Below are 576,716 nucleotides of genomic sequence, written 5' to 3'. Positions count from 1 at the left end.
ATACTTACTGTAACAAAAGTTGTGTCATTTTAGACGATGTATGTGGCAGCAGTCTTCGCTGATGTTAGTGTACTTTTACAACCACACGTGTTGTTGTATTTATACATTAATGCAAGTGTAAAAATACACCAACACATGTATATGTAAAACTCCGCCAGCATCGGTGGAGACCCTGCTCCACATACATTTAGTGTAAAATGTTTTTGGTTTAGCAAATATACCATAGCTGTTGGTGTATTTTCATTCTATGTTATATAAATGTACAAATGGATGTATCAAGAAATATACCACAACTTTCAGTAAATTTTACTGCATCATTTACTAAATTTGCACTAAAAATGAGCATGTTATTTTGTACTACTACGAAAAAATTTGAATTTTTGTAATATATAGTTATTATTGAATAATTAATACTATATATTTTTAATTTTATTACATTATACTAATAAAGTAATTACTTCTTATAATCTGAATGATCAATCGAGAGATCAACCCCAAGATCTTCTGATTAACAGTCATCGTAACCTCAAGACTCGTGGTCAATAACAATCTTGAAGAAATGGGAATACGACTTTCGTAACATAATTTAAATTAAAAGGGGGTTATGAGCATGAGTAGTAAAATAAAATGTATGTTTGTAGTTCTTGACTATAACGTATGTATGTACATACAGTTACAGTGTTCTGACAAAAAAAAAAAAACGAATCTGGTAATTTAACATTTGATGTATGTGTAATTTCATCTACACATGCAAATTTGTTATTTGAAATTTTGAGGTTTCTAATGTAATATGTTATTTTTGGGCGTCTCCTATCCTTAATAATAATTTCACAGGCAAACGGTAAATTCTACTAAATAAGCGCAGAGAAAATAAACCAAATGTTATTAGCAAAAAATAAGTAAACACGAAAGTGCAAACGGGAAAAAACTTTGCTAAATTACTCAAAGAGATCCTAAACTTAACAGTAGACGGTATCTGTACACGGTACGTACATTATAAGACCAGCTATAACTACGTAATGTGGTGCACCACAATACACCTAACTTTACTAAAACTGGTAAAATCTGAGCAGAAAAGTAATCTAAGCGATTAGAAATACAAATGCTTGTAAAAGATTCAATAAGAATAATAGTACACTACTGAGAAAAAATTATTAAAAGATTATATTTAAAAATATGAGTTACAAATTTCCATTTCCAAATGCTATTCACATGTATGTACTTGAATATTCCTAAATCTCAAAATAATCTTCAATCAAAGACGTAGTTTCCCAACTAATTCAAAATTTGTATCACATGAAAATGGGCTATGCACCAAAATTTATTAAAAATAATTATTTACAAGAATGAAAACCAAGGAATCTATTGCATGTCCAGAAATGTTACTTCCGTTTAAGTTGAAGTCGCAGTTACTCAAATTTGTATGCGTACAAAATTATTAATCAAAGATTGCATTAAGTTGCTGTCCCAGCAATCCTATACCAATAGCAATATAAAATAATACAAATTTATAATGATGCTTTCCAGAGCTTGAGTTTTCTCCCATGTATATTACCAGTCGCAGATACCCCAAGTCACTCGCATCGACACCTCAGTGGAAAAAAAAGCGGGATACTAGTAACTTAGGTGTATAGTCTGTATGCCTAGCTCAACAACGCGGCCACAAAATCACATTTATCATGCATTAAATTTTACCTTCAATAATTAATGCAAATCTGTGTGTTAACACATATGTTGGGTATTGACTTTAAGGCCTAAAGTAGTTGATATGACATATTAAGTCTCCTTAAAGTCGGTTGAACCTTTTTAAGTCGAAATGCATAGGTTCTCCCTGCAGCCGTTTCACACGCAGCCACACACAAAGTCGCACACGTCTCGTTCCTCAGAGTGTAATACAGTTCTGAGCAAAACAAAAAAGTTGCAAGCAGCAAAAACGTTTCTTGCCAAAAAAAATTTACAAAAAAATATAACTGTACGGTTTGGGAGTAATTAACTTAATAGGCCAAGTAGGAAATACCTTTGGTTCAAAAATTAAAGTTTTTTACCGTGGCATAATAACCACACGTCGAGCACATTCGTTACATAGACACAATGCTAGGTAGAAGTTAATTCTATAAGATTGCCCGATTTGCGGCAACGCTCTTTGCCAAAGACCTTCTTTGCGAAAATGCAATTCCGCCGGGTTGGGGCTCCGCCAGGTACTTCGATCTGGCCAGGCGTACAGGCGTACAGTCGTCATGCTGATAGCAGCCTCGGAAGGTGTAGCGGCTCATTTCGGAGGTCTTTTTGCCGCCATCATCGCTGCCGAGAACTCTCCTCGAGCGCTGTATAGCTCGCCACCAATTCGACTCGGATGCAACAACAGCGCCGCACCGCGGCGGAAGCCCTTCGGTATTTTTTGTTCACCGAATAATAGTGTACAACAGAAGTTGAGGTAGGTACATAAATTTAAGCAGCACAGAACTATGAAAATTTTTTCGGTCTAATAAAGTTACACACACACACACACATATAAATATAATTTTGAAACGCACAAAAAATCTATTTGGTAAACGTTGAGGTAGAAGACATGCCTCATTGTAATAAAAGATGAACATTCGTGTATTTTTACCGAAGCCCGTAGCACAACTAGTTTTTTCTTAAAAACATTTGTATAAAATTACACCATCTGAACTAGTTGGTCAAAATAACATGACAGAAATGTAATTTTACTTAATTTTTGTGTATATAATTTTACTAATTATTTTTATAGTACAGAGGGAATGTGAATTCGACCGACAAACCTGGCTACTAGATTATAATGATAAAGTAGTTTAAAACATTTGTACGTCTTATGACCTAAAGTTCTCCCCAAATTGTGCGTCTTTGAAGTTGGGGCTGAACAAGAGTTTTATTGTAAATAATACAGAAATTATTAAATCTAATGTTCCATGTCTGGATTATGTTTAATTTAAGGAAGGTCTACAACAATGGCGAATATTGTTACCATTCAAAATTAATTTTATTGATATAATTTGGGCTAGTATCACGGCACAAAAATGTGCCAAATATAGGTTTTACCCCCAATTATTTCATTGAAATAGTTCTGTGACCGTGACAAAATTGCGGTTGTAGTAGAGCTTCAATTAAACGTAATACAGACGCTCAGTGTTTCAACTTAAATTCCTTCTCTTTTATTTCCAACTAGCTGCCCGACCCGGCTTTGCATGGCTATACTAATGGAAAACAATTAAGCCACACATTTACAGTAATGGTAAATTAAAAAAAATCAGTGAAAATTTATTAGAATGCTGTATAATGTACCGGAGAGAAAATGAATAGCACCGATGGTTTCCCGACTCGTGCACGCAACGTACAACTGATGTACCCGTACTTCGCTACGGCAGTCTACAGGCAGATCACTCTTGCGCCGCTCACTATACATGCCCCTCCTTGTGGGTACGCCACTGCCGCGCGATGCCCGTTGCCATGGAGACGCAGAAAGCATGAACAATGCAAAATCCTGTTCTCATGCAGACAAAGTACCCACTGTTGCCTGGTTTTAACCACCCAAGGGATCTAATTTTCGGAAAATGTCATCCTGCGTAACATAAGAAACATTACTGTAAAGTTTCAAGTCTGTAAAATATATACCTATACTTGAAAAATAGGGCAATTTTTGATAATTAAAGTACCCGCAAAATTTCAACGGTGATGAGGACTGCACTAACAATGAAATAGTCGTTGCCACAGAGACGAATGAAGCATCAACAAAGCAACAGCCGTTGCCATGGTGATTTCTTACCAAAAAACTGGAAATTTTGATATATTACGCCCCAGAAACTCCCCTTGGGATCGGATTTCCGCAGAATCCGTTCTTAGTGAGCGTCTACATCACAAAATGAGTAACTATGCTAAATTTCAAGTCAATCGGGTGTATAGTTTTAGAGATCTCGTGATGAGTGAGTCAGTGAGTAATATTTAGCTTATATATATATATATATATATATATATATATATATATATATATATATATAAGAGTCCTTGTCAGAATTGTAACGGGAGAGGAAAATTATTGATGGTCCGAAAAATGAAAATTAATTAAAAATAATAAAAATAATTCTAGTAAAAAAAAAACAAATTAAACCCAGAGAGAGAGAAAAAAACAATATTTTAGGTTTGCGATTTAAAGTGATAAAAAGTATTTAAATACTAATTGAACTTTTATGAGGGTACTGATTGCTTCGTTGTTAATATCACACGGGTGTTTTTTACTTGTGTGGAAAAATTAAGAATGATAAGGCATCTAGTGCGTGGCAACAATGTTAATAGGCAATAGGAAATAAACTTCTAGCACCTGCGGCATTGTCAACACACACTTCGTACGTGTACTGCATGTTGTATCTAACCCTCTCCAACGCATTTGATTCTAAATTGGACTTTTATTAAGAATCCTAATGTTATTGATAATATAATATAGCCTATAGCCTTCCTCGATAAATGTCCTATCCAACACAAAGAATTTTTCAAATCGGACCAGTGGTTCCCGAGATTAGCGCGTTCAAACAATAGCGCGTTCAAACAAACAATCAAACAAACAAACTCTTCAGCTTTATAATATTAGTATAGATTAAAATGTGGCTGATCTCTAACTTCAAAGCCGTATACCAACTTTGGGAAGTCCTTTTGACCAGAAGTCGTGTGTTTTCTCTTATATTGTCGCGATGAACCTGAAGCCGAATTTGTCAGTTTTATTCAGACTCATTCTGCAAAATACAACCGTTGGGGAAGAGCGGCTAAGATTAACATTAACGTACGCTGATTTGTTTTATCATTTATACAAGTTTAAAGATTATAGTCTGTCAACAAAACACCATAAAATTGTTCTGAAACAATTAAATGAATAAACACAACTACACTCAACTATTTATCGAGCCATATAATACGAGGATTGGAACTTTAATAGAGAAAACTGATGTAGAGACGCCATGCATCGGAAACAAATAATGCCGGTTATACCACAGGTTAGTTACATACCTACCTTACCTCAGAGCAAATTGAATCTCCCTTCCACATCACGTGTATGCGCACTGAAGAGTTAGCTGGTGGTTGAAGGTACTGTGTGACAATGTTTTTGAAACGGTAACAACAGAGGATAAAGTGTGCCAGAGGTCGTACAGAACGACAGTGTCATAAAGGTCTTCAAGAGGTTTGTGGGAAATCGGCATTGCCTTAAGGGGCCCGCCTACATGCAGTGCAAAGTGAGCTGCAGAGGTTTAACAATTAATTGTTTTTATCGAAACTATTTGACATGCGATTACCGGTTTCGGATATAAAATAGATTAAGGTACCGGGCATGATCCTAAAGTTGTTTAAGATGTCTCAGACATATAGTCGATTAGTAAATGCATGCCGAATAAGCCTAATTAGCGTATTTTCAGAGGCACGCCAAGCTCACAGTTTTCATTACTGTTGCATAAAACCACTTCTGGGTAGTGCACCAATTCTTTCTCTTTCGCTGCGTATATAATTTGCACTAGGTCACAACAGAAAATTTTGAGAAAACCCGTGATTTCTACGACGTGTACTGCGTGAATGTGCTTCCCGGCATGTGGCGCCGCCACGGCAGCTTTACCTTGGATGACGAGGCTTGAGGAAGGGGTGTCTCTGCGCTGCCTCTTCTTCCCGTCCTCTTTCACTTGTGCTTCGCTCGCCCGGACCTTTGAATATATATACTGTATAGAAGTCGCGAGTAGATAGGATTTTCTCTACGTTTTTCAGAAGCGTATGGTGAGCAGCTTGGGAACTTCACCGCTGCAGTGCGCTGCCGTAACGCCCTGTATCGTCTTAGTTGTTATTTACACGTTAGAGCGCAGCACTGTCGCCCTCTGTCATTCCCCGCACCCCCCACAGATCATTCACTGCAGCTCAAGTTCGTTCAACAGGACGGGGAAGGGGTGTTTGAAGAGTTCGACACTTGTCCGCTAGGGACCACCACAAGTCGATGCCCTAGAGATGGTGGCGATTGCGGCGGTGAATTAACCAACTACCTCAAAACCGTATTAGAAATTTTAACCTGGGCTGGCGACTTCTATACAGTATATATATATTCAAAGCCCGGACTGAATACTCTGACTAGGCCGGGCCTGTGGACACCACACCGGGCTGAGTACACGCGTATTCCACAGTTGTGTAGTGGCCGAACGGCATGGAAATTCAGCGTGACTACAGGCGGGGACATAAGACAAGGTTACGACTGAATGCACCTCGGAAAAAGAACAAAACCATTAAAGGAAGGAAACGCCAAATCGTGGGAAATAAGTAAGTAATATTTCATTATAAAAGTGTTTGTTATATTCAAATCAAATATTATATGGCTTTGTCAGTTACGTATTTATTTATTTTATTTTATATGCGCCCATTAATATTTTTAATGGTATACATTTATATGCAACTAATACTATTAACCAAAAGATGCATTTCACCATTTTAAAAACGTCAAATAGAAAAAACGAATTTGACATAAAATGGAAAAAGTATTTTAAAAGAACTGCAATGGCGAATGAACTTAAGAATAAGAAGAGCCTTTGTGTTTATACCCGGTGGGATGGGGGGGGGGGGGTGGTGTACTTGGTAAGCAGAATCTGGTGCCCAAAACAATTAGCTAGTCTACAAACTGTTCGGTGTTTGCAAACGTGCTTAAGCATTGCAGTAATTGAGACAGTGTAAGTTTTATTTGGACATAGAAGCTTACAATAGTTTTTTACCGGCTGTCCGTGGCTTACCGTGATAGTTTGTAGTGGGAATACCTCTACACATTTGAAAACTTTTATACAGCTAACAAGAATAATAATAGTCATAAAAATCATTTGTTGCATGTTATTATTGGCCGTATGATTAGTACGCACGTCTATGATTTTCCAGTGATTCAAGCTAGAAACGTCAGAGTCTAGCAACATACGTGCAAGGGTAACACGTGGTTTTGGAAGTCGTGTCACCAAAACCTCTCTCTGCGCTAGCATGTTACGCATAGCGGAAAAAAGTTATCCTCTGTGCATACTCGTCTCACGTTACATTCTCACCAAGCACCCAAGCCTGGCAGTCGGATTGCATGCCTGAGTAGATTTTTGTCATTATAGCCTGCAGAATAAAACCATTAGGAAATAAATGTTCACATTTAAGTTATTTTGCTTGTGAAGAGGCGGCGCCGGGCGTTTCGGCGTCTATGACCTTATTCACCATGCGCAGTCCGCAGTTTGACAACCGGCACCCGGCAGGCGGCAGTCGGAGATACATTGTTCCACAGTCAGTTACTTGTGAATTATACAAAACAATTTTCCCACCCAAAACACTGTAACGAAAATATTTAGCAAATATCTCAAATTTTAAAACTTATTTTTTATGTTACCTTCTTTAACATCGATATTCATAACAATAACAGTTTTAAAGCTTTAAAAAAATTCGGCCAGTTGTCGTGTACTACGTTTATTCTATTTACGATATTCATGAACACTGTCTTTTTACATATTTTATGTGTAACGAATACTATATAACTAACATTAAATAATCGAAGGATTATAAGCATTTTTTTTGTGAAACTTTCCTTTAATGTAATAATAACACGTTAGGGCCTATCGGCGAAAAAAATTGTTCGTTAAATTCTTGCAAATTTGAGGTAACATTCCTTTTTAAACTTGCTGTGCTTATTTAAAGGAAACGTGTAATTAAAATGTATCACTAGTAATGAATTTATTTTAGGAATGTGTATCTGATGAAAGACGATCCAAGGATAAATCTTTCGCACATTCTGTATGCTGATGTAGAATGTAACGCCGACCCTAGTTCTACAGCAACAGTATGCGAGAAGAAACCATTAGAGTAAGTAACGACAATTGCACTTTGAAAATACGTCTTACGAGATACATATTGTTTATTGCACGCACCATATAATTAAAAGAAAATATGCCCACTTTGTTTGTCTTGAACATGAAATATTCGTTAAATGTCGATACACAAATTGAAGTAATTACTGAAATATTAGCGTGTTTATCATATAAATTAAATGTACAAACAAAAATGTTGTGCACCTCGTGCACAATATTCAGCATGGCTAGTACAAAAGCACCCCGTCAATACAATCCAGACTGGAATCGGAATGAGGTTGTCGCCGTATTTTCTTCATTATGGAAACGTGGGTTTTCTTGCAATATTCTCTTGCGTGCTAGCATCGCAGTCTATCATCACTCATTTTAAGGCTCATATCATTGCTAAACGTTCAGGGGGTCTACGCGCACGTACTGTGTGTGTCTGAAGGAATAAGAAATCAATCATTTAGCTTGGGTTCAACCTCAGCATAGCATATTAATATTAGTAATTCCTCTTTTTGATATTAAAATAATGAGCTATTCCATGAATCAATACAGATATTCGAGAAAATGCTTGTTTTTACTCTTTCCTGTGAAGTGACGCGAGATATTAGTGCACTACGATAATACGAATTTTTGAAGGCTATTCACTATAAATTTATCATATTAAACCTCATCTTTAGAACTTGTTTCAGCCATTCTGTGTCATTCCACCACATGTCAAAACATATCCTCACGCAGTTGCAGTTCGCGCTTCTTGTAAGTAGAGGTCCACAGCATGATTATTTGTACATAAAACCGCAATTTCCGAACGGCCGACGTACTTACATCAGTGAAAGTACGTTTGAATGTCTAAATACATGGTTATATACATGAATAGTGTAGGGAGGGGTGCAACAGCACGCCAATCAGTCAAACAACTGACTGAGCGCAGAGAAGCGCGCGTAATTCATCTGTGCGCACATGTGTCTGCCCCTGTGGGTTATTTGTTGGATGACATTTCCGGACTCATGCTCACAAAAAAAAATAATGTTTGTTTTCACATTCTCTGACGGCCTTTTCATTTGAAACAAATTCTCAAAAATGCTATAGATGGATTAATTTTTTTACACTGGCGATGCGTGGTATTGTTTTAAGGGAAGCAATGCTCTACTATAATTGTACACGATGACTGAGTGACATACAACACCAATAAACTGCGAGTTGTTGTGTGCTATAAAAAGTAATAAAGTACAACCACACACGCTGTAACAGTATAGCATTGGTTGCTACACAAAAAACCAGTGCACGGTTCTCTAAATACTCAGTCGGTTCATGTCTTGCTACCCTTGGAACACAACCACGCCTCGCCACTATTATTTAACTCTCAATAAGCCTGCCCATGATCTCTAGAGGAAGTTATTAATTCAATTTGAAGTTAAATTACCAGCAACACTTTAACTTATTATTTCAGGATGATGTTTTTAAAGAAAGACGATCCTAGGATAAACCTTTCATGCACAGAAAGTTCACGCAAGATGGTTTTGGAAACATGTGACCAGCAATATTCCTCGCCAGCCAGAGATAGTTCATATGTCACTAGAAAGGTAAGAAACGTTATGTAGCCTAATAATTTAAATCTTTCATGATATTAAAAATATCATGTTTGTTGCGTGATTGTATCGTGACCAAAATAATTCCTAGTACATATATCATTGTTGAGCTAACGAAACAGTAGGTAACGAATTATATTATTAATTTTTCTTAAACTAATCATGTTAATAAATTCTGACAAACACTCACACTGTTTTCTACACAGTATGTTCCTCAACTACAGGTACAAACGGCGTAAGGTGAATCTCCGTGCAAAACAATAGATAATGTACACGACACTATATCCTTAACTTAATATTAAGGGCGTCATAAGCAACTGAATATCGAATTTTAAAACTGCATTTACAAAAAAAAAAAGTAATTGTGATAAAAAACAATATTTTGGTATCTTCCAACAAACAGGAAATGCTGGATAAACACTTATTACCCTTATGAAAATAGTGGGGGGGGGGGGGGGTTGTTACCCTATAATTTCATACAAATTTTTTCTGTCAGTATTTTCAAACGCCTAAGATGGTTGGTACAGTAATGTTACCTTACAAAAGAGGTCTTTATGTTGAAACCTGCCCAGGACGCACCATTTTCTTTCAAATCACATATGAAGTCTAGGTTGCAGCGATAGTGCTTAAAACAATTTACGGTATTGTGAGTGTGTTAAATTTTGTTTTAATTGAATTTACACCATCGAGAATGCAGTGCACACTATAAAACATATAAGTACCCAGTATTACCTATACTCCAATCTCCGCAGCTTAGGTGCATATATGTATATATATTTTTATTTATTTATATTTATACTAGCTGCAGTACCCGGCGTTGCCCGGGCTGAACACAGGGTAAAGCGGACATTTTTCGAAATCAGATGTAGTTAGTAATTATCTTCTAAATTTGAATGTCAAGTGTGCAAAATAATTTATATCACTTTCAGATCCCGACAGACGTTCTGCCAGTGTATAGTTATTTACCTGTATATATCTAAAATTTGGTGGTCTGTATGTAGTCTAGACTCTATAAAGCACTATAGAAAAAAGCTTAAAAATAAGAAATACTAATATTGAAATGATTCCATTATCTAGCTAATGCTCGGCATGCATTGCAATGTTTCATTCAGTTTTGTTTTGTAATATGTTTGAAGTAGCTACACATATACTGAAACGCCACTCGTGCCCTAAAATTATATTATTTTAATTTAATAAAAAAACCTTGGAAACTGCTGGGCAAAATATTAAGAAAATTAAAGTTATTTACCAGAGGGGGCACGAGGCTGTGAACAAGACAAATTTCACACTCCCTGCACACAAGCAACTTGGGAGCTAGTGGATCGTTAAATAGAATAAGGTATATAATAAATAGGTAGTTTGGTCTATAGTTTTCCCTGGTGTATTATGAAGAGGTTTTGTTTTCGCATTATTTCGATATCACAATCAAGATCTTAGCAAGTAACAAAAAATATGGGGGCGCCCCGAAATTATTTAAAACAATTTATATTATCTGAATTAAACATAGTCACAGAACAAAAATTGAAATATTCCACCCTCTTAGCTTCTTTCGATGATTACATAAATCACAGTCTCATGAATTTTACAAATTCATCGTCGATTAAGTTCTTAAGGCACTATTCGCTGGTATGTATTTAATTAATTTAGTTAATTATATGCAAGTGGAAAATATATTGCTCATATCACCCGGGTCTTCAAAGTATGACGTCGGGGTGGGATAAACTCTCTTCTTAAGGGGACTCTGAGCTCGAGGTCCCGAAGAATATGCGGGGAGGAATTTGTCTCCCCAGCACTTGGACCCTGTCTGAAACACAAGTCAAATTCAAAACGAATTAGACCTGCTTCCAGACAGTCAAACACAGTCGGCGCGAAAAGGCCAACAAACGGGAATTTGGGGAGGAAAAAAAGCCGGATTACTCACCAAACAGGGTGTAGATTCAGGGCTCACGAGATGTCTCGCGCAGACGAGCAGGAGGCGCGGACCAAAATACTGCGAATGACACGGAAGAAACCAAATTTTTTGTAAAATAAAAAAATAAAAAAATAAAACTAAACATGACTTTTTCTAAAGACTACATCTGACTGACTACTGTACCACTGGGATCACATCCCTAAAGACAGCTGACTACATTCTTGTGCACACGATTTCGCCGTTGCCGCGAAAAGCCTCTTAGCACAGAGGACGCCGAGAAGACGTGGTAAGTAGCCGACGTGACTGCAGGCGAGAGAAATTTCAGCCGGCCTGCCCACATCCACATTAGACTAGCAAAAATATCAGATTGGCCCCTGAGAAAGGTGCTTCAGTCCACTGGCACAAAGTTTAAGTACGTAGAGTACACCAGTCTAACAAAGTGTAAATCGTCCTTTTAGTAACCAGATAAATTGAAAAAATAATATTTCCAAAAATAATTTAAAATATAATAACAAATTTAAAAAGGGGTTGAAATTCCTAATTTCCGGCACAATACAAATCATCTATATATATTTATTTATCTCCATATATAACTCCCACTATCTCTCTTATATATATATAGCTCTATACATCTATATATCTCTTTATCTAACCCATTTCATTCTCTATACCTCGCTCTATCTCTACTTATCTCTCTGTCTCTCTCTATCTCACTCTATACATATCACTCTATCTCTGTCTCTTTATATTTACATAAATTGTGTCATGCGTTCGCACTTGCCCAACAAAAACAGACGAAGTGCCACTATATAATATGAAATAAACACATTTTTTGAAACGATTTGTGCTCCAACTATTGCAAAATAGTTATACTGTCTCAGAAACCTTCACGTGCATGCGCATAACAACTCACCAAAATTTAATCGCAATCGTATGAATGGTATAGGAACGCATGCTTCACAAACAAACGAAAATTAAAGAAATGACAAATGCATCAAACGATGGTGCGTTTAAAATTCAAGGGAACTAACTCTATCTATTGAAGTTAAGAGCAAAACTGTTATTAGCGCCTTTATTTTGGTAGCCCCTGCGAGCTCCACTAAGCGGGCTGGTCTTACTAAGGAGAAAAATATGAATTTGCCAGACCTTACTATGTGTATGATCGTGTGGCAGACATAGAGAAATGACACTCGCTCACTATTTGTATGTCTATGACCTATGATTTTTTCTGTTATAAAATGAAATTATCACTTTTTCACTCCCTTAGGGATGGAATTTCATATTAATATGTGGTCTTTGTGTTAATCCAGGTAATGAGCTCGCTGTAGGCGGGGAAGTTTGATCAAGTGTTAATTGATTAGCGATCGACCGGGGTTGAAAAATATAAAATTCTATTAAAAATTAGGGGTTGGTGATAGAAGGGTGAAAATTTAGGGTTGTATGTACTTTTTAATGCCACATTATAAAAATATAAAAATAAAAATTTTGTCCAAAAAATTAAAAAAAAATGTTAGGGGTGGACAACCCTTATCACTTAGGGGTATGAAAAATATATAGTAGCCGATTCTCAGACCTACTGAATAGGCATACAAAATTTGATAAAAATTGGTCAAGCCGTTTCGGAGGAGTATGGTAACTAACACTGTGACAAGAGAATTTTATATATAAGATATATGTCTTTATATGCACACATATATACATAAATATACATATTTATAAGAAAACACTATACATTAACTCATCAACACGAATCTGTAATCTGTAAGCGCACTGTGGGGGCCACAAAATATTTTGTTTGTTTGTCTACTGAGCCCTCGGAGCCCGGAACCGCTAAAGCGTAACACCCATATAGGAGGATTTGTGGATTTATTTTAGAAGCCAAATTTGGCAAAAAAACTTTCACCAAGCAGAGCCACCATCACATGCAAGATACTATGGTAGCTTATAAGATAATCGGGTAGTAACAGCAATAGTTTTTTAAACTTAGAGGGTTATTTTTTAATATTGCTGTAAAATTTCCAAATCAAAATGAACAATATATACGATTACTAAATATATAATTTAATACATTATTATAACTACTTTAAACTTTACTCACAACATCTCCTTTAAAATAACTGTAGTACAGTTTACAAATTAGGGTGCTGCGTGCATTTTGTTTTTGCAAAATAGCCTTTTGGAATTTCTCATAATAGAGTTACGCAATAACTTTCATGAAATATTAAAAAATATTTATTAAATTTTTAAAATTTTATAAGCTTGTTTGTAGATAATTTATTTACAACAATATTCAACGGGTACATTATTCTTTGAAATAGAGTCATGAGTCGTACATATCCGACTTATCTTGTAGCATCAGTACAAGTGTTTAAAAAGCCCTGTGCGCAATAACCTCAGAACGTACAGCACTATGTGTAGCACGTCGCTACTGCTACACCTTTGAGGGTAAACTTACTGTGTAGGCAATAACAGTAAAACGTTTCGACTGGTATAATTGATTGAATAATTTTTATACTGAAATCAATAGACAGGAATAAGGATAAATATAATAGTAACGAAGCTACATTCCAATGTTCAGCCACCTGAGAAAATACAATTGAAACATGCAGAATTTTGCCAAGCAATCCCTTTAACATTTAAGGAAAAATATCAAGTGTGCATTGTAACTCATGAAAACATATTTATAATATAATATGTAAACAATTTATTTTTTAGGTATTCCGGTGTGCTGCCAGAATCAAACAATTCTACGACCCATGTTGACACTTATGGCGCAGGTTGCTCTTACTGGCCCTCTACGCCAAACAAATTTGCTGATGGGACAAAACAACAGGAAGAAATTTTATTTACCGACTTAAGTTCTTCAGAAATCTCTGAAACCTACTACCACCAAGAGTTTTTAAAAGATATTGCACCTTTACCACTGACACCTACCAAATATTACGATCACAATAGCAGGGGTCCAGAAGACGTTATTGATGAACTTATATATGGAAAAAAACATGCAAATTGAACAAGACTCGGCAGAAATCCCATTTCATGGACGCAGGATATATGATGTTAACGGTCTTTTTTCTCAAATATCGAGAATTTCTGATCACAATAAAATGTTTGACTGCTCTTTTAGCAATATGAAAATGATCATAGAAGAACGACGAGGAATTCAGAGCATTTTCTACTTTCAGTTTTCAATGTGTGGAACTACTGAAAGACTTAATATAGAGAATCCATTCTATGCATCAATTATGAACATAAATGATGCCTGGGTCAGCAGCATGCTGATAACTGGACAGGGCTACACACAAATGAGGGACATTACTTCCACATTAGAAATTCCATGTATGGCTAAAGAAACCTTCCAAAGGCACCAGAAAAGACTGTCGACGGTGATACACTGTTCAGCATGGCAAGAAATGGAAGCTGCTGGAAGAGAAGAATGGGAGTTGGCAGTTTCGAATGGCTCTGTTTTTGAAAATGGTGTACCAATAATAACAGTAGCAACTGATGGAGCCTGGTGCAAGAGATCGTTTGGAAGTAGCTACAACACCTTGTCTGGAGTGGTAAGTGAATGATTATGTATACATATAGTATGCACCATAAATATAGTTTATGTAAGTACTTCATTTACACCCGTTTTTACTATTTTTCAGGCCTGTATTATTGGAGTACGCACCAAAAAAGTATTGTTTGTAAGTACAAGGAACTCTTACTGCTGCATATGTGCAAAACACGCATGTAAAGATATTCCACTTCAAGATCATATTTGTTATAAAAACTCGACTAAAACACCAACTGCAATGGAAGCTGACATCATTGTGGAGGGTTCAAAAACAGCATGTCAATGCACAACTTGAAGTATGGACAAATTATAGGTGAGTACAAACAAAAAATTCATCAGTTCTAAAGGAGAAGCTTATGAAGCCTTTAACTATGGTTTCTAACTAAACATTTGTTGAACAAAAACACCTCTCATCGATTATTTTCTATCTTACTCTATCAGTTGTCATCATTCTCCATTGAATGTCTCACCTGCTAGTGAAAAGTATGCATTTATTTCTTGTAGTTTTTGAAATGTATTATCTTTTAACAAAGACCAATTGAATACATATTGTGCTGTTTGCAGGAGATGGGGACAACAGTGTTATGGCCCAGCTTACAAAAGCGCATCCTTATGGACCAGATTTCACCATTACAAAAATTTAGTGCTACAACCATATTCTTAGAAACTACTTTCGTCGACTAAGAGATACCAGTAAGAAGACGAAGAATGCTACAGGGTCAGTTCCACTTCATGCAAGAAGGGCTCTGGATGGTGATAAGCAACTTCGTTTACGTGCTGCTGTGACAGGAGCCATGAAGTACAGGAGCATTAAAAAATCGTCAAGTTTGCAGTAAAAGATTAACGAACTTAAAAAAGACATACTAAATGGTCCATTCATGTCTTTGGAGACCATAGCAAATGCGAAGAGAGAGGATATTTTTGCAAAGGGCCAAAAGAAAATGAGAACAACCTCGTCCCAAATTTGAAAATCGTGGGTATTTGGGATGAGATATTATCAGCTAGAAACCTTGTTGCCGCTCATGCATCCAGCCTCATTCACAGAGTTTCAACCATTATGGCTGAATCCTTCAATTCTGTTGTCTGCAAATACGTCGCTGGCAAGAGAGCTAACCATTCTCTTCGTGGAGGATATAATACGAGATGTAGTTTGTCAGTGATTCATGTCAATAGTGAAGGAAGAACACAAGAGGTTATCCACAAGAGTATGACAAAATCCAGTCCAGGGAAAACCTGTAAATTAAACCTTCAAAGCAAGGGAAATTCAGCTTCAAAACGATGCAAGAGGTGCCAAGAGAAACCTAGGAAAGGCAAACGCAAGCATCTAGTAATGAGTGGTCCTGACAGTCATTATGGGCTTCAATCCAACATGCCCGATTTAAGTTCTGCTGATTTCAATGAGAATGACTCAATCTTAAAATCACTTACCCTTGATGATGAAGGAAGAGATGCACTACAAGCAAGTACAGTTGCCCAAGCTAACTGTAGTCTGTGGATAACAGAACGACGCAAATGATTAACAGCCATTTGGCAGAATATGTAAAATGAGAAGTTCTACACCTCGTGCCAAAACTGTAATTTCCCTATTGTATAGTGATTTCAGAGTAACAAACGCTACAACGAAAAAGTGCCTTTAGCAATCGAGAGTCTGGAAAACTTCTTAGGTAAAATGGTGAATGAAGCCGGACTCTTCGTTGATAAAGATTTTCCCTGGTTGGCAGCCACGCCTGATGGTCTCATCGGCGATGATTCAATGGTGGAAGTAAAGTGCCCAGCCATTGCGGAGAACCTTACTCCGCAAGCTGCGATTATCGCAAAGAAGAAAACATATTGCACTTTGGAGGACGGAAAAGTGAAACTTAAAGAAAACCACGATTACATGTACCAAATTCAGGGTCAATTTCATATTACACGACGAGACTTCTGCAATTTTGTTATATGGACTCCTCATGGCTTTGTCACAGAAATAATTGTACGGAATGATAATTTCTGGGAAACTAAGATTGTTAGTCAGTTAACAAAATTTTACATGGAACATTTACTTCCTGAAATAGTATCGGTATCCAAGAAATTTACCTATTAGGGAAAGTTGTCTTGCAGTTTCGAGTGACTTGAAAGAATAGTGAGTGACATAGGCCTTGTACAGAATGTCACATACTTTGCGAATGCGAACTGCACCACACGAACCTTACATAGTAAGTTCAATAAATACTGTCGGTAACAAGTCGTCAAGTCCTTCATTTACGAGAAAAGAGAAAATGTACATAAAAGTCGCTAGAGTAGGAAAATTCATTTCAGGCCAAAAAAATTACAAAAACCTTGTTATAAGTTTGCTGCCAACCATCCACCCTTTTCTTCGGTTGGTTAATATTTTCTGCATGTTTAATGCATGCAGCGTGCAGTGGACGCAGTATTGGGATGCCAACCGCCGAGCTATAGAGGAACCGATAGATCGAAATTTTTTTTAACAACTGTTATCAGTTGGTATTGTGAACCCTCTCAAGGAACTCTAGCGAGAGACATTGCAACATTAGTTGTCATTATACCGCCTGTATCTAACGGATATATGTACTTGTTCTCATCAATAGATACTCCGTTTTACCGAAGAGTATATTTTTACTAAATTTTCATAATAAATTAATGTAGAATTAATTATCTGATATTCTGTACAACTCATGCTTATTCTGAGAACAAAATATCATCGGTTTCCATATTATAGACTGAGTATTAGTGACGACTATTAGCTGTTTGCTGTAAAGAAAGCACTTTGGAAAAGTCATCTATCCAGCGATTGTAAAAAATAAACCCAGTCCAGTGACCTCATGCATTAAACTCATAACTTTTACAGGAGTGAAAAATATACACAATGTTTAAATAGTCCATTTAAGGTGTTTTATTTAATATAAATAAGTGGTTGAAGTTTGTATAAAACCTGAAAATGCTCACTTTACCATGAACAGCTTATGGTCAGTTGTCCGAAGGCAGAGTTTCAATATTAGAATTAAATAATACTTATATCCGATTATGTGGCAGAACAGAACTTTTAATAATTCTGCAGTTTACCGTATATGAACACTTGTCTTCTTTTATGGTTAATATATCTGCTTATAACCTAAGTTACAAAATATTCTCACGTCTAGACTTTGATATTTAAACTTGTGATTACCTGCTTTATCATGTTCATAGTCGTTTATTCAATTCTTGTGAAATGGAAATTGGGTGTGGTACAACCAGTATTGTGAAGATAAATGAAAATGTTTCCTAACGCGGACCACAAACGTGACCAGTATTATGATTTCAATCGCAATACATACTTATATAGAAATTAATGTGTCTCTGTACCTCATTTATATACCATTCATCCGATTGGGGTTAAATTGTGCGTTGTTGTTGGCATTCCCGGGCAACTTCCTGACATTGTACAAGAGACGTCCGATAGTTTGTTCATTACTTTGGTATGGTTAATAAATTGTTGCTGTGTACAATTTTTTTTTAGACGCCAAAAACATTGCAGGTTAGCCAATCTGAGGTTCGACGTTTTCCGCGTTGATGACGTAAAGACGAAACGAAGGTGCTTCATATACAGCATTTATATAGATTTAAACATCATATATCATATAGCATTTAAGTTATAAACTAGGCCACCCCGTGCATACAACCGACCGTCAAAAAGGCGCCCTTGGAGAAAAAATTGGGCAGGGAGCCTAATGTAGTTTTGTTTGCTAAAATAGTGTTAACCAGAGACATAATTAATACTGAAGTATAACGTTTCCATGGAAAAAAATTTTATGCCTTGTTATGGCCTTACTTAATTTATTTTCATATAAATGCAAGCCCGTGGTTGAGTGACGCAGGCGGGAGTCTTTCCAATTACAAAAGCTATTGAAATTAACATTGCAACACATATCGAGGAGAATAATCTGCACAATATTCTTTGTTCGCACTGCTATGATTAGCCCAACCAATAACATATATTTATAAATTTTGTTTAATATAATTAACCATTGTTGACAGGCTATAGAACTACTGGGTGCTTCAATACTCAAAGTTATTCAGGTCTTAATATAAACGAAATCAGAGGTTGTGAAACCGGCCCTAAAACAACCATACTCTACTATATATCTTCCGGTTCTCTCTTGCATGCTGTTATTAATTTGACGCAAACAAATTACAAGTTTTGTTAACTAGCAGTACAAGTTTGTCTAACGTTTTGTGGCCGACATGTTGTATTACGTATATTAGAATTAAATTGAGAATATTTAAGTTGCCAGTCGAAAAGCATGCAGTATAATTCACTTCGCAACACATTGTACAATTTGTAAGAATGCTGCTATTGTTAAGTTTTCGTCTAGTGTCCTGTGCTCAACCATTGTGTTATCATGAGAATATAAAATAATTAATTATTTAATTCAGACTGAGTACATGTAGTGAACAGTTATTTTTAAGTGTTACCATACCATATATTTAGGGTCAGTTACCGTGTTCCTAAGTACACCTCTCCCGATTTGCTACAGTGGGTTTTTTGTGACTATATTAAACTTTTTGTGTGTTGTTTACTGTGTAAAAAAACTAATATAAATCTTCTAGAATTATAAAAAAATTACGCCATTTTCTTTATCATTAAAATTGAGTCATATCAACTGTGTGTCAACCACAAGTAAAATATATTAATTTTTATTTAAATATTTAGGCATACTTAAGAAATTGTATAAGTAACAAATTTGTTCTAGTATTATGTCGTTTTTTAAATTCTGTATATTGTGCAAACAGTTTTACTTTTTATCAAAGTGCCAGTTATTATTATTTTATCAAATTTTTCGTGTATAAAAATTACTATTTTGTCATGTTTGCTCCACTATTTTGTTGTAAAAATGGGCCATTGGACATGAAATTTCATAGATTAATGGTTATTCATCATTGTGTGTCACGGGATGCTAAACAGTTTGATGTGTAAATTCATTTTTTTAAGTTGCAAGTGTTCCCTAAATGTTTTTTTTGTAAATCATCCAAAATGATATTTTTTTTATTGTATTAATCTTGGTACTTATTGTTACTAATTGTGACAAACATGCCTTCAGTAAAACGCAAACTATATACAAATTAATAACATTGTTATTTTAACATTTATTTTTACTAATTGTTTCTGAATGCCAGAATTTGATTAAGACACTGTAGGCCTATAAGTGAAATTATTTTAATGAAACTGGTGAATGAAAAGCAGCAAATACGCTGTAAAAGCGCACCATTCTCTTCAACATACAAGGTTTTGTGGCGAGCTTAAGGGGGATGAGTAGTTATGGAGTAGCCCCTGTGATGAAGGGTAAGGAATTTGGAAGATCTCTGAGATAACCCACTTATCTGCGGCATCGTCCGTGCGCCATTCGCAAACGTGAAAATCCGGTTAACCACGCGGGGAATCGAGACCCATGTCGCCTTTGTAGGAGGCGAGCTCTCCCTAGTCACTCAAGCTTCGCTGCTCCATTGATGAAATAAAAACAATTAAATTGCTAAATACATAATCGTGGCATATTTATTGGCTAATGACGTGCTATTATAATTTTCGTGGAGCAATTACACCATTATTTGATATTATCGATTCAAGTCACGTCTTAGAATTGAAAACAAAAATATAAGTATACATGAATATTTACATCATAGTTTTTAACGGCTTATCGTAGAAATAAACTATTTAATTTCAAACAAATTTCCTTGTACACATACCTGGTGTCACCAGTGTCCTGTGCCAGTGTGCCCGATGAGAATTATCAAGTATAGTATTTTCTGTGTTGAAGATTGTTGATGAAAAAATATTTACATTCTGTCACGAGAAATATATGACAATTTACACACATTTATCTAACAGTGTATCTGTACATCGGGTAAGCTTAAAAAAATGGGGCCCTCCTTTCTTACATGAATGTGAGAACCTAAAACATCCCACTTTCCAGTCTGATAAAATTTTTAGACGCATTTCAATAGTTATCGGAAATTTGATCCTCCGCTTAGCTTCGTTAAATTCGCTTAGCGAAGTGATTTATGTGAATAAAAACTAAGGTTTCTGCACTATAAATGTACGCTCCGTTACAACACATTGAAGTAGGCATATTTATTACTTTCCTGGTTTGGATTCTATTAAAGACAAACCAACGCTTGTCGAGAACCTATTCAGGAAGGAGCGGTCGTCAGGTACAAATTATCTCATTCCCTTTTTCTTCCAGCGCAGTTGGCTTGTCCTTGGGGACTGGGAGGGGAAGTGTAAGCTCCCAGCCCCCCTGCGAAGGTTGTGAAAGCAGACGATTACTCCGGGGAGGGGGAGGAAGCAAAGGCCCCACTCCAGCTTTTGTCCACGTCCATGAGGTCCCGCTAAGCCCTAAGGCGCTATGTAGGCTAGGTGGATCAAAGCCTTCAACGAAAGACGCGAAAATGGGGAAGACATGCGTAGACCAGGTTTTTCTAGTGTCATTGAAGAAGTGTTTGCTCTTGCCGCATTATCGGACAGTGATCGACTACATAAGATTCGTGAGGTGGCCCGAGAGACAGGACTAGAGCATACGACTGTTCTTAACATTTTGAAGAAAAGTCTATGCATTAAACTTGCATCTCGATGGCTTGCACGTGATTTGACGGAAATGCAGAAATGGCCACGATACGACGCTGCTCGTAACCTTTGGAGCACTATGAGCGTGAAGGAGAGGCCTTTATACGCCGTATCATCACGCTGGATGAGACATGGGCCAAATCGTACGAGCCAAAACTGAAACACCAATCGATCGAATGGCGTCATTATGGTTCATCTCGTAGATCGAAAGTTCGGAAGAACCCCAGCAATGTAAAAGTTACGGTTATTCTCGTATACGATAGTCAATGCGCAGTATTACTGTTCATTTTTGAAACACAGCTTGCGACCAGCTTTGGAAAAGAAGCGGCTGCACTTTCTGCAGAAACCACCAATCATTTTGCAGGAAAATGTTCGGCCGCATGAAGCGCAAACTGTGGTTAATTATTGTTCGATTGATGGGGCTGTGAATTGTTGTACCGTCCACTACTTACCGGACTTAAGCCCTTGTGACTTTGACTTGATTCATATGATGAAGGAACCCCTTCTTTGCATTCGCTTCAGAACTGGTCCGGAGATTCTACAGGCAGTAGACCGCTCCATTCGAACTATCAACGCAAAAGGTGCTGCTAAAGGAATCTTACGACTTCCACATCGTTGGCAACGGGTTGTACACAATGCTGGTGCCTATATTGAAGGACAGTAAAACTTGTTAACATGTATGTATTTTGTATGAGTTGTAAATAAATAGTTGCTACTATCAAAGTTCCAACATGCATAATTTCTTTACAAATTATTTAACTAATGAAATTTATAATTTATAAATGCTTTACACAACTACATTTTTTCTACTTATTATTGTAACAAGCTAAATAACCCGCGGCTTCGCTCGAATAATGTAATCGTATTGCTGACATTTTATAATTGAAATTTAAGTATGTGAAAAATACGAAAAAGATGTACTGAAGTAGACACATTAAATTGTCAGGCGTATAAAAGATTTAGTTCACAACAAAACAGTTTACGAATGATATTTCATTAAGTGGTTATGCGTAGTTCTTATTTATTTTTAGTATATATCAATTTTCTGAATTTGTAAATCCCGTTTATTTTAAATTGGTAAAAATCACACACACCTCTCATTTATTGAGGTAGTCAATGTAAATCACGTGCCTATTTAATTTTAATTAAGACAATGCCATCGTTTGCACGTTCGTTTCTTTGGTTATAGCTATCCTTTAAATAATACATAGGCCTAATTTTACTTTATTACAGATACCTACATTATTTTGAAATTTTTAAACAAGTTCGTCTTTCTTTGAAATGTAAAGCTAATGTATCGTATTTATTTTCGAACTTATTTGTGGACTCTAAGTCATTCTTATTACTTAATCTAAAATTCCAAAACCTTCCCCCTCTCTTCTGTTCTCATAAGTTTGCCTATTGGAAATTCAGAACTACAGATTTAGTAAATGTGGTAATATCCGTTAACCAAATAAAACAAAATTCATCCCGATTTTTACAATATATTAGAATTACAAAATAATTTTAATAACTTACATTTATATTATATCAAAAATTTACTTTCCTATACTGCGATATTGAATTCAATATGTGCTTTTTTATTTTTTAAATAATTTTTACCCCTGTTACATTGTGATATTTTGAAGAACTTTGAATAAGAGAAGGTAGGTGAATGAATGTTTACTAATTATTGCCAGTATCTTACATAAATTTTTATTTAATATCATTTTATTATTTGTTAATGTTAAAACCACAATAAAAATCCTTCACGACTTATTAAATTACAAAAATACAACACTGAACTCTACATACAAGTTGTTCCTTCTTAATTTTATTCCTCTTTCTAGCCTCATTTTTTGTTTTAAACCCATACTTAATCCTTTTACAACCCTTAGGGGTTGTATTTCACAAAATATAAAATTGTGATTGATAGTTTTCGTATGATTATTAATTGGTAATTAATATATTATTACGCTGATTAGATACTTATATATAATGTACATAATAATTTATTTAAAAACACGTATACTCCATTTTTACCCCATAGGGGTATAATTTCCAAAATGGTCAAATAGTGGTTAATAGTTTTCATATTTTTAATTTTGGTACCCAATGTCTTTTTGAAAGCTTGATAAGTTTATATAAAAGTAATTAAATTATTTTAAATACATATTAATCCCTTTTTCGCCCTTTAGGGGTTGATTTCGCAAAATGGTAAAATTTTGGTTGGTAATATTTGTATGTATACTTAAGATCTTTTCTTATCCTTTGTTATATTCAGGAGGTATAATTAATTATATAAAACCATATTTACTCCATTTTCATCCCTTTTAGTTCGGATTTCGCAGAATAGTATAATTTTTGTTGGAAGTTTTCGTATGCTTATTATTGGTACTTAATATATATTTTATGCTTGATTAGATTCGGAGATATAATTAGCTTAAAACAATATTTACCCCTTGATAATCCCTTGAGAGGTTGACTTTCACAAAATAGTAAATTTGTTGTTGGTAGTATTCGTATTTCCATTATTGGTACCCAATATATTGTCTTAGGCTTGATTAAATTCGAAGATATTATTGATTATATTGAAACCATATTTACCCCTTTTCACCATTTAGGGTTAGAATTTCCCAAAATGCTACAATTGTGGTTGGTAGCTTTCGTATGCTTATTCTTGGTACCCAATATCTATCTATTCTTAAGCTTGATTAGATTAGGATTTATATATATTTTTTTAAAACTTTCATATTATATTTAAACCCTTTAAAGGATACATTTTTAAAAATCCTTTCTTATTGCTCACGCTCACGAACCCAAAAAACAAAACTTAATCTGAAATATTTTTACGACTGAGAGATTAATCACTGCTTGAGGCCGCAGGTTAAATACTTTGGAGCATTAATTACACATGTTTCATGAACCATAATTTTAACAGAATGACTTGTGGCACAGCTTGGATGGTAGGCCTGCTCCACCTGCTGGCGATCGGAGTCAGTCGATGTTTTGGAGTGGGCAAGTTCAATTCCATGGAAATCCAACTACTCTTTGGTTTGATGCTCTAAGTATTTTGATTTTAAGTGTTCATAAATTCTGAATTATATACAATTTATCACAATTTTATCACTTAATGGATGTCAGGGAATTTTATAACCAGCATTTTTTAACTTGATGTAAGTTTTTGGACATACGCCATTGCTAAGAACTTTTTTTGTTGAAGAAAAACTAATAAATAAAATAATTAAATAAAAATAAAAATACTCAAAAAAAGATACAAAAAACACACAAAATTAAGCAAACAATTGCTGTTGTCAACAAGGATATGAACACCACAAAATATTCCGAAACAGGAATATGGTCAGCAAACAAAGAAAAAACAAAGAAAAATGTACTAAGAGAACGAAAAAACGAAAAAATCCCCACAAATGATGACAACACAAAAATATTGAAACCCAAAATAATTCAGCACAACAGTTGAAGCGAGACAAAAAACATGACAAAACGAAAAAGCAAACAAATACAATAGTTTTACCTAAACAGAAACAAGCTTGTTGACAACAGCAATTGTTTGCTTAATTTTGTGTGTTTTTTGTATCTTTTTTTGAGTATTTTTATTTTTATTTAATTATTTTATTTATTAGTTTTTCTTCAACAGAAAAAGTTCTTAGCAATGGCGTATGTCCAAAAACTTACATCAAGTCATGCACTCCCATTGCACAAATCTTTTAAAGATAACAGCATTTTTTAGTTTAGAACATATTTAAAAAAATGCGTTCTGCAAAACAAAGGTTTAAATTAAAAATTTTTTGAGTGTGATTGTCAGAGAGACTATTGTCATAAGCTTAAACCAATACCAATAAAAATTTGTACCTTCATTTAAAGCAAGGTTTATAAAAGATAAATTAATTTATATATAAATATAAATATATAATGTATAATATATGTTTGTGGTTACCAAGTTTGGTAGAATTGTGCACAGTTTCTTTTTCTCTTCCCCCCCCCCCCCCCCAAATTTCTGGAGTGGAAGGCCAGACAGCGGGCTGAAAGTGTGCCGTGGACAGGACGTGTTCCAGAGTCAGGCCACTGGTCCTGTACCAGTGGCCTGACTGGCGAGCGACGAGTGCTGGCATTGTCCGCGGCACCACTGACAGTTGTGTGTGTTGCAGGAGGCGGGGATGTGAGGCGGCGAGCATGCTGCTGCTGCTGCTGCTGCTGCCACTGCTGCTGGGGGCGGTGGTGGGCTCGGGGGCGGCAGCCATGGGCGTGCTGTCGGGCCCCGTGGTGGGCTCCTCCGGCTCCCCACGTTGCGAGGAGATAACCATACCCATGTGAGTAGCACTGTCTGTCTGTGCTTAGCCAGAAAAGCCATTTTATCCCTGTACATGTCTCGTAAGTTGGTCCCATTCCCGCTGTAAACCTGCGCATCCCAAATTATGAATAGTAACTCAATTTTTGTTTTAAGAAATGGATTCTACTGGTTAGTAAGTATCTACTCAAATAAGACAAATTTCGATCACTTGCCAGACTCTCGACTTAACTTCCAAAGACTCGTCATTTATATTCCTGATGATATTGATCGAGCACCTGTGTTGTTATGGAGACGACCAGGTCTGTGCTGTATTTCTTGCTCCTCTAAGTGTTGAATTCAACAAGCTATTTGTCTTTCTGGGGTGTGGAAGTTAAAATAGCATATGCCATATTGCTGCATGGTATGTTTCAAAGGATAAAAACATATCTTCAGGTGGAACTGTGCAATAGCTTTTACCTTTGTTGATAGTTCTCAGCATTTTCCAGTAGGGTAGTTTATCTTTGGTATTTACAGCACTTTACAGGAATATTTTAAGAGTATATTGTTTCCATCTTGAATCTGCTTCGAAATGCACCATGCCAGATCACGTGTGAGGTGGTAATACACAGGCGTCGCGTTACAGAGGAGCCTAGTTTGAACCCCGGTCCTGCCATAATGATCTCTGCTTTCCATGGTGTCTCGTAATCACTCCAGACACACATCGGGGTACTTCCTTGTTAAAGCAATAGCCGACTCCTTTTACAAATTCCCTGGTTTTTATGACTGGTTGTGTACTATCTGTAATGATTATACTGTCGATAAGAATTTAAATGCAATTTCAAAATATCCTTAAAGATCTTGTGTCTGATTCAAAGTGTCCATCTCTGATGGGTAAAACCAGCACAGGAGACACCAAAACTGCCTGGTATGCACCACCTCTTACTCTGAAAAAAAAAAATCAACACTTCATTAATGCTGTGCATTTGTTGCAAATCCAGTGATCAACCGAACTCCTAACTTCAGTAAGGTCAGTTTCGTATGGCCAATGTTGTATTACTTTTGCCTTCTCGATTACCAAAGCCGACACGATGTGCCATAATAACTTTACTTTTTATTGGAACAGTAAAGTATATGTTCATTTAAAACTAGCTTTACATTGGCCACAGCTATGTGTGTGTGTGTGTAGATTTAATATGGCTTACATACTCGTAAAAATTATGTTTACAATTATAGCTATAGAGTCTAAACATGCCATGTTTCCTTACATGACATCGAAAATGATGTCTTTCCGACTCCAGTGTAAGTACCCAATGTTCACAACTAAAGCTTTCTTTCAATCAAGCTATGCAAGTAGTATATAAATGGGGCTCCTGCTACTAGAGTTGGAGTGAGGATTGAGGATATGGGTCAATGACCGACTATCATGATATCATGGTGGCCATCTTGGATGACCTTGACCTTTGAACTTGAACTCAGCAGTCATTTTAATCCGCCATTATGAATTCTATCTTTTCCCACCATCTTGGAATCTAATGCCCCACTCTAATGTTGCATTTTTCGTTATGCCCCAGATTTTGGATTCTAGAATGTTTCAATTTTCGTTATGGATTCTATCTGGAATTCTAATATCAAGTCCGCCATCCCTGATTTGACATCAGTCACTTTTTTTCTATTCTGACAGCAAGTCCACCATCTTGTCGGTGGAAGGCCATCCAATGAATTAATGTCAAGACTACCATCATTGGTTTGTTACTGTTCTACTAGAAGCTGCCATATTTGATTCTGCTGTTTTTTCCCAGAGAGTGGTCGCATTACTCTGTCTCATGCACATTAAGTTCGATGTTCCATTACCTGCAAATGTTTTTTGTGGTCCTTAAAAACATATTAAATAAAAAATTATATTCAAAACACATTGGCACCGAGGTGATTAAAACTATGACACCTCGAACCTCTGGGTTGGAATACATATGCCTTTGGCAATATGGCCATCGATACATTTACCAAACCAATAATGAATTAAGGTATATAAAAATAACACATATTCTGACTTGTAAATTTTTAGAATTCGAAGGAATAATGGCATTACCTGCTAGAGGTCATTTCAGCCATCTTTATTTTGAATACAAGCTACCAGGAGTGCTAGTTAAAGCATATCGCCTACTAGAGTGCACTGACACCATCTTTATTTCAGTAATCAATGCAAGGAGTGCTAGTGTCACGTAATACACAACCATCTGCTAAATGATGTCATATTAGTTAAATTTTTACCCACAAGAGTGCAGAGGTATTCTTTGGTATCCACCATCTTATCAGCGTCATCTTGAAATTCTGTAATTATGTAGCTAGAAATTCGGAAAAAAATCCAAAAATCATCAAATTAATCACTTGTTAAAATTATGATATATTATATCCTATATATTTAAATTAGCTTGTTTCGAACCTTGATATATACAAACATAGGTAATTGAATTAAAAATATCAGAAAAGTCACTGGTTTAAGAAATAAAACAAAATTACAAATAATAATTTATTACATAATTTATACTACAAGAACTATTAACTAGCGTTTTTTATTTCTGCATCTACTACCTACAAAATTAAAGTGAGGTGGGAAGTCCCACCACTTGACATAAGATCGTCCATTTTTTCGTTTGAGAATCTTCTCCACCAAGTATGTATAGGGTTACATCGTAGGCTGAATACCTTTGGCATAGAAGCCACTCCGGAAAGGCTTGTGGTCCAAATCTTCGAAGTAGTAGGTTCTAGGCTCCGATTCGCGAATGTGGGTCACACGAAAAAGGTTCGGGACTCCAATACTCAGTGAAACCTTTCTCGAAGATGCATTTCTGTTTGCAGATCCGCATGATGTCACCGACATTAGCTTTACGCTTTCGTAGATCTTTCTTCTTCTGTCACTGTTAGAAGGAGGTGATCGTCCTTTACGTATTTAGGCTTAATTTTCATGGTAGAATAAACATGGGACATAAACATAGCTTATTAGTTTCGGCATTGAATATAATGTATAGAAGTCGCGAGCCCAGGTTAAATTTTCTGTCCGGTTTCTGGCTTGGTGAAAGTTACTAGTGACCTCACAAAGTCCGCCGAGGCGACTGTGGCAGTCTCTGGGAGGCAGATATAATTTTCGTGTTCTGGACCATCGTCGAAGCGATGAGGTATTTGAGGTATGGAATTGGTATGTCTGTTATTCTGTAAACGATTTTGGCTAAGTGGTTATTAATATGATATGGATCTCCTTGTGTGTTCTTTCACAAACATTACTGGTGTGATCTATTCAAGTTTCGTCGGAATGGGATTATAGTGCTTCCTATGCTTAATGGAATGCATAGTATTAGAATATAACGATATAGATTCTTATTTAAAATTGAACCATTTAACTCTTATTTTACATTTTGTTATTAACGCCTTGGAAATTCAGAGCTTCCTATGCTTATTGGGATGTAGTTATATAGGTTCTTTTTTAGTCGATCTTTTTTTATTTACCCAGGTATATCCTTAATTCTTAATTATTATTTACTAGTATGAAGACTATAGTTGGTATACATAGCTCTGATTATTCATCTACCATTATATAGAGATCGTTTTTATCTAGCTTTGATGGAAAGTTAACAATCAATAATCTTATAAGCATTCTTACTGTACAACATGACTCATATAACATTCCTATATGGGGGCCAACACTCCTTATTTAGAGCACCACACACACACTATGTATATGTCATGAGCGAAAAGGATGTATGTATAGCAGTTAATTTTTTTTGTATAAATAAATAGTATCATTATTTAATAACGATGGTATGACTATTTCAAATTTAGTTAGCCGTATATTGCGGTATTTATACTTGCAATGATACATAGTTTATTTTATTGTTAGAATAACATGCTATGTTTATAGCCGTGAACTAGCATTCGTATTTCTAATATGAAGCTCTTTAATAAGGACAAATTAGTCAGAGCTGATGATCTACCTATAAGCATATGTATTACAGAGACCATTTTATTTAGAAACAACTTATGTTTATATTCCTACAAAGTATCTGGTTTAATGACTATAAGAGCTTAAACCTGCAGATATTTAGTTAATAAGGTATGAGTATAACATGTTTTACTTACATATATTCCATTATATATTATTTAATGGCTATAAGCATGCAGTAAACTTAATCTTTTTTACTATATTTTTTTATTTAATTACGTCTTGTGGCTATATCGCATTGTACTTATATTACTTCTTATTTAATGACTATAGTACAGTATGCCTACACATACTACTATAAGGGATTTTATTTATTAATGAATGTATAGTAGTTGGGCTAGCAATAAAGACTCGTATGCGCGTCTTAATTTTTTTAACAAAGGAATAGCATGTTTTTTCTCTGGTGTTGTGCCGTTCGTTTGCGCATTCGCGAGGTCTTATGTGCGCTTTGGTTTGTTCCGCTGGCATTTTTTTTCTGTCTTCGTTTGACAGGGTTTATGTTCTCTAATTTCGTATCGTATGAGCGCTTCATAATTCTTGTAGAGACATAGCTTGTTCCTTCAGTTGGGGGGTGCTGCGGGGTGTTATGGGTGCTGGCCTCTCAGTCGACAGGTCTTGGTTTCGGATCTTTCCCTGGGTTGTTCATGGGTTTGGTGTTATGGTTGTTCTTTCCTGTTGTGTATGCGCTAGTCATTTCTTATGTTTCGGTTTCTTAATAGCATATTTTGATTATGTAGGTATTTATGGTTATTGATATTTATTTGTATTGTCATTTCTCGGGCCATGCCATTTGGTGTGGTGTATATGTTGACTTGAGAGTGTGGTATTTTATAGTATTGTTCTCGTAGATAGATTTTTTTTAAAGACTGGTTTTGGTTTATTGGCTTACTGTGGGGGCTCTATTGTGATTTACTTATGGGTTGTGTTTAGCCTAGTGGTATAATTTTTTTGGGGGGATTTTGAGGTTTCCATCCTTACCTCTTTGCGTTTTTTATTACCTCAATGTGTTACTCCATCAGTATTTTTATTACCTTTCTTGCATTTATTTTAAGGTGTGGTCTGCTGTCGATTGTTTTGCTTGTTTATTTTAGGGTAACACTATTTTATTATGTTTTATGGTTGTTTTCTCGCGGTGGTGCCGGTCTTTCGTTTTCCGCGTTGCTATTTATTTTTCCTATTCACGTATAGGGATGTGAATGATTTTTACTCTTTGCATCATGCTGTCTCAATAAGCGAGTTGTTTTGTGAAGTGTGTTCTATTATTTCATGGGAGTTTTCGCTGCTGAGGTTTTATTATCTGTGATTGGCGATTTTATATGCATTTTGCTGTATTGCGTTCGTGATTGTGTTTGTGTGTGTCTGCTATAGCATTTTGGTTGTTTTTGTTATGTTTCACATGGTATGTTTTAATAGGTTTATTAATACCTATTTGTATTGTTATTTACACTTGATTTATGTTTTTTTTTAGATCAGTTATAGTGTGCTCATGCATTCGGTGGTTGATTACCTTCATGTATCACTGGGTTGTACGTTTTTAATTATTGTGTTGTGCGTGTAGGCGAGTTCCGTGACTCTACTGCAAGCTACTATAGAACGCAGCGGGTCAGTGTTAAAAACACTTTCACTTCTCGCTGGCTATCGTCGCGCGAGGAATTTGTCAACAGTCCCTCCGATTGCCTACACGGTGTACAGAAGTGTTACTCTAATGCTCCCGCTTAAATATGTTTTATAAATTTACTTATCGTTAAACGCTGTCGGGTAGGCGGGTTGAACTCCACACTGCTTACATAGCGTTCCTATTTTTAATATGTCTGCGTGTTTATTTATTTGCTTATCATTACACGTCGCCGTGTGGGCGGGGTGCATTCTGGGTGAGTTTTTCCTACACTAAGGTTTTTTATTTTATGTATGCTTATTTGCTACATGTCGCTGAGCGCCTTTTACTGCGCTTCGCGCTATTTGGATGGCTAGTGCAGTAAGGATACATTTTTATTATTATTTTTAACAATGTCTATATGCATACATGGTTTTTTTATAACTGAACACCGCGGTGACTTATGTATTTTTTTTCTGGCGCTCGTGCGGCAGCCGGGCGGGCCGGGTCCCCAGCGAGCGGTGCAGACATATTTTTTCTGGGTCTTCGCCCACTCCGTGCGGTTTTTATTTTACATATGTTTATTACTTAACGCTATGTGTTACATGCACCGATGCATTGTTTTAATTATGCTTTTAGCGCTTCGCACAACTGCTAACAATACTCGCTGCACCGTAGGGGGTCCTAACTATGCTTAATATATTTCTATGCTTATTACTTCAGATGCTATCGCTATGCTATATTTTTTAGTGATGTTATTTTATCTCTCTCTCTGGTCCAGTACTATTACTATTTGTATGTGATCTACTACAATAGAGGTCCTACATTTTAACTATGCTTATTTTTCTGTCTTCGCAGTATTATACATTTTATTTTACTCTATGCTTATTACTTGGTGTGTTGCACAAGTGCTACTACTAAAGCAAATTTTATGTTACGTTTTTCTTTCTGTACAATTACTATAAGATGGCTTGAGGTTTCTTTTTTTGTTCTCACTTCACATTATATCCTCGCGGCGACAACATGGTGGTCGCTCTCTGTGAGCTGGTGTTTTTGGCGCTCTCTGTGCTCGGTTTTTGTGGTTATGGTGCTTCCTGGGAGCTGTATTTAAACATAGCAATATGGCGACATTTGTTTTAGGCACACTCAGGGGTGGGGGGTTGGCGGCATTTGCTTTAAGCATACTTTACGAAATTTTAAACATGGCGGCAATTGTGGAGTGGTGGGGGGTGGGATTTATAAACATAGCTACTATGACTGCATTATTTAAGCATACTTTATTTCTTTTGTAAATTTTTAAACATGACAGCATTTGATTTAAGCATACTTAGGGAGGGGGGTTTCGCATTTGTTTTAAGTATACTTGGAGTGGGGGTTGACGCCATTTGCTTTAAGCATACTCGGAGTGGGATAGACATAGCAGTATGGTGCCTTTTTGAGAATGTAAGCATATATTCCTTATTTAATTATCTACTACTCAAATGGTCTCATTGTCTGGTTGGTTAGGTGTCTGCTTTCTAATCTCGACGTTGTTTGCATCCCACGGATTGAATCCCAGCTGCCCAGCTTTTTTTTGTATACAACTCCTGCCTTCGAAGTGAGGGTGGCACGCTCCGTTAACTAAAGGTAGAACTAATATGGCGGCCTCCAGCAACGCTGTTTGGTTGTCAGGGTTACGGACCGGCAATATGGCGACCCCCAGTGGCGGCTACGGTGGCGCGCTCTGGTAACCAAAGGTAGAATTAAGATGGCGGCCTCCAGCAGATGCTGTTTGGTTGTCAGGGTTACGGACCGGCAAGATGGCGGCCCCAGGGGGGTTCTGGTGCAGTGTTTACATAACAATGGTTGTGTAATGTTGACATCTTTCCAAGGCGTCAACATTGCGTGAGCAATGTTTACATTTGGCAATGTTTACACTGTCACAGAACCCCTTTGATGACCCTACTTTCGCGTTTCCGTAATATATTCTTGTGCATAGAATCTGTACTTGTAAAGACCTTTTCCTCTGGAGCTGGTTAATATTTCCTCTTCTTTGCAGTAAGCATCTCGTCATCAACTTCTGTCTTCTTGTTGATGGATGTATATTGCTTATCTTTTAGTTCATCGAGATGACTAGTGATTGGTTTAAATATCTTTTTATTTTCCATTTCACTTGCAAGTCTGACTCCTCTAGCAAATCAATATTTTTCACGAACAGACTGTATAGCAAGTAAGACCAAGTCGGACATTGTACTAGCTGAAAACATATTGCAAGACTTCCTTTTATACTTTTTTTATTCACCGCAGAAAATTATTCCGTGTGGTTAGCAAGATCTGTTTTCGTTGTCAAGAGAGTTAGTAATGCATTCAAACTACTTTGACAAGCCCTAAAATCGTCAAGGCTTTGTTCATTCGATACTTCGATCATGTTGTGAATTCGAGAATCCGAGGCCTCAACGCGCTGATAGATGGCAACGAGGTACTCTAGTAATTCGTTTCTCGTACTTTGTACTTTTTAACCGAGTAGCGAAAAATATTTCCGGATATCGGAGTCGTGTGACTTGATAACAGTATGCATTTCGGTATTGCAACTGCTACGACCGAATTTCGAAATGTTATGACTCATGTTTGATGATAAACTGATTGAAACCTTGTCTGTACCTGTCCTTATATAGAAGTCAGTCCTTGATTATAACTAGGAATCCGTGCTAGTTTTTCCAGCACAAAGAGCACATATCTTTGAATTTCTGAAACATAATGTCAGTGTTTACGTGATCGTCATTCGCGTGACATAAATTAAGTTCGTCCATGCGAAACAACACTATGACATTAGCATTGTCACGTAGCAAATATTTTGATATTTGGCAACATATTTGATACTGGTGAATGCAGTCAACTTTTGTGTATCTTCCCTCGGAAAAAATACTCTTGAATCAAGCCTCTCTTCTCGCACACGACGTCATCGAAAATAAACACGTAATTGGCTCTTGCTTCGCTAAGAGGGACCACATCTGCATTATCGGTAAACGGAAAATACTCTAGGCCTACCACCGATTGTAGAAACGTAGCTAGTACTAGGACTGTTGCAACATCTTGGAACAGAGATACACATTTTGGAACCTAAGACCGTTTTTCTAGCAAACTCGGTAGAACGCTTGTTTTCCCGCATTTGGATGGGCCTGCCATAATGCATCGTATGGTAGAATGCAGTAACGAACTGTGCCGCGATTCACCTGCCCTGGCTTCGTCGTCTTGGGTTATGCGCACGGGAATACACACTTCTTGCTTGACGACTTGCATTGTACTGACGAAAATGTGTAAAATAAATCGCTTTTATACTATCGGCACAGTTGTGTGTAATATACCTCGAAGAGGTAAGAGCATAAAACACATCGGCGCAGTACTCGTGAACTCGCTGATAAATAATCGGCCTTTCAAACTACACATTCCCGGCTACAGGTTCTGTGGTCCAGAAACGAAACTAGTCAAAAACTAGCGCGAGGTGACTTGGGCATTAATTCTCTTGACGAGACCTGCAAGTAGCACGATATTGCCTATTTCCTCAGCAAGAAACTGGTATCATGGCACCGAGCTGATGAGATACTGGCAAGGAAGCTGAAGATTTAAGTAAATCAATATTCGCAGGACTTGGAGAAAAATATCGCGGTGTGGTGTGTATCCAAATAATGAAGGGCAAGACTGAATTAGAAATGGGTACTGGTCAGGCCAGTACCCGCAATACTAAGCGTAAGACTAGTGCAGGCATGCAAAAAGCCAAGCAAAAAAGACAGACTGTCGACAAGAAGATTAGTGGCTGATTTCTACCGCTACTTTTGCCTGCATTGGGTGTCCTCGGAGGAACCGTCGGTGCTTCGAGTGGTATGGTGCGGGCAGTCAACACTTCCAAGAATGAGTGCAAGCAGTTAGATGAAGCACCAAGACACAATGCCAGCATGGAAGCCATTGCCAAGGGTAAAAATAGACCGCAGGACTTAACCTACGATCACACAAAGCAGGTGAAGGTCGAGGCAAAAGAAAGAAACGAGTGAAAAAAATCGTAAATTCTCTCCCGAAATGCCCACTCACCAATATAGATTTAATTAAGTACGTCGAAAACTGAATATACCTCATTTCAGAGGTGTGTTTATGCGAGGCAATTTATCTGCAAAGCAAAAGTTTCGTGAGTGTGCCATTGTTGCTTATAAAATAACTGTACAGTTTTGAAAATAAATCAGTCATGTCGATAACATGTTAACAGGTCACACTTCGGAGCTGCGGGCGTTTCATATGCCGCCTTTGGAGTTGCAAGGAGATTGGTTTATCGGACTCGCGGATTTTAAATCGTATAATGCAATATCGAATATCAAAAATATAACTGCAAGATTTGTTTCCTGAAAAGTGATGTCTTCGCTCAAAAAATACAGTTACCTGTTGGATCTTACGAAATGACGAAATTCAAATTACATCAAGAAAAATATGATGTAGACTTTCATCTATGTGGAAATCCAAACACCCATAAAAGCATTCTAACATGCAGTGAAAATGTTCACTTTACGAAACCTGGTACAATTGGTACGACGCTCGGAATTGAACCAAAAATTTACGTTTCAGAAAAAAACGTACGAATTTATACACACAGTAAACATATTTCCTGTGAATACCATACAAATAAATGCAATTAGGTAAGCGGAATGTATCTCAATGGAATACTAAACAACATGCTACATGAGTGCCAATGTCCCAACAGGATATAAACTGGTTGAAATGCAGCAAAATATCACACGAAGTCGTCATAATCGTTGACCAGCGAGACAGAGAAATTATACTTGGAATGCACTTCAGTCGATGGGCATAATTTTTTTGAGTCCGTAAAGGTATAAAAGAAATCGCATTGGCGTCCAAAAGACCAGTTCTCTAACAGACTTCGGTGCATTATCACCTGACAGCATCAAGTTTCTCATGAAGTATTGAACATGTGCCGAATAAATATGGAAGATGGAATTATCAATATGGAAAACCCGGAATTTTTTGATGACAGCATTACGAAAATGGAACTGCATGAGTACCAGCCTTTCCTGCTCAGGCCGTATGCACTACCTCCTGAAGTACGCATCGCTGTAAAGCACCAAGATAGCTAAACTTCACCTTCGCAGTTATTTATTAGTCTAAGAGGAATGCTGACAAAGAGAGATAGCATGCATCAATCAACAACGACGACAGTGTCCTGTAATGGTATTCTTCACATAATCAAGCGCATTACATGAACTTAATGATGTTTAGGTAGACCATATGAGTGATTTAGACCTAACATCCGCTATGAAAAATTACCTTTCGCCCATGCCGAATAAACTGTCTGCTTCAAAGATAGTCAGCTGGGGCTTGGAGGATGATTACAAGATACCTATTTATGCCGAAGGTAAATTAGAAGTTTATGTTCTGCTGTCCATGCTTATTGGATTCGCTGAAAACTATAGGCATATAAACAACAAAGGCTCGTACTGCTTCTAGCCAACATGCACATTGATGCAACTATCTCTGCTGCAGAAAATCCACACGATGTCTCGCAAACACTACAGTCTATCGACTAGATACTGCCTCACGTCCAAATGAGCGTGGTCGAACGTATCAAGATGCTGCAGAACTTAGAAAATGGCAAGAACATTTTGTACCATTCCGATCCTGGCACCTGGAAATGTATCCTTGCTTGCCTCAATGCCACTGTATTAATTGGAAAGTAAAGTGTAGCTTTACTTAAGAAAAACCCAAGGTACATCGACGAAGTGCTTAAGACTGAAAGACAGCTTAATTTAAGAGCTAACCGCACTGTGTTTGATAACTGCCAATTACGTATTATAAAAAAAATTTTAAATAGCGAAATATACCTCTATGTCGTCATTACCGTGAACTGGGAAACCAAAGATTACTTCTCGCATATAAAATTGATGCCAAGTTTCAGAAAGTACTATGGCCACGGACAATCACCGATACTGAGTTCAGACAGTTTCAAGGACAAGGTTCTGTTAAAAGTTTTTGACGTTTCCAAACAGGAAGATCAAGTAAATTCAAAAATTAACTGTAGGATCGAGATATCGACGAGCGGAAATATTCCACCAAACACCTACGTCTTTTGTCTGATACTTAAAAATCGACTTGGCATCATACAACCGCCGAGACAAGCTTGTGAATTTTATCTTTTAAATACTGTTACATTTGCGAGATTTAATTACAGCCAAGCATTGCTAGGGGCAAGATGTACTGCAACCTTCAAGGTTTCCAGGGCTAAAACGAATTCGTGCTCAAGGAGATTGCCGTCATCTACGAGGATGCCAGTAAGACCCAACCCGCACCTTCTGGCCTCCATATCCCTAATAACTACTGCACAAAAGAAGTAAATGTTTAAATGAATCGCTATGCATATACTTCGATGGCCTGGAGTGAGATGAAGGTAAAATTCCCTACCACCAAGTAAAAATGGGCTAGGTGATTTGCTATTGAGGAGTCTGCATGGCATCATTCATGTCACCAGACCCGAATAGAAGAAAAATCTGAGAAAGTTTTGCGAAGGAGCCACCGAAATTTTTGACCTGCAGGCTGAATATGGGTGTCTTTTTCTGTTTTATGCAATGTATGACGAACATCAACACGACAATATGTATATGTACAAACTCTTAGCTAACGCGTAAATGGCACTCGCAGTGTAAGTAGAGTCTGCAGATATAAAAGACATGCAACAGTTCATGCCTTCAGTTGTCGTCAGACCTGCAAGAAGATGTTTTCGTTTCATCCTGCCAGTATGTACGTGAGCGAAAGACCTAGTTTGAGCAGTATCGGTACAGCTACTGGGATGCCGGATATCTGCGCACATGTACAGATACCTGGGATGGAGGCGTTCAACAATGGAGGTTTTCGCATATTCCTGTGTCCTACGAATCGACTCAGCAGCTGCTAGATTGCTGCGAACTTAGAAACTGTGCCGTCCATCACAAGAAACTGCGCAAGATCCTTCCAGCCAGCATCGAGAAGTAGTCACTTCATCTGCATGTGTCACACCAAACATAAATGTTTTGCAACCTGTTGCAACCTAAGATGCATCTTCACAGACATCCAAACGACACACATCTCGTCATAGCTCTGTCAGTGATCCTTACTGAACAAGATCTGAGACAAAGACTAGGTGAAGTCGCTGTCGCAGACGACGTCGTTCGTGAGTCACTGAAGTTGTCAATGCCAAAGAAGATGACCAGTCGGATAGATACCTGTGTTTCTGTGCCTGAGACCAGCGAACCAGTTGAACAGGTATCGATGAGACAGTACCCAGAGTTAACGAGGCAGTCCATATAAGCCTTTGTTTAAAAAAATGCTTAAGGTCTTAATTTAATATGTACTTATGTATTTTTTTAATAAAACATTTGCCGAATTTGAACTTTTTTTCTAGGATTTTAAGTTACATGCATTTTAACCCAATTAAAAATAATTAACAAGTTATTGTTTTGACTCACATAGTGTGCCAGCAACTTTTGGTATATAAGCGAGGCCCAGACATCGGCAGCCTTAGGCTTTCTTTGGCTGTGGTGCAGTGCGGATCAGTTAGTTTGACCAGTTTGGTGCATAAGTTTCATAATTGTGAATTCTAGAGAACTTATGGCATCTTCACCATTTTTAACGACAGCCTCGATGAAAGTTTTACCTTCGGTGATACGAAATCAGAAGGTGCTTTTGAAGTTTTAAGCAACTGTAGCTGAAATTTCACCAGCAACCTTGGAAACTTCAATGTGAAACGGACGACCTTTTACATGTTCGATGCATCAGTGCAAATACTGTGATGCATAATTCACTACAACTTCAAGTGCTCGTTGGTATGAAAGAAGTGGATGTTGCAATAAGGAACAAAGAATACTGTTTCAGTGCATTAAATGTAGTAAACTAATTTCATGACTAGATAGCTTAAATTGACATTATTAAATCTGTACTTGGTCAATTAAGTGTAATGAAGACCCTTTTTTAAAAAATTAAATTGCCTGTGTTGTTCTGACTCACGTCTCATATAGTCACTGCAAGTATATAAGTGATGCCCTGGCGATAAAAATCAAAGTCCAAAGTCTGGCCCTGTGGATCGACTATTTTGACTCATCACATATTAGTCTGGTATCTGAGAATTCTTGAGAACTCGATGACATCATTACCGTAATTAACGTTGACCTGGATAGAAGGTCTACCATCAACAGCATAGATCACGATGGCAACGACATCGACGTCAATGCAGATTCTGTTGGCAGCTGTATCTACTCTTCCAGTACTGCAGGATATTTCGACGCATGCAGTATCGACAGCAGAGCAGACCTTGAAGATTTCGGTTGCTGACATTTTACCAGTGTTGCAATGATTGACAACAGTGCCAGTGACAATGATAAAAGGAAGCAGCAAATGACGGTGATCCATAACCTGACTGTACATAATGTGAACAATTCAAAATTTTGTATATTCGTGATTACATAATACACAATTGCAATATTAACTCCGAATTCATTAAATGACAATGCAACAGGTGTTGTAATCAGTTTATACACTACATAAACTTAAAAAAGCACACGTGGTTTTGCTAATGCCTGATTAAACATTCGTCAGAATCGAACTGTATTTTTTGTGACGAATCATTAACAAATATTCCAAGTGCAAAATGTATTGAAATATATCACTGTCATTTTAATGCGATCGTTAATTTTTCTCTGTGTGAAAAATTAGGTTTACCAGTTAGTCGACCTGATAAACTGAAGAAAAAAAATACACATCAAGAAATGCAAATGACTTTCTCCACACTCCAAGAATACTGTACATAATGAGAAGTAGAAATTATGTAACAAATTTTCATATTTGTCATTTTGATGTTTTATTCCTTAAATCTGTAAATTTTCTGGTAGGTATTTTATATTATATAATATGTTTTGTGTTGATCAAGGATTTAACCAAGCACCATAGGCGATTGAATCACTCATTATTTTAACAATTGATTTTTTAGATTTTATGATTATTTTTTGTCCGAATTTATAGCTAAATATTTGCAGAATCTCAAGATGGCGTTTAATATGGCCGACAAGATGGTGAATGCCACAGTAATAAATACTGCTGCACCCAAGCAGGTAAAAATTAAACTGATATGGTGGCAAAATATAGTAGCAAATGGTGTGTGTACTGCATGACACTAGCACTCCTTGTATCTATTCTGAAAACAAGATGGTGGCAGCGCTCTCTAGCAGGCGATATGTGTTATCTAGAGTTCCTGGTAGTAAGTAAGGAAAATAAAGCTGGCTGCAATGTCCACTAGCAGGTGATGCTATTATTCCTTCATATTCAAAAACTTCAAGTCCTAATATGTGTATGTTATTTTTTATAGCTTATTTAATTCTCGGCCTGTTTAATATCTTGATGGCCCTGCGGTGAAAGGTGTATATTTCCCAAACTCCGGGTTCGAGCTGTCATGGTTCGAATCACATCGTTTCCAATATATTTTAATATAAAAATACATTTAATATGTAAATAAGGACCACAAAAACATTGGCAGGTAATGGAACATCTAACTTAATGTGCATGGGACAAAGCGATGCTGGTGATATCTAGAAACAAACACCAGAAAAAGGATGTCGTTATCCAAGATGGCGGCCTCCAGTAGAACAGAAAAAAACCATGATGGTGGTGTTGACGTTAATCCAAATAGATGGCCTTCAGCTGATGACAAGATGGTGGAATTGCGGTCAGAATCGAAAAAAAAGTGACTGAGGTCAGATCCAAGATGGCAGACTTGATATTAGAATTTGAGATGGCAGCCATAACGAAAATTGCAACATTCTAGAATCCAGATCTGGGATATAACGAGAAAAGCAACATTATAGTGGGGCATTAGATTCCAAGATGGTGGGAAAATATAGAATCCATAATGGTGGATCCGAAATGACTGCTGGGGTCAAGTTCAAAGGTCAAGGTCATTAAAGATGGCCTCCGTGACTAATGATAGTCGGTCATTGACCCTATCCTCAATCCTCACTCCAGCTCCAGTAGCAGGCGTCCCATTTATATACTATTTATTCAGTGTTTAAAATGTTATTTGAAGCAAGTAATAATACATCCTTGTCACTTTCGTTATCCTGGCGATAAGTTTGAGGGGGGGGGGGGGGAGTTCCTTGGTGGGTTGTACTTCTTCTTGTCTATGTTTTCACGTGTTGAAGTTCTTCTGCCCATATCATTCGGTCAGAAAATAGAACCCTGGTTGCATTTTAGGAGCTTCGCCATAATCTTCCCCTGTTCCTAATTTAGGCGATCCTTTGTCCCGTAAATTCCCCCGTCTGCATTTCATAAAGAGTAACTTGCTTCTCCAACATCGTCTTGCAAAGCTGGATAGCCTTTTCAAGCACTCTTTTTACTCTAATTGGCAAACTGTCAACGGCCAATGTTCTTTCTACTGAAGCATCGTTCAAGCAGGCCTGGACATCACACGAGGTTTCTCTCACATCGTCTGGTATTACTGCTTTACTCGATACTTATAGAGAGCCTAAGGTGGTAGAGTCCCGGCTGTGTTAAACCTGGATTTTTTGTCAGTGGGAATCATGGCGGATGTTACTATAGCCGGTGGGTGTTTTCAGAGTTCTCCGATTTCTGCAAACCATGTATTCCTCAATTCTCCATGCTACTAATAGCTTAGTCAGCTGAGAACAGACCACCTAGCAGATGGGTAGTGGCAACTATTTCCGATATGTAGTAATCAATTCTGTGTTACCAACATGATTATTCCTATTCAAGTATCAGTTCAGTATCGCATCCTGTAAAAATATTAATCATTAACAAACATTTCTCTTGGATGTTGCTAGTAAACATAGTATCCTTGTATGATGTTACGTAATAAAATTATTACCAGTCTTTCTCCTTTGAGTGGTAAGGTTTCCCTTGTAATTTTACTGAAAAAAATGCTGCTCTACTGTTAAATATAATTTTTTATAAAAACATTTATATGTGTCATACATGATTTATTTTACTGTACTATATATAGTGCTCACTCTGCAATTTAACTTTCAATTTTACTGTGATTTTTTCTGCTTTTACAGTATTGTAGATTTAAAATGTTTACAATGAAAAGCTGAGTTTCAACAGTTAAATACATTCCTGTTTTCATGGAAAAAAGATATCAACATCATTTGGAAGGCATGTTTACATCTTTAATTCAGAAAGCCATCTGTAGTTAACACACTTGAGGCATTCAAAAACCTGGCGTGAATCGTACTTTAGAATAACAACATGTGAACTTATGAATCGTTATTTTGTGTAACAGTAAGTTTGACAATGCAGATACGGCTTTAAAACTGGCTAACGTCAGCAAGTTGAGAGGTTAGAGAATTGATATATGGTGTCTCAACTTTGTGTCTGGTATTGAATGATATCTATATAAAATATGTACCTAAAAACAACATGTTACAAAGACTGGTAGAAATTAAGCTTTAAATACCAAATAAAAGTATCGATAAAAAACTTAAGAAAATTTAATTGTTAGCTGCAACTTTTAGGAATTAAATTAACATTCTTATAGAAGATGAATTTGCAACCTGAAAATTAAGAGTTAAACTAACATAAGTATATAAATTTAAGTCCGTTACAGGGTTCAAAATGTGAAGGTGGCGCCGGGGTCAGCCATCTTAAATTGTGATATCAAGGCGGCCATCTTGAATGACCTTGATCTTTGACCTCAGCACCTGAACCTGACTTTTACCCCGGCCTCCATATCAGATCCACCATCTTCTTGTTTTTCGAAATTTTTTATTCTTTTATTTTGTTTTTCACTATTATGTTTGCAAGAACTTTCCGCCATTTTGAATTATGATGTCACCATTGCAATTTTCATTATGGCACCATCTTGAAAATTCTTAATTATTTCTCGATTTTAACTGGGAAACTTTAAAATAAATAAAGAATAAAGAATTAAATTTTAAGAAAAAAACATTCCGCCATTTTGAAAATCTTCCCACATCTTTAAAATCCATAATTTTTATCGGAAAAAAAGAAAAAAAATTAAAATGTGTAAAAATTAATAATAAACTTTTAATAAAAAAAGGTCATACAGACATGGAGACCTTCGTTCGAACCTGGTGAGAGTAAAACAATAATGATTAATCCTTCACCCAGGGAAGCCACTGGCATATATTATATCAGCCAGTATGTCATGGTGGCCATATTGTTTTCGTCTGCTGGAGGATGCCATCTTTGTTCTGACATTGTTTTTGTCTGCTAGAGGCTGCTGCAACCATATTAGTTTATTTTTACCTGCTAGAGTGCAGTGATTATTTATTGCCATTGTGACTGCCATCTTGTTAGGTGTCTAGGCAGCCATCTTAAAAATCTTTAAATTTTTAGCCAGAAATTCGGAAAAAATTCTAAAAATCATCAAAAATTACTTAATAAAATAATATTTTATTAAATCTATTTCCATCATTGGTTTGACGCCTGGATGACGATGATAAAATAATTTAACTAAAATTACCAAAAATGGGAGTTTCGAGAAATAAAACAACAAAATTACAAACACATTTATTTCATAAATTCTACACTATTACAAGAACAAAAAAAAAGGGCAAATTACTGGCGTTTCTCGATTTATACAGTCTTTTAGAGTACAAAGTAAGTCCTTTACTTGTCCTGACATCTCTTATCAGGGCAGTTCCACGTGACTGTTGATTACCACATTTTCAAACAACACAGAGTACTCAGTTTCGTTAAAAGAACAGTGATATATTTCTTGATCCCTTTCATGTTTATGCATGCAGATGTCTTGCCACAGGAGATACGGCTTGTACTTAAGGTTATTATTATTATTACAAATGCGTATTAAATAATCGCGAATCTTTAAGTTTATATTCTGTCACAGTACATACAGTTCGGTGAAGGATCACCACCAGTTGTTGCTTCCTTGGTTATTGATTCAACTGTTACTGAAGACAATTAAGATATTTAAGTCTCCTCTAGTTCTATCGGTGACAATTGTGCACTATCTATTGAGATATCTGGAATTGTCAGCGTTGGGCGTAACGATAATTGCAACAGTTACGTCTTAATACAAGATGACGGTTCTGTCTCGAACAGGCGATGCTATTATTACTTCAAATTAAAAAAAAAAACTACAAGTCTTAATATGCATGTTATTTTTATATAAACCTTATTTAATTCTCAGTATGGTAACTGTCTGTATGGCCGTGCGGTCAAAGACATAGGTTTTTCAACCTAGAGGTTAGAGCTGCAATGGTTCGAATGACAGCGCTTCCAATGTATTTTGCATAAAAAATTAAATTTAATATGTTGATAAGTACCATAATATCTCTGGTAGGTAATGGAACATCGACCTTATGCGATGAGCCAGAGTGCCGCTGGCGCTCTCTAGGAACAAACAGCAGAAACCAAGTTGACGGTATCCAAGATGGCGGCCTCCAGCGGAACAGAAAAAAAATCAAGAGCGACGCTGATGCTCTCTAGGAACAAACAGCAGAAACAAAGTCGACGATATCCAAGATGGTGACCTCCAGTGGAACAGAAAAAAATCAATTTGACTGCCATAGCGAAAATTTCATCATGAGTGAGTGGGGCGCTCGATTTAAAGATGGTGGATCCAAGATGGAGGATCCTCGATGGCCGCCTAGGTCAAGGTAAAAGGTCAAGGTCATCCAAGATGGCCGCCGTGACGTCACAATCCAAGATGAGGACTAGCACCAGGCACAACACCCAGAATCCGTGTCCCCGGACATACATTCGTATACAACTTGTAAATACATGTTTTTGTAATACACAATTGTAAAAATAACTCTGAACACATTAAATATCATTGCAACAGGTGTTTAGCCATTTTTTATTAGAATTAAAATGGTGTATGCAATTTTAATTTCTGATCAAAATTTCATGTAATTAAAATAATGAACTTAATTTGAATTTAAATATTTGAAATAGGCACACAAAGAAAATTGGCAAAGAATATTTTGTGTGCCACAATACAAATTCCTTGCGATATAAAATTACTTTCAATTAATTGAATTATTATAATTGTGGTTCTTCAAATTAAATTAGCACGCAGACGTAGTATAATTTTAAATTGTCGAATTTAAATTCCAATATATTTTTTTGCCCATTCAATTTTTTCCCTGAATTTTAATGAATTTGAAGATGAAAAAAAATGCATTAATGTTTTCTTATACCATAATAAAAAATGAACTAGAATTATGTCTACACAATAAATCAATTCCACGTTTTTAGTATCCTTTCCTGTATATTTTGAATTAATTTTATGTATGGACATAAAATTCTTCTTTTGCAAATATGTATTCAATTTGATATACAAATAAATATTTATGAGGCAAAAAAATTGTAATTTAAAATTGTATAAACTACATAATTTAATATGAATAATATTTTAATTTAAAATTTCAACTTAAAAAGAATACGTATTTAAAATTTTTGTGAGGCAAAAAATTTATATCCATTAATTATATCAATTAGTTATATGTCCAGATACAAAATTAATTCATTATTTTTAATCGTGACTGAAAAAAATGGTTCGGAAATTATTACTTTCTGTTAAAATTAAATATAGTTTTTTTAATATTTATTTAAGGTTCACTATTTTTTTACATTAAATAATAAAACGACGTGCTATAAGCATCACGATTCGATTTAAAAACGGCGTGCTTATACGCCGATACACACACACACATATAGATAGATAGATATAGAATAACATATTTTTAACGAACAATGGTGTTTTACAGTTACACATAATAATTCAAATTACTCCCGGGATCTTTTGCACAATGTTTAAAAAAATATTGTAACACATTATAAATACGTTTGGTGTATTTGGGATGCGTATTTGTTATTAAATCGTGTTATAAAAACGAAATAATATTATTCCCCTACCATGCTGCTATCTACGGTGACGGACGCGAACCGAATGAAACGCGATATCTATCCGCTATCGCGGGAACCAGGCACGGCGAGTGCAGTAATAATAGGTTATGTTACAATTGACTAAAGAATTATGGTGATTCATATCATTTATGAGATATATTTGATTACAGTTCATTTATATGAAAACTTGTTCTTAATTATATTTAAACTTTATAGCTAAACACCAGTTTTTAAAATTAATTACAAGTCATCTAGACGTGAACGGTTTCGTCGACTGTTTATAAAGTGAAGTGAAAAGTTAATGCTGTTTTCATTGCTTATTACAACAAGAATTTCGGCAATAAAGGTTAATTATTCTTGCATTTTAAAAATTGATTACAAGTATAATTTGAAGTATATATTCTTTTATTATTAAAATAAAAAGATTCAATTTTATTCATAAAAGTATGCAATCATTCCATCAATGTTTTGTTATGACGTTGTCACGTTAAACTATCGTCCGTAAACCAACTTTACAGACAACCAATTTTTTTTTTTTAATTTTTCTATCTTTTGTATGATCAAATCTACCTATGCATACTTTTATGAATAAATTTGAATCATTTTTTTTATTGAATTATCACTATTTTGTATGGATACAAAGAAGGTGTGAAATGGAATCTACAATTTAATCGATAAATTTACTTTTATTTGCACTCATTAAATAAAATATGTTTATTACTTTTGTAGTGTCGCGTGCGCCGTATTTATTTTTACAAGTACAAAGATGAAAGTATAGCGGCCGCGGGGATTCGATCCGTCAACGTTTGGATTGGTAGTCAGCGATGCTAACCGCATGGCCACGAGGCCATATTTGACATAATAGTTTCTGTTATATATATTTATTTATAAAAATTTTGTTCATGGTAGGGGAATAATATTTTTTCGTTTTTATAACACGATTTTATAACAAATACGCATCCCAAATACACCAAACTTATTTATAATGTGTTACAATATTTTTTAAAACTTTGTGCAAAAGATCCCGGGTAAAATTTGAATTATTATGTGTAACTGTAAAACACCATTGTTCGTTAAAAACGTATTTGAATATTCAACATTACTTTTAAATAACCGTACCGATTGTGCTGAAAATCGGTGCACGGTCGTTAAATTACATAATATTAATAATTCAAACGACGAAAACATGATTGAAAAGTCAAATCGGTGGTTGTTCCAATCGAGTGGAAGAGAGATGCCACGCATGCGTACAATGAGCATAACAGGAGACATCCGTAGTGGGACTTCCGTAGTGGAACAATGTGCGTTACGGGACACTTTTTCGTGCGTGCAGCTGGCGTTCATCGATTTATTAGACGTTAACACGTCACAAAATTAACTGTGTACTAAGAGTTTGCTCATAACAATCACAACATTTCCCACTGAGCAGGATTGTTGAGTACATATCAACCAAAACTCATTTCCACTCCACAAGCGATGCGCACTACAGCGTTGCATCGTAACTAACTACTAGTAGCACCCATCCTGAAGTTCTGATCATTTACAGTCTTGTAGAAGTGGCAGCTATTAACATAGAAGTGTTATTCCGAATTGTGAGAAAAATATGTACACATGTTAAAGTAAAAAATCTTGTACGATTATTTAAAAACTTTAATTATGTACGTTGCATATTTACTATACTTTTAATATAAATAAGAAGTCAATATTTTAAATATTTCGCGGGGGCGTAGCATTAATATATTTTGATAGTCTTTTAGTAGCCGACAAGAGACGAAAAATTTCTTGTATTGTATTAACCCATGTTATGAAACATTCTGTATCGTGAAAAGTTTGATAAATTAAGTGTGTGTGTGTATATATATTTATATATGCGTATGTGTGTAACTTTGGATTTGTAATATACAAAATAATTCTTGAGGCTGGTATCACATATTTCTGCCATATTGAGCTCAATTGCTCTTTAGTTTGTCTATAATGTGTGGATGATAATGCCCTAAACAAGTTCTAGAAATACCTCAGACTAAAACTTCCACAGCGGTTTTTTTGTTTAATATTCTTTCGATAGCGTGTTTTTTTTTTTTAAATTGCACAATGCAGGTCTCTCAAGAATGCATGATGTTAATTTATATAAAACGAACATATAAACTATTTATATAAAAGAAATCACATCAGTTTAAACTGGTCCACTCCGGTCAACCGTATTGTTACGACACACCTTAGGAGAGAACTCGACATAACAGTATGGTGTGACACTGGCCTTAGTATGTAGGAGTGTGCATACTTATTAATACGAATAAGCTTCTAGTTATTTAGTAAATTTTATCTCTTAAAAAAAAAACGTTTGAGGTACTAAGAATTGGCGAAAAGTTTCATTTCGATTACCTGACCTTTCACACCCAAATCGTACGTGACGTTCGTTCTGGTTGTTGCAGACAACCACGTAAAGCCAGTCGTAATGCGTGAGTGTGACAATACCGCAGCTGGAGTGTGCTTGTGTGCAGGTGCCGCGGCATTGGCTACAACCTGACGGCCATGCCCAACGACCTGAACCACGACACGCAGGAAGAGGCCGGCCTCGAGGTGCACCAGTTCTGGCCGCTGGTCGAGATACACTGCTCGCCCGACCTCAAGTTCTTCCTGTGCTCCGTGTACGCGCCCATCTGCATCGAGGACTACCACAAGCGCCTGCCCGCCTGTCGCAGCGTGTGCGAGCGGGCGCGCTCTGGCTGCACGCCCATCATGAAGCAGTACGGCTTCCCGTGGCCCGAGCGCATGGCGTGCGAGAAGCTGCCTGTTCACGGCGACCCCAACCACCTGTGCATGGAGCAGGCCAACCGCAGCGAGGCGGCGCCCACGCAGCCTCCACCGCCCCCGCCGCCGCCACACACGCGGTGTCGCGTCAAGGGCGGGCGCCGCGTGTGCAAGGAGCCCGACAAGGACTGTGCGTGTCGCTGCCGCCACCCGCTGGTGGCCGTGCCCAGAGACTCGCCCTGGTTCAACCGCAGCGTGTCCGTGGGCGGCGTGTCCAACTGCGGCTTCCCCTGCCACGGCGTGTTCTTCTCGCAGCAGGAGCGCGACTTCGCGTCCGTGTGGATCGCCATGTGGTCGGGCCTTTGCTTCGCCTGCACGCTCATGACTCTCACCACCTTCCTCATCGACACGGAGCGCTTCCGCTACCCCGAGCGGCCCATCGTGTTCCTGTCGGCCTGCTACCTGATGGTGAGCGTGGGCTACCTGGTGCGCGTGGGACTGGGCCACGACCAGGTGGCCTGCGAGGCCGGCATGGTCCGCCACAGCTCCACCGGGCCGGTCGCCTGCACGCTCGTCTTCCTGCTCGTCTACTTCTTCGGCATGGCCTCGTCCATCTGGTGGGTGGTGCTGAGCCTCACGTGGTTCCTGGCCGCCGGCCTCAAGTGGGGCAACGAGGCCATCGCGGGCTACTCGCAGTACTTCCACCTCGCGGCGTGGCTGGTCCCCACGGTCAAGTCGGTGGCCGTGCTGGTGCTGGCGGCGGTGGACGGCGACCCGGTGGCCGGCATCTGCTACGTGGGCAACACGAGCGCTGACCACCTGCGCGGCTTCGTGCTCGCGCCCCTGGTGCTCTACCTGCTGCTGGGCACGTCCTTCCTGCTGGGCGGCTTCGTGTCGCTCTTCCGTATCCGCAGCGTCATCAAGCAGCAGGGCGGCCAGGGCGGCCGCTGCAAGGCCGACAAGCTGGAGAAGCTCATGATTCGCATCGGCATCTTCAGCGTGCTGTACACGGTGCCCGCCACCATCGTCATCGGCTGCCTGCTGTACGAGACGACGCTGCACGACGAGTGGATGGCGCCGCTGGTGTGTCCGTGCCACGGGCGTCGCGCGCGCCCCATCTACGCCGTGCTCATGCTCAAGTACTTCATGGCGCTGGCCGTGGGCATCACCTCGGGCGTGTGGATCTGGTCGGGCAAGACCCTGGACTCGTGGCGGCGGCTGTGGCGGCGGCTGTGCGGCGGCCGCCCCCGCCCCGTCCTCGTGAAGCAGCAGTACGCCGTGCCCAGCAGCCTGCTGGCCGCGCCGCACATCGCCGCCGCCGGGGGCAGCGTGCAGTCCAGCCGCCACCACTTCCCGCCGCATGCCAAGCCCCCCTCCAGTAGCGCCGCGCCGCCCAGGTACGTATGACACAAGCAGGCGGGCTCCGAGAACCTCAGCAACTACGGCCCCATCTGAGCTGCGTGGCCTCGGGAGCTCGCCGCCGCGGTCTTCAGGTCGCCCCACCTCTACCGCCAGCCGCGTGCTTCCCTCGTGGAAGTTCAGTATTTATTATAGTTGTTTTATTTGCAAACATGTTTCTATATACTCTTCTGCAGAAACCAGACAACTGAATCTAAGAACAATGTTGTTGCGAATTCGCAAGTAACTTGTAGCTTCTCTGTAGTAGTTGGAGAGATACCATAGACAAAAAAGAAATAAGTGTTTTTCATGACCAGTTTCTTACTTTTTGTGTTAAGTTTATATAATGTAAAACTAAATCACATAATATAAACATCCTAACGGGTGAAATGGGAACATGTTAAAATCTTAAAATATATATTGTAACTTTTTACGTGTATCATTCGTGCCAAGCTTCAGAAATGTAATGTTTCTAAGAACAAATCCTTACTCTCTCATGGCCAGTTACACCATTACAGTTGAAGCGTAATTTCGTTTCATTGACTGGTTAGACTATATTTTGACCACACGTTCTGTGCATCATTAGGTTTTCAATGCTGAACAAACATCATTGGGAACTTCGAGTCCAACCAACGGTCGTGTTGGTTCATGACAATGATCTCGGATCGACACAGAGCGAGCAGACATGTTCGAGTTTTTACGGATTTAATGCGGGTGATTATTTTAATGAGTAAACATTAGAAAATTATTTAAAAACATTCAGATGATATATGATATATGATATATTTATGAAAAATGTTGCTTTGTCTAGAGTTACAATTACTTATTGTAAGAAATACCCATATTTAAAGTTTCAAATACACGTTTTTTTTTTCTTCAGTTTAATGGTTAGGCATTTAATTTCAACGAAATCACTTTCGTTACTAAGAAGAGGCTTTCTTTAATACGTTAATATTTTAGACTTATTGGAAATTAACAGGTTATCTTCTGGCGCTATCTTCTGGCGACCGCAATAACTATTCACTCATTAGCTCACTGTGTCACAATCTATTTTAACGACTTCATATCGTTCCAGCCTATTACTGCTGATAACCTTTTGCCGCAGATTGGAAATACGTGAACCTTGGTTCACGCGAGCGACGTTCGTGTAGTAGGCCTACCATGTGTTGGCGCAACGTTTGAGGGATCGTGGATCGAACGGCAGAATGGTGCAACTGGCCATTAGGCCATAAGCGACGTGGTTTCGAGCAAATTCAAAACAAAACTTTTAATGTATGTTGTTCATGCCCAGTTTCCTTACTTCATATTAAGCAGATGCGGATACAAATATACGATTTTTTTTATAAAACATAAAATAACGACCATTTTTTCACGCTTTAGGGAAATAATTTTCGAAGTGGTAAAAACCGGTTGTTATTTTTTTTTTTAATTTTTATACACAATCTTATAACTCTTGCTTATTTATTTTAGTTTTTTTTTTAAATGAAAACCGTAGCATCCGAGCATTGTTGCGGACAACTATTAATTGTTGGGCAACGGTTGAAGAAATTAGAGACAGGGGTATGGAACAACAGTTTATTAGGGATTAATAAATACAACATAACAATCAATGGATAGTGCTTCGATTGTTCAGTTTGCGAAATGGCTCCCCAAGGATTCTGTGTAAGCTTGCACTGTGAACACACATAACAAAAATTACTGCCACTGCAAATAACACTGTATGACTTCCTACAAACATACCCTGAACTGTGATTTGTCCTTTCTGTTATGACAACAACTATAGTTTTTAAGTGTGTAAGAAACAAAATGGCGGACCAAAACGTTAAGGTAATTATAAAGGGCCTTAACCTGCATGTAAGTATTTATAACATAAATATGGTTAACTGTAATAAACAGGGAAAAGATTAAACAAGAAGACAATTGCAGTGTCTGAATACGTAACTATAACTGAATCGCTCCGGGTTCCCACAGTCCATTTATCGTTAACCATCGTATACTGCGCGTTACTCCCGCCCTGTTTCTAAGGCGTATGTAATGAGTCACTCGCCTGCTGTGATAGTGCCGACGTCTTCTACGTCCCAGCGGGTAGCCGACGATGAACGCCTGGCGGGACCTCGCCCGCGAACAAACTCACCGGGTCCTCAGCCGCACGGGGCGCCGACTGGGAAACGTCAGTCATGTCTTCGCTGCCGGAGTCACGGGTTCGGGACCTGGCGCAACTCGTCCCGCGACGCCTCTCCAGGGGCTCGATTCCTCGCTCGTAGTAACAGGGACTAGCCTCAGGACTAGCACGGCTTCGTGAAGCCAAGTCCTCCGTCGCTTCGCTCGGGATGCGGATTCGTGTTAATCCGCCACGGCGTGTTCCGGGTCTCTGTTGTGGCGTCACACCCCCAGGGCTCGAAATCTCGAACTCTCTTCACTCGGCTCGCCTAGAACAGGGGCTGCGCAACCGAGTATGTGCTTCTTCCGACAAGGTCACCAGAGTCCATCCAGGTTGCCCTTCCTCGGGGTTTTCCTGCATGGTGACCTGGTGATGAAGTCCTCCGGTACCGATGGAGTGGCTGGTGTTGACTATGATCGGGCAGCATGACTGCCCACGTCAGCCAGTGGTGTCGTAGCCGGGTATACACTCTCCTGGTCCCTCCAACGATGTCGATGTCTGACCTGGGGGATTGATTTTTTCCTAACCTAACTTAAAACTAAGTATGTTGGGGAGGGTTCCGGGTTAGGGAGGGAGACTAAGTGGGTCTCAGGCTGAAGCCTATACGCTCTAATCATGCAGGGTGTTAGCCATGCAGGAGGGGTCGCATGCATCATGTGCTAGGAGGGGGATTGGCCAGCCATGGCAGCGATTGGCACCATGACTAACTCCCCTCACTGACTATACTAGACTAAAACTATATAAGTTGGGCCCAGGTAAAACCTGCATAGGCACAGGGAAAACTGGGTACTTACACGTGGGATGCAAATTTCATGCATATATATCAAGCAGATTGGTCACGGGAAACAGAAGGATGGTTCTGGAAGAAGAGTTGGACAGAGTAGAAAAGAATCTACCATGCGGGGGTTGGGCACTTGGACATTGCTGTGCGCATTTCCTTTGGTGGCTCCACACTGCCCCCTTATAAATGCGTCTCGGGAGTGATTCACTGACCCGCTGTCCGGGCATAGCGAACCGAATCCCGTCTGGCTGTTTCCACAACTGCCTGGCGAGGAACGAGACGCGGGTCACAAAGAATCGGTTCCGGCGAACGGGTCTCTTTGGGATTTGGTTTTGTATGCGCTGAGGGACTCGTTCACTGAGCCGTTTCCCGTCTGGGAAGTTCACAGGTCTCGGCGCGGCTCATTGGTCCGTGAACGGATCACCCACGCTCGGATTCACTGTTTCTCGTTCAGAGTAGCTGTTCGTCTCGGAAAAAACGTTACCGAGTGACGACACTGGGAACAATTTAAATAAAACCCACAACGTAACTCTTTATGTCTGGTAATTATGCTCTGTTTCTTATATCCATATTTAGTATATTCAAAGGTAAATTAATTGTTTGCAAAACTTAAAAAAAAATTCTTTTATTTATCAGCGGAAGAATTTTTGAAAAAAATTATAATTTTTTGCTTTATTTTTATTATTCGCAAATAGTATATTTTCGTCCGCTTGATTATCTTCAGACATACAAATTGTTATTATAAACGATATGGCTGGAATTAAATAATATTATGTAGCTTAGTGTTTGTTTTGGTTTAAAAATTTTAAATAAATAGTTCCATCTAAATACATTCAGTAGGTTTTCCTCGATGCTGTGACAAACAGGAACACATCGAGTTTTTAAAGCTACCGACTTTTTTCTTTGTAATGTGAATATCCCTTTCCTTTACTATAATTTTCATTTTAATCCATGCAATGTAAAAAATTTGACCCTTGGAGATCTTGTCGTTAAATCAGATAAGTTGCACTGACACCTAAATAAGACGATTTTTAAAGTCCGAATTTCACAAGATATCGAGAACGACACGTCGAGACCGATATGTCGAAATGAGAAAGATGTCGTGAAGCGACATCAAATTCCTAATGCCGCATAGCCGATGAAAGCTGGAAGCCGATCCTTCAAGAGTCCTTGGGTTCTGATCAGGAAGTGATGTTCGCGGAGGACGCAATGCACCAGCCCGAGGTTAAAGCGAGTATCTTACATCGTTAAATCTCAAGTTGAAAAAGTCGTTTATTAAAGCCGTCGTACTACATGGATGTGAGACATGGAGGTCGAAAACAGTTCTAACGTGGTTATGGTTTTGGAGCGGAAAGTGTGAAGTCGGTGGCCACTGGGTAGTTCAATCCAGTCTATCGGGAACATATCGATAAGCGTGGGAGATATGCTGGTCGAATGGCAATATCTCCTGTGGAAGAACACAACTGGCTAGGCCAAGGTAAAGGCTGGAAGAAGTAGCTACTCTGTAAGCATCTACTGTGGATCGCACTCATAACGTCTGGTAGCAGAGAGGAGGAAACAGAACCCAGCGGAGAAGAGCACTGGGGCTGAAGGTAGCCTTCAAGTATTTCAACAACAAAACTATAAATATTTGAGGACGTGAACAACTAGATTGCGCTATTTAATTTACGGAATAAAAGGTACTCAAAGTGTAATCGACGGCGTGGCAACGGCTCCGTTATTGAAAGCCAGTCTCTGAGGAGGACTCGCACGTGAGTCTGGCAGCCCAGGTCCTCTGCAGTCGGTAGCGATGTAAGGCCAGTGAAGCCTCGCTGTCTGTGCAGTCACAGGCGCTGGACTTCCCTACAGCCTCGACGTTATTGCGTTCATAGGCCTCATTTGTTCACGATCTTCACTACTAATCCAGTCAATTTGTTCTCAAAAGGGCCCCTAGCAGGAAAGTTTTGGGGTAGTTTTGATTTATTCCATGCTTATGTTTTTTGGGGTGCTGAATGCGAATTTGAGATTTGCTAACAATATTTTGTGACACAACATTTAAAATTTTTTTAAAAAAGCTAAAAAATCTCAATTGTTGGCAGTTTTTTGCTTATGCCTCGAAAACTATCAACTTTTTGCAAATAACATTTCTATTCAAAATGAAAGTATCTAAAATTTCCTACAATTTGTCTTTTTTATGTTTTTTTCTCCGACTAACCGTTTGGGCTCAAACTCTAGTTGAACATTGTTGTATATTGGCTGTCTCCGAGAAAACCCCACTTTTTCCATTCCAAAACTCTAAATTATTATTAACGGCTATCATTAAGTAAATCCCTCCTAGTTTTAAGCTAAATACACTGAAGCCGAGTTTAACTTGTTATGCCATCTCCAGTACTAATAAGCACTTTTATAATCCTATTGTATTTAAATTCTGTGCAAGTGTAATTCCGTCTTATACATATTTTTTATTTTTATTTATTCTCTCCCGACCTCCACAAAAGATTTTATAACTGCCCCATCTAGTAAGTGCTCTTATTTTATTATGTTATTTTATTATAATTTATTATATTATTTCTCTTTCGTTGCTTATTTCTTTTATGCTTTACATTCGGATCCATTACTTGTCTTTACTGTGAAAATACTTCACACGGTTAGTAATGCAGGAAGGGAGATGGAATGTCTCCACTGCAATACACTCCCTTCCCCCTCTTGCGATCATGAACAGCCCCATTCAGATACAAGATAGGGATGTAGTCATCAATCCAATCACACTTTTTCAACGAATGACCATCGTGATACATTCAGATGAAGATCTGCGAGAATTTTTGCGTTACGAACTTAGCCCCTATCCTCTCTCTCTATCTCTCTTCGATGAGCATGGGATGAGAAAAGGAACAAAATCGAGCTTGCATAGGGCTTTTGCACCTATTGAACAGGCAGATTTGAATAATACAAAATATGTCATCGATGGAGGGTTTTTGTTACACATATGTCAAGTCAAACTACAACTCAAAATACCATTGTCATTTTCGATGGCTACCCTGACGAAGCTTGGTGAAAGCACCAAGCGCATAGAACGTTTTAGAAGAGCACAAAGAAAACAATCTGCTGCAATATCATTTACAGAATCGATGGTGCCCACTGTCTCACAGGAGAGTTTCCTTGCCAACTGCGAAAACAAGAACCGGTTGATTTCAATGTTGATGGAAAAATTTCATGATGCAAAAATGTATTCACAGTAAGCTGTAGAGGATGCTGACATCCTAATTATCACAACAGCTCTTAAGTTGGCCCCATCAAATGAATATGTAACAGTGGTGGGGGAAGATATAGACCTTTTGGTGATTTTGATTGTCCTGTGTAGCCCAGACATAAAAAATGTCTTCTTTTTGAAACCAGGAAAAGGAAAGTGTCGCAAGCGCTCTATAATCCTCATCTTGCCACTCACAAAATTCTATCAGACCATATATTGTTCCTGCACGTGATGAGTGGTTGTGACACTACCTATGCTATTTTTAACCAGGGAAAACTGAAATTTCTCAAAGTCCTGAAAAAGAACAATGACCTGCAAGCAATCATTGATGCTTTCAAAAACCCTCATGCACATCAGGACGAGATTGCCGAAGCAGGAAACGTGTTACTCATCGCTCTATATGGGAGAGGTCATGATACAAGCGTGAACGATTTGAGATACAGGCAATGTGTATCTTCATCGTACAAAAATAAAACCAACATTGCCTCACTACCCCCCACCGAAGCTGCTGCACGACAACGTTAACTGAGAGTTTACTTTCAGGTGCAGCAATGGTTATCCAGTCAAAACACACTCAACGAGCAACAAAGAGATCCGAGCGAGTGGGGGTGGAAAAAAACAAGAGGTGGTATCGTGCCAGTTCCAACCACTTCCAACCCTGCACCAGACTCGATACTTAAGCACATTTATTGTAAATGTAAAAAAGGCTGCCAACGCAATTGTGGATGCAGGAAGGCAGGTCTTCATTGCTCTCCGATCTGCACATCGTGCGAAGGGCTGTGTGATAACGTCGAGCCCCCGGAAGACAGCACTGACATAGACGAAGAAGAGGCCGAAGAAAGAGATCGAGAACAGACTGAAAAGAGATGCTTACATAATATGCAAGGTATGTCTAATCTAACAATCTATTTCGTATTCATTCATGTCTCCTTGAGATATGGTCACAAGTTGTTTTATCACCACCTATTTTATTTTCCAGATGTACAAACCCCGACACTGACGATAGAAAAACCAGAATCTATGTCAGAACCCGCCGCCTTCGAAGAACCTCAGCCAGAAACCTCTGAACGACTACGGCACATATAATTTTTGCTCATATAGAGGTAGATATAATATATAAACATTTGTAATAAAATAAAATAAGAAATATGTTTTAAGATTTTTCGTTGGAATTTCAGTTTTTGTAACCAAATTTGTACAATTTCGGACTTTTTTAATAACTTGAAAATTATGTAATTTTTGAAAAATGACCTGTATCTACCTTCACATATATGATCAAAGTAAGATATGCACAGATAACTGAAAGGAATTCACTAAATTACAGCTGTTAATAATAAATTAGAGTCTTGGAGTGGAATAAGTGAGTTTTTGGGGTCACAGCCAAACTACACCAATTTTCAACTAGCGCTTGAGCCCGAACGGTTAGGCGGAGAAAAAAAAACATAAATAAACAAATTGTAGGAAATTTTAGATACTTTGATTTTGAATATAAATGTTATTTACAAAAAGTTGGTAGTTTTTGATTCATAAACAATAAACTGCCAAAAATTGAGGTTTTTTTACTGTTTTTTTAATGTTGCGTCACGAAATTTTGTTAGCAAACCTCAAATTCGGATTCAGCACCCCTTAAAACATAAGAATAAAAAAAAACTACCCCAAAACTTTCCCGGTAAAAACACAATTTAACTGGACTATACGGCGACAAGTCGAACGACACATGCCTCACTGGCGGGAGTCTCGAAGGAGGCGCTGTCGCCGGCGCGGTCCCGCCACGGCTGGTGTCGGCTGTGAGGATAGATAAATACGAACATCTGGAGGCGGAGTGCATTTCGGAAATGCCTGGGCTCGGGTCGTGACACCGGGCGAAGGGAAGGGAGGGGGTAGTGACATGGGGAGGGAGGCGTTGTGAAAACAAGAGCTCTTGTGAGGGTAGTCCCTAAAGAGCGGCGAGGTGGGGGAGACAGCCACTGGGCACCATGAGGAGGGGGGAGGAGTTTTTGTATTTTCTTTTAAACCTTTTTATTTTTTATTTCGATGGACGGGCGTCACCAGATTATTTAACTTCCCTCCTTACACCTACTCGTCCCGGTACAGCCCCGCGCATAAGGTGTGCCTACCGCGCCAAGGGATCGCTGGTTTCTGCCCCAACAGTTATTGTGCGGAGGTTAGGCGACTGCACGAGACACGAGATAATGGTTCTGGTCAAGTCTCCACTAAGGCATGACGTGCTTGCGATTGGTAAGTTGGCAAGTCCTCTAGCTTTGAGCGGGCAGTTAGTATAGTATTAAAACATTGCAAACCCTAGGCCTACAACTCTGTAACCTGGGAGTTTTATTTTATTTAGAGAGTGTAATGCATGAGTTCCATACAACAAACATTAAAAATGCCAAGAAGATTACGGTGTGCATGCTATAATATTTCTTACTCGAATGAACATAAAATTAAATGGAAACATTTAATTAGCCACAGATAATTTTTAAATATTATATTTGAGGTTAATTATAGTGAGGCGCGTCCGAGACATTGCCAGTCCGCACGGGACACTTCGGGGCTCATAATCAAAACCAAAATTAGTTGCATATGTTTTCAAATAATTAAATTACCTTATATGATTCGTTATTTAAGTTTTAAAAATTCATACGGTAAATACTTATGCCGTAACATTTAATTTGTTTTATTTAATATTACAAATAATAACTAAATGGTAAGTATTATTAAAAATGGACAGGCCTTAACTTCCTTCGATACCAAACACACTTTTGTAGGACGTGACGTGAATCTCATCATCGTAAATATGCCTCGAAGTCTGAACTGGGCGTCAACGGGGCGACGCCAAAGTTGCACTCGTACTTCGGAGTGGTTCGCCGATTGAAGCTGCTCTTGTTGTGGGCCGCAACCAGCGAGCAGCGCTAGGTGGTCGAGTGGCCAAAGTCCTGAGTGAGCGAGGCAAGTGCTCGGAGACCTCGGACAACACCTGGTCTCGTGTCTCGCAGCCAGGCAGCATTGCGTGGTTCACCGCCTCATTCGCCTGCCAGCCACACGCGATGCCTCTGTTCCTCAGCCCTTCTTCTGTGCAATGCCAGATTTCATAATTTCGCTAACTGCCGACTTCCTTTTACTGGAGTGAGACCCGAAGCGTCAGTTCGCGATTAATTAGCGTAAAATAACTCACAATAGACTTTATTAATATGTGCTCAGCACTGTCTTCCTTTCCACAGTTGGAGCACATGTGCTGACGGGCAGGGCGCACCAGGGCGGATCCACATCGATTGGCAGGGGAAGGCAAATTAAAATTTTTAATATAATTTTAGTACATTTAGGATTGAAATACCTATTATATTTTATTTGTGGTTATAAACATCATATATATTATAAAATACTTCAGTAAGTTTGGTAAACTATGAAAGTAATAAGGAGAAAATCTGAAAATTAATCAGGGTTTTGGGGTGATGCACCATTGCGGACGCATGTGCCACTGGTTTCAACCCAGACGCGGACCGCAGGGTCAAAGCTCCCGAGTCCCACCCCCACCAGCTCTTCTTCCGGTTCATCCTTCTCGTCCTGTACCGACCCTACCTGCTTGATGCTTGCAATTTACAACCCCTCATGAATCAGCCCAGGGTTTTCCATGTGTCTATGCAGGTTTTACCTGGGGCCTACTGAACTAGTTATAGTCTAGATCTTAGATAGGGGAGTAAGCCATGTCATCAATTGCTACCATGGCTTACTAATCCCCAAAAAAAGCACATGATGCATGCTACCCTTTCTGCGTGGCTAAAACCCAGCATGAGTAGGCGTATAGGCTTCGGCCTGAGACGCGCACCTAGGGTGGTATTTATATTCACGTCTTGAGCAATTCCTTCGTCAAGAATTTCTTATATGCATTCTTATTTAACATTTGTGTGCCATAGAGGTTGCTTGAGATGATCTCAAGTGATCGCAAACAAGACAATCTTGATGAAGACCATCTTATGATAGTCCCATATTTCTTATTTCTGAGAGGGCATTCTCCTGTCTCATAGTCGTTGCTTGAGAACACCATCGTAGAAGCATGTTTCATAGTCGCTGAGACCGTGCTTAAGAAAACGAATAAGATCGTCTTTGCCAAGACCACTGCAGGCATGTCTCAAGCAAATGCTTGTTCTGATCGCAATGTAGAAAATGGCGGATTCTCGTGAACCTCGTATTTTTATTCTTAAATAAATCCTGTATGAAGTGCTGAAGCAATTTTATATGTATTTTAAATGAGTTTAGTGTTTGTTTGTGACCAGTGGTTACATTTTCAAGTGCTAAACAGACACATTTATTTACATATCGATCACAGAACGAGTACAATGGATGTGGAAAACGATGCGATTAATGATGGTTGGTGGTACATATCACAATCAGAAAATTTAATTCTACATTCGTGACACCAGAATACATTAAAAATAATTTAAGAAAAAGTGGCATTACACTGTTGATATAGCATAATTTTCCACAAAATTCGTTAGAGGGTTTCGTAGTGTATTGGTTAGGGAGATGAGATTCAAGTCTATGAATAGAGAAGACAATACGAATGTGGTTCAAATCCTGGCACTGACAATTTTTTTTTATAGTTACAGTTAATGAAAAATGCAAATATAGCTTTAAGAGATATCTTATTAGATTTATTTTTTAAAATCTAATTGTTATAATATATTTAAATACATAGCTCAGTTTATTGATTTGGTTATTTCATACGCAGTAGGCTTTGAGACACACTGTAGTCTATATATTTTACTTATAATACGAATAAATTATAGAATCACAAGTAACTTGAACAAGAATAATTAACCTATTATATGAGTAAATTAATGTCTTATATTATTAATGAACAAACAAACACTCTGTAAAGGGTTTTACAAAATTTTAAGTTCCTAACTATGTACCCTTATCAGATTCGTTCAAACTTATTGTTATAATTCTAAACATACATTTTTCTTACTTAAAATTAAAAAAAATTTTTTACTGTGTAGTTAAATCTGATATTTTTATTAAACTAACATTTACTGCACCTTATCCTGAAACTGAAGCAGTGTGAAATTTTCTGAAAAAAAAAAAAATATGTTTTTCACTACCTGAAATATTTTTTTATAATTCTGTAAAGTCAGGTAGCTTTTAAACAAGTAGTAATTCAGTATTAACAGTTCTGAAGATGCTAACTTAATTTTATTATTTTTTAAAATGGTATTATTAAATCGTTAGATACATAATTTCTTAATGTTAAACTTGCACAGGAAAGACAAAAGTCTATAAAGTTCTTAATTTCATTCATCTCAAGTGACACAAGCTGAGATGTACTAGAAGTTGTGCATATTTGTGGTCGCAAAACATCAATTTTTCCATGTGTGATTCAAGAGTATTAAAAAAATAAACGAATTCCTCACATCAACGTAAAACGCACTTCGAATGTAGTGACATATACTCACTAAATCTTGTTACTATAAATAGCCTCACATTCTGGGGTTTCAGGGCTTGGTGTGAATAGTACCAGAATATTTAACGAAAACAGTTCAATCGGCAAAGTTCATGAATGCTCGTGTCTTTTCGGCTGTCTCAAGTAAGTGCTTCGTCAAGCCGTAAGTACGGCAAACAAGCTCTTGCTTGAGCATGCAGTCTTCATGAAGCTCGTCTTGTTCGCGGACTATGAAACATGTAGATTGAAATCGCTGCCTTGAGAAACAAGACCGTCTTCGTCAAGACGGTCTCAAGACATTGCTTAAGATGCGACTATAAATACCAGCCTTAGTCTTCGTAATCCAGACCACTTCCAAGCAAATACACTTAGTTTTAGTTAGGTTAGGAAAAACATGCCTCTCTTTTGTTGGCACGCCTGCTTTCATGCACCCTTCCAAAGGGCCTGGCTCTAGGTATAGAAGCTTTCATAGCCATAGTCTTACCTAAAACCGTATTAGTATGTGTTTTATTTTCTGCTAAACCCACTAGCCAAAGTCGTCAATATGGCGGACCTGCGTGTGGCAACATACACTTGTATATAATCTATTTTGTGAACATTAGGGGACGTACCAAACTTATTGGTGTGCCGAATGAAAATTTATGATAGTGAAACTTCTTTAGGATATATTTTATGAACTTAAATAGTTTTAGCAAGAAGTAATCACAATTTTTAAAATACGTAAGAAAACTGGTATTACATACTACACGGATAAAGCTCATAGCCTCCATACACTTGTGTCTCGGTGGTGCAGCAGCAGAATAGTCGAAGGTTCCCTTTTTGACATGGTTCATATCATGTCATTGGGAATTTTTTCTTCCTTTTTTTTAGTAAAATTACTGTTGATACAACTTTTGCTTCATGCAAAAATTAGTTATTAATTTTTATTGATTAATCTAATTGCTGCAATAACTTTAAATTCCTACATATCTCATTCCGGTGATTCGGTTATTTCATACTTATTAGCCATGTAAAATTTATATTTTAATTACAATAAAAATAAATTTCATGTTCACAAGTAAGTCAAAACAAAAAAAAAATATCAGGAAATTAAATGTCAATAAATTATTGATAAGTAAACACACGCTTCATATGAACTGCTCACCTGTTAAACTAAATGAAAATGCAAGGTGGTTTTCTTTCACTACGGTTTTAAGTTTACTATGGAAACTAATAATATTCTAAGCTATGCTTTTTTATTTTTTTCGCGTGGTGAAAGTTAGTTACCTTCTCTCTATTTCTAATAAGTTAGCAGATATTCAATTAAAATATTTAAAACAGTGAATCGTAGCATTAAAGATACCTACAATGAAATTAGCACAATTTTTACTGTAAATTAGTGCGATGAGCTGTCTTATGAATATAATATGAATATATGATTATGAATATAATATTATGAATGTATCAAAAATAAATTAAAGAAAACCTGATTATATTGGGTCCTTTAAATTTAATATTTCTAGATTTTCAAACTAAACTAAAAAAGAAAATTTACACTCGTTCAGACTAAAATTGCACTGTTTTTGTTTTAAATTTAAACACTAATAAATTTTTTTTGAGTGACGGGTAGATAATAGAATATCACAAATAATTCACAAAGTTACATAATATTATAACAATCTGTTATTTTCGTATATTTTCAGTATTTGGTTTTGTTGACAACTACAAGTGTATTCCTACCCCAATATGCTTGCTTATTTCGGTAACTGCGTTGGATTATTTTGTGTCAGTCTTCTGCTATATAAACTGTAGTGCCCACGTTTACACCCACAGGTATAGAAAAATGAAGGTATCGTGTAGGGCGGGCTTTAGGCACTTGCGGATACTAGTATAACTAAGTACTTTCAGAGGTACATTCCAGACGTGTTAATGTCAGAAAATAACTTTTTTTCAATTAGAAGTTATAGAAAGGCGTGTTGATTCATTTTGGTACATTGCATAGGCAGACACTTTTTCAAGACGATTTTTTTTTGTGGTTTATATAATTTAAACAAAAATGTGTTCTTTCCTTGGCGCGACTGTAGTTCCCAGTTGCCGGGTAAAAGGCGCTTGTCTTTGTTACTAGGAACGCGTTCAAACGATTTACTGGCCAGACAATGTACCGACTTGTGAAGTTGGAAGTCTACTGCCGTCCAAACACTCACAGATCTTGTAAAATGTGATGCCTCTCAAATAGTGATTAAATAGCTTTCTAGTTTTCAGGGTCCCTTGCCAGACACGCACATCGAAAAAAATCACAACTACATTTTCGACTTCTGAGAAATTATCTCAAAATTTAACGCATACATTCCTGTCTTATCCTGTGTGTTACCAAGATTGCAATTTAAAGGATATTTGTTTACGAAATCGAATTATCAGTGATAACAGTTCTTAATGCTAAAATATCTCAGCAACATCTTCGACGTATAACGTAACTGAACAAGTGACTTACTAGTCAAGTCTATAATAAAACCATTAAACAGTGAACATTTTCGACTACTTGGGACTGGCTGTCAGGCGTGCCCATAGACAGTGGCGTAGCGTGCCATCTCGGCGCCTGGGGCGGGAGACCCATTTTGCCGCCCCCATTCTATAGGTGCTTACTTAAAATTAAATTTCACATGCAATGAGGTACCTTTTATTGAAGTTAAAATAGGATGAGCGGTTTTACAAGCGGATTCTACGGGCCTTATGAGCAGCGAAGTCAGAAATAACTTTGTCAAAATCAATATTAGCAGCCAATTCTTGTTCAATCGACAATATAGCCAAGTTTGATAGTCTAGCGGAGCTCATAGTAGATCTGAGGTAATTTTTTATTAGCTTCAACTTCGAAAAACTTCTCTCACAACTTGCAACACTAATCGCCAAAGTCAAATATATACGAATCAAGATGACTATATTTGGAACCGAAATTCCGAGATTCAGTTTTTGAATGAACTGGAGGAGCTCCAGTGGTCCATTACCACTTATATGTTCCTCTGATTCAGAACAGGCAACAACAACAAACTGCTAAAGACGCTTCCGCTCCATCTGAAACTCGTCCTTGTCGATGTCTTCTAATACATGGGAAAGATCACACTCGAACTTGCTGTCCAAAAGTTTCGCTGGCATCAAAAATCCGAACTTGTCCGATATTTCTTGAATTTGCTGGAATCGAGTCGTCATTTCTTGAATGATCTTGTCGAATGATGCGGTAATCTCTCGACGGATTTCCTGTTCGTGAGACAAAGCTGCTTCTTCAGAAGATTCATCGCCATGAATGCGTTTTTTCCTGCGAATTCTTCTCGTTTTCAGTTCGATTCCGAGTTTTTCGCAGAGAGTCTTAGCAAAGTCAATTGCTTCTTGCACGAAACGGTCTCTACTTTCCACTAAGAGGGTTTTCAAAGCGCAGAGTTTCTGAGCACACTTATCCACACTTAGTCCTCGTTGCTGCAGGTAAATCTGTGCGTCATCTACTTCAGGTAGCACTGCAGCCCAAAAGCCAAGAAAAGTTAGGAAGTTAAATGACTGCATGGCTGTCAGGAGAAGACTGGCTCCCGATCTTGTTTCGGAAGTTTGAGATGAATCTGTTAATTGTTCCAGTACCTCAAGAACTACCTCAAACTTATTTTTAAGCATCTTGACAGCTACATGTCTAGCGCTCCAGCGCGTTTCAGTGACTCGTTTTAATGCTTGACCTGTGACGGCAACCAAAGCGTTCCATCGAACAGTTGATGCGGAAAAGAAGGCAAACAGCTTCTCCAGAGTTCCAAAAAATGTCACGGAATCCACTGATTCAGAAGCAGCGTGTACCCCAGCCAAGTTTAGTGAGTGGTTTGTGCATGCAACGAATATAGCTTTCGGATTCGGTGCTTTAATCCGGGCTTGAACTCCATTGTGGATCCCTGACATTGTGGCAGCATTGTCATAAGCCTGTCCTCTCAGATTCTGTATGTCCAGTCCGTCTAATGTTATCTTCGCGATTATATCGTTGCTGAGATCTTCTGCATTTTTTCCTTTTGGTTCGAAGAAGTCAATGAAAGATTATACCACGGCGACTTTTTCTCCTTCGATATGTACGTATCGCAGAACTTGGCTCATTTGGTCATTGTGGGAGATGACTGGTGTGCTGTCGAAGATTACGCAATAATATTTAGCTTCTTGAATACGACGGATGATGGTGGATCGAACTTGCTGTCCCAGTAAGTTTATAAATTCATTCTGGGTTTCTGGAGATAGATACGAAACTGAGACTCTTGCTCCCAGCTTTATCTTTGTCAGGCGTTCCATTAGAAGAGGGTCGTATTCAGCTAGGAGGTGCACTAACTCCAGAAAGTTCCCGCGATTGCCACTATCATCTCCTCGAATGTCTTCTCGATGTCCTCTGAAGGCCAGATTCTGTTTGGCTAAGAACTGGATAATATTCAGCAACCTGTACAGTACATCCCTCCACTTCTTCTCCTCACTTTCGAAAACTTCTTGTTGTTTCTGATCGATGGTTGCTTTACAGTTCAGGCGAACTTCCAGCTCCTTCCATTTCAAGAAGCTCTGTTCATGGCCCAGGCTATTTTCATGGTCTCCTATTCTTGGATTTAGCTTCCACCATTTGTTGAATCCTTCTTCAGATGCGAAGTTAGAGCCGGAATTGCCAAACAGCTTGCAAGAAAAACAATACAAGGATTGCTTCAAAGGCGAGTACACCATCCATGTTCGGAGAACCTTTTCACCGTTAGATAATGGTTTGTAGAACCACTCTTTGGTTAGTTTTCGGGTACCGCCTTTCGTTGAAGTCCCTGAGCGAACAACATCGGCAAATTTGGAATCGATGTGCTGTACTGAGTCAGATCCGCGACATACTAGAAGCGTTCTTACTTCGTCGGTCATAGGAGAAGGCCAGCAACCTACATCTCCGAGATTCACATCTTTGATTTCGGCAGGAGCAGAAGGCACGATTTCAATTATGTCTTCTTTGGCAACTTTCACTTTTTCTGCAGGCTTATGACTAGATTCTTGAGGTACTTTTAATGAGTCGACTTCGTCTTGACCCTGCTCTGTGGTGGGACCAGAACTACTTCCAACTGCGACGGCAGGTACGTCTTCTTCTTGTACCTGTAAAATAAGTTATGTATTCCCATGAATATTGGACGGAGGACACGTTCGAATTTCAAATAAGTATTTTATCTATCACAAAACAAAAGTGGTTTTGGTGACGGCGCGGTTTGCCGGGCTTATAGGAAAATTTACAAACAAAATTGATTTTGTATGGCAGCTACCTTTTTTAGAGTTTCCCGGTAAAAACTGACTGAGTAAGCCATGTTATAGATGTTATTAAAAGATAAAATGACGAGAAATTTGAGAAAAATCGTTGGCGCCATTTTTGAGCTAAATGAAAAATTATGTTTTCTTTGTATGACAGGTCCCAAAATAATCAAGATATCCAAAAACAAAAAAAAAAATATTCCTAGACTACTACTAGATTTACAAAACATCCCCTATTGAAGTTTTAAATTAAAGTAGCAGGACAAAATTCAGTCGTAAACTTAAAAAGATGTAACTTAACTTAATGTAATTTATGTTAATATACTCCATACTTTTTAAACAATAATCAATGTTCAAACAGCTATTAGAGCAATTTTAAGTGTATTATAAAATAAGATTTAATGTACGAGTGTGACTCCGTACTCGCAGACAAACCTAGGTGAATAGGTTTTGCGAGACTAATGTAAGAAATATTGTAACTTTTGTAAACAATAAATAAATAATAATAATAATAATATAGGAGTTTTACTGTGTCCCGGTTTGCGGAAGTTGTTTGGTTTGCCCTGGGTTAAGGTCAAACTTTACAGTACAATGCGTAGTACTAAATTCAATGAGTGCGAAAGAGAGGCATCGACACGGGCCGACGCGTGAAACAAAAGATTTTGTATTAGTAATGAACACAATAAGGAGTGCCGCTCAACTCGGCTCGCGCGCGCCGGGCGGCGCGGCGTGATGCGATGTTGCCGTTCGTATGTAAACAAACAAACGTTATAAAGAGCTCTCTCAGTGATTTCGCAGTTTTTCTTTTAAATAAATATTAAAAAATAGTTGGTGCGCAAAATTTTAGATAAAAATGGAACATTATAGTGTGTCTGACACATGTAATGGATGAATCATAGATCAGATCTCAACCCGCTTCACCGGCGACCCGCCCCCGCGGGTTGCCGCCCGGGGCGGGCCGCCCCCTCCGCCCCACCCACGCTACGCCACTGCCCATAGACTAAAGTTGTTATATAAACAGATTACTGACATCTGCACACGAGGTAACTTTGCCATTGGCTTACGTCTTGCGATGTTCCTTAACTCTCAACAACTGTGATGTCAACTAGGCTGTATGTGCTTGTTTACAAATATCACTCACCCTTTCTGTTAAAAATACTAAATATAAAGTAGTAATTTGATGCAGATCATATCTGAATCCAGGACCACACCTGGATACACAACGCACCACACTATTGTAACAGTTGTAGTGGCAGGCAAGCCGCTGATGGCCTCGGGGTTGTAGCACTGCGGGGTTGAGCGCGCTATGCGCAACCCGAGTGCAGTGACTGTCGTGGGAGAGCAGGGTTGGCGGCCCTGCCAGGGCGACCTCTGGCCGACTTTGAGCGCGGACAAACACGGCTGCCAGCTAGGGCCACTATGCACGTCACAGACCCTCAAACTCGACCCGTGGCGCTGGCCAAACAAGAGTTCCGTGGCGCAGTAGCTGGTCCGACACGCTCGCCGCCAATATTGACACGTGCGTGTTGAGGTGTCGCTGCGAGGCCGTGGGGCCTGTGGGTCTGGAGGGACTGTGGTGCCTGGTACCTTTTAGTGTCTCCATAGGCCGCGCTTCTTGATCATTCCACCCGATTCGGTTCACAATCGAATTTACGTGTTATTAACTAAACTTAATAATTACAATACTCCTAAACGAATAATTCGCTCATGCCGGTTTTATCATTTGCATCAAAAACATGGATATCGTATTGACATATTTTAATCTTACTGATTTTGATAATGATTATATATATATGTAAATAGTATTTTGGTATGTATGTATATACTTCGATACATTTCGACCGATAAACATGAAAGTTGGCACATAGAATTGTTTTTTATTTTTTATTCAGAAGATTTTTATGCTATACTCGCCGCTAGATGTCGCTGCAGCGAATCAGCCTCTAAACCGTTCAACCGATCGCCATAAGTAAACAGAAAAAAATGAGTCATAGACATACAAACAGTAAGCCTGTGTCATTTCTCTATGTCCACTACACTGTCATATAGCGCTGTCACCCTATGTTCAGCCCGGGCAACGCCGTGTACTACAGCTATCAATAACTATTATTCTTTTATTTGTAGGCAAATTACATTTGTATCACACGCAATAAACTATCTTTGGACGTCTTACATGTCAATTATTTATACAATATCTATATTGCTGTAACCATAGAAAAGAGAGGGCTGTAACTCATGGGACACATAGCAATAAATAACAATAACAAATAGTGACTGTGATTTTGAATACTGTATTATATATAAATAAATAAAATGTTGTTGTTGGTATGTATGACGTTGATAAACTCTTGACACCATGATCACCATGAAAGTTGTCATATCGAAGTTAATTTTCGTGGAAAATATTATCATACCAGCCATTTTGATATAACTCGCCACTAGATAGCACTGCAGCATATCAGCTTCTATATCGTTCAACCGATTTCCATGAAAATGTGTATATTGTGATTTTTACTGTTCTTAATCCTCAATAACAACAAATAGTGATTGTGAGTTTGATCAGTATTTAGCGAGTTTAAAATTGAATTACATTTCCAACTTTTAATAAATTCTAAATTACATACAAATCTTCCATATATATATTTAGATAGATAGAAAAAGAGAGAGGTAAACAAACAAAAACTGGCAGGACAACATCTTCCGTGTTCTGCTAGTATTATAAATTATATGAGCTAGATACTGGGACTCATGTCTGTCAACAGTAGTTAGTAGTATATAATAGGGCATCCGAGATAAGGATTCAGGATGTGGAGCCGGGAGCCGGTGTCCGCCATCTTGGATTGTGACGTCACGGCGGCAAAAATTCCTCAAAATTCCTCAAAAATGACTCAAAAATACTCAAAAATAACCCGTTTTAAGAAAAAAAAATTCCCGTTTTCGAGGGAAAAATTCCCGTTTCGAGGGAAAATTTCCCGTTTTATTCCGTAAAAATCCCAGCGGCTAGAAATGTCCTGATAGAGGCTTAAGCATCCTTAACTCAAGCCTCAGTTAAGCCTCTATCAGGACTTGACCTTGACCTCGATGGCCATCTTTATCCGGGGACTGGCTTCTGGCTGTGGAGCCGGGAGCCGGTCAGCCATATTGAATTGTGTCGTCACGGCGGCCATCTTGGATGGTTGTGACCTCGATCTTTGACCTTGACCTTGACCCCGACAGCCATCTTGGATCCGCCATCTTGGATCCACCATTTTGGATGACGTTATTGTGTTTTCTCGAACATTCCGGCGATGTGTTTTCCGCCATATTGGATGATGACGTCACCGTTGCAATTTCCGTTACGCCCGCCATCTTTAAATTTATTATCCGAGTTTAATGAAAAAAATTTCAAATTTATAAAAAAATTCATTTAATAAAATTTTAACAAAAACATTAAAAAAAAACTTACATTTACGACACGGAGTTCGGAGTCCTCGGTTCGAACCCGATGAGGACAAAAAAATAAATATGGCGACCGATCCTTCTGCCCCGTGGTGGCTGCTGGCATACTGACTCCCACCACTTTTTTTCAAAAGCATATATATCGTCACCTAGTATGACATCATGTCCGCCATCTTGTCTTCGATGCTGGAAGCCATCATCATTGTATCGTCGGCGAGAGTGCGCTGACGCCATGTTAGTTGAATTCTTATCCGCTACAGTGCAGTAATCATTTATTATTGCTGTGTCACCCGCCATCTTGAAATTTGGCCGCCATCTTGAAAATCCGTAATTATTTAGCTAGGAATTCGGGAAAAGTTCCAAACTTCATGAAATAAATCACTCATTAATTTACATATTGATTCGATCCGCTCCTGTCCTCGGTCCGATACTCGATCGATGCAATAATGTTTAATTTTATGAGAAAATAATAATTTCAATAAACCACGTTCAACATTCTTAAAGAGACTTTAAATCCTCTACTACCATCACCCTACCAGACATCAAGACCACCATATTGGAAATTCGTAATTGTAATGCTAGAGATTCGGGAAAAAGTTCAAAATTCACTAAATAAATTTGTAATCTATATACCGATTGATTAGATCGACTTAGATCCTAGGTTCGATCCCTGGCCGATACAAAACAACTTTAATTTTAAAAAAGTACCAGAAAAGTGTAAGGTTCGAGAAATAAAACACCACAAAGTTTTTACACAATTTCTATCCTACTACAGAATCACTTGCAAAAGCCAGCAATCTCATAAACATTTAGCCCTGCATAGACGTGCAACGACTACTTCTTAGCTCCAACAGCTCCAAATGCTCCAAATGGCTCCAACAGCTCCAAATGGCCCCAAAAGCTCCAACTGCCTTTTCTTTCAACAGCTCCAATGATATTGGGCTACATTGCTACGAGTCTAAGAGACTATGTGGCTACAAGGATACGAGTCTAAAAGGATCTAGCTGGTTCCGAGTTATACATGGCTGCGAGACTTCATGACTAAAAGACCGCATGGCTACGAAACTACATGTCTATGAAGCTACATGGATACAAGTCTACTCGGCTCCAAGACGCAATGTACACAGTACACACAGGAAACTGAACGTACACACAGTACACACAGGAAACGGAACGTACACACAGTACACACAGGAAACGGAACGTACACACAGTACACACAGTAAACGGAACGTACACACAGTACACACAGGAAACGGAACGTACACACAGTACACACAGGAAACGGAACGTACACACAGTACACACAGGAAACGGAACGTACACACAGTACACACACAGGAAACGGAACGTACACACAGTACACACACAGGAAACGGAACGTACACACAGTACACACACAGGAAACGGAACGCACACACAGTACACACACAGGAAACGGAACGTACACACAGTACACACAGGAAACGGAACGTACACACAGTACACACAGGAAACGGAACGTACACACAGTACACACAGGAAACGGAACGTAAACACAGTACACACAGGAAACGGAACGTAGACACAGTACTCACAGGAAACTGAACGTACACACAGTACACACAGAAAACGGAACGCACACACACAGTGCACACACAGGAAACGGAACGTACACACACAGTACACACAGGAAACCGAAATGTACACACAGTACACACAGGAAAACGGAATGTACACACAGGAAAACGAAATGTAGACACACACAGGAAAACCGTATGTACACACATTAAAACGGAATGTACACACAGGAAAACGGAATGTACACACAGGAAAACTGATTGTACACACAGTACACACAGGAAAACGTAATGTACACACAGGAAATCGGAACGTACACACGATACACACAGGAAAAAACGGAATGATCACACATATAGTAGCGGAAACACATGCTTAGTTGGAAATCAGGATACAAGAAATAAATCATACTTTTTTAAAATATAAATAATTCATTTATTTTTCAATAGTACACACATGACAGTTAAACAAATGATTATTGTATGTAGCCAGCTTTTCGCAGTTCGTTAAGTATGGACGATACTTCCTCGATATGCGAGTAGTTTCCTCTACGAACAGATGCCACCAACAGTCTTAGCCGGTCAACCAATATGTTTGGATCATTCCATGATGTGGAATCAATCTCTTCTGCCACCATCTTCCTTGCTTGTTTATTATAAATATTATGATCTCTGTTGTGTTCCGTTTTAACACCAACCTCAGGGTTACTTTCTTTATCGAGACAGTGATCATCACAAGCTTGATCAGATTTATTTAATATATCTCGTCGTTTTCATCGCTTCGGTCTCAGGACACCACCACATTCTTCGATCTTATCAGCTTTAGGTTCTGCATCACAGTCTATGCCTTTGTAAACAGCCTTAGAGTCACTGTTGCCATCACCGTAGAAAACAACGTCTTCACCCAGATTACTGCAAGAACTCGATATCGTTGATGTCGAAGTGTCTTCATCGCCTTTATGCTTCCTTTTGAGGAGTCCATCATTTTTACAAAGTATGGAGGATCTGCTAAATATAGGCATGAATGTATTCTCACTTTTCACGGTGTTGATACTTTCATTAGTTTCAGTCTTCCCGAAGCCATCATCATCCATCAATTTATGTTCTTCGTCACGATCGGGTGAGCTAATATAATCACGCTCAGGACAAGGAAAATTATTGTCGTAATGCAGATCTCTCTTCTTTAGTCTAGTGGATCCATCGATGTCCTCTATGTCGTAAGTAGTCTTGGCTTTACATGTTCTACCATGTCTTTTTAAGCTGTCAATTCGTGTTAACGACCTGCTACATCGATTGCAGCTTAACATTTTGCGTAGTGGGTTTTTAGCACAATCATTCTTCTCATGTCGTCTAGCATTCCTTCACATGACAAAATCCTTGCCACAGTATCTACAGCGGCTTCCTTCCGATTCAGCTGCAGATAACAAACCATGATCCATGGTAGCTTCTGTGACTAATGCCAGACGCAAACTAAGAGTTTTAAATTAGATATAGTACTTAAATAGAATTTTTTAATTATTTCATCAGCGAGAATTAATTTATCTAATTCAAAGGTACTTGTTGCAAGTAGTTCTGCTTTTCAACAACAGATGTCGCCACAGGTTACTTGCAGGTAAATAATATTTAGTTATTTTATGCGGGATGCGGGATGCTCACTAACGATCGCAAAGGAAGGATGGCTTCGCTAGACTCCAAGGAGAAGGAAGTTCGTCCTTCCTGTTAGTGCTTCTTAGATTTCTCAGAGATTATTTGACTGAGTAATGATATTTTTTTTAATTTCCACCTGATAAAAATATTACAAGTGTTGATTAAGTAGCAGAAATTCACTAATTACATGTAACCTTGAAAAAAAATGACATGCCTCATTAAGTAAAAAAATCCTTCATGCAGAGATCAATTTCTCATCTGTAACCAGAAGCACTCGGAGAAAACCATCAGATGTCTAGTCAGGAATAATCAGGAGCACACGGAGAAAACCACCTTAATATTGTCAAGAATAATCGGAAGCACACGGAGAAAACCACCATAATATTGACAAGAATAATCGGAAGCACACGGAGAAAACCGCCACGAGTTTTCTTTGATATCATAAAATTACAAAAAAATTAATAAAAAATTAAATAAAAACGAAAAAAATACAAACATTCTGGCTTGTACTAGAACTCTAACTTTGCACATCAAAGAGAAGTTCACAATCTAGCAGAATGTTTGTATTTTTTTCGTTTTAATTTAATTTTTTATTAAGTTTTTGGAATTTTATGATATGAAAGAAAACTCGTGGCGGTTTTCTCCGTGTGCTTCCGATTATTCTTGTCAATATTATGGTGGTTTTCTCCGTGTGCTTCCGATTATTCTTGACAATATTATGGTGGTTTTCTCCGTGTGCTCCTGATTATTCCTGACTAGACATCTGATGGTTTTCTTCGAGTGCTTCTGGTTACAGATGAGAAATTGATCTCTGCATGAAGGATTTTTTTACTTATTGAGGCATGTCATTTTTTTTCAAGGTTACATGTAACTAGTGAATTTCTGCTACTTAATCAACACTTGTAATATTTTTATCAGGTGGAAATTAAAAAAAAATATCATTCCTCAGTCAAATAACCTCTGAGAAATCTAAGAAGCACTAACAGGAAGGACGAACTTCCTTCTCCTTGGAGTCTAGCGAAGCCATCCTTCCTTTGCGATCGTTAGTGAGCATCCCGCATCCCGCATAAAATAACTAAATTTTATTTACCTGCAAGTAACATGTGGCGACATCTGTTGTTGAAAAGCAGAACTACTTGCAACAAGTACCTTTGAATGAGATAAATTAATTCTCGCTGATGAAATAATTAAAAAATTCTATTTAAGTACTATATCTAATTTAAAACTCTTAGTTTGCGTCTGGCATTAGTCACAGAAGCTACCATGGATCATGGTTTGTTATCTGCAGCTGAATCGGAAGGAAGCCGCTGTAGATACTGTGGCAAGGATTTTGTCATGTGAAGGAATGCTAGACGACATGAGAAGAATGATTGTGCTAAAAACCCACTACGCAAAATGTTAAGCTGCAATCGATGTAGCAGGTCGTTAACACGAATTGACAGCTTAAAAAGACATGGTAGAACATGTAAAGCCAAGACTACTTACGACATAGAGGACATCGATGGATCCACTAGACTAAAGAAGAGAGATCTGCATTACGACAATAATTTTCCTTGTCCTGAGCGTGATTATATTAGCTCACCCGATCGTGACGAAGAACATAAATTGATGGATGATGATGGCTTCGGGAAGACTGAAACTAATGAAAGTATCAACACCGTGAAAAGTGAGAATACATTCAAGCCTATATTTAGCAGATCCTCCATACTTTGTAAAAATGATGGACTCCTCAAAAGGAAGCATAAAGGCGATGAAGACACTTCGACATCAACGATATCGAGTTCTTGCAGTAATCTGGGTGAAGACGTTGTTTTCTACGGTGATGGCAACAGTGACTCTAAGGCTGTTTACAAAGGCATAGACTGTGATGCAGAACCTAAAGCTGATAAGATCGAAGAATGTGGTGGTGTCCTGAGACCGAAGCGATGAAAACGACGAGATATATTAAATAAATCTGATCAAGCTTGTGATGATCACTGTCTCGATAAAGAAAGTAACCCTGAGGTTGGTGTTAAATCGGAAGACAACAGAGATCATAATATTTATAATAAACAAGCAAGAACGATGGTGGCAAAGAGATTGATTCCACATCATGGAATGATCCAAACATATTGGTTGACCGGCTAAGACTGTTGGTGGCATCTGTTCGTAGAGGAAACTACTCGCATATCGAGGAAGTATCGTTCATACTTAACGAACTGCGAAAAGCTGGCTACATACAATATCATTTGTTTAACTGTCATGTGTGTACTATTGAAAAATAAATGAATTATTTATATTTTAAAAAAGTATGATTTATTTCTTGTATCCTGATTTCCAACTAAGCATGTGTTTCCGCTACTGCATGTGTGATCATTCCGTTTTTTCCTGTGTGTATCGTGTGTACATTCCGATTTCCTGTGTGTACATTACTATTTTCTGTGTGTACTGTGTGTACAATCAGTTTTCCTGTGTGTACATTCCGTTTTCCTGTGTGTACATACGGTTTTCCTGTGTGTGTCTACATTTCGTTTTGCTATGTGTACATTCCATTTTCCTGTGTGTACTGTGTGTACATTTTGGTTTCATGTGTACTGTGTGTATGTTCCGTTTCCTGTGTGTGTACTGTGTGTGTGCGTTCCGTTTCCTGTGTGTACTGTGTGTACGTTCAGTTTCCTGTGTGTACTGTGTGTACTGTGTGTACGTTCCGTTTCCTGTGTGTACTGTGTTTACGTTCCGTTTCCTGTGTGTACTGTGTGTACGTTCAGTTTCCTGTGTGTACTGTGTGTACATTCCGTTTCCTGTGTGTACTGTGTGTACGTTCCGTTTCCTGTGTGTGTACTGTGTGTGCGTTCCGTTTCCTGTGTGTGTACTGTGTGTACGTTCCGTTTCCTGTGTGTGTACGTTCCGTTTCCTGTGTGTGTACTGTGTGTACGTTCCGTTTCCTGTGTGTACTGTGTGTACGTTCCGTTTCCTGTATGTGTACTGTGTGTACGTTCCGTTTCCTGTGTGTTATGTGTGTACGTTCCGTTTCCTGTGTGTACTGTGTGTACGTTCCGTTTCCTGTGTGTATTGTGTGTACGTTCCGTTTCCTGTGTGTACTGTGTGTACGTTCCGTTTACTGTGTGTACTGTGTGTACGTTCCGTTTCCTGTGTGTACTGTGTGTACGTTCCGTTTCCTGTGTGTACTGTGTGTACGTTCAGTTTCCTGTGTGTACTGTGTACATTGCGTCTTGGAGCCGAGTAGACTTGTATCCATGTAGCTTCATAGACATGTAGTTTCGTAGCCATGCGGTCTTTTAGTCATGAAGTCTCGCAGCCATGTATAACTCGGAACCAGCTAGATCCTTTTAGACTCGTATCCTTGTAGCCACATAGTCTCTTAGACTCGTAGCAATGTAGCCCAATATCATTGGAGCTGTTGAAAGAAAAGGCAGTTGGAGCTTTTGGGGCCATTTGGAGCTGTTGGAGCCATTTGGAGCATTTGGAGCTGTTGGAGCTAAGAAGTAGTCGTTGCACGTCTATGCAGGGCTAAATGTTTATGAGATTGCTGGCTTTTGCAAGTGATTCTGTAGTAGGATAGAAATTGTGTAAAAACTTTGTGGTGTTTTATTTCTCGAACCTTACACTTTTCTGGTACTTTTTTAAAATTAAAGTTGTTTTGTATCGGCCAGGGATCGAACCTAGGATCTAAGTCGATCTAATCAATCGGTATATAGATTACAAATTTATTTAATGAATTTTGAACTTTTTCCCGAATCTCTAGCATTACAATTACGAATTTCCAATATGGTGGTCTTGATGTCTGGTAGGGTGATGGTAGTAGAGGATTTAAAGTCTCTTTAAGAATGTTGAACGTGGTTTATTGAAATTATTATTTTCTCATAAAATTAAACATTATTGCATCGATCGAGTATCGGACCGAGGACAGGAGCGGATCGAATCAATATGTAAATTAATGAGTGATTTATTTCATGAAGTTTGGAACTTTTCCCGAATTCCTAGCTAAATAATTACGGATTTTCAAGATGGCGGCCAAATTTCAAGATGGCGGGTGACACAGCAATAATAAATGATTACTGCACTGTAGCGGATAAGAATTCAACTAACATGGCGTCAGCGCACTCTCGCCGACGATACAATGATGATGGCTTCCAGCATCGAAGACAAGATGGCGGACATGATGTCATACTAGGTGACGATATATATGCTTTTGAAAAAAAGTGGTGGGAGTCAGTATGCCAGCAGCCACCACGGGGCAGAAGGATCGGTCGCCATATTTATTTTTTTGTCCTCATCGGGTTCGAACCGAGGACTCCGAACTCCGTGTCGTAAATGTAAGTTTTTTTAAATGTTTTTATTAAAATTTTATTAAGTGAATTTTTTTTATAAATTTGAAATTTTTTTCATTAAAATCGTATCATAAATTTAAAGATGGTGGGCGTAACGGAAATTGCAACGGTGACGTCATCATCCAATATGGCGGAAAACACATCGCCGGAATGTTCGAGAAAACACAATAACGTCATCCAAAATGGCGGATCCAAGATGGCGGATCCAAGATGGCGGATCCAAAATGGCTGTCGGGGTCAAGGTCAAGGTCAAAGATCAAGGTCACAACCATCCAAGATGGCCGCCGTGATGACACAGTTCAATATGGCTGACCGGCTCCCGGCTCCACAGCCAGAAGCCAGTCCCCGGATAAAGATGGCCGTCGAGGTCAAGGTCAAGTCCTGATAGAGGCTTAACTGAGGCTTGAGTTAAGGATGCTTAAGCCTCTATCAGGACATTTCTAGCCGCTGGGATTTTTACGGAATAAAACGGGAAATTTTCCCTCGAAACGGGAATTTTTCCCTCGAAAACGGGAATTTTTTTTCTTTAAACGAGAATTCTTGAGTCATTTTGAGTCATTTTTGAGGAATTTTGAGGAATTTTTGCCGCCGTGACGTCACAATCCAAGATGGCGGACACCGGCTCCCGGCTCCACATCCTGAATCCTGATCTCGGATGCCCTATTATATACTACTGTAGTTAAATGTCATATTTTTTCAGTTGTGTATGAAGAAATGTTTGAACCTTTTTATTTTAATTTTCAATATTAACAGCATTGTAGTGTTTTTATGTTTGTGAAATATGTGAATGATAAATGCATCCTTGATATTTAAATCAAACAAATTACAAATTCAGAATTCTGTACAAATAAGTAGATCTTTGTACAGTTCATAATGAGGATTATTTTACATGAAGCATTACATAAAAATTTTGCATTGTCGAATTTTAAGATTATTTTCACCAAAAATATATTCGCAATATTATTTTTACCACAAAAATTATTCATTGCATTCGACGATGAATTTTTCGTACGGTCACGTCAAGCTAATTGATGCTCCCACGATGGAAATTTTTACATGTGCAAAGAAAATGTTTTAAATATTTTTTTCCCCCCTAAAACATACTCGGAACTGTTCGTCTAACTTACTCTCCAACTATGGCGAGCGATCTTAAATAAGGGGTGGAACTAAGATTTAGTGTCAAACACTAAATTACGTTTCCGAATGGCAAAGATTGACACATTTGTTTAACATGTACTCAAAGCTTTTATGTTTCACCAAATACCTGTGAAAACGCATATGCAGTATTTGGCTGTGTTAAAAGACTTTTGAATCTTTGGTAAAGAAAACTTTTTTTAATGGCCCTGAGCTTGTTCGATCTATTTCGTGTTGCTTGCCGAGTCAGGTATTTAAAGTCTAAGCAAAAACTTTGCAGGTTAATCAAATGGAGAAATACTCTAGTCAAGTCTGTTCAAGTCACGACTGTGCAAGCCGGCCTTATTGTCTCATGGCTTCTGTCTAAGAGTATATAAGAACACTGAGCAATGCATTATATGTTTTTGACTTGGTGCTGAATAGTAGCAACTGCATGTATATGTGTGTGGCGAATATACTTTAAGCAAGATTTTTTTTGCAACGATTGGAGAATTAAGTTTGTTACAACTTTTTTTTTTGTACTAGACTTGTTTTTGTCTTTGTGTGATTGGCACAACGGACGCGCCCAAGAAGACGCCTCGCCGGTGGCCAGCATTCTTCAGTCGTGTGTTCATGCGTGTGCTCCAGCCGGACAGTGTCGATCAGTGTCGATCAGTGTCGATCAGTGTCGACCAGTGTCGAGCAGGTTGTCCAACAGAAGTGCAGCCAGGCGACTATCGACCCAAGCTCGTGCGTTAAGCGGCCGAGTCGGGCAGCATGGACAAGCATGAACACAGTTCACTGTACATTTTCCTTTATTCGGCGAGTTGTTGTGGAAGAGTTGAACTGCTCTCTAGTTAACAACGGTAGAAACATTTTCTTTAAGCTATTTGGTAAACATTAAATTAAAATATTACGCTTCTTATTTGAATTCAATATCACCAAACCATATAACCATAAAAGCAAACCAGAGTCATTGTGGGTCCGTTTTTGTATTTAAATTCATTGTATGAAGATAATTGTTTGCTACTATAGGCAAACAATTAATATAAGATGTAAATTTATCAATTTTACGTTTGCTTCAATGCAATTTTCGTTTGTAAAAAGAAAAAAAGAAAAATTGAATGGGCCTTAGCGCGCGAGTCGCGCAGTGAGCAGATGTGCGGCACCACTACTGCGTCTCCAGTCTCACGTGATTGGCTAGGACCATTCACCTCCCCCTCTCTGCGCCACGCTCGTGGTGTTGGAGCGTGGCAGCTAGAGCCACGGTAGGCGGCAATATCACTACTTCTAGAGGAGTTGTTAAGTACATGCCAGTGTAATGGCGCCCTCGAAGCACCGCTTTGTGACTGACGTTAACTACCAATTACACGTTAACAATTTGCCAATGAGTAGGTACTATCTTAGTGTGGTTACTTATCACGTGTGTGTGAAGTACATTATGTATGTGTTTGTTTATTGTCACGTGGATGTTTCCTTGGTCATAGGCACATAGTTCTTAACAAAAGATAGATTTTGATACTGTGAAATTTTAAGAAGAAAAATACTGTGTGTATGTAGTATAAAAATTGTCTGTTAGTTGCCTGTAATCAGAAGTACAGCAGTGACTTGAAATGAAAGTAGATATATATTTTTTTCATTTATTGGTGTGATTATTTAATTAGTGCAAATCATAACCGCATAATTTACTTACTTTTGTAGCAAAAAACATTAAAATTTAAATAATTTTAGTAAACATCTGTCGTGTATTACTTGTTTCTTTTCCCTTTTGTCCTGCTGCATAGTAAAAACTTAAACTACATATAAAAAAGTATGTGAGAAAGATATATATATATTGTCGCGGGTTGAAATTTTGCAGGGTTGTTGAAATCAAATTTAGGGACTTTACTGACGGGACTCTGGGCTGGCTGCTCTGTTCACTCGTCAGCGCAAGTGGCGTGACCATGTAATTGGGGCACGGGGCCGGCGCGGCGCGCTGCGGGCTTGCAGAATTTTGTTTGTTTGTTTGGCCGCGCGCTGGCGCAGCCACGGGCCGCAGTTACTGGGGCGCGCTGTCGTAACAAGCCGCGCGGTGTGGCCTGCACATCGGGGTAGAGGGGGGGTAGTCTTCCCAGATGTTCTAGTTAGTTGTTTAGTAAATTTGACTTCAATAACGAGCTTTTGTTATGGTAGGCGCGGCAGGGCGCGCGAATTTAAGCGCAAGTGAGTGGTGACTCGGGGCTCACTCAGGCGGAGGCTATGCGTCTCACCTGTGGTCACGAGTTGTTAGTTCGTTCGTGATGTAGGAATTCAGGCTCACTCAGGCGGAGGCTATGCGTCTCACCTGTGGTCACGAGTTGTTAGTTCGTTCGTGATGTAGGAATTCAAGCTTTCGGGCGGAAGCTATGGTCGACGCCAGAGGCCACGAGTCGTTTAATTTAAGTTAGGTCATAATGTAGTCGTCAAGCTTTCGGGCGGAGGCTATGGCCCTCGTCAGGGGTCACGCGTCATAGTTTTTAAAATGTAATGTTCGTTCGGGATTTCAAGGGCAGGAGAGGCCCCTACGTTATTTTTTTAAAGTAATCGATCAAGAAAGGCTTTTCGGAAAATGTGAGTATGGACTTATCTTTGTTTTAATTTTAAGTATTAATTATGATTTGAGGTATTCGGAAGGACTAGGGAAGTGTTTAGTGAAGTTCTCTCATTCTCTCTCTTGTAAGGTCGTTCAATCGTTAAGGAAGTAAAGAGATTATTGTTTTAAATTGTAATCCCGCTATTTAAATGTTCTTTAAAATGATGTTGAGTATTTGACTTTAAGAATAAAATAATTTTAATTAAGTATTATGTTATTTTGCAAAATCTCCTTAGTTCAGCTCTCACCAGACATCCTGTACGGGATGACGAACCTATGATCCTAGGTACAGTAAAGTATTTTATGAAGTTAAGACTAGTTGATGCCAAGCGAGTTGTTTCTATGTAAAGAGCTACGATTCTCTCCCCCCTCTGAAAGTGGATCGTGACAGAAATGGCGGTGGCACCGGCTAGGTGCACGTGACAATATATATATATTTGTATGCCTGTAAAAATTAGTTACCTTTTTACTTATATCTCAAATATATGTGAATAAGATTCTGCAATCAATTTTATTTTTTCATAAACTAATTTGTAGGTCTGTTTTTAGTTTAGTTTTTTTTTGTGACATTCAGCATGTAACTCGTTTACAGGGTATCTTAGTTTTTAAATTATATTGAAGTTTTTTTTGTTAAGTAAACCTCATCTCATAGAGGCTGAGTTACTAACAAAATTTTTACTAAATCGCAACATGTATTATGTTACAGAGAACATGCAGATGAAAAGTACAAAAAATATTGTGCTTCTGTGTCAACTGTTTAGTTTTGATTTGTAAGATGCTTCGTATACGATATATTGTTAAGTTTTCCACGTGTTTATTGATTATGTAGAAAGATTGTGCATTAGCGTACATGTTGTGTGAGGAAGTGTAAAAATGCTGTTAAGCTTGAGCAACTCTCATCTTAAAAATAACTTCACAATTTTATTTATTTATTGATTTCGATTAGCTCAGGTACGCATTTGCTTTCGGTGTTCATTTCATGCTTTCATTTATAAAGAGAATGCCTTAATTCCCTAACTATGACAAATATACTTGACACGGTCAGAGTTTGGTATGGGATTTGTTAATAGTAGGAAGGGGAAATGCAAAGACCTAACGAAGGTAGAAAAACCTTCAGATATAAGATTTTTTTTTCGACAGCGTTTTGGTAACATTTTACAAAGGGGAAAAGGGGAATTCTTCTCAAGACAGTTTAAACTCTCACTTGTAAACACAAAAATGGCGCTTTGACATCACTACTCGAAGGTAGCGCATCCATGACTGTGGTATGTATTGGCCGGTCCTGGGCCTGGAGGCGGCGTGAGGTGCGAGGAGTCGGTCTGCCATCTTGGATTGTGACGTCACGACGGCCACCTTAGATGACTTTGACAATCAAAATCACTCGAAAATGACTCAAGATTCCTCAATATTCGTAAAAATTTCCCTATTTCGAGGGAAGAAATCCCATTTCTAGGGGAAAATTCCCATTTTTAGGGACGATTTCCCATTTTCTCGCAAAAAATCCAGAGGGCCCAAATTTCCATCGAGAGGACTAATTTTCAATCGGAAGGGGCAATTTCCCACGAAATCCCCATCAGAGGGCTATTAATTTTGGCAGTGACCTTAACCTTTGACTTCAGTCGCCATTTTGAATTATGTTCGCCATCTTGAATCTAATGTCACAGACACTTTTTTTAAATTCTGACGACATAGCTGCAATCTTGGGATGGAACTCCCCATTCTTTAACGTTGAAATTTTCTTTACGGCCGCCATTTTTAAATTCCATAAATTTTAAGCTACAATTTCAAGAAGCATTCCAAAAATCATCACAAATATTTTCTGTTGATCGATATCCATCCTTGGTTCGGTCCTTGCTTGATACAATAAAGTATAATGTAATTAAAATTACCAAAAAACAATTCGAGAACAAACAAAAAAAATATTTACAGAAATTCTACAAGTACAAAAAAATCAAAATACAAGCATTTCTCGATGTATACAGTATTCTTAAAAGGCGATGCAAGTCATTTGCATACCTTGACATGTGTTTTCTGGGCATCTCCACATGGCAATCGATTAACCAGCATGGCAATCGATTAACCAGCCCCGTCCAGTCGGTAACCAGGTACATTGAGACGGTTTGGTCAGGCTAACACGTCAAATTGGTGGCAAGGTACTTCCAGTCGGTGACCATACACATCAGTCGGTAGGCCAGACACGCACGTCCAGTTGGTGGCAAGGTACGCCAAGTCGGTATCCAGACACATCTATTCAGTGAGCAGGAACGCATGTCCAGTAGGTGGCCAGCCACATACAGTCCAAGAGTTACTATTCGTCAATACGCGACCAGCATTTTACGCAGATCATGTTCAATGTCAGGCATACAGACCAGTTGTCTCCGAACCACGAGGCCAATCATGTCCTAAGTAAAGATTTATAGACGCACATTCGAAAAAAAGGAAGTACATTCAATAAAGAAAGCTTAATATACATGTTTGGCCACCGACTTGTTGTGTCTTGTCATCATCTTGATGTGTTAGCCTGACCAACCGACTGGACTGTGTGCCTGGTCACAGAATAGACGGGCCTATCCACCGACTGTGCGTACCTTGCCACCGACGTGAGGTGTTAGCCTGACCAACCGACTGGATGTGCGTATCTTACCAACCTATCTAATGTTCATAGACAATAACTGTTAGTGGCTTCCCACCTACTGGACATTCGATCCTGATCACTGGTAACCAACTTGACTTGTTAGTCTAAGCAACCAACAGGATGTACCTGTCCACCGACTAGATGTGCCTTGCCACAGACTGGTCGTGGCTGTTTAATCGACTGTCATGTGGAGATGCCCTGAAAACACATGTCAAGGCATACAAAGGACTCGCTTCGCCTTTTAAGAATACATTATACATTGCGTAACCCCTGTATCTCACTTGTTTTTTTTGTACTTGTTGAATTTCTGTAATAAATTTGTTATTTGTATATTTGTTATTTTTTCTTGAACATATCATTTTTTAGTAAATATAATGAAATGATATTGTATTGTATCAAACAAGTATCGAATGAATCGATCATTATTTTAGCAAACGATTATTTAAATGGTTTTTGTAATTTTTCCCGAATTTCTTGCTTAAAAATGTAACGAATTTCAATATGGCGGTAAAGACAACTGTCAAGATGGCGGAAGTCACGGTAATGAACACTACTGCACTCTATCGAGCAAAAATTAAAGTAATATGGTGACTGGATCTTTTAGTACACGAAAATGAGATGGCGAACTGCAACAGATGTCAAGAAGATGGTGGAACCAAGATGGTTGCCATGATGTCATACTGACTGGCGTTATATCTGCCTTGGCATTAGTGGTGGGAGATCAGTTTGTCGGTGGCTTTTGTGTATGAAGGATCCGTCGCCATTTTTAATCGAATGGTCTTGTTGGATTTGAATGACGTTCTCCATGGTGTATGTAAGTTTATTTATTAAAATTTAATTGAATTAATTTATTATTTTAAAATTTGTCCCCGATTATCTAGAACAAATATTACGGATTTTTATGATGGCCATAACGAAAATTGCAACATTAGGTAGTGGGGAGTTCGATTCCAAGATTGCAGCTGTGTTGTCAGAATCTAAAAAGTGGCAATGACATCAGATCCCAGTTAGTGGATATGTTATAGATTGCGACTGAGGTCAAATGTTAAGGTCAATGTTCAAGGTCAATGTTCAGGGGCAAAAGTCATGGCCTTGATGAGGCTTTCATTGAAAATTGCCCCTCTCGATATAAAATTGGCCCCTCGATGGGAAATTGATCGCTCGATGGATATTTGACTACTCTGGATTTTTTGCTGGGAAAATGGAAAATTTTCCCTAAAAACTGGAGTTTTTATCTTTGAAATATAGAAATTTATAGGAATTTTGAGGAATTTTGAAGGCCAAGGTCATCCAAGATGGCCACCGTGACTAAACAATCCAAGATGGCGTACTGGCACCACTGCAGCTTTCAGGCGCAGGACAGGCCAATACATACTACTAACGTACTTTGGTTGACATAATGGCTAAATGAGCACCTACAGGCCCTCAACCCTTTTCGTGTCAGGCGCTGGAGGGCCGTAAGCTGCAAGTCGTCTACGCCAGGAGCAGTGCCGACGCCGCGGTAGACAAACATGGTGGCATGGAAACAGCTGTTCCGCTATAAGGATCCAGTTGCCTCGGGGGAGGGACTGTGCCACTGTTGAATGGACTCCAGTTCTCCTCTTGTTTGCCTGGGCATTAGCTGAACAAACATGAGTGCTAGCCAGGAGATTGTTGCAAGAAGAAATGAGAGAACATCTGGAGAGTTCCATAATCAAGTTATGCGGTATCTCGTTATTAAATAATAGCTAAGGCTGCAAGTGCCATTCAACCTTGATTGGTATGACTTCTAGTTTATCAGGTATTTTTGAGAAGAGTGCAGTAACGGCCATGGACCGAGCGGCACAGTGGGCTGTGTCGTCAGTGTCCTGGCGGTCGAGCCAGCCGAGTGGTGTGTCCAGAGAGTGTACAGACTGCAGTGTTGCTTCATTGCTGGCAGTGCTCTATGTGCGGTGGAACTGTGGCAACTGGCACAGGAGGTGTGGAGGCACGGCAGCCGCGCATGGCCGAGAGCTCCTAGTGACGAGTGTTCCGAGTCCTCTGGAGGTGGAAGGGGGTGCCCCTGCACGTCATTGTGTCGTCCCGCCATCTGGCAGCCCGGCGTGTCGCCAATCAGGCATTCAGCCTCTCCCCCTCCCCCTTGTCAAAGAGATGAGGATCACACAAGCAGCGAATCGGAAATTGACGGCTGGGACAAACCTCCCACTCCCCTTCTCCCAGTTTGAACCGCGCCCCATGCTGGGCGAGTCAAGTTGCCAACTTAGCGACATTTCAAAGTTATGGGTGACTTAATGTTTCATCTGAGGACCAGCGAGGTTGACGACTTAAGTGGATTGCGGCGACGACTTGTAAGGTCTTTTTCCTTCAATAAAAATTAAGTGGCAATTTCTTATTTGTTTCTTGCTATCTATGTTATTACACTGGCGAAAAATGAAATCCCAAAATCAAGAAGTTAGTTTAGAGGAATGTAATTTAGGCTAAGCAATTTTCTTGGCAACATATTAATATAATTTAAGTTCCCAAGTCACATGTTTAAGTATGCGCGAGAAGACATGTGGCATGGTGCATTATTAATACCGACGTAGTCAGTGGTAGATTTAGAGGGGGTGGGAAGGGGGGGGGGCATTGGGGCACGTGCCTCCTCAGAAGGGTTAAAATATGCACTGGATAATTATCCAGACTACCGGTGCCCCACCCAGAAGTCAATCTTGGATCCGCCAATGGCTTTAGTCGCCACGATTTGTAATACAAGCAGACGTGCATGATTTGTGTTCGTACAGGTGCCATATGTCATTTTATAGAATGGATTTTAACGAACTTTGTACTTGGTCAGTCAAATCACCAACGGTTAATGCTGGTATTAAATGACACTGTGTTTGTATTCCCATGATGTTCCAAACGTGCTCAAAAGGTGAAATGCCTGGTGATCTTGCAGACCAAAGCGACTGGTCGACACTCTGTAGAGCATGTTGGGTAACAGCAGCAGTATAGGACAAGTGTTATCCTGTGGGAAAACACACTCTTGAATACTGCGAATGAATGGCAGCACAACCGATTCAGTCACCAGTATGATGTACGAAGGTTCTTGGGATAATGACGAGAGTGCTTCTGCTGTCAAAGGAGATCGCTGCCCAGACCATAATTCCTGGTGTAGGTCGAAGTGTGTCGTCGCCGCAGACAGCTTGGTTCCAAGCACTCGTCCGGACCTACGGCCATCCCTGGTACAAACACAGAAACGGCTCCCATCTGAGAACACTTTAAAGATCCACTCCACCCCGCAATGAGCTCAAGCTTGACACCACTAGAGTAGCTAATGTCAGTGATTTGGAGTTAGTGGCATGCATGCTACAGAACATCTGTATCGTATATGGCCCCCAAGTAATCGATTTGTTACAGTTCTCTTTGTGACTCTGGTGCCAACTGAAGCTCTAATAGCTCCTGCAGATGCAGTACGATTCACCACAGCCATGCGGTGAATACGGCGGTCTTCCCTCTCCGTAGTGGCATGTGTGTGGCCGTATCCCGGGCTTCTTGAGACAGTGCTTCCCCGTGACCATTGTTGCCAACACCAGTGCCCAACTCAGTAAGTTGCTGATACTGCCTTCTTCGTCACATTAAAGGCTGTTTGACCCACACGTACCTCACAACGTCAACTCCGCATGGTGACTAATGCTCCCGAAGTGAACTGGTCGTATTTAAAGCAAACTTTTTTTTTGTAGTTGCGCTACTAACTAGTGCGCAAACTTGAATATGCGCCATTTTTAACATGTGCAAACACGCGTTACGAATTAAATTTACCCTTCTTGTGTGTTGGTTTTTCATTTTCCGCCAGTGTAATTTGAGGGCTCACTAAAATAAATCTTTTGACGACGATGTCTGGTCTAAGGACCTCGAAAATCATTTATTTTTGGCTGATGAAAAGAACTACTCTATAGTTCAACAAACAAATTTTAGGCACAGCCCCTGTACATAGTCTAGCAATAATTTTCATAGAAACAGTAATTTTTATATCGTCTAAGGATCACGTTGTGCATATTTTGAACACACAGTCCTCACCACCCCACACTGCAGGCCACGCGCTGGTTCACTTAACGAGCTAGTATTGTTGCAGTCGTGGTTTGTAAACGCCACGGTACAGCGCCAGCTTGGGATTGGTAATAATTGTCGATGTTATTCCAGTTTTCAAGTAACAGTTTTTTTCCAAAATAAAATATTGCTGATGTGGTTTCTTTTGAAGTTGAGGACTTGAATTTGACGTAATTAGGCTGCATGTACAGCAGGCGGCGCTGTCCATGCGGAGCGCAGTTAGGCCGAGTGTGGTTCCGGCAGGCGGACTGCCGCCCCCAGTGTCCCAGGGAGTCAGGTGTAACGGCTGCCTGCTGGCTGCAGTTCCTGCTGCTTGTAGGCTCACTTGGTATGTCACCAGACTTTCTGCTCAGTAAGCTTCCAATAAGGAAAACTAAGGAGCTTACAGAACTGAAGCTGGTTTCTTCGTGTTAGGCCTTACGGACAAATGCTTATTTAGTTTAACCTTGCCTTTAATATTTGCAAACTTGCGATAAAACAGCGAGGACAGCACGTACACGTATACTGTCGTGTTTATTTCTTCGTAGTGGGTTTACAAAAATTCGCATTCTTGATTTAACATGATATCTGTTTTGAATGCTTTTAAAATAAAATAAGCATTCGAAGTCAATAAATTAGTTATATGGATATAACAAATACTAACACAGTATCAAATATGTATCGAAAAACTAGTTATTTTTTTCTCGGTAGCTCGTGGAGTTGCAGCCCAATATCTTTTTAGGGCCTCGTAATATTTTTTATACTTAATATCACGATGGAAGATTAAAGGTAATAGCCCAGGAAATGAAAGGAAAAAATGTATAAATGTCGGGAAAAATTAGAGACAAGCTGAAATTTTGGCAGATGTTAGGACCCAAAAAGAAGTGTATTTTCCCAAAAGTCCCTACCTCTCCCCTCTGTGCTTCCCCCCCCCCCCCTACTCACCCTTAAACATCCGATTTGCAAGCATTTGTATTACCCTTCATATCTCCGTTGTTATTTATAGCAGTAAAATTTTATATATATCGTTTTATTCCTTATATTATCTACAATAAAGTTATATATAGTTTTGTTCTAAGATTAGCAGTTAAGTAGATATTAGCTGAGGAATGTCAAGTTTTACAATTTTATGTTAAGTTTGTTAAGAATATTTAAGTTTAAAATTTTAATTTGGGACAATTTCACGAAACACTTAAGATAAAAAGTGTAGAATGATTCTTTAGCTTTCCAACGGTGTTAATTTTTCATATTTTGGATGAAGATAACATGAAGTAGAGGGCCGTAAGTAAACCAAGAACTCACCTCTCGCAACCCGGACTTAAAAGCAATCTGCCGCACCCTATTCAAGCTCGCTCAGCTGGCCTTAAACGTTACTTGTAATTCTTCCTAATTATTCTAAATAAATTATATATACAATTTTAGTTCAGAATACAGAAACAAAGTTGGTTTAATTTTTATATTATTTTTGCCAGTTTTGGTTCGGTTGGGCTTCAACCCTAACCCACATAGGATCGTTCAATTATCCACCACCTATGGACCCGCCGTGTTCCGGACTGGCAACAACCGGCTGCTGTGAACTAAAATCCATGACTGCTTATTCACAGTATGTGATAAAGAGCAATCAGTATTATCCACAGCATAATGGACCACCCACCCACCCACCCACTTCAAGCTGTTGTGACATTTACTGAATTATTCACTTCTTTATGTGCATTTTTCACTTCCAAACTTTGCTATTATTTACACATCATGCTATTTAATTTGTATAGAAAATTTCTACTTACAACAAAAGTAATTCAATGTATTTTACAAACAGATCTATTCATAAGGTTTTCGACTCAACGCCTACGTACATAATTATACATCATCAATTGCATCTTCATCTTCATCTATGGCTGTTGCATTGTTACACGAAAGACCATTGCAGTGTTCACACATAGCTGAGCAATGTAAACCTGTCTTTCAACATCCACAATAGTTCCCACATGCAGATTTACATGAAAATGACACTATGTGCAACAGATCGTTTGGTGCAAAAGGTTTAGATGTGGTAATTGGCTTACGTACGTTTCTCTCGCCTCCAGCTTCTCTTACACACTTATCCAAATAAATAAATGGAAGAGCCATGACATATGTTGAGTCACTTTTTCCCCTTCTGCTGTTAATGAGGTTCATGAATCCATTCCATCCTGGTTGGACATTCATTCCAGAAAGCCAAATAGAGTTTAGAGGAAACATGGTTGCTACTGTGAAGTCTGAATTTTTCAGCTCAGCTTTTAATTCGTTGTAGTCTTTCACAGTAATGCTACTAAGTCCGGTGTGGGCTTTTTTCTTTGGGTAAGATCGTATCCTAATGCATTCTGGATTAAATGTTCCAGAAGATTTCCTTGCAACCTTTACTTGAGTTTCAACACTAGAATCTGGGGTAATAGTTTGGACCCCGCCCATTGCATGAAACGTGTTCACGCCATCCAGTGTTCGAACATTGACATCAGCATTATCAAAATCATGCTGTATGAAAGCATCTTCATTGTCATTTAGTGATCCTGAATTTATGAGAGTATCAATGTACACGGAAGCTTCGTAATTGGAAGCACAAATACCCATAGAATATAGCATGTTGATAAGATGCTTAGATCCTTATAAACGATGTAGTTTCAGAGCTAAACCAATGTGAAGTGGTAACAAAAATGATCTGGGTCTTACAGCTGATATAAAAGCATGGTTTATGACTACACATTTTCTGTCTACCATTTCAAACTCGAAAACGTTTTTCTTTTTCGTAACTCTTTGTGTGAAAGCTGCTAATGTATTTGGTATTAAATGTTCTCCTCCACATGTAATATCATTGGTACCTGGATATGTTTCATGATCATATGCCTTCTTTTGAATATCTTCTTTAATGATGTCAGCTGCAGCCAATACAATCCTAAGTTTTTCCGTTTCTAGGTTCCTATCTCTTTCTTTGTACCAGGTCTCACTAATTTTATGGACAGTATCAGACAAACACACAATGTTCTTTCTACCTGAAACATTAGATACCATAATGCGTTCTTTAAAGTGTTCTAGAATAAGATTTTTCAGGTGTTTGACGGAATATGTATCTTTTTTCCCTGAAATGCATGCCATTATATCTTGCAACTCTTGAATTGAATATTGGCATTCATCGCTTTGTTCAATGTAACTGCATAACATTAAAAAAGATTCTCTATCCGTCATCGGTCTGCCTACAAATCCTTCACTTGGGTTTGTCTTTGAAAAAGTGTCATGACAGTTTTTATGGAATCGTGCTTCTGGGGTTACAAGGTCACTTACATTTAAAATGCGTGTTTTCATTTGATCTCCCCATTCATCGCTCCGATCTTCACATCTCTGCAACAAACTATCTTTAATTTCTAATGTTGCTACCATACGAACTTTTTTCCTACGATACAAAGCAATCTTAGAATCGACAATTGCCTCTTCCCCACAAAAAGATGCAATCTTTTTTTAGTCAAAAATATTCCCTACACTTCGCAAAACAGGCGATAATGTTGAAGGAATACATACAGCAGGACTTAGTGATGACGTAGTTGCAGCTTTAATACGTGATGGTCTCGTATAGTTTTGCCTACACGATTTGTGTACTCGAACACTAGTTTTTCCTTTCAAGTTCTTGTGGAGCCCATCCTTTCGTAGAATGCTTGCTTCTGTTGTCTTCAACCCTTTTGTAACAACAACAGTATCTCCTTCCGTATCTTTACCGCATAGAATACAAAGTAAACTTAAATGTTCCATTTCAATTTTGGTATGAATTCTTGTTATAACACGGTAGGTAGATTCAATCCTGAAACATACGAAGACGTAATTACTCATCACTTAGAAAGTTGTTGATTTGCAACTGTCGAACAGTAAAAAGTTACCATAGACTGACAAATGCGAATTTTAATAGTATACTTATTTACTTAAAATGTAAGTTTGGTATTCTGAAGAACCATAAAAACATTACGATAAATAGTCACGATGTTGAATTGAATTAGTTTATAATTACATTTTTAAAAAGATTTTCTACAAATCTCACACAAATATGTAAAAATATTTAAGTTATATGATCTATTAATTTCCTGAACTTCAAAAAACAGTGTATTGACACACACATCAATAGGCCTAACGGTGTTTGATATTTGTGTTGCAATAGAAATCACATTTACGTGAAGCATCTACAATCGATGCTAATATGCGAATGAAGCAGGGCTGGAGTGCTAGGGTGGGGGATAGCACAAGGCTCCGAAGAAGGGGAAAAAAAATCGACAGCCGAACATGCAGTGGTATAAATGAAAAAAAAAAAAAGGAGTGGTCCTATCTGGGAACCAAACCCAAATCGTCTTGGTAGGAGAACAGCACTATAACCATTGAATAGCAACAGCCCACGGGAAGAAGTGGTTTTTTATTATTACAATAATACTTAGCTTTTGTTATTGAAAACAATCTTACCTTCTTAGATTTGCGAGAAGCTGTTGCGAAATTTCTTCAGTTATCAAAAATTAACACCGTACTTTCTAGTACTTCACGTTATTATGTGACGTAGAGTAAGCGGAAGTTTTAGAAAATCACGCACATACACGCTAGAACGTTACCGCACACTTAAAATCCACTCCAAGAACTAGTCTCTGGAAGACGGGTTACTCAAGGCAGTAAACATGTCTTAAGAAATTTATGGTTGGGGGTGGTTAGGGATATTTCTATGACTCAACACGCCAGCTCCCTCACTCTTGATAGTAAGCCTGTTGTTTAGCCTCCTGAGGCCAGCCACTGCAGCACGCACCAAGGGTAGAACAAAATGCAGCGCCTTCCTCGCATAATCTAGTGTTATACACATGTTATCGTCATCCAAAATAGACGCCAGTGATGATGCTAGGCCTAGTCCCTGTCATACCGGCTGACTCGGCGACACGGGCGCTCCTGGCGGCCAGAGCCTGCTTTCAGCCCGCGCGGCGGGTGTGGCGGGCGGGCAGTGACGTCATGCGAACTGAAGCCTGCTATTGGCTGCGAGGCCTGACGCTCCTCAAAGCGTTAGGGGGGAGGGGCTAACCTCGTTACACTGTAATTGCCACCAAGGGCTGACATGCGTTCTTGTGGGTAGCGCAGACCGACTGTCCAACTGCTTGTCTCGGCTATCACGTTCATTTATAACACAATTAAGGCTTCAAATCTCGTTTTTATTCCCGCTGCGGTAGACCGTCATATTGCGCGTGTATTCGTGGGAAAGGGTAGGAGATAACGTATTTATGTGCTTTTTATGCGAATTTTTACTTCATTCGTATTTTTTACTGGTCTGATTTTTTGAGCGAGATGACATTCATGCGCGCACACAGGAAATTTCGCGGATTCTTTTAACAACTAGTTAAACGCTGAAATTTTGTTCGTTGTTATGCGACGGGTTTAATTGGGCAACAGTGGCTTCGACAAGCTTGACCTAAGGTATCTTACCAATAACAAACCAACAGAAATTGAACAGTCGAATCACATTCAGGCCACTCAATACTAGAATGTCTTCTCTGTGGACAACAGCCAATAAGCAGTGGACTGTATAAGGTTCAAAAGTAAACACAGTACCTACCAGTCCAGCCGGCAGACCATTGACCGTGACACGTAGAGCTTCTATCGGCATGTTCCGGGAAAGTAATGTGACTGATTTTTTTGTTGACTCGTGTACAAGTCTATTTCTACTTAGTATACTACAGCTCAAGACAACAGCTTTCAACACATGAATCGTTGAAATAATAATTATCGCTTAAAAGTTGTTTCAGCTAAATGTTCGTTAATTATTCAGTTATTGACTCCACGGAGCACGTAATACCAATATTTGCTTGGCAATCACCTACGATATTGTTAAAGTAACTTTTTATGTTTTAAAATTTATCTTACGAAACTTTGATTTGTTGTATGAATACATTTTGGCCGTAATTGGTAGTATTTTTTTTTGTTAATCACTGTGTTGGTGTTAAACTTATTGAAAAATGAAGCCAAAACTTTATTCAGCAATATATTTCATAAGAACGTAATTTTTCACACCCCATAAACTATTAACTATTTTTAGTAAACAATTGTAATTGATACTGTAGATTAATGATTCGTATCTGGTTTTTCATTAGCAGTGAATACTACTACCAGTAATTGTTTCAAAAACCTCAGTAGGCCCGCCTTAGGCACAGCAGGGTTCAGAACACACTGCGAATAAACATGCACGAACGAAGCAAGGTCAAATACGGACAAGCAGCTAAGAATCCAGCCACTCAAGCTGCCAAGATGGCTGAACTGCTTCATAGGCAACCAGTCAGAGTTTAGAGCAAATATTGTAATAGGATCCTATTACAATATTTGTTTAGAGCTAATTGGTAAGGCAAAGCCCCGACCAATGAGATTTCGATCAGACGCAAGCCCGAAAACTTCAATTTGTAGCATATATTAATTACATTATAATAATTTCACCTACGTTTAAAGTGGTTGGACATATAAGTGTTTTTTTATGTGATACTTTTCTGAGAAAATTTGATCTTATAAAATATATTTTTCATATAAGCAGTACAGTACGATCGGCAGTGTTGCATCTTGCTGGCAAGCGAAGTGGTGTACGCTAATTCACAACGAAGTACGGTGCTAATCTTGTTGAACTGCTATTTATAGCTCTTCAAGAGTATTTACTTTTTCTCCCGCTGTCTCCAAATAGGTAGAAGGCAGTCTACCCTCCTTATAAAAGATCCTGAGCACAGCCGCAAACGACCGAGTATGCCTTCATCTAATGATCAGAAACATAAAGAGGTTGCTGAAGAAACAGGTCACGGGTTATGGGACCAGGACAGCTGGTCGCTGGATGCTCATCCTGCAGGCACCACATATAAAAGTGGTGGTGGTGGTGGTGGGGGGGTGGTTGTCTGAAAAAAAAGTATGAATTTCACAAACAAAATGTAAGAATTTGAAAGCGAACAACTAGCTCCTTTTGGGCCCCCCCCCCCTTTTTTTTTCAATTTGCGGTTCGTTTATGCTCCGGCAGGGAGGCCACTGCGCCCACGCTGATGATGCAGTCTTGTCTCCTGTACAGTCAGCATGATGCAAGCGATAACAATTATCCAATAAACACACAGTTTTGTTCAAAACATTGTATTTTAATGCAGTACGCACTTTTATGTATTAGTCACAAAATATGAACCACTTCATGAAACGGAGTTAATGTGACGAGATTTTATAACCACAATAATTTGCAAACAGTGTGTTTTCTATGGCTTTATTTTTTTCCCCAACTGTTCTATTGGCAAGTCAGTTTAGCATTGAGGTTACAAATACATACTGTGCTGCTACAATCAGCAGGCTGTCACATATTGCCCATGTGGTTAGCTGCGGAGGGTTTGCACTGTACTGCCTCAGGACGTGTTGCTTATGGAACAAATTGGGAATATTCTTTCTTATCGTCCCCATATTCATTTTAGCATTTCTTAGTCCATATTTCTTGCTGGTCCAAGTACTTTCATATATTTGTACTTGAGCTAATTGATTTCCACGTTTCTATTTTATTTGGCTTGAAACGTTACCGATAATAAAGTCAGTAAAACATTAATAATTTAATTTGCCGTTAATAGTTCTTTTACATTAAAAATTAGAAAAAATGTATTTTTGAGATTTTATCTAAAGTACAGTTACCAAAATATATTTACAAGTGACTTTAGGCCTGTTGTGGTTTCTGGTCACCTGGTAGCTCTTGTAAACACAGATTTACTGTAGTGATGTATTTGATAAGAATGTGTTTCTGCATGTATTATGCTAGTCATAATTTTGAGTATTTTTATATTAATGAGACTACCATAATGTATATTGTATATAGCCATAGACATTTATATCATCCACAGTGAATGTGTAAAAAAAATGTAAATTTTTATGTTTATTGCAACACTGTTTTGGTAATGAGAAATTTAACAGTTTGGTTTATTCCTCTCACAGGGTATGTGTATTTATAAGAATGTTTGTTTCATCGACATATCATAGAACGTGGAGAAGGAAAAGTAGGCTAACATTTTTAAATCATTGTGTTTTAAATGCAGGGTAGTGTTGTAATATGTTGTTTTTTATATGAAGTGCATACATGTAACCCCAATTTTATGTACATAACTATGTATCCTATTATTAACCTTCAGTATACCACATTGAATAAATTGAGTGTTTTTTTTTATTTCCTGCTGTTGTTACTGTTGTTCAGGCATACTGAAAAAAGTAGAACCTTTTTTTTTTTAATACTTACAGATTATGCCTTGCATTTTGGACCAATTCCTTGAGAATAACAAATGAGTGGTTGGGCAGTGGATGGTTTACTTAAGTACTAAATTTTATGCTTACAGCTCTGTTAGGATGCTGTTAACAAATCAAGGTGTTCTACTGCAAATTAAAAAATATATAGGTTCTGTAGGCCTACCAAAATATTGTTGTAAAATATTTATGTGCAAAGAAATAAATCTAAATATTTACTGTATACTACACATTTTTTCTGGTTTCCATTGATAAATAACAGCTTTGGAGTAAACTGCTTTGATTAAATAATAATTTACAGTACCATTTAAAATTTCAGTTCAGTTTAAATTTTAAATAAGTAGGGACACCTATATTTCGCAAATACATTTCATGTCAAGGTATTTCACAAAACACTGTAACTTTTTCTTAATAGTCATGGCTGTGGTCAGTGAGAGGTGTTTCCCTGCACTTGACGGGGCAAAAGAGAATGTGAGTACCGTATTGTTGCATGCCCACATTTCGTCATAAAAAAAAAGGTACAGTGTTTTATGAAATACCTTGCCACGAAATGTATTCGCGAAATACAGGTGTCCTTATAAATAAGTCACATTTAATGTGAGCACATTGCAGCAACAAGGAATTACAAGTATTAATTCATAAAATTAATAAAGAAAGAAGCCAGACTAAAGAGCACCCCACTGAAAGCCTCCTGTATACTACACGCACCTACTTCCAGCCTATGTGGACACTGTCAGTCCTGAAATTGTCGCTGTTCTGTTATATTAGTGCATCTCGATCACTTTTGAAATAAAGGTCTCTTTGACATCGGGTTGGTTAAATGACGAGGCTTGATAAAAGAATAATGGATACGCCTGAGAAAACTCAGACTCTCGTGTCAACATCCGCCAGGCTTCTCTGGCTTCAAATCCAGCGTCAAACTGGTGGGATATGAGTGAAATAATAAATGATTCTGATCCAAATTTTTTTTATGTATATTCAAAAAGATCAAGATTATTTTGGTGATATTAACTAATTAAATAAATGAATAAAAAATATGAATATATATATAACAAATAATAATATTCACAAATTAAAAATCAAAAACAGATCAAAGTTATGGAAATTTTACACCATAGAACGTATTTTCACATTTAATTATTTTATGACTCTTACACATTAAAATAAATAGTTAATTATTCATAATATTGAGATTATTTCTGAATAATTTTTGTTTACAAAATAATTATAATTTTTTGATAAAGATAAAAGAAAATTTGATACCAAATTTAGAAACAATAATTCCAAAATTTTTTGCTTAGTAAAATCGTTTATTCAAGCTCATTTTTTTTATAACTATAATGAGTTGGTGATAAGTGATTACATTTATATATAATTTTTTTAAAAAAGTTGTAAATGACCGAACTTCTGATGCCAAAACGTAAGGTGTCAATATTGTTTTCGTACCAAATGAATCATAAAAAAAGTTCTGACACCAAAGTGTTAGATTCCTTTTACACGGGCAACTGAGTTGCCAGTGATCAATCGCTCACAAGTTGCCAAGACCTGGCAACTGCAGTTGTCACATCGGAAGCTTTTCAGTGATAGTTGCCCAATTACTGAGGAGATCCCAGTCAATATTACTCAATGTTCAACTGTTCGCTGAAGTGAGTGCCACGCTCTTGTGCCATGGGCGTTAAATCCATTTTAATTGCTTTGATAATGGGTGAATGTGTCCATAGGAAAAATAAATAAATGTGAGCGAGTCTTTTGGTACTGTCAGAGTGTGTAACATCTAACCCCTGCAAAAAGCAAATTCATGTGTTCTCATGTTGTAAATACATTTATAAAATTAAACTCTGACACAGCATTTAATGTAGAATTCTTAAAAATAATGTTGAGCGTGATAAATAAATGAAAATAATGTTAAAATACATTTCTGAACGCAAATCTCACATAGTTTACGAACCCGTTGCTAGAATTTGTTGCCGGAGCAGCTACGTCGACTATCAATCAATCAATTTGCAGAGTGAAATGTTAAACTATATAATGAAACGGCTCCAATTAAAGCGAACAAGACCTGGAAAAATACTAAACCTGTTTTTGAACCTGATTTTCAACACGGAATTTATAAAATTCTGCAAATCTTGTTAAAATGCACTAAACAGTTAATACTATAAAATTTCCCTTTGTCATTATAAACTTTGATTCGCGCCATCCGCCACAGATGGCAGCACCGTGGGTACACATTCCCGTTCCATGCGACTTACGTTACATTCACGAAACTACTACTACCAAATGTCATATACCGAGAGCTAAAATGTTACATATTAAAAAGAAATCAAGAAAAAAAATAATTTATGAACGAATCCTATCAATGCTGCTAGGCTGAAGGAAGGAGCCTTCTCTTTCATATTTCCTCAATTTTTTTCTAAATTTTTAAATCAATTTTTATAACTACTTCATAATGTCATTAGAAACGTTCAATGAACTGAGCCAACTTTTGAAACTGGTGTTGAAGTAGTGTTGATGTATATCTGTTATGACTTGCCTGCCACTCAGTTTCCAGCGATGGAGTTGCCCATGTGAAAGGGCTCTTAACGGCATGGGGTTCGCTGAACTGTTAAGAGAATTCCGCATGTCTGCGCTAGTGGTACTGTTCAGGTAGCAAGGTCGCTCGTATCTCCGTATCTCTTCCGCGTGGGACCTCTCTTTCTATTATGTTTGGGCATTCCCGGGAAAGATAATCTCCTAAGTCCCGTGACAGAAAATTGGAGGGGGGGGGGGGGGCTACCATGTTGCCAAACTTAAACGCTAGCAGTTCTCGGAAGCGAGGTCATTCATCCATGCCTTTCTGTTGTTCGAGGAAATCAGCTACCTAACTTACTCTTCGCTGCTAGACCTGCCAGACTCTGGCTTTCAGTGTGAAGCGCAACACTTGTGGAAGTGTTAAAAACGTAAATAAGAAAATGGTTAAACTCTCTAATATAATTTTTTCTGAAAGGCACAACATTTCAAAGAAGGCAAATTAGGGGCAAATCGCTCAGAAATCAAAGATGGTAGCATAGACGCATTAATTTAGTAAATGGCTTTCAATGAGATTTTTAAAGATAATGATTTTATTTTACCTAACAGAATACTTTATCCAAGCAATTAGTCTGTATTTCGATTAAACAAAATTATAAAATGTTTTATTAAGGTAACATAGTTCTTGGAAAGAACTATAGTAAGCAGGAATTTCCAAATAATATTTATAGTAGAAATTATGTTTCTGTACATAACTGTAAAGCTGAAAGTTGTTGTATGCTTTGATTAATATATATTGATAAATCATATGCACATGCTAAAAATATTATTTAAAATAAATGCTAAGAAAAATAGTTACAGGGAAGTAAATTTTTTTCATGCATACCATCCATTTATGCTTAACTTTATACTTTATAAAATTAACCCTTGAAAACATCTCTGCCAAAAACTGCGGATAATGTAATATTTTCAAGTAAACATCAGATTAAATTGGCAATGAAAGCGCAAAAGTATAGTTCAGTGCATTAACATCTTTAATATGTGTAAAGTTTTAGTTGTTGGCTTTATGTGAACTAGAGTAGTAATTAGTGTGTTGGCAGCATTTTGAAGTTTGTTATATCTTCACATTTCTCCGTGATGTCTGAACATAAGTCACTATGTCAAGTAAAAGGTAAGTTTCGCCGTTTAGCAGAATGATACAATACAAATAAAAGAAGATAGTAAGCAGGGTTTTCAAAAGTGTTCAGCTCAGCCGTAACAAAATTTTAAACTTATTACTAAGTAACCACCACAAAATACACAAAGACATACTTAAGTCATATCAAACACTCCTTACACATTAATTATTTATTTAGTAAGTCTCCAGCATTGAGTTTACAGGTTTTAAAATAAATCTTTATGAATATGAAAATTCATTTCAATTACCTCAGAACAAAACCAGAAATGCACCGGGTCTTGTGCACAATTGCAATGATCACGTCTGGCCAGTATTAAAAACACACTAATGTCAAATTAAAATTTTTAAATATTATTTTCTCAGGGCATAAAACCAGCTTTTAAACTCATTATTAGGGGCAAGCATTATACACAAAAAAAATTTTGAATGCTGATCAGACAGCTCCAAAGTATAATACCCACTCCAGCGATTTCTTCCTCGTGATTGGCAGCCGTCTGCGATGAGAAGTCGTTGGCTTACTTGACCGAGCCACTGAGGACGAGTTTGCTTCCGCACTGGATTACTGTGATTAGTATTGCAACATACATGTACCCTATGTACCACAGGAACCATATGAATGCCCTTACTTATTATTAACAAACAATTAACTACAAAACACAGGTCAACTGTTCTTAATTATGTGAAGAAAGAGGTTATTTTGTACAAGATTCCATTCGGCAACATTCTGCACAATGGACATAGAAATATATCGCCCCAACAAAAAGATTGTAACATAAATGAAGTGTTTATTTAGTGCATTTCATAGTGAGAATAAAGTCATGCCAACAATAATTATAAGACACATAAAACACATCCTTTCACATTGTCAGGTTAAAAGTTTGAGTAATTTTATTTTTTAGGAGATTCAGAAGCTGACAAATTATTGTGTGGAAGAAAGTGTTTATTTTTGTAAAGAACACAAATCATTTTAATAAATTAGGTCCCCCTTTTGTCCATGAGACAATAAAGCAGAAAGATCAAGTACAGCACCCAAAACCTATCTGCATGGAGTTGGTACTGCTTTATTCTATTTTATTATAAATCAATTGCATTCAAAATATCAATACTGGCTAGCAAAAGACAACCTAAAAATTGTTGGTTAACCTCAAGAACAGAACAAAAACTAATATGCTACGAACAAATTTTCTTCTTCTCTGAAATGTTTGTGAGCACTAAACATACATAATATCCAGCCCATAAGCTGTGAAGAGTAAACTGCACTCTTATGAGCTTACTTCCAGGATAAATAAAGAAATCAAGAACATTCTTTTCAGCATAGGTAAAATATTGTACTCTCTGTACTGTGACTGTATGGGTATACTATACTCAGTGGCGTCTCGTCAGGGCAAGCAAGGCAAGCAGTGCTTGCCCAGGCAGTTTCCAGACATTGTATTTTTTAAATAAATATTTTATTCAGAATAGTATTTTACTTTGGCTCGTGCAGTTAGGTGTATGTATTTTTTACACTATCTTCTTGGGACCCAATACTGTGCGCTGTGCGCTATAAAAAAAGAACTCGTTGACACAAAAACATGCTGTTTTAGAAGCGTTGCTAGGTTTAGAAGCGCTGGTAGGATCGCTTTCAGCAGGAAGGCTGCCGCAGTAGTTTCCTTTCGGAAGGGGGGTGGCATGGTACAAAGGTTCAGGGAGGGGATTGGCTGGAAAAATACGCGGTAGAAGCTACAAAGGTAACGCTTTCTTGCCGAACTGGAGCGAACATGGCCGAAGCAGACGGTGGAATTTTTCTGCCGACTGCTTCGGCTATGTCCGGTACAGTTCGGCACGGCAGGTGGCGATGTCGCGTTTCAGTCGGCAGTCGTCTCTCGGGGCGCGCGCATCTCTCCCGCGGGCTGTTGGCTGGCAGTGCGTGGGGGATTTGTGGGCGTACGATGATACTACACTCCCACTTAGTATATAAGTAATGTAGAGTAGGTATTTTACTAAGTCAATCATTATTTTTCAAAAATAATGTATTTAAAAAAAATGTCAATTTTTCTACCTGTGGAATAGTCAATGTTCAGTTAAGAAAACTACTTAAATAGCACCATTTTGTACCTTGAAATCCATATTTTCCCGGCGGAGGGCCCCCTGACCCCCCCCCCCCCCCCCCAACCTCATCATGTTTTGGTGTGAACGGAGTTATTGCTTCCCCTCATGTAAACCTCACGCCTCGCCACTGACTATACTATTCTGTGTAGATAGGTAACCCAGATTGTGTATGTACAGTATTACACGTTGTTGTTTCACTTGTCTTCTGTAATGTTATTCTCTCTGGAAATTATATTACTATGATTATTATTATTGGGCACCTTGTTTTTCTCCTTTTGTATCAATACTGACTTACTGAAGGATGTCTCAGACATTTCTTTTCCTCTATTCTCTCATTCCTCCCTGTTGTACAAAAGTCTTATTGTTAGCTTTAAAAATCAGATCGCTGATTGGCTGTTGTAAAAACATAACAGGAGGCCTTCGTACACATGTACGCAGCAAGATACAGGTAAGTGAGAAAAATAAATTATTAATAATACATTACAATTAAATACCAAAATAACATAAACAATTTCAAATAAATTCAGTTCATGATAGATTGCAAATTAAGTGCTGTAAATGATGTAATGTCTATTGTTGACAAAATTATAAATCAGAGTTTCTATTGTTCGTGGCTGTAGCTTATAGACGCTTATTCAACAATATAATATTATTCTGACATTACAATAATAAAATATTAAAATAAAACAATTAATTAAACAATAATAAATAAACAAAATCTGAACAAAAACTGTTGTTATCGTACAATATTTATCTTATTCACTTCCACTTAAACTAATTTAAGAAAAACTTTTACTCAAGCCCTTTATAAAAAAGATTAATTTGTGGTAAACACAGGTTAGCAAACTAGCATTCAACTTGAGACCTAGATAACATTATACCTTTCCTTTATTATATATCACATCAAACTAATATTACAACATAATTAAGTTTTTTGCTCTATTTATGTTTTACGAAGGATTTTTTTAACAGATTAAACTATACAGTAATTTAAAAAAACCTCATATATTTTCCATTTAATATTGATAAATATAGCAAAAATATTTTTAACATTTACAGTTATGAGTACACATGTTATGTAATATTTCTATTCCATCAACTATTTAAATTATTTAGTATTTTTTATAAAGTTTAGAATATAAGCATTATGTGAACATTTAAAAATAATTTTTATAATGGTAAATATTTGTTGTTTACAACTATCTCTATACATCTCTATACATCCATGAGAGTAAAATATAAATTTCAATAAACCAATTGATTAAATTCAAATTCAGCGAATCTGAAAATCTAAAATTTCATTTACATTACTTTATTGTATTAGATGTCTCAAAGAAGTAAAGCATAAGCTATGTCCATAATTTTTTCTTCCTTCCTTAGGCATAAGGCATCACTTTTCTGATACTCATCAAATCCAGCAAGGGTAAATCTCTGCAGTAACCCAAATTATCAGCTTAATGTTTTTATTGTTTCTAGACACATTATTTCTATCCTAAGTATTTTGTAATTTAAATATTTGCATCTATTAAAACAAATTAATTCAAAGAAAGAACTTTTGATTGGTTGTATAATAGAACACCCAAAGTATTTAAATATGGCGGGAAGAACCAGTACCACGTATAAATTTATAAATTTAAGTTAAGTGTTCTTTATGTTGGAAATATTACTTAATTCTTTAAAATTTTAAAAGGTTTGCATATGTTTGAAGTTTTTGTGTTAATGTCACTTAAACTTTGTCTTCAATGACTGTACTGGAGAAGTACATTACGCTATATGCCGAGGAAACAACACCAATAAGTGTTTCCGTCTAACCACAGACATATCAATGTTCATTAGCACCAAGGAGTAGCAAATTTTTCCTAGCCCCTTTATAATCATGGAGGTCTCGTCATCACAAATATTTCTGCGAGAAACCCTGCTAGTTGATAAACTTATTTAATCTCCCCGGCTTTTGTTGCAACCTTTCATTTCAACATACAAAATAAAATATTTGTTTGCTATATTCTATGCATTTACCAGATAACCAAGTTTGTCCTAATTAATTACTTTCCAAACACATTTGAGATATATACTTTAAAGAATAATTAAAGCCTAACACATAAACACACATTCATATGTCCATGGCTCCATGCATACACATAAACAAACATACATACTTCTGTGTGTAAAAAAATTGAACCCTTCAACATACTTGAATGAAGGCCTACTTATAACCTATACAAATGTTTATAAATATTAATGTATTACGGATATATAAATAAAGTACTATAAATATTAATGTACACTCACATCCTATATGAATACAAACATGAGAACGTTTTACTTCAGATGACTATTAAATTGATGATGATGATGATGATGATGATGATGATGATGATGATGATGATGATGATATCCTTAGCTGAATTGAGCCTGGTAACATCAGTTAAGGGCACGGTTGGAAAACGTGAAACACCTAATGTTTTCTGGACAAGGCGATCCCGTAGTGGTTTTGCGATTGCCTTAGGTGACACGTGTGTGAAAGGATATAACACCAGTCTCAATCAAAAACATTTTCAACGAGGACAGTAAGCAAGCTGGGATGTTCTAACCACAGACCAAACAACTGGACAAACAAACATACACATACATACAAAAACCTACATTATACACACAATATCTGCATGAGAACATATTTTTAAACAAATATACACATTAAAATATACCTACATATATATCTGATTTTTTTCATTAAGCTGTTGTAAAATTGTACTAAAATTCAAGCAAAAATTAATTTCATCCATTCTGTAAACAAAGTACATTTTCTGGAATTCTTCCTGAACTTGAGGGCCAGATTCTGCCGAACTAATTGATGAATCTGGCTAGATTTCTTCCAAACTACCTACATTTTCACGCTACAATCACTGAGCAGCTTGGTATTTATATATTGCTTGAAAAAACTTTTTTCTTTTATATTTTAAATATCTTTGCCATTCTTTAATTTCTGGGGAGCCATTGTAACAAGAAAAACCAGTCATTGTAAAACGGTATGATTTATTTCACAAGACTGACAAAGCCTGCATCCAAAACCAGCACTTGTTAGTGTTAAACTAGTGACCCACATATTGGCATTTAAACACCACGCGACGCGACAGTCAGGTAAGGGAAGCTAGCCCGGGGTGGAGGGCAGCTGAGGTCCGGCAACCCTGCGGCTGGCAGTCAGGCTGTTTACCTGCTCACTCCCAGGCAGCTAATGCGCAGTCAGTCTGCACGGCGCCAAGTGAGTAGCGGGTTGCAGTTGATATTTTTTGGAATTCTAGGGGCCAAGAAAACATGCATTCACCTTGTAGTTTGGATTTGTAGTACTATTAAGAACATCAGACTTTTTTTTTTATAAAAGTACGTATATAGTTGTGTGTATTTCATGATTATATTGATTTTTACTTTAAATGAATTTTTTCTTTTTATATTAAAGTGAAATTAACTTATTTTATGCCCGTGCACAAATACTATTAGTGAATTTTTAAAATTTTAAATATATGTCATTCAGTAGTTCATGTATGACTTGCACTATACCAAACTTATCCCATTTCATCAAGTATTTTTTGAGATCCATACTGCAAGAAATGCTACTAAACTATGAGCTTGTGTAGCTCACAAACTATCAGTTTTAGAGACAAGTCTTCACTTATAAAATTCGTTTATATGTAAACATTATTTAAACATTAAAATCAGGAATAAATTTTTTTGGGTCATATAGCCTTAAACTTGACTAAATGGGGAGGAGTGAAGGATGATGGATAGGGATAGAGAGAGGGGGGGGGGGGGGAGGAATGAGAGCATTGAATTCATGATCTTTGCACTTGCCACTGCCAATAAGGTTGGTCAGTTAAGTTACAGTGTCCTTCAATTAATATACCAACTGGTATTTCCAACGACCTTGGTATTTATTTTTCATAGTCTTTATGCTCAACCTTATAATAAAAGTCTAGCATCTGCCGCACTGCATACTGCAGTACGGCTCGTGGCGCCTACAGACTCTTATCTACTTCTTAGTTACTTAATGCATTTCCCTAACTCTTAATAACCTCACTATAATATTGACATGACATCGGCCCACGTTAAACAACCATCTGCTGGCTGGCAAAATGCACTCTCTCTGACCTCCCTCAAACCCTGTTTCATCGCAAATCGATGTCTCTGGGTTCTCTAGAACAATGGCAATGAGAACAAATGAATTGTGAGGCGGCAAGACTCGGCCAACACGCAATGAATGTAGCTGCTGACGTACAACTGCACAACGCTGGTACGTCGTAACGTTATTTAAAATTAATTTCAAACAAAAGATTAACATATAAATTAATATCTTGTTCAATAATTCTATTAGAAACTAGTTCAATAATTCTATTAGAAACTATTGAGAAATCAACAACGACCACTTTACAGAGTAAATAAAATAATAGTTAAGAAATATTCTAAAAAAAGTAATATATAAATACACATTTCTTGAGAAAATTTTTCTAAACACATTTTTAAAACTTACTTTTAAACGCATAGGCTCATAACCGTACAAATTATATATATATATATATATATATATATATATATATATATATATATATATATATATATATATGCAGGGTGTAACAAAATTCATGTTACAACGCTTGAGGGTAGAAAGCTCTTATTATTTGCAACTATTTTGCCAATAAACATGTTGCGGAAGGCGTAGTTAAGTCCCTGTAGCCCCATAAAGAGTCAGCGTAGGCAACCCGTTGTAGAGTGTTATTTTGTGGATGTGCCGGCGTTCGAGTAGAGAAATAACCTTTTTAATCGTGGAACAGATTTTAATTTCACTCTGAAATCAATCACAGCTTCGGCTTTGTTTCACAACATTGAAATTGTGGCATACGTTTTAACAACGTAACAGCCTAAAGCAACGGCTCAAAAACACGCCCACCTTGAGCGACACAGAGGTGGCAACGGTGAATCATGTTTTCACGGAGAAGCCAAAGTTGTGAAAGTACTGCAAAAACGCAAAGACTTCATTCTGAAGCCTATACACTATGCTGAAAACATGCTCCATCCAAGATAAAAAGGAGTTATGCTAGATGATGATGAAGTGCTGTCCGCCATAGATTTCATCACCAAACTAGCACCAGATCTTGGACTAGATGTAACTTCTTTATTATCAAATCTTGCTGAATTCAGGACATCAACAGGATTTTGGTCAAGAGATGCTATATAGAGCACAGCAAAACATGTTACACCAGTCATATGGTGGCAGGGTTTGTGCACTACACAACCTCTATCTCACATGGCAGCACGATTTTAGTCCTTACCACATTCATCTGCAGCCTGTGAACAAAATTGGTCTTAGTTTGCTGCAATTAATTCTAAAACAATAAATCGCCTGACTGCAGATAAGGTAGAGAAGCTAGTGTCTATCAGAAGTAACTTACAATTTAAAGAAAATACTCCTAGGCGGAGGTCTTGTCCTAATGTACATTGTCATTCGTCATGTTCCTGTCAACCAGAACATGTTGCAGATGGACAAAGTCAGGAGGAGGAATCAAACATTTCACAGTCAGACTCAGAGACATCAGAATTGGATCTAGAGATACAGGCACAGGTGATATAATGCCTAGGGCCTAACCTACCTACTGTCTTGAGTGCCTACTACAGGAATTGTATGTACATGTTCATTTATATATTCAATCTTTTTAAAAGTGTACTTATGATATATTAAGAAACAATGCTGAGCACTATGTAACCATGTTGCTATAAATAATTTTCATCAATGTGAAAGTAAAGGGTTTTTATATCTATCTATTTATGTAAATTTTGTTTTTCAATTTTTCCATAAAATTTGTGTACTGATGAAGAAAACCAAGTTTTCGGTGTTTTTTTCTCAATTATTCCTGGTTTTTTTCCGGCCTCAAGAACCCTACGCCGGACCCATGTGTTGCACTTTTTGAAGGTGGTACGGGTACAAGAGTTGCTCATGAAGAACTCGCCAAACAGCCATTTTGTCAGCGTCCATATCGGAACCTTCTGCCCTTGTGCTTGTATCCGGACTCTCCTCAAATCTCTGAAGTACATCTTCTTCAAAACTTGGAGTACGAACCCTGAGTGGAGCACCAGCATTTGGTCTTGTGACGGCACATGTACCAGTATCACGCATTCACTGAGTAAGTCTTGCAAACATGGTGTGAGCTGGAATCCTACGACCCGGATATCGTTCTTCGTACAGATGACGGGCGGCTCGTCCATTTTGTCTAGCTTCCCCGTAAACAAGCAGCATGTTCGTGTACTCACTAAACGTGTACTCCATTGAGCTCCACTAAAACGTCGCCCTTTTCAGAACCACAGCGAAAGAAATGACACCACGAGTTTGCTTGTACGACAGAACAGTCAATGACAGACCACCAGTGATATAAAAACACACTGCGACACTGCGATGTCATGCTGCGCAGTGCTATGGCACGGCACGAACGGAAGAAAAGAGGTGAGGGCGCCACCAACGGAAGTAAAAAGGGGCGGGGGTCAGCATTCGACATCGTACAGTCCTCTCGAGCGCTGCCCGGCATCGTAAACACGTAATTCACCACAGCATCATCTGTCTCGCACAAAGCCCAACGGGTTGTCTACGCTGACTCTTTCTGGGGCTACAGGGGCTTAACTACGCGTTTCCGGCAACATGTTAATTGGCAAAAATGGTTGCAAATACCGTATTGGCACGAATATAAGGCGACCTGCAGTTTCAGGAGGCCAAACAAATGTAAAAATAATTTTGGTAGAAATTAATGTGAAAATTCATTAGACATACATTTTGTGTTGATAAATAGTTTTTGCATTTATGTATACCGCATTTAACCTTCCGTTTCACTTAAGCTACCTATTAATATTACACGTAACAAAGCAAACAATTTTTATTTTATATAGTTATGTGGCCTACAGCTTTCACCCATAGCCAAAGGGTTATTATATGAATCTTCAATCTCCAGTCATTATCAAATATGAGAATATATATTGGACACCCATGCCTTACCTGGGACTCGAACCCAGGACCCCTCGTACCGTAAGCCGGTGTGCATCCGACTACGCTACAGAGGTCGGCTAAAGCAAACAAAGAATGCAGCTTGCCGGAACAAAACAAGTGGCTACTGCCATGGTGAAGCATACGGCCATGAATAACTTCGGTGACGTGACCACGAATATTTGTCCATATTACTCTCTGACAGAGTCTCTGTCCTATGAATTTTAAATAATAATCTATGATAATTATGTTGTTTGAAAGGTTTTTACATAAATATGGCATCTTCGTGCGTGTTCGGCAATGTTCGTTTTACAACAAAGAAATATTGTGGAAAGACAGTTGGCAGCCGTGAATTTCCAAACATTACATCCAAAATGTTCTTAACATTTTCTGTTTGTAAACGTAAACAATCGTTCTGAAAATAGCTGTGATATTTTAGTACAAATATTTCCGTTAAAAATCTGAAAATAAATTACCGTAAATGTTAACACGCGATTGTACACAAAGTACAAATATGAATTGTGTAATAAAAGGTTGACATTTTGAGATGCTTCAACATTAACATTTTGAAATGAACAAATATTTTAATTTTCAACTTTAAACAATTGTGAATTACTGCAATATCCCCGTGTGAGGTAACGAAGTTTTAGTTAACATAAAAATTGTGAACATTTGTTTAACAATGTTTCTACTGTAGCTTTCAGTTTGGAACTAATGTTTACAGTGCTGACGTCTTGGGTGCGAAAATAAGGTGACTTCCAATTTTCGCATCTCTCGTTTATGTAAAAATGGTCGCCTTATATTCGGACCAATACGGTAATAAGAGCTTTCTACCCTCAAGCGTTGTAACATGAATTTTGATACACCATGTACTTCTATAATGTTACTATTCACTAATTTATAAAACAGCATTCTTGACCTACATGATTTTAATATAGCTGATGATGCATAAAGGATTTGTAAAAATTAAATTATCTGTAAATAAATGTACACGATAAAAATACTTCCCATCAGTAAGTAATATAAGTGTAGCTAGATAAATATAAAAGCTAGAGAATTAAGGAATATGTCCTTAATTTATACATATAATATGCTCATTACAAATTAATATATAAAATTTAGGCCAAATAATAATTGACCTCAATTTTGCAAAGAAAATTATGGATTTTTATCTACAAAATATAGACCTTTATTTATTCATTTTCATAAAATCACTACTTTAAATACAAAAATATAATGCTTATTTATTCAAGCATGTTTAGAATTATCATCAAACTAAAAAAATTGTAATACATTTATTATGATATTACTATAATTACAATTATAATTACAATTATTATAATTACAAATTTTTAATCAACAATCAGAAAGTAGAATGCAACTCATTTACAGATTTCTTTAACGATAATGAATTTTCAACTAGACGAGAAACATGCATTACAGCTGAAGCCCCTGACTGATGAGAAGGTCCATGTGTTGAATTATGCCGGTGCTAAAACAGTTTGTGACACTATATTAATCAAGATTTGGGCACAAATAGCTTTTAAAGGCTTTAAATCGATTGGGTCTTAATGGTATTTATTAGAGCCCTTTAATGTAGTCTATTTTTTTTTTTAGTGCAAATACTATAAAGTTTTTTTCTTGGCAGCTTTTGCACGATTCTATATACATACAAACAATATTCTCAGGTTGACACCAGGTGTATAAAAAGATGTATCATGACACAAATACATTGAGGCCTAAAAATATCACCAATTTACTTGCAGAAATTACTTTAGGTTATGTTTATTTCTGTTTACCTCCATAATTTGACCGTAAATTATTTGTTACACCCTCGATAGCCATAAGACAGTAATAGACAGTGGTAGGAAGAGTGACAGAATCATGTGCATTCTTATGGGTGCAAGCTCATGGGCTAGTCTGGTCTGTCTGACCCAAAAACTAGCATAACATTCCCGCCAACTGCCAACACATGCAACCTCATGGCTTTCATTTTTTCCCCTCAAACCTTTACAGCTGTTTTGACCGAATTTGGTGGCTGCATAAGTAGAATGAAAGGACAATAGAAATTTTAAATCCAAAATAATAGAATTGTCTGGACACCAATAGGAGAGGCCTCGATCAAACAAGGTCATCTAAGATGGCGGCAAACATTTCACTCCTCTGTCTCATGTTAAAAATCAACATTATCAACTAGTATTTGATCTAAAGTAAAAATTAACTTAAAAATCAACATTTTCTACTAGTATTTTATCTAAAGTAAAAATTAACAAGTGCCTATAAAAATTGTATTAAATGATTAACTGTAGTTCTTTTAAAGAAGTAAAAAATATATTAGTGTTGGTTGCATTGCTAACAGGAAATTTACTTGTCTATTTGAGAAGATGAAAATCATTAAAAAAATATAAAAGCTAACAGAAGACTAAGGTACTGTAATAATACACTTGCTGTTATAAAAGATTAGTCAAATAAATTTATTTTTCCATTACATGTTAAAATGACAACACAACAGGCTGGTGGTGCATGAGTCACGGGGAGGCAGCCTTTAGGGTCGCCGCAGCCTCAGGCAGCCCCAGTCCCTCCAGCGTGTAGGCCAGATTGTCAGGACTGGCATCCTCATCAGCCCCAGCCCACACCTGCAGCATGTTCCTGGCGCGCTCTTCATCTGTACCTCTCTCCCTCTCCAACAACGCCACCTGCCAACACAGGCAAGGTTGTCAGGACTGAAACCTTGTCATTTCCAACGCACAACTGCACAGGTTCTGGCCTGCTCTTCCTGCGTACCCCTCTCCATCACCAACGTTACCTGCCAACTCAGACAAGGTTGTCATGATTGACACCCTTGTCAACCCCAAAGCACAACTGCAACAGGTTATGGCCTGCTCTTCTTGCATACCTCTCTCCAGCAGATTTAACATTACCTAAATGTTTCAAATTCTTTACGTGATTAGAAAAATATACATAACACCTGACAACACATGCAATATCATAACTTTAATATTTTTTCTAGGAATCTTTTACAGCTGTCTCATTGGGCCTAAAAGCTTGACTGACAACACAAAATTGAATTAAAAATTTTTCTTAAGATCAACAATTTCTACAAAACATACATATTTCTACAAAATATTTTGGATATATATACTTAACGGCATATGTCCAAGATATGTTTACTCTAATAAGGCTTTATCTGAATGCCCAAGCTGCTCAGCCAGTTAATTGCATTACTACGAAGCTGTGTACGGAGCTAAATGACCCTATGAACGTTTATCACAGTCAGTCAAACCTCATTGTGTGTACAATGTTGAAATATTCCAAGGCTTGTCTGCACAGCACTGCCTCTGCAAGGCTTACACAGCCCTTTTGAGACATTGTGCCTTAAATACGGTAAAGAGCACTGGATGCTAACTGTTCTAGAACATCAAGGGCATGCATAATTAATTTTTTGTTCCAGAACAGAATTTATAGCCTGACTCAAAACACCTCGCCGTGTTTGTTGAGGGATCTCTCACACACTATTTCAGTATTATTGTACCAGACTATCAGCCGAGGCAAGCAGAAGGAACCACAAACAAGCTAAGGGTCATTAGGACATCTGAAGATCTTGCAACCAGCCTCAGTTCACTCCTAGACAACCAGAGCTCGACTCACTTCGCAGCAACTGAACCTGCCAGAGCCACATTTGGATGACTATGAGACTGCCTTCACGTACAATATGCTCCGTATTGTCAATAGTGTTGGCCAGTGTGCCTGCAAGCAAGTGCTGCCACACTTGTTTCTGTCAGCACGCCTTTCAGCACCGCCAAGGCAAAATATGTATTGGTATTAATTAATACTGCTTTGTGTGACTTAATTAAGGATTTACTTATGCCATGTAACATATTTTAGTTCTAAAACTATAATAATGTATTTTATATATACTTTCACAGAAAGCACAATTTTAAATAGACCTATTGGTTACTGTGTGGCCCAGTAAATAATGGCACATTCATATTCCCAATCTTTGAATGACAACGACCAAGGTAGAGCACGCCCTGTAACATTACAAATTCATCGCCGAGTCATTGTATCACGTCTTCGCTTGGCAGTCCACCACTTGGATCTCTCCCGTGCCCTCCTCATTTCACAGTACAGCAAATTGAGTCAACCCAAGCACTCGCATGTGAGAGCCTGACTCCACCATCTGGCCTGCAGCACTACAATTCACAGCAAAACACAAGTCTGCAACATTACGTCCCACCACCCCTGCATCAGTTCAAAGCGCACCAGGTCGCTGCCATGGCACGAAGACGCCCAACACTGTCGGTGCAGCTCGCTACACTAGTGTCCCACACCCGTCACTGCCAGCTGGACCGCCTGTTGTGCTTGGCTGCTGAAGTTAAACTCTACGCCACATGAACCATATGTCCCACGCGCTCACCTCGTCCTTCTGGTAGCCCAGCTTGTAGGCAACCTTCCTCCAGTGCGGAGCAAGTTGGGTGGCTAGGCAGTCCAGCTGTTGGGTGGAGAAGGAGCGTAGCTGTGAGCTCTCTGCACCCTCCTCCTTGTCGTCTCCTTTCAGCAGCTCCATCTCCTCCGCCTCTCCCACACCTGTCGCCTCCGTCTCCAATACAGGCTCTGCCTTCACGCAGTCCTCGCTGGCCTGCGACACTCCGCCTGCACTCTGCCCAGCCGGCCCCGCCATTTCACACCGTGCTCTGATAACACTAGCATGCTGTCTACTTAATCATGGTAGAAAGTTTTTAATTCATAATCTATTATTTGCAAAAAATTTTGATGAAACAGAAAAAAAAGACCAAACAGTGGCGTATTGGTGGTAGAGCTCCAAAAAGCCCTGCAGGGCACTGTTCATAGGTAGGGAATTCCCTGAGACGTTTGAAGTCAAGGGCATTCCAACAGCAGGGCAAGAAGGATGGCTACCCCCCTCCCCCCGGCCACAAAGTGAACATGAGGAGGCAAAGAATACCTCTCACTCCCCTCCTTCGTTCCTCACATTTATATTAAAATATACAAATAAAAGACCATTAAAAAAAAAACCACCCTTTCCATTACAAAAAATTGCCAGACACTGTTTATTCAACAAAAAAATTCCAGTTTTTAATAACGATAGTTTGGTAATTTTTTACATCAATGCAAATCTCTGATATAGCAATGTCCATAGTATATAACAGGGCTGCCACTGGTATGTAACTTAAATCCTGGACTCAACACTAAAAAAATCCTGAAAACTTAAAGTACAAATCATGTAAAAAAAATTGTAGAAAATTTTATTGAAATCCTCGCATTATAAATTAAATAATTACACACTAAAATTTTGACCATGAAGCTTACCAAAATTGTAATCACCTTTGTTACTACAAATGGTAAACTAAAAGTAGCCCAATTAGAAGAAACATTTTTAAGATTTAAATTTTTTAAATCAACTATTAAAACAGTACCAAAATTTATAAAGTTATTTCTACTCACGCAACTGGTTGTGGTCATGACGACAGTTGTGGATTGTTATCCTATATTATACGAGCTGTGTTCAGCTTCTAAATATAGCATATTTTTTCATGCCCAGATTTATAACTATTATTTTGGTACCAGATTAGTTGAGCCTTATGCCTTTAATAATTTTTCTATTTATTTAAATTTAATAATAGTTTTGCACTTTGTAATATTCTGTGCGGAGTTTAGAGAGCATGTGTGTTTAAGTTTTTTTTAAAGTGTGGTGTGTCGGAACTTTACTCAGTCCACGATTATTATTGTGCGTGAATAGTGTGCAGGTGTACCAACTTTTGATAGCAAGGTGTGTTGCACATGGCACGCAAAAGGACAAAATGGAGAGTGCAACTTCAATCTGAAGGCTAGTTCCTCGTAGGTAGGGGTGTGTGAATAGTGAATTTTGGTGATAGAATATAGTCTATATAACGACACAATGGACTGAGCATTTTTCGGCGTTATAGAGAGTGGTCGTTAAATGGAGAGAAATAAAAGATATCATTTTAATATTGTATAATAATATGTATTTATTTACTAATATAGTACACATTTTACACACGAACATTAATGTTCATACAAATAACAACACTTATTTCATATAGTCTGTTATCATCGTCTGATGTTTTTCGCTGCTCCAATATTTTAATTGTATTTTCTTATGTATTTTACTGATATCTTGAGATACTGCCGGATCACCTTGATTATATAAAAAGAATTTTTCTAATAGTTTCGCTGCATCAAGTGCTTAATAAAACTTTTTCGCCAATACACAAAGATTTTCGTTTACTCGCCATGTTAACATTTCGAAAGTCTGTAAGCAACTGCGATAATGATAACGTGTAACAACTTGACAAAAGTCTAGTGACCGAGGTAAACATGTGCAAGTTCATCATACAAAAACCAAATACAAAATTTCTTAGAACCTCCTGTAAGTCAGTGCAATTAAACACGTGCTAGATAATACACAACAAACAAAAGAACGTACATATCTGCAGTATATATCAACTTCGGCCACTTAGAAAGTACTGCTTAATGATTTATAATGCCATATTGTTGTCGTTAAATAGAGTGAGCGTGATGCTATATAGAGTGTATTATTATATAGAAAACAAGGTAAACCAACCAAAGTCAAGCAATTTCGACATTTTAAGGAGTTTGTCGTTAAATCGAGTGACGTTATAAAGAGTTTACACTGTAGTAAAATTTTTGAATTGAATGCGAATAATTTTGAAGTTGAATAGTTTTCATATTTTTCCTTGATGTGTTACCATACAGGACCAAACTAAAACACCATAAATGAACAAATAATGCTGTTTTAATATTTTCAGAATAGTTTTAGGATATCACTGCTAAATCAGTTATACACCATTTGCTGTTCTTGAGACTTAATTAGAAAGAAAATTTATACTACAGTAACTATTTGTTATTCTTTAATGAAATTTAAGAAATTTTTTAAATGCTATTGGATTAAAATTAGTTGAACAAATTGACAAGGTTTAAAATAATAGTAAAACCTTTTTCTCAATTCTTTTTGATATCAAATTATGCATCACTTTAACTTCAGTATTTTAATATATGCCAAATTAGCAGTTCTAAATATTTCAAAAATTAACAAACATTACAAATAAGACATTTCCATAGTATTCAAATTATTTTAAAAACACTATTTAGTAAAAAAATTACTTTCTACTTCAATTAGTAACTAAGATTTTTTGAAAACACTTCAAAAACACATTTTGAAATTAAGAAAAATAGAGTTTCTTTGATTATAAGTTCAGATTAAGTAGTACACTTCACACACTTGTGTTCACTTACTTTTTTTTTTTAAATCTTCATGAAGAAAAATTAATTCTTCAACATGGCTAGGAAGAAATACTGCTCGTCTGCTACTGACTACATTTTTCCCTGTTGAAAAAAAACTCTTTCGCTGCTGACTTGTGTAGTTGGTACTTGGTATAGCTAAAAAATGCTGTGCCACTTCAGAGAGTAAGGGGAATTGTCTGGAATTTTCTTTCCACCACTGTAGTGGGCTTGCTGACCTGGGAATTCTCAGTATGATTATAAACTGTTTAATATTATTCTCTACTTCGGTCTCGGCAGACACTTCTTTTCTCTAGATTGGAATGGATTCCAACCATCCTCAAACAGACTTTGTGCACATTTTTGTTTCTGTATTGGTAACTATCTTGTCATGTGTCGTGGATCAACAGCAGTGGCCAAAAGGTACAGTTTGTCTTGCTCTACTAAGAGAAATCTTGACTTTAGACCTTTGCACAAATTTTGTGCAAACACACTTCAAGGCTTGTGTTGTGCATGATTTCGTAACACATATTGCATACCATGCTGACATGGTCGGGGGATTTTGTAGTATTTATAACGTACGTTTAGTGGGCGCCACCGTGTCTAGGGGGCACGGACCCGGCGAGAAGACTCTGTCTCAGGTGTGACGTAGCCCGTGTGGCGGCGTGACTCGTTTCCCCCTTCAGCAATTACCCTAACCACTGACCTGGCCCATTATCAGCGTCGAGAACGCTGTTTATAAAAACCACGCAGTGGGATCTCAGGGTGCCCCACACGCCGACAGACAACACTCGAAGGACGCAAACACAATCGCTCTATGAAAACGCCTCGCGGCACGACAGGCACAGCTGTGGTCCAACCACCTCGATAGGCACACAAAGGCGAAGTCCTCGGAGAGCCGGAACGGAGCGTCTGTCTTCAGGTAGCGGCGGGAAGCGACTAAGCGAGCAATGGCCGCAGAGGTAGCTGTAAAAGGGGAGGGGTTGGGGGAGGTGTTTGGCGCCAAGCGCCCTGAACAGTTACCCTGTCTCCCGTCGTGCCTCGGACGTGGTTAGTGAATGAAATACATAAAAATTACAATCAATTTGAATATAAAAACATATGGTACTTGGGGAACAAAACAAAAGATTTGCACAGTATTATTATTTCTTGGGGAGCGAAGCACTGATTCTACAGCGCCCTCTTGCGGCAGCGCGCTATTTAAAAATAAGTCAGCTGGGAGGATTAACAGGAGGGGAGGGAGGTGGTGGCACATCGGGCTCAGATGGGCGCAGCCCTGGACAACATCAATTACCCCCTCCTAAAGTAGGCCGATGTGATGACATCTGCCGACCTTGAGTGAGCGTGGCATTGTTTACCTCGTGCTCCCTGTGGCAATGTTTACATTTCGCCCGCTGAGCAGCAGCTCCGTGCTCTTGGATGTCTCCTGGGTCGTAGGTTGTACCTTGGAACAGCTCGGGTGCTCCTGCTTCTCCTTCACCCGCCTCGGATTCTGCGGGTTCTTCCACGAAGACCTGAAAGTCTGAGTCCTCTATGGAGTAGTGGAATGGCCACATCATCTCATGGCTGTCCGGTGACTGGTCGTTCGTCCACTTCGTCTGGCATCCATATCAGTGGCAAGGGCATACCGTCTCCTCTCGTCTGCAGTTCGTCTGTTTCTGTGAACACGCGGAAGGGAGTGTCCTCTCCGTCTGTCTCTGTGAACAGCTGTCTTGTCAGGCCTGTTCTGCGTGGGGCTGGAACCGGCGACTCCACTTCCACTCCCGGAAACCCCTGGAATCCTGCGCCCTCGTTCTCCATACGGGTTGATGTTGCAATGGCGTGATGTTGGTCCTCGGTAACTCTCCCTCAGGGCTTCCTTCCCCGCCTCCGTGCGCGATTCGTACATCATCCCGATGGTACTTCACGGCACGACCACTCGGAAGTGTAACTACGACCGCGGTGGGGCCTGGTTTGCGCAACACTGCTATGGGGCCGATCCACTTGGGTGCAAGCCCCGCACAGAAGTTTTTGTTTCCAGCTGAGAGTGGATGTAGACGCGCGTACACCATCTGCCCAGGTGTCAGTGGTGGCGGTGGTCGTGTTGTGACGGGCGTGTGTTGTGACGGGCGTGTGTTGCGCCTGGTAGGCCGCCTGCCTGCAACGAGCCTCTTCATGCGTCATAGCGATGTTCCGCCCGCGCTCCTCTGAGGTTTCCTCCCTGTCCTCCGCGCATCTCTCTTGCACCCGGTACTGGCCGGGCAGGGGTAGCTTACGTCGTTGCACGAGTGTGGCTGGAGATTCGCCGGCGACGCAGGCAATAAGTGATTTCCGGGATGTGCGTGTCCCATAGGGTGTGGTCTTCAGCCAGCCGGAGTCTCAGCTGCGCCTTTATCTCCTGGTTACGCCTCTCGGTGGGGTTAGCGCGGGGGTGGTACAACGGCGTGGTATGCGTCGTGACTCGCCACGCCTCGCATACCTCCCTCCACTTCCGCCCCGAGAACTGTGACGCGTTATCCGTCAACACAACGCGTAGGTAACCCCAGCGCGGGAAAAATTCTGTGTCCATGGTGCGTGCAATGGTGCCAGCACGGCAGTTTGACAGCGAAAAGGCCTCGACCCAGCGCGTGAAGCAATCCGTCACAACCAACAGGAACCTCTTCCCGCGCGCTGACCTAGGGTACGGCCCCATCAAGTCCAGAGCGACCGTGTGAAATGGCTCGGATGGTTTCCGGGGTCTTTGTTGTTCTCGCCCATCGGCCCGCCGCGCCTTTCGCCGTTGGCAGTGTCGGCAACCTCGCACGCCGTCCCTCACATACTTGTTAACCCCGGGCCAAAAGAAGAGGTCTCATACTGCACGTACAGTCTGATCCGTACCCGGGTGTCCGGCTAGTCTGTTCACATGTAACATTGTGAATATTTCGCGTCGCGTCACTGCGGGTGCAAATGTCTGCCATGGTTGTTGAGTGCCTGCGGTGCGTGCCTGTAACAATCCCTCGAGCACACAATACCCCTCGCACGCCGCCTCCCCGCACTGACGTATTAGCCCTTGCGTGTGTTCGTCTCTGCGTTGTGCTGCGCGCACAAATGCGTCTAGATCGTCTAGTTCCGCCCCTGGCGGTAGGGTGGGGGCATTGTTTACATCTGTGATCGCACACAGCGCCGCCGCCTGACTAAGTGTGTGTGGCCTTGGTGTCGGAGTGCCGCTCGTGGGTGGGAGGAGCTCGTCCCAGTCCGCGTCATCCCGCGCCTCTACCGTGTCGTCTGGGTTACGCGACAGCTCATCGGCCAAATCGTTCTGTTTACCAGCGACGTGTTCCACAGTAAAGTCGAGTGCTTGCAGGACCATAGCCCACCGCGTCAATTTTTACCGCCGCCCCTGCATAGTGGCAAGCCATTTCAGGCACTGGCTGTCTGTCCGCAGTATGAAATGCTGGCCCTCTAGGTGTGGCCTGTCCTCCTCAGGGCCCACACCACGCCCAAACACTCCCTCTCATTCACACTGTAGCGTTGCTCTACTGCCCCGAACTTGGCGCTCGCGTACTCAATTATGCGAGGCTCGCCAGCATCTCCAAGCTGTAACAATATGGCTCCTATTTCCTGTTGGCTTGCGTCCGTTTGTACAATTATCTGTTTATCAATTCCTCGAAAGCAGCTTGCATTTCCGTGGTCCACCGGTAGGACTTTTTTGGTAACAGCTGTTCGGTCAGTGGTGTGGCGATGACAGAGAACTCTGGTATGAACGCACGTAGCCAATTGGCCAGTCCGATGAACCATTGCAGCTGCTTACGAGTGTTTGGGATAGTCTTGTTTACAATGACAGACAGTTGATGTGACGTTGGCCGATTCCCCTCGCATTCACGACCAGGCTCAAAAAATCTAGTTACGTTGTACCTACGTGACATTTCTCGGGGTTACATGTAAGCCTGTGGGCGGCTAGTCGCTCTAGGATCAACGCGAGGTGGTGCGCGTGTTCGTTCCATGTCTGTGACCAAATTATAATGTCATCGAGATATGCGGCCGTGAACTTGCCCGCATAGTCCCCTAACACACCCGTCATCATGTTCTGGAATGTGGCGGGTGCATCCTGCAATCCAAAGGGCATGGCGCAAAACTGAAACCGTCTGCCGTCCGGAGTCGTAAAAGCGGTTTTAGGGCGGTCCTCTGGGCGTATGGGTACTTGCCAGTAACCCGCTTTTAGATCTAACGAGGAAAAAATCTTTGCTTTACCCAACCCCGCGATTGTATTGTTAATTGGTTTAAAATTAACGCAGAAACGTAAAGTGCCATCTTTTTTTTCCGCTAGCACGACCTGGAAGTTGTATGGGCTCTCGCTGGGCTCGATAATGCCATCTCGCAACATTTCCCTCACTTGATTCAGGATGGTCTGTTTCTCCGTGTGCCCGTAGCTGCCAGGAGAAATGAACATAGGGGTGTGGGGGTGAGTAGGAATAGTGCTCTGCGACCGTCGTACGTCTCAGCAGATCGGCAGTCGCGAACACATTACCGCGGGGTACAATTACACTCTGGATAGCTGCCTGGTGCTCACAAGGCACCCCATGCTTGAAAGTAACGAGACTGACCTGGTGTTTGGTTGGTGGCGGTGAGTGTCCGAGGCCATACACTGTACGGCGGCCCTGGTTGCCGACATGTACGCACCCACCTCGTACCTCGATCATGGCACCTTGGTCGTACAGCCACGGATGTCCCAAGATAACGTCGTCTCGGAGGTCGTCGACCACCAATGCCGTGGTGCTCGAACGTTGGTCGCGCACGTCCACGTGCAGCGTTACGACGCCCCTGGTGTGGCAGGCGTTCCCAGTGGTCGCCAGCTGAAGTTGGCCCGGCCAGGCCTCGAAGGGCGTCCCTTCGGCGAACTGCGATGACACACAGTTGTGGCTGGCGGCAGTGTCAATGAGGGCACTGACTGCCCGCCCGTTGACCACGACCGGGATGCGAAGTAGCACGCACTCCTCCACGCTCACGTGCTCCAGGCTTGGTCCAGCTGTTGTTGTTGTTGTTATGATATATGGTTGCGCGGGGGTGGCGGGCCGTGTTAGCGCGACGCCCCCGGCTGTCCGTTTCTCGACGGATTGTTCCGTTGGGCTGCTGGTCGATATCAGTTTCGCATTGGGCAGTCCTCATGCCAGTGGAAGGTGCCACTCGGGCACGTATGGCATTGCGGTGGCAGCCCCACGCTGATCTCACGTCTGCGCCACGCTGGTGGCGGGCGTTCCTGCCAACTGTTGTTGGCGGGTGGGAAGTACGGCACCACAGCCGTTGCGTCAGCGGCTGTCACGGTCTCTGCTCGTACTGTCGATTTGGATGACCATACCGATTTCAGGTCATACTCAACGGCGCGCGCGTGTTGCGTGAACTCCTCGGCCGTCTGGCAGGTTGCATGTCGTAGATGCGGGCGTAGCTCAGGACGCATCAGCTCGACGATGCGCTCCAACAATCCCTCCGGGCCGCTCGCCGGGAAAAGCCGTCTATGTAGCCAGAGCTTCTTGACAACGAACGCCTCCGCCGATTCAGTCAAAGTCTGTTCCAGACAGTACAACTCCGTCTTGACCATCTCCGCTTTCACGTCCGCGAACCGCGCCTCGAATCGCCGTGTGAACTCCGACCAGGGCATGTCGAATTCACTGACGATGCTCCACCACGTCTTCCCCTCCCCTCTTACCCGCCTCCCACGCGCTCTGCCCACTCCACGTCCGGCACGCCGTACCGATTCAGTCTCTCATGACACACTCGCACGAACTTTCCCGGGTCGTCACACGTCCATCCAGAAAATTCGGGCAGCTCGATGTGACCCACAGGCATAGGTCGCGCGCACGCATTTGTTGGCTCGACATAGACTCGCGCCCCGTGGCGAACTTCACCTCCCGACATTCGGTGCAGTCGTACCAACTGTCGCGTGAAGAAGCCTGCTCGGTCTGGTCCATACAACGCACGTGTTTGAAGGCCCGGCAGTTTCGGCACCAAGCGTCCTTGCCCGCCTCTCCAGTACAGGTTGCCACAGTACACTTAAAACGTTCTATCCCGACTGAATTCATTCGCCCCACAAAACCGTCCAGGCGTGGTTCGCAGCATTCCAGACACACGCACGTGTCCGTCCACGAGGCCTCCGTGCCTCGGACGTGTGCACGTGACGCAATACATACTGTTTATATTAAACACGAACTCTGGTTTAATTAAGCCCACTCCAGCTGCCGGTTTCTATCGTCTGCCATACTCGCATAAGTTCAACTCACATAAGCGCTGCAATAAAATTACCGCTCCCGGAATGCGGAATGCCTCTGCTGCGCCTGGATTCCTGGAAGCGCGCTAGTGGTCACGGGATTGGTCGCGACGGAGTACCGTTAGGCGTGCTGCACGGACAATGGCTGCTCGGCTCCGTGCACTCCGGTTAACAATTGCACAACTCCCGTGGATCCGGTCTTGATGGTTAAGGCAACTTTTTGTCCCGCCCCACACTCTTGGGAGCCAATTGACATGGTAGGGGGATTTTGTAGTATTTATAACGTACGTTTAGTGGGCGCCACCGTGTCTAGGGGGCACGGACCCGGCGAGAAGACTCTGTCTCAGGTGTGACGTAGCCCGTGTGGCGGCGTGACTCGTTTCCCCCTTCAGCAATTACCCTAACCACTGACCTGGCCCATTATCAGCGTCGAGAACGCTGTTTATAAAAACCACGCAGTGGGATCTCAGGGTGCCCCACACGCCGACAGACAACACTCGAAGGACGCAAACACAATCGCTCTATGAAAACGCCTCGCGGCACGACAGGCACAGCTGTGGTCCAACCACCTCGATAGGCACACAAAGGCGAAGTCCTCGGAGAGCCGGAACGGAGCGTCTGTCTTCAGGTAGCGGCGGGAAGCGACTGCGCGAGCAATGGCCGCAGAGGTAGCTGTAAAAGGGGAGGGGTTGGGGGAGGTGTTTGGCGCCAAGCGCCCTGAACAGTTACCCTGTCTCCCGTCGTGCCTCGGACGTGGTTAGTGAATGAAATACATAAAAATTACAATCAATTTGAATATAAAAACATATGGTACTTGGGGAACAAAACAAAATATTTGCACAGTATTATTATTTCTTGGGGAGCGAAGCACTGATTCTACATCGCCCTCTTGCGGCAGCGCGCTATTTAAAAATAAGTCAGCTGGGAGGATTAACAGGAGGGGAGGGAGGTGGTGGCACATCGGGCTCAGATGGGCGCAGCCCTGGACGACGTCAATGCAAAAGTGATAAATATTACCAGTCTCGATGTTGAATAGCGTTCAGAACTTGTTTCTTGCGTTGCCTGAGAAATTGGTTTGAACACTTCAACCAACCCATCAATGAGCTTCCATTCACTAGCTGATAAACTGTCGATACTACAGTTATGGTCTAAAGCAAGCTCAGCTGCAATTGCTTCTTTTTAAACTAGCAATCTTTTCATCATTTGAAACTTAAGAGTTCCATCTAGTTTTTAAATCTTGAATAACTTAGAGGATAGACTCAAATCCCACCTGACATTGCTTCTGTTGAAGACGATGTCTTTCTGTGGGACTTCCTGAGTAATGCCCAACAATTTTGCGGGATTTTTTGCATACGTTCTCGATTTCCAGCATCACATTTTCTGCATAATGAATGCTAAGTTGTAAAGAATGGGCAAAATATCACACTGACTTCCATGTCATACAAGTCACTGCAGCATGGATATTATGTGCATTGTCAGTTGTAGCCGCACCTACTGGGATATAACTGAAAACGGAGAAATAACAGGGGTCTTTCCGATAAGACCGACGGCAGATATTTGCTGTGCTGCAAGAAGTAAAGTCAATATACCAAATAACTAGCAAGGCAATTTATTTATAACAAATATGGCATACTATGCATATAAAAGAAGTCGTTTCTGACCAATACATCCCGCGGGAATCATTCATACAATACAAGTTAAAACAATGTTGCGATAATTGGGGCCACCTGACGACGCGTTTAACAGCACAAATCATATGGGCCGTTAGGCAACAACAAGAATGAAAGAAATAAATTACACTTACAATTAGATACAATTACTATTACCGTTACGACGCGGCTTGACAAGAAGTGTCCAAAGCCATCATGGCGTGCCCATATACAACCGCAGAAAAACAAAATTACAAAAGCTGCAGGCAGTACTCGGCGTGAGCAAAAGAAACTAAAGCAAAGAATTAATTTAAGCAATGACCTGAAGGGTCCAAGATGACTTACAAACATTACTAAACGTGGCAAATATCCAAAGGTGAAAGCGTGGCCACAACACGCAAGCAAGAATAAGAGAACATACTAATTACTGAAAATTACATAAGTTAGGTTTCACAGCCGAGTGCAAACCAACGCGACGCCAGCCCCAAGTGACAGCCTTCGAGTCAGACGACCGATAGACTGCGGCAAATAGCCTGGGTGCAGAGGTTATATAGGCCGGGAACAATACACGTCAGAGTGCGCTGGTGGCGCGGCGCGGAAGGGTGGAGGGCGGGTAGGAAGGGGAAGTCAGAGAGGAAGGGGAAAGGAGGAGAGGGGAGGAGAAAGGAGGGGAAGGAACGCTAAGCAGTGCCCGCACTGATTCACAGTTATCACATACATTGGTATGGTCAGAGAAATCTCCCACTCAGTAAAAATATTTGTGAGCATAACCTTGATGTTCTCTGCAGCGTGAGACTTTGATATGTGAGAGCAATTAAACATTTTTGATTTTAACTCAAATTTATACATAACATAATGTCCTGTTAAAGAGGTCATTTCCCCTGGAACTCCAAAAATCAGTGATCAGGGAAAATGATTGCACAATTTTACCCATGTCTTCATTTGCTTCTCTCTTCAATTCTGCCTTGGTTGACTGAAATAAACTTGGAACCACATTTCTTGAAAATTTTGTATGGAAAGGTACAGTGTATCATGGATAAGCATTATTAATTAGGTCCGGAAATCCATGTTCCTCAACAATACTGTATGGATGTAAACCTGAAAACACCAACTTTGCAATCTTATAAGTAACTGATTGTGCTTCTTTTGAGCTGGTGGTCCACTTTGGCATCAAGTATGATTAGGGGTACTCGAATTTCATTAATGATGAAATCGCGAAATTTTACTAACGATTTTGGAACTACATTCTAAGCACTTACAAATGTGTTTCCAAACGTCTATTTTGATTTTACAGCATTTCGTTTTCACAAAATAACTGGCGATGCCGCGAAATGTAAGAATTTTAACGCGATATTAATATTAAGTTTCACATTAATACTTTTGCAGCAAAACGTATTCGTTTAGTAAACAAAAACATCGTAAGCCATCTTTATTATCAGACGCGCCATAGATAAGTTGAAACAAAATAAATACCAAACACTCGGCCTGAAAGCGGCAACCATTTAGCAGCGTTCCTAGCGGGATGTGGATGAAGTTAGCCGTTTGGCCATATTCGTTTCCGTTGCACAGATACTTATGTCTGTTCCGTTGTTGTATTGCTTGTAAATAATAACAGTGAGGTTATGATATTTTAACGTCGCAATACGCCGGTCATGTGAAATGAACAAATGAGGTTTGAAAAGATCTTACGTTCCATGTAAATAGTTAAATGTGAACGAAAATAGGTAGATGTGGTTTGTTTTATTTGAAGTTTACTTGATACTTCACAATGCCTAAGGTCGTATCCGTGTTAGAACGAGCTAAAGAATACGAGCACGAAGGATTCATGGTTTTTAATAAAGAAAAGCGGACAATGATGTGTAAATTTTGCAATACGGTAGTAGATTGGAAAAGGAAAGATACTTGTGAAAAACACTGCAAACAGCGAGCATCTCATTTAGAGAAGAAAAAAAGTCAAACATCACCATCAGGTTGTGGAGTCAAAAGGCAAGTGACACTCGAGGATAATATTGTTCTCCATAAACGAGCAAAGGAAATTAAAGTCAAATTTGCAAGTGATACAGTGCGTGCATTTGGTTCTGCAAATATTCCCTAGAGAAACTAGATCACCCTGCTATGAGGGAATGGTTAAATGAATACACGAAAGATAAGTCAAGGAAATGTGTTACGGTTCTAACATCCTAATAAACACAATTTGATGGGAAAGAGGCCGTAAAATGTGTAGTAAAACTAAATTATAGTAATTAAAAAAAAAAACTTTTGAGCCTAAATTTTACATGTACTATAATCATTGTAATTAACTAATTTTTAGGGAACCCTTTCTTACATGTATACCAAACTATTTGGCCAAAAGGCCAAATCTCCTGACAGGAAAAAATTAATTCTATAAAGTTTTGTGCAGGAACATAGCATAGGCCTACTTAATACTCAAAATGTTTAAATACATAAACACAAACTGTAATATTCTAGACACTATTTGTGATGTAAAATTTAAGTAATGTGTATATAATCTACTAGATAACATTTCCACATCTGTAAGGCTTACATAGCAATCAAGTGATTGCTGTATCAAGTATCATGTACAGCTTTGTGTGTGTATCATGAAATTAAATAATTAGTAGAACAAATGCACTCATTTAATCCAAAAAAAATTTTTTTTTACCGAAATATACCACCGAAATAATTTTTTTTTTTTTTACCGAAATATAGCACCGAAATCCTATAGTTTATTTACCGAAATCAGGCAGTTTTATTTTCCATTTTTCATGGGCTCTAAGTATGATGTGATTTTCCTTTGCTTTCTTCAGAAAACTTTTAATTTTTTGACTGGCCAGCAGTGATCTTACTCTGCTCAGCCATGCAAAGGACATATTACTTTTTGTGTCATGCAGATAGGTGGTTGATCAGAGTGTTGTAGTACCTGAGATGAAAAAATGTTATTTAATATGGGTAAACTAAGCAAAAAAAAAAATGTTTTTCTGATGACAAGCCACTTTTCTGGAAAACATAATAAAAAATCCCAAACTCCTTTATTTTATTTCTTAACATGCTTTTCAATCATTCACTTGTTATTAGGGAATGCAATCTCGAGACGAGATCGCTAAAGTCGAGATCTCGAGGGATCATAAATTCGATATCGGCGATATCTTGGCATTTTCGAGATCTCAAATGGATTTAGAAAAGTATTGTTTTAATTAGATAACTGAAACATGATTGAAACTGCTTAGTAGTTGTGATTATGATGCGAGTGAGATACAACATGAATTATTGAAAAAAAGTATTTATTTTTATAATTTTTTACTTATGTTATGTTAATGAACACAAAAATTCAGACCCGTAAAATCTCTTATAAAGAAAGTACTTATTTTAACAAAGATAATGATAGTGAAAACAAAAATTTACAAAAATTGCTATTTCCAAAATCACTCCTAAACTAGGAGTGATTACAAGTGATCACACTGAACTAAATTAAGAGTGATTTTGGAAATAGCTTCTTAAAAAACAAATAGTGCTTAGAGTGCTGTCGGATAAATGGCATCTTATGTAAGTCGCTATGTAGCCAGCAGCTGAAAAGGCCCTCCCAGATTCAACGCTAGTTGGTATCAGTGTGAGCCAACTGTTGTATGCAAATTGTAAAAACATACCCCTCGATCCTCCACACTCCATCTCTTTTTTAATCACGGACTCTAGCCTGTCTGTAAAAGTAGCAACCTGTGAGAAAGGACTTTTACAGGCTTTCAACGTATCTTCTAGTTCCTCTTGAAGACTTCTATTTGATCTTACAGCAGCACGTAAATTCATATCCTCTGCAATCATTGAAAGAAGCAAGTCATCCTCGTTTGCCAAGTTTGCTGCAGTACCGGTATCTATTTCATTACCAGAAGTTGAGGTCGAGGCTTGAGAAAGAGTATCTGGTTGTGTAGTGCTGCGATATAATCGTCTGATTATATTCTTCATTTCCTTTCTTATAATACCTATACTTGCTAGGTAATTGAAAAGTTTCGTCACCCTACAATAGTTCTAAATCATCCTGATAACTAGCCGGATTTTTTAAATCAGGGTGGCCACTCTTCTGGGATGATAAAATTCCTGGTTTTTTCCAGGTTTTTTCAAGGGTGGTTTTTATCAATATTTGCATACAATTTGCATTTTTGTTACACAAAGCACACCCAATATGATGTTTTATTGGCGTTAAACAATAGACAACTTAACTATAGGCTTAAAAATTAAATCAATGAACTTGCTTAAAACAAAACCTACCACCAAAAAAAAATTTATAATCTTCACGTCACCAAAATTAAACAACAGTACTGTATAGCCTAGGTATTACAATTAATTAGATGAGTAGCCCTATATATAACACAACCATTAAAACAATTTAATATTTGCCGAACTCAACTTATTTACACAAAATATGCACACCTTTTACTGTTTTTCATTGCAATTTCTGCTTCAATTAATGCAGCCATATTTGCTGCATCAGCAAGTAGTTTGGCCTTTTTTGCCTCCAGTTCCTTGATCTCCAAAACCTTTTGTTTCTTGATTTGAGCATTGGTAATTTCTTCTTGCGTCCTTTTTTTCTTCAGTTCTAAATCTTCTTTGTATCTTGAATGAGCATTTTTACAAGAATGGATAAGACTTTTATCTATCAGAAGATTATTTATACTGCCCAGAACTGACACATAGTATACACTTGTCGCAAAGCTATTAAGCTACTTCAAGCTGATTTTCTACAACACACTCAGCATTGATTGAGAAGCCCCTCTCTACAGATGCATTACCGTGAGATAAGATAAGCACAATTTTTACAAGTGACATACAATTTGGAAAGAGCTCACTCAATCCAACTGCTGTCATCCAGAAATGGTCCAAACGTGAATTACTTCTTGTGTATGATTTAACACATTCTTGAATTTTTGGCAAATTACAGATTTTTTGGAAGTCACTTTTTACTTTCTCTGTAAATAATCCACTGATCCATCCTTTTTCAACAAGTGTTTCAAGAAGGTTGACCATTCTCTGTTGTGCCAATGCACTACTACTAGCAATGACGAGTGGATCCAGACAGCTAATTTGTATGCCAGAGGTGACTTTAAGAGAATCTTGATAGCAAAGTGTTTGTAAAATTTTGCACAATCTTGTTTGAAGAGAAGTAAGTCTATGTCTTTCACATGCAATTTCAATTTCCTTAAAGCATCTCTTGTAGCAAAACCCAAATCAATATTCATTGCAGGGATAAGGGTTTCACTGGCTGACCAATTAATCTTTGAGAGCTCTTTCTTCTTAAGCACATCTTCTTTTACAAATCTTTCCATGATTGATTTTAACATTGAATGGAGAGCACTGTGAAGGAAAGGAACCAATGGAACATCACTTTGGAATTCCTTTAAAAAGGGTTCCACTTCAGTAGCCATAGCACTGAAGAAAGCAAGCTTTGGCCTTAATAATTTGTCTTGTAATAACTCTGACACAATTTTGAAACTTTCACAATTAGGGACTTTTTTCTCTTTGGCAGGGTGTCTACTAGATCTAGTAAATGAAATTTCCTGATTTTCCAGGTTTTCCAGGTATAAAACGGAATTTTTCCAGGTTTTCTGTAACAAAATTACGACATTCCACGAAACTGAAAAAAACTGCATAGCAGTACATTCACGGGTTTTAAAGTATTTCAACTCACCTAAATAAGTAAAAAAAATTACCTTCTTTCAGACGAGGCCAAAGTGACTCATTTGATGACAAATAAAACATGCTGCTACAAATATTTCACACACTTACATTTGCAAAAACATTAGTAAAAGGAAGCTCCCATCAATTTTGCAGTGAATCAACTTTTGCGTCTATTGCACTTGCTTCAGACCGAGCGAAATCCAACACTCAAGCCTTCTTCAACTGCAATGCCTTGATCTCCTCTTAAACTCTTCTTTTTTCTGGCTTCTTCTTGTCTGTAGCTTCCTTTTCTTTCTTTTTGTTTTGTTTGCAGGGCTTCCTTACGCCTACAACTAGCATTTCTTACATACTGTAACATGGTCTTGGTGATATCAACATGCTTTACACCTCCAGAACGTTGAACAAAGTCATTCACTTGTCTTTGTGCAATCAGTGTTTCTTCCTGCAAGTTTTCAGTTAGCAGATTAGAATTCACTGAAAATCCTCTATCCAATTATGCATTTCCATGGGAAAGTACCAACATCATCATCCTCACAAACTTTAGTAGGCCTGTTTTGGCAGCTACTGCATGTGCCTTAAGAATGAGCATCCACAAGTGATCAAGGCGCCAGTCTTCTCGAGAAAAAGACGAGAACAGTGCTTCAGAATCTTGCGAGGAACATATCAACTCATATGATTGCTCAATGTTATCAGCTTCTTGTCCTGATAGCCACCTGTTTTGAAGACAACATTCTAAACTGTACTTCAAACGCTGTTTCCTCACACCCGAATTTAAAGCCACAGACGGACATAAGCAGGAAATTCCCTTGGTAAGTTTGTACTTCAGGGGACTTTTGTCTTGAAGTTTTTTTACCATAACCTTTGGACAAGTCCTGTAACAGGAAGGACTTTTCTGGTACTTTCTCTTTCTTGATGGTATGGCATACTGCATAACCCAACTTGATATTGTTAGCAGTCAATAGATTTTCCTGGTTATCTACATCCAATCGAGATACATTGCGTTTCTCCTTAAGGGGCCCGCCTCGTCAGGGGTGTATGTGTGTTAGTGAGGCGGGATGATAAGCGCGACGATCGATGGTATTTCTAGCGCGGTATCGCCTCTAAGCTCAAGGCTCTGAACTGGCGCGCAGTCTTCTCGTCGTCAATTGATAACTGTGAAATTTGTGCCGTGACTGTATTTTTATATTACGGGGAAATGAAGATAAAGGTGTAATGCAAGTCCCTTAAGTGCTTTCAAGAATCTGTACAACTTGTTTTACACCTAAAAATTACTCTGAAAACATGCGTTTCAGCCATTTTAACTCTTCTAGAAATACAGTTTAAAAACATGATCCAAAATTAAAAGTACTTTTCGGGCCTCAGTGAACTCTTAAATGCTTTTCGTAAACATACCCCACTCGGATATATTGAGTAGTTTTGAAATCGCGTTGTTTTTCCTGAAGCTCTGCGCACCGTCTGTGTGACCAGGTAGGCGGGCCCCTTAAAGCAATTCAGTACCTATGCTTTCACAAACTTTCCTGCCAAAGCTAATAAAATGTCTACCAGTGAATCATAGAGAAAAGGTGCAATGGGTGCTTCACTTTGGAACATTGTAAGAAACAATTCCAGCTCTGATGCCAAAGAGTGGAAGAATGTCAACTTTACTTCTAGAAGATTATCTTCAAGGGCACTTTTCATTACACTGAAAGAGACAGATGAAATAGAAACTTCACTACCAAATTTCTTCAGGTGGGGTAACTTTTTCATGGCATGCTCAGCAACTGCAGTATTCATCTGATTGCACAAAATTTCTTGGGAAAATCTCTGATCCAGTTATTCTAATGTAATCTGCCCTCCTTGCAGGTACGTGCTTAAACAAATAGTAACTGTGCCTCAAAAACCTAACTACGTCCCATTGTGTAGCAGAAATTCCAGTTTTGAAAACACCATGGACCGTATGAAGCCCAAAGCTACCAATTTCTAGCAATAATGGCGAATCTTCACCAAAAGTGTCTGTAATACGTATTTTCAAAGCTAACAAAAATGCCCAGTTTACGTTGAGGGCATCCATATATAATTAAAATGAAATGCACCTGTCGGTATAATCTGAACGTGGGAAGCACATGCCGCAGCACGTCACGTCAGCACGATAACAGACCAGCTTGAACCAGTTTGTATCACGTGATTTGACGCCACTTCCGAATCCGATGGTAAATAAAAGAAAATGGACGTGGGAACTGTTCGATATTTGCCATTCAAAAATAAAAATGGGGGGGGGGGGGGGGGATACACTTGATGCTACGTCAATGCAAGCTGATCAATAAACTAAAAAAGTATTACCAACTACAACCTGCCAAACAAAAATTCCCTGATTTTTCCCTTATTACAATATTCCCTGATTTTTCCAGGTTTTCCAGGTTTTCCAGGTTTTCCAGGGTCGGTAGACACCCTGCTTTGGTTATCCCATCGATCAACATATGTAACCAAATATGGTAGTATTTCCTGAGCTAGGAAGCAACTTTAACATTTTACACCCACCTAACCACACAAAATTTCAAAGGGAATCTATTTGACATTGAGTACCGAATGAAGTCTTCTCTTCTGGAAGGAGAGTTTTTGAACAAATTGTATAGAGCACGGAAAAACTGTACTAGCTTCCAGCCAGTTGCAGCAAATACAACCCTAAATGCCATATGTAATGTATGCAGGCCACATGTACCCAAATTAAGTAAATGTGGTGCATCTGCACTCCCATCATGCAAAGCAGCTTCAAGATCTCTAACAACTTTTAAGTTAACATTAGGACCATCCATCGAAATTTGTATCTTTTTTTAAGAAGCTGAGATCCCACTAATTCCTGAAGAGAATTCAACAGATCACTGGCACATGTATGATTCAGGAATGCAGAAGCAAAGTACGTATCTGCTAGTAACCTCAGATTTAGTTTCATTCCAAAATTTCACATGAATATCCATCTGCTGCCTTTGAGAAACTTTATTTAAACTCTCGTCAAATGCAATAACTATGTGGTCACACACTTCGAGGGAGTTCGTAAGTTTATCTCTGAAATATGGTGCAATACCATGAACGATTGTATAAGCTAATTTAGTTCTTTGCATCTGCATTTTACTGGCAACACTACTGTCAAGAAACATGAGGGGCAGTGATGATGCCAGAGATACAGCGCTACGAAATGATAAGTGATTCATTACAGTTGCTATACACCATACAATTTCCGCTTTTGCCGCATCTTCATTAAGCAAATATTTTGTCATACCTGAAATTTCTGGATTTGATTGTGACACATCTGATGTACAGACCTGCCAACATTCAAATTTAAAAAATCATGAGGTCCTCGATAAAAATTTTAAGGCCCATAAATACAGGTTAGATATAAAAAAAAAAACAACCAATGAGAATCTTTAAATTTAAGTGACATACCTGTACATATGTTACATGGTCTCTGCTTCAAAATTTATTTCAACAAATTATAGGTTGCAGATTTAATTTAGTTGAACATAATTTAGCGCTGTCGTGTAGTGATCATGCAGGGCCGCAACTAAAAAAGATGTAAAATAACATTCTGCTCGTGTAACACTATTATCACTGTTCACAGCAAAATTAATTTTTTTATTGGTAGCAATACACTTCAAGTGTTATTTGTGTTTTTTTTTTGTAGCAACATGTTTCATAATGTCTCCTCTTCCACTATGCGAGATAGAAAAATCAGCACGGCACACGCTACAAAACGCAAAATTGCTCCCTTTACGTGACTCGAGTATTGATGAAAACTCGTTACTGTAAGCTTTCGTAAAACTTGTTTTGTAACTTTTACAAACAAAATCTTGGGGCCCCGAAAAATCGTGAGGAAACACTATTTTAGCGTGAGGGCGTGAGATGGACCTTAAAATCGTGAGCCTCACACCAAAATCGTGAGAGTTGGCAGGTCTGGATGTACAGACGAACTACCTGCTGTTGTAGAAATCACATGTGTTTCTCTTTTCTTCACAAAATAATCCAGTGGCAAATTATTTTTCTTACTTGACACGAAACGCACGTGTTTTGCCCCTCTTGCGTGGCTGGCTAATGCTGTTCTTCCCATGCTACCGAAATTGATTTTAACATTACACAAATTGCAAATGGCGTTTGTCCTGCACTTTGGATCTTTCTCCACCCATTCAAACTCTTCCGTATATTTGTCATTGTATGTGGTGACCGAACTCTTTGACATTCTGATAGTCTGCACAAATTACATGTTAGATTAAAAAATTCAAAACAACGTCCAGCACAACTAATCTTTTAAAAAACTCGAGAAAAGTATCCGTGATACCGTGACGCAACAACATGAGCGCATAGAAAAAATATATATATACAAAACTAGTGCTACCAACATGCCGTGCGAGAAATTACTACCACCCTACAACAACATTTTCAGCCAAAATGCTGTTGCTTTTGAATACAGAAACATAATAAGTATGGAAGTCTGAATTGTTAACGTTTTCTTACGTACTACAAAAGTTTTTAAATGCAATATGAACAAATTAACTTTCACAAAATATAGCTCACGAGCATACTGTCGTGCTTCGACGGGTGGTGAACGTGCTCACGTCCAAGTTTCTCCTTCATAGGCTTTTAACAGGAAGCCTAAGATGTACATAAAGTTCTGACTGAATATTCACCTTCGGCAAACCTCGGGTTTATTTATATATATTTATATTTCTAACAACCGTATGTTATTGCAATCGTTACTTCATAAAAAAAATTCCCGGTTCTAATAAAAATTTCTGGTTGATTCCAGGTATTCCTGTTTTTTTTTAAAGAAATCCTGGCTATTTCCCGCATTTCCCCATTTCCCGGTTGGCTGGCCACCCTGTAAATACAACAATGCAGCAGTTGCATTTATATGACACTCGGAGATCTGCTTTTTCATCGACTCGGCTAGTTTTTCTGACAGTGGAGTCTTCTGGTCCTCTAACTTGCGAAGCATGAACCGCAACGTATATTCTGCACTTACTAAATATGTATTGCGGCGGCACAATACCTCAATGGCCAGTTTTATTGGCTGGAATGTATTTTTGAAGTCGCTAAGGACTGCATGTTCTTCATCCGTGAAAGAGTAATCGGAATTATAACTGAGAAAGAGAGAGAGAGATTGATTAAAGCCTTGGCCACACACTTTATTACTTTATTGCATGTGCTTATCATATTGCAAAGGCTAGACCAACGAGTTATAAAATCAAGAACCAGTTGAATTGTCTTGCCACCAAACTCCTGCTGAATGTAATTCTGAAAGATATCATTCTTGGTGGGAGTTCTTAAAAAGCTTGACACATTTTATTATTTTTGCTACAATTGAATGGTATTCTGAAGCCGGATCAGCTTGTCTTACAGGTAAAGAAAAGTATAAACCATCGTAACTATCTGGGTTATCTTCCAATTTTTCCTCCTCTACTAGGCTGTGATTCGTGTTTTGTTCAGGATTAGGTTCTAGATTTTTTTTATAAATGATGTCTGTTATACCCAACTGTATCCCATGCGCGTAGCAAAGCTGTTGAAGCAGTTCAATCTCAGACGTCCGATTTTCTTCATGACACTGGCTCCGTCTGTGGTTATACCAACTACCGTGTTTTCTCGCATAATCGCCGCACATCTTATTCTAAAATCAAGTTTGAAAAGTAGCGGTGTGACGATTATGCGGGGAAAAAAAAATTTGTTAGGTAAAAAAACCTGTTCATGGAAAGAACTTTTATTTTAAAAAAAAAGTGGAGTATACAAGAGCACGCCAAACAATTTATATTAATAATTCATTAAACAAAAACCTTTCTTTAACTTTATATAGAAAACCCAAACTGTAACGCGAACGCAGGCCACTTGAATCTGCGATATGAACTAATGTGTAACTATTGCCGTAGTACACATTTACCATGAAAGAGTGCGGGCCATCAAATATAGTTAACTCTGCCCTCGACAGAGAGCGCGCACTGCATGCAATCAGCGAGATATTGATATTCAACTACGTGCGCGCGCTCTATACGGGAAGCAACACAACCAAACATGAATGATGCCAACAAGCGCTGGTTACATGTTCATAAGCGGTACACCGCGGCGACGCAGACAATCCGATAAAGGAAATAACATTTAAAAACGTGTTTAAAAGAAAATTTGCACGTCAGACAACTTCGAATTTCCGTTAATTAAATAAGTAAGTGGTAATGTTGAAATAAATATTAGATTTCTACTTTAAAATAAATTGTTTTATACGGAAAAGATACCTACACAAAGCGCTCGGCATCTAATAGCGGGACCACAAACATAATTCGACGTTTAAGCAAGAAGTTTTTTTATCCCAATTTTGACGGCCAAAAATATAGGTGTGACAATTACGTGCGTGCAACGATTATGCGATAAAAGAGGGTGTGTCATTGTCTAGGGATAAATCATAATCTGATAGTTTTTCTTTTAAAAGCTGAACACAAGACTCTGAGGACATACTTCCAAATATGCGCGCCAGTCCAAGATTCCAGAAAGTAGGCTGGTTGTTGATAGTTGTATGAACATTAATATTCAGAAAGCGCATACTCATTCCAGACGTCCATTCATCAAAAGAGAGTGTAAATCTATTAGAGCTGGGCCGATCACCTATTTTGCCGATCATGCCGATGCCGATCATCTTCTGCCGATTTTGCCGATCTTCTGAGCCGATTAGAGCTTTTCAAATACCTCTGAATTGATTAATTTTTTAATAAACAAAATTTTAAACAACCTAAAAAAAAACTGGAAATGTGTGGCCTATCCAAGAAACATCGCAGGATTTAAAATTGACAGTTTTTTAATGTAAGTGTGAATTACTTGAGAGAATTTCAAATTTAAATTTTCAATACTAATTACAATTACAACCAAAACCATATTACTAAACCTACATATCACAATAAAGTAGTGCATGCTTCAATTCCAATAATGTATTATTGGTCACTCAACACACTGTTCTTAGTTCTAATTAAAATAATAATGTTGAACAAAAAACACTGACAATCAATGAACATTGTACAACTGCTACTTTGCTATAACTCTATGTTACTTGGCCTACCAGAATACCAGATAAATGAGGCTGTGTTGCTTGAAACAATGCTTGCTGTTGCTGTAAGATCAGATACTTGTGATTTGTGGATCAGATCTTCATGCACATGTATTTCCATTGCTTTGCTATGAAACGTTCGTAAATGTCTAGATAAATTTGTTGTGAATCCTCGTACACTGGTACCGCCATGTGAAATTATAGCGTTACAAAAATTACACGTTGCTTTTGACGGATCACACTATAAACTGTGAAATATTCCCAGACAAAACTACTTTTATTTTACATGATTACTTATAACTCACCACACAAATGCGCACACACTTAACTGCGTTAAAATGTAATAAGGTCAAACCAAATCTTCACCTAATCACAACTCCGTCATTCTGTGATCCGTGTGCCGGTAGACGTCAGCGATGATAATTTTATTGCCCTTCCTTCCCCCCAGTGCCGCCAACAAACTTTAAATAATTCCCGATTGTAAGTTAATTTGTGAATACGAAATACCACTAAATGGGGAACAAAACTCTTCATCAACCAGGTTTTTATACAAAAGAAAAATAAGCTCTACTTCCCGCTAAACAGGATAAGAATATTAATTTCGCTAAACAAAACTTTCAATAGGCCATATTTAGCTAGAAAAAAATAAATAGATGAATTCCCGAAGAGGTAGTTGTTTACTAACCACGAGACTACTAGCGCCATTAATCCGTACAAATTACGTCGCACCACGCGCGTCACTCTAATCTCTGGCGTCACATAACCAACCTAAACAGTCGCCATTCACCATTGCGGTAATATTAACCATAAATGAAAAACAAATACCCAGTTTTTGGTTCGTAAATGATAAGAAATAATTTTGCAAATAGTATAATGGAAATAAATTTTACCAAAATTACCGTAAATATACGTGGAAATTAATACTTAGGTATGTAACTGTTCAATGATTATAAAACTTATACGCTATTTGTTTACTTTATTGGTATATTTTTTTTTGTGTGTGGTTAGTTTTAAATTATTAAATCCTATTAGTTTTCGATGAGTAATTGAATTTTCTTCCCGAAAAGTACTGTAAACAAACAAGGAAAGTTGTTAGGTATAGGTATTTATTCAATGTTATAAGTTTGCAGTAGGAGACCAATGATCGGCTCAAATAATCGGCTGCGTTTTGCCGATCATTATGATGGGCAAAAATTAACAAAATCGGCCGATTATTATGATCGGGGATCGGCATCGGCCCAGCCCAAAAATCTATAGTCTTTGTTCTTTAGCGTTCGAAGATATTCTTTCACTTTCATTTTGAGTGTCATACCATAATTCATCACAATTAATTTAATAGTATTTGGTGAAGAAGGTAATTTATAATTGTTACCTATTGAAGCAAAAAGATTCTTTATGTCCTCGGATGTGCAGAAAACTCAAAAAGGCAGTCCATCTTTCGCTACCATTTGAGAAATCATTTTTCTTTAGTCACGTCACAGTCGGATTGAAAGTAATCACTGATATTCTTCTTTTAGGGGGCGATTGGCATTCGCTATTTTCTTGAGCTTCTTTGTCTATAGGTGATGGTGGCACTGACGACATTGTAGTAGACGCTGACGACAACGACGCAGCATCAAGTTGCAGAGTGGTTGATGTCCTTCGAACTCCCGCATTCAATGATTTTGTGTCAATTTTGTGGATTGACTTCATATGGACATGTAATCCTTTTGTGGAACTGGCTGTATAGTTTTCAGAATAGCTTTACATATTTTGCATTGGGCTGTCAAATTATTCACCGCTTTCTTAAAATATCTCCATATCGGCAACGAACTATTAAACTCAATGTAAGGTTCATTTTGATTGTTTGTCAACATTTAAAAAGTATTAACTTAACAGTCTAGCACTTGCATAACAAAATAATACAAATTTTCATTCAATTAACCCATAAAAACATGTAATTTAAGCACACCATGATAGTAACTGTACAACCAAAACAATTGTAAAGAAACAAGTGCCTGCAGGCACTCGAATATCTTCTGCTCACTTACTCTAGTCAGAACGATATCACTTATTCTTTTCTATTCCACTCGCCCAACATCGTGAATACTTGGGAATCGTCGGGATGGTTTGCGTATGCAGTCTGACACTTTCCTTCGCCAGTCAGAAACTCGCTCGTGCGCAGAGAACACGCGTCATGAGTCGCTGACTACTGCAGCTCGATCTCGTCAATCTCGCCCGAGATCTCGTCATTTTATGCTTCGAGATTGATCTCAAAAAATGAGGCGAGATCTCGGATGATCGGGATCTTGCGAGATCGAATTCCATACTTGTGATTCTTCAAGCAGTTAACCAGTAGTTAATTATTTTAATAAATGGTTAAGATAGGTTAGGTTTAAAAATTACAAACTTGTGATCTTGTGAGAATAGTTGGTTGGGTAGGTTAGCTACATTGAAATACAGTTGTTACGTTGTATGTGTGGCCCGGCTAAGCACACAGAGAAACGTAACAAAACAAAGACAAACAATGTTCTTTAGGAATTTTTCACTACGGTAGTTGCGTTCTACGTTATTTGGAAATAAAAGAGTTTATTAAAATACCTTTGTTTGTTTCTTTTCAAAAAAAATGTTTTTTTTTCATCATTACATGGCCTCAGTACACAATTTTACAAATGAATTTAGTTAGAAAACTTTGTTACTTGCTCAGTTTTTTGTCTTTTCTTATACAAATTTTTACGATGTCTTTGAATTTTGATAGGATGAGGTCCAAATACATACCACAACACCATACATCTTGCCGTTGACGGTCGAGGAGTCTTGTCACTCGCCAAAAAAAATATACTTTAGTAATGTCCCTTGGTTAACTACATAACTCAAGGTACCGTCGATCGTGGACCGTAATCACACGAAGTCGGGCCGATGCCAACGCCTAGGGCCTAAATTTCTACTTAATTAGTCCGAGAAAATGAAGAACTGAAGTTAAAAAAATACGGGCTGGCCCTAGCCCCTAGGCGTTAAATTGTCCCTTAGTAACTTTCCATTGTGTCGTGACTTGCCGACGACGCCACAGAGTTCGGCGACAATCGAGCAACAAGTGACTTGGTCGACGAGACTACCTTCCCTTGTAAAGGTGAAAACAAGGGAGGCAACCCCGTGGGCCAACTGACCAATCAGAGTACAGAATTCAGAAACATGACCATATAAGGAAATTCGGAAGGGGGCATCACTCCATGCCAGGTGTCGACCTGATTGGCTGGCTAGTGGTAGCCTCCAGAGAACCTACCAGACGGTCGCTACAGCTGTGCGTCCACGTGACACGTAAATCCCAAACACGAATTTACAAGATGAAAAATAACTTTCTGGCGCCAGGGTGTAGCGCCTGTCCACTCTTCCTTCTGTACCTTCCAGACTATTCTCGAAATATTCCACTAGCAATATCCAATAGAATTGAAAATTACCCAACAAATTTAAATACAATGTTCAAAATTTAGTAATCAAAGTTGAAAATCATACCGTATTAGAAAATTTAGTTTAAAATGATGTCCTGTAAAATTATAGTCTACACAGCTTTAAACAAATCAATTACTGAAATTAATTATCAAATATCCAAATTAATTATTATGAACTGGAGTTAACCCTCAAATTAATAATTAAGTATCTCAAGGAAATAAGTATTTTAAGGCTTTCCATGAAATTTAACCAAAGTAATAAATAACCATTCTTATTAACCTTCATATCAATGTTATTCTTAATCAATATTCTTATGACCCAAAAAAAATATATATGTATATAACAAATCCTTATTGTGCAATGCTACACAGTATAATATAATTTCACTGGTTGGTGTAGAATTACCAATTTAAAATGAGGCCAACTTAACATTGACGTGCGACGTGCCGCGCACGTCTATAATCACGAAGCCGTCAGCCCCTTCCTTCCTAAACACGTGTGTGCGCCGCCGCCACAGACGGTCGCGACAGCTGTCACCGTCCGTCCACCCCCGCGTCGCCGTTGCCAGGGCAACCACGCCGCGTCCTTGGTTGCCATGCCAACCAGCTGGGTGCGCGCGCACACTCCTACCGGCCGCCACCCCTCGCCTACCCCTCTCACGACAGGCCAGCCGAGTGCAAGGTTATTAGAGAAAGGTTGCCTCGATCGCTTGCGCATCGTTCTGCGCATCGCGTCACTTGCAGCCCCGGCTCGGCTTGCCAGCCCGTCCGCTCCTATCAGTTACTTAGTTTACAAGCACATCTGCTCGTAATAACGTGTCAAACTACAGCGTAATGCAGGGGGAGTTATTGTTGTGAGGAGTTTAATTGAGAGTGCGTGTGTTATAAAATGTTGGTGTTGCTTATATCATAAGTGCGCGGGTGCTTCGTTAATTATAACTAGCAGGCAAAACGTTAAGAACACGAATTTAAAGTGAATTTGTTTTATTAGGCTAAACGCTGTTAACAAGTTGTATTTAAACATAAAATGCCAGGTACGCGGTGTACAGTGGCTGTGTGTACAAATAGTTTGTAAAAACAAAATCTTTACCTGAAACAAATCATATAAAATATCATCGATTCCCATGTGATGATCATCTGTTGAAAGTGTTGGTTCAGAAATGCCGACGTGATGGTGAGTGGAATCCAAAAACAACTTACATATGTTCAGATCACTTTACAGATGATGATTACGAGCGCGACTTGAAAGCTGAGTTGTTAAATGCATGCGCTAAAAGACGTCTTAAACAAAATGCTCTACCTTCATTAAAACTTGGAATTACAACACCTGTAGAAACATTGGAAAGTCGTGTGCGCCGAGAAGACCGAGTTAAATGCAGGGAAAACAAAAAAAAAAATTGTTTTGTAAATTAATCGTAGATTCAAATGAAAATGTAAGTGAGGAATAAACCTGTTCTTGTAGTCAGTTAAAGCATTCAAAGTCTTGTTCTAACAATGACTCGGTTGAAATGCTTAGGAAGTAAATCCAAATTCTTAAAGAAAATTTGTTTCTTGCCGAAAGAAAGTCAGTTTTAAATTTGGAAGTCATGAAAAAACTCAAAAAAGAAAACGTAAATCTTAAAAACAAACAAAAAAACGTTCTTCATTAGAGTTCTGCATGCGGAATATTCTTTCAAGTTTTTTTTTTTTTTTTTAAATCAAAGTGACATTACTTTCGTTGAAAAAAAGAGTAAACTGGACCAATGAGGAAATAGCTCTCGCTTTCACTTTGCGTTATTTCAGTAAGCAATGTTATTTATTTTTAAAACAGAAACTTAACTTCCCATTACCTGGACTTTCAACTCTTCAACGATGGGCATCTTCATTTGACATGAGAAAAGGTATCCTAGTAAACATGTTTGAATTTTTGAATGTAGCACGTTCTTCGTTGCTAGACTTCAAACGCATTGTTGTTCTTTCATTTGACGAAGTAAAAGTGAAGAAAACGCTCCAGTATGATGCAAAACAGGATGAAACGATTACACGAAAAACTGCTCTATTCATGTTAGAAATTTATTTTTAAATCTAACTTCAGTTTATTTATATTGTAAACATTCCCAAAACGTTTTAATGAGCTATGGCTACTTTTATTAAACACTAAGAAATTGATATGCAATTATTTTAAACATTATAATCTTGCTGAGAAATAAATACAAATAAACCATTTTGTTTACTAGTTACATGTTAATTATATTAATTTTTAAAAATTCATGGATTCATCATTGATATTTTGAAAAGTTATACTGTCACTTAAAAATATGTTGAAATAATAATTCATCCTTGTTTTCAGTCACAGCATTTTGTCATTTGAAAAGCATATCAAAACGATTATAATTAACAGTAATCAACAAAGCATAAATGAAATACTTTAAGTATTGCGTATCAGACATGTGAAACGAGCCGAGCTGATAAGAGAAAGCCGTCAGTCAGCGGGTGCAGTATTACGGCTGGGAACGGCGGGGCTGCAGATGACGTCAGAGCGGAGTGTCGGGCTGTCTACATTGTTCTTATGGGATCGAGACAACCTCTCTCTACTAACCTTGAGCCGAGTGCGCGCGCAGCTTCCCCCCCCCCCCCTCGCCCAGTACCGCTTACTGGCCGCCACCCCTCGCCCCCCCCTCTCAGGGCAGGCCGAGCGGGTGCGCGCGCAGCCTCCCCCTCCTCACCAACCTCCGCCCCCCCAGCCACCTCCTCACGCCTTCCCCTCACACACAAAGCCGAGGTCCGTACAAGTCACGTAGGCTGGCTGGAATTCCTGGTAGCGCCCGTGATTCTTGGAACCCTCGGCCCTTCCTACGTCAGGGGTCACGCCCAGGCCCCCAGGAGGGGTATATAAGGCCGGCCCTTGGGCCAGGAGGTCGGCTTCGCTCGGTAGCTCTCGTGGTGTACACATCACTGGGGAACAAGCTGACTGCTCTGCCTGGAGGTTCATTGCCTCTGACAGCGCGGAAAGTGCGTGAACCATTTTGTGTGCATGGCGAGTGCCGAGAGGCAGCGACCAACTGCAATCGAACGCGTCCTGTCGGTGGCGAATACAGGGGTCCAGCTGTGATGAGCAGCTGGATTTGTTGGAAATACATAAATACCAACTCGTGGACCATCTGGCGGGAGGGGCGGTTGCTTTGGTGACTCGCCGAGGATCGAGTGACGGCGGAACTTCAAGTTGGACGGCGCGCTGGGCCTAGAGTGTTGGCACTGCCGGTGATGCAGCAGTAATCGACGAGTCGCGGCGTTACACACACTTCTAAAGCTGCACATCGTCGGCAGGGGGGAAAGAGGAGTAGTGACCCTCGGAACCTCGCGCCATTCATGAAAGGTCCCGGCGCGTCGGCTGATGGAGAGAGAAACCTGAACGAGTGATTCGGTGAGGGACTGGAGCAACAGTCAGCTTCGGGGGCTGCGCAATCGCGCGGGGCACTGGCTGTCTGCGGGAGCGGACTGACAGAATCCCGCGCGGTTGCCTGCCTTAACAAACCTCTTTCCCACAGCGGAACTCTACATGATTCACGATTATATGCCTCCTCGGTGACTGGCCGGGCACATACCTGTTGGGGGGTCACTGTGCTGCCGCGCGCGGCCTTGGATCTTAACACTACACTCACACAACGAGATTAACTAGGCCACTTTTGACACAATACTTTACAAACCTCTAAATACAGACATCACGACACTTCCATACATCAGTTAGCCAACTAACTGAGGGGGAAAAGGTGACCTTCCCCCCGCCTGACATCTACACTAAATAAATTAGAGTCAAGCACCACAGTGACAGCTACTTAACTACCTTCAGGCCCGTGAGCCACTATTAATCTTAAAATCGCACACTTCGCGCCCCGCCGTCGTTTCTAATGATTCGAATAAAGTGACGGGGTCGCAATATTTATATTGGCAAACACATAGCGAGTTATGGGAACGTAAGAGTTCCTGGTATCGCTGTCACACGCTCCCGGCCGAGCATATGAAGAAACGGCGGCAGGAGGTCGGCGAGGAGTTCCAGCTGCGCCTTGGTAGAGGACGGACGTGTCCCAGAGCAGCTCCAGCGATCTAGCTTGTTCAGTTGTTGATAGCACTTCTCAGTGCTATCACGGCTGGCAGCAGACGATCCTTGAAAGGTGCCTGTGTGCCTAGTGCGCACAGGAGTTAACAGTTGTGCTGTGAAGGTAAAGGTATTAAGGTATTGACGACCAACGAGCTCTGTGACACCCGGGGAGTTAGATCCCCTACAGCCTAGCCTGAACCCGGCTAACTTAGCCCCGGGGGACGGTCAGTGGGTGCGCTAGAGTGTGAGGCACGGACTTGACAATGACTGAGATGGACGATTCAATGCCCTCCCCTCAGGAGGAAGCAACCAATGGCGACTGGCAGACAGTCGCCACGAAAAAGGCGAAGAGGTCGCACCACGAGATGGCGGCCTCTTCCTCGACCGAGCAGGCGGCCCCCCCCCCCCCCCCCCCCAACCAACAGCCACCTGCGGCAGCGCCCAAGGCCCCTCGCGTCAAGCCACTCTACGTGTTCCTTGACCAGGGGCACCAATACCCGCGAGTGAACCATGCACTCAAAAACGCCCTCACCGAGCGCTTCACCTGCACGAACCGCGGGAAGTATGAACTCATGGTCCACACCGCCACCATCGCGGACTACACGCGCGTGATTAAGGCCCTTCAGGCCATTGGGGCGCAGCATTCGGTGCTTCTGCAACAGCACGAAGTGCCAAAGAAATTCGTGCTGCGCGGCGTACACCGCCACACACCGACGGACTTCCTTCAAGAGGAGTTCGCCGCACTGAACCTGCCCGTCCAGAACCACTGGTTCCTGGAGAACAGGCGGAGGCAGGAGAAGTGCGACGCCCTCGTCATTGAGGTGCCGCAGTCGTGCGACTCCACCATCATACAGGCTCTGCGCGAATTCGCTGGAATGCGGATTCGCGTAGACGACTACAGGCGACCGAAGGGCCCTGCGCAGTGCAGCAACTGCCAACGATTTAACCACGTGGGCAAAGGCTGCAGCACGGCACCAGTTTACAGATGGTGCAGTGGCCCGCACTGCGCCACTGAATTACCGCACGGGGGCCAGCAGGAGCACAAACAGTGTGCTCACTGCGAGGAACCGCACTGCGCCAATTTCAAGGGGTGCAGTGCATACAAGAAGGAGACACGGAGGCACCTTCCCCCCCAAGAGCGAAAGAAGCGGGAGCAGCAGTCCCGCCGCGACATGCGCGACAGCACGCGCGCCACCAACCAGCCCCAGCCCCAACAGCTGGCACCGCAGGGACATCACGCCCCCCCAAGATGCAACCCCTGGGGCCCACCGCCGCTGTGCTTCGGCGACTATCTGGCGCAGGCCAGCGGGAGCCGGTTTGTGCCCCTGCAGCAGCACTGGGAGCCCAGCCACAATGAGCTGGACTACCCAGTGCTTGCCAACAACCCGTGGCAGAGGAAGAAGGGGTTCAAGAAGAACCCCACGGGCCACAAAAATGGCTAAGGAAAGCCCCCGCGCCCTGCCCAGGACAGGCCCCGACAGCCTGCCCAGGACAGGCCCCGACAGCCTGCCCAGGACAAGCTGGCAGCCTCCAAGCCAGCACCAACACCGGCGAAGAGAACGCCAGCCCCCACCCAGCCGCAGGCCGCACCCGTAGCAGCAATGGCAGTTGATGCAGCACCAGAGCTGCCAACTGCCCAGCTGACACCGTCCACCAGCGCCCAGGCACCGCAGCTCGCGGACATTCAGGCGGTCATCCACTCCCACGAGGCCATCAGAGGCAACGCCCAACTGCAGAGTGCCATCGGTCCTCTGTGCAAACTTCTAGTCATCTGGCTAGACACCTCCAAATCCATGGCCGACAAGATACGTGCCACCATGGATTGCGTGTGTGTGCTTGCTGGGGTCGTCAATGACCAGCAATAATTCGGCACCGAATTGCAGCACACACGCAGCCACTAGTCTTAAGTTACATTCCCTCCTCTTCTGGAATGCACGCGGCATTAAAAACAAACTACCGGAATTTATCAACCACCTGGATAAATATAAAATAAAAATAGCTGCGATAAATGAAACGCATCTGACTCCGACAGACAGGCTGACAATATTAAATTATGTCATTTATAGGCGCGATCGAGACGCACGAGGCGGTGGAGTAGCCCTTGCTGTCCACAGTAGTGTAAAGCATTCTGCCTGCCAGCTCCCAGATTTCCAACACCTTGAGGCTATAGGTATCAGACTAACTATTAATAGACAACAGATTAATATAATCTCCATGTATGCGCCACCAGGTAGGTCCCTCAGTGAGGCGGACTTGGACGCCTTGTATGGGGCGGCCCCGAGCTTCCTCGCTGTAGGCGACATAAACGCTAAACACATAGAGTGGAACTGCAGACACGCTACAGCGAACGGCAGACTACTCTACACCCACCAACTTAGCAGAAACTACCATGTTCATGCTCCCTCAGAGCCTACACATGACACTGGTAGACTGAATAGCATGCCAGATATTTTAGATATCGCCCTGAATAAACGTGTACACACGGGACTCGAACTCGAGGTTGTACATGACATGTCATCGGACCACTTCCCAGTCCACTTGATTTTCGATGATGCCAATGTAGACTCCAACCAGCCACGAAAAATCAGGGACTACAAAAATGCGGACTGGCCACGATTTAAAAATTATTTATCAATAAATCTCCCAGATGCGGCAGACATAAGCATTGAGAATGGCGACAACTTAAATTCCGCGATATTAGAATTAACAGAGAAAATCCAGGATGGTATTAGCCAGTGCATCCCGGAAAAGGAGGTTAGGTTAGCACACGACGAGCTGCTAGAATACATCCGCAGCTTGATTTCACAAAAAAATCGACTGCGGCGCGAATACACACGGCGTCGCACACAGCAGACGAAACGCCGAATAAATGAAATACAAACTGTCATTTCTGACGAAATCTCACTCTGGCGAAGCAGCCAGTGGGAAACTAAAATCGCAAGACTCGATGTCCAGGACGGAAGCGCCTGGACAATGACGAAGCGTATTCTAAACAAATCAGACAAAATCCCGCCCCTTGAAACAAATAATGGCATAGTTTTCCGGCCCCGTGACAAGGCACAAGCTTTCGCTGACACACTGGAAACAGCATTCCAACCCAACATGCAGCCCTGCGATAGGCTATTCACAGCGCAAATTTACCGCGAACTCCGCGTTAAACTGCGACTACCTACACTCTCTGCGCCTCTGTTAACACAGGCACAAGAAATAATTCGTGCTATCAAAAAAATTAAGCCGCGAAAAGCTCCCGGAAATGACGGCATACAGGCTGTTGTTCTCAAACAACTCCCAACCGAAACACTAGAATATCTAGCCGAATGCATCAATGTAATGTTTAGGTTAAATATTTTCCCCTCGCAGTGGAAAGAGGCTCGAGTTATAGTCTTCCACAAGCAAGGCAAAAACAAAACACTGCCACAGAATTACAGACCTATCAGTCTGCTAAGCACTGTGTCTAAAGTCGTGGAGAGTATCATACTACACAGACTTAATGTGCACATTCACGAAAATAACATACTACCGAATGAACAGTTCGGCTTTCGCAGTACGCATTCGACAGTACATCAGCTAGTGCGCCTTACTGAGGAAATCACAAGCGCATTTAACGTAAAAGACTACGTAGTCGCTACGTTTATAGACGTAGAGAAAGCCTTCGACAGAGTATTTCATGCGGGGCTAATCTACAAACTCTACCAAACAGGATTCCCGGACTGTTATATTAAACTAGTCGCGTCCTATTTAGCGGACAGAACCTTTAGAGTATTTACTGAAGGAGCTCTATCTGACATTAAACAAATAAGAGCAGGTGCTCCACAGGGTAGCATTTTAGGCCCTGTACTCTTCAATATATATGTCAGTGACATGCCACGCCCCGCACACCGACTGGTAAAGCTGGGCTGTTATGCAGATGACACAGTGCTGTATAGCAGGTCCCACAACCTCCGACTAGCTACAAACAGATTGCAAGTCGCGCTCACTGAGTTCGAAAGATGGTGCACGACTTGGCGCATAAAAGTAAACACAACTAAATAGGAGACTATTGTGTTTACTCGCAAAAATCTCCCGCCTGCAGAACACAGGCCGCAAATACGTTTGTTTGACGAACAAATACCGCACAAGGATGTAGTGAAATATCTAGGCATACACATGGATAGGAAACTACTCTGGCGCAATCACATTGATACTAAGCGAGCGCAAGCACTGGCTAGAATTAGTGCGCTCTACCCAGTAATGAGCAGGAGATGCGGCAGCAAGGTTAAAACCCGCCTACTGCTGTACAAAGCTCTCATACGCCCAATAATCACATATGCAGCCCCTGTCTGGGCAACAGCTGCCCCTACACGCTTAATTAAATTACAGCGAATTCAGAACAGGTGTATTCGAATTGCTACCGATGCCCCGAGGTACTGCCCAGTAGAAGCATTGCATAGGGAAACCGAGTATGAAACTCTGCAAGACTTTTACATTCGCACAACACAAACTTTCTATGATAAATGTGCAAACAATTTAAACCCACATGTTTCCTCACTTGGAAACTACGATCCAGACGTTGCACAAAAATACAAACGCCCGAAATCCATCCTGGCGCACCGACCCCCATAGCGGCCTGTGATTGGCTGGTAGCTCCGGCCAATCACAGCTCACCTGCGTGCAGCCGAGGCCAGACCCCAACACCGCGGTTGCGGACTGGCGAGAAAATTCCGCGCAGATCGACACTCGTATTCTGGCAGCTCCAGATTTAAAATTAAAAATATTATTTTTAAGTATAATATTAAGAATTAATAAATAGGATTCTGACCATGTGCCTGACCACGTCCTGCGGTGCAAATAAGCAACATTGGACCAGCCAATGATTGACATGCCCAGGCTGGCAGCATAATGTGTCGGATCCCACAACTCCCAATACACTAGCTGAGCTGTAACCCAGCAGCGAGGCCCGACAGACACAGACGCACGACACGGTAAGCCAATAGTGCCTTCAGCTTTGTGCCGAGTACATTGGAGTGCGTATCCGCGTAGCTTCGGCTACAAAATTTACCCATTATTTTTTAGAAATGCGTATTTTTTAATTTTATAAGTGAGCAGACTCACCAATGGTTTATAGGTGTTGGACCATGTGTCTGACCACGTCCTGCGGTGCAAATAAGCAACATTGGACTAGCCAATGATTGACATGCCCAGGCTGGCAGCACAACGTGTCGGCATACATGGCTACGGCAACTGGGGCAACCTGGGTGCTGCGGACATATAAATATGTTATTTAATATACGCATATTTTAATTATTAAGTGAGCAGACTCACAGTCGTGTAATAGGTGCCTGACCATGTGCCTGACCACGTCCTGCGGTGCAAATAAGCAACATTGGACTAGCCAATGATTGACATGCCCAGGCTGGCAGCACAATGTGTCGGGCATACATGGCTGTGGTAGCTGGGGCAACCTGGGTGCTGCGGCCATATAATTATAATTATAGTTGTAATTTGCATTTCTCTCTTTCAGCTAACCTGGCTGGCTGGCAGCCTGGCGGGAAACGACGAAAGTCGCCCCCTAAGAACCAGTCATGCTCAAACCAAAATGCGGACAGAAATGTCCAAGCGCCCGCCCTTGCTTAGTAGATATTTTTCTACTCTTGCAACTCATCTTCCTGAGCCATCCTTCTACTCCCGTAGCCAACCCGCATGTAATTAATGCATGAATTTTTGCATCCCGCATGTAAGTGCCCAGGGTTTTCCCTGTGTCTATGCAGGTTTTACCTGGGCCCAACTTATCTAGTTTAGTCTAGAATAGTCAGTGAGGGGAGTTAGTCATGGCGCCAATCGCTGCAATGGCTGGCCAATCCCCTCCTAGCACACGATGCATGCACCCTCTCCCGCATGGCTACCCCTGCATTATTAGAGCGTATAGGCTTCGGCCTGAGACGCACTTAGAGTCTGTCCCTAATCCAGACCCCTCCCAAACACACTTAGTTTTAATTTAGGTTAGGAAAAAAAAAAAATCAGGAGGTCGAGTCGGTGCCCTCGAGGCACCACTGGCAGCCGAGCCTCGGTCAACGCGCCATCAACCGCTCACCGCGCCTTCACCGGCAGCCGAGCCTGCCAGCCAAGAGCAGAAGACCGACAACCGAGTCCGCGAGTAGCCAGTGTGTATCGGGAGGCTGTCGGTACCAACCGCGAGTGTGCGAAATAAACTCGTACCTCATATCGGAGAGTGTCCTTTCGGGGTGAGGGAGAACCTCAGGGACCTATCCAGCCAGCCAGCCAGCCAGCCAGCCAGCCAGCCAGCCAGCCAGCCAGCCAGCCAGCCAGCCAGCCAGCCAGCCAGCCAGCCAGCCAGCCAGCCAGCCAACCAGCCAACCGCCCGCCCGCCCGCCCGCCCGCCCGCCCGCCGTCAGACGCGCATTACGCTATGATTACTTAAAATATTACGAGAATATAGGTAAATAATGTGAATACTAGCTGTTAAACATTTTCTTAATTAGCATAATAGTACTAATGCTGTTAAACTCCTACATATTGTTCATACTATTTTATTCTGGAATGTATACACAACATACAGCTGAAGTACACAATGAAGAAGTATTCCAGTTCGTTTTGTTCTGGGTTTTCCATAATTTGCATTTAGTTTGTAATGTTTGTGTTAGATCACTTTGACATTCAGTTATATGAGTTGGCCGATAATAGTCATTGGTTGGCATGATTCTTAAAATAGGCTATATCCGTAATATAATATATATTAAAACATATCCATAATATTTCCCATATTTCCATAGTGGATTCCACTTATATTCCCAAAATAAAATAATGAAGATATGTAATGGTATTTCTCAATAATAATAATAACGGGAATTTAGCCCACCTCACACAGAACGACTTTCCTTGCGGGATTGTATGCATATTTGTTTGTTCCACAATATTCCTTCCTTCTTCCAAAGTGACTTGCAGTGACGCGATGTAATGTTCACACTTACTTAATAGTTCATTTTCAGGAAGATCACACCCTTGTACATCAGGATCCATAGTCAACATTTGGTTTAGTCGACTGGAGTTCACGCCGTTTTAGTTTCAACCGACTATCTTCTTGGTAAGCCAGTTTACGCCGAGCTGTGCCGTGTCGAATCTTTTTACGAATGACTTTCTTGTGTATTGAACTAGTGCTCCTACCTGACATTTTTTTGAAAGGACTCTTCTCCCAAGCTAAACCTTTCTTGAATCTTGTCCTGCCATGTAACATTTACGCTGAAAAGAGCCTCGCTGTGTATGTGTGTAGGTAATTTATTATTTTGCGTCCATTAAATTTGGCAACGAGGCCCATATAGAATTCTGCCGAATTACTGGTTTTGTTTTCTTTCAGATATCAATCACCAAAAAAAATGTCTTATTAAAAAATTAAAAACCTTTTGTTTGAACAAAATTCTTTTAGATATGAAGTGTCTGTGTGCATAATAGTGTGAAATCATATCTCCTATAATTATAAATGAAAAATCCCCAATGGCAGCCAGTCGGAAAGGTAGATTTCGCCGTACGGCCTACCAATATAAAAAAACTTTCTGAAAAATTCCAGAAGTTTCAATAACTATGTAAAATCTTATGAACACATAATAGTAATCAATCACTTGCATATATATAAATATAAACAAATAATATTATGTTATATATAAGACATTTTCCAAACAATCACAGAAATTTCCAAATGTCGTCCCTACCACACTTAATTAAGAAAATCTCTGCCTAGTATGCCTACTAAGGAATACCCTAAAAACTATTAATTTGAAACATTTGTGTAACTTTATATATACAGTAAACTCTCGATTATCCGTGTAAATTGGGACCTTCCGATGCCCGGATAATTGAATGCCCATAAAAAAACCCGGATAATCCGTTTCACCACTTCAAAATGGTGTATTTACTGGCAAAAGAGTGTCTCTTCAGTAGAATTCTATGAGTACAAGCAAAGGCTTTGTATACAGTGTCCCAGCTTATTGGACCGTAAACAATACTGGCACTGTGTTGCCACCATCCTTCTCCTGTCCCCTTTATTGCTACGGGAGAGTGAGCGGCGGCAGTCCCAACTCAGCATCTCCCTCCACCCTTTTAACGACCTATTATCCGGGGTCACTACAAAAGTGTCTGAACAGCACAATATTATACACCTTGTTTTCCCCCTTCCAACAATTGCATTTTATTTTTCTACCTCGGGCGGCAAGATATTGTTTCTTGTTAATTCCGCCTATTAAAATTAGGATGCACTTTACAGTCATAACTACGAGTATGGGATACTACGAGACCTTCGAAGTTACGAGAGTTTTGAAATGCACCGTCAGTTTGACTACGTAAATAGTAATCCTAAACTAATCTGGTTATTACGAGTGCTTCCTTGTTGGCTCTTTCGTAAGAAAGAGTGATTTAAATGGCATCTTCAAACAAGGAAAAATACCGTTAGTTGGAAGGAAAAAAAGGTTCATGCAGTAAACAAAGGCTGCAAAGAGAGAGAGGGCCGTGGCTATGCTGGCGCCGGGGCTGTGGACCATAACTCGCAGCTAGCTGTTGAGAAATAATGAAGGCTGTTGTTGGGTGGTGATGTGGGGGGAGGAAGGGGTGTCTGGTGGTGAACAACATGATCCCTTTCTCTCTCTCTCTGTCTGTCTGTCTCTCTCTCTCTCTGCGGTTTCAAGTAGCCCTCCCCCTCCCATTGTGTTACTGGCTGCTTTATTAATGTCTCGCACGGTTTGGATTCCAATTTCATATTCCTGTGCTAATTTCGCGGCAGTTTCTCCTTTTTTAAACCTGTTCACACCTTCTAACTTCTCTGCTATTGTCAGCACTTTACGTTTCCTTTTACCAGACATGATTACAAAAACAAATGTGCCTGGGAGAACTGATGTAAATAACTGCGTGAAAAATGCCTCTTCCAGCTGTCAGGAGTGTGGGAAGGTAAAAGAGGTAGAGGGACTTTTTTTTTTTAGCGTGGCGGGGCGCTGTGAAAAGAACGCTTGAAAAGAAAATGAAAAGGATGAGGAGGGGGGGGGGGTGAGTTGAGCCGGAAGCAGCAGTCAAGGCATTCCTTATTGGTTTAAAGTGTGACAAATTGACGGGTGAAGGTGGCGGGGGAACGAAGGTCTGAAGGGTCAGGTAAATAGCTTTATGACACAGCAGTATAAAAAAAAAGCGCAGCGCAGTCACGGCGTAGCTACACCCCGTCATTTTTTTTACAACTTCATAAAAAAATCAAGCACGGATAACTCGAAAACCGGATAATCCAGGCCCGGATAATCGAGAGTTTACTGTACTTATAAAAAAATCTTACAATCGCGGTAATAAACAATTTTAGTAATAATGACCATGAATAAGAAAGAAATAAAAACAAGTGAAGCACTGCTTTCTGCAAGTGGGATTTGATGACAATGGTTTCAAGCTCAATGCTAAACCTCCCTATCTCTCGATACTAGGCTGCCGGGTAGGGCCTACATAAGTATCGCAATACGGCATTCATCACATAGCACATAAACAAAATTTTAAGAAGTGAATTCTTTCAGCAGCATACACTAAAACACCTTTTCCATTACGTAATCGCATATCACTATAAATAAGGCTGAGAAACCATACAATTACCATGTTATGTGTACTAAGGTTGTATACAAATTGATGTTTTGTTTTGATTCATAAACCATGTCAAAATGTGAAAATAAACTAATAAAATCTACAAGTCATTTGTACGATTTCAAAGACGACACGTAAACAACATGAGATACACCGCGTGCTCAAAAAAAACCTGTCATTGCAATCTAGAAGTAATAGTCTTTCCAGCACAGCATGTACATAGCAATGAGACAAAACAAAAATAACAAAGAACGTATTTATTTATTAAACATAGGTGATGGTGAATAGACGTTACTTGTTCCTACTAAGTTATGAATAACATAATTTCCAGTAAATTCTGTTCGTTTAATTGTTTAGAAAATATATTAACTAAAATTGCACTTTTTTGCGAATATGCTGATTCATTAGCATCTCAAACAGAGTTATATTTAATGATCTTTCTTTGTGTATTATACTTTTACGTAATTCATTATTGTACATTCCACGACATATCAAAATCGTTCCTAGTTTACACTCATACCTATGACATTCATTCCAGTATTGTGGCAATATGGATGATATGATTAAATGCATTTTGAAAAGTTGTACATTTCATTGGCTGCCATACATTAAATCAGTCTTTTATTATACTTCACTTGTTCCCATAAAACTTATTAGGGATTAAGCTATAGATGGTCTGGGCGAATTAGCAAAATATGCACACTCTCGATGGAAGTATTTTCACCGCATTCTACAAACATATTAATAAAACGACAGATTCAGTTGGGCACATGTTACATAAAAATTGAAAATAGGCATGAAGGTCTCGGAGGCTATTTTAACAGTAACTTTTAAACACTGAAAATGTTTTTATAAATGCAAATGTATAATCCTCTGCCTTAAATTATTTTAGGGCCATCGTTTTTAGGACGACTTTAAGTGAAAATTCCAGCAGGCAAGGATAATAAAATTTTGTAAGCTCCTTTTGTTAACGCTTGTTTTTATATATAGCAGCAATATTAAATTAAGTTAATTCGTTCGCTAGTTAACCCCCCCCCCCAAGGAAAATATATCATCCTCAGCCTCTCTGTTAAAAAATGATTTTAAAAATACAATCCAGCCACTGAGATAGGCGCACCATCTGTTGTAAGGTTCAATTATCAGCTCCATTCTTAGACTTCAACGCTGGGAAAGCAAACCGTATGTGCTGCCATCTAATTTGTGAATTTTGTACTTTGTACTCATTTGGAGAATGGTTCCAACATTTGTCAACAGGGGCGACACACGTAAGGACATCTATCTTCGAAAAGGTTCGTAGGGCAAACGACTTTGGGGCAAATGCCTTTAGGGCAAACGACTGTAGGGAAAACGCCGGAGAGCATTCATTTTCGGATTATTGAAAATTCACAAACTTTTAGGGAAAACGCCTGTAGGGCAAACGCCTGTAGGGCAAATGACTGTCGAAAAACTTCTTTTAGGGCAAACGCCTTTAGGGCAAATGCCGGAGCTTGGTCCGAATGTAATTATCAAATATTTTGTGCAAACGCCTTTAGGGCAAACGCCTGTAGGGCAAACGACTTTAGGACAAACGCCTTTAGGGCAAACACTTTTAGGGCAAACGCCTGTTTGGAATGAGGAATGTGAGAATATGCTTCGAAAATGCGTTTAGGGCAAAAGCCTGTAGGGCAAATGACGCACTCCCCACTCAGGCAGCAAACTAAAGATTGACGCTTAAGGCCATTCTGGAAGAGCCAGAGAGGTAACACGCGACAATTAGTGGCACCCAACGTGGAGCAAACTAGAGGACACGTCAGTAGACGGCCACCCACTACTGCCCCCTGAGATCACAGTATAGCGGCACCAACAGTTCTGAGACTGTCACAAAACTCAGTGGCGCCCAGAAAACTCAGTCAGCCAAAATGGCTACAACAGGATCCCGACGGAAGCCAAATTTCCATCTCACCTGCAGAGGAAGAAGACAAGGGAGATTTGAGGGGTTTCGAACCACTGCACCATGCGGAACCGAAAGTAACAACCCACCCAGAGGACTAGCCCCTCCCTCAGAAGCTCCGAGTCGACCTAGTGGAAGACCCAGTCACTGAACTCAACCTCAGAGTCCCCAGTACCCGTGAGCCAACGACCATCCAAATGCCGTTCAGCCCGGCGACCTCGGCCTGTCCACCAAGTGTCCAGCACAGGCAGGCAAGATCGTCGGAACCCGTGGCCAACCCAGGCCGACCGGTCGGCTAAGGACCTCCCAGCCCTGACCAGCCCTGCAGCCAAGGAGAAGGTTGGGGAGCAGTCGCCTCCCGCAACCAGGTCTGCAGGAGGCTCGGGCTACAGCACACCCCAGTCGGCCGGACCAGAAGACACACTGGACCAGCCCCCCAGGGGAACCACCAGGCAGGCCTACCTACCGAGTCATCAAGCCCAGTTCTGACAAGGACTGCCACCACCATCCCAGCATGGTGCGACGGCCACCCTAATGCCGTTCGTCCCGGTGACCTCGACCTGCCCATCACCAGTAACCCAGAAAGGGCAGGCAAGGTCGCCGGAACCCGAGGAGATCCCCTCCCAGGCTGACCAGTCAGCTAAGGACCTCCTGAACCCGTCCGGCCCAGCAGCCAAGGAGAAGGCTGTGGAGCAGATAACTCCACCAGCCAGGACTGCGGACCACCAGGACAACAACACACCTCTTCCGGGTATGCCAGTCCAAACCCTGGACCAGTTACCCCGACTAGAAACCCCGAACCAGCAGTCTACCCAGAGGACTGACCCAGTGCCAGCAGAAGCTGCCACCGACATTCCAGGTTGGCGCCAGCCCGCCAGAACCCAGCCGCTGTCCCCAAGACGAGAGCAGCCGTGGCGGTCATGCAGAGCAGCCGTCGAGAGCCGACCCGGGAGGTACCGGGTGGGCAAACCCAGCATCAATCAGTGAGTGTGTAATTGTGCGCGGATGGCCATTTGTAAGAAAGGGGTGAGGTCGTTAACCTCATCACCTCAGGGGCTTCGATAAGCCACCTGCCCACTCCTGCGTGCGGGTGCAGGAGCAACGGAAAAAAAAAAAAAAAAAAAAAAAAGCCTCAAGACCGATAAAGACAATTACGATAGACATTTTCAGAACCGTGCAATGTATAGCAGTAAGAGCGAAACAAGAGCTCCATTCTAAAAAATGTAGCTATGTGAATATTGTAAATGTGTAAAGCCGACAGCCGTCCCCAGGGAAAGAGAGTGTACATCATTCTTAAGAAACATGTGTTAGAGCCCAATAATCATAATGTGTATATGTAAATAGATAGGAAATAACCCGAGATTAAGAAATGTGTAAACTTGGCAGGGCACACCATGTTTCCAAGGACACTCACGATGATGATGGTGTAGTCTGGGCTCTGGTTCCTTAGCATGTAAGATAGAGCCTCATCCAGTTGTCAGAGATATTGCAAAGAGTTCGAACTAGGCTGCAAGTCTTAGATTTGAGCCCCCTAGTTACATCGGAGAGCAGAGTTGTTTCTTCCCCCCTATCACCAGTCAGGTAGGAGGGACATGTATCATTTCACCATCATTCATGCCCAACCTGAGGGTCATCCCTGCCTTACCCATATCCCCACCTCCCAGAAGACGGAGCACCGTGGAAGGTATCATCCCCAAGACGGAAGGATGGACCTACAGGAGGACCCCACGGCCGCACACGTGGAAAGTGGCTGCCGCCTTTTCAAGGAGAGGGGGTTTGACGTGCGACGTGCCGCGCACGTCTATAATCACGAAGCCGTCAGCCCCTTCCTTCCTAAACACGTGTGCGCGCCGCCGCCACTGATGGTCGCGACAGCTGTCACCGTCCGGCCACCACCGCGTCGCCGTTGCTAGGGCAACCACGCCGCGTCCTTGGTTGCCATGCCAACCAGCTGGGTGCGCGTGCACACTCCTACCGGCCACCACCCCTCGCCTACCCCTCTCTCGCCAGGCCAGCCGAGTGCGCGTGCAGCTTCCCCCTCCTCACCCAGCACCGCCTACTGGCCGCCACCCCTCGCCTACCCCTCTCTCGCCAGGCCGAGCGGGTGCGCGCGCAGCCTCCCCCTCCTCACCCACCTCCGCCTCCTCCCGCCTTCCCCTCACCCTCCAAGCCGAGGTCCGCCCAAGTCACGTAGGCCGGCTGGAATTCCTGGAAGCGCCCGTGATTCTTGGAACCCTCGGCCCTTCCTACGTCATGCCCCGGCCCCCAAGAGGGGTATATAAGGCCGGCCCTTGGGCCAGGAGGTCGAGTCGGTGCCCTCGAGGCACCACTGGCAGCCGAGCCTCAGTCACCGCGCCATCAACCGCTCACCGCGCCTTCACCGGCAGCCGAGCCTGCCAGCCAAGAGCAGAAGACCGACAACCGAGTCCGCGAGTAGCCAGTGTGTATCGGGAGGCTGTCGGTACCAACCGCGAGTGTGCGAAATAAACTCGTACCTCATATCGGAGAGTGTCCTTTCGGGGTGAGGGAGAACCTCGGGGACCTATCCAGCCAGCCAGCCAGCCAGCCAGCCAGCCAGCCAGCAAGCAGGTCAGCCCTACTACTGGGAGACCACAGAGCCAAACCAGCCGCAGCAAGTAAGTAGGCATCAGAGAAGGACACTGAGAGCCACTTTCAGGGCATCCCAAGGTGGGGGAGAATCCTACCTACCCCTCTTAGGAACCTCCAGCCAGTAGTTACTCGCGCCAGTCAGGCCGCTCCCTTCTTATTCAGGCCAGCACCGTAAAGATTGGACGCAGGGAGGGGACTCGCTCCAGCAAGAAGCAACCCTCACCTCGCAACAATTAGTGGCGCCCAACGTGGGGCCATTCCCTTCTCACCCAGGCAGGTAACTAAGGATTGACGCTTAAGGCCATTCTGGAAGAGCCAGAGGAGCCAACACGTGATAACATAACCAATTGGTCTTATTATATTATAGTATTTTTAATGTAGCTAACCTAACCAATGAAATTGACATGATTTCACAGTAATTTTTAATAAAGCTAACCTAACCAAAATCAACACAATTTTAAATCTATCTAACCAAACTTAACCACTTGTTAAAATGTTAAACGACATCTTTAATGTATCAAAATGCCCTCTTAGGGAATGATTCAAAACAAGTTAGGAAATGAAAGTATTTTGTACTTAATATTTTTCATAATAGTGGCTTTTTTTTTTCAGAATAACTCACAAACACTTGAATGTAATAATATTTATATTAACATTCCATTGTACTTATGAGAAACAAGGCCTAAATGTCAGTTGAAATGGAAAAATTAAACAGTAACCTTGCAGATATATTAGTTACAAAAAACATGTTCAAAAATGCATAAAATATAATATAAAATAGGTCACCTGTTAATGTTTTCAGAATGTAGTAGCATGTTTTGCATTCTGCTGTTTGCTTGTTTCTTATGAAGAAGTGCCAGAATCCACTATTCTTTCATTTGTTTGGTTCGCCACGTTTTAAATGATTAAAACTTGATTCTTCTCCACTTTGCTGGTATCCATGGTATCCATTACATTTACTAACCAGAATTAACTTTATTTCAAATTCTGACTCTCAGCTTAATGTTTTTACCAAACACAAAAGTTAGGCCTATCTATTACCCTACGACAATGGACACCTACACAAATTAACCATGGCAGGTTTTCATATATTAAGTCTATAAAAGACATTTACATTGATGAATGGAAAAAAAAAAAACTATGGTTCAGTTAGCATTCTTACATGATAGCATATCATGCACAGATTTCCATTAGAAGACATGAATTTTTTATTTTGTCTACATCATTAACTATTATTATTGTTCCGTTCGGTTACCAAAATGGTCAAAATACAACAAAAAAATATGCAAAGAATGGGAAAATAATTTCAATATACTTCAAACAGTGGTGACGGACAAATTTCCGTGATTAACTTCAATACTTAAAACGAATACAAAAAAGATATAATTAAATAAAATTTTTGAAACATTTATTTTTAACGGTTTATAAATGATAGCGAGCGTTCATTAAATATATGATAAATATTGGCAATCCTGCTAACTTAATTAGCATGAAAATGACGTGTTTACTTTTACCGTCTAGCTACTGGGACAAGTTGATTTAATAAAGGTAAATTTTAATTTTTCAAAATTAACTTTCTAAACATACAACATGGTATATATTGATATATTAAACAATGACAACATTAGAAGCTGGTGAAAAATGAAGCATTTGGAACAACCACGAGAAACAAAACAGACATGCAAGTAGATATTCACAATTTTAATTTTTGATACTTGACCTCCAAATGCAAAAAGTTTGTTAATTGCTATTCGCAACTATTTGTGATTACAAATATTTGCACACACCTACTTGTTGGTCAAGATGAGACAATACCTGAGTGGAGCGGGGTGTTTCGACTGTGATGGCAGCCCTCACCGATCAGTGCACGTGCCTGGTCTTTACAACTATGAGTCACCGAAACTAGTGCCAATATGACCGCTACAAGAATCACAGATTTGCAAGTAAGACCCAAACAAAATTTTGCTTTTAGCAAAATTAACACGCAAATGTGAGTCGGAGCCTGAATATTATCATTAACTTAGTCTCTAGTGGTTCAAGTCAGTTGCATGTGAAATATGCAATATTCAGCCTTTTCACTTTAGACATAGTGAAAGTGATTTAGTTTTGGAAGCAGACAATTAACTTTAAAGAAACAGTTTTGGTATGCTTGTATTTTGAACGATTCTTGGCATAAACTAAACCACAAACTTTTCAATGTCGCATTGACTCGCAACTTTGATCATAAGCTTGCGCAAGCTTCGCGTATGAAAGCATTTAACTGTTTGAGTGAGGCGCCCGGGTAAGCGAGGCTTCGGACACCTGCAACTCTGGTGTGTGCGGGCTATGTCTGTGCTTGCTAACAGCCTTGCAACACTGGCCAAACTGTAGGTGAAAAAGTCTTTGTGCCAAAAAACTTCAGTAAAAGTGAGATGACTAAATGCAAGTTTATATTAATTTTGAGTAGGTATTGCAATACATGGAAGGCAATAGGGAATAAATTTTGCAAACTTTACGAAGATAAAAAAATAGCAAATTTTCGTAATCTCACCATTCATTGAACTTAAGCTACATGATGCACCTCTTGTTTCTACTGGGCTTACAGTATTGAATCAGGCACCTGCTAAGAACCTAAATACTTTTTTGTGAACATTGTGACATTTTGAAAAGAAAACTGCATGCGGAAATTTGGCTAACTAACATTTAAGGCTTTAGACTTAGTATTAAACTTTAGTAACAAATACTTGTATTTATTATATGGTATCCATTTGTTGATTTTTAAAAATGAACATCCTTTAAGTAAAAATAAAATTTTAGAAAAGATCAAGAATTAAGTCATTCTGTACATTATTACTGATGAACTTCCATCTAGTGACTCATCCAGAGGTTTTGTTGAGATAACATGTTTTCAGCTCTATTCTGTTTTTGGTTGTTAGTTAACATTTTGTTCTACCCTCTGGATAGGGTTACAAGTTAAAGTAATTACTGTCTTTCACAAACTCAATTACTTTTTTTTAAAGATTTATTGCTTTCTTCCTCAACTGAAGAATGAGCTTAAATTCACCCTATTGTTGCTTAAAGAGTATCCCATTCTGAGACTGCAGTGTGGAAGTAAATGGGAGCATTCACTCTTTTCCCAACACAAGTCGACTTCCATTAGCGCTGTCCTTGTTTCTTCGTAAAGTTAAATGGGGGTCGAAAGCGTGAAAGATGTTCACAATGAATAGAATTTGTTTTTAAAAGCAACTCCATCTCAATTACTCCTACAGTTTTCGTGTCCATAGCTGTAAGATCTGTCTTATCAGCGCAAGAGTACGCTGTAATAGAGGCTGGCTCCATAACTGCTTTGTAAGAGGAAATATGGCCGTGTTTTTGGAGAAGCAAGCAAGTTCAAAGATAAAGTATTCCTAAGTTTAGCTATTTCCTTCGACACATACCTATTTCTGAAAACCAGCCTGACAGTTTGTGCCATGTCTCGGGACCATGCAACGCGTTGTGTCCGGTGACTCATTACAGCTACACTTTTGATGGGTTATTTATTCACTGCCTTTATGTGGATTATATAAATGTAAACTATAGGTGTAACAGAAAATAAACTTCATTGATAGGTTACGAGGGAGGAAAGATAAGATTGTGTTGAAAGTATTTGAATATTTTACAAAACACATGTGTGTGAACAACGCAATTAAGGAAGCTTTGTCAACTTTGGTCAGTGGAAGCAATAGTGATTAAAGTTAAGTGTTGTAATTAATTTCTTTATCAAGTTCACTTTAAAATTTTCCTACGAATTCGTAGAAATGAATGTGTGCGAACGTTTGTTGTTTTTTAAGTTAGAGTAAAAAAAAGCAATTTATTACTAATTTATAGGCATGATAGTATAAAATATTATAAATTATGATATGAGTTCTTAAAATGCTTCTTGTGCAGTCAGAATTCTAGAAAAACACATCTCCTGAATTTGTAATGTGATAGATTTGGCAACAACGCACGTCATACGCCACATACTGCAATCTAAGAGTGAGACAGTCTATAGCAAATACTTGCATCAAAGCATTTGGCATTGGTGTCTGCAAAGATGACCAATGTGCTGTTTTGATGAGTTTCAATTGGCTGAATGCTCACTCTAAACTCAGATTACTGTGAGGGAGAATCAACTGCTCTTGCCTACTTGCAGTGTTGGAAAATGTTGTTTGCCATTTCTCTCACACGTGGACATTTTGTGCCACGTGTGAAAGAAATAAAATTTAATACCAAACCATCGGAATTTTTTTAGACAGAACAATAAAAGTTGATAGTGAATAATGTAAAGTTTATTATATGTTATTGCATGGGGTCACTGCAACTTTGTTTGCCACTGTAAACAACCAAAAATTTTTTTTGTGCCACATGCCACAGTAACCTATGTGGCCATGTGTTCGGTTAATAGAATTGCTTCTGAAAAAATCTGTAATTAATTAAATGATAACATAAGAGTATACACAAAGTTCAAAAAGAATTGTGTAAGAAAACCTCACAATTAAAAGTGGACAATTTGATACACTTCAACACGCACCGCTCTTTTTTTTAATAATAAAAAAGTGATAATATAGTCAAATCCGGGAATCCGTTTGAGGGCCTGAATTTCGCGAAAACTGATAAAATCCATAAAATCCGTAAAATCGGTAGGCCTGATATAACATAAAAAATCTCACACCACTATAACCGTCATTCAAAGATATAAAAATTTATTACCCACCCTTCTCCACTTCTTAGAATAATTGGCATGACCCTGTTTGGCGTTCTCATGAAATAAATTTTTGTCAGCTGTTTTGTTTAAGCTTATTTTCGAAACATCTCGATTATGATACAAGTTAAATTACAAGTAAGCACCAGTATGGTACATGTATGTGCTAATAGCCAAGAATAAACACAAGGCATATTATTAATAAAGTCATCTTCTAGAAGTAACTAGACTGTTAAAAATTTGAAAAGCTGGATAGAAAAAATACATATTAAATATTTTAATAGAAAATGTAAATTATAGAACAAAATTTTAATTATAAATTGTAAAGTAGAAGTTTGTTACGATCTCTCTAGTAGTAAGTAGGATTTTCCTGGTAATAAATTCAAGATTAACATGATATCTACCTTCTTTAATAGTTCTGCTGCAATGTTTAGAACAAGTAAGAAAGCATGACAAGAATCGACAAGCGCAGAGCCTCACCGGCCGGTCCTTCATAATCCTCTTGATCATCATCTCCAGGTAGTCGGGCAGTTTGTTGATGGGGTTGTTGCTGTGCGTGAAGAAGTGTGGGCTCCTCCGAGCCAGCAGCCGCAGCGCACGCCACCCAAAGTTACCATCGTTTATCTTCCTGCACACACACACACACACACTCACCTCTGTGGAAACACAGCACTAGGGTGCTGACAGTGTAACATTCCTTTAATGTGATAATAATAACTTATACTAGTGATGGCCGATATTCGATATCGGAGATCGGTAATATTGGCACATTTTTCAATATCGGACATCGGTAAATACTTTTGATATTTTGATAACCGATGTTTGCTCTCGCCAATAATACTTCTCACATAACCTTAACCGTAATTCCAAGTTTATTTTCCGCGGGCGTAATTTATCTATCTTCACGTCACCATATTACCTAGTAATTTCAAGCATATTTTCCACAGAAACAATTTCAAGCCTATTTCTTCTTTCTGATACTGCAATGCATCCCGATGGTACAATTCTTCCATGTGTACACAAATCCCAGTCATTAGTGCATATTTCAATTTATTCGTTTCAGATATTCCCAAAATGTTTTCGCTTGATGAATTTTCGAAGTTCATTATGTGTACATAAATTGAAAACATAAACGAAAATAATTACGATATTTAATTTAATAAGTGGTGTAGCCGTAAGTAAACATGAAGAAGAATAAAGTTGCTGCTTGATATAACAGACATTTTCTTTCCGGGTAGTGATGGGTCGTTCGTGAACGATTCGTTCAAAAAGAACGAATCTTTGAGAGAACGAAATCTTGCGATTCGTTCGCGATGTAAAGAACCGGCTCTTTGAGAGCCGGTACCTTGAAAGATTCGGAAGAACGAAAACGCGGAGAGAACGAGAGAACGAGACGAGAGAACCAGTCACGCGCCCGGTCTGATTCGTTCGTAAAATGATTCATGACGTCAGGAGTCTGAAGAATTAGTAATCACAGCGTGCGCATGTTCACAAGAGCAAACGATAACTGATCAAATAAAATAGGGTAACATGAAAAGTATCTATACCTGAAAATGTCAACTGTTAAGTAGTGGTTTAAAATTGCTTTTTCACATTCACATACACAAATTTGGAAATAAAAAACTAAAAAAAAAAAAAGTATGAATTAAAAAATAACAGGGAAAGTAACTACAAATGTTCACACTTACCATTTTTGGGTTAATTAATGTACTTCATTTGTTTCTCTTCATACTGAATTGCAGTAGTATTAAATTTTTGTCTTTTTTCTCTAAATGTGTTGGTCTACATGTAAACACTTTACTGTCACTAGAGTGTAAATAGCCTATATATTAATATTTGTAACTTAAAAAGTAATAAAATATAAATAATCTTGTTTCATATACGCAACTGTGATTCACTGGCTACGGAAAGCAATGTTCAAATTCAAATACAAAAACACGTACGTAATACTCTAAAGGATGAACGAGTTACGACACCTGATAAAAGAGCCAGATCCCATACACAGAAAAGAACGAATTGACCGAGATGAACGAATCGTTCTGAACGAATCATCTCACGGAACTGATCCAAAAGAACCGATTCGGTCAAAAGATCCGTTCTGCCCATCACTATTTCCGTGTCGTTTCATGGTCGCCAACTGCTGTTCTACACAAAAACATAACGTAAGTTTTTACAAAAGCTAAAATATGAAACGTGTTTACGTAGGGCAAGTTTCCAGTAAAGGTATTATGTTGGCTATATTGAGTGCATTGAAAACAACATAAATAAAGATGTGTGGTTTTATAAACTCTGCAGTACGTTTCAAAGTTGTATTGAAATTACTTTTCACGTATTTTTAACGTGTTTTCGCACCAATAAATGGAGTGATACACTTGAACAATGGTCACAAAATTTACTACTTGAAGACCTTCCTTTCTAGCATGTCGTTTACCGTGATGAAATTTTACAAAGGGTACAAAAGTTTGATGTTTTTCGGCGGTAGCCTACAACTCACGTAGTTTAGGTTCCCTACCACGTTCGTGCAACTTCGGATTTCTCTCAAAAATTGAAATTAAAAAAAAAGAGTCTAGCGACAGCAATGCTACCTTCCTGCAACTGCCGCACCGCTTACGCTCGTTCCGGGGCCGGCTGCCGCACCGCTCAGGCTCGTTCCGGGGCCGGCGGCACGATCATATATGTCATCTGAAACTTCCAATCATCAAATATGGCCTCGTGGCTGAGCGCTCAGCGGCGCTATCATCTAAACGTAAGGTTGACGGTTCGAATCCCGGCAGGTACGAACTTTTTTTTGTACTTGTAAAAATAAATACGATCACGTAACATTTCAAAAGTAATAAATATATTTGAATAATGAATGCAAATAAAAGTATATTTATTAATTAAATTGTAATTTTCAGGTAAGGACATGATAACTAATGGTCAATTAGGTTAGGTTAGCTACATTATAAATACTTTAAAACTTTGTGGACGGTTGATTTGGTTAGGATAGCTACATTAAAGATACTGTGAAATCATGTAAACTGTTTCCTAGCGCTGGATAGCTACATATTAAAAAGTTATTTGCTAAGCAACCATAAAATGATTTTACAGTAATTTTAATGTAGCTATACTTACCTAATATAACCAACCATCCACTAAACAGTCTATGTGGCATTTTTATACTGGAGAGAAAAAACGTGCGCTTAAAAATAAAAAACATCCATGGGGTAGGCGCTCCCGATCGGCTAACTTCGGAAAGGATCGGCATTTGCGGCCAGTTGCAGGAAGGTAGCATTGCTGTCGCTAGACTCTTGTAAAAAAATCGAAGTGTTAGGTTAGGTTAGGTCAGTCACAACATGCTTGAACTTATGATTTAGCGGCTGAAGTGGCGTTAATAAACTTCGGAAATCTTCGGAAATTCTTGCAGGGAACCGAAACTACGTGAATTGTGGGCTTCCCGTTTTTCGGACGGTATTTTTCGTAGATTACAGTTGAGACACTGGACTCAGTACATGCAGTGGCTTGTAATTAATACATTATAAGCAAATACACTAGAGACTAATACCGGACAGCTACAATATTTCTCAACATTTCTCCACAAAAATCTGAAATTTGTTTCCTTGTAGTTACAATATGTTTTTTGCAGACTGTAGGAATACCTACACCAGAATATTGCTTTATCTGGCCTTGAAAAACAATTTAAATTTTTAAGACCTTGAATTTAGAGAGTTTATTTGTAGGCCATTATGATAAATTCATTATTAGCTTTCATTTAATGTGAATTTACTATATTTTACATTTAATAAAAATAATATAGTACATTCACATATGTATTTTTTATTAATATTTAACATTTTTCATTATTGTCGCTAACAATACTCCAGAACCACAATTTTATAGAATCAGTGTTAGAAATGAGATAGGCCTATTATCAGAATATCGGAATATCGGGTATCAGTTATCGGATCGGTAAATTTGGAAATATCGGAATCGGTATCGGTATCGGGTTTTTGGATATCGGGCCATCACTAAATTATACATTATTGTTTTTTTTAATGCTTCAGTTATTGACAAACATTAACTTCCCTATATTTCTAACTGTTTGTATAACGCACTTTGAACTTAATTTACAACACAAACTCATTTTGTAAGAGAAAAGAAAATGGAAACACACATGACGCAGGCATAATGTTTTAACCCAAACCATAGCAGAGATACAAAAAGATTACCTTGTAACAACCCAGATTACAGCCTTCCTCATGCAATCCAGTAATAAATAATTTGTTATAAATTTTTTTTGTCAAATTTCAGGTTAGGTTTTCAAATGATGTAAAGTTTTTTTCCTTTTTCAAAGTTATTGTGAAAAAAATCTCCAGGTTTATTGTTTTTATTTTTAAAATTCACAAGTTTATTTTTCTCGTAATTTTCCTTCATTTTTTCCCACGACCGAGGCTTTGTTTCACAAGCTAGGCGTGTGAGTCATGGTCACAGGAGTGCGAGAAAGATACAAAATTGCTGGGTTGTGAGAACAGAAGTAAGCATTTCGTGGAAGCCTCTGTTACCATGCGCCGTGATTGGCTGAAAATTACGTCAGTGAGCCCAGGACACTGCACGCACGAAGGAAAGGAAGGCTGTAAAGTTAGTCATTGTCCGAGCACCGTGCCGAGCCGTCGTTCGGGCGGCGGCCCGAGCAGGCCATGGTAAGGCGATGGCTCAGTGTTTTATACAGTAGAACCTCATTTTTACATATTTTAAGTGACCAGGACAAAAAAATGTAAAAACCGGGAAAACGCAAAATGAGGGATATGTTCAAATTTTTTTTATCATCTCACTATATGGGAAACAATAATAAAATATATACCACACTAAATAATATGTCACAGACGGATACGTTTTTATATATTAACTAGAATTTCACTATCTCACATAATTAAAATTATAAATGTATCCAATATCTCCGTTCTTCATTATTTCCGAAAGTTAAACATGAAATTTGCTGTTCTTGTGTAAGAGATGAGAACGTTGAAGCATCTTGATATAGCCACTTGGTGCTGAAATTTTGTAACACAATTGATTTCTGAACTTTGTATTTAATCACGTGTTAAAGTTTTATTAATTTCAGATTTTTTGAGAAATTATACTATAAAACGATAGCTACCACCATCAATATAATTGTTTACGTTGAAGAATAGAAGTTAAATTGCCATTGCATTGTTTGGATATTCATTGCAGCCATTTGACTTTTTAGAATGTTTCTAATATGTTAAAATGAACATCGCCGAATATGCACGAAGACGCCATATTATAGGAAACTCGTACGTTGCTTAAAACGTATTTTAATAATGGAAGAGTAATCCGCTCTTTTGTGTATTTAAAATGTGAGTTTTCACCTTTATTTTCATGCATAATACATTTAAGATTAAAGGGGAACGCTAAGAAAAGTACTTATTAATTTTCATGTTTATGTCACCATACGTTTGATTCATGGTCGTATGGTGTACAATAGCACGTGGCACAAAAAAAAAGTAAGTTGTTTACAATGGCGTACAAAGCTGTGGTGACCATACACTCATGCAGTAATGCTTAATAATTAAACTTCACCCTATTCGTTTTGAGAATTTATTGTTTTCTCTAAATTTTCCGATGGTTTGCCAGGAAATACAGCACTAATTCTACGTAAACAGTGGGAAATGCTTTTGCACAAGGCGGGAAAAGAATGCATTATTAGTATAGGGAAATTGAAAGCGCATGTAAAATAATACGTTAATCGCGGGAATTCGTATATCGTGGGTACGAAAAAATGAGCTTCTACTGTATATACATTTTTTTATGTATATTTAATTTTTATTTATTCTGTCCAGAATATAGTGTAATTTTTACATGAATAAATAAAACAGGTAATACATCGAACTTTGTGTATAAATTTCTAATTTCTTCGTGACATGTAACCTGTATGTTCCACTCATTACCAAATTTGAGCTTGCCGGAGGTGGTAAGTGGTAACATTTGGCGGCCCAATGTGTGGCTGGCACGGACTTCTACACGCCATGAGTTAGTAAAATTTTCAATGAACATTTTTTTCCTCAAAATAATACGTCAAGAATTTCAAAGTTTATACACATCCATCATTCATCGGCTGTGCTGTTTACCGCCTGACTGTTTCAACTATTGCTTTGTCTACACGTCGTGAAAACCACGAGAGATCGAAGCTGCGAGACCCAGGGGTGTCCAGCACGCAGAACTTCGAGATTGTCACATCGTTTTCACATGCAAAACTTCGCGATTGTCGCATCACGGGACATCGCAGAACGTCGAGATTGTCGCATCGCAGAACTTCAAAATCATCGCATCGCGGGACATAGAGATCGTCATATTGCGGGAACTATGTAGAACTTCAAGATCGTCACATGCGGGACTACATGGGACAGAGCAACAAACAAAAGTCAACTAAAGTTGTAATTTTGAAACTTATTTTGTTCTAATTATCACTGCAGTGATGTGTAAAACCAACTAAATTTAAACACAGGATTTTCCAGGTCCCCAGGAAATATCTGGTAAAATGGAACATCCTGCAGGACCTATTCAAAGTGAGGTGATGGGGAGGGGGGGGGGGGGTCCGAACAGATGATTCAAATTTTAATTGCAACACAACAACAAATTGCACAGGGGCAACAGGAAATCCGACAGGAATTGGTAAAAATGAGAACTGAAATTAAAAATATGCATGCTAATGTAACCAATCAAATTTTATCATGTGAATCAAGAGTTGAGAGCTGTGAATCACAAGTGGAAAGGGAATAAGATAATTTGGAAACTGCTGAAAGGGAAGTAACAATGTTAAAAGAAAATGTTGAATTTATTGGGCATGAACATGTAAACATTGGCAATAAATTTGAAAAGTTTCGAGATGAGGTGAATACGGAATGTTTGGATAATGTGGAGGAAAAATTTAGCAAAATAAGAAGTATTGCACATGATATCATAAGTGTGTGACTGAGATGAAAGCCTTCTCAACTTAAAGATGAGTTTTACGAGGATGTAATCACGGTAACAAGTTCTGCAGATTGCAGAGAGATAATAAAAGGACATTTAGTGTGATTTGCCTAAATGTGGGTTGTGTGTACCGAAAAGTTTACGAACTGAAATTTGCACACTGATGTATGTGTAGGGACAGGAAAATATGGTTTTATATTTATGTTAATTTCGTTTTAAAAATTAAGGATTTCGGTGTTTTGTAGTTTTATAAAAAAAAAGCCCATACATGACTAGGATACTCACAAAAAAAAAGCCTTTAAAACTTAAATATTTCCCATCATTAATTTCTATAGTCAATTAAATTCAATAATTATCTATTTTTCAATAAAATACCTTTATGCATTAAGCATAAACTACAATAATTATTATTGACGATAACCTCTAAAATGAACAAAATAATATACATTAATTAAAATCGTAGAACTCCTATATGATCCATATAACTCTTCTGCACTTCATTCATTGAGTCATTGACCATTAATTAAAATTAACCATTGTCAATATTTACAAACAAAATAAAATTAGTTTAGGGATATTATGAATTCATACTTCCAGAGGCTATAGCCTAGACTGTTTACTTTATGCTGATGTGGTTTATATATTTACGATGAGAAATACAGCAATGGTGTATGAATAACTGTAGAAGCGTGTCGCTCCTGCGGGAGATACCGACTTGGTCTTTCTTTCCAGCGCGACCCTCGTCTCCGCGTGGCCGTTCTTGGCGCTCAAGGCGTCATTTCTTGTAACTACGTCGAGGAGCTCTACCAGCCTCGCCGCGTACGGCAAAGAAACATTTTCGCGCGCATTTTGTGTTTCTGATTACTTTCGTAAGTGAATTTGTTATTCGTGTAACTTCCATGCTTCATGCCGAAGTCTAAACCACCACCGAGCCGCTCTCGTAAAAAAAGCAAGAGGGCAAAGATCAAGCAGAAGTTTTGGATGGAGAAAAAAGCCAAGGCTAACGAAACTGAAACAGATTCAAAAATCCTGAGGTAAGTCACATACTTATTTCCACATATACAGAATTAAATTAATATTTGATTCTATTAGATTTTACTTTATAGGAAACCCTCGCCACTTTTCACAACATAGATGTGATTTACTTTTTAGGGCGAATTTTGTGATATTGGCAATGGCATAGAACTCAGGATAGATATTTTATGTTTAATGCCCCACAGGTTGATTAAATCTGGTACATATTCGGTATATTAATGCTTAATTACGGGTTTTGGTGATATATTAACTTACATAATACACATTCGCCTTTAACTGTACAGATGCAGCCATATTCAATTCAAATAATTTAATTGTTTACAGGAAAAATGCAGAGCAGAATGAAACTTCTCAGCCGTGTTCGTCAACAAGTGAAGCTTTCCTTATGACTATTCCTGGAACTCCTAAACTGTAAGTATTCTCTTTATTGTATATGTTATACAAAGCAAATATGATGTGAAGGATTATCAATATGATGTGTATTTATATAAATTTTCTGTTTCTCATCTAAATAATTATCAGGAATAAATAAGAAGTTGTTCATATTTAGACTATGCTTCAAACTTTTGCTAAAGAGTGTGTGATTGTTATTGAATGGTTGCGTGCGTAATAAGGAAACCCACGCGACTCCAAAGACAGCTGATAGCGCTGCAGTGTTGCCAACGTACTTGCTTCTCAATCCTCTTGCTCCGCAGGCAGAAGTGCGACGTGTGCGCCAAGGCTAGGTTCGCCGTTGTCCCTATCAAAGGGGTTGCAATGTCACAGCTACATCTCTCGCAGGGCCGGTAGCAGCGGGGCACAACAAACTAGCTCATTGAGAGACCGCAGCACTTGTAGAACTAGTGAATTATAGTTGTTTTCAGTTTAAAACTATGAGTATTGTAAGCGTGTTCGTAGTTTAAGGGCGCCGTCTGGCTAGAGAGTAAACGCGTGACCGCGTACATAGCATGTCGTTCTTGCTCGGAGCTGAGTGGCGAGATTCGGAACAACTCTTATCTCCTCCTCACTGCCCCACCCTACTAGTACCCACCCTCCTCCCCACGCCGACACTGCTGGCCAAATAAGAGCTGCCCTGCCGCCTCGCCATGTGTCTCAATCACTCTGAGTCCTTTAGTTTACCGTAGCCGGCGTGCCAATTGCATGTATTTTTAGTGTAGCGATATAGAAAAATACTTATTTTAGTGGTTGATAGTAACATGTTAACACTAAGTTATTGTGTATGTCACACAGACAAATGTGACTGCATACGTAAAAAATAATTCTGTCTGAATTACTGACTTAAAAATACATGTCTGGACACTACTTTACATTGATGGTTGTTACAATGTGATGTTTTCCCGGTTATTCGCAAAACTACTTGAAAACCTCTATGGTGCCACCAGTACAGTCACGCTGTGAAAGAGCATTTTAATTTACATATATTTAATACCAAAAAAGTTTAACTATTGAACTTTTTCTTAATTTTTGACTATATATTTTTTAAATTTTGATGGTTACTAAATTAACAGCATTTCTGCACCAAGGGCGCGGGCAGTTTTAATCAGTCACAAGGGTGTCAAAAATACGTAGGCAAACAGGCAAATTTCCAGACTTAAATTATTTGTATTTAAAATATCCCTACTACTGATTTTAAAGACACACATTTTTACTAACGGCTGTTACATTTTGAGTTTTGATAATGGAATTTTTTTTTAAGTTTAAGAATGTTTGATAGACTATGAAATAAAAAGTAGATTAGTTTTAAAAAAGTTTGATAAAAATGAAACGAATCTAAATCATCAAAGAAAAATATTTATTCAATAATATTAAATCTTCAAGTAACAAAATAAAAATATACCTTACAGCAAAAACATTTTCTTCAAGGCAGCTGCAAAATAAATTTTTGTCATTTAACTTTCTTCGTAAGCACTGCACTACACAGTATGATAAATTGAGTAATCGAAATCCATCCCTCTCGGCACAGACTACAGGTTTAGGTAGATTTCGAAGTACCTATCGCTTCATGAAATGTTCAAAAAACTTCTATAAACTTCTGAAACTTTTTAAGCATCATGTACGTTCTACAATATTCAAAATTGATCGAATGAACACTGTCTTATTCCATGGCCCAAAACTATTTTAAAATATTTAGTTCAATTTAAAATATTTAGTTCAATTCATCCAGGACTGAATAACATAGAACGTATTTCATATTACGCCTACGCATTTATTACCTTCTAACACTACTTTTCATACCTTGCACTAATAAGTGGTCACAAAAAAAAATGTGCTCTGGATCACTGTTTATGATAATATGAAGATAGTTAAAAATAAATTTCAACATATTTTATAGGAAATATAAAACTTTTTTCAACCTCTATTAAAACTGTAAATAGTTCGTCGTATCGACAATTGTTTCAGCCAAAGGTTTTGGATAATGTTTAGGAATTTTGCAATAAATTATTTCATTTTTGATAGTATATCAACTAAAGAGTTATGATTTTTTTGTCTTTTAACCATTTTTATTCCCACGGCTTGCAGTAATGGCTGGTAACATAATATTTTACTTCATATAAACGTTCTTGACAATATATAGAAAGTTAAGTAAAAATATCAATGACTTTGATAGTGTAGGTACATGGTACGGAAGTTTTGTTTAGTTCTTTTTATCTCCACATGAGTTTTTTTTCAACTTCTTGCGGTCTAATCAAAAATTGTTTTGGACCAAAGTTTTAGATAAAAAATAAAAATATACATTTAACATTAATTGTTATATAATTAATTTTTTAAGGGTTTTACCATAAATTGAGTTTTTTTATATTTCTACCCTTGCTATTACAACCCCTTGAGCAATCATTTGGATTATCAAAAATTGTTATAGACAAAAAATTTTGTTAAAAATTATAACATTTACAAACTACACTAACAGATTTGATGATGTGTCTACTAAGGAAGTTACGAACTTTTCTGTCCTCAAACTCATGTTTTTTCCGACCCTTGCATTTATGGTTGGTCGTATCAAAAATGTATTCAAAGGTTTTTGGTATTACTTCTACGAGTTATAATACGTTCAAACGATGCAACATTTGTCATACTATGGGATTTAAAGCGATTGTTAAGTTAATCAAAACCTTCCCCATTTTACCCCTTTGGTGGGATTATGCCCATTAAAGAATTCGACCAAAATTTTATTACTATATTTTATTTATCAGTTTGGAAATGATTTGTGCACAATTAAGGCAGTATCGTGTCCATAAATTGTATATGTATATACACATAAACGTTTGATTTCATGATGGCTTCGGTAACGGCTTCAATAACAATAGGTAGTCTTTCTTCGAAATATACCTAAGAATCCACAAACCAAACAAAATAGAAGAAGAAAATAATGCACAGAGATAACCCACAAAATAAAATTGGTTTTAAATATAGAACTGTGTTAAAGATTAATTAAATTTTTGAATGTATTCACAAACAATGCAAAAATAAACATTTTTTTTTCAACAATGTTCACACCTTTACTTTCTTATTTATGCCGATACCAATTTTACATGTTCTGTTTGAAACCACCTTCTGCATTCAGTTTTCTCAAACTCACCACACACATATGCACGAGCACATTTAAACTGGTTTTCTTGTTAAACATCATTTCCCAATCAGAATGACACTTGGCATATTACCTGTATAAATACTAGTCCTATAAAAAGTACATTGTAAAACCCAATATTTAAGTTGAAATTAAACCGCCGTGTTTTCTAAATATCTTCATTGAAGGACTACATCATGACACGTTAGTGTGGTTCTGACAAATAAAATGTAAGATTGAGCAGCGAGCTTCATAACATCTTCAAAAACTTGTTTGTAAATATCATAAATCCTTTCAACCCATTACAATCCCTCTGCTTATGAATGTGTTAACTCACTGTCACCGTTATGGAAAGAAATTCCATATTGTTTTTGTTTCCATCTTAAATATATATGTTATTTATAAATATACTTATAATATAATTTTTAATATTGTTCTTCTTACATAGTTAATGAACAAAATTGCTACGTATTATTTACTTAGGTTCTCTCTTATGGGAACATTGCGGGTTAATCTTGGGTCCACCAACTCTGGCAGTAATGAATTCATGTAGAACTGTATAAGTTTTTCTTCCATTAAACTTTTCCAGAAATGGTCATATTTTGTGATTTTCTGAAAAAGCATTCCTTTTGGAGTCGAAACAAAAAAAAGGCAGAATTTGTGACCTGCAATATGAAGTTGTCCCTGAATTTGGTACATGCACATATGACCGATCTTGAGATGCATTTTTTCCATCCTTCAGTTCACAAAAATTAATTTTTTTTTCCAGAATTGCCGTTTCAGGAAGCATAGTCTTGGCAGTTGCAGGGAATTTGATTTCAATGATGCCATCACTAACAATGAGCCCATCAGGCGATGCTGCTAGAAATTGCATATTTTCGTCAATGAAAAGTCCTGAAGGAATTATGACTAAGCCCAGCTCCTGTTCCAGCTGAGTGACTGCATGAGGTTCGTTCTCAATTCCATATTTAGTTGCTTTGTTTCCAGAGAAGGTTGACTATAAAATAGATTGAACTGTTTAAGAGCGCGGTGTTGTTTCTCTCATTCGACATATTTTTTCCGAAATTTGAAGCCGTCAAACAAGTGCCTTTGTCCAGTGGTTGATGACTGGATATCCTGAATTTTTTTTGCTGTCACACTGAAGTCCTCTCAAAAATTCTTCTTTTTTATTTTCATATTCTTCAGGATTCATGTCTGGTATCTGAGAAACATTGCCATAATGTGAGTCTTCTGAAAAGTTAATTTTCTTTTTAGTCTTTTTTGTGGGGTTTTCCAAGCGCCTCTTTTTTTTCAGCAGAATTTTTTTTTGCTTTTAAATATTTTTTTGAATATTCACCAGGACTGTGATTTGTGAATTTTTTGTGAATTTCGGCTTGTTCGTTACCATCTGCATTGCACGAAATCACGGAAAGTTCACTTCTGGTAAGGTATCCACCACGGAGAGAAAAGTTGACTCTATTACCAATAACAAACTTTGCAACTGTATTATTAAAAGACTCAGCTCTATTTGTTGTCATGTTTTTCAAGAGACTTTCTGCATGATGAACTACCAGATTATTTGCTGACATTATTTCATCCCACATGCCCATACTTTTCATACTTGTAACTATATTCTCTTCTGTGCTTCTAGAACCATCACAAAAGTATTCTCGTTCACTGCACTTTGAATGGTCCCCGAATACATGAAATGGTTCATTGTGAACATCACTCCGTAATTCCTTTACACGTTCTTGTTCAGTTATTCCTCTCTCACCTTTTCTGGTTTTAATTGCACACGTGATGGCATAACGAAGACGTAGTACGGTAGTAGCCTGTTTCACAATGCTTTCTTAATCACTATGGGAACATTTCCACATGTATTTTTAGTCTTCGTAGCTATATCGCGTAATCATCTGAGGTAATTCCTGAGAATGTGATTTACACACTCTATTTTTCGTATTACGAACGTATGTTCGTAAGGTTTCGCTTTCTCCAGCTGGTGCATTACGCTGCTATCACCATCTCCTATAATACAAATACATTATGTATTATAACTCTTTCAATAACTACCAAAAAATTGTTTTTGTTATCTACTTTAAAAGATGTATGTAGTGACAATAGTTAAACACACACACAAATTTAAAATAAAATATCTGAAAGGAAAATGTGTTCGCAAAAAATAATCAAGAAGTGTTTCTTGTAGGTTCTTACCGATCAGCTGGTGATATTTAATGCCATGCATTGCAACACTACACTTAAACCCCTCAACAATTATATCTGATTCCATTGCTGTAGCAGATTTGTTCCAGTTTTTATAGCAAACATGATCACTGACAGGTATATCCTTTGACTCCGCACGGGTACAGATGCAGCAGTATGAATTTCTAACACTAATGAAAATTACTTTGTTTGTAAGAGCACCAATGATGCAAGCCTGGAAAAATATATATACACACAGTCAAATATTTAGTGGATTTACTATTGATGATATGCAAACAGTATATAAATGATTGATAATGCAAAAGACTTACCACTCCCGACATTGCATTGTAATTTCCATACGATCGTTTACACCAAGCTCCATCAGTTATTACAGTAATAAGGGGAATCCCTTCTGCATCTACGGAGCCTGCAGCCACTGCTAGGCGAGCTTCTTCTTTCGCTGCTTCTTCCATTTGAAGCCATGCTATGTCATGTATAACAGACTGTAGTTGCCTTTCACATTTGTAATATTTATATTTAAAACAGCAAGGCATGTCTAGCGATGATGTAATTTCTTTCATTTGGGTAAAATATTGTCCTGTTAGTAGCATACTGTTGACCCAAGCATTGTTAATGTCCATACACTTCTTGTTTGGATTGTCCGAGACTAATTTATCTTTCACACCACACATGGAGCATTGGAAATGATACACACTCTCCATACCTTTTCTTTGTTAATATTTTCAAACTAAAAATCTAATGCCTTGTTATGCCTGCTCATTCTTCTTATTTCATTAAATAAATGGTTGACATTAAATATTCTTCACCCAGTCAGAGAATGTTCTTTTACAAAAGAACTGGGAAAATAATCATAATTCATTTGTAATTTATAATTTATAATTTTCAACAGAAATTTGGTCAAGAGGTTCAATACCACTTACATCATAATAATCACAGCCATAGAGCTCAGAGAGATTTCTTGAGGGTATTTCATTACTGTTCTTCCACGATGAACTTGCTTGTGTTTGTATGATAATATTATCTGGTTTAACTTTTTTGTGACAGTCACTTTGATCAGAAATGACTGTAACTCTGAAAAGTAAATGAACAACCTGTTTAAGAGTACAATAATACCTCATTAAATAACTAGTAAGAAAATTGTGCAGTAATTTAACGAGCTAAATTTCAACATAGTCATACCTATTGGGTGATAGGCCTATGTCTGGGTGGTGTGTTGACGAACTCTCTGGAGGAATTTTGTCGTCAGGTGGTACTGGTTGAAGAATTGTAAGAGAAACTAAGTTTTCTCTGAAAATAAAATGAATAACTTAATTAAAAGGCTAAGATATGTAACCATTAAATTATTTCCAAAAGTAACATTTCAATACATAATTACGTTTAGAAAAGTAATACAATACTATTAAACTTGTTAAGAATTTCTCTTCTTTAAATACCATATGCTAACACTTTAAAAATGAATTATGTACAGTTTCATATAAAATGGCTTCCATTTTGTTATATTTATTACGACATATGGAATAAAATACATATATTTATATTGAACTAAATAATGTTACACACTTGCTGAATTGATTGATAAAATACCAACTCGCCCAGATATCCTAAACGAAATTTCTTGCTACCTCTTGCCAACTTCTGACATAAGACTGCGTTTTCATACAATGCGGTGTGTTCACAGTTCTACATGCCAATATAAGTATAATTAAGAAAATATTGAAAATTATTTTAAGCTGTAGTGTTGATTTAGTTTCTCGCCCTTCAACAAGATCTCTTGAATCTGGAACAACTACAGAACCATAGTTTGCTTCTCTCTAGAATGTTCCTTGATTACTTTCAGCTTCTGATTCATTGCCATTTCTAGTTCTGAAATAAAATTAATTGTTCAGTGTATTTATTTATTATTTTTATACACATGTCTATGAATCACAAAAACGCAGGCCTACCTTGTTTCAGAGAGGTTTGATTTAGTAGTGTGAGTAAAATATATTTCAGGTGGTACAAATTGTGTCCTGAAAATAAGACCAACTATTTCAATTCTAAAAATTCAACTTGGAATTGAAATTACATGCTCTATCCTTAAAAAAATAATTTGCATTCTTAAATTAACTTTAAGAAATTTAGGCCAAATAACAGCACCTTTCATTAGTAATTCTCGAATGATTTTCTGACGAAAAACCAGATACTGTTTGTAATTTTACAAATCTACTTGATGATACACATAGGCCTAAGGTTTTATGGTAAACACATGTACGCTATTCTTCAAAAGTAAACTAACAGAGTATGAAAGTCTTCTAGTGGTTTTGAGCAACTTATTTTTGCCCTCACCAGGTTCGAACCAAGAATGTAAATGTGTATTTTTTTTGAAAATTTATATTAAAACTATAATCAAGTAAATATTTTATGATCGACAGGGGGAAGGAGGAGAAGGGCCACTATCGCCCTGAGCAGGCAAGTCCTCGGACACCACCCCCCCTGCCCGGTCAGTGCCGCGCCTCCGCGGCGGGAGAGATAGCAGCCGGCTGCCGGTACAGCTACAGAGGGCGCCACGAGGTGGCTAGCAGTTTCGCCCGTGCATACGTTTACCTCTAGTATTGCCATTAAGAATTTTCCGCGGTGAAATGCCTGTTTCAATGCAGGAATCAATGCAAGAAGGTCTAGGGCGTGTCTGACTGGTGAGTTCCTTAAATTCTGACGATTTTTACTGCACAAAAACATAGGTTGAAAAGACCATTTTCGTGATATTGGCGGGTTCGCCAAAGTGTTTAGGTGGGTATGAGACAACTTAAATCCACCAGACCGACGTCGAGTGTTCTTTTTATTCCTTTCCTGCCCAAACAAAAATTGAAAATCTCAAGTTCTTTCTAAAGGAGAGATATAGAGGTAAATGTCTACAGTGGCTTCCTTCCATCGTCCAGATGGCGCCCTTAAGCATGAGTTATTTTTTTTTAATTTAATGTTCGTGGATTTCGTGCTACGATTTAGAATGGTATTTAAAGAAAAAATATCATTATACGGTAATGCAAACGGTTGTATGAGACATGAAACTTCCTAGTTCGTAGTTCCACTGTGACTGCATTTATGTACCTACGTCTAACGATGTTTACATGTTTTTGGTAGGTTACTCTTTGCTCAATAATTACACAAATCATAAAACGACGGTATAAAGAAAGTTGTAATGAACATCTGCGAGCTAGTTTTCTGAATGTTGGCTTACTGAATTTATTCGCTGCGCCAACTTGATATTTTGTGTCACGAGGTAAAAAAATATATTTTATGTTTATGGTGCTAAGAGCTTGCCCCAGCCTTGATAGTTATAGGTTAAGCACGTGACTTGCGTTACAAGTACAGCGCGTCCCCAGAAAATCATGGCCTGAATTTTATCTCGTCGTATTTACAGGTGCTTGTAGTTAAAACAGCAACGAATATCACAAATGGAGCAATTGTCTTGGTATTTCTTTCGTTGGAAGTTGAACCTAGAATTTTAGTATTAGCTAGCATGTTAACATTTGAAACACATGCATGTACGTAACTTCAGTACCTATGAACGTACATTACTTATCTATGCTATGTCAAATACACAATGTAATACATATTAGGAAAATTATAGTAACACGTAACGCACAAGAAAATAGAATACTAGTATTTTAAATAATTTTTTTCCTTCGGCGCTTATTCTTCTTCCTAAATTACATATTTACAAAATTACTATAGTCCACGGCACCTACTCTCTTCTCCAAATGTGTTTCTTTGAAATATTTTAGTGTATTTTTCAGTTGAACCAGGATTTCATAAAACTTTCCTTTCTTACCAAACAATATTGTCTTGTCTCTGATTGAATCTGTGTCCAAAGAGTAGGTACTTCCGAATAGTACTCGCAGAAATCCTTTAGCCCTCGAGATCTCTGAAAAGGAGGTTGCTGCCATCTCTGATACGTTCCCAAATTCTCTGAAGATGCAGATGCATCCTTTTCGCATGCGCAAATAAATGGTGTGAAACTCGCTTCCTCTACTGGGCCTGTGTGTTCTACAGCAACTAGTGTTCATCGCCATTTTTGTTTGGATCTGCGTTTTAACACATAAACAAGTTTAGTGGTAGTAAAATATATTTTATTTCGTAAACACCAATTAAATGTTTCTGCCTAAATATTATTAGCTTTGTATTTTAGTATGTTCAACATTTCAACATAAATGTATATACATAAAATTCATTATGGAAATATATACGTTCATGACTTATCAACTCTGACGATATTTTGCCAGATTAGCTGTCTTATTCAAATAATACAGTTTCATTATTCAAATAAATATGGACCACCTAATTAGTACCATAAACGACAAACTAAAATTGGCATGAAACAATGAAAATGTTACAGTATACAACTTCAACGTATTTAATACACATTTCTGAATTTAAAATTATTTGCGTTTTTTGACGTGACGTCTAATAAATCTATGAACGCCGGGTGCACGCACGAAAAAGTGTCCCACTACGGATGTGTCCTGTTTGCTCATTGTACGCATGCGTGGCATCTCTCTTCATGCTCATTGTACGCATGCGTGGCATCTCTCTTCCACTCGATTGGAACAACCATCGATTTGACTTTTCACTCATATTTTTCATTTGAATTATTAATATTATGTAATTTAACGATCGTCCACCGATTTTCAGCACAATCGGTTTGGCTATTTAAAAGTAATGTTGAATATTCAAATACGTTTTGAACCAACAATGGTGTTTTACAGTGACACATAATAATTCAAATTACACCCGGGATCTTTTGCACAATGTTTTAAAAAATATTGTAACACATTATAAATAAGTTTGGTGTATTTGGGATGCGTATTTGTTATAAAATCGTGTTATAAAAACGAAATAATATTATTCCCCTACCGTGAACAAATTTTTTATAAATTAATATGTATATAACATCTGAAACTATTATTTCAAATATGGTCTCGTGGCTATGTAGTTAGCATCGCTGACTACTAATCGAAAGGTTGACAGATTGAATCCCAGTCGTCGCTATATTTTTATTTTTGTACTTGTAAAAATTAATGCTGCACACGCGACACTAGAAAAGTAATAAATATATTTGTATTAATGAGTGAAAATAAAATAAATTTATCAATTAAATTGTAGATTTCATTTCACTCCTTCTTTGTATCCATACAAAATAGTGATAGTTCAATAAAAATGATTAAATTTTATTCATAAAAGTATGCAGAGGTAGATTTTATCATACAAAAGATAGAAAAATTTAAAAAAAAATTTTTCCTCAAAGAATATAATATTTTTAATGCCTAACCGGTTTGGTTGCAAAAACCTATTACGGCTCAGTCTCAGGCTGAATATGATATTTCCTTTTCTTCTGGATCAATCATTTCATCAATGTTTTTTTATGACGTCACGTTAAACTATCGTCCGTAAACCTACTTTACAGACAACCAATTTTTTAACCTAACTCAGGATTCTCTAGTTACTAATCTATCTGTGGAATTTGTCACATCACATCAAACTACAAGAGATTGTTTGCTATGGGCAATAACCATAATTTTTTGTATGACCATGAGTCTGGGCATGGTGGGAAATTTGCCCGAATTCGATTGCCCCCCTCAATTGGAAGGGGGTTAAAACCCCAAATATTTTTAAATTTCAAAAATTGATTTTAACCTACTTCTAATTGTAGTTACACAGAGATGTGGGGCATTATATGACTGTTGTACAAAAAACATAATTGATTATTTTTTTAATTTTTAGTTAATTCAATGATAAAAGCTGTTTTTTTTAGTTTTTTAAAATTATTCGTTTATTTTTAAATACCAGAATACTGAAATCTGTATGGGCAACTAGTCTTTTGGTGCCATATTGCATATTTAAGTCACAGTTGAACATTTGCCAACACCAAATCCCAGTTCAAACTAAGCAATTTACTGAATAGATACAGTGCCCAAAAAAATGTGCCTCGTACAAAAATATATTGCAAATAAATTTACTTCAACATGCAAAGTTTTACAACTAAAGAAATGTACAGAAAATACACAAATAAGGATACATTGTCATTTCATGCAGTCCATGTCGTATATGTCTTGCTGTTTATGTCAATTTGGTTTTGTAGTTCCCCACAATTGTCAAATTAATAATTTGTAATTCTATCGCACAACTATCAGATAATTAATAACAAATGACTTGAATAAATCATAATTACAGACAAGCTGTTAATGTGAAGTGTAGTTTCTCCAAGCAAATGTATGGAAGCTGTTTCCTACATCAAGCACTGCTTACGTGAATGCTGGCTGCTGTACCCAAAAGTCATCCGTGTCATTCCAGCTGTCCAGAACAATGGGCAAGATGAATTAGATAGGTGTGGAGGAATGAATGCAAGGGTAAAATCGGAGTTCCTGATAAAACCCACCAACAAGGTCCGCAACGTTTAAAATGCTAATACATATTATTTGACTTCGCCGGTAGTCAAAATCACTTTCCAGCGTAAGGAGACTGGCGCTTTGTGCAAATAACAATGTGGACCTCTTATATTTTCGCACTTGTTGACAAGTAATGTATTAATGTCGTTTAGTGCTATCCAGATAATTGATCAATTACTGTTTCTTTTCATATAGGTCGAATGGAGTACAAAAGACAGATGAAAATTACACATTACAGACCGAAGATGTCCTATTATTGTCGGATGTGTCTTTGTTGCCAGATGATGTCCCTTTACTGCCGGAAAATATTCCATCCCTGCGTGAAGATACATTGCTACCGGAGGATGTACCATCAGTAGCTCAAAGTAATACTGCTACGAAAGAAAATTTAACCTGTACTGATGACAACAGCAATGGCAACATTAATTTCTGTTCCGAGGAATCAGAGAGCGACCTCCCCGATCTTATCATCGAGAAGGATGATGATTATGTCCCTTGGGACATTCCAGGAAATAGATGCGTAAACATTGCGCATTTTATGAAACAAATAGCTTTAATAGAAAGACACCGAAATAAGTGCACCATGGGGAAATTTGTTGTAAAATCAGAAAGAAGATGTGGACTGTATTCAACCTGGACATTTGCATGTGATACATGCAATGAAACCAAAACTGTCACTTCACATGACGAGATTCAGGCTGAAGAAATAAATGATGCCGTAGTGTGGGGTGCCTTGTCGATTGGTATAGGTCACAGTCAAGTGCAAGAATTATCACAGTTATGGATATTCCATGCATGTCCTGTGAAAAATTTGTAATGCATGAAGAGAAAATCGAGCAGGTATGACTTTTGCAGGACTACTTAAATTTATTTTAAGTAATCCGATACTAGAGTAAATAAGGTCTGTTTTCATTTCAGTATATTAAATGTTAACAATCTCCACTATGTTTCAGGCGTGGGAAAAACATGTGACTTCTAAATTAAAAAAAGCAGGAGAAGAAGAAAAGAAAATAGCAGAACAGAAAGGACATTTTCTGAATGGCATTCCCTAAATAGCAGTAGAAGAATGTGATGGTGGATGGGGCAAAAGAACCTATGGGCATGGCTATAATTCATCAACAGGTGTTGTGAGTAAAGTAACATTAATTAAAACTCTAAATAACAATTTTATATAGTTAATCAAATGTCCAGATTGGTAGAAAATCTCAATGTTACCTATAAAAACAGTAAAACAGTAATAAAATTGTAAGAATTCAACAGGCAGACAACTAGTGAAACGAGGTTTATATACGTCATTCGTGGTGGTTTCTGATTCCATGAATATCATTGTGACCGGCTTAACTGTGACTATCATGTAATTGATTATGATCATAATTGCAGTTCTGAAAGTGTACACGAAATTGTACCAATGAAATCCGAGATGCGACTATTTAGGCACAGTAGTAGCCGCTATAGATCTGGGATAGAAAATATTGAATGTGATTGCTCCCGAGGAGTTTGGGAGCTGCGGGAATCCCAATTCTCTTAATTAAGATTTTGTTACGGCTCCTATGAACACAGACTTCATAATGACAATGCAATCATGATAACACACCTAGTATGACAGTACATAATAATAAAAATTGTTTATATTGCCATGTACTGACAGGTAAATGAACGCACAGCACACTAAGGAATGAGGTAAAAGAAATTATAAAGCACTGGGATACTGAAAAAAGTGAGGGAAAAGTTTTCAGGTGCTGTACAGAATGAGACGTTATTTATATGCTAACTATGCAGAGAGAAATCCTAAAGTCAAAAGAATAGGGAAACATTAACACATGGGCCTATCGTGACTTATGAGGGAGTTATGCGCCCTACGAGGAGGAAATGGAAAAAGTGTAATTGGATGATAAATTCCTACCTTGGCCTGTTAACTTCGTTGAAAGTACCTATTAATTTTTTTATTATGAGCGTCAATAATACCATTGGGATGCATACGAAACCGGTGTAAGAATTCGCTTGTAAGTTCTGTGAAATGTTGCACCAGTCTTTCATGTGTGACGACGAACCTAAATCAGTATCTTGTTAGTGTTCCGAGCATGTAAATTGTCGCTACAATTTGCGCCATATTTAAACCTTGTTCCCTATATGCGCCTGCCAGTGGCGGTATAATACTACACTAGAAAGGACCGATACGATAGTCCCGTAGGTTACGTCAAAATTGCTTTGTTACAGATAACCAAATTGGGAGTAGCAAAATTCAGCCAACTAAATTATTTTGGCCACCGCACAGTGGCTGTATTGACTCTACACGTGGCCAAAATTTCTCCTTGGATTACCCGATCACACCACTTATTTGATAATCACTATCATTAAATTTGGCGTAAGGAAATACAGATTTTTATAAAAATTTAGAGCAAATTACAATAGGTCAGAATGTATAAAAGGGAAGTTGGGCACGGCTGTTAATTTAATTTGGCTATTTTCCACCATCTTTGAAGGACTACAGAAGAAAATTTTATAGTCAAAAGTAATTCTCATAAACAAATTCAGAATCTTCACTACAACCTTGGAGCTTAGCTTGCAAAGGTGTCAGATCACTTTGTTTGGAAATAAAAAAAACAGCCGTCTCCAGTTGAAGAAAACTCATCACTACAATTATCAGGTACAGGGACAGTTGAATATCACTGGAAGAAAATACTGCGACTTTATTGTTCTGACAGATAAAGATTTTTTCGTGGAAAAAATAGAAAAAGATGAACACCTTTGGACAAATGTGATGGTCCCGAAACTTAAGACATTCTACTTGCACTGTATGCTTCCTGAAATTATTGATAGCAGAATCAAACGGAAAATGAAGGTCAGAGATCCACAATACATTTTGGAAGCACAAGAAGAACAGAAGAAAAATAAGTGCGGAAAGCCAGTGAGTTAATTCTTTGGCTTCATGAAACTCTCTACAATTTCGGTACTTGAAGATGCTACAAAAAACTTTCAGTTCTGACGAACATAATTTGCTTAAGAATATTGTTTTATACGTGACATATAGTGAAGTGAATTCTGTATGAATATTATTAGGTTATAAAAGTGAATTACAAATCTTGCTTCCAAACATTTAGTGGAAAATCATGTAGCCACCATGAAGACAAATATTTTAGATAGAGGAAAAAAAAAAGAACTTTATGTTTCACTAATGAGGTAATTTTTCATTTATGAATAGTTTGAGTGTGATAATTTTTACAAGGGACAGAAAAATAGTGCTGTGTGAATTGTTCTGTGCCAATTTATGTACCATTTAAACTCGTATTTTTTAAATTCTAACGAATGTATCCTATGTATTTATAGTAATCATAAGTTAAAATTGATTTTATTTCAGGATTGTTATATTTGCAGTTGAAGTATATACAGTAACGGCCAGTGATTTTTTACAGACCTTATTTCAATATATTACGTTTATCACGAACAACATCCTTATAATATATATTTCATATCAATTTATCTTAGTTGGAGTGTGTATGTGTAATTTAAAGTACACACATTTTCTAAAAAAAATACTTGCTTGCTTTTATTATGAAGTTTGCACTTATAAATCTACTAATTGGATTACTCCATTCATTTACGTATATAAGTTGCTACAGTTGCCTTGTAGAGATGACAAAGTATTGAGGTAAAAGTTATTTTATATATGTATATATGTATATATGTATGTCGTATGTTAAGTTTGTTTTGTCACTAGAATTGGCATGAACTGGATTCAAGGTTGTGGTTTTCGGTCAAGACACTAATTTGCTTGAACTTCTAACTTTCTCGCTTGGATTCTCCACCAAGCATAACGTTACATTATTCTTCATTGCATGACAGCAAAATTTACAATGTAAAGTATGTGATGTTCTATTGTTTTGGCATGCTGTAAATGGATGTAACATGAATTCTCGACTTTACTTCTTATGAAATGTTGGGATGAACGTCACGATTTTAGGGCAGCTTCAACTCAGGAAGAGATTCCTTTATCAGGAAAAACTTTTCTACTTTGTGTGTGTTGTGCTGATGAAAACGAATTTATCAGACGTGGGAACTGTACACTGAACATTTTTTGTAAACATTAAGGGTGTTAGCATATTTTAGAATGTTTAAATCATATTACAATGGATTATCTTGCAAACGGTCGCCAATTACAAGGAAACAATCGCTATCGCTGTCTAATGTGCAATTTAATAATTATGTATTAAGTTTTAGTGAGGTCTTCTTTACCTCATACATTTACCTTATAATTCACACACATATTATTCTAAATACGTAGTTTGATTTTCTTTTCATACGTTAACGGAATATCTTTTAGACCAACAGAAACTGTGATATTATAAGTATGGAGATAATTCTCACATATTGCGTATCCACAAGTGAAATATATAATTTTATATCTATTGATGTTAAAAAAAAAAAAAAAGGATAACGGCAATTTTAATAATTTGGATCATGTTTAGCATAAAGGCTACAACATAGCCAAATATTTTCAGACATAATTTTTAAATAATATTTATGTTTAAAAATCTTTTAAATGGTTTTGTTATAGTTATGAATATTTTTGATTTTCAAACCATATTTGTTCCAACCTCTTGGGCTGACGGTGGTTGTTATAAAAACAACCCTTGCAGACTAAAGTACTACTCTTAGGATGTACAATCAATTCTAACCCCTTGGTACGATTCTCCTATTAACAAATTTGATCGAGATTTTTCTTCACTAGATTCTATGTATCAGACTGGAAGTAATTAGTGCAATATTACGCAGTTTTATGCCCATTATAAAGTTACATTCGAAAAAATAAAATAAAATTTATATTTACACTTTTGAGTTGACAAAGCTTAAGAGATGTCAGGGTCATGAATCGAAAAATTAAGTAACAATTTTCCGGAATTCCCAACATGGTAACGACTACAAAATACAAAACTTTCTCAGTGATATAACTAATAAAGATATTCATTGCTTCAAAAATCTGGCGAAGAGACAAAAATTTAGCCAAATAATGTATTCAAGTTATTTTTATACATGTAGATGAAGCATCAGAGAATCTACAGATAATTCACTGTGAAAGTAAGGCATTATCTGCGAGCCTTGCAACTGGCAAATATAAATCTGCGGTCCTTGCTGACGTCACGCGCCGAACCCGACAGCGGACACCCTGCACCCGGCGAGGAGTGAGATCTGAGCTGTCTGCCACTTCCTCCCCCTTCGCCCTGGGATGGCCCACAAGCCGGCGCGACTACCTGCTGCAAACTGTTAGCTAATCCTCCGCTAGGAGAGCCAGGGGCGTAGTTAGCCCCCCCACATTTGAAAATGGCAAATGTTAAAATTGCATATGATAGAGAATCATTTGATCAAGTTTGATCAACCAAAAGTAGAATGTGATCAATCATAGTTTAATAAATATATTCATTTATAAACAACAATAATGCGAAGTTAGTGGCCCCACACTAAGAAATGTCAAATAATATTGAATCTTATGGAGTGTAATTTGATTAATTTTTACTAACCATAAGTTCTTAAAATGAATATTGGAAATTAGCCTTTTTCTCCTATAAATTTAAGAACCAATGTAAATTTTGTATATGAGACAATATTATTTGATTAATTTTTTTTTTTAAGAAAGAGTACTTTTTAATATATTGATTGGAAACAGCATGAAATTACTAATGTTAAAATTGTTTAGGTAATTGTTTAATTTGATCAAGTTTGATCAATTAAATATATCGTTAAATATATAGTGTTTCAATAATATTGTTTTTAATAAACATATTATTGCGTAGATTGCCCGTTTCCACATAAGACCTGGCAAATGGTAGTATTGAATATGATATTCACATATTAATTTTTGAAATAACAAAAAAAAAAAAAACATTTTTGAGCAATACAGTGGTTTGATAATTACATTGATATTGATCAAAAACGGAGTTTCAATCTTCACTTTAAAATTCGATCAATGTGAGTTGTAACCTACATCTAATAAAGAACCTTCTGGTGGCTTTTGAAAAACTATAATTTTTGTTTCATAAGTCACTAGCTGCAGTACCCGGCTTTGCCCGGGCTGAACACCGGGTGATATATTGTCCGCGAGTTACAGCAAAATGGATGGCGATATGTCCAGTGTGGTGGACATTAAGAAATGACACATAATTACCTACTGTTTGTGTATCTGTGACCTATGGTTATCTGTTTACCCATGGCGATCGGTTGAAAGGTTTAGAAGTTGATGCGCACAGCGCCATCTAACGGCGAGTTACAAAAAAAAATGGTTAGCATAAAAATCTTCTCCATGATAAAAACACTTCGATGTGCCAACCTTCGTGGCGATCGGTCAAACGGTGTAAGAGTTTATCGACGTCATACATGCCAACATCCAATTATATATATTCTTATATATTTCGAAATTTTGGGGCTTTCACTTTTGAGGAAGGAGTGGGGTGGGGGGGGGGGTGGGGGGGGGGGGGGGGGTGGTTAAATGTTCAAGACCTCGAATGGTTTGGAACACACCTTCTCGAAAGAATAGATATTTGAAGTTCCTGAAATTGTCAAAATTTTGGGGCTTTGTTCCCAGAGGGTGGCGGGGGTTTCGAGGACCCTGAATGTCTCGTAAACACTTAAAATCGAAAGAGATAGATTTTTAAAAATTTTTAAACTTTCGAAATTTTGGGGCTTTAACCACCTGGGGGGGGGGGGGGGGGGGGGGGGGGGGTGATGTTGAGGACCCCGAATGGCTCGGAAACACTCCAAATCGAAAGAGATATGAAGGAATATAAGAATGTAGGCATTTACTGTACTCCTATCTACCATAATAACAATATAGACAAATAGAAAGCTTATTACCTACCTATGAATAATTATCTAAATAAATTAATAAATAACTGTATGTTTAAGAATTTACGTACATACATAATACTAAACTTCAAACTATACACACCAAAAAAAAAAACTATGGATGTTTGTGAAGCTATTTTTTGTTTGTCATAATGTTTAAAACATTTGTAGGATTTGTTTATATGTAAAACTGTGGTGGCAATATTCCGCTTATCCAAAGGAGTATAGAAATAAATAGAGATATCACTCCCTGTATACACCACAAATCTTTGAATTAAGTAAAAAAAAAAAAAAAAAAAAAAAAAAAAAAAAAAAAAAAAAAAAAAAAAAAAAAAAAAAAAAAAAAAAAACATAGTCCAAAATGAAACAAAAAGTATAAATAACAACTAATTTGACAAAAAAATTTATACAACTGGAATGACAATGTTAACATCCGCCTGAAATTTAATAGAAGTAGGTAGGTAAGAATATTATATAAGAAATTAAATAAATTAAAACATACATAAATAAAATTATCTCACACTCAACCAAACATAATGTTTAATATGAAATAAAGGAAGATGGCAATTACACGTAACTATTCCAATTAATAAAAAAAAATCAACTTTCCTGAAATAGTAAAATTCAAATTTTTCAACAATATATTACATAATTGATAAATATTTCTGGTCTTCGGTCTCAGCAGCCCTAAGACTCTTGACGCTCAGCAGATAAATTATAAACACTAAACCAAACTCCTTGCAAATAAGTAGGTACTGTAAAAAAATAACAATATTGACAAATAGAAAATATTAGTAGGCCCTACCAACCTATGAATAAATTTCGAAGAAATTTATAAGTTAAAGAATTTATATAGGGTACCTACATAATATTAAACTTGAAACTATCCACACAATAAAAACCTAAGAATGTTAGTGAAACTATTTTTTTTTATTTGTCATAATACCTAAAATACGTGTGTTTCCAAAATGAAACAAAGTATAAATAATGACCAATTTGACAAAAACAATTGTACAACTCGAATGACATTGAAAACATACACGTGAAATTTAAAAGAATTATGAGTGCCCTAGGTAGGGAGATAAAAAATATATAGAAAAAAATTAAATTAAAAAAATGGGTGCGTGTACTTAGGTACGCGCATGAAAAGTTATACTTATTTGGAATCATTAAAAAATAGTTTTTAATTGAATGCAACAATATTGCGTGGAGTCCCTCCGCGTGGAAGAATTGAAACTTCGTAATGTGGAAATGAAAATAGGAAGGGGTAGAAATTGATTTTTAGTGAAATCATATTGTATCAAATCAAACTAAAAAAATAAAGAAAAATAAATTTGTAACGATTCATAGATTGATCTTCAGAGAGAGAGAGAGAGAGAGAGAGAGAGAGAGAGAGAGAGAGAGAGAGACCTATTGAATGTCTATAAAACTAACTTTTTTATGAGAGCAGATTTTCATTAAATAAATCATGAAATCATTCAACGATAAAAGCTGTTTATTTAATAAGCGGACGGGTTCGCCCCAAGGAGAAAATTGACGCGGCGAAACCTCGTGAACATAGAGAAATGACACACACTCACTATTTATGTGTCTATGAAACATGATTTTTTTTCTGCAATTTAAACTGTAATATACAAAAACGGTATTGAAAATTGAAACAAATATGGCGACAATACAAACTGTCAAGATCTTTATTTTTTTCTTTCTCTCTACTTAGTTCCTTACAATAGCAAAACGTAACGTAATGGCTTGAAAGCTATTGCTCGGCAGACATAGAGAAATGACACTAACAGTTTGTATATCTATGACACACATTACATAAAATTAAGATATATTTTTTTAACCTGTTTAAATTTTTTTTTTGGACAAAAGATAGTCTATGTCCATCCCCAGGATATAGTCTATCTCCTTGCCAAATTTCATTACGATCCGTTCAGCCGTTCAGCCGGGAAAAGGTAACAAACAGACAGACAGACAGACAGACAGACAGACAGACAGAGTTACTTTCGCATTTATAATATTAGTAAGGATTTCTGTCAATATATAGATACTAATTTTTATGTAGCCTATACAATACATGTATTTTTTAAATGTGAATTGTTACTTTTTACCCCGATATTAAAATTGGGAAAAATTATATTAAACATTTTAATCATAATTGTTTAATTTTATCAACAAGTAGTTGTGTTTTATGTAATACTTTTTCATGATATACCTAATTGATTTAAAAAAATTCTCTTTCCAAACATGCATGACAATATTTTTATTACTAATACTTCCTAAAGGGAACTTTTTAGTTACATTTTCGTTACTGGAAGTTTAGGTTTTAACATTTTTTGTAGCTTAGAAATATTTATAAAAAATATTTTCTGTACTGAGGCGTGTACCACCTGCTTCTAATTTACAATTATCTTTATTAAAATTTATATTTCTAAAGTATTTATTCTTCCGAAAACATTAACGTTTTTTTTTTTATTATTTTTGACGATCAGATGTTCTATTGTATTGTTATTCACAATTTTTTAGATTTAATGTTAGCTGCCATATTTATTTCCTTATTTTCCTAATGTTTTTATATTAAGTATTTTAACTATTTTATGTTTAATTCTAGTCTCTAGTTTTCGTATCTATTTTGTGAGAATTCTTTATTGATTTTATGAACTATCAATTGTAAACGATTGAGACTCCTAGCAGAGTTCTGCTAAGGTTAATTCTACTACTGGTTGGGAAGATCATAGTTGTAAATTTTGGCACACAAAATGGTTTCGCCGCTGAGAGCAGTGATGTTCGATTCAGGTAACACGTTAATTGTTTTTAATGCATTCATGGTGGCCGTTTGCGTATTTCAAGTTGAAAGAATACTACGTGTAAAACCTCTTAGTTCGTTTTGAACTAAGAATAAGAAAAGCTAAACTTTTAAATTAATCAATTTTAAATTTAGTTTTAAAATATGCCTAGTTATTGATTTTGTGCCTGTTTTCAAAACTGGTTTCAGAAAGTATGATGCTAGCATTAAAATATTTCAGGCTCTCTCCTATAAAAAAAAAAAAAAAATAAAATGATTTATGTAACTGAAATAACTCAAGGGGGGGGGGGGGGGGGGGGGGGACAGAGAGATAAAAAAACTGATTACGCGTGTGAAATTTATTTCCATGTTAGAGAACATAAATTGTATACCTAACCTTAAATGCTATCCCGACTTCCTACTTACAGCAAAGTTAGACATTATGTATTAGGATGAGTTGGTTGGTATCAAACCAGATATTAATTGTATAAGTTTTTTATTATCACTGAGCATCCTATTTTTTATTGGTGAGACACCCAGTGAGCTAGCAGCTTCATTAACAGATGTAATGACAACCTCAGGACTAGAAAATAATTCTTATTCGTTATTCACAGTCTTGGTGTTCTTCACTTCCTTTACAGCTAAGCCTTTTTTAAGCAAGTACAACAAAATGACTTGCCTAATTTTAGTAATAAGCTCAGGTGTGTATTACTTAGTTCTAAACTGACTTCTCTTAAGTAGTTTTTTGATAGCTTTCTCGTGGCATGAAAAAGGATCGCAACAGCTACCAACAAATAAATGATGATATTTGTCAACCAATATTTTATGATGGCGAGTGCATAACATATTTACACATTCGCTCTTAAATCTCCTTTTCAATAAAGCAATGCCTCCAAAATAATAATCAGAAAATCTTTTTATAATTTACTTCCCATTTGAATTGTTCACACAACTGTCTGTCAACAATGTGCCGATGGAGCACAGTTCAGTCTTAAACTCGCACATTTTTCCAAAGCCTATTATCGCTCGTTTACCTTTTAGATGCATTACAATTGCATGTCCAAATAAAGGTTCCAAAAAACCACTTTTGCCGAGAGAAATAACTTCCACAACAAGACTATACTGGACAGAAGCTCACAGTAGACTTAGCTAACGAGCATCAAATATTTCCTCTACTGGACTCATATGCAGTTAGTTGAAACTCGCTAACACCAGGTCCGTGCAGGTTCAGCTGAAGACATAGCCACTCCAGCAAACAATCTCACAACACCAGACATTTAGAAACATGTAGGTAAGCTTGTTAACACAATATAGAAGATACCTACATTTGTAAGCTTTTATAAATTTTTTGGTAGCCGTAATGCTATGATTACATGGGAGCTTACGAGTTATAAACTGTCACTTTTAAGCATGATACTGAATTAATATTGAAAAATTAGTTGCATTTAGAAGCTATCAATTTTAAAAATGCATGCTCCTTAGTGTAGAAATTTTTTACAACTGTAAGTGTTTAGATTTTGAGGATTTTTTTTATAAAGTGTGAGAAAATATTATAAATTGAGTGCGCAAGGTGAAAGAGTATTTCTCAGGCTACCAATAAAAAAAAAGGTTTGGTGTTTTAGGACCTTTGAAGAACACATGATTTAAGTTATGACACTGTTTAAGCTTCTGAAAGCCTGAAGTGATTTTAGAAGATATTTGAGTGTTCATAACTTCTAAACCAGTTTGAAACACAAAACTATTTTCTTGTGGGAATTGGTTACATAACAACGGAAGTTTATACCTGCAAAAGAAAAAAAATCCGTTCATCCCTTTTCAGTTTACATGACTGGAAAGTTGGCAATTATTGAACATAATTGGATTTTAAAAATTGGAATAACTATAAGGGTGAAAAAACACGGCAGTTACAATGCATGATGTCAAAGAGGGGTACCCAGAGTTTTAATAAAAATATAATAAAGGTTTGTTATTCATAGCCCTTTTTAAGCTACAAAGGGTTAAAAATGGCTTTTTTAAGCTTACGAAACACAAAATTTAAGCCCTTTTTAGTAAATGTGTAGTATGTAAGAAAGTTGTATTTGTAGAAATATAAAGAAAGCTCGAACCCTTATCTGTACGTTGGTAAAAACAAGAACTATATTACTGTAATGGAAAATTAAATATTATTTTTGTAAATGGTTGCAACAGCTGATTTTGCTACGCGGGACGCCACATCAAAGGGCCTATATCGAGTACGGAGAGAGATAAAAATTTAATACAAATGTTTTTCGCATATTGGATAGTGATTGTTACCGTAGTTAAATTATAAATAGTTCAAGCAACCAAAATAAAAAAAATTTCCTGATTTCACATGGAATGACTCTTAACCTTTTGAGATGACGTTGGTTTTGGGGCATATGACTTATGAAAAAAAAATCATGAAGTCGCACCATGGCAACGGCTAAAATAGGTAGTCTTTCTTAAAAATCTACCTTATCATACGTTTAAATACCCGGAAACTGCTGAAACACTCTACATTTAAATTAAATACGTTAATTAGAAAACCTAATGCTAATGTTGAGATTCATTCCACTTTTTTAAAAATTATAAATGCCATGCTATATTTCAAAATCGCAGTTTAATTGACATAATTGTATTCTGGAAGAAAACAGTTTAATTTTTCATGTTTCTTCCAAGATAATTTAACATTCGGTTGTATATTACAAAGACTATAACACAGTAAGTTTTGATGACACATGTAACAATATTATCACAATAATCTGCAGGTTTGCAAGCAATTTTTCCATCAAATCAATTAAGACATAAAAACACAACTTTATAAAATAAAAAAAGCTACCGTATACAAAAAATATCCACACCAGTGAACCATACAACTGTTATATATCAAATTTAATTTCAACAATTAACAATAATTGGAATAAACATTTTATGTGGTTACATTTCTTGGACACTCTCTTTGTAAGTTACTGAAAACACCTTTTAACATAAAATTTCTTCTTTTAATAATTTCAACGATTATTTCCTATTGTACATTACAATAATTACAACAAAGTACATTAATAACGACATATTTTACAATCATTTACTTTACATTTATAACATAACATATTTATTTACACATTTAAAAACAATATTTTTTCAACTCATCTATGAGAATATTAAATAATAAACATTATAAAATACAAGTTGTCACACATTATATAATTTTAACAGTATAATTCTCAGTTGTTTAATTACAATTTGAAAAATTATCAACTATTGGAATAAGAATTTAATGCGGTGACAGTTCTTGGTCACTTTCTGTGTGCATTACCAAAACGATCTAAAAAGGGGAAGACGTCTGGACACCCCCTCTTACCTTTTTGTCACCGATAGTTCTTTAAACAGCATCGGCGGTAGTAACTAAGTTGCAGTTTATATTGTTTGCATTCGATATAGTTAGAATTAATGCCAATAAAAAGAAGAAAATATTTTAATATGTATAATGTAACAATAGCAGTGTTTACAATGTTTGTAGAAAACGTATATAACGCAGGTACTTAAAGTATTAGATTACATAATGTTTGAAGTTAAAGTGTGCGTGCTATTATATATTTTAATTATCATTCATAGTTATTTGAATACATAATGTTTTCTTTTTATTAATTTTTAATAAGTTTTAATTTTGCTCCCAATATTTAGTTTTCTACTTTACGAGGCTAGAGAGTTACGAAAATTAAACAATTATGGTTTGAAAATAATGTGTTTTTGCCCTAATGAATTAAGATCACATAAACTTTTACGTATTTCCGTCTCTTACAATGAAAGGAATTTTTTTAATGACTAAACATGAAATTATTTATAGATTTAAAGTTAACTGATTAGCAGGCCTACTTGCAGGAAATATTAATCGTCTTTTTTGTCTTTAAAAATTATATTGGTAGAGGCGACTACACAAGCCAGAAAATTTGTTTTCTTGTGGATTAAAGCTTTCTACAAATATTTTGGCTGCATAAAATATGTAAAAATTTTCGATCGATACATCTGGAATATTCTACAGAAAACAAAGGGTTCTTTGTTCATCCTTTTTCCTAGAATGTTCTACATGGGTATAGAAACCTGCATTTGCGCGGCCCTGCCTTCAGTAGGTACATAAATCTACCTGTGCCTGTATGTAGGCTGAGCCCAATGTAATTTTTGCTCCTATGGCGTTCTCTAAACGCTCTTTACTGAGGTTGCATTTGGTTCTTAAAGTATTTAAAAAAACACACTTCACTTCAGTGAGTACAGTAGATTGAGAGCTCTCTCCGAACTTAAAGTATATTTTTATCTCCTGTTTGAGCCCCGGTAGATCAATGATAGGTATTTATTTAAAAATTATTTAGGTTAATAGAAGCGTTAAAGTTTTTTTAATGTTCATACACAACATATACACAATAAGTGGAATTATTTTATTATGTTTTCAACTGTTACTTCGAACGTGTGTGCATTATAAAATTCTCGACATTTTTTTAGTTATTTCATTAAACATCAAAATCTGTAAATTAAATATCTCATGATATATTAACACTGATATATTAAATTCGTTGTGAATTCTTTGTAAATATTCCCCAATAATCTTCAAGAAGCATTAAGAGGCTGTTGTATATATATACTTTATATTTATAATTTTCTTTAAGAAACTGTACTAATTTAAATATCTAAAATTGAATTTTGAATTTTTAATTAAAAAATTCGAAATACTGAAAAGTCTGACTTTTGACTAAAAACATCTTTATTTTGTAAGAGACATGCTTCCTACTTCGCTATTTTTTCAGCGATTTTTAAGGTTTATTTAGTTGGTAATAAATTACCACCTGCCTTAAATTATTTATTTCTATTTATATAAGATTTTATTTGGCCTATATTACGACTTTGTGACTAATTTCAGCTGATAGGAACATGCAGGGTGGCATTCATGTTTTGGCGTTGGCCTCGAACCCAGGGCCCACTGTCTTTCGTGGTTGAAGTGCGAATGAAGATGGACTAACGTCTAAGAGTAAATTCCTATGTAGGCCTACATTTGTTACAGTATGTTTCAATAATGATTACAGTACAACCCGGTTATAACATTCCCGTTTTTAACATTTTCCCGCCTATAACACCATAATTTCATGGTCCCGTCATTTCTCCATTTATCACAATGCTTTAATTTCCTGCCTGTAACAATATTAACATTTCTACATTCCCGCCTTTAACGTTCAAATTTGCTTTGATAACTGCCACAATTTTCAGTATCTCTTCCTTCAAAGTCATAATTTAGAGCAAAAACATAGCTAGAAAATACAACACGCATATACAAACATCAGATGTTTACATTTGTGTAGTTCACCATAGACGTGGTACACACGCACTAAACAACTTGCACCGGATCAACTATCAATATGGCGTCCTGTTCGCACATGTTAGCCTATGACTTGTTCCGTTATACTTATGATGCACATTTTGTGCACTGATACATGGTCGGAAACAGTGCTACTGTATTCTATGGTGCTGGTTTTTGTTTCAAAGGTTTAACACCTTGAGATGGTTAAATGTTCTATGGATATATTCACGGCTTTTGTTTGTGGTTAACCTTTACCGTAATTTTTTTTTTCACTTACTTATTGTAGTCACGGTCGTATTTAATTAAAATACGCAGTATTGAAATTTTATTCAGGTTATTGTACGGCTAAGATGGCCGATAAATATAAACGAAAATCATATTCTGTAGCTGAAAAAATTCAGTTTATTAACTAGTGGACAGGAACCCCAACAAAACGCGTGTTGTGATTGCAAAAGAGTTGAATATTTCTGTTTGTGTCTGAACTGTATCGTACAACACTTTTTTTTAGCATATTATTAGGTATTATCTATAAATAAAATTAACCAATTTTCCACTCTATTGCTGTACTTAGTGTATTACTCCTGTATTGTGTTGTTTTACCTATACTCTTTAAATTAATCAATCGACACGTAATTTATACAAAGTGAAGATGTAATTTTATGATTTCCTGCTTATAACATTTTCCTGCTTATAACATTTTTTTAAGTTGGTCCCTTGGAGAATGTTATAACAGGGTTGTACTGTATTAGTAATCATCTGTTTCTTTGCAACTTACTGCAGAGAGTTTTACATCAGCAAACTGCTCAAGAGCGTCCTAAAGCGGTACGGTGTAAAGCTTGACTAACCATGTCAATCACAACTGGGTCCGAAACGGCGAACAGATGCGCTTTTTAGCCTAGTATTGTGCTAGTATGTTTTTTCATCTCTGAAAAAAAAATTTCACACTCCAGGTATCCGCCCAACCTTGGCAGGAGTTTCAAAATCCTACTGATCCAACATCATATTTAATACATAATTGTTTCTTATGATCTTAGAATACTTTCAGGTCATACAACAAACATGGCTTTAATAACATAAGTTAGAATTAGCTGTAACATTTTAATTGACTAAACAATAGCCCATTGTAGCACTACAGGCAGGTATGCGTGTTCAAAACCCTGCTGATGAATGTAATATTTTGTTTCATTAATTAAAATCGCTTATGAAACATAAATAAATAAGGTTTTAAAACAAGTAGACACAACTTCATAGTAACATAAATCAGCTTAACCTTTACTTTTATGTGAATCATTAAAACATTTATCGTCTATTTCAAAATATAGAATAGTACTTCCAGTTGTTGTAACTCACTGCTGTTCCGAACTTTCTTCACTTTTTGGGTCAGATCATCGTACAGTTCCCACGAGTTGTCCTTGCGCAAGCAGTACGATACAAAGTGATTCCCTCCCACAAGAGCAATGGCGCCTCCTAGTACATAACATTTGCCCTGAGAGAAGTAGGAACTTCAGATAACATAATTCCAGCACCAGTGATTCCTACACAAGGTTCTAACATGATATGATCCATTGTCTTTTTGGTTTCTTTCAAGTTACATGAAGTTTTGCAAATTTTTTTTTGTATGCAACATCGCGTTGGCCACCGCGATGTGAAGATTATGGATACCACTTGCAATGTCATTGTAATTTATATCCAAAAACATATACCTTCTTTCCTGGCTTATTGCTGAACATCCTTCTTCGCAGCAACAACAATAAGTGACAACACTTTCCAGAGAATTCAGTGCTTTGGCCATAAAAGCACCAACGGAGTCTTCCGCATCAACTACGCTAGTCGCTTCACATAGTCGAGAAGGCGAGGAGGAGTACAAAGAAAGTAGAAGTTCTCCTCGTTTCTGGTATGACCTTGAATTTGGTCCATTTACCAGAAAAAATTCAACGAATTCCCCGAATACATTGCCAGATTTTCGTACGAATTCTTGATACCCACTGTGATCCAGTGACAAGCAAGCCATCAGGTGAGCAATGGAATCGAATGGGCAGGTGTTATTAAATTGGTAGAATACATTATTAATCTTTATTGGTCGTAAACAGTTACCATTCTGTAGAATATCCACAGAGCCCTTGCACATAAGTGGGTCATCCAAATGAAGCATGATATTTGGTTCTACTTGTAGATATGTCCTTCGCTTCTTCAGTGGTAGCGTATATTCTTGAACCGCAGGCACTGTATTGCCTAAAAAAAAATACATAATATAATAGCAGACAATGCGTGTGTCTTAACATTTTAATGGCATGGTAGCAAAATTTAAACTAAACGTAATAATTTTACCAGTTACATAATGAAATACATTAAGTTTTATTATTAGAGATTTTATGAAGAAATAGCTCTTCAATTTATTTTCTCATTAACTTGAAGCAAAATAAACAAAACAAGATTTACCGATAACTTCATAGCATATAAATATAAATTTATTATAGTAATGTAATAAAAAATAGTAAATATGGCCGTGCGTTTTTCTATGATCACACCTTAACTAAAGAACGGATTGGAATGAACTATCAACAAACTTTACATCAGCAAGCACTTACACATGCAATTTATATATAAGTAACTTTCCAGATATTTAAGACCATTTAACTGCTGCTTGAATATCTCTTCCAAACACTTTAACGTTTAAAATAAATTATTAAATTTTATTTCAAAAATCTACTAATTTTTAAATTAAAAAAGTGTTTTTATGTTTTATTTCAATATTTAGTTTTTAGCTATCCAAATTAAACCATCCTGGAAACACTTGATACGTATTTCTAATCGAATCATTATTTCAGGAGCTGATTCTTGTTGTAATATATATATGTATATATACATACATATATATACACATATACACACACAATAGCCGTATCCCGCCCGCTTCGCTGGACGTCCCATACCGGTACGTTTTGTCGTTTTTACGAAAAGGAGATTCCAAATGATCATTATGAAATGAAAAGGTGTACATGTTTGCAGTCTACCTTGCAACCAAATGACTCCACGAAATTACCTGGTCTTTAGTTGGACACCCAGAATTTTGCGGATTCATTTGGTGTCAGGAAATAGATTCACGGTCCTATTCATGCTTCAAGCTCATTTCAATACTTAACTATTTAAGAATATATTTTTTTCTAGAAGTTATGTGCAAAGTTGTTTGAAGTTTTAGTATAGGTTAATTATATGATGTTAAAAATTTTGAGTCGATAGTGTTGGAAGAAATATTTTACTTTTATGAGAAAACGTTTTTCTCCTTTAATTTAATGATGTAGACAATTAAAAAAAATATATAACTCTCGTCGAAATTATTTTAACTAAGTTTATACCATCCTTTACACTGACACTTTTATTTATTAAGGATATAGCTTGATATCAGTTGCCTTAAAACTTCTATCACTAAGGTCTATTCGTTAGTATGGAGTCACTAATGTTTATTTCTTAGGATAGTCACTGATGTCTGTTTGTTACAACAGTCATTATGAAAATGCAAGGAGAGAGCACCCCACAATTTTATTCTTTAAAATTAATATTTTTGTTAATTACATGATTCTTACATTTCATTCATTAAAAAATTATGTTATACAGAGTTGTAGTTCATTGACACTTTTGAATAAATTACTACAATATCAAAGCGTGTTTTTAGTTTTTTTAAATATAATTTTACTTTTTAGTTCTTATTGACTTAATGCTTTAACAATTTCCTCCCAATTTTAGAAATTGTGGGGCTTTGACCCCTTGTGGGGGGAAGGGGAAGTTTGAGGACTCGAATGGCTTGGTCTTGGTAATTTTTAACATGCCAAAAAAATATATTCTGGCTAAATTTTATACCTATAAGAGTTATAGTTTGAAAAAGTTAATTTTTTTAATTAACGACCTCGCAACCCTCCTTGCGGGTGGAATTTCGTAAAATCTGTTCTTAGCTGACCTCTACTCGGCGAAAGGAATATTTAAAGCCTCTAGGTCTTATGGTTCCAGAGATTTCGTGATGAGTGACTATATAGTTGGGAAATTCATATATATATATATATATATATATATATATACAGTCAAACCTCTCTGAAACGACCCCTCACGGTTCCCAGGAATAGGGTCGTAATAGAGGGGGGGTCGTAATAGATGTTTTCCAAAATTTTCAATTCATTTAAACCCCCCTCCCCCTCCCAAACCGCTACTCGCTAACCAGCCGTACAATGGCAGGATGCTGTCACTCACAATGCTAGACGGCTTTGCTTTAAACCCACTTCAACCTTCATAAGTCTTACAGGCCACCTCTAAAGAAAATATGTGCTAGTTTACATGTACGTTTTCTGCTTTCCGTAGTTATATACACTAGAACCCCGATGTCACGAACCCCGGATTTAACGAAACAGTGATTTTACGAATACATTCTCGGGAACCGAAAAAAAATTGGACATTATGACCAAAATGTGAAAATCAGGAAAAAAAAATTTAAAAAAAACTAAATGAAAGATCATTAAAATCTGTTAATTTTAACACACAGCGTATTTTTGTGTCGGCTTTAATACTTCCAATAATGTTCATGTAAGAATACCAGAAAAATAATGGGACATTTCCTTTAAAAATATGGCAGCTGTAGGTTCTGCAACGCGAGTGGGTGCACACGAAGCTCGCCCGGCTGGCTAGCCGCAGCGGCTTCATGACGCATAAGCTCACCCCTCCCTCCCCTCTCGTTAATATCATCCCTCCCAGACACAAAAACCATCTAGTGTCCTCCCTTATAACACCCCAACTTCGCTCCCCTATAAAAAACCTTCAGTGAGAAAATGCTCATTTCACACTCCCTTCTCCTGTAAAATTGGGCTATTATGAATGGGGTACTAAAGTGGCAAGGGAGGGGTCAAAATATGTCTCTTTTCACACCAAGTTCGAGTTCAGTCATCTCTGGCAAGGAATTTACAAGCTTTTAAACTTAAATATAAATGTATTTTAATAGCAAGGGTCCTATGAAAAGGAATATACTGAATAAAATCAAGCTGCTGTCACCAAACAAAGCATAAACGGCCCAATGCGTGGTCGCTTCGTTATTGCTCACGCGAGAGGCGAGACGTGGAATGTTAGAAGAAATATAATGCGGGGGAGACAAACGGCAGCCAGTGTGTTTCCTGCGTGGGCAATAAGTGGCGTAACTTTTTTTTTTATGCTGGGTGAAGCGACCTTTTTCTATCAACCCACGGGAAAAGATAATTGCTTGAGCTGTCAAAATAAACATCGCTGCGGCAGTTAAAACAAGTCGAGGCGGGCGTGCATCCAGTCGGTCGCTGTGTATTGTCAACCGATAGTAATCAAAATCAAGAGGATAGTAATCAAAATCAAGAGAAATCCAGCAGGTAGCTTTCTTTGCCTTAACTGCGTACCACACTAGACAGTCGCAAAAAGCTAAACGTAAACACGTTGCCACAAAAACCTTTATCTGCACCCTGCCGGAAAAGGGACGTGGAATGGGGGTTGTTAAGCGCTGACAGCGGTCGTAAACACGTTGCCACAAAAACCTTTATCTGCACCCTGCCGGCAAAGGGACGTGGAATGGGGGTTGTTAAGCGCTGACAGCGGTCGACAGGAAGTGGTATCTATTTTTAGATATGCGCTGCCTACAGCTGTACAGCACTCGGCAAGATAAACACAGTAACACGCTACTCACCACAAGAAACTTATTTTCTGTCCGATTTTCTTCGGATTTTCGGCAATTTTTCATGGTTCCTCGAAATCTGGTTGTAATAAAGAGGTGGTCGCAATAAATGGGGTCGCAACAAAAAGGTTTTACTGTATATATATATATATATATATATATATATATATATATATGAAACTAGCTGAAGTACCCAGCGTTGCCCGGGCTTAACCACGCTTTGGAGCTGATTTTCGGAAGACCTCATTCCCAGTTAATAATTGTGTAATATTAGGACCATCACTACCGAGTGGGGCATATACTTGAAAAAAAAAAGGCAATTATTAATTTTTAACGACCCTGCAAAATTTTAACGTAGATGAAGAGTAGGTACACAAACAATGCAATAGCCGTTGCCATTGAAACGAATGAAGCATCAACAATGCTACAGCCGTTGCCATGGTGATTTTCTACCAAGAACTGGAATTATGATATTTAACGTCCCCCGAAACTCCCCTTGGGAGCGGATTTCCTCAAAATCCGTTCTTAGCTGACCTCTACATGCCAAAAGGAATATTCCTACCTAATTTCAAGTAGGAATATTCCTTTTGGCATGTAGAGGTCAGCTAAGAACGGATTTTACGGAAATCCACTTCCAAGGGGAGTTTCGGGGGCGTAGAATATCAAAATTTCCACTTTTTGGTAGAAAATCACCATGGCAACGGTTCTAGCATTGTTGATGCTTCCTTTGTCTCCATGGAAACGGCTATTGGATTGTTGGCTCATTTTGCGGGTACGATAAAGATAAAAAATTATTATTATTTTTAAGTACATGTCCTACAGACTTGAAACTGGACAGTAATGTTCCTTATGTTACACATGATGACTTTTCCGAAAATCAGCTCCCAAGGGTGGTTAAGCCCGGGCAACAGTGGGTACTTCGTCTCCATTACAACGTTCCGTGCTCAAGAGTCGGAAAACCATCTGTGCTATTCGTTTTTTCTTCGGTACATTACAAAGAATTGTATTAAGTTTTTGTCAAAATTAATTAATTTCCATTTTATTTCATTTATATTAACTATAAATAAAAGATTTGGTCTCATTCCCCCCCCCCCCCCCCCCCAATAATACAACCATGCGAAGCCAAGTCCTACAGCTAGTTTTATATATATATATATATATATATATATATATATATTACAAGTAACCCTCTTGCACCCCTTGCACCCAAATACAATATTTTTATAGGTAATTTAACCTTGTCATCCGGTCCATGTTTAGTTTAAATTCACATATGTTACATATTTTTATTTTTAGAACTCTTGAGACTTTTTAATTATAAGTTTAAAAACATCAATAAGTTATCTTAACGACCGAAACACGTCGAAACATTTTTTTTGCCTAAAATTATAGAGATGTAAATAAATCATAAAACTGCATTTAAAAATCTAAATATCTTAAGTATAAAATATTCATCAGTTCATGAGTTACTTACCCATGTTGGGTGAATTTGTGTCAGGATTGGTTTCACCTCTCCATTTCTCGACGTACAGCAACTCTTGACTTGAAATGTTGGGACATTCTTTAGTGTATTTCTGCTTGGATATGCTTTCACCAGTATTTATTTGTTCTGCATGAGCAATTTTTGTGCTGCCACTTAGAGCTTGAATGTGCTTTGCAATGAACCTAGTAATGGAAATAGGTGGGGATTCGTGCATCAATATTGCCTATTTTAGCAATGAAAAATCCCCTTCAACTGGTACTGATGTGGCAACTCTGTTGGGTGACATAAATTCTTGTGACATAACATTAGTCCACGGTGGAAAATACTTCAGCAGCCAAGCTAATTTACCCGCAAATTGTGGACAATAATACGGATTGGGGTCCACCCCAGCCCTTTGTGAGCTATCTTTAGCTTTGTTTTTTATAGCTTCCACCCACTGTGTAATGTTATTTTTTCCCATTACATCTAAGTCTTCAAACAGATTTTCATCAGGACTAAATATCTGTTTTAATGTTTCGTCTGATGAATCTGCAATCGCAATGGTTTCTTCTAACTGTGGTGTCGACAGCAGAGAACCTAGAAACTTCTTTGCTTTTTCACAGTCTGAAATTTCGTTTTCTCTTGACACAGTAAAGCCGCAAGTTTCTGAAGATGACAATGTTATTGTGGCCAAAGAAATATCGTGAAGTTCTTCACATGTGTTTGCTTTAACCATGAAAGCAACACATCTGATGTAAAATTTCCGTACCAGTCGTCCATCTTTTGGGTAACATTTCCACCTACATACAGTTTTAATGAGGTGGGCAACATCAACCCGAATGTAGCATCTTGGTAGTAGTTTCTTTCTGTGCATCACATTTTTGAAACACTCTTCCATATATCTACCTAGACTCATGTCACTGAACGATCTCGCTACAGCCCCTAACAATGCAAATGAAAAGTCCGTTACACATTCATTTGGAGGAGTTTGAATTTCCTTTAGCCATTTATTTAGCCAAAAGCAAATAGTTGCAGTATCTTGCATTTCACTTAACATTTGACATACACTCATCACTGTGTTTTTGAAATGTATTACAATTTCGTAAAGGAATATGTGGTGTGAATATACATCCGGTCCATCCCTGCGAATTTTTTTAACGAGACTTCCCGTTGCATCAATGCTGACAGCAGGGAACTTCTCCATCGTCAAAAATGTTTTATATACAAATGACTGTTCTTTTGTCCAGTATAACACAAAAAATTCGTCATAACTTATGACATGGATCTTCCCAAAATATTTTGGTGATTTCTTCATTCTGTGAAGGGCTAAAATAGGATCACTAATTTTCGGTGTGGGGCATTCGCGTTCCTTGGCTTCTTATCGTGCCTTTCGGCATGTACTAAGTGATGGTAAATGAGGAGGTTCTGTATCACCAAATGCCATCAATTTGTCTGCTTTTTCGCATCGCCAGTTACACGCTCTTGTTTGTAACATTTCGTTACCATATTTGAATCGCTGTACCCCACGCAACTGTCTTTTCTTGCAGTGGGGTACGCTTCTGCGATCTGGAACTGTCAAAGTTAAAATTAGTGGGCGATTTATGATGGGTTCATCATTTGCTATAAGCTTCATTACCATGTCACATTCGGACATGGAGCATCTTGCATGTGCGGTAATGAAAGGTCCCGCACCTTCATCGTTCACTCGAACTTTGCATATTTTGAAACTCATTACACACGAAATATTACATTGTTCATAAATGTGTGCAGCCACAGCTCCAGCCCATAAATTCCCCTTAAGAACCCTCCTTTTTTTATTTTGTTGCCCTCTGTATATTCCACTTCTTCTGGTCTGAATGAATTATAATCTTCATAAGGAACTCTAATTGTATACTTCTTTAAATCGCTGCCTTCAAATTCTGATGATGATTCAGAACTTCCTTCTTCTCCATCTTCATCGGCTGCAGTGTCAACCAAGATCTTGTCCAAGCCAAGTTTTTCATGCAACAGGTCAAGCAAATTATGTCTGTTCTGCTGCACATAATCGTGAAGTTGCTTAGGTTTAAAAATGGGTTTGTTGTTTAGTTGTAAGAGGCTGTCTTGGCATAAATCTTTCCAGATTTGAGCCGAAGCCGTCTTTAAAAACCCATTTTCTGAGAAATAATCATGATGCTTCAGAACTGCTTCCGAAAGAATCTCGTTCCTTAAAACTGCTGGCCTTGGCATGGCGTTGACTGCTGGATAAGAAAAACAAAACAACATGTATTACCACATAAATGTAATAAATGAAACACACTGACATTATAAACAAGAAAAGTATTTGGCCAAGCCTTATAGCATAAAGCTTTTTCTAACGAAATATGTTATGTCTTATTGAATAAACCCTTGAACATTAAAAAAAAAAACATCCAATCAGCTATCTTTCAAAAATTATGTTTTACGGAAATGATGTAACGACAATGTATTTCTCTGACCGATGAGAAGTTTGTCCTCCAGCTATCGATCATAAAACTGGCCACTTGGCATAATTACTTCAAGGCTAACGTTGTTTAAAATGTTTCGACAATCTGTCAACAAGTAATAACATGTGGATTTATAATGTACCTTCAGTACTGTGCGTTTGTTCAACAACATCATACACTTTCCTTCCTCCATAAATGTGCAATTTAAAATTTATTATTTATAGCCTAGTGTAAAGTTTGTCTAGGGCACAGATTAAAAATCTACTTAAATGAAATCTGTTTATTATTTTTGGCGCGATGGCGAAACAAACAGGCAGATAAACATACAAAAATAAGAAAAATGTTTGTTTTCCTTAACTAACAAGTATAATTTATGCCGAATTCATTACCCTTTCGGGTTAATTTAAAACGTCTATTTTATTCTTTGGGTAGAGAATTATACATATACACAATGAGCTTCTGTTACTGTAATATTGATTATAGTTGTTTGATTTGTTCTAATGTCGCCATTTTTAGCATTGATTTCTGAGAATTTCAATTTCAACAATTCTGTAATATTACATATTTTTTTTAATTAAAATATTTCACAAATTGTTGAATATTTATTTTGAACTGCTATACATCAACAAGGATTATTTTAAAATGTACTTTAAGCAGGAGATAAATTATAAAATTATGCTAGGTTCATAATTGAATAACAAATTGAGGTATTCATTAAAATAATGTTTTATTAAATGTATGTAGTTAATTGTTTGTGGACTCCGTGTTTCAATAATAAAGTAAAGTACTAACCTACTATTAGTCAAACTCTTTATAAATTTATTTTTTAGTTTATTGTCTTGTTTTAAGTGGCGAAGTGCCGCCATGTCTTACACTTACATACAAGGAATATAGGCTTAATAAAAACTATATCAAATGAAAACAAAAAGCACTTACAAAAAAACTACTTCGCAATTCACTAGCAAACATAAAATACTAACACAAAATTTACACACAAGACAAATATTATTTACCTACTATAAAATATATTAAAGATTGAATTTATAATAGTGTTTTTTCTTTTTAAAGCTTAAAATTTTTAAGATAGAAACCATTTAATGAAAAGAAAACTAATAATGACATAAACAAATTTAAAAAAAGAAAAATTATGATAAATTTTTTATGAGAAAATCATACATATTCACACAAATTCACGCATATTCAATCACACATTGCTGATACCGCAGCTAAACCTGATCATTGGAGTCCAGCAAGTACCTGAACAATGATTTCTTTAACATGAAAAGGGAATTTTGAAGTCTGATTGACTCGGGTATTTCATTCCAGGTACGTGCAGGCGCAGTAGTCATAGAAAAAGATTTCGAATATACAGCTGTCTTATGTTGGGGGATGAGCAAAGAACAATTGTTTTGAGAACGTGTACCTATACCATGACGTGAACCGAGTAACCGAAACTTGTCAGCAAGATAAGCCGGGGACTGTGTCATTAAAGTTATCTTAAGAAGTAAAAGGCAATGGTACCGTCACTTTTTTTTTTAGTTTCAGCCAAGACAACCTATTTTTATATGGGGATATGTGCTTACGACGTTTTAAATTAAAAATGAAACGAACACTCAAATTTTGAATGCGCTGTAACCTTTTGCATAACACCTCGGTTAAATCACTATAAATAGTATCACATTAATCAAAAATCGGGTTTATGAGAGACAGATTTAAATAGTTTTTAACGCAGGTAGGCAAAAGCTTTTTCAGACGTTTAAGAACATGCAAAGTTCCAAACGCCTGTCTACTTACCGACGTGATATGCTGAGACCAATTTAATGAACTAGTAAGCACAATATCCAATTTTTTAGCAGTTGTTGAAATTTCCAATTTATGTTTATCCAAGATTATAGCAGGGATGCTAAGTTAATTTATTACAGACAACATAGAATTGGTTCCTAGCATAACTACCTGTGACTTTGAAGGATTAATTTGCATCCATTATTTAACGACCATTTCAAGATAACATCAAGATCAATATTTAACTTACTTATACCGTTAGTTGTATCATGAGGTGGAAAAGACAGGTAAACTTGTAAATCATCGGCCTATAAATGGTATCGATTTATATCTATATGTATAGTGAAATAATTGAAATCTGTCTAAAAATGAAAATATTATGAATATTATGAAAGGTAAAGTGACAGAATTTACACACATGTGAAACATATTTATATAATACAATATTTTACGGTTTTGCAGAAAATGAGATAAAGATTGTCAAGATTAAAAAACATATAAATCATCCTTTCAAAAATACTTTTGAATAAAATTTCAAATGTAATATTTATTTTGTCCTATTCTCTTGGGTGCAAAGATAACATTTTCACTCTGATTGTCAAACAGAACCAGAAACAATTAAAAGATCATGTCTTTGGTTTTAAACCGACAATGAAGTTATCTCCTTACAGGATTATGTTTCCGTCAAAATACGTCCTGCCTTTTTCGCATTTCTAGAAGCATCATAGGGTAACAATTTGTTTATGTGTTTTGTGTATTTGTGCTTTTTCCTAGATGCGCACAATCATCGTTAGAGCAAAGAGTAAAATGTTTTATTTGATACAGCACGATAACATGTAAATAAATATGTCACTGCAGTTTGCAATGCTATAGCAACGACATGTAACTGTTTCTCAAGGTTTGTAAATTAGGTATGCTCTCCTTTCCGTACCGATAATGGGGAAAGTATAAAAAAAACACATATTTAAATCTTAAGTGTAATATGTTGAGTTAAAACATTATATTCAATCTGAAACTGTTTTTCTTTATGCTTTTTTATGTTTTTATAAATGATACACGCACTCCTCTTATGTAAAAATACACATTCATATATATCAACTTATAAAAATTTGCACTACCATAAGTACAGTATTTTTCAATTGTTAAATGTGCAGAGACTCAAGGTAACTTTGATAAATTTCAAACTATAGGAGATCCATATATTACGTACGGTGCAGACCAGTCAGGCTATAATTTATACGTTTTGAACCTGCTAATTATGTTAAATGTGTAATTCCATCTACAGTTTTTTTTTTACAAAAAAGGCAGAAGCAATGTGTATTAGAAATTACCTAAAGCATAAAAATATTATTTATTTAACTATCGTCTTTGACCTGAATAGTTGAGATTTCATTGACTTATTCAATAGTGTCACCTAATGACACTACTACTAATAATTATAAAATAAATATACTGTACACATGTAAACAAAAATTGTGATTGGTATTGAACCAATCTCATTTCAACAATTACTTCTTAAAATAAATGTTTTCTTCTGATTATGAATTTATTACATATCAAGATACAATAAAGAATATTTTATGTATCAGATATTTTATCACTATTAAATTTATAGAGAAATTACATTTTAAAAGAATCTATAATTATAAATGAAAAAAATTTAAGGTGTATCTAACTTAATTTTATTAACTTAAAATACATACTACATTTTTAATGTAAGGTAAATCATACATTATAACCACGACTGAAATGTTACGACCCCAGTGAAAATTAAAAATAGGAACAAAACTCCATATAAAATTCTACAGAAATATGTCTCAGGAAGTTTTAAACAATAAAGAATTATAGCCCTATTTCCTTTCACAAAATATGCAGAAAGCAATGTAATTCCATGATAAAAAAAATAAACACGATTATAATTTCCTTTACAATCATTTTCCGTAAGCAAAGTTACACCTTACAAAATTTCCTAGGTAATTCTCAAAATAGTTCGTTCTAAAGATAAATGTTTATCTTATTTTTATGAAATTACTTTGTTTACCTTTTTTTTTAAATACTGAGGCATTGAATTTTTCTTCTTGGCCATGTTCCAAGGAATGACTTTACACAAATAAGTTTTTGCGGAAAAATTACATGTAATGCTAAAATAAAATAAAAATTATAGTAAACGCAGTTTCAATAAATGTTATTTGTAGTAAAATGTCCTTGAAAATTTAGCCAGTTTACTAATCCTTTTCTATTTTTTCCGGATCATTACTGCAGAGCAAGAGTGTTTTTTAATTTGGAAAATGGATTTTCTGCACTTAAAACGTAAAGAGTATCAAAGTTCAATATTTCACTAAGTAGCCTAAATGTTTGAGGAATCCTAACAGAGTTATAACATAAAAAATTCCTAGGAAAAACCTTGAAAAAAAATTTAAGTATGAGGTGGCTTTTAATGTGTTAGTGTACTAGATCACGGTGAAGTAACTTATGACTTAATGATACATTAATTTAAATAAATGAAATAGTTAAATAAGGCAATACTTACTATTTTGTGAACATAAAGACGATGTTATTACGCTGTTTTAAAATCTTCTCACTTGTACTTCATTTCAAAAAGAAATTGTTAAATTGACATAACTTCAAAGAGTTTAGTGAAAACGCAAACGCATGACACGGTGAAAACTTTAATAACACGGTTGGTTACATTGACGGGAATAATTATTTGCGTAAGCCTTTTCGATTAAATATTATTTCCAAATCCCTAGCATTATTTGTAAATATTATTCACGAACAGTTTGTAATAAAATGTTAACACCGCTACTTCATAAAGCCAGCAGAGAACTTCACTTGCACTCAGTGCCGTCCTTCCTCCGGCTGAACAGTTGTCAACTGAGCGGCGGCGGCGGCAGCGAGGATTTCTTCAATATCGCACTTCCTCTTACGGACATGTCTTTTGCAGACCAAGTGGAATATTTTACAAAACCATAAAACCATAAAACAGCATATTTCTGCTGGCGGTTCAATTGGAGGGGCGATGGGGCGAACCCCCGTTTCCGCCATAAAACCCCTGGCAATAAATAAATAAAAATAACTGGAGGGATAGAATAAAAATTACTTCTGGCCTTACCTGACCTTAGAAATCGGCTCAAATTTGAAGTATTTCCCTTGCATACATTTAAATAGTATTTCTCTATACTGCATGTGATTTTCAGAAATGTTATTACCACTCTAAAAAAAATAAGGTAACACCAAAAAGTTAACACTGAATTTTCAATACAAAACAAAATTATTTAAATAGTTTTTTACAAAATATCGGACTCACTGATTAATTACAAGGTACTCCATACCAACCTAAGCCCCTCCGGTTATTGCCTGTCATCACCAAATTTTGTCTGCTACTCCATATTGATATTGTATGACAAATGCGATATAAATAATACATAAAAGAAAGAGAGAGTGAGAGATAAAATGGACTAATTGTTCCCGTGCATGTAGGCCGAGCTAGATACACGTAACAAAGCGCGTGAAAACCCAGACACATATTGTTTACTTTCCAGTAATGGCAATCCATTAAAATGACGTGGATTTTCGTTATTAACGTAAATATAATTATAATTATAATTGATCTAGCTTGATCAAAAACTTATCATATGCAATATTACATTTGTCATTTTCAAATGTGGAGAAGGGGGGGGGGGGGGCTAATTACGCACTTTTGTTGTTTTTTAAATCGATATATTTAATAAACTATGATTGATCAAATTCTACTTTTGGTTGATCAAATTGATCAAATGATTCTCTATAATATGCAATATTAACATTTTCCATTTTCAAATGTGGGGGGGGGGGGGGGGGGGGGGGGGCTAACTACGCACTTTTTTTGTTTTTTAAATCAATATATTTAATAAACTACGATTGATCAAATTCTACTTTTGGTTGATCAAACTTGATCAAATGATTCTCTATCATATGCAATATTAACATTTGCCATTTTCAAATGTGGGGGGGCTAACTACGCACTTTTTTTTTGTTTTTTAAATCGATATATTTAATAAACTATGATTGATCAAATTCTACTTTTGGTTGATCAAACTTGATCAAATGATTCTCTATCATATGCAATATTAACATTTGCCATGTTTTCAAATGTGGGGGGGCTAACTACGCACTTTTTTTGTTTTTTAAATCGATATATTTAATAAACTATGATTGATCAAATTCTACTTTTGGTTGATCAAACTTGATCAAATGATTCTCTATCATATGCAATATTAACATTTGCCATTTTCAAATGTGGGGGGGCTAACTACGCACTTTTTTTGTTTTTTAAATCGATATATTTAATAAACTATGATTGATCAAATTCTACTTTTGGTTGATCAAACTTGATCAAATGATTCTCCATCATATGCAATATTAACATTTGCCATTTTCAAATGTGGGGGGGCTAACTACGCACTTTTGTTGTTTTTTAAATCGATATATTTAATAAACTACGATTGATCAAATTCTACTTTTGGTTGATCAAACTTGATCAAATGATTCTCTATCATATGCAATATTAACATTTGCCATTTTCAAATGTGGGGGGGCTAACTACGCACTTTTTTTGTTTTTTAAATCGATATATTTAATAAACTATGATTGATCAAATTCTACTTTTGGTTGATCAAACTTGATCAAATGATTCTCTATCATATGCAATATTAACATTTGCCATTTTCAAATGTGGGGGGGCTAACTACGCACTTTTTTTGTTTTTTAAATCGATATATTTAATAAACTATGATTGATCAAATTCTACTTTTGGTTGATCAAACTTGATCAAATGATTCTCTATCATACGCAATATTAACATTTTCCATTTTCAAATGTGGGGGGGGCTAACTACGCACTTTTTTTGTTTTTTAAATCGATATATTTAATAAACTATGATTGATCAAATTCTACTTTTGGTTGATCAAACTTGATCAAATGATTCTCTATCATATGCAATATTAAGATTTGCCATTTTCAAATGTGGGGGGGCTAACTACGCACTTTTGTTGTTTTTTAAATCGATATATTTAATAAACTACGATTGATCAAATTCTACTTTTGGTTGATCAAACTTGATCAAATGATTCTCTATCATATGCAATATTAACATTTGCCATTTTCAAATGTGGGGGGGCTAACTACGCACTTTTTTTGTTTTTTAAATCGATATATTTAATAAACTATGATTGATCAAATTCTACTTTTGGTTGATCAAACTTGATCAAATGATTCTCTATCATATGCAATATTAACATTTGCCATTTTCAAATGTGGGGGGGCTAACTACGCACTTTTTTTGTTTTTTAAATCGATATATTTAATAAACTATGATTGATCAAATTCTACTTTTGGTTGATCAAACTTGATCAAATGATTCTCTATCATATGCAATATTAACATTTGCCATTTTCAAATGTGGGGGGGCTAACTACGCACTTTTTTTGTTTTTTAAATCGATATATTTAATAAACGGGTACACATCGTTTGCCCTACAGGCGTTTGCCCTAAACGTAGGGCAAATGCCTGTAGGGCAAACGACTTTAGGGCAAATGCCGTTTAGTGCAAACGACTGTAGGGCAAACGCCGGCAAGCACTTATGTTTTGGATTAACGAAACCACACCAACTTTTAGGGCAGACGCCTGTAGGGCAAATGCCTGTAGGGCAAACGACTGTCGAAAAACTTCTTTTAGCGCAAACGCCTGTAGGGCAAATGCCGGAGCCTGGTCCGAATGGGATTATCAAACATTTTGTGTAAACGCCTTTAGGGCAAATGCCTGTAGGGCAAACGCCTGTAGGGCAAATGCCTTTAGGGCAAACGCCTGTAGGGCAAATGACTTCAGGGTAAATGAAGTTTAGGTTATTTTGGGTAATGTAGGTTTTTTCAATTATGTATCGATTCAAACAGTGTTCTTGTAGTTTATATTTCCTCCGCAGGTGGCAGTACCTCAATAAATGTTTTCCCTCTAAATGCAAAGTTTACAAAAACGTCGCTAGATGGCACTTATGTAAGCCTATATCGAGGTTTGGTGGGAATTCGTTTGGTATGAACTTCCTAGATTCACCAACAGATGGTTCCCTGCGCTAAGTTCAATGTTATCGAATATTTTTTCTGTAAAATATTTCGGAACATAAGGTGATGTAAGGTCTTCGACCAAAAAAAAAATCGTATGATAAAAAAAACAGTATTGGCGATTAAACAAAAATTAGCTGGAAAAAGGTTCAACTTTTTTCCGGGGCTTTGCTTATTTCAATTTCAGCTGTCAGACGTGCATTACGCTATGATTACTTAAAATATTACGAGCATATAGGTAAATAATGCGAATACTAACTGTTAAACATTTTCTTAATTAGCATAATAGTACTAATGCGGTTAAACTCCTACATATTGTTCATACTATTTTATTCCGTAATGTATACACAACATACAGCTGAAGTGCACAATGAAGAAGTATTCCAGTTCGTTTTGTTCTGGGGTTTCCATAATTTGCATTAATTACCTCAAAATCATATTCACCCCTTTTTAACCTCTTAGCGATTGCATTTCGCTAAATGATTATAGTTTGATTAGTAGTGTTTAAGTCTTTATTAGTACTAACATTTATTTTCTTTATGCTTAGTTATTTTAAAAATATATATACTTATAACCCTTTTTCACAGCTTATGGCTTGAATTCCACTAAATGGAAAAATTGTGGTTGGTAGAATTAGTATGTTTATTATTGGTAGTCAATATATTTTCTTATAATAGATTATTTTCACAGATAAAACTTTTATTTTAAAACCATATATAGGTACCCCTTTCACCTCTTTAGGGGTTGAAATTTGCAAAATGATAAAATTTTTGTTGGTAGTTTTTGAATGTTTATTATTAGTACCCATGGTATTTTACTTCGCGTTATTAGATTCTGAGATATAATTTTTCAATTTTCAAACCATATTTATCCCTTTTTCACCCATTGGGGTTGAATTTCGAAATATGATGATTTTGTTGTTTATAGTTTTTGTGTGTTTATTATTGGTTCCCATTATATTTTGTAAAACTTTATAAAATTCAAAGATATGATTATAATCATGAACACAATTTTCACCCCTTTTTAACCGCTTAGGGGTTGAATTTAGTAATTAAAATGTGTGGTTATTAGTTCCAGTAAGGTACGTTTATTATTGGTACCGTACCAAATATATTTCATTTTGCTACATTAAATTTGGAGATTTAATTGTTAATCTTAAAACCATATTTACCCTTTTTTCACCCCTTTAGGGGTGGAATTCCGCAATTTCATATAGCATAGTATATACGATATCCGAAGACCTTTCTTGAAAAAAAATTATCAAAATCCCACCAGTAGTTTTCAATTGATGCCGGAACAGAAATACAGACAAATAGACAAACATAAAAAAAATTTTAAAAACTATATTTTCCAGTTCACAATAATGTAAATAGGCGTTTAATAGTTGTTTCGTCAGTACTTTTGTATAGACTTTTCATCTCGAAAATAGATAATCTTTAGATTTGGTAGCCGAGGTAATTTCCCATGTTACAAGAGGTAAACAAGCTGTGTAACCTGACAGACACAAAACAAAAATAAATAAATAATATTGATACCTGAAAAGAAAAAATTAAACAAAATTACTAAGTTAAGTATTAATTGTGAAGCATACGTTATTAATAATAAAAATTAGAAAAACATAAGTAATACCTTACGCATATAACGCCTATCTGAATTGTCAAAATGCATTAGTAGTGATGATGGTTAATGTGCGAATAATAAACTCAAAGCGTTAAATTATATGTTCGTTTATACAATATTAATACTTTATATATTGTTAAATATATTTTTACTCGATATTTGACGGTTATGTTCCGAGAAAGACAACTGTCAACTCCGTTGTATTGTTATTTAATGCGTTACATTATGTCCTTAGAGGGAGAAGGGGAAGGGGAAGAAATAAAGGCACATAAAAAAGAAAAAAAAGCGCATATTTGAATTCCTGATACAAATACTTTCGTTGCAACAATGCAAAAATGTTAACTGCTTTCATATGAATGTGACATATTGTTGGGCCGGTATCAACAACAGTCTATCAGTTTATACCGATCCATATTGTTTACGATTCAAATGAGTATGACACGGAAACAAAATGTAAAAGGACAAAAAAAATACAGCCTTTAACTTCAAAGCTTTTGTGAGGTTAATTACTTTCGATTTATCTAAGTCACGCTAATTATGTGTCGAAAGAAACTTGAGATGGATAATAAGTTACCTAGTATGAACTGTAGTAATTATACTTCACATACATGGGTAAAAGGAGGGGGAGGGTACTGTCTTCCAATTAACCGAAAATGTTGAGTTTGTTAGTAACAAACCTGCCTTATATGCGACAAAATATATTCATATTTAATAAGAAATATTAAAACATAAGTTACAAATTAAAATAAATTTTATAAAATATCGGGAAATTTTGAAACTAGCCCATGCAATTAGTAATAATAATATTCAACACATGATAGTAATCAATCACTTGCATATATATAAATATAAACAAATAATATTATGTTATATATAAGACATTTTCCGAACAATCACAGAAATTTCCAAATGTCGTCCCTACCACACTTAATTAAGCAAAACTCTGCCTATTATGCCTACTAAGGAATACCCTAAAAACTATTAATTTGAAACATTTGTGTAACTTTATACATATATTCTTATAAAAAATTTACAAATCACGGTAATAAATAATTTTAGTAATAGTGTCCATGAATAAGAACAAAATGAAACAAGTGGAGCACTGCTTTCTGCGAGTGGGATTTGATGACAATGGTTTCAAGCTCAATGCTAAACCACCCTAGCTCTCAATACTAGGCTGCCGGGTAGGGCCTACATAAGTATCGCAATAGGGCATTCATCACATAGCACATAAATAAAAAATAAGGAGTGAACTCTTTCAGCAGCATAGCCTACACGAAAACACCTTTTCTATTACGTAATCGCATATCACTATAAATACGGCTGAGAAACCATACAATTACCATGTTATGTGTACTAAGGTTGTATACAAATTGATGTTTTGTTTTGATTCATAAACCATGTCAAAATATGAAACTAAACTAATAAAAACTACAAGTCATTTGTACGATTTCAAAGACGACACGTAGACAACATGGCATACACTGCGCGCTCAAAAATAAAACTGTCATTGCAATCTAGAAGTATAGAAGTCTTTCCAGCACAGCATGAACATAGCAATGAGACAAAACAAAAATAACAAATAACGTATTTATTTACTAAACATAGGTGATGGTGAAAAGACGTCACTTGCTCCTACTAAGTTATGAATAACATATTTTCCAGTAAATTCTGTTTGTTTAATTGTTTTGAAAATATATTAACTAAAATTGCACTTTTTTTGCGAATATGCTGATTCATTAGCATCTGAAACAGAGTTATAATTAATGATCTTTCTTTGTGTATTATACTTTTACGTAATTCATTATTGTACATTCCACGACATATCAAAATCGTTCCTAGTTTACACTCATATCTATGACATTCATTCAAATATTGTGGCAATATGGATGAATTGATTAAATGCATTTTGAAAAGTTGTACATTTCATTGGCTGTCACACATTAAATCAGTCTTTTATTATACTTCACTTGTTCCCATAAAACTTATTAGGGGTTAAGCTATAGATGGTCTGGGCGAATTAGCAAAATATGCACACTCTCGATGGAAGTATTTTCACCGCATTCTACAAACATATTAATAAAACGACAGATTCAGTTGGGCACATATAATATAAAAATTGAAAATAGGCATGAAGGTCTCAAAGGCTATTTTAACAGTAACTTTTAAACACTGAAAATGTTTTTATAAATGCATATGTATAATCCTCTGCCTTAAATTATTTTAGGGTCATCGTTTTTTGGACGACTTCAAGTGAAAATTCCAGCAGGCTAGGATAATAAAATTTTGTAAGCTCCTTTTGCTAACGCTTGTTTTTATATATAGCAGCAATATTAAATTAAGTTAATTTGTTCGCTAGTTACCCCCCCCCCCCCAACCATGGAAAATATTAAATCATCAACATCTCTGTTAAAAATGATTTAAAAAATACAATCCATTCACTGAGATTGGCGCACCATCTGTTGTAAGTAAGATTCAATTACCAGCTGCATTCATAGACTTCAACGTTGGGAAAGCAAACCGTATGTGCTGCCATCTAATTTGTGAATTTTGTACTTTGTACTCATTTGGAGAATGGTTCCAACATTTGTCAACAGGGGCGACACACGTAAGGACATCTATCTTCGAAACGCTTCGTAGGGCAAAAGCCTGTAGGGCAAACGACTTTAGGGCAAACGCCGGCAAGCATTCATTTTCGGATTATTGAAAATTCGCAAACTTTTAGGGCAAATGCCTGTAGGGCAAACGCCTGTAGGGCAAACGACTGTCGAAAAACTTCTTTTAGGGCAAACGCCTTTAGGGCAAATGCCGGAGCTTGGTCCGAATGTGATTATCAAACATTTTGTGCATACGCCTTTAGGGCAAACGCCTGTAGGGCAAACGCCTGTACGGCAAACGCCTGTAGAGCAAACGACTTTAGGACAAACGCCTTTAGGGCAAACGCTTTTAGGGCAAACGCCTGTTTGGAATGAGGAATGTGAGAATATGCTTCGAAAATGCGTTTAGGGCAAACGCCTGTAGGGCTAACGACGCACTCCCTAATAAACTATGATTGATCAAATTCTACTTTTGGTTGATCAAACTTGATCAAATGATTCTCTATCATATGCAATATTAACATTTGCCATTTTCAAATGTGGGGGGGCTAACTATGCACTTTTTTTGTTTTTTAAATCGATATATTTAATAAACTATGATTGATCAAATTCTACTTTTGGTTGATCAAACTTGATCAAATGATTCTCTATCATATGCAATATTAACATTTGCCATTTTCAAATGTGGGGGGGCTAACTTCGCATTTTTTTTCTATGTGCTGTAGCTATGTTAATTATGTTGATCAAATGCTAATATAATGTGATCAAATGTGATCAAACGATGATCAAACGATTCGAATTATAAAATATTTAATTTTCATACTTGGGGGGGCTAACTACGCACTCATTCCTGCCAGCTAGCCAGCCAACCAGACAAAGGAGTGTTAGAATCCTTGACCCACTTCCCTTCCTCCTTCACTTCGCCTCTTCTTCTCCGACAACACTCCACATCAACACAGCGGCAGCGCGCGAGACCAGCTTTCTTTATCTTTATGTCGTTTGAGATAGGACTAACTGCTTACGTCTGGCATGCCTCACGACGGTCCTACTGAGAACGGACAAACTATAATACCAGTCTCTGTATCACTGCCGCTTACAAAATCACCTCCCGCCGCTCACAATACATGGCTTGTTTGATGCATGCCAAGCTGCCCTGCCCTCAGATAAACACAGAAAAACACGTTTATAATTTTTTCTCAAAAATGTTTAAAAACAAGGAGGGGGGCTTATACGCGGGCGGGGCCTTTACGCACTCATGCCTTGAACTTTAGTGCGTGTTGGTCAGCTGTGTTTACCGTTACCGTGCTTTGTTCAGTTCAAGGAATTTCCCCACCCTTTCAGAACAGGAGAGAAAGGACAGCTCAAGGTCACGGCTTTGTTTACAGAGCCGTCAACTCTCCATTCGTACTGCGTCCTTTAGGGGTGGCCAAAGTTGTGTTGCCCGCCGTAGACGACTGGTGCGGACATTATGCGAATTTTTAATTTTTTCTTTTAAGGATATATAAATAAAGGGTGCGGACATTATGCGAGGGCGGACATTACGCGAGTGAATACGGTATGTGAAGTATTGTAATCAAAAAGTATAACAATGTTTAATCGAATGAATCATTTAACTAAGTTTTTTACATTTTTCCTGTTTATGTAAAGAAGATTTTCATATACAAAATTTAACAGCTATTTTTATGTACATATAACATATTCGTAAACACCGCTTTCCTCATTTATATGTACCGCTGTGAGTTTTTTTTTACACCACCAATGGCATAATTTTTTCACAATTTTTTTGGGGTCTCTACTGATTGCTTATTTTTACACAGATTTTTTGCACCGCTTGCTTATTTTTACATCGATTTTTTGCACCGCTTTTGTCATTTTTTTACACCGAAATGAGCCAGTTTTATTTACCATTTTCTGGGGTCTCTAGCTATAAGCATCACGATTCGATTTAAAAACGGCGCTCTTATACGCCGATATATATAGATATATAGAACGCTCGACACTCGATGGCCAAAGACAAAAAATACTCGCTAACGCGTGAAGCAATAAAAAGAGAGGTCAAATGGTTCCGTCTCACTCGCACTGGCTAGTCATGACAGAGAGGCCCGAGAATAGCCGATGACCCTTCGTTTGTGTTTAGTTCACACGTACGCTCGCACGTACATTAGCCCCACTTTTACAATTAACGGCTTTACTACTTTCTTTCCAATATTTCTCGCTCATGTTTGCAAATACGCAGATGGACCTGGGAACCTTTTTTATGTATTTTTTAATTCTCCACAACTTTTGTTTGAAACCTTTTTCGCTTAAACGCCTATATTCTGAGAAAAACTGAGTCAAGAAATTTTTTTAACCCTTTTCTCCAAAAACTTCACGTCCGATTTCAAAAAAATTAGCACCATTCGATTCAGCTTCCTCGAATTACCCTTATATCAAGTTTTCAGGTCTGCTGGTAAAAAGTGCTTACTTTGCCTCTTGTTGACTGGCCTACATATAAGATATTCCAAGTCATAAGAGTAAAATGAGAAAATTAATTTATTTTGTAAAATCTTAATAGATTGTAGAGTTGAAATCATATATTTTGGCAAACTCCATCTTTTACTACTGTTGAGTTCCATTTTCAGCAAATATAATCTTTAAAGTTAGTTTTAAAGCATCCAAATATTTCTGAAAAGTTTTCATAATTTTACATTTAAATGACAAAATATTAATACATCTCTTTCACTCACTTAAAAGAAATAGACTCTTCAGTTATATGTATATGACTTTGTGCAAAAAATATATTGTTTAAAAATATATTTTATTTTTAAATAAATTACAAGTTTGCAAAACTACTACTACATTTAGTAATTTGACAGTGCGAGTTTAACAATTAATTCTACCTCTTTCTTAGCCTCACTGAGCAAAATAACTTTTTTTGTCTCCCTAATCTCTCTAGCAAACTTTTCTTCTCTCTTACTGCATTATATTGCAAGTATTTCCCTCCATGCTATCCACATAACGAGCATTAACAATTTACGCTGCTCACAGCAAGGGATTTGTAATTTTAACTGCTTGAACTCCTTCTGCATTTATCACTGCATTAGACACTTGTCATACGACCATCTGCTAGTCTAGTTTTTTTCACGTTTAAAACAATTGTTTGGTTTTATTCTGCAATAGAGCCTATAATCTTTCACATGAAAAATCAAAGTAGGTAATAGTATTCAGTCGTGACTACTATTTATTAATACCATCAGTTAAAATCTTCAGATAAAAAAACAGAAAGAAAGAAATTGAGTAGGGACTTCCTCCCCCTACGGCTAATCGCCAGCAACCCATATATTATCATAACACGTGTCCATTCCTCAAATGCGCTGCAGAGGTTCACCAAATACACAGTGCTCAAAAATAGATGACAATTTCTAGGCAGCATGTAATTGTTCAACTAAGCTACAAACAGGAAAAAAAAAAATGTATTTAATGACGCAGTTTGTAGACACGACAAGCACTGTTTCAACTTGCTGGGCAAACAAATAATTTCTCAATGGCTTTTAAAATTAATGAGTTTTCCCGGCACCAAAATAATTCCCGATTTTACCAGTCGGGTGGCCACCCTGTAATATCATACATATAACAAATAATGATTTGTTTTATAAGGTGAACTGGGGCTAAGACCACATGTGATTGCAGCAAATGAAACAGTAAGCAAGCCACGCTGTCACCTGCGAGACTCACTTGTACTGGTCATCGACCATGGCGCTGGGGTCAGCCTGCTCCATGGCCTCCTCGAAGTAGCTCTCCAGCGACGGCAGGAAGTCACGCTCCTTCGACTTGCACGCGTCCAGATTGCTCACACTCAAGTTCCACAGCTTGGTGAGTTCGGGGCTGCCAACACGACACCTCGTCACTCTCTACCCCTCGCCAATTGTTACACGTTACACTGGACTGCAGTTTGCTTATATTATCAAGGTAGTTTAGATGGACAAGTAAGTTTCACTGAATAGCAAGATGGTAACTGAGGGTAAGAAGTCAGTAAATAACAACACTAAGAAAAATTCATCAAGGAGTGTTAATTCTTGGCCAGGAAGCACTGACGAGGGTCTACCACTCAAGGTGCCTCCATTGTTTACGTATGACACATTAAACCCATGAATATCTTAATGATGTACATACTGTTGTCTTCAACGTATAAGGTGAGGTAAAATATTTAATAACGAAAATTTAAAACTTATTTTGCATTTTCATATTAAGACATTAAGCCACTTTGTTTTGGGCATGAAAGTGATGGCTGAAGAACAAAAACGGGTAAGGGGGAAATATCTTACTAATTGCAATCAGGAAGATAAGGAAATGGGTCTGTGCCTGGAACTTGTTAATCAGTAGTTTTATATACAACATGAGGTGAATGAGCTTTAACTACTCTGCTATCAAATTCTAAAGCATAGAAAAAAGACCATTTCATAAACTAAAAAAATATAAATCAACAGTAATGTGTCAACCTAAGAAAAAGAAACAAGCCTCAACCAGTGACACAAGAAACATAAATCATAATTCAAAGCTCTCTGCTGCTATATAAAGGTAGGTGATACTGGGTTGGCACTGGAAACATATATACTATATAAAGACAGGTTTTTTCAGGCTGAAAATATACAAACATCTCACCCAGTGCAAGATTTCCAATTTATCTGTGTATGATAGAATCATTTCAGAAAGACACAGAATGGGAAGTCATTTACCGTATTTAGTCGCATATAAGTCGCTGCAATTTTACCAGATTTGATGGGAAAAAAATGAAGTGCGATCTATATGTGAAGAAAATTTTTTTTAAATTTTTGAGGATTTTTTTTGCAATATTTTGCTTTAAAATGCATAAAAGAAGTTTATATAGGTATAGGCAAATTTATTTACAATGTACACATACAGCGAAACCCCTTATTTACGTTACCGTTATTTATGTTTTCCCGTTATTTGCACTATATTCTTCAGGTCCCGTTGAGTTCCCAATTAGTCAAATACAATACTTTCACGCGAATTACGTCTCAAAAATCGAATCCATACTGCTATTTACGTCATGTAACAATCATAAACAACCAGAAAATACTGTGGGTACTTTAAGAGTACATAAGATTAGCTAGTAGGCCTAAAAACATAGTGAAAAACGTAATGTTTATAGTCGACAATGAACATTTTAAATCGCAAAATATACATATTTTATAACATGAAAAGTTGCTTTTATTTCTAAACATGTAATAATTTAAGCCTAGGCGTGTAAAAGTCCGAGTAATTATAGCAGGAGACAATCTAAAATGCACGAGGAAAAAACCTAAAATCACGAATGTATAAACGTGGCTGATTGTTAAGTTCTGATACTGTATTTATGTCACAACTTAGCCGAAATACTGGTACGAGACAAACTTCACATGATAAAATGAGCGGAGTCTTGGTAACTGTTTTATATGTATTTTATAATTTCGGAAGTATTGTACAGTTGACGCATATTTTTTAAACTAACAATTTATTTCTGGGGATCGTAATTAATTATTATTGGTATCAAGACATCAAGATGAACGTAAACTTGAACATGTCATGACTGCGAGAAAACTGGTGCGTATACCAATAAACTGGTATTAGAACTGGACAAAACTGGTACACGGGAGGTGGAGCTTATATTTTTTTTCGCTAAGCTCGCATCTATTGGCTGGCTGCTGATGAAAGGTCACGAGTCAGGGCGGAGCGTTGAGTGAGTTATACTGCGCATGCGCAACTCAGAGAACAGAGAGAGCCAGCCGGCCGGCGGCTACGCCACGTCGTAACAACAGCTGATCGAGTACAATGACCTTTCTCCGCGCACGGTGCGCTATTGACGGTAAATTTCCATCAATTTGCTGCCCTTTTATAAATTTTTTTTACTGCAGTGCAATGCGTATGTGTAATAATTACCGGTGCGACCTATATGGGGGGGGGGGGGGGGGGGGGGATCTTAAATACCAAATTCAAGACCTCAAATTATGGGTGCGACCTATCTGCGATGGCGACCTATATGCGAGTAAATACGGTATACAGTAATGTAAAATATCCCACAAAAAAACATAAAAGACATGAGAATACAAATAGATCACATTTGTAAATACAGAACTTCATCTGTTACAGAGATACATATGTCATTAGCAAGGACAGCACTTTATTTCAGAAATTCACAGTTTTTTTAAACCTTCAACTTCATCATCAATATTACTGGCTTCAGCACGATCCTCTTCAAGAATTTTACACTTTTTGGCTTCCAATTCATTCACAGTGAAAAAATTAATCTAACTGGTTTGAAACTGCTGTTCTGCATTCCTGCTGGGCTTCTGTAAAGCGAGCATGTGCATTGCGTGCTGCATGGAGGATAGGCTTTGTAAGTGGCACTAACTGAATACCACCCAGATAGCTGTCAGCATCTGTGAGCTATGAGGGTTTCTTCTTTCATGTTGTCTATACGACAGTCTGCACTTACAGAAAATCCTATCTGAACACCTGCATTACAGTGCATTTAGCAACCATTAAATCAGTTTTATTCAGACACTGGTCCTGAAAGTAAGACTTTCCTGTGTGACCTGGTTTGGCCATTTTTGAATACTTGTCACAGGAAAAAAATTCACCAATACTGAATACAAACTTATAACATATCAGTAATTAAATTTATTTAATGGACGGATACTATGTTAACTTAGTACAGTAAAACCTCTATCTATCGTTTTTCAGGGGACCAACAAAAAAATTCAGTAGATGCGGACATTTAATTGATGTGGATTTCACTATTAGATTTTGAAAAAAATATTTCAACCTCAAAATTAGTGTCAGAAATATATCAGTTACTTGTCATTAAAGTTTAATCGGTTGAAAAAAATACAAATTGAAGCATTTTACTTAATTCAATTTACACGTGCAAAAAAAAAAACATACGCACAATAAACCTACATGGAAATTAAAGTCTTTTTCAATATCCTAAGTCTGAAACATGTTTACACATTTCATCAAATGTAGAGCTGTACTGAAGAAGCCGATTTTGGTAAATATGTAGTGTACGGATTAGCACCAAAAAAAAAATTGTAAAAATCTGAAATGACTTTCATTATATGCTCTTTTACGTCCTCTTTTCATAACCGCCTGCGGGGATAAGAAATTTCAATTACTTTTGGAGATATCGAATTTTTAAATTTTAATTATTGTAAAATTTTTTTTATAAAAATATGAAATAACTTTTATTATATGCTCTTTTACGTCCTCTTTTCATTACAGCCTGCGGAGATAAGAAATTCCAATTACTTTTGGAGATATAGAATTTTTAAATTTTAATCACTCTACCTTTACATTCACATGGCGTTCACCATATTTTTTTGTTTACGAGTATCAATATTTTTTTGTTGGATAATGTTGTCACGTGATAGGTCGTGATAGGCCAATATTAAAATGAACCAATAGGTCGCCTCCAACTTAGGTGAGTTTTTAACGTTTCAAATTTTTATGCTTTAAAAAATTACATTCGTTCCTACTGTTAATCCTTTGTTCCGGTTTGTTAGGTTAGGTCAGCTACATTATAAATACTTTAAAACTAAACAACCATTAAAATTAATTTTATTATTTTTAATGTCCGTTCAGTTTCAAAGTATTTATAATGTAGCTGACCTGACCTAATCTAACTTTGTCCCGTTTTGTTAGCTCAGGTCAGTTACATTATAAATACTTAAAACTATACAAGTAAAATAAATTAATATTATTTTTAATTTCCGTTTCATTTGAAGTATTTATAATGTAACTAACCTTACTTAATGGAAAATTTCTGTTATTTAGGCATTCACGCGCACACGGCAAAATATAAAATGGCGACGGTCGAATGATTACATAGGTCTTGTATTGCAAAATAAGAACGGCGATATCTCCAAAAGTAATTGGAATTTCTTATCTCCGCAGGCGGTTACGAAAAGAGGACGTAAAAGAGCATATAATGAAATTTATTTCAGATTTTTACGATTTTTTTGGCGCTAATCCGTACACTACATATTTACCCCGATTTTGCCAATATTTAGTTGAATCGGCATTTCTGCCAACTTCCGATACGCTTGTTAATTTTCGGCCGATATCACTGAAAAACGAAACAGACAGCCATAACCTAAAAATCCACGAGTAGCATTTTCACTTTTCGTAGTAGTACTGCATTCTTTCAGATCGCATTATTTCTTAGCCATATGTGCCAACCGTACATATCAAAATTTAACATCCGTTTTTTTCTTTCAATAATGTTCTTTAATTTTAATGTCATAAATATATACATTACCATCACGGTAAATATACATCATCTCGGTTGTTACGGTAACTATAGTGCAAATGTGGTAGCTATCGTGCTTCTGTAGTATTATGGTATCTATAAAGAATCTTTAGTTCTTTTTACGGTAATTATCATAAGATAACAATTGGGTTTGTACTGTAGTTATGGTACATCATCCATATTTCTTAGTAAGTTGTTGTTCATTCGTCTTTTCTTCATGTTTAGGGAAGCGTACAACTCACGTAGTTTCGGTTCCCTGCAAGAATTTTTGAAGATTTCCGAAGTTTCGCGTTTTGGTATTAACGCCACTTCAGCCGCTAAATCAGAAGTTTCCAATGAAAACAAGCATGTTGTGACTGACCTAACCTAACCTAACCCTTCGATTTTTTTTATTTCAATTTGTGAGAGAAATCAGAAGTTGGACGAACGTGGTAGGGAACCGAAACTACGTGAGTTGTAGGCTTCCCTCATGTTTACGTGCTCCATTATTTGGCTGTAGATTTAAGGTGAATTTTACTACTTCTGTATACAATCGTTATTGTTTTTATGATGGTTTCTGTCTAAGAAATGGTTATTTCTGCAAAATCTTTATGGTTAAACGATCATCAATTATAATTCATAGTGACGGGAGGATGGGACCACATATTTTGTACGATCAATGCGGACAAAACGATAATTCGAACATCGGTACAAGCGGACTTTTTTAACCTTGGTTGTATGGCAATTTTGCCGGGACCGTAGAAAGTATACGATAAACACGGACAATCGATACATGCGAGTTTGATAGATAGAGGTTTGACTGTACATCAAAACATGAAATACTAAAACATTGAGGTTAAGTTACATAACCTATAGTTATTTTTTCACACACTTGAAATGTCCATTTGTTACTTCAACAGATTTACGATTGTGATGTAGGGCGGTAACAAGTAACGTTATAAAAACATCAATAATTGAACTTCAGTTCACTTCAAAGCCTACTTTCGTAAACATATTGAAACAAAATGCAGAATCACATAAATTTCCATGCAAATGTACATTGCACAAAAATGATATTGGTATATCAGATGAAGTGTTGCCAACTATTGACATGATAAAGTTTTAACTAAAAAAAGAATTAGCCATTAAACCAACATATATATTAGCTCAAAAATAAACCATATAAAAATGTAATAAACAGAAACAAGAAATCATCAACGATTAAGATATTAAACTGCAATTTGGATTTAAAAAATTGGGATTTCGCCCCTTATACAATCAAAATTCACTGTGCTCTGGTGTTAGCTTCTAAAAGCGTTTGTCCGAGCTTCACAAACGTAAACATAAAATGTCGGATTGCTGAATGCACTTTCGTCTGCAAATGCTGACCCACTCATGATGTCTTTATGTTAAAAATAAATATTGTATCACAATACATAGCTAATAAACATATTTTCCATATTAAACTCAACTAAAAGCGTGCATAGTCAATGTCTTTGTTAATTGTTACACAATAATTAAAGAATGTCCGAAGGATAGCCTAGGATTTCACAAATTTCCCAAACAATCGTCACCATGATATAAAATGCACTTCTTATGCCTGGGAGAAAAACCCTCTGCTAGGTTGTAGGATACTCACTTGCCCATCAAGACATTGTTCTGTGAGTCCGCCTCCATCACCAAGTCCCCCAGGCGGCGCTTAGAGCGACGCGGGCGGTTCATTGCCCTTCGGCGATCCCCCATTTCCTCCCCCGCTGTGTCGTCAACACCAGGCTGCTGCACTGGTCGCTGAAACTCTGGACAGCCCTCGTTCTTCCAGGCGTTCCACTGCTCCTCCCTCTGAACACACACATCCACACTATTACTATCTCTCCCTCAGATACACATCACTTCCTCATCTGCTGTGTCATCACACCCGGGCTGCTGCAACGTCGCTGGAAACCTGGGCAGGCTTCATTCATCCAAGTTTTTCTCTGCTCCTCCCTCTGAACACACACATTCACACTATTTCTATCTCCCTCAGATGCAATCCACTTCCTCTCCTGCTGTCTAATCACCCCTGGGCTACAGTGCTGTTCGCTGAACTATGGACAACCCTCCCTTTGAACACACACATCCACATTATCTTTATTTCCCTTATATGGAATACCTCTTTCTTACCTGCTGTCTCGTCATGCTGTATGCACCGGTTGGTAGAACTAGTTCTCATGAATGATTCTAGCAAATAGTTAAATTAATTAATTTAAAAAAAACCATTAAGTTACCCTAGGTTTACTTTGTGCTGTCTAAGCATGTAATTTTTTTTACATCAGCTGATACAAACTTGTTCTCTGGTTTGTGTGTTTATGTAATGACATTTGATGTCAATTCTTCAGTTTTTTCTATGACAAGTGTAAAAAAAAAGCAATGCCATATGTCCATAGTAAAATGGTTTTAAATAAATTACAAGAACATTAATTCATTATATATACAGTAGAACCCTGTTATAATGTTTTTATAGGGAGCACAAGAAAAAACAAACATTATAAGCAGGAAATCTCAATTTAGCACTTAACAATGTTTGAGCTTTGTACCAATGGACTAACCAAACTATGTAAACAACTTTAATGTTAAAACCAAAGATAGTATACTTGATACATGAATTTTCTGAAACAAGCCAACAATTTTTCAACTTCTTCTTGTTCCCTGGTTAAATTTTGTTTGTCTTTAAAGATACACTGCCACATTTTTTGTAAAATTGTCTCATGATTCATGATGACAACATTGAGTGAGAACGTCTACTCCTTCGCCACCTGAAAATGTTTAATTTTGGGATTCCTACGTATGAATGGAAAAAAAAAATTATTTGTAAGCAATAGAAAACACTTTTAGTTATGCACTCGTTCAATGGTTGGCAACTTAAATACAGTATTTACTCGCGTAAAGGCCCCCCCTTTTTTCCAAATTTTTGACTCCGAAAAAGGGGAGGGGGCCTATACGTGAATTTGTAGGAAAAAATAGATTTTTTTTCAGATATGAAAAACTAACATTGAATAAAAGCAAAATGAAATACCGCCACAACTTTTTTAAACGCCAATTAAATTTTGATTAAATGAAACAGTGGAACGACTGGCAAGTCGTACGGTTTGTTCTAATGAGGGAGGTTGGGAGAGGCAAAGATGTGGCAGGAAGGAGAGGCAGCGAGTCCGGAGGGAGGAGAGGCAGCGCTGCGGCGGGGGGAAGAGGCAGAGGCATGGCTTAACCTCCCTCCTGCCAGTTAGCCAGCCAACCAGACAAAGGAGTGTAGGTACCTGCGGATACCGGAGTTACTGGCCAAGAGGGAGTGACTCGCCTGCGCGCAGCCGAAGGGAGCGGCTGTGCCGAGGAGCAGCCCAGCCGGATTAGGAGAGCCTGACCTGCGCGAAGCTGCCGTGAAGAGAGGAAAGAGGACGCCAAGCCTGTGCTAGCACTTCTGTGCTACACCGCCCGACTACACGACTTCGGAGAGAGAAGCTGGAGTGACATAGGGACAAAGACTACAGCGCCCAACAAGCACTGTCGACACCCAGGGTGCAGCACCCTTTGGCCTAGCCGCGACCCTGGCTAACTAGCCCCAGGGAAGCGGTCAGTGGGTGCTTCAGTGCATATAGGCTGTGACGCGACACACATACGACTAGCGATGGACAGTGAGGCTGCGATGAGCGCGCCCCTTCCGGGCTTCGAGAACGACGCAAATTTTGAGGCTCCGTCAGAGCCGACCACGTCAAGCGCCCCGTTTGAGCTCGTCAGGGGTAGGCGAGTGAAACGCCTGCATCGGGATGCAGACAGCGACAGCGACCGCGAGGAATGCGCTGCCCCCCCTCCCGCCCGGACACCGGCCCAGGCGACCGCACCAGGTACAGGAGCGCCCACCACACGCGCCCCACGCATTAAGCCTTTGTTCGTCTTCCTGGACAAGGGCCATCAATACCCACAGGTATACAGCGTCCTAAAGGCAGCTCTGGCAGAGAAGTTTACCTGCCAGAACCGCGGCCGCGACCAAATCCAGGTCAACCCGGCATCAATAACGGACTACGTCCGCGCGACCAAGGCCCTTCAGGCAATAGGGGCCCAACACTCCGTCCTCCTTCAGAAGGACGAAGTGCCGAACAAATTTGTACTCCGGGGAGTTCATCACGATATTCCCAACGACTTCATCGCTGCGGAATTCGCCGCGCAAAACCTGCCAGTGCAGAACCACTGGTTTCTCACCAGCCGACAGCGCAACTCAAAGTGCGACGCCCTCGTCATCGAGGTGCCACAGGCCTTCGACAAGGCACGCGTATACGGACTGACAGAGTTCGCCGGCCTACGTATAAGGGTAGACGACTTCAAGCGTCCTTCAGGCCCGAGCCAGTGCAGCAAATGCCAGCGCTTCGGGCATTCTGGCAGAGGCTGCCACGCCAACGTAGTGTGCAGGTGGTGCAGCGGCGACCACAGCGCAATTAAATGCCCCCACGCCGGTAAAGACACCGCCGAGAAGAAGTGCGCACACTGCGGCGAGCCCCACTGCGCGAATTACCGCGGCTGCCGCGAATACAAGCGCGAGACCCGCCGTCACTTACCGCCCCAGGCTCGCAAGGAACGCGAGCAACAATATCGCCGCGACATGCGCGCCAATCAGCGCGCAGCTGAGCAGCCCGCGCCCCAGCAGGCCGGCCCTTCAGGCCACCAGGGCCCGCCTAGGCCCAACCACTGGGACCAGCGGGCACACCAGAACAACCTGGGCCAGTACATGCCTCAGGCGTTCCAAAACCGCTACGCGCCCCTCCAACAACACTGCGAACCCAGCTACCGGGACGATTTGAATTTCCCGGCGCTGGCTAACAACCCGCGCCCCCGCAACCAGAGGCAGCCGAAAAAGAATTGGACTGGCCACAAAAATGGCCAGGGCAAACCCCAGCAGCCAGCCCAGGACAAGCTGCTGGCAAGCAAGGCTGCCACAACACCAGCGCCTATTGTAGCGCCGCGCCAGGAAACTGCGGCTCCAGTCGTGGAGACGATGGTAGTTGATGCGACGCCGATGCCGCCAACTGCCCCGCCCGCACCCACAGCACAAAGCCCCGCAGAGCCGGCTGTTTTCCAGAAAATCCTGGAAAGCAACCACACACTCATGACCGACCCGAAATTGGCAGCATCCATCGGCCCTCTATGCGAACTCCTCGCGATATGGTGCGACCCTAGCTTTGACCTACCCAAAAAAGTCCAAGCTACGCTGGGCTTTGTTCAGGGATTGAATACCATACTCAATGGTAGCAACTAATCCGGTCCCGAGTTGCTTAACAACCTCGACCAATAGTATTAAGGTCCACTCCCTTCTTTTCTGGAATGCACGCGGAATTAAAAATAAATTACCGGAGTTTATAAACCACCTGGAAAAATACAAAATTAAAATCGCGGCTACAAACGAGACACACTTACAACCGATAGATCGCCTAACGATACTAAATTACATAATATAAAGGCGCGATAGAAACAACAGAGGCGGCGGGGTAGCCCTAGCAGTTCATAACAGTATTAAGCACTCAGTATGCCAACTCCCCGACTTTCATAACCTTGAAGCTGTTGGAATTAATATTTCAATAAACCAACAACAACTTAAAATCATTTCTATGTACGCCCCACCCGGTAGGTCCCTCTGCCAGGACGATCTCAATGCCCTGTACGGAGCAGCCCCGAGCTTCTTGGCAGTAGGCGATATAAATGCCAAACATACACAGTGGAACTGCAGACGCACCACAGCAAATGGTAGGCTACTGTTTGCCGACCAACAGAACAAAAACTACCACGTGCATGCTCCCACAGAGCCCACTCACGACCCAAATAGCATTGATTGCTTGCCAGATATTCTAGATATCGCCATAAACAAGCGTGTCAACACGGGATTCGAACTCGAGGTTGTCCGCGCCCTTTCCTCAGATCATTTCCCTGTTCACCCAATTTTTGATGACGCGAACACAGACTCAAACCCGCCACGGAAGTATAGAGATTATAAAAACGTGGATTGGCACGGGTTTAAAAATTACTTGACCACAAACCTTCAGTATGTGGCCGAACTCACTATAGAAAATAGCATTAATCTTGAAACTGCGATAACTGAGTTCACAGTGAAAATCCAGGCCGGTATAGACGCGTGCATCCCAGAAAAGGAAGTTAAGTTAGCACATGACGAGCTGCCAGCTTACATCAGCGATCTTATATCGCAAAAAAACAGATTACGCCGTGAATACACTCGGCGGCGCACACAAGCCACAAAACGCCGGATAAATGAAATCCAAACAGTCATTTCCGACGAAATTTCCCTCTGGCGCAGCAGCCAATGGGAAACAAAGATCTCGCAACTCAAGATCCAGGACGGGAGTGCCTGGGCCATGACGAAGCGACTCTTAAATAAAACGGATAAAATCCCTCCCCTTCAAACAAACAACGGCATAGTTTTTCAGCCCCAAGACAAGGCACAAGCTTTCGCTAATGTCTTAGAAAACGCCTTCCAGCCCAACATGGAGCCCTGCGATAGCCCGTTCACAGCGCAGATTTACCGCGAACTACGCGCTAAACTGCACCAGCCCACAGTCTCCGAGGCCCTATTAACACAGGCCCAGGAAATTAAGCGAGCTATCAAGCAAATGAAGCCGCGTAAAGCACCAGGCAACGACCGCATCCAGGCAGTTGTCCTAAAATAGCTCCCCGACGAAGCACTAGAATATTTAGCTGAATGCATAAACGCAATGCTCAGACTACATATTTTCCCTACCCAGTGGAAACAAGCACAAGTAATTGTTTTCCACAAGCCAAGGAAAGACAAAACCCTGCCTCAGAATTACAGGCCAATAAGCCTACTAAGCACTGTGTCGAAAGTCGCGGAAAAAATCCTACTATCCAGGCTTAACAAACACATACACGATCACAACTTACTGCCGGACGAGCAATTCGGTTTCCGAAGTACCCATTCGACAGTACATCAATTAGTTCGTCTCACAGAAGAGATCACTAGCGCATTTAACGCTCAAAACTATGTAGTTGCGACGTTTTTAGACGTAGAAAAAGCCTTCGACAGGGTATTTCATGCGGGGCTGATCTACAAATTATTTCAAACTAATTTCCCCGACTGCTATATTAAGCTAGTCGCGTCCTACCTCGCAGACAGAACCTTCAGAGTGTCAACTGAAGGAGCTCTGTCTGATATTAAACAAATAAGAGCTGGCGTACCACAAGGCAGTATTCTTGGCCCTGTCCTATTCAACATATATACATATGACTTACCACGCCCTGAACACCGCCTAGTAAAGATAGGTTGCTATGCAGATGATACTATACTTTACAGTAGATCATATAACCTCCAGCTGGCCACGGCCAGACTCCAGGATGCATTAGCTGTGTACCAGCAATGGTGCACATCCTGGCGAATAAAAGTAAACACAGCTAAGTCAGAGGCTATTGTGTTTACCCGCAAAAACCTTCCGCCTGTAGAACGCAGGCCACCCATACATTTGTTCAACGAACAAATCCCTCACAAGGACGTAGTAAAATACCTAGGCGTACACATGGACAGGAAACTGCTCTGGCGCCATCATATTGACGCCAAGCGGGCTCAAGCCCATGCTAGAATGAGCTCACTATATCCAGTCATGAGTAGGCGATGTGGAGGCACAGTAAAAAATGGTCTGCTGCTCTACAAAGCACTCATTCGCCCCATAATTACGTACGCAGCCCCAGTATGGACAACTGCTGCGAAATCGCACTTAATAAAGCTACAATGAGTTCAAAACAAATGTATTCGGGCAGTTACAGACGCCCCAGTGTATTGTGCTGTAGCAGCCTTGCATCGTGAAACGAAGTCGGAAACCTTACAAGACTTCTACATCAGAACTACACAAACTTTTTACGATAAATGCGCAAATAGTTTAAATCCACATATTTCTACATTAGGAAATTATGATCCAGACATTAATGAGAAAAATAAACGCCCAAAATCTATCCTGTCACACCGCCCGCCGTAGACGCGGACGCGGCGGGACTGCTCTCTGATTGGCCGGCAGCCCGCGGACCAATCAGCGCGCCCCCTCCCCCTGCTCCGAGCGCGAGAACACGCGCGCGGAGCGTACGCACACAAGCTGGCAGCTCACGTACATTAAGTTAGTATTAAGTTAAGTTAATATTAGGCCCCAATTATATACAGTACAACCCGGTTATAACATTCCCGTTTTTAACATTTTCCCGCCTATAACACCATAATTTCATGGTCCCGTCATTTCTCCATTTATCACAATGCTTTAATTTCCCGCCTATAACAATATTAAAATTTCTACATTCCCGCCTTTAACGTTGAAATTTGCTTTGATAACTGCCACAATTTGCAGTATCCCTTCCTTCAAAGTCATAATTTAGAGCGAAACCATAGCTAGAAAATACAGCACGCATATACAAACATCAGATGTTTACATTTGAGTAGTTCACCATAGACGTGGTACACACGCACTCCACAACTTGCACCGGATCGACTATCAATATGGCGTCCTGTTCGCACTTGTTAGCCTATGACTTGTTCCTTTATACTTATGATGCACATTTTGTGCACTGATACATGGTCGGAAACAGTGCTACTGTAGTCTATGGTGCTGGTTTTTGTTTCAAAGGTTTAACACCTTGAGATGGTTAACTGTTCTATGGATATATCCACGGCTTTTGTTTGTGGTTAACCTTTACCGTATTTATTTATTTTTTTTACTTATTGTAGTCACTGTCGTATTTAATTAAAATACGCCGTATTGAAATTTTATTCAGGTTTTTTAGGCTATGATGGCCGATAAATATAAGCGAAAATATATTCTGTAGCTGAAAAAATTCAGTTCATTAACCAAGTGGACAGGAACCCCAACTAAACGTGTGTTGTGATTGCAAAAGAGTTGAATATTTCTGTTTCGACTCTGAACTGTATCGTACAAAACATTTTTTTTTTCTTTAGCATATTATTAGGTATTATCTATAAATAAAATTAACCAATTTTCCACTCTATTGCTGTACTTAGTATATTACTCCTGTATTTTGTGTTGTTTTACCTATACTTTTTAATTTAATCAATCCACGCGTAATTTTTACAAAGTGAAGATGATTTCCTGCTTATAACATTTTCCTGCTTATAACATTTTTTTATGTTGGTCCCGTGGAGAATGTTATAACAGGGTTGTACTGTATAAGCACACATCATCCCACTACACACTGCACAACACAAACTATCAGGCGAATCAAATAGTCGTGCTTTGGCCCAGCGGGGCCCTAATGGAATAAGTAAATTATCCTTCGAAGATTAACAGCGTAGATGCTAGGCTAGAGTCTTTCAATGAGAGAAGGTGGCAATTTCTCTAACTGACCGACTGCCTTTTGCTGGCAACAGGTCGACCTGAAGCTATGTCACCATTCTGGAGTCTGGCTCGATGCCCTGCTCGCGACCGCAGCTCACACAGCGTAGTACTGCAGCTAGGACTTTTCAATGACAGATGGTGGCAATTTCTCTAACTGACCGACAGCCTTTTACTGGCGACAGGTCGACCTGAAGCTATGTCACCACTCTGGAGTCTAGTCCGACGCCACAGTTCGCGACCGCCCCACTTACACGATCATATTACACAGCCACAATGAGTGCTAACTGGCAGCACGACGGGAAACGGCATAAGCCGCCCCCAAAATGACCAGACCTGACCAAACCAATGCGGACTAAAAGTCCAAGTGCCCCACCCTTGCATAGTAGAACTTCTACCACGCCCCACTCTTCTTCCAGGACCATCCTTCTATTCCTGTAATCCACCTGCTTGTAATAATGCATGACCTTTGCATCCCGCATGTATGTGCCCAGGGTTTTCCCTCTGTCTATGGAGGTTTTACCTGGGCCCAACTTATCTAGTTTTAGTCTAGAATTAAGAGTGAGGGGAGTTAGTCATGGCGAAGAGTCTGCCATGGCTGGCCAATCCCCTCCTAGCACATGATGCACGTGACCTTTTCTGCATGGTTAAAAACCCGCATGTTTAGAGCGTATAGGGCTTGCCCTGAGACGCACTTAGAGTCTTCCCTACCTAGACCCCTCCCTTACACACTTAGTTTTAACTTAGGTTAGGAAAAAAAAAAAAAAAACGTACCTGCTCCACCCACTTCCCTTCCTCCTTCACTTCCCCTCTACCACACCTCTTCTACTCCGTCAACACTGAACATCAACACAAGCCCAGCTTTCTTTATCTTTATGTCGTTTGAGATAGGACTAACTACTTACGTCTGGCACGCCTCACCACTACGGTCCTACTGAGAACGGACAAATTATAATACCAGTCTCTGTATCACTGCCTTACAAAATCACCTCCCGCCACTCACAATACATGGCTTGCAGTTTGATGCATGCCAAGCTGCCCTGCCCTCAGATAAACCCAGAAAAACACCTTTTTAAATTTTTTCTCAAAAATTTTTACAAAAAAAGGAGGGGAGGGGGGGCATATACGTGGGCGGGGCCTTTACGCAAGCAAATACGGTATCGTAGGACTATGTATGTGCTCTGAATACCCACTGGAATGGCAAGGAAGAGAAGAGTTGACTAAGGGTGCCAACTGACACGTAACTATGAACCATGTGTACCTTCAGTATATTGCATAAAATTGTATTTTAACAAACTTCTTGTATTGTATGGCAGTGATTGTAAACATAAAAATACATAAAGGAAACTTTTTATCGTAAGTGTTGGAATAATTTGGTTTTAAAACATTTCCCCCCATTTATTGAATGTTAGAAAGCAAACATTATAAGCAGGAAATTACACTATTTATGAAAGTTATATGCAGGAATTAAATACATTGTCCTTATGGGGGAAATATTGGGACTTTAACAATATGACATTATAAGCAGGAAAACATTATAACAGGGTTCTACTGTATTTCTTTCCTGCTTGAAAATACAGGTCCAGCTAGTAAAACATTGTAAGTGTTTGCAAAATTTCTCTCTCTCTCTCTCTCTCTCTCTTTTTTTTTCTCTCTCTTTCTCTCTCTCTCTCTCTCTCTCTCTCTTTTTTTTTTTTTTCTCTCTCTCTTTCTCTCTCTCTCTCTCTCTCTCTCTCTCTCTCTCTCTCTCTCTCTCTGTGTGTTTATCTGTGTATGTGTATGTTTGTGTTTGTGTGTTGTTTATTTTTTTGAGCCATGTGTTTTGCAGCTGGATGGCACCAGTTTGACTTGACTAGGAGCTTATATTGCCACCAAGGAATAGATTTCTGAATAAAACTTTTTCACTGAAAAGTTTAAAAGTGAATATCCGAATAGTGGCTATTTGATTAAAGTAATTTAAAATTATCATAAGCAACATGGCACAGAATCAAGCAACCGGGTACTGAATCAAGCAACAGGGCAATGAACCAAGAGGAAAACACATTTAAAAACACTATGGGAATTGCAGGCTTGATTATTTTTTTTTTGCCCTCTATAGGACATTTAAAGAAGATTTAAAACCATTCACTAATTTCTTACAATGTTTAAAAACTTCTTTAAAAGAAAATTTACACATCAGATAACTTTGTATTTCCGTTTATTAAATAAGTACCATATTAACTCGCTTATAAGTCGCCATCGCAGATAGATCGCACCCATAATATGAGGTCTTGAATTTGGTATTTACAATTTCCCCATTTAGGTCGCACCGGTAATTCATTACACATACGCATTGCACCACAGTAAAAAAAATTTAAAAAAAGGGCAGCAAATTGATGGAAATTTACCGTCAATAGCGCACCGTGCGCGGAGAAAGGTCATTCTACTCGATCAGCTGTTGTTACGGCGTGGCGTAGCCGCCGGCCGGCTGGCTCTCTCTGTTCTCTGAGTTGCGCATGCGCAGTATAACTCACTCAACGCTCCGCCCAGACTCGTGACCTTTCATCAGCAGCCAGCCAATAGATGCGAGCTTAGCGGAAAAAAAATATAAGCTCAGGGTGGCCACTATATTTGTGATACAAAATTCCAGGTTTTTTCCAGGTTTTTCCAGGTTTTTTCAAGATTTTCCAGGTTTTGCAATATATATACAAAATTACATGTTTTTATTTATGTAATACATAATACAAAGCACACATTTTAAAACACGGGAACTTTATAGTACTAAATATAAAACCAAAATGCACAAAATGTGATACATACCTAACTAAAAAAACAGATGACAGTTTACTAAATATAAATATATATATTTGCCACATAACTTTAACCTTATTTTGTGTTTCAAATTTCTTTGTCTATGAGAGCTGTCTGTTTTAAGGCATCACTCATTTTTTTGACGTTTTTTTGCCTCAAGTCCCCCGAGGTTCTTTTCAGCTTGTCTTTTTTTTTTAACTTTTGGAATCAAATATGTCTGGTATATTTTGTGCGTATTAAACACTGGCCGGCTGGTGGTTGTTTTCATTCAAAACGTGGCTAAAGAACTTGCATGGATCAGGCTGAAAACATCAGGCTATACGTGTAAGTTATAAGGAATCTTATTATCATGAATTGAGATATGTTTTTCGAGTAGATATACACAGCGACCGACCGGATGCTCGCCCGCGTCTTGTTTTAACTGTCACAGCAATGTTTATTTTTACAGCTCAAGCAATTATCTTAACCCGTGGGTTGATAGAAAAGTCGCTTCACCCAGCATAAAAAAAAGGGGCTACGCCACTAAGGCTCCTTTCACACGAGAGACTTGTCTGCCGGCGACTTGTCGCCAGGCGACAGCAGTTACATACGCAGCACTGGTAGTGTTCACACGGTAGACTGTCGCCACCGTGTCGCCGGGAGACAGGATATCAGTCGCCGGGTACCTGCTGTCGCCGAGAGACTGAAGACTCGCGAGAGACTGCAGGGGCATTCAGTAGCATTGTTGCTGTCACACGGTAGACTTGTCTGCGATGGCGTCCGGTGAAGTGTTTTTGATACTGAAAAGTTTATTCAAGAAATTCGGCAACGTCCCACATTATGGGACATTTCATCAGCAGATTATTCAAATAAAACCAAGAAACAGGAAGCGTGGACGGAAGTGTGCCGTGAGTTTAACCAAGGTTTTGATTCCTTAGAAAACAACAGAAAAAATGAAATAGGTATGTTCAAATGCTGTTTATTAACATGATGTACATAATATTTGCATTTATTACGTGCATGGTATTTCAGCTGAATAGAGTATAGTACTACTGAAATTAGTCGGAGATTGGGACCTATATGACATAGTATGACACATGAAACACATGATAGCTTGTAATTGAACATAAAAACAACAATATTAGCCTATCTATTTGACCTAGATACCTAAGAATAGATAAGAGTCCAGATAAGTAGTTTTACTTATTGCGTTATGCATGAACAATTTCGACCAATTTATTGATATAGTATTATATTTTGATTGACTAATTAGCAATAAAAACACACAAATGTCTATACAGCGATTATCCTTTAAGCTGTATCCTGCCCCTAATATTATACTCAATTCGCCTGTGATATATCTGGCGACTTGTCTGCCACTAGTTTTCCGTAGTCTCCAGTGACTACAGTCGTCGGGCGACAAGTTAGAGGTGGGTTGTTATAGCAATTTTCGGTATCTGTTCCAACCTGATACTGATACAGTAATGTACCTAGTTACAAGACTCTGAAACTTTTGTATCAGAGCTGTTGGGGTCCCAGGAAGCAACAAGGTATCAGCATTCTCGTTACAGGGTACACATCCTCCGTGCCGTCATCACCAGCGTAAAAAGGTATCGGTGTCTCTGATACAATATTTATCACGCCCGGTAATTCTCTACCTCTGTTACTCTCATGCCTGCCTGATACAGCCAGTATCAATCAGTTAAACATTCACTGCAGTTCGTCCTGGCCGTGTATTAATTACCACCATGTACATTGTTGCGGGCTTTCATGCTTTGTAGTTAGTATCTTTATAGTGAAATAAGGAATGGATTAGTGCAGGAAAAAGACTTCATTTGTGTGGAATTTTTTTTACGGAAAATAATGAGTTTGCTAATTGTAATTTGTGTAAACAAAAACTGAGTTATAAATCATCATCGACTAATCTGAAGAAACATTTGAAACGTAAACATTGATATAGTATGCTCACTAATGTAAAATCTGTTTTTTTTATTTTTAATTTTTGATAAAATCGTAATCTTTTGATGTATGAAAACACTAGTTACTAATTGTTTTCGGAAAAAAAGTCCATATGTTGATTACATCTGTTATTAGTGTCAACTGAGAATTTATTTGCATTTTCAGAGCTGTTAGGTGCACAAATATAAATATTATATCTTGTATTAATGTACTTTTTAATATCAAAATTTCATTAGTTTTATTATTGAACGAGACTGTGCACGCACTGCGCACTGAGCGTACTTTGATATGGAACAATAACCAAACGACTCGTAACAATTTCGCTTTGCGCCTCTCCTTCAACGCCTTCCCCTGCGCTTCCTCCCCTACATTATTTCCCTTCTTTATCCCTTATTCGTCGTTGCTGCTCCCTCCCCTTTCACATACTCCGCCCAAGTGACCGTCATCTGCGATCGGGTTCTGCGCACATTGGCCGTGGTGTTGTACCAGGCGAATTCTGAACTGATACTAAAGTTCTTGATACTTTTCAAGTGTACTCGTTTGCCGTTCCTGATACAGGCGCGTATCAGTGACAAAGTATCAGGATGATACTTTTCGACCCACCTCTACGACAAGTCGCCGGCAGTCAAGTCTCCCGTGTGGAAGGAGCCTTATTCCCCACGCAGGAAACACACTGGCTGCCGTCTGTCATCCCCCGCATTTCCCCCTTCCTTTCATCTAACATTCCAAGTCTCGCCTCTCGCGCGAGCAATAACGAAGCGATGTAGCAGTTGCACCACGCATTGGGCCGTGTTTATGCTTTGTTTGGTGACCACAGGAGGTCCAACATGCTTTTATTGGGTATATTCCCTTTTCAAAGGACCACTGCTATTAAAATACATTAATATTTAAGTTTGAAAGCTTGTAAATTCCTTGCCAGATATGACTGAACTCTAACTTGGTGGTATGTTTTGACATACATTTTTTTGGCGGGGTGAGGGGGGGGGGGGGGGAAAGGAGGGGTCCGAAAATATTTACTACCATCTTCCCCCTCCCTCAACTCTTCAGTACCCTATTCACAGTAGCCAAATTTTACAGGCGAAAGGAGGGTGAAAAGAGCAGTTTCTCACTGAAGGTTTTTCAATGGGGAGGGAAGTTGGGGTGTTATAAGGGAGGACACTAGATGGTTTGTGAGAGCTAGCCTTGAAGAAAGTTACAGAGGGGAGGGCGTCATGAAGCCGCTGCCACCAGCCAGCAGGGCGAGCTTAGTGTGCGTTGCAGAACCTACCGCTGCCATATTTCTAAAGGAAATGTCCCATTATTATTTTTTTTGTTATTCTTACATGAATATTATTGGAAGTGTTAAAGCCAACACGCTGTGTTAAAATTAAGAGATTTTAATGATCTTTCATTGCGTTTTTTTTAAATTTTTTTTTCTTCTGATTTTCAAATTTTGGTCAAAATTTCCAATTTTTTGACGGTTCCCGAGAATGTATTCGTAAAATCACTGCTTCGTCAAATCCGGTGTTCGTGAAATCGGGGATCTGGTGTCCATAATTATTATACATTTAGTATTATTATTTTACAAATTTTAAGTGAACATAGCATTACCGACGTTAAAGGTACGTTAATGCGGAAGATTTATCGGCCGGCCTCAACACACAGCTGCGAATATTCATAAAAAAAAACGTGCAGTGTCGTTAGTTACTGGACATATTTGACAGTTTATTGATAAGCAATAGATTACAAGACGTCGTAGTTTATAACACCGCTAAACCGTTGGAAGCTACTAGTATAAATTAAAATAAAGTGCAAACGTAGGACTTAACTTTGTTACAGGAAGCATTGGCTTCATCCTGAGCAGGTTAAGTGGAAAAAAATTCTAACTCTCAGGTTTCTTGATTGGTTATTTATAACTCTATTGTGATTCTTAGATTTGGCAAGGCTTGTAAATGCTCCCCTACCCATCGTATCGATCTTGAAACTTTTATTGCATATCTTGTATCTCGCACAAGTTCTGTCTTTCGCATTCTCAGTAATTAGGCCATGGAAACTCAAGACTCATAATGACAGGAATACCTAGTAGACATTGCATCAATGGCTTCCTAACAAACTGCACAGCATAAAGCTGGAATCACAATGCCCCGACGGGTCCGACACGACAGGCCCGACAAACTGTCGTGCAGCATCTCAGCACGACAGATTTAAAAGCGTAGGGTCACAATACCACGACAAAAATAACCCGACGATTTTCAATTTGGCCTTCGGCAAATCGTGCTAAGTTAAATACTTCAATAAAAATGGAGTATAGAATGCGCTAAAAACAAAGTAGGCTCTTTTATTTATTATTGACAGTTGAACCAGTTTAAGTGCAAAAAAAAAAATTTAGTTGTCTGCGATACGAAGTAAGGTTAAGTTGATTCGTAAAACAAAGAGTAGTTTATTATAGTTACAAGGAAACAAGATAAAGATATGTCTTTGAGGGACAGAAACATACTCCTGATGTTAGCTGTGCGAAGAATTAAAAAGAAACGAAATGTTAAAAAATGGATTCTAAAATAACGTCTTTAACCATAAACACGATGGTATCTGTTTATGTCTATACAGACAGACTAAGGCAAGCTACAAATTATTCAATTCACCCACACATAAAACGAAATTTCACTTTTCAGCAAAAAAATTTACCAAGTAGGTAAATATTTTTGAAATTTAGTTCTGTACTGTTTCCTTTCCGTTGCCGTTTTCTTTTCTGTCGGGCAGCCCGACACAACGAAATTAGAAATATAATCTATTCCTTGCGGGCCGTCGGGGTGCGTATTTTGTCGGGCTGACGTCACGGCGAGCTTGTATTTCATTGGCTGTTGAACTTGTCGGGCCTGTCGTGTCAGGGCCGTCGGGGCATTGTGATTCCAGCATAAGACTAACATTGCTCGAAGACCTGTACTGAACAGAACAAATTAGAACAACACCCCGCGTTGCACACCGTAGTGCGGTTCATATTCCCCCTCCCCCTCTTAGTGAGGCATTGCGTCTATGAAGAAAGAAGAAACATGACACGCCTGGGAACAATACAGTCGCTGCCAACATGACACTGTATAGATTTGCCGCGTTATTATCAGACGCCGCGATGTACGTCTTATATAAGTTGTGCGCATTTACACCGCAGCATTTGCCCAGGAAAGAAGTAAAATTCCAGACAGTTTCCCGGTTTTACCCGGGCCCTTTCAAATTCCCGACATTTTCCCGGTTTTTCCCGTTTTCCCGGTTTGGTGGCCACCCTGTAAGCTCCACCTCCCGTGTACCAGTTTTGTCCAGTTCTAATACCAGTTTATTGGTATACGCACCAGTTTTCTCGCTGTCATGACATGTTCAAGTTTACGTTCATCTTGATGTCTTGATACCAATAATTAATTAATTAATTACGATCCCCAGAAATAAATTGTTAGTTTAAAAAATATGCGTCAACTGTACAATACTTCCGAAATTATAAAATACATATAAAACAGTTACCAAGACTCCGCTCATTTTATCTTGTGAAGTTTGTCTCGTACCAGTATTTCGGCTAAGTTGTGACATACAGTATCAGAACTTAACAATCAGCCACGTTTATACATTCGTGATTTTAGGTTTTTTCCTCGTGCATTTTAGATTGTCTCCTGCTATAATTACTCGGACTTTTACACGCCTAGGCTTCAATTATTACATGTTTAGAAATAAAAGCAACTTTTCATGTTATAAAATATGTATATTTTGCGATTTAAAATGTTCATTGTCGACTATAAACATTACGTTTTTCACGATGTTTTTAGGCCTACTAGCTAATCTTATGTACTCTTAAAGTACCCACGGTATTTTCTGGTTGTTTATGGTTGTTACGTGACGTAAATAGCGGGATGGATTCGATTTTTGAGACGTAATTCGCGTGAAAGTATTGTATTGGACTAAATGGGAACTCAACGGGACCTGAAGAATATAGTGCAAATAACGGGAAAATGTAAATAACGGTAACGTAAATAAGGGGTTTTGCTGTATGTGTACATTGTAAATAAATTTGCCTATACCTATATATAAACTTCTTTTTTGCATTTTAAAGCAAAATATTGCAAAAAAAATCCTCAAAAATTTTTAAAAATTTTTCTTCACACATAGGTCGCACTTCATTTTTTCCCCATCAAATCTGGTAAAATTGCTGCCACCTATATGCCAGTAAATACGGTAAGAGGTAATTTCTGAATAAATACTAGATTTATACTTTAAAATACATTGTTTTATACAGAAAAGATACCTACATAAAGCAGAATCTAATAGCGGGACCAAAAACACCATGCAATGTTTACGTGAGAGATTTTTTTATCCAAATTTTGACACCCTAAAATATCGGTGCGACGATTATACGCGTGCAATGATTATGCGATAAAAGATGTTAGTCTAATTATGTTGTTGCTTCATTACTTTTAACTAGTAATAGCTGAATTTAACTTGGTCATAGCCCATTTTTAAGTTAATTTATTTTGTTCTTTTTGTTGTAAAACTATATTATTAGGTTTTTAATATGTAAAATTATAACATTGGTAAGTTTATGTTTAATATACTTTTTACTAACCCTATTATCTGATATTTTATGTCTACTGTATAAGTAGTATTTTGCTTAGTAATTTGATTTGTAAAGGTCATAATAAGGAATCCAAAAAAATTATGCAGTACGAAATTCAACAAATATGACAGTTTTTAAAGTTTTTCGGCACAAAATCTAACATTTTTATGGAAAAACATAGTTTGGTATGAAATAAGAGCGGGGACCTAAAAAAAAAACCACTGATAGCGTGGTTCCATTCGTAGACGTAGTAGAGAGTTCTCCCGCTAAATTGGGTTAGTAGATACCTTCACTAAACATTTGCCCAGACAGCGTCAGTTTGTAGGTTAACGTTTGATCGTAGTATTGTTTTTCTCTTACTGTTCTCGTGTTCCGCCTGAGAAGTTGTTTTGGCAGATTCAAAAGAACAAAGAGTGTTTTAGAAATTTTGTTTCATACTTGAAAAATCGGCAACTGAAGCTTACCAAATGCTTCCACAGGCTTTCAAGGAGGATGCTATGAGCTGCACACAAGTTTTCAAGTGGTTTGGGTGCTTTAAACGTGGTGAGATGACTGTTGAAGACCATGCTCGTTCTGGGCGTCCTTCAACATCTCAAAATGATGAAAACATTGAAAAAATCTGCCAAAAATTCAACAACGATCACTTTTTCATGACCGACAAAATTTTAGAAGAGAAAGGAGTGAGTTGGAGCTTGTGCCAGTGGATTTCGACTCAGGATTTGCAAACAAGACATGTTGCCGCTAAATTTGTTCCTCGCCTTCTCAAACAGAATCTAAAAAAAACCTTTGACTGAATTTGAGCCAAGACTTGATAAAAGAAATTGAAAGTGATCTCAACCTTTTGACCAATGTTATTACAGGTGATGAGTTGGTGTTACGGGTATGACCCAGAAACCAAACATTATGCTGGAAAGGAAAATAAACGCCGTAGTTTTGCGTATTTTTACAGTATATTTTTGGGTTTAACATTATAACGTAAGCGTGTGTAAGCTTTTGTTTGCTATAGTGCATTTATGATTAATGTTCAGTGGCAGCCATGTTGCGGTGTTTGTTTACCAGTGACGAGACAAGTTTTTTACCCAGTATTTAAAATTCGCGTAAAAACACTGCGATTTCGCGTTTTAATACTAAATTTAGTGTAAAAACGTTGTGTTATGACGATTTCGCGTTAAAACTGTATTTTATGGTGTTTTCGCGTTTATCGTCGTTTAATCGCGATCGCGAAAAGAACAGGCCCCTACTAATACACAGTATAATTTTTTTATAAATAATTTTTGTACTTTGACTTGTGTATAACATTGACCCAAGTTTCAGATATTGTTTATTTGGAGAAATATAACTGTGTTATATATGTGTCTAGTCAGTCATAACCCCACTTAACGAGTCGTTAAATAATTGTATCTGACAGATTTGCAATATTGTGAAATGATTTTTTTTTTTGCTACATGCGGGAATCGACTTTTATCACCGATTCTCGATTATCGATTATTAAAGTAGAATTGGTAGGTATCGATGAAATTAGGAATCATTTTTCCCATCCCTAGTAATTAGGTGACTGGTTCCTTCATCACAATAATGCCTCCGCACACACGGCCTTATGAGTGAACCGCTATTTGTCCTCCCAGGGGTGGTCTGTCGTTCCCAACCCTCCGTATTCGCCAGATTTAGCCCCGTGCAACTTTATCCTGTTCCCGAGAATGAAGAAAAATCTAAAAGGAAAGCATTTTGATGATGTTAAGGCGGTAAAAACAGTTTCGCAAAGGGCACTGAAGGATATAAAAATATCAAAGTTGAAGAGTTCCAGAGGTACTTCAAACAGTGGGTAAAATTTTTTGACAAGGGCATCACATCTAATGAACAATACTTTGAAGGTGACTGAAGCAATTTTGTAGAAAAAGGTAATAAATACATTTGTTATGACAAAAATCAATTTTTTTTGGGTTCCCCTCGTACAACTAAATTTTCCATGAGTTTAAGTTTATAGATTCCATTCCTGAATGCTTTACGCAGTATGTCATAGATTTTTAATACAGGAAACCAATTCTGTAATAAAATGTTCTAATATCTCAAACATAGTGTGTTTTTCTACTACAGCTCCAAACCATAGTATTGATGAATGGCACAAACTTGCTGTATGATTTGTATCAAGATTTGTTCATTAAAAAACTAACTTAGTACAAGAAATCTTATGATTTGCAGGATCATAACACTTTTACCTTAAAATTGGGGGTGCGATAGTAACATATTTTAATGTTGAGTCAAGTCGAGTAGTGCAAAAACTCAAGTACATATTTTCACATTTAGTAGTCAGTAATTTTGTTTTTGCATTTCGTTTTTAAAGCTCAACTAACAGAAAATAGTGCCACAAAAGTACACAATGTACATAGTATCTCATGGTTCACTATCATAGTGCTAACTGCCTAATAACTAGGGGCCTGTTCTTTTCGCGATCGCGATTAAACGACGATAAACGCGAAATCACCGTTGAATACAGTTTTTACGCGAAATCGCCATAACACAGCGTTTTTACACGAAATTTTGTATTAAAACTTGAAATCGCAGTGTTTTTACGCGATATTTAAATACTAGTTAAAAGACTTGTCTCGTCAATGGTAAACAAACACTGCAACATGGCCGCCAAACATTAATCATAAATGCACTAAAGCAAACAAAAGCTTACACACGCTCACGTTATAATGTTAAACCCAAAAATATACTGTAAAAATACGCAAAACTACGGCGTTTATTTTCCTTTCCGGCATAATGTTTGGATAGATGAGACAAACAGGCGAGGTTTTAAAGCGTACGCACACCGCTCGGGGCACTGACGTCAGCTTGGGACAGCGACGCCGGATAAATACAAAAGCAAGCAGATGATTGGGCGAACGGTGTTTGGAATAGCCTTACGTGAGTGGCTATATCACGTCCGTCGGGGGCGCTGGCATATAGTTGGAACAGCGTCGTAGTATCAAGCAGATTAAATGGCGCCAAAAAGCGGAAAAATGTAAACAAACATTAATTTTCGAATTGTGTGACGATGATGATTAGTTGGCCAACAGTTTTTATAGATTTTGTTGGGTCGTTACAACAACGCGGAAATACCATAACGCCGAATGTCAAAATTGACCACAAAGCCGAAATAACAACTGAATGAATTTGTGTGTGTTTCTTAAATGTACCTTAACGCCGAAATACCACAATCAAACCTAACCTTACCTTACCTTACCTAGCCTAGCCTATCCTATCCTAAACTAGCCTATCCTAACCTAACCTAGCCTAGCCTAGCCTAGCCTAGCCTAGCCTAACCTAACCCAACCTTTGTGGCAGCCCTGTAATGACATTTTTCGGCGTTGTGGTACACAGCAGTTTTCTAGCTGTCGTTGTGATCAATTTGGCATTTCGGCGTTGTGGTGCATCCTCGATTTTGTTAAAGGGATTAATAGTTTTCCAGATTAGTTTATGGGAACGAACTAATAATCAGTGTCTAAATCAAAAGTATTGTCATATAAATATATGTAACCTATTTGTTTAGGGTATTCAGTAATGAGTAGGTTCAAGTAAAATTATTTAACTTAAATAATTTTAGATATATTACGGTAACACACTTTTTTTTTTTTAGTTTTTAGCACCGCTTTTGTGTTTTTAAGTGAATTTTGGCACCGCTTTTGTGTTTTAAAGTGAATTTTAACACCGCTTTTGGTAATTTTTAATGACGAAATCTGAAAATTTTATTTACCACTTTCAGGGGGCCCTACTAATAACCTATGGTCCCAACATACAGTATTTATATTTAAAAAAGAATTTAACAATGTATACTTCAATGTAAGATAGTTATTTGAATTTTTATTACAAACATATTTTAATAACTTATTAACAAAAAAATATGAATAAACTCTTTCATATTATATTATGAAGCACAAGGACTAAAATATGTTTATCCAGTTGCATTGCAGTAAAAGTCTTTAAATTAAGAATTTTAATTTGGAAACATTTAAATAAAAACAATTTTTCATTTCTAACCAAAAATATAATTTTATTCTATTTTGAATATTCAAGTTCATTTTTGTCCTAAACATTATACTCCCAGTACAAGAATAATAAGGGTGTTTACATGATAATATTGTTCTTGTGCTTGGTGGGTGAAGTAGCAGTACTGCAACATTTAATTTGCCCAACATAAATCTCAAGTTATTTAAGGTAACTATGGTGCATATGGGGCAGTTATTGTGCTTCTGCAGTAACTATGGTGCTTCGTACTTGTTTATTCACCACTCATTCATTTGTCTTCACTTTAGCTAGGCGGAACAGTAAAATAGAGGTGTAATTGTACATTTATTTCTTTTTAATTATGCATGGTATCAATAATATTTATGTGGAAAAGAATATTCAAAGCCTATTTTAAGAAACAGTAGTTACTACATCAAATTCTACAAAAATTTGAGCACGGTGCTTACAAAAAAGTTATATATATTTTTTGTTTTTGGAGTAAAGGTTAATGTAAACAAAATTATGACGATGTGCTAAATAACAAAACAAAAATGAAAATCATAAATACAGTAAGAGATTATATAAAATCAGCCACCATGGCTAGCAAATTCTATAATTAATTATCTACTATTTAAATTATAACAAATCTCTTTTAAATCAATTCTGCATCAACTAATCACGTTTCCTCGTGAACTACATTGTACAACCTTCAAAATTACTACATGTATAATTATAGATTACTTCAGATTTGTATTAAAGCTATTTCATGAATGTTTTATTATGTCTGTAGACCAAACAGTCACTACTACAATTTTCCAAGCTTTAAAATTACGCTCGAGTTGAGTATTTAAAACTCAACTTGACTTGAAACTTCGAGTACTCATGCTCCTACTTAAAATTAATTGAAAGCGTGTTGAACGTTTAAATGCAAAACATATATAATTCCAGCTTGAAATCTTTTGGTAAAAATATTTGTCTTTTGGAAAGAAAAAAAAACTGCATGCCAACAATGTGTAATGTAGTGGCTTTTGGGAAATTAGACAAAAAATACTAAAGTGAACGGTTGGTTAGGTTAAGTCAGATAAAAAAATTATAAGTAAAAGTTTGTTAAAATATTTAAATTATTAAATAAACAATTGTGTTTTTAATTATGCAGTTAATTTAACTTAACCAAAACCCAACCACCCACCTACCCAACCACCCAACCACCCAATCCAAATATTCTTGAGTATTAATGAATATGGTTTAGAAAAAAAAGGTGCGATAGGGGGCGGAGGTGTAGGAAGCAGGCAAATATTAACATTTTGTACCAAATTTTAGTACTAACAAAGGTAATAAATATTTTACAATGACATTTTGTACTGCGTCTGTGTTTTTACAACTAAATTTTTCACAGCTTTAGCCTTAATTTAAAACCGCTTTTAGTCAATTTTATTTACTGTTTCATGTAACAAGTTTGAGTCTCAAAGCCATAAATGATCTTGTACACAGGACATGGTGCATGGTGGGTGCAAGGACAGGTGTCAGAGTACCTGCAGTATCTGGCGGACGGTGTTGACGAACTGAGGGCCGTTGGGTGGAGTCTCTGCCATGAGGGAGTAGACGAGACCAGTCGTCTCCTTCACCCAGTCCAGTTGGTCCACCTTCAGCTCGCACGACTCCCTGATACGCACACATTCACCCCTCACCATCCTCATATACACTATATAGTGAGCAGATACCATATACCAAACCAACTACAAACACTACACATCTCTTTACATGACTTCAACTAGTCTACAATTATCCATGTTGGCTGCAAATCAGGCAAGACCTGCATCAAGAATTGATATAAATTAACAAGCACTTAAAACTCCATTTTGCTTTTTAGAAGTGAAACTTTTTGGGCACGATGGGACTAAAATTTGAAAGCCTAATTTTAATGCAACATTTTCGTGAAACGTTTCTGATGCGAAAAGGACTAAGAATGGGTTGCAAACGATACAGAGTATTTGTAAGGCCCTGATGCCTTGGATGGGCTCCACACAGGGCAGCAACTAGAGCCTCTGGCACCCGGGGCATGAATGGATTCGTGCGCCCCCCCCCCCCCCCTCTTTTTTTGCACATACCATACCAATAAAGCGGGGGGTCTGGGGGCCCTCCCACGGAAAAATGGTGCTATTTTTTTAAGCATTTTCGGTACCTACATGTAACAGTTTCTGTGCTACTGTAACTTCCATGCATGAACCCACTAGTAGGAATTATAATGCAAGCTATTTCGGCGCCCCCACAGCTTTGTGCCCGGGGCGTACGCCCCGCTTGCCCCCCCCCCCCCCCCCCCTAGTTGCGGCCCTGCCTCCACATGGTGGTGTGTGGCTCAGGTTTAATCCTGCCATGCTGAAAGGATAGGTGGGTCACGGTGGTTGGAACTCGTCTGCGCCTGATGCCACTCAACTTGCTGGCATAGAGTATGGAAGTATTTGGGCAGAGGAAACACAACGGGGTTTCAGCCACGGGCCATATTCACAAGGAAATGGTGTTCATTGAAGTACGTATTATTTGAATTACTTGAGTAAATCAGTAATATAACTAAACAGTGTTATATGAATATTGTTTTAGCTGTGCAGTTAAATATTCTCATGCTGGTATGATGCTTTTCCACTTTAGTTTGCTAGAGTAATTATTTGTCATAAATTATTATTTGACTAACTAAATCACACAACGTATTATGATTATAAGCCCAAGAGCATGTAAATATGTTAAATTCAACTACAGTAGAACCTCTTTTTCACGTACCTGGGATTTGCGTTTTCCCGTCGTTAAAGTATTTTTTTATTTGCACCATCATTTCCCCTATAGTATTAATGCATTATTTTCCCGCTATACGCGGAAGCATTTCCCATAATTTACGTTGCAACAGCGCAGCATCTGTTAGAATACCATCAGAAAAAGTTCAGAAAGAACTAGGGATGGGATTTTCGAATCTTGGATTCGTCGAATATACCGAATCCTATGGATTCGAGGATTCGTAGGATCCGAGGTGGGATTCGAGGTAGGATTCGAGGTGGGTTTTTATGAGTTTTAGGTAGTAATTGAAAATTGTAGTGCTGGGCGAAGTTCGAAAATTTAGAACCGAACCGAACCGAACCCTTATGTTCAGTTCATCGAAACCTCATAAAATATATTCGAAAAACTGAACGTTCGTTTAAAAAAATTACGTTTTTCTAATTTTCTAACCCCCATTTGAGACCATTCACAAAACAGCACAACAAAATTCCATTACTTGTAATATTCCGACTTTTATTGTATAATCGTCGCCTCAACAGTTTCAAGCGCAGACATAAAAATAAAATTATTAATCGTCGCATAACACGCATAGCATTTTTTTCATATAGGCGCGCCTTGTTTTTTGTTTACTTTAGAGATTTTTGTATGCATTTCTCGTACTACGTAATATAAACTATCGTACAAATGCCAAAGGTATTGTATATTATACCTTTAACTATAGTGCGTGTACGATAAGTGTTGTAAAATCACCAAACATTGCCTACCCCATACGTTAAACTAAAGCGCATGTACGAGAACTCTCGTATTTCGGCCAAAACTAACGTGATCAAGTTAACACAAGACAAATGCGGTAGGAAATGATTACGTAAATTACGTACCTATTTTAATTACTGGGATGTATTTATTTTCTTTGGCCTTTTTGGTTATAACAGTCAAGTACTGAAAATATTAATTTAATCTTGTGTATTAAAAGTACTGGTCCAGTAAATTTTACAGTACGGTACTAAGTTGACTAACATAGTCGCGGCAGCCATCATTATTTCTCGTGTTTTCTTTTTTCTGACGCAAATTTCTATAACCACACTTCTTACGTTACGTCAGGGGGGTGACAGTAGATAGGACAAACTGAATCCTTAAAAATTGGATCATACCATGTTTCACCAACATCGGGAAAAAAAATATTACAAATTTTGATCTCTTTAGTTTATTACATATCCAGTTGTTATAATTACATACGGCCATCTTTGTATTGTCTCGTGGTAATTATAGGATTAAAAAGTGAAAGATTATATTTTTAAAATGTCACTTAAAACTAGATGCTGCGTGGCATATTGCCGAAAACGAAAATTAGAGGACGTTGGCCTGTCGTTCTCCATTTTACCTGCTAGCTACTTCTGTAGTTTTTGAAGTTGAAAATTAAAAAAAATATAATAGTGGAAAATAAATATAATAAACAGAATTAAAATTCATTACTAAACGATCATCAGTTTCAATCTGGCTATATAATTTGGACTTTACTAGTGCAGAAAAATATTTTATAACTACACACTCTTGTAACCAAACTTCTAATATGAAATGGTGGTCGTGCGGATAAAGGCGTAAAGAATCAAGTAATCTCCGGCCTGGTGTTCGCGGGTTCAAATCCACCTAGAACCAGGAAATTTTTTTTCTTTTGCGGAAATAGTTTAACGTCCCATTATAAGGACTAACATAAAGCAATTTCACAATATCTGTATCCTTTATCGAAAAAATAGAAAATATAGTGACTACAAAGGTGCCAACTATCACGCGCTAAACCTTTCTCAGGTTGTATCTGGCTGTAATTTTTTCGTTGTCAAGTTGCAAAGAAATGGTATGATCGCAAGGGTTTTGTTTACAAATTTAAACAAACGATCATTACTATGGGAGTGGCGCCTCTCCCTTTACTTACTCTATGCGTTACGTTTACAATATTATTGTTCGTGAGGTGATTTGCGATGAGCAGGCTTCCGTCGTTGAAGTTTTCCAAATGGAGAAAAGATAATGACCCAGATGACCCAGAACCACCCAAAAAATGTCTAAAGTTTCTTCTGATGAGCAGCATTCTTCCAAGAAAACAGCAACTGCAGTCAGCGGGTTTTGTAATGTAGATAGGTAACTTAATTCACATTCGACTTTTTTTTAATGTCCTATTAAAAAGTTTTACTTATTAAAAATGTTAGGTTATGTCTACCACAAAAATATGTTATGTGGCATTGTGCTGAATGTTCGTCATCTTTATAATATTATATTTTTTTTAATGAAGGTTAGTGTACACTGAAAATGGAAGATACTCTTTATGAAATTTAGATGGAACTTCTTCATGAATTAAAAGTATGTATATATAAAGAAATTAAATGCAAAATGATTTTCTCTAAACTGTTTTCTTTCCTTCATTATTTATTGCATAAACTTTACTTATAAAATGTTTTGCAATTTAATAAAGCTAAGCTATATTGTCACGTGCACCTAGCCGGTGCCACCGCCATTTCTGTCACGATCCACCTTCAGAGGGGGGGGGCGAGAATCGTAGCTCTTTACATAGAAACAACTCGCTTGGCATCAACTAGTCTTAACTTCATAAAATACTTTACTGTACCTAGGATCATAGGTTCGTCATCCCGTACAGGATGTCTGGTGAGAGCTGAACTAAGGAGATTTTGCAAAATAACATAATACTTAATTAAAATTATTTTATTCTTAAAGTCAAATACTCAACATCATTTTAAAGAACATTTAAATAGCGGGATTACAATTTAAAACAATAATCTCTTTACTTCCTTAACGATTGAACGACCTTACAAGAGAGAGAATGAGAGAACTTCACTAAACACTTCCCTAGTCCTTCCGAATACCTCAAATCATAATCAATACTTAAAATTAAAACAAAGATAAGTCCATACTCACATTTTCCGAAAAGCCTTTCCTGATCGATTACTTTAAAAAAATAACGTAGGGGCCTCTCCTGCCCTTGAAATCCCGAACGAACATTACATTTTAAAAACTATGACGCGTGACCCCTGACGAGGGCCATAGCCTCCGCCCGAAAGCTTGAAGATGACTACATTATGACCTAACTTAAATTAAACGACTCGTGGCCTCTGGCGTCGGCCATAGCTTCCGCCTGAGTGAGCCTGAATTCCTACATCACGAACGAACTAACAACTCGTGACCACAGGTGAGACGCATAGCCTCCGCCTGAGTGAGCCCCGAGTCACCACTCACTTGCGCTTAAATTCGCGCGCCCTGCCGCGCCTACCATAACAAAAGCTCGTTATTGAAGTCAAATTTACTAAACAACTAACTAGAACATCTGGGAAGACTACCCCCCCTCTACCCCAATGTGCAGGCCACACCGCGCGGCTTGTTACGACAGCGCGCCCCAGTAACTGCGGCCCGTGGCTGCGCCAGCGCGCGGCCAAACAAACAAACAAAATTCTGCAAGCCCGCAGCGCGCCGCGCCGGCCCCGTGCCCCAATTACATGGTCACGCCACTTGCGCTGACGAGTGAACAGAGCAGCCAGCCCAGAGTCCCGTCAGTAAAGTCCCTAAATTTGATTTCAACAACCCTGCAAAATTTCAACCCGCGACATAACCCTCCCCTCACAGAGCTCGAGCCCCATCGAGCTACCTCAAAATTACAAATTGTCTTTTTCCATTAAACCATAACTATAAATTCCTCATTTCACAAAAATAATAATTTTCTTAGTTCCTTGCTGTCTGAACATACATCTAGATTCTGCATAAGATTTATTTTAAAACAACAAGTATTCATAAAATTAAATGTAAAACTTTTATCTGGTTTGTTCTCACAGGAACCTTCAGAGGCTCGAGTTCTCAATTCTAAAAAAATTGTTCTGTTAGTGAAGCTCTCTTTACAAATTAAATTACTGTTCTTAGTTTCTCAGTATTCGTTAAACAATGTGCAAATTCTTGATAATTATTATTATTTTTTTTTTCAGTTTCCGTTTATTACCATACTTCTTTCGTTCTTCAAAAAAAATTAAGTGTCCTTACAGTGTTTCAATTAATTAAACTCTTATCTCGTGAAGGTTGGTGCAACTCCTCGAAGTCAGTGTTGTCGAGAAGAGTAGCTCCCTGGGCTGGCCATCAGCAAACACCACTCAACTCCAACAGCTACTGGACTGGCTTCCAGGGCAGCTCACAACTTCTCCCCACATCTGCTTCGGAGTTGTGCCATCCTCATCACGAACAGATTACAATTCTGAAACATCATCAACAGGCATTACCATCACGCCTGACAAATACAAAACTAACTACTAAACTGCAATCGATGGGCAAGGATGCAAACACACAAAAAAATAAAATTAATTAATTCAACTGCTAACATAAAGTATCCCACCCTTAGCATAATCTAATCAGGCAAATAATTTGATAGGAAAAACTTAAGGAAGGGAAACATGACCTCCAATGATTTTCCCTAACTCTTGAGTCTTGATCTTCTCTATACAGCAAATAGTCCCCACGAAGTAACTGGGTTGAAGGTCAGTTCACATGACCCACCCATAACCTCTTCTACTCTTCTTTTCTTCTGGGGGCAACCACAATGCCCACCAATCTCTCTCCATGGTGCCGAACCAGCTATCCCATGAGAGTAAACAACGTAGTCAATAGAAGCGCAGAGGGGAAACACCAATCTCTGGCTTGTCGAGTCATAAAACTGCTTTATCTTCTTCTTCTTCTGAGTAAAAATATCTGACTAACCTTGCTTCTATTCTTCCAAACAGTAAAAGTTCATCAGGTATCTTCATGAAAGAAACATTCTAACTAATAATAAGTCTTCTTTTTCTTCTTTTTTTTTTTCTGTTAGATGTAATAGAAGGCCATGTTAGGGAGGTTATAGGGAAAAAGAGTGGCCAATTCCCACCCCATCACCCACCTAGATCATGACTAATTAACTTTTAAACTTTCTATTTCAAACAAATAAAAAAAAACATTTTTTTTTATTCAAACTTTTAAACTATAATTACTTTTACTTCATAACCTCAAAAGCTAATCAATAATTCTAAATGAAATTGTGATTTACTGCATCCTTGTTCCATCCGATCTGTTTGTTTATAACCTTTCTTGTAAAGTATAAAATTTTCAAACATTACTAATTCAAAAAAAAGTAAATTCTGGTGTCCTTCGAGTTACAATTAAATTTACTATTTCTTAGCTTGAAATAATTTAAGTTTTCAGAACTATTTCATTGTCTAATTCACAACACTTAAAAATCAACTCAAAACAACAAATCATCAAAATCAATAAGATCATCTGACCTACCTATCAGTACTGTGAACTTGAACTGTTCGTACACATTTATAATAAGCTATTGTATTTAAATTCCAACCTAAATAAGGTTTAAAAAAACTACTAATCCCTCTGTAAATTAAGAAAATTAACTTTAAAAATTAAACTTAAGGTATTAGTTCTTTTTGACAGCTACCACAACTCACTAGTTCCATTACATTACTATAACCTAAAAAGTTCTGTAAATAATGTTTATAACAAAAAAAAACTCCAGTTACTGTCTTCCATAATAAAAATAAAACTTTACATGACCTTATTAATCTCCACTTGTAAGTCCATGGCTGCCAGCTTTCTCTTCTCTTGAATCTTCAGTCTTGGCTCTTGTTTCAGTGATCTTGTATCTTGTCTCTCGAACTCTTGTCATCTTGTAAACTGGACTGCTGCTCAGCTCATCTTAAGGAATCTGTAACAGTTTCAAAAATACATGTTAATTTAAATTACATAATTCCTGTTCTTTGGTCCTAAAAAAAAAATTGTATTATTAGTACACATTACCCTGAAACAACATTATTATTCATTGTTTATTACTTAAAAAAAATGCTTTACCATAAAATCCTTTTTTGTTCTTTTCATTAGGCCTATTTATTTTCCTTCTTCTTAATTAAATTCTGCTTCAAATGTTAATCCTAACTTAAGACCTACCATCTATTTATTATTCATTACCTACATTATTTATGTTACCCTAAAATTCCCATAAGTTTCTAATACTTCCTATCAAAGACATTCTCTCTAAAAAAAAATTTACTTGTGACTCTTAACTTAACAAACTTAAAAAAAAACTTTTACACTAGACTTAACTTATTATTCATTCTTAGTTACTAAATTTCTATTTGTAAACTTTAGTACTTACAAACAAAAACTGCCTATTTCTCTCTACCTCTTAATCTCTTTCAATTATTACAATAATAATGTTACCTTGCATCTTTAAACTTTCTTCTTTTCAATTAAATTAGACATCTCATAACAATAAAAATTCTGCCTATACTCTTCTTATGGGTGTACAACCCAACAACAAAATTTCAAATTCTCAAGTTTCCTTATATTTAAATTATGCAATACAAATAACCTCTGTGGTGCCTGTACCCTTTTAGGCCTACCACCTTCTCCTCTCACAGCATGACAACTCTTATTCCTCGGGGTCTGTATTCACTGTTACAAATCAAATATCTCAAAAAAAATTAAAAACAAATTTATTATTTTAAGAAAACAAAAATTTACATTGAATTTACTATGGAGCCTGGAAATCTTAATGTCTCACAGCAGCTAACATGACTAAATCCCATGGAACCCCAGGTTTACATAACCTGTGCCCAAAAATTTAAGCATACCAGGCTTTCCCTGCACTGGTTTTACAGCATCACACACTATTTAGGGCCCCTGATCTGCCATCAGTCCCAAGGAGTTTTCCCACAACCCCTCTCTACACAAGCGCCTACCGCATTCCTCTCAATTGGCTATCGGTTTTACGGCATTCTTTTGGGATCCGACCATCAAGTTAGGGCTAATCAAACACTAAACCTCCATACTTCCAAACTAATGTAAATCAATTAAATTTTCTCTGTAAATTCTAAAAATCAAAAAAAATTATTCCAACATGCCAAAGAAACTTCCAAAAAAAATTCATAATCTTATCTTCAAACCATTAAAATAAAAATAAATAGATTACTCTGTTTTCTCCTTAATAACTGTAAACTGTCAACAAATATCATGTCGTAAATTTTAACTATGCTTACTGACTCTAAATCATAAAATCTCATTTGTCCTAATTAATAAACAACCGATTTCCTTAAAATCTCACTGTATCTCTCAAACTCCACTGGCTGAATATCTCAATAAATTCAAAAACAAGTATCTAAACTCTTAAAGAAACTCCTCCCCAATTATTCAAATTACTTCACCTTATTTTATTTCATTACTTAAAACACCTTACTCAAAAAAATTAATTAATTATCTAGCTATCTTCCATTATTATTTATTTACCGAACAAAACTTTCTCCTAAATTAATTTAGTAAAATTCAATTTCACATTAGGCAAGTACACTAACTCTCTACAGCAATGTTTCTCATTTCCCTCCTTCCTAACTGAATCCAATCTTACTTAACCTCCAGGGAATTTACCTCACAAAATAACCAAAAATTTCACTGTAGTGCCTATCTGCTATAGGCCCACTACACAGGGGGCTCTAACCCCACCAACAAACTTCATTGAAATGGTACCCTATCCCATACAGGATAGCCACTTCGGTACTACCATGGGGAACTCCTGCCCCAAACTACTCACAACTCTCAGGATTCTCCTGACCCTTAATTCCGTAGTCAGCCCATCTCCTATGGTCTGCGCTACAATTCCCTTTCTTCCCAGGGACACAACGCCTCACCTTAGGGTCCCTCGCCCTAATGAAAACATTAATTTTGTCTCTCTGTTCTTTTGGAGTAAATTCCCTCTACACACAAAATCTAGCCTTCCCAGTTTTCTTAATGCTTATCGATTTTATAGTGTACCTCCTTAATAATGTTTACAAATCCCAAAAAAATATTTTTAAAACCGAGGTAGAATTTAACTAACAAAAACATAAACAACTTACAACGAAACACTTCTAGCCTATACATCATACACTTCTTAAATTAAATTACTTACATACTGAAAGTTCCTCTTCTCCTAAAACACACTTAAATTTAAATTTATTTAACCAATAGTCTATTTTCTTATCGCTAAGTTACCGTACAGCTGATCAAAACAAGGTCACGGCCTGTCCACGTCTCCGTATGAGCCCGTGACGTCACCGAATTCCATCAGGTGCGCCAACCCTCGCTTGCGGTTCCTCCGTTCTCCGCTAGGTTTCAGCACCTCCCCGTCACGTGTTCATTCTGCCACGTCCACTGACGTGTCGTTCTGAAACAACTCTCAACATTTTTCTAATTAAAACAAAACATCACTATAAATTCTATAACTCTCTTTTACATAAACTCTCGTTTTCTCTTTAATTCCTTTCTAACGTTTATCCTTCCCTCGACTGATTTAATTCGTACGTCTCGTCTCCTACGCGCACGACAACAAAACAAACTTCACTTGAAAATAATTCCTATTTACGACAAAAAATTTTTATTTTAAATTATAATTCTCTTAACCTACAATCTTAAAATGAACTTCAATTAAATTAAACCACTTGCATTATCTCTAATAAGCATTTAACTTATAACGTATTCTCCTCACGTAATAATCCCCGATATAAATCTACAATAAATTCAACGACTTAAAACAACTTATCACTATAAACTTTATCCTTACAAGTATCCTCAAATAAACATCTGTTACGTCAAAAAAAAAAAATCTCAAAGACTTCCTCCTCTTAGATTAAATTCCGTAATCCTCTCCTCAAGTAAACTCTTAATAACCTGCTATCAGAAGCTGAAACTAACTTAATAATAAACATAAAAATCTACCTCTCTCTCTCTCCAGAAATAGAACCTACCCGGCGCCTCCACCATTTCTGTCACGTGCACCTAGCCGGTGCCACCGCCATTTCTGTCACGATCCACCTTCAGAGGGGGGGGGCGAGAATCGTAGCTCTTTACATAGAAACAACTCGCTTGGCATCAACTAGTCTTAACTTCATAAAATACTTTACTGTACCTAGGATCATAGGTTCGTCATCCCGTACAGGATGTCTGGTGAGAGCTGAACTAAGGAGATTTTGCAAAATAACATAATACTTAATTAAAATTATTTTATTCTTAAAGTCAAATACTCAACATCATTTTAAAGAACATTTAAATAGCGGGATTACAATTTAAAACAATAATCTCTTTACTTCCTTAACGATTGAACGACCTTACAAGAGAGAGAATGAGAGAACTTCACTAAACACTTCCCTAGTCCTTCCGAATACCTCAAATCATAATCAATACTTAAAATTAAAACAAAGATAAGTCCATACTCACATTTTCCGAAAAGCCTTTCCTGATCGATTACTTTAAAAAAATAACGTAGGGGCCTCTCCTGCCCTTGAAATCCCGAACGAACATTACATTTTAAAAACTATGACGCGTGACCCCTGACGAGGGCCATAGCCTCCGCCCGAAAGCTTGAAGATGACTACATTATGACCTAACTTAAATTAAACGACTCGTGGCCTCTGGCGTCGGCCATAGCTTCCGCCTGAGTGAGCCTGAATTCCTACATCACGAACGAACTAACAACTCGTGACCACAGGTGAGACGCATAGCCTCCGCCTGAGTGAGCCCCGAGTCACCACTCACTTGCGCTTAAATTCGCGCGCCCTGCCGCGCCTACCATAACAAAAGCTCGTTATTGAAGTCAAATTTACTAAACAACTAACTAGAACATCTGGGAAGACTACCCCCCCTCTACCCCAATGTGCAGGCCACACCGCGCGGCTTGTTACGACAGCGCGCCCCAGTAACTGCGGCCCGTGGCTGCGCCAGCGCGCGGCCAAACAAACAAACAAAATTCTGCAAGCCCGCAGCGCGCCGCGCCGGCCCCGTGCCCCAATTACATGGTCACGCCACTTGCGCTGACGAGTGAACAGAGCAGCCAGCCCAGAGTCCCGTCAGTAAAGTCCCTAAATTTGATTTCAACAACCCTGCAAAATTTCAACCCGCGACAATATAATGTTTTAATTTTACATATGGCTGGAGAACTTTTCTTTCTCACCATTCAGTTAAAGACCAAAATTCTGGTGGTCGGTTCATTTTAATTCAAAACAATTATTTCTGTATGAGGTTTGGTTTGGCTCGGTTCGAAACCACAGAATTGAGGTTCGTCCAGCTCTAGAAAATTTTATACCTAAACTATATTATTATAAAGGTAACGGAAAAAGCACAAACATAAGATAAACTACACTGCATTTTGTCAATTAGCATAACTACTCGATCATTTCCAACCTTCAATAATATAACACTGCAGAAAAAAACGTAAATTTTTTTAAATGGTGTCTGTTATACAAACGTATTTTATTGAAAACATAGGAATGATTAATTTAACAGAGAATTAGACAGATGCAAACTTACGTGTGTGGTTTTTGATGTTATTTGTCTCTATTTTATATCAGGTGTATACACTATACTATGCACTTATTTTAAAATTTTATAAATACACATGTGATTTTTTTTAATACATAGGCCTATGTAATTTTTTAAAATAAATGTGTGATTTTTTTAAATAACATGTGAAGTTTATTGTGGGACTGGGATTCGAGATTCGATGACAAACACTGAGGATTCGAACAAGGATTCGGATTTGACCAAAATGTGGATTCGTCCCATCCCTAGAAAGAACACTATAAAATAAAGTGAATATTATTATGATTAGAACATATTTCTAATACATCCATGTACATACTCGCGACACCTTCATTTGCCATTGTAAACAACCTTCACTTCGAAATTTTATTCTGTGCCACGGTAAACTATACGGCCATACGTCTAAATATTCTGTGATATGCGGAAACGATAGGTAAAGTTAAAACAAAATGTGCCATTCGTTTAAGTATTTATACATTTTATATACGCACTTTAAATTAAAAGTTATAGACGCAATTACTGAGCGTATACTAAAATTATTTAAAGAAAATTAATTCCAGCAAAAATGGCATCTTCGTGTGTGTGGTCAAGCTCGTTTCACTTCAATGGTTAGTTGAAGGTAATTTTTTCTTGGAGACTTAATATTAGTGATTTAAAATTATAAAATGGCCGTTTGTGTTAGCAATATAAATAAAATTTGTAAATCATTTATATAAATATAAATGGTATTTTATATTTTAATAAATGACTTTGTGTTAACAAATTCCCAAAAAAAAAAAAAAAGTTTCTCGAAGCAGTTGGCAGTAGTGAATTCTGAACATGGCAACGATAGTGCTACGTTTTTTTTTCCAATTCATAACAAGTGATGGGCTAGTTTTATTTAAATATTTTTCCAAAATCTGAAATAAATAATTTGCTAGTGCGGGAGTATTCATGATGTCCGAAAAAAGTGAAAGAAAAACTCTCACTATAAAAGAAAAACTGGACATTTTGAGACGCTATGATGCGCACGTGGGTACCCAAGTTTCTCTTGCTAACGAAGTTCAGATTTCGTGTTCAACACTGAACACGATTTTGAGAAACCGCAAGACAGTGGAAGAAAATTCTGTTAAATGTGGGGCAGCGACCGCGAATAAGCGAAAGTATGTACGGACATTAACTTACGAGAGCTGGAAGAGATTTTGAAAAAGTGGTTTACTAAAGCACGATTTGCAAACATTCCCGTCAGTGGTGTTTTACTTCGTGAGAAAGCACGGCAAATATCTGATAAGTTAGGAATCAAAGATTTCACTGCATCTAACGGCTGGATTTGCAGATTCAAAGTAAGAAATAATGTTGTGTTCAGTACAATCTGTGGCGAAAGTAATAGTGTGAACACTCAAACTGTTGAAATCTGGAAAACTGGGCAGTTACGTCATCATCTCTTGGACTACGCATCAAAGGACATATTTAATGCAGACGAAACTGGACTGTTCTATGGTGTGATGCCACAGCAAAACACTCAGTTTTAAAGGAGAACGCTTCCATGGAGGAAAAAACAGTAAATTTCAACTTACCGTTCTTTTTGCAACAAATGCAGATGGCAGTGAAAAGCTGCCACCATTTGTAATTGGTAAAAGTAAGAATCCCAGATGTTTTAGGAACATAAAAACACTGCCCACGAAGTATTCATCAAACTTGAAGGCTTGGATGACTAGTAGCATTTTTGAGTCTCAGCTACATGCACTGGATGCGAAAATGGGAAGCCAAAACCATAAATTGTCCTTTTTATTGACCAGTGTCCAGCACATCCACATCACATAGAGCTGAGGAACGTAAAGTTGGTCTTTTTTCCTGCTAACTGCACCAGCCACCTGCAGCCTGTAGACTTGGGCATAATTCATATGTTCAAGGTAAACTACAGGAAAAGGTTGGTGCAGAAAGCTCTGTGCATGCTGGAATCTGGAAAAGACCCCACCACCTTGAAGTTCAATGTTCTTGATGCACTTCATAACATTTTTTATTCGTGGAACAAGGTACAGCCAGAAACTATAGCTAACTGTTTCAAGAAAGCTGGATTCTTTTCTTCTGGAGTGAATGCTGTTGAAGAGTTATCCAGTAATGATCAACTTGATGAAGAAGTGGCAAAACTGCAAACTGGTGTGTCATTTAGTGACTTTGTAGAAGTAGACAGTGATGATGTAACAACAGAAATTGAAGACTTAAATGACATAGTCGACAACCATCTGACAGAAAATGCTTCTGTTGACTGTCAAGACAGCGAAGAAGACGAAGATGGTAAAGAACCTATTCCAACGCAGGCAGAAGCAACTCAGGCGGTGTGTACCTTAAAAAAATTTGTGTCTAGTTTCAATAATGCTGAAGACCTTATTCCGACCCTGCACAAACTTGAGGTGGACATTGAGCACTTGTGCAGACTACGTTCAAAACAATCACACATTTCAGACTTCTTCAAGAAGCTTTAAGTAAGATTGATTGCAGAGCTGCCAACCTCAAATCACACCCATCAGTAATGGCAAAAAAGTACGCGTAAATCATGCACGATAAATTTTTCCTGGGGCATTATAACACACACAAGATAAAACAAGGACAATAATATGCAAAAGAAAAAGAAAAATATGAATACAATGCAAATTAATGAATAAAAAAAATCTATTTGAACAATACAATCATCTGAATATGCAAGAAATATTAATAATTTTACTGGATATTTTGAATCTTCAATTCAAAGTATTCAAAGTTAAACTTTAAAACAACTGTCTTTTTATTTGCTTTTTTTTATCCTGGTTGGATAAGAAATGTCATGTAAACAAACAAGACAAACACAAGGACTTGTAAACAATAACTGCGTTCGTTACTTTCGTTTCTTCAGATGTAGCGAAAAAACGAAGCTATAGATTTATTGCTCGTCACGGCTTTAAAATGTTCTGCATGTTTCTTTGATTCAATATGCCGTCTACAGTCATCCCTTCCACCATGTGCAATCGAAAAGTCACACGTGCATACATTACAAAACCGTGGCGTTCCAAACATTTGAAAACAAGCATTGTCATTCTTTTGAATATTTAAGTCGAAAGTTCTGAAGACTTGCGTGTTTTTTTTTTCCAGATACACATTATTCTGTCACACCAACGACCTAGAAATACATAGACTGCTAATAGGACGCCATATTTGATTCCAATTGAAACTCAATGTTATGATGTTGGTTATGATGGACTTTGACAGTTGAGGGGGCAAAACAAAGCGGTAACCTCCATCCCAAAGCAAGGAAAGCATGGCGAAGTGACTGTAATTTTATGAAACGAACGTGAATTTGTGGTTTATTGTGGTCCGAGCGATATGCTTATCTCCTCCAAGCTTTATCTTGAAGATATTTGTTAGCAGTTTTGTTGTAACAGCCAAGATCAAGAGGCTACGAAGCGTCGATATGCCGAATTCGTGTGTTGCCTACAATTGTACGAACAGAGTTTTACGTGCATCTGGTAAACATGGGCTATGGATAAAACTGTAAACATTTACTTTAGCAACATTGTTTAGTCAATGCAGTTATGCTCCACATAAACTATGATGTAGCTAAAACAACTTTTATGATTGAGATGTCAAGTTTTGATTGTTATGACATTATAGTATTCTGTAAATGTTGTAACCCTATTCAATCATTTTATGGGGTACAGAAAAAGGGAGGTTTCAATTTTGTAATTATTTCCTTAGGTTATTTATATAGTTTTGTGTGTTGATTTATATAACTTTGCTAGAGCCAATTTTGTTAGTGAGTTAAATATGTATTTGTCACTGCCAATTGTAGCCAATACCAAAGGAATGATAAGGTGTTTTCATAAAAAATACACTTTTTACTATTGGTTTATTTACTGTAGCCTAGTGACACTTGCAACAGACCAAGTTTTTACAGCTGCTATGCAAAGGTATAGTGTTTTGATGTATGTACATTTGTTACTGTTGATTTATCCACTATATTGTCACTTGAAACTGACCAAGTCATTGTCATTTCTAGTTCAAGAGTTACTTCTTTGATGTGCATATATGTCACTGCAAATTATTTCACCATATTGTCGGAGGCTGACCTAGTTTTTACCGCTGCTATGACAACGGTGTAGTGTTTTGATGAACATATATTTGTATTGAGAAAAATGCACTTGGTTTTATTTCAGTTTTGGAGATAAATTGTTTTAAACATACCATCAGGTTATTTGACTTCACGCCTTATTATAGCAGAATCTGCCAACGATATATCCATGTAACTTTGCATTTGGCTGCAGTAGTTCTGTCTTTAATGTATATCAGGAGCAGAAGAGGTCCAACGACCTTGCAGGACTCCTGAGTATTTTTGTGAGTGATATGCAATGTGTGTGTGTATGTGTACATATATATATAGAATTTTTTTTGTTATTATTTCAACTATCTCTGAAAATCATATGAAAAGCTGGGAACTTGCATATATAAATATTGATGGCTTTACTCTAAGCTCACACTTTTTTACCATCCATGAATATTTAAACTTTATTTAAAAAAGGTAAACATGCCATTTATACACTCAGTATTTTTTTTTTCTGTATGTATGTAAACAAAGTTTAAAGGAGGGCATGTGTATGCAATGATGTGTGATCACTTGTGTGTGTATATTTATTAATTGGTTGTTTTAGCTACATTATGCAGATCACATTATGTTTGTAATGTAAATAGCTTTGCAACTCAGTACTTTTAAAAGGGAAGTAGCTTATCTCCAAAGTTTAAACATATTTGTCAAAGTGTATGTACATAGATTTCTCATCATGTATATAAATGTATTTGTAATATGAATTAATTATTACACCATGTATATCTATGTATCATTGACATGCTTCATATCCCTATTGTCTGAAAGACACATAGAGGGATTCACAAAGCGAAAATAAATAGATAAATCTGCTTCCTGTTTGTCATATATGATAACAGTAATTTGTTTGCAAATACCTTTTATATCTATTTCCTACAGTTTTTCAAATAATTTGTGCTCAGCAATATCAAAAACTTTTGATATGTCAAGGAATATTCCAAGTTATTTACAATTGTCATTATTATTGGTTACAATTTATTTCTCTGTAATAATTACTGGTACAACAATTACTTTGTAATATTTATTATTAAGTAATTTAAACTTGAAAAAATTGTTACTTAAGTTAATATTAACTTAAAAATTGCACTTAACTGTGATACAGGTGTCTTATGCTCACACTCCCGAACAACATGTTAAAACATAACTCTCAAAACAAATCAAAGGGTATTTTGATTATAAAAACTGAGTCAGGCTCAAGAAAGCCCTAATAACAAAAAATAAAAAATAAAAATAGGTGTGCAGGAAGCTATCTGATAACATTCACTTTTTCATATGATCATGATGATTTAAAATTAAGGCTTAGCAAGCATTCTTTGATTACTTGATGTCAGCTAGTCATGTTAAATTTTTTGATCTCACTATATAACCTGAATTAATGCCAATCTCCGTGTAGCTACCTAGGCACTTCATTTAAAAATAGGCTATGTGTAAGGTACTATACAAGCATTTGTGTAGAATGAAATGAGTACAGAGTGTTATGGATTAGCAAGAGAATGCATTGTTTGAAAAAATTTCGACATAATGGTAGTCTGAGGTGAAACCACTAGGAATCCATCCCAGAATACCTTGGTGTTATGTATTTGAAATGAATTTGAATTTCTCTTGCAATTGGCCTTCAGCCCTGTAGCAAGTACTGCCTCTACCAACATCTCAATCCCTCAGCCCCTTCAACATTTTCTGAAACTCCCTTGCTTCAGTCACCTTAACCACATCCTTCCCCAACTCATTACACTCCTTTATTGTTCTTTCTGTAATAGTGGTTTTCCTCTCTCTCTCTCTCTTTGTCCTCTTTCTCATCCCTTGCCTGATAAAACTTGTAAATGGAAAAAAAAGTTGCTGTTATAAAAGCCTAAAAATAAACAAACTTGTTATCTACGGTATTAATGCACGAGGTAACATCACAAATATGTACTTTCAAACTCATCACAACACAGATAGCCTTCGTGGTGATTAGGCCATAATTAACTGTGAAAGAAAATGAACTTAACTCTTTCGTCGTAAAAAATACAGCCACTTAGGTTTTTTTTTAAGGTGTGTTTACCTTGCCTGCCACAGGGTTCTGCTAAATTGTATGTTCTAGCCGAGGTGTACATAATGTATTTTAGATATGTAGCATTTATTATTTGCTACATACGATACTGGAACAGAAAGAAGCTATGCATGCTGCAAGTAGCTAAGGGACCTTACTTCCACGTGCTTAGCTAGACAAATGTTGGGGCAGGATAATTCTGTGAGCATACTATAGTTCACCACACATACCGACGATCACTTTCAGTTTTAAGGAAACAAGCACAGCTGTGTTTTTTCAATTCACTATTCTTTAATTGCATCCTAGTAGACTATACCGGACCTTGTCATGCAAAAGGCTTTTCAACTATAAACGCAGTGTTTCGGCAACTGAACTATTATATAACTTAGGCCTATTTAACTTAAAAAGTTGCTTAATTCAATTGTTACGTAAATCATTTTAAAACGGTACATTTACAAATACTTTACGTGAGCCAAGATAAGCGAAATCGCGGGGATAAAATTGTCAATACAAGACCATAACAAACTTTTATTTACGGAAATTTCAACTAGGCACAGTGGTTGATTGAATCTCACTGTATTATTTATATTGTGCTGCTTTTATATTACACATTTTGTAAGGTGACCTTACTTGTTACGAATAATTAGACTTGAAAAACGAACTAGTAGTTTCATTTGTCCATAAGGAACAATAAACAATGGATACGATCTTGCCCCCTCTTCTGTCAAAACATGTTTCTGTCTCACTCACTCGAAGAGTAGTTCCAGAGATTGCCGTCGACAGCAGCAAATGGCGCTGAAAGCATATGTACCAGCAGTCTATGTATTTCTAGGTCGTTGTGTCACACGCTTAGTTTCTACAACCGGCACTGAAGAACACAACACTATCGAAAAACAAAAAAAATTTCACGTCTGTAGACACGACAAAAACACTATGATGAAAAAATGGCTTCCAAGAAATAAATTAACACAACACAGGTTGGCCAAAGTACCGTACAAAAATTATCGTGATGTAAGTAGCCTTCAAACGATAAGTCCGAGAATATGTACTAGTTGTATCGTACAATGGACGTAATACCACCCCATTATTATTTGAAAACACGAGAATTAATTTACTTATTTCGACAGTACATCGTACATGCGCACACTTACTAGTTCCGTTATTTGAGCAACCAAGCGATGTATTCAAACTGCGTTCACGAAACACGCACAGCAGAAACGGAATTTTCTCCGTTACCATGCAGCACAAAGCCTCGTTTCCGTAATAAACCAGCGATGTTCCGTAATTCGGGGTTCAAATCAGTGATAATTACGGAAAATCCGTAATGGTTGGCAGCTCTGATGATTGTATTTCACTAAGAGAAAATGTAACATTTGACTTTGTTTAGTGCATACTATCTGCTTCTAATGGTATTTATAACGGTTAAATATTAATTTAAAAAAATTTATCATTTCCCACTTTTTACATATTCCTGCATTTTACATATAATTTTTTCGGATCCCTTGAAATATGTAAAAAAGAGGATCTACTGTAATCAAGTTTAAAAAACGTTTAAATAAATCCTGAGTGTGAACTATTCTTTTTATCTTCGCTTTGTGACAATATGGTAATAATATAAAGAATTACCATTTTTCGCGCCGCGGAGTGCCGGACATGTTTCCAGTGTTCATTCATTCGACGGCAGTACATTACCAATGCCTGTGAATGCATTGCAGTATGTCTATTACACTTAGTGGCAGAATCTGTGGTAATAAAACTTAATGATAAGCAATAAGGTGATATTTGCAGAACTACAAAATCTGTCTCGAAGAATGCTCAATCATATCTATCCTATACCTAATATAAAATAAAATTAAAAAATAATTTATTATAATGAATCCAGCTTTGATATTAATCAAATTTTCTTTATCATGTATTTCAACAGTGAGTAATATTTATTGTTAATATATCATTATTTATTGATCAATAATTATTGATATCCTTAGCATTTATTTTGAAGTGAGTAATAATTTTGTTAATATATTGTTACGATTTACCTGCGGGTTCGTAAAGGATAGCCCAATTAAAGATTTTTATCACACACACAGTTTTATTTATTACCACTACTTGTCACTTACAATTAATCTTCTAAGATGGCAAATAATTAACTACACTTAAAGAAATGTCTATTCCCCAGTCACTCGTTACACACACCTCGCTGGGCCGCACTTCCGGCGCAACTCTCGCCGCAGCACCCCTCTAAGGTCCCCGCCGCGGGACTCCGTCGCCGCACTCCGCCGCCGCCGTCACACCCTTCGCCGAGATCCCACACGACGACTCGCTCGCAACTTCACTCGGGACACCGCCGCGCCCGCGACTCTATCGCCCGGAAACTCCCGACTCCACTGATCTCACTCACTCCCTGCCCTGGAACCTTCGTCCAAGGATTTCGCCCGGAAACTCCCGACTCCACTGATCTCACTCACTCCCTGCCCTGGAACCTTCGTCCAAGGACTTCGCCACTCTGCCGCACCCGCGGCACTATCGCCCGGAAACTCCGCCGCGGGAGAACTCCCCACTCCGACTCCTACTCAGACTGACTCGAAGGTCGGCCCAACCTCCTTATATAGCCCTTGGGTTCCCATCCAGAACAATCGGGCATGTCTCCAAGATATCGCGCGACCTTCGCCATCGAAATGTCCAGAAACGCGTCGTGAGTCCTGTCGAAGGACGCGGCGGCTGCTCAAAGAACGCCGATAAACGCAACAAGCATGGGGTTCCCACAAAACGCGCCGATAACTATGTCAGAGTCCTTTTATTCCGCAGTGCGGCCTCTTTAAGTAACTCGATCTGAGGCAGGTGCGCGCTGCAACGGTCAGGATGTCGCGTGATAGTATGACACGAGATACCAGGGAGAGGATGCGGGTGGAAGGGGGCGCAGACAGGCCGAACGAGCGCGGCGACGCCAAGCACTGCAGCCAAGCGCGATCGTAACATTATGTTTGTTTATGAAATTGTCATCTTTCTCTCAATCTTTCTCTTTGCCATTTTACCCCTTAAGATATACTTAAAAGTTGAGGTTTGAATTGCCAAAGAAGTTTCACTTCTATCACGTGTACTGAGTTACGCATGCTCATTTTTATTGTTATGAGGATTGTCAGTTTATATGCATTTGGCTAGGTTTATAAACTACGCAACACGCAAAAATGCAATGCAAGTATCACCAAACTTCTGTTCCATGTTGCGTTATTGCATAGTTGCGTTCTTTAGGTTCCTCGAGGTAACCGATTATGTGTTTCCATGAGATCTGTACACGGATATAAGTCATTTGGCTCTTGGTAAAAGTGGCGAGTTAAATAATAACCAATAAAATATGGTACAGTAAAACCTCGGTATAACAAACTTGAAGGGACTGATATTATGTGTGTTTGTTATAGCAAGGTTTCATTATAATGAGGTAAATTCAAAACCAACGAACAAATGATTTGTGAAACAAAGGGTTTTTTCTGTAGCCATCATTATTTCAAAAAACACAGAAGTAATAGTAGGTACTCAGTATATAGATACAGTATACACAAAGTACTTACCTACTTTTTAATACATGCTACAGAGTCCTCCAGCAGAGCAAATGAAGATTAAGCAAACCAATCCGATTTGATTACAGTACATAAGTATATTGTATATTACGTAATAATGGAAAAGAATAGACGCTGTACACTAAAGATCACAATAAATTAAAATTTAAGAAATCTTTACTTCATTAATACCTATTACTATTTAACTTTAGCTATTTCTGCTTTTTTACCTCCCTGATCTACTGCGAGTAGAATTTCCAGTTTCGTTGCTTTCTGTTTTTTTTATCCATTTTACGAACACTAACAATAAATTACTGAAAGTTAAGTCTCATTTATTACCGCATGAGATTTGTCCAACCATAACCTATTTACAAGTGAATAAATTTAACCCAGAAAAACTTAACCTCTAATGCTGGAATCACAATTCCCCGACGGCCCCAACACGACAGGCCCGACAAGTTCAATAGCCAATTAAATACAAGCTCGCTGTGACGTCAGTCCGACAAAATACGCACCCCGATGGCCCGCAAGGAATAGATTCTATTTCTAATTTCGTCGTGTCGGGCTGCCCGAAAGAAAAGAAAACGACAATGGAAAGGAAACAGTACAGAACTAAATTAAAAAAATATTTACCTACTTGGTAAATCTTTTTGCTGAAAAGTGAAATTTCGTTTTACGTGTGGGTGAATTGAAAAATTTGTAGCTTGCCTTAGTCTGTTTGTATAAACATAAACAGATATCATCGTGTTTATGGTTAAAGACGTTATTTTAGAATCGTGAAGATTGGATTTAAGAATAGACGAGTTCAGCGAAGAACTTCTAATTAATAAAGTCCAAGCTCATTTTGTTTCTTTTTAATTATTCGCACAGCTAACATCAGGAGTATTTTTGTGTCCCTCACTGACATATCTTTATCTTGTTTCCTTGTAACTATAATAAACTACTCTTTGTTTTACGAATCAACTTAACCTTACTTCGTATCGCAGACGACTAAATGTTTTTTTGCACTTCAACTGTCAATAATAAAGAAAAGAGCCTACTTTGTTTTTAGCGCATTCTATAATGCATTTTAATTGAAGTATTTAGCTTGGCATGATTTGCCGAAGGCCAAATTGAAAATCGTCGGGTTATTTTTGTCGTGGTATTGTGACCCTATGCTTTTAATTCTGTCGTGCTGAGATGCTGCACGACAGTTTGTCGGGCCTGTCGTGTCGGACCCGCCGGGGATTTCTGATTCCAGCTTAAAAAAGATACATCACTGGTTAAATAATTAATTTCCCCCTACAACATGGAACAAAAACAACTTTCTAAACCTACAGATTTTAATTAAGAAACACTTCCACAGAATCTGTATCGGTTATCGTCATTCATTACAACACGGACAAACAATCACACATTTTCACAGAACAATGATGTAAATTGTTCACGTAATGAAATTTTCTAGCCAGTTTCGGAAGATCGATTAATCGAAGTACGATACCTTATGATGGTAATCAAAGTGTGTTTCAGTACGTCCGTAACTCTTACTTCTATGGCCAATCAGTTAAAAGATGGCTGCAGTATTGTTTACTTGACGAAGCATAATTTATTTACAAAGTAAAGTTGAAAATTTGTGACAATCCTACAAAAATATTTTTAAGATTTTTCCATTTTAACTTCGCTGTAGCGGGTTTTTTTGGCGTTGCATCCAAAAAATGCTTCGTTATTTAGAGGTATAAATACATGGGATTACATAGCGATTTGGCGGGACTTAACAGTTGCTTCGTTATACAGAGGATTTCGTTATAAAGGAGTTCGTTGTGCAAGGTTTTACTGTATTTGATTTCAGTAGCATTTTTGGAGCCCTGGATATAATCTATTTTCAAAATCCTTCCTTGCCATGAGAATGACAACGTTATGTGTATGTCAGAAACATAGAACTGAAAACCTTGTTACAAAAACAAATGTTACCATAACACAAATTCTAAATTTAATAAAAATTAATAAAAGGTTATTGACATTAATGGTCCAACTATCATAACATTGGTGTTTGATGAGATATTATAAGGGGGAACTTCTATCCTTGGTTTGCACCTTGGCAAGAACATATGAAGAACCAACTTGGCACTAATGAGTCAAACCCCGGTCAGAAATTTATTACTCTATTGCTGTCTTGAGTGTTTCTTTGCCATATATGTCTCAATATTCAAATTTGAAAACAGAACACCTTCTGCTTGTCTATTAGTCTTATTGTCATCGCGAACACTGAAACAATGAGGGGTGCAGATGAGAAGAGACTGGAGCATTGATGAAAATAATGAATGGGTGGAAGAAACGGCCGCAGGCACGGAAGAAACTGCCGCAGGCACAGAAAACCCACTGCTCAGGAACCCGGATTGCCTTCGTACTGATTCAATTTTAAGTTATATAATATCAAAGCCAGGTTAACTTCCATTAAAATAAAATTTTTAATGTTTTCCCATTACTGCAAAGTAAACCAAAAGTGTACTATTAAGCAACCAATTCAAACTTATGTTACATAAATTCAATGGCTAGTTACTGTACAATAATAGTGAATATTATACAATAAACATTCCTAATGTCAGGCACTGAAATGAAAAAAAAAAATTAAAAATTAAAAATTGTCACCTACACATTGAAAGTTGTGACCAAGTTTAGTTCTACTATTACTACTTGGAGCAGTAGTAATTAAGTAGTGTGAAGTACAATAGTAGTGTTAACAGTAGAACAATTGTAGTTGTAAATAAGTGTAGGAGTAGTAAAGTAGATTTTTAGATTTGTAACAAGAGAAAATGCTTTTATTTTTTCTTGTACATTATCTTAAAATTAAATACAAATCACCGAAAGCAAATTCTCATCATAAATTAATTCACATGGTTTGTCAACCTAAAAATAAAATTAATTGATCACAACTTACCTTATAATGTTAAAAAAACATAAAGTAACATTTGATATCACCCCAATTTGGAAACAATACTCATAAACTCCCACAAATGATAGCATAAATTAATGGCAACAATCACACTTTTAATAGAACTAAAATGTATATTTTTTGTAAGTGTATGTGGGGTGAAACAAATTTTCTAGGCTATGTTTGGAACAAATTTAGGGAGTTTGACTAATCATAGTGTTTTTTTGTTCTTTAGTTAAATTCTTTTCTTTAAAATGCATATTATTCATCAATAAATCCATGGTCAATTGTAAGATGGTGGCAGTGTTTATATTTATGATGCAAATAGAAAATAAAAAAAAGTTATTATTTGGAGGTACAAATATATAGAGGGTTATATGGCATTTTCGCGGTACCAAATAGCAATTTCATTGTACATACCGTAGTTCGTTAAACGAGGTTTTATTGTATTGTAGAAGTAGTAGTAAAGTAGTGCAGTAGTAGTATATTACTGGGGTTATAGTATAGTTGAGAATATCAGTGTAGTATAATAGTATCACAGTAGTGCTGTAGAAGTTGTATAGTATTGTGGTAGTATATTAATGCAGTGGGAGTGTAGAAGTAATAGTAGTACATACATGCAGTAACTTTATCCATGTTATACATGCTTACACAAAGTGAAGGTTTTGAAGCTGCCAAATTTTTGTTTTAATTTATATTTTGAAGTTCAATCAAATTATTATACTGTGGCAAATGTCTGCAATAGGATTTTTTTAATTTTTATTTTACCCTACACATATAGTTCCCAAGTTATCCTTATCTGGTAAGCTGTTCAAATTATTTAAATAATCAACCATTATTTTTATTGCAAAGGCTTAAAAAAAAAGAAGACAAAACTTGAAAACTTTAAAAAAATTCCGCTTAACTTGTCAACATGCTAGTAGCTAGTGAAAGAAGTAAGATATATGAAAATTTAATTGTTTGGTTTGAATGAGTTTGGTTCAAAGCTAGAAAACTGAGGTTCATCCAGTATTGTAAAGTACAGTAGAATCCCTCCCGAACGACCCCCCTCTGGAACGACCATTCCGTAAGAACGACCAGTTTTCGAGGAACCGTGAAAAAATTTGAAAAAAAAAAAAAAAAAAAAAAGAGTAAAATTGGATGAAAAACAAGTGCGCTACACACAGTGTACGGCGCTGCGCGTCACGTTTTTCTTGGCGAGCGCTGTACTGTTGGTAGGCGCACGCATGGCTAAAAATAGATACCACCCCTCCAGAGTCCAGACTGGCCACCCTAGCGATAACGGTAAACAGTGGTGCGCATGCGCATTTCTGTTGCCGTCTCGATCCCGTGTCTTTGTCTTGTGGGTTGTTAGTGTGATCTTGCTTGCTGGTGGATACGCTTCTTTTGCTAGTTGATTCTGATATTTCTTGGTTTTTATTATTGTTGACGACTTATTACGCTTTGTTTCTCGGACGCCGATTTGGTTAGTGGTTTGATTTTGTGAATTTTGTATATTGTTGACGAGACACGCATTTTTTTTTGGATTTTGATTTGGTAAAATTATTGGCTTGATTCTATGAACGATCGTTGACGACACACGAGTTTTACACGGATTTTGATTTTTTTTTTTGGGATTTTCGTTTCGCATTTGTGAAAATGAGTGCCAAGCGAAATACACTTTTGCTAATGAAAAAATATGAGATCATCCAGCAAGTGGATAAGAAAACAATTTCCAAGACTAAGATAGCGCAGCAATACAACATTCCGAAGTCTACTCTCTTCACGATTCTCAAACAGAGAGAAGAAATTGTGAATGCAGTACAGAAGCAAGGCCGCAATGTGCAACTGAAAAATTTGAGGGGCGCGACGTACGAAAACTTGGACGAAGCTATGTTGGAGTGGTTTGGTGAGCTGAGAGCTCAAAATTTGCCTGCGAGTGGGCCAATGATGTTGGCAAAGGCGGACGAACTTGCTTTGAAGTTAGGTTTGACAGACTTCAAGCGTTGCCATCGCTTCGGCCCATTTTTGTGTTTCGGCCGCTCTATATTTCAAACCACCCAGTTACGTAACATGTAAAATAGCTTTTTGGCCCGACCCTTATTTATAACAACCTAGGCTGTCACACTTTTAAAACCCAGGGAAAATACTCTGACGTCCGCTTCCCTTCTTACGTCGGTTGGTTATTATGTCCGCCGCCCGTTAGCTCGCCTGGCGCCGAGAGACGTGTCTGGCAGGCATCCGGCGCGGCGGGACGAATGGTGACACCGAAAGAGAGGGAAGGGGGGGGGGGGGGAAATAGGCCAAAAATTGCCCAAATTCTCTGGAACGACCCTTCCATAAGTACGACCGTTTTTTCGGGAACCGTGAGGGGTCGTCCCAGCGGGATTCTACTGTATTAAGGTTCCATGGTCTTCTAGTTCAATGGTCTTTGTACCAAATGTAATAGGTACTGTGCCCGGCAGATATCTTGACATCTGAGCTCCCTAGTCCTGTCTGAGGGAAAGGGGAGGGCGAAGAGAAAGTGATACCCTATTGTCAAGGTCAGCGGCCAGGTTTGTACTAGCAGAACAGAAAACATTCGGCGCGTGACTTCCTGGGAGTGGGTTTGACCTATCTGGCAGTGGCGCTGCAGAGCAGGTGACCGGGCCTAAAAACGGGCTGTAAACTGCACGGCGAGGTTTCCCCTTTAGCCTTGCAGTCGGTGAGGAGATTCAGGCAACCCCGAGGTCTCTTCTGCCTGCTCTGAGGTTTCCACACACCGATCAGGAAGGTGATTGTCTGAGGTGTCGGAACTGTTGCTGGTTCTAGTACCCGAGACATGAGCCATTAAGCCCGCGGAAAGGGTGTGTGATACGATTATATAGCCTCTCCACATCAAGTGGCAACCCTCTGCCTCCACGTTGGCACCACTGTTGGGGGAGGATCGTGGTGACTAAGTTGGGAGGGTTCCCCAACCTCTTGTGATAGCACCTCTCTAACTAAAGAGGGCGCTGTCGGGTCTAACTCTGCCTCAGTGCATCCTCAATTGCATGTATGAGACCGGAAATGGTGAAAGGGCTGAATCTGCGGGCAACAGCAGATGCGATAGAAACCTTTCCGGGGGGTTCGACGGCCGAGCCTCGGTGCATCGGTCCCAAAGGGCCCCATAGTGAATGGATCAGGCCCTATGGTAAAGGAGTTCGACTGGGTATGGTGGTTATGGTGTCGGGCGACCGGGCCTAAAAACGGGCTGTAAACTGCAAGGCGAGGTTTCCCCTTTAGCCTTGTAGTCGGTGGAGGTACTGAGGCAACCCCCAGGTGCCTTCAGCCTGGGCACTGTAGTTGCCATTTTCCAGCTGGGGTTGACGGCGGTCGTCGCCCGACGAGTGCAGTCGCATCCGGGCCTTAACCGGCTGTAAACCCGTCGGGCCGAGGTACGGCGGGTCGGAGGGTTTTCCGAGGCGACGAGGACACCTCGTGGCTGCACTCTGAAGTGTGATGGTCTGGTCAAGCTACCGGCGAACAGTCTGCCGACGAGACCAAAAGTTGGTCGTAGTACGGGGAGAATCCACCATGTTTGAATGGTGCCCTGCTGAGGTTTCCTCTAAGGCCCAGGATTATTGTTGGGAAGGACTCGTACTTGGGAGTGGTGCCCCGAGTGCTTTAGGGGCAGGAATCAGGGTTCCCTAGCCCATTTAAGTGCTGACGTTGTGAGCGACGAGGACAGCTCCGGTTACCAGCCTGGACAGCTGGAAGAGGTTGGGTAGGCCTCCACCGGACCGCGGGTTCGCTGGGTGATTGAGGAGTCCCAGTGTGAGGCGGGAGACTGGGGTAGGCGCCAGAAGTGATGACTCCAGAGGGCTTTGGGAGCATCCAACTTGCTGGTGAGCTGAGTGGAGTAGGGGGCCGGAGGTGGTGCCTAAACTGAGATGGGTAGCCTCAGTCCCTTTGCATAGCCAAAAGCTGTAACGCTCTTCCCGGTTGCGTATGCGGCGTATCCGCATCCACGCCCGTGGGGGCCCCAGGGCGGTAGGGCCTTACGGCTAAGAGCGCTGGGTTACCAAACCAAAAGTGAGAAATCCTATGAATTGTACTTGTACTACATAAGTGTAACATTGTGTAAATTGCAGTGGTTGTGCTCGAATGTTTGTACTCATCTACCAGGAAAAGTAACAAACTATTATCTAAACCTGCAACGTTTTACTTTGTCCCATCAAATATACTTATGGTGTCTGCTAATTATTATGCTAACCAATATTAATTGAAATGTTGTTAACTCAGTAACTAGCGAAAACCAGATACGATTTATTTTGGAAAACTAAGTCACTTAGTATGTAAAATAAATTTAAAACTATGCTTCTCAATTCATTGTGTTCTCAAAGTTAATTAAAACAAAAGTCTTACAAGAAAAAGCAAACGACCAAAACATTACGCAATTGTAGCTCTCCGCGCGAAAGCTATCTCACATTTGATGACGCAAGAGCCAGTCTAGCCCTTATCGTTCTCCGGTTTCCGTACCTAAAAAGTGCCATTTAGTGCTGGATTTACATTTAACTAAACATGGAGCTTGTTATGTTATATTTGCTGCTTTAACTTCATGTCAGTCGTTTAGGTAACACATGACTACTAACGTTAATGGCATTTAAAAAATGCTTGTGTATGTGTGGCTTTATATTTAATGCACCTTTAATCGATTATTTATTATAAATGTAAATACAATTTGCATTGTACTTCCACTTTAGAATGCATATTATAACCTTCATATATATTTATGATTTGTTTAATGTAAGTCTGAAGTTCTCTTTCCATGATAATTGATTGTATTAGGTGACGAAAAACCAAATTAAGTTAAAATTAATTACTATTATTACTATTCGATTGTCAGCATTCATAGTGTACAAACAATGCAGAACATATAACTTACAATGTTAAACTTTCCATTTAAGCCACTTTTGTGCTTTTTTGGAGTAATAGCAACTTATACCATGGAATAAACGGTTTTTATTATTTCCCACTCTCCGCTATGTATCACTTTACCGCGCCTCTGCGAGCTGCCACCTTCGCCTTCTATTTTCGGGTATACACTGAAGGGCGATATTTTTTTAACAGCCACTACACGGCTCTCGGCTATGTGTCGCCTGCTTCCCCCTCTTCTTTTTCCGGTCCTGCTGTCCCTGCACCCCGCGCTGAGACGCCAAGATAACTGCCGGGCACAGTAGGGAAGGGAATTTTTCGGTGCTTTCAAGTGGTATAAAGCTGTATTTTCAAACCCAGGAAGCGGCACTTTCAGGAAGGAAAAATCGGTGTTTTCATATTAAGTAGGGATGGGACGAATCCACATTTTGGTCGAATCCGAATCCTTGTTCGAATCCTCAGTGTTTGTCATCGAATCTCGAATCCCAGTCCCACACTAAATTTCACATGTTATTAAAAAAAAATAACATGTGTATTTATAAAATTATAAAATAAGTGCATAGTGTATACACCTGATATAAAATAGATAAATAACCTCAAAAACCACACACGTAAGTTTGCATCCGTCTAATTCTCTGTTACATTAATCCTTCCTATGTTTTCAATAAAATATGTTTGTATAACAGACACCATTTAAAAAAAATAGAGCTGGGCCGATGCCGATCCACGATCGTAATAATCGGCCGATTTTGTTAATTTTGCCGATCATAATGATCGGCAAAACGTAGCCGATTATTTGAGCCGATCATTGGTCTCCTACTGCAAACTTATAACATTGAATAATTACCTATACCTAACAACTTTCCATGTTTGTTTACGGTACTTTTCGGGAAGAAAATTTGATTATTCATCGAAAAATAATAGGATTTAATAATTTAAAACTAACCACACACGAAAAAAATATACCAATAAAGTAAACAAATACCGTAAGTTTTATAAACATTGAACAGTTACATACCTAAGTATCAATTTCCACGTATATTTACGGTACTTTCGGTAAAATAATTTTCCATTATACTATTTGCAAAGTCATTTATCATTTACGAACCGAAAACTATGTATTTGTTTACCATTTACGGTTAATATTACCGGAATGGCGAATGGCGACTGTTGTTTAGGTTGGTTATGTGACGCCAGAGATTAGAGTGACGCGCGTCGCGCGACGGAATTCGTACGGATTAATGGCGCTAGTAGTTTTGTGGTTAGTAAACAACTACTCTTCGGGAAATCATCTATTTAGTTTTTTCTCGCTAAATATGGCCTATTGAAAGTTTTGTTTAGCGAAATTAATATTATTATCCTGTTCAGCGGGAAATAGAGGTTAACTTTCTTTTGTATAAAAACCTGGTTGATGAAGAGTTTTGTTTCCCACAGTAGAACCTCGTGAATCCGTGACGCGCTAATACGGGAATCGGATAATCCGGGACGATTTAAAAGTGCAGAAAATAAAGAGAAGCTAAAATTGTCAGCGCTTAAAATTAACGTCACGCGGGCCGGCGGCCGGCAAACAATGCAAGCCATCGCGTGGGCCGCCAAAATCTGCAACGCTGTTTGTACCGACCCTTTGTGTCGCCCCCCCCCCCCTTACAACTGTCACATTTGTCACTCTTTAAACTTGAGGGAGATGTCCTGACTTCTGCTTCCGGTCTCCCGTTTGTTCGAATGTTGTTTCACGTGCTGCTGAGTTACTTTCCGCCCGCCAACGCACGGCAGGCGCCTGGCGAGTGACGTGTCTGTCTGGCATTCGGCTGGTCGAAGGGGGTGAGGGGGGTGGGGAGCTACCCAAAATTTATGTGTACAAGGTCAGCACGATCTTATCTTTCTCTCTTCGGCTGCTGTAAATGACAGTGAACTAATGGCTAGGCAGTGCCGTATTTTTTTAAGCCGAGACAACAATTCGAAGGCGGCCCTTACCGTTAACCGATTATCCGGGTTTATTATTATTATTTTTTTTTTACAGAATTTCAATTATCCGGGCATCGGCGGGTCCCAATGAACACGAATAATGGGGAGTTTACTATTTTTATCCATCTGCTGCCAAGGCGCAGTAAGCCTCGGGAGATGTTACGTCACATGACCTTGGCCTTAACCCAGCTGCACGCTGGTGTCTGAGAAGCTTGACAAGACCTTCCGGGCTTACCTGTATAATCGCTAGTCCGTGAAATTTATGTTGTGATTTTTAAGTAATCATGTCAATGAAAAGTAGTTTTGTCTGGGAATATTTCACCGTTTATAGTGATCCGTCAAAAGCAACGTGTAATCAGAGGTACTTGAAAGGCTCTAATCGGCTCAGAAGATCGGCAAGATCGGCAGCAGATGATCGGCATCGGCATGATCGGCAAAATAGGTGATCGGCCCAGCTCTAAAAAAAAAGTTAAGTTTTTTTTCTGCAATGTTATATTATTGAAGGTTGGAAATGATCTAGTAGTTATGCTAATTGACAAATGCAGCGTAGTTTATCTTATGTTTGTGCTATTTCCGTTACCTTTATAATATTGTTTAGGTATACAATTTTCTAGAGCTGGACGAACCTCAGTTCTCTAGTTTCGAACTGAATCGAACCATAGCAAAAAAATTTCGAACCGAGACGAACCAAACCTCATACAGAAATAATTGTTTGGAATTAAAATGAACCGACCACCAGCATTTTGGTCTTTAACTGAATGGTGAGAAAGAAAAGTTCTCCAGCCATATGTAAAATTAAAACATATGGCTTAGCTTTATTAAATTGCAAAACATTTTATAAGTTAAGTTTATGCAATAAATAATGAAGGAAAGAAAACAGTTTAGAGAAAATCATTTTGCATTTAATTTCTTTATATATACTTTTAATTCATGAAGAAGTTCCATCTTAATTTCAAAAAGACTAGGTATCTTCCTTTTTCAGTGTACACTAACCTTCATTGAAAAAAATATATTATTATAAAGATGACGAACATTCAGCATAAGGCCACATAACATTTTTAATAAGTAAAACTTTTTAATACGACATTAAAAAAAAGTCGAATGTGAATTAAGTTACCTATCTACATTACAAAACCCGCTGACTGCAGTTGCTGTTTTCTTGGAAGAATGCTGCTCGTCAGAAGAAACTTTAGACATTTTTTGGGGTGGTTCTGGGTCATCTGGGTCGTCATTATCTTTTCTCCATTTAGAAAACTTCAACGACGTAAGCCTGCTCATCGCAAATCACCTCAAGAACAATAATTTTGTTAACGTAACGTAAGTAGTGTGGTTAAAGTAATTTGCGTCGGAAAAAAAGAAAACACGAGAAATAATGATGGCTGCCGCGACTACGCTAGTCAACTTAGTACCGTACTGTAAAATTTACTGGACTAGTACTTTTAATACACAAGATTAAATTAATATTTTCAGTACCTGACTGTTATAATCAAAAAGGCCAAAGAAAATAAATACATCCCAGTAATTTAAAATAGGTACGTAATTTACGTAATCATTTCCTACCGCATTTGTCTTGTGTTAACTTGATCACGTTAGTTTTGCCGAAATACGAGAGTTCTCGTACATGCACTTTAGTTTAACGTATGGGTTACGCAATCTTTGGTGATTTTACAACACTTCTCGTACACGCACTATAGTTAAAGGTATAATATACAATACCTTTGGCATTTGTACGATAGTTTATATTACGTAGTACGAGAAATGCATACAAAAATCTCTAAAGTAAATAAAAAACAAAGCGCGCCTATATGAAAAAAATTCTATGCGAGTTATGCGACAATTAATAATTTTTTTTGTCTGCACTTGAAACTGTTGCGGCGACGATTATGCGATAAAAGTAGGATTATTACATGTAATGGAATTTTGTTGTGCTGTTTTGTGAATGGTCTCAAATGGGGGTTAGAAAATTAGAAAAACGTAATTTTTTTAAACGAACGTTCAGTTTTTCGAATATATTTTATGAGGTTTCGAACCGAGCCGAACGTAAGGGTTCGGTTCGGTTCTAAATTTTCGAACTTTGCCCAGCACTACAATTTTCAATTACTACCTAAAACTCTTAAAAACCCACCTCGAATCCTACCACGAATCCCACCTCGGATCCTACGAATCCTCGAATCCATAGGATTCGGTATATTCGACGAATCCAAGATTCGAAAATCCCATCCCTAATATTAAGTGTTTTAATGATTCCGCAATAGTTTTCTCGTGATGTATAAACAATTTTAACCTTCTGATGCTTCCAATATTAAGTGAATTAATAAATGGGGAAGTGTGTTTTTAAACTGAGGAAAGAATATAATGCATATGAAAACCTAGCAAATTCAGTAACATTTCAGTTATTGCAAATAATTACTAAAAAAAAAGTTTAAAAACTACACAGACAACCCTTAGCAAGTACTTGTAAAAATAATGTAATTCACTGAAACACTTGGCGAATAATATTTTACCTTTAACATAATGTCTATGTCTGAGGAAACAGCAAAGTTTAACTTTAAAAATAAATTGCAGTGAACATTTCAACATTTTCTTGTTTCAAACGATGACGCTTATCACTTACAATGTTGTTGTAGTTAGAAAAAAACATTTCACAGTCAACGTTAGCACATGGTACCCAAACAGACTGCCAAGCAGCACGAGCAAAGTCAGGATGGTTCACTGAAACCGCCATAAGGAGTGAAACAATGTCAACAGTTTGGTTTTCACTCAACTTTGTTTGCACAATGAACTGCAGTTTTTTTCAACTTTTTGCCGAGTTCGGGAGAGATGCTTTCGAGCACAATTTCTGAGGGATCAAATACAGCAACATTTTGATAAAATTTCTGAGAAAGATCACCTGCCTTTAATGACAGGAGTTTTGTTGATGCATGTGATGCTGCTGTCACCAAGGCAGATGTGATTTTCCCTTAGAAGACTGTTTTTTCACAAGCAATCAAGAGCTCATTTACTTTCTGCCCAAAGTTTCCACTTGTAGCAAGCTGCAAAACCTGCTCTATTTTGCGGATTTCACCACTGAGTGTGTGACTGCAAGGATATGATGACCCTTCCAGTTTCTTGATAAGGTGTACAGTAGCCTCACACACTTCTTTTACAAAAACTACCTGGATTTTCACACAATTAACATAATCCCTTGATGCAGTAGAGAAGTACTCTACTCCAGTGTTGTTGATACAGGAAATTTCATCACTGGTCAAAAATTTAACAATGGCCTCAAGATTGTCGGCGAGGTAGGAAATGGAGTCGTACCAGGAAGACCACCTTGTCAACACTGGCATTGGAAACAGGGGAATGTCCTCACCTGGGAACTTTTCATCCAGAAACTTCTTAAACAAATTTTTTCTCTTGCGTGTGTTTAAAAATGCTGACTTTACTTTGGCAAGAGCCTTCTGAAGCTCAGGGAGGTTTTTTCCAAGCTCATTTACAACTAAATTGAGCTTGTGAGCCCAGCACTGCACAATAAGCACATGGTCGGCCATGATGTCTTTTAGTGTGTCAAAACACTTTGCCATGTATCTGGCCGAGTCCGAAACAAGCGCTAACACGTAGTCAAAGTCAATATTGTACTTCTTTAGAGAATCCAAAATAGCCCTGGAGAAGTTTTTGGCTGTTTCCAGAGTATGGAAATCACCAACAACAGTATCAATTTTGTCACTGCTATCAATTACTTTAAATAGCACAACAAATACACAGCTTCTTCTTGAGTCCATAGTTTCATTACACAGAATTACTAACAGTTTGTCTTTCACCTTTTCTCTTACTACATCATCTCTCTCTATTGCTGCATTGATGGAACATGCTTTTATTTTAGTACTCTTAGACAAGGAATGGTTAAGGCTCGTATTCGGGTCACAGATTTTGTTTTTTTATTTAAAGTTGAAGAAAGGTTATAAATTTAAATTTTTTGGCGTGCCCTTGTACACTCTACTTTTTCATGTGTTTCCCTGAGATGCACTGAATGCGCAGTGGGTAATGAACCAAAGAAATGTCCATTATGTTAATTGATGTCAAAAAATTCAATAAACCCTCAATATCACAGCAATAAACTAGAAAGTCATCTTCTTTAAAGAATTTTATTAATTCCTTCTCTTGAGTCCTATACAAAGAGAATGAAACTCCAGGTAGTAGAAGGCGTTTTGCTTTCAATCTTGATCCATGCAATTAAGCAGATCCTTTGTCGGATTTAAGTCACGAGTTAAATCGTTAAATTCATTTTGAGTGAACAATTTTTGCGCAGAATTTTCTTCGGACTTGTAACCATCATCATTATTTTATTCATTTTCTGAACTGCTTTCCTGTACAGTTTCAAGAACAGGAGGTAGAACTGCGACAGGAAGAGAGATTCACAATGTATAACTGGTCGTGTGGCCAAAGGAACGTTCAGATATGGTATGTCATTAGTTTTTGCATTGTGACCTTAAAGGTTAACCATACAGAAATATCTTTCGTTAATATGATTTTGTGGCTCCTTCCAAACCATTGGAATTGCAAAGGGCATTGATGTTTTTTTGCACCATTTTTCCTACACAGTCTCAGTCCCTCGACACATGTACGTCATACCTTGTGCGGTGCCCAGTTTTTGTATCGATTACCAAGCTTTATGCCGAAGTAAGAATAAGACATTTCTCACAAAATTACTGTCTTGTCTTTACTTAGCAGTTACATAACTAACACAAATATAACAGAATGTTTGGGTTATTTAAACACATACAGGAACTCATTTCTCTAATATAGCCTCACACTACAGCATGTAAACAATGAATTACTGTTTCCGTCCTAAAGTCAGCTTGGTGTAACAAGTGTTGCCAACTATCCCCTGTTACGAAAATAAAATACTAAAAAAGTTACCTCAATTTGAAAAAAAGAAAAAAAAGTACGTGATAGGAAAAAATGGATTGCAGATCTGGAATCAGCAAAAAAAAAAAAAAAAACTTTAGAAACACCTTTGATCAGAGAATCATAGAAAATCATGTTGCATTGTGTAATTCATCATTACACGGATGTTATGAGTACGCCTAGTTAACAGTTGTCAGTGTTCTTAGTTGGAGGTTCTACTGTACATGATCTCAAATACAATACTTTCCCATGTTTAAGTTTTGAAATTATATTTCAGCTGTAAATTTTTCTAACCAGCTAAACCACCCTCAATGATCCACATTGGCTTAGACACTAAGAGCAGTCATACAGTTGTATTGATCGACACCCGAATCGTAAGAGATTGATGGAGTGAATGGGAGTATTGTCAGTCAGCTCTTCCACTAGCAAAGTGTCCGCGACCACCTCGGTACCAGCAAAGAGGACTACTCACGACTTGAACTTGACGGGGGAGTGCAGGTACTGGAAGAGAATGAGGAACTGCAGCAGTACGTAGCGCCGGAAGTTGGCGTCGCTGAGCTGCAGCTCCAGCAGCTTCTGGCTGGTGAGGAACTTGGCGAAGTAGTGCTGCTTGCCTACCTCCGCCACGGGCAGCGAGTGCTTCAGTTGCAAGTGCTCCAGCTTGAAGCTCTTGAAGGCCAGCAAGACACTGGATGCATGCTGTACACACAAGCAAAGAGCTCACCACTCACACTGCTAGTGATACTGTTCACAAGCGAACCATTTTCCATGGGGAGAGCAGGGTCCATGGGCTATTCAATAAAACAAATACAATAATAAACTAGAAAATCAGTATTTAAAAAATTTAACCCTAGTTTAATACGATTAGTTACAAATTTTCTTTAACTCAACACCTTGCCCTCATTTTATTTATTTTTCCAATTTGGAAAGAGGGCATCCGTCTCCTCTTTACCCCCCCCCCCCCCCCCCCCAACCAGCTCAATCCACAGCTCTATCGATACACACATGGGTAAATGTGTCAGTATTAGCCAGAAAAAAACAATTCAAGCAAAAATCTATAGTAAATTACTAAATTTCAAACAGTAAGTGGGTTTGAGTTGAGTTATTGTAAATTCTAGAAGCAAGGAATTTTGAATAAACACCCTCTTCTCATAGAACATTTCTTTGCTCAGAGAAATTTCTTTCCAAATTTCTTGTTCAATGCAATGCTAACAATTATCTTGTAGCATCAAGAGTAATTGATTAACCGAACAATCATCTAGTACACTACATGCTTGTAAAGAATCTATTTGATTTGTTTAGCAACATTTGTCTTCTTAAATTATTTTTACATTAGTATTTAGCTCATAAAACATCACTAAATAAATACATAAAACATACAATGAGGTAACACATTACTAGAGACACGGAAATTTCGCGAATCGCGATATCGCGAAATAACACCGCAATTTACCTTAATTCGCGACAAAACACCGAAATCGCACAGCATCGAGAAATAAAACTGATAATAATGAATTAGACCACCCATGCAAGACATCGCGAAAAACAAGTAAACACGACGTTGACGGCACATCGCCATTTTTCTAAGTTTCAACATGGCCGCTTTGCAGTAGTGATGGGTCGTTCGTTAACGATTCGTTCAAAAAGAACGAATCTTTGAGAGAAGGAAATCTTGCGATTCGTTCGCGATGTAAAGAACCGGCTCTTTGAGAGCCGGTACCTTGAAAGATTCGGAAGAACGAAAACGCAGAGAGAACGAGGAGGGCGGAAAGGAGAGATTCGTCGCCCGGCTGCCGAGCAGAGAGGACGTCCTGAGGAGCTGCTCTACGAGACCTTCAAGCCACAGCGTGGAGTGAAGAGTGGAAGAGAGCAACAAGCTGTGTCTGCACTTTTTAGTGCCGCACAGCCCGCAGAAGCCTACCTGTGCGCTTCTCAGCGCACAGGGGTAACAGTTGTGCTGTTGACTCAGACATAACAGCAATCAGCAGCACTGCTTACACCCAGGGTGCAGCACCCTTTGGCCTAGCCGCGACCCTGGCTAACTGAGTCCCAGGGAAGCGGTCAGCGGGTGAGGCGAGTGTGGTTAGGCTGTCACCGACACTGACATCTGACGCCATGGACACTACACCATCAGCGGCCGTACCGAGAGACACTGGCGACGGCGAGTGGCAAACAGTGCCGGACAAGCGCCTTAAGCGACACCATGACGCAATGGACGGCCAGGACGAGGGCCCTCAGCCCCCTGCGCCCGCGGCAGCGACCGATCAGCCCGCACAGGCAGCGACCAAGCAAGGCAGGAGCCAAATAAAGCCACTGTACGCGATTGTGGATGCGACCCACAACTACCCGGCAATCTACCGCGCCCTGAAGGGGTCCCTTCAGGACAAGTTCACGGTATACAACCGTGGCCGCGACCAACTCCAGATCCAGACCGCGAGCGTGCCCGAGTACCAAACCGCGATTAGGGCCCTTAAGGCCATCGGTGCCCAGTTCTCTGTCCTGCTGCAAAAGGACGAGATTCCAAACAAGTTCGTGTTTCGGGGAGTCCACAGGGAGACCCCGACCGAATTCGTGACCGAAACATTCCAGGACATGCGGCTGCCCGTGCAGTCGTTCTGGTTCCTGGAAAACAGGCACACGCGCCAGAAGTGTGATAAACTAGTAGTCGAAGTCCCTCAGGCTTGCGACAGTGATAAAATTCTTGCAATCAGGGAATTCGCGGGAATGAGCATACGCGTGGAGAGCTACCGCCACCCGGAAGGACCGAGTCAGTGTAGCAACTGCCAGCGGTTCACGCACGTGGGTAGGGGCTGCAACTCCAAGCCAGTCTGCCGCTGGTGCAGCGGCCCGCACCGCGCTCCCGACTGCCCGCATGGGGGCCATCGCGAATACGTTCGCTGCGCGAACTGCAAAGGGCAGCATGCAGCCAACTACCGGGGCTGCCCAGTCTACAAGGCTGAATCGCGCCGTCACCTTCCGCCACAGACACGACGCGAGCGAGAGCGGCAATCAAAATATGACATGAGGGCAAATCGGCGTGCTGCAGCGGCAGCACAAACACCGCCCCAGCCACAAGGCCCCTCAGGCCAGCAACCTGGCAACCCGCGCCAGTACTCGGGCCCACCGGCGCCACCCAGGCACTGCCCCTGGGGCCCCCCTGCGCCCCCCCAACTGGGGCAATACTTCCCCCAGCCAGCACCAAACAGGTTCGCGCCCCTTGCGCAGGATCCGAACTACCGAGAAACAGAATGGCCAGTCTGTGCCAACGACTACTGGCCTCGCAGACAGTTCCAGGGCCAGCCCGCGCCACACTTCAAAAAGCACCCGAGCGGCCACAAAAATGGCAAGAGTGCTGCACGCAAGCCGCGCGACACACCTGCGCCTCCCGCACCGCAGGCTCCGGCCCAACCACGCAGAGAGCCACAGAAGGCCCCCCCTGCACAGCCGCAGCAGGCCTCACCTGCACCTGCCGACACAATGGCAGTTGATGCCGCCCCGGGGACGTCATCGGCACCCCAGCCCACCCCCGCGCCCACACCAAAACAACCAGTGCTGGAGGACTTCCTGCAGGTATTGGAGCAATCCGAGACCTTCAAGTCAGACCCCAACCTGGCAGCGACCATCATGCCAATGTGCCAACTCATGGCCATATGGTGCAATCCGCAAACGGAGCTGCCAGATAAAATACAGGCCACAATGGGCTTCGTAAAGCTACTGACTGCTCGCCTCAATGGCAGCAAATAATTCCGGACCGTACCAAACGCAATCGGCCGGAAATACTAATAATAGTCTATACAAAATCCTTTTCTGGAATGCACGTGGAATTAAAAATAAAATATCAGAATTTATTCATCACCTGAATAACTTTAAAATTGATATCGCGGCAAACAATGAAACATTTTTGCAACAAGCAGACCGACTTACTATATTAAATTATGTCATCTATAGGCACGATCGGGATAACGGCGCCAGACGCGGAGGCGTAGCTCTAGCTGTGCATAGGCGCATTAAACATACAGAATGCCAGCTCCCACAGTTTCCTAACTTAGAAGCTGTAGGCATTAACCTGGTCATTAATAGACAACAAGTTAAAATAATTTCCATATATGCTAAACCAGGCCGATCACTTACCGTGGCAGACCTGGAGGCTTTATACAATGTAGGGCCGTGTTTCCTGGCTATCGGGGACATAAATGCTAAGCATATAGAGTGGAACTGCAGGCGCACTACAGCGAACGGTAGACTGCTCTATACGCACCAACTTAATAGGAATTACCATGTGCATGCTCCCTCAGAGCCTACTCATGACACAGGCCAAATAAATTCTTTTCCTGACATACTGGACATGGTTATTAATAAGCGTTTTAATACAGGTTTCGAGCTGGAAGTGGTGCATGAAATGTCCTCAGACCACTTCCCAGTTCACATTCTATTCGACAATGCGAACACAGAAACCAACACGCCCCGCAAAACTAAAGACTATCACCGCGCCGATTGGAGGGGCTTTCAAAATCATTTAATACATGCCTTGCCTGACGCTACAGAGCTTAATATTACAACAGGCAATGAATTGGAGGCAGCGATAGCTGACCTCACAACAAAAATACAAGACGGGATAACCGCGTGCATACCAGAAAAGGAGATTAGGTTAGAGCATGACGAGCTGCCAGCATACATCTCGCAATTAATAGCACAAAAAAGCCGCCTACGTAGACGGTACACGAGACACAGACAGGCCGAAACCAAGCGCCGAATAAATGAATTACAGACAGTAATATCGGAAGAAATAGAACTCTGGCGCGCCCGCACATGGGAACATAAAATTTCTAAACTCAAAATCCAGGACAATAGCGCCTGGACTATGACGAAACGCATACTTAATAAATCACAGAAAATTCCTCCCCTACAAACTGACACGGGAATAGCTTTCAAACCCGTGGACAAGGCAGAAGCCTTTGTAAAAACACTGGAAACCGCATTCCAGCCACACAATCAGCCATGCGACAGGCAATTCACTGCGCAAATATACAGGGAATTGCGTACTAAACTACAACAGCCAGTGATAGCCGAACCGGCTCCCACTTTCACACAAGAAATAAAAAGGGTTATAAAATGCATGAAACCTCGAAAAGCCCCCGGAAACGATAGCATCCAGGCTATCATCTTAAAACAACTTCCAGATGAAACACTGGAATATTTAGCTGCGTGTATTAATGCGATTTTAAAATTGCAACACTTTCCCGAACAATGGAAAGAGGCGAATGTAATTGTCTTTCATAAACCTGGGAAAGATAAAACCCTCCCGCAAAATTACAGACCAATAAGCTTGTTAAGCACACTGTCAAAAGTAGCCGAACGTATAATTTTACACAGGTTAAATATACACATAAGAGAACATAACATTCTGCCCAACGAGCAGTTTGGTTTTCGCGCAGCGCATTCCACAATACAGCCACTATTTCGCCTCACAGAGGAAATAACTAGCGCATTCAATGTCGAAGACTATGTAATTGCTACATTTCTAGATGTTGAAAAAGCATTCGATAGAGTCTTCCACGCAGGCCTAATATACAAATTGTATGAAACAGGCTTCCCTGACTGCTACGTAAAATTAATAGCATCATACCTGGCCAATCGAACATTTAGAGTCACCACGGAAGGCACTAAATCCACACTTAAACACATAAATGCTGGTGTACCACAAGGCAGCATTTTAGGGCCAGTATTATTTAATGTGTATGTAAGCGACATACCCAAGCCAGAGCACCGCCTAGTGAAGCTAGGCTGCTATGCAGACGACACGGTTCTGTACAGCAGATCACATAACCTGCGCCTAGCTACGACTAGACTGCAAACCGCGCTAGATACAATGCAACATTGGTGCACAAAATGGCGCACTAAAATAAATACCACAAAATCTGAAGTAGTAGTATTTACACGAAAAAATCTACCGCAACCAAATAACAGGCCACAGCTAACCTTGTTTGGCGAAAATATACCGCACAAGGACGCAGCTAAATACTTAGGAGTCATCATGGACCGCAAACTTCTATGGCGAAACCATATAGACACCAAGCGCGGCCAAGCATATGGGAGAATGAGCTCACTCTACCCAGTAATGAGTAGGCGCCTGGGAGGCACTGTGTACAATGGCTTGGCCCTGTATACCGCCCTCATTCGACCCATAATTACATATGCAGCCCCTGTGTGGGCCACAGCAGCCAAAACACATCTACTAAAACTGCAGCGAATACAAAATAGATGCATTCGTATCGCCACAGACGCCCCCAGATACTGCCCAGTAGAGGCACTCCATCGGGAAACGGACATGGAGACATTACACGATTTCTACATTCGAACTACACAAACATTTTACGATAAATGTGCGACAAATCAAAACCCACTTGTTTCATCCCTCGGACAATACGACCCGGATGAAATAATTAAGTTTAAGCGACCGAAAATGGTACTCGCGCACCGACCACCATAGTGACCTGTCATTGGCCGGACCCTGCGGCCAATCACAGCGCGCATACGCGGCCACCCGGCCACGCTCGACGCAGCTTACCCGAAAAAGCGGTACCCCGACCAAACGGTTGCGGACCGGCGAGAAAATTCTGCCCTATGCTTTAGCATAGCGAGGGCAGGTCGCGCCTTCAAATTACACAAAAACACTAGTGCACTTCACACAAGTATGCTGGCAGCTATCACACACATCACAACTAATTTTTAAGAGTACACAAACCCGTAGAAAATAAGCGTAGGAAGTTGCTGCTAGGGATTCGCAATGAAGGAGTGGGCAATTTCTCTAACCGACCGACTGCCTTTTGCTGGCGACAGGCGATCTGAAGCTATGTCCTCTCCAGAGTTTGTCCCGACACATCAACTTGCGGGCACACTATTTAAATTAATTATTCGTAGCTATCGATGCGTAGATGCTGTGATAATGGGCTAAGCAATGACGGACAAACTAATTTCTCTAAGTGCCGACAGCCATTGACAGCCATTGACAGGCGACCTGAAGCTATAGTTTCTCCGGAGTAAGGCCCTTGTCTCAGCTCGCGGGTAATTAACGTAATAAAAACATCTAATGCTCACACATGCGCTACAACACATGTCATTTAGAATTAGGAAACAAAATAGTATTAACTTCAGCTGGCTGGCAGCTGGGGGGAAACGACTAAGTCGCCCCCAAAAAACCAGTGCCCCTAAACACCACAAGCGGACACAACCGTCCAAGCGCCCAACCCCCGCATGGTAGACTCTTTCTACTCTGACCAACTCTTCTTCCTGAACCATCCTTCTGTTCCTGTAACCAACCTGCTTGTAATTAATGCATGAAATTTTGCATCCCGCATGAAAGTGCCCAGGGTTTTCCCTGTGTCTATGCAGGTTTTACCTGGGCCCAACTTATCTAGTTATAGTCTAGTATTTAAGAAGGGGAGTTAGTCATGGCGCCAATTGCAGCCATGGCTGGCCAATCCCCGAACAAGCACACGATGCACGCTCCCTTGTCTGCATGGCTTAAACCCAGCATGAATAGGCGTAAAGGCTTCGGCCTGGGACGCACCTAGAGTCTTCCCTAACCCAGACCCTCCCAAACAAAATACACTTAGTTTTAGTTAGGTTAGGAAAAAAAAAAAATTTGAGAGAACGAGAGAACGAGATGAGAGAACCGGTCACGCGCCCGGTCTGATTCGTTCGTAAGATTCATGACGTCAGGAGTCTGAAGAATTAGTAATCACAGCGTGCGCATGTTCACAAGAGCAAACGATAACTGATCAAATAAAATAGGGTAACATGAAAAGTATCTATACCTGAAAATGTCAACTGTTAAGTAGTGGTTTAAAATTGCTTTTTCACATTCACATACACAAATTTGGAAATAAAAAACTAAAAAAAAAACAAAAAAACAAAAAAAAAACCGTATGAATTAAAAAATAACAGGGAAAGTAACTACAAATGTTCACACTTACCATTTTTGGGTTAATTAATGTACTTCATTTGTTTCTCTTCATACTGAATTGCAGTAGTATTAAATTTTTGTCTTTTTTCTCTAAATGTGTTGGTCTACATGTAAACACTTTACTGTCACTAGAGTGTAAATAGCATATATATTAAAATTTGTAACTTAAAAAGTAATAAAATATAAATAATCTTGTTTCATATACGCAACTGTGATTCACTGGCTACGGAAAGCAATGTTCAAATTCAAATACAAAAACACGTACGTAATACTCTAAAGGATGAACGAGTTACGACACCTGATAAAAGAGCCAGATCCCATACACAGAAAAGAACGAATTGACCGAGATGAACGAATCGTTCTGAACGAATCATCTCACGGTACTGATCCAAAAGAACCGATTCGGTCAAAAGATCCGTTCTGCCCATCACTACTTTGTAGTAATGAAAGTAAATAATGATTTACAGTATTACCGTCACGTAATCATTACAATTTGAAACGAAAGCAGTAATTGCAATCATAAACTAATTAAAAAGAGAAAAATGTACCTGAGCATCAACACAAAGTTAATAAAAAATACCGGCGATGTTTTCAACACAATATAGCTGCCATGATTTTCAACCCGCTGTATTTACACATTAATCTTGTAGAGAAATATAAAATTTTAATTCTTCCTTTCATGTTGAACAGTTAACAACCTCATGCTTTCAACTACGTTTGACTGGCTTGGCAACCTACTCGTTAGAGCTGTAGGTGTAGCAAACCGTATGTATTCGGTACTGACTGAGTAACGGGTGCGCCATCTAGTATGGAGTAACGAAACGTTACACACGGCTGGATTTCGTTACTCGCATTTTTCGTATGTTTTACGCATGCGCGCGCATATTCGATGAATTTACGTTACAAAGAACGATGTTTGTTTATTAAGTATAATATGGAAATTTGTCGTCCAAGTTTTTTACTGTTTATAAGAAAGTATTTTTTACAAATTAGAAATATGTATGTTTTTTGTTATTTATTATCGCGTATTTTCACGTTTTTTGTTGTTTTTATCTTAAAAGAGATAATATAATAAAACCGCTCTAATGAGATTTAATTGTTTCTTGGTTAACAAAAACTGTTAATTATCAAATATTGTTAATTGTTTATATTCTATTTATTATTATTTACGTGATGTCATACTGTACGCGTACGCAATACTACTCGATTCGTTGCTGCAACATAACATTGCATGTTATGCGGTATCAGAAGTAACGAGTAACGTAGCGACACGATAGTAACGAGTACTAATTGTTATAGTAACGAATACATACGGGTACACTTTTTTTCGTTACTTTTACACCTCTACTACTCGTAAACATGAACACATGGCACTACGCCGATTGATAAGCAAAATCAGTGACCTTTAACTGCCGTAACTACACTTCTCAGCAAATGCAATACGACCGCAGAGCAAGTGAATACGGCGTCAACGGGACAAAGAACAGCAGCAAGAAATATTAAAAGAATACTAAGTTGAGACATGCCGTGCCGAGGCAGCGCCCTAGGCGACACCGGGCCGTGCCGAGGCAGCGCGCTAGGCGGCACCGGGCCGTGCCGAGCTGTTTCAAGCCTACAATTTTTATTTGCCAATAGTGTTGACTTTAGAGTGCAGTATACGAGTATACGCCGTGCCACTATTATTTAGCCAAGCAAAACTTGTAGGTCATAAAACCATTCTCAAAAGTTAAAGTAAACATGAAAAACCAAAACAGCGAAATAAAACCGAAATTTGATTTTTTCAAAACGAAATTTAGGGAAAAATAAAACCATTTTTACGGGACTCTACACATTACACACTACTCATTATCAACCAAATAAGAGACACTAGAGGTGCTATTTGTTGCAAAGATTGTACAGATGTTAAGGCTATCCATATCTAGCTCAGTTGGCTTCTGGTTGGGTACACCTCATATGGAAAGTGTAAGAAATATGTTAATGATGAAAAGGGGAAGGGAATTAGTACAGAAGGTAGGTACAGGTGACGATAAGGACTTAAGTGGCACAGATAATACGCAGAAAGGCTAATGATGGGCTTCAAGAGTATATTGCACCCAAACCACTTGAGTACCTGCTTGGTGCTTGTACACACACCTATTGAGCCATGCCAGAGGTTGAAAGACAGGATTCAAGATGTTAAAAATATTAACACTTTGAAGACAATACTAGGACGTGATGAACACAGGGTTTATGACAATCAATAGCCACTCATATTCTTTACAGCAGATTTCATTTCTTTTAAGCATGTATGCTTTCACTGAATATGATTGCGAACATGTATTATGTATTGTATCAAAAACATTTCAAGCAGTCTAATATGCAGGAATAATATTAACTTTACTAAGAATGCATTAAAAATAAAAAGGGTTATTGTTCTTGCATACAAATGTTACAAGTTATACTTATTTTTTATATAATACTATTATATTAATAGTTACAAAAATCATTAAAATTTGGTAACATAATATTTGTAATAGATGAATATTTTACAGTAAAATGTAATGGTGTGGACACCCATTACAGCAACTCCTAGTTGCTACAATGTAGCCCGCACCATAGCAACAAATGGTAGAGGTCTGTAAACTCGTCTAGTATGACCGGCACCTAGTGAAAGTGAGCCACTGCCCAGTCGGTCACTACACTTACTGCACAAAAAGGAAGGCAGTTGTGACTTCACCCCAGGGAGAGGGCTCCACCAGAAGTAAATTGAGTTGTAAGCGAGACTCCGAGTGAGACTCTCCTAGTCCGGCCATCCAGGTCTCGTTGCGCTACGCTTATGGAGCCTTCTGCGTTTACAAGAATTCGCCACTGTCCGATGCTGTTGTCATCACCAAAGGAGTGCACAAGCTAGTAGCGAGTATCGCTGCACACGAAGAAGGTCTGATGAGTCAGCGAGAAATGAGAGGAGTGAGACAAGGAGAGTACAGGGCAAGCAGTGAGTAAGCAGGTGCTGTCTCAATCGCTCTATCTGCCACTTGACAAGAACATCATTAATAAGCTTTTAAAAAACACTAAATTTTTGTGTAAATCATATGCTATGATGCAATCAATGTTAGTAAAACATGCACCATAAGTAAAGCAACATCATAAACAAATAAATAATTGAATGGATAAAATCTGCTTAATAGTTAATACCTAAAAGAACTAATTAAAGTACATGAAAAAACTGAACAAAACGAGAGCCTAATTTTTAAAATATAGGTGAACTTACCAACAGATATGATCAATTGCTTTTGATTACAATTAATAATTTTTTTAAGAAAAGTCACATGAACATACACAAGTTCAAAAAAAAAAATAATGTGGAGTCTATATTGTTTAAATATACGGTAATATTATTACATCATAGTTTTTCCTTAAATAAATTAATAAAATTCCGAAAATACTTCTTTAGAACATAAAAATGTTCCTGTAAGTACAGTGGCGTAGCGTGCCATCTCGGCGCCTGGGGCAGGAGACCCATTTTGCCGCCCCCATTCTATAGGTGCTTAATTAAAATTAAATTTCACATGCAATGAGATACCTTTTATTGAAGTTAAAATAGGATGAGCGGTTTTACAAGCGGATTCTACGGGCCTTATGAGCAGCGAAGTCAGAAATAACTTTGTCAAAATCAATATTAGCAGCCAATTCTTGTTCAATCGACAATATAGCCAAGTTTGATAGTCTAACGGAGCTCATAGAAGACCTGAGGTAATTTTTTATTAGCTTAAACTTCGAAAAACTTCTCTCACAACTTGCAACACTAATCGCCAAAGTCAAATATATACGAATCAAGATGACTATATTTGGAACCGAAATTCCGAGATTCAGTTTTTGAATGAACTGGAGGAGCTCCAGTGGTCCTTTACCACTTATATCTTCCTCTGATTCAGAACAGGCAACAACAACAAACTGCTGAAGACGCTTCCGCTCCATCTGAAACTCGTCCTTGTCGATGTCTTCTAATACATGGGAAAGATCACACTTGAACTTGCTGCCCAAAAGTTTCGCTGGCTACTTGTCCGATATTTCTTGATTTTGCTGGAATCGAGTCGTCATTTCTTGAATGATCTTGTCGAATGATGCGATAATCTCTCGACGGATTTCCTGTTCGTGAGACAAAGCTGCATCTTCAGAAGATTCATCGCCATGCATGCGTTTTTTCCTGCGAATTCTTCTCGTTTTGAGTTCGATTCCGAGTTTTTCGCAGAGAGTCTTAGCAAAGTCAATTGCTTCTTGCACGAAACGGTCTCTACTTTCCACTAAGAGGGTTTTCAAAGCGCAGAGTTTCTGAGCACACTTATCCACACTTAGTCCTCGTTGCTGCAGGTAAATCTGTGCGTCATCTACTTCAGGTAGCACTGCAGCCCAAAAGCCAAGAAAAGTTAGGAAGTTAAATTACTGCATGGCTGTCAGGAGAAGAATGGCTCCCGATCTTGTTTCGGAAGTTTGAGATGAATCTGTTAATTGTTACAGTACCTCAAGAACTACCTCAAACTTATTTTTAAGCATCTTGACAGCTACATGTCTAGCGCTCCAGCGCGTTTCAGTGACTCGTTTTACTGCTTGACCTGTGACGGCAACCAAAGCGTTCCATCAAACAGTTGATGCGGAACAGAAGGCAAACAGCTTCTCCAGAGGTCCAAAAAAGTCACGGAATCCACTGATTCAGAAGCAGCGTGTACCCCAGCCAATTTTAGTGAGTGGTTTGTGCATGCAACGAATATAGCTTTCGGATTCAGTGCTTTAATCCGGGCTTGAACTCCATTGTGGATCCCTGAAATTGTGTCAGCACTGTCATAAGCCTGTCCTCTCAGATTCTGTATGTCCAGTCCGTCTGATGTTATCTTCGCGATTATATCGTTGCTGAGATCTTCTGCATTTTTTCCTTTTGGTTCGAAGAAGTCAATGAAAGATTCTACCACGGCGACTTTTTCTCCTTCGATATGTATGTATCGCAGAACTTGGCTCATTTGGTCATTGTGGGAGATGTCTGGTGTACTGTCGAAGATTACATAATAATATTTAGCTTCTTGAATACGACGGATGATGGTGGATCGAACTTGCTGTCCCAGTAAGTTTATAAATTCATTCTGGGTTTCTGGAGATAGATACGAAACTGAGAGTCTTGCTCCCAGCTTTATCTTTGTCAGGTGTTCCATTAGAAGAGGTTCGTATTTAGCTAGGAGGTGCACTAACTCCAGAAAGTTCCCGCGATTGCCACTATCATCTCCTCGAATGTCTTCTCGATGTCCTCTGAAGGCCAGATTCTGTTTGGCTAAGAAATGGATAATATTCAGCAACCTGTACAGTACATCCCTCCACTTCTTCTCCTCACTTTCGAAAACTTCTTGTTGTTTCTGATCGATGGTTGCTTTACAGTTCAGGTGAACTTCCAACTCCTTCCATTTCAAGAAGCTCTGTTCATGGCCCAGGCTATTTTCATGGTCTCCTATTCTTGGATTTAGCTTCCACCATTTGTTGAATCCTTCTTCAGATGCGAAGTTAGAGCCGGAATTGCCAAACAGCTTGCAAGAAAAACAATACAAGAATTGCTTCAAAGGCGAGTACACCATCCATGTTCGGAGAACCTTTTCACCGTTAGATAATGGTTTGTAGAACCACTCTTTGGTTAGTTTTCGGGTACCGCCTTTCGTTGAAGTCCCTGAGCGAACAACATCGGCAAATTTGGAATCAATGTGCTGTACTGAGTCAGATCCGCGACGTACTAGAAGCGTTCTTACTTCGTCGGTCATAGGAGAAGGCCAGCAACCTACATCGTCGAGATTCACATCTTTGATTTCGGCAGGAGCAGAAGGCACGATTTCAATTATGTCTTCTTTGGCAACATTCACTTTTTCTGCAGGCTTATGACTAGATGCTTGAGGTACTTTTGATGAGTCGACTTGGTCTTGACCCTGCTCTGTGGTGGGACCAGAACTACTTCCAACTGCGACGGCAGGTACGTCTTCTTCTTGTACCTGTAAAATAAGTTATGTATTCCCATGAATATTGGCCGGAGGACACGTTCGAATTTCAAATAAGTATTTTATCTATCACAAAACAAAAGTGGTTTTGGTGACGGCGCGGTTTGCCGGGCTTATAGGAAAATTTACAAACAAAATTGATTTTGTATGGCAGCAACCTTTTTTAGAGTTTCCCGGTAAAAACTGACTGAGTAAGCCATGTTATAGATGTATTTAAAAAATAAAATGACGAGAAATTTGAGAAAAATCGTTGGTGCCATTTTTGAGCTAAATGAAAAATTATGTTTTCTTTGTATGACAGGTACCATAAATAATCAAGTTATCCAAAAACAAAATATATATATATATATTCCTAGACTACTACTAGATTTATAAAACATCTCCTATTGAAGTTTTAAATTCAAGTAGCAGGACAAAATTCAGTCGTAAACTTAAAAAGATGTACCTTAACTCAATGTAATTTATGTTAATATACTCCATACTTTTTAAACAATAATCAATGTTCAAACAGCTATTAGAGCAATTTTAAGTGAATAAGATTTAATGAACGAGTGTGACTCCGTACTCGCAGACAAACCTAGGTGAATAGGTTTTGCGAGACTAATGTAAGAAATTTTTGTAACTTTTGTAAACAATAAATAAATAATAATAATAAATAACTGGGGTAATTCTAGGCCATGCATGATTCTAGATGGAGGAATCATATACCTACTTACACTGGAATCACTTCCGCTGCTGCAGGATGCCACCGAAGACGTTAACGTGGCTTTCGAACCAGAACTGGAACTAAAATATTTCAGTAATGCACCTTGAGACTTCGCATCTGCTTCTTTCTTAGCTTTTTTTTTTTTTTTGCGGAATTTCGCACCGCTTTCTTTGACTGTTTTCATTTTCAAAACCTAGTTCAAAGATTGGGTAAAGTTCTAAATGTTTAGTTTTAGAAGATTCAACAGTATTTAAAAGATCGAAACACAATCAAAATGACTTTCGTTCCGTATCCGAAACCCTCGCGAAACAAACATACGAGTAAAGCGTGATTGCGTAACGGTACTTCACGATGCACTAAAACAAACAAAGATCAGTACTGTAGCATGTGTGCTACAGCTGCTACCTTTGATAATGTTTATGTTGGCAGAAATGGTTAACGTATTTTATTAATCTTTCGGATGCCCTGGTAATACGAGAAATTTTGGATTTAAGTTTGTTATATGTTGTTTTAAAAAAGAAATTTGTAATTCTTGTTTAGTCTTATTATTTTAAAGTTTAAGATTTTAAGTTATTAAATTGGTCTGGAAAGTTCGAGGACACTACCGAATATGTTGGTAATCGCTGCGCTAGACGGCGCGCGAGCAGAACAGCTGATTGTGTGACGTCAGATGAGACGGGCGAGCGGAGTCGCCTGGTAGGCCCAGGCGGGCGCGCACGTGAAGTAAAACGCGGGTTGGCCATGGTGATGGTTCCACATCGAAATAACTGTATACGTGTGTTCCTTTTTGAATATGAACGGGGTTTATTTATATAATTTAGAACGCTTTGGTACGATGAACGCGAGTGGTTGGCGAGGCATGTGTGAATATCGCGAGGATTTTCCAAGGATGAATTATGTGCGCCGAAATAAACTCCAAGACGGTATGGCGAAGAATTCGTCATATCCGTACAATTACCTGCAGCTACGGTAACGTATAATGGCAAGGGTTTGCCATTAAAAACACTCGTGAGCAAACGAGTGTATTTGGTGACCAGACATCACGACGTCAAAAAGCAAGTAAGTGCCAGCCGTGCCACTGCCCCGTTGACCCCTTTGACCCCTGGTGCGAAACTATAATTTGTGGATTTTTGGGATTTAAATTAACGGACTAATAAAACTGAAACTGGGGTTTTACGTTCAGCGTGTTTCACCCAATCCCTGCCAGACCTAGAAGAAAAAAGGCATCGACCGTTAGAAAATGACTTAACTGAGAAGGGCTTGTAAACCCATAATTTGTAATTTGCTAAATTTTTGGTATATTTATTTGCATGTTAAGGTGTGTCAATTTTTTGCTAGATTTCGCCTATGTTAATTGGTATTTACAGCGGTGATACGCCCGGTGCGTATCTATATTTGTATTTGTATTAATATGTTCTTATATATTTTTAATGCCTTTTTATTATTATATAGCTATTTTTTTATAAGTAGTAATAGGGTATGCATTTTATGATGGATGCGCCGATTTGTGATGAAACGATTTTATTATATATATATATATATATATATATATATATATATTAAATGTTGTCATATAAATTTTGCGTCTTTTTAACTTGCTGCCTCCTCTCACTGTTCGCAACCTTATTAGTATTTTTTAAGCGTGCTATTAGTTTGGGTTTTAATATTTTTTTGGGTTTACCTGCGCTCGCGGTACGGGGCAATATAGGAGTTTTACTGTGTCCCGGTTTGCGGAAGTTGTTGGTTTTCCCTGGGTTAAGGTCAAACTTTACAGTACAATGCGTAGTACTAAATTCAATGAGTGCGAAAGAGAGGCATCGACACGGGCCGACGCGTGAAACAAAAGATTTTGTATGAGTAATTAACATAATAAGGAGTACCGCTCAACTCGGCTCGCGCGCGCCGGGCGGCGCGGCGTGATGCGATGTTGCCGTTCGTATGTAAACAAACAAACGTTATAAAGAGCTCTGTCAGTGATTTCGCAGTTTTTCTTTTAAATAAATATTAAAAAATAGTTGGTGCGCAAAATTTTAGATAAAAATGGAACATTATAGTGTGTCTGACACATGTAATGAATGAATCATAGATCAGATCTCAACCCGCTTCACCGGCGACCCGCCCCCGCGGGCTGCCGCCCGGGGCGGGCCGCCCCCTCCGCCCCACCCACGCTACGCCACTGTGTAAGTATTTATGCTAGAAACAGCGTTTCTAAATTCCTTCTGGTTTCTGAGAAGTTGTCATTTATAGGTTACCCATGCCATTTCTTGGAAGATAGTAGCTGTTTTCATGCATCTGCAACTATACTTTTTTTCTCCGTCTGAAGTCAGGAAAATTTTCAGGAACAAATTTCCAACGTGATCTGCTACACTAAAGAAACTGTTATGTTCTATTAAAAAAAAGGTGAAAGACATTCCGCTAGTACGGTGGAATAAATAAAACCAGGACTACAGCCCTACATCCTCAATCGGAATGCATGGTGAAGAGGTTCAACAGAACTCTTGAAGAACACCTTGCCAAGTTTTTGGCTGAGCATCAACAGGATTGGGATCAACACATCCAGTTATTACTAATGGCATATAGGTCTGCCATCCATGACTCTACTGGGCAGACCCCTGCAAGTATTTTCTTGGGATAGTTGAGGCTGCCCTGTGATGTCAAGTTTGGTCATCCTTACAAGGAGCCGACCAGCACCTCTGATCATGTGAATCGTCTAGAGGAGCGAATGGTGCTTATACATGAAGAAGCCCGCAAAAATCTTTGATTAACGACGAATCAAATGAAGACGAGGTACGACCTTGAGGCTAACTCAACCAGATTTCAGGAAGGCGATTTGGTGTGTCTGTACAACCCGCAACGAAGGAAGGGAAGGTGCCCTAAGCTTCTAGCAGCATAGGAAGGCCTATATGAAGTCTTAAAGCGGCTAAATGATGTGATCTATTGCATCCAGACTGAAAAGAGGGGACAGATGAAAGTGGTACATTTGGACAGATCGAAGGAATATGCTGGAAGTGATGCGTTACCTGTTCGGGATGAACAGGTATAAGGATGGGGCAGTGTTACGAAAGCAGACAGGACTGCAATAGCCGCCAGGTTCGCAGCTGGTTAGCAGCCCCTAACGGCCACTGACCTCACACGCTGTCCACTGATGTAAGGTATGCCAAGAGTGCCTGGCCGGATTACAAGGGTCTTCGCTCCCCCCTCCCTTCCGCTCCCCATGCACAGTCTCACCTCAGGCCATTGTCAACGATCCTTTTAATGTCCTGGGGATTCTGCAGGTTTCCCGGGGTGCCGCGCGGAGTGGCGTGAATTAACACGGTCTTTCTAGACGGCCCAAGGTGACACGAATCTACCAACCCCCCAATTGGTTCCAGAAAGTCTTCCAAGAGTTTAAATGAAGCGATGCCTGCAGTCCGCGAGAGTTCCGAGCGAACAGCCAGAGATGAAGAGGGCAAGTGACCCTTTCTGAGCGAACTGGTCCTATCAGGAAGTGATATCAGTAAGTGAAAGCTTAGCGAGCCAGTCGGGTGTGATGAACAATAGTTAGGGTCAGTACTGTGGTGCAGTGTGGGCGAGTGTGCAAAGAAAGTGGTTAGAGGTGGACTGAAGAGCAAGCCACTGTCGAACCAATCTCCAGTGGAAAGTGTTAATGTTTAAATGACCAGACAAAGACTAATTGTTGTGGACAGAGATCTTGAGTGCATTAATTAAATTTATGGTGTAGACCAGTGGTTCCCAACCTTTTGTGGTTCATCTCCCCTTTCTGGAGGTTGACAAACACCTATCACCCCCCCCCCCCCCCTTTTTTTTTTCAATTTCATTGTATGCCTAATTTTAATTTGAAGTAAACTGTAAAAAGTAAAAAAAAGTTTTATTTATATAAACATTTAAACAATTTTATTACCATACATAAAAAACAACCAAAGCAGTTTTATCCGGTCACTCTTAAATAAAATATAAAAAAAATTAAAATGTACATTTATTACAGATTTATTTTTGAGAACAAAGTACCAAGATCATTAACATACATTAAAAAAAAACAGGAGTTCATGTTTTCATTTTTAAATTGGATTCTGGAAAAATTAAGAAAGTTGACAGTTAAAATTTGAAAAAATTATTCAAATAACTTTATTAACACTAGAAACAGCTGTAGCCAGGGCCGCCGAGAAGGGGGGGCAAAAGGGGCAAATGCCCAGGGGCCCGGTAGCCTTAGGGGCCCGGGCGCCCGGCTGGGAAGTGGAAAATAAATGGCTGGAAAAACATTTTCCCCCTGCTATTAAAACATCTTGTAAAAATATATATATATGTTTTGTGTGTTCCTTAAACTACAGTCGATAACCAATAACCTAACCGAGCAGTACTTGTAACATTAAGTTCACACCAAAATACTTGCGTAGTAGCAGAAATGGGAACTCCAGGTACGAGCACAATAGGTTTGCTTGGTCCCGTACACCCCTACACTTGGGGTCTATGCCATTTAGAGTAGCCCTTCTGAAGTAAAGAATAAAAAGTTTTCCGAGATTGGCTTGTGTGGAGTGAAACAAACAAGTCACTGTTTTGTTTTCCTTGAAAATTATTTAGTTGCAGCTCTGATGTCCCCGAATCTCGGAAATCCGTTTGTGTAGTGACGAAGGGTGGAAACAAGAGTATTCATGGCGCAAGCTGTATGATAAATTGCAGTCTCATGAAGTGAGTGCTCGCCATAAGCAATTCTATATTAAACGGAGAGAACTTGAATGCTGACTCCACAAAGGAACTGACATACTAGCTCAATTGAATACTGAAATTGGTTTGAAAGTAAAATATTGGAGGGATCTATTTCATAGGGTAATGTCCGTAGTTTTGTTTCTTGGTGAGAGAGGCCTTGCATTTAGGGGCACTTCTAACAAAATTGGAGATTCCAATAATGGAAACTTTTTAGGAGTTATTGAGTTATTAGCTCAGTACGACCCACTGCTAAGAGAGCACATTACTAAAGTACAGAATGCTCAAAGAGACGGAAAAAGGCTACAAGCTCACTATCTTTCTCCTTACTCACAAAATGAATTTATTTATGCTTGTAGTGCCAGGGTTCTTCAAGCCATATTTTAAGAGAGAGAAAAATCGAAATATTTTGAGTTGCTAGTAGATGCGACGCCAGATGCAGCACATACTGAGCAGACAACTTTCGTTTTAAGATATGTGTTAGATTGTGATTCATCATTTATGATAGTGGAGAGATTTTTGAGTTTTGTGTCGTGCAATAAAAAAACAGAACGAGACATTGCAAATATGATCATTGGTGAGCTGGAAAAACATAAAATTCCTTTGGCTGACTGCAGGGGACAAGGCTATGACAACGGCGCCAACATGTCTGGCATATACAATGGTGCAGAAGCTATCATTTGTGAACTGAATAAGCTTGCGATATTTTCAAACTGTGGTGCACGTAGCCTAAATTTGGGTGGCTTGAATGCTGTTGAGTGTTGTCAAGATGTTATCACGTTTTTCGGAATGGTCCAAAAAGTTTATAATTTATTTTCTCGTAGCCCACAGCGATGGGAGGTATTGCAGAAAGAAATTGGTTGTTTCTTGCATAGCCTTTCTAGAACAAGATGGTCTGCTCGAGTAGATAGTGTCAAACCATTTGCTAAACATTTGCCCCTTATCAAGCGTGCACTAAATAAATGCGAAGAAATGAATCTATCAGCTGAATGTAAAACGGAAATTATGGGGATTTCACAATATCTCAAGTCCTTCAAATGTATTTTAATGGCTACAGTTTGGTTATAAATACTCGTAGAAATTGACTTCAGAAACGAGAACGAGACACTTGAAGAACAGGAATTCAGAGTGAATGTGTTTTTTACAAACTTATTGACTCAGTTGTTAGTGGACTGACTGTACGATTCACTGTAGCCAGAGAAGTTAGCTGTATGTTTAAATGTTTGTGGAACTACCTGGATATGGATGACCAAGACATTGAACATATGTGCATGAAGCTGTGTGAAAAATATTCCGAGGACATAAATATTGAGATATCTGATGAAATGAAACATCTCAAATCAATTAATGTTTCTAATATTGGTCCAAACCAGTTGAAACCAATCCAGCTTTTAAACACACTACGGATATTAAAAGTGGATAGTTTATTTCCAAACGAGTGTATCGCTGTTCGAGTGTTCTGCACAATTCCCGTGACAGTTGCCGAAGCCGAAAGGTCCTTCAGCAAAATGAAGGAAATAAAAAATGTACATCGCTCAACCATGTCTCAGGAAAGGATTAGTGGGCTCACCTTGCTTGCCTTAGAGCCTGATCTCGCTCGGTCATTGAACTACGACAATGTATTTAACGATTTTTCTTTGAAAAAGGCACGGAAAACAGATTTATTGTGATTACTTCTGAACTATTTAATTGTTTGTAAATCAATATTATTGAGTAGCATAATCCTTTAAAATGCAGTATTTATGTTAGAAATTTTAAATAATATACTACAGTGTATGATTATTCTGAAAGTAGTGATTCGATATGAAGTAATGACTGTTCTGTTGTAAAACATTTTGAAGTGTTATTAAATTTAGACATTTTTATATAGTATACTAGCTGCCCGACCCGGCTTCGCACGGCTATACTAATGGAAAAAAATTAAGCCACATCACCCATTTACAGTAATGGTAAATAATAAAAAAATCAGTGAAAATTTATTACAATGCTGTATAATGTACCGGAGAGAAAATGAATAGCACCGATGGTTTCCCGACTCATGCACGCAACGTACAACTGATGTACCCGTACTTCGATACGGCAGTCTACAGGCAGATCACGCTTGCGCCGCTCATTATACTTGCCCCTCCTTGTGGGTACGCCACTGCCGCGCGATGCCCGTTGCCATGGAGACGCAGAAGGCATGAACAATGCAAAATCCTGTTGCCTTGTTTTAACCACCCATGGGATCTAATTTTCGGAAAATGTCATCCTGCGTAACATAAGGAACATTACTGTGCAGTTTCAAGTCTGTAAAATATAAATACTTGAAAAAAAAAGGGTAATTTTTGATATTTAGATACCAGCTAAATTTCAACGGTGATGAGGACTGCACTAACAATGAAATAGTCGTTGTCATAGAGACGAATGAAGCATCAACAAAGCAACAGCCGTTGCCATGGTGATTTCCTACCAAAAAATGGAAATTTTGATATATTACCCCCCCCCCCCCCCCCCCTCAACCACCTACGAAACTCCCCTTGGGATCGGATTTCCGCAGAATCCGTTCTTAGTGAGCGTCTACATCACAAAATGAATAATTATGCTAAATTTCAAGTCAATTGGGTTTATAGTTTTAGAGATCTCGTGATGAGTGAGTCAGTGAGTGGTATTTCGCTTTTATAAATAGCAATCAATTAAAATTGCGACTATAATTTGAGATTTAAACTATCCTATCTCTCAAGTTGGATCGAACTGCACATGGTGTGCGAATTTTATTATAATCGGTTAAATGGTTTAGGAGTCCATTGAGGACAAACATTGTGACACGAGATTTATATATATTAAAAAGATGACATTTGAATTGTTGTGTTTTAGTAGGATATAAAATATATATCATTGTTATTTAAAATGCATGTCATTTATGATTTTGCATCGAACTAAGGGTATTAAATTAATTTGTATAAATTATTAATATGTATTAAAATTTTTCAATTTAATGAACGTGGTTCAGTGTGTTTGATGTTTTGGAAGTAATAAAATTTATTATTAATTTAAATAATTTTAATAATATTTATATTCAGAATAAATTATTATACTTATGTATTTTAAACACTCATATAATAATGCAATTTCTGATTACCATTTAAGATTTTTTTTTTTTAGCAATATATACATCAAAATTAATTATTATTTGTATTTTGATGGGATTAACAATGTAAAAGTGCACTGAGATAATACACGCAAATGCTCTTTTTTTTTGCGTGACTAGGAAATCGTTATGTATGTTCAAATGAAGGATGCAATTTTACGATACCATATAATAATGCAATTTCTGATTACCATTTAAGTTTTTTTTTTTTTTAGCAATATATACATCAAAATTAATTATTATTTGTATTTTGATGGGATTAACAATGTAAAAGTGCACTGAGATAATACACGCAAATGCTCTTTTTTTTTTGCGTAACTAGGAAATCGTTATGAACAGTAAGTCCTCGGTTTACGTCGGGGTTACGTTCCTGAAAACCGCGACGTAAATAGAAACGACGCAAAATGAGCCATGTTTCATGCCACCGGCCGACCACGGCCCAAGGTCGGCCGGAAGCGCTGGCATACAGACGTGACAACGGGCAATTTTATCAGCAAATTACAACCGACAGCGTGGGAAACAAGTCCAACTAGTACTTCTCAGCTTTATAGAATGGTTATTTAACCAGCTGCTTTATTACCTTTATTGATTGAAATATAAAAACAGATATATAGTCGTTTGGAAGACATCTTATGAAGAAAAAATCATAAATAGCAGTGAGCTGATACTGTAGGCCTACTACAAACGCATTTAATCACGATAAAGTTAACAACGGCACGTTCAAAACTCCGGCCAACTCAATGATATCATAGCGACTGAAGTGTAGAGCTGTAGCAAACCGTATGTATTCGTTACTGAGTAACGGGTGCGGCATCTATAGCCCGTCCCACTCTTAGATTGCAGTACACGGCTTATGGCGCGCGCTGTTGCCAAATCTCTAACACATTACGAATTTCAGGAGATGTGTGTCTTTGTAATTTGGATAGAACAAGAAGCATTTTAAGAAATCATATCGTAATTTATAATATTTTATACTATTACAATATAAATTTGTAATAATGCCACTTTTATGTAAATTTCAAATAAAAACTACCTATTGTAGACGAAATTTTCTTATAGTTTTCTTTTCTGTTCTAAAAATCCCATATATATACCTATATAATTATATATATATATATATATATATCACATTTTCATGGGCCCGATAAATGCCGTATTTTTGGACAAGTCATGTCCAAAATGATAAATAAAATACGGTAATGGAAATTCTCGGTCGAGTAAGTTATGGGAAAAATCCGAACAATTGGTTCGAAATGGGGAAGATTTTTTGAAAAACAGAAAAATCGCAACAACTCCCATAATATGAATAATATCGAATCCGTTTTAACGTATGATAACTCGGATTACCTAATGCCGAAAAATGTTTTCTAAATACATTTTTGATACGACCAGCCATAACTGCATGGGTTCGAAAAAAATTTTCACCGGACAAAAAAACATAACTGCCTTAGTAGACACATTATCAAATCTGTTTAAATTGTTTGTAATAATATCATAATTATTTTCCAAAACTTTGTCTAAAACAATGTTTGATAAGATGCTTGGTGTTGAGAAGGATAGAAAAATAATTCAAAATTTTGTACCATGATCGCTATTAAATTCCTTCGTATTTATTTCATACATTTTAAATATTATGTTCAAAAATCGATTATAATATTTTTTGTTGACTAAGGAAGCCATGTATTTGAAATTGCTTGTAGGACAGAACCCCACTTATCTAAACACACGGCCCTGTTTCCTCTTACGACGGCAGCGCGCGCTCTTGTACTGATAAGACACATCTTTAACAGCTATTTCCACGGAAACTGTAGAAGCAATTGAGATGGCGCTACTTTTAAAAAACTAATTCAATTCATTGTGAACATTTTTCTTGCTTTCGTCCCCCATCTATCTTTAATAGAAAAAAAATTTTCCGCGGGTCAACTTTTTGATGTGTCAGTTTGTGAGAAAATGCATTTCAATATATTAAAAAAATTATTTAAGTGAAACCTGTACAGTTTTTGTCTTAACATTTGTTCGGTGGCGTCCTAAGGCATTAATTTACTAATAAAAAAAATCTGAATGAAATACACATGTAGGTTTTTTTTTTTTTGATGTGAAACATATCGGAATACTTCAAAACAGTTCGCAGCGAATAAGTTATGTTTTTTAATTTTTTCGGACACTTAAAATATTGTTAAGTATTCAAAATAAGCATTGCCTGATGCGTATTTTGATTCTATACAATATGAAAAAAAAAGCTTGGTCCAAAAATTAAAATTTTAAATTTCGTTTGATATTTGGCAACAACGCACGAAGAAACAAGGACAGTGCTAACGGCAATCGACGTGTGTTAGAGAGAGAGAGAATGCGCCCATTTACTTCCATACTGCAATCTAAGAGTGGGATGCTCTATAGTAACGAGTAACGAAACGTTACACACGAATGCATTTCGTTACTCGCATTTTTCGTATGTTTTACGCATGCGCGCGTTTATTCGTTACAAAGAACGATGTTTGTTTATTAAGAAAAGTATAATTTGGAAATTCGTCGTCCAAGTTTTTTACTGTTTATTAAAGGTATTGTGTGTGTAGACAAAGTTTGAGATTGGAACAGAAACAACGTAAGAAAGTATTTTTTACAAATTATAAATATGTATGTTTTTGTTTTTTATTATCGCGTATTTTCACGTTTTTTGTTCTTATCTTAAAAGAGATATTATAATAAAGCTTCTCTAATGAGATTTTATTGTTTCTTGGTTAACAAAAGCTGTTAATTATCAAATACTTTTAATTGTTTATATTCGATTTATTATTATTTACGCGACGTCATACTGTACGCGTACGAAATACGACTCGATTCGTTGCTGTTACATAACATAGCATGTTATGCGGTATCAGAAGTAACGAGTAACGATACGAAAGTAACGAGTACTAATTGTTATAGTAACGAATACATATGGGTACACTTTTTTTAGTTACTTTTACACCTCTACTGAAGTGCCAAGGAGTTGGACGAAAAGGGGTTGGAGAAAATGCTGTGTCGTTGCGGGAAGTAGATAACACTTCTACGTGCGAGATACGTGGGTGGCCGAGCGGGCGGGCTGGTAGTATTGCATCACCGCGCGGAGAGCAGCGGAGAGCAGGAAGCGTCCCTCATGATGTATGATAAGATAAGGCGGTGAACGTGTAGCTTACGCTACATAGCATAAATTAACTACCGAAGGAAACAAAGAATTATAAACGAATTATATACGGTGTTTTGGTTAAAATAAAGATTTACGGTCATTGTAAACGACGTTATTGTGAATCGGCGACAACTTAAATTGAAACATGAGTACTCAAACATTAGCGACATTAATCCGAAACGACGTAAATCGGTACGATGTAAATAGAGGACTTACTGCATGTTCAAATGAAGGATGCAATTTTACGATACCATATATATTTATGGTATACGTAGTACGTAGTAGTGGTATGCAAAAAAAAGGAAGGGGGCCTACTACCCCAACTGCCCAGGGGCCCACAAATTCTCTCAGCGGCCCTGGCTGTAGCAATCATTCAAGGTCAATTGAAAGTTTGAAAACTTGGTTATTGTTTTATTTTACCTTTTCAATGGCTGCCTTGTGCTTGGTGGATTTCAGTTAAAGCTTAAATATACGGCTTCATGTTCGTCAAGTTCAGATGCAAATCTCCTTTTAGGCAAATGTCCAACTTATTTCTTTGTTTTGTGAGGAGCTGAACAACAGAACTAAATCCTTTTTCAACTAAATATGTTGATAATAACGAAATGAGAAGTGGTTCAGTTTTTCCCCACAGTTATGGATAAATGTCCATAAGCTTCACCCATGCTAACTTGTAACCGCTCTGCTTGAAAATGATTTTCGCCTCACAGTCATACTTCAGATCTAGAAACTCCGTCTGCAAAGAGTTATCAAGCTTATCCACAGCTTCAAACGAGAATGGATCTAGAATCCAATCCAGAATTTGTAACTGGATCAAATCTTCAAATCTTGATTGCATGTCAGTTTTTAACTGGTCAAGGTGACCAGTAAAAATTAGGATTTTGTCTTCTGGGAGTTCAGGAATCTCGCTATCTGACACAGAACACTTTTTAAGGGTCGAAAACTGAATCAGCTATTTACGGTCAATATTTACCTTGTGAATATCAAACTTGGCGATGAATGATGAAATAATTCCTTTGGCCTTGATAAGGTTCATCTTGTTTCCTTGAAGCCTTATATTGACTTTGTTCATTTTTTCAAAAATATCTGTAAGGTATGCAAGTCCAACTTGTGTTGCTTCAAATTATCACTTAAAAAAGGATCAGACGTGTCGAGAAACTCGGTAACTGTGTCAAATAATTCGAAGAAACGGCGCAAACAGTTTCCTTTGGAAAGCCACCTCACGGCCGTATGTAGAAGCAAACGTTCGAATTCCTCATCATTTTCATGGCAAAGTTATCGGAACAAACTGTCATTGAGGGGATTAGCTTTGATCTTGTTGACACCAGCAATAACCAGTTGTAGGGTTTCATGCAGGACACCACTCTATTTTTTCGCAGCTAAGTGTTGACGATGAATGATACAGTGAATAGTGATGACCTCTGGCACTTATTTCTTAAGGTGAGCTAGAAACCCAGCATGACGACCTGACATGGCAGGAGCACCATCTGTGCGCAAGCACTCACGTTTTTTTTAGAGGAATCTCTTTTTCCTCAAAATAACCTTGCAACGCTTTAAAAATCGACGATCCCTTCGTATCAGTTATCAAAGTTCTAGCAAACAACATTTCCTCGGTAATTTCCTTTTGTTCATTGATAAACCTCACATAAGCTAATAAAATTGCTTTGTTATCAATCACAGTTGATTCATCAATCTGCAATGCAAATTTACTTTTTTTCAACAAATTGGTGAGTTTGGATTCTACATTCGTGGCCATTTCGTCAATTCGCCTGGAAACAGTATTGTTGCTCAAAGGAACCGATTGACTTATCTTATTACTAGTGCCCTCGCCTAGTATGATTTCAACAATAACAAGTGTCTCGCCAATTGTGTGATGTTTACCACATTTAGCGATCAATAAAGACACCTCGTAAGAAGAAAGAAGACCTTTGTCAAGATCGGTTGCTCGTGTTTTAAATAATTCACTCACATTAGTCCGTTTATCAACTTTTTCTTTTTTGATTCCATTGTGCATGAACTTCTACACTTCAAAACAAACGCACAAAAGCAGAAAAGACACGCACAAAAACTGATGGTGAGGCACACAAAGACTGGTGAAGACTGAAGACGAATGTAGGTCAATGGCAAGTGTGTTGTGATAGCTGGAGGGGGAGGGGGTTGAGTCACCAGTCGACCACACTGAGCAAGAACAGGTGGGTGACTGTGGAGAGGGGTGAGTGCAGTGAACTCGCCGGCTAAGAATAGCTAGTGACTCATGCTATACGGCAACTTGTACTGTACAGTATTATTTTAATTTTTCCCCCCTTTGAATACTCATCGCCCCCAAATCGCCCCCCCCCCCCAACTTATTTATTGCCCCCCAGATAACCCAAATCGCCCACTTGGGGGTGATCGCCCCCAGGTTGGGAACCACTGTTCTACAATATTTGACTAAATACTATCAGATGTCAATTGCCTTGTTCTTGAAACTAGGAAAAACATAGAAAATGTAAAGGTGAATATGGGATGTAATTATTTAGTCAAAATTTGATGATATTCATCATAGAGTTGCACATACTTCTAGAACAGCTAGCTATGTTTTTATATAGCAAGTTATTGCGATATTTATAAAAAATTACAAAATAAAGAGCATAGCATTTAGATATGCAACATTTTATTTCATTTGATTTGTCGTTTGGGCCAAATTTCATTGAGTGAGAAGTACCAAAAATCTGTTTTATGAGGTAAGAAAGATTTTTGTGAAATCTTATGTAGACAGAGACATTCATCTTGTTTTAGAGGTTAAGTGTGCAAAATTTCAACAAGCTAGAAATTTACAAATATAACTACAGATTTTAATAATAAAAAAAAACATACACTTTTCTTTACATATTATGTCATTTGTACATTCATATGTTCACAAATGCCTGATCAATCATTTTGATTGTATTTAACAGGATGGCTAGCAAAAGGGAAAACAGGGAAAGCATGGAAAAGTCAATAGGTTTTTAGCAACAGAGAAAAGTCAGGTTAAATGTCAGGGAATTTTTTAGGTAGTCAAAGGAACATTTATAAAGATGATGTTACTGAAAAATTAAATTACTGCGGATTTTTTTTTGTACCGGTTACACATACAATTCTTTTCTTCCTCTTTCCAACCTGTATCTAAGGCCGGTATTCCAAAAAACACAAAAATAAGGGTTCAGGTGATGAATATAAAACATACACCTGTACCCTAACCATATTCCAAGTTCGTAAAACCACTTCCAAACCCTTAGACAGGTCACAGCCAGTGCCTTATTTTCAGGGAATAGATTTTGATGTCCTATCCGTTGCCTAAAATACCGCACATTCACAGACACATGACAGACCCACGCCTGGCACCATAAACACACACACATATACACTTTTGTGAACATCGGGGCACGTATAGAGCGAATTGGTTTGCCAAATACGTATATCTTTATGGTAGCGAAACAATCCTGAAATACATTTTGTACACTTTAATGGTCATTACAATAAATAATGGTCAAGTTCTTAACAAGTACTTCAGAAAATTAGAATAACACCACTGAATTCACATATTTTCTTCTATTAGTTTTTTGTGTTTCCATTGCAGAGAGGTAATGTGCATGGTACAGAAGAAAGAATATGGGTAGTAGCAAGTTCAAAATCCAGCAGAGGGAAAATTTTCTTAAAACTCTTTATAAAATGCATTATTGCATTATGAACACTATAACTCGTTTAAACTAAATTAAATATTATTTCTTTGATAAATTACTGTAACAATTTTTAATACATATCGTTGCTTGGCTAACAATACCGCCTAATTAACATTTCAGTAAATTTACAGCAGGGTAGAAAAAAAATTGCCTACATGAAGTACATACTGCATGTTTTAATGTAGTGCCATTTTTATTTTAAAACATTTTGAATACTTATTTTACTATCAAGCAAAGGTAACCAACTACACTTCTATATATACATTTCTCAGCAATGAGCCTACTGCAGTGTCTGCTTAGTGCATTTATGCGGTTCTATTTTTGTGCATTGGTGCTGCTATCTCCATTATTTTTGCTGTAAAAATTGTTTCAGTGGATGCACAACATCCGCAAGAATGCGTTGAAACCAGTTTCTAGTCTCGTGCAGGGCATTATTTATTAAAATTGCCAATTCATCCCCATACTGGGATTCGGTTTGGACACTTCTGGAATACGGTCCGCAAGATCCCAACAAGGCAGTGCTTATTCGTTACCTTATCAGAACATCTTGGAATACTGTCTTAAGTGTTACAAAGAGTTTTCTCCCATTCATATTTGGTTGTAAGTAATCAGCAATTGTTAAGTGTAGTATGCCTATGAATCATGATTTTGAACTTGAATTTTTGGTAGTTACTAGCGACTAACTAACATCAGTGGTTAGAGAAAATATTTTTTTTTTCAAGCCTGGAAATGTCAGGGAATTTTTTGTTACAGGTTTGATAGCTACACTGTTATAACATTGATATTAATTATAATTAAAAAATAAATGATGTATACCTACTTAGTGTAAAATAACCAAACAAATGGACTGATATAATTTTTTCAGAACTATAATAGTCTTAAAATGTAAGAAAAGGTAAAAAAAAAAAAAAGTACTAACCAGGATTGAGATTCAAACTTGGAAAGATATAATGCGAAACCATGCACTTAAACCACTGAGCTACATAGACATTAATATTTGGTGGAAAATATTTTGTTATCAATATTATAATCCCTACATAATAACGTATTTAATTTGTAATTTATTTTTGGTGACTACTTAAGTTTATAAAATGTATTCCAAGATAGTTTTTCTATCCAAAGTGTTCTTTGCCACACTGATATGCCTGATACGTCCCCCGATGTTCATGAAAGCAAATATATATACAGGTTAACGCAGCCACACGGAGTCAGCTGTCTGGACGACTTTGGCACATAGGTATAACAGAAATATGCATGCGTATTAGAATTCATCACAATCTTCCGTCCATGGTGTGCACGCACTACATTGCATTTCTATTGTTTTCTAAAATTTTACCCTTAGTATCTCTAAATAAGTATAACTTAAAAAATTAGTAGTAAAAATGATTTAATGATGTAACGGTCACAAACATTAAGCACTTAGTAATCGGCAATTGTTAACATGCATTAGGAAAATACAACTATACTGTGAAATATCTCTAATTTGACATGTAAGGAGTAATGGATAATGTTAGAAGGCCTGTTGGTTGAACATCTCGTCAACAGCAGGTCACTAGACTGCCCAGACCTGGGATACTGACCTGAGTAGCCGTAGCCTACAGAAATGAACCTTCCCTGCACTGGCTGGAGTGACTACAAAGAACTGTAGTACACTGGACGGTACCTAGGCACACTGGAGTTCAAACTAAAGATGGGTCAATTCCAGTTTTTTCCTGGTTTTATCATGTGTCCGCAGGATCTTCATCAACCCTATTAACACTAAAAAATTTCAAAGCAATCCTGTTTGCCTAAAAGAGAAAGTTACTAGCCATTCCGCTAGATGGCTACAGATGCAGTGAACTTACACTCAACAGCAATGCACAAAAAGCATAAAATTTCAGAATGCTGAAAATTATTACGGAAATATTTAAAATAAATCATCAATTCTATTAAACAAATATAATATGGAAGTTACACTTTTAATTGTTCTTTATACACCAGTCACATATACTTACCTGTCAACGACTCCATTAGCTACCTATTTTAAAAACCATTAAAACAAACATGGCGTCTTTCTGTTTTCATCTCTCTGCTAAGGCACATTATACAGTTGCACACATCAATGAACAACATCTATGGCACCTTCAACTGTTATAATTTAATTGAAAACGTACTTTCTTTACAGATTTGACGAGAATACTAAATATTTTCACGTGAAATTTATTTTATAGTTAGAGATGTAAAAAAAAAAATAATTTGGACGTGAGTTGAGCCATTTCATGCTGCAGTTAAGTTGTAGTGAAGGACTATTTTCGTAAAGGGTTTTGCTATACTACCGGTGCCGGTACCGGTACTGGCACCGACATTTAAGCTGCGGTTCTTGGTACTGGTTAAAATGCTGAGAACCGTAGGAACCAAGAACCGGTACCGACCCATCCCTAGTTCAAACCAATGTCCATAATACCGCTCTGTCAGAGGACTTCAGCAACCTCGCTCAGGGTAGGCATAACTCCAACCAGAGTTTAATAAACCTCGTTTTTAAATAAAACTAATATTAAGATATACAAAATAAACTAATTTTTCAAGCTCGAATAAAGATGTTCAAAATGAGACTAATGGCTACAAAAATTTATAAAACAAAATCCATAAACAAGTATCGAAGCGAGTACATATTTGTCACCTACATTATTAGAATGTAGTTATTACAGGCTGAAAACCAAAATAGTTTTTTTAGTAAGACAAAAAATAATTAACTCTTTCCAACATTTTCATTTAAAGAAATTCTTTGAAGGAAATTTAACCAAGAAAATTAAGACAGACAATTTCTCAAATTATGTAGGAGAAATAACCAGACTCAAGAGTTACAACTAAAATTTGACTAAGTGTGTGAATTTTTCAATGAATCCTGACCTAAGCAGCAAATATCTTGACCTAAATATGCTCTACCAAAATTAAAATAATATGAAGAAAAAATAGAAACTAACATACAATAATTTTTGAAAAACTCACTGCTGCATACTCACAAAAATTTATTGGCATTATTATTATTGTTATTACTGTAAAGAAAATAATAAATTATTTGTTTGTTTTTTTATGATGTATTACATCAAGATGATTTTCTCAAATTTTCAGCTTATATATATTACTATAGATATATAGAATATATATACTATAGACTATTCTACTTTTTCCTTACTTAAATTGGCACTGCTATCACGTGCAAAAACAGAAAGTTTTGTAGAACGATAGTAGCTGCCACACAACACTACTTCTAGTGATAGATGTAGCACTTACTGATGAAAATGTTTTCCACTCCATTTTATTGTAGCACTGGTTAGGATTGCGGAAGAAATCCTGCAACGCCCAGAACTTGCAGTAAAGGTTGTAGTCCAGCTTCATTCTGGGAGTTGGCAATCAATGGACATAACATTAGCATGGAGACATGAGAACCATACAGTTGCCACTCACTCACGGCTGTCCGTGAGGAGGAGCAAAGCAATGATCGCTAGCCGTGGGCTGCTGCTGGGTGTTGGAGGACCACCCACAGCATGGTTAGGACAACACAAATATATCCCTAAAACAATAACACTGTGTGTTCAGTGACTATGGCGTACGCACTATAACAAGATATATGGATGAGAAATTAAGAGAAGTGATGCACGCTAGGAAAAAAGTGGAGGTAAAATGTATAATGTATGACCTCACTTAGACTACACAACCATTAACATTTAAAAGTTCAAGGAATTGAAGTTCAGATTCCTTCAAATATTTTCATTTATGACATGATAAATATGTCCTAAAATGGGAGCTACCATATGTCATTCAAAATACATCCAACATTTTTGCACAGTATTATGTCTCGTGAAATAAAAATAAAAAAAACTCTTAATTGCCTATAGTTAAACATGGTTAAAGATATACACATAACTGGTGAGTCAGACGTGTAACATTAATTTAATAACATGCAATCGAGAGTCAAAAATCTTTTCTCAAGCTGTTTACTTCTTAAAAGAAAGAGAATTTAAAATCAAAGTCTACTAATACTACTGCCACTGCAATGAATAATTTAAATTACACTCTATTAAGATGAAAAAACTAGAGTGCAGCAATGATGGAGGCACTCTTGAACTAAAAGTTTACATTGTACCCTTACATACACAGCTCATGATGAGACCTTAAGTAAAAGATAAAGTAATATAGAAAGCAGCAAAAATTAAAAAAATAATAAAGAAATTGATACTGCAATTAGCATTATAAGGGACCAAGAAGGAAGCCAGTATAAAATGCAGTAATGTATAAAAACTGAGAATGTAAAAACATATTCAACTGTATTTTCATTTTGTGCTTATTTCTCAAAACTACAAGCAATTTAACTACTGGCAGAGTTCAGAGCAGTTGGTTGAAGTGCTAGTGTATGAGTGAGGGGTTGTGTACAGTTTAAATTAAGAACACTCCCCCTTCCCCTGACCAACCAGCATAAGATCCAAAGCATTAATAAGTATACGTAATCCAATGAAAATTAACAATGCATTCCTGATTCTCTGCTGACTGCCAAAACGACACAGCAATCAGGTGACCATTTAGACTCCTTGTGTTTTTATCGCTGCCCTTCTTTGATCTTCTGCACTGTTGGTGCTGGGAACAAGTTAGACAGTTTGGGGGACAAACTACAAACTTACCTCACTGCTTCATGCTTCTGAGCTCAATAATTTGTAAGTTGAAAGTTCCAATAAATACATACATCTAAATGGCTGTAAAAAAATTAAACTACTAAAAAGGACACAATACAAATAAACATTGTTAATGACTGTATGTAATCAAATGACTTCACTACAGTCAAACCTCATTATTACAAACCTGAAGGGTCCAAATTTTAGCACTTTGTAATAACGAGGTTTGTATTAACCAAACTATTGGAAATTATCACAACAGGAAAAAAAAAATTGATATAACTATAGTTACAACCAACAAGAAAATACTCTGTTTGTAATATATGCTGGCTTCACTACATACATAAAATTATTTAAAAACACTAAAAAACCAACTCAATGCAATACCTACAGAAGAACCCATACAAACAAAAACCTTTAAAAAAACTTGCAAACAAAATTACATAGCACTTAATAGATTCAAACATTATCTGTTTCAACCTTCGGTTTGAAAAAAGTGTCAATTCTGGTTTGCGTTATTTTGTTTTTATAGGCATTGTTTACTGTAGAACAAAGTTTATCAAAGGCCAGAAGTGTATCAGTGCCAACATCAATATTTGATAGCACATTTTCTAATGTTGCTAAAGCACTGTTGGCATCCTTCTTACTTGGTAGTGATGAACACACTTCATCATCTTCATTTTCTTCACTTACAGTTTCGTCAACACTTGCCTGCACAGCCAGTGGCGGATCCAGGATTTTGGTTTGGGAGGGGCTTGACCCAGCTGAGGCTAGGCTTTAACAAGGCAAACACTAAAACAATAGTGGACCCAGATGCTTTTGGAGGGGGCTTGAGCCCCTTAGCCCCCCCTTTGGATCCGCTACTGTGCACAGCACAAGACTGAGCCTTGTTGATACACATCAGTTCATCATCCACTGGTGCTGCACTTGTTGCCACATCGTCATCCACTCGCACAAACTCACTGAATGGTTCCTGAAACTGTAGATGTTCCTCAAGCTGGTCCCATTCTTTCACATTGCAATCTTCTACTTTTACTTCTGGAGCCTGAACTTCACTGGCACCAATACCAGCTTTCCTGAAGCAATTTGCAATGGTAACAGGTGTAACTGCATCCCATGCCATAACAATATTTTTCATTGCATTCAAAACATTCCACTTGAAGTTTGCCTCCTTTTTCAACTCAATCTGACGAATCAAGTATGAGGTAAGACGAGTAGTTTTTTTTCACGTTCTGGATGATCCCCTGATCTAAAGGTTGCAGGAAACTTGTTGTGTTGGCTGGGAGGTACAGGAATCTCACATGCGACAGCTCAAGTCCTGCAGAAGAGTGAGCGGAACACCTGCCTAACAGCAGTAAAATTTTCTTGTTTTTGCAAGCCATGCGTTTTTAAAGTTTAATTAACCATTTCTAGAAAATTGGGATGGTTACCCATGCAGCTGAGTTGGCTTCATAGTCACATGGGAGATTGCTTATATTCTTAAAACACCTTGGTTTTTGGAATTTTCCCACAACAAGGGGAGGAATTTTTGTTTTGCCGCTTTGGTTACAACACAACAAAGCAGTTACACGTTCTTTGCTGTGTTTCCCTCCATGGCACTTTTCACCTTTTACAGCCAATGTCTTGTTTGGTAACAAGTTATAAAATATTCCTGTCTCATCCATGTTAAATATGTCATCTTGATTGTACTGATCAAGTATTGGCTGAACAGACTGTCACCAATCCTTCACTTTGGTCGTATCAACAGCTGCAGACTCCCCACATAAAGTTTTTCCAACAAGATTGTTGCGATCTTTAAATCTTTGTAGCCAACCACTGCTCAACTTAAAGTCAGAAATCCCTAATCTCAATGCTAGGTAATCTGCCTTTTTATGTATCATTGGGCCAGAAATTGGCAAGTTTGCTGCACACATTTCTTGATACCACTGAAACAAGGTAGCTTCAATTTCTTCGTGTTTTGGACCACGCAATCATTTTCTAGATAACTCGCAAGAACTCGTCAAAGCTAATTCAATTTTTTCACGATTTTTTAGTATCATCGACAAGGACGATAGCGGAATATTGAGTTCTTTAGCGATTTCAGTTTTTGTTTTTCCTCCATTGTCAACTTCTTTTATAATATTAAGCTTAACTTGCAATGTTAGATCATTACATTTACATTTTGCAGTCATTTTACACTAGAAAAACGGTAAAATGTAGGGTGTAGTACACGTGCAAACAAAAGGAAATACCGAAACTTATTACCATAGATAATCTCAACTTCGTATGTGCACTTCCGACTAATATAAATAAGCTATAGAGTACCTTCCTTTTAGTTTTCAGTTTACAAAACAGCATTTTTTGCTAGTTTAGTTACTATCATCACCACTAGAGTTGCACTTTTCATCTTGTTTTTCAACCATTGTAAAATTAACATAAAAAAAGTGAGTGAATATGTATTATCAGTAGAGAGGGTGAAAAATCGTAAAAATGATATAGCCGCGAATTAATGCGATTCGTTAATTACTTGCGATTAAATGCGAAAATCCCCTATTCCTGCGAATTGACACTAAAAATGTCTCGTAAACACTTTGCCGGGCAAAACTAACATAAAAAATACAATCAAACCCTAATATTTACTCTAGAAACAAACCACACCACCATGTTGCCAAAGAATTGCTGCCAACACTTTTTTCGGCATTGTCAACAACTTTACAAACAATACGAGAGAAATAAAATATGGCCGCGGTATATTCTCTCTATGAAACTATCGAAGTTACTGCGAACGAGTAGTGTCGTTGAATCTCGTAGGCAACAGTACTACGTCGTTCGATATATCGATTGACGATTCTCGATGTATTTCCATAGCGCCATTTGCTACAATACACATACAGTGCAGCTTATCTATGCGGTGCAGTAAATCTTTGCTTTGTTTTTACCGTTGGTTTTTACGTTGTTTGTCAACAAAATGTAGTTTGTGCGGATTTTTGATAAAGTGCTCACATTTTACCATACAGTAATTGTTTTTACGTCTTTATGATAATATGGGGCGGACCAAGTCTGTTTCCGTACATTCGCGCGCATCGGAATATAAGGGCCATCATTTTTATGTTATCGATACGAATATTTTGATGTGCAAGCCGTGCAACCTTCGCATCAACTGGGAGAAAAAGGATACGTCGGAAAAACATATTAAAACATCGGGTCACATTGACAGACTCAAGCAATTTTCTGAGCAAGATGACAGGAAACGACAGGCAACATTAACAACCACACTGCATAACCAAAAAAAAAGCAAAATTTAAGAAAGAGGAATTTATTGAAGAAACTGAAAATGTTTCTCAAGGCTAATATCCCTCTTAGAAAAATCGATGATCCAGCTGTAAGGGAATACATCAACAAGTACATTCCTGGTTCTGGGGACATACCCCAAGCATCTACACTGAAAAAAAATTATGTCCCTGTTGTTGGTGAAGCGCTTATAAAATTCTATAATATTGGTAATAAATGCTATAAAAATGCTACAAGTAAATATTTAAATGCTATAAATGACCAGAATAAATGCTATTTTTCACCCTCTCTAATTATCAGTAATTGTCAGTGATGTGTAACATCTAAACTTAGTAAGGAGCAAAATTGTTATTAAAATATTAGAATTGGGTATTGATTGGACTGATTGAACACATTCAGAACTAATTTTTAATGAAAATTTTATTACTATTATTATGAAAATTACTTGTTTTTGTTTTATAATTAATATTTTTCATTTTCTATGTACCAATATTAAAAGTATTATTTAATATTGCATCAAAAGGCATGAAGCTCAAATTTTAAAACAACATTATATCAATTACAGAACTTATTCATTAATATTCACGTTATACAAATAGCTTCCAGGAATGAATTTGTACCACAATCTAGGTTATTACATATTAGAAAAGCCACATAGCAATGCATTGCGCAGTTCAATGCAGTGTGTGATAAATATATGCAAAATATATTGTCAAGTAAATTCCTGGACGCAAACCACACATCCGCACCCACCGCTAGAATTCAATACCAGAATCATAAATGTGGCTTATCACCATCAAATGCAGACAGCAGCGCATTCCTTACTTCAACTATCTAAACATTCAATTAGCAGACAGAAATATTAAACTATTATAAATGGAGAAACGTTTACATAATTGTGTAAACGTGATTATGTTTTGTTAAACTTTGCCCGTGAAATTCGTATTAACCGTTTACTAGGGATGTGCGAAAGTGACTTTATCCACACGAAATGAAAGTGAAAGAAAATTTATCAAGTTTCGCGAAAGTGAAACGAAAATGAATTTTTCTATGAGATAAATATATTCTTAATGAAAGTTAAGCGAAATTTTTTAATTAACAAAGAAAAAAAGTGCCCCAAAATTTGCTCTTCAGTAATAAATTCTATTACATAAATCATTTTGGTACCTTTTGATGTATATAGAAATATTACTATTTAATAAAATCAACATCCGCCCTAGACCACACAACACAGCCCCATGTCACTCGTAAATTTCAAGAATCAATCCAGATCTTTCAGCGCACAGACTATTTCCTTTACAGTCGTAATGTCGCAGTCTATGATAATATATTTATCACGTGCATGGTACTGATGAAAAAATACGTGAATACTGCGGAACGGCCGCCATCTTGCACCTCTGTCACACATGGCTAGCTCAGGAAGCTGTAAACTAGGCAATGGACATGGTCAAAACAAAACATAACAAATGGTCGCTGCCAAGTGGTCATTACATGCAGTGACTTGTTGACCTTTTTGTCTAATTGGCTTTATATTATGAAGATTTTATATGCCAGTCAGAGTATGTAAAATTTAAATAAAGCAGACGACAATGTTTTTGTTTGGCTGTGTGTGAATAAAAGTAGGTACGTTCTTTGTTTATGTGTATACGGTAAATACTAAATAGTGTACTAACAGTTCTGGAATGTATGTTTTACGAATATAGTACCTACACTACTGTTTGAAAGCAAATGAATCAGGTAATTTTTCAAATATTGCATGATTTTGTTTTGATACCTAGGCCTACTGTAATCACGGTTGAATTTTGTTTACTTTATCTGCCATGTTTGTTCAAATTATGATTTTACCGTATTTTCATTAACGTGAGTTTTTTTCATCACCACGTAAATTAATCTTAATGGAAATCTTTTTTCTAATTAATGTCTTTATATGATTTGCATATGTTATTACATTATTAGTAATAACAAGCAAATCATATAAAGACATTACAGTAGAATCTCAGTGCTAAGTACTTACAGGTACCTCAAGTTTTTGTACTTAGCACTGAAACATGCATACATATCTTTACAAAGAGAAAAAAATATATAAAAAAATAGCTACAGGAGAGCCGCAATGCCATATGTATTCGCAACTGCGACTTGCTTTTTTCCCCGTGTCTAGTTCTCTGAGTATATCCACTTTTTCCTTAAGCGTGAATTGCTTTCGTTTATTTTTATCTCCAGGATCATTCATATTGTAGCACAAATACAATGCGGTGTTTAAATAACGTAACCTGAAAATAAACTCAAAAATAACAATAAACAATCCCGGCACAGACATCAAACAGTATTTTTAGCGTAGCGTAACACTTTTGTCTAAATAATTAATACTTCTCTCAAACCTCCGTCTTTCGATGTATCGAATGGTGTTGTGTTGCTCACGTCGCATACTACGTACGGTATAATCTATGGTTGTGCGCGCAACTGTTTGTTAACTTTGTTTTGAGAATTTAGAGGTTAGAAAATACGTTGCGTTGGTATTTGTGTATCTTTGTTCTACTACATTAATCATTTAGCTGGAAATTTATTTACCAGTTTAAGTAAATTTTGTTGTAGTAATGCCACGCTACTAGTAGAATTTATACGTTATAGTGAAAATGATACTTTAAACTGAAACCGTTTTGCATGGCGAAGATATGATTTTTGGCGGGGACTTAAAAAAATTCGTTAAGTGAAATATACTTTATAATAAGGAACGTTATTGTACCGGTATTATACTGTACATTTTTATTAAATTACGATTTCTTTTTCAACTAGAACAAACGAACTTCGGTAAGCTATTGAACTTTCGTTTGGCTCGAAATATTTCGCTAAAAACGAACTTCGACAGATGAAATTCTTACCGAAATCGAAAATGAAAGTAGCAAAATTTCGATTTCGGTATCGGTATACCGAACATTCGCACAACCCTACCGTTTACTTATACATGTAAACAGTAACTTGAGGAATCACAACAACTTCGTATTTCATATTAACCGTGTTTCGTATTAAACGTACTGAATAACATTAGAAAACATACTTCATTTCACGGGACTCTGAAAGTACTTCGCTTAAACGGGAATTTCGTACTAAGCGGATTCGTATTAATGAGGTTTGACTGTAATGATGTCGCAGTCAGTCAACACTGGTATTGTTTCTATTTTATTAACCACAGAGACACAGTCTGTGAATGAAACAGCATCAATCTGCATGGAGGCTGACTCTTCTTGCCAAACTTCATTGCTTTCACATGTTTGTGCTTCAGTGTGGTTTGCATCCTGGTCTGATGAAGTTCGTCAGAATTAAAGTTTACAATGCCAGACTTCTCCAGCAGTTAGTAATAGTTTCTTGTTGAACATTCCACCATCCATCTGTGATCATCCAATTGCCTGACGAACAATGATGTTGGTGGGCAGTTTCAACCTAATGTTGATGAGCAACCTCTCAACAAGGTGTTTTTGAAATGCATCTTGGCATTCTGAATAATGCCTTGATCAAGGGGCTGCAACTGAGATGTGCAGTTCGGTGGCAGAAACATCAGTTTGATGTTTTATAGTCACACATCAACAGTGTGTGTTGCACAGTTGTCTATTAACAAAAGAATTTTTATTCCTTCTTTTTTCATATCCTTATATGTTTTCACCAACCAATTTGAGAAGAGTTCTCTCGTCATCCATGCACGGGTGTTACTGGCATAATTTGCAGGAAGGCAAGAAACTCCCATTGAGCACCTGGCAGTCTTGTGTTAACTAATGATTAATGGCCTCAATTTTTTTGTTCCTGTGGTACTGCAACAAAACAACACAGAAAACCTTTTCTTGGCTTTTTTTCCCTCCACAGCATGTTTTATATGCCAATGTCCTGTTAGGCAGAAGCTTGTAAAAAAAAAACAGTTTCATCAGCATTGAGAATTAGGGATAGGACGATTCCAAAATTTTCGATTCCGATACTCGATTATCGATTCCTTAAAAAATCCTTCGATTCTCGATACTCGATACTCACCTAGTTAACTTAATATTAAATAATTCAAATTCTATTTGCAACATTTTTTTTTTTTTTTCCAGCTTTCAATACATATATGATGTAGCATACATCATAACTTCATATTTATCAAATTTGAGTACACAACTAAGTTATTAACATTAACTCATATAAATGTTTACATTATTAGAAGTTAATGGCTCATATGTCGAAGGGGTCAAACTAATCTAAAATTTGTTTTGTAATACATAATAAACTATAAAAAAAAATTTTAAGCTTTCCTTGAGCAGTATAAATTATTTTCGTTCATATAACTTGCCTAACTTAGAGAAGGGTACAAATTAACTAAAAAATTTGTAAAATGAAACAGTAACAAAATTAAGCGAGAACTAGCAAATAAAAGTGTTGTACTTGATTGTGGTATTTCGGCATTAAGTTACATTTAAGAAACACAAATTCATTCGTTGTTATTTCGGCGTTGTGGTAATGACCCAACAAAATCTATAAAACACTGACCAACTAATCATCATCGTCACACCATTCGAAAATGAATGTTTGTTTACATTTTTCCGCTTTTTGGCGCGATTTTTAATACTTGTGCTGCCCCGTACGGCTGGGTGACGAAGTAGCCTGGTTCGCCCGATAATCTGCTTGATGTTGATACTACGACGCTGTTCCAACTATATGCCAGCGCCCCCGGCTGACGTGGTATGGCCACTCACGTAAGGCTGTTCCAAACACCGTTCGCCCAATCATCTGCTTGCTTTTGTATTTATTTGGTGTCGCTGTTCCAAACTGACGCCAGTGCCCCGAGCGGTGCGTGGACTTTAAAACTTCGCCTGTTTGTCTCATCTATCCAAACATTATGCCGGAAAGGAAAATAAACACCGTAGTTTTGCGTATTTTTACAGTATATTTTTGGGTTTAACATTATAACGTGAGCGTGTGTAAGCTTTTGTTTGCTTTAGTGCATTTATGATTAATGTTCAGTAGCGGCCATGTAGCGGTGTTTGTTTACCAGTGATGAGACAAATCTTTTACCCAGTATTTAAATTTCCCTTAAAAACATTGCGATTTCGCGTTTTAATACTAAATTTCGTGGAGAAACGCTGTGTTGTGGCGATTTCGGGTAAAAACTGTATTTTACGGTGATTTCGCGTTTATCGTCGTTTAATCGCGATCGCGAAAATAACAGGCCCCTTCTAATACGCAGTGATAATTTTTTTATAAATAATTTTTGTACTTTGACTTGTGTATAACATCGACCCAAGTTTTAGATATTGTTTATTTGTGGAAATATGACTGTTATATATGCGTCTAGTCAGTCATAACCCCACTCAAAGAGTCGTTAAATAATTGTATCTGACAGATTTGCAATGTTATGAAATGGTTTTTTTTGCTACATGCGGGAATCGACTTTTATCATCGATTCTCGATTATCGATTATTTAAGTAGAATCGGTAGGTATCGATGAAATTGGGAATCGGTTTTCCCATCCCTATTGAGCATATTGTCTAATGAGTACAGTAGAATTTCATTATAAAGTATATCAATAAAGCCTCAACTTTCATACTTAGTACTTTATTCTGAAAGTCTATAAATTTACCTTTAAAACGTAGTATTTTTGAATTTTTAAAAATAAAGTAGTAGGGGATCAAATGTTACATTAGCTTGGAAGCAAATATTTGTAAAACAACAAGAATTTTGAAAAAATTACTGAACTTAATACAGTAGGTAAATTCTAGGCCTACATATACAAAATGTATATCTGTCGAACCCAAAATGAAAAATGGGTTAAACTATTTTGCAGATAAGTACATTTATTGGGGTAGAATTCCCTTGTTATCTCCTAGGCGAAGTCTCTTGCGACCAGCAGATAAAGATGACTGTTCGTACAGTTTAATAATTTTTTCGTGATCTTTTATTATTGTTGACAGTGTAGTGGGCACCAAACCAAACGACCATGCCACATCTGCATTTTTTCTGCCTTTGTCAACTTCTTTTAAAATTTTCACTTTTTCCTTCAAAGTGAACTGCTTGTGTTTCTTTTTTATCTTTTTGGCCATCCATCCTGATTAAAATATTCAATTAACAATATTGTTTGCCTCGCGCCACGTCAAACGTAAACAAACCTCGCATCCATAGATAACCATAGCGCCGCACTAGTAGCACGCGTCACGAGCATGGCTGTGCCAGACGACATTCCAACCTTCATGGCAACACAATCACAGCGTGTCTACCATGTTGTGACACCAAACAGTTCAAATTTAACCTGCATAAATTATCATTATTGGATTTTCTGTTTTGTACAGTCAAACCTCTATCTATCGTTTTTCAGGGGACCAACAAAAAAATTCAGTAGATGCGGACATTCAATAGATGTGGACTTCACTCTAAGAATTTTTTAAAAATAATATTTCAACCCAAAATTAGTGTCAGAAATATATCAGTTACTTGTCATTAAAGTTAAATCAGTTGAAAAATAAATAAAAATTGAAGTATTTTACTTAATTAAATTTACACTTGCAAAAAAAAAAAACATAAGCACAATAAATCTACATGGAAATTAAAGACTTTTTCAATATCGTGAAGTCTGAAATATGTTTACTCATGTCATCAAATGTAGAGCTGTACTGAAGAAGCCGATTTTACCAATATTTAGTTGAATCGGCATTTCTGTTGACTTCCGATACGTTTGTTAATTTTCGGCCGAAATTACTGAAAAACGAGAGATACTGCCATAACCTAAAAATCCACGAGTACCCTTTTCACTTTTCGTAGTAGTACTGCATTCTTTCAGATCGCATTATTTCTTCGCAACATGTGCCAAACGTACTTATAAAAATTTAACATCCTTTTTTTTCAATAATGTTCTTTAATTTTAATATGTCATAAATAAATACATTACCGTCACGGTAAATATACATCTCGGTTGTTACGGTAACTGTAGTGCAAATGTGGTAGCTATCGTGCTTCTGTAGTAATTATGGTATCGAAAAAGAATCTTTAAGTTCTTTTTATGGTAATTATCTTAGGATAACAATTGGGTTTGTACTGTAGCTATGGTACATCATCCATATTTCTTCGTAAGTTGTTGTTCATTTGTCTTTTCATATTTACGTGCTCCATTACTTGGCTGCAGATTTAAGGTGATTTTTACTACTGTATACTATCGTTACCCGTGGCGGATCCAGGATTTTGGTTTGGGAGGGGCTTGACCCAGCTGAGGCTAAGCTTTATCAAGGCAAACACTAAAACAATAGTGGACCCAGATGCTTTTGGAGGGGGCTTGAGCCCCTTTGCCCCCCCTCTGGATCCGCTACTGATCGTTACTGTTTTTATGACGGTTTCTTTCTAAGAAATGGTTATTTATGCAAAATCTTTATGGTTAAACGATCATCTATTATAATTTATAGTGACGGGACCACATATTTAGTACGATCAATGCGGACAAAACGGTAATTCGAACATCGGTACAAGCGGACTTTTTTAACCTTAGTTGTATGGCAATTTTGCCGGGACCGTAGAAAGTATACGATAAACACGGACAATCGATACATGCGAGTTCGATAGATAGAGGTTTGACTGTATATAAATTAAAATATAATTTTTATTTAACGTTTGTATTTGCCTTAATTAAAACTTTTAAAATGTGTTCTACAAATAACCAAAAGATGGCGCAGCTAAAAACAATTTTCTTGAAGAGGGGCGAGACAGCAATCAATAGTTTAGATGGTCTCGTGCACTAAAGTGTGTGATCCATGGAGGAGGAAGAATGGCACGTTATACTGTAATATGATTCTATGAATTGTTGAGACAGTGTTTGTTTACGTTTTATACTCATTATTGATTCTTGAAAGTGATAAAAATTAATCCGAATGTACATTTATATTAAAGAACCCCTGCACGAAAACAGTAACAATTATGTAAAAATTTTCCTGATTACTGGAAAAGAATGGTCGTTGTATTGAAAGGTAGGATACGTTTTTAATGTTAAAGTAAAATAGTATTTTTACATTGTTTTCATGGATTGGTGTTTTGAGCGGGAATTTAAAATCATATGTTGAACTGAAATATACGTTATTCTGAAGTACGTTGTAACGGAATTTCACCGTACAACTTAAAAACCATCTCCAGCTTTTCTTCCTTCCACTGGTTTGCTGTCTCTGTGTTTGCATCTTTATCCTCACCACACACAACCTTCCATGATATACCATGTCGTTCCCAGAAGCAGTGCAACCACTCTGAAATGGCTTGAAAGTCTTTGATGTCCATAAGCAATGCAAAATGTTTTTCTTTAGCTTGTTACATTGGGCCAGTTACTGGAACATTTTCTGATCGTACTTCTTTCAACCATTTGTTCAAAGCATCTTCCAGACTTTGGTGATCTCTGGAATGAAGCCTTTTGAGGTCACAACAAAAGATTCATACTTTTTTTTCCTTCAATTTTTGCCTGGTCTTAACAATTGTAGTTAACATAGCCGCCGCAATGACACATGTCTTCGCAACAGCGACCTTCTTTTTCCCTTTGTCCAGTTCTCTGAGCATTTCCACTTTTTCCTTAAGCGTGAATTGTTATTGTTTCTTTTTATCTCCAGGATCAATCATTTTTGTAGCACGAATACAATAAGGTGTCTAAAAAACGTAACTTGAAAATAAATTCAAAATAATAACAATCACGGCACGGACTTCAAACAACACTTTCCTTTGAATTAATACACTTTTCTCTCAAACTTCAGTGTTTTGATGTACCAAAATATCTTTTGTTCATGTCGCATATTAAGTACGTTAATTTATGGTAGTGCGCCCAAACATTTGGTTGTTTTGAGGTTTTAGTGGTCAGAAATTATGTTGCGGTGGTATGATTGATTTCTGTTAGCTCGATCTATAACATTAATCATTTAGTTGGAAATTTATTTACCAGTTTAAGTAAATTTTGGATTAGCAATGCCACGCTAGTAGTGGAATTTATACGTTATAGTGAAAATTATGATACTTTAAACCCTAAAATACATTTTAGTGAGGTATCTTGTACCAGTATTCTACTGTACAAAATTACACTCATACACTGCAGCGGGACAAATCAGTCAAGGAAAACACTACTTTAACTAATTCTATTAATAGCAGTCTGTGTTTGCAAGAAATTCACAAAACCATAGCACTGAAATGTGTTGCTTGTGTCATACATGTCTTTAGCTTCATGAACTAAACTATCATCTATATGGGTCATTCTCACGAAAGTGGCTAAAACAGTGTCCCGTGGATATTGTGATGTTCTACATATGGATTAAGTGAATTGTTACCTATATTTTTAAATTGTATATAATAAAAGTTTTGTGTTTCAGTAACTTTCATCCTGCAAAGTATTTTTTAACTATAATTTAAAAAAATTCAATATGTAAAAATTACATTACCATGGCTGTCCCTCACTGCAGTTTCAGAAGTAAATTAATTGTTTTCATAACCATTTTTATAAGTAAAATATTTTTTTTAATATTTAATTTATTTTAGAAAAGCATACTTTCTGATATGTATTGTCTCAGAAAGCATTTATTATAAGCATGCAAATGTCAATGCTTTAAACCAGGGGTGTTCCGATACCTCAATTTCCGATACCGATTCTCCGATAACACCACTGATACTCTCAATTTTTATTTGTTTTCTTACAAAGAGATAAAATTTTAAGTAAAATGTATGTTAAATTGTAATATGCTAGACATGTTTTAATCAATTGTGTTTATTTTATTTACATATTAACAAATTCTGATTTTGCTCCTGAAAAGTAACTGTATTTAGGAGTGCTTCAGATTACACTTCAAAAAAATCAACTGATTCACATGATCTGGCAGCAGAGATGACCTATGGTCAGTTACAATCAACCCTGCTTGAGAAAATATTTGCTCTGAATAAACTGATCCTGCAAGGTAGGTACTCTGCACATGAATGCTTGAGTGAGCAGAGTGGTGTGCTCAGGTATCAATCAATCTCTTTTTCTGACGACAGTGGTGCATCAAAATATGAGTTTCCGGCTCCTCTGCTGATAAGCTGCTTCGTAATCTTTTTAGGGATGGGTTGAGTACACATTTTTATCGATTCCGATACCAGTACCGATTCCTTAATTTTCGATTCTCGATTCCGAGTCATTCCAGTTTTCGATTCCTGGTAATTCTGGTCACATAATTAAAACTACTTAAGAATTGAATGCATTACATAATGATAATAACATGTATAAAGGATAATTATAGACTTAGGATTAAATGTTGAGGTTTTTTTTTTTTTTCAATTACCAGTGAAGAAGCATTTTCACATAAAGTTTGTTTGCTAGTAAGTACTAGGCTGTGCACAAAGAAGTTCAACATTTAGACAAGGTTCTTTAACAGGCGATAACGCCGATAACATAACATCTTTGTTCAAAATGGGTTCAAAGGTAGCACTACTTTTTTCTGTGGTACCTTTTGACTTAGTTGGTGACAGTGCTGTAAACAAAAGTTTGTTTTTCTTCAAAGACTATTTTTTCTGGTAGTAATGTGTGCCGGGATTTCAAATGCTTCATTAAATTGGTTGTAGATTTATAAGTACCGCTCCGTGAAATTTGCACACTACCATTATTACAAATTGCATATTTGTCATTTTCACTATTGATGCGAAAATGTTCCCAAACTTTAGACATGTTAATACAATATCAGAACATTCGCATCGTAATTTGAAACGACAGTCGGCGAACATTTTTTTACTAACAAACTAGCAAAACACTTGAAAATAGTTTTAGCAAAACAATATTTGTGCCAAATAAATAGCATAAATGCGAAACAATTCACAGTAACCTCAATAGCACGACGGTGAATTACGGCGTAATTCACCGTCGTGCTATTGAGGTTACTGTGAATTGTTTCGCATTTATGCTATTTATTTGGCACAAATATTGTTTTGCTAAAACTATTTTCAAGTGTTTTTCTAGTAATTATTACGGTTTTCCTTTGCAAGAAATAAACACGAGCCTCTGTTGGCGGTATGGCCAGAGAATTCTTTATTATCGATTGTTGCTTTCATTATACAATTTGTCCCGTACGCAACGAATCGATACGTTTCGACTTGACTTTATATTTTATGGCCACCAGAGATTTTGTGGAGGCCATCATCCTTGAATGGCTCACAACTAAACTGGTGACGACACGTGATGTGATCTCGTTTCATAACCGTCACTTTCTTCACAAAAAACAATGGACTTTTCTTAACTGCAAATAAAATTAATAACTCTTTTTACAATTTATTTACGTCTAATACATGAGTGAGGAATAATGTTCTTCGATCGTGGAGTTTTAATTAGAGGTTAAACATGCCCGGTAACATTGTTTTTATTTATTTTTATTCGTATAAAATTAATATTTAATAATAATGAGCATTATTAGGAATTTTATGCGCATACGGCAGGTAAGATATATTAAAATAAGTAAGTAAAGTTCAGACGAAAATATATTACTACTGTATTTTCTTAACTTAACCGATTCCTAACCTACCTTGCCCTTTTTTAGTACCCGATACTGAGTACCCAAATTTTTTAATAATCGGTGGTATCGAGGAATCGGAGAATCGAATCGACCCATCCCTAAATCTTTTATAAAAAAAAAATACAGTAAAATTGGCACTAACATAACACAAACAAAACAAACACAAAATTTAACATCCTTTATTTTTTTTTCAATAATGTTCTTTAAACTTAATATGTCATAAATAAATACATTACCATCACAGTAAATATACATCTCGGTTGTTACGGTAACTATAGTGCAAATGTGGTAGCTATCATGCTTCTGTAGTAATTATGGTATCTACAAAGAATCTTGTTCTTTTTATGGTAATTATATTAAAATAACTATTGGGTTTGTACTGTAGTTATGGTACATCATCCATATTTCTTTGTAAGTTGTTGTTCATTTGTATTTTCTTCATTCTTACGTACGCCATTACTATTTGAGACAGGAACTTTCAGAAAAAAATTTAACGGGACTTTATATCACACATTTAATGGCGTAAATGATGAGACCCCGGGCAATTTAAACGCTTTATACGGAAAAACCTACCATGCGGGACCTCGTAAGCGAGTTTTACTGTATTTTTTCCCCCGTAAAACTTGAATACACTAACCCCCAAGTCGAGAGTATCTTGGTAAGACACCCTGAAAACTGGTATATACCAAGGAGTATTGGTACGTCTTTCTAAACACCCTTGAGAAATGGTGACACCACCACAACAGTGATGGAATACGTATTTTCTTGTCCCTGAAAAACATTTTTTTTCTCTTTTAACAAGTGCGTAGATAGCCGAATCATAAGTTTTCGTGTGGAAATTAGGAGAAAAAAAAGGTGGCCGTACACGATAAAATACGGTATGTTGTGTATTTACAGAATCGTGATTGAGAGGTTGTGTGTCGGTCTTTGTAAATAAAGATAATGTACCTTTTCGTTCATTTCCATGGGCTTAATATGCACTGAACCAATAAATTGCTGCTGGTTTCAGTCCTCTCAATTACTGTAACCTCAAATATCTGGATTTGTTTACTTTAGGTAAGCAATGCCCTAACCTGAAAAAAACTTCCTATCTTGTTTGTATGTTGTTTATTGTTTAATTATGGGGATTTGTTTCTGAAACATGAGAAATTCTTTGTTTGTAAGGTAAGTGGTAACAGTATTTATGGCTTGGACTTAAAATTGCAAATATAATATCTGTACCGATATCTGCACCGATACTACTACCGATTACTATGAATCGGCTATAACCTTAATGTCGGCCGATAACCTATACATGTATCGGTATCGGAACAGCCCTACTTTAAACAATGTCCACAAAATATATTCTATTACTATGGTCAGAAGAAAACAAATTAATATCTGGCTATGTAATGCTGTTTGCAAAGGCCACAAGGTCTCTCTGTATTCTCTACAGCCGCCATATTGAAATGGGAATGTGCAATGAATTTGTGTGTACATATTTTTCAACATGAAATAAGCAGGTAAGGAGAGTACTTTTTACATTATACATTACCATGGATGTTTTAAAAAATTATATAATTATAATATTTATATAAATGTTACTTAAATGTGTGTACATAAGCTATTTCTTTACTCTATAAAAAGGGCATAGATATAACCTCAATCTGTAGGCAGTGAACATATCAAAAGCATGGTTTCTACATTACCATGGACCATGATAATTGCATTCAACCATGGTAATGTTTTAAATACATGGTAATGTTTTAACCACTAATATAATTCTGTCTAACATCTGCTACTACATGCTAGTGCTCAAAATTATTAAGTAGATAAGTTTAAAACTCGAATGAGGTTAAATAATTAATTTTGACCAAATAAAATAAATTCTATCATGGATAAGGGTACCTAACTAAACTATTCACATACAAATGATTTCAAGGGCACAGTATGATTTACTGTACATTTGCATATGAAATATTCAGAAGGTTCTTTAGGTGCTACTTAGCTTGTAATATTTAGATAAACACTGTTCTTCTTCCTTATTGTTTTTGTTTTATTTTCATAGGACTTAGCTATGGCGAAGAAAAATCAAAACAAAATAACAGAGGCAGAGAAATTAAGATTGAAAAAGGAATGTGAATGAAAAAGAAGAGAAAGGATAAAAAATGATCCAAAGGCATACAAAGAAGCTTTGCAAAAAGAGAAAGAGAGGTATTAAAAGATAAAAAAAAGCAGGCCAGATTAAAATGATAGTAGATTTGACAGAACGTGAAAAAAGAATCCATAGGAAAAAATGGTGCATGAACAATCAAACCCGTAGTAATAAACTAAAAGCCTTCAAATCTCTCGCTACACCTCCAGCAAGTGTAGAACCACGAGAAGAAACTAGGCCAAATTATATTAGTCTACACTCTCAACCTAGTACTACTAGTGGTGTAAACATGCGATCTCAGAATGTGCCTGTTAAGGAAAATTGTGACAATAATCTTTCATCTGGAGGAAGTTCATGAAAGGAGGCTGTATATTGCAGTATCAAACGGGACAGGGCTAAGGTATATCGCCGCCTGGCAAATCGAAGACAAGAGTGGAACGTTATAAGAAAAGATATTCTAGAACTGTAGATAATAAATAAATAAATAAATAAATAAAAAAAAGAGGTGAAAAGAAGACTTTTATTTGGAACAGCAATTGAAAATGAACTTGCCCACAGTTACAGAAGAATGAAAGCTTACAAGGACAAGCAAGTTTTTTCGAAAATCATTTCTGGGCGGATTTTGAAAAAAATATAGATGTCTAAATGAAGATCAACGATTTTTGTCATATAAAAGATTATCAAGACTGAAAAATGGTAAATAGTTCTCTTGCTTACGAAAGAAATTCCCATGCAGTGAATGTGTATATTCTGAATTTGGAAAAGAATATACAAGTGTTTATGGAAAATGATGAATATTCAAGGGTTTGTCCAAGGAAAAAATATGTGATTGTCTTGAAAAACAAGGAGACAACATCAAAAAGGTATCTGAATGACTGTCTGAGAAACCTCCACACGAAGTTTTGCAAAACCACTGGCATGAAAATAAGTTATTCAACATTTGTCGATACCGTCCACAATGGATAGTCGAAGCCAAAGCTCAAAGTAGAGATACGTGTATGTGCATAGTTCATGATAATTTTAAGTACATCGTTGAAAAACTGCATCATTACAAAATTCTGACAGAAAAAAACCCAAATAAAGTTATACAGAGGATCATGTGTCCAGAACCAAAAGAGGAATGTTTTTTGAAAAGCTGCAGTAATTGCAAAGAAAAAGTACCACCTTACAGAGATTGTGACTTAGCACAGCCAATTTCGTACAAAAAATGGATGAACAGAAAAAAAAAAAAAGAAATGGAAAATGCAACAACTAAAATGAAAATATTGGTTCAAAGAACAATCAAAGAAACTATTGTGCCGGAAATTAGGCATTTCAACACTTTTTTTAAAAATGTTATTATAATTTTAAATTATTGTTGGAAATTTTATTATTCTTTATAATTTGGTTACAAAAGGGTGATTTACACTTTGTTAGACTGGTGTACTCTACGTAGTTAAACTTTGTGCCAGTGGACCGAAGCACCTTTTCTCAGGGACCAATCTGATCTTTTGCAGTCTAACGAAATCGTCGGCAGCCCGGTTGACATTTCTCCCGCCTGCAGTCACGTCCGGGGTTTGTAATATTATTTCACTACATGACTAAAACTGCATAAAACAGCTCTGGACGAGTTGTTACTATTTCTCAGAGACGAGCATACCATAGCCTTTCCCGTCACGCATACATCTTAGGTTCTCTCCTCGAAAGTCACGGCTAGGACGCTCGTTCCCAGCCTCGATGCACCCCCCCACCCCTCCCAGCACCCCCTCGGTTCTAAGAATTTAGCCCAGGATCATTGTCCTGCTGTGAACCCCGCCAAGCGTTGGCCGTTTTCAAGGCCGACTTACCATAGAAAAAATATGTCCAAGTATGGACCACTCACGACATCTAGCGGCGGACATAGTAACTTCTTCTCTTGTCACCAGCGGGTGGAGCTGACCCCCGCGACATCTGGTGGCAACTTTGCTAACCTCACAGCTACCTTCCCCTGTAGGCCGCCAGAGTGCAGCACCAGACTGCGGCGTTAGCCCCAGGCTATAGCAAAAGTCTTGGGCGAGTCGATTCTTTTTTATTTCAGACACCCCTCAACAGGTAGCGCTAAAATCGGTCAGTGCTGCCAACTTCGAGATTTCAAAGGCAGAGTTTTTATGATTCCCACTCGGGGAACTTCGGAACCTTTCGGTCCGGACGCCCCAGTTTCCCCCTCCACTTTTGATTGAACATTTACTTTTAATTACGAGACGCGGCTTTTCGGCAGACACTTCGCGTCACGATTCCAGACGGACTGTTTGTGATTACCAGCGGATCGACGCACTAAAAGACTTCCATTCGGCCGCAACCGACGATGTAGTCGATTAGACAAGGGATGCGATCCCTGTAAATTTATATATGTAGTTTAGTCCGTCTGTACTGTAATCAACATAGTAGTTATTTTCTTTTAAATAATTTCTTTTTGAAATGGTGGAAACGTCCGCGCCAGCCGCGTATTCACGAGCTCCAGATCCGGATTGGCGACGCATCAGAAAATAGAAGCCAACTTCCCTGTCTGGTGAGTTGCTATCAGCAACATTCCCCAACCCCCCCTTATCTTTTGCGGGCATTTTCTGTCCAGTTTGTTAACTGTCTGTGTACAAGTTCTGATCAGGTTTGATTCGGACTGTTCGCAGACAGGGTCCAAGAGCCGGACACCGAATTGGCATTTTCACCACCCATCCTCAACAACACACAGGCGCCCTGGCATCATGTTCACTAATGATCTCTGGGAAGCGAAGCACCGACCTCCGGTGCTAATGTATTTATAAACTTTTTTTTTTAACTTTCTTAAATTACGCCATCAGGCGAAGTTCATCATATAAACATCATTTCTGGACTTTAAGAATATATACTGGGATGGTTTAAACATATTGGTGTTTTTTTATTGGTTTATGTATTTTTTTAATGAAACCTTTTTATAATCTAATTTAGGGCCGGCCCATATTTTTTTAATATATCTGAGAGCCTTTTAATTAAGTAATTGAAATTGTATGTTAATAACTTTTATATCTGTTATAAATTTTCCTTTAATAAATTTGACGTAATTATATTCAGATGGAATCACATCTTGTTTCTGTTCATTTCTAATATCATTGTGAAACCTTAAAGATCCCCAGCACACTATCAACCTGAGAACAGCTGCAGAACTGATCAATATATTTGAAGATTCTATACCTAAATTTATGCATCATGTATACAACATTAAACATCAAACTCAGTCAATGAACAGTATTAAAAAAAACATTGTGGCAAATAAACTGGTTTGTCATGTTGACTTCGCTGAAAACTATTGCTGCAAATATAGCGATGAAGTTCAAGGTGTTCATTTGGTGCATCCCGGGAACAAATCACTATACATACAGGTGTGATATACACTAGCACTGTAACATCAATTGCTACAATATCCAAATCTTTGAATCATGGTTCATATGTGATAATGGCATATCTGCTACCTACAGCAAAACCCCTTATTTACGTTACCGTTATTTACGTTTTCCCGTTATTTGCACTATATTCTTCAGGTCCCGTTTAGTTCCCATTTAGTCCAATACAATACCTTCACGCAAATTACGTCTCAAAAATCGAATCCATCCCGCTATTTACGTCACGTAACAAACATAAACAACTTGGTGCAATTGCCATAGATGATGAAACTGTAAAAGAATTGTCAGAGAATAAACATGTGAAACGCGTCAAAGATTTCGTTCGTATCGAAAACCACAACACACTACAAGATGGCGATGAAGTTGTGCGGGCTCTATTTGCACTGCGAGCGCTGTCGATTTTCTGGACGATATTTTAATCACATACACAACTGCATGTTTACATTCTGTGAACATTATTGTAAAGGAAAGTCAACATCCGGTAACGGTAAATAGAATGCTAGAATAACGTGGTAGAAAATATTGTGTAAAAAAGTTTCCTTTTAATTTGAATTTTTTTTATCAGTGAAGTCTGTCGTTTATGGTTAAGTAATGGAGAAAAGGCAGCGTCATACGTTTTCAGTGGCGGAAAAATTAAAAATAATTGCAAAATCAGACGAGTTTGTGGGAACACGAGTTGATTTGGCAAAAGAACTTTCAATTCCCATCAGCACACTCAATACGATTTTGAAGAATCGTAATAGCATTGCAGAAAATGCAGCAAAATGCGGGCCAAGTGCAAAAAAACGAAAATACTGTAAAGAATCTAAATTTAAAGAAGTTGAAGATATTCTTGTGGAGTGGTTTGTGGGTGCACGTTCTGCGAATCTGCCAATCAGCGGGTCCATTTTGCGAGAAAAAGCTCGTGTGATTGCATCCCGGCTTGGCATTGACGATTTTACAGCTTCCAATGGATGGCTAGACAGGTTCAAACAACGCCATAATGTTGTTTACAAAGTTGTATGCGGTGAAAGCAAGAGTGTGAATGAAGAGACAGTGGAACACTGGAAGGAAACTCAGCTTAAGGAGAAGATTGCCAGCTATTCTCCGAAAAATATATTTAATGCTGATGAAACTGGATTGTTTTATAGTGTTCTGCCTGACAAAACCTTCACTTTTAAAGGGGATAAGTGCCATGGAGGAAAGTTAAGTAAGCAACGAATCACTGTACTTTTGTGTACAAATACTGATGGAAGTGAAAAGTTGCCTCTCTATGTTATTGGCAAGGTTATGAAACCCAGGTGTTTCAAAAACGTACGCACCCTTCCTACCAAGTACACAGCAAACAAAAAGTCATGGATGACGAGTGCACTGTTCCAGAGCCAACTTCATGCACTTGATGCCAAAATGGGTGTACAAAACAGGAAAATTGTTTTGTTTATTGACCAGTACCCTGCACACATGGGCAACATACAGCTTCGTAATACAGAAGTTGTTTTTTTCCCTGCGAACTGCACGAGTGAACTACAGCCACTGGACCTAGGTATTATACAGTCATTCAAGTTCCTGTACCGAAAATACCTGGTCACAAGAGCGGTGACCATGCTTGACAGCGGTAAGGATCCCTCGACAATGAAGATTGATGTATTGACAGCCTTACACTTCACAGCTAGAGCATGGAAAGAGGTCACAGTTACAACGATTCAAAATTGTTTTGCGAAGGCAGGCTTTTTTTTTTCCCAGAGGCAGGTTGTAGTGCCAGTGAAGATGATGGTGTCACCATCATAGAGGATGTGCCTGAGTATTGCCAACTGTCTCAAAAGGAGTCTTTTAAGGACTATGTGGAAATTGACCAGCAGGTAGTTACCTCACAAGTCCAGTGTGTGGAGGACATTATTATCAATAGTGGCATCACCAACTTGCAAGAAGAAGAGGGGCAAGAAGAACCAGTTCCTACTACAAGAGACGTGCTCGCAGCTCTTCAAACATTGCGCAGCTATATATCAAGTTCTGAAGGCAGTGCTAGTTCATTTGATAACTTTTATAATTTGGAGAGGCAAATAATCTCCTTGAACAGCCAAAAAAGCAAGCAGAAAAAAATTTCAGATTTTTTTGTTTAGAAGTAATCAGAAAAACTTTTTGGCTTTCATTATTTTTTTATTTTTGTCAAATGTGGTAAATTAAATTATTAAATACTAGAGTAAAATTTGTTAGTGTGTTTGTACCTGTATTATAGTATGTGCTATTAAACAAAAGGAAAAAAATACTGAATAAGGTAAGTTGTACTCCTTTTCATACTTTTCCCTTTATTTACACTTTCCCGCTTTTTACACTTTTTTACTTTGTCCCCATGAAAAGTGCAAATAAGGGGTTTTGCTGTATTTTGAAAACATTTGTGACAGTTGAAATAAGTGAATTGCACTTTATTAGTGACAGTCCTGCAACACAATACAGAAATAAGTTTTCCTTTCAGCTTATTGGAACTGTAATTCCCCCAAACAACATTTCTTGGAACTACACTGAAGCTGGGCACGGAAAGGGTGCACCTGATGGTGTAGGTGTGACTTTGAAGAGGACAGCAGACCGAATGGTAGCTCAGAACAAAGACATGGAATCGTTTGAAAGTTTTGCTGGAGCTTTGAAGGATAACATTACAGGGATATACATAAGGAGTATAAGTGAACATGAAATTATGCAAATGAAAACTGAAAATGAAGAGTGTATGACTACATTGGCTACCTTCAAAGGTACTATGAAAGTACACCAAATCCAATGGACTGCAAGTTATCCTAGAGTCCTGAAACTCAAGTTTTAAAGTTGTTTTGAATGTAACGGAAACTGTAATCATTACAATCTAGGCCATGTGAACATTTCAAAAAATGTTAAGGGTATTGTAGAAAATAAGGCAAACTAAACCGGTAAACTAAGCAAACGAAATGTAGTGAAGGCTGCTTCTACAACTGCTGAAATGGGTAAATATTAAATTTATCAAGTGAATGTTTATTGTATGGTAATTTTAAAATAGTAGGCATACACTTGGAGGAAAGGAACAAGTTCTGTCCAATAAAATCTGTTAAAGTTGTAAAATATAGAACACTATGAGATAATAAATGCCACTAAATACATTAAATTGTTTTTCTCCAGGTTTATTGCTACTGTGATCAAACTGAAAAATATATATTTAATGTATTATTGCAATGTTTTAGGTGAAACTATCATTTGTGGGGAATGGGTGCTGGTCAATTATGAAAACAAACAATACCCAGGAGAAGTTGTTGATATTATCAAGGATGAAGTATCAAGTTTTGTGAAAGTGAATGCCATGGAACCTTCTGGCATCAAGAACTATTTCAGATGGCCACACTGTAAAGACATTCATACCTACCCATATTCTGATATACGAAAATTAAGTCCATCTGTTCCATGTGATAGCCGTGGAAGCCAGTTCAAGTTCAAAAATACATTTCATCTTGCCGACAACATTACTAGGCAAAACTAGGTAAACAATTTATTTTCTCCAGCCATAACCACAAAAACCACATTCTGTGGCAACAATATCACGGCGAGGTTAACGACCACAGATGACGGTAATCCAGGACCGTTTATATTTTGCATTTTAACATTACAAGCTTCAACATTTGTTTCTCGTGCCATGAAGTTATCAAAACAAAACGCGTTACTCAATAAACGTGTTACCAACGTAGCAGTACGAGAATGTGAGAAAGAACACGAACGTTTACGAACAATCGATTGTTGTTCAATCATACGATCAATCGTGTTCTGTAGATAAAAACGATACCGCGCTCGATACGCGTAAATTTTGATATCCACGAAAATTACAAGTGTGTTTTTCTTCATAATTTACTTAACCATAAAATACTTCAGGCAATTTTAAACTGCAACAAACAAATTGTAGGCTGTATGTAATTTTTTTTTCTTCGGTTGTGTTAGGTTACTGCACATGTGTGAAATTATTATTGTTTGGTGGCTATTCGTTGCGGTAACTGAACGAATATCGTGTTGACAGTTTTCTCGTTGCTTCTCGATGCCGAAGTATGACATATAAACGCACTAGATAGGGCCAAAGAATTTTCTTCTGATGGTCTCTATTCGACAGATAAGGCAGTTTTATTTTGTAAATACTGTAATTGCAGGGTCAGTTGGGACCATAGAGACTCAATTGTTAAGCACATAAGCAGTGAAAAGCAAAAAAAGTCACGCATTTCTTCCATTGCTACTGTAGCACTGCAGCATACTATTGGTGTTTGTGCGCAGCGAACAAAAAAAAGGAAAACTGAAGCGCATCATTTTGCTATGGAGACCACTGAGGTGTTCCTCAAAGCAAACATCCCACTTCATAAATTTCAGGACCCCACTATTTTAAGCTGAATGAAGAAATATGTTGAAGGTTTGTATTTATACCGACATAAATATCTGTAATCATGGAGTGGCATAAATATAGAAGCTCTCAAAACCAAACCCAACTTAAGCTAGTTGGAAATGTGCATTTTAAAACTAACCTAAGCTAAACTTACCAAATATAAAATAAGACTTATCTAAACCAACCAAACCTAAAACTAAACAAACCTAACTTTTTTGGCCTAGCATACCACCTGAGTTAGGAATATATTTTATTGACAAACCTTCCCTCTAAACCCAAAAGTTTTGACATTCTGGAAGAGTAGCTAATCTCCTTGTCTTTAAATCTTTTGAGTTTGAAGGGTTTTTCACTTCTAAATGTTAGTTTTAAACATTTTGATCAATCTTTATTGAGTTCATGAAACTTTTTCTTAAAAAAGGTATGCTTAGATACATTTCGCAGCTTTTTTTCCTCACCGCTTTTGGAATTTTTTCTCACCGCTTTTCACTAATTTATTCACCGAAAAGTTCCTGTCCCTACTTATAACATTTACTATGTGTATTTTTTTTTTAATTTTATTGAACATTACCATGGATAACTGATACATTACCATGGAGCTATAAATTAAGAAATAATTTTTTAAAATAATAAATATGAAGTTTGATTTTGGCTACTAATTGGAATGAGTCTACCATGACCATATACACAACTTGAATTTTTTTTTTTTAATTTTAGGAGCTACTTTAAGTTGAGTAAAATCAATGAACCAAATATGCCACTTTCGTGAGAATGACCCATATAATACAAAACCGTGTTGGATCACGTAAATAAAACAACACGACCAAAATGCTGATGTTCACTAAACATTGCTTAGTTAATGTAGAGTTTGACCACACACTCTTCCTCTGTTGTCGGTACACATACAATCCAACACAGAGTGATGGATGTGTTCATACATACATGGGTGCATGGTTATAGTTATAGGCATACACTCACTTCGTTTCAGGTTTCGTTCCTTCCTCCATGGCATCATCCTTGTCCCCCAGGACATCCACGTCTCTGCCCCCCTCGCCACCATACTCTGTCACGTTGTCCAGGTTGAACTCACTCACAATGTTCAACCCTGAAAAAAGAGGGTTGCATGGTAATACACTCCTAGCTTAAGGCACGCACACATTGGCACAAAAGCCTCACCTCTCTCTTAAAACCTACCTGAACGCTCCGAAAAGGGGAAAAATTTGGCGAGGAACAGTAAAATGCGACCACAGAAGACTGTGTTTTGTGACCTGGAGAGTCGTCTCAGCAAATCTGAAACAAGAAGTTTTGAAATTTATTGAAACATTCATAAACAAAAACAGAGATTAACTTCACGCCAAATAACCACTATATTTAGATGCTAACAAATACAGAATGTTAGGGAATGTGACACATCAGATTCTATAGCAAACTATACTTCAAGGCACACTGTAAGGCAGACTGAAATGTAAATGTTAGAATTTTTCTGACTTTTCCTCGACAAAAATGTCATATTTCCAAGGTCCAACAAAAAAATTTAATTTTTAAATTTCAGAATTTAATTTTCAGAGTAGTCAAATAAACTAAACAAGAACAAACAGCGTTCCCCAACTAAAACCATTCTCTATTTCAAAATTTATTTATTTATTATTATTATTTATACAGACTGATCAAAAATAACTTTATAAACAAAGTATGACAAAGTAAAAATGCTGAACCAAAATAATTGTGGTGAAAGATGCTTTCACAGCTTTGAGATTTGAGAATTTCCTTTTTTATTACTATCACTAGGACACCTCCCATGACTTTGGCCCGGACCAACACAGACACAGGACGTGGACTCCTGGACAGAGGGCTCGTGAAGGGCAGCTAGCTGTTCTGCTCAAGGGAAGCTGTATAGTGCCAGCTTTGAGGAATGTGAACCCAGACTGCCTTCAGAAGCAGTTCTTAACTATACCACCATGGTTACGCATACAACTTGCTGCAAGCATTTTACTCCATGACCAATATATGTTATCAGCAAGAGTAAACAACAGATTGCTGTGCATTACACTGTAAAAACTTGCCATCATACATGAAACCATACAAAGTACAATAAAACATTTTGTTTTTTTTGTTTTATAATATTTTTGTATGCAAACAAATGTTCACTCCAAATACAGACTATATTGGACTTTCTTTTAAATTATTTTTTCCTAGCGATGTGGCTGTAACTTATAAAATCACACCATAATCACCAAAGCCCTATTTCTAGAGACAGACAATGTAAGCCTGAATGTGAGAACGGCATCAATATGATGGCCATACATAATTTTTATAAAACTTTTGCAGAAAATTGGATAAAATGATTGTTGGTAGATAATTCAACTGTGATCTTGTAGGACTTTAGTAAGCTAACATATAGCGAGGCAGACCAGGTGCTTGTTAATTTGCTCCAGAATGAGCAACAAGCAAGCAAGAGAGTGGGGGCAGGAGGGGGTGGTCACCGTTGCACATGCGCAGCAGGTTGTTCTTGCAGGCGCTGAAGAACAACTCTTCCTTCCACACAGCCACATTGTCCTCCACGAAGCGGAACAGCTGCTCGCACTTGTCTAGGGTGAGCGCATCGAAGATGTCTCCCAGCAGGACGACTGGCATGGTGGGCGTGCAGAGGTCGTGGCGACACGCCAGGATGCAGTACGTCACGAACTGCTGCCAGGTCGAGACCTCTGCCTGGGGCGAGGACAGCAGGGCGAGGAGCAGGTCACGGAACACCTGGTCCAACGTCGCCCGCTTGTCCGAATCCCTGGAAGCAGCAGTGCTGTCGACGTGCTCCAACAAGGCCCAGATGACCTAACACCCTTACCTCTCTCTCAAAGCACCAATTGTACATCAAAAATTTTTTAAATACTATGAGGGGCCATAAATCTAAAATTATAGACAAATTATAAAGTTATTATTGTTACTATATAGTGTGACAAAAATAAACATCAGAGAACACTACATTTTTTGTACTTAGTCAATTAAATTCATAAACAAAACTCATATTTTTTTTAAATTTATAATACTATAGTACTTACTGATAAAATTAGATTTTACAATCTTTATCTTCTTCGTCTTAGCAATATTTTGGATGACAACTTTTGCCTTTTGGCACTTAAGCTATTTTTTCATTATCTTTTGTATTCCAATTTTTTAATGTATTACAAGCAGGCCTATTTTAACAGTGCTAATATTGAATTTTTTTACAAAATAACAATATACTTATGTAAACTTGTGCGGACTTCAAAGATTTACATAAACAATCTACTAATATTTTATTCCATTTCACTATGCTGTAGTTAGTCTATGGCATCCCAAATAAACTGCATTTTTATACTTCTTCCATATCTGCTGCATTCTCTTACTTCTGACACTCTCCTCTATAGTATTGCCAGTCTCTCTTATCACTCAACTCACCAGTCGCTCTCCTCACTCAAATTCCTAGTGTCTCTCCAAAATAGTCTTGCCATTGTCTTTCCTCAATCGACTTACCAATGTCTCTTCTCACTTGACTTACCAGTAACTCTTCACACTCAAATTAACAGTAATGACACAATTACGAAGATACACTGTGTGTCTCTTCTCACTCTACATGCCAGTTGCTCATCCCAGTCGACCTGCCAGACGTTTTCTCACAAGACTTGAAAGTCGCTGTTTTAACTCACCTTGCAAGTCTCTCTCCTCACTCGAACTACCAATGTTCTCCTCGATGAATTGGTCAGTATCTTTACTTACCTGACATGCCAAATGCTCTCCTCACTCGAACTACCAACGTACTCCTCAATGGATTGGTCAGTATCTCTCCATGCCAGTCGCTCTCCTCACTCAACAGGCCAGTGTCTCTCCTCACTCGAATTGCCAGTCGCTATTCTAATTCGAATTGCCAATCAGTCTTATCAACTTGACTTGCCTACGCTCTACTCACTAGACTTGCCAGTCATTTCCTAATTCTACTTGCCAGTCACTGTAATAACTTACCATGCCAGTCGCACTCCTCACTCGATTGTCAGTATCTCTTCTAACTCTATATGCCAGTCACTCTCCTCACATGACTTGCCAGTCTCTCTCCTCACTCAACATGCCAGTCCTTCTTCTCAATCTACTTTTCAGATTATCTCTTCACTTGACTTCCCAGTGACTCTCTTCATTCGACTTGCCAGTTCAACTCATCATTCGTTCTGACATTCGCTCACCTATTTCGACTTGGCAGTAGCTCTCCTGAGTCGACTTGCCAGTCTCTCTCAACGGACATGCCAGAATCTCTCGTAACTCTACTTTCCAGTCTCATTCCTCAATGGACTTGCTAGTGTCTCTTCTCACTCACCTTACAAGTAGCTCTCCTAACTTGACTAGCCATTCACACTTCTTACTCGACTTGTCAATCGCTCTTCTCACTCGTCTTGCCAGTAGCTGTTTTCAATCACCTTGCCAATGTCTCTCCTCACTCAACATGCCAGTTGTTGTTCTTGATTGACTTGCCAGTGTATCTCCTCACTTGACTGCCCAGTGTCTCTCCTCACTCGACTTATACATCACTATCCTCATTCGACTTATAAGTAGCTCTCCTCACTTGACTTGCCAAGCACTCACTCTCCTCACTCGACATGCCAATGTCACTCCTCACTCGACTTGCCAGTGTACCTCTTCATTCTTTATGCCAGTTGCTCACCTATTTCGACTTACTAGTCGCTCTCCTCTCTCATTTTGCCAGTTTATCTCCTCAACAGACTTGCTAGTGTCTCTTCTCATTCATCATGCAAGTCATTCTTCTCACTTGACTTCCCAGTCGTTTGTGTAACTCGAGTTGCAAATGTATCGCCTGACTCATCTCGCCAGTGCATCTCCTCAAGCGACTTATAAGTCATTTTCCTCATTTGACTTGTCAGTCGGCTTCTTACACGATTTGCCAGTCACTCTATTACTCGACTTGACAGTTACTCTACTCACTCAACTAGCCAGTAGCTTTTCTCACTCGACTTGCAAAGCACTCTCCTCACTCAATATGCCAGTGTCTCTCCTCAATCTTCTTGACGGTGTCTTCTCACTCAATCAGCCAAATGCTCTTCTCACACGACTTGCAGGCGTTCTTTACAATCGACTTGCCAGTTGCTTTTCTCATTTGACTTTCTAATCATTCTTCTCATTTGACTTGCCAATAGCTGTTTTCACTCAACTTGCCAGATGTTGTTTTCACTTACCTTGGAAGTCATTCTCCTAATTCGACAGGTCAGTCGCTCTCCACACTCGATTTGTCAGTATCTCTCCTCTTCGACATGCTGATTGTTTTCCTCACTCGACTTGCCATTCATTGTCTCCACTCACTCAAAATGATAGAATCTCTTTTCATTTGACTTGCAAGTGTCTCTCCTCATTTGACTTGCCAGTGTCTCGCCTCCGATTTGTCAGTCACTCTACTCATTTGACTTACCAGTTGTTCTCCTCACTTGACTTCCCATTCGCTCTCCTCACTCGTCTATACTATGTCTCTTCTTACTCGACTTATTAGTCGCTCTCCCTCTCGACTTGCTGCCACTTTTCTTAGTCGTATTGCCAGTCACTCTCCTCACACAAATTGCTAGTCACTTGAATCACTCGAATCGCCAGTCCCTCTTCTCATTCGACTTGCCAGTGTCTCTCCTCTTTCGAATTGCAAGTCGCTTGCCTCAATCAACTTGCCAGTGTCTCTCCTCACTAGATCTGTCTGCTGCTCTTCTCACATGACTTGCCTGTCACTCTCCTTGCGAACTGTCAGTCTCTCACCTCAGTCGATGTACCAGTTGCTCTCAATATAAAATTTGATTACTCTTTATTTATTTCTTTGTGGCTCAGACAGTTGCAATATAATCTTAATCTATAATTTTATTATCATTGTGTTGTAAGCATTGGTGTGTAGACTAATGGCAAATAAAAACTCTTACAAAATTGTAGGCACACAAACCCCACATGTCATTTTGCTCTAAGTTAGTTTTGTCTTTCACATCACTGAAAATAATACAGATCAATGAATGCTATTTACAATACTAACCCATTGGCAAACATATAAACTTACTATTTCATTAACACTTATTTTGTCTGACAGTGTAAACAGCATAGTCTAACTAATGTGTATCAGTTATAACAGGAAAGAGGCCCCCCTACTTGTTAAACAGTTTTATTAAAGATTTATTATGTTTTATTATATTATTTAGTTCCTAGTAAGGTTTTTTGATATACAGTAATGATAGCAATAGTTGTTTATTTTTTGAGCATTATTTATGTGCTTTATATGTGTATTATGATTATAATTTTCAATATTGTTACGATTTACCGCGGGTTCGTAAAGGATAGCCCAATTAAATATTTTTATCACACACACAGTTTTATTTATTACCACTACTTGTCACTTATAAATAATCTTCTAAATTGGCAGATAATTAATTACAGGTAAAGAAATGTCAATTCCCCAGTCACTCGTTTCACACACCTCGCTGGGCCGCACTTCCGGTGCAACTCTCGCCGCAGCACCCTTCGTGGGTCTCCGCCGCGGGACTCCGTCGCCGCCGTCACACCCTTCGCCGAGATCCCACACGACGACACGCTCGCCACTTCACTCAGGGCTCCGCCGCGCCCGCGACTCTATCGCCCGGAAACTCCCGACTCCACTGAACTCACTCACTCCCTGCCCTGGAACCTTCGACCAAGGACTTCGCCACTCTGCCGCACCCGCAACACCATCGCCCGGAAACTCCGCCGCGGGAGAACTCCCCACTGAACTCAACTCGAAGGTCGGCCCAACCTCCTTATATAGCCCTTGGGTTCCCGTTCAGAACAATCGGGCATGTCTCCGAGATATCGCGCGACCTTCGCCGTCGAAATGCCCAGAAACGCGTCGTGAGTCCTCGAAGGACGCGGCGGCTGCTCAAAGAACGCCGATAAACGCAACAAGCATCGGGTTCCCACAAAACGTGCCGATAAACATGTCCGAGTCCTTTTATTCCGCAGTGCGGCCCCTTTAAGTAACTCGATCTGAGGCAGGTGCGCGCTTCGATGGTCAGGATGTCGCGAGATAGTATGACACGAGATACCAGGGAGAGGATACGGGTGGAAGGGGGCGCAGACAGGCAAAAACGAGCACGGCGACGCCAAGCACTGTAGCCAAGCACGATCATAACAATATGTTGTGCTTTTTATTGTTACTGATGATTTTCTTGGTTTATGGCGCATAAGCCAGTTAGATTTTATTTATTGTCTTTTTTGCTCAGTTACATTTAAATGCGTTTACACATATTTAAGTATATTGTTTGTTATATTTTCTTTGATTCATTAAGGTGTGGACACAGAGATTGTTCTAGAATAGGGCTGATGCGAAGGGTTTATCAGTTACTAGCTGGCCGACCCGGCTTTGCACGGCTATACTAATGGAAAAAAAATTAAGCCACATCTCCCATTTACAGTAATGGTAAATAAAAAAAATTCAGTGAAAATTTATTATAATGCTGTATAATGTACTGGAGAGAAAATGAATAGCACCGATGGTTTCCTGACTCGTGCACGCAACGTACAGCTGATGTACCCGTACTTCGCTACGGCAGTCTACAGGCAGATCACTCTTGCACCGCTCATTATACATGCCCCTCCTTGTGGGTACGACACTGCCGCGCGATGCCCGTTGCCATGGAGAGGCAGAAGGCATGAACAATGCAAAATCATGTTCTCATGCAGACAAAGTACCAACTGTTGCCTGGTTTTAACCACCCATAGGACCTAATTTTTGGAAAATGTCCTCCTGCGTAACATAAGGAACATTACTGTGAAGTTTCAAGTCTGTAAAATATATATACCTGAAAAAAAGGGCAATAAAAAAAAACACAGAAAGAGAAAAAAACAATAGTTTAGGTGTGCGATTTAAAGTGATAAAAAGTATTTAAATACTAATTGAACTATTATGAGGGTACTGATTGCTTTGTTGTTAATATCACACGGGTGTTTTTTACTTGTATGGGAAAATTAAGAATGATAAGTAGAGGCAATATTTTATGGTGTTATTATAAGGCAAATTTCGTTTTTTTAAAAAACAGAATTCGGTGTTATCGGTTTTATTATGGATGACTTTTATAAGCGATCTGATAACTTATCTAATCTATTAAAAAAAATATTTATGCGAGAGATTAATTATTTTTAATGCATAAAAACACATTGTAAAATATTAATAAAATAATAAATGACACGTGTTACACTTACAGAATGGTGAAATTTGAATCTTAAACTAATGAACTCCAAACTTTGAAAATAACTTAATAAACTGTAACATTGTACAGTTAATTTTGTCAAAAAACATCTCCTGGGTATGTTAAATTACATTCATTTTTATTTCCACTAATATTGGCTAATAACACTAAAATGTTAGCATGGTTAAACGCTCTGCATTTTCTGGAGAAAGAGTAGATCGCCTGTCAGAAACTACTCGAGAGTACTTTGAAAATGAACGTTCACAATCAACATTTGCAGTTGGGAACCATATTGCTCTTAATCCAGCAGTTGAAAATTCACTGTAGTTAGTTTTCATTGAACACAGAACTTGCACAACATCAACAGTCTTTGTTTCTGGTTTTGCAAGTTCTTCTGTAAAAATATTCTTGAAGGTGGCATATGCTTCAATAAAAACTTCGCTGGGAATATGAGAAATCGCAGGTACAGTCAAACCTCATTAATACGAATCTGCTTAGTACGAAATTCCCATTTATGCGAAGTACTTTCACAGTCCCAGAAAATAAGGTATGCTTTCCTATGTTATTCAGTACTTTTAATACGAAATACGGTTAATATGAATTACGAAGTTGTTTTGATCCCTCAAGTAGCTGTTAACGTGTATAAGTAAACGGTCAATACGAATTTCACAGCCGAAGTCTAAAGTAAATCACGTCTTCATAACCGTCATGTAAACAAACGTGTCTCCAAAGATAGATGTATGTATCCTACAGCGCAAAATGGTCAAAAAACAAGATGAAAAGTTCAACTCTAGTGGCGATGTTAGTAACTAAACTAGAAAAGATGCCATGTTGTAAACGGAAAACGAAAAGGAAAGTACTCTATACCTTATTAATCTTAGTCGTCGGAAATGTACATACGTAGAAGTTTAAACAATCTATGGAAAAAAGTTCTGATATTTTCCATTGTTCACCCACGTGTGTATTAACCTCAATTTTGAGTGTGAGTTGTTTTGTAATATGACTGCGAAACGTAAACGCAATGACCTTACATTGAAAGTTAAAGTTAAAATTATCGAGGAAGTAGACAATAAAGAGAGAACGAAAACTGAAATTGCGAGAGAATTTAACATCCCGCAATCGTCGTCGACAATACTAAAAAATCGTGAAAAGATTGAATCGGCTTTTGCGAGTTCGTGATAATTATCAACAAGAAAAAGAATGCGAGGCCCAAAACATCAAGAAATGGAAGCTACCTTGTTGCAGTGGTTTGAAGAAATGCATGCAGCAAACTTGCCTATTTCTGGACCTATGATTCAAAAGAAGGCAGACTACCTAGCAATGAGGTTAGGAATTTCAGACTTCAAGTTCAGCAATGGTTGGCTACAACAGTTTAAGGATCGCAACAATCTTGTTGGCAAAACTATGTGTGGGGAGTCGGCAGCAGTAGATACGGCCAAAGTTAAAGTTTGGATACAGACTGCTCAACCAATACTTGATCAGTACTGGCCTTTGATAAGCTTTGTAATGTGGTAAACAATGCCTATAAGAAAAAAATAGTGCAAACCAGAATTGATGCTTTTTTTTAAACCAAATGTTTGAATAGAAAATGTGTCATGATTTCAAGATTATTGAAGTTTGTATTATGATTTATTCTGTGTTTCATTGTGTTTGTTTTCTTCAGTGTTTACAAATTGTTATGCATGTAGTGAAGCCAGAATATACAACCAATAGTGTAGGTACGTATATAATTTTCTTTATGGTTGTACATATAGGCATTTAAAGTTCAATCAATTTTTTTTTGTCGTGATATCCCAATAGTTTGGTTAATACAAACCCTCGTTATTACAAAGTGCTAAAATTATGGTCCCTTCAGGTTTGTAATAATGAGGTTTGACTGCATGTTTAGGATTACTTTTTGTACGTCTTCAGGTTTCATGCACACCCTACTTACATTTTGCGGGTTAAAAAAGTGATCAATTGCCTGAAATGTTTCCCTGCAAGGATCATTCTGCATCAGTTCTAGGAGTTTAGTTTCACATTTCTTGCCAGTTAATTGCAAACATTGTTTCAATTCTGCCTGCTTCACGGTGCGTAGTTCACAGATCAAGTCATTTACTGAAGCTGAAACAACACCATTGCTCAAAACATTGAATTTGTTCTGCAGAGCTTTCAATTTTGTTGTCAACAAATGTGCAGTTGGGTACGTATTGCCCTCTAGGGAAGTTATCAAATCTGTTAGAGGAGAGCAGTTTTGTGCCACAAACAGAGCTTCAGCTTTCACAACATTCACTTCCTCTGCAGACATTTCTTTCAGGAATTTAATCCCACTGTTGTGTTCTCTCAACTCTTCAAAGAATTCCAAGATATCCTGCAAATGTATGCTGAGATAGACAACAGACTCAAACCATGTGTTCCATCTGGTAAGAACAGGTAGTGGAAAGAGCTTGCACATTGCAGGATCATGAGAGTATTTGGTGTTCAGAAATTCCAAGTACTGATGTTTGCGCTTCCTTGTGTTCTGAAACAAATTTTTTACCTTCACTATAACATCGTTGAGTTGCTCAAGGTTAGACTGCCAAACAACTCCAACTAAATGAATTTTGTGCGCCCAGCACTGCACATGTAGCACACACGATCACCCAACACACCTTGAAGTGTACTGGCACATTTAATCATGTACCTAGCAGAGTCTGATACAAATTCACACACTTGTGAATGATCCACTTCATATTTAGTTAGTGTGTCTAAAACAGCACGAGTACATGATACAGAATCTGCAGAATCCAAAACAACTGATGCAGCAAGATGTGATGATTGTATTGCACCAGGCTGAAGGGTCCTGAAAATAATATTGAACACACAGCACCCATTCCTGTCTGTAGTTTCATCAGCCAAAACACATATTGGAATGTGACTGACTAATATTTTTATAGTCACTTTTTTATTTTCTGCCACTATTGGGATGTACTTCTTTCGTAGCCAATCTGCAGTTATTAGGTCACCACCACCCTTCACACACTCTTGAAACCATGCTCTAAGTGCAGGATTGTCCAATTTCTCCACCGGGATATTTGCTGAAACAAAGGCTTCAGTTGTTTTTATGATAAAGTTTTCTTTATCATTTTTGGCCTTTTTCATTGTAACTACCGACTCGGAAATAGAAACTTGCCTTTTTGTGGGTATCCCATTCTTTTTACACCTTTTATGTTTCTCACTCGACACATGTTTCACCAAAGTATCGCGTCTTTCATGTTCGAGCCGGCAGTTGCAAAATTTACACATCAAATTACTTTCACACATGTAAAAACCTTCACCAACAAACTCCTTAACCCCGTCGTTTGCCGAGACTTTATTCTTCGGCATTATGATATATTTGTGTTTCAGAATAATTTACATTGATTTGCTGTAGCAAAATTCACCAAGCCTACGTTTCAAACCGTTTAAAATCATACAATATAAACTGAAAATAGTACAGTTTGCTGGTTTCGTGAACTAAACAACAAACAAAACATTAGTTTTGGATAGTCTTAGATGTTCACGTAACTAAAACAAATAATTTCAACACAAATAAAACATGCTACACTAGAGCTTCGTTGCGGGCTAATGCGTCAGATTGGTATCGCAACGTCCAAATATACGAAAATTGTTTAATGTGTTCACTTCACCATCACGCGTCAACCATGTAGTCTATGGTAAAACTTCTGAACTTGTGGCAGTACGCATCTCGTAAATTAAGGTCATGTTGCGGACTTCTGCATATTTCGCATTATTTCGCGGACTTCGACATATTTCGTGTATATAACCAAATTTTGGTGTTATTTCGTTTTATCGCGATTCACCATAAAATCGTGCCTCTAATGATAAGGCATCTAGTGCGTAGCAACAATGTTTAATAGGCAATAGGAAATAAACTTCTAGCGCCTGCGGCATTGTCAACACACATTTCGTAAGTGTACTGCATGTTGTATCTAACCCCCTCCAACGCATTTGATTCTAAAATGGACTTTTAGTAAGGATCCCTAATGTTATTGATAATATAATATAGCCTATAGCCTTCCTCGATAAATGTACTATCCAACACTGAAAGAATTTTTCAAATCGGACCAGTGGTTCCTGAGATTAGCGCGTTCAAACAAACAAACAAACAAACAAACAAACTCTTCAGCTTTATAATATTAGTATAGATGTAAGTGTGAAAGAGAGGAATAGACATTGCTTGAGCATGAAAAAAAGGACTCGTGACTTGTTGCTATGTGCCCGTGATCGACTGATATTTATCTGTGCATTTTTGTGATTGTTGGAAATTACATAACATTGGCACCCTTATCTTTCTTAGAAGAGAAAGGTGACCATGGAGATAGGCAGCAACAGTACAAGTTACCAAGAGGTCGCTAAGATTTAACCAAGAATGTAGAGGCATAGATTATTGTGTTTTGTGGTTAGGGTACTACCATTTATATTAAAACTTTTTGTGTTTCTGAACTTTTAAATTAAAATTTGCCACAGTCATTTATATTTTAACATGTATTTGTTTTTGTAGTCGGACGATGGTGGCCACGGTGACTAGAGAAGTTCTGTACAGGATAAATAAAAATAGTTAAAACGTGTTTTTGTCTGAGACACAAATCTACAGTACTGTAAAATGGCCTGACGTTGCACCATTGAGTTGGCTTTGCACCAAAGCTGTAAAATGTTATAGTGACCAAAAGGAGGTATAATATTTGCAGTTAAATGGGATAATAATTTTTTTGTTAACTTTGGCAACAATGAATCATAATTTGAGGACTTCCTGCCTTTTTCTCAGTTTTAGTTTGCTTCATAACCTCAATTCGATAACATTAGTTTTGTATGTGTTATTGTGTTGAGCAAAAAGTGTTAAATTTCAAGAAGTATTTGACAGGAACCAGAGTAAGCATACCATCCTACTTTAGTATTTTTTATCTGTCTTTCATAAGAATGTTATAGGTTTGCTTAAAATTAAGTGTAGAGAGCTGTAGTTTACAATTTTGAGAAAGTGACTTGGTGTTTGTGTTAATAGGGTTGACTTTGCACCATCGAACTTGGTGGTGCAAAGTCACCTCAACTAATGCCCTGACAGCTGTGTTTGCAAAAATTAATTCCCCCTTTCTTTTTCTATTAATTTGCTTTAAAAAAATGTTGCCCGACTTTTTTCTATGGCTCACTGTAAATTTCATGTGATCAATAAAGATGCCATCAAAATATAAACGAAAACCAGGAAGCAGGAAGTACATAGATTATACTGAAGATACACTGAATACCTGTATTGAAGAAATTAGAGCAGGGAACATCACTCAGCATGAGGCAGAGGTGAAGTATGGAATTCCCCGAAGAACTATCAACTATAAACTTCAGCACAAACATCAGAAAAAGGTTGGTGGACAAGCGGTTTTCTCCGTCGATTAAGAACTAGCTTTTGTTACTTCTTTGGAATGAATGACATGGTTGCTACAGAAATAGAATCTTAGAATTCCCTGACTTTTCCCTGTTTTCCAGAAATGTAAGAGAATAATTCCCTGACTTTCTTATGAAGTACATACCATAAATACTAACGTGCATATGATTAAATGTAATATAAAAATTTCAACATGAGGTAAAATAAGTTTTTTTATTGTGTTATTTTGACGGCAGAATTGCGAATGTGTTTTTTCCCTATGACATGGCTGGTGAGAGCTCTTCGGCCCATATTGATGAGTTGAATACTTTTGTAGCACAAAGTACAGTACGCAGAATTTATGTTTTTAGCAGAGGGTTTGATATGCTGAAACTGTGACACCTTGAGCCAACTCTTCCTTAAAAGTAGTTTTCTTCGACATCTCTAAGCTAAAAAAAAAGTACATTTTAATATTTTCAGGTTAGGTTAAAAAATTATTGTTTATGAATTCTTAAAAAAATATTACTCCACAAATACAAAAACTATTACAAATTCTCACCTAGCAATATAACGGGCCTACTTAGATAATTACAATTGCAGCATTACAACATCCAATACTCTTACATTCTTACAATGTTAACTAACGATTCTGGGGAAAAACATGTTCAGTTATGCATATTTTTTTATACACAATGTAAGTGTCACACAACAGAACTCACGGATTATAACGGTTGAAAAAAAAGTAATTAAAAAAATAGTTAGAAAAAATGCAAAAACATAACCGCACACAAAAGTCACGTGTTTTTGTATCAGCTTGGTAGTTTTCAAAATGAGAATTGGTATTGCTTCTTTATCAAAATGTACTTTATTTTCTTATGATCGCATCAAAAACTAACTTCACTTGAATCAACGCCTTTAAATTCACGTAATAAGCTTTGTACTCATCTTATTCCACGTGAAAATAGCCTTCAAAAGATAAACGACGCCATGCCCGTTCTGTAGTTCTTGCATGGAACAGAACAAACACAAAGTCTCAAGGGCAAATTAAAAAGGATCAAAACACGAACAAATGAAGGCCGGGTTCGCTAGTGAACAAACGAGTGCCTGGATTGGCCAGAAGTTATGGTGGGTGGTTGTAACAGCCTATTGCAACGGACAATCGTAGACCAAGTAAAAAAAAAGTTGCAGTTGCCGTGTGCCTTAAGCAGCAGCCTTTTAGCGGAGTCGTTCGGTAGCAGTACGAGTGCATCAAAACAAAGCTTTGTTTGAATTATAAGCAACTTTAAAATTTCCAGAATTCGTAGAATTTTCCCTGACATTTCCCGGAATTCCCTGACCATTTTAATTTCCCTGACATTTCCCGGTTTTCCCGGTTTTCTAGTCCTGTAGCAACCATGAATGAGAACATTTGAATTTCCTGTTACTTCATCTGACTTAGTGGCTGTTATAGCTTGCTTTTTGAACAAATGTGGAAGGAAAGTAAGCAGATTTAAGGAAGGAATTTATGCTGGTTCCCATTGGGCGAACAGTTTTCTGGGAAGGCAGGGAAGGAATTGTCAATGAGTTGTGGCAAATGTTAAAAAACTGAGAGCAGGCTTGATAAAAGAAATGGTGCAGGAGTACTTCAGTAATCTGGAGAAAGAGTTGGAGGCTATTCCTGAAACTCATATGTTTAACTTCGATGAAACAAACGTCACAGATGACCCTGGTCAGTCAAAGATCATCACAAGACGTGGAACTAAATATCCACACAGAATTCTCAACTCTTCAAAGTCCTCAGTATCATCGATGTTTTGTGGAAGTGCAGCTGGAGAACTTCTTCCTCCCTATGTGGTGTATAAATCTACACAACTGTGGACTACCTGGTGCCAGGGAGGGCCAACTGGTGCCAAATATAATCACAAACCATCTGGGTGGTTCGACGGAGCAACATTTACTGCTTGGATTAGGGATTTGGTGGTTCCTCATCTTCGCAAATTGCCTGGAAAAAAAGTGCTCATCGGGGATAACCTTGCAAGTCATTTTTCAATTACTGCACTTGAACAGTTGGCCGAAAATGAAATTATTCTTCTATGTTTGCCACCAAACACCACACATATCACACAGCCACTTGACAAAGCCGTGTTTAGACCAGTTAAGGGCTGTTGGCGAGCAATCTTGTTGAGCTGGAAGGAAACAAACTCAGGTGGAAAGGGCACAACAATTGACAAACAGTATTTTCCTTACCTCCTGAAAAAGCTGTGTGATGCTATAACTCCACAAGTTGGAAAAAACCTAAAATCAGGTTTAGAAAGCTGCAGAATTGTGCCCATTGCACAAGATAAAGTAATGTGATTTGTTGACAGCCTTGAAGTTGACAACAACTCTTTGAAAGCTTCTTTTATTGAAGCACTAGAAAGAAAATGACAAGAGTGGATTGGTTTGCCAAAGCCTAGGAAACAAAAGCGAATTAATGTGGTCCCTGGAAAAAGTGTGGATGGTGATGGAGATATTATTTTTTGAATTCTTATATAGGTATATATGATAGTTTAGAATTTATTTTGTTTTATTTACATTGTTAAAGTAAAATTTTTGGGGTACATCTTAAAATAGTCGCTGATGAAAAATTGTGCTTGTGTAATTGATGTGTGATGTGTTAAGGGCTTCATAAAAATGCTTTACAGAATTCCTCGATAGGTTACTTTGCACCTAAACCCATTCCTAGCATTTGTCAATGATGAAAACTTTATGGTGCAAAGTCAGGTAAACCAGGATGACTTTGCACCATGAAATATAAAAAAATATTACGCTCCTAAAAATTAACGTAGAATAAGTTGTCAATTGGCATGTGATTTTACACTGTTTAACACTGTATCCATTAGAATTTTAAAATTTTATACTATTTTTTAGTGGAGTATCACTAGAAATGAATATTGTAAGGGTAAAATATGGTGCAAAGTCATGCCAGTTGACTGTATCCTTTATCGTTGGACCTTAATTTTTTTTTTAAATTTCAATTTAACCTTTAAAGTGTTTATGTAAGTGCACTCTAGACCAATTTTGAGCTATTAAGAGTTCTGGAGTGTTACAAAGTAAAGGTAAAAAATAAGTCTTAACATAATATTAAAAGTAAAATAATTCATACAAACTTCTAAAATAAGCATAAATGAATGCCATTACTGAGCTACTTAAACCACTGTTTGACAAGTGTCAGTTAAAGCATTTTATAGCTCTAAGGTGCAAACTTAGCATTGTAAGCAATCAAATATTACATGAATACGCGCCAATTTTTAATAAGTAAAATAAGATATATAGGTGGAATGGTTATAAGTTTAGTTCAAAATTTTCAGACAAAATTTCACTGTTTTTCAAATATTTTTTTAGGGATATTAATTTCACATTTCAGTATATATTAATCTTGCCTATATACAAATCAGATCCAGCCCACCTACGCTTGGTTATGATAACTGTAAACAATACAGATACAAGCAAATTCCTGAAAAAGATTTTCCTCCAACTGTACAACTAAGAGTATGGCTGATACCGCAACCACAGTTACATAGCTACTCTTGAAAATTTAAGTGTACAAACTAAAAGTGCTGTAAAGCATGGCAGTGGTCACAATATGTAAGAAGCCACTGTAAAAACACAGCTAGATAAAATTTTGAGAATGATACATACATTGTTTTAAGAGAATCATACTTTTTCTTGAGTAAGTCAATGCTTCCCTTCTCAAAACCAAGGCGTACAAACTCCTGAAAAAGAAAAAGACACAACTGACAAAATTTCTGCAATTCTAGCTAAAGTAATTTAAGTTTTTAAAAATGTAGGTACTGAAATATCCCAAAGAGAATTTTTTTTTTCATGTCTATGAGCATTTTGCAGACAGGCTTTTACTGATAAAACACTGCACTTTAGTTTATATGTGAATGAAATATATCATAAATATATAAACAACTTAGTGAGTATTAAAACTCATATATTCATTATGGTATTAAAGAGAATAAGCAATTATCTGTATCATATTTACATGTACGTTAACAAAACATAATTGTCAAGCGAACTATATCCAAAAGAAAAGTAGGCTACAAAAATATATATATATTTTTTTAATTTTGACACTTTTTTTCCATTCAAAAAAGGCAAAATGATTATTGATTTAATTACACACAGCAGAATTCAGAATTATTTTAAAGTCATAAGATAATGAAAAAATATGATTCATGTTGAATACAACATTAGGCTACACTTTCAAGTGTTGCAAGCAATTGTATAAGCTCAGGAAAGACAATAATATGAGGCATGTGCTAAAATGTAGCTTTTACTTGTTTAGGTGATCACAAATACAATAAATTGTTGGTGAGGTAAGTTCAGTGAAAATATGATAATTAACATATGGTATTCTTTGATTTAATTTATTGTAGATGGCATTTCTTTTATTGTAAAATTTATGTTCTTAAACCCAGTGGTAATCATCAGTTAGATATTTAACTGATTCATTGTCTACCAATATGCTGTTTGGAATGTGGAAGTTGTGACCAAATAAAATTGGTTGGGAAGATTAATTATTTAACGTACCTTCATATTTCGTAGCATTGGTGGTTGTTTGGTTTCCTTAATGTAAGTTTCTGCTAATAGGTTTATGCACATATTAGTGATTTATGCAAAATGAAAGAAACAAATTAATATGTAACAAATATGACAGAATGTAATTAAACTGGGGTGACTTTGATAGGAAAATAATTTTTATGCTCAAAAATTGTTATTAATTATTTTTTGTTTTAGCTGTTTTATTTTATAGTGAAATACTTCTTATTAATAAACACATTTATAATAGTTTACAAAATTTGCAGTTTATAGTTTTACTGGAAAAAAAATAATAACTGCCTATCAAAGTCACACCCTTGTATGGGGTGACTTTGATACCCTGTAGGAAAAAGCTTTAAAGTGACTGTTACTTGCTCACATTATCAATGTCACCCAATGAGAAAATTCTGTCAACAGGTTTTGGTGGAAATTTTTTTTTTATTTCTTTTGTATAAGGGGTGACATTGATACCTAACTTTATGATGGTAGAAATCTATACATTTTGGAAATACTTTACGTTTTAAATGCACAAAATAAATTATCGGTATTCAAATATGACTGACAGACAATGAATAACATTGCCTCTCACAACACCAAAATCTTGGTCCTTACCCTAAGTTTCTATAGAAAATTAATTACAAATAAACTGAAATCAAGGCTATAACTTAACGATAAGTATTTAACACAGGCTGAATCACACTTTTTAAAAGTTAGCAATTTGTTCCATATAACACTATAAAATTGAAGTCATAGCATAGCCTATCACCTGTAGTAGCTATAGGTGTGTGTCTGTAGCACTGCAGTAATATCACTCATGTCTACTATTGTCAAGTCATCATTCTGAAAATTGTATGATGCACCCGGAACATATTCGTCCAATACCTACACCAAAACCTTGGTCCCTATATTCTGATGTTATGATATTAGTTACAAGTAAACTGAAACACATTCTCGTATAGTGAGTGGTAATTTTAAACCATGAAGCAAACATTTACAAACATGTCACAAAGCTACACACGCACATAGACACAGCCCTCATTCACTACGACGGCCAATAACCAACAAGTCTAAAGCCCCACTTAGGAAGAACCTTTGAAAGTCTTCCCACATAAATTTCTTTTACATCCAGTGTAAAATTGAAGTGATATCTTAGTCTATCACCTGACGGAATGAGGCGTGGCTCTGGAAGCACTGCAATGATGCCACTCATGTCTACTACTGACACATTATTTCGAAGACTGAAAACCATTTTATTAGTATCCATTGACTTTAATGCCAGAGCTTCATATTCTTTACTAAATTACTGTTACCGGCACCAGTATGCAGCACTGACTGGACTATGCACACATATTTAAAGTGAACCGTTTTACTTTTTCCAGACAGGAACTTGACGAGAACATATGCTCCTGGTTGCATATTATCTTCACAAGGATCTGCATATTCAGGCAGGATATCTTCTACTGCATGTGTCTCAATTTCATGATGTTCGTCATCAGAATCATCATGAAAATTTACTACCCATCACTCATAGAAGAATCTGTATCATTGACAGGTGCAGAAACATTCTTTCCTGACTCTACAACAAGTTTCCTCTTTTTAGCACGTGTGTTCATACTTTAGTTTGCGCCCGGAAAACGTTTCTTTTCAAAAATTCTACAAGAGAATCATTAATTGCACCTTTGTCAACTATACTCTTGCGAGGAATTTTAGACAGCACTCTATCTCGATTATGCGGGACAATACCACTGGCTTCAAATCCGCTTGCAATATTACAAGCCACAGCGCCAATTTCACGTTCTGCATATCCCTTGGACTTTGTCTTGTCCATTTTCCTCAATGCTTCAGCTAACAAAGAGGGGAACAATTCTTTACGTAGAGTGGATTCATGTGGATGCTGCATTTTCCATTCTGTAAGGACTGCTCTCCAAGCTATTTTCATAGGCCTGAAGAAGCACACATCAAGTGGCTGGCAGACATGCATATAATTCGGCGGCAAGCACGTGAACGTAATGTTAACTTCACAGAGGCGTAACACCTCCTCAGTGAAATGGGATGCCAAATTATCGCCAATAAGCACTTTTCGGCCCTCAAGACGTTTCGCGTGTGGAAGTAAAATGAATTCAAACCAGTCAGTGAAACATTTTGCTTCCATCCAGCCATGACTACTTTTTTTGAACTTGGCTTGAAATGTTTTAATTTTGCCTGGAAAACTTATAACAGCAAGATAATTTTATTCTGATGTTCTGTAGCTAATCTTGGCAAACAAATATTAAATATCAATGTCACCCCAAGAAAACTATCAAAGTTACCCCCAACACAAAATAGGATCTAGATAAGTTTTAAAAATTTTGAGCTTATGTTTTGTTTACTCATTTTGTTCAAAATGCAGTGAAGCAGTTGTCATTAAATAGCTGAAAAAATGTTGTAATACATACCTTACAATTTATTTACATGTAAAAAAAAAAAAAGCAAATGATTAGTTACTATAAAAACTACGGCTGGCCAGATTAACAAAGATTCCAACAACCATGCACTTAGACAATACAGCAGCTTTAAAACTCACTTTTGCCAACTGTATATTCCAAATTTGATTACAACTTCATGGTTTTGAAGGAAAAAACCAGAAAACAAAATATTTCCTCATTATCAATGTTGCCCAAAATTAACAGTCACCCCAATTGACCGTAACTGACTTAACTTAACAAATTGTTGACAACATTTTCAAGTATTTTAAATGAAGCTAATGTAATCTACCCGTATACAAATTTTACAATATGTTAAAGAGCATTGCAATAATTCAATAAGTTAAAGCATAGTTTACATTTTTGAACAGTGGTTAGGTTATCAAAATTTAAAATACTTCAAAGTAATTTTTTTTGGGAATAGTAGTGGGTTTCAGTAGGTAGGCCTACTTAAAATTGACCATTTTCCAAATTATTTTGGTACAACTGGAGTTGGACGCCTTTGCGAGCAAGGTAAAAAAATAAATCTGAAAGCCTTGTTTTTCACTTCAAGACATGTTTCAAAATCATTCTTAACGGCATTGTGATACTTCAAGTAGTTAATCATTTTAAAGACTAGCAAGCTTAAGGTTAGGTTGGATACAGTTAAAATATCATGAAATTAGGAAAAAGTTTGGTTAGGGTTATTTACCTACATTAAAATTACTGTAAATTTATGTGACTATTTAGTTAGGTAGGCTTAGCTGCATTAAAATTATATACTGTAAATTTATGTGACCGCTTAATTAGTTATATTATAAATAAAAAAAACTTGTCTGAATGACAGATTCGGTTACTTTAGATTAAAACTAATTTAAAATTGTGTGAACGGTTTTTCATGTTAGGTTAATTACATTATTAATAGGCCTGCTATAAAATAGTGATGGTTTGTTAGGCTGAATCAGTTTTGTATTGAATTGCTTATTCCTAGAGGTGGGTCAAAAAGTATCAACAAGATACTTTGGCACTGATACGCGCCTGTATCAGGAACGGCAAACGAGTACACTTGAAAAGTATCAAGAACTTTAGTATCAGTTCAGAATTCGCCTGGAACAACACCACGGCCAATGTGCGCAGAACCCGATCGCAGATGACGGTCACTTAGGCGGAGCTTGTGAAAGGGGAGGGAGCAGGAATGATGAATAAGGGATAAAGAAGGGAAATAATGTAGGGGAGGAAGCGCAGGGGAAGGCGTTGAAGGAGAGGCGCAAAGCGAAATTGTTACGAGTCGTTTGGTTATTGTCCCACATCAAAGTACGCTCAGTGCGCAGTGCGTGCACAGTCTCGTTCAATAGTAAAACTAATGAAATTTTAATATTAAAAAGTACATTAATACAAGATATAATATTTATATTTGTGCACCTAACAGCTATGAAAATGCAAATAAATTCTCAGTTGACACTAATAACAGATGTAATCAACATTAGGACTTTTTTTTCCGAAAACAATTAGTAACTAGTGTTTTCATACATTAAAAGATTACGATTTTATCAAAAATTAAAAATTAAAAAAAAAACAGATACGTACATTAGTGAGCATACTATATCAATGTTAATGTTTCAAATGTTTCTTCAGATTAGTCTATGATGATTTATAACTCAGTTTTTGTTTACACAAATTACAATTAGCAAACTCATTATTTTCCGTAAAAAAAATTCCACACGAAGTCTTTTTCCTGCACTTATCCATTCCTTATTTCACTATAAAGATACTAACTACAAAGCATGACAGCCCGCAACAATGTACATGGTGGTAATTAATACAGGGCCAGGACGAACTGCAGTGAATGTTGAACTGATTGATACTGGCTGTATCAGGCGGGCATGAGAGTAACAGAGGTAGAGAATTACCGGGCGTGATAAATAATGTATCAGAGACACCGATACCTTTTTACGCTGGTGATGACGGCACGGAGGATGTGTACCCTGTAACGAGAATGCTGATACCTTATCGCTTCCTGGGACCGCTTCTGCTCTGATACAAAAGTATCAGAGACTTGTAACTAGGTACATTACTGTATAAGTATCAGGTTGGAACAGATACCGAAAATTGCTGTAACAACCAACCTCTACTTATTCCTAACCATCCATTAAAATAAGTATTTTTTCTTAGGTAGCCTATCTAACATAACTATCCACACTATTACAAAGTATTTTTTAATGTAGCTAACCTCACTTTTAGCTTAAAAGTATGTAAATATTTATACACTTATTTAAATTAGAGAAAGACCTACATCAATGTTCATGAGTGTACCTAAATATTGAAATCTCTAATCTCCGTGCTATCGAACGAATGTCCACCAGTAATAGAAATAAGTAAATTAATACTCACAGTTAACTCCAATCTTGTTTGCTCAAAAGACATTATGAAGCAAACTATTGACCAATTCACATTAAACTCTACACCTAACAAAAAAAAACACAACTTCTTACAACGTTTTTTGTCGGGGGTAGGAAACATAGAAACATACAGTAGGAAACTGGAATAGAACTATATTGTTTCGGCACCCTGTCACTTGAGAGCAGCATTATCGCTAAAATTAACCGGAAACACAAAAATTGTAAACAACCGTCAGCAGTTCAATAATACGTGCAAATTTTAGGGCGCGGTTACACGGGACCCTGAACTACTTCAGGTGAACATGTTTAAGTAAACACGTTTACAAACGCGAAAGTGTACGGTTACACGGTAGTTGCTGAAAAGTGTGTTCAGCTCTAAAACCGATTGTCTACTGTCAACGAATAACTGTTTTGTTGATCTTCTCTATTTTGTATCCAGAAAACGCGGGATTTTCTCACTTGTTTATACAGCATTATCAGCATAAATGGAATGTGTTTTCATATTGCTCAATATTTTTTTACAAATCGGGAATTCAAACAACATGCACAGTAAAATTTTTTAAACTTTTTTTTTTTTTTGAGCGAGAGTACCTATCTCAGTTTTAAGAAAATTAAGGTCAGGATCAATTAAAAAAATATAAATAATATAATAACTTGTTGATTTTTTTTATTGCATTAGGTAAAATATTCTCGAACTTGTGCCAGGAACACTTTCCATTTTGAATTTCTGCAAAGGACTGTTTATATTCTAAACAGCCAATCAGAGGCTAATGTAGAAGATATGTCGATCTGAACTACTTTGCCAACCTGTTTAAGTTAAATGGGAAATGGCCTCGAACGAAACATGTTCAGACTGTGTGTAACCACACTCAACAGCTGAACATGTTCACCTGAAGTAGTTCAGACTCCCGTGTAACCGCGCCCTTAGACACATGTGAAAGTGGGTTGTATACATTTAAGCAAATATTGTAGAAGAACAATATAGGAAAGTCGCCAAACAAAGGGTGACACGTTGTGCAGCGCATGCTATTGGCATGGCCTGCTCCTACAGTGTAAGCGCATTTGGGACAATGTTATTTTAGCGATTTTTATTTCACCTTTTTTAAAAGTTTTCTTTTGTAGATGTAATTTATTATGGCTAGAAAAATTTGTTCAATATTTGGTTGCAACAATTATGATGTTGCTAAATGTTGGAAGTCGTTTTTTAGATTCCCGAAGATTAAACACTGTAAGTAACACACACCACTACTTCATAACCATGATAACCAATTGTATGGTTTTAAAATGTTAACTTATTGTGACGTCGGTCGACCGAAGGCCACCCCAAAGTCCGACCTTCAACCGCCAGTATACGTTCCCGCTAACGAAACGCACCCCTAGCCGTGGCCCACCCGAGTCAGGCGAGCCACCAGCAGACAAGGTAGAACCCAGCCCCACAATAAACAGACCGACATTACAGTCGACCACTTTGATAAATCGCACACAGAATATAAACAACATTACGTATAAGTTAAACGTTCGCTTAATGAAAGTGCAACGTAGGAGTGCCCGGGCACTCACGTGTGAAAATGTGTCGATACGTGTCTGAGTGTTCCCCTAGCGGCCTTCTGCCTAGATTAGTTAAGTATTTCATGTGACATAATTATTAACCCTTGTGTTTCGTTATTACCCCCACCGGAGCAGTCCGGCAAGAGACAAACAGTCTCTGGTGTGACGTATAGTTTAAAAAACATAATTCGTAAACATACCAACTCTAAATTGTAGAAGGGATGAGTAATGTTAATTTAGCCTTAATAATTAATGTAGGAATTTAGCACCCTTAAAATCTCTTATTAACGTTTTAAATTGGAAAATAATGTAATGAGGTCAACCCTGGCGCGAGGGACACCGAGCCTCGGCCGGACGCCATGACATAACGGCAGTACAGCGCGACTCGCGGACCGGGGCGGACGCACGTCCCACGGAGAGACATCATCCATTGTCTGCATTGAACTCACTTCTGGTAATTATGTTCACTTCCTCGAAACCTCTTTTTATTAATCTCTCCGTGCGTACATGGTCCAAATTTTCGGTCCAGGACTTAATCCGGCCGCATAAATTTTAAAACCCCCTGCACCACACTTGGTCTGCGGGGTAGTTTTCAGTATACGGCACGGGCCGCCTCCCGAACCACAGAACTTGAATTAAAGCCAGTCACCCCGGCGCTGAAACCACCCCGTAAGGGAACTTGGACGAATTTAGCTGCGGTCCGCGCTCCACTACAGTGGACGCGAACACCGCCTCGAGACATAGATATACGGGATTGGCCGCCTCCAATCGCCCTCACCCCCCTTTTGTGTAACCATGCTCAGAACTGCCTAGTGCCACGCTAATACGTAACATTTTAGTAATTTTGTGCGACGCCTTGAACCTGGAACATTCTTGAGTAAACTTGTGCAACGCGCCACCACGTAACATTTCAGTAAACTTGTGCCACGCCTTCATTACGTAACTGTTCAGAATAACTTTGTGTAGTTGTGTAACTTCTGTAGTGTGTGACGTCACTCTCTGTACGACGTGGTGTGTAATCCACCGTATTACACCAAACCCACAGTCGCATGAATAAACGACGCACGTCATTTGCTACATTAATTCAGCGCCTAATCAATTAACCATACAACTCCCAACCACCACCAAGTAGGGAATCCCTCACATCCCACGCAACACCGCTGATGGTCCTAGTGGGCCACGCAGGGGCAACCGACCCCACGACCCACCTATCGACTAGAAACAGAGCTAGTCTGGCGCCCATCCGGAAACACTACATCGACAGCAGTCATTCCCGCTAGGAGCCGCACCGGGACTCGAGCCCGAGACCCCGGACGACGGCAATTGTTAGGTATACCAAATATTGTTATACTTGACGCCAACCGTTAGTGCTCCTCGAATCCGCACAGACCGCTATGCCGCATCGCCGCCTCGCCCCGAGCATGTGCGACGTGAACGCACCTGGGTGCAGGGTGGTGAAACGCCTCAAACATAAGCTGCCCCGCCTAATCGACTGTCGCCCGCGCGATAGTCGACCACGGGGGTACTGTGACCTGATTATCTGGACTTTGTAATTAACTTTCAGCACTCTTGAAAACGATCTTAATTGAGTAAAGGCTATGGTTAAATGTTATTTGTAATTCTGGACTTAAGCGCGATCAGGCGGGGTGCATTGCCCGGGATTACTTTTGCACACAACACGTTTTCGCGGGAGCGATGCTGGGGAGTCATGCGGAAGCCATAGCCATCGCCAGTTGATCACCGTCCTCCAAGGAGAATAGTCGCAGGTCGCCCATCAGAGCCTCTCGACCTCCGCCCTTGCCGTCCCTTCCGGAATTGTGCGAGTTTTTAAACCTGTCAGCTCCGAGCCTCACAGACAGCCCGACTAGTCGACCTGAGTTCACCGATAGCCTTACTTAATTTGTGCTCATCACCGGAACTCCCCGAGTTACGTGGATCCTTGAACTGTGTGTAACTTCAATGTAGTGTTACTTAAATTCTGGAACTGTTTAATTAAAATTAGTGTAGTGTGAAGTGTGCACGGAACATTAGAGTAGCGCGGCACAAGTCCCATCAGAAACGTGGCCTGTAGAGCCCCACTCCCAGTAAGCGGGCCATGCACGACACAGCGCATGTATAGCATGCCTTGTAATAAAACACTCCAAATTGAGCCTCCGCGTATCTGTTACAACGCCCGTAGTATAGCGTCCCTGGTGGCTAAAACAGTCGGGGGTAACTCTGGTGGAACGACCCTTACTGCCTGCCGGCCACGTGGCGACGTCACACCCTGAGCCAAGAGTCTCGGCTACACACTAGCACGTAGTTAATATTGCTAGTTGGCACCCAAAAGCAACACCACACCCTTAATATCACCTCGGCAGGTGTAGGATTAGTTACTGAATAATTTTATTAGTTGTTCTCAAGGTGCAAACAGTGGGTGTTGAAATGCAAGCTAAGTGACTTGGATGTTGTGCTCAGAAAGAATGGACCTGGTCATTTTAAATCCAGACGCATTTGCTCTGACCATTTCAAGAAAGAGGATTTGCGTAACCCTAAGCTGCCATCACAAGGGTTAGAAGAAATATGTGTTAATTTTTAAATCTTTGAACATTTGGTTAGGTTTGCTACATTTGCAGTATATACTGTAGTTTATCTGAATGGTTGGTTAGGTTAGGCAAGGAAACTACGTTCCTTGCATTCTAGACACGTCCCTGAGTTTACCCTTAAGGGCCGATATTATGACCTCCGGCTAAATCCTCAGGTTAGCTAGCCTCCAGGTAAGGCTAGCCTCCGGTTAACGAACGAGGGGTGTATTATGACCCATACTTAGCCTGCGGTTGGCTAACCGGAACCTGACGAAGCATGTGGTGTAATAATGGGTGTGTTGGTAATGAAATAAAACAGAATTTGGTAACTTTTGTTGCAAGACAGTTATTTTTTCTGGTAGAATGTTAGTCAGCTGTTTGTTTGTGTTGTGATTCGGAATGTTTACAGCTGCAGTAAAGAAATATGCCGCGAACTTTATCTTGCAACAGATATAATTAAATTAACCAAAAACTACTTTGACGTCAAACCTGTTTTGTATTAAACCATAAAATTACAATTTACGATTCAAAACCGTGTGTTTTCAACTTTACTCTTGTATTGAAACTCATGATTTTGTTAGGTTATATATTAAGCCAAAACTAACGAAGTAATTCTATACCAACAAATAAATAGGGATGACATTTTTGCTAGAGAACACATTTCTTTCATAAATTTATTTCATGATCAAATAATATAGACCCCTTTCCGGGAAAATACTTGTCGATTTTCATTTCACTGGTGTAGGTTTCATTTTTGTACTAATAGTTTCGTATCACGTATCCACATTAATCCGATCCTGATGGAATTAGTTTGTGGTATAGGATTCTTGCTGTTTTAATTTAGTAGGTCGAGAGATCCTAGATATATTCACTGGGGAAATAATTATGACTGTAAAATGTATACGAAAGAAATATATTTTTACAAGACCTGACATAATTTGTTTGCATCGTGATATGTTAGGTATTTTGTGTTGTGTACAGGATTTTTCAACATTCTAAATTAAAACAGCAAGTATAATGTAAAACAAGACCAACATATAAAGGGTCATGCCGATAGGATCAAGGGATAAACTTGGATACGGTAAACAGAATAATTCCAGTGCTGTTTTCGTTTTGCACTTGCGTGGCAGGTAGATAATAAGTACCTAATGGTTTGTAAGATAGGGAAGGGATAATTGGGTAACATTTATTTTCACATTCAATTGTATTCATTGAATTAGAACCACGTCTGAAGTCGTATGAAGTGCATTTCATTCCCGGCATATGTCCACTGCATTACGAATAAAAATTCACAGATACAACAACCACGAAAACACGCATTTTATAGGTAATAATAACCCTTGTTTTGCAATTTTAAAATTCACTTATTTACACATATTCTTAAGCAGGAAAATTTAAGTTTATATACATAGCATACGTTTATGTACTTCGTGATCAATTAAAGTCAAATAATAATACACGACTCGAGGAGAATAGAAAAGCGTGACTACACTTTCATGCCATGTAATTTTTAATAAAACTTTGACGTGTCCTGGCAACAGCATCGGTTGATGGAGTGGCATGAGGTGGGGCGACAGGCCCACTGGTAGGCTGGCAGCTGTTCCTTGACTCACAGATATTGATCTAACCTGCCCTTTTGCTGGGTCAGGGGTAGAGGAGGGGTGGAGTCAGGTACAGTGCGAGGAAGGGGCGTTAGGTGGAGCCTTAGAGCGAGCACCCGAAGGCCGCTCCAAGGGGGGAAGGGAGTCTAGAGCGTAATCCCGAAGGCCGCTCCAAGGGAGGAAGGATTCCAGAGCGTAATCCCGAAGGCCGCTCCGAAGGAAGAGGAGGGTGAGAGAGAGAGAGAGGGAGAAGGGAGAGGAGAGCAGTAAGAAAACAAAACACCAATCCAATATTACTGCTGTATTTCCCCAGTCTCTCTCTGGGGTAAGGATCTCTGGCTAGGCACATTTCGACCTAGCTATATACAGCTCCTTCAGACATTGGTCACTGATAAAGTGACAATCTTTCCCCAATACAGAAAAACAGGCCATCATGTGCCCTCCCCAGTAATTCACACACTAGGATATTATTTACTTATAACATATATCGCACTGACACACATTTTATATGATCCAGTCATTAATAAATCCATATGCACTGCTATAACCGTTCAAAAGATGCGTGCTGCCATCTATGATATGTTCGCGGCACCACTCTTAGCCTATATCCCACGGCTGGTGTAGAGAAGCCTGTTGAGATACAGCTTTCTTTGCGAGGCGGCCATGTTGGTTGCAGAGAGAGGAGGCCGAGGGCAAATGCAGGACATGACAATTCGCCCCCTCCCTCTGTGGCCTCGGCCTGGATCGTTGCACCTGCCAGAGGTCAGTACCCTGGGCTTCAGTCCCAGGGCTGACCTCGCTACACTGGCCACTGCACTATGGGGAGGTTAGTCGGTAGCGGGCTGGTCTGACCAGCCGGTCCCGTGGTCTGAGGGTTCTGGAGGCACAATCTTGTCCCGGTGAGGAGGGACTAGCAGGTTCCTGGGGTTGCGGGGTATTGATGACAGATCTGTTTTCTGTCTCCATGGCAGCAGGTGAATCCTGTTCTGGGGAATCCATAGTCCTCGGTCTTGAAAGGACTCTCTATTCCAGTTGCACCTTGCTTTTATGGAGGCGTCGCTCAACGGCTGTCTCCACGACTGCATGGTTAATTTCCCCTTTGGGGTTCCTCCTTTCTGACGCCATTGAAAACCACTGCCTGAGTTATTTTGGCTCAGCTTGGTTGTGGCAGAGCGTGGGGAAGGAGTTGCTTGGGGTCGCTGGTCCCCTTGCATCAACCCAACCATAGGGTAGTCTCCTTGTTCTGTGCAGATTCCAGGATTAGGGTTAACACCACTTTGATTAGGGGTGTTCCGGTCACCCATTCCTTTGGTGCCCCAGTTAAGAGTTCGGCGGGACGTTCGTCCGAAGAGTATAGTTTTATCTTCGAAGTCCAATGTCGCCTGCTGCTGGGTGAGCCAATCTTGGCCCAACACGAGTTCTTCTCGAAGGTCCTTCGCGACCAGACATGGGATCTCCATCTCCACATCGGCTATGCAGCATTGTACCACAGCATTGCCCAGTAAGGTCATGGCGGATCCCTGGGTGGCAAGCTGGGCCATTTGGGGTTGGGACTTAATAGGGGTCCCTGTTCTCTGCACAATACTCTCGTGCACAAAATTAGTGGTGGCGGCTGAGTCGATAAGAGCCTGAATGGGCTGTGAGTCCAGTTGCACCTTGACTCTTGGCAGTTCTTGTTGTGGGTGGTGCTGTACGCACATAAGGCTCGGGGTCGGTCTACTTTCGAGCCGAGCTTGGGAGTTGAGGTTTTCTACCTTCGGTGTAGGGGTAGGGCTCGTTGGCACCACTCTTTCCCTCCAGGGGTCTACTGTGTTGAGGCTGTTCCTTTCAGACTGTTTGCAGTGGAGCACTGGGCAGTCTTTGTGAAAGTGTTGTTCAGGGCAGTGCCAACACTTCGGCAACCTTTTGTTGGGGGTAGCATATTCTTGTACCCGGGTTGGTGGTGGACAACATTTACTTGTTACAGTGCCCCTAGTTTCGAGACAGTCTCGCTGCACGGCAGTGGCTTGAACCATAAGTTCGGATAAATTCTCGGGAGGCGGATGCCGTAGAAATTTCCGTAGGTTGGGCCGCACCAGCTCCAACAAGGTAGGAAGAAATTCATTTGGGTCTCTCCCTGGGTGTAGCCTCTTATAAAGTTTCCTTTTCTGTAGTAAGAATCTTTCGACATCCTCTCCTTCCTTTTGTTTGGTACCATATAATTGGGCAGTAAGATTTGCCAGTCTTGATTGGTTTCCAAAATGGTTCAGGAAGCCCCCTGTGAACTCTTCCCAGGTGTCATACAGACAGTCATGGTTATTCCACCATCTAGAGGCTTCCCCAAGTAGTAATGGACCTATCTGGTCCACCCATTCGGTGGGGTGGATTGCATGTGCCTGTAGGGCTTGCTCCCATTGGTGTACAGCTTGCACAGGATCCTCATGATCCTGACCCCTAAAGGGCCGAGGTACACTTGCAGATCTTGTACTTGAAGGTAAAGTGGGATTCACTCTACACTGGGCGCAGGTAAACGACATCCCAGCAAGGTCCAGTGGTGTATCTTCCCAGCCTAGACAGGCGAGATGGTAGTCGCACTGACAGGCCTGGCAGGTGACGCGGACCTGGGCTGTCCCAGGGCAGTTCGGCGCAAAGCAGCGCCGGGGAGCTGGAACTGTTGGCTTCTTCTCTAACAGAAGTTGTCTGCAGGGCTGGCATATGTGGATATACGCCTGTTCAATGACTTGTTCCACGATACCAAGGCATTGTAGGTGAAACTGGGCATTGCAGCATACACAGGGAATGCTGGGTCCATCCGGTACACTGCAGCGGGGTGCTGCACAGGATCCATAAGACATCCTTCAGTTGGGTTGGGCGCCACCAGGTGTTTTCTGCACTCCTGGAAGTGGGTGTTGCTCTGGCTGTGATGAGAAGCTCTAGCGGTGGTAGGTTGTGGTCCTCAGCCTATCTAGACTGACACAGGCCCCACGTTGGGCGCCAAATTGACGTGTCCCGGCAACAGCATCGGTTGATGGAGTGGCATGAGGTGGGGCGACAACCCACTGGTAGGCTGGCAGCTGTTCCTTGACTCACAGATATTGGTCTAACCTGCCCTTTTGCTGGGTCAGGGGTAGAGGAGGGGTGGAGTCAGGTACAGTGCGAGGAAGGGGCGTTAGGTGGAGCCTTAGAGCGAGCACCCGAAGGCCGCTCCAAGGATAGTGGAACAGGAGCCTAGAGCGAAATCCCCGAAGGGCCGCTCCAAGGGGGGAAGGGAGTCTAGAGCGTAATCCCGAAGGCCGGTCCAGGGGAGGAAGGATGCTAGAGCGTAATCCAGAAGAGTCTAGCGACAGCAACTACCTTCCTGCAACTGCGGCACCGCTTACGCTCGTTCCGGAGCCGGCTGCCGCATCGCTCACGCTCGTTCCGGGGCCGGCGGCACGATCATATATGTCATCTGAAACTTCTATTTGTCAAATATGGCCTCGTGGCTGAGCGCTTAACGGCGCTAATCATCTAATCATAAGGTTGCCGGTTCGAATCCCGGCAGGTGCGAATTTTTTTTGTACTTGTAAAAATAAATACGAGCACGTATAATTTCAAAAGTAATAAATATATTTGAATAATGAATGCAAATAAAAGTAAATTTATTAATTAAATTGTAATTTTCAGATAAGGACATGATAACTAATGGTCAATTAGGTTAGGTTAGCTACTTTATAAATACTTTAAAACTTTGTGGACGGTTGATTTGGTTAGGATAGTTACATTAAAGATACTTTGAAATCAAACATCCAGGGGGTAGGCACTCCCGATCGGCCAACTTCGGAGAGGATCGGCATTTGCTACCAGTTGCAGGACGGTAGCATTGCTGTCGCTAGACTCTTGTCGTAATCCCGAAGGCCACTCCAGCAAAGGATTCCAGAGCATAATCCCGAAGACCGCTCCGAAGGAAGAGGAGGAAGAGAGAGAGAGAGAGGGAGAAGGGAGAGGAGAGCAGTAAGAAAACAAAACACCAATCCAATATTACTGCTGTATTTCCCCTGTCTCTCTCTGGGGTAAGGATCTCTGGCTAGGCACATTTCGACCTAGCTTATATACAGCTCCTTCAGACATTGGTCACTGATAAAGTGACAATCTTTCCCCAATACAGAAAAACAGGCCATCCTGTGCCCTCCCCAGTAATTCACACACTAGGATATTATTTACTTATAACATATATTGCACTGACACACATTTTATATGATCCAGTCATTAATAAATCCATATGCACTGCTATAACCGTTCAAAAGATGCGTGCTGCCATCTATGATATGTTCGCGGCACCACTCTTAGCCTATATCCCACGGCTGGTGTAGAGAAGCCTGTTGGGATACAGCTTTCTTTGCGAGGCGGCCATGTTGGTTGCAGAGAGAGGAGGCCGAGGGCAAATGCAGGACATGACAATTTTCACTAATACGGCGAAGCATTTTACATTTAGTAATAAATTATTCCATCGCATCCTGCAAATATTCAATAGAATTCCTCAAATAGTCATCATCACTATCAACAACTAACCTCGCCTGATACATCGCCATTTTATTTTCTGTTGCTTAGCCTCCGGTTAAGCAGCTAGCGGCCGGTTCATCCACCCGCTAGGTTAGCCGGAACTTTAACTGGAAGGTAGACGTTAACAGGGAGTCATAAAACCGAAATAAGAGCTAGCCTGCGGTTAAATTTTAGCCGGAACTTTAGCCGGAGGTCATAAAACCGGCCCTAAAAGTGTGTTTTTAAATTTCTTATAGTTTGGGATAAATCACACTTCATATCTTCCAGTTTAAAATACATGTGCTTTCATGCAGCAGCCATCCCTGTATAAAATCTTATATTATGGAGCTGTAAACTAAATAAATAAAAATATATGCTTTCATAAATGATCCTAAATGTTTGAGACTACAAAAAATAGCACCCCTCTGTGCTAATTCTGAAATTCAAAAATTTCTTAACTTTTTACTTCTTTGCATTCTTACCTTGGCTAAATCTGCAAACTCCAAAGGTAATTTATGTGCACATAAGGGGTGCTGCCAAGATAGCTACTTTTTAAACTATCTTGTGGTCTACAATAATTTATTTATACCATATTAGGTTTTACATTTGAGACGTTCAGTTCAAACTCAGCCCTTATGACTAGGCTACTAGCAGACACAGGTACCTAACTCAAATCCTGTAGGTCAAACAGAGTTACAAGTGGAACATGAGAGTAAACAACATGAGGTAATGTATGTTCAATTTTTTAATGTTAAAAATGGTAAGAGGTAAGGGTTTGTCAACTTTTTTAAGCAATTCCCTTCCCATTGTTTTAACTATACAGAATCACTAGGTATGGAAACTAAAACGAATGAGATAACCAAAAAGTTTAAAGAACAATATTATGATTACCTACATATCTACAACATTGTCCTCTTAAAAATTTTTTTTTGCAATGTAAACCAATTTTAAAAGCATATTTAAGATATTTTATGTTTTTTTAAGTACCTAGATGCTTGTTTGAAAAAAATTCAAAAAAAAAAAGTCTGTAAAGTCAGTTTACGGACGATAGTTTAATGTGACGTCATAACAAAACATTGATGAAATGATTGATCCAGAAAAAAAATGAAATATATTCGCCCTTAGACTGAGCCGTAATAGGTTTTTGCAACCAAACCATTAAAAATATTATATTCTTTGAGGAAGAATTTTTTTTTAAATTTTTTCTTTATTTTGTATGATAAAATCTACCTCTGCATACTTTTATGAATAAAATTGAATCATTTTTATTGAATTATCACTATTTTGTATGGATACAAAGAAGGAGTAAAATGAAATCTACAATTTAATTAATAAATTTACTTTTACTTAATTCAAATATATTTGTTACTGTAGAAGTGTCGTACGTGCCGTATTTATTTTTACAAGTACAAAAAACAAATTTCAGCCACCGGGATTTGAACCATCAACCTATGGGTTGGTAGTCAGTTTAGTTTGAAATTCATTTATTTCAGCAATAAAATACAGTTACAAAGAACACAACAGCAAAGAAAATAGCATGCTCCAGCTGACTCAGCTCTTTCGTGCTTAAAAATAAATACATGATAAAGTAAAAAAACACAAAAGTATAATAAATATCATCATTATAAATTCCAGGAAAAAGTATAAAAACCCAGAGCACAGTAAGTAAATAGGGAACAGTAATGAAGTAATGAACGATCCGAAGTAATGAAAGAAATATGGAGGGTCGGAAAAGCAAAATTAAAGGCAGTTCGCTAACTTACTTTTAGATGGGAGAATTAAAGAATTGACTCTGGGGGCCAAAAATAGTGGGTTACAAAGGGTAGAAACTAAATATTACAAAAAATCAAAAATTATGAAAGCGAAGGACCAATTGGCCTACAACAACAGGTATGTAATACCTGCAAGGAAAGTGAAAAGGTAAGAATAAGGTAAATACAAGGAGTTAAAAATGAGCCCTAAAACACTTACATGCTAGAGAGTACAGAAGAATAAGTGACACAAGGTAAAAAAAAACACAGTGAGGGAGGCACCCAATTGGGGCCGCTATAGGGAGGAACAATAAATAAGGTGTTTAATTCAAAACACGAACATAGCACTTAACAGACACAAGGCATAAACAAAAACAACACTAAAGAACACCACAAAAGTACATAAGAACCATGCACGGGCATAACACACTACACAACCATGCACGGGCATGACACGACACAACCATGCACAAGCATGGCACACCACACAATCATGCACGGGCATGAAACACAGAACAAGATGAACCACTTCACTAGGGGGGGTCTTCGAGAGCGAAGTCTTTGATGCGACGATGCACATGCGGCGCCAGCACGTCGTAACTGCCGATGCCGGAGATAACCGGGTTGTGATGGTGGGCGGCCCGAAGGAAGAATCTTGAAGCGATGCGGGTGATCAGCTCCGACGGAGACGGGACACCAGCAAGAAGATACAGCAGCGTAACGACGGTGTTCAGCGACATGCCCAGGATAGTGCGAAGCTGACGGTGATAGCCCGACAAAATGGGCCAGCGACAGGAGGCAGGGGCATAGGCCCAGAGCGCAGCCCCATACAACAGGATGGGGAGTACAAGAGCCTGCCACAGTTTAACACGCAGGGCCTCCGCCAGAGGACAAGCTGGGATCAGAACAGGACGGACAGAATGCAGCGCAGTCAGAGCCTTGGCAGACATGGATCGAATGTGGGGGTGCCAAGTCAACATAGAGTCTATAAGGACACCCAAGTACCGCACAACTGACGCCCAGAAGAGGGGGCGGCCCAACAGGACAGGCGGTGCGGGAGGTCGCTTCTGGCACCTGGTGAGAAACATGATTGCTGTCTTTTCAGGATTCGGGCGAACACCCCAGCGCTGAAAGTAAGTGCTGACAGACCTAAGCGAACACTGAACACGCGCTTGCAGCACAAGAGCAGTTTCACCGCTGAGAAGAATGGCCGTATCATCCGCGTACTGCAAGGTACGAGCAGTGGGCAGCAAAGGTGAGTCAGCCACATAAATGGCGAACAGGAGGGGGCTCAACAGTGAACCCTGAGGTAATTCCGCTGCTACTGACAAAGGCGGAGACAGGACGCCAGACATGCACCTGGAAAACTATATGGGAGTGAAAGCTATGGAGAATGGAAATGAAACACTCGGGGAACTGAAAATGGCGGAGCTTGCAGAGCAGAGAATAATGAGGGATGGAATCGAAAGCGTGGGACAAATCCAACAAAACCAAAGCACAATGACGACGCGCACAAAACCCGGCAGTGACAGAGTCAACAACAAAAGCAACAGCATGTAGGGCAGAATTACGCCGGCGGGAGCCGAATTTAGTGTCCAGCAATACATTTAGCTGGTTGGTGTACATCAGCCGAGACAGCAAGACACGCTCAGCAACCTTCGACAAAACCGACAGCAAGGATATCGGCCTATAAGACGTCAGCTGCGTAGGAAGAGCATCGCGCTTGAGCACAGGAACAACAACCGCCCACTTCCACAACTGAGGAAAGGACATGACCAGAAAGATACAGTTCACAATCTGCGTAAGGTAAACAACCCCCTTGCGGGAGAGAGACCTAAGCAACCGAGCAGGCAACAGGTCAGCACCGACAGCTTTGCCGCACTTCAGGCGCCCCAGAACTCGGGACACCTCCAGCGGAGTGACAAGCATCCCCTTGGGAAACTCGGGCGCAGTCGCTGGCTGGAAGCGAAGTGAGCGCAAATCGGCACCAGGTGCCCTAGGAGGCGCTTCCACCGGACGAAACGTAGCACAAAACAATTCGGACAGTGCAGACGCCTTGGCCACCGGATCCTCCAACACGCCCCCCGGCGAGGACAGCGGGGGAATATCACGTGGAGTAGCGAGCATGCGGCATACAAATTTCCAGACTGTACCAGTGAACATGGAGAGCCCCTGAAGCTTCTGCAGATGAAGATTCGCTCGCCAGACAGAGATCGCCCATTGGGCGCGACGGCGGTAAGAGTGGAATAGGTTCAAACCCCCCTTCAGACGAGAACGCTGCCACCGAGAACGAGACCGATCATGCACACGGATCAGGTGTTTGATGTCTGCCGGGAAGGGGGTGCCCAGGTTTGCAGGAAGGCAACGAGGAATGGCAGCAGCAGCAGCCCCAAGAATGGCAGAGGTAAAGTCTTGCACAGCTGCATCCAGCGATAGCACGGTCCGAGGCACGGCAGTAAGATCGAGCCGAGAGTCCAGTTCCTGCAGATAACGCCGCCAATCCGCCCTGCCAAAGTCCCACCGAGACACCGCAGGGCCGCGCGCGGGTCCGACCTGAATGCTGCTAATCACTGGTAAGTGGTCCGAATCGAGCCCCACGTATGACCAAATGTGGGAAACAGCAAAGCCAGGAGTAGTCACCACCAGATCAAAAACTGATGCATGCTGGTGCGCACAGGCAGGAACATACGTAGGAGTGCTGGGGGCAAAGATGCGGAAATCAAGGGCAGCAGCAAACCAAGACAGGCCCCAGCCCCGGACGTCCATGATGGCGCAGCCCCAAGCCACATGTTTGCAATTAAAATCCCCCGCCATGATGAGGAGAGAATCAAGCCGGGACAGCAAGTCGAGATCGCCAGAAGGAAACGCACAATGGGGCGGCAAGTAAACGGACAAAAGTGTGAAAGGGCGGTGAAAACCAATGACCCGAACCACCAGAGCCTCAAGGGCCAGGCCAGGCAGGATGTTGCGACGATAATGGCGCACACCATCCCGAACCAGAAGCGCCACTCCACCACGCGGAACATCGACGCGGTCAGAACCATGCACGACATAACCAGGAACGTGAAGATGGGAATGAGACCTGAGCCACGTCTCCGACAGGCATACCAGCAGCGGGCGAAAACTGTCCAGCAACGCCAGGAACTCGGGCAGGCGAGGAGCCAATTCCAAAGAAGAAGAGTGTCACTCATCAGTCGCTGAAGAAGCAGAAAAAAATGCCACAGAGAAAGCATCCAGCGCCTCAAGGATGACACCCAGACCCGAAAGGAGAGCCTCACACTTGTCAACCAGGTTGCCAGCACTGCGAAGACCGCTAAAGGCCTGTCGAAGACGCGACAGCCAAGAACAGAAGTCGAGACGGCGGAGCATGCCAACAAAGTCCCAAAGGGAGTCCAAAGTTGGACCGAAATCAGAAGGAGCAGCATCACGGGAGGACGACGGATGCGCGGCAGCAGAACGACCAGAAACCGCAGAGGAGAAAGACCGACCGGGCTGACGCCAAGCCGAATCCACCGCAGGGCGCGGCTGGGCAGCATGCTGGGCCTGCAATTTATCCACCCGCTCTTTTCGACGCAACTCCTTGGCATGGATCAATTTCTCCCTCTCTGGGCAGCCCGAATAGTTGGCTGTATGGTCCCCCTTGCAGAAGCAGCAGGTGGGCTTCTCGGAGGGAGGGCGAGGACAATCAACTGACGCGTGCCCCTCACCACAGCGCACACAGACCAGATCTTCAAAAAAATTGTGGGAGGTATGCCCAATGCTTTGGCAACGAAAGCATTGAATGGCCCGACGGTTGCCCCTGTACAACTCTACTTGACAACCAACATGACCTAGCCGATTCAGCTTAAGCACCTGGTGGAGCTGGTCGACACCATCGAGGATGACCAAAAACAGCGGGTACGGCTCGGGGAAGCGCCCGCCAGACACCATGCGCAGCACCCAGGAGTAGCGGATGCCGGCCACCATAAGACTCTCCGAAATATCCTCCACGGGGGTGTCAATGTGGAGATTGTGCAGAACCACCCATGCATTACGGTCTTCAGGGCATGTCCAAGAGTGGTGGCGCACCCCTTTCGCGCGAAGCAGCTCCAACATCTTCAGATGGTCCCCACGATTGGCCATCTGGTACATTGAGGAGGTAGAGTAGTGCCTTACCACGAACTCAGAGGAAAACTCCTTGCGAAGGGCAGACAGATCACGAATAGCCGATGGCGTCAGTCCCCCACGACAAACAATGAGAGGGGGCTTCTTTGGTCTGGATGGCGGTGATGCAGTGGCAGAATCGGTTGCAGACATGGGCACCGACGACCGAGCAGCAGAGGACGGCTGACGGCGCGAGGTGCCGGCCGGGCTAGCCGCAGGAGCAGGACGGCTAGTATCCGGCCGAGACGGGCCAGCAACATGCCAAGGCAGGGCGGGAAACGGGTCCCACGCACCACGCCGGGAGCGGTGCTGCTTCGGCGGTGGCATAGAATCATCGCCGCTCCGCGAGGAGGGAGCCCGCGCAGGAGGCGGACCATCAGTCCACTCATGATCTTCAGCCCAATCAACAAGAACGCCCGTGCCAAAAGTACGCTTCCCCAGACGACCTGCAGGAACATCCAATGGGCCAGCCTGGGCCCTTGCAACAGCAGAAGAACCACAAGTACTAGCAGCACCGAAACAGAAGGGGGGCAGGTGGCAGGAAACAGCACCAGGCCCAGAAGCGGCAGAGACAGAAACAGGGCAGGAAGAAGGTGGCCCAAACACAAAACCACCAGAGCCCGACAGAGGAGCAGAGGCCCTGAGAGGCAGACCAGTCCACAGCCCACCAGAAGCAGAAGCCACCACAGGAGAGGGGGTGGCCTGGAGCGAAGAAACAGCAGGAAACAGGTCATCAGTGGTGTCCCGCGCACTAGACAGCCCAGCAGCAGGCCCAGGCGGAAGGGGGCGCCCACCTGACACAACAGTAGCTGGGGATGCGACACCGAGCGGCACTGGTGTAAGATCAGGAGATGGCAAACCATTCCCAGGGAAGAGGGAGGTGCCATCGCTACATCGAGCGCAGAGGATAATGAATGCCGCGAGAATTGGCCCGCAGGAACTGCAGAATCAGCCACGCCGGCAGCCTACGGCTGCTGAACAAATGCAGAGGAGAGAGGACTGGAGCAGGAAACAGTCTTCATCATCGTGGAAGTCAAGGTGGCCAGCTGACTGCTGGTGGACGGAACGACGCTGCTCCAATCGACATGAGCGCCAGAAGCGACATTACGCTCTGGGCTGCAGGGAGCCGACGAGCCAGAATACCGCGGCATGCTAGTGGCCCGCCGGGACGCAGAGCGTGACCAACACTACGCCTACGAGAGAGACGAGCAGGATTAGGAGGTAAGCGCCCCTCACCAGCCCGATGCATCGACAGGGGGGGTAGGGGGCGTAAGATCACCAGAATGCTCCAAAGAATGATCAGAATCAGCCATAAGAAATCACAAAGCAAGTGGAAGAAGACAGCAAAAGTGGAGAAGTAAAAAGCAAAAAGTCAATCAAAGAAATAAAACAACCAACAAAATTAACACTAAAATCATGCAGAAAAACGAAAAGCACAACCCACAACCCAAAAGACACACAGCAAATTGCAAAAACTGCAACAGGAACACATATAAATACATAAGCAGCCAGCAAAATAATAATTAACACAAGATGGAAGCCCCCAAGTAAAGGGAGCAGAGCATATCATACAATCGATCTTAAAAGAGGAAGACTGTAGGCATGTGCCATCCACCCGATCTTAGCACCATGGTTGAACATACAAAGAAGACAATGTTTACAAAATAACGAACATCAGCAAATGAAGATATTAGCCGAAATAGCGAACAAAAACTCACACAAACAACTCCACACCTGCAGAAAATGACGAGGAATCCAGTGGCACAAGCATAAATAGCGAAAAATGTCACAAAACTCGTAAATCACAATAATGCACAAGAGCTGGTTCGGGGCAGCGTTGCTAACCGATCAGCCACGAGGCCATATTGGACGCAATTGTTTCAGATGTTATAAATTAAAAAAAAACCACGCACGATATTTGTTTGCATTTTTTTAACTAGCATATTATCTGTTGGACTCGAAATATTTACACGCTCGTGGGCTCAAGACTATATGACAAATAATTACCAATGTCAAACTAAAGCGTGAAAAGTATCATACCAGCAATAAATATTTAGGTACACAGCTAAAACAATACTCATAACAAACTGTTTAAATATACTGATTTACACTAGTAATTAAATAATACGTAGGTACATGTAAGAACGCCATTTCCTTGCAAATATACTCCCGTTGCGCGGTGCACAACAATAACCTCGAGTATGCCGCCACGTGCCGGCTGAGTTCTCTGTACCATCCACAACATACCAGAGAGATGCTACGCATGCGTAAACTGGACACATCCGTAGTTGGACACCCGTAGTGGGACAATTTTTCGCGCGTGCAGCCAGCGTTCATAGATTTATTAGACGTTGTCATGTCAAAAATTTTTAAAAATGGTGTTTTTTAGTTCCTCTCATTATATTTAATGACTTAACTGTATGTAACAGCTATATTTCAAGAGTTCATCAGTATTTACTTATTTCAACAGTAGTGAAAATTTTGTTTGCTACATTAAAAAACTAAAATAGTTGGTTACGTTAGCTCAATTTATTATACTGTAAATTTTTTTGAACAGTTTCTTACCTTGTGTTAGCTATATTTAAGTAACTTTAATTTTTTTAAATGGTTAGGTAAAACTAGCGATATTGAGAATTCTCACTTTTTTTGGAACAAGTATCTCTTAATTTTTTTTTGTATATTTTAATTTTTTTTCCCAAATGAACTCTTCCTTAGGAAATTACCTGTTTTTAATTTTTTCACGGAATATTTACGAAGTAGACGATATAGTGAATATTTAATTGTTAAATGCTGTCTCTTCTGTGTCCTTCAGTTTGTCTGTTATGTTTGAAATTACATCATTTTTCAGATCTTATAGTCAATAAATCTTTTTAGATTGTAAAAAAAAAGTGTTCTGGTTATGAAACACTGTTTTAATACAAATACAAGGATGGTAAATTCATTTCGCGATGACAACAAGTTTTCAAAAGACGAGAGAAAAAATGTGCCGAAATCGCCAATCATAATACACGGAAATTTGAATTTCGCGGGCGTTCTGCAGGACAAGCTGCTAGGATCGCTGCAGTCATGTGTCGCCAGCGCTCGCCATGTTAAATGGCCTGAGTTTCCTATATTGTTCTTCTACAATATTTTATTTAAGTGATGTATATTTGGCAATGTCTCGATTAGCTTGCTATGTTCCTGGATGTAGGTTGAAAATTGGGGAAAAACATCGGATCTGTGTGTCAGACAATCGTTTGGTTATTGTTTGGTTATAAAGAATTGGTTAGAATGCAGTATTTCTGTATTACAAAATAAACGGGTGCGTGACACCCACTACAGTAATATTGTATTAGAAAGTGGCATGACTTAAAAAAAAAAATGCAAGGAAATGTAAAACCATAAATAGCTTTAAGTCTCTATTGCCCCTGGCCAAAATTTCAAAGAAATGGGATGCACAGCAGTGTACTGAAGCATGTAAATGAGGCGAAATTTAGTTCGAAATTGGTTTTTCCTATATTCTGATATGTTTTTTAATCATCGTGTAAAGTGTAGGCCAATAGATTTTAAACAAAAAATATGCCCAAGGTAAGTAGAAAAGGAGGTAGGTAGCTTGTTCAGGATTGCGCGCTTTTATTTCCTCTCCTACGCTGCACGCCGTGACATGACTCGAGGCTCGTAACTTTTTTTTATAGTGACCAACAAACAGAAATATACATATTTCACTGCAGTTTATAGATGCTTTTGACTTCTGGTAAGTGGCGTTGACGTTATTACGTTGTAAATGGTTTTCCGTACAGTTTTCTAAAACATTATTTAGTTTCATATCTTTTAACGTTTTAGTGTGCTTGTGTATGTTTTTAATAATTTTCGAACATGTTTGGCATGGTTTACGAATATTGTGTGTTTGTCGGATAATGTTTCCTGAACTTTTCACAGTAGGTACCTATTTCCGAGGATTATTTTATTTTAAGTTGTCCTATTCAACAATAAGAAATACTTTACTGCCATTCCATAAATGATTTTTTTCCATCAAATCACTCATGGGGCTGTATAAAGACATGAAACAACACAATACAACATACATTCTCACCTCTATATTAAATCACGATTGTCTGGAAAATCTATTTTCAAGTGTACCTACATGGCTTTGGCATAGAAAACGCCTATTAATTCTAAGGGAAAACATAAGTGATGTACCTATATCCAGGAATGCGTCAGTAAGAAAAGAAATAAGTAGGTAGTGGACCTTCTAGACAGAGTGATTTAGACACAGAAGGCGAAATCATAAAGTTCCTAACTAAAAAAAATTGCATCAGTTTTGTGAAACATGTGCCAAGTGATAGTAGAGCGAGCCTGAGTAGGAGATTCAGGCTGTTTATGTGACCGATGTAAACATTGAAAGATGTAAACATTGCGCCAGAACCCCCTGGGGGCCGCCGCTTGTTTCGTGGGGGCCGCCATTGTTGTTGACATACGTCACCTTAGTTCTACCTTTGGTTACCAAAGCGAACCACCATCGCCACCACTGGGGGCCGCCATATTGTTTTCGTCTGCTGGAGGTCGCCATCTTAGTTCAACCTTTGGTTACCGGAGCGCGCCACCATCGCTCCGAAGGCAGGAGTTGTATACAAAAAAATCTGGGTTGTGTGGGGATTCGATCTGTGGGACGCAAGAACGTCGAGGTTAGAAGGCAGACACCTTACCCACCAGACCACGAGATCAGTTGGGAAGTGGAGAAGTAAATAAGGAATATATGCTTATATTCTCAAAAAGGTGCCATAATAGCTATGTCTATCCCACCCCCCCACCAAATGTATGCTTAAAGTATATGTCGCTATGTTTAAAAATACCCCCACCCCAAGTATGCTCAAAACAAACCCCCACCACCACCAGTATGCTTAAATCAATTGCCGCCATGTTTAAATTTCCAAAAGTATGCCTAAATAAAATACCACAAATGTTTAAAAATTTCAAAAAGTATGCTTAAAACAAATGTCGTCATTCTAGCTATGTTTATAAACCCACACCACCCCAAGTATGCTTAAATCAAATGCTGCGATGTTTAATTTTCCCAAAAGTATGCTTGAAACAAACATCGTCATTCTAGCTATGTTTATAAACCCCCAACACCCCAATTATGCTTAAATCAAATGACGCCATATTTAAAAAATTCCAAAAGTATGCTTAAAAAAAGTGTTGTCATTCTAGCTATGTTTATAAACCCACATCACCCCAAATATGCTTAAATCAAATGCCGCCATGTTTAATTTTTCCAAAAGTATGCTTAAAACAAATGCTGCCATACTAGCTTTGTCTAAATGGAGTGCCACATACTCACACTGCCATCTTTAATGACACAGAGGAGAGCGTGGTGTTGCCCGCTGGGACTCCACGTAGGCAATGCGCAATTATAATTCCTAACATTATATGATATATAAAAAAGTATAATAATGTCTTTAAATATTTAAAATATAAATTTTATCAACGCCATGTAGGGAAGAGAGCTGGAAGCCCGCTCGTGTAACGTAAAATATGCTTTAGTGGTAGCACAAGAACAAATAGCACTTGCTCTCTGCCAGTGTGTTAAGTAATAAGCATAGTGTAAAATAAAAAATGTAATAAGCATAGTTAGGACAAAAACTATTAAATATTTCTCTTTCACTACGTCAAGTTAAATAAATTTAAATAAGCGTTGTACAAACATTGTGTAGTAAGAACAAATAGCACTTGTGCAACACACCAAGTAATAAGCATAGTGTAAAATAAAAAAAATGTAATAAGCATAGTTAGGACAAAGACTATTAAATATTTCTCTTCCACTACATCAAGTAAAATAAACTAAATATATGTTGTACAAACACCGTGTAGTAAGAACAAATACCACTGGCTCTCCGCCAGTGTGTGGCAAGTAAAATAAGCATAAATTATAAATTTAAATAAATGTTGTACAAATGCCGTGTAGGGAGCTGGACGATCGCTCGCACGCTGGAGTGACCAGGAATTTGTTGACATCCGCGTGACGTCAGTGATAGTGTTTACCACAGCGAACGCAAGGCCGAACCATTGCCCGAGGGGAAGGAGGAGAAAGCTGTTATTGTCACCAACCCAGCCCGGATACCGCCTCCGATGGGCGAGACACATCCTACCGTTGAATATCACCGGCATTAATCCACGTCTTTACCGACACAGGAAACCCCTTCCACGACACTAGGAAACATCCGCCACACTTTTTGTGAATTTTATTCACTAAATAAGTGTCAGGGTATGCAGTTACTTGAATCTCATGACCATAAAAGTCGCCTTTAATTTCATTACCATCCAAATCTCTCAAATGAAACACACGTGGAAAACTATGCGTAACTTTGACTATTCTGAAAATATCATGTGACAACCTCGGTTTGAATCCCTTCTCAAACATAGTCTTGTGTTTTGATATACGTACGTAGGAACCCACGCGAGCCTTTGACCGTCTAGGATCTATTTTCTTATCATATCTGTAAATTTTTTGTAGCAAAGAGTTATCCCTCGCAGCATTCGGAGACATGCCTATAGTGCGGTGGAATCTATTATTGTAGACATAGTAATTTCGGTAAAAGTGTAAGCCACTTATAGTTTCCTTGTGCCGAGAACTCACGGTAAAGCATATCCTTTAATGTTCTATTAAATGTTCTACAACAGACACCTTGACTTCGCTATAACTAGAGTAATAATTAATTGCATACTTTTGCATTAAGGCTTTAAAAGGTTTATTGTAAAATTCCGCTCCAGCGTCGCTTTGAATATTCTTAAAACATTCCACCTCTTTTAAAATATTTTTCATGGCCGCAGAGACTAATATTCCTTCCTGTCTTTCGTTTAACTGGAGCTGCATAAGCACGTTTGCTATAAACATCTATAGCAGTAAGGATGTACTTGAAACCGCTATTTATCCCGCTGTACGGAATCATCTCCACCAAATCAACCTGTAATAAATCTCGAAGCCCATAGGTCAACACAGGTCTACGAGGAAAAATTCTACAAACTCCGCGATGCAGTTCATTAGCAATCCCACGTTGTGCGACACTCATTTCGCAATATATCCTGCTTCCTTCAACTCTTCAAGAATATATATATATACTTGCGAGGCCATTAGTAATCTGAGGCGAGCAACAATCTGGTTTGGGTTGTCCCAATAAACAAATTACTTTGTGCATTGCAAATCCAATGTTTTCTGTAACAAACCACTTCCTCGCTGAGGTGAGTCAATATTCGGAAACAATCTTTTAATGATATCAAACTTTGCATGTGTTTCCCTTTTATAACGTTTTGTCGTAGGATCGTACCTTTTATAATAAGCATTTGTAATATCTAGTAAATGTCCGTATTGTTTTAAAGCGGACTCTGAGTAGGTGTGCGGCACAAGAAACTCGGCAGAACAATAATTCGAATAAGCCAGGAGCAGGCTGTATCAATTCTTCGTTGACGCGAATTAAATTATTATCGTGAAAAAATACTTCCGTATCCCCTAAGAACCAACGGTTGTTACGTTTATGGAGACCATAGGTCCCATCACCCGAGCGAAAGTTGTAGCTCTGTAAGTAATTCTGTACTTCACCCAATGAATCGCTCATAACATCGCGACGTATACTAGTGTCAGAATAATAACCATCACTCATTACCGGATCTGGCTTCACTTCCGAAGACTCTTGTTTCGGAACAATATGATATTGCGGGATAGACTGCACGAGCGACGAGACTTGTCCAAGCTTATCCAAACACGAATTAACAGACTTGAACATTTCCTGATTAATCGCATCCCTCTCTATTTGCGCTCGCTTAGCCAAAATATATTTGGCACGTATGCCGCGTATGACGTGATCTTAAGCATTTTCCTCGGCAGACATGACTGAAGATAACCATACAGCATAAAGTCTTATTATATACAGAACTACAAAATGTCTAGAGTTAGGTATGTTTCGTAGTCGCAGGGGGTGGTCTCGGAGGTGTGGGTCGCTTAGCAACAGTCCTCGCAGTCAATGCAGAAATCAATCCATCAACACCATTCTTCACAACACAAATAGTACGAGCCAATGGAGAACCCGTTGCGATATATCAGCGCTACTAGCGGTAAGTTTCAATATCAGTTCTGCTAAGGTATTGTTTATAACATCCTTTACCTTATCTATAATCATATTCTTAAATAGGTCGAGTTTATTCTCCAACAAATTAACATACATATCACCCAACTTTGTTGGCAGTACCGACAGACGAGAATTGATTTGATCCACAGATCGCTGTTCCTGCACCTCCATATTCCATAAAATCTCGATAATACCCACCTGCACATCCCGTACATTTATTAACGATGCACTGAGCTCTGTAAACCGACGCGACAGCTCCTCTGTCACCATGCGAGTGATTACACCCGCGACCGAGTCAATATAATGTTTACTCGCGCCATCCCCAGCATCCTCAGGCATACCCACACGCTTTAAAAGTTTTCTGCCTAAATCGCAATTCCCATCAAGATCGTGGGATATACACGAGTCAAGCTGATGTTTCAGAGGACCACCTCTAAACTTGGATACGCTGTAGGACATCCTTCAATGACTCGCTACAATAAAATGATCAAAACCACAACAATACCCGCCATTAAGTAAAGTATAATCCTTTACGATAACAAGAAAACCATGGTCATTTTTCCAACACAAGAAGGACATATCTTTAAACGTATGAAATCCCATACCACTGTTTACATGATCATCGTAGGCATGTCGCAAATTAAGCAAATCCATGCGGAAAAGCACGATAAAATTCGCATTATCCTGAAGCAAATGTTGAGGTATTCTGCCATAAGTTTTACCTAGGTAAAAACAATCAACATGTGCGTGTCTACCTATGGAAAAATACTGCTGTATGATTCCTTGTTTCTCACACAATATATCGTCAAATACAAACACTGAATTTGCCCTGGCCTCGCTAGGAGGTATCACATCAGCATTTTCTGTACATGGGAAAAATCCCAAACCATCCACAGCTCTAAGAATCGTAGCCAACGGTTGATACTTTGGTTGTAGCAGCGATTTTGAATATAGATACATATTCTCGAACCGAAGACCGTTCGGTTCATCAAGTAAACTAAGTAGGACACACGTTTTTCCGCATTCGGACGGACCGACAATCAAACATCTTACCGTCGAAGGTAATAATGATCCATGCCGCGACTCGCGAGCACTGGCTTCATCAGCCTGTGTAATCCGCACAGGCAGCGACTCGCACTGTGGCACTACTTCCATCACACAACTAAACAGAATACTATAAAAACAGCATACTTATACCAACTTGAATCAGTATAGTGTTATGCGTTGTACACGAAAGAAGGTACAAAGAGGTGGAGGAATAATAAATTCTGTTATTAACAAGCTACCAGTAGAATTACATCTGCCAGGATATAATTTCTGTGGTCCGGGAACGAAACTCGCCAAGAGGCTAGCACGCGGTGATACAGGTGTCAACTCCCTTGATGAGGCGTGTAGTCTCCACGATATTAGCTATTCTAAAAGAAATAACCTAAGTGACAGACACATAGCCGACAGTATATTAGCGAACCAAGCCGCACAAATAGCAAAGAATCCCGCAACGAAATTCGGTGAAAAGATTGCAGTGTGGGAAGTCAATAAGATAATGAGAGCAAAACGTAAGATTGGCGGCGGCATCTCAACAAAGAAAAACCGCGCGAAAAAAGGTGGACTATTACCTTTCATCTTACCAGCGCTGGCAGCACTAGGCAGTTTGATAGGTGGAGCGGCGGGTATAGCCAAGACCGTGAACACGGCTAAACACCAGGCTAGAATGTTAAGCCAGAACACACGGCACAATAGTAAATTGCGGACGCTTGCACAAAACGGTTCGGGTCTATACCTGCGTTCCTACCCAAAGTCAGGGGGAGGGATCAAGCGGAGAAGAAGGAAGAGGGGCAGGAAAAGGAAAAGAAGATACTGAGTGACTTGCCAAAGCAACCCCTTACCACCACAGATCTAAAGACAGCAATTAGGAAATTAAAAATTCCACATTTTAGAAATGTGTTTATGAAGGATAAACTACCCACAAAATCATATCACAAAGAGAGCGGTATTATTAATTTAGATACAAGTAAGGGACCCGGAACGCATTGGGTAGCATAAGCCAAGACCGGTCGTACGGCTCGGTATTACGATAGTTTTGGAGACCTGCCACCCCCTTTATAAATGCAGTGATACCTGAGTGGCTGCAAAATAACATATAATTATGATAGACAGCAAAAGTTAAATTCATTCAACTGCGGTCACTTATGCATAAAGTTTCTCATCTCGGCATATAAGAAGCACCAACCATAGAAAAGTACGCGCAGTCGAACCTCTATAGTGCTTCGAAACTATCCTGAAAATGTCCATCACACTAATACTAAGTGGAAACACATCGGAACTGTGTTCAACACACTTCCCTCCGATCGACGTAAGTGATGGGTTGTGGCAGCTCGCTCTCGTGGATTTTACCGTATACAATTCTATCCCGAACGTGGACGCAAGCAACCAGATATTCAAGTACAAGATGATGAATGAAGAGATGGTCCGAGAGATTAAATTACCTATAGGTTCCTACGAAGTCTTAGACATTGAAACATATATTAAACAACACCTTCCCAAAGATGTAACGTTTTCATTGAAAGGTAATCCAAACACTCTACAATGCGTATTGCAAAGCAATGCACAAATCGATTGCACTGGCGACTGCTCCCTAGCCCCGATGCTTGGTTTCGAAATGGAAATATACGAGGCGAATAAAATTTACGAGTCGACCCAGCCTGTAAACGTGATGCCGGTAAATGTGATTAGATTCACGGCGAATATCATTGGCCACAGCTTCCTTAATGAAAAACCAAACAGTACGATACACGAATTTTCCCCGAAGATTCCTCCAGGATATAAGGTCAGTGATACGCCTCAAACACTCATTTACAGTCCGGTGTCGTACACCATATACGGCCAGATACTACTTTCCCCACAACGCTAGAAGAACTTAAGGCAGCAGCCGCCACGGAAACTATAAGCTCAGTCCCCGATTATTCCTCCGTAACGTGTGAACTGACATGCATCACGAAGCCAGAGACTATCGTTCGTTGGGTAGAGTGGTGCGGTGGATTTATTCACTATACCATATATGGTAATCATAGATGGTACACATCGTGCAGTTTACTACAGTGTAGACTCAACCGCTTCAACCCCCTCGTGTAAAATGCTACTTAACTGCAAACCATACCGGACTCTGAGCGAAGCGGTCGCAGCAAGACTTAATGTTGGGCGCTGAGATGAAGACTATATACCTGACGCTATAGACATACATGATGATCCTGTATTATACCCGCTGTGGAATCTGCCACCAGACCCAACACATCGTGAAAGGCAGGCATGCACTATGTTTGACCCTACCGAAAAAAGATACATGCTTACCCATGCGAGTTTGCACTGTATAGAATACAGAGTACGCTTCTTTGATACAAACAATCTAAACATTATCTCAGCCTTCACATACCTCGAGTACTGCAGAGACAACACGCATTTCCGATTGAGGTGGGAACAGTTAATGCCATATAATACTGTGCGATGTGTGAACGTGTTTCAGTGTGAGGATAAAGACTGTATTGTACATTTGAGCCATCCTCATGCATGCTTCCCATGCACGCATCACGACCTCGAAGCATCCAGAATACCTGCAGAAGAATCCGATTATGTCGAGTCATGTACCAGATCATCACATTGTCGCTATGACCTGCAATTACCAACAAGATGGATACAAATGCATAACACACCTTGTAGTCACCATTTGTGTCCAGTGGGGCGAGCCTACATATTAAAATTAAACAACTTCTCAGTGCCTTTGTATCTAAATACCCAAGTAACAGGTCGTGCACCGACACGTTGCCGTTTGATGCCACTCCTCCTCATGTAATGAACTGCTCAGAGTGCTGAAATTGCATAATACATTTAATTATCCGTCTGGTAAATATTGTTTTAAATATACACGCAGGTCGGTGTGTGAACAGTCGTGCAGAAACAGTGATGGTGTGAAGATGGCTAGCTTTAATCCCCGGAACACGTATCCAGATGTAACTCCAAACGTAGGCAGTTTTGAGTATAGCAAGTGGAGTCTGGGCACGTTGAGACATGTTACGGAAGAATGTGACTCTACCGTCCACTCGAAACATATTTACAACCCGAGACTGGAAGACCTTCCTCTAGAAGTGATTCCTTGCCCCGGCTTCGGAGAGTGCTGTGTTAGTATCCTACGCAATGATACAACTCTACCTGCAACAAGTGAAGAGGTCTACGCACACGCCTTCGATCTACCAGCTACGCTACTGCCATTGCCCGCCTGCAGCCAGACTTCACCACCGCCACCGTCGTCGGTAGAGCCGAGACGCCGACGCCGCCCTTCCTCCCGCAGAGCGCGGGGCCTTGATAAAGGTAACCTAGGTCCGGCGGTGAGCAATGACCACTACCAAGCATTGGACGAAAGAGTGTTAGACATTGCCAGAACCGCACTGCGCAAATTGCTTACAGACCTTATAAAGAAAATATAATGTATTATTTGTTTTCATTGTAATTTAATATGTTTTTTTCACATTTTGTATTATACATATTTTATACGTAAAATATGTATTATTGATTTCGTTGTAATTTAACTTGATATAATTTTTTCACAGTGTTTTATACGGAAAATTGATTTCAGTGTAATGTAACTTAATATAATTTTTTGTTTAATATCGTTGTCACATTGCTTTATACGTAACATTAATTTCAGTGTAATTTAGCTTAATATCTTGTTTCACATTTTGTTTAATATCGTTGTCACATTGCTTTATACGTAAAATTGATTTCAGTGTAATGTAACTTAATATAATTGTTTGTCTAATATCGTTGTCACATTGCTCTATACGTAACATTGATTTCAGTGTAATTTAGCTTAAAATAATTTTTTGTTTAATATCGTTGTCACATTGCTTTATACATATTATTATTATACATATATTGATTTCAGTAATTGTTATTCGTTTTCACATTTAACTTAATATCTTTATACATAAATTTGTTTTAATACGTAAATGTTGTTAGTATCGTTTTCACATTGCATTCTGTTAATACAGTTTTCAATTTAAAAAAAATATATATATATATTTTTTTCGTTTAATATGTACATGTAACTCTCACCCCAACGGGTGTGGGCTATCGTTGACTAATAAAAACAAAATGTCTCGATGTATTTTTTTCTTTCTACTTGACCCTGAGAACAACATAAATATTTTTTAGGAACTAATGTGTTCACACATAATTGATGGCTTAAGACGAAAAACATCTGTGTGACGTACATGTTTACGGATGTGTGGTGAAAGTATGGCCAACCCCGACTGACCTAGCTAGACATGCTTAAATACCGCCGGTGGGAGGTGAATGCATGCATTTGATGTCCGCGCATGCTACGTGAGGTAAGTCTCTACTGCAACACGCTTGATTCAATGTATTTTGTTATACAAGTCTTCCGTTACATGTATTACACATTTTATATTTATCACATCTCTATGCGGGGCATAACCCCCTCCCCAACTGCGGGGCGGGGAGCTTTAATGGCATGCTCCCCTCCCCGACTGTGGGTGGGGTGAGGTCCGTTGTCATGACAACATGGCACAGAGGGGAATGCGCTCAGTCTGGCTTACCGTGCATGCAGAGAAACATGTTCACATAGCTTGGGCTTCGTTCTGGGTAGAGGGGAATGCGCTCAGTCACGCTTACAACGTTACATGTACACAAAGCTTGGGCTTCACTCAGTATACACAGGACCGTTTCCTTTAATATTTACAGGACAAATGATGTTTTTGTTATGTTTCCAGAAAGTTATTTGTATTGCTGAACGTAACTTCCCGTCTAACCCTTCCTCACCATGTCTACTCCCCCCGAGGCGAAGCGACCCCGTCCCAGTGAGGCTTCCACATCGGACACTCGCGATAGCGCGCGAGCATCCGGGGTGGAGCCGCATGAAGCTGGAGACTTGCCTCCCCTTCAGAGTGTTATCATGGACTCCGCTTTTGCTAACTGGATAGTGGAATTTCGGATCGGTAATGATTTTGAGTCTATTGATCCCGATTTGGACCGGTTTCTACAGAGATGTAGGGTTCCCTTTCTGGCCTTAACTTCCATCTTGATACGCCCCTTTAAAGTTTAAATTTCACCCTCGGCTTCATTTGTTAAGGAATCTGTGGAGGGAGGCGAGAGTGAGACATTTCATTTTACAACCCACTCAGCCGCGGTACTGCTCTCTGATGAGGTTGGGGAAATCTATGATTCAGTATTCATTCCGGAAGTCAATAGGAACGTTAGCGATTTCGCTGCTCGTGGCAGTGGGTGGGCTCTACAGCGATTGATTAACATGGATGTACATGTTTCAAGCTATAGAGATTTTACTGTTGGCGCGCCGCACACGAAATTACCGACGTTTTTGTCCAATAGGAAAGCTTGTGTCAATATTGATTGTCCCGAGCAGCATTGCTTTCTGTACACCGTTATGGCAGGTGTGATGACTGAGGAAGGCAATATTAAACGAGCCAGTTCGTATTCGGATCCACTTGTGGCTTTCAATACATCTGGTTTGAGTTTCCCGTCTACTCTCTATCGAGAGGAATAATAATATTTCCGTTAACGTTTATGCATGCGTAGATATTAAGGGGAATATTGTTGATGAATGTTTTAGTGGAAAATCTGAATCCTCTATCCAGCCTCTTCGCATATCCTCTGAGCGAAGAGTGAGGTTTGTCAATATTTTAGCGATTCGTTCTAGTGGCGCGACAGAGCACCTAAACTTTGTAACAATTAAGAGTCTGTCCAGATTATTACGTTCCCAACTGTCAAAGTCTAATCGTAAGAAATGGATTTGCGAGTGCTGTGTTCAATACTTCTCAAGTGAAGACAGGTTAACATCACACACTGTTCTCTGCAGCCAGCATCAAGCAGTGCGTTCCTGTTTCCCTACAGAGGAGAACAAATATTTACAATTTACAAACATTGCAAAACAGGATCGCCTCGGCTTTATTGCGTACTGTGACACCGAGTCATACCTTAAGCCAATATCCACCTGTTTACCCAGTTATGAGACATCTAATACCACACGGGTAAACGAACATGTACCATACGCATGTAGCATTTTGTTAGTGTGTGGGTATGATAACTCTTTGACCAAGTATGTGCAATTCGAGGGTGCTAATTGTATTGCTGAAATGGTCGCAGAATTAGTTTCAATGATAAAGTGGGTATGTGATATTTAGGCAAAGACCATTCCTGTTAAGACGCCGACTCCAGCCATCTCTGCAAGGCTTGCGAGTCAAACACATTGCCATATCTGTAAGAAGGTATTGGCTGGGCAGAAGGTGCTCGATCACTGCCATTTGACTGGTGAAATATGTGGTTATGCCCATTCGAAATGCAACCTAGCTTTCAGGATACAAAAGAAACAGCTTGTCGCGGTTTTTCATAATTTGCAAAATTATGATGCCCACTTTTTAATGAAGCACTTAGTTTCGCGGCGGATTGCACAGCCAGACGGCTCCTTTGTTGTGGAGAATCCCAGCGAGGTCAAAGTCCTAGGCATAACTCTAGAGAGTCACAAATGTATTACTAAATACATACATGTCTCAGGTAATGCGCAAGGAGGCATGCGCGCTGTGCATCTTTGATTTATTGATTCACTTAACTTTTTAAATTCATCTCTGGAAACTCTCGCTGGCAATCTCATGCCGGATCAGTTGAAACTCACCCGTTCAGTGTTTCTGGACGATGCACAGTTTCAGTTAGCTATGCGTAAAGGTGTGTTTCCCTATGATTTTGTTAAGTCTAGTGAACATTTGCAGACTGCCTCGCTACCACCAAAGGAAGCATTCCATAACATAATGAGTGGCACGGACGTGAGTGATCTGGACTATACTCACGCTCAAAGGGCTTGGGACGTCTTCCATTGTGCCACATTGAAAGAGTACCCACTTAGTTACCTTAAGGTGGATACTTGTTTGCTGGCCGACATATTCGAGTCGTTTCATTTCATTTGCTTACAGTATTATTCGCTTGATCCCGCTCATTACATTACCGCTCCCTTGCTCGCATGGGATGCACTTTTAATTAAAACCGGTGTGCGTCTTGAGCTTGTAACCGACCTGGACATATACCTCTTCCTAGAGTCTGCCATTCGTGGAGGTATTACAAATGTAATTCGACATCACGCGAAAGCTAATAATGTTTACATGTCCAATCATGACCCGAACCTTCCATCTTTGTACATCTGCTATTTCGATGTAAATGCTCTGTATGCTCAAACAATGTTGGGTAAGCTTCCTGTGGGTAATTTCCAATGGGTTCCCAGGGATGAGTATACGAGTTGGGATTTCAACACCATTGACATCGATGGTGATACATCATTTTTCGCGGAAGTAGATTTGACCATTCCTGATGATTGTCACGATCGCCTATCAGATCTGCCTCTGGCCCCTGTGAATGGCGTACCATCAAACAGGCGTATAAGTAAATTACTGTTAACTCTCGCACCGCATACTAAATATGTTGTCCATGCTAAAACCCTGCGGCACTACGTTCAGTATGGAGCGGTCATCGGCCACGTTCACCGCATGCTGCGGTTTGAGCAGGCGGCCTGGATGAGAGATTACATAGCCTTTAATGCTGAGCATCGTGCCCAGGCTGCGAATCCCTTAGAGAAATCGTTTTTTAAATTACTTTCGAACTCTTTATACGGGAATAGTTTAGAAAATACACGAAAGCATAAGGATATACGCATCGCTTCTCGGTACGATTCCATCTATGGGGCGGCTGAGCTGATTGGTCGTCTGACATTCAAGGCTTGGCAAATCATCGATGAGAATTTAATCCTCATAGAGTTGCAGAAAGGATCGATTACCTTTGATAGACCATTGTACACAGGTGTTGCCATTTTAGATTTATCAAATTTGGTTCATACGATTTTCACTATAATTATATACAAAAGAAATTCCTTCCACTGTCTCTGCATCTCTTGTACATGGATACGGACTCTTTAATTTACCACAATGTGTGTGACAACATTTATGATTCGATTCGCCCCGATTTAGCTTCACATTTTGACACTTCAAATTATGCGCCAGGTAATGAGCAATGCTTCCCCTTGGTCAATAAGGGTGTAACAGGGGTGATGAAGGATGAGGCCACTGGCAATATCATCACGGAGTTTGTTGGTCTTCGCCCGAAGCTTTACGCATTTAAGATGGAGGATGGCTCTTCTACGCGTAAGGCCAAGGGAATCAATGCCAGTGCACTGTGTTCACTCCTGTTTCCTCAATACCTGGATTGCTTGCTTCGAAATTAACGGGTTCTCGCAACCCAATACCATTTCCGATCGCGAGGCCACGCTGTGTTTATGGAGCGTGTGACCAAGATAGCATTGTCTTCAGAAGATGATAAGCATTGGCTTTCTGAAGACGGTGTCAGCACTCTACCTTGGGGACATAAAGACCTACGCCATTCCCTGGACCACGATTAGCCATTCCCCTTATGTTACGTTCAGCTGTCCTTCTGTGTGCTGTCATACCCAAGGGGAGGGTTGCCTAGCGCGCTCTGAACCTCCCACCCCATCGACCGAGTTCCAGCCCACACCATTGCACGTGGAGAATAACCTATTGGTATGTCACTTCGGGGTAGATTGTTTTTAACAAATATTAACATATTTTATTTTCTCTTTTAAACATGTTTACATAATTTAATTTTCATCCATTTTACATAATTTAGTTTTCATGCATTTTACATATATTCATTTTCTTTTACACACGTGAACATAATTTAATTTTCATACATTTTACATATGTTTATTTTCTCTTTTACAAATTTTAACGTAATTTAATTTTTCTTTTACAAACGTGAACGTAATTTAATTTCAGGTTATCTGTTTTATGCTGTAGCGACTGCGTATGTTTGAACTATGTATTGTTCTGCAGGTCTCCCCAACATAATGGAGATGTCCACACTCAAGGATTTGGAGAGACATATACCACCAGAGTTAGCGGAACTATTTTTCACGGAGGAGGTGGTTGAGGGAGCCACATCCACCGCGGGGCCTTCGGGTACGTGTCCCTGGGGTTGTCCACAGCGATGGTTATTTTGGGGGCGCGTCGTTTTGCCTAAAATCGTTTTGCCTAATCGTGTTTCCCCACCTTCGTTTTGCCTAAAATTTGTTTTGCCTATAGGCATTTTGCCTAAAGTCGTTTTGCCTAAAGTCGTTTTGCCTAAAGTCGTTTTGCCTTAAGTTAGTTTGCCTAAAGTCGTATTGCCTAAAACCATTTTGCCTAAAATCGTTTTACTTAAAGTCGGTTTGCCTAAAAGTCATTTTGCCTAACGTCATGTTGCCTAAAATAGTTGTGCCTAAAGTCGTTTTGCCTAAAATTATAATCGGATGCTTAAGTTCCCCTAAAGTCGTTTTGCCTAAAATCGTACTGCCTAAAATTCGTTTTGCCTAAAGTCGTTTTGCCTAATGTCATTTCGCCTAAAGTTGTTTTGCCTAAAGTTTCAGCTCTTCGCTTTCTTTAACAGACAGTTAACTGGCCGAGCAGTCGTTTTGCCTAAAGTCATTTTGCCTAAAAGTATTTTAGTATATTCTTGCTCCATATAGTGTGTGTAAATACATTCCAGCCACTTGTAACTCTATTCGTGGATTCTGGAAGTACTACCGAAACATTGTGAGAGGTTCGACATTCTCCCACAAGAGTTGAGGGTGTTCAGTATTGCCTGCATCTTTCAAGGAGGAAGGGTAGTTTTTTTTCGAGACAACAGGTAGTGTGTCGCGTATCAAGTATCGCCTGCATCTTTCAAGGAAGATGGGTAGTTCGTTTCCGAGACAAATAGATAGTGTGTCGCTCACCATTACTATATATCGTCTTTTAAGGTGGCTTCCTTCTTAAATATTTGAGCGCAGTTGTCCCATCTACGCAATGCATTCAATGCTGCGGAACGCACCATGCCTAATTACTCGCAAACAAGATCTGTAACAGTGGAGTATTATTACGCGATAAAAGACAAATTATAAATATACTAATTTCATGTTGTACATTTTGACTGCGAATTAAGTAAACTGAGTAGGTAAACAGGCTCTGAATATGCACTTTTTCGCCATTTTCACAATTTTTTTTCTATGTAAATATATTATACGGAAAATGTACAACATGAGAATTTTCAACTTTCGTGGAAAAAAATGGTATAACTAAAACATTTACTTACGGAGACACGCGTATACGCTTAACTAGGGAAGGCCCTTACGTATAAAGTATTACTGTTTTTGAAGGAATATTGTACACTCCTGCGTTATTATTTATAACTTAGAATTGATACTACGACAGTTTAAATATACTAAAACTGTTAATATTTTTGGAGTCCTAGAAGTATATTTCGTGGTTTAATGTTTCCAGAGCAAAAAAAATTATGTTGAATTTCCTGTATGACTTATTTATATATCATTTCTATAGCTGAGTAATATGAAATAAATACTTTGAAATCAAAGGAAAGAAAGCGATAGGGTTAGTGAACGAAACGGAAACTTGTTAAATAAAACATGTTGTTCGGCAACTTAACATTTCATGGAATTATTATTATTATTTTATATCCACAAGGAGTTGTTTGTGGTTATGTTGTTGCCTTTGTATCGCTGTGACGCCTTTACGCCATAATGCAAGCTAATAACATTTTGGTTTAGTAATTTTTATGAACATAATCTGAAGACGAGTTTATAAATAACACAAACGTATACAATAAAGTTTACTTCTGCTATGTATGTTTGCTATAATCAATAAATTTTTATTGCGTTAGCAACTTGACTTCACCTAAGCCACTGACAAAACCTGATAGCCTATATGTTTCAGAAACGAAATAGCCCTTATTAGCCTACTTTACTCTAAGAAAAGTAGAATAAACTAATATATCGTCTAAACTAATATATCGTCTTTAGTCACGCCGGACATCTGTATGTATATTTATATTAAAAATATTTGTAAGATTATGATAATCGCTAGAAAATACGCCTACGTTTAACCAAATGCTATGCAGATTAATACCGGGCACTATGTTTTTTACGTTAGGAAAGTGAGTGGAACCACCGCTACTGGCACTACCTCTTGATTGCTGGATGCAATATAATTCGAAATAATGCTTTGTTATAGCACTTTAGAGATTTTTAATCTCGTTTTTCAGGTACTTTTGATAATTTAAAGTCCAAATAAGGCTAGAATAATGGTAATTAATAATCTTTCTTTTGTGTTAGAAGTAAATTCACATTAATTTTAGTACACATTTTCTGAATTCAACTCTCGACTTTTCAATGTAAACGAATACGGCGAAACACCTAACTTCATCCACATCCCGCTAGGATCGCTGGTCAAAGTAGTTTCCGCTACTCTTGCCGAATTTCCGGTATTGCTCTGTATTGTATTTGGTTTACCTCATTCAGCAATGAAACGTATGATTTTATGATATGTAGTTTTTCATGATTTATGACGTAATTTCACATAATTTTTTATTTTTAGTTTAGTCGGAAATTTTTTTACGTCTGTAATTTGTTTACTCTATGTGATTTAAGTATGCCTGGGTTCCAGGTACTAAGCAATTTAAGTAACGATAATGTTGTACTGTTACAGTATTTTTTTATAAAAAAATTTGTTCAATGCAATCCCTGTTTTAACACCTTTACAATGATAGCGTAGTACGCCACCTTGGTTGTAATATGGAGCGAAATAAGTAGGTCACGTAGCGCGACGCCTGAAGCATTTTATTGTGAAATTTAAGTAATTTGAGTACCTACTAGGAATGATTATCGTCCTAGAACAGTTTTCAGAGATGTGAAGCTACATTGTGTAGTAAAAGAAAGTATTTTTGAAATGGTAATCATTAAATTTATATTAAGAGAATAGATGTGGTTAACCACTTTTAATTATTGTAGTTAGCTTTGCTTAAGCCAGCCTGCCTGAAGAGAATCTACGGTGATTTTTGAAGAGAATTTATTTTCGGTTTATATCGGATTCATAATTGAGAATATTTTCCAATTAATGAGAGGAGGTTGAATTTGTTTTGCTATGATATTGACGATCCTACCAAGTCACAAAAGCTCTGATAGTGATGAGAAGAATTAATTGCTTTAACCTAGCCCCGGAGCAATATTATAGTCGACTTTATTTTGATTTAAAAACCCGAGATGTTTATATTACTTCCATAATTACGTCACAGAGATTTTTAATTCTGTTCATTGCTATAATACCTGTAAACCTGTGCTATTCGTTTTCTCTCCAATACATTAAAAGCATTGTAATAAATTAATTGCAATTATATTTCATTTATTATTACTGTAAATGGGAGATTTGGTTATTTCCCTTTAGTATAGCCGTGCAAAGCCGGGTCGGTCAGCTAGTAATATAATAATATAAAGATGGAGGTGTTTCGAGTACTATGGCACTGGTTCCCATTTTGAGAAGTCAATGTGTTTAGTGAGTAGGTAAAACTAAACGAAAGACAAAAATTTTTACCGTCTGTTAATAAAAGTACATATATAGTTATTTAAATATGATAAAGAACCACTGAACTTCCTTTAACAGAGCCATACGCCAGCGACCGTATGTTACTGCGACGCCATTCAGATTTCACTCTAAATTTCTTTGAACTTTTGAGGCTAAGTTACAATGGAAACTACGTGGTTTTAGTTTTTTTAATCTTCGACACATTTGTGACTCTGAGTTCTAATATATTTACTTATATTGTATAAAACACTACATATTTTAACTTGAACAGTGAAAAAAAAGTTGTGATTATTATTTTTCTGTTTATATATTATCGCTGTTAAATCTCTTTACATTTTGGTTTTATTTAGCAAGAAAATATATTAGAACTCCGAGTCACAAAAGTGTCAAACAAGTTATGGTAGTTTCATTCCATCACCGCTTATAAGGACCTCGCCAAAATACATAACATTATCATTTTACTATATATGGACCTTTGAAAAATGCGGAACTGTCATATAAGAGATGCACACTTTTAGATATTACCGAGCACTTATTTTTAATTCTGCATGGCAACGCTTAAAATTATCTTTAAATTACGAAACATTTATTCTTAAGTTATTTTACAAGTAGACTTACCAAATCCTTAAGTACTTCATGTTGCACATATGTATTTCCACCAAGCACCCTTCTTACAAAAATTGAAGACACTAATATTAACGAAGAATATTGTTTTGGTATTTTCAATATTATCTCCAACATGTCCAAGGTAATACCATCATCGTAGTCCGCATCACTATTTTATTACATGCTCTACTTAGTTTAAATACTAACAAGTGAAATGTTCAATATTTCTAGGAACGAACCGTGTTCTGGTGTAAACACGCATATTGAAATACAGCTTACTTTTTAATTCATATTATTATTTAATTGTTTAAAGCAAGCCTATGCAGCTTTCAAATTATAAAATGTTACAAATTATTTTTAAATAAATTAGAACATGGATCGAAGTTATCTTGGTGTTTATATTTTCTTGGTAAACAACACAGAGTAAACTATAGCTGCCTGCAGTGTACCATAACTACATCAATACTCTTTATAGCAGACACTTTCATTTCGTTCGTGACTGATTCATCTAGTTCGCTTCGGCATTGGGAATCGCGTTTGCAGGCCAAGTGTGGATGCATGGTTCATTGGCATCTGAAAAAAATTCGTCTTTGTTCGCATTCGTGTTGGAATTCGAGTTAGCCTGTCAAGTGTAGAGGTAGCATAACATATGCCCGTGTACTTCTGCCCCCTCCTTTTTTTCCACCACTTTTTCGACACTCCTTTTAGGCCAGCGGCTGTCCTAAGCGCCTGGGTAGATAAAAAAATCAGTAAAATCATAAAAAGTGTAAATAAATTAAATGAGCTTAAATCTAGCACCAAATTTTGTTCTTGATAACGTATGTGGAATTTTGCTCGTCTGCTTCCACTATAACCACAGTTGCTCTTCGGCAATCTGAATTACCAAGACCTATAATCCCATTTCCTACCTCGTCCATTCCTCTCTGTACTATGGTGATGACATTCATGCTATTCACTTTAGCAATATATAGACATGGAAAATTTGTGCTTACAGATACGCCAGTTATGTAATGGGTAGAGACTGGAAAATTTTGCAAGTTCAGTTACAGGTCGGTTAGACTTTACCTTAATATGTTCAATGAATGCTCTGCAAGTTTTAAGCTGTTGTTGCTCAATTGCATTTCCGTTTTTACACAATTACTCAAAATGTGATTTTATCTAATTGTCTGTTGCGGTATTTGGCATTTGTTCATATGTCTACACAGCGTGCGAAAGAACTGAGATACGCCACTACATTTGCAAACTCAACATGATTGTACATGCTTTGAGAGTATAGATTGCCCTAAAATTAATATATGATATTTCGCGTACCTAGTTATAGGCTGTTATTATTAGTTAATTACTCATATTCACAGAAATGAGCTGTATAGCTGGCCTCAGGTATATCAATTGTAAAATATGTAATAAACATTCAATATACAAGTAATTTTAATCATTGGTTATATTTTATATAAGGCAAGATAGGACCATGAAGAATCCTATCGTTTAATGAACTTATAAAACAGGTATTTTTCAATGCGTATTCAGCCTACCAGATTTTAACGAAAAAGTTTCTAATAGGCTATGTACGATTAGAAAATAACGAAATTTCCAACTAGACATGTATAATTATGAATATAAAAATTTAACAAAAAACAAAACACATACCATAGAAAATTCAGTGTAAAATATCATTTAAAAAATTATTATTTTCAGAATACGTATTTCTAAGCACTACAGTAAAATGAAATTAACAAAGGCTGTTATATTTCGCGAAAAAGTACATTTCTTATTCATTATTGATGGAATTACGATTTTGACCGTGTAAAAAGTCTGAAAGCGAATCACGAAAGTTCGGTGCAAAAGTTACCGATTTCTGATTGGGCCAGAGAAAAAATTAAATTTTCGTGAGCGACAGCAACCATTGTCTAGAGAGACACTGCTGGTATGTGCGTATAGAATTGAAATATACAGTATAAGCTCATACTGTTTCAGAAAAAAAATCACGTGATACATAAATAAGTTGACTACACCACAAACATACTACCTATATACCTTAACACAAATATGGTAATTCACTTCTCTCAGTCTCGTAACATATTTAAATTATGGCATGCAGTATGATCGTAGTAACAAGCCTATTATGTTTCATTTCACAATAGATTCATTAATCCTAACAGAAAAAATGTAATTAGTAAAACGATCAGCTTTTAGATTGTAAGATACTTCTGGGTTATTTTACATTACGATAAATAACTTGTGGTATCGCAAAGTAAAATAATGAGGCCAGCCGGCCTGCTATTTATATATATATTTTAATTTTTTTATTCTTCAAGTGCAAAATTTATTTAACTAAGTTAGGAAAACACATACACCACAAATTTCTTGCCGTTCGGGTTTATAACAGTGATATTTTCTAAACCAAGAACAATGTAGTCCGAGGTTTGAGTGCATGTATACAGCTGTTCACATAAACGTTTTAGTGCAAGAAGTACTCAATTATGAAAATTAATGAATTTATGTTTATAACAGGTTATAAATTAACTTCCGTTAATTTCTACTCACTTAAGTAATTCATGTCCAGGGAAACTTTATACTATAAAATTTTATTATTAATAAAAATGGTGTTTGTTTGGTTATAGTGTCGTGCTATTTTGTACGATGCTGTCTGCAATTTCCATGGATTGCCGAATCTCTGTTGTGATAACAGTTTTTACTAGCACATTCTATTAAATAAATATGAATCATGTGCTACAGCAAAATCATGGATATATATGAAAATTAAAATAAAATGTATACCTTCAAAAAAAGCTCATGCCTTAAAATAAAATTAGTTATGTGAATCTAATATATTAAACTGAACTAGTATTATAAACAATTATTACTTATAAACATTATAATATAATCAATTTACATTTTAAGCATATTCATAAAATTGCTTTCCTTTGTACTTATACGCAGCCTTGTGACCGGAAATTAAACCAGCATATTCATTGTTTTAATTATGACTAGTAGCGCCACCTGTTATGGTTAAACTGAACTAAATGATCGTTTACTTGCGCCTTTGAATATATATACTGTATAGAAGTCGCCAGCCCAGGTTAAAATTTCTAATACGGTTTTGAGGTAGTTGGTTAATTCACCGCCGCAATCGCCACCATCTCTAGGGCATCGACTCGTGGTGGTCCCTAGCGGACAAGTGTCGAACTCTTCAAACACCCTTTCCCCCTCCCGTTTAACTAACTTGAGCTGCAGTGAATGATAGATGGAGGGTGCGGGGAATGACAGCGGGCGACAGGGCTGCGCTCTAACGTGTAAATAACAACTAAGACGATAAAGGGCGTTACGGCAGCGCACTGCAGCGGTGAAGTTCCCAAGCTGCTCTCATACGCTTCTAAAAAACGTAGAGTAAATCCTATCCACTCGCGACTTCTATACAGTATATATATTCAAAGCTTGCGCTTAACATTTTGTAACGAGATATACTACTAGTCACTCCATCTATGCGCCAAATGTGAACGAAGTATTATTCTCAGGGGGGGGACACTTCATAGGGTATAGCAAACACATTTTTCTAGTTGCTATACAGCTTTATCCAACATCTGAGCACAAAATTTATAATCAAAATACCACGTTGATTAAATAATTATTACACTTGTTTTAACATTTTATCAAATTTATGGCATAAATTGATATTGTTGAAATGAAAATAATATATTTACGTAAAAGAAAATAAACGAGTTTTCGTTGGCACGTTGAACCACTTGTTTATCCATCAACACCATAATTAATGGCGTCGGCGTTGAATTAAGTGATATTAGGTTAATAAAAAATTTCTAAGGAAATTTTGTTTCAATCATGTTGAAATAGTAATCTCGTTAAATAATATCAATGATTTCATGAACTGCTTTATAAATCACTGTTATGAAACATGCCTGATTCAGCTACGTGTTGTGTTAACTACTGCTACAACAAGAGAAGAGATAATAATAATTAACTTTACTTTAAGTTTCCGCTTGACGAAACGAAACTAGGTATGTGTAAATTATTAAAACGAAACAAAATAAAAGTTTTGTGTAATTAAAATAGTGATGAGCATTTTGTTTTCATGCCCTACAGAATTTCCTCTTTTTAGGTAGGTAGTGTGAAGTCGCACATTGAGGACAAGCACACAATACATAAATACTTACGTACTGTTCTAAATGTCACTGAGTCTCAAATTCTGCTCAAACTTGCTGCTTATGTATTTAAATTAGTCTAAATGTTTTGTATGAATTTTATTTTTAGGTCGAGAGGGAGGTGTGAGTAAAAATTTCGTAATGCGTATCCAAGTCTATCCCTTGATACTAATAAATGGCATGATCCTGAATACATTGATCCTGTGGTAATGATGCTTGCTGTTTTAACATTAATTAAAACAGCAAGCATCATGTGCCACCGGATAAATCATACATGATCATGCCAACAGGATCAAGGGATAAACTTGGATACGTGATACGGAACAATTACCGAGGTGAGGGTTGCGAAAAAATTAAGTGTCTTAAATTTTTGTTGAAATTAAGGTTTTTTTTTCTTAATTTATTGCTACACACGTGTCTTCAAGAAGTGAAGATACGATAAAGATTTGTACTTTCACCTAATCCATAAAGAATTAGATGCCATTGGTAACAGCTTCATTTCAGTTTTTGTGGAAAAATTGTACATCATAGGCAGTTAAATTTGCCAGAAATACACATTGCCTGTGTTAATGATTATATACTTCTGCACGTTTTTTTTATGCATTTTGTTTGCGATTTGTAATGCAATTCGGTAGGTACCTACGAGAATCCTAACCTTAACTTCAATCAACGTGATTCTACTAGAACAGAAATTATTTCTTGGACATAAAAAAAGGCAGCGATTTATTATAATCCGAAAATATGTTACATGTTATGCATTTTAACAAATGTTATGCTACGTAAAGAAAACATTTTTAACCGAAATGAGGTTAAGTCAAACACTGTCCCGAAGGTAAGAAATTTACTTATTGTTTTAAAAATATTGCTTTCCTAAATCATTATATGTTACGTTTACCGATATTTAGTTAAATGATTTGCTTATAAGGGAAAAATAAATAAAATCAATATTTTTATAAATATTAATGCATGCACGAAACAAGTCACAAGCTTGCCAACATTCAGTTGAAGCTGCAAATTTACCTACTAATCAAATTATTGTTTTAAGCATATTAACTGCAAATTGTACTTTATAGGATCAATGTTGTATTTAAATTAAAATTTACTTATAATTTGAAACGTAAGTCTTACTCCAGAAGGTACTTTATCTCGGTTTTAAGCCATTGCAACTTCGTTTTAATATTTGTCAAGTTTGCGTTTTTGTATAGCAACTAGCGCATTTCTGAATAAAAAAAACGTAGAACTGCAATAGCATTGAGTGTCCACTCTGTACTAGTACTTTATTTACTCTATGATTATTCTGAATATTTTAGAGATTAAATTTATGTATCCAAATGTCGTTTTGCCTAAATTCGTTTTGCCTAAAGTCGTTTTGCCTAAACTTGCAGAGCACCACTCCACATTCTCAGGCAGTGATCAAACCTTACAGTCAGTTTGCCTAAATTCTTTCTGCCTAAAGTCGTTTTGCCTAAAATTCTAGGCATCTCTTTAGCTTGCCCTACAGTCTTTTGCCTAAAGGCATTTCACCTAAAAGTCGTTTTGCCTAAATTCGTTTTGCCTAAAGTCGTTGTGCCTAAAGTCGTTCTGCCTAAAATTATAATCGCCTGCTTAAGTTCCCTTACAGTCGTTTTGCCTAAAATCGTAATGCCTAAAATTCGTTTTGCCTAAAGTCGTTTTGCCTAAAGTCATTTGGCCTAAAGTTAGTTTGCCTAAAGTCGTTTTGCCTAAAGTCGTTTTGCCTAAAAGTCATTTTGCCTAAAGTCATTTCGCCTAAAGTCGTTTTACCTAAAGACATTTTGCCTAAAGAAAAGTTTAGGCTAAATGACTTTAGGCAAAACGACGTGTACTCGTTATTTTCATACATTTTACATATATTTGTTTTCTCTTTTAACAAACATTTACGTAATTTCATTTCTCTTTTACAAACATTAACGCAATTTATTTTTTCTCTTTTAAAAATGTTTACGTAATTTAAATTATATTTTTAAAGCTAGAATAATGGTCTTAAAGTAATTTATATTCTCTTTTAGAAAGGCTAACGTAATTTTATTTTTCATGCGTTTTTACATATATTTATTTTCTCTTTTTATAAACGTTTACGTAATTTATTTTCTCTTTTACACACATTAAAGTAAATTAATTTCTCTTTCACAAACGTGAATGTAATTTAATTTCAGGTTATCTGTTTTATGCTGTAGCGACTGCATATGTTTGAACTATGTATTGTTCTGCAGGTCTCCCCACAACAAGATGGAGATGTCCACGCTCGAGGATTTGGAGTGACATATACCACCAGGGATAGCGGAACTATTTTTCACGGAGGAGGTGGTTGAGGGAGACCCACATCCACCATCCTCTGCGGGACTTCCTAACGGAGCTGTGGTGTTGGCGGGGCTTTCGGGGGCGTGTCCGTGGGGTCGTCCGCCAACTATGGATGAGCGACGTGGCTATTATATATCAAAGTAAATAAAACCAACATTCTTTTTTACACTTGTGTTGTCTACATTATTTCTTTTGTTTTCCACCTCTGTATGTTCCTTATGCTTGCTCCTTTACTGTACGCAGCGATGGTCTGACCTTGCGTTCGCTGTGGTAAGCACTTTCAATGTCACCCAGCAAGTAAACACATTCCTGGTCTCCCGCGCGCGAGCGATCGTCTTGCTCCCTTTATGGCATTTGTACAACATTTATTTAAATTTATATTTAAGCTTATTTTACTTGCCACACACTGGCGGAGAGCCAGTGCTATTAGTTCTTACTACACAGTGTTTGTACAACATTTATTTAAATTTATTTTACTTGACGTAGTGGAAGAAAAATATTTAATAATCTTTGTCCTAACTATGCTTATTACATTTTTTTATTTTACTCTATGCTTATTACATAACACACTGGCAGAGAGCCAGTGCTATTTGTTCTTGTGCTACCACTAAAGCATATTTTACTTTACACGAGCGGGCTTCTAGCTCTCTTCCCTACACGGTGTTGGTAAAATTTATATTTTAAATATTTAAAGACATTATTATGCTTTTTAATGTCTAATATGATGATGGGAATTATAATTGCGCATTGCGTGCGAGGAGTCCCAGCGGGCAACACCACGCTCTCCTCTGTGTCATTAAAGATGGCGGTGTGAGTATGTGGCTCTCCATTTAGACATAGCTAGTATGGTGGCATTGGTTTTAAGCATACTTTTGGAAAAATTAAACATGGTGGCATTTGATTTAAGCATACTTGGGGTGAGGTGGGTTTATAAACATAGCTAGAAAGATGACACTTTTTAAAGCATACTTTTGGAAATGTTTAAATATGGCATCATTTGATTTAAGCAATTGGGGTGTTGCGGGTTTATAAACATAGCTAGAATGATGATGTTTGTTTCAAGCATACTTTTGGAAAAATTAAACATCGCAGCATTTGATTTAAGCATACTTGGGGCGGTGTGGGTTTATAAACATAGCTAGAATGACGACATTTGTTTTAAGCATACTTTTTGAAATTTTTAAACATTTGTGGTATTTTATTTACGCATACTTTTGGAAATTTAAACATGGTGGCAATTGATTTAAGCATACTGGTGGTGGTGGGGGTTTGTTTTGAGCATACTTGGGGTGGGGGTGTTTTTAAACATAGCGACATATGCTTTAAGCATACTTTTGGTGGGGGGGTGGGATAGACATAGCTATTGTGGCGCCTTTTTGAGAATGTAAGCATATATTCCATATTTACTTCTCCACTTCCCAACTGATCTCGTCGTCTGGTGGGTAAGGTGTCTGCCTTCTAACCTCGATGTTGTTGCGTCCCACGGATCGAATCCCCACACCGCCCAGATTTTTTTGTATACAACTCCTGCCTTCGGAGCGACGGTGGCATGCTCCGGTAACCAAAGGTTGAACTAAGATGGCGGCCTCCAGCAGACGAAAACAATATGGCGGCCCCCAGTGATGGCGACAGTGGTGTGCTCTGGTAACCGAAGGTAGAACAATTGAATATATATAATGTATAGAAGTCGCGAGCCCAGGTTAAATTTTCTGTCCGTTTTCGCAGAAGAATTGTTGTAGTAGGAAGCTCCGTCGCAGCGATCGCTTCAATCGCTGGGTATCGACAGCGCACGCCCCTAGCGGTCTTAGAACATACTACGTTAACCAGCCAGTCATGCCACCTCCCTTCATCCTCCAATGTACGGGAAGCTGGTATCAGCACCGCTCGGCGACCTTGACGATAAGTATTCCTTACCACTGCCTTTGAGAGCCACGAAACCCCGGGAGAAGACAGATACTGGAATGGATGATGGAGGGATTGTGTACCCTAGAATGACTCTAGTAACGTGAAAATTAGCTCCTAATAACTTTGTATCAGGCCTACAGTCAGTGTTGAGTTAAAAAAATAAATACCCATTTATTTTAACTTTATTTCGCATTGATCATTTTATGTCAAACATTCTGAAGGGTAAAAAGGTGCGTACACAGGTTGTCAGAATACGAGGATCAGTTCACGAGGCACATCAATGTTCCGATGTTCTGCTTTCCAGTTAAAATAATGACAGGGAAGTTGTGAATTATAACTTGCCAATTTTGTTTTACCTTATTTATCAGTTAGATACTGTATAAAAAAAAAGTTGACGCGAGTATGCGAGGAAAGTCCTAATTATTTAGTATGAATTAGTAAATAATTATTTTCTTTTATATTTAAAATATCCACGTTTTAATTACTTAAAAAAATAATTAGATTACAACAACCACATATTTTTAATTTCATAATTTTGACTAAAACCGAGTGAACGCTAGTTAATTTTCGATGTAAATTTAAATAAACTCAAAGTTTTAGCCAAGTTTACCCACGTCGTCTGTTTCACATAAAATGCATTTGTTTGGCAAGCGTTTCAACAAAAATTTTAAGATCGATTGCAAAATATGTTTAAGAAATAACTAAACAATTAATTATTTGTGAGTAGATGGACTGCAGCTTCATTAGTATTTTTTTTGTTTATTACTTTATAATATTAAGATGTTAGTAGCTTAATGATCCCTGTCAAAAAACGTCATGTGAAAGATTTTGCGTTTATTTACCAGAGAACATACTTTGTAAGTGGATTAGTGTAAGAAAAACATAAGTTCGAACTTTTGTTTTATACAAAAATAAAAACAAAACCGTGGTAAAAATTGGTCCAAATAACACCTCAATACTTTTTTTTAATTAGATAAAACTGTTTAAAATGCATTAAATTCTACCATTATTACCTAATATATGAACAATTTAAATTCCAAAATACTTTATTATGTATCCAGAAACAAAATTAACCTGGAAGATACTTATATTGAGATTCTAAAAATTAGGTACTCATTTAAACACGAGGTGTTATAGACTTCTAGCCCAGCCAAAGTATATTATGTGCTCAAATTCAATCCGATGTTTATGATTTTGTGTTTCAGTTGTTCAGTGGTCTGCACGGAATGTCACATCAACAGTCATGATAACTAGGAAATGATATTGTAATTGACATATTTTGGGCAAATAGATGAATCAGTACCACTTGTCGGCTAAATGACTGTGTAGTAAGAAACTACCATTAAGAACAGTCAGCATTCTCCAAGTCCAAATTCTCCCTTGTCACCTAAAACATGTACAGGGTTGCTTTCTTGGTTTTGCGCATCCCAGCTTCGTCAAAGAGAGCTAAATGAAATGGAGCCAACTCATACTGCATATACATGATCAAGTCATCCTATTTTTTCTTCACTTATCGTTATCCTCTGGAAAACTAACAAATGATGAATGAGCTATTACAATAGAAAGTAATAGTGTAGCTAATATTCGCCAATGTGACAATGCTTGATTATAATTTTTCCAACATTACTCTGTATTGATTGCTTGCCAATTACTATAGCATTGAAAAAGGTAACTGTGGCATCCCCTACTAGTCCAGTTGCTATAGACATGATTTGTTGTGATCCAGGAAATTGTGGGTGATTATTTAGCTAAGCAGAGATCTTATATTAATCTGTGCCATCCCTACTTCTTCGAGATTGTCAGAAATCAAGTTCAAAGATATAAAATGAGTACCGCATAACTCTTCAATGATGAACAGATGCAGTTGCAGTCATCCCCAAGGTCCACTCGCTCAAGAACTTATCAGTGAATCCTCGTCCTCGTGTGAGGTTTCCAACAATTTTCATGTTACGCATTTAAGTCTGTTCTGTGGTCTGTCTGACCAAACGCTATCAGTTATTTTCTTTGAGAAGTAACCCTGATATGCAAAAATGTTGAATTCTGAGATTATCATGGTCTATATCTTAAACATGTCTTGTAAAGTCAAGTGACAGCATTTGGCATACGAGAGGCACGGTTCACAAATATATAGGTCAGTTGCTATAGGAAAAAGGTTTGAGATAAAATTTAAAAAACTAATTTTTTAAGCGAAACTATCTCAAACAATATTGGAGACATAAAAAAAGTGAAAATAATCTTTTATAGAATTTTTAATGCTCTTTCATTTTTTATTAAAATCGTTTTCTTTTAAGGTTAATCATTTACGAGATATTTCTATAAAAATCAAAAACAAATGCCTTTTTTTGTAAACCTTTCTAGTTTCTGACTACCTCACTTCCTATTCATCAGGACTTTTGATTTTAATTCTCCTTAACACTACTAAATACGTGTAAAGTGTAACAAAAATATCGGATTTAATTCGACTACGAGCGAAATTTTAGCATATTTTGACTGGGCTAGTTTGAAAGCTTTCAACAAACATTTCTGACAAATAATCTCAGTCCTGACATATGACAGTTGATTATTCCTCTGTGTTTTACACGATCATATTTTTACATATTTCACAGATGATGAAACAGACACGTACATTTTCTAACGAGTCATTGATTTATAAACCTCCCTCTATACGTGTCAGTGATTGCACGTGTGTAAGTCGTTTGCTAAAGCTAACCATGAAATATTTTACATTAGTTCATGTTTTAAAAAAAATAATGAGATTATTTTACTTAATATATAAAACGTATACCGTCAGATGGGGTGACATTGGCCCATTGGGGTGACTTTGGCCCAATATTATTAAAAAGATTAATTTTATTATTTTTAAAAAAATTCAAGATGGATTCACAATGTTTCTATCTGACATTGTGCAGATATATATGTGCTAACATTTCCCATTGCCATTTGTAATTTTTTTATGTTTACATGTTGGTAGCCATTTTTTATATGAACAGCTGATTTTTGCGGCCATATTGGAGTGCTGATACTTTTGTCTGCAAAGTATAGTAGTTTCTTCAAAATTTAAGGTAGGTTTTTTCTATTATGTCTTCTATATCTAAGTAATAATTCAAAATGGCTAAGCTACAAAAACTACCAACTATAATTATTTTATAACACATTTTTTGATGTCTTGTCAAAATTGTACTTTTTTGGGGTGACTTTGGCCCGGGCCAATGTCACCCCAACCTTTGAGGTTATGTGATTTAGTAATGAAAATAAATTACTGTTATGTGTTTTAGTTATGTAAATAAATTAGTATACTATAATATTAAATTATTATCACTAAAAAAAGTTTTTTTTATGTTACAGACTACTTCAGCAATGCCTAGAACATACAAAAGGAGACTAGGAAGTAGGCAATACATAAACTATTCACCAGAAAACCTGGCAAGATGTTTGGATGCAATCAAAAGTGGAATGCCTCAACGTTTGGCCAGTGGAACATTTGGGATACCGAGGAGCACCCTTAAAAATAAACTGAAAGTTCAGTCGTCTCCATGTACTGGTACTACTACTAGTGTAGGCGGGAAAACAATTTTTTTGGCTGACGAAGAGGAAAGTTTTGTCACCCACATTTTGAAACTTTCTGAATATGGATTTCCAATCAATGAGCTAGAACTAAGGTTTATTGTTGCTGGTTATCTAAATAAACAAGGAAGGAAGGTCTCCAAGTTTAAGAACAATATTCCAGGATACGATTGGGCTAAAGGTTTTCTTAAGCGTCACAAAATCCTTACATCCAGGTTTGCAGCAAATATAAAGAAGGCGAGAGCAGCAACTACTGTTGAAGGATTAAGTGAGTTTATCGAAAACTTGGGCGAGGTTGTTGAAGGTGTGCCACCGTGCAATGTGTGGAATTTTGATGAGACAAATCTCACCGACGACCCGGGCAACAAGAAAATTATCTGTAGAAGAGGCATGAAATATCCAGAGCGCATTGCAAACTTCAGCAAAAGCTCCACAAGTGTAATGTTTTGTGGCAATGCTGCTGGTCAGTTGTTACCACCATATGTGGTATTTAGGGCAGAACATTTGTGGAACACATGGTGTGAAGGGGGTCCGAAAGGAGTGCGGTACAACTGTACCCGACATGGGTGGTTTGATGCAGCGACATTCCAGGACTGGTTTGAGTTTCATTGTTTGCCAGTTCTTAAAAAGCAAGATGGAAAGAAAGTTATATTGGGGGATAACTTGTCATCTCACATAAACCAATATGTTGTGAAAATGTGTGAACAGAATAACATATGTTTTGTTTGTCTCCCACCAAATACAACCCACATTACACAACCTTTAGACGTTGCTCTGTTTTCTCCCATGAAATCTGTTTGGAGGAAGATACTCAGTGACTGGAAGGAGACTGATGAAGGAAGAAGACATGGAACATTGCAAAAAGAACATTTTTCTCCTCTTCTAGGTAAGCTTGTTAGTGGAATCAGCTAAACATCGCCATCAAATCTCAAATCAGGGTTTAAGAAGTGCGGAATCGTGCCTATCGATAAAACCCAAATTATGAGACGTTTACCATCTCAAGATTTTCACATTGATGTTGGCCAAATAAGTGAGTCATTCATAACGCACCTCACCCAAAAGAAGGACTTAGTTCCAACCAAAGAAGGCAAAGGACGTAAGAAGAAATTGAATGTTCCTCCAGGGCAAAGTATTTCTGTAAATGACTTCATAGCTTGTGAGACAAGTGCAAGTTGCAGCAAGATTCCAAAGAGAGTAAGTTCTACCAGCAGACAGAGAGAAAACTTTGAGCCATCGAGTTGTGCTAGTAAGAAGACCTCAAAGACGCCATTGTGTAATGACGGTTCCAGTGATGAAGAATCTGTAAATGAAGACAAATTCTATTGTGTTTCATCTGGACATAGTGAGGAGGATTCATTGTCATCAGCAGAAGTATCAGAACAATTTTCTGTCCCTCTGGAAAAATTTTCACTTGATAATGACAGTATAGCATGTGGTGATTTTGTTGTTGTTGTGTACAATGGTGGAGAGTATCCGGGTGAAGTTATAAGCAAAACATTTGAGGAAATAGAGGTAAATTGTATGGTTAAGAGTAGCAAAGCCTGGAAATGGCCTGAAAGACCAGACAAATGCAAATATGAGTGGAGCAATGTTAAAATGAAAATTGAACCCCCAATTAAGATTAACAAACTAGGGTATTTCCGAGTCCCTGAACTCGAAACTTTTGTTATGAAATAGATTTCAAATATTGTTACGGTACATAAATAGTTTTGAAACTACGAGGAGTATGAAGTAGTTGTGTAGGTAGCTACCGTTACCATTATTCATGTTTGAAAATACTAACTAAATATTATTTCCATTTTTTTTTGCAGAAAATTATTATTTTTTTTTAATTTTTGGTATGTTATGGCCAAATTATTACAGAATTAATTTTTTTTATACATAATTTTATATTTTGACATTTTTTGTTCATCATCTATGGGGTGCATATGGCCCAGATCGTTATTTGCTTGACTTATTTAGGAAATTATAAGAATGGGCCAAAGTCACCCCACATTTGGGGTGAAAATGGCCCAAACTTTGTATATGCAATATTTTTCTGACATTTTGAAAACTAACTAAATGTTGTATTTTCATTGTGTTATACGAATGTAAAATTGCCTCAGTACCTAGCCACACTAAAAACACTGCATATTTAAATAAAAATTATGCATGTAACATATTGACCGTTACAACAATTGGGCCAAAGTCACCCCATCTTACGGTACGTAACGTATACCTATGGACAATAACAAATAGTTTTGTTAAATTTTATTAGATGGCATGTGCATGTTTCGTATCGTTAAGAATGTACGGAAGTAAAAGTTACAAAATTTTTATACACAATGGAAGAGTTAGTTTTATATACTGATATTTAGAATGCAATAATTCTTGGAAATTTATTTTGTAATGTTTTCTTTTTGTTTTGTTTTTTTAAGTTGTTAAGTGATATTTAAATTTATTGTGCATATACATATAATATAAGGTAAATACAGCTGTGGTACATGGGAACTTGCACGATTACAATTTCGCTCAAAATTACTGTGCCCCATTTAGCCACTGTCTGTTTCACTTAAGGTGGCTTTAAATTACATTTATTGCGACGGCACAAGTCTTTGGCCGCTGAATATTTTACTGTAAAATAAACAAAAATTATTAATACATGATTAACTAGTCTTGCACTACAAAATATGTGTTAGTTTTGTTTATTGCTTCACAAATTCTTAATGCTTCACATAATTCATATGTCAAAGTCTGAAATTTCGTTGTACGACCTGTCAAAATGTCACCTACTATGATAGGATGATTATGTGGCTTTTTTTACATTGAAAGTTTTTGTGCGTGTAAATAAACTCTTCAAACAACTCTAGAATACAGAGAACTGTTTTTCGCAAGAGTTTTATACACCAACTTAACTCAAAGTTACTGAGCCCTCATTATTTGGAAATTATAAGTACGTGTAATCATTTTTTATTTTTTATTTATTTTACTTCCAACCATTTTTAATTTTTTTATGTGACTTGTAATGCAATTTAATGCACTGTGTTGTATAATGTTCCTGAAGGAGAATTTACAAACCAACCTTACTTCTGAAAAGTATAGATAGTAAATATTTTTAAAATTTTCTATAATTTTTTTTATATCTAGCCATGTTCATAAAATATTAATTTATCACTGCAAAATAATATTCACTGCACTTATGCAAACATAAATAGTATGTATGTACATGTTTACTGTTTAGTTATTTCTTTAATATATATATTTTTTTCCCGATAAAAACGAGTTTCTGGTGTTAGAGCTTACTAAAGTTTTTATGAATGTATGACTAATTTCGTGCACAGATTTACACTGATCAATTATTTATATAATAGTGTCCGGTATTTTATAATTTCCGCTTTGCATACATTCCCATACAGCACACAATGTTTCAGTAACATGTCTGTGATATTGCAGTAACATTACTATGTTTCGAATAGATTACATTTCATCTGTCATGTTTCTGGAATATTTCATAAACATTTCATTGGACACATAGTACTCATGTCTATAAATGAAGTTTCAGATACATTTCAGCAAGATTCGTTTGGCAATATTACATTGTGGTTGATTCTGAAATGTATCTGAGACATTATATTGAAACTTCCCATCATGCTAGTTGGCACTGAAGTTTAGAAATCTTTGTCTTTGTGTATTATTTCTTGTTTTGGCTCAGTATTTTGGTACTTGGATTTTTATATGTGGTGAATAAATTGTAAGTTTTAACATTATTTATTTCATGTTAGTTTACTTTTTTTTGTTGTTTTTACTTTCGCACTTAAGCAAGTACCGGTAAAGAAACATTCTTTTATGCGTCTTCGAAATGTGTAAAGCTGTAGGTTAAGGAATGTCTTTTTTTGTCGGTATGCTTAACATTCCCGTGCCATATTTATATGTGCGCTGTTTTCAGTCTGATTTTTTAATTTATGCGATGCATTAACAGGATATTCGCGATTTAATAAAATTGCGAAAGCATCTAATGAGTTTTCTACTTACTGTAGCTATATATGGTCGTTGACTGTAGAACACGAATGCTAATGTATGGGTTATTTATTATCTTTAGTTAAAAATCACACAAATATAGGCTTATAGGTTCCTAAATATTTTGGTTTTAATAGCATTTGATTAAACCAATTTATTTTATTCAGTTATCACCTTCGGGCTTTTATAATATACTTAAGTAAATATATTTCATAACCTATAATATGTAGTTAAGGGTAATTAATGTTTATTTACTGTGCACAACACATAAATTAATTATGTTGTGTTTATTTTAATATAAATATTGAAGTGTTTTATTTGAAATAATTTACAATTCTACTGGTTAAGTAATTATTTTTATTATGTTATGTTCTGCACTCTGTAGTACTTACATCGTATGTTGTAGGCCTACGTATTACTATTAACGGAAATTTAATAAAGCCTGCTATTATATCTGGCTTGTCATAAATGTAATTTATTGTAAGTGAATGCACTAGGCCTACACATATAATTAGACAGCGGTTTCATTAATTGCCATTTCGCTTAACAAAGTTATTTCTGCAATCTGGCCTTCATTTTATTGGTGGGCTGGAATTGCAGCGTAAAATAATTGAAATAAATCTTGTCCTTTACCGCAGAGAAGGTACAAGTTTTCGAGTTGTGTTGTACTAAGCATAAGCATCATTGGTTTTTCTATTTAAATTAGTTTTTCTTATGCTAAATTATGGTAGTAACCAAGTATGTTTGATTTGGAGAGTTTGACAAAACCTAATTCCATCCATTATATGACAATAAAGGAAACACATTAATTAAATGATGATTTATTAGATTACATGTGTATAGTTATGTAGTGGTAGCAATTTAAATAATGAAAATAAACATTAAATGTGCACTACAAAGGATAATATTGAGAATCTGCTCAAAAAATTACTAGAAATTTTAGAGTATTATTGCACAAAAACATGGGCTGAATTGTAATGATGTAACATCACAGGCACTGTTCACACAGACACTTATTAGGAAATCATTAGGATTTAAATTTAAGTTTTCTTTTAAAACTTTGCTTAAAATGTGTTATTATACAATGTCATGGGCCTCTTTGCATTAACCAGACACCATTAAATTGATTATTAGGAATGTAAATAGCATGTTAAGAAATTCCCAGTGAAGAAGTATTCCTGCTTAATAAGTTTGAAAAAAAAATGCATAGGTTGCAATACCAATTTGTCCATTTTAAGATGCTTTTAGTTTTGAAATTTATCATTGGCATCAGAAACTTTTTTTTTCTGTTTGCATGGTAATTTAAAAATAAATAATGTAACAACTTAGTGTCTACATGTTTAAAAATCTCACATACATGTCATAATTGACCTGAAACAAGTTAAAAATAATTGTTTTTTCTTCTTTTTTTTCCAGCAAAAATCTCCAAAAACATCTGCATAGAGAGTCAGTTAAAAGTTTCATGTATTGTATATATTATTTATATATATATATATAGTTTTTTTTTATTAAAGTCTACTTCTCAGACTATGTTGTTATTTGTTATTGAAAATACCCCTTTGCATCTTTGCCTCTATTGTTAAGTATTCAAATGGAAAGAACCTGGTTTGACCTGGTGTGGCTTTCTGATTATGGTTATACATGGTTCTTAACTTACTTCAGGTGCATTCTTGGCTGGTTTCATAACATAGATCATAGAAGTTACAATCCAAAACCCTATTGTCTGTTTGAATAAGTTTCTCTATCTCTAATGACTTCATTGTTGACGAGTTAGGCCAAACTAGCTACCTTCTATTTTGTACAAAGTATAACTCGCCATTCATATTATTTTAAAATTTTGTACTGCATATTACAAAATTATTTATATTATTTGTTTACAATAAATTTGTGAACTCATTTGAATATAGTTTGTGTGGAAGTACTGTTGTGTTAATATTATTTTGTGTATTTACTTTGAAAATTTGGATTTTAGAGACCCTATATACTATTGCCATATTGTATTTGTTGTTTTATCCTTAGGCTATTTAGTCAATTTGGTAGTATTAAAATACAAATATAAAACCTAGCTTAATCTACGAACTTTAGGTAGATTAACATGCTATCTATAGAAAAAATTAAGGAAACCAGATTTTTTATGGACTGCCACTATTGTATCTTCAGCAAGTCACTGGCCACTCAATGTTAGGGAAGCTGGATCAATTTGAGCTCTTGTCTGATACAATAAGTCTTTCAATTAGGGAAAGTGACATTGCAATGTTAAAGAGTATTTCTCATTGCACATTTGTTTCATTCCCATTTATATTCCACTACTACACCACCATCTCACTTCATTTAGGCTGGTCAGACAAGTTTTTTGTTTAGTGAGGACAGCCGATTCTAGTCCAGTCTCATTTATGTTGAGCTTGTGTGAAATGGAAAACAATATGTCGATTATAAAGCTATATGATGAAATTGTATTAAGACTGCATTGTTTCATATTTAGACCCTCTGTAAATTAGTATATGTGTGTTTAAGAAGAAAAAGACAATAATTATAACATAAAATTGTTACATGTCTTTTGAGGGTTTTCAAGCGCACATTTTTTTCTTGCAAATGTCCAAAAAACAAGCACCAGCCATATATACATACTATAGCATTAAATAAGGAGAAAAGTACATCACAATACGAGCACAGGTTTAGTCTCATGGCTGTTCATTATGTTAATACCGGTTTCCTGTGCAACATACAAGTAGGAATTTTCTATTATAATATGTTAGTGTATTGTATATAGGTATATTTTTTTTATTTCTATAACATTTGTTTGAGGTTGAATGCGATTTTTTTTCTTGTGTGTATCAAGTATTTTAAGTTAATGTAATACCACATGATTATCTAGACCACTGATACCGTACACAATAACAGTGTCGTGATTTTTGAGAATGTCAACATCTGGAATGCAATAGAAAACCATACCCAAATTCTCAAGACATTGTTCAAATACAGATAAAGACATCGATGGACAAGTGCTCATTTATGATACTCAAAAACAAACTTGAAGTGGCCATAACACATTGGGTTGTGAAAATTATATTTTAAAATGCTCAGTAATCATGTCTCCTATGCAAGTGGAGTTTGGTTGTTATGGATTAAGTAAATATTAGCATACTTTCTGTGCTGAGCATAAGGAGATCACATCCAGATAGCTTGGGGAGCCTCAATTTAATTTATTCATTACAAGATGACATTGTCATTGTATTTAATAATGGAACCTTTGTGCATTAGCTTGTCCCTTTTTCCCCATGTACTGATGTAGATGCATGCCTGCCTGCCTGCCACTATATCACATTCAAATTCCCCATTAAACTAAAATGCAATGGACAGGAACCATGGACACCAATGCTGGGCTACCTATTACATTCATGTAAGTTTCATTCACTTTGCAAGCATACTGAAGACTTATTTAAATTTTACTTTTATAACCATAATTTGTTTTTAGAATAATAAAATAGTTTGTAAAATTAATGTTAGGCAAGTCTGGTACGCTGACCTGGGAAAACATCTGATGTCTTTATTAATTAAATTATTTCTTTAACTTGGTTCATATATATATATATATATATATATATATATATATATATATATATATATATATATATATATAAATTATAAATTAAGCTCAGTAGGGTGGAGAATATGGTTTCATTAATTTACCTGAATTGTTGGATTTTGTCGGCAGGCCTTTTTAATCTTACATTAGAAATTATAAGTAAATTTTTAATTATTGTACAAGCCAAATTATTAAGTAATATAATCAATTATCATTACATTAAAAACGACAAAAATTTACATTCTATGCCCTACCAGAGCACATCTTTAAAATAATTTCAAACAAAATAATATTACAATATCTATTTTTTTATATAATCAAAAAATGACACATTACTATGGACAAGCAAAACTTGACGAAAACAAGAAGATACGAACAAGATCATATCAATCCACCGATTAACACTTTCTAAGGGTGTGGTCAAGGGGCATTATGCAAAAAGTGATCAAGAGGAAGTGTACGAGGGAATGCTGTGATGAATTGGAACACAGTCACTGCACTTCACTGCAACTAGCTGACCAATGCAGCTGTAACATTATGGTATCTGTTAAAGTGCAATACTCTTTTAAATTATAAATGTACCCTCAGTCATCCTAATTTCCAGAGGTATTTTGGGTCACATGATACATTTTATATGTATTTCAGAACATTTATGGAAATATTTCGGTTAAATGTTTCAGAAATATTGATGGGACATTAGTGGAAACATTTCAGAAACATTACCATTTGATGTTGCAGGGAGGTTTCATTGAAATATTTCACAGGGCGGACATTTTGACGTTTCTGAAATATATCCGAGATGTTTCAGGTAGGTTGCGAAATGTTTCAAACATGTTACAATGTTTCAAAAGTTATATTTCTGAAACATATCTGTAACATTTTGTGCTGTATGGGTTTGGTTGAATATATATTAAAGTGGATTCTTTGAGGTACTTTAATTAATTTGGTGAATAAAATATTTATTTTATATCCAATTGGACCAATTTTTATTCAAATACAATAATTATTACACCATCTGGAATCAAACACCAATGAATTACTGATATATCCCAGATAGCAAAATAAGCTTGATTCAAGCTTGAATTAAGCTTGCCATGTCAAGCCTGCAAGCTTGAATCAAGCTTGTCATGACAAGTGTGTTAGCTTGAATCAAGCTTGATTCAAGCTAAGCTAGTTTACACATGACAAGCTTGCAGCAAGCTTGCCATATAAAGCTTGCAACAAGCTTGCCACGACAAGCCTACAAGCTTGCCGCAAGCTTAACATGGCAAGCTTGATTCAAGCTTGCAGCAAGCTAGCCGCATTAAGCTTGCATAATGCTTGCTGCGACTAGGGTTACCAGACACTGATAACAGAAAAGGAGGACATTCACCTCGCAAAAGGAGGACATTTCACTAAAAAGGAGGACAATATATTTATTTTTTTTTAAAAAAGCCATGAATTAATTACAATGGAGTACGATATTTTACAATATTTTGGCATTTAATACAGTTTTAGTATAAAGAATCAAACAAACTACGCATATACAGCATATTAAAAACACGTGCTTCTGCATGTGCTGCTACCTGTCAAGCTGTCATAGAACTACTTACTAGTGGGGTGACTCTGCGGACAGCGCATTAACGCGCACCGCGCGCTTTACTCAGAGTGTAACTGCAGGAATTATCTCACTTCATAAAAAAGCCGGACATTTTGGAGCATTAAGAAAAATCCGGCTGGACACAAAAAAATACATAAAAAGGAGGACATGTCCTCCTTTTGCCGGACGTCTGGTAACCCTAGCTGCGACAAGCTTGTGGCAGGCTTGCCACGACAAGCTTGCATAATGCTTGCTGCGACTAGCTTGCGCCAGGCTTGTCGCGGCAAACTTAGGCTTGTCGCGACAAACTTGTGCCAGTCTTGCCATGATATCCTTAAGGCAAGGGTAGGCAGGGGTAAAAGAATACAACCTAAAATCTCGCTTATATATTGTTCAGTCAACAATATCCAAAAGGAATATTACCCAGAGTCAGCTGCAATGAATTCAACTACAATTTGTGTGGTAATACTAGCTTAAACAATTGCTAGGTAAGTTGATGAAATAAAAAAGATTTAGGCTTGAGACCCAAAAGGTGTATGCAAAAGATAATAATTTACAAAACTTTCTGTTGTATTTTGGTGTTTCAGAAAACAACACCTACGGTAATTTTTTTTTTATTAAAACCATAGTAAACTATATATGGATACCAGATAATTGCACATATTAAGATTTTGAAGAAAATTTAATGAAAAAATAATTGAGTTTTAATGTTGCATATCAATAATGCAAACAATCCAGATTCAGTGCCATTTTATCACTTTAAAACATACTCCATATTTCCTAGTTACAAAGTTTTCTTGCATTAACACTATAAAATTGCTGTCATTGGTATAATACTTCAAAAGAAAGATGACCACTCAGTTGCTGGTTCAGAATATACATTGTTTAAAGTAGTGTATGCTAGACATACACTTGCTTCATTGTTATGATCTTAATTACTAATAATTTAATTACAGACATGTGAATATAGAAACCACATCATTCATTAAATCTCTAACTTTTAAGTTACATAAAGTTCTGGACCTTATGAGATGTATTGAAATGTGTGCAACACAAATATAGCAAAACAGCTTGTAAGAATTCAATAACCTAACTTAATAGTATTATGTAATTTGGTAATGTATTAAACTTAAGCCTAAATCTTATACAACTTTTCACAAGGAATTTCTCAAAGTAGTTATAAGTATGAGTAAATGTCGGAAGTAAATGTGACAAAGTCAACAAAAAGTATTCTGCTCTTTCCTTATAATACCTATTCGCTTCCTTCATTGTCTATTTTTTAAAAAATTGAGTGTTTAGCCAACTTTTACATTATGAGATTTTGCTTGTCAACAGCAGCTCTGCTGATAAAGCAAGACAGTTATATTTTTATTTAGAATTTAAATTGAGGTTGTTTAATCAGTTTTTTATTAGTAAACTGTTTTCCTAAAACAAATTGGGGTGTAACTATGAGGGACGGGTGTTACAGAGTTTGTCTTGAGGTCGGGATAAAATATTTCCCAAAACATCACTTTAACAGTTTTTTCAATCATCCATTGACCCCTTGCCAGTCATTACACAGGATAACCAGGGGTCAACTGTATTACAAAATTAAATAACGTAAGAACAGAGATGACAAACAAAAGGAGAAATAAGTCAAAGCATATTACAGTTACTAAAAAATTATTAATATTATAATTTATACAATAAGCAATCTACTATAGTATCATATATAATTTTAGTGGCCTGGATCATTTTCAGCTGGTCCTTGTTGCTGGTTCCTGTTTCCTCTGGAACAAATATATATATATATGCGCGATATATATATATATAAATATATATAAATATATATCGCGCATTATCGTTTTATCGCGCATTACCATATAATCGTGCCTCTAGTAATGACTAATGAATTTTTACATTTGTTTGGCCTCCTGAAACTGCAGGTTGCCTGATATTAGGGGGTCGCCTTACATTCGGGCCAATACGCACATATTTTGTTAGAGTATGTAATAGCATATGTCTGTCTGCCCTATTTTTATGCTAGCCATGTTGTTGATTGTTAGTATGTAATTTGTGCAGTAAAATGTTAAAACCTTATGACTTAATCTGAAAACAACAGATATTTATTGAAATGCCAACAATGACACATGCTTCTACTTATTACTGGATTTCAATAAATATCTGTTGTTTTCAGATTAAGTCATAAGGTTTTAACATTTTACTGCACAAATTACATACTAACAATCAACAACATCGCTAGCATAAAAATAGGGCAGACAATACATATGCTATTACATACTCTAAAACAAAATATGTGTGTATTGGCCCGAATGTAAGGCGACCCCCTAATATCAGGCAACCTGCAGTTTAAGGAGGCCAAACAAATGTAAAAATTCATTATTCATTCATTACTTTTGTGTGACAAATCCTATTTGTGTTGACTGATGTATAACAGTTTATTATGTCTATTTATCTTATTACTTTTTTGAAAAAAAATTTGAATGGCCTACCCCAAAAGTCAAAAGAAAACAATTACAAAATATTTACTGTGTTTTATCATATAATCGTCGCGCATGTGTAATTGTCGCACTGTTATTTTAGGGCTAGGGCGTTAAAATTTGGAAAAAATTATTTCACATAACCGTTGCATGATGTTTTTGGCCCAGCTGTTCGGTTCCCGGTGCTTTGTGTACGTAGTAAATAGTAAACATGACAGGATAAAACAACGAGAAAAAAAATCGGTTTTCAAGTTGTTGTCAGGCAGTTTAGTAGTTATAATCAGAAAGTACAGTAATTAAAATGATAGTGAATCTCATTTAAAATTTAAATTGCACAATGTCTACGATTTCCCGTCCAAAATGGTTGAATGAATTGGTCCCACCATTTTCATAGTACGACAAACTATTTTTTTTAAAAGCTGACGTCGTCCGACCGAAGGCCACCCTAAAGCCCGACCTGCAACCGCCAGTATTCAACCCCGCTAACGGAACGCGCCCCTAGCCATGGCCCACCCGAGTCAGGCGAGCCACCAGCAACAAAGGTAGAACCCGCCCCCCCCCCCAAATAAACAGACCGTCATTACAACCAACCACGTTACAAAAACAAACACAGATTATTAAACAGTATTGTGTATTAATTTAAAATTGGTTAACGAAAGTGCGACGTAGGAGTGCCCGGGCACTCACGTGTGTAAATACGTCGATACGTTTGTGAGTGTTCCCCTGGCGGCCTTCTGCCTGAATTAGTCAATTGAACCATGTGACATAATTATTCACCCCTTGTGTTGCGTTATTACCCCCACCAAAGCAATCCGGCAAGAGACGAACAGTCGCTGGTGTGACGTAAAATTTAAATGAAATATTTCTTAAACATACTAACTTCAATTTGTAGAAGGGACGAGTGATCTTAATTCAGCTTTAATAATTAACGTAAGAATTTAACGCCCTTAAATTTTCTTATTAACATGTCACATTAGAAACTAACGTAATGAGGTCAACCCTGGCGCGAGGGCCACCGAGCCTCGGCCGGGCGCCATGACATGACGCCAGTACAGCGCGACTCGTGGACCGGGGCGGACGCACGTCCCATGGAGAGACATCATCCTTTGTCTGCATCGAACTCACTTCTGGTAATTATAGTCACTACTTAAAACCTCTTTTTTACTAACCTCGTGCGTACCCGGTCCAATTTTCGGTCCAGGACTTAATCTGGCCGCATAACTTTTAAAACCCCCTGCACCACACTTGGTCTGCGGGGAAGTTTCAGCATACGGCACGGGCCGCCTCCCGAAGAACAGAACTTTAGTTAAAAACAGTCGCTCCGGCACTGACACCATCCCGTAAGGGAACTTTGAGCGAATTTAGCTACCGTGGACGCGAACACCGCCTCGATACGTAGATATACGGAACTGGCCGCCTATAATCACCCTCACCCCTCGTTTGAGTAACCAGGCTCAGAAACGCCTAGTGCCATGCTAATACGGAATTTTTAGTGACTTTGTATGAAGCCTTGAAACTGAGCATTTTCTTTTGTAAACTTGTGCAACGCACCTCCACGTAACATTCATAAACTTGTGTAACGCAACCCTGTGTACCATTTTTTTGTAAACTTGTGCCACGTCTTATTAAGTAACTTTCAGACTCATTTTGTGTAATTGTGTAACTTCTGTATTGTGTGACATCACCCTCTGTACGACGTGGTGTGTGATCAACGGTATTACACCAAACCCACAGTCGCAGGAATAAACGACGCATGTCACTTATTGCATTACTTCAGCGCCTAATTAATTCCTCATAACCCACACAACACCGCCGACGGTCCTCGTGGGCCACGCAGGGCAACCGACCCCACTACCCACCTATTGACTAGAAACAGAGCTAGTCTGGCGCCCACCCGGAAACATTACATTCACAAAAGCCATTCCCGCTAGGAGCCACACCGGGACTCGAGCCCGAGACCCTGACGACGGCATTTGGCGCGCGCTGCGTGGGGCGAAGATAGAAAAATCAAGATTTTCTCCACACAAAATTACAAAAACTCTCACGAAAACACGAAAAATTTGAGCCATTATTAAGTCATAATTTTTTTTTCCGGCCACGCCAAGCCACAGCACGGACACGGGACGGCTATTTTGCACAGGCAAAAGTAAGTACGGCCAGACAGGCTGGCGCGACGAAGCAAGCGGACAAAGGGGCTTCAACACCCCCCCACCCCGCTCGACGCTCCAGCACCACACGCGTCGCAGAAGCCTACGTCACAGCCCGACCTCCCCCCTCCACAGCGGCCATCATCGGCGTCTGCTTTGTGCGAGTGTCCGGGCGCCCTCGCCCATTGCCTCTAACGCCCATCCGCACCCCCTCCCCCACCGCGGACAGTTTTCGACCTCCGCTTTGTGCAGCTGTCCGGGCGCTCTCGGCCGTCGCTGCGCACAACGATCTGCGCACCACCTCCGCCGCGGCCATACTCGGCCTCTGTTTTGTGAGGCTGACCCGGGCACCTGCCCAGCCGGCGTGCGCGACCCGGCGCGCAGACCTGCCCCGCGCACACAGAGCCACGAGCGAGAAGCACGAACCAACACCACTAAACACGCACGATAACAGGAGCACAAAGTGCGCAGAGATATATGCGGACAAATGCATCGGGTGTTACCACCCCTGCCCGAGTGGGTACTTATACGGCAGGACCGCCGCTGGGTACGAGTGCGGCTATTGTGAAGAGTACCGCATATACGGGATGATGATGTGTGGAAACCGGTCGTGTCCCGGAGGAAGTAGCGGGGGCTACCACTGCGACGAATGTGACCGCCTATGGCATCGTAGCTGTACCAACGAGTGTGAAGGGACTTTGAGGCACCAGTCCTTCACATTCACGTGCGCGCGATTAACCGCAGAACGAGCCACCCAGGTGCAGTATTCGGCAGCGACGCTAACGATTCCTCCCCTACGATACGCTGTGACGATTCACGACATCGAGACACCACTCACACCAACGCATGACGTACCAAGAACGCACGTCCCGACGACATCCGCACCGTCACGTACAATGTTCCCGCCACCTACCGTCCCGACGCCGATGCTCGGCTTCCTGACGCCAGCAATCCCGCTCCCACCGCCTCCTGTCCCGGAGCCACCAACCTCGGCGTCCCTTGTAGACCTGATGCCTCCCGACCCAAGTCTGGAAACACCGTCACCAGCGAGACCACGCTTCATCGACCTGACGCCACTCACGCCGACGCACTACGCCTTACCAAGGACGCCTTCCGTCCCAACGCCGACGCTCGTCACTCTCTTGCCGCCAATCCTGCTCCCTCCGCCACCGGGCCCAAAGCCACCAGCCTCAACAACCCTCGTAGACCAGACGCCACTCAACACGACTGTGACGACGCTTGACCCGCCGAAGCCGACCGAACGACGCACGACGCCGACCGTCCCACCGCAGTCTGCAACGACGTCCCGAACCCGCCTCGTGTCGGAGACACCTCACGACGCGGGGATGGCCTCGCCACCGCACCTGACCACTGTCACAGTCCCGCGAAGGACCATTCCGACGCAACCCGCGTCGTCTCCGACACATGCCTCATCCAGGACGCCACCAGATTCGACACCGACATGTCGCGCCACACCGTCGCCACCGCCTGGCTTCAACATCATGCAGCCGTCGTCACTGCCACACGTGTACGCGGTCTCAAAATGGATGCTGGACAGCGAAACGCCCAGGGCCACAACGCCGAGACGCCTGTACGAGGCCCCGCCACCGGGATTCGCCCCGCGGTGCCTGCCTGGTTACGAGGCACAGTCGATTGAGCCCGCCAAAACGAGACAGACGCACACGACGCCGACGCCGTCTTCGTCACCGCCTGAAGCAAAATCAAAAACGCTAAAGGCGCCACGACGCCGCCCATTGGACAGCCTGCCACAGCAGCTGCCGAGACTACGCGCACTCTGTGCTCCAGAGGCGCCACGACGCCGCCCCTCGGACAGCCTGCCACAGCAGCTGCCGAGGCGACGCGCACTCTACCCTCCAGAGGCGCCACAACGCCCCCCCTCGGACAGCCTGCCACAGCAGCTGCCGAGGCGACGCGCATTCTGCTCTCCAGAAGCGCCACAATGCCGCCCCTCGGACAGCCTGCCACAGCAGGTGCCGAAGCGAAGCGCCCTCTGTGCTCCAGAGGTGCCATGACGCCGCCCCTCGGACAACCTACCACAGCAGCTGCCGAAGCGAAGCGCACTCGGTGTTCCAGAGGCGCCACGCCGCCGCCCCTCGGACAGCCTGCCACAGCAGCTGCCGAAGCGACGCGCCCTCTGTGCTCCAGAGGCGCCACGACGCCGCCCCTCGGCCGGCCTGCCACAGCAGTTGCCGAAGCGACGTGCACTCGGTGCTCCAGAGGCGCCAAGACGCCACCCCTCGGCCGGCCTGCCACAGCAGCCGCCGAGGCGACGCGCACACAAGCCGCCACAGGCGCCACGATGCCGCCCCTCGGCCGGCCTGCCACAGCAGCCGCCGAGGCGATGCGCACTCCTGCCTCCAGAGGCGCCATGATGCCGCCCCTCGGCCGACCTGCCACAGCAGCCAACAAAGCGACGCGCACTCCTGCCTCCAGAGGCACCACGACGCCGCCCCTCGGCCAGCCTGCCACAGCAGCCACCAAGGCGACGCGCACTCTGGCCCTCAAAGCGACCGCGCCACCACACCGTGACGTCACCGCGGCTACCGGGTCGTCTGAGCTTCCTGCATCTGTCTGACGCAATGCAGGTCGATGCCACGGCACCTGGATGCCGGACCACCCCACCACCGCACGTGACCGTCACTCAGACGGTGACACCTACCATCCGTCTGGCACGACGGGCCGCGAAACGCCCGCATGTTGGCAAGGTTGAGCCGGGCCGTGCCGAGCGCCGCCCGCGCTTGCTGCCCGCCTGCCGAGAGCCACCTGGCAGCTGTCACCCCCCGAGAACGTGTCCGAGGAGATGCTTAGGGCACAACAGCAGGACGACCACGCCGACACCACCCCCATGGTGATGGAACTGGACGACGAGGACGAGGAGGCCTCTACTCCAGACCCGCCCGGCATACCGGAACGGGAGAGGAGGCTGTACCCATCCGCGCCGTACCAGGCGCCGAGGGACGACGCCAACAGGCCAACACCCGGGTGATCGACGTGGGACGACCAAGTCCAGAGCGCAGGCCCTACCAGCTGCCGGACCACTCCGACGAACCGACACCCGGCTGTTCGACGTGGGACGACCTGGGCCCAGTACGCAGGCCCTACCAGCTGCGGCCACCGCGAGCACCACCTGGCTGGAGCTGCTGCCGAAGCTAGGGGCGCCCCCACGTGGCGAGGTCAACCCTGGCGCGAGGTCTACCGAGCCTCGGCCGGGCGCCATGACATGACGCCAGTACAGCGCGACTCGTGGACCGGGCGGACGCACGTCCCATGGAGAGACATCATTCTTTGTCTGCATCGAACTCACTTCTGGTAATTATAGTCACTTCTTAAAACCTCTTTTTTACTAATCTCTCCGTGCGTACCCGGTCCAATTTTCGGTCCAGGACTTAATCTGGCCGCATAACTTTTAAAACCCCCTGCACCACACTTGGTCTACGGGGTAGTTTCAGCATACGGCTCGGGCCGCCTCCCGAAGAACAGAACTTTAGTTAAAACCAGTCGCTCCGGCACTGACACCATCCCGTAAGGGAACTTTGAGCGAATTTAGCTGCGGTCCGCGCTCCACTACCGTGGACGGGAACACCGCCTCGATGCGTAGATATACGGGATTGGCCGCCTCCAATCACCCTCACCCCTCGTTTGAGTAACCGGGCTCAGAAACGCCTAGTGCCACGCTAATACGGAATATTTAGTGACTTTGTACGACGCCTTGAAATTGAGCGTTTTCTTTTGTAAACTTGTGCAACGCACCTCCATGTAACATTCATAAACTTGTGCAATGCACCTCCACGTAACATTCATTAACTTGTGTAACTCACCGTCGTGTAACATTTTTTTGTAAACTTGTGCCACCTCTTATTAAGTAACTTTCAGACTCATTTTTGTGTAATTGTGTAACTTCTGTATTGTGTGACGTCACCCTCTGTACGACGTGGTGTGTGATCAACGGTATTACACCAAACCCACAGTCGCAGGAATAAACGACGCATGTCACTTATTGCATTACTTCAGCGCCTAATTAATTCCTCATAACCCACGCAACACCGCCGATGGTCCTAGTGGGCCACGCAGGGCAACCGACCCCACGACCCACCTATCGACTAGAAACAGAGCTAGTCTGGCGCCCACCCGGGAACATTACATTCACAACAGCCATTCCCGCTAGGAGCCACACCGGGACTCGAGCCCGAGACCCCGGACGATGGCAAAGGGTTTAACTTTAAGTTTCTAGTCTCGTAAGAAACAATGTAATTTAAAACCAAAACTAATTATTAGTTTAAATATCACTGCTTACTAATTTATTGTGTCAATTTTTTAAAAGATGTTTTCAAAAGTTATAACTTTTTACACGTCCCATCTTCGTCGCCGACCACTATCGATAGCTCGCCGATTGTTGCAGTGTGCGCGATCTCGTTCCGAGTAAACTACATTTCATAGCCCGCATCGTCACACTATTTCTTAGTGTGTACTAAGACTTACGACAATAATTATGCATTATACTCTGCCTCTAGTTTGAAATACTTAGGTTTTTTGTTTTTCTATTTTAAGTTGATCATAATATGTTTTAGTTTCACAACTTATTAATTTAAATAGATTTGTGTGCTTTGGTGTACTCTATTTTCAATTAAACGTACTTTCTATAAAAAAAGTTGTGGTCATTTTCAGAGCTACTTCCTTCCTCTGAAGTACCACTTGTCTCGTCTAGCGTGCGAAAATAAGGCAACTTCCAATTTTCACATCTCTCATTTAAGTAAAAATGGTCGCCCTATATACAGACCAATAGTCTACGGTACTTTTATGATACTGTTTTAGCCAGTTCTATATTGACATGTAGATATATACTGGAACCACAAATTAGATTTGACATATTTAGCTACCAATTATATCCCATATTCTTTCTTAGATTTCTCCAACACATATGAACTGCCAAACACAGTCTCAATGTCCACAAGAGCCAACCTAAAATAATGAGATCATGCTAAAACTCTGTGTACGATTCTGAGTACACAATAAATGGGTGATGCAAAGACATATTTTTATTTAGTAACATAATAGCCAAAGTGATTAATACACATGTAGTTAAACCAATCTCTCACTTAGCACATCTTTAAATTGTGCACACTCATTTAGCTTGTTATGAATTTTAGTACAGTGAAACCCCTTATTTACGTTACCGTTATTTACAATTCCCAATTTTTGCACAATATTCTTCAGGTCCCGTGAATTACATCTCAAAAATTGCATCCATCATGCTAGTTAAATCATGTAACACGTAACACACAAGCAACTTGGTGCAATCGCCATACATGATGAAACTGTAAAAGAATTGTCTGAGAATAAACATGTGAAACGTGAAATTAAAAACTGCGTTTACAAGTTGCCAACACTAGCCTAGTAAAAGCACGCTTCGAGAAAACATTAGCACATGACGCTAGAGCTACAATTTATAGAAATTCTTTGTGTTTGTTAGTACTTATACATACAGAATTATGTACATTATTTATTTCTGGTGTTAATCTTAGTCAACGTCTAACTTTTTCAGCAATAAATAATTATTGTAAATAAGGAAAAATTTTTGACTTTTATCTGTACGTTTTTTACAAGATGGTAGCATGTAAAAAACAAGGAAAACATTTTAGATTGATGAAAAACTCAACTTAGTGCATGAACAATGACACAGAAACTTGTGTTTCACTCACTGAAAGGTTAGGCGTGCCGATTTCCACTCTGAACAAAATTGTAAAAAATCGCGAAATGATTGAAGAAACTGCATCCCAGTTGTGGTGTTTCTAATACATATAAAATACATTAGTGAATCAAAATATAAGGAAATTAAAGTAGGTACTTTAGAAGGAATGGTTGGTGGGTACAAGGGCCCTGGAATGACCCATTAACTGTGTTTTGATTAGACAAAAGGCGCAATTTTAGCTACATGGCCCCGAATTGATGAGTTTCATATATTCATTGGTTGGATTGACAATTTCAAATGACTAAATGACCATTGGAATTTTTGGTAAATATGTAGTGTACGGATCAGCGTCAAAATTTTTTTAAAAATCTGAAATAACTTTTATTATATACTCTTTTACGTCCTCTTTTCATTACAGCCTGCGGAGATAAGAAATTCCAAATACTTTAGGAGATATCGAATTTTTTAATTTTCATATTTGGGCAAAATTTTTTTAAAAAAATTTTAAAATTCCGAAAATACATTTATTCTGTGCTCTTTAACTTCCTCTTTTCATTAAACCTGGCGGAGATAAGAAATTTTAAATACTTTAGGAGATATCGAATTTTTTAATTTTCATCCTGTGCACTCATGCGGCATTCAACATGGTTGCTTGTTTACAAGTATGATATTTTTTTTCCGCGACGTAGGTGAACGACTACATCATATAAACGGAAAATTACGTGAGTTCCTACTGTTCAACCTTTGTCCCGGTTTGTTAGGTCAGGTCAGCTACATTATAAATACTTTAAAACTAAACAACCATTAAAATTACTTTTATTATTTTTAATGTCCGTTCAGTTTCAAAGTATTTATAATGTAGCTGACCTGACCTAATCTACCTTTGTCCCTTTTTGTTAGGACAGGTCAGTTACATTATAAATACTTAAAACTACACAACAAGTAAAATTAATTGATATTATTTTTAATTTCCGTTTATTTTGAAGTATTTATAATGTAACAAACCTTACCTAATGGAAAATTTCTTTTATTTAGGCATTCACGCAGACACGGCAAAATATAAAATGGCGACGGTCAAATGATTACATGGTCTTGTATTGCAAAATAAGAACAGCGATATCTCCAAAAGTAATTGGAATTTCTTATCTCCGCAGACTGTAATAAAAAGAGGACGTAAAAGAGCATACAATGAAAGTTATTTCAGATTTTTAAAAATTTTTCAGACGCTAATCCGTACACTACATATTTACCGATTTTTTTTTTAAATACTGAAATAAGGTTTTTGTAAAACTTGCTGTATGTTTTTTTTAATGTAACTTTTGCATCCTTATGTATTGACATTTTAATCAATATTCTCAATCTGCAAACATCTGATATGAATTGCCAACTACAGTATGAAAGTACGTATGTATTTTAAAAATGCTTACCTACACTTCACAGAATGTAAATAAGATTAAAGATTAAATGTCAATTATTATTTTTAGATATGCTTCAGACACTCATAATAAGGAATAGTTATGTTTATATGATAGTGCAATATGTTTAGGTTGTATAATATGACAGTTATATAACCAAAAAAATATTTTCCATACATTTCCCTTATTTTACACTTTTTTACTTTGTGCCCACGAACAGTGCAAATAAGGGGTTTCATTGTATCCTAGTCTAGTATTAACACGTACGTAAATTTATCATCACATTGCAGAAAAAGAAACTACATAGTTATGTAAAAATTCCATTCAAACTGTGCTCCAAATAAAATTTAACAAGTGTTAAATTAAGCAGTACTGAATTGAAAACCAAATATATTTTATTTTAATTTTTGTTGCAGAAATACACAGATGGGAAATATCATGTAAAGAAAGTCTGTAGTTCTGAATTTTTTATAAGACAAAAATCTGGAAATCCAAATTCCACTACCAGAATTGAAAATTGTAAAATAAAATTCAAAATTAATTTTATTGTATACAAAAGGCAACTAGCCAAAAATACAATCATGGACAACTTTCAATGTTACAATAAAAAAGTTGTTAAAATAAAGTTGTTAGAATAACAAAAGTTTTACCTCCTCATTACTCTTGTTTTGCTCTGTTGCAGCCACAGGCAGATTGTTTCCTTCACCTCAATATGGGTAACTTTATGAAGTTTCAGGACATCAGCTGCAAAAACCAATAAATAAATAACATATCAGCCATATTCACAATAAAGATGAATTCAGACACTTTATCCCCAAAATTTTAAATTAAATCTAGCAAGAGCAGTTCCAAGTATACTGCACTTTTCATTAAGCTGTGCAATTTTGGTCAATTATAAGTTGTAAAGCTTGACGTCGTCCAACCGAAGGCAACCCTAGAGCCCGACCTGCAACCGCCAGTATTCAACCCCGCTAACGGAACGCGCCCCTAGCCATGGCCCACCCGAGTCAGGCGAGCCACCAGCAAACAAGGTAGAACCCGCCCCCCCCCCCCCCCCCTAATATACAGACTGTCATTACAACCAACCACGTTACAAAAACAAACACAGATTATTAAACAGTATTGCGTATTAATTTAAAGTTGGTAAAAGAAAGTGCGACGTAGGAGTGCCCGGGCACTCACGTGTGTAAATACGTCGATACGTGTGTGAGTGTCCCCCTGGCGGCCTTCTGCCTGAATTAGTCAATTAGACCATGTGACATAATTATTCACCCCTTGTGTTGCGTTATTACCCCCACCAGAGCAATCCGGCAAGAGACGAACAGTCGCTGGTGTGACGTAAAATTTAAATGTAATAATTCTTAAACATACTAATTTCAATTTGTAGAAGGGACGAGTGATCTTGATTCAGCTTTAATAATTAATGTAAGAATATAACGTCCTTAAATTCTCTTATTAACATGTCACATTAGAAACTAACGTAACGAGGTCAACCCTGGCGCGAGGGCCACCGAGCCTCGGCCGGGCGCCATGACATGACGCCAGTACAGCGCGACTCGTGGACTGGGGCGGACGCACGTCCCACGGAGAGACATCATCCTTTGTCTGCATCAAACTCACTTCTGGTAATTATAGTCACTTCTTAAAACCTCTTTTTTACTAACCTCTCCGTGTGTACCCGGTCCATTTTCGGTCCAGGATTTAATCCGGCTGCATAACTTTTAAAACCAACTGCACCACACTTGGTCAGCGGGGTAGTTTCAGCATACGGCACGGGCCGCCTCCCGAAGAACAGAACTTTAGTTAAAAACAGTCGCTCCGGCACTGACACCATCCCGTAAGGGAACTTTGAGCGAATTTAGCTGCAGTCCGCGCTCCACTACCGTGGATGCGAACACCGCCTAGATACGTAGATATACGGGATTGGCCGCCTCCAATCACCCTCACCCCTCGTTTGAGTAACCAGGCTCAATAACGCCCAGTGCCACGCTAATACGGAATATTTAGTGACTTTGTACTACGCCTTGAAACTGAGCGTTTTCCTTTGTAAACTTGTGCAACGCACCTCCACGTAACATTCATAAACTTGTGCAAAGCATCTCCACGTAACATTCATAAACTTGTGTAACGCAACCTTGTGTAACATTTTTTTGTAAACTTGGGCCACGTCTTATTAAGTAACTTTCAGACTCATTTTTGTGTAATTGTGTAACTTCTGTATTGTGTGACGTCACCTTCTGTACGACGTGGTGTGTGATCAACGATATTACACCAAACCAAAAGTCGCAGGAATAAACGATGCATGTCACTTGTTGCATTACTTCAGTGCCTAATTAATTCCTCATAACCCACGCAACACCGCCGACGGTCCTAGTGGGCCACGCAGGGCAACCGACCCCACGACCAACCTATCGGCTAGAAACAGAGCTAGTCTGGCGCCCGACCGGAAACATTACATTCACAACAGCCATTCCCGCTAGGAGACGCACCGGGACTCGAGCCCGAGACCCCGGACGACGGCATTTGGCGCCCGCTGCGTGGGGCGAAGATAGGAAAAAATCAAGATTTTCTCCACACAAAAATTACAAGAACTACCACGATAACACGCAAAAAATTGAGCCTTTATCAAGTCGGATTTTTTTTTCGGCCAGACCAAGCCACAGCACGGACACAGGACGGCCATTTTGAACAGGCAAAACTGTTTAGGGCCAGACAGGCTGGCGCACGAAGCAAGCGGACAAAGGGGCTTTAACACCCCCCCACCCCGCTCGACACTCCAGCGCCACACGCGACGCAAAAGCCTACGTCACAGCCCGACCCCCTCTCCACAGCGGCAATCATCGGCCTCCGCTTTATGCAAGTGTCCGGGCGCCCTCGCCCGTTGCCTCGCACGCCCATCCGCACCCCCTTCCCCGCCGCGGACAGTTTTCGACCTCCGCTTTGTGCGGCTGTCCGGGCGCTCTCGGCCGTCGCTGCGCACAACGATCTGCGCACCACCTCCGCCGCGGCCATTCTCGGCCTCCGTTTTGTGCGGCTGTCCGGGCACCTACCCAGCCGGCAAACGCGACCCCGCGCGCAGTTCTGCACCGCGCACACCGAGCCACGAGTGAGAAGCACGAACCAACACCGCTAAACACGCACAATAACAGGAGCAATAAGTGCGGAGAGATATATGCGGACAAATGCTTCGGGTGTTTCCACCCCTGCCCGAGTGGGTAATTATATGGCAGGACCGCCGCTGGGTACGAGTGCGGCTATTGTGAAGAGTACCGCATATACGGGATGACCATGTGTGGAAACCGGTCGTGTCCCGGAGGAAGTAGCAGGGGCTACCACTGCGACGAATGTGACCGCCTATGGCATCGTAGCTGTACCAACGAGCGTGAAGGGACTTTACAGCGCTAGTCCTTCACATTCACGTGCGCGCGATGTACCGTAAAACGAGCCACCCAGGTGCAGTATTTGGCAGTGCCTTAATAATTCAACCCCTACGATACGCCGCGACGATTCACGACATCGAGACACCACTCACGCCGACGCATGACGTACCACGAACGCACGTCCCGACGACATCCGCACCGTCACGTACAATGTTCCCACCACCTACCGTCCCGACGCCGACGCACGGCTTCCTGACGCAAGCAATCCCGCTCCCACCGCCTCCTGTCCCGGAGCCACCAACCTCGGCGTCCCTTGTAGACCTGACGCCTCCCGAACCAAGTCCGGAAACACCGTCACCAGCGTGACCATGCTTCATCGACCTGACGCCACTCACGCCGACGCACTACGCGTCAGCAAGGACGCCTTCCGTCCCGACGCCGATGCTCGTCACCCTCTCGCTGGCAATCCTGCTCCCTCCGCCTCTGGGCCCAAAGCCACCAGCCTCAACAACCCTCGCAGACCTGATGCCACTCAACATGACTGTGACGACGCTTGACCCGCCGAAGCCGACCGAACGACGGACGACGCCGACCGTCCAACCGCAGTCTGCCCCGACGTCCCGAACCCGCCTCGTGTCGGAGACACCTCACGACGCGGGGATGGCCTCGCCACCGCACCTGACCACTGTCACAGTCCCGCGAAGGACCATTCCGTCGCAACCCGTGTCGTCTCCGACACATGCCTCATCCAGGACGCCACCAGACTCGACACCGACACGTCGCGCCACACCGTCGCCACCGCCTGGCTTCAACGTCATGCAGCCGTCATCACTGCCACACGAGTACGCGGTCTGTAAAGGGACGCTGGACAACGAAACGCCCAGGGCCACGACGCCGAGACGCCTGTGCGAGGCCCCACCACCGGGATTCGCCCCGCGGTGCCCGCCTGGCTTCGAGGCCCGGTGGATTGAGCCCGCCAAAACGAGACAGACGCGCACGACGCCGACGCCGTCTTCATCACCGCCTGAAGCAAAATCAAAAATGCTAAAGGCGCCACGACGCCGCCCCTCGGACAGCCTGCCACAACAGCTGCCGAGGCGACGCGCACTCTGCCCTCCAGAGGCTCCACGCCGCTGCCCCTCGGACAGCCTGCCACAGCAGCTGCCGTTACGATGCGCACACTGTGCTCCAGAGGCGCCACGATACCGCCCCTCTGACAGCCTGCCACAGCAGCTGCCGAGGCGACACGCACTCGGTGTTCCAGAGGCGCCACGATGCCACCCCTCGGACAGCCTGCCACAGCAGCTGCCGAAGCGGCGCGCCCTCTGTGCTCCAGAGGCCGCACGACGCCGCCAATAGGCCGGCCTGCCACAGCAGCCGCAGAGGCTACGCGCACTCAACCGCCACAGGCGCCACGACGCCGCCCCTCGGCCTGCCACAGCAGACGCCGAGGCGACGCGCACTCAAGCCGCCACAGGCGCCACGATGCCGCCCCTAGGCCGGCCTGCCACAGCAGCCGCCGAGGCGACGCGCACTCCTTCCTCCAGAGGCGCCACGATGCCGCCTCTCGCCCGGCCTGCCACAGCAGCCACTGAGGTGACGCGCACTCAAGCCGCCACAGGCGCCATAATGCCGCCCCTCGGCCGGCATGCCACAGCAGCCGCCGAGGCGACGCGCACTCCTGCCTCCAGAGGCGCCACGACGCCGTCCCTCGGCCGGCCTGCAACAGCTGCCACCGAGGCGACGCGCACTCAAGCCGCCACAGGCGACACAACGCCGCCCCTCGGCCAGCCTGCCACAGCAGCCACCAAGGCGACGCGCACTCTGGCCCTCAAAGCGACCGCGCCACCACACCGTGACGTCACTGCGGCTACCGGGTCACCTGAGCTCCCTGCATCTGCCTGACGCATTGCAGGTCGACGCCCCGGCTCCTGGACGCCCAACCGCCCCACCACCGCACGTGACCGTCACTCAGACAGTGACACCTACCATCCATCTGGCACGACGGGCCGCGAAACGCCCGCATGTCGGCATGTTTGAGCTGGGCCGTGCCGAGCGCCGCCCGCGCTTGCTGCCCGCCTGCCGAGAGCCACCTGACATAGGTCTCCGCCGCCCCATTCGGCAGACACCCTGGCCACCACCGCACCACCGCACGCTGCGAGACACCGCCGCCACACTCGGATCAACTGTCACCCCCCGAGAACGAGTCCAAGGAGGTGCTTAGGGCAGAAGAGCAGGACGACCACGCCGACACCACCCCCATGGTGATAGAACTGGACGACGAGGACGAGGAGGCCTCTACTCCAAACCCGCCCGGCGTACCGGAACGGGAGAGGAGGCTGTACCCATCCACGCCGTAGCAGGTGCCGAGGGACGACGCCAACAGGCCAACACCCGGGTGATCGTCGTAGGATGACCTGGGTCCAGAGCGCAGGCCCTACCAGCTGCCGCACCACCCCGGACATTCGACGCGGGACGATCTAGGTCCAGAGCGCAGGCCCTACCAGCTGCGGCCACCGCAAGCACCACCTGGCTGGAGCTGCTGCCGAAGCTAGGGGCGCCCCCACGTGGCGGGGTCACTGGCGTAGCAAGGTCGGGCTTCTCGAACGGGGGGCGTTTGGCGTCGTCCGACCAAAGGCCACCCTAAAGCCCGACCTGCAACCGCCAGTATTCAACCCCGCTAACGGAACGCGCCCCTAGCCATGGCCCACCAGAGTCAGGCGAGCCACCAGCAACCAAGGTAGAACCCGACCCCCCCTAATAAACAGACCGTCATTACAACCAACCACGTTACAAAACAAACACAGATTATTAAACAGTATTGCATATTAATTTAAAGTTGGTTAACGAAAGTGCGACGTAGGAGTGCCCGGGCACTCACGTGTGTAAATACGTCGATACGTGTGTGAGTGTCCCCCTGGCGGCCTTCTGCCTGAATTAGTCAATTAGACCATGTGACATAATTATTCACCCCTTGTGTTGCGTTATTACCCCCACCAGAGCAATCCGGCAAGAGACGAACAGTCGCTGGTGTGACGTAAAATTTAAATGAAATATTTCTTAAACATACTAACTTCAATTTGTAGAAGGGACGGGTGATCTTGATTCAGCTTTAATAATTAATGTAAGCATTTAACGCCCTTAAATTCTCTTATTAACATGTCACATTAGAAACTAACGTAATGAGGTCAACCCTGGCGCGAGGGCCACCGAGCCTCGGCCGGGCGCCCTGACATGACACCATTACAGCGCGACTCGTGGACCGGGGCGGACGCACGTCCCACGGAGAGACATCATCCTACGTCTGCATCAAACTCACTTCTGGTAATTATAGTCACTTCTTAAAACCTCTTTTTTACTAACCTCTCCGTGCGTACCCGGTCCAATTTTCGGTCCAGGACTTAATCCGGCCGCATAACTTTTAAAACCCCCTGCACCACACTTCGTCTGTGGGGTAGTTTCAGCATACGGCACGGGCCGCCTCCCGAAGAACAGAACTTTAGTTAAAAACAGTCGCTCCGGCACTGACACCATCCCGTAAGAGAACTTTGAACGAATTTAGCTGCGGTACGCGCTCCACTACCGTGGATGCGAACACCGCCTAGATACGTAGATATATGGGATTGGCCGCCTCCAATCACCCTCACCCCTCGTTTGAGTAACCAGGCTCAGAAACGCCCAGTGCCACGCTAATACGGAATATTTAGTGACTTTGTACGACGCCTTGAAATTGAGCGTTTTCTTTTGTAAACTTGTGCAACGCACCTCCTCGTAACATTCATAAACTTGTGCAACGCATCTCCATGTAACATTCATAAACTTGTGTAACACACCCTCGTGTAACATTTTTTTTGTAACTTTTGCCACGTCTTATTAAGTAACTTTCAGACTCATTTTTGTGTAATTGTGTAACTTCTGTATTGTGTGACGTCACCCTCTGTACGACGTGGTGTGTGATCAACGATATTACACCAAACCCACAGTCGCAGGAATAAACGATGCATGTCACTTATTGCATTACTTCAGCGCCTAATTAATTCCTCATAACCCACGCAACACTGCCGACGGTCCTAGTGGGCCACGCAGGGAAACCGACCCCATGACCCACCTATCGGTTAGAAACAGAGCTAGTCTGGTGCCCACCCGGAAACATTACATTCACAACAGCCATTCCCGCTAGGAGCCGCACTGGGACTCGAGCCCGAGACCCCGGACGACGGCAAGCTAATGACTTCAATGCCACTTTTCTAACATCCAACAGATGCATTAATAAATGTTTTGTTCAAAAAGACTAAGAAATTCTATAGTTATGGCTCTTAGCCCTCATTTAATAATTATAATGGTATCTTTGCATCGTAAGGAAACTTAGGGAGACAGGATTGGGGGGACGCGGATTTGTGTCGAAAAGAATTGTGACTATTCCGCCTAAGCAATGGCAAAAAACGGATTTGTGTCGAATCGGAATAGTCACTATTCCATACAAGATTTAAATCTCACAAGTTGGCACGGACTTGTGCCGACCCGGAATAGTCACTATTCCGGTTCGACACATTTCCGTGTAGTGAAGATTCCGGGTATGGTGGAAGTCGGGTTAGTTGTATGCGGAAAAGTTTCGAATTTTTTTCGATGGAATTCATGTAGTTTGGTCAAACATGGTCCGATCCGGATTTTATTCGAATATGAATTTTTCAAGTAGTACCTACATAACGACGTTAGAGTGCAGTGTTCGCGTGGTTTAGCAACGCTATCTGTCAAGTTACTCATAACTAATTGTTGAAGCTCATTGCGAATTATCACTGAGCAGGGTGCGCCAGTATACCCTTTTCCATTTATAATTTTATAATTTATTGTGTATCTCGATTTCTATTTGCACACAATATTTATTTTATGCCTGTACTTTTTAAGTGCATAAGTTGTCAATTCATACACTGACTATGTTTCTTTATTTTCTGTGCAATACAGAATAAATTTTTACTTTTAAATATAAAAAAATAAATGTCTCTGAAACATCAAAACTGCCAATCTCCTGTTCCACAATACCAGACCAAAAACTTGAATTATAATCGGTTGACACAGCTCGACAGGAGTTCTAGATCACGTACGGCATGTATTATGTTGTATAATAATATGTTGTACATATTTGTAGTGTCCCGCACATGGTGATGTGATAATTATAAAATTGACTTAGTGGTAGACGCGTGAGCCCTGTTTCATTAAATATATTGTATTATATTTACTAACAAGTTGAGTAGAATTCATACAGTAATGCTATTATTGTAACATTAAGCCGATTGCAGGTTCAGCTTTTTTGAATTCTGCAAAAAAAAATTATAAAACGTGTTACCACATCATTACTGAAATTTTAACGAATTCAAAAGTTAGCTAACTTATGTGAAATTTATGTTGATAGATTTATATTTAAAATTTAAATTAATTTGCCGATTCTCTTGCATCTTATATAGCATAAATATTTTATAATTCAACTTCTTTTTAAACAATTTTAAGAAAGATATTTAAATGTATGCAATTTTGATATTGTAACACATTTATTTAATTAATTTTTTAAGTACGATTTTAAAATAATTGTGTAATTTTGAAGTTGCCAATATACACTTTTTGGTTGAAAAACGCAGATTTTAAAACTAATTTGCAAGAGTAGGCAGCAAGTTTTGTTAATCTTTTTCGTTCGTTTCTTGATGTTTTAATGAGTTGAAAATAAGGCGGAAAGTCGGTTTTTAGGATAAATTTTTATTGTTATTTGTTTGATGCTTACTTAATTACTATTAATTCAAAACATTATTTTTGCAACACGATAAAATTATAGTTAGGTATATGTGTGTTTATAGTTATTTATTTTCTGTCTAAGTGTTTTTTTTTTTTTTTTTTTTTACAAAGATCAATGTTGGGAGAGAAGATTTTCTCAATTTTGGGGGACTCGAAAATAGTACAAACAAATAGCCTACTATGTTAATATGATGAAAACATTTGTTTCAGTTGCAGTGTCTAACATTCAGGTTTCTCCTGATGTATAGGCCTATTTGATGGTTTTGTGTGGGGTAGGCTCAATGTGTGTTAACTGCCTTTATCTAAAGTTATTTGCAAAAAAAAATTTCTTAAAAAACTCTAATAATTTCGTAAATTCTTAAGCTACAACAAATACAAATACACCATCTCAGAAAAAAAATTGGTTGTCTGTAAGGTCGGTTTACGGACGATAGTTTAACGTGGCAACGTCATAACAAAACATTGATGAAGTGATTGCATACTTTTATAAATAAAATTGAATCATTTTTATTGAATTATCACTATTTTGTATGGATACAAAGAAGGAGTGAAATGAAATCTACAATTTAATTGATAAATTTACTTTTATTTGCACTCATTAATTCAAATATGTTTATTACTTTAGCGAAGAGATATTTTAACTATAACTTTTATACATGTTTGCTATTTAACTTCTTCCAAACTGTGTTATTCTGTTATAAATTTATCAATTAAATTGTAGATTTCATTTCACTCCTTCTTTGTATCCATACAAAATAGCGATAATTCAATAAAAATGATTCAATTTTATTCATAAAAGTATGCAATCATTTCATCAATGTTTTGTTATGACGTTGTCACGTTAAACTATCGTCCGTAAGCCGACTTTACAGACAACCAATTTTTTGGAAAAATATTTTGTTTTAAATTTTGGATATTAATTATTCTTATGTGTTTCTGATTAAGTTCGCTTGTCTTTCATTCTTTCATAAATATAATTATATATAATTTTAACTGTAAAGCCATTTTATGATGGCCTGGATTAGATGATATTATTTCAAAACTAGTTTATCTTTTATATTTAAGTTAAATATCTTCGTTTGTGATTTGAGTACGAATTATAGGTTACGAGCTGCAATGTTGCACATTTAAGGTTCAATTGTAACGTATCCCAAACGTCTGGTATCTCAAATAGGTGCATATATATTTTACCAAGAATAAAAAATTTTATTTAAAATTATCTGTCTACAGCGATTCCAAACCGAAATGCACTTCAAACTGCAGACGATGCCTACGAATTCAAAAATTCACCTTAAACCTCTGCTAAAGCCAGGCTATGGCTTCCGGGACGAAGCGCAACACCCCGTGGCCCTTCCATAAATAAAAATAAATCAGTTCACATTCGTAAAAAAAAAACCTACTTAAAAGTTTATTTCTGAATATTATATTGTTCTTGTAAATATTGATTGGGTGGGGTCACACTTCCAGCGCGCTGCCTTTGTTAATGTGGCAGAGTTCTAGCCGACTTTTTCTTGTGAAGCAGTGCGCAATAACGTGGTTTGAAAACAGCGATGGCCGTGGTCTGCCAAAGGTTATTTCATGTAAGCAATAAGAAAATGGTTGTAGTACTTAATTAAATTATATTTATGGCTCCACATGCGAACGTAAGTAAATTTTGGGCAAATGTCTCAGAAAAATAAGATGACAATAACTTGTTAATTTAATAAATGAGTTTTCTGTGAGACATTTTATTGCACTACATTAAAAATATAACTTTTAAGATCGATTGAAAGCTGTTTGAAAATTCTGGTCTTTAGTTACATAATTATATAGTTATTTTGATTTTTAATAACTATAAAATATTTTATTGCCCTTGAGGCTGATATGAGTAAGCATATTCAGACAGCAGAATTTTTTAAATAACATAATTTTAGTCGTTATGATTTTGAATATAAATATATAGGTAACTTAGCTGAAATGCTGTATATTTTTATTGATATATCTTTATACATAAAAATCCCGTGTCACGATGTTCGTCCACGCTAATCTCCGAAACTACTTAACCGATTTTAATGAAATTTTGCACATATACGTAACTTAGTCCAACTTGAGGGGTAGGATAGTTTTTATCTCAATTAATGACCTAAATATTTGTTTTTTCAAATGAAAAGTTTTTTTATAGGACAAAGGCTCATAAAAATACAAACAGCAATTGTGTGTTATTTCTCTATGACCACCACACTCTCATTATAGTGCTATACATTTCGTTTTAAGGGTAAGCTTCAAGGTCGCGGTTGTGAATCATGGTCACCAGGTAGTGCTGGGGTGGAGATGAGAGCGAGAGATCGCAGACAGAGATATGACCGTGGCAGCGAGTGGGCTGAAGGGTGGAAGGGGTGCGCCGGCGGGATCACGTGTTCATCCGGTGTTGCCAGCTCTGTGTCCCACTGAGAACAGCCGCGTGCCTAACTAGGGGCGGACTTTCGGCGAGGCACACTCACTCAGCAGTGTTTCAGCACTAGAAGCCCGGGACAGCAGGAATCTTCATTGGGCATCGTATAGAGCAGGGTTTTTTGGAGATGAATTCAGATACTAAATTGATAACGTATTTTTAATATATTTTTTTAGTTATAATTCTACAACCAATGGTCAGTTAAACTGGACTCTATCACATATGTCATGTTCAAGGATTACGTGCACTTACACGTCCCGTAACACCGTAACATAAGCCCCGACACTCTGGTGGGTTTTCCTAGAAACAAACATTTAATTTTATGAGCAAACCTATTTTTTTTTATTTAGAATATTTTAACTTCTTCACATAATGTATGCGAATATTACGCTTGTGACCAAATGTTTGAATTATGTTATATATATATATATATACGTACACATACATACATACATACATACATACATACATACATACATACATACATACATACATACATACATACATATATATATAGATTCGAGTTATAGGGCAGGACTTTTTTTGAAATATTAAACAATTTGTAAAATACTGAATAATTTAACAGTAGTCGAGATGAGTCAAGACACAAATATTTCGTAAGAAATAAAACACCATGTACATACATATACTTGCTACACATTGACAATTTAACGAAATGTAAAAAATGAAGACCTAATACATTGACGTATTAAAACTTAAGTTTATAAAACAATTGCCAAGTGCAAGTACAATAGGCAAACGAAGAGCCCCGTATCGTTCATGAATATTTGTTCTTAACTTGCAAACTTATAAACTGAAGTAATATATATGTATATATATATATATATATAGCCTATATATATTTCCTTTTTGTTTCCTATTAACAAGGAAATAATGATATATCAGCATTTATTTATACATACAGAGATTTTCAATTGAGTAAAAATTGTGCTTAATGCATGAAAAATAATTATATATATATATATATATATATATATATATATATATAGACAAGCTGCAGTACCCGGCGTTGCCCGGGCTGAACACAGGGTGAATGGGACCTTTTTCGAAATAAGATGTAGATAGTAATTGTCTTCTTAATTTGAATGTCAAGTGTGCAAAATAATTTATATCACTTTCAGATCCCGACAGACGTTTTGCCAGTGCATAGTTATTTACCTGTATATATCTCGAAATTGGTAGTCTGTATGTAATCTAGACTCTATAAAGCACTATGGAAAAAAAGCTGAAAAATAAGAAACATACTAATATTGAAAAGAAAAACCATATCACTGATAGTAGAAACGCAGTTTACATCAACATAGAGACCAAAAGACATGTATATTACTAGAAAATCCATTTCATTAAATAAATCAATTTTAGTTTGTTTTTTTTACATCATAGTATACACAAAATAAACAACTACATATAACAGTTCTTCGAAATTCACTGTAAACAATATTTTAAAAGGTATGTCTCCACAGAACATAAAATATAAACTTCAAATAAAATTAGAACCTTATATAAAACTCATGAACAGTTACTTCCAAAAATAATTTTTTCTCTCGTTTAACTTAATGTTTTCGATGTTAGAACAAATTTGAACACAACAGAACATTTTATGGCTAATCGTCCAGAGTTTCAAAGAACAAAAATATCTTACTTCAATTATATTTACATTCATTTATCGCTTGCAGTTTCCAGCTCAGTTTTTAACGTCTTGATTGCTGTTTCTCTACCAAGCTTTTTCAGCTTCCAAAATATAGTCTAGTTCTCTAATGGCTCTGCCTATGCTTTGATTTGGCACCACTACCTCAGGCAGTAAACACCTACGATAAAATCTAGTCAGTTTCGGCAACATTTCTGTTTTCCACATGAGCTTATCTCTTTCTGCTCTTTCTACGTGTAAATTCTGACGAACGCCAGACATTACTATGAAGTAACAATATTCGCGCTTTGTTAAAGTCCTTTGCAGCTGATAAAAATAAAGGTGTGAACGTTTAAGAATTAAACTTCCATCGTCATTCACACGTAGAAAAAACTTTCTTTTTCTTATTGTAGATTCTTGGAGCCCTTGGTCAACTACAAAAGGCACACACACTTGATTTCAACAATCGCATTTTCTTCGACCACAAGTCCGTCGGGGCTAGCACTCAAATATCCCTATTATAGATCCAAAAATAAATCACATTTCTGTACAACTAATCCGGTTTGTGCTTGAAACCTCTGAATGGCAATATGCTCATTGCGACGACCGTATTCCATTGCCAGTGTCGAAAACGGGGGCTTGTTAAGTAGGTACTGTCAGTTGGGGTAACATTGGCCCTTTGAGGGTAACTTTGGCCCAAGACAAAAAAAATGTTAAACCATGTTACAACTCTTCCAAATATTTATTAGATGTGATGATACATATGTAACATATGTAACATATGTAACATATGTAACATATGTATCATCACATCTAATAAATATTTTGAAGAGTTGTAACATGGTTTAACATTTTTTTTGTCTTGGGCCAAAGTTACCCTCAAAGGGCCAATGTTACCCCAACTGACGGTAACTGTTTAACAAGATTTGAACAGGACGTAGATTCTTTCCGGCGACAAACAACGCCAAAATGACTGGCTTTTAACCGCACACGTCTCATTTTGTGCCATAGCTCACCATCAGCTTGCATTTTTGTTCGTTCTACGATATTATTTCTTTCTTCCAAAGTTACTTGCAGTGATGGGATGCAATCAACATTAATTACATAAGTTGTTTTGTCACAGAAATGATACTCCTAAATATACTAACATTGTGCACCTGTTAGATGTTAGACATGCAATTATAACATGACATTAATAATATACATTTTGATACTATTCATTACTGTTAAATAAAACTATATAAACGTTAATTATATAACGTTTTTCAGTCACATTGTAGCAAATATAAGACGTGTGTATAATCACAATGGCAGTCCATCGGTGAGTGGGCAAAGTCGTCACCAAAACTCAGAAAATCTAATTTAGTACTACTTTTAATGTAAATAGATTCTTACATTAAGTGAATTTTTAATAAAAAGTTTGTTTTACGTATACGTCTAAAAAAATATATACACATGGTAAAATTTTAAAATGGAATAACATAAAGAATATTTTACAGAAATATTTCTGGATTGATTTCTCAGTTTCTGTTTTATAATCTATTGTCGCTGGCAAATAAGTGCCAGCACGTGAAATTGACAGTAAAGATTACAAAAAATTTTATAGACATAAAATTGCATCCTAATAAAAATGGTATTTATAGCTGCATATAAAAATCAAAATTGTCCCGTATGCATCCGCACTTTTACGGTTAACATTGTCACTAGCACACAAGTGTAATGTATCATTAATAAATTTTCAATATATAGGCATATAGAAATTATTTTTAAGCATAGAAGAAAACCTTAAATCCGTTTGAAATGTGTTTAGAGCAAATTTTTTTTTTCAACTGTTAATAATGTTATAAATGAATTTCCAGGACAGTCAGTTTTCAACCTTATTTTAAAAGTTTTACAGTAGGTCACACATAAATGTCTCATATCCGTGTATGCATAATAATAAATATAACACTCAATGTACATAGGTACCTTGTTTATTTTTAGCATACGTGCCAGAAGCATTTTCTTTTTTGCGGATTTCTTTCGCTTTGACAATTTATTGTGGCCGTTTCTTGAGGAATTTTGTGCTGCCCATAATCGCACACTGCGTACCAAGACTTGATAAAACTTTGTTGAATACGTCACACGTAGTCGAGCGTTCCGAACACTAATACTACACAAGAGAGAATAAGTGACCTCGGTGAGAGTCTGGCGTCACACACCTTTCCCCATCCCTTCCCATAATGATCGGTAGCCGAGGGCGCAGCTAGCCACGGACCTCGACGCCATAAAATCTTTTTCTTAAAAAAAAGTCTAATTGACAGAATGTGAGTGTCGCTAGATTTTTTTATCTACACGGCTCTACCAAAAATATCAAAGTTTGAAACAAATGTAATCGTTTGTGCGTCTTCAGAAACATTTGAATTTTCAGGAGCAGCCTAAATCTAAAGATAGCAAAAACTATTCTGTGTTATTTTTAAAACCCGCTATTAAAATAAAATTTTATCAAGTGTGTGTAGATATTCATATAGGAATTTGAGATCTCTTGTCATAATAAATGTGAAGTTAAAAAAATTAATAAGCACTTGGTTTAGACAGGATTGTTTCGAAGAAGCCTCGGTGTGCATAACAGTGTGACATAAAATCCTCCTAAATTATATATGAAAAAACGACCACAGAAAAAACTATTTAAAGTAATGTAAGTAGTATATAATAGGGGCTCCGAGATCAGGCCTCAGGCGGTGGTGCTGTGGTGCCGACCGCCATATTTGATTCTGACGTCACGGCGGCCATCTTGGATTGTGACGTCACGGCGGCCATCTTGGATTGTGACGTCACGGCGGCCATCTTGGATAAGCGTAACGTGACACTTTTTCGTGCGTGCAGCCGGCGTAACGGGACATAATGTAACGGGACAAGTAGATCACGGCGGCCATTTTGGATCCGCCATCTTGGATCCGACATTTTGGATGACGTCATTGTGTTCTCGAAAATTCCGGCGATGTGTTTTCCGCCATATTGGATGATGACATCACCGTTGCAATTTTCGTTACGGTCGCCATCTTGAAATTTGGACACCATCTTGAAAATCTTTAATTATTATCTGATTTTAATGAAAAAAATTCCAAAATTCATCAACAAATTAACTTATTCGAATTCTGATTGATTATATCGATTCCCATCCTTGGTTCGATTCCCGGTGAGTGCAAACATCAGATCCTTCCTCCATGAAAGCTACCTAGACTGATCTACCACCACCAGTACCAAGGTATATATCATCAACATGTATGACGTCATGTCCGCCATCTTGTCTTCATCTGCAGGAGACCGCCATCTTGTTTTCGTCTGCTAGAGTGTGCCGATACCATGTAGTATAATTATCTGATCACAATACTTTTGTCCTCAACTGTTGACATTGACCTTGACCTTAAAATTTGACCTTGACCTTGGCCTTTGACCTTGACCTTGAAATTTGACCTTGACCTTGAAATTTGACCTTGACCTTGAAATTTGACCTTGACCTTGAAATTTGACCTTGACCTTGAAATTTGACCTTGACCTTGAAATTTTACCTTGACCTTGAAATTTGACTTTGTCCTTGTCGACCATCATGGATACGACATTTTATGTTCAGTACATGCTACCAGGAGCGACCACATGCTGGAGTACACCATCTTGTGCGTGTACTTGTATTATAGAGTACATTTTTACAGTGCAGTAATCATTTATTACGGAGGTGCCCCCCGCCATCTTGAAATTCGGACGCCATCTTGAAATCATGTAATAATGTAGCTAGAAAAGCGGGAAAAAATCCAAAATTCATCAAAAAAATCACTCATTAATTTACACATCGATTCGATCCGCTCCAGTCCTTGGTTCGATCCTCGATCGTTGCAATAATGTTTAATTTTATGAAAAAATAACTTCAATAAGCCACGTTCAACATTCTTAAAGAGACTTTAAAACCTCTACTACCATCATCCTATAAGCCATCAAGACCACCATATTGAAAATTCGTAATTGTAATGCTAGAGATTCGGGAAAAAGTTCAAAATTCATTAAATAAATTTCCAATCAATGTACTGATTAATTAGATCGACTAAGGTCCTTGGTTCGATCCCTGGCCGATACAAAAAAACTTTAATTTAAAAAGTACCACTAAAGTGGCAGGTTTGAGAAAATAAAAAACACCACAAGTTCTTTTAAAAAAACTTTTATTACATACATACTACACTACTACAAGTACAAAAAAACACTGACAAATTACTAAAGCCTTGTGGATTTCTCAACGTCTGCATCTGCCACCCACGAATTGAAGCGAGGTGGAAAGCCCCACCACTTGACGTAGGACAGTCCATTTCTTCGTTTTATAATCTTCTCCACCAAGTACGTATCGGGATACAACGTAGGCTGAATCTCTTCGGCATAGAAGCCGCCATGGATAGGTTTGTGGTCCAAATCTTCGAGGTAGTAGGTCCTAGGCTCTGATTCACGAACATGTGTCACACGGAAAAGTTCGGGACTCCAGTTCGCAGTGAAACCTTTCTCGAAGATACCTTTCTGCTTGGAGATTCACACAATGTCGCCGACGTTAGCTTTACGCTTTCGTGGATCTTTCTTCTTCGTGTTGGGAAAAACTGTTTGAAGCAGGCGATTATCCTTTACGTCCTTTGGCTTCATTTTCGTGGTAGAATGCACCGTGGAATTATACTCGCTTATTAGTTTCGGCAAGATGTCAAGCCACTTGTAATTTCCGTTAGCCGTGAACTGCCGCCACATCTTGGAACGCAAAGTTCTGTTAAACCTTTCGACAACGGAGGCTTTGATGTTACTAAATGTAGAGTAGTGTTTGATGCCATACTTCTTCATCAAAGCCTTGAAGGTTGCATTGTAGAATTCTTTCCCGAGGTCCGTTTGCAGGTGCGACGGTACACGTCCATCACGCAAAATATTGTTCATGGCCTTGGCTACGTCAGTTGCAGTCTTTGATTTGACAGGTCTAGCCCAAGCGAACTTGCTATAAACATCGATGACTGTCAACATGTACTTGAAACCTTTATTCAATCGGGAATACGGTATCATCTCAACAAGGTCCGCCTGGAATAAATCATCAATTCCACGAACTATGACTTTGCGACGAAGGTATTTCCGTCTAGCAGGAGCATGAAGTTCGCGAGCGATTCCGGTTCGACTCGTTGTATGTAGCCGGCTTCCTTCAGTTCTTCAAGTATGGAGACTATTTCGTTGATGTGCGAATAGTTTCCTACACTAAGCGATGCATGTAGAATTCTAAGGCGATCAACTAATTCATTAGGGTCGTCCCAATATACATAGTCAAATGTCTGACCACTTTCTAGCTTTTTTAAACCTTCGCCATGTATTGTTAGTTCACTGAAGAGATTAGCGAGAATGTCGATTTTTTCATGATCTACGTCTTTATATACACCACTATCTGGATCGTTATCGCGAAAATGTGCATTGGTTAGCTCTAGCAGTTTTTTGTACTCTTGTAAGTCGTTGTGAGAATATCCTTTAGGCTCCCTGCGAAACAGCAATTCGTACAGACCCGGAGTCCCGCGCGTTTTGAACTCTGCTACGCGCACGATATTTCCTGGTAGAAAGTCTATTTCTTTAGCACCGAGGAACCACTTATTATGTTTTCTGTACACTCCGTAGGTCGTGTCATTATTCCGGCTCGTAAACGATATCAGGTATGGTCGGACCATTGCATTAACTTGATGTCCCTTTTTCGGTATTTTTTTCTTGTGCATGGACTCTGTACTTGTTAAGACCTCTTCTCGATCCGGTTCATACTTTCTCTTCTTTACAGTCGGCATTTCATCTTCAACTTCTGTCTTCACAATGAAGGCTGGTTCTTCCTTGTTTTTAAGTTCGTCGAGACGACTAGTGATTGGTTTAAATATCTCCTCATTTTCCATCTCACGTGCAAGTCTGGTTCGTCTAGCAAGTAAATATTTTTCGCGAACAGACTGTATAGCTCGATGAAGGTCACTGGCCAGGTCCGACATTGTACTGGCTGAAAACTTATTGCAAGACCTCCTTATATACTTTTTTATTCGTTCGCAGAAACTTCTTTCTTGTGTTTGGTCAAATCTGAATTTGTTGACGATTGAGATAGTGATGCTTTCAGACTACTTTGAAAAGTCCTCAGATCGTCCCGTCTTTGTGCATTCGATACTTCGATCATGTCGCGAATGCGAGAATCCGAGGCTTCCACACGCTGGTCGATGGCAACGAGATACTCAAGTAATTCCTTTTTCACACTGTCTACTTTTTGAGCCAGTAGCGAAATGTATTTGCGGATAACGTCGTCATGAGACTTGAGAGCAGTACGTAAGTCTCGACTGCTACGACCGAATTTCGAAATGCTATGACTCATGTTTGGCGATAAACTGATCGAAACCTCGTCTGTACCTGCCCTTATATAGAGGCCAGTCTTTGACTATAACTAGGAATCCGTGTTCTTCTTTCCAACACAAGCAGCACATGTCTTTGAATTCCTGGAATGTCATGTCGGTGTTTACGTGATCGTCATAAGCGTGGCGTAAATTAAGTTCGTCCATGCGAAACAAAACTATGACATTCGCGTTGTCTCGTAGGAGATGTTTGGGTATTCTACCGTATGTCTGACACAGGTAAACGCAGTCTACCTTGGCGTGTCTGCCCATGGAAAAGTACTCTTGTATTATGCCTTGTTTCTCGCACATTACATCGTCGAACACAAACACGGAATTAGGCTTTGCTTCGCTTGGAGGTACAGCATCGGCGCTATCGCTAAACGGAAAATACTCCAGACCATCCACAGATCGTAGAACAGTAGCTAGGCGCTGGTACTTTGGCTGTTGCAACGACTTGGAATACAAGTAAACGTTCTCGAACCGAAGACCGTTTGGCTCCTCCAGTAAACTCAGTAAAACACACGTCTTGCCACAGTTGGACGGACCCGCCATTATGCATCGTACGGCAGAAGGCAACAGTAAGCCATGTCGTGATTCACGCGCACTAAATACATCGTCTTGCGTAATGCGCACGGGCAAACACACGTCTTGCTTGACGACCTGCATTGTACTAAAGTAATTGTATAAAAGAAGCGTATTTATACTTTCTGGTCAGTTGTGCGTAATGACTCGAAGAGGTAAGAACAAAAAACACATCGGTGCGGGACTCGTAAACTCGCTGATAAACAACCTACCATTCGAGCTACACATTCCCGGCTACAGATTTTGCGGCCCCGGCACGAAACTAGCGAAAAGGTTAGCTCGCGGTGACGTGGGAATTAATTCTCTGGACGAAAAGTGCAAGCAGCACGATATCGCATATTCATTAAGCAAGGATCTGGAATATAGGCACAGAGCAGATCAGATATTGGCACAGGAAGCCGAAGATATAAGCAAATCGTCGAACGCGGGACTTGGAGAGAAAATCGCAGCGTGGGGCGTTTCCAAAATCATGAAGGCAAAGACGAAATTAGGACTGGGCGCTCGTCGAGCCGGCTCCATCAAGTCAAAGACTAACTCGCGCAAGACCAAACGCAAGACTGGTGCAGGCGTGCAAAAAGCCAAGCAAAAATTACAGACTCTCGACAAGAAGATTATAGGAGGATTTCTTCCTTTGCTTTTGCCTGCATTGGGTGTTCTCGGCGGCCTCATCGGTGCAACGAGCGGTATAGTGCGGGCAGTCAACACTTCGAAGAATGAGCGCAAGCAGTTAAAAGAAGCACAGCGACACAATGCCAGCATGGAAGCCATTGCCATCGGTAAAAAAAACGATGCAGGACTGTACTTGCAACCTCACAAGGCAGGTCGTGGCATGAAAAAGAAACGAGTAAAGAGAAAATCCTAAGTTCCCTACCGAAACGACCGCTCACCAACGTAGATTTAATAAAGTACGCACGCAAACTTAAAATACCAAACTTCCGTGGCGTGTTTATGCGAGACACTTTGCCCAGCAAGCCAAAAACGCACGAACGTGCCATCATTAATTTAGACACGTTGGCGGGTCGCGGCACGCACTGGGTGGCCTATGTAAAGACTGGAAACATGGCCGAGTACTACGATAGTTTTGGAAATTTACGGCCTCCGTCCGAACTGCGACAGTACCTGGGTCGGACCACTACGTTGTTTTACAATTACGAAACGGAACAGAGGCCAAATCAAACAAACTGCGGACACTTGTGTCTTCGCTTTTTAACAAACAAAAATTAGCTGACCAATAAAAATTGCTACTTAAAGGTTGTGCAGTGACGATAATTTATTAGTCATGTCGATAACACTTACCTTGACAGGTCACGCATCTGAGCTGCGGGCGGTTCATTTCCCGCCTCTGGATTTAGACGGAGAATGGAGCATCGGACTCGTAGATTTTCAAACGTATAATGCCATACCTAATATCGACGAGGAAAACTGCAAGATCTGCTTCTTGAAAAGCGATGGGACCGCTCATGAAATACAGTTACCTGTTGGCTCTTACGAAATAGATGACATTGCAAATTACATCAGGGATATGTTACCACAGGATGTAGACTTTCAACTGCGTGGAAATCCAAACACTCAAAAAAGCATTCTAACATGCAGTGAAAATGTCGACTTTACGAAACCTGGGACCATAGGTACGATGCTCGGATTCGAATCAAAGGTGTATGGTACAGGAAGAACGTACGAATCTACGCGCGCAGTAAACATTTTGCCTGTGAATGTCATAAGAATAAACTGTAATTTGGCAAGTGGAACGTATCTCAACGGAAGACTAAGCAACATGCTGCACGAGTTTTCTCCGATGGTCCCGCCAGGATATAAACTGGTAGAAGTACCGCAAAGTATCATTTACGTTCCAGTCGTCGTGAAGTGCGCACACGAAGTCGTCGTCCGAATCGTTGACCAGCGAGGACGATTGGTGAATTTTCAAGACGAGGAAATTACATTACGTCTGCACTTGAAGCGATGGGCATAAAGTTCGTAACACCGAACAATTATAAAAGAAATCGTATTGCCGTGAATAAGAACAGTTCTCTACCAGACATCGGTGCGTTAACACCTGACAACATAAAGTATCTCCTTAGTATTGGACAAGTGCCGAATAAATATGGAAGACGAAATCCTCAACGTGGAAGATCCGGTCATTTTTGATGACAGCATTACGAAAATGGAATTGCACGAGTACCAGCCTTTCCTGCTCGGACCGTACGCACTACCATCGGAAGTACGCATTGCTGTACAGCATCAGGATATTTGTACTTTACCTTCGCAGTCATTTCTAGGTATAAGAGGCACGCTTACAAAAGCGGATGGTACGCATCCGACAACGACATCAATATCCTGCAATGGTATTCTTCACCTAATCGAGCGCATTACTTATGTACTCAATGGTGTCGAGGTAGACCAGACGAGAGATGTAGGCATAACATCTGCTATGAAAAATTACCTTTCGCTCACGCCAAATGAACTGTCTGCTGCAAAGATGGCCGGTTGGGCTCTCGAGGATGAATATAAGCTTCCGGTTTATGCCGAAGGGAAGTTCGAAGTTTGTGTTCCTCTGTCCATGCTTCTCGGATTCGCTGAGGACTACAAGCATATAATCATTAATTCGAAACAAGAGCTCGTACTGCTTCTAGCCAACACGCACATTAATGTAATTGTCGCCGCTGCTGAAAACCCTCAAGATGTTTCGCTAACACTTCAGTCTATCGAGTGGATGCTGCCCCACATCCAAGTGAGCACCGTTGAGCGAGTCAAGATGTTGAAGAACATAGAAAATGGCAAGAACTTCGATGTGCCATTCCGATCCTGGAGCCTGGAAACTTATCCTGGCTTGCCTCATAGTCAGCGTATCAATTGGATAGTAAAGTCCAGCTTCGCTACGGAAAAACCAAGATACATCATCGTCGGACTTCAGACCGGAAGACAGCTTAATGCAGGAGTAAGTCGCTCCGTATTCGATAACTGTCAAATACGTAATGTAAAAATATTTTTAAACAGCAAAGTTATCCGTACGTTGACATGAACATGGATTTTGAAAGTGGAAGATTTCTTCTAGCATATCAAATGTACGCCAAGTTTCAGCAAGCTTACTATGGGCGGATACAGTCACCGATACTGAGTCCCGACAGTTTCAAGAACAAGGCGCCGTTAATGGTGTTTGACGTTTCCAAACAGGATGATCGAATAAATTCAAACATCATCGACTGTAGGATCGAGATAACGACTAGCGGAAATATTCCGCCAAACACCTATGCTTTTTGTCTGATACTTCACGATCGGCTTGCATCATAAAATTGTCGAGACAAACTTGTGAAAATTCTGACATAAATACCGTTTCGTTTTCTATGATAATTTAGTTATAACCGAGCATTGCTAGCCACAAGATGTACTGCAACCTGCAAGGTTTCCAGAGTCAAAATGGATTTGTGCTCAAGGAAATTAGCGTCACCTCCGGAGTTGACTCGAACCCGCAGCTTCCGACCTCCGTATCCGTGGAAACTACTAGACGAAAAAAGTAAACGGTCGAATGAATGGCTATGTAAATATTATCATGGACTAGAGTGGGACGAAGGAAAAATTCCGTACCATCAAGTGAAAAACACTTTTGAAGAATTACTACTGCAAAACGAAATAATCTACGTTGCCGGACCTGAACAGAAGAAATGGCTACGAGAACTGTGTGACGTCGGAGCAGCTGAAATTGTGGATATACAGACCGACTACGGCTGTCCTTCCCTGCGCAAGCTTAGTGCAATATACGCCGTGCAGCTACGTGACAAGTTTGAACGTGTCTGTGCCTGTACAAACTCGCAGCTAATGCAGAAATGGCACACTCAATGTTAGTAGGAGCCTGCATATATAAATGGCGTACCTATGTACGTGCCTTCAGTTGACGTTTGGCCTGCAAGAAGATGTTTACGTTTCATCCTGCTAACGTGTACGTGTGCGCAAGACCTAGCTTCAGCAGTGTCGAGTACAGCTACTGGGATTCCGGGTATCTACGTACATATACAGAAACTTGTGATGGAGGCGCTCAGCATTGGCGGTTTGCGCACTTTCCTGTGTCATACGAACCGACTCAGCAGCTGGTAGCTTGTTGCGAACCTGGAAACTGTGCCGTCTATCACATGAGACCACACACAATCCTTCCTGCTAGCATCGCTGAGGTAGTCGCCTCGTCTGCATGTGCAACACCAAACATGGACGTGTTGCAACCTGTTGCGACCTGTGATGCATCTAAGCAGACGTCCAAACGGTGTGCGTCTCGTCGTCGCAGTTCAGGCAGTGAATCTGTCCCAACTAGCACTGAGCCAAAGCCCAGGCGTAGACGTGGTCACAGACGTCATCGACCATGTCTTGTCGGAGTTGTCAACGTCACAGAAGATGACCAGCTGGAAACCTGTGTTCCTGATCCTGTGGCCTGCGAACCAGTTGGAACCGGAGTCAACGAACCAGTTGGAACCGGAGTCGACGAGTCAGTTCGTGCGGCATTAAAGACTTTGCTTGTGAAAATGCTTGATTCCTTATCCTAATATGTATTTGTGTATGTTTTATAAATAAATGTGTAAAACTTGAACTCGTGTGTTTTTTATTTCTATAATTTTTAGGTACCTAATAAAAAAATAATTTTAAATACAGACATTATTTTGACTCATGTAGCATACCAGTAGACCGTGGGTATATAAGCGAGGTTCGGACGACTGGACCCGCAGTTCACCTCTGGCCGCGGTGCTGTACGGACGTGCTCTCTCCATTAAGTATCGTGACATTTAGTTATGTCGACCGGAATAGAATGGTTACCGACAGCAGCGGGGACCTCGATGACAGCAACGATGATGGAGACGGAGATCCCGATACCGTTTGCAGAGGAGACCACGGCAGCGGAGAGCTCAATGGCTGAGGTGTCGACAGCTGTGAATATCCCGATACCTGCTGCAGAGGAGACAACGATACGTGCTGTTCCACCATCAGCTGACGTTTCATCATCTGCATTCCAGACATCAATTAATGAAGAGCATACATCGCATCAATGCAAATATTGTGGTGCATCAATAACCTGCAGTAGGTCTCTGACAATCTCTCGAGAGACATATAAGTGCGACAAATGCGATAAGGTTTTTTCGCATTGTAACAGTCTGGATAGTCACAAGATTATGTGCATAGGAAACGAATCAAGTGATAGTATGCTTCCATACCATCAGACATCATCATTTATTGCCTTACCTGAGGCGATAGTCAACAAAAGAGCAGTAGTCAATTGCCAAAACTTCAAGGACCAGTTTTGTTTTAAATGGAGTATTTTGGCAAGATTTGTCGAGGGAAGTCATCAAAACTGTGTTGATAAGAGGTATTATGCTTTGGAGAATAAGTACAACTTCGATGGACTGTGCTATCCGCCGCCGTTAAATCAGATAAAAGTTTTTGAGAAAAATAACCCTGAAGTCTCAGTTAATGTGTATGCGCTAAATGAGGATAATAAAGTGTGTCCGATTCGTGTAACCAAACAAGAAAGAAAAAATCATTTCGATTTGTTGCTTGTGACAAATGAAAGCAGTTCTGCACACTACTGCTACATCCAAAACTTCTCCCGACTTGTGAGACCCCAGGTTACAAAACATCAACAGAAGATTTATATGTGTAAGATGTGCTTTAAGTATTTCGCTAATCGACCTCGAAAATCAGGACTCACAGCTATACAGTGTCTTAAACAGCACAAGATTAAATGCGGAAATAAATCTTAACCAAGTTTTTAGTAATTTGTCAGTGTTTTTTTGTACTTGTAGTAGTGTAGTATGTATGTAATAAAAGTTTTTTTAAAAGAACTTGTGGTGTTTTTTATTTTCTCAAACCTGCCACTTTAGTGGTACTTTTTAAATTAAAGTTGTTTTGTATCGGCCAGGGATCGAACCAAGGACCTTATTCGATCTAATTAATCAGTACATTGATTGGAAATTTATTTAATGAATATTGAACTTTTTCCCGAATCTCTAGCATTACAATTACGAATTTTCAATATGGTGGTCTTGATGGCTTATAGGATGATGGTAGTAGAGGTTTTAAAGTCTCTTTAAGAATGTTGAACGTGGCTTATTGAAGTTATTTTTTCATAAAATTAAACATTATTGCAACGATCGAGGATCGAACCAAGGACTGGAGCGGATCGAATCGATGTGTAAATTAATGAGTGATTTTTTTGATGAATTTTGGATTTTTTCCCGCTTTTCTAGCTACATTATTACATGATTTCAAGATGGCGTCCGAATTTCAAGATGGCGGGGGGCACCTCCGTAATAAATGATTACTGCACTGTAAAAATGTACTCTATAATACAAGTACACGCACAAGATGGTGTACTCCAGCATGTGGTCGCTCCTGGTAGCATGTACTGAACATAAAATGTCGTATCCATGATGGTCAACAAGGACAAAGTCAAATTTCAAGGTCAAGGTCAAATTTCAAGGTCAAGGTTAAATTTCAAGGTCAAGGTAAAATTTCAAGGTCAAATTTCAAGGTCAAGGTCAAATTTCAAGGTCAAGGTCAAATTTCAAGGTCAAGGTCAAATTTCAAGGTCAAGGTCAAATTTCAAGGTCAAGGTCAAAGGCCAAGGTCAAGGTCAAATTTTAAGGTCAAGGTCAATGTCAACAGTTGAGGACAAAAGTATTGTGATCAGATAATTATACTACATGGTATCGGCACACTCTAGCAGACGAAAACAAGATGGCGGTCTCCTGCAGATGAAGACAAGATGGCGGACATGACGTCATACATGTTGATGATATATACCTTGGTACTGGTGGTGGTAGATCAGTCTAGGTAGCTTTCATGGAGGAAGGATCTGATGTTTGCACTCACCGGGAATCGAACCAAGGATGGGAATCGATATAATCAATCAGAATTCGAATAAGTTAATTTGTTGATGAATTTTGGAATTTTTTTCATTAAAATCAGATAATAATTAAAGATTTTCAAGATGGTGTCCAAATTTCAAGATGGCGACCGTAACGAAAATTGCAACGGTGATATCATCCAATATGGCGGAAAACACATCGCCGGAATTTTCGAGAACACAATGACGTCATCCAAAATGTCGGATCCAAGATGGCGGATCCAAAATGGCCGCCGTGATCTACTTGTCCCGTTACATTATGTCCCGTTACGATGTGTCCCGTTACGCCGGCTGCACGCACGAAAAAGTGTCACGTTACGCTTATCCAAGATGGCCGCCGTGACGTCACAATCCAAGATGGCCGCCGTGACGTCACAATCCAAGATGGCCGCCGTGACGTCACAATCCAAGATGGCCGCCGTGATGTCAGAATCAAATATGGCGGTCGGCACCACAGCACCACCGCCTGAGGCCTGATCTCGGAGCCCCTATTATATACTACTAATGTACAAATTTAATTTGTGAAGACGAACTGCGTAAGCACAATTTTTATTATTTTTAATGCATGACCATCATGCTATCAGTTTTTGTTTTTATTTGCTGTCCTGTAAAGAGTTGAACACTAACCACTGAAGTTGTAAATGCAGAACTGTCACTACCCCGCGCGCAAGGCGTGTCCGTCTCCCTGGCTCACAGTCGCGAGGGGTGGGTGACCTTCCAGGAAGGAGCTGGCAACACGGCAGCCTGTCTCCGCCACCTCGCGCGTCATCCTCTCCACCCTGCCACCCCTCGTCAGCAACCATGTGCTGGGCCAACACCCTCTGGATACAACGATAAAAGGCCTGCTTTCTAAACGGAGGGAGGCGTGTGACGTCAGCAGGAGTGGTCCTAGCCTGCCCCGGCCGGCAAGGGTCGAGCCTAGCGCGCGCACGTGTTCCTTTCCTTCTGTAGCTTGCCAGAGCCCAGAGGTCAGTTTTTGTACAGATTTCGTGCTGAGCGGTCAGTTCACATGCTGGTTCACTGCTTTGTTACTCGATGTCGGATTTTGCTGCAATTCGAACCGAGCTATCAGTTAACATTCCGTATAGTCGTTGTGTCGGGATGTGGGTTTCTTATGTGATTTGGAACTGAGAGATCAGTTAACATGCCGTATCGCTGTTGTGTTACCGAATGTAACGAACTATAAAACAAAAGCATTTATAACCAAAGAGAAAAATAAATATAATACAGTAAAGCAAAGGCCTATTAGAATTATATTTGAAATTTCCTGCAAGAAGCATTAAATTTACAAGTCACTAATACTCACGCTATATATAAACATGTATACTTACATACATACATATACATCCACTTTCAAATTTATAATGCTATTGATATTTAAACTACCATATATATTGGAGAAGGTAATATTTAAATGTGTTATGCATGAATGTTAAATTATGAATTCTTTAAAAATACTTGAAAACATTTCAACGAGCAATTTTCTCTTAAAAATAAAAATGCCTGATTTTAAAAATCATCATTTAAGGAATTTAGAGGAAAAAAGCATTTTTAATTCGATTACATCTTTGTTTCATGTATAGAATGTTAGATGGTCATATCTTCTGTAGATAAACATGAGAATTCTGATGCACAGTGTAAGAGAAAACGATTTTTTATTTGTTTGTTAACTTTACAAATTAATACAGGTTAACATAAATGGCATTTAAATTTACATTTTTTCGGTAACTCTGATAACTAAAGCTCATTTTGGTTCAAAATTAATATGTCTATTTATTCGTGAGACCATGAACTAATTACGTTGGTACATAATTTTTAGTTATAGCTTTATAAACATTACTAAAAGTTTCGTAGTATTATTTTTTCGTATTATTTTGAAACAAAATTAACAAATATTAATTCTCATTACTAAAACTATATGCCCAGAAATTGTTTTGATTTCTTAATAACATTGGATTTAAGTGGTTTCAAATGCATAAAACTATCGCTAAGACTGTCAAATTTAACTTGCTCTTTCCCCACAATGCCAGTAAAATAAACGAGCATGCATAGTCAATGATACCACTGCTTGGTATCAAATAAAAATGTATAGTATTTTATACTTACTGATTAATAGTTTTCTCGGATGTATATTTTAATTGCGTGGTTTAATACTGAATAATCTTATAAAACACTATTCAAACGTCAGAAAATTACTTACACTTCCTCTTTATATTGGCAGAAAAATGTTTACTGTTAAACTTCATAATAAACGTAGGATAAGAAAGATTGCTAAATAACTATATTTTATATGTAAACGCAATTAACTGACCCTGAAATCTTAATAAAGGTCAAACCTACACCAATAAATGAAAAATATCATACACTATAAACCAAATTTGTATTGTTAAAATGAATGCATTGTTTCAAATAATTATTTTCTTTATTTTAAGGTGTGTGAGTTGCATTTCTAGTCAGACTACATACTGAAGGAAACAAGTTGTTATGATTCTAGAACTGGCAAACATCTGACAGCTCCACTGGCACACCCAAGATTATGTGATGATGCCGTTCCAGAAATATTTCCCAACTGCCCTTCTTATTTATCAGCACCTAGTCATAGTCGAGAAAGCCCTGAAATAAAAATAATTTTTTTTGCAACAGGAGTTAGCACATGTTCAATTAAACTCAAATTTTTGTAATTTCATTTTTTGAACAGTCTGTCCACCTGGAATTTGAAAACATACATTTTAATTATTTCCCTGTAACTTGAAATTCTCAATTTGTGTATTCCATTACACCTCGTGCCCATAAGATTATTTTAGGAACCCAGGAAGAAATAATTTTGCCTAATTTTTATACAAAAAAAAATTGCCCGTTCAACAATAATAACAAATAAAATTTTAATTTCTTGAAAAACTACAAAGTAAGTATCAGTTACATACGAGAGAAGAGTACTTTTTCTCTGGTTGACTAAATTCACTTGAAACCGTATTATGACTACAAAGTGCACTTGTTTTTATGGTCATTATAGCCTTTTATCGTCGGATGAAGATGATGTTTACATTTAACCATTAAAACCAACTACTGCTAAAATATACTAATCACTATATACTCTGCTGGTATTGTAACAATATACTGTGAATGATGTTCAAAGTTTGTTCTGTAACAGCAAAACTGTCTTCAGCAATTATGAAATGTAATAAAGTTACGTCTTGTTATAATATCGTTTATTATGTGTAGGTATGTTTTTATGTTATGTAGCTATATTCAGTCATAAACTGAAAGTCCATTTGGATCTTTTTTTCGTAACCTAACTAAAACTAAGCGTATTTGTTTGGGAGGCGTCTGGGTTAGGTAAGACTATAAGTGCGTTCTAAAATAATTCCAGTGGTAATTATTTTGCTTTATAAACATACTAACAGCCAAAACAGTTTATGGATAATAAATGAAATGACAGAATTTTTTTTTAATTATTTCAGCAGAGTTCGTTTGTTTCAATGAGCTTAGTCAAACTGAACTAGCTTCTTGACAAGCAACCTAAAATTCATTAAAATAAAGAAAATATAGTTTGCTTCGGTGGCCTGCTGTCGTGATAAAACAGTCTATAACTGTGTTTATTAACGAAACTAGCACTGCTGTGAGTAGAAACGTTTTTACAAAACATCCAAAGTATATTTTAAAAGCGCACGTTAGAAAATGTAATAAATAAAAAAATGACTATGTCTATAAACTTTAAGTCAATTTCTTAAAACCGTATTATAACACTCTGATACGTTTTTGTAATGGTTATCTTAGCCACGCATTTTCATTCTTAAAAATATCAGTTTTAATAACATTATACGATTAAATTTTAAATGATTGACGAATACGCTTTAATGAAATGTGTCTAATACTATATTAGACAAGCTAAGATTATGTTTGTTGAAGATTTCCTCTTCGAGAAATTACTGATTTTGTACTCCGGATTTAAATCGCATGACTTAACTAGTTAAATTTTAATCCACAATTACTTTTAATTAATGTTATATGTGATGTCCATACAGTGAGACAGAATTATAAGAATATAAAAGTAATAAAATAACAGCGAAAAGCAGCTGAAACGCTGTGAAACAGGCGCGCCGTAGAGCGGAGTGAGGGACCACTCTTGATGACGTCACACGCTTGAAAGCAGGCCTTGTGTCCAGAGGGTGTTGGCTGGGCCTCTCGGCCTCAATGTTTCCATTACATATAACCATGCTGTCAGGGGCGCAACAACAGGGGGGAAGGGTATTTTGCCTCTCCCCCCCCCCCTCTGAAATCTTGAAGTGGGGGCAAATGGGGCCAAGAAAGTGCTGTGTAATCAATTTTTAGATAATAAAACTGCTTAAATAGCACCATTTTCCACCATCAAATAAAAATTTTCCCCGACCCCCCCCCCCCCTGCTTCAATAGGGGGGATAGATGATTCTTTATAAAAAGGTATATTGCCCACCCTTTGGAAATTTAGTTGTTGCGCCCCTGCATGCTGTGTCTTTGTTTTTAGAGATAGAGTATCAGTCCCACTGACTTTTTTTTAAAGAATTCAACTCAGTCAAGGGTGCAGTACAGCTGTTTAAGCGATTTAATTAATAGCCTGAAAACTATGATACTTTGAATATTATATCACATGATATCACCATCTTGAAATAAAAAATTAAAACTTTTGAAGCCATAGCACTGTTAAAGGTCTTCAAAATCTACAACAATGTTTTTGTTTGACGCTATTATCACAAAAATTGTGGAAATCGCGCAATAATTTGTTTTGCATATAAATGCCTATCCCGCGGCCGGAGTGAATTTGGTTGAAGCCCGGCCTTACTCGCGGACAATATATCACCCTGGGTTCAGCCTGGCAAACGTTGGGTACTGCAGCTAGTATTAGGTATATATAAACCATATGGACATTAATTATATTATATTTAAACTCCATTTAAAAATAGTTACAGGTAAAGGTGTATGTGACTGCGTACAGTGAAGTTTTCGTAAGAATTGGTGTGTAGATAATTTTTAAAAGTTCTAATATGTTCACATTTCCCGTAATAGACGCTTGGGCACGAGTTTTAGGCCCTTGACAGCGTTAATTTGACCGCTGGGCGGAAGGATACCAAACAAGATAAATAATATGATAGCACAGTGGTAGAGTCGACTATGCTTAATAACATACCGAAAGTTTGCCGCTGTAGACCTTGTGCGTATCACAGAAAATTTGCAGTTAAGCCCTAGATGATAGCGACTGACAGCAGTTCATTAAAATGCTTTCCATTTACGCACTCTTTACCGTAGACTATTGATAGCTTTATGAAAATAATCTTAAAACACTACTACATAGTTCTAAGTGTTAATATAAAAGGTAAGAAAAAAATTGTTTCATTAATGAAATAAGTTTTTTTACATCAGTCAAGGAAATAAAAATATTATTCATTTAAAAATAAAGGGTTTCACGAAAATATTTCTTGAACAAAAGTTGTTGTATAATTCTTAAGCTTAACAGCGATATATCTCTTAAAGGTCTAGCTTAATTTATTGGATCACTAGAGCCTTCCGAGCGTATCAATGTCGTCTACGCACTGCGACAGAGCCACAGCCGCAAGCGCTGGGGCCACTTCCACTCCCACGAAATAGAAGAGTTTTAATCTTTGTAAAATTTGCTCCAAACTGAAATTTGAAACAGTAGTAACATACACGTTTTCTAGCAACACGTGAAATGTTTACCTCCGCAAACCTTGCGCGTAACACCGAAAACATGTAATTAAGTACTAAATAATACTTTATTGGCAATTTAACAATATAGCACTCCTTAAACGTAATTACTACAGTAGACCTTCATAATAGCAAACCAAAACTAACTCAACTGATTAAATTTAAAAACCTTTCACTACGTTTGACTAAATATGCTATGAATTCAATAATATTAGGAGAGAGGTGTTATGCAAAAAAATGGCACAAATGGAAATACGCAGAAAAGCCCGATGTGAAAACATTAAATAAAAGTAGTTGCAAAGTTCTTAAGCTTTACATTAGTTTATTTGTTGAGAGTCTGGTACAATTTGTCTGACCGCCGAAGCGATCCGAGCCGCGTAGTGTGTACTACTGCGAGGTTGCCGAAGTTGTCTCGGGTCGGGACGAATTTCGCTGTTAAGAAACAAAGGTTTTTAATACATGGAAAATTATCCCAAAGAAGAAACTTTGTACAGTTGTAGAATGACCGTTTCTTAGTAACATGTAAAAAGTTTACCGATGTAACCCCTGTGATCACACCAATAACGAGCATTTAAGTCCTAAATGATAATTTCCCAAACGATCCACAAAATTGTGTTTCGTAAATAATTTAATAACTCCATAAATACTTTTTTAAGTAGGCTCTCAGTATACAGCAAACTTGGTTTTTCTTCAAACGCCATACTGCTACGGTAATAGGAATATGAAATCACTACAGACAAGATTTTGTTCCGTTTACTGTGGTGAAACCCGAGCTAACCGAGAAATGACCGAGCGTCCCGGAAAGTTGTGATATTTGACGATATTTGACTATATTGCGCGAGTAGCACACCCGTACGTGACAGAGAATGACTAGTTTCCTTAACCGTTAGGATTTCTGGGACGAACACCCTCTCACAGCTAGGGTCATAAAATAAGGTCAAACTCTTGCAAAAACATTCACCACCGCTCTTTGCCACTAGCAATCCAACGACGTCAGCTAGGCGCAGCACTCAAATACATTAACTTATAAAAAAAACTAAATATGTAATGCTACCTATACATTTTACAACACAACTCGTTATTTATTAATTTTTTGAAAAAAAGAAGTAATACCTATTATTATAGGAATTATGTTATAAAATTGAAAAAAAAAACTCAGAGTACATTTACGATGTAACGTTTTATTAAATTTTATGTAGCAAACTGATTTTAAAGAAGTAAATATATAATTTTTAATATTTTCGAATACAGACTACATTAAAATTTTGCATTGTTCTGATCGAAAATAAAACGATATATCAGAAATAAAAAAATAAAAAAATAGTTGCTACAAACATAATTTTTAATAATAAAATTGTTGTAACAGAATAAATCCATGCAAATATAAAACCAGAGGTCCTCTAGAGTTTTTTATTTACAATTTCCAAGCAGAAATCGTTTATTTTTTAATTTTATTGTATCAAAAAAATTCATATAAGAAAAAAATGCATAATCTCAATACATGTAACATAAATACACCCTATCATATGAATTAGCTATGTTTTAAGTAATCCCTAAATAAGACCCAGTTGAATGAGTGTCGCAGTACGCAGTGTGTCGCAATGCCGTGAGAGATCAGTGCGGCCGCAGTACACTGCAACGCTCGGGCCGCTTTAATGAGCCAACTAATTACGTTAGACTCTATATAAATATACTGTCTTAAAGCTAAAGGTATAACCATAAACATTTATTTGGACATTTTTCGCATTGGGCTCTTCAAATTGGTGTATATCGTATTTTTATCTGGGTTGCAAAGATAAAAAAAAGTCATGAATTAATCGCTTAATATCATATCTTTAATATTAATAATTTATGCTTTTTACAACATTAATTGCTGCATTAGAGTCTCAAGATTATTTTGGTAATTTTATGGACAGTCTAAATTAAAAACTGTGCAAATGGGTAACATTTTAATGGACTGATGTAAGTCGCTGTCATCAAGGACTTAAATCCAAATTTTCGGTGATACGCACAAGGTATACAGCGGTAAACTTTCAGTATGTTATTTTATTAAGCATAGTCAACTCTACCTACTTGTAGCTGGCTTTTTGTAGAATGATGTACAATAATGATTATTGACAGAACAATAAGAGCATTACGTGTTCGTCCGCCTGTATCAGCAGCAGTGTTGCACTGATTGTACAAAATTTATTTCACTCTTTAGACAACTAATGGCAGTCTTGAAATTTTCTGCAAATTTGCAGCAAAACCAATTTGATAGTATAATAATTTCAATCAGACTTACTACAAGCATATGAAAGCACACTTTTTATAAGCTTGTTGCAAGCACTTCACTACTAGCTTGCTGCATAGCAAGCATCTCATGACATCTAGTGGCAAGCCACTGACAGCTTGGCATGGTAAGTTTGCTGCAAGCTTGTCATGGCAAACCAGCTGCAAGCTTGTCACGGCAAACCAGCTGCAAGCTTTTCATGGCAAACCAGCAGCAAACATGTCATGGCAAACCAGCTGCAAGCTTGTCGCGGCAAGCCTGCTGCAAGCTTGTCGCGGCAAGCCTGCTGCAAGCTTGTCGCGGCAAGCCTGCTGCAAGCTTGTCGCGGCAAGCCAGCTGAAAGCTTGTCATGGCAAACCTAATGCAAGCTTGTCACGGCAAACCAGCTGCAAGCTTGTCATGGCAAACCTAATGCAAGCTTGTCACGGCAAACCAGCTGCAAGCTTTTCATGGCAAACCAGCAGCAAACATGTCATGGCAAACCAGCTGCAAGCTTGTCGCGGCAAGCCTGCTGCAAGCTTGTCGCGGCAAGCCAGCTGCAAGCTTGTCGCGGCAAGCCTGCTGCAAGCTTGTCGCGGCAAGCCAGCTGAAAGCTTGTCATGGCAAACCTAATGCAAGCTTGTCACGGCAAACCAGCTGCAAGCTTGTCATGGCAAACCTAATGCAAGCTTGTCACGGCAAACCAGCTGCAAGCTTGTCATGGCAAACCAGCACCAAAAATGTAATGGCAAACCAGCTACAAGCTTGTCGCGGCAAGCTTGCTGCAAGCTTGTCACGATAAGCCAGCTGCAAATTTGTCAAGGCAAGCCTGCTGCAAGCTTGTCATGGCAACCAGCTGCAAGCTTGTCGCGGCAAGCCTGCTGCAAGCTTGATTCAATCACATTATGGCAAGCTTGCTGCAAGCTTATCATGGCAGGCTTGCTGCTGCAAGCTTGTCAAATGTAAACTAGTTAGCTTGAATCAAGCTTGATTCAAGCTAACACACTTGCCATGGCAAGCTTGATTCAAGCTTGTAGGCTTGTCATGACTCATGGCAAGCTTGATTCAAGCTCGATTCAAGTCTATTTTACTATCTGGGTAGTTAGTGGCTTGACCTAATCATCACCTCTAATTCTAACAAAGTTGTGTGCCATGGGTATCTCCCTGCACCGGGTCTATCACGCCACAATTTATTTACCATGCTTTTACATTCGCGCACCTAAGTTTCTAGCTACAGAAATATCAAAAAATTTTCAAACTGATTTGCTTAACAAAGTGGTCTAGTTATTCTTATAAACCCGGCGTGTGGTGCGTCCTCCGTCTGCACAGATGACACCGGCATCTTGTTATTTATGGCTCGAGGGGATACTTGCTTTAATAAAATATAAGGGAGCTATTAAATGCGACGATGAAGTGTCAAATACAGTTTTGGAATCCTAGCATGTTCTAAGAAACAGTTGTATCCAAGATGTACGCAAGGCTAAATTGCTTACACCAGCCGGCTCACGGCTCAAATAAGGCGTGATTTAAGAAATAATGTTAATGCAAACAAAGCTCCAACTGCGAAAAATGTATTAACTCTAACGATTGCAATTCTCATTTTCTAATAAATTTCATTCCTGTGGCACCTGACATCCAAAATAAGGCTAAAAAATTCATGTTCATAATTCAGAAAGTCAGTTGTAAAAAACATAATGATACGGTTCTTTTTAAGGCCCGTTCTACAATGGCACGGAAACGGAGACGGATCACGTAAACGGAGACGGATCTCACGGAACAGAGTTTACACAATGGCACGCAGATGGAGACGGACCCGCACGGATTAGCTCGGCAATGCTGAGCTCTTCCGTTTACGTTGCTCCGTGCGACCAATAGACGCCGAGTATTTGGATTTGGTGGTAGTCATGTTTGTTTATGTTCTAAATACGTTAACATTTGTTTGAAAAACTAACATTTTTAGTGTTCTTTATTAATTTGTCGTTAATTTTATATATTTGCAAATTCTTCCCGTAATTAGATTTTAAAAAATAATAATTTTTTTATTATTATTTATTAATCTTGAAATGCACTCTCAGGCCCGTTCTTCAATGGCACGGAAACGGAGACATCGAAAACGTAAACGGAGAAGGATCTCCCTGACATTTCATTGTCGCATCTGCTGCTTTCACAATGCACGGAAACGTTACAAATGGCAACCAATGAAAGTGCATTTCAAAATTAAAAAAATATGAATTTAACTAAAATATATATATATATATATATATGTGTTTTTAAATATAAGTACGGGTACAGGGACTATTTTAGATTTTTGTATACAACATGTATAGAACCATGATTTAAATAAAGTACAGTCAATATTTAAGCCCAATTTCTTTGCTGTAAGCGTACTTTTTGGATTTAATAATAGTTCAAATTTATATCCAGATTTGCTGATGTATAATTATATTTTAATATTATCATGTACCGTATAGCAGGTTTTTTTAACATTAACTGTCAATTTATTATTTATGAACCAATTATTATTTCATCTACAGGTATGTGACTTTTTTTTGTATTTAAATTACGTGGAAATAAACTTGATACTAAGATTCTGATGATCTCTGCGACCCTTGCGAAACTCCGTGGATAGTATTTCAACTTCAAGTCAAACTCATAGCTTTTAGCTTCACTGCCAGGGGGCAGCATTGCTCAAACAGGATAAGCCTGCAGTCTACCGTCATTTTATATGAACTAGTTTTAAAATATCAGATTCGACAGAATTCCGGATCGGTATGGTTCTGGCGTACAGGTTAGTCACTGGAATTTCACCTAAAATATTTCGACACTTTTCCGTGTGCTATTTGTAGATGCTAATAACAAACAGAATAGTCACTACGCCGTTTCGACACAATTCCGTCATTCCTACGATTGTGCGGAATATATACTATTCCGTGTCGGTACAAATCCGGGCCACCTTTCAGAATTTATTTCGTAGACGGAATAGTCACTATTCCGTTCGATGAAAATCCGTTCTTCTACTTAGGGAATCCGGAATAGTCACTACGCCGGGTCGAAACAATTCAGTTGCCCCCAGGATTGGAATTATATAGAATTTGCAAGCCATGGCCATAGACAAAATAACACGCAAATACTGGGCAAGTTTTGCTCTCTTCATTGATCGATGTATTTTTTTTTTGCTACTGAATCTAACATAAATGTTTCTATGATGTTTAAGTTGCTACTGAAATTGTGCATGTATTTAGCCCCCAACGAGCGATAGAGAGTTCTTTTTATAGAATTTCATGTCGTAAAATTCATAGGGCTAACACCTTGAATTTTGACTATTATAAACAACCGTAATTTTGCTGCATTAGGCTGCTGCACACGACAAAATGTTTTTTACAAGCTTTAGTATTGGATAGTTTACAATTTTCAAGTTTCCAAGCTGACGTTCTTTCTATGCTAGAAGTTTTCGCTGCACATGATACTGGCTACTTTGATGGTTGTTGTCTGAGCATTTTCAAAACAATAAGTTATCAAAACGATTCTTTTCAAAGCTGCAATATGAACATTTTTATTGTGGTAATTACTACTTTTCACCACATACAAACAAATAACTTCCATGTAAAAATTTATTAATGTTGTTAATTGGTCTTTCGTTCACTTCTTTCCTTCCATATTTATTTTTCCCAATCTTGCGCGCCAAATTCTAATGTTGTTTTGATTCAATCTGATTGGCCACTGCTTAAATATTGTAGTGAAACTCGTATGAAAAATAGGACACTGAGATTAGGCTAAACCAGTAGCCGATCTCTCAGGGCTGCTCGTAGCCAGCAAGTTTTTAAGTGACAAAACTTATAGCAAGCCAGGATAACATCTCTTGTACAATATTATAAGAAAAATTGTGTCGTGTGCAGCGGGCTTTATTTGGAGTTGCATCAATCACTGTGTAGTTTATAAACCTAGCCTAACTGATGTTAGGTTAGATACATTAATAGAAATACTGTTAAATTATTAGAGAACTTAAGTTAAGTATTACCTATTTTAAATGAATACACCTAACATAACCTTCAACACTACTTTTGAGAATTTTTTTCCATAGCTTTCCTAACCTCGCCAACTTTTAAACAATTTAATGCTATGAATGTAACTAACAACTATTACAAGGGTATACAACTATGTATAAACATACTTAATATAAATGGCAATGAACTTTCACAAAATTATCATTAAACACGTAGTAAGAAGTAAGAAAATGCAAGTAACTTTTTTTTACATAGTATCATTTAAGTAGGCCTTCATGCTTAAATAAATTTTAAAAAATCTGCAATAACCCACTCTCATTAACCACATACATATCTACCTATATACAAATTTTTATTAATAAAATCACTTAATTTGATTCCCTAACAAAAAGTTTTAATGATTTCAGTATTTAATGAAGTTATCTAACCATTCTCTTAATTTAATGTTAGTACTAATGTACAAAAACTAATGTTAAAACAGTAAACTTGCCGTCGTCCGGGGTCTCGGGCTCGAGTCCCGGTGTGGCTCCTAGTGGGAAAAGGCGGTTCTTGCTACGTATTGTCCGGGTGGGCGCCAGACTAGCTCGGTTCTAGTCGTGAGTTTGGGGTCGTGGATGTATGTGCCCCTGCGTGGCCCACTAGGGCCGGCGGCGGTGTTGCGTGAGATGATTTTAAATAATAGGCATGGAGTTGAGTTGGTGGTGTCGTACCTTTTATTCATAGGAACGAGGCGTACACAATACAACACTCTACAGAGATCCCCGGGGGGTTTTACTCGTTATTCCGTGGCGCCGTATGGTTTGTGTTCCGCGTTACGTGGCCTCGGACGCTGTTACGTCTCAGACGTCTCACTGGGTGCGCAGGTAACGTAATTTCGTAACACAAAGGCGGGACACAAAATACACTGAATTAAGGGGGCGCGCACAGGTTACGTGGCACTCGTTACTCGGGTAACGTAAGTTAGCAATACAAAGTACGGGACACAAAATACACTGAATTAAGGGGGTGCGCACAGGTTACGTGGCACTCGTTACTCGGGTAACGTAAGTTAGCAATACAAAATACGGGATACAAAAATGCACTGAATTAAGGGGGCGGACGATTGGAGACGGCCAATCCCGTACGCAAATGTCTCGGCGCGGGTGTTGTGCCCACTGTGGTGAAACACGCACCGCAATTAAGTTTGTCCAAGTTCCCTTGCGGGTTTGTGGTCAGCACCGTGCGCGTGACCTTAAATAAAGTTCTGTAAGTTGCGGGAGGCGGCCCGTGCCGTATACTGAAAAGCAGCCCCACTGACCAAGTGTGGTGCGGGGTGTCTTTAAATTGATGCGGCCGGATTAGGTCCTGGACCGAAAAAAGGGACCGGGTACTCACGGAGAGGTTAAGCATTAAAAGGGGTTCTGTTAATTAGTGACTATATTTACCGGACGTTACTTTCGATGAAGACAAAGGATGTTGCCTCTCCGTGGGACGTAGGTCCGCCCCGGTCCGTGAGCTGCGCTGAACTGCCGAACTGGCATGGCGTCCGAGGGAGGCTCGGCCTCTCTCGCGCCAGGCGTGACCTCATTACGCTAGACTCCAAACGGGTGTGTCTGGAAGAGATTTTATTGTCGCTAAAATCCTTATTTAATGTTTCAGGAGGAATGGGTACGGTTCTTCTCTTGTCTACTCAGGTTTCCGCGGCTTTGCCTTTAATTGCTGTTCGGGTCGCCTGACTCGGGTGGGCCATGGCCAGGGGTGTGTTCCGTTAGCGGGAGCGTATACTGGCGGGTGCAGGTCGGGCTCTGGGGTGGTCGTCGGCCAGACGACGTCAAACTAATTGTTAACGAATTGAAGCAGGCCTATTGTAATAGGTACCCATTCATGGGGGTTAAGTTTGTAACACCTTTGGCTAGGCCGATGTGTTAGTGCCTTGATAAGTAACGGTTTATCGGTATAACTATCATAAGGAAGGATAAATCTAAATCATATTAATTTAACTATCATGTGTCGAATTAAGATGCCCATAGCCGGGCCATTCAACACAAAAAAAGCCGTAACCTGCATTATTTTTAAACATAACTTCTATAACCGTACCCAAAATTATTTTTAACAAAACTTCTATTGCCTTAACCTGCATTATTTTTAAACACAATTATCAATAATTAGTTTCACGAAATAATTTAATTCATAAAGGTTTCTAAAAGAGAAAAAAATTGAAGACCTAAAACGTATGGTTTGCTTATTTTTAGTGTAAACGAGCCAAACAATTATTTCATTAATAAATTGTTTTTTTTTTTAATAAAATGAAAGTATTCAAACAAAACGACCAACCTATCTAAAAAACAATATTTATAAAACAGACCTATTTTCGAATAAACACATGTTAAGTACAACAAGAATTGTATTCAATTAAATTAACGAATGGTAGATCATAATAAGCATTAACACAACACATCTATAAAAAAATTACTTATTAAAAAATAACAATATATTTGCCTATGAAAGTAATAAATTTACACAGTAACTTACCTTTATAGCCTTATTCAACTTCGGCAATATGGAGTATTTAAGCTCTGGCCAGAAAAAAATAAAGGAACATGGAAACAGAAACAAATATACTAAACTCCCAGGATGCAACAGGGCTGCAATACGGCAAGTCAAATTCAAGCCTTCGGCAAGCTTACCAAAAAAAAAAAGTTCGATACAGCTCCCAGAAGACTTACATCAAGCTTGAATCAACCTTGATGCGTCAAGCTTGCATGGAAAGTTTAATTCATGCATTTGGCAAGCTTGCCGAAAACAAGTGTAGGTCGCAATGGATGACAGAGCACTTGAATCAAGCTTGAATCAAGCTTGATGCTTCAAGCTTGCATAGCAAGCCAAATTCAAGCTAACAGACAAGCTTGCTGCAAGCTTTCATGCTATGTGGGATGTGGCTGTTTTTAAATAATTGTGTAATATTTCAAGGATTTATTTTTTGCTTTCGGTTCTTTAAACAATTAACGCATCGTTTTGACGAGCATAACCTCCCGCCTTGTCAATTTGCTGGCTCTCCACACAGCAACGGAAACAAAATACAATATATTGAGAGAGAGAGAGAGAAAGAAATGGATAATACGCGCGCGACCTTGAGACAAGCGATACTATAGCGCTCTAGCGTGGGAGACACTAACCACGAGCACCTTCTTTTCGAAAGCAGAGCTGTCTGGCGGGGGAGCTTTGAACTACCTCAGTTTGGATTCCAAAATTGGCAGAATAAATCGTATCCTCTCGCGACTTCTATACGTTATATATATTCAATGGTAGAACTAAGGTGATGTATGTCAACAACAATGGCGGCCCCCACGAAACAAGATGGTGGCCCCCAGGGGGTTCTGGCGCATGTTTACATCGGTCACAGATACAGCCTGCACCTCCTACTAGCCTGTAGCAGCAGATGAAACTAAAAAAGTGCAGTTATTGATGGACATTATAAAGTTTGTAAATGTTGGGACCTGACATCAACACCTCCGAGCGCTGAGGCATGATATTCCTAAACAGTTATATTGAGATTTGTTTGAATTAGTTATATATTTTTCACTCTAAAAATGAACTTAAAATAATTTTTGAATGACAAATGTATGTAGCATAGGCTGTAAACTGTATCCGAGTATACAAGTGACAGATTTTACTGTATGTAGAAGTGTGTGCTTAAAATAAAATCTACCACAAAGAAATGTATTTTTCCAAACCTACTTTACCTTTTTTTCTTAACTAACAAAACTACATCTAACAAGTAATTTTTTCATTAAGTCAGGTCTGTAATGTACATTTGGTCTCGTTTGTGGGTATTTTTTTAACAATTAGGTATGATGTAGTACCTAAAACTTTTTTGCCAGAGTATGTCATTTGTATCCTTTTATTTATGATGTGCATTGGTTATGAAATTAATTGGCTACCTACTTAAATGCATATGGTGTAGTTTGCGCTTGTGAAATGAATATGGTATGTCACAAAAATAACGAAGGTACGTAATCTCATAGCATTAAAGAATATCTGGTAGAATTATTTTTGTAAATTAGTGTACGGTTCCTACTTTAAATAAAATTAATAGACTTCTGAGAATTTTATGGCCTAAAAATCATAACCTGACATGTATCGCCGTAATTACTCAGTCAATATTAAAAATCAAAATGTTAACAATTTAACTAAACTAGTGAATAACCTGGTGCTCCTGATGAACTGTATCGGTGCGATTCAACTACTTCGTAAGCGACTCTTCGTCCAAGTTACTCACTCCTTCGGCACTTATTCCTAACAAGAATACTGGGTACGTACATGAAAAATGTGTTATGTTGGAAGGTGGCTTACTGTAAATTATTTGCTGTTTATAATTTTCATAAGTAGGTTTTGGTTCCTCCTGGGACACGGGTTCTGGGTGTGGTGCCTGGTGCCAGTACACCATCCTGGATTTTGACGTCATGGCGGCCATCTTGGATGACCTTGACATTGAATTTGACCTTTGACCTTCAAACTGAGCCAAAATTGGTCAAAATTGGCCAACATTTACCCAAAATTCGCCAAAATTTCTAATGTTTTGGAAAAAAAAAAATCCCACCAAAAATTATCAAAAAATTCCACAATTAAAAAGAGGATTTCGAAAACCTCAAAATACTTTTTGCCTAGAGAAAGAATACAAATTCCTAAAATAGTCTTTAGCATCCATGTCTAAAGCCTCCGATAAGCCTCTGACGTCATCTAGGATTAACACCACCATCTTGGATTATATCACCATTGTAATAACCGTTACGGCCACCATATTGAAAATCCGTAATTTTTATGTTAGAAATCAGGAAAAAATTAAAAATTAAAAAAATTAAATTACCAAATTGAATAAAAACAATTTAATAAAAAATATTTTAAAAAAATTTAATGTTTACTTACAACAAGATGCTCGGAGAACTCGGTTCAAACCCGGATATATAAAAAAAAATTATGTCAGGTCCTTCCTCCATGGAAGCCACTGGCAGACTGACCTCCCACCACTTTGAAACGCCCCTTGTGCCCAAAAACTATATTATTTTAAATTAATTAAAAACACTTTGGAAACTGCTGGGCAAAATATTAAGAAAATTAAAGTTAATTACCAGAGGGGACACGAGGCGGTGAACAAGACAAAATTTACACTCCCTGCACACTAGTAACTTGGGAGTTCGTGGATCGTTATGTAGAAGAAGGAATGATAAATAAATACATTATATAAATAATTTGGTCTATAGGTTTTCCTGGTTTATTATTAAGAGGTTTTATTTTAGCATTATTTTGACATGATAATAAAGATCTTAGTAATTAACAAAGTTACGGGGGCACCCCAAAATTATTTAAAACAATACATATTACACCTTAACAAACAAATGATTACATTAACAAAACTTTAAAGCATTGCACCAAAATTTGATTCTCCCAATGGTTACATATATTATTAGTTTCCTTGATTTTACATGTTCTTGAGGATTACGTTCTTAAAGCACTGCTCGCTGGTATACTTTTAATGAAATTAGTTCCTTCTATGCAAGCGGAAAATATATATAGCTCATATCACCTGGGTCTTCCCAGGATGACCTCGGACCGAGAGGAAAACTCTTCTAAAGGGGGAAATCAGCTGGAGGTCCCGAAGAGCATGCGGGGAGCAATTTCTCTCCCCAGAAATTTGGACCCTGTCTGAAACACGAGTCAAATTCAAAACGAATTAGACCTACTTCCAGACAGTCATACACAGTTGGCGCGAAAGGCCAACAAATGGGAATTTGGGGGAAAAAAGGCCAGATTACTCACCAAAAAGGATGTAGATTTCGGGACTCACGAAGGGTCTCGCACCGACATCAGGATGACGCGCACCGAGAATTCGCGGATGCGCGAAGGAAACCAAATTTTAAGGAATTAAAAAAAAAAAAAAAATTTAACTACACATGACTTTTTCTAAAAACTACATCTACCTGGCTACTGTACAAATGGGATCACATCCCTTAAGCAACTGACTACATCTTTTATGCAACCGAAATCGCCGATCCCGCGAAAAGCCTCTTAGCGCAGAGGACGCTGAGAAGACGTGGTCAGTAGCCGAGGTCAGAGTACTGAGTGCCTGCGATGGCGGACAAGGCTTCTGATAAAATCGGGCGGACGGCCCTTAGGGAGAAAGAGGGGGATGGTTCGGTTCTATGCCGAAAACATGCGGAGGTGCCCGAGGCAGGCGTGACAACAAACGACATGCGCGCTCTCAACCGGCGGTAACAAGAAGGCAACAAACAATCGACTTCTACAGGCCACGAGAAGAAGGCATAGTGCCTTATGGCACCGCAGCGCTACTTTCTAGCGGCGTAAAGGGGAACTAACTGAGGCGGTGAGCTGACTTGCCACCAGGTGTCACGAGGGTGTGCTCTGCACGCTGGCGACCAGGCCCGCGGTTACTTTTTCTGCCGCTAGATGTCGTGGATGTCTCTGTAAGACCAGGGAGAAAGTCCTTGAATTAGGCCATCGTCTTGGCTAAGTTCCCGTCAGGTCACTGCTCCTGGCTTGATTTATCAGAACTAAGGTGGGGTGAAGAGAGATGGGAGGGTGGGCAGAAAACGCCACTAAGGTGGGAATGCAGGTCCACTGGAGACCCATTCGTGACGAGACTTGCTATTCTCAGCAGGCCTCTCAGAAGTAGCAGCTTGCAGCCCAGAAGCTGCTCTTTGCAATTTTGGTCATGAAGAGAAATAATATTACAAACTCGGGACGTGACTGCAGGCGAGAGAAATTTCAACCGGGCTGCCCACGTACACATTAGACAGCAAAATATCAGATAGGCCCCCTGAGAAATGGGGCTTCGGTCCACTGGCACAATGTTTAAACACGTGGCGTACACCGGCCTACCAAAGAGTAAATTACCCCCTTAACAACCAGATAAAATAAAAAATAAGATTTCCAGAAACATTTTTAAAATTATTGAAAAATTAAAAAAGGTGACGAAATGCCTCATTTCCGGCACAACTTATGCCAAGATCTATATTTTGTCAACTAGTATGATGCCGTGTCAGCCATCTTGAAAATACGTAATTTTTATGTTAGAACACCAGGTAAAATTTTTAAAATTATAAAAAATATGTTAATTAAACTTTAATAAAATATTTCTTGAAAACCAACCATTACACATATCATTATGTTCGCCATATTGGATTATATAAATGTTGCATGTTTCGTTACACCCACTATCTTTGTTGAGTACGATGCTATCATTACACTTTTCATTATGGCCGACAAATTGGATTCTATTAATGTTGGATATTCCATTACGGCCACCATCTTAAAAATTCACAATTTTAATGCTAGAAATTCCCAAAATTTTCCAAAAAATATTTTAAAAATTTCCTACTTCGAATTTTTAGTTACTTAAACGATTTGCTCCTCGGTTCGATTCTCGGCGAGAGTAATCCAATAATTTATTAATTTATTAAAAATATTATCAATACAAAGTAATGAAAAGTCTTACGACAAACCCGACATTTTGAATAATGTCACTACTTGTATAAATTATCGTTATGGGCGCCATCTTGAAATTATTTATTTATTATCCGATTTTAATGAAAAAAGTTCAAAATTCACCAAAAAATAACGTCTTTATTTAATGACTGGTTAGAATGATTCCCATCCTTGTTTCGAAACCGGTAAGAGCAAAAAATAAAAAAAAAACGACAGATCCTTCCTCCACAGAAGCCACCTGCAGACTGACACAAATAACAAGGTATATATGTCAGCTAGTATGTCATGTCCGCCATCTTGTCTTCGTCTGCTGGAGGCCACCATCTTGTTTTCGTCTGCTAGAGTGTGCTGATGCCATGTTGGTGTAATTTTCTGTTCACAATACCTTTGACCTCAACTGTTTACATTGAACTTTGACCATGACCTTAACTTGGTTCTTGACCTTGAACTTTGACCTTGAAATTGATATTTGACATTGACCTTGAAATTTGACCTTGACCTCAAAATTTGACTTTGACCTTGAAATTTGATTTTGACCTTGACGACATCATTAATCTGACATTTTGTGTTCAGTACATGATACCAGGAGCTACCACCTACTAGAGGACATTGCCACAATCGTGTTTTCGTCTGCTGGAGGCCACTATCTTGTGTGTGTACTCGTCTTATAGAGTGCATTACCATCATTCTAGTTTTATTATAACCCACTAGAGTGCAGTAATCATTTATTATTACTGAGGTGCCCGCCATCTTGAAATTTTGGTGCCATCTTGGAATCGTGTAAGTATTTAGCTAGAGATTCGGGAAAAAATCCAAAATTTATCAAAAATTCCCTCATTAAAGTAATGATTGATACGAAACTTTGTTCGATCCCTGGACGAAAAATTTTTTAAATTAATATATCATCAATTATGCATAATAGTGACAGGTTCGAGAAATAAAACACTGCTATTTCTTTTACAAATGTAATATGTATAACAATTTCTATTCTAATATAGGACACCCTGCGAAGGTTTGCAATCTTATAAACATTTAGGTCTACATAGCCGTGAAATGACTAATTCTTAGCTCCAGTCGTTTTAAACTAGACAGAGACCAGCCAGAACCTTTACTGAAATAGTACTCCTCGTCTTGACAGAGTTTCTGGACACCATGTTTAGCAGTCTGCTTCATGTCGTCAGAACTGTAAATTACTGCAGCCAATGTCTTGAATGCACACTTCTTCACTTTGTCATCAAACATATATAACTTTCCATATATAGAGTCCAGCCACATGTTATAAGTAGTATAGAAAAGGGGCTCCGAGCGCAGGGTTCAGGGTGTGGTGCTTCGTGCTAGTCAGCCATATTTAATTCTGACGTCACCACGGCCATCTTGGATGAGCGTAACGGGACAAAGCGTAACGGGACAAGTAGGAAATTGACCTTTGACCCTCAAAATTTGCCAAATTGGGCAAAAATTGCCCAAAATTCCTGAAACCACCGCCAAAATTTACATTTTTGTGGAAAGAAATTCCGCCAAAAATCTCAAAAATTTTGATAAATTAAAAATTCCCCTTTTCGAGGGAAAAATTTCCCATTTCGAGGGAAAATTTCCCGTTTAATTCCTTAAAAATACCAGCAGCTAGAAATGTCCATATAGAGGCTTAAGCATCCATGTCTACAAACTCAGATAAGCCTCTGACATCATCATGGAATATGACGTCACTGTTGCAATTTCCGTTACGACTGCCATCTTTAACTTTTTTATTTATTATCCGATTTTAATGAATTTTTTTATAATTTATTAAAAAAATTAATTAATAAAATTTTAATAAAAATATTTAAAAACCTATATTTACGACACGGTGCTCGGAGTCCTCGGTTCGAAACCGGTGAGGGCAAAAAAATAAAAATGGCGACCGATCTTTCCCCCAGGGTGGCTGCTGGCAGAATGACTCCCACCGCTTATGTCAAAGTTTATATATCTTCACCTAGTATGACGTCATGTCCGCCATTTTGAAAATCCGTAATTTTAATGCTAAAGATTCGGAAAAAATTTAAAAATCATTAAAAAATTAATCAACCTAATTAAATAATAAAAAAATCCTTAAAACCACCGTTGTACTTTTCGTGACAGCCGCCATCTTGAAATCACCCACTGGAGATCACCATCTTGTTTTCGTCTGCTAGAGTGTGCCGATACCATGTTAGTATAATTATCTGGTCACCACACATTTGACCTTGACCTTGAAATTTGCCCTTGACCTTGATTTTTGACCTTGACCTTGAAATTTGACCTTTACCTTGAAATTTGACCTTGAAATTTGCCCTTGACCTTGAACTTTGTCCTTGACCTTGAAATTTGACCTTGACCTTGAAATTTGACTTTGTCCTTGTCGACCATCATGGATCCGACATGTTATGTTCAGTACATGCTACCAGGAGCTACCACCTGCTGCAGTACGCCATCTTGTGTGTGTACTTGTATTATATAGTACATTTCCATCTGGATAATTTTATTCTAACCCGCTACAGTGCAGTAATCATTTATTACGGAGGTGCCCCCGCCATCTTAAAATTCGGCCGCCATCTTGAAATCATGTAATAATGTAGCTAGAAAAGCGGGAAAAAATCCAAAATTCATCAAATAAATCACTCATTAACTTACATATTGATTCGATCCGCTCCAGTCCTTGGTTCGATCCTCGATCGATGCAATAATGTTTAATTTTATGGAAAAAAATAATAATTTCAATAAACCATGTTCAAAATTCTTAAAGAGACTTTAAATCCTCTACCACCATCATCCTATCAGACATCAAGACCACCATATTGGAAATTCGTAATTGTATTGCTAGAGATTCGGGAAAAAGTTCAAAATTCATTAAATAAATTTGTAATCTATATACTGATTGATTAGATCGACTAAGGTCCTTGGTTCGATCCCTGGCCGATAAAAAACAACTTTAATTTAAGTACCAGAAAAGTGTAAGGTTCGAGAAATAAAACACCACAAAGTCTTTTACAAACATAATATTTATTACACAATTTCTATCCTACTACAGAATCACTTGCGAAAGCCAGCAATCTTATAAACTTTAGCCCTGCATAGACGTGCAACGACTACTTCTTAGCTCCAACAGCTCCAAATGCTCCAAAAGCTCAAAATGCTCCAACATCTCCAAATAGCTCCAACAGCTCCAAAAAGGCTCCAAATGCTTAACACACAGCTCCAAATGCTCCAAATGGCTCCAACAGCCTCCAAATGCTTAAGACAGCTCCAAATGCTCCAAATGGCTGCAACAGCTCCAAATGCTCCAAAAGGCTACAAATGCTACAATAGCCTCCAAATGCTCCTAATGGCTCCAACAGCTCCAAAAGGCTCCAAATGCTTCAAAAGGCTCCAATAGCTCCAAAAAGGCTCCAAATGCTTAACACACAGCTCCAAATGCTCCAAATGGCTCCAACAGCTCCAAATGGCTCCAAATGCTCCAAAAGTCTCCAAATGCTCCAAATGCTCCAAAAGGCTCCAAATGCTACAATAGCCTCCAAATGCTCTAAAGGCTCCATATGCTCCAAATGGCTCCAATAGCTCCAAAAGGCTCCAAATGCTTCAAAAGGCTCCAAATGCTCCAACAGCACCATCTTCAATTAGTTCCAACTGATTCCAATTACTTTTCTTATCGAACTTGGCATGATTACTGACATGACTTTATTAGTATACATTTTGACTGGCAGTGGTAACGTTTTTTACATCTTTCAGTTATAAGTTTTATTTAGAAATCAGATTTCGATAAATGGTAGATACCATCTGGAAAGAAAATATATTAATTTATCTTCAAGTTTATACACATACATTTAATTTAAGCCATTATTGTACGTAGCCAGCTTCCCTCAGTTCTTTGAGTATGAAGGATCTTCCTTTAATGTTCGAATAGTTTCCTGCACAAAGCGATCCATGTAGTAGTCGTAGCCTGTCAACCAATATGTTAGGATCTTTCCATGAGGTATAATCAATTTCTTCTGCTGCGTTCATCATCCTTGCATGTTTATAATAAATATTATTATCTCTGGTGTCTATCGTTTCAACACCAACCACGAGGTCACTTTCGTCATCTTGCCAGTGATTATCACAAGCTTGATCGGGATAATTTATTTTATTACGACGTTTCCATCGTTTTGGTCTCAAGCCATCATCACAGTCTTCGCTCTTGCATGCTTTTGTTGCTTCAGCACAGTACTCAATCATGTTAGCCTTAGATGTGTCAGCACAGTCTTCGTTCATGCCAGCTTCTAATGTGTCACCACAGTCTTCAATCATGTCAGCATCACAAACTTGATCAGGATAATTTATTTTACTACGTCGTTTCCATCGTTTTGGTCTCAGACCGCCATCACAGTCTTCGATCTTGCCTGCTTTAGGTGCTTCAGTACAGTACTCAATCATGTCAGCCTCATATGTGTCACCACAATCTTCAGTCATGCCCGCTTCAGATTATTCTTCAAAGTCTTCGTCCTTGTAAGCTTCAGGTGGTTCTCCATCTTTCACATTTTCATGGAGATGACTAGATATTGGAGTAAATATCTTTTCATTTCTATTGTGGTTACAACTTCCTTCGTTTGTTTTTAATTTTAAATTATTATCTTGATCTAGATCAGTAATTTTAGCATTAGCTTTTCCCCTTCGTTCCTCTTCCGCGATGTTGCAGCCCAGTCTTCGTTATCTTTATTCATCTTAATTGTACAGGTCTTGCAATGTCTTTCCAAGTAATACCTTCTACCAAAGGACTTCTGACACTGACTGCAATGAAATGGTTTTTGACAAGGACCCAAATTACACTCGCTTTTCTCATGTCGTTTAGCATTCTTTCTCAAGGTAAACACCTTGCTACAGTATATACAGTGATGACGTTTTGATACAGCAACAAATCCCGAATCAGGATTCATATTAGTTACTGAGACTAATGCCAGATGCAAACTAAGAGTTTTAAATTAGATATATTACTTAAATAGAATTTTTTTAATTATTTCATCAGCAAGAATTAAGTTATCTAATGCAAAGCAAATTGATGCAAGTAGTTCTGCTTTTCCACATCAGATGTCGCTACATGTTACTTGCAGTTAAATATTATTTAGGTCTTTTATGCGGGATGCGGGATGCTCACTAATGATCGCAAAAGAAGGATGGCTTCGCTAGACTCCAAGGAGAAGGAAGTTCGTCCTTCCTGTTAGTGCTTCTGATTATTCCTGACTAGACATCTGATGGTTTTCTCCGAGTGCTTCTGATTATTCCTGACTCGAAATCTTATGGTTTTCTCCGAGTGCTTCTGGTTACAGATGAGAAATTGATTTCTGCCTGAAGGATTTTTTTACTTAATGAGGCATGTCATTTTATTCAAGGTTACATGTAATTAGTGAATTTCTGCTACTTAATCAACACTTGTAATATTTTTATCAGGTGGAAATTAAAAAAAATATCATTACTCAGTCAAATAATAATCTCTGAGAAATCTAAGAAGCACTAACAGGAAGGACGAACTTCCTTCTCCTTGGAGTCTAGCGAAGCCATCCTTCTTTTGCGATCGTTAGTGAGCATCCCGCATCCCGCATAAAAGAACTAAATAATATTTACCTGCAAGTAACATGTGGCGTCATCTGATGTTGTAAAGCAGAACTACTTGCATCAATTTACTTTGCATTAGATAACTTAATTCTCGCTGATGAAATAATTAAAAAATTCTATTTAAGTAATATATCTAATTTAAAACTCTTAGTTTGCATTTGGAAATAGTCTCAGTAACTAATATTAATCCTGATTCGGGATTTGTTGCTGTATCAAAACGTCATCACTGTAGATACTGTAGCAAGGTGTTTACTTTGAGAAAGAATGCTAAACGACATGAGAGAAGCGAGTGTAATTTGGGTCCTTGTCAAAAACCATTTCATTGCAGTCAGTGTCAGAAATCCTTTGGTAGAAGGTATTACTTGGATAGACATTGCAAGACCGGTACAATTAAGATGAATAAAGATAACGAAGACTGGGCTACAACATCGCGGAAGAGGAACGAAGGCGAAAAAGCTAATGCTAAAATTACTGATCTAGATCAAGATAATAATTTAAAATTAAAAACAAACGAAGGAAGTTGTAACCACATTAGAAATGAAAAGATATTTACTCCAATATCTAGTCATCTCAATGAAAATGTGAAAGATGGAGAACCACCTGAAGCTTACAAGGACGAAGACTTTGATGAATCATCTGAAGCGGGCATGACTGAAGATTGTGGTGACACATATGAGGCTGACATGATTGAGTACTGTACTGAAGCACCTAAAGCATGCAAGATCGAAGACTGTGATGGCGGTCTGAGACCAAAACGATGGAAACGAAGTAATAAAATAAATTATTCTGATCAAGTTTGTGGTGCTGACATGATTGAAGACTGTGGTGACACAATAGAAGCTGGCATGAACGAAGACTGTGCTGACACATCTAAGGCTGACATAATTGAGTACTGTGCTGAAACACCAAAAGCATGCAAGAGCGAAGACTGTGATGGTGGCTTGAGACCAAAACGAATGGAAACATCGTTATAAAATAAATTATCCTGATCAAGCTTGTGATAATCACTGGCAAGATGACGAAAGTGACCTCGTGGTTGGTGTTGAAACGATAGACACCAGAGATAATAATATTTATTATAAACATGCAAGAATGATGAACGCAGCAGAATAAATTGATTATACCTCATGGAAAGATCCTAACATATTGGTTGACAGGCTACGACTACTACATGAATCGCTTTGTGCAGGAAACTATTCGAACATTAAAGAAATATCCTTCATACTCAAAGAACTGAGGGAAGCTGGCTACATACAATAATGGCTTAAATTAAATGTATGTGTATAAACTTGAAGATAAATTAAAATATTTTCTTTCCAGATGGTATCTACCATTTATCGAAATCTGATTTCTAAATAAAACTTATAACTGAAAGGTGTAAAAAACGTTACCACTGCCAGTCAAAATGTATACTAATAAAGTCATGACAGTAATCATGCCAAGTTCGATAAGAAAAGTAATTGGAATCAGTTGGAACCAATTGAAGATGGTGCTGTTGGAGCTTTTGGAGCCTTTTGAAGCATTTGGAGCCTTTTGGAGCTGTTGGAGCCATTTGGAGCATTTGGAGCCATTTGGAGCCATTTGGAATATTTTGGAGCATTTGGAGCCTTTTTCGAGCTGTTGGAGCCATTTGGAGCTGTTGGAGCATTTGGAGCTGTTGGAGCATTTGGAGCTGTTGGAGCTAAGAAGTAGTCGTTGCACGTCTATGCAGGGCTAAATGTTTATAAGATTGCTGGCTTTCGCAAGTGATTCTGTAGTAGGATAGAAATTGTGTAATAAATATTATGTTTGTAAAAGACTTTGTGGTGTTTTATTTCTCGAACCTTACACTTTTCTGGTACTTAAATTAAAGTTGTTTTTTATCGGCCAGGGATCGAACCAAGGACTTTAGTCGATATAATCAATCAGTATATAGATTACAAATTTATTTAATGAATTTTGAACTTTTTCCCGAATCTCTAGCAATACAATTACGAATTTCCAATATGGTGGTCTTGATGTCTGATAGGATGATGGTGGTAGAGGATTTAAAGTCTCTTTAAGAATTTTGAACATGGTTTATTGAAATTATTATTTTTTTCCATAAAATTAAACATTATTGCATCGATCGAGGATCGAACCAAGGACTGGAGCGGATCGAATCAATATGTAAGTTAATGAGTGATTTATTTGATGAATTTTGGATTTTTTCCCGCTTTTCTAGCTACATTATTACATGATTTCAAGATGGCGGCCGAATTTTAAGATGGCGGGGGCACCTCCGTAATAAATGATTACTGCACTGTAGCGGGTTAGAATAAAATTATCCAGATGGAAATGTACTCTATAATACAAGTACACACACAAGATGGCGTACTGCAGCAGGTGGTAGCTCCTGGTAGCATGTACTGAACATAACATGTCGGATCCATGATGGTCGACAAGGACAAAGTCAAATTTCAAGGTCAAGGTCAAATTTCAAGGTCAAGGACAAAGTTCAAGGTCAAGGGCAAATTTCAATGTCAAGTTCAAAGATGTGGTGACCAGATAATTATACTAACATGGTATCAGCATACTCTAGCAGACGAAAACAAGATGGTGATCTCCAGCGGATGATTTCAAGATGGCGGCCGTCACGTAAAGTGCAACAGTGGTTTTAAGGATTTTTTTTATTATTTAATTAGGTTAATTAATTTTTTAATGATTTTTAAATTTTTTCCGAATCTCTAGCATTAAATTTACGGATTTTCAAGATGGCGGACATGACGTCATACTAGGTGACGATATATATACTTTTACATAAGTGTTGGGAGTCAGTCTGCCCAGGGCCACAACTAGAGTCTCTGGCACCCGGGGCATGAATGGATTTATGCGCCCCCCCCCCCCCTCTTTTTTTGCACATACCACACCAATAAAGCGGGGGGTCCAGGGGCCCTCCCACGGAAAATGGTACTATTTAAGCATTTTACATACCTTCATGTAACAGTTTTTGTGCTACTGTAACTTCCATGCATCAACCCACTACCACTTGTAGTAGGAATTACAATGCAAGCTGGCGATTTCGGCGCCCCCACAGCTTTGCGCCCGGGGCGTATGCCCCGCTTGACCCCCCCTATTTGCGGCCCTGAGTCTGCCAGCAGCCACCATGGGGGGAAGGATCGGTCACCATTTTTTTTTGCCCTCACCGGGTTCGAACCGAGGACTCCGATCTCCGTATCGTAAATGTAGGTTTTTAAATATTTTTATTAAAATTTTATTAATTAATTTGTTTAATAAATTATAAAAAAATTTTCATTAAAATCGGATAATAAATAAAAAAGTTAAAGATGGCGGTCATAACGGAAATTGCAACGGTGACATCATATTCCATGATGATGTCAGATGCTTATCTGAGGCTGTAGACATGGATGCTTAAGCCTCTATATGGACCTTTCTAGCTGCTTGTATTTTTAAGGAATAAAACGGGAAATTTTCCCTCGAAACGGGAAATTTTTCCCTCGAAAACGGGAATTTTTAATTTATCAAAATTTTTGAGATTTTTTGGCGTAATTTTTTTCCACAAAAATGTAAATTTTGGCGATTTTTGTGGAATTTTGGGGAATTTTCCCAATAGTGGCATATTTTGAGGGTCAAAGGTCAATGTCCTACTTGTCTCGTTACGCTGTGTCCCGTTACGCTCATCCAAGATGGCCGCCGTGACGTCAGAATTCAACATGACTGACTAGCACCAAGCACCACACCCTGAACCCTGCGCTCGGAGCCCCTTTTCTATACTACCGTTATATTTTAAAGGAACATTTGTTGCTACATCATCAGTAAGCTGATTTATAATATTCTGCCTGATACAGCCAAGGAAAATAAAAATGTCTTTGGCTCCAAATGCTCCAACAGCTCCAAAGTGCCAAACCTCCAACTCCAAAGATTCAAAGCTCCAACAGCTTCAATGCTCCAAAGCTCTAAAGCTCAAACTGCTCCAAAGCACCAACAGATCCAAAGCTTCAACAGCTCCAACAGCTCCAAAGCTTCAAAGCTCCAAAAGCTCCAATGCTCCAAACCTGCATCAGCTTCAAAGCTCCAAAGCTCCAACAGCTCCAAATCTCCAAAGTTCCAAAGTTCCAATAGTCATTGGCTCCATCAGTCTATGACTCCAACAGTTTTTTGGCTCCAAAGCTACAATTGCTACAAGAGCTCCAAAGTTCTAATTGTTCCAAGTGCTCCAAAAAGCTCCAATTCGCGCCATCAAATCCATATACATTTGGCTCCAATGATCCAATTGCGCATCAACATCAGGTGATCCAAGAGCTCCATCAGCTCCATTTGCTCCAGCACGAAATGTTAACGCAATATATACGGAATGAACGCCCAGTACACACAGTACAGTCAGCACACACAGTAAAGGGAACAAACATGCTATGTTCACTCAATTGACGCGCAATACACGCATTGTACAAGCAATGTACTCAATGACCACACAACATTAAGGCAGTTCAATCATTTAATGCAAAGGAAGCACATTTGGAAGTGCAACACATTTGGAAGCACATTCAACAAAAAGGAAGCACATCTAACGAAAAGGACACATGTTTTCACGAACATACAACTCAGTAGGTTGCGTTCGTTAATTTTATGTTTGGATACAATGCCTCCAACAGTCATTTACTCCAACTGTCTTTGACTCCCGATTATTCTTGTCAATATTTTGATGGTTTTCTCAATGTGCTTCCATTTAATTAATGAATTTCTAATACTAAATCAGCACCTGCAATATTTTTACCAGGTGGGATTCAAAAAAATTAACATCCATCACTCAGTCAAATAATATGCTCTGAGACATCTGAGAGACACTGACAGGAATGACGAACTTCCTTCTCCTGTGTTATCTGTTGTAGGAATTGGGACTACGTACAACAAGTTTCTTTGCATGAGATAAATTAACTCTCGCAGCTGAATGGATTCCAAGACATTTAGAGCCAAGTAGTCTCGTAGCCACGCATCCTAGTATCCTGGAAGCTTCGTAGTCCTGTAGCCTCGCAGTCTCGTAACTTTGTAGACTTGTAGTCGCGTAGTCTCGTATCCTCAAGGTTCGTAGTCGGGTAGTCATGATGTCTTGGAGCCGTGTATACTTGTATCTACGTAATTAAGTAGCCTTGTAATCTTATAACATAATACTGCTGGAGCAGTTGGAGTCAAAGAGAATATTCCGCCGAAGACTGATGCAGCAATTTGAGCCATTTAGACTTGTAGCTTCGTAATCAAGTACTTATGTAGACATGTAGTCATGTAGTCTCGTATCTTCGTAACCTCATAGTCATGTAGTCAAATAGTCTAGGCTTAAGCCTTTTTGGAGTCAAATACTTCTGTTGTCATTGATTGTTGGAGTCAAAGACAGTTGGAGCAAATGACTGTTGGAGGCATTGTATCCAAACGTAAAATTAACGAACGCAACCTACTGAGTTGTATGTTCGTGAAAATGTGTGTCCTTTTCTTTAGATGTGCTTCCTTTTTGTTGAATGTGCTTCCAAATGTGGTTTGTGCTTCTAAATGTGCTTACTTTGTATTAAATGATTGAACTGCCTTTACGTTGTGTGATCATTGAGTACATTGCTTGTACAATGCGTGTATTGCGCGTCAATTGAGTGAACATAGCATGTTTGTTCCCTTTACTGTGTGTGCTGACTGTACTGTGTGTACTGGGCGTTCATTCCGTATATATTGCGTTAACATTTCGTGCTGGAGCAAATGGAGCTGATGGAGCTCTTGGATCACCTGATGTTGATGCGCAATTGGATCATTGGAGCCAAATGTATATGGATTTGATGGCGCGAATTGGAGCTTTTTGGAGCACTTGGAACAATTAGAACTTTGGAGCTCTTGTAGCAATTGTAGCTTTGGAGCCAAAAAACTGTTGGAGTCATAGACTGATGGAGCCAATGACTATTGGAACTTTGGAACTTTGGAGATTTGGAGCTGTTGGAGCTTTGGAGCTGTTTGAGGTTTTGAGGTTTGGAGCTCTTGGAGCTTTGGAGCTTTCGGGACAAAAGACTGTTGGAGACATGGACTGAAGGAGCCAATAACTATTGGAACTTTGGAGCTTTGGAGCTTTAGATCTGTTGGAGCTTTGGAGCATTGGAGCTTTTGAAGATTTGGAGCTTTGGAGCTTTTGGAGCTTTGGAGCTTTGGAGCTATTTGAACTTTGGAGCTTTGGAGCTTTGGAGCTGTTGGAGCATTTGGAGCCAAAGACATTTTTATTTTCCTTGGCGGTATCAGGCAGAATATTATAAATGAGCTTACTGATGATGAAGCAACAAATGTTCCTTTAAAATATAACATGTGGCTGGACTCTATATATGGAAAGTCATATATGTTCGATGCAGGGGCGGCTCCAGGAAGGCTTTTCGGTGGGGGCTATCGTAGCAATACAAATGAAGTTGTAAAAAATTATTTTTAACATACCACCAGTTGGCCATTAAATATTTACAAATTTATAGTCTCAAATATTGAACTTAACATACTTTTATACACATTTTCAAACAAGTAAATGTAACACAGGGCACATGAATGTAAATGTTGGTGATATGACATACTCTAAAATAAAGAATATAAAAAGGACACAAACAAATAAATATTTACAAATATCTACCTATGTGATAACATTGAAACAACAAGGAAACTGAATAAGTAATTCATTTACATTAGACGACAAAATCTAATCTTCTTTTACCTTTCTTGGCAAATCTTTCAATAATATTATCAATATTTATCGAAATGTCTCTGTGTATATGAAGAAGGCATAGTCCATTAAGTCTTTCTTCTAGAATTCTTGATCTCAGCCATGTTTTTGACCTTCGAAGTGTTGAGAACGACCTTTCTGCAGTAGCTACACTAATTGGTAATGTCACTAAAATTTTTAGTAGCTTAAATATTGTAGGAAACATTTCCTCTTCACACTTCAAAATAGCTTCCATTGCAGTTTTCGGTACTTCTACTTCGTCTGATGCCTTAAGCTCACGAAACCACTTGACCTCCCATACACAGACTTCACCTTCAAGCTTCGCAAACAAAACACTTTCTTGATTATCCTTAATAAAAGAAAAACGAGAAGCAATAGCTTTTAGTCGCTCTCTGAAATCAACATCTTTACTTCTATTGAGAAGAATATGTGGTACCAGCAAACGAATGTCAAATGATTTCAAACAGTCTTCTGAAAAACGGGACTTCATATCGATGAGTATAAAATCCAACATGGAATTATAAATGGCTCTGTAGTAACATTCTGCATCATCAGTATCATAGTTCTCTCTATGTATCTGTTTTGCAGTTGTCCGAGGTTTTCTTATTTCTACATCGAGTTTTGAAGCCAAGGTTTTTGCTTCAGAAAACACTACATGAAAAGTATTGTCACTGTTTTCTCTCCTAGTCTTGAGAACAGATAAAGTATCCCTAACAGCATTTGAAGCTTCGTGCATATCAAGTGATTCTGCTTGAAGGAGGGTACTCAATGGAAGTGTAATCTTCAAAACATCCAGGAGAGAGAGCATTGCTAGGATAAATTCACTGGTTAGTAAGGAATTAAGTAGAGTTAATGCTTTTGAGGCCGATTTCGAGTCTTGCCATGATGTTATAGCAGATAGTGCCTTCACAATACTAGGTAAATGCTCGCGAAACTGGAGTAACGAAGTGTGTCTTTCAACCCACCTGGTCTCACATAAGCTGGCAATATTTGAGGACGAAAATTTCCTTAAAACCTTGTGTCTTTTGGCAGATTGGTTGAAGAAAGAAATGCATGTTTTTATTATGGAAACAGTATTGCGAATTGATGACACTTTGGATGATTGGGAAATTGAGTTGTTTAGACAATGGTTTTGACACGAACATCTGGTGGCATTTTTCGTAACTCCCATTATTTCTGTAACTGCACCTGAACTTTCAGAAACCATTACACTGCAACTGTCTGTAGAAATACCAACACAAAGACGTGGATCTAGATCGCTATCTGATAGCATCTGTACGACAAGTTTTCCTATAGATTTGCCTGTTAGACGTGGTTCAAGTATAACCTCACTTTCACAATCAGAACCAATTTCTTTGTTTTCTCCTATGTGTTGACAATTTCCATCTATTGCTTTATAGGCATCAATAAACATTATAAAGTCTTCAATGATAGTCATTTCATAAAAATACCTGACACTAAGACTTAGTTGCTCAATGTGTGCTACATCTGTAGTTTCATCAAATATAATTGCATAGAACCCAGCTTTTTTTATTCTGCCTAAAATAATTGATTGAATTTCATCACCACAACATTCTATCAGCTCATTCTGAGTATTTTTCCCAATGTAAGTTGCTCTAGATGATGCACAAGAGAGATGGTTCTCCAACTCTTTGTCACCTGATGCTACTTTGAATAATAATTCCCTGAAATTACCCTCATTGTTTGCTGGTGTACAATCATCCAGTAGGACACCATCATCTCTGTGCCCTCGTAGGGGTATATTCTGGCGACCACAAAAGATTATGGTTTCAATAATAGGTCGCAATCTAGCTCGATTTTCATTTACTTGTTGAAGACGTTGAGAATTAATCAGGTTAATGACTTCAAACTCCGGATTATGGTAGGATTGTAGGAATCGTTTACCCGCAATGACATTCTGGTTATGATATTCAGTTTTATCATGAACTTCCAAATCACCATCTTTTCCAGTCAGCTTTGAAAATTTGGTAAGTGGCTCCGTCACCAACTTCCCTAGTTTCATACCGTTATTGTGACCAGCAGCATGGGCAGAGAAGAGAGAACAGTACACACAAAATAGTCCTTTCTTTGCATGTGAGAAAACCACCCAATGAAACATATCAATATGTTTTTTGGACAAACACCTCTTATATTCTCTACATTTCTCTTTTTTAACAGAAAAAGGAAATGAGTAGTCGCAAGGTGGAGTCCAATGATTTTCCAGCAACTGGCATTTTGTGTAGTCACTTATAAGGGTTCCTACCCCTATGTGTAGCCCTACATCATTTTGGTGGGAAGGATGATTAACTGAATTATAATTTACTGAACCTGATTCACTCGCACCTACATTGCAGTCAACAGCTTCAGCACAATCCACTGAAGACCCATTGAATCGTGCAATGGCTTTTTGTTGCTCTTGAGCATCCATGGCATCTCTTTGCTCACTTCCTGAATTAGCTGCTGCTTGTGTTGATAATTCTTGTGGTTGTTGACTCGTTGAAGATGAGGCTCTTGAAAAATATGACTCAATATTTTTGGTAAAGCCCAATGAGCCAAGCTTAGGCCTTTTTGGTACTTTTGCCTGTGAAAAAAATGTATAAATTAATTTAAATATTTTATGCTTTCAAAAGAAAGTTAAAACATGTTAAATACAGAACATTTGCTAATTATTGCGGGACAGAAATTTAATGGGTAGCAGGGAATGGAAATACAAGTAAATTTTCAAAGAAGAATAAAAAAGGAAATGCAACTTTACAATTTTTTAAGCGCGAATAGTAGAATGCAAACTTGATTTTCATACGAATATGGGCACTACATCTACATCATTGGCTGAGAGGGAGCGCAGACGCAGCGCAGTGACGTCACACGCTCTGCGGGAAGCACACGACAAGCGGAGTGCAGACGTTTAGAGTTAGTTAGACATGTGTACTAGCAATCAGCGGTCACTCTTCGTGGTGTGGACAGTCGCTAATGAAGCCGTATTCCTATTCGGAATACTTCTTTTGTGAAAACGCTCTTTGTAAATGCGCTGCAATATTTTTTTTTCGCCTCTACATACCTCTAGCCCATTAGCATTATCAGCCACCTCTGTGAATGAAAGTTCGCCATGTTATTACTGTTACCCGAATATGTAAGCGCAACACCGTATTCACTAACAGTCAAAACTGCGCTCTTCGCCCAAAGCCGAATGTTTAAACCTACTACGTTACTTAACAAAAACTGCTTGTTTTGGCATACCCTAACGTACATTAAATTTGTGCCCTGCATAAACCGAACACGCTATATAAGTTTTCAAAAAATATATAAATTTTCTAAAATTGAGGTTTTATGGCAGTTGTGAACTCGAAATAGATACACCAATTTTTGTAGTTTCTTAATTAATATATTACTCTTATTTTTCTCTAAGGGGAGCTTTGAGGGGTGACAATCTGGCTATTTTCACGTGTTTTATCGTCCAAGGGGTCCTATTGTTACTACTCTAAGAGCGGCGCTAAGTTTTACGTTTGTGCCTTGTGCCCGACCATGCATAACATAATGCCTTTGACGATTCGATTTATTCTGTAAGTTGATGTTCGTGCTGTGCGTTAAAATGTTCTCGAGCAGACAGTCTTCGCGCCACAGTCGCAACTCGGCAGTTGGCCGGACTGTCACTAAAAGTATTTATAAACAAACGATGTAATCAGTTATTTTGGTTTATTAAGGGGTATCCACCTACTTCATTTTTGTGGTTTAATTTACGATCTGTCATTAAATATTTGCTACCTTTTATAAGTAAATTATATAATTAATTCTTAAGAAAAGAAATAACAATAGTGTTTTCCTAAAAGTGATGATGGATATAAGTATGACCAATTTTTAAGAGCAATAAATAACAAATGTCTGAGTCGGAAAATATAATTTTCAAATATATAAAAATGCAATTGCTCAGAGAGGGAAGGGGCTAATTAATGTCACGATCCTTCCAGTTTCAAGAGGAATAAAACAACTCATTTATAATAAAATTTGAAAGACGACTTTCATGGTCGATACAGTTTGGACGTTATTATTTTCTTATCACTATTTATAGTTCTAAAGACCTGGTAATCATTGGTCATTTAGGTTTGGCTTTGAAAAAAATTACGATAAATTACAGCTACTAAAACTAGGACTTATTTACATTAAGTAGACCACAGTTATTAATGCTTGAGAAATTAAAATGGCAAAAAACACAATCTCTTTCCTGATCTCGTATGTGCCGGCTTTATAACCACACACAATAAAAGTAGTCTAAATTGTTACTTTCATCTAATATTTTATTGATTATATATTTCACTAAAGAAAAGCTTTACAATTCAAGTAATTTGGTAGCTACTAATAAATGGAATTTTTCCTTTTCCAAAATTTATCAAGTCAGATATTAAAACAACATTTTCACACCACGGTGGGAAAACTTATCTTAAATTAGGAAAATATTTGTGAGTCCCTCAGCATACATACAAATGACACAAATGTCAGGAAACTGTGAATCGTCTTACATTTGATTATTTGAGTTTTTAATTTTTTTTACCAAATATTTAAAATCCATATCATGCCATTAAATTATTTTCTCGAAATTATCTTTGTCGTCTTGCTTGTTTTGGTTGTACATTTTCGTCAGACTTGCATGTAAAAAGAAGGAAAAAAGGCAGCTTCTGAGCTTATCTCAAACAATTCTCAGTCTTTATAGAATATATTTAGCAAAATTTGAATTTAATATGTGGGGGGAAAAAAGCAAAAAAATCATTCAGTGTTTCAAAAACTCTTTTTTAAACCTATATTTTTATTTATTATTTATGACCTTGTTTTGCGCTTTATATTCACCTCATAATAATTGCAAATATAAATTTTGTTTTCAACGGTATTACAAACTGGAAAAAGAGTTTCCGTTTGAAACAGTGAATTCTACGAAAATATAACAGTAAACTTTAATAGATAACACGATTTTAGGTAGATTTCGAAGACAGACTACCTCTTGTAGCCGTTACCATGGTGCGAATAATAATAATAAAATAATTTTTTTTTTACTTGTGTTCATGTGTAATTCGCTTACAATAAAATACACTAACCACCTCATGTTGACTTTGGATTATAATACTTACAACTGTATAGCGTTACTTCGCAGTAAAGGACAAAGTTGTCTTATGAGAGTCAATTTAAAAGTACTTGTCAAATTGTCAAAACACGAAGCAAGAATGAGGTGTGAAGCGATGAGAATGAAGAGACTTACGTCGCACAGCTATGCAGAGAGTCTTCACGACTTGGCTGCCAAAATTTTACTCATAAATTGACACATTTCGGGGGTTGGAATCGATCCCATGACCATCACCACATAAGTGTGAACTTTAACGATTACGGCAACCAAGTACGATTGGATGGAGAAGTGATAAAATAGGAGTAACTCGAGAAAACTCGTTGGCTTACGGCAATGTGAACCTTTCAAACTTGAGAAAATACGTGTTTAACCTTGTGGCAACCAAATTTAAATATTTAGGGTAAGAGGCATGTCATTTGATCACACTCAAAATCCTTGAACTCTTAACACTGAAGCCAAATGCTGTTGCTGGCAATATTTGATTTTTAACATTTACAAGATGCCACCAAACATAGTCCTGAAATTTAACACAGCAATGTTTTATAGCAGATATATAAATAAGTACTCACCATTTCGTAGAAAATATCAAATGATTAAGTGAGAGAAATTCATTGTTGTTAGTTCTTGATCGACCACAAGCACACCAGTTCTGTAAAAAAACTAGATAGTTTGTCACGGTCCGCAGCACAGCAAGGCACAGCTTGGACAATACTGAGTACTGAGAAGTTCTGGCAACAACTGAACAAAGTGTGCCACTGTAGCGAGTGCCCCTACTTCCCCTTCACGAAGGTTTGGCCCTTCCCGTGCGGGTGCAATAAAACTGTCAGCTTCAGGCCATTTATGGACCCCCCCCCCTCCATTGTAGTAAATGCCTTCCCACTCCAGACCAAAATTCCACTGCATTTTCAGCTTTCTGTCACATTTCAGGGGCTCTTTGTGCCCTCTGCGACCGCGTGGGTTGAGACTTCCTGCTACCTGCTACCTACTAGGCTTGCTAGCCTACACGCTGACAGTGAAGTGGTACCCTATATTTACTAGGGTAATTCAAATTTCCAAGACCAACTTCTAGATTGGTTTGTTTTAATATATTGAGAAAGTTATAATGAAAGGGAATAAAAGAAAACACTCTTAAACAAAAATAATGTCTCGGGTCTCGGGGGGGGGGGGGGGGGGGGGGCTATCGCCCCCTGAGCCCCCCCTCTGGAGCCGCGCCTGGTTCGATGACATAGTGAAGAAGTGTGCATTCAAGACATCGGCTGCAGTAATTTACAGTTCTGACGACATGAAGCAGACTGTTAAACATGGTGTCCAGAAACTCTGTCAAGAAGAGGAGTACTATGTCAGTAAATGTTCTGGCTGGTCTCTGTCTAGTATAAAACGATTGGAGCTAAGAATAGTCATTTCACGGCTATGTGGACCTACATGTTTATAAGATTGCTAACCTTCGCATGGTGATCCTATATTATATTAGTAATTATGATACATATTACCTTTGTAAAAGAAATAGCGGTGTTTTTTCTCTCGAACCTGTTACTTTTATGCTAAATTGATGATATATTAATTTATTTTATTTCGTCCAGGGATCGAACAAAGTTTCGAATCAATCATTACTTTATGAGGGAATTTTATATGAATTTAGTTTTTTTTCCCGAATCTCTAGCGAAATACTTATATGATTCCAAGATGGCACCAAAATTTCAAGATGGTGATCACCTCAGTTATAATAAATGATTACTGCACTCTAGCGGGTTAGAATAAAACTAGAATGATGGTAATGTACTCTATAAGACGAGTACACACAGAATATGGTGTCCTCCAGCAGACGAAAACAAGATGGTGGCAATGTCCTCTAGCAGGTGGTAGCTCCTTGTATCATATACTGAACATAAAATGTCGGATCCATGATGATCGTCAAATTCAAAGTCAAAATTGAAGGTCAAGGTCAAATTTCAAGGTCAAAGTTCAAGGTCGAGGTCAAAGTTCAAGATCAAGGTCAAACTTCAATGTCAACAGTCGAGGTCAAAGGTATGGTGAACAGAAAATTATACTAACCTGTCACCAGCACACTCTAGTAGACGAAAACAAGATGGCGGCCTCCAGTAGACGAAGACAAGGTGGCGTACATGACGTCCTACCAGCTGATGATATATACCTTGTTATTGGTGGTGGTAGGTCAGTCTGTAGGTGGCTTCTGTGGAGGAAGTATCTGTCGTTATTTTATTTTTTTCTCTTACTGGTTTCGAACCAAGGACAGTAATCGATCTTATCAATCAGTATTCTAATAAGTTAATGTTTTGGTGAATTTTGAACTTATTTTATTAAAATCGGATAATAAATAAAGATTTTCAAGATAGCGCTTTTAACAAAAATTGATATGTAAAATTGGTGACAATTCAAAATGTGGGGTGTGGTGTAAGATGTTTTTATTACTTTTTATTGAGAATTTTTTTAAAAATGTTAATAAATTACTGTTTTACTCTCGCCGGGAATCGAACCGAGGAGCAAATCGTTTAAGTAACTAAACATTTTAAGTAGGAAACTTTAAAAATATTTTTTGGAAATTTCTAGCATTAAAATTGTGGATTTTCAAGATGGCGACCGTAACGAAATATGCAACATTAATAGAATTCAATTTGTCGGCCGTAACGAAAAGTGTAACGATGGCATCGTACTCAACCAAGATGGTGGGTGCAATGAAACATGCAACATTTATATAATCCAAGATGGTGACCATAATGATATGTGTAATGGTTGGTTTTTAAGTAATATTTTATTAAATTTTAATTAACATATTTTTATAATTTTTAAAATTTTACCTGGTATTCTAACATAAAAATTACGTATTTTCAAGATGGCTGACATGACATCATACTAGTTGACAAAATATATCTTGGCATAATGGTGGGTCAGTCTGCCAGTGGCTTCTGTGGAGGAAGGACCTGACATCATTTTTTTTTTATCTCTCTTGGTTTGAACCGAGGTATCCGAGCTAAATGTCGCAAGTGTGTATTAAAATTTTTGAAAAATTTTTTATTAAATATTTTATTTAATTTTATTATTTAATTTTATTATGAATTATTAAATTTCCCCCGATTTTCTATCATAAAAATTACGGATTTTCAAGATGGCAGCCGTAATGGAAATTTCAATGGTGAATTTATAATCCAAGATGGTGGTGTTAATCCTAGATGAAGTCAGAGGCTTATCGGAGGCTTTAGACATGGATGCTAAAGACTCTTATAGGAATTTGTATTCTTTCTCTAGGCAAAAAGCATTTTGAGGTTTTCGAAATCCTCATTTTTGAATTGTGGAATTTTTTGAGATTTTTTGGCGGGATTTTTTTCCAAAACAATGGATTTTTTTGGCGAATTTTGACGAATTTAGGGTAAATTTGGGGCAATTTTGATCAATTTTGGCTCAGTTTGTAGGTCAAAGGTCAAGTTCAAGGTCAAGGTCATCCAAGATGGCCGCCGCGACGTCAATATTCAGGATGGTGGACCGGCACCAGGCACCACACACACAGAACTCGTGTCCCCGGTGGAACGAAATCATACTACTTTCATAGTGTCAGCTTTCGCAGTTTGGTATCCTGGTTCGATTCTGGTATATGCAATACTTTATTTATTTTTTTTATTTCGTGGTTGAAAGTTATAGGTACATTCGTATGCTGGTTTTCTTCTCTGGTTCAGTGTTTCGTACTTTGAAGTGGCTCCAGCAAGTAATTTACATGTTCTGGATTATGATTCCACCGTTTCACGTGTAATGAGATTGCATGCTAGCGGCGCGCTGCATGTCTCGAGCGTACATCTGGCTGCCTCGGCATTCTGCAAGCCTGCAACTCCCGCGCGCGGAGTCAATGTTCATTTGCAGGCGTTGGTAGGTGTGCCTTGATGGACCAGCCTCTGGCTCGATCATTGAGAAAAATTTAAAACCTTTGTGTTTAAAGAGCTTCAATTTAGGTACTTTGACTAATCGAATGTGAATCATTTTAACTTCACATGTATTGGAGTTACTTTTCTAAGTGTGGCAAGAAAAAAAAATTTGAAGTTGCTTCTATGCCCGAGGTAGGTGCCGAACACATGAGTCACTAGCACTTGGTGCGTATGCTGTCTTCTTATGATACGTATGCTTGTTTTCGGAGATGACGATAAAAACATCTTTAGCAGAGAGACTTTTACACAATATACTACATTTGGTAGATGGATTGGTCGAAGCGATATTTGAATAAAACACGTAAAGACCCGTGCAGGTAGGATTTTGTTGTCTAGTGTCAGAACGGATCTATGTTTGGAACTGGTAATTAATTATCACAAACTTACAAAACCCTAAATGATCAGCAATGAAAATTATTAAAACTCTACGTTGAAGAACATGACACATTATAACAAGATTAAAATTAATATGATGGGTTTCCAAAGATTCAATGAATATTGCTTAGTTCTTTTTTCCTATATAATTCATCGATTTAATTATTTTTTTTACGATGCGAGGTGAAGGATGAAATAATACTGAAACCACTAGCTTTTACAGAAAACGATAATGGAGAAGCCATGGTATTTCGAACAATATCGAATAGTCAAGACTAGTAAATCTCTGAAAGAAAAAATTCGGACACGACATGATAAAGTAAACATTTAAAGAGAATGGAATCAGCAGAAGAGACGTGTCGTACATAGAGAGACCATCCGAATGGATTGGTTTACAGGCTAAGACTTCTACTTGGTTCACAAATTGCTGAAAATTTATCATAAAAAAAATTGGTTGTCTGTAAAGTCGGTTTACGGACGATAGTTTAACGTGACAACGTCATAACAAAACATTAATGAAATGATTGCATACTTTTATGAATAAAATTGAATAATTTTTATTGTATTATCACTATTTTGTATGGATACACAGGAGTGAAATTAAATCTACAATTTAATTGATATATTTACTTTTCTTTGCACTCATTAATTCAAACATGTTTATAACTTTAACGAACAGATTATTTTAACTATAACTTTTATACATGTTTGTTATTTAACTTCTTCCAATCTGTGTTATTCTGTTAAGGATAGGACGATGATAGGAAAAGTAGGAAACGAATGGGAGTGTTTAAAGTTTAATGTGTCTCGAAAAAGTCAAATCGATGGTTGTTCCAACCGAGTGGAAGAGAGATAGATGCGGCGCAAGCGTACAATGAGCGTAACGGGACACAGCGTAACGGGACAATGTGCGTAACGGGACACTTTTTCGTGCGTACAGCCGGCGTTCATCGATTTATTAGACGTCACGTCAAACAAACACATACTAATCATTGTGAACTAATAGGTGTACGCTACATACAATAATGACTTGTATAACCTGCATGCGTCTTTTAAACCCAATCATTTTGAACAATGTGGCTTGCCTACAATAATTGAAGGTGGTTGGTGAAGCTATAACTCGTACAAAATTAACTGTTTAAATAAACAGAAGTGGTTCTTGGTTAGACTCACGTATTAATGGAAATGGTTTATGATTTGACTCACGTATGATACCAGTCACTGTAAGTATATAAGTGGAGGCCAGATGGTGCTTGCTGGCTGGCAACAAAAAGTCGCCCCAGGAACAACCAGTGGCACCCAAATGTAATGCGGACAGCAATGTCCAAGTTCCCGTCCTTTGCTTAGTAGTTCATTTCTACTCAGTCCAACTCTTCTTCCGGAACCATCCTACTGTTTCCTGTAACCAACCTGCTTGTTATTAATGCATGAAATTGTGCATCCCGCATGTAAGTGCCCAGGATTTTCCCTGTGTCTATGCAGATTTTACCTGGACCCAACTTATCTAGTTATTAGTCTAGAATAGTCAGTGAGGGGAGTTAGTCATGGTGCATGCTTCCTCTCATGCATGGCTTAAACCCTGCATGATTAGAGCGTATAGACTTCGGCCTGAGACACACTGAGTCTTTCCCTAACCCAGACCCCTCCCAAACACACTTAGTTTTTAGTTAGGTTACGAAAAAAAAATATAGGGTCCCCAGTTTTCTTGTGACTTACGTAGGGTAAAGATTGACTCTCTCGTCTAAATATCCCGGGATTTAGTTTTATCTGTATAATCTGTATAATGTCAAATTCGATGAAAGGTATGTCAATGTCAGCGGAACTTGATAGCAGCGACGTCTTCTACGATCCCGATGGAACATGTACCATCGTCGACGTCAGTGCTAAAGGAAACTTTAATGTGTGTAGCGCTGTCTGGAGAGGAAACCTCGATGAATGACGTTTCACCAGCAATGGAAATTTCAATGTGCGCCTGTATACAACTATCATCAGCGATGTCCACTGTAGGCGTACCGACGTCTTTCCAGAATCGGCGTTGTTACTGTGATAAGATTTTTTCGAATGGCGCGAAAATGTGCTGATAATATTCGCCATACAAAATTTAACTGCGAGAAATTCCGCTAGGTGTTTACTGGAAACGATTATTTAAAAATACATGTAATAACCTGCAAACAAAGTGCTTCACCTAACAAACGATCGAGATTGTCTTTGCAAAACGATTTGTGTTGGTGGGGCATTATGGAGGAAGGATGCATCGAGGTATCTAGAAAATAGATATCCCTGCGAATTCTGAGAAAAGACATTTTAGGCCAGTCAATAAGAGGCAAAGTAAGCAGTTTGTTCCAGCAGACCTGAAAACTTGATATAAGGGTAATTCGAGGACGCTGAATCGAATGGTACTAATTTTTTTTTAAATCGGGCGTGAAGTTTTTGGAGAAAAGGGTTAAAAAAAATTTTGACTCAGTTTTTCTCAGAATATAGGCGTTTAAGCGATAAAGGTTTCAAACAAAAGTTGGGAAAATTAAAAAATACATAAAAAAGGTTCCCAGGTCCATCTGCGTATTTGCAAACATGAGCGAGAAATATTGTAAAGAAAGTAGTAAAGCTGTTAATTGTAAAAGTGGGGCTAGTGTACGTGCGAGCGTACGTGTGAACTAAACACAAACGACTGTTCTCGGGCCTCTCCGTCATGACTAGCCAGTGCGAGAGAGACGGAACCATTTGACCTCTCTTTTTATTATTTCACGCGTTAGCGAGTATTTTTCCTTTTTGGCCATCGAGTGTCGAGCTTTATATATATATATATATATATATATATATATATATATATATATATATATATATATATATATATATATATACTACTTTGCCCGGGCTGAACACCTGGTGATATATTGTCCGCGAGTTACAGCAAAATGGATAGCGATATGTCCAGTGTGGTGGACATTAAGAAATGACACATAATTACTGTTTGTGTATCTGTGACCTATGGTTTTCTGTTTACCCATGGCGATCGGTTGAAAGGTTTAGAAGTTGATGCGCTACAGCGCCATCAAGCGGCGAGTTACAAAAAAAATTGTTAGCATAAAAACCTTCTCCATGATAAAAACACTTCGATGTGCCAACTTTCATGGCGATCGGTAAAACGGTGTAAGAGTTTATCGACGACATACATGCCAACATCCAATTTATATATATTCTTATATTTCGAAATTTTGGGGCTTTCACTTTTGCGGAAAGTGGATGTTCAGGACCTCGAATGGTTTGGAACACTCCATCTCGAAAGAATAGATATTTGAAATTCCTGAAATTGTCGAAATTTTGGGGCTTTGTTCCCAGAGGGGGGCGGGGGGTTCGAGGACCCTGAATGGCTCGAAAACACTTAAAATCGAAAGAGATAGATTTTTCAAATTTTTTAAACTTTCGAAATTTAGGGGCTTTAACCACCTGGGGGGGGGGGGGGGGGGGGGGGTTGACGTTGAGGACCCCGAATGGCTCGGAAACACTCCAAATCGAAAGAGATATAAAGGAATATAAGAATGTAGGCATTTACTGTACTCCTATCTACCATAATAACAATATTGACAAATAGAAAGCTTATTACCTACCTATTAATAATTATCTAAATAAATTAATAAATAACTCTATGTTTAAGAATTTACGTACCTACATAATATTAAACTTCAAACTATACACACCAAAAAAAAAAAAAAACAACTAAGGATGTTTGTGAAACTATATTTATTTGTCATAATGTTTAAAACATTTGTAGGATTTCTTTACATGTAAAACTGTGGTGGCAATATTCCGCTTATCCAAAGGAGTATAGAAATTAATAGAGACATCACTCCCTGTACACACCACAAATCTTTGAATTAAGTATAAAAAAAACATAGTCCAAAATGAAACAAAAAGTATAAATAAAAACTAATTTGACAAAAAAATTATACAACTGGAATGACAATGTTAACATCCGCCTGAAATTTAATAGAAGTAGGTAGGTAAGAATATATATAAGAAATTAAATGAAATTAAAACATACATAAATAAAATTATCTCACACTCAACCAAACATAATGTTTAATATGAAATAAAGGAAGATGGCAATTACATGTAACTATTCTAATTAATAAAAAAAATCAACTTTCCTGAAATAGTTAAATTCAAATTTTTCAACAATATATTACATAATTGATAAATATTTCTGGTCTTCGGTCTCAGCAGCCCTAAGACTCTTGACGCTCAGCAGATCAATTATAAACACTAAACCAAACTCCTTGCAAATAAGTAGGTAATGTAAAAAAAAAAAACAATATTGACAAATAGAAAATATTAGTAGGCCCTACCTACCTATGAATAAAATTCGAAGAAATTTATAAGTTTAAGAATTTATGTACCTACATAATATTAAACTTGAAACTATCCACACAATAAAAACCTAAGAATGTTAGTGAAACTAATTTTTTTTATTTGTCATAATACCTCAAATACGTATAATTCCAAAATGAAACAAAGTATAAATAATGACCAATTTGACAAAAAAAAATTGTACAACTCGAATGACATTGAAAACATACACGTGAAATTTAAAAGAATTATGAGTGCCCTAGGTAGGGAGGAAAAATATATATATAGAAGAAATTAAATTAAAAAAATGGGTGCGTGTACTTAGGTACGCGCATGTGAAGTTATACTTCTTTGGCATCATTAAAAAATAGTTTTTAATTGCATGCAAAAATATTGCGTGGAGTCCCTCCGCGTGGAAGAAGTGAAACTTCGTAATGTGTAAATGAAAATAGGAAGGGGTAGAAATTGATTTTTAGTGAAATCATATTGTATCAAATCAAACTAAACAAATAAAGGAAATAAATTTGTAACAATTCATAGATTGATCTTCAGAGAGATAGAGAGAGAGGACACCTATTCAATGTCTATAAAACTAACTTTTTTATGAGAGCAGATTTTCATGAAATATATCATTAAATCATTCAACGATAAAACCTGTTTATTTAATTAAGCGGACGGGTTCGCCTTAAGGAGAAAATAACGCGGCGAGACCTCGTGGACATAGAGAAATGACACACTCACTATTTATGTGTCTATGAAACATGGTTTTTTTCTGCAATTTAAATTGTAATATACAAAAACTGTATTGAAAATTGAAACAAATATGGCGACACTACAAACTGTCAAGAGCTTTTTTTTTTGTTACTCTCTACTTAGTTCCTTACAATAGCAAAACGTAACGTAATGGCTTGAAAGCTATTGCTCGGCAGACATAAAGGAATGACACTAACAGTTTGTATATCTATGACACACACTACATTTTTTAGTTTTTTCTTAACTCAGAATCGAGATAAAATATCCAATTGTGAATCTAAACCATCCTCGAATCCCCCTGAACTCACACAACCAATTTCATCAAAATCGGTCCAGCCGTCTAGGAGGAGTTCAGTGACATACACACGCACACAAGAAATATATATATATACTAGATAATGCCCGGCATGCGTTGCAATGCCTCAATCAATTTTTTTTTGTAATTTTTAAACGTATACTAAGCATCTCTCTTTATCTCTCTAATTCTCTATCTCTCTATGTATATCTCTATAACTCTCTCTATCTTTCTATTTATATCTCTATCTCTCTATATATCTTTCTAGCGGACCCGACAGACATTGTCCTGCCCAAATGTACTTTTTGTGAGATATGGATATGGCGGTAAGTATTTATACGCTGGACATTTTGTATCTTCTCAATATACATACCCCTCCTCTTGGGCACGCCACTGCCGTTACCAAAAACCTTTCCCATGGTTATGCAGAAGGCAACAACAATGCAAAAGCCCGTTGCCATGAAGGCTAATTATCAACAATGCTTAGTTTTATTGCTTTTAAAGCGTGTATTTTTAGTTTTTCTTAACTCAGAATCGAGATAAAATATCCAATTGTGAATCTAAACCATCCTCGAATCCCCGTGAACTCACACACAAAATTTCATCAAAATCGCGTACAAACAGACAGACAGAAAAAGTACTGTTTTATTATAGTAAGATAGATAGATTATTCTTACATGTTCGCATCTATGCAGTATATGAAAAATCAGCATGCATAGACCCACACCTATAACTATACGTATCTGCTGCCCACGACTTTTTCCGCATGGAATTTTGTATTATCTTGCACCATTTAGAAATTTAAACATTATTACATAACAGTTGATACAGTTGTAGTAGTTTTCTTATGTTCACAAATGATGGTAATTTTTCTCACCTCTATTTCAGTCTTTGCAATAAAAATATGTTACTACCTAAATTTTGAGTTAATATTTTTCTACTTTCAAATGTAATGACGGGAAGACACTTCATAAAATGTCTTTGTAAACCACATTTACTGTTTTTTCCGTCTCGAGCTAGAATGTAAAGATTGTCTGCATTACTGACCCGCGAGCAAGCTTCATACATTTCAGAGAGAGAGAGTGAGAGAAAGACACCTATTGAATGTCTATCTAACTAATTTTTTTATGAAAGCATATTTTCATTAAATAAATCATGAAATCATTCAACGATAAAAGCTGTTTATTTAATTAAGCGGACGGGTTCTCTCCAAGGAGAAAATTGACGCGGCGAGACCTCGTGGACATAGAGAAATGACACACACTCACTATTTGTGTGGCTATGAAACATGATTTTTTTCTGCAATTTAAATTGTAATATACAAAATGGTATTGAAAATTGAAACAAATATGGCGACACTAAAAACTGTCAGGATCTTAATTTTTTTCTTACTCTCTACTTAGTTCCTTACAATAGCAAAACTTAATGGCTTCTAATAATGCGTTGCAATTTTTGCTTTTAAAGCGTGTTTTTTTAGTTTTTATTAACTCAGAATCGAGATAAAATATCCAATTGTGAATCTAAACCATCCTCGAATCCCCGTGAACTCACACACAAAATTTCATCAAAATCGGTCCAGCCGTCTAGGAGGAGTTCAGTGACATACACACGCACACAAGAAATATATATATAAAGATTATATTTATATTATATATATATATATATATATATATATATATATCGGCGTATAAGAGCGCCGTTTTTAAATCGAATCGTGATGCTTATAGCACGTCGTTTTCTTATGTATAGTCTAAAATAGTGACCACAAATAAATAAAAATAAAACATTACCTTTTTTAACAGAAACTAATAGTTTCCGAAACCATTTTTCTTCAGTCAAAAGTAAAAATAATGAAATAGTTTTGTGTCTGGACATAAAATTAATTGATATAACTAATTGATATAAATTTTTTGGCACACAATATTTTATTTGTTCTACAAATTGAATACGTATTATTTTTAAGATGAAATTAAAAATTTAAAAAGTATTCCTAGTAAATACTGCATTTTATAAAATTTTATTTATAGATTTTTTGCCGCATAAAATATTAATTTGTATATAAAATTGAATACATATTTTCAAAAGTATAATTTTATGTCTATACATAAAATTAATTTTGAATACACAGGAAAGGATACTAAAAACCTAGAATTGTTTTTTTGTCTAGATATAATTTTAGTTCATTTTTATTATGGCATAAGAAAACATTAATGCATTTATTCAGCTTCAAAATTGTCAAAATTGGAGGAAATAAATTTAATGGGCCACAAAATAATTGTAGGCCTACAACAGTAATAACAATTATACACGAAACGAACACAATACGATACACGAATCCGGAGCGCCCCGTTTTTGATCGGTCACCTTGTTCATAGGACTATCACGTTTTTTTTTAAATTTATAATATTTTCAATAATTTTAATTCACAAATTAAAATTATAAACACAACTGAATGCCCTGAATTGTAATGTGAGAATTAAATTTATGTATATAATTTTATTAGAATTATAATTCTGTACATAATTTTAATTTCTGAACAAAATTTCGTGAATTAAAAGAATGCACTTAATTTGATTTTAAATAGTTTAATGATGCACATAGTGAAAATTGGCAATAAATATTTTGTGGGGGCCCAATACAAATTCCGTGAGATATAAAAATTATTTCAATTAATTGAGTTATTATAATTGTGGTATTTAAATTTTAATTTTAAATAGCACGCATCGTAGTATAATTTTAATTCATCGAATTTAAATTAGGGGAAAGGCACCAAAGAGTGCGCATCCCCTAAGAGTACGCATTGCTATTTTCTTACAGTTGGCAACATTGAAAAAAAAGTGTATAGCCTCAGATTGTTCGTTACTGTGTGACAAACGAGTGGCGTGAAACTTGCAGCTGCACAAAATTATTTGTAGATTTGAAAGGTGAGAGTTCATTTGTTGTTGTTTTCATGTAATATTTTTATCGGGTAACTTAAGCTATAGCAAGTAGGTAAACAGAGATGCGTTCATTATCTTTATATTACGTAGCAGCTTTGGTTTTCAGCATTCGTGTCGATAAAGCCATATTAGCTTTTACGGTATGTGCTGCTATCTGTCGACTCTTTTAGATACTTCGTGTTCATTCCCTAAGGCCCGTTCCACAATGACACGGAAACGGAGACGGAACACGGAAACGAAGACGGATTTCACGGAACAGATCTTCTACAATAGCACGCAAACGGAGACGGACCCGTACGGACCTGCTCAGCAGTGCTGAAGTCTTCCGTTTACGTTACTCCGTTAGACCAATAGGAGCACGTTATTTATTCACTACAGTTGTCAAGCTACAGTTGCGCGTTCATGTTAATTAATATATTAGTTTTGACTAATGTCGGTTTCCGTATTTGTCGACTTTTTTTATGCGTGAATTTGAATTGTGCACGTGGGTTTTATCATGACGGATTTTGATGAACTTTTAATTTTTATGGTTAAAGATATACCTGCTATTTATGATAAGACTGAGAAGGACTTCAAAAATGAAATGTTTAAGAGAGAGAAGTGGAGAGGTATTGCTTCCATGATTTCGGAAGTTCTTTCCAAGGAATTTTCAGGTATTTTATACTGGAACACTTTGATGTGTCTTCTGTACAAATCATTTGACATGATTACCTGGGAACTTTTTTTATTTATTTACAGATGAAACCTGCAAGAGACGGTGGTTAAGTTTGCGAGATACTTTCGTGCGAGAGCACCGCAAATTGAAAACACCAACACCTTCTGGTTCTGCCGCAGGGGACAAACTTGTGTGGCCATTGTATAACACAATGGAATTTTTGATTCCTCACATGCAGCATCGAAGGTGTGTACAATTGAAGTTTGATGTGTTCATACTGTTAACATAAATTTATTTGTCATGGTTGTTTGCACTCCTTGTTTGTTGTGTGTGTGTATATACACACACACACGTTTTTAAGTGTGTGATTTAAATATTTGAATTTTAAATTTATTTAAAATTTAAATATAAATTTAATATGATATTTTGGCGAACTTTCATAATTATAAATTTATTATTTAGTTATGAAGGATTTTTAAAATTAATTGTATATTTTGGTTTAATAATAATATTATTTAATTATAAAATTTCATAATACAACACAAATTATTTTGTTGTATTTTGTCTGTTGTTGGTTAGGAATCTTGAATTTAAAATGTTCCTAACATAACCTTACCAAACTAACCATTTACACAATTTCACAGAATTTTTCATGAACACAATCTAACCAATTGTTGATTGTGAGACAACCTAACCACAAATTAAAATGAATAATTATTCTTAAGTATTGCGATGCCTTCTTATGAGAGAATGTTTGAAGAACTTATTATAATGACAAAATAATTTTTTATTTATTTCTATTATTTATTTATTTGTTTATTTTAGATTAGTGCTGTTTTCTGTTTTAACAATTCTTGCTGAAAAATGGATCACAGTTACTCGTCTAAATTTTGTGTTGGTTATTCAAGAACTTTTGTATTTACAGTACATTTTGTTTCATTTAATATAGCTTAGTGAAAAAACATGAGGCAGCAAGCTGAACCATTTTGCCATCTATTTGCTGTGACACTACACTATTGATTTTAAACAAGTAAATATTTCTAAGGAATTTTTAAGTATTTCTAAGGATGTACATCCACGACTTAAGACCTATGAAAAATTGTTAAACTCGTTATCTGAAATGTCCATTAACTTCACTGTTTGTGTTGTTCGCTGAAATGTGAATTACAATGTTTCCTCAGGACAAAGTCTTCATTTACTGTTGCTACATGCAGTCAAGAGGAGTGTGTGGATGACCAGATGAGCCTTTTGGAAACTGGGTCTGACGTCAGTCAGGATGTAGACAACCCTCCACCAGTGCCCGAAGGTAAGTTGTGACTTATTTATATTGTATGCTTTCTGATTAAATGTATGTCATACACTCAGCTTGGCACAACTAACTTGAAGCTAACACATTTATACATTAAAATCATACTCCTGGTGCAATTATAATTTTGTTTCTTTAAGGTTTATTTTCACAGCAATGCGAAAACTAAATTCATTCGTTTTGTGTGTCTCAATCTGCTGTGCAATCATTACGTTACTGGTTGATGTCAAAATTGTCAAAGCTTGTTAAATAGGTTGTGGGGTTATGTAATAAGCAAATTTGTTTTTTTACATATAAATCGTTAAACCTTTTGAGCAACACAAAATAATATCTAACCATATTTCAAAGGATGTACTGCAATATCACTTGGCTGTTCCATTTTGACCTCAAACAGAAGTGTTGTAAGCAGAGAAAACTGTATCCATTACATTTACACCATTAATACCAACTTACCTGTTTTTTATCTACGTATTTCAATTTCACAGTCATGGGACCTTTCAAAATGAATTCTTGTTTATTAAGCTTTTTTGCTTCTTGCTTAATTATTTTGTAATTGAGAAAGGGGGAGGGTAGAAATTGTGGGAAATTGGGGGTTAATATGTGTAGAAGTAGATAGAAGCTAAGACAGTGATATATGTGAACAAAATTCCATACCCTTTTGCTCACATTGAAAATTTTGAAGTCTATTTTTCCATTTTATCTAAAATTGTTGAATTATTTTCACTAAAAATTGCTAGTTAGTGTGTGGCATTTTCGAGTTTGTGTGATTTTCTCGATTTGCCTGTTTATTTTATTTTATTTTTTTTTTACAGATGGACAATCTGAGGCAGTGTCTATCGAGGCGATTGTTAAGCGACCTCGTAAAGTGCAGTCTCCACAGGTGGATGCATCTTTCCTCAGGCGAAAAAAAGCTGTGGAAAATGACGAAAGCAGTTTCATTGCAGCAAATGCTGCTTTCGTCAGCACTGTAAATGCTGTTAAAGATGCCATCTTAAAAAAGCAAGACTCCGAAGATGTGTACATGGGCTGCATTCGAGACAGCTTGAAGAGGGTGCCTCCTAGTGCCAGAACCAGGTGCATCATTGATATTTTGGAAGTTGTCGCCAAATATGAAGAATCATAACTGATTTGTATATATTTTGATTTGTATGTATTTTGAATGGTAAGTATATGTTTTATGTTTAAAATAAATGACTTATAAAAGCACATTCGTATGTTAATGTAACCCAAACACCTTATCTGTATAAACTAATTTCGATTCTAAGTGCAGATCTGGCATCAAAATTGTGCACTTCACAAGACAAGTTAGCATATTACTGCTGCATTTATGACATGTAGCTTAAATATAAATAATAGCTCATATGTGACCTAGGTACTTGTTTTGAGGTAAATTTAAGAATGATACTGTTACTGTTGTAACCTAACCTAAATTACATAGATTATTTATGTAAATACTGTATGTAGGGGAAAAAGACCTTTTTTATTTTCAAAATCAGTATTAGTGTGGCCTAGCACATGTATTATTTATTTTTTAACAAAGTTGATTGCATAATAATTTTTGTAGTTAATTTATTTGAGGTTCACCAACAAGTTAATTGGCAAAACTTTTAATGTAAACTAACAAAAATTTCCATTCTAAGTTTAGGTGAGTGGAATGTTTGTATTCTACTGTGAAAAATGTGATTACCTAAGGTATATGTCATGGTGTTCTGCTGTCCATTTAATATATTTTGTTATAAGTAGCATACATTACTCTCTTTTCTTTACATTTCTCATATACTACATATCAACTTAGATATTTACACCACAAGATTTAACTTGCCAAAAGTGATGAAAAAATGTATATAAGAGAATAGGGGCACATACTTAGTGGACTGCAACGCACAATAAATATCACATGTTTTGAATGCTTTCAACTGAATTAAAAGAATTTGAGTTTGTTTAGGTGACACAATATTACATCATGCTATGTAGTAGGTACTTACCAAAGAATTTTTTTGAAAACAGGTACTCATGATTGGTTTCAGGATAAAAAAAATTGCATATAACTTATACAATATGTAAAATAACTTAATGCCATTTTTTCCTACAAAACACCTTTGCTTGTAAAGTGCATTCCAGCAAATGTAACATTTTTTTTTTAACTGACTGCAGTCAGTGCTGCTAATGACTGAAACAAATCTTACCTAAGCCTGTCATAACATGTGACAAACTAAAAACAATTATTGTAATATTGTGACATCTTCGCTAGAACAAAATAATTTTATATTAATCAGAAGGTTTTGAGATTAACTGGGAATGTACCCACACACACTGCAGCTGATGTGAACTCTGACCTGCTAGTTAACATATGAGCAAGTGTTTTCCACCCAAACAGAAAACTGAGGAATATGGCAGTTCAATATTTGAACTCAATTTGTTACAAACCATTTAAAACATTCCTGATGGAACCCATGGAAGTCTACTTGATGAGCAAGAACTTTTCAAGAGATTAATTTATGAAGTTATTTTCTGCTTTCCAAAGCATTTACACCCTGGTGGATTTGTGGTCCGAGTTACTCATCTGGATAAGGTATTCTCTAAGCATTTGTGGCAATGTCCCGTAAGGAGACTATCTTAGGGATGTATGTAGCATTAATTACGAAGACATTACAGTAATACATCGTTTATTTTTTTTGCTTATCCATAAAATAAAATATATTGTGGTACAGTACATATTTGAGTTTAAGAAAACCCATTTATTAATAAAAATACATCACTGAAACTTTCAAACCCTCATAGTTTTTTAACATTTTGATCAAAAAAGCACACTTAATATGGAATTTATATTAAGAAAAAAAAATAATGTAATACAAAATAACTGGGAACTTTCAGTTGAAGCCAAATAAAATTAACATACAAAGTGAACATTGCAGACAATTATGTTAGCAGCACTGTCTGTCCCCTCCCGCCCCCCTCCCCCAATTTCACGTATCCTCGTCATACACAATATTCTAGCTTATGCATGTATGGTCTGATTATTTGAGAGGAAGAAATAACATTATTGTCATTGCTATAAAAATGTTTGAGTGAAAAATAACAAAAAATACAAAAATAGACTACTAAAACATACTGCACATTATTTAAGAGAACCACCCTCCCACAATTTTTGCCATACGTATTACTTCATAGTGTCAAGTTCTGTACAAAGTATGAGGCAGGTGTACCTGATATATTGCTTTTCCCTAATTACAATCAACCAAATACATATTACATATTTGATTCATATTTAATATTAGAGTTTTTTTGCTAACCAAAACAATAGGCTAAAAAAGAAATAGAAAATTATTAAGTTCTCCAGGGTTCATGCATGCTTCTCTGTTGCCGAATAATGACAGAATTTAATACCTCAAGAAATGAGAACTACACTATGTTTTAGTGTTTGTGATTACACTTGCAATAAATTCTCTGTCAATAATGGGATGATATTATCATATCAATACTGGGCAGCCATCCACATAGGCAAGTGTGCCAAAAATAACGTAGTAACAAGGTGTTGCAGCAAAAATAATTTATAAAGAAATAAACAATGTAAGTTATCTCATTACTTGGTGCCAAATATTTTTCACTTTGTGTAAGGATATGAAAACACTATTAGGTTCATTTATACCATAATTATTTTGCTAAGGGCATTACCATCTGTGCCAATTGTTAATCAGACTACAATGAAACACTAATGTTATATCATTATATGTATGTATGTATTTTCACATGCACACATTGTGGTATTGAAGACTATTGAATGTTTGCAAACAAAAGAAGATTAAAAATATATGGCCTATGTTAAACAGAAGAATGTACCTACTCCATTTATTTAAACTTAAGAAAGAAGTAGAAGAAAAAATTTATATATTTTTTCAAGTATGTACTGTTTAAATTATTTGTGAAGCATTAAATACAAAGACAATCATTATCTAACGTGTATTTCTAATTGTTACAGGTAAATAACTGTGTTCCTTCTTAGCTCAGAACACTACAACGAAAGTCCCAGATGCCTGAATGATTTTTGGCTATACTATTTACTGCCTTGCCTTATATACATTAAAAGTGAAACTAATTTGCAATTAGTTATAACTCCTGTAATTTATAATTTTTGGTTGTGAATTAAACCAAGAACTGATTGAACATGTATCATGGAACATAATAATTTCAACAAGTATTAAAAAAATAAAAATTCTTAATTTAATGTTGACACAAACTGTTAAACACATATTAACTAATGAGGAAGACAACCAATTTACTTGCTGAGATTATTTAACCTAAAATCAAATAACCTACTCAATCATATGTACAAATAGATAAACCTGAAAATCTACTCGCTTAAAAAATATTAATATAAATTAATAAATATGCTGCCACTGCCATGGGACTGCTCCAACTTCACTTGCAAAATACTCACTCAGTAGACTGCGGTGCTGTAGTGCCAAAAGATTTGCATTGTTTGCACCTACTCTTCCTAATCGATGAAACACGCCCTCTCTAGCATGTTGCCTCCATTGCCCGGGAAAAATATGACCATCTGGTGCCTCCTGGTCGACGTAACCTACATTAATATAGTTTGGCATACTATGACCGGACATCAAATAATTGTGAAGGCAGCATACTGCTAACACAACATTTTCAGCATTTCTCAAAGTGAATGCCAATGGTCTCTCCAAAATCCTCCATCTGGTGACAACAATTCCAAAAGCATTCTCAATAACTCGACGAGCCCGTGACAACCTATAATTGAAAATCTTCTGTTCTTCAGTCGTAACACAGCGCCTTGGGTAGGGTCTCATTAAATAACTTTTTAATGGGAAACCCTCATCACCTAAAAATGTATATGGCAATACAATTTCTGAGTCAGGGAGACTGCTTGGGTGTGGCAAATCCAAATTGCCTGCTTCCAATGATTTCCCAAAGGTAGTGTTGGCAAATATACCTGCATCATTGTCTGATCCTGCACATATAAACAAACATATGTAATGCTTCACCATGAAATGTGTTTCAATAATTGCTCCTTAAAAATACAAGTACATTTAATCTATGCTGACAGTGTTTTTATTTCCCAGCATTTACTAATATAATAAATTCTACCTCAAATATCACTTTATAACATGTTATCAACATCTTTGTGCAAATTTGTGCACACAAAAATATAACTGCTGTAATACATGAACCGTAAGCCATTAGAATTATGAAGAGAATAAAAGTGTGTTTTCTTTGGTTGTTTCCAGCATAATTAAAGGATTTTTAATGTGACAGTAAATTTGCTACTTTACAGAACAATGTTATACTACTGAAAGTGATCATACCTAACCAACCTCTGAATTTATTAGTAATGTGATTTTACAGAAGCCCATAATAATTGCAAAAAATATTACCATAATCACCAATATCCACCCATGTGAAGCGGTATTGGGCATCACAAGCTGCCATCAAAACCATACTGAAATATCCATGGTAGTTGTGGAATGCAGTACCACTGTTAGGTGGTGCTGCGATTCTGACATGTTTGCCGTCCAATGCCCCTAGGCAATGTGGAAAATTCCAAATTTCCCAAAATCCTTTGGAAATATTTTTCCAGTCTCTTCTGTTTGGCTTTTTCAAGTAGCCTGGCTGCAGGGCTTTGAATATTGCTTCAGTTGTCTCATGCAAAATCTTGTACATTGTGGACAGACCAATCCTGAAATTCCAAGATGTCGTCTTAATGCTGTCTCCATGGGCCAAGAAGCTGAAACAATTAGAATAATTGTTCCAAACTTATTAAGATTACATATTTAAAACGTACAATTTAAAGTATTTTCTACCAAGCATAAACTAAAAATTACAATATTTAGGTATCCTCAAAAGGCACATTTCCAACCTCAATGTTGCTGCCAAACGCAGTTCTGTAGGAAGAGGAGCTCGGATACTTGACTTCTTCGTAAACGGATCAATTAAATGTAGAAGATTGTTGAACTGAGCCACCGACATTCTTGTAAATTTTAAGAATTGCTCGTGATCTGAAAGTTTCAACTCGTGAAACAGGTTCGCGTATGTTCCTTGTTGCTGCCGCAGCCGCAAGATTGGCCGCACCCACCATCTCCTTCCAGCATTTTTTCGTTTACGTTTCAATCTCTTGAATCCTGAGCTCAAAAATTGATTGCAGGAGCTCAAAAATAGCATCCACATTAACACTTCTTCCAACTCCATTTCAAAATCAACAATATTTGGTACTTTACCGCCACCGCGCAAAAAAACAAAAAAAAAAAACAATAACAAATCGACTTACTACATTACCAAGTTAACAACCATACATTTCGATTTAACAGGTAGTTCACTTGATACTCGTAGTTTTCAGTTACGTCACGCTCGCTCTTTCTTATTGGCCAAGATTTCTTACGGGTCCGTGTATTGTAGAACGAGAAAAATACGGACGGAACGGAACAATACTCCGTTTTCGTCTCCGTTTCCGTCTGTTCCGTTTCCGTGTCATTGTGGAACGGGCCTAAGAGTGCGCACAAAGTTTGTCCACAAGAGTGCGCGCGCACTCTTTGGAGCACCTTGCGTACTCTTTGGGACAAGTTTATATTAATGCAAAAATGAACAATTTTAATCAAATAGGCCTATATTTGTTTCAGAATGTCATCTTCTTATAAGAGAAAATCGGAAAGAAAGTTAATATTTTCAGAAGAAATCTTAAATGAAGCAAGAAACAGAATACTAAATGGGGAAAGTCAACGAAAAGTTGCAAAGGATCTGGGCACAAAGGAATCTACGCTAAGGAAACGCCTAAAAGCAGTAAGTACTATTTAATTAGCAATAATTGTATTATTTTGATAAATGTAACTTAAATGCATGAACTTATTCATGTTTCTTAGTCCGAGTCTTCATTAGAATTAGTAGTGAGTTGAAATCGGCCAAATTGAGACCAACCTAGTATAGGCCAATCAATAGCAATTACTTGACTTCCCATACATAATGTTCCAAAACAAAATTATTAATTACATTTTTTGTAAAAAATACACAACAATTTATATATATTTCATAAAATTGCTAAGTTACAATAAAGAAAATTTGAGATAATTTATTATTACCTACTTTAGAATTTTTATAAATATAATAAACTTGCATTAATTTAATTCCTTGTCAGTTATCTAGGCTTACTTAACAAAATGTTAATTCATTTCCCATTATACAAAAATAAGGTTTGTTAAGCCTGCATAATTAAAGCAGTCGTTTGTATATTTAGTTATTATTTAGCGATTACTATTCGAAAACTGGCCATCGCTAGCTCAGAATTAATGATTTAGGCTAAATTCAGTCGATTTCGTCGTAAAGAAAAATAATGTACTGTGTCAGTTTAATGGATATTTTTGTGTTCTTGTTTGTGTGTCTCCTTACTCATTTCATTGCTGTTTCATCTACATAACATTCCATTCTTTGAAGCGCTGTTAGGGTAGATTGACCCACTAATATTTCCTTCCTTGCCTTTCCTAGCTGTCATTTATTTTCATTAGTAAGTAGATTCCTGATATCTTATCCTGAGTTGAGTTCGATGATTGTTTCAGGGATCCATACCAGTGTCACTAGGAAGATTGAAACGAGTTTTTACACCGGCTCAAGAGCAAGAACTAGCAGACCACATAAGGGATTTGGACAGCCGATTCTATGGCATAGGGAGAAAGCAACTGATGAGTTTGGCTTTTGAGTATGCGACTCTAAACAATATTCCACACAGGTTCAACAATGTGACAAAGGCAGCAGGGCGACACTGGGTGCAAGATTTCTGCAAGAGGCAGAATTAGTCCCTTCGAGCACCCGAAAAATGCAGTCTTGGCAGTGCCATTGGATTTAACAGAGTACAGTGTCAGCGGTTTTTTCATAACTTGAAACAAGTGTCAGATGAAAAGAAATTTCATGCTTATCGTATATTCAATATGGATGAAAGTGGAATCTCGTGTGTCCCAAACAAAGTTCCCAAAGTACTTTCTCCCAAAGGCAAACGTTCAGTCAGCAAAGTGTCTTCAGCAGAGAGAGGACAAACTGTGACAGTAGTTTGTTGCATGAATCCTGTTGGTTTCTATGTGCCCCCTGCGATTATTTTCTCCAGGAAAAGAATGAAACAAGAGTTATTTAAAGATGCTCCTGAAGGTTCTTTGCACATGATATCTGATAGTGGCTTCATTAATTCCGATCTGTTTTTGGTCTGGCTTAAACATTTCAAGACCTATGTCAAACCATCTGAGGATGACCCAGTACTCCTAATTCTAGATAATCACTCATCCCACTATTCTCTTGAGGCTGTTCTTTTTTGCCGAGAGCACAATATCACACTTCTTTCACTCCCTCCCCATGCTACACACAAACTGCAACCTCTCGATCGAGGATTCTTCGGCCCTCTGAAATCAATGTTTGCTATTGAAGCGGAGAAATGGATGCACAACCACCCCGGCCGTGCAATTTCCAATTATGACATTTGTTTTTTGTTCCGCAATTCATATGAGAAGGTTGCCACCATGGAGAAAGCAAAGAATTCATTTCGTGCAACAGGAATTTATCCTTATAACCCTGATGTGTTCAGCGACGAGGATTTCATCCCATCTCATGTGACTGACAGGCCAAATCTAGAGGAGCCAATGGACAGTGGCAACGAGGTGGTTCCTGTTGCTCCAGATACTTCTGTACAAACTGTGAAAAACCCCATCATGCCTTCTAGCTTTGACACATCCCCATCAACTATTGAAAATCTTCAAGTTGATATGGAATGTTTGGTGTCTAGTGAGAATAATGAAACAATGCTGGACCAAATACCGTCGACCAGTAATATTGTCCATGTAGCTGGATTGGAGTTTTCTAATGCTGCTGAGAATGATATGCCGATCGATAGTGGTGTCGAGTTGTCGACTAGTGAAATTAATCTGGGTTGCCAAATGCTAGCTGGTGTATCAAGTGAGAAAAATGTTAAGAAAATTAACTCTTCCACCTGCATTGTAAATAATAGTCCTATGAAGGTAGATCAGAGTGAGGGAAAGGGAATCTCTCAAGCCAGCATCGTACCTGTTCCCAAAGCAGACACAACAGTCAAGAGACAAAGGAAAGCCAGGCGATCGGAAGTAATGACAAGCTCGCCATTTAAAATGCTCTTTTGCTGGAGAGTGAAAAGAAACGTTCACAAGATTCACAGAAGTCAAATAAGAAAGGAAAATCATCAGGTCCATTGAAAAAGCGTAAAACTTCAAAGACAGTGGAAAGTGATGTACTCTGTCCAGGATGTGATGAGAGATATACTGAACCAATCTCAGAAGACTGGATACAGTGTATTAAATGCCAACAGTGGTGGCATGAGCAGTGTTCGTCATTTGAAGGATCTGTAACATTTACTTGTGATCTGTGTTAAGTGCGCACTCTTAGGGTAAACAATGCGCACTCTTAGGGGCTAGCTCACCTAAGAGTGCGCATTTGCATGTATTTGTTTTTGTGTCTTTTATAACAATATGAACAGTTTTCACATAATTGAACATATGTAGATGAATGCATAATAGATTAATAAAACCGAATTTGACTCAAACATTTATTGTTAATTTAAAATGTAGTCACATATGACTATTGTTTGTTAGGTGCGCACTCTTAGGTGCCTTTCCCCTAATTGTTACAATTTTTTTTATTTTTTTTTGTATAATTGTGTATTGAGCGGTAGGACGATTCAGAGCTGAAAATTTGTTTAAACGTTATATATCTCGATTTGCAAACGTGTTGTGCTGTGCGAGTTTGGTATTCTGCATCTACGGACTTCGAACTTTTTTTTTTTTAACTATAGTCTATAGGTATCTAGGTAAGTTCAATATTCGCATATGTTATTTTCATATACAATTATAATTGTAATCGAAAGAACTCGGACATAGTAGATTCAATTAGAATTTATATAAATTTTCGGTTATTGATTAATTTTTTAATAATTTATTATTATTTATTAATAATTCTGATCATTTAGCATTTATTTATTATTGGTTAATAAATTCATTAAATTAATTTTTATCATTTAATAATTGTTTATCAATTAACTATTGATTAATAATAATTGATTGATAATGTGTTGTCAGTTTATTAAAATTAAGAACTATAAATTAATATTTACTAATTGTTAATCAATTTATTATTTATTAATATATGATTTTTAATGATTTAAAATTGTAGTATAATTATAATTATAATAAATTATATTAAAATTTCTGTTGTATGGAATGAATTTTTCATTACAAAATTTGCACGAAGTTCAACGTTCTATGAGCTATTTTTTTGTTAATATTTTGGGAACATGGATACATTTTGCTCCGCTTCTATTTTACACGTGGTTGTCACGTGGTTCTCAAAACAATTGCTGTACGCACATGTTTTTATATTGTAGGTGGGACCTTTGTATATTCTGTTATGTCTGCAATATTTTAGCGTAGACATTTTATTGACGTGACAACGTTTAATAAATCGATGAACGCTGGCTGCACGCACGAAAAATTGTCCCACTACGGATGTCCCACTACGGATGTCCCACTACGGATGTTTACGCATGCGTGGCATCTCTCTGGTATGTTGCGGACAGTACAGAGAACTCGGCCGGCACGTGGCGGCGTACTGCTTAGGTTTCACCCCGCCATGCTGCAGGTATAGGCGGGTCGCGCCGGTTGGATCACGCCTGCGCATGTCGCCACACACGGCTTGGGGCAGACGACAACATAGCGGGGTTCGAGGTTATTGTTGTGCACCGCGCCACGGGGTATATTGCGCAAGGAAATGGCGTTCTTACAAGTACGTATTATTTTAATTACTAGTGTAAAAAAGTATATTTAAACAGTGTTGTATGAGTATTGTTTTAGCTGTGTAACTAGATATTTATTGCTGGTATGATATTTTTCACGCTTTAGTTTGACATTGGTAATTATTTGTCATGAGTTATTATTTGATCAACTAAATCACACACCGTATTATAGTTATGAGTCCACGAGCGTGTAAATATTTTGAGTCCAAAGAGAATATGATAGTTAAAAGAAATTCAAACAAATATCGTGCGTGGATTATTGTTAATTTATAACATCTGAAACAATTGTTTCCAATATGGCCTCGTGGCTGTGCGGTTAGCAACGCTTACTATCAAATCCCGGCGGATGAATTTTTTTTTACTTGTAAAAATAAATACGGTGCACGCAACATTTCAAAAGTAATAAATATATTTGAATTAATGAATGCAAATAAAAGTAAATTTATTAATTAGATTGTACATTTCATTTTACTCCTTCTTTGTATCCATAGATAATAGTGATAATTCAATAAAATTGATTCAATTTTATTCATAAAAGTATGCAGATGTAGATTATATCATACAAAAGATATAAAAATTAAAAAAAAATTCTTCCTCAAAGAATATAGGTAATATTTTTAGTGTCTAAATGGTTTGGTTGCAAAAACCTATTACGGCTTAATCTCAGGCCGAATATGATATTTCCTTTTCTTCTGGATCAATCATTTCATCAATGTTTTGTTATGACGTTGTAACCAGTCAAACTGTTTACAGTTATATTATTATTATGATTATTATTGTAAAATTAATTGTATATTTCATAAGCCGATCTTATGTATTTAATAATTTTATTGTAAAGAGGACAACCAAAGTTTAACATATATAACACATCTAATTGCCAGAGACAACACACCTTTTAACTTCAGGGTCTTCTAAGCATTATTATTTGGAAACTTTATTCATTTGCCTTAGTTCAGCACTCTTACACGCTAATATCCAAGTTTTATTTCACTATGCAGTTAATTTGGTTTGCTGATTTTTCTATAGCTCCTTAGTTGCTAGGGACGGTAAATAAATAGTTGGAAGAAGAAAGGGGAGACGCCATCGCCATCTTGCAGCGGGAAGACGTTTCTCGGGTTGGGGCGAACCAAAGCCTTGGTTGCCGCCCGAGGAATTGAAGATTCGCGTCATCCGCGGTCGTGTGATATACAGAATTCTCCATATTATGATTTGTGAGAATAGTTCTGGACTGAATAAGTCTCAGATAGGGAGTATCAGCAACATCTAGTGCCAACTTCCGCGCCGGTCTCGTTCGTTCCCGTAGTGGTTCCGGACGACTGATGTCAGCGCCATCTACGATCGGCCACGACTTTTGGTGAAACCGATCCAAATTAAAACCAGACTTTTTAGGACGAGAGGGAAGTCGATTCTTCAGCCAGACACCCGGCTACTTCATATCTTCTGTAGCTCGCCAATTTCAGCTTCCAGCGTCCAGTGTTCCAGCGTCGCAGCAGACCACCTGGAGGTCCTAAGAAGAGAGCCTCAAGCCTCCGACAGCTTATAGCTAGACCCGGCATGGTAGTCGATGTGTTCCTGTGACATCTACTTAATGACACATAGGTCTGAACGAAATGCTAACATACACTGTAAATAATTTTGGTTGTTCCTCTCGCTGAATTTCATGTTGACAGTAACTTCACGTCAATATTTAAGAACCCATTAAAATCGTATTTTTTTCCATTTATTACTATTTTATTTACATTAAACATCATTTACGTCTAAAACAGACCTGGTCATAGGAAATGTAAATTTCCACTAGTCACACAACACTACCAAATTTATTTTTAATAATTACTCTCTTGACAGTAATACAATGCATTGACGTGCTAGCTGGATTAGCAGTCTGGGTAACCAATACAGCAGCAGCGTTCCTGAAATCTACTACGGAGAGATTAGGTGCCAAAACCCCGCAAGAACAACAATTAGTTACAGTTGACCACATATTTAAAACACTAGAGTGGCGATCCAACTTTGGGGCCTCGACGAGGGTCTACGCGCACTGGACGAGCTACCTAAAGTGAATTTGTGTAGTTTGCTGTAGCGTAGCATATCAGTACGTCGGAAGCACCACAGGATGGCCGACGAAGGTATGTATTTCCTGAGGCACAAAAAGAACAGCTCTGATAAGGAGGAAACGGCAGGCGAGGGCCAGAAAGAAATGCAAGGCTGTGTTGAAAACGAAAACAAAGAGTACACACCCACACTAAGCATTGAGGCAGGTCAGGAAATTAGCTTTGCTCCCGAACTCGTACACATAGAGGAAAGTAACGCTTCCGAACCAGTTGTACATGCAGCTAAAGAAAACACGAACAATATTTCCATGGAGAATTTGATGCAAGTTTTGAACGTGGTTACCAGGCAAATTAATACTGCATTAGAATCCCAGCGTATGGAAGTAACAGAACAAAACATGTTACAGTCGGAAAGACTAACTAACGAAATGGCTAAACAAATTAATACTGCGTTAGAATCCCAGCGTATAGAAGTAACCGAACATATGTCTAACGAAATTATAAGACAGAAACTCGAACTAGCAGAACAAAACAGGTTACAACACCTTGAATTGGTAGACAAAGTAGAAGATAAAATTGGTGACGTAACCAGACAACTAGCTACACAAATTCGCGACACGTAGGAGGAAGTTCATAACATTCGTGAAACGGTAATGAATAGATTTGAGGAAATTGATGCGCAAGTAACCGAGCTACAACAACACGTAATTAACACAGAAACTACGTGCATAGAGGTTGCGAAACGTACTGCAGAAGAGCAGGCCAACAATTACGTTCAGATTAGCGAGACACAATTCGCGAACGTAAATACCGTGCTACAACAACATGAAGCGAATAGTGCAGACGATTTCCGGACCGTGAGCAGAAAATTAATCCAGCTCGAGCACTGCGTGCAGCGTTGTCATTGTCCGGAGCGGCAGCGCATACACCGATAAACGTTGAAACAACGAGCGCGTCTACGGCGGAAACGATGACGTCAGCGCAGCGAGACACGTCCGCGCCGTATCACCAGGCTACGCCTACTTCCAGTTCGCAACACGTGATTGCTAACACTGTGACCGGACAACCTGTAATAGTATTAGATAAATCATCTTTTAATCACCCTGCTGGCATTGGTCAGATGAAATGCCTGTATTTTCCTCAAAATCTACGGAAAATCAACGTATTTATAAAATTATTTGAAGAGTACGCAGAGAGATTTAATCTTTCAGACGCAGAAAAATTGAGGTGTTTGAACAACTGTTTGAAAAGTACCGCATATTATTGGTGAGAAGTTCACCAAACTTCTGTATCGGCATTTGGACAGTTTAAAGCAGCTTTCCTACAACAACACTGGAGCTTAAAAATTCAGGGGAATTTACGCGCTCAGTTACACGGCGAAAAATACGATCCGAAGAAAACCAAAACGCTTGAGGCCCATTTAAGCGACATGTTCGAGCGTACACGTTATCAAATATTGTAATAGGATAATATGGGAAACTCCGGCCAATTTGCATTGGCGAAGCGCGAGACACCAGACTGCAGCGCATTCTAGCGGCGTGGACTGAAGAAAGCCCCGCGTAATTCAATTTTACGTTCATATTAAAGGCAACATGTTTACACAATTAAGTGCTGTTTTTTACCAAAACTAGAAATTCAAACACATTTAATGCTATTATTCATACAGAACTGTTCTCAGGCTTTATTTAAAGGTATGTGTCAAAGATAGATATGTAATTATGTGCAAAATATAATCTATCAAAATAACTGAACAAGTAGTAGGCCTATGTAGTATCTAATTGGTTTTCCAGCTGTTTTATTTTTAAGGAAACAAGAACAACTAGTTTTAGTAACGGAAGTAAATTGTATGTATGAAATTAATTTCTCACCTGAAAATGTGACTGCATTTTAAATAAAAATCCTTAATTAAACCGGGAGAAACTGCTGCAAACAAATCATGTTACAAGAATGGTAAGGAATTATAATAAATAATTACTTTATAATAAGAGACAAAAATATAAAACAAAGGGGTTAAAATTGTGAATGCGCGAAACGCGAAACACTTACTGCGTAGGGTCCGCTGGAAATCTGAAAAAAAAAAAAAAGACTTTGAGCAGTTAGTAACGTTGTAATTTTTGCAACCAAACACCGCACAAATATTTCCGGCCATTCTGAATTACTGTTCACATAATAATGTGTTTATTTATTCGCAAATAGAACCATCATCTTATAGCACCAAACACACTTCAATGCCTTTTACCGCCGTTTCCAAAGCGTAGGTTCAGTCCAAGCCGCCAGGTTCGCTGAACAACATGTCTCGCATTTTTTTTGTCTGTTTCCCATATTATCCTATTACAATATTTGACGTTATCTAGACGTTGTCATGAGCGACGATGAATTCGTGGCAATGATTCTAGGCCAACTCCCGATGCGTTACCAATTAAATTTGACAGGTAGAAGCTTTGACGTCATAGCAGATTTCAGGGAACAGCTACTCGCATACGACAGGCTCGACCGTCAGAATAGAAATAGCCAGCGAGAGGAATCGGAAAAATCGCCGGTAAACAGACAACCACCGCTGTATCAGCCCTGGAATCAGCGGCGTAATGTCAATTATGTGGACAACAACCAACGCAAACAGCCGCACGTGAACAGTCTAATTTGGGGCAAGAATAAGCCGGCTCATAGACGAAACTTTTGGTATTCAGGCCGTAACAACAACGATGTTTACCATGGAGGTTCGAAGTCGCGCGAGTTTGAACACCCAAAACACAACCGCTCGTGGCGTAACAGCGAGGAACGCGGAGAATACAGACGCGGAGGAATTATTTATGATTCAACGCCTAGGCGAGAAGGTAGGGGCGAACCGTCTAGAACCCCGCCTACCTCACCGAGACGGCCTCCCAGGTCGCCGCGCTATAAGGACGACAGACATTCGCCCAAATATTCGAGTAAAAACTACGACAACTCGAAACATTATTATGAAAATCTAGGAGAGGTGAAGTCATCCGGTAGTCCGCGGAACCGACAGCCACGCAAAACAAACTCCCCTAGCAAGTTATCGGTTAACCAACTGAGAAGTGAAGCCGCCGGTAATGAAGCTATTCAATTCTCACGAAACACATTCCAAAATGAACCTTCATCTTCATCACAGTACGCAGGGTATTTTGTGAGACTAGAACCCGTCAACCCTATCACCTTCTAAGCAAATCCACAAGGCATAGAACCGATACTGGCTAAGTCTACATCCAGTACCATGACTTTTAGCGCCGGTAATAGACATGATTAACACCCCATGAGATTATTACTGCGGAACGATCAGAGGCGTTACCGATCACCATATTACCCGACCATGAGAAAAACACGAAAGAACAAGAATCGATAAGCGAAGATATGAGGGAACAAATGGAGAAGTTTGTTAGAGCTCGTCTACATCTAGCTGCAGAACGTCGGAGTAAGCTACAGAAGCCGAAACGAATAACGAAGTTAAATATAGGAGACCTAGTGCTTAAACGAACTAATCCTGTTAGTGACATGTGGAAAAAGGTGACGAAGAAGCTGTTTTTATTATACGAAGGACCATTTCAAGTTTGTGAACAAATAAATGAGAACTGTTACACTCTCAAGGAAGCTGACAGCGACAAGGTCATCGGAAGATTTAATTTAACACAGCTAAGGTTTTATAAGCAACCTAAGGCCTAAATACGCTAATCTATGATGCATATGTAATAGTTGATGTTTGGTCAAGTCATCAGTGACATTCGACATGAAGCAGATTAATTGTTTGGCTTTAATTAATGTTGTTTATCCCAACAGTATAAGGGAGCACTATGTTGCATCGCTAAAACAAGCACGCATGCTTGAGGCTAATTTAGTGTCCACTGTGTCAGAGTACCAGTGAAGACATTTCTGTGCGTAGAGCACTTATCGACGATTCCTTTTGTCCACTGAGCATGTAGGCCAGTGCGGACATTTGTCGCTAATATGCGATTTTCGTCGTCGATGTTTGTCACACCTATAGGTGGTGTGAATTTTTATTAGCCAGTGCGTAAGATTTGAGCCATGCCACATAATTATTTGATCATTGAAATTATTGAAGAATTTGATATCTGCTGTATGTCTACGTCATGGAAGATTTGAAGAGCATAAAGATAGCTCGTTAAGATCCAGGAGCGTTCGTCGAGAGGCGTCATCCAAGATAGAAGAGCCAGCTGTTAGTCAGGCGAAACACGTCACTGTCACAGGCACCATTATTAATACCTGAGAGTCTTTTGAGGTTTAGTTCACATTACCGTTCGTCCTTCAATCTACTTACATATCTGAACACAGCTCCGTCCTTATCGCACTTACACATACAATACTTAGTTTCATTTCTCCTAGCTTCGACATTCATATTCTTTTCTATTTAGGAATTGTTCCTACTCTACACACTAAGTTAAACAAAGCAGATAGTATTTCATTACTCTTGTTATGAATATATGAATCTGATGAGATTTCATTTAACTAAATTTGTCATATGACACATGCTTCTTACAAAAGAAAAAGCTTGCCTTATGAGCTAGTTTTGAGGATCATTATACTCAACCATTATTATTGAGCCTGTAAGAAAGACATTTCAATACTATTATAAGCAATTTTGTGTAAGCAGAGGACAACCATTTATTTCACATATTTTGTCAGACGAACTAAAGAAAGTGAACACTAGTGAGTGCATTTTCATCGACAAAAAGAAAGTGTTCAAGAACACGAGTGTGTATACGTGATAACTACGTAATGTTTTGTTTGTGATTTGTAACTTCGTGCATTATCTGAACTGAAAACATTGTCAGGTATTTTGTCAACGATCTACGAATTTGTCAATAACATTTCAACGTACTTGTGCCTATGTACATGTTTATTCTGAGCCAAAAATTTTATCAATCCTTAACGACAAAAGAAAGAAACACTGATTCACTTTATTCAGGACTAGATACTGATGATAATTTGATTTGTTGTAAATAAGTGATAATGGTGATTGAAAAGATAACAACCTGTTACATGTTAGATTAAGACAAGGGATATGTCTAATTTTATTATTTTCGATATTATGTTAATAATTATTGCTTTTATAATATGCTAAATGTAACGTCGTGAAATTTATCTCACACAGACTCTGATAGACATTCAACGAAGAGAAGTGAGAAATTTAAGATTTGTTATTCAAGAGAAAACGTAGTCATGTTAATTCAATGTATATTTAGAAAGTTTATTTTGATTTTTCTGGAAGAAAAGATCATAACAAACTTTGAAGCGGCTCTGTAACCAGTCCAACTGTTTACAGTTATATTATTATTTTGATTATTATTGTAACATTAATTGTATATTTCATAAGCCGATCTTATGTATTTAATAATTTTATTGTAAAGAGGACAACCAAAGTTTAACATATATAACACATCTAATTACCAGAGACAACACACCTTTTAACTTCAGGGTCTTCTAAGCATTACTCTTTGGAAACTTTATTCATTTGCCTTAGTTCAGCACTCTTATACGCTAATATCCAAGTTTTATTTCACTATGCAGTTAATTTGGTGTGCTGATTTTTCTATAGCTCCTTGGTTGCTAGGGACGGTAAATAAATAGTTAGAAGGAAGAAGAAAGAGGAGACGCCATCGCCATCTTGCAGCGGGAAGACGTTTCTCGGGCTGGGGCGAACCAAAGCCTTGGTTGCCGCCCGAGGAATTGAAGATTCGCGTCATCCGCGGTCGTGTGATATACAGAATTCTCCATATTATGATTTGTGAGAATAGTTCTGGACTGAATAAGTCTCAGATAGGGAGTATCAGCAACATCTAGTGCCAACTTCCGCGCCGGTCTCGTTCGTTCCCGTAGTGGTTCCGGACGACTGATGTCAGCGCCAGCTACGATCGGCCACGACTTTTGGTGAGACCGATCCAAATTAAAACCAGACTTTTTAGGACGAGAGGGAAGTCGATTCTTCAGCCAGACACCCGGCTACTTCAGATCTTCTGTAGCTCGCCAATTTCAGCTTCCAGCGTCCAGTGTTCCAGCGTCGCAGCAGACCACCTGGAGGTCCTAAGAAGAGAGCCTCAAGCCTCCGACAGCTTATAGCTAGACCCGGCATGGTAGTCGATGTGTTCCTGTGACGTCATTTACATCTACTTACTGACACATAGGTCTGAACGAAATGCTAAGATACACTGTAAATAATTTTGGTTGTTCCTCTCGCTGAATTTCATGTTGACAGTAACTTCACGTCAATATTTAAGAACCCATTAAAATCGTATATTTTCCATTTATTACTATTTTATTTACATTAAACATCATTTACGTCTAAAACAGACCTGGTCATAGGTAATGCAAATTTCCACTAGTCACACAACACTACCAAATTTATTTTTAATAATTACTCTCTTGACAGTAATACAATGCATTGACGTGCTAGCTGGATTAGCAGTCTGGGTAATCAATACAGCAGCAGCGTTCCTGAGATCTACTGCGGAGAGAATAGGCGCCAAAACCCCGCAAGAACAACAATTAGTTACAGTTGACACGTTAAACTATCGTCCGTAAACCGACTTTACAGACAACCAATTTTTTATTCCTATTTATTTTATTTTAGAAATCTTAAAGTTTCAAAAAAAAATTCTAAAGATATGTTGAAATGTTTGGGTAAATATTTTTTAATGTATAAGCAAACTTATTAGGCAGACATTTAGACACAGTTGCGCTTATCTAAGCGAGTATAGTTTGAAACTCTTAAAACATTAGACTACGTCTTAATTCTATACTATGTATATAGTAATAGGAAACACATTAAAAATATTAATTATAAATATATTTAGGAAAGACTTGCCCAAAATTAGTAAACGCTTTCAACGAAAATAAAAGTATAACATTAATTATTTTAACACTAAGATAACTATAAACGAATTATAATGAGTTATAATTAACAAAATTTTAGTAACAGGTGATGACTGACTACAAATTTTCAAATAATAGAAGATGGGATATTTAAAATTATTAATTAATATTTATAAATTAGTAAACAATTATTAAAATGGTTTCGGAAACTATTGGTTTCTGTTAAAATGAAATATTGTATTATTTTTATTTTTTTATGGTTCACTATTTTTGAAAATAAATAATAAAACGACGTGCCATATGCATCACGATTCGATTAAAAAAAGCGTGCTTATACGCCGATATATATATATATATATATACACACACACACTCCAACACACACACACACCAACACACACACACACACACACACACACACACACACACTAGCTTTTACCCGCGGCTTCGCTCGCGTTGTCCTTAAATAATTATCAAAGATCATTGCAAAAAATATGGTAATTGATTTTTTTAATTGCATGACTGGAATCATCAGTATTTAAAAATTCTAACATACAATTTAGCTTTAAAAACTGTCCACAAGCTTTATTGAAATATGTTTAACTATTACAAGAAAAAAATAATTTTAAATTCTAACATTTTAAAAATTGTGTGATCCGAATACTCGTTCCATTACATAGTCGAGGAGCATCTAGATTTCGTATAAGCGTAACTTGTACATTTAGTTTCATTTGAAGTTTACGTGAGGGTACACCAAAAAGTTCAAGTGAATTTAAAAACTCCGCAGGATATGAAGTGCTTTGTTCTGTATCCATGATTTTATCTATTGACAAATACTCCTTCAATTCCCCTTGAACCTCTTTTAAAATATAAGTGTAGATTTTATTAACTATATAAAGTTTTTGGTGGCAATATTGCTCTTGCGTATAACCACCGATCACTATTCAAATTTTGCTGCAAGTCCGGGAAAACTTGAGTAATTATATCCACATCATTTTCACTAAATTACAAAATTCTATTGAAAGCAAAACATAACCTTCAGCAAAAATGTCCAAACAACAATCACCGATGAATATTCACAAAACCTAACCTCAAAAATAAAGTTTAAGTATTGCTTGGTGGTGACAGAAAAATAAAATTGAATAGTGAATTGACCGCTGGTATTATATTATTAAATTGGCGAATTATTTAATTTATTTATTAAACGCCAGATGGCGTTAAATTTCATTAAAATTACTCAAAATCACAATCGGACGTTCATACATAGCCTACACATATATAGTGTTCTCTGTCCTTTACTATACCCTTGAAAATATGCGCACAAAATTTCATGATGATCGGTTGTGTAGTTTCCGCGTGAAAGTGAAACAAAAAAAAAATAAACTAACTCACATTCGCATTTATAATATTAGTAAGGATAACTATAGAACGCTGGGCACTCGACGGCCAAAGAGGAAAAATACTCGCTAACGCGTGAAATAATAAAAAGAGAGGTCAAATGGTTCCGTCTCACTCGCACTGGCTAGTCATGACGGAGAGGCCCGAGAATAGTCGTTTGTGTTTAGTTCACACGTACGCTCGCACGTACACTAGCCCCACTTTTAAAATTAATAGATTTACTACTTTCTTTACAATATTTCTCGCTCATGTTTGCAAATACGCAGATGGACCTGGGAACCTTTTTTATGTATTTTTTAACTCTCCACAACTTTTGTTTGAAACCTTTATCGCTTAAACGTCTATATTCTGAGAAAAACTGAGTCAAAATTTTTTTTAACCCTTTTCTCCAAAAACTTCACGCCCGATTTAAAAAAAAAAAAATTAGTACCATTCGATTCAGCGTCCTCGAATTACCCTTATATCAAGTTTTCAGGTCTGCTGGTAAAAAGTGCTTACTTTGCCTCTTGTTGACTGGCCTAATTTGTTTTCTCTCGAGGTGTGCGAAGACATAAAAAAAGAGAATGTACGAAGAATCCATTAAGTTTAACGTTTCGCTGTGATAAGTGTCATGTTTGGTTTACTCGTATTGGCAATTTGAGAAGACATATGAAAAACTGCAAAGGCGAAGGCCGTTAACCTAATGCGGACCAGCTAGTGTTGAATTCTGCCCTGCAAGTTAAGGTTGAGAATCGTACACGCAATGTCACTATGAAGAAAACCGATCCGCAGCAAGAAACTTCGATATCAACTCAACATGCAATACAAACTACGACTGATCACAGTGCGTTCAGACCAAATGCAAATGAATTCTACGTGGCTAATTCAGCATTTCGTGAAATGTGTAAACTTTTATTACCTGAACGGTTCCCTTGTACCTTTCTAACTGATGCCAAGTAGAATGTGAAACCCCTCAAATCCGAACCCCGGAAATCCGAAATCCCGGGAAATCCGAACCAGTTTATTTTTAAATTTTAAGTTTGAAAAACTCACGCAAAAAAGATAAACTTATTTATTTAGTAATAAAAAAATTATATATTCTACATTAAAACTTTTTTACATAATTAGTTGAAAATTAACAAAAAAGTACAGTTAGCATACCTAACTAAGTGTAAATGTGTCTACATACTTATGTCATCCAGGATTGAAAAATGGTAAAAGTTGGTTATTGAAATTCTTAAGGTTAATCACTGCAAAAACAATGAAAAAACATAGAAACGCCCAAAGTATAACTTAAACTTTCACTTGAAATCACTTATCTTCAATTGGCGAAGTGACGAAAACCTTTCCGTGGAGGCAATCCACGCCACCGTCGCATGAGCATGACATCGTTTGGTGTGGCTGCTGCATGTTGTTCTACAAAGTGCAAGGCGATGTAAAGAGCAGAGGCAGCATCAGTATGTCACACTGACTGTCGAAGTTTCTTCTTCCTCACACTCACTAGTATGTTGACTTTGGACCAGACTCACTATTTCATGTTCGCTGCATTCTTCAATGACATTAACTCTTGCTCACTCCTCTAGACAACCTTCTCCAGCATCGTCTAAACCCGGTACTTGCTGAACAAGATGAAGGAGCTCTGTGTTATCGTCTTGTGTGACAGGTGTAGGGGTAGAAGTTTTCTCGAACTCGAGGCTAGGCCAAAGCTTATTCCAAGATCTCTGCAGCAAGTTCACACCTGTATTTGCCACGATTATGCAACCCAGTAAATAACATTTTTTTATTGTAACTGTATTCAGCTTCTCAAGGATAGAAAGAGAACAATTTTCTCAAAAAGATATCATAACAGCAATATTCGGTAGCTTAACTTTATATTCTATAGAACACCCTGATTCATAGGCTGCAGAAACGATGTCACGGTGCAAGGTAAAAAAACTGCTTTTATTTTCCCGCATATCAACCGCATGTCTGATGGGTGAGAATGGGCATTGACTATCAGAAGTAGAGCTCGAGGTGGTCATCTATTTTCTTCAGTAACCCTTTTTCACTGAAGAAACAAATGGCTTGTGAAACCACTCCTTAAAAAGAGAAATAGTCACCCATGCCTTGTTTTGATTCCTGTAATACACACTGTTTTCCGGCCCGAAAGCCAGCTCACCCGCCACCTCCCCTCCTATGTCTGTGCTCTTTTAGGGTAGAATAGGAGTCATCTTACAGATCTTACTAATACAGAGCCCAACATCTGAACTAGACTTGGAAAACAGGTCCCCTCCACTCTGTCCGACTAGCGGACCGCCAACTGCCTACACAAGTCAGTGGACAGAGTTTCACAGGAAGTTAGCCTTAGGTTCCGCCGCCCAGCAGGCCAAGACCCAACCAGTAAAAACTAACTTCGGAAACTTGTGAACACCAAGGTCTGTCACCAGACAAGCTTCAACCAACTAACATATCAATCCAGGTAGGAAAACAAGGACCGAGCCCGAGAGATGAATGACACTACACCCCCCCTATAAGCACACCATTTAAAGCGGAGGACAATGATAGTTTTTCAACCAGGGTGATCGGTACAGACACTCCAGAGCCAGGCATGATTCTCAACATGTCAAAATAGAGCATAACTGGACAGAGCAGCAGCTACCAAGACCCAGGAACTACACACACTTTCCTGGTACACCATTTAAAGCAGAGGACCAGGAAGATCTTTCAATCAGGATGATTGACATTGGAGTTACAGGCAACATCTGTACCAGTCAAGGCCCGTCACCAGGCACAACTCCAACACCAGCAGAGCTCGCAAGGGTAAAGTCACACCCGATAAGACCCACCTTCCACTTCAGATGTTCGCGAAGGTCCTCAACCTTATATCAATGGTACAGTACATTATTCACATCATCCAGAGTGTGACAGTACCCACACTCCGGATTCTCTACTAAACCAAATTGGTGAAGTTTGACCTTAAAATTCCCATGACCAGAGAGATGCTGAACCATGGCATGCATCAACTCAATGTGCTTGTACTGAAGCCGATCTTCTACTCTCGGAAATACAGAGTGATTTAATCTCCCCTTTTCAGAGGAGTCCCAATTATGCTGCCACTGCTCCAATGTAAGCTCCCTATGCAACTTATGGCCCTCAGGTCTGAGACCGCCAGAAGCCTTGAGGGCCACCAGCCTGCCCTTCTCAACAACCAGCAATTCCAGCGAGAACCTGTAGAGCATCATTGGACAAAGTTCGATAAGCTTTGGTCACCGCAAGAAGGGCAGCATGCTGCACCGATTGCAGTTTCCTTTTCAAATGCACCAGTCCTAACCGATTGTACCATGAAACTGCACCATAGGTCATAATCGGGATGGACACCCCACGATACAGACTCAGCAAGGTGCCCGAAGATAATCCCCTGGTGGTCGGGTAGAGTCTATGCAATTGGTAGAACAATTCTACTGCCTTCCGAGACACATACTCTAAATGGCGAAGGAAAAGGAGGCGGTCATCAAGAAGGACACCCAGGTACTTGATACTGGTGATAAATTGTGGGCGTTCACCCCCCAGGTACATGTGTGCATAGTGTAACCAGGCTCCCTTGAACCAGCCCTTCAGGATCATATACATAGACTTGCCCGATGAAAACCGAAGCTTCACCGAGGCAGCCCAAGATGTTATCCGCTGGGTGATAACCTCGAATTTCCACTCTAAGTCGGTGCGTGAGTTACCGGTAACCAGAATTAATCCGTCGTCAGCATACCCAAAAGTTGCACATCCCTCTGGGAGCTGAGTTCGGAGAAATCCATCGAAGAGGAGGTTCCAAAGAAAGGGAACGAGAGTGGAGCCCTGGGGGGAGCCTTTAGACAAGATATTTTTAACTTCCGCATTTTGCAATTCCTACAATTCCTTTGTGATCATGGAAGTAATCCAGCACCAGGTAATAGAGGTTCCGAGGACACTCCAGTTCACTTAGTCAGCTAAGGATACCTGGCCACCAGACATTGTCAAATGCACCAACAATGTCCAGAAATATCCCCACAAGGTATTTTTCCCTAACTGCCCCCACACTGCTGAGGAGATCATGTAGGGCAGTTTCTGTTCCAAAATCCATCCGAAAGCCATACCGACGGACATGTATACCCCCTTTTGCTTCAAGGTGATCCGCAAGTCTGGTGTTGATGAGTTTTTCCAACACCTTACCCAGGACCAGAAGAAGAGTGAGAGGCCGGTAGGACTTAACCTCACCCGGGTCATTCCCCTCCCCTTTATAAAGTGTTATAAGCAACCCTTACTTCCAGATATTAGTAAATTTACCCTCAGCAAGGGCCTTGTTGCACAAGTACAGCAAGTGCTCCGAAATCCTGTGATAGACCTGCTTCAACAACTCAGCAGTGATTTTATCATGCCCAGGGGCTTTCCTGTTCTTTAATTAGTATACAATGACCATAAGATCCTCCCTATTGAAAGGCTGAGTGTCCTCTGCATCGTATGGATTGGTCACATTTATCCTTTCATGCAGAGGCTCCTCTCCCGCAAGAGAGTCGTCGGGAAGAACTCTCAAAAGCTCAGCCGCACATTCCACCACATCGGTGCTGAACCTCGTACCCAAGCTCAGGGAATGTAAGGGAGTTACCATTCTCTGTTTCTTAGCAGCAATCCTGTTTACTAGACCCCAAGGATCCCTGTTACCCTCGGTTTCCACGAAGTGCCTCCATGATTCAAGCTTTACTTCGCGAACTCGGTGGTACTCATGACATCGATCTCGGAAGAGCCGGGCCCCCTTCGCCCGGTCAAGACCTCGCAGAGAGAATACTCGATGCCAAGCCGACATGAGATGTTTACGAGCAGCATGCAGCTCGTCTGTCCACCAGATGTTTCCTTTCTTAACACTTCCGTGCTTCTTAAGCACAGCTACAGATGTGACCTGAATCACTTCCGTGATCGCCTGTGCTTGGACTTCAACAGATTCAGCTGTCAACAGATGCTGGTACTCTGCTATGGACTGTTGGAGTTTCTCATCAAACCTCCGCCAGTCAGTCCCTTTGTCGATAAAACAGGTCCTTGGTATCATCTCCATGTAATTATCAGTCACCCTAACCCTGATGGTGACGGTGATCACTCGAGGAATTTTCCATTACCATCCAGTACCGGACCAAACCAACTCCATTCATTGTACAGGGAGTCTCATCCAGGAAAGACTCACCACCTTATGCTGCCGACACATAGATCGGGAGATTCCCTGGAAGATTCAGGATCTGCAGTCCGTGAATGAGCAAAAACCTATCCACCTCCACACCCTTATGATCTGTAATGGGTGAATGCCACAGTTCTGATTTGGCATTGATATCAGCACAAAAGAGCACCCTCTTATGGCCAATTGCTCGAAATTTCGATCTCAGTACTCAAGATGTACACCTACATCATTTACAAACTGGAAGTAGGAGGAGAGAAAGTAGGTGTCATCGCGACCAGCCCCCGAAACTTGCACTACTACATGGTGAGGACCACAGAGGTTCCACACATCAGCAAGTCTATTGACTCGTTCCATACCACAATCGCTGCCATAGGGTGATCCCCAAAGAACACTTTATGCACAGATAGTCCAGGGAGACTGCCACCAACAGAGTAAGGTTCCTGCACCAAAACTATGTCAATCTCATTTTCACAGTATATGGCTTCCAGCTCAGCTGAAACCACCGAAGATCTCTGCATGTTCAACTGCACACACTTAACCATAATCGATGCATGAAGCCTCCATGGCATTTATCTTCGCCAATGTGGGGCAGGTAGGGACAGTAACCTCATGGTCCAGATCCCCGAGGTTATCCCTCTTACAGCTGGCACAGCAGACCTTGGTTGTGGGATCACACTGCTTGTTCGAGTGACCTTCTTTTCCACAACATCCACAGGTTATTACCTGCTTACAGCTGCCATACTGGTGACCATTCCTAGTACAAAAATTTCCATTATCAGTACTACCATAGAAATATGCATTAAAAGTCTAGATTTAAAAATAGTTATAATTTTTATATATTCAAAGAATAAGCTTAAAAAAATTAATGAAGGATATTTACTCATTCTTGAACATTTGTTCAAGTGTTATATAATATTTTGATTTAGTAAATTTTCAATAAACCCTATGCATAAATCCTTTTAGAGTAATAAAGTTTTCTAAAAGAGGTGAAGCCCAAATAAATATGCCCAGAACCAACCAGGAGTCACCAGACCCTGCCATTACACTGAATGACCAGATGTACTTCACCTTGTTTCCTGTCACCGATCACACACCTCTTCTTAAAGTCTGTCCTAACTCCTCGAGACATATGATCAGGACCGAAGTTCTCATATACCTGGTCTGACAGTTGTTCATTAGGCAGGTTTCGGGGAACATCATACACCAGAACTGATGGAAGCAACTTCCAAACCTCATGAGCGCGAACCACCGTAGACTCCCTAAGAACGATGCATATTTGAACCAGTGTAGCGCTGTCCCCTGCCTTCACCAAGATTCCTCCTCTAGCAATTGGCCTTATTGCTCTTATTTTGGCAACTTTGGCATTCTATAGGCCCTCAACCAAGATGGCTTTAGTTGTTTCGCTAGGAGCCAAGATTTCGACAGGGTTGACTGCCACTACCTTCTTCCATCTTGGCTGGTCTGATCGGGACAGATCCGTTCAGCATCTTGACTACCTGGACTGGTCTGGAGGGCTTCATGGTCCCAGTCTTAATAGATTCCGCATACATAGTTCGCTGCTCAACTGGTGCACTAGTCTGAACCTCACTTCTGCCCTCAAGGCGACCAGACAGGAAGAGATTGGTGTGGACCAGCCAATGAATGATCATCTGCATCGTCTGAATTATCTGGTTGATCTACAGTGCTGCTTCTGGGTCGACCAGGTCATTATCATTAGTGATACTTAAAAGTTCACTTATCAGGGTGTTGGTGGTCACACCAGCTAAATTATGCCGAAGGGACCTTCAATTACTGCAGCCTGTACTTGTGGCTCATTGGATGGATTTCCGGCAGTCACTGGGTTCCGAGATGGCCTTGGATCATCGAAAGATAGCCCTCCATTATGGGACTTACCCTATATAGGTTTGTCCTTAGGCACAGGTTTCCCCTTACACAGCTTTCCGGCACCAAACTTCCTGGTTGCAGCCCGAGTCCTGGTGTACACTCTAGATTCTTTAGGGGTGTCTGAGGGGCGCCCCCTCGGTGGCTCGTCTTCGAGCTGGATCGTATTATCATTACTAGTAACCTTTAAAGGCCGACCCTTAACCACATTCCATGCACCATTTCTGGTGGTGCCCTTCTCAACCCTTCCAGTGCCACATACATTACCTCCTGAAGAGGTACTTTGGGCTGCCATGGCTCCAGGCTCTCCACTGTCGCCAGAGGTCAGGCCCATTTCCCTAGCTAGATCCATCATTTGGGATTCTGGATGCGTGGCTCTCAACCACGCAGCAGTATAGGCCTCCTCAGCCACACTCTTTGCTGTAACGAGGGTTCAACAGATGAAATTATGGCAGTGCTAGTCATTGACTGATTACCTGCCTTCGTTGCCCACCTTATACCAAGTGGAGGTGGTGTGGCGCCTGTAAGCTCCATTTCAACTATTAATTTAATTATATTCACTTTCACTATTCACAGTCTCACTACTGCTAAAATTGGAGATTCGTAGACAGTAGTTATATCAGTTGGGTTTAATCAGAATAGAGACAGATCTAGAGAAAATAGAAGATACCCCGAGAAAACCTCCTGTAATACACAGATAAATAATTCATATTTATATTCTTAAGGGCTCGTGGTTTGGCAGATTTACCAATCACCATCAATGGAAGCTTGTTTGATCCCACTGCATTACTGCAGGCTAAAACTGTAAGATGCTGTTTTTTTTTCATTTTAAAACCCGGTGCAGAATATTCTCCTTGAGAAGCAAGACTTTTAGCGGGAACAGCTTTAATGTTCGGCCCAGTCTCGTCTGCATTGTAAGTTTGCTGTGTCGAGTAATTTTCTGAGGAAATCAAATCACCAAATTCGCTTAGGTATTCTTCTGCAGAATCTGTGTCACTGATGGCTTCTCTCCACTTATCGACAGTTGTCTGATCCCATGCATTTTCTCATCGATCCAATCATCCGTTGCTAGCAGTGAAGGCCAAATCACCATTCATTAGTTCGATAAAACGTAATTCTTTCTCTTGAATTAGTGTAGCACTAATAGGCACCTATTTTTGTCACCCTTGTGAAAACCACAAAAATAATTCAAATGTTTTTTTTTTTTAATTTACGGGAACTGTTACGTGATGGCGTACTTTTAAAGTTTTATCACTTGTTACATTGCAAAACTGTTCAATTTTGACACGATTTTTTTTAGTCACTAGTAGTATATAAATGTATTTCCTGGGACTTCCGATTGTGCTTCCTTTCGTTGATTGTGCTTCCAAATGTGCTTCCTTTTCCTTGATTGTGCTTCCAATTGTTTTTCCTTTTCGTTTTTTGTGCTTCCAAATGCGCTTCATTTTTGTGATTATGTTTCCGATTGTGCTTCCTTTTCGATGAATGTGCTTCCGATTGTGTTTCCTTTTCGTTGATTGTGCTTCCAAATGTGCTTCCTTTTCTTTGATTTTGCTTTGGATTGTTCATCCTTTTCGATATTCTGCTTCCAAATGTGCTTCCTTTTCTTTGATTGTGCTTCCAATTGTTTTTCCTTTTCGTTTTTTGTGCTTCCAAATGCGCTTTATTTTTGTGATTATGTTTCCGATTGTGCTTCCTTTTCGATGAATGTGCTTCCGATTGTGTTTCCTTTTCGTTGATCGTGCTTCCAAATGTGCTTCCTTTTCTTTGATTTTGCTTCGGATTGTTCATCCTTTTCGATATTGTGCTTCCGAATGTGCTTCTTTTTCGTTGATTGTGCTTCCATAATGTGCTTCCTTTTCTTTGATTGTGCTTAAGATTGTGTTTCTCTTTAAATGATGTTTTGACTCATGTATTATAGTAAATGGATCTGGATGTGACTAGCATATTATTCCGTCCGTTGCGGGTATAAAAGCGAGTCCTCAGAGGTCAGACCTTTAGTTTGTTACTGTCGTCGACAGTGTAAGGATCACCTAGATGTTCTCATATGTTGCATAAGTCATGTAATTACCTGTTCTTGTGAACTCGATGGCATTTTTACCATCATTAACGACGAACTCGATGGCATCTTTACTGTCTTTAAAGGCAAACTCGATGGCATCTTTATCGTCTTTAACGAAGAACGCGATGAAGGTTGCACCAACAACTACATGAACCCTTGCGTCAGCGACATCGAAGATGGAGCAGATCCTTGACAACATCGTTGACGACACTAGAGGAGACTTCAACAGTCGTGTTGCCGCCATCAGAAGAGAGCTTAATGACTACAGAGCTACCTGCGCAGGAAACCACGATGAACATCGTTTCGCCCTCAATGGAGACATCAATGGCTGATAATTCGACATCAACTAACGAACATCGGTGCTGTTACTGTGACATGATTTTGTCAAACAACAGCAATGCTCGACGACACGAGAAGAGAAAATGTGCTAAGAATTGTTAAGCCTCATCAGTCTCTCCTGATGACTGGGGGTAACCAGTGGATCTTTTGGTTTCATAAGGTAAGATAATGATTTCGTCCAAACATTAGTATGTCTATTTTTATTTTACTTTTGGTTATTTTACATTATATTATATAAGTACATGATGTAAGTTGATTAACAGAAAACATATACAACATGGTTTTAAGATCACATTATTGAAAGGATGGGCCAGACCTTATTAGACAATTCACACAATTAAAATAAAGTTCATGATAATAAACATTTTAAGAGTCGTAGTGAGCTTCTGGATTTATGATCTGAGAAACATCGTTGTTGGATGCTAGTCCGAAAAGGTTTTAAAAACTGAAAGGCTGGTGCTTTGAAGATTGCTAGGTGAAGTGGACGTCAGGGCCTTAGTCATCCGGCCCATGGAGACTGATCTGGTCCTTGTAAAGGCCCCGGTGCTTGGTGCCTGGCACTTGGTTCCTTGTCCGGTACTTGGACCCTGTAAAAAAGGGTAATGTCTTCCAGGATCTGCCCGGGTCTTTTGAGTTGCCAATCTCGCAGTTTTCGCGGACGATTCATTGATTAAAAGATTAATTAAATATTTATGATGACTATTCGGGCTGGATCTAGGTACACGGACTGACTAACGCCAAAACACTACCAATGTGGGAACATCCATTGTCTAGTCTGATTGCAACTTAAAAGAAGTAAAACGAAGAGGCGTCCCGATGATGTAGATTCGATGCAGTCAGTAGCCCAGGAAATGAAAGGAAAAAATGTATAAATGTCGGGAAAAATGAGAGACAAGCTGAACTTTTGGCAGGTGTTAGGACCCAAAAAGAGGTGTATTTTCCCAAAAGTCCCCACCCCTCCCCTCTGTGCTTCCCCCCCCCCCCCCTATCAACCCTTAAACATCCGATTTGCAAGCATTTGGATTACCCTTCATATCTCCGTTGTTATTTATCGCAGTCAAATTTTCTTTATATCGTTTTATTCCTTATATTATTATCTACAATAAAGTTATGTACAGTTTTGTTCTAAGATTAGCAGTTAACTAGATATTAGCTGAGGAATGTCACGTTTTACAATTTTATGTTAAGTTTGTTAAGAATATTTAAGTTTAAAATTTTAATTTGGGACAATTTCACAAAACACTTAAGATAAAAAGTTTAGAATGATTCTTTAGCTTTCCATCTGTATTAATTTTTCATATTTTGGATGAAGATAACATGAAGTAGAGGGCCGTAAGTAAACCAAGAACTCACCTCTCGCAACCAGGACTTAAAAGCAATCTGCCGCACCATATTCAAGCTCGCTCAGCTGGCCTTAAACGTTACTTGTAATTCTTCCTAATTATTCTAAATAAATTATATATACAATTTTAGTTCAGAATACAGAAACAAAGTTGGTTTAATTTTTATATTATTTTTGCCAGTTTTGGTTCCGGGAAGGGGGGGGGGGGGGGGCATACATGACTGCTTATTCACAGTATGTGATAAAGAGCAATCAGTATCATCCACAGCATCACGGACCACTCACCCACCCACTTCAAGCTGTTGTGACATTTACTGAATTATTCACTTCTTTATGTGCATTTTTACTTCCAAACTTTGCTATTATTTACACATCATGCTATTTAATTTGTATAGAAAATTTCTACTTACAACAAAAGTACTTCAATGTATTTTACAAACAGATCTATTCATAACATTTTCGACTCAACGCCTACATACATAATTATACATAATCAATTGCATCTTCATCTTCATCTATGGCTGTTTCATTGTTACCCGAAAGACCATTGCAGTGTTCACACATAGCTGAGCAATGTAAACCTGTCTTTCGACATCCACAATAGTTCCCACATCCAGATTTACATGAACATGACACTATGTGCAACATATCGTTTGGTGCAAAAGGTTTAGATGTGGTAATTGGCTTAAGTACGTTTCTCTCGCCTCCAGCTTCTCTTACACACTTATCCAAATTAATAAATGGAAGAGCCATGACATATGTTGAGTCACATTTTCCCCTTCTGCTGTTAATGAGGTTGTGCCATTGTAATGTTGATGGCACTTGCTCAACTTATTTATTTATAATTATTTTTCTTTTTTTTTTTGGGCGAACTGGTTTCCACACGTTTTCAGTATTCTATATTGGTATTTGTTAATAATAATATGTCATTTAAATATATAAAAGTTAATTCTGAACGAAGTTGTAATAATTATAATTATGAGTAATTTAAATGTTTGAACACATCAAGTTTTTTTTTATTGTGTCAATGTATTTTTTTAGAATCTATTATGAATAATGTGTTTACAATTTAATTATTATAGTAAATATGTGAAGGTATAATTAAGAAATTATAAGTCAATCTTTTTTGTAATAGAATTAATGTATTATTGATCTTTTGATTTTCGAAAAGGTACTCTCTACGAGTGCCATGTTCAATGTCCTTCTTTGTCTCGCACTTGCCGACCACAAACGGTCTTTTCCAGCACCTTGACGCCATGTTTTCGTAGCACCAAAATTCCTTCTTGTGAGATTTTGAGATTTTAAGATGCATTAAGCATCTTCAACTGCACTAAGTGGTAAGTTTTGTTGTATTATTTCTTAAGAACGTAGGGAAATGTTTGTAGCACCGGGCGTGTTAATATTCTTTGTTATTTTTTATGTTAATTAGCGGTTCCACGATACCGGCCATGCGGTTAACTTGAGCCAACTTGTGCTGTGGTGTTGGGGCCTGTCCTCGGCAGCCCGGAAGCAAAATGAAGTGACCGCACCTAAATCAGAAAAGCCGACGGCTATTTTATTATTTTTGGCATGAATTACTAACCTTTTTGTTTTCTTCAACACTACCTATGTGAAAAATTTCGTGGACTTAACCTCATCGGACTTCTCGTCAAACATGCTTTCTCTTCTATTTTAAAGAAATTTATTTGGACCAACGGAACGTTTTATTTAATATATAATTTTCAAACAACGAAACAATGTAACATGGACTAAAGATATTTTGATAAAAAAAAAAAATGTTATTCATGAAATTCATCATGTAATTATTATTCTGTTTTAAAGATTGTGTGAAATTTTTATTTTTCTTTTTTAAAAGGGGCCCCAGTTAAGATAAAACTTAAATATAATAAAATCAGTATTATGTTAACAAAAAAAATAAATTAAAATGCAATTGATATTAGCGAGTCAAGGTGTAAATTAAAATAATTTATTCAAATAAATTATTTATCTGAAATTTCTTTTTTTTTAATCATTGAGTAATACTCTCATAGTGTATTGTAAGTGTGCATGACCAGTCAGCCCTGTTGATACTCAAACTAACCTCTCCGCACACCAAAACACTTCATGAGCCTTGGTCCACGAGCTTTCAGCATCCGCCTGCCTCTGTTCATAACCTAAAAATTTGTGAAGGGAGGTAAGGTGTGGTGCAGTAATGGTAGCAGAGCGTGGTTCTGAAGCTTGTTTTGATTTTTTTTAATGTTTAAATAATTTTTTTGTTATGGGTTCAATATATATATATTTTGAGTAAACACTTTTTTTAAGACAAGTTTTATACGTTTTTAAACCTTTAAATAATTTCATGTTATTTCTCTATTTACTGTTGGTTTAACCTAAAAATATTTTCTTATCTATGATCTTCAAGTATTATTTTAACCATCTAATTTAATGGTGAGCATAGTGGTGATAATCTTTTTTTATGGCAATCTATTTTTATTTCAAGTGTTTTCTTTATATGGTATTTAATGAAGTTAGTTTTTTTTAAAGAGATTTCTTGATTTCATATGTTGCTCTCATCATATTTTCAATCGTGAAGTGGTATTTTCAGTTTCAAAGTTTTTTTTCTTCAGTGACATTTAATTGGTAGGAGAATTAAAGTTTTGCTCGTTAAAGTATGTGTCTTTCATAATTTAAACAAATTTGGTATTTTCAGTTTCTGGCTATATTTGTATCAGTGAGGTTGGTAGTCCGGTTGTTTACACCAGTTGTGTTGCTTTTATCCAGGTTCTTTACAAGTTAGCTTTAGTAGGTTATTTAGTTTGTTCTTTTAAGTGCTTTTGTTTCGTTTGGGCCTTTGGCTCAGTAGATCGTGGCCTGATCACCCACCGATTCTAGTCTTTGAGTCCCAAGAAACTTTCTAAATAAATTAAGGTGTGCCTATAAAAAACATATAAAGTAAAAGTAATATAATAACAGGTATGTGCACATAAAATATAAAAAACCATGGTACCTAGTTTTAAGTTGTCGCGACATGTGTTATTGTTGATGTGTTAGTTTTGGGAAGTAAGTTTGGTTGTAGGGTTTTCCTAGTTTGAATTTTCATGTGGTTAGTAGTTTGCATTTGGGGTATGTATTTTCGTATTTTTTTTTGAGAGTCATTTGTTATCTTCATGTTTTATTTGCATGAGTTCTCGTGTTCTTCATTGCACGTAATTTAAGGTTTGGTGTAACAACTAGATTAATTTCAACACTGATATTTTTGTTTTAGTTATATCATATAAGATTGAGGTTAGGTTTGGTAATTGTCGTTGAATTTCGTCATAAATATGTTTTAGGGTTTTAATATTTTTATTCCTTTTAACCAATAAAATTGTCTTAGTGGTTTTAATTTCATTATTTACATATGTTTTAGTAATATAATTCTAAATGAAATTTCAATTTTATAAGATTGCAGGTTTTGTTCGTGAGAGAACTGTTTAAGCATTATTTCTCGTTTTCATAATATTTCAATGATTCTGATTTTTTTTGCAGATTGCCATATGTTGAAAAGTCTGTGGTTTCTTCAGTAATATTTAATTGATGTGATGTTGGTTTACTTTTCGTGTTATCACCATTTGGGGCACGTTTTTCATAACCTAACCATGATAGGTAAATTTTCTTGTCTTGTTGCCATCGTTTAATAAGTTCTTTTTTTAGCAGGTGGTTTTGATCATTTTAATGTTGTTTCCTTGCCCATGTTTTGTTGTAGGTCATCTTGGGTATGTATTTTATCTAATTTATTTTCAGAGACATTTTGCCGTTTTCCTAATATGTTCATTTAATGTGTGTTCTAGTGCTTTTCATTGCACGATTTAATTATTGAGGTTATGGTAACCTAAATTTCATTAATATTATGGTATTGTCTTATAAGTATTTAATTTCCAGTAAACTTATTTTTGAATCAAGTATTTGAGTAACATTTTTTAAGTTGTGTTGGATCATCATTTAAATAATTTTCTTGAGCCTATTAATGTTTCTCTTCATTTATATGTCGTTATTTTGCTTTGTTTTGTTTTAACTATTTTGTTTCAGTGAGATGCAGTAAAAGGTTAGTGGTTTTCTTGTTAGAATTTTGTCGTTTCTCTTTTGAATCTTTTCTTTAAGCACTATTATAAAGGTTTTATAGTTTTTAATGCATTGTATGTATACAATTTTGTACTGTGGGAGTAAGTGACTTCCAGACGATATTTGGGTTGTGTTTTTAATTGTGTTGTTGACTTTGGTCAAGTTTAGCCAGAGAGCAAACTTATTTTATTTTAGGCAGGTCCTCTGAGCCAGAGCCATGAGCCAGTGCCAAGTCCTGTTGAGGAGTGTTTAGGCTTCACCAGCACTTTTCATTTTTTGCAGGCCTCAGTCATTTTTTTTTATCAAACCATATATCTGCCATGGAAGATCCAATCACTCATTTTAATAATAGTTTCATTTTAGATTAATCATGTTTTGTGATTTTATTTGTTTTAAATAATAATTAATTTTTTTTTGATAGCTAACTTTGATTCATTGCTTTTCTATCTTGTTTATCTTGCTAGTGTCATCTTTTAATATAATATTTTAATATATGAGTTTTGTTTCTTGTCTTGTCATCCAAAATATATACGTTTTTTGAAATTTCTGTTTTGTAGGTTATGAGGGTGTTAGTTCATGTGGGGATGTGGTGTGTTGTGTGTTTTACACAGCTTTCCACACGACACAGCTATTGCACATGTTTTCCACACATTACACAGTGTAGTTTTATCCACCTAATCAGTCTTCAATTTCTTGCAGGTTTGTTTTGTTTTAAACTTAGATACTGTTCTTGTTTTTGATTTGTGTACTAGGGTTGTTGCTGTATGACATCTCTCCGGAGGGGTGTCTGCTGCATGGAGTTTGCTAGGGTGGTTGCAGCTTCGGCTCGGTGTTGCTGCGACTCACCGTTACAGTCATCTCTGGTGAATTTCGTGTAGTGGAGTTCTGCTTGGTGAGATTGTCTTATAGTGACACAGTCTTCATTGTAAGGTATGGTTTCAACTAATTTCTTCTCAAAAACTTTTCCTCTTAATACATTGCAGGCAGTTCTTTTTTATTCACTTCACCTTTGCTGAATCAACTTTGTTCATATTATATTTTATGTTAGTGGTCAAGCTTGCTTTTGCAGGTGCTAAATTATCTCTTGAGTGTCTAAGGTATGGGACTTAGTCATTCACCTTTGGACGACCGTTTTCTTAATTTTATTTTCAATCTTGTGTTGTCGCTGAATAAGCATTTTAAAGATTTTTTGTTTCCTTTTGTTTGGGCTCATGTTTATCTTCATGTGTTGTTTGAGCTGCAGTCTTCAGAGCGGTATCATAAGATCAGGATCTTAGTGACCAGAATTTAAGTAGGGGTAAAGAATCCCCAAGTTTTTTTTATAATAAGAAGGGGTAGAGAATCCCCAATTTTGTTAATATGGAGGAGGTATGAGAACCCCCCATTAAGCTGAATAAGTAGGAGGTAAAGAGTCCCCACTATTCTGAATAAGCCGACGGGCATTTTATATTAGGTATGGTCCTCTTTTAAATATATAGTATGTAACTGGTTGTCCTGGGTACTTGTACCACCATTCTGTTCTGTTTGTTCTACAATCACACAATGAAAATATTTTGTATTTTGGTATTTTGATCTTCGATTAATTTATTCTTTAGCTTTGAGATTTTTCTCTCGCAGGTATGTGAGCATCCTACGTTCAGCTAATTGAAGTTGATGTCGAGACCAAGTTTTCTATGGTATTTTTTTGAGCGAGCATTTAAATAATTTTTTTTATAAGAAGGGATGAGTTGTCCCTAGTTTATATAATAATTGTATGTAGAGGTGAATATTTCTCATTGAGTATTGAGTTTGTAAGGATAATATTTTGTTATTTCTCAGTATATATATATATATATAGGTTTTATGCTCGTGTCTGTGGTGTTTGTTTCTTCAGCAGTATAATGATTTAATTTCTTGATTTCTATATCTAATACAGTCTTTGTAGTTTTGACATCATTAATTACTATTTCTCTTTTGTTTTATTGCAACTTTTTAAAAAAACCTTTAAAAAAATATATAAATATTTAAATTTTTAAATACATAAAAATAATATAAATAAAAATAAATAAATAATATAAAAATAAAAATACATAATATTTTAAGAAAGTAGCGTATGCTTTGAGGGGGGGAGTATGTGCCATTGTAATGTTGGTGGCACTTGCTCAACTTATTTATTTATAATTATTTTTCTTTTTTTTTGGGCGAACTGGTTTCCACACGGTTTCAGTATTCTATATTGGTATTTGTTAATGGTAATATGTCATTTAAATATTTAAAAGTTAATTCTGAACGAAGTTGTAATAATTAATAATTGGTAATTTAAATGTTTGAACACATCAAGTTTTTTTTATTGTGTCAATGTATTTTTTTAGAATCTATTATGAATAATGTGTTTACAATTTAATTATTATAGTAAATATGTGAAGGTGTATTTAAGAAATTATAAGTCAATCTATTTGTAATAGAATTAATGTATTATCGATCTTTTGATTTTCGAAAAGGTACTCCCTACGAGTGCCATGTTCAATGTCCTTCTTCGTCTCGCACTTGCCGACCACAAACAGTCTTTTCCAGCACCTTGACGCCATGTTTTCGTAGCACCAAAATTCCTTCTTGTGAGATTTTGAGATTTTAAGATGCATTAAGCATCTTCAACTGCACTAAGTGGTAAGTTTTGTTGTATTATTTCTTAAGAACGTAGGGAAATGTTTGTAGCACCGGTCGTGTTAATATTCTTTGTTTTTTTTTTATGTTAATTAGCGGTTCCACGATATCGGCCATGCGGTTAACTTGAGCCAACTTGTGCTGTGGTGTTGGGGCCTGTCCTCGGCAGCCCGGAAGCAAAATGAAGTGACCGCACCTAAATCAGAAAAGCCGACGGCTATTTTATTATTTTTGGCATGAATTACTAACCTTTTTGTTTTCTTCAACACTACCTATGTGAAAAATTTCGTGGACTTAACCTCATCGGACTTCTCGTCAAACATGCTTTCTCTTCTATTTTAAAGAAATTTATTTGGACCAACGGAACGTTTTATTTAATATATAATTTTCAAACAACGAAACAATGTAACATGGACTAAAGATATTTTGATAAAAAAAAAATAATGTTATTCATGAAATTCATCATGTAATTATTATTCTGTTTTAAAGATTGTGTGAAATTTTTATTTTTCTTTTTTAAAAGGGGCCCCAGTTAAGATAAAACTTAAATATAATAAAATCAGTATTATGTTAACAAAAAAAATAAATTAAAATGCAATTGATATTAGCGAGTCAAGGTGTAAATTAAAATAATTTATTCAAATAAATTATTTATCTGAAATTTCTTTTTTTTTAATCATTGAGTAATACTCTCATAGTGTATTGTAAGTGTGCATGACCAGTCAGCCCTGTTGATACTCAAACTAACCTCTCCGCACACCAAAACACTTCATGAGCCTTGGTCCACGAGCTTTCAGCATCCGCCTGCCTCTGTTCATAACCTAAAAATTTGTGAAGGGAGGTAAGGTGTGGTGCAGTAATGGTAGCAGAGCGTGGTTCTGAAGCTTGTTTTGATTTTTTTTAATGTTTAAATAATTTTTTTGTTATGGGTTCAATATATATATATTTTGAGTAAACACTTTTTTTAAGACAAGTTTTATACGTTTTTAAACCTTTAAATAATTTCATGTTATTTCTCTATTTACTGTTGGTTTAACCTAAAAATATTTTCTTATCTATGATCTTCAAGTATTATTTTAACCATCTAATTTAATGGTGAGCATAGTGGTGATAATCTTTTTTTATGGCAATCTATTTTTATTTCAAGTGTTTTCTTTATATGGTATTTAATGAAGTTAGTTTTTTTTAAAGAGATTTCTTGATTTCATATGTTGCTCTCATCATATTTTCAATCGTGAAGTGGTATTTTCAGTTTCAAAGTTTTTTTTCTTCAGTGACATTTAATTGGTAGGAGAATTAAAGTTTTGCTCGTTAAAGTATGTGTCTTTCATAATTTAAACAAATTTGGTATTTTCAGTTTCTGGCTATATTTGTATCAGTGAGGTTGGTAGTTCGGTTGTTTACACCAGTTGTGTTGCTTTTATCCAGGTTCTTTACAAGTTAGCTTTAGTAGGTTATTTAGTTTATTCTTTTAAGTGCTTTTGTTTCATTTGGGCCTTTGGCTCAGTAGATCGTGGCCTGATCACCCACCGATTCTAGTCTTTGAGTCCCAAGAAACTTTCTAAATAAATTAAGGTGTGCCTATAAAAAACATATAAAGTAAAAGTAATATAATAACAGGTATGTGCACATAAAATATAAAAAACCATGGTACCTAGTTTTAAGTTGTCGCGACATGTGTTATTGTTGATGTGTTAGTTTTGGGAAGTAAGTTTGGTTGTAGGGTTTTCCTAGTTTGAATTTTCATGTGGTTAGTAGTTTGCATTTGGGGTATGTATTTTCGTATTTTTTTTTGAGAGTCATTTGTTATCTTCATGTTTTATTTGCATGAGTTCTCGTGTTCTTCATTGCACGTAATTTAAGGTTTGGTGTAACAACTAGATTAATTTCAACACTGATATTTTTGTTTTAGTTATATCATATAAGATTGAGGTTAGGTTTGGTAATTGTCGTTGAATTTCGTCATAAATATGTTTTAGGGTTTTAATATTTTTATTCCTTTTAACCAATAAAATTGTCTTAGTGGTTTTAATTTCATTATTTACATATGTTTTAGTAATATAATTCTAAATGAAATTTCAATTTTATAAGATTGCAGGTTTTGTTCGTGAGAGAACTGTTTAAGCATTATTTCTCGTTTTCATAATATTTCAATGATTCTGATTTTTTTTGCAGATTGCCATATGTTGAAAAGTCTGTGGTTTCTTCAGTAATATTTAATTGATGTGATGTTGGTTTACTTTTCGTGTTATCACCATTTGGGGCACGTTTTTCATAACCTAACCATGATAGGTAAATTTTCTTGTCTTGTTGCCATCGTTTAATAAGTTCTTTTTTTAGCAGGTGGTTTTAATCATTTTAATGTTGTTTCCTTGCCCATGTTTTGTTGTAGGTCATCTTGGGTATGTATTTTATCTAATTTATTTTCAGAGACATTTTGCCGTTTTCCTAATATGTTCATTTAATGTGTGTTCTAGTGCTTTTCATTGCACGATTTAATTATTGAGGTTATGGTAACCTAAATTTCATTAATATTATGGTATTGTCTTATAAGTATTTAATTTCCAGTAAACTTATTTTTGAATCAAGTATTTGAGTAACATTTTTTAAGTTGTGTTGGATCATCATTTAAATAATTTTCTTGAGCCTATTAATGTTTCTCTTCATTTATATGTCGTTATTTTGCTTTGTTTTGTTTTAACTATTTTGTTTCAGTGAGATGCAGTAAAAGGTTAGTGGTTTTCTTGTTAGAATTTTGTCGTTTCTCTTTTGAATCTTTTCTTTAAGCACTATTATAAAGGTTTTATAGTTTTTAATGCATTGTATGTATACAATTTTGTACTGTGGGAGTAAGTGACTTCCAGACGATATTTGGGTTGTGTTTTTAATTGTGTTGTTGACTTTGGTCAAGTTTAGCCAGAGAGCAAACTTATTTTATTTTAGGCAGGTCCTCTGAGCCAGAGCCATGAGCCAGTGCCAAGTCCTGTTGAGGAGTGTTTAGGCTTCACCAGCACTTTTCATTTTTTGCAGGCCTCAGTCATTTTTTTTTATCAAACCATATATCTGCCATGGAAGATACAATCACTCATTTTAATAATAGTTTCATTTTAGATTAATCATGTTTTGTGATTTTATTTGTTTTAAATAATAATTAATTTTTTTTTGATAGCTAACTTTGATTCATTGCTTTTCTATCTTGTTTATCTTGCTAGTGTCATCTTTTAATATAATATTTTAATATATGAGTTTTGTTTCTTGTCTTGTCATCCAAAATATATACGTTTTTTGAAATTTCTGTTTTGTAGGTAATGAGGGTGTTAGTTCATGTGGGGATGTGGTGTGTTGTGTGTTTTACACAGCTTTCCACACGACACAGCTATTGCACATGTTTTCCACACATTACACAGTGTAGTTTTATCCACCTAATCAGTCTTCAATTTCTTGCAGGTTTGTTTTGTTTTAAACTTAGATACTGTTCTTGTTTTTGATTTGTGTACTAGGGTTGTTGCTGTATGACATCTCTCCGGAGGGGTGTCTGCTGCATGGAGTTTGCTAGGGTGGTTGCAGCTTCGGCTCGGTGTTGCTGCGACTCACCGTTACAGTCATCTCTGGTGAATTTCGTGTAGTGGAGTTCTGCTTGGTGAGATTGTCTTATAGTGACACAGTCTTCATTGTAAGGTATGGTTTCAACTAATTTCTTCTCAAAAACTTTTCCTCTTAATACATTGCAGGCAGTTCTTTTTTATTCACTTCACCTTTGCTGAATCAACTTTGTTCATATTATATTTTATGTTAGTGGTCAAGCTTGCTTTTGCAGGTGCTAAATTATCTCTTGAGTGTCTAAGGTATGGGACTTAGTCATTCACCTTTGGACGACCGTTTTCTTAATTTTATTTTCAATCTTGTGTTGTCGCTGAATAAGCATTTTAAAGATTTTTTGTTTCCTTTTGTTTGGGCTCATGTTTATCTTCATGTGTTGTTTGAGCTGCAGTCTTCAGAGCGGTATCATAAGATCAGGATCTTAGTGACCAGAATTTAAGTAGGGGTAAAGAATCTCCAAGTTTTTTTTTTATAATAAGAAGGGGTAGAGAATCCCCAATTTTGTTAATATGGAGGAGGTATGAGAACCCCCCATTAAGCTGAATAAGTAGGAGGTAAAGAGTCCCCACTATTCTGAATAAGCCGACGGGCATTTTATATTAGGTATGGTCCTCTTTTAAATATATAGTATGTAACTGGTTGTCCTGGGTACTTGTACCACCATTCTGTTCTGTTTGTTCTACAATCACACAATGAAAATATTTTGTATTTTGGTATTTTGATCTTCGATTAATTTATTCTTTAGCTTTGAGATTTTTCTCTCGCAGGTATGTGAGCATCCTACGTTCAGCTAATTGAAGTTGATGTCGAGACCAAGTTTTCTATGGTATTTTTTTGAGTGAGCATTTAAATAATTTTTTTTATAAGAAGGGATGAGTTGTCCCTAGTTTATATAATAATTGTATGTAGAGGTGAATATTTCTCATTGAGTATTGAGTTTGTAAGGATAATATTTTGTTATTTCTCAGTATATATATATATATATATATATATATATATATATATATATAGGTTTTATGCTCGTGTCTGTGGTGTTTGTTTCTTCAGCAGTATAATGATTTAATTTCTTGATTTCTATATCTAATACAGTCTTTGTAGTTTTGACATCATTAATTATTATTTATCTTTTGTTTTAATGGCAACTTTTTAAAAAACCATTTAAAAAAATATATAAATATTTAAATTTTTAAATACATAAAAATAATATAAATAAAAATAAATAATATAAAAATAAAAATACATAATATTTTAAGAAAGTAGCGTATGCTTTGAGGGGGGGAGTATGTGCCATTGTAATGTTGGTGGCACTTGCTCAACTTATTTATTTATAATTATTTTTCTTTTTTTTTTTGGGCGATCTGGTTTCCACACGGTTTCAGTATTCTATATTGGTATTTGTTAATGGTAATATGTCATTTAAATATTTAAAAGTTAATTCTGAACGAAGTTGTAATAATTAATAATTGGTAATTTAAATGTTTGAACACATCAAGTTTTTTTTATTGTGTCAATGTATTTTTTTAGAATCTATTATGAATAATGTGTTTACAATTTAATTATTATAGTAAATATGTGAAGGTATATTTAAGAAATTATAAGTCAATCTTTTTTGTAATAGAATTAATGTATTATCGATCTTTTGATTTTCGAAAAGGTACTCTCTACGAGTGCCATGTTCAATGTCCTTCTTCGTCTCGCACTTGCCGACCACAAACGGTCTTTTCCAGCACCTTGACGCCATGTTTTCGTAGCACCAAAATTCCTTCTTGTGAGATTTTGAGATTTTAAGATACATTAAGCATCTTCAACCGCACTAAGTGGTAAGTTTTGTTGTATTATTTCTTAAGAACGTAGGGAAATGTTTGTAGCACCGGGCGTGTTAATATTCTTTGTTATTTTTTATGTTAATTAGCGGTTCCACGATATCGGCCATGCGGTTAACTTGAGCCAACTTGTGCTGTGGTGTTGGGGCCTGTCCTCGGCAGCCCGGAAGCAAAATGAAGTGACCGCACTTAAATCAGGAAAGCCGACGGCTATTTTATTATTTTTGGCATGAATTACTAACCTTTTTGTTTTCTTCAACACTACCTATGTGAAAAATTTCGTGGACTTAACCTCATCGGACTTCTCGTCAAACATGCTTTCTCTTCTATTTTAAAGAAATTTATTTGGACCAACGGAACGTTTTATTTAATATTAAATTTTCAAACAACGAAACAATGTAACATGGACTAAAGATATTTTGATAAAAAAAAAAAAAATGTTATTCATGAAATTCATCATGTAATTATTATTCTGTTTTAAAGATTGTGTGAAATTTTTCTTTTTCTTTTTTAAAAGGGGCCCCAGTTAAGATAAAACTTAAATATAGTAAAATCAGTATTATGTTAACAAAAAAAAATTAAAATGCAATTGATATTAGCGAGTCAAGGTGTAAATTAAAATAATTTATTCAAATAAATTATTTATCTGAAATTTCTTTTTTTTTAATCATTGAGTAATACTCTCATAGTGTATTGTAAGTGTGCATGACCAGTCAGCCCTGTTGATACTCAAACTAACCTCTCCGCACACCAAAACACTTCATGAGCCTTGGTCCACGAGCTTTCAGCATCCGCCTGCCTCTGTTCATAACCTAAATATTTGTGAAGGGTGGTAAGGTGTGGTGCAAGGTTCATGAAACCATTCCATCCTGGTTGGACATTTATTCCAGAAAACCAAATAGAGTTTAGAGGAAACATGGTTGCTACTGTGAAGTCTGAATTTTTCAGCTCAGCTTTTATTTCGTGGTAGTCTTTCACAGTAATGCTACTAAGTTCGTTGTGGGCTTGTTTCTTTGGGTAAGATCGTATCCTAATGCATTCTGGATTAAATGTTCCAGAAGATTTCCTTGCAATCTTTACATGAGTTTCAACACTAGAATCTGGGGTTATAGTTTGGACCCCGCCCATTGCATGAAACGTGTTCACGCCATCCAGTGTTCGAACATTGGCATCAGCATTATCAAAATCATGCTGTATGAAAGCATCTTCATTGACATTTAGTGATCCTGAATTTATGCAAGTATTAATGTACACGGAAGCTTCGTAATTGGAAGCACAAATACCCATAGAATATAGCATGTTGATAAGATTCTTAGATCCATATAAACTATGTAGTTTCAGAGCTAAGCCATTGTGAAGTGGTAACAAAAATGATCTGGGTCTTACAGCTGATATAATATCATGGTTTATGACTACACATTTTCTGTCTATCATTTCAAACTCTGAAACGTTTTTCTTTTTCGTAACTTTTTGTGTGAAAGCTGCTAATGTATTTGGTATTAAATTTTCTCCTCGACATGTAATGTCATTGGTACCTGGATATGTTTCATGATCATATGCCTTCTTTTGAATATCTTCTTTAATGATGTCAGCTGCAGCCCATACAATCATAAGTATTTCCGTTTCTAGGTTCCTATCTCTTTCTTTGTACCAGGTCTCAATAATTTTATGGACAGTATCAGACAAACACACAATGTTCTTTCTACCTGAAACATTAGATACCATAATGCGTTCTTTAAAGTGTTCTAGAATAAGATTTTTCAGGTGTTTGTCGGAATATGTATATTTTCCCCCTGAAATGCATGCCATTATATCTTGCAACTCTTGAATTGAATATTGGCATTCATCACTTTGTTCAATGTAACTGCACAACATTAAAAAAGATTCTTTATCCGTCATCGGTCTTCCTACAAATCCTTCACTTGGGTTTGTCTTTGAAAAAGTGTAATGACAGTTTTTATGGTATCGTGCTTCTGGGGCTACAAGGTCACTTACATTTAAAATGCGTTCTTTCACTTGATCTCCCCATTCATCGCTCCGATCTTCACATCTCTGTAACAAACTATCTTTAATTTCTAATGTTGCTACCATACGAACTTTTTTCCTACGATACAAAGCAATCTTAGAATCGAAAATTGCCTATTCCCCACAAAAAAATGCAATCTTTTTTGTAGTCAAAATTATTTCCTACACTTCGCAAAAAAGGCGATAATGTTGAAGGAATACATACAGTAGGACTTAGTGATGATGTAGTTGCAGCTTTAATATGTGATGGTCTCGTATAGTTTTGCCTACACGATTTGTGTACTCGAACACTTGATTTTCCTTTCAAGTTCTTGTGGAGCCCATCCTTTCGTAGAATGCTTGCTTCTGTTATTGTCTTCAACCCTTTTGTAACAATAACAGTATCTCCTTCCGTATCTTTACCGCATAGAATACAAAGTAAACTTAAATGTTCCATTTAATTTTGGTTAGTATGAATTCTTGTTATAACATGGTAGGTAGATTCAATCCTGAAACATACGAAGACGTAATTACTCATCACTTAGAAAGTTGTTGATTTGCAATTGTCGAATAGTTAAAAGTTACCATAGACTGACAAATGCGCATTTTAATAGTATACTTATTTACTTAAAATGTAAGTTTGGTATTCTGAAGAACCATAAAAACATTACGATAAATAGTCACGATGTTGAATTGAATCAGTTTATAATTACATTTTTAAAAAGATTTTACTACAAATCTCACACAAATATGTAAAAATATTTAAGTTATATGATCTATTAATTTCCTGAACTTCAAAAAACAGTGTATTGACACACCCATCAATAGGCCTAACGGTGTTTGATATTTGTGTTGCAATATAAATCACATTCACGTGACACAAATTTAAAAAGTAAGGAAACTGCAATAAAGCCGACATATAGTATTCTGTGTAAAAATATTTTATAAGATGTCTTGGTGGATCTTAAGATGTGAAGCATCTACAATCGATGCTAATATGCGAATGAAGCAGGGCCGGAGTGCTAGGGTGGGGGATAGCACAAGGCTCTGAAGAAGGGGAAAAAAATCGACAGCCGAACATGCAGTGGTACAAATGAAAAAAAAAGAGTGGTCCTATCCGGGAACCAAACCCAAATCGTCTTGGTAGGAGAACAGCACTATAACCACTGAAAAGCAACAGCCCACGGGAAGAAGTGGTTTTTTATTATTACAATAATACTTAGCTTTTGTTATTGAAAACATTCTTACCTTCTTAGATTTGCGAGAAGCTGTTGCAAAATTTCTTCAGTTATCAAAAATTAACCCGTACTTTCTAGTACTTCACGTTATTATGTGACGTAGAGTAAGCGGAAGTTTTAGAAAACGTTACCACACACTTCAAATCCACTCCAAGAACTATTCTCTGGAAGACAGGTTACTTAAGGCAGTAAAAATGTCTTAAGAAATTTATGGTCGGGGGTGGTTAGGGACATTTCTATGACTCAACACGCCAGCTCCCTCGCTCTTGATAGTAAGCCTGTTGTTTAGCCTCCTGAGGCCACCCACTGCTCAACGCACCAAGGGTAGAACAAAATGCAGCGCCTTCCTCGCATAATCTAGTGTTATACACATGTTATCGTCACCCAAAATATGAAAAATTAATACCGTTGGAAAGCTAAAAAATCATTCTACACTTTTTATCTTAAGTGTTTCGTGAAATTGTACCAAATTAAAATTTTAAACTTAAATATTCTTAACAAACTTAACATAAAATTGTAAAACTTGACATTCCTCAGCTAATATCTAGTTAACTGCTAATCTTAGAACAAAACTATACATTACTTTATTGTAGATAATAATATAAGGAATAAAACGATATAAAGAAAATTTGACTGCGATAAATAACAACGGAGATATGAAGGCTAATCCAAATGCTTGCAAATCGGATGTTTAAGGGTGGGTAGGGGGGGAAGCACAGAGGGGAGGGGTGGGGACTTTTGGGAAAATATACCTCTAGTTAGGTCCTAACACTTGTGAAAATATCAGCTTGTCTCTAATTTTTCCCGACATAAAACCTTTTTTTCCTGGGCTACAGTGCCGAATCGCGGCGTGCAGTAAGTTAGGGGCGGCCGAGACTCGTAATTAAAAAGCGATGTTAAAGAAAGAAAGGGGGAAGGCTTTCGGCTTTCGAACCGAAATGTTCTGAAGATTACCAAGGTGCTTGTCAAGAAAGGCAGACTTCGATATCTCGAAGTTGGTGGTACTGACCGATGTCAGCGTGGTCTACTGAGGTGTGGCTGAACCGAGTAGAAGTCGTCTCGCACGAGGCGACAGCTAGCAGCATGAAGGGTTATGGAGCAGACTAAGCCAGCACTCTGGTGGCCTGGGAAGGAACTACGGGGTACTGGTTACTGCGGGAGATGCCAGAGGGCAGGCGTTTAGTAGCCGTTCAAACTCCCAGGGGAAGTGATTCGCAAAACTACGCTAGGTGGCATAATCATGTACTTTTGGGACTAGTGTGGTGGCCGTGGCGAGAGGCCGACCCTGGCCGGGGTTAGTGGCAGGTCAAAGCCCTGGGCCGGTGTTCCCAGGAAAACTTGGATAGGTTTGGTGGTTGGGGAAGGGGGGGGGGGTTGTATGGTGCTGCTGATGAAAATGGGAAAGGTGCTCTACAGGACCTGAAGACGTGACTATACTTTGGCGATGATGATTTCCGAGCATGTCAAGGAGTGCTCGCGTCAGGCGAGGTATTGGAACAGGCCTGCCCTGAGAGCTTGCAATACATAGCAGTTCTCGTCATCGATCGGAGGCGAATTACAGGCGACGTCCGTGCGCCAAGGCGGGAATAAAATGATCGCATTGCTGGGTAACTGTATGGTCAGCAAAATCAGATCTAGGGCTGGGAAAAATTGGGGAGACAGGTCTGACAAAGGTTGAAGAAGAGGAACAAGTTTAAGTTCTTGTAGCATGAATAGCTGGTGACATTAGTTAACTAGACTAGTTGGCAGCACAGATTCCTCATCGTAAAATGTTTAGCTGTAACCATAGTCGCAAGCAATTTTCATGGTATGATAAGTTGAAAATACACTTGAAGACATGCAAAGGTCCTGCTGCGCGACTGAAAGTAAAGATTTCTATAAAACAACGATGCATCGATGTGCATAAGAGTACACCAGCAATTGGTACAACTGCTGCATCAACATCATCTATTTCGGATCTGAAAGGTTTGTCTTCATCAACTAGACATCCACGCAGCTACTGCGATATGTCGTACGCATTTTCCCATGATGCACGAAGACATGAGCGGAGTAAATGCATGAAGAATCCTTCTCGTATCAAGTTTCGCTACGATGAGCGCCATGTTTGGACTACATGTATTGACAGTCTGCGACGACATGCGAAAAAATTTAATGGTGAAGTCCATGTGCCTACTGCTAAACTAACTGCAAAAATTTCGTCTCCTTACTTTAGATTGGATATTCGTAAGCATACAAGCAAGAAAACCGATTTGCAGCAACCGATCGCTATGACGTCTGAACATGAAACTAAACCTAAGACTTTTTTCGGTGCATTACAGGTGAATGATAATGGGTTCTACTTGGTACAGTCTGCATTTCGGTTAACATTGAAAGACTAATATTATCTAAATAAGTTAAGTGAGTCGAAATACATTTGTACATTTCTTAATGATAGCATACAGGACATATTCAATCAGCTTACTGATGATGTAGCAACAAATGGTCCATTAAAATATAACTTGTGGTTGGACTGTATATATGGAAAGCCGTATCCATTCTATGACAAAGTGAAGAAGTGTGCATTCAAGTCATCGGCTGCAGTAATTTACAGTTCTGATGTTGTGAAGCAAACTGTTAAACATGGTGTCCAGAAACTCTGTCAAGAAGAGGAGGACTATGTCAGTAAGTGTTCTGGCTGGTCTCTGTCTAGTATAAACCGATTGGAGCTAAGAATCAGACATTTCACTCCGATGCAGGTCTCAATGAATATACGATCGCTAACTTTCGCAAGTGATCCGGTAGTAGAATAGAAATTATGTAATAAAATTTATTTTATGAAGGAAGTTGTGGTGTTTTATTTCTCGAACCTGGCACTATAATGATAAATTGTTGTTATATTTAATTTTTTTGGCATCACTCAGGATCGTACCAAGGACCTAAGTCGATCCTATTAATCAGCAAATTAATGTGTGTTCTATTATGAATTTTGGGATTTTTCCCGGATATCTAGATCAATAAATACAATTTTCCAAGATGGTGGTCATATCAGCTTATTTGTTGCTGAATGGTTAGGAAACTATGCATATTTTATGTCTTACCACCTTATTTATTGAATTTTGTTTACATAAAATAAAATATTTATTGCTTTGATCAATTATTGGACCAATGACCGGAACTGATTGGATCAATCAGTATATTAATTCCAAATTTATTTAATGTATTTTGGAATTTTTTCCGAATTTCTAGCTAAATAATTACGAATTTCCAAGATGGCATCCACATTTCATAATGGCAGGCAACTCAGTAATAATAAATGATTGCTGCACTCTAGCGGGTAAAGCTTTGACTAATATGATACTAGTGTACTCTAGCAGATGAAAACAAGATGGTGGTCTCCAGCAGACGAAATCAAGATGGCGGACATGACGTAATATTCACTGGCATTAGTGGTGGGAGGTAAGTCTGCAAGTGGCTTCCGTGGAGGAAGGATATATCGACAGAATTTTTTTTATTTTTGCTGTTACCAGTTTCGAATCGAGGACTTCATGGTGTAAGTGCGTTTTTAAATAGTATTTTATTAATTAATTTTTTTATGAATTTTGAATTTTTTCATTAAAATTGGATAGTAAATAAAGAATTATGTGATGGCAGATATGTCATACTAGCTGTTGATATGTATACCTTGGCATAATTGGTGGGAGGACAGTTTGTGGTGGCTTCCATGGAGGAAGGATCTGGCACCTTTATTTTGTCCTCACCAGTTCGAACCGAGGACTTCATAACATAAGTGCATTTTTTTAATAAAAATTTATTATAACTTGATTAATAAATTTTTTTATAAATTTAAATTTTTTCCCTTTTTTCTAGCATAAAAATTACTGATTTTTAAGATGGCGACCATAACGGAAATTGCAACTGTGTTTTTTTGATATTTTAAATTAATAATTTGATCAATTAATTTTTAATTAATATTAAATAAAAATTCATTAAAATCGGATAATAAATTAAAATTTTCAAGATGGAGGTCGTAAAGAAAATGGCAAACTTCTAGAATCCAGTATGGCTGTCGAGTTCAAGGTCAAAGCTCCCCACTAGAGGCTTATCGGAGGCTGTAGAAATGGATGCTTATGCTGCTATGGGAAAATTTCAAGCTGCTGGTATTTTTGAGGACTAAAACTGTAAAATTTCTCTCGATAAGAGAATTTTTTCCTCGAAGAGAGAAATTTTATATTTTTCAAAATTTTTAATAAATTTTGGACAAATGTTGGCAAATTTTGATAAATTTTGGCAAATTTTGGCATTTGGAAGGTAAATGTCAAGTTCACAGTCAAGGTATTCCAAGATGGCCACCATGATGCCACAATCCAAGATGGTGGCCATCGCCACCAGCACCTCGGGCCAGCGCCATGTCCCAGGAAATACATTTGTATAACTACTGTCACTAATTGGTGCTTTACCAACATCAAACTCGCCATCCAACTTTGTCAAACTTTCCCCAGCGTCCAGACACTTTAAGGCTTTCGGTTTATGTTCTATGGTACTAGAACTGTGTTTTAGTTTTCTTACCATAATTAAAAATAAAAATCGTTCACTTAATTAAAAAATCCAACAATAGCAACACAACTCGAACAGAAACATAAACGAACAGCACACAAATTAAGAAGTGCAGTAACAGGAGACACACACAGGACATACGGGAGTTGACTAACTACAAGAATGTGTGCTGCCAACTAGTATTTTGACGTGACAACGTCTAATAAATCTATGAACGCCGGCTGCACGCACGAAAAAGTGTCCCGTTACGCACATTGTTCCGTTAAGCTGTGTCCCGTTACGCACATTGTTCCGTTACGCTGTGTCCCGTTACGCTCATTGTACGCTTGCCCCGCATCTATTTCTCTTCCACTCGACTGTTTATAAAGTGAAGTGAAAAGTTAATGTGGTTTTCATTGCTTTTTACAACAATAATTTCGGCAATAAAGGTTAATTATTCTTGCATTTTAAAAATCTGATTACTAGTATAATTTCAAGTATTTATTCTTTTATTATTAAAATTAAAATGATTCAATTTTATTCATAAAGTATGCAATAATTTCATCAATGTTTTGTTATGATGTTGTCACGTTAAACTATCGCCCGTAAACCGACTTTACAGACAACCAATTTTTTGACGTGACAAAGTCTAATAAATCGATGAACGCCAGCTGCACGCACGAAAAAGTGTCCCGTAACGCACATTGTCCCACTACGATGTGTCCCGTTACAGTCATTGTACGCTTGCACCGCATCTCTCTTCCACACGATTGGAACAACCATCGTTTTGACTTTTCAATCATGTTTTCGTCGTTTAAATTATTAATATTATGTAATTTAACGATCGTCCACCGATTTTCAGCACAATCGGTACGGTTATTTAAAAGTAATGTTGAATTTTCAAATACGATTTTGTACGAACAATGGTGTTTTACAGTTGCACATAATAATTCAAATTACACCCGGGATCTTTTGCACAATGTTTTCAAAAATATTGTAACACATTATAAATAAGTTTAGTGTATTTGGGATGCGTATTTGTTATAAAATCGTATTATAAAAACGAAATAATATTATTCCCCTACGGTGCTGCCATCTACGGTGACGGACGCGAACCGAACGAATCGCGCTATCTACTGCTTCCGCGGCAACCAGGCACTCGTTAATACATATTTTCCTTTGTTTATCGCGAGAGGCATTATTATTAATGAATTATAAATAAAATTTCGTGCACGGGGCCACAATTGCATATAATTTTGAGCACTGGAAGACATAGAAACGTAACATATTTTCGTTGAATTTTAATCTCGGCCCCAGCGCACCACGAGTATCTGGGTTGGAGATTAAAGCCGAAATTCTTTCTTAAACTTACTAATACTTATTTTATTAACTGCAAGGGCATTTTTATTAAATTCTACGTTTAATTTCACGACCAGCAAACTTCGTCGTTAAATGTGTAATTGCGAAAAAGCGTAAAACATTCTCGACGATCTTGAAGTTAAATAGCAAACATGTATTAAAGTTTTAGTTAAAATAATCTCTTCGTTAAAGTAATAAACATATTGTAATTAATGAGTGCAAATAAAAGTAAATTTATCAATTAAATTGTAGATTTCATTTCATTCCTTCTTTGTATCCATACAAAATAGTGATAATTCATTAAAAATGATTCAATTTTATTCATAAAAGTATGCAATTATTTCATCAATGTTTTGTTTTGACGTCACGTTAAACTATCGTCCGTAAACCGACTTTACAGACAACCAATTTTTTAATACAATTTTAAATTGGAATTTTTAAAAAAATTAAATTATGTCACCAGTCATTCCTTGCTGCTAGAACATAAACTTTTTCGTCCTCCTGTAAACTCCCATTCAACCTTTGTCAGACCTGTCTCCCCAATTTTTCCCAGCCCTAAATCCGATTTTTGCCGAGTCTTGGCGAGTCAGACTGGTATCCGTTTATTACCGCCTTGGCGCACGAACGTCACCTGTAATCCGCCTCCGATCCGTGACGAGAACTGCTATGCCCTGCAAGCTCTCAGGACAGACTAATCCAAGACCTCGCCTGATGCGAGCCATTTTCACCAAATTATAGTAATGCCCCCGGGTCCTGTAGAGCCTCTTTTCCACTACCACAGCAGCCCCCCCCCCCTCCAAGTTTTCCGGGGAACACTGGCCCAGAGCGTTGACCGGCCACTAACCCCGGCCAGGGTCGGCCTGTCCCCAAGGCCACGACACGAGTCCCAAAATTTTTTTACGATTATGCCACCTAGCGGTAGTTTTGCGAATCACTTTCCCTGGGAGTTTGAACGCCCACTAAACGCCTGCCCTCTGGCATCTCCCGCAGTAACCAGTACCATGTAGTTCCTTCCCAGGCCACCAGAGTGCTGGCCTAGTCCGCTCCATAACCCTTCATGCTGCTAGGTGTCGCCTCGCGCGAGACGACCTCTACTCGGTTCAGGCACACCTCAGTAGGTCGCGCTGACATCGGGCAGTACCACCAACTTCGAGATATCGAAGTCTGCTTTTCTCGACAAGCAACTCGGTAATCTTCGGAACATTTCGGTCCGAAAGCCGAAAGCCTCCCCCTTTTCTTTCTTTAACGTCGCCTTGCTACGTCGCATTTACATCATCAGGACGCCTCTCGGTTTTTCTTTTAAGATGTGATCAACTAGACAAGGGATGATTCCCACAACGTCAGTGTTTAGGCGTTAGTTAGTCCGTATAGATCTAGCTCGTAGAAGTAGTCATATTATAGTTATAATAAATAATTTTTTTAAATCATGAAACATCCGCGGCGGGTCCGTGTGCTGAACGCCCTTACAGATCCTGGAATACTACACCCTTTTTGACAGGGACCAAGTACCTAACAGGGTACAAGTACCGGACCAGTTTACAAGTATCGGACCAGTTTACAAGAACCGGACACATTCCAAGGACCAGATCAGTCTGCACGGGCCGGATGACTAAGGTCTTCTGATGTACCGTCAGCTGATCCACTTCGTGCAGCAACCTTCAAATCGCCAGCCCTTCAGATTTTAAAACCTTTTCGGACTAGCACTCAACCACGACGTTGCTCAGATCAGACAGCCAGATGTTTTGGTGGGATTCCTTAACATGTTTATTGTTACGAACTTTATTTAAATTATGTTAAAGATATATTTAATTGTCTAATAAGGGCAAGCCCATTCTTTTAACAATTTTATTATAAATCCATGTTATATATATATATTTGTTAATCAATTTATAATTCATCCAATGTGAAAATAACCAGTAGTAAAATATAAACAGAGGTACTAAGATCTAGACAAAATCATTATTTTGCCTTCTGAAACCAAAAGATCCATTTGTTCCCCCCTAGTCATCAGGAAAGTGAATTGTAAAAAGATGTAACATAAATTGGGTTTACTCTGTTATGACTGAGGAGTGTGACAACTGTTAGGATAGTGCTCTATTTTTTAGCGCAGGCCCGCCAAACGACAATATAGTGAGCTACCTTCCCGAGTACACTCCACTTGCCCTAAAAGTCATTCGACCTAAAATGATTTTCGGCTGAATGCCTGTTAGGTCGAATGACTTTTAGGCCAAGTGACTTTTAGGCCAAGTGACTTTTAGGTCAAGTGACGTTTAGGAGAGATGACTTTTAGGTCAAGTGACGTTTAGGAGATATGACTTTTAGGGCAAATGACTTTTAGGTCAAATGACTTTTAGGGCAAATGACTTTTAGGTCAAATGTCTTTTAGGGCAACTGACTTTTAGGCCAAGTGACTTTTAGGTCAAGTGACGTTTATGAGATATGACTTTTAGGGCAACTGACGTTTAGGCCAAGTGACTTTTAGGTCAAGTGACGTTTAGGAGATATGACTTTTATGTCAAGTGACGTTTAGGAGATATGACTTTTAGGGCAAATGACTTTTAGGTCAAATGACTTTTAGGGCAACTGACTTTTAGGCCAAGTGACTTTTAGGTCAAGTGACGTTTAGGAGATATGACTTTAAGGGCAAATGACTTTTAGGTCAAATGACTTTTAGGTCAAATGACTGAAGGATTATTTTAAAATTTTAGGTCATGTGACGTTTAGGAGATATGACTTTTAGGTCAAAGGACGCGCACCCACCTTCCCGCCACCTGCTCACCATTCAAGGTCACGAACTTCGCTCATCGCGCGCCAAAACCAGCCTGTCTAGCTCAATGTACAACCCTATACCTTAACAAGGGCTCGTTATTTTTTTATGGATAGTTTTCGGCTAATCCGAACAATTTGAAATCCGAACAGGCTACAGCCCCAAATAGTTCGCATTTCGTGGAGAA

At 38.2% G+C, this 576,716-nt stretch overlaps 2 protein-coding genes across 10 annotated transcripts in view; one reads left to right on the top strand and one right to left on the bottom strand.

Annotated features, from left to right (window-relative positions):
* LOC134527272 (frizzled-2) overlaps positions 1 to 70,181 on the top strand; it is a 735,576-nt gene extending 665,395 nt beyond the window's left edge. For 5 of the 6 annotated variants that reach the window (XM_063359807.1, XM_063359806.1, XM_063359809.1 and 2 more), the window contains 2 exons: positions 25,654 to 25,815; positions 48,772 to 70,181. In XM_063359807.1, the coding sequence (XP_063215877.1) occupies positions 25,679 to 25,815; positions 48,772 to 50,428 (1,794 nt within the window). In that variant the 5' untranslated portion in view covers positions 25,654 to 25,678 and the 3' untranslated portion in view covers positions 50,429 to 70,181. The remainder of the gene's footprint in view (positions 1 to 25,653; positions 25,816 to 48,771) is intronic. The other variant, XR_010074140.1, reaches the window with a different exon arrangement.
* Positions 70,182 to 112,176: 41,995 nt separating this feature from the next.
* Positions 112,177 to 371,286, bottom strand: LOC134527270 (THO complex subunit 1). Of its 4 annotated transcripts, XM_063359798.1 has the most exons (13): positions 370,887 to 371,286; positions 365,149 to 365,222; positions 350,373 to 350,671; positions 349,084 to 349,179; positions 348,868 to 348,994; positions 321,854 to 321,959; positions 289,678 to 289,904; positions 253,263 to 253,392; positions 230,705 to 230,904; positions 224,514 to 224,663; positions 164,423 to 164,570; positions 114,144 to 114,386; positions 112,177 to 112,422 (listed from the first exon to the last, which is right to left on the bottom strand). In XM_063359798.1, exons 1-13 carry the CDS (start codon positions 371,013 to 371,015, stop codon positions 112,255 to 112,257), a joined length of 2,097 nt encoding a protein of 698 aa, XP_063215868.1. In that variant the 5' UTR covers positions 371,016 to 371,286; the 3' UTR covers positions 112,177 to 112,254. The 4 variants fall into 4 exon arrangements, with proteins under 4 accessions (XP_063215868.1, XP_063215870.1, XP_063215872.1 ...); XM_063359800.1 differs by lacking the exon at positions 114,144 to 114,386 and having other exon boundaries at positions 370,887 to 371,271; XM_063359802.1 differs by lacking the exon at positions 365,149 to 365,222 and having other exon boundaries at positions 370,887 to 371,267.
* Positions 371,287 to 576,716: the final 205,430 nt, after the last annotated feature.

Source organism: Bacillus rossius, chromosome 1 (genome assembly GCF_032445375.1).
Source record: "Bacillus rossius redtenbacheri isolate Brsri chromosome 1, Brsri_v3, whole genome shotgun sequence".
Taxonomy (NCBI): Eukaryota; Metazoa; Arthropoda; class Insecta; order Phasmatodea; family Bacillidae; genus Bacillus; species Bacillus rossius.
Note: the sequence above shows the minus strand (reverse complement) of the source record. Positions and strands in the feature narration are given on the sequence as shown.

Excerpts from the sequence above, each read along its gene's own strand:
- LOC134527270 (XM_063359798.1), bottom strand. The coding sequence starts at position 371,015 with ATGTTTCCTACCCCCGACAAAAAACGTTGTAAGAAGTTGTGTTTTTTT. Across the intron at positions 321,960-348,867 it reads GGAACGAAACCTGAAACGAA|AATGAAGCTGGACTACAACC; the intron begins GTGAGTGTATGC and ends GCCAACTCCCAG. Across the intron at positions 289,905-321,853 it reads AGTGGAAAACATTTTCATCA|CATGCATCCAGTGTCTTGCT; the intron begins GTAAGTGCTACA and ends TTGTGTGTACAG.